Source organism: Chiroxiphia lanceolata, chromosome 2, assembly GCF_009829145.1.
Source record: "Chiroxiphia lanceolata isolate bChiLan1 chromosome 2, bChiLan1.pri, whole genome shotgun sequence".
In the NCBI taxonomy this organism is placed as follows: domain Eukaryota; kingdom Metazoa; phylum Chordata; class Aves; order Passeriformes; family Pipridae; genus Chiroxiphia; species Chiroxiphia lanceolata.
This window is the reverse complement of record NC_045638.1, coordinates 51,866,088-52,442,803: the sequence shown is the minus strand read 5'-3', so window position 1 is coordinate 52,442,803 and position 576,716 is coordinate 51,866,088. Positions and strand designations below refer to the sequence as shown.

The 576,716-nt window shown below is 39.5% G+C and overlaps 1 protein-coding gene and 2 long non-coding RNA genes across 8 annotated transcripts; 1 reads left to right on the top strand and 2 right to left on the bottom strand.

Moving 5' to 3' along the window:
• Positions 1-52,260: 52,260 nt before the first annotated feature.
• LOC116783361 lies at positions 52,261-63,213 on the bottom strand. The gene is made up of 3 exons (XR_004355653.1): positions 63,189-63,213; positions 62,417-62,443; positions 52,261-52,566 (listed from the first exon to the last, which is right to left on the bottom strand). It is a non-coding gene; the product is annotated as an uncharacterized LOC116783361 (long non-coding RNA).
• A 106,936-nt stretch (positions 63,214-170,149) lies between these two features.
• Positions 170,150-415,383, bottom strand: KLF12 (Kruppel like factor 12). 6 transcript variants are annotated; one of them, XM_032678681.1, is made up of 9 exons: positions 415,310-415,383; positions 348,208-348,271; positions 313,947-314,036; positions 262,370-262,910; positions 246,734-246,869; positions 233,894-233,953; positions 194,338-194,495; positions 193,136-193,204; positions 179,270-179,341 (listed from the first exon to the last, which is right to left on the bottom strand). In XM_032678681.1, exons 2-8 carry the CDS (start codon positions 348,226-348,228, stop codon positions 193,164-193,166), a joined length of 1,047 nt encoding a protein of 348 aa, XP_032534572.1. In that variant the 5' UTR covers positions 348,229-348,271; positions 415,310-415,383; the 3' UTR covers positions 179,270-179,341; positions 193,136-193,163. The 6 variants fall into 6 exon arrangements, with proteins under 6 accessions (XP_032534566.1, XP_032534568.1, XP_032534567.1 ...); XM_032678675.1 differs by lacking the exon at positions 193,136-193,204 and having other exon boundaries at positions 170,150-179,341; XM_032678677.1 differs by lacking the exons at positions 193,136-193,204; positions 415,310-415,383 and adding an exon at positions 415,116-415,285 and having other exon boundaries at positions 170,150-179,341.
• Positions 415,384-421,103: 5,720 nt separating this feature from the next.
• LOC116782269 lies at positions 421,104-427,609 on the top strand. Its single transcript, XR_004355190.1, has 3 exons — positions 421,104-421,326; positions 424,499-424,557; positions 427,181-427,609. It is a non-coding gene; the product is annotated as an uncharacterized LOC116782269 (long non-coding RNA).
• Positions 427,610-576,716: the final 149,107 nt, after the last annotated feature.

The following is a 576,716-nucleotide window of genomic DNA, read 5'->3' as shown; positions in this document are numbered from 1 at the left end:
CAGTTTCATAGACAAGTGGCTATACAGAGTTTTTAAATGAACTGCCTGGGGTAACACTGAGTATTGCAAAAAAATACCCCCCAAACACCAGGAATTATCAACAGCTACGTATGCAGGGAATTGAGCAAATCTGAGGCAATCTGATGAACTGAAACTGAACCATTAATGTAATGTTTTTGTGGAATGTAGATGGCACCTGAAGAAAGTATCTCCTTTTTTTTTTTCTTCACTAAAACATAGTTACCTACAGTAGGGACCATTCAGCATGCAAGGATTCACCCTCCCCAAATCCTGCAAGGCAGTTGGGAGTCCCCATCCCCTGGTTTCCCTCCACATGACTGACTGCAGTATGCATGCAGCTCAAGTTCCTCACTGCTGGACAGTAGCACTGATTTACTGAGGAGGGAAAGAATGTCCAAGTCTTGTCTTCTGCTTCCCTGCTACTTGTCCAAATTCTCTGTGGAGCATAAAGCCAGTTTTTTTTACTTGTCCCTTTCATACACGAAAGGAGGTAGTTGGTTTGCCAGTAGTGATTGGTCTGACAGCTAAACTCAAATGAAAAAATAAAAGGCCTTCAACTTTGCCTTCAAAATCTGGGCCTTACTTGTTGATACTTTTCCCCTTGTTGAAAGTCAGTCTTTCTATGTAGGAGGCCATGCAGTTATTAGAATTTTATTTTGTTAACAAATTTGATTGTCCTGTTACAATAAGAAGATATGTCAATTTGTCTTTTACAAACCATGAACACAAATCAATGTTTCATACTACCTTATCATTATTCTAGGTCTTATGGCTGCACATAGTGGTATAAAAAGGGCTGGTGCTGTTATCTATGTACTTACAAATTCAACGTAAAAAAGATCACATATAAAAATTTATATGTAGATTTGCCAAGAATAATAACACTTTTAGAAAAACTCAGGCAGTCTGTGTTGTCAGAAAAGTTACTGACACTAATAGTTTTAGCCCACATGAAGAATAAAGGAGATACTCAAGGGAGTACCCGAGAGATTTTTAAAGACATGCTAACATCTTCTCCTTTAAGGGTAAAGTGTGCATGTGTGTATACTGCAAATACCCTAAGTTCTCTCAATAACACAATTGTTTCATACTTCCCAGTCTATTGGTCCCGAGGGACAGAGACACACAGTCCCCTACATCTGTATGACCTGGGAAAGACTTGTCTAGGCAGCTGGTTGCTCAGAAGGCCATGGTATAGACATATCCAGAACTGGGACCAGCTACTACTCAGCTCTAGAAGACTGAGGAGTATGGGTGGTCTATCATCAGCAGCATCTAATAACAGATTGGCTTTTTCTAGAGTAATGGCTTGGAACGGGTTTATGGTTGCTTTTTTCCACAATTTTTTCTGAGGACCTGAGACAATGTAAATGGTTGCTTTGTTGTATACAGCTGCAAGTTTATCTGTTAATATACACTGTGTTTTGACAATATGTCTCAGTAGAAAATCAATGACTTGGGACCTCTGTATGAATCCACATATTTTTCTTTTGATAAATTCAATTTTTAAAACAATTTACTCCTACACTTTAACTGCAGATATCCAAAAAAATCTATTGCAGCCCACACACTCAGTGAAATGATGTTCTCGTGATGTCTTCTATGAATTAGTTGAATTTTTGGGGCAAAAAGAAAGGATTTGAAAATTATAATTGAAGTGTACTTCTATGTGAGATGCCATCCCTGACTGCCTTAGAACCAACAACTGTCATCCTGTCTTCCTCTAGTCTTATTTAGACAGAAGAGATGTCAAAAATGCAACAAATATATGAACAAGACCAAAAACTAGAGTCAAACATCTTCCTTCATGCTAATATTCCCCTTCTAAATTTAAATTAATATTTCCAAATACATTGTGGAATACATTTCTTATTTAAAGCAAAGAAAAATCCCCTGCATAGGCTTCAAAACTCCCTAATTATTTCTGAGTCTTGTTACAGTCTGTCAGGTAATTGTTTGATCTTCCACTTTTAAGTCAATGTCAAAACTCTTACTGAGTTTAATGGGGTTCAGAACTCAGACTGAAGTAGGGAAATTTAAAAATACAGCCTCTTGGCACCAGGTACCATAACATTTTTGAAGGTGTATAATGTTAAAAAGGCTTTTTTAGCAAGCAGCAGAGTAAATTTCTTTGAAGTTTTACAGCCTATTGGGCAAATGAATACATAACAAGCACAGAGTATGTCTGCCCATTGAGGACTCTTGTGAGTTTTAAGTTATGAAAATTCTGAATGCTATAAATGATGGTTAAACCCCTTGTTTGCTATCACAGTTTTAAATATCCAGATTTTTCACAAAAAACTAGTGCACAGTTCTCTCCTGAGTACAGAACTGCATCTATATTATGGTGACAGCTCTATTCTTTACCCCCTCTCTAAGTTTGGACATCACTTTGTCATTTTGAGAAGTCATTTTTCTAAGTGCAACTGTCTGAGCAGATTTTGAAACACAGCTTTGAGCAGGAGTAGTCAAGAACTGTCTTTGCATTGGTGTCTTGCCATAGCAATGGATGACTCATTGCCAGACATGAAATCAAATTTACAGACAGAACCTGCAAAGGGCTTAGCATCTCCTTGCAGTTTCCTCCTTGGTAGCTCTGGTGGCCTGCATAAGGAAGCGCTTGCTGTACTGAGGGGACCTGTCTATGTTAGCTACTTAGTGCTCTGGAGGAGTTATTGTTTGCCTTGTGTCTGTACTTGGAGTCATGCAGTAATGACATGAGAGTAACTCACTGGCAGTGTGGATGCAGGGTACCTCCAAAAGGGGGGAAAGCATGTCTTTCCTATGTCCTCCAGCAGTTTGCACTCTGCACAAGTGCATGGTTCAGCCAGCAACTTCAAAACAGTCTGGGGTGGCTGTAAACAAATTTACTTTGCATTGCACTGCCTACTGGGTACAGATGCTTGTAGAACGAAGGTGGTTCACACCAAATCAAACACTGCTCCTCCCTCTTCTTGTACCTCACCTGGTAATATGAATGCCCACAATGTGGCAACTCACTTGAGAAATACGGCATGTGTCTGGTCTGCCTGTGTTTAATTCATCCCTAACTCTATGCGGCAAAGATCTTATCTCCTTTTATGGGGAAAATCCTGTGGAGTTCTCAGTTGAGCAACTTCAGTTCTCATTTAGTTCTCTCACAAATTATACATGTTACTGGAGTGAGACGTTGACACTTGCCACGAGGAGATCCTAAGTCAAAGACATGGGCAGATCCAGCAAAATATTCATCAAGACACCAAAGTATAAATAATGCATAAAATGGATTGCAGAATCATGTACTGTATCTGAATTTATTCCTGGAGTAAAGTGTTAGGTGCTATTACAGTCAGGATACTGAGATGGTTTGTATGTTACCTGGAACTCTGTACAAATTAATAAACAAAGCTTAAACTTGCATTGAGCAAATTAGACTTGCATAGTTGCCAGAAAAACAGTTTTAACGGAAGGTGTGTCTTTAGAAAAGGGAATCTGAACTGGAATCTTGGGATGTGAAACAGCAGCTCATGCAACTCCAGGCAGGAATTAGGGACATGGTCAAGGCTTGGTGGTGAGACTACGTGGGCTTGTGCTGGAAATTGTCTCCAGGAATTTAAGACTTGCACTGCTGAAATCACTAAGATGAGTGATCTTTGCTTTGGTTTTGGTTTGATTTAGTTTGGGTTGTTTTGCTGAAAAAGAAAAAGAAGGCAATTAAAATTTCTTTGCTAAAATTTTGTATGCCAATCTTCGTCCTGAGACTGATTTGCCTGGTGAGAGAGAAGCCACGATCTGTGCGCTCTGGTAATGGAAATATCAAATTGCATGACAGACCCTTGCATGGACAGGGCAGAGGGGTCCACAGTAAGTGGACAATTGCCATAGCTGCTGCAGCATCAGGTGCATATTGTTTGGAACAGGAGGATGGTTAGCAGGTCTACATGGCACAAAGCACTGCTTTGCAAAGCTACCTCTAAATGAGTCGGAAATAGTCTATCTTCATGCAGTTTTCTCCTCAGGCTAATGAACTCTGCCTCTTGGCAGGACTAATTAACCCATATGAAGTGCTATGCTAATACAGCTAAACTGTGTTTGCTACCCACATTTCAAGGTTTCAAGTCAGGTTGGCTGCCTTTGCATTCAACTGCAACTGGCTGTGCCAAGGACATAAAATACTCTGCAAATGTGAGTCTCAGAGTGTGATCTGCCCATCCTCCTCAGAGCAAGTACTCACTGCAGGCAGTGGGAACTTACCCAAAGGAGCCCATGACTGGGCCTTGAAACATCCAAGACCAAGATTTTGAATAATTGACTCTCTAGTTTGCCTCAAGATATTATGATACTTTTCAAAGGCTGGTTCCAATATAGCAATAAGCCACAACAACGTGTGTGTTAGTATGCAATCGGTCCATGCCTCCAGTGCATTGGCATGGAGCCTTTACCACCCAAGAAGTATTCCCGAAGTGATCCAAAGCCTACTGAAATTTGTGGAAAACTTTCTATTGACTTCAGTTAGCTTTGATTTCCATTGACTTCAACAGGCTTTGGATCACTCCCCGAGTTTCACATCCCTAATATGAGGAGTGTTTCCTGAAGTAATCATTAGAAAAATATAAACAACCCTTGGAACAAGGACCAACACCTAGGACTTCTCCTTGGTGATGGATGCCATCATGCCCTTTTTTGCTTTCTCTCACTGTGGGTCTCTGTGTTTGTTTTTCATGCAGTGTGGCAACTTTAATGCAATGGTGGCTGGAGCACTCCCTTAGGGATCTGGAGGCTTGGAATATGGGTAGCTGAACCTCTCCAGATGGGAAACTCCTATAGGCTCCATATCTCTTCCATGTTCTTCATGAACACCATAACTGCTAAGCTGTTGTATACAAAGCAGTTGTTGGCAGCTCTTCCTTTGTCTAGGTTTTACAAAAAGTGGTGTAAGCCACTCTGTTGTCTAGCTTGGTCTTTCAAGTTAGTGCCTTTGGCACTATATCTGGGTGTATAGTTTTGCTTGTCCTCCGTCAAAGACAAATAGAGATGGAAACCTAAGAGTCTAATTTCAATAAAACCTCCTAGATTTGGGGTTATCAGGAAGACTTAGTCATGTACTACTCTGGCACTGAAATTCTTTTTTATTATGGAATGAGAGTTTCTTGATGAGTAAATAATTGGTGCTGCAAAGGTTGTAGAGATGGTGATAAGATCTGAGGTTATAGGAATGTGGTAACTGTTTGGTGATCATATAAGCAGAGTGGTATTTCCACAGCCAGATTAGTTAAAATATCCCAGTAAGAAAGGAATTTATATGCTCAGAATTCTTAATCAGTATCCTCACAGAGTAATAATTTAATATAATATTTCTGATATACAGATGAGGGTTTTTTCAAATAATGTAATCTATAGGCATATTGATTAATGTATTAATGGAGAGACAATTATCTATTGAAGTGTTTAGGTACTGTGCAGTTAACAATGAATGTGCTGTTAAAATGTATACTGTTTAGTTAAATGCACACTCATTAATCAAAACAGAGCAAGCTATAACAGTGCTAAGTATTACTTTATCAGTGTATTGCCAGCTTGGACAGTGGTGTTAATTATAGGCCAGCTGTTGATAATCTTGCTCAGCTCAAGAAGTTACTTGTCCCATCAATAGCCTCAGGGGATATTTCTACATTCACTCTGAGATGTTCCCTGAGGCTGCTCCCAAGACCACATGCACTGAGTTCGCCTCTCCACCAGTAGATTAAATGGTGCCAGGGCACTGGAACTTAACTAATCAGCATGGTTGCTGACATGATTTTGGCCTGAGCTACCCAGCACTTCCCGAAACAATTCCCTGACACAACTGGGGACTCAGCAGAGTCCAGAGTGTTCCCAGGTGGCCATATGGGTCTGGCCACCCTGGTTAGGGGAGTAAGAGAGTTTAATACTAATGGCATGGTACATTGTGAGTTGGCCAGTTTGGATGCTGGTCTCATGCAAGTGTCATTCATTAGTTTAAGTGCAGCTGGGCTGCACAAAGAACAAAATCGGCAAGCACAGCTTCAGCTGTGGCTGAAATCTACTTTACAGAGTCCCAGAAACTCACGCTCTGTTCTCAATCCTGTGGTGCACCCCACAGCCTCCCATCCCAAAGCCAGCTCTGCCAGGCACACCAGGACAAACAGGAACCAGGGGGATCGAGGTCAACCCTCTTTCTCAGCCTCATAGGCACTTATGTGGGTTCTAATAGGTGCTTCTGGAGAGCTACAGCTAGTGCTAGTTGCATGCAAGTGCTTCTCCTTTTTGTTTGTTGCAAACAATAGATTATAGAAGTTCAGGTACTTGAAACAAAGCTCATGAAGGCCCTTCAAAATAGGACACAGGTGCATCTGGGGCACCCTCTTGTAGTTTACATGGATATTGATTGCTAGTCCAGTCTGGTGTGTTCAGTGTGTTCACTCATCTGTGGAAAGTCAGTTGTGACAATAGTGCTCTGCAGAACTGAGCCTGAGGTAACCAAAGCAAATTTTTTTCTTACTTCAAGCAGTATATAAATATGTATACATATATACATATCTACTGCTGACTTGTAGCAATTGTTGATAGAGCAAGTTCTGACGCTGCTGTTAAATTGTGCTGAGTCATTAATCAGTGGCCCTATTTTTTTGGTTTTGACATCACTTTCTACAGGTTGAAGAATTTTGCCTTTATAAGAAGCAGAAAGTTGACAGATATAGTAGATAATGTTGTGCTTGCTTGCAAATGATTAATGCTAAACTTTTGAACAGATCTGCCTTGAAAAGGAAATGTCACCTGTTCAAATGCAGCTTTGTATGCTCTCCTACGGTAATGTATTCAGTGCTTATCAACATGCTGATCTCCTGGTAGTTTCAGGGAATAAATGTGAGTTTCAGCAACTGAAGTCTGATCCTGCAGGTGCATGTTTAGGCAAAACTGCCATTAGTTTTAATGAGAGTTTGTCTTATTCAAAAGTACAGGATGAAGCCAGCAAGCGGGTAAATGAAATATGTGAGTGCAAGGGTCGGTTTTTGTTACTCAAAATACATTAATGTACCTTTGAGACTTCCATCCCAAAATGCTTGGAGCTTGCTTGAATTTTTCATGCAAAACCAATCACTGGAACATTTTATGTTTTATTAAATTCTCATTTTATTTCCCTCCCTTCCGGCTGCTTAATAAAGAGTTTCCAGCTGTTTGTATTTCCATTTGATAGATAAAGGAGACCCTTATTTTGCAAAGCACTCAGGAACATTTATAACTTCAAGTGTGTGAATGGTATCCTCTGTCTGCGATGAGCTATCAGTGGGCTTGAAAATAGCGTCTAAAAATACAGATGTGGTGCAACGGGATTTTTACAGGTGCTTAAACATGTTCGTCACTCACTCTGTAATGATGTCTTTACTACTCCATGTAGTAATTAGAGAATAGCAATTGCAGAGCCCACTTGTATGGTAATGTATTTCAACAAATTGCAGTTTCTGTAGCATGGAGAATTAGGGAAAACAGGTTAAATTTAACAGGAATGCCAGAAACAGAGAGAGACTGAATGATTGTAATACATGACCGTCATTTCCTCTCCAGAATTAAGTTACCTATCTACAGGTTTATTACCACACTGCCTCTCAGAAATATTAGGATCTTATTCTTTCTGGTACTAAGCAAAATAAGAAACCTTATGGTCTATCAAGTTGTTTGAAGAACTCCAACTGTTTCTTCTGTTCATGGTTTGCCTATGAGTTGTTCACGTTTTCCATGAATTTGTCCATTGTTTGGATTTGTATGAAATTTATTTTCTGGGAAAAGCCTATTAATTAACTAACCAAGGAATCAAAGATTGGGGCCAAAGGGCCAGATTTTCAAGCACTCACAAGGGAGAGTTCTGTTTATACATATTTCATGGAGGGGTTATAATTTCAAAAATAATTGTGGTGGTTTGGAATTTGTAAATGCTTTGGGTGGATATTGTTACATACTAAGTTTTTGAAGTAACTAACATTCAAATGACATTCTTAGTCATTTAACTATTCAGTATTTGAACTTCTCCTTAGAAAGTAGTTTGACAAATACCAACACCATGGAAACTGTAATATTTATGTACTGATTGAATACAAATAGAACTTTTCCCCTACCGCATATCTTTGTAGAGGGTAGACAGTTCCTCATACCAGATCTGTCCCTCCCTCCCTCCCTCCCTCTATCTATCTATCATCTATCGATCTATCTATCTATCTATCTTAACCTTACCATATTCAATTCTTAATGCACATAAAGAATTTGCAGCTGCAAGGATACACTCTCCGCCTGGCTTTTCTTGTCATCGTTGTCCTTTGTGTGATACAAAAGCACTATTGCCACCCTTGGAGACTTTCCACTGCTCTCCTGCAAAAGTCCAAAGGACTCCCAGGATATGCAAGTAACAGTTTGGTTCACCTCCTGTCCCTGTGTAATGCTGAGTGGAGCCACATACCCTGTCTGAAGAAAAGAAAGCATTATGCAATTACAAATCACTAATTGGTCATGCGTCATGCACAAGCATAAGTTATTATCAAATTTAAATTATTTACCAAGTTAAAATGTGCTGCCTTTCACTGCACACAAAAATAAGACTATTTTGCAAAGAATCCCAGAAAAAGTCCTTTTAAAGCATGAAATACCAGGTCCTGAAGTGTCATTCCTAAACTATAGTGGTTGTTTGATGACAACCTCTATAATGATGCCCAGGCTTTTTGTTTCCTCTCTTGTTCTGTGTACCAATATGAACCAGTGCAAACAGAAACATGAGCTTTCATTACCTTGTATTCAAGCAGCTGCAATAAAAGCTGCTAATGGAAGAGGAGGAAAGAAGAGTGAAAAGATCAAATGCCCTAGAAGATATTTACACAACATAAGAGTCTTGTGGCCATGAGATACTATTTTGAGGTTACATACAGGGAGTGAAGAAATAAACTGCACTTTCAGGAAACTTTGTGACAAGAATAGGTGAGAAAATAATATTTGCATGACTAGCCTTCTCTTTGTACAGACACATTATATGGCAGATGCCAAAGCAAACAGTTTATAAGTGAAGTGTAAGTTTTACTCATTTGCTGTCTGATCAGAAGTATTTATAAATACCTGTGGTGTGTCTTTATTGTATTTTTTTTCTTTTTTTTAAGATGGGAAATTTTTTAAATCACTGATAGAAAAGTTCAGGCATTTATTTTAAAAAAAGTTTTACTTCAGATATTTTTTTAGAATGTAGGGATTGTATGATTCAGTGTGAAAGTATTACTGCAATTTGCCCTTTTCCTTCTTTGAGTGGATAGCTAACCTGCTGAAGGGTGAAAGAACAGCAGATAAATATTTGGTGAGAATTTTCTGACACCATCTTTCATGATGTAATGAGCAAGGTAAGGAAAAACAGCCTGTAATAACTAATTGGGAAGAAGGACAGCCTGAAACATTTTTCTTAAAGAGTAAACATTCACTGCAAAATTGTGAAGTCCTTCCAAGTCGGGTCCTTGCAGGCTTTTGTCGTCATCCCAGCCTTAATCTGGTTTTTCAGGAGGGGTCTAGACAGCAGGCTAGAGAGCATACATACACACAGTTAATTTGCAGACGGCACCTACAGGATGATACTCCAAGCACTTTGGAGATCTTCAGAAACTGAATGGGCAAAGAGGAGGGATGGCCTGAAATCCACGGAGAAACTAAGCAGAGGGGAACCCAGAGAACAGTTCAAAGGGAAAAAACCCCACAGAAATAAAATAAAGAATAATGAGAGCAGCAGGAAAGGATTTGGAGATTACTGTGAAGGAAGGCAAGTCAGCAATCTGAGGCTGTTGTGAACAAGAAGAATTCAGTATGATGTGATCAAGGACATCATCTATAAGAGACAGGAGCTGACTGATTAGTTCTGTTTGACATTGATGAAACCTCACCTGGAAGACTCTGCCCACTTTTGGGTGCTGGACTTGAACAAGGATGTAGGCAAACTCCAGGAGAGGATAAGAATCAGAGTAAGAGGTTTAGAAAACATGACATACAAAAGAAGAGCCATAGAAAGACAATTCCTTGGTCTCAAAAAAGAAGACAGAAGAGAGAATACAAAAGTCTACTACAGGAGGAGATTACCATAAAAAGACATATTCACTTGAGGGCATTGAAAAATCTCCTTTTTAGAGTCTTTTAGGGATGATCTGGGAACACAGCAATTTCTCAAAGTCATTTCCAGCCTTATTCCTTTGATTCATTGACCCACTCCATAAAACTGCATTTGAAATCAAACATCTCTTTTAAAATATATTATTAGAAGAGTTTTTTAAGTGATATTTTTTAGCATGACAGCCTACTATTTTTTTCCAGACAAAAAATTTCATAATTCTGATGTCAGTATTTTCTTACTACTAGATGATTTTCATGAATAGTCATAGGAGGCCTTTTCTAAATCGGAATTATGTTTTAGATAGTTTTGCTGTAATATTGTAGGTATTTGTTAGATGGCAAATATGTCTTTAATCTGTTTCCTCACAAATAGTTATTCACAGGGGGTAAAGTTTTAATCTCTCTCTCAGAACACTTGTAACATTTGTTTTTAACGTACATATTGACATTTAGTTGTACAATACGTGTTTCCAATTGCTTTTTGTCTAGCTTCTCCAGTTTCCAAACTCTATCTCAGTACTTTCACTGGCACTAAGAATGTTCATTTGCATCACATTTGCTTCATTTGCATCACTTTGCATTGTGTTTTTTTCAGTACACTTGTCTTTTACAAATGTACTTACCTACAAGTAGTGATCTCTGGATGTTGCCCTCAGTATAGTCGAGGAGAAAAGACTGTGAGAATAATTGACTTTCTTGTTATCTTGATAACATTTTGTTGTCATGTATGTCTTGAATTGATTGAGAGGAAAATGTGCACAGATTTCAAATTGAATTTAGCATTTAAAAGAAAACTGAAATGCTTCATTTATTTTTGCATCAGAGGCAATGGAGAGACAGTTTTGCTTTGGAAAAAAAAGTTGCGAACGCGATTATCTCACTCACTCATGGCTAGGCTTCACAAACGAAGATATGGGAAGGGCTCTACTCACGTTTGTTACAAGCACACTGGTGGCTAAAAAGGTCAATACGAGATAGGTACGTCCGGTTGCAAAAGGCACAGCAGAAAGATTCCTTAGATGGTAAGACACGATTCTTTCTGCGTTCTTTTCTCCTCAAGGGTGATCCTGCGTGCGTTCTCAAAGGCATCAGCAGTTATAGATGGTGTGTCTCCAGACTCCCGATTTGAGGCCAGAGTAGACCAGTTATGATGATCAATATGGCCAAGGCTGAGATGTTGTTTCAGGGAGTCCTTGTATCTTCTCTTCGGGGCTCCTCTCTTGTGGCGGCCAGTGGCAAGTTCACCATAAAGCAAGATCTTAGGGAGGCAATGATAGTAATTTAAAAAATACTTTGTTTTAAATCCACATTTCTTCCAATGAAAGTCCTTGTGTTCTGTCAATAGCATTTATTACAAAATCCATTTGTTAGCTGAAGAGACAAACATAATTTAATGACTGACAGAGTCCAAGGTTATGCTCATTATAATAATAACGCAGGCTCTGTCGTGTGGAAAGTTAGGTGATAGACCATCTGCTTTAAGGCATGTTAAGGATCAGACTGCTGCAGCTGATATGACAGATCATTCACCACAGATTCATGGACAGTGGAGATTCTGTAGTCACAGGATGGGAATTTTTTTTAGCCTAGGATTTATCTGGGGTTTTGACACATTCTTTGTGGGCTACACATTAATGCACACAATAGGATTCTCCTATGATAACTACAATACAATTAACATTCACCTTCTGTGCTGTAGTGAGACATCTGTGACCGCCTTCCACCCACTGGGGTGGCTGCAGGTCATCTGGAACGGAGTTCCAGCTCCAGCTCCAGCCCCAGCTCCAGCCTAGCCCACAGGCCATGGATTCCAAGCCCAATCAAAAACAGAAGCCTTTTCCTGGAGGGACATGGCAGTGGAGAAAGTGCTGCAGCCCTGGGGAACAAGCAAGGCAGGTACCTGGCAGCGCGGCTCATCATTGGGTCTCTGAGGCATGAAGTCAGTTCAGTGAAACCACCCCACAGCTGCCAAAACCACTGGTAGATTCTGTATGTGGCTGCCTCATGCTGTCAGCAGGCCCAGATGGGTTGCTTCCTCTGCCCAGCAAGATTTTGCCAGGTATTCCATTGAAATTCCCTCTCCACCAACTCAAACTTGACTCTTTCTCGGTAAGAGTTCACGGGCAGTTCCACAGTGCTGCAGGGATCTCAGGAGGCCTGCTCGTTATTCCAGCCCGTTCACCTAGGAAGGTGTGTGTGCACTAAGGGTGCACCTCCTGTGGTTGTTTTTCCTTTTGAGTCAAGGGTTAGGGAGGTGAAATTATTTGCCTGGTGTATACCATTCATTTTCTTTGAGGTAATGGGCAAACACCTTTTCTTGCTGTTGGCTTTCCTTGATGAAACCTGCAAAGCTGCACATCTTTACTGTGTATTTACCCAACCTGTAGGGCACCATATTCTGGTTTCATTCTTCAGGTTTACTTGAAGCCAATGAAGCAGGACTGGCTCTTGGAAGTGCAGAGGCTGGTATCCAAACTATATTTATACCTTGTTGTGTCTTAACTGTGCAGGTTATACCAAAGTACACATCAGGACCAAAGACCTTAACTCACTTCTGTCGCTTCTTAAATCAGCAAGAGAGTTTTTTTATTTTTATTATTGTATGGATTTTTGTCCAGTTGTTAATCCCAAGTTTTAGCAATAGATTTCTGTTAATGATTTGAATTCAAACCTTGTTATACCACAGACCTGAGTAAAGAGAAATAAATGATTCCTACTTTATCATTTCTACTTGAAAAATGAGATTCTTCCACTTTTTCAAATCAAACTAATACTTTCCCTGAAACAAGACAGAAGACTGTGGTCACATCTGAACAAAATACAGAGATATGTATTCTGTGCTTGAAGCCATCCACAAAGCTTCAAGCAAAGAGTATAGAAGTATTCTCTGCTATAGAATATAGAAATTCTTTAAGGATTGTGAGGTATCGGAACAGGTTGCACAGAGAGGTTGTGGGCTCTCCACCCCTGGAGGTGTCCAAGACCAGTGTGGATGGGGCTCTGAGTAACCTAGTCTAGTGGAAGCTTCCCTACCCATGACAAGGGGGTTGAAATTAGATGATCTTTAAGATCCCTTCCAACCCAAACCAGCCCATTATTCTATGAATCTACATTGGAATACTTAGCTGGTGTAAGAGTGGTATACTTCCAGGCCTACGGCCAGTATAGACAAGCCTCTTACTGGTATGTCCACATTTTTGAAAACTGGAAATCCCATGTGTAGTCACAGAACTGTCCCTGTAGAAATGCTGAACACAGACCAAGCCTTGGCTGTATGAGTAAGCATTAAAGACATGTTGAGGAAAAGTCGAGCTCTAAAAAAAAAAGAAGAAAGAACTTGACAGAAGAGATGGGGGGTTGAGCAAAATGTTAAGACTAGGACCAAAAACTGTCACACATGCATTCAGACTGAAGCATAAACAATTTCTATGACAAAGCACTGACAAACCATGAACAGTCAAAAATCCTGCATCACTGCAAGGCAAGTGTACCTTCTCACTCCTTGGCTAATATATGTAATATATTCTCTCTGTTATTTCAACAACATGCTGTGTCTCATCATTTGTGTACTCCATTCTCCTTTTCCTGATCCTTCTGGAAGAACTGTGTTTTCCACACTTCCCCTGTCTCAGGGACACTAAACATTATTATTATCTCTGTGGCACTAATTGCTTGAGCTGCTACAACCTCTACATTGCTGGAATCCTGTTATTTTCTAGAGAAGCATTTTAGTTATTGTCATCAAGACAGTCAGGCTAACTCTTGAAACTGGTTAAAATTTAATGATCTTTGAACTGTGATACTTCATGCTTCTGAAACTGCATTAGGTGGTGTAGGAAAATTTAGGAAAGAGAATCTGCTTTTTTTTCTTAATTTGGGTGCCAGTTGCATCTACCTTGTTTATCATAACACTTTTAGTATACAGAAAAGAATTATGATGGTGAGTCTGAGACAATTCTTCATACTCCACTGCTGTTTCACTGAGGGCTGGTTAGACATATGGTGCTGATTTTGTTGTCTGTTGCTGAACTGTAGTAAACCTCTGGTAAAGAAAAATATCTTCCAGTACAGGTATTGTCACCAGAATTTGAAAAGGGAATGAGTTTGGTTCATGTCGGTTTTTCCCCAGACAGGTGGGTGGGTACTCAACTAGTGCAACTATGTTAGCAATTTAGTACTCTGGAGGTGATTGCTTATGCACAAATTTGCGTTTTGTCTGTTTTAGGAATTGTGCAGTACATATGTGAGTGCACCCGGTCGGCTGAGGCTGCAGTGCTCCCTTCAGAGCACTCCACCAACAGTGGTGAGTGGTGCAAGGTATCTCCAAAAGGGGGAAATCAAAACCTCCAAGCGTCCCTCAGCACTCTACACAAGCATAAAATTCTAGTAGCAATGGTAAAGCAATCTGGGATGGCTGTACAGAAATCTGCTTTGACAGGCAGATGGTATCAACTTCATTTCCAGAATCATGTTGTGAGGTAGATCCACAACATTATAGCTTTACTATAACGAATTTCATATACCTACAAAGCTGTGGTCATTGTTACGTGTTAAAGCACCTTCCATTGTTTTCAGAGAAAACTCTGTTTTAGATACTCTTGCAAGACCTTTTCTACCACAGACCCCTCTTCTTTCCCTTTTCCTTTTTCTTTTTCTTTTTTTTTTAAACATCTCTCACAATTGGAACCTGCTCCTTTTCCTGGCCCCTGTCTGTTCTGGTAGAAACCGTCACTCTAAAGGCTCTATGGCTGGACCTTGGACTAAGGAAGACTGCCTTTATCTCCTGATCATAACCTAATTGGCTTTGACGTGTACAAAAACGCCTGTCCAAGAGGATGTGTTGATTGCCTTATTTGAGTGACCCATGCATTAATTATCAAAAGACATATAACAGTAAAGAAAGATGCTAAAAGTTTTGATCATCTCCATCTAAGCCTTAGTCCTTCCTTGTGTGTTTTTCCACATGTTCCTCTCTGTCCTATTGCACTTCTCGTCTACTAAAAGATACAGATACCCAACTATTGCTGCTTGTTTCCAAGCCTTTCTTCTCCAGGCAAAGGGATTTAACAGGTTTAAGTTTCTTTGATCCTGACCTTGGAAACATCCATTTATAACCTATCTGGAGCCAGGTGGTAGACATTTCACAGTTAACAGTCCCTGTTCTGAAAGACTTCTGGGTATCCTCTCTGAAAAATATTAATATTTTTCGTGGTTCTATTTAGTATTTGTTTTTCTTAACAGTCTCCTTTAATTCTTTTTAACTGAAGAAAAATTTTCAAACAGATAAAATGAGGTACCTAGATAATTGTGAAAATTATAGAAATTTCTCATTTTTTAAAACAAGCAAACGAATATGAAGTGTTTCACACACTGCAACCTTACAAGCTGGATATTACACAAGTAAAAATAAATGCACACCCATAAAACTAGTAAAACTGGCTGTTGCAGCTACACATAGTTCCTTGTGTCATTAAAATTCTATCTTTATTGAGTTTATCTTGATTGGCATGCAGATCAAAGTGAAAATGTAATAAATAAAGAATATACATAATGGAATCCATGGAAAGAAGCTATTCAGAAGATAATTCCACTAGGTGAATTGCAATGAAAAACAACAGTGCAGAAGCATTTGAAACAGAACACGTCATACACTATTGAAGGGCCAGATCCTGAGGCCATTACTCACTTGCGTAGACACACTGACTTCAAAAGAATTACTCACTGTGAGTAAAGATAGTTGGAATATGACTGAACAACAGTATTGGCTCCTTTGGTGCAGCTGTGTAGCTGAACAACATCTCTGTGTGAGAATGATCCTGTCGGCAATATTCATCTCAGTCCACAATGGCAGCTCCAAACCCCCTCTGGAATGTGGTAAGCACCTGCATAAGCCAGAGGATCCCTGACCATATGGAAAGTGGGAATACAAATACGCATGAGAATGAAATGACTAAGTTTTCCTTCAACTGTGCACCTGCACTGCTTATGAAAAAAATTTTCTTACTTCCCTAGCTCTGGCTGGCCTTGCACAGCTCATACATAGAAAAGTGAGCTGGGTCAACATTGTTATTAAGTAAATAGTTGTGCTTTGCTGAACTGGGGCCCAGATTTCCATAGTTGAATTTTTATAGCTCTTTAAATGTATGGAGAAAGAGTGGTTTGACTTTCAGATGTCAAGGATGAATTTTTACGGCAAGCAAAGAAGAACAAATTTTTTTTTCATATTAAACTGCTAACTAGACTATTTTGAGACAGTCACAGGACATGAACATAAGGCCTCTTAATGTCATTTTGTTGAAATTTTTACTGGCATAATTACACAAGTGAGTTAAGGGAGGATTTACAAGGTTGATCACAAAAGGTGAATAAGACAGAAACTAGATGACATGTTCTAGACAACAGAAACCAGAAGACAAAGTCTGCATATCATGGGCTATTAAACAGAGTTCAATCCAGAGCATGAGAGAATAGGAAGGAAAAAAATGACAAAGGAGAAGCCTAAGAGAAAGATTTCTTAAATACATATAGAAATCTAAATGGCATCAATGGCTGCTGTTCGCATCCCCAGACTGAGCATTGAGAACCAACAAAAAGACCTGGGTATGCCAGATTTGGCTTTTTAGCAGAGAAATTTTCTCCTGCTTTGGTCTTTCATCCCTTTTATGTTCAAGCATTCTTATTTCATATGCAGTATAACCAAGAATTAGCCAGGCTGTCGTGCCATAAGGATGAGTTTCAACAGAGAAAAACATTTGTCTGTGGTTACAGACTGACTCTCTGGGAAAAAAACAAAACAAAAAACTGGTTGCGGCAGTATGTACTGGAACTTCTAAAAGCAAAGGATAGAGCTCAGTTTACCTGTCTGCCTACCACTGCCTAGAGTGGTTTCCCAGGTCTCAGATAGTTTATAACATATGTTTACCTGCAGTCATGTGAAAGTGTTTTCAACCAGCCTGGTGTATTATTGGCAGCCACTGTTATTTTACATAAAAAACATTGCAGGCTATTTTGAAGTAGCAGGAGGCAGTCCCCCCTTCCTCAAAACACTAATAGACCTTTTGAGCCAAATCCACTACCTCTTTGGCCCAGTTTTATGTTTATGTGACTTAATTGATCCCAGCAATATTACATCCATGTGTCATTTTGGAAAAAAACAATGTAGTGAATCAGTACCCTTTGCTCCTTTCTACATTTTTCCACTGCCACCATGAGAGATTCAAGGAAATTTTCCACATCTGGGACCTTTCCGAGTAAGAAGTAAAAGATATTGACATTCATAAAACCCTCACAATCATCTCAAGAGATTATAATGTCTATAATACTGAAAAAATGCCACCCAGGTTATTTCAGTACAATTTTTTTTTTTTTTTGCTTTTTCTTGTTTATATTTTGTAAGCAGAACTAAGTCAGATTCAAATAGATGAGTGGAGCCTTCTCTTTAAAGAAGAGCGTCTACCCCAGCTCACTGAAACTCAACTAACTGACACGGAAGTTTAGCTGCATTATATGGGCTTCAGGCCATGCTCAGCACAATCAGTCTGCTTCAAGCTGAAACTTGCTGTGTTTAGGCAGGTTGGGATTTCTGAACAGGTTGTTCAGCCCTATTTTCTATGCTCAGTTGCCCAAGGATTTGTTTTGTTCCAAGTGCAACAGCAAAGTATTTGGCTTACAAAAGTTTTAAAAGAGTCTGTAATTTTGAGAGAATTTTCTAGCCTTAAAACGTGCAGTTCCACTAAGACAGACACCAGATTTTCAAGATGGAAGGGCTCAGCAAGCTACAAAGGACTACTGGGCTGTTACCTCTGGCTTTTCTACTGAAATTGCGACCTTTCAAGTATTCTATAGTAATATAGTATTATATAGTTTGTCAGGATCTAGAGGTCTAAGTGAGGACATTTCAGGACTCTGAGGAAATATTCGTCTCAAGCATCAACATAATTTTATTTGATTAGGTTCATTAATAAGATTCTTAGACCCTAGAAAGGTCCTGACTCTGTTGACTTAAGCTTAAATAAGGATTAATATCCTCTGATGTGGTGTATATATTTACATGGTATTTGATAGTGTGGGGCTTTGTTACAAAACGGTGACAAAATGCTTTTTCAGCTTGTTATGTTCAAGTAAACATATATTTACTTGAAAAGAAAAAAAAATAAAAAGAAGACCCAAGCCCAGCAGGGGATGTAAACTAACAAGTCTGCCAGTATGTCTTCCAAAGCAGCAAATAATATCAGTCTATGCAAGGTATAGCTGCTTCCTATAATGGAAAAAAAAAAACCAACAAACTAAGTATGCATTCATATAAATTACTTAAAGATGAAATGAAGAGTCCAGCTCAATTATCAATACAAATCAATACAGTAGAGATCATGCAAGGCTTTCTTTTGCCATACGTCCTGCACATGGTAGAAACTGTTCTTAGTGTGAATAAAAAACACATGTCCAACTTACTCAGCTAAGCAGTTATCTTCACTAGTGGAGTCAGCCTTGCACCTGTAAAGTCCTACAAAATTCTGAGATATGTAACAGCTATACTGCCTTCACAAGCTTTATACCACTGTAGTAGATCAAACAAGAAGAAATAAAAAACCCAGAGGTTTTAGACAGGGGTTTCAAAAACTGCCAGTAACCCTTACTTACAGTGTTTGTATTGGTAGCCATAGAATTATATCTTCAGATCTCCACAAGTCTGTGGTAGTCTGTATACAACAAACATCATATCTGTTGGAAATGTCATGCCAGTCCTAGTGTTCTTTTTCTAGCTTCAAATTCCAAACAAGAGAGCAATCTGGAGGTGTTAAATGCCACATGGAATGCCTAGAAAGAGACGGTCCTTGTAAAATGTTTTTGAGGCTGCAAACACAGGAGAAAGAAAGTACCGTTATCCCTGTCTTATAAGTGCAGGTATCAAGAGATGAAAAGATCTGCCTCTGTTATTCACAGAAAGATTATCACTGACTTCAGTGGGTGTAGTATCAGCCCTATAGCGGTATGAAACTTGGCTCTTAATTACATTAGGCCCACGTAGGCTTAGTTTCAGCCACAGTTCATTTTTATCGCCAGGTTGCTAACCTGTAAACCAAAGGTATTTCAACTGCTGACAGAGTCTGACTTGCGGTTCTAGGCTCCCAGGATGCTTGACTAAGAGAAACCCGTGTCCAGTCACGTTTCATTTGTGCTTGAAGTGTTTGGCTTCCATCAATGGCTTGGGATGGCCTGTTCTCTGAAGATTAAGAGGAAATAACATATGATGCACAGGCTTGTCTCACTCACTTCAAAGTGTGAGCAACAGTGACTCACCCACCTCCACAGAAATCTTGAAACCCTGTGCTGAGTTTCCTATTTTTCTTCTTGTGTCGTAGATAGCATTGCTGTCTTTTGTTTTCTTCAGCCTACCTTCACCAGCTTTGCAGAATTTTGAATCCAATCTGGCAATGAGGTTGAGCTTTATTTTTTTTGCAGTGCCTTTGGGTTCCCATATTCTTTTATAGTTTACTTAACTGAACAGCATGTGTTTAAGTTTCTCAGTATACTCCAAGTGTTACCAAATAAGAATAATCTGCATAATATCTACGTAAAAAGGAGGCTTGTATTCACACTTTGTTAACATCCTGTCCCACAGACAGCTGCTGTCACTGTTTGCCCTTTTCAGTGGTAATGGGCTAAATTCATCCTAGTTGCAGATGGGGGTAGGCGGCTGTGGTGCAGTCCCAAATGTGGTGCATTTTGAACATGACATGTTAGATTGAGTTATTCTTTTACAGAGCAGGGAAGCTTATTGAACAGAAAAGATTAATTAACTTAACTGTGAGACAAACTGGTCCATGCAGGACATCAGCTGCGACAGGAAAAACTTCCATAATTCTTCAAAACGTACTTAATTAGGAATACCATAAAAAAAACCCCAATAATTACCTTGTTATGAAATTCCTGCCCCATAAGACCATGGCTTCACCAGAAAGGATTTATCTGCTCTCCGTGCTTGCAGTCTGATTCCAGAATTCAAGGAACCTGGGCTATCCATGGCTGTGTAGGCGGTCAATCCCACAGGCTAGTATGCAAAAGTGGATTCCACCACCATCACCACCACTGCTTCTCCTACACCAGTGTTTTTGAATTAAAGTGATTGTGGCAGCTCAGTCCTGTGTTGAAGTTAGTGCTGTTCATATGTATTAAACATGATCTAAGCATGTCTAGAAGACTGTGATCCTTGGGGGCCTTAGGCAGTGGAATACCTGCTTTGTAAATCCCAAACACACTCCGGGAAATGGTGGTTTATGTATTTACTTCAGTCAAGGTGTCAGTGGGGTAATTTTAAGCATGGAAGTAAATTTTATAATGAAAATTTTGAGTACTTTAGTGGGGCAAACGCTATAGGGAAAATCACTTTTCACTTTCTTTGATGAAATTCTCCATTTGCACCATAAGTGCTTAGGTGTTTTATATGAGTCTTGCTGAAGGCACCTGCCTGTCTGAGCTTCAGCTCTTCTGGGTGTCCAGAGCACTGCTTTGGCATGTGCCCAGAACAGTTTAAACAGCCTGATTGCAATCTCCCACCAATGAAGCAAGGAATTCCTCTGCTGAAGTCTCCTGGGGGGCTCAAACCTGCAGACATTCTCAAAAAAACACCCAACACACACCCAGAAAGCTCCTTGGAAAAAGCTTTGTGGGTGATTTTTAGAACAGACAGTGGAGGAGGATCTGCCACCCACCTTTCATACAAAATTCTGTGGTTAAGTCATTTGCTAAGGAAGTTAGGCTCAGATTCAACACTTTGTTCTGACTGAAGGGGTTGAAACTAACATTTTTCCAAGGAAAATTTCCTCTCATCAGGTTTGACTTTCTTTAGAGGGGAAGAGATGGGTTTTCATGCACACTGTCTACTCTTTCTCTTCAAGTTGTATTAATGTGTAGCAAAAAACTTTGAAAGTCTCTAGACAGGCACCTCCAAATAGACACGTTATTCTGTAGCCTGCACAAAGTAGTTTTGGGCAGGGACCTGCTTATACACTTCATCATCAACACCCTTTCAATTCAACTTAAACAAGTAGGACATTTGGCATTGGAAAGACTAGAGGAAATTAAATTCTGGTCTCCCACTTTGTCCTCTATAAACTTACTCGTACTAAATAGACAGAAACATTTCCATCACCAGCCCATTTTAGAAGTATGCTTTCAGAAAGAGGATATGTAGGCACCTTCTTCCAGATGCTGGTCTCTGAACATCAAGTAAGACATATCTTCATCTCTGTATTTGTTGTAAAGTAGCTGAAAGATCCTGCATGGGAAATATGGTGTTAATGTAGATTTGAATCCTCTCTTGGGCACCTCACCTATTTTTGTTTTTAAAACTCCATTCATAGGTTCTGGTTTCCATCCAATGTCGATATGCACAGGCTACAACTGTACTTGTTTTTTGTTATTCTTTGTAAGACTAAGTGATGGCAGTCTGAGTTCCTTTGGGCCTTAACCAACAGCCCAGCAATTTTTTCATTTAGTTATACAATTTTACTGTTTTCTAGGTGCACTTTCTTTCTGAAACCATATATTTCTCATTTAACCTCCATTATAGGTGATCCGTTTTGTTGACAATGACTTAAAATATTCACAATGGCAAGAAGGTTATATTCTACTGTATCTATGGATTCTGTCTTTTCTCCTTTTCTTGGATGTAAACACTAAGCAGACACCAAAGTGTATTCTTAGTGAAGAATGTGAGATCTTTAAATCCCTGCCAAAGCAGAGGAAACACTAGGGAAATCCAGAAAGCAGGAAGGGTTAGGTAGAGAATGCCCTGGGTTTTTATATCCAGTGGGAGTTTGATCTCTAAAGTGATGGTGACAGGGGAAAGGAAGGGTTGACAGGAGCCAGGAAGCTTGAAGCAAGAGAGTCCAGGTGAGGGACAATGAGTGAGAGGTCAAATCAGATGGACATGAAAAACTGGAACTTTGAGTTTGGGGGTTAGTCTGAAAGGATGAAAGAGAGTATGTGGGAAGTTCAAGGGGGAGGGATTTTTCTACAGAAGAGCAGAGAAAGGGTTGAGAGAAGTCAGGGCATAGTCAACACTTAGAAGAGCAAAGTGTAAAATCTGGGAATTGTATCAGGGGAGGAAATTTCCCTCAGGAAAAGAACATCAGATTAATTCGGAGTTGGTGGAGTCCTCTGAGGAAATACAGTTATTAGATCTGAAAGGTCTGGAGGAAAAGAGGCTCTGAGATCAGACTGAGTGGAACTAAGGAAATGGAGGCAGTCACTCATCTTCCCCACCTTACTTCTACCTCCAGTGTCCCCAAAATTTTGCATGGGAGCAGTGATACATACAAAGTACAATAACCTCTTTCTCCATCCAGCATCAATCTTTGATTTTGAAAAGACAGATCTATTTGAAGGTAGTGACCATGTGGTAATCTTCTATGTTTGTGTGACTTGCTCTAATACAAAAACTAGAGCAGTTGTGGGATTTCCATCCCTGGAGGACTTCTACACTGTCTCAGCTGAAAAAGGCCCAGCTGAGATGCTCCAGTATTTGCAATAGTTCCATTTTGAGCTGGGGCTTGCTATAGATGACCCCCAGAGTTCTGCCTAAGGTTTTTCCATGATCTCTGGTTTAGGAATCTGTGTGTTTTCTTACTATAGAAGCTTCTTTACCTGGACACCTTATACACTATAAGTTCCTGCCACTTACTTTTGATCAAGATGACATCTATATGATCTGCCTTATCATAATGGTGTTGCTGTACGCTTGCAATAATGTATTCTGAGTTCACATTTTATAGTAAAACAAAAAACAGTTTAATGCAGAGAAAAAAAAAACAGCTAGGGGATTTATGTGCTTCTTGCTGAATTCATCTTGCAGTTCTGGTGTCCTCCTAATCTTCCCATTTTGGCCCTCAAAATCATCACTCCTGCTTGATCTGCCTGTGGGCTAAAGGGCAAATTGACTTGGCTTCTTTCCAGATCCTGTTAAAGCCCATTTCTGAAGTCATAAATGTAGTTTACTGAAGAATGAAAGTACACCTTTCCATCTATGAATTGGTAATATAGCGCTTTTGCATTGCTCACAGTTGAAGCTGGTGGGATGATCTGGACCAAATGTACTTTGCTTGCTAATGGCGCAGAAATTTTTGTAGAATCAGAAAGATTTTACTTATATTTCCTACCAAAGAAAACCCATCTCCTAAGTGAATTACAAAGTAGGAACAAGTACAATATTTCATTGACTTGTTTCGGAAACCAGGAGGTATGAGGTAGTGCCTGAAACTACACTTGTCTCCACCGCTGAGGCACCAGTGTTACAGCCCAGCCACCCTGGCTCCCTCCACTCTTGTGGAGCCACCAAGTCTCCCTGCCACCCTGAGAAAGTGCCCATCATCCTCCTGCGACATTAGAGGGAGTCTGAGGTGACTAACCCCCTAATTTACATGCCTTACATAGGTGATTAATGTTAGGTAGGATGAACTGTGGCTGCAATGTGTCATTGAAACATCTTACCTTATTTTTCAGATCAAAGTACCTTGTGCTTTTGTCCTGATGAAACAGTTTGGTACTTAACAAAAGGAGCACGTAAACATGCAACATACAAATTAGAGAAGCCACCTGTTTACTGCATCTTTCCATTATCCTGCAATCCTGTTTCAAACAATATGTTATGGTATATCGTTTATTATGGACTTCCACAATGAAACCATAAAAGTAAGTAAATAACTGTAACTTTTACTAACAATGAGAAATTTTGGGTTGAAATCGGAATTCCTCTCCAAGCTAATTTTTAAAATAAAAATGTAAAATTTTTTGTTCTGTGGTAATTTTTAAAAGATTTGGTTCGGTTGTGACTCAGCACCAAAGCAAATTTTGAAGTTATATTTAACATGAACTGTGTTCATAGCTTTAACCAGCCTTTCTGTTCCAACAACAAGAGGGCCATTGAGATATCAGTTCTCATCTTTAAGACTGAGTGAAGCATTGGAAAGTAAGGGATCCCGTGATTTCAGTGATCTTTGTTGGCAGTGGGTCAATGGACTGCATTGCCACTAACCACTGGATGCTACCCAAATAATTTGACTTTAAGATGCAAAAATAAGCTAAGTGCTTAAGGATGTGATGAATACTCTTCAGAAAAATTCAAGGTCAACATAGTCTAAATGGATAAATATAGCTGTTTACCAAAGTGTTTTCTAACAATAGTAAGAAAGTAACTAGAGATTTATTCAGCTGTAAAAAAAAAAGAATCAGAAAAAGAAAAACCTTACATTGCTTTGAATAGAATAGGAGCTGAAGAACACACACAAAAAATCCATTTGTGATACTGTTTGACTATGCACTGTGCAACTACAAATATTAGAGCATCTACTATTAAACTAAATAGAAGCATGCTGTGACTTGATTGACCTATGCATCATTGCATGCCAATCTATTTGAGTTATTTCACAGTTTGGGAACATTCTCACATAATCCTACATATATGCCTACTTCGCTTTTTTTTTTGAGTTAACTTGCCCTTCTTTTGAATAGCACACATAATCTTCAATGTTTAGCTGAGAAAATAATTTATAAACTGTGATAGTAAAAAAGCAGCTCTGCTGCTTCTTGTTGGCATGGAGCTTGTACTGATATCACTGAATTTCTTGTAAAAATCCACTTCCTCTGGTTAGTAAGAAATCTCTCATGTGATGGTAAGCAGAGACATCATGGTGCTATTACAGATAACAGATACAAGTCAGTGGTGGACTGTGCCCAGGACTATATATTCAAGGTGGTTTGTAAATTGAGGCTTGTTTCAGCTGCACACAGAGGAAGTGGCTTGGCATTTGCTAGGAATACCCACCCTGCAACTGTCAAATCCAGAAACACAATCCATCATGCAGAATAATGGTTTCCTCCGTCCTGTCCACTCCACAGTCTAAGCATGACTATTCATCTTGAATGCAATGTCTTTCACATATGCTATATTTTATTGTACACAATTGGATGCACACGATAGCATCATTAGAAACTAAATATTTATTAGTCTTTATTAACAGCAATACCGTCGTATTGGTATATGATACTTGAAAGTAACCATCTGCTTTACATGTTATGATATGACAACAGATAACAGTTGTTGATTTTTCAATAATGGTCACTGACAGGGTGAATGAGTACAAGATGATGTTACTCCTACTCACTTCCCTGTGGTAGGAAAGGAGCAGAAAATCGAGAAAAAATGCAGAATTCCATTTCAGGATTTATCAGTACATATTCAAGATATTACTGAGAAAGTCTGCAGCCCTAATGAAACAGTAACTTTTAGCAACTACAAAAAAATGTCACTAGCTGTCTGTAAGTGCTTTAAACATTATGTGCTTCCAGTAGAAAATATATTAATATAAATGAATTGGTTTTGATTTTTTTTTTTACCTCTTGTAACAATATATAACATTTAGTATTGCCTCTCAGGAACTGCCTTAAAAAGAAACCCTTGATATGCTTCAGATTCTTAGCCAAATGAAAGTTTAGGAAGATGAATGTATTTATCAGCAATCTCCAGGGAGTTAATTTTATGCCAAGTTAGAATGCAATGACTGGAAGTAAATCAGTGCTTTCTTTTGCTTTTTAGTGCAAAAGTGCTGGGTTTGGTTTTTTGGGTTTTTTTTGATGTGTTTGGGTTTAAAAGCAAGATAGGATTCCCCTGAGATGTTTGCAAATCAAGGTCTGAAGGAGAATTAGGAAACAAATGTGTTTACTGAGTAAGATTAAGCCAGTGCGTTAGCAGGGAAACAGGAAGGATCATAAACCAGAGAGACCAGTTCAAACCAATTTTCACAGAACTCCTCCCTTTAGTAACATTACTGTAAGTTACAAATATTACATCATCAGAACAAATGATTATTTGCTAATCCATGATTCAGAAGGACAACCATCATTTAACAGCACCCTTTGGAAACTGGTTAACCCTTCATCCTCCATTTACTACATCACCAAATGTAAAGATGCAAAGAAGCTATGAATGAAGCGTGTCAGGAAGACAGTGACTATGAAATCAGTAAAATACATATACACTCCTTTATACAAAGAAATGGCAAAAGGTGGTAGATATTCATTGTGACAAGAAAAGACTAGTACAGTCATAGGAGTGCAATGCAAAACTCTCATTGAAACCCAGCTTAGTTCATGTATTACAATGCTGACAATTCATTTTCTGGAGATTGGGCTGAACCTTGCGTGAAGAGTGTTACTAACAATAATTTCTTCAATGTAAATCTGTAGTTTGGGAAATGGACTTGGGTAACCATAGTCATATAATATAAAGACACTAATATCCACGTCTGCCCAGACTTCCGATTTTTTTCTATCCCAATGAATACTGCAATTAGGGAACAGAAATATCTCTGGAGATTAATCAATATATACAGTGTACAAAGGCATCCGAGGAACTACAAGCAGAATCTACTACCACAATCAGAAGATAGGAGAAGGAGATGTTTAAGATAGCTCTCTGTTAGTGTTTTAGTTTGGGTTGTGAGGGCTACTTTGAGGGGAATCTCCTGACCACCCCTTGGTAGTATAGAATCACAGAATCAGGGCAATGGTTTCAGTTGCGAGGGACATTTAAAACTCATCTAGTTCAACCCCCTTGTAGCAAGCAGGGACATCTTTCACTAGACCAGGTTGCTCAGGGCCCCATCCAACCTGGCCTTGAATGTTTCCAGGGTTGGAGCATCCACCACCTTTCTAGCCAAACTGTTCCCGTGTTTCATCATGCTCATCACAAAATATTTCTTCCTTCTATCTCTTCTGAATCTACCCTCTTTTTGTTTAAAACCATTATCCCTTGTCTTATAAGAAAAGGCCCTACTAAAAAGTCTTTCCCTGTCTTTCTTATAATCTCCTTTTAAGTATTGAAAGGCCATAATAAGGTCTCCCCAGAGCCTTCTTTTCTCCAGACTGGACAACCCCAACCCTCTCAGCTTTTCCTCACAGGAGAAGTGCTCTAGACCGCTAATCATTTTTATGGCCCTCCTCTGGATCTATTCCAACAGGTCCATGTATTTCCTCTGCTGAGGACTCCAGAACTGGATGCAGTGCTCCAGATGGGGTCTCACCGAGGGCAGAGTAGAGGGACAGAATCACCTCCCTCGACCTGCTGCTCAGTGAAGCTTTGGTTTGCATCATAGAGCCTCTCAAAGCATTTAAGCAAGATTCCTTTTGAACGACATTAACTAGAAAATGTGCTCCAGAAGACTACGTAACACCCTTGCATTGCTAATGGAACTTCAGTCAACAGCACTAAACTGGAACTAGTCTGATGTCAAACCCCCGAAATGTGTGCAAAGTACCCATCATTCCTCAGCACCTCTTCCCATTGGTCTGGAATTGCTAAAGGAGCTGTAGGCTTAGATAGCTCAGGTTTTGAGACACTCACTGCAGAGCTCTGAGAGAAGTCAATAAATGATCCAGAACCACCTCATTTCAATTTGCAGTTATTCCATTTGTCTGCATTAAGAGTGGGACAGTGCTGTTTAAAACTTTGTCTGCTGTCTTAGAAAGATATTTTGTTCTTAGAGCCCTGAGAGCCTTTTGGAATGACCATTTATTTTGGTCACTCAAGGGTGAGTGTTCTCCTACGCACTGCTGAATGCAACGAGGTTATAGATGGTGCTAACTGAAAAAAGTATGTTTCCTTTTAAAGAAAGTTCTTATGGACAGCTGAGCATTAGTTGATTTCCTTGGGGCAGAGTTCACACTTTGTGTGTAGATAATCCTTTTGACTTTGTGCTTTGTTAGATGTTTTTTTATGCCAGATAGTAGTGGATTAGAATGACATAAATGGATGCACAAAGTGTGTAAATTACTTTTTTTTCAGTCTATGTGTAAGATTTTTAGGCATAACTGCAAAGGAAAAAGCACCTTGTGAGAAGGACGTCTGAATACAGAATAGCCCCAAATTAGTCAAGATAGGTTAGTCAGAGAACTCTCCGCGAGCCCCAAAACAGATGAGTGTCTGTTTTCTTCAGATCTCAGTGAGCAGGATTCAGCTCAGCCTAATTTATGGTGTCTGCAGCGTAGATATCTGCACCTCAGTTGAGTGTTAAGCTCCTATTAAAGTTAATGGAGAATTTGAAGCTTACCTAAGCACAACCTTCTAACGTCATTTGAGATGCCATCAAGAATATAAGACATCTTCATAAAGCCTGAAGGTAAGACCCAAGATCTGTGCTCTTCTGGAGCAGCCTAAGGGTGACAGCAAGTAGCATCTAACACTTCAATAACAAATCTATATCCAGGAAACTGGCTTGGATCTGAGCTTTCCCCTAACTCTGATGGGAACTTGGACAAGCTCAGATACAGACACTTGTGTTATATAGCTCAAATTCAGGCAAGTTGAATTCTACTCAATATCTCATAATGAATGCAATGGAAGTGCTAAACAAGTGCTGGCAGTGTGAAGAATAGCCCTATTCACAGGGAAGAAAGGACAGAGGTAGGTTGTGGTACTAATAATGAACACGAGTGGCATATTTATGTGTGCTGGAAATAGAACTGTGCAAATAATGGATTTTGGGGTTTAGTGGTTGAACTGAAAGTTATACAGTAAATTCCTTTCAGTTAACCTGAAATAGATTCTCTGTGTGTGTGTGTGTGTGTGTGTGTGTGTGTTTGTTAACTAATATAAGGAACACGTGTCTCTTCTAGTTTGTTAATGACAAGGAACTACACTTCTATGCAGCTGTAGCCATGGGTTAAGCATGGTAGCTATATTCCTGCTGCAGTGGATTAAAAATCTTAGAGAGGATACTGAGTAGGAACTACTGGATCATGAACTAAAAATTGCCATGCAGTGATATGACAGGAAATAATTATTTCGCAGCACGACTGAAAAGCTTATCTGGTATATTGTGTGTTTTATGGGTTCTACTCTGCAACTTTTACTTTGGATTGTGTTCACTTGAAGTGCCACAATACTTATTCACCTATGTAAGTGAGCAAAAATGATTCATCATGCAAAAAGATTGTGAAACTGGGCAGTATATCTTATGTATCTATGTTTTCACCCGTCTCTAAAATAATCATCTAAACCCCATCATTTGAAGTGCATATGAGCCAGATTCTTGTGCTCTGACATCAGATTTAGACCTGAACGTTTTTCTGGTTTAATTATATTGTAAAACTGGTAAAATACGTCAGTTTAAATAATGCTATTATCATTTTGGAAGTACTGAAACTGCTGCAGGTTATGCCCTCTCAAGATCTAGAATAAGCTATAATAACATTAAAACTTACATGCCAGCATAACTATTTGCAACAGAGCATATAGCTGTGCTCATAAAGCTGCTGGGTTTTACCTACTCTGAGTCAAATAGGAATGCTCAAGTGAATAAAATGAATAGACTTTGAGTCCTGATCAACACAAACAACCTATGTAAAAAAAAAAAAGTAAAAATGCTTGTGATATCAAGTTCATACCCATGAGCAGTTTAACACTACAGATGTTTAAGAATATATAAGTTGAATTTTTCAAAGAAGATACATGTTGATACTTCAAATTATCACATAGAAAGTTGTGCAGTTGGCAACAAAAGTTGCTTTTCCTTAAAAAAAATGAGTTATATTAATATTTACTTGATTGCCTGATAAAAGTAATACTACAAAAGAATATTGCAAAACCTTGGAGGCTTGGTATGCTTTTCTGTGTGGGTGGAAAAACTTTGTGTTAAAGCCAAGCTGGAATGAATCATGAAACTGTAGCATAAAAAATTTACTAGAAGATTTACTTTTTAAAACAAACAAACAAACAAACAAAAACACCACCCCAAAAAAGATGACAGCTAGAATAATAAACCCATGGACCTTACAAGTATAGGCAACACAAACATGTTGCTGAAATAATATTGGATAGTATGATATGCAGGACGAGCCTTGATTGTAAGGAGAGCAGTAGGGTTTTGACCTTCATTCACAAGTCTGGGCTCTGAACTGAGGTGTCCCATCATCCAAGGCATTCTCTAGGGAAATTCACTAGTGACAGGATATCCTCTGCCCTATAAGGACCTATTAATATGCATATTAAGGGACATTATGGGGCATGTAGAGTGATATAACTTCATTTATTTCACTGCATCTTCTATATTAACAATAAGTTCCAAAATAATACCTCACAGCTTAATGCAGCAGAGTTTGGTAGGTAGTAAGGTTTCTTTAGCCTTTATGCCTCTAGTTCCTCAACACTTAAGGGGCAACTTCAGGGAAAGGCACTCAAAATTCGATTGCTATGCTGACACCCCATCTGTCTTCCTGTTAACCTAAGGCCATAATTGCCAGGTTGAAATGAAGACGTGTACTGCAGCTAAAGATAAGAGCGTGTTAATCTCGTGCGGTAAGCAACAGAGCATGTGTATGAAATGATGTTGGCTTAAAAAAAAAGCAGGACCATTCCCTGACCTGGAGGCCAGATGACGTTGGCTGTCTTGCATCAGCGCTGCCAAGCATCAGTCCTTCTTACAGGAAGACTCATCCCAGAGACTGCATGGAGGGACAGTCCTTCAGGACAAGGCCAAGAAGTGAGCTAAGATACAAGCAGTGTGACCATCAAGAGTCTGATGCATAAATTCACCAGCAGATTGTCTGTATAAAGGTACCCATTGTGGCTTATTCATAGGTAAACAGTCATTGCAGTAATCCTATTCTAACTTGCAAGCTGTGTAAATGTACATATGCACGTACTCCATCGACTGTTCTAATCCTCTGTTTATAGTTTGTATAATCAATTTTTATAACAATCATTTAAACATATTCACCAACTGACAAGCATGGGAACTATTTTTGACGCATTTATTTATGTGAAAATTTTATGATATTTTGATTCAAGCCAAAGCACTTCTTGAATGGACCAGCTTAAGAAAAAAGGAAGCAGAAATATCATATGCAGAAATACCATAGAGAATTATCTTCATGGGTGTACTTTAGGGCCCAAATTTTGGCTTCTTTTAAAAAAAATGAGGTAAAGTACTATTGAAACATCTTCAAGGAATTTGCTTTTAAGTTTTTACTCAGAACAGAGTAGTTGGGAAAAAATAAAAGTGTATGCTCTTTCTTGAAAGGACAAAAAAACAGATCAACACCCAAGTGGGAGTATGTTCAGAAGCATATATGAAGGAATGGGATGTGCTTGTGCCCTTATAGCTGCTACTTGCAGCTACTTCTCCCTGCCTCGTGCATATGCATGAGTAAGATCCCAGGGCTCTTATCGCTCACCCCATCTGGATTTGAGGCCGCTCCCCAGGCAGGCAAATTTGTCGGGAGCTTTGGCTGGGCATTATGAGCTGCATTTGGCCTCCAGGTCTTCACTTGAAGAAGCTTGCTCCAAGGTCCAAATTCTGCCACTCTTGCTGTCATCAAACAGTCCCTTTCCCAGTCCATTTACTGTCTCTCAGGTCTCAATTTGGCCCTCAATTAGCAGCACAGATGAGGTATTATTTACATTATACTGAGATTTTTATTATCATCAAAGAAATTCATTCTGCATGACGTCTCCATGTGCTTCCTCTAACAATTGAATGAATGAATTGTTGTGAAGGGGCAGGGGAAACAGGAGAGAAATTCTTGAGCTCCATCCTTTTCTCCATAACCAAAGTACAGCAAGTCCTGCTCAACTCTGATGCATTTGTGCCTATGCAGCCACATAAATATTTTAATTTATTTTGCCATTGGTTATTATTACAATTCCATAAACATGAGCTGACTTCAAAACACATGGCTGGATCAGTGGGCTGGTGATGTTCACTATAAATGAGAGTTTTAAGTTTTGCAGAACTGATATATATGTTCAGTATAATATAGACCTTTTTCTCTCCTTTTTTTTATTTCACATTAAGCTAGGAAAAGCATGTTTCCTCTCAACAGTTTTTTAAGAAAGGAAACACATTTCAAATATGTATATTCAAATACATTAAAAAGAAAATACATAAGAAAAACATCTTCACGTTCCCTCAGAAAATTCCCACAAGACTTTCTGATCATTTTAATTCTTCTTGTTAGAAATTTTATACCATTTTGTTTCAGAAATCTCAAATTGATCTTCTGTGTTTGTAGCATATTTGGCAGTAGATGAGGTTTTACATGTTTTTTAAAAAGAAATCCTTCCCAAAAGCCCACACACAATTTCTCAGAGCTTGGTGTTCCCTATCCCACTCAAATACAGAATGTGAAGTTCAACTTTTCACATCTCTCCCAGAACCCGAGATCAGCAAGCAGATGAACAGTGAGTGAAATCATTTGTATTTGCCTATGTCTGAATAAGCCTCATCAAATATCATCATTGATTATTCTAATGGAAAGAGCCTAGAACTAGAATCCAGAATTTTGCTAAGAGGTGTCTTGTTGTCTTGCTAATCTGTGTGGGGTTTTTTACCTATTTAACTGTTTATCTCAACCAATGAGTTTTATCACTTTTACTATTCTGATTTTTTCCTTTGTCCCACTGGGAGAAAGTGAATGAGCAGTTGTGTGGGGCTGAGTTGACATCTGGAGGTTAAATCATGACATTATGCCTTAGAGCTTCAAGGGAGCTGTGGTATTCCCACTTGGCACAAAAGAAGTCTAAACCAACAGGGCCGTAAATCACCCTGCAGTACTTAGACTGTCAGGCCACAGATCTCTCTTTTGAGGGAATGGCTTTGTGTAGATGTGTCCTGTGAACCCCTAAAACATCTTTTTGTTAACCTCAAAAGCAGTTTGGATTCCTGAAACCCTCATTTTGGCAAGACAGGTAGGAAATATCTCAAGACTGCTTTCTTCAGGTAGAGATACTTAGAAATTCCTAGAGATGACGCAGAGAAAACCCTGTCTCACTTACCCTTGGATGTTCTTACATACTACAGTTAGTTCATTGGTTAGCAAATGACTGCTGAAGGTAGTGAGAAATGTGTATTGGATGATGACAAATGTAATACTAACCCCTAAACCAGATGCTGTTAAGAAACCATTATGAAACTCATGCATTTTTATCTTTCCCTTTGCCCACGAAATAGGGAAGTGCTGGCACGATAACACCACTGAATTCTGTAAGGACAGACTCTTGTTTATGTCTCTTGTTAGAGCTTTTACGTACCAAGGTCGGATCCTTACTTTTGCAACAGATTACTGATTTGATTATTCTTTTTTTGAAGCCTGACTCTCACACAATGAAGCCACACAAAATGAAGCCAGATTGTATAATCTGGATATACATGGAGATCTTTTATAAAGTGGGATAGGACCAAAGTTTTCAGATACCCCACTGTTGTTTGCCAGTTTCACAGATAAGACAGAAAGTCAGACAGCTAGAGGCTATTTTAAGTGGGTGTCTAATTGCGTTAAGTTTGTTGTAAACTAGATTAGATCTACCAATCCAGGTTAGAGATCATGCCACCACTGGAGTCTCAACAGCCTCTGTGGCTTCCCTGAGAAGTGGGCCTATCTTGGAAATCTGGACAAGATTGAGGATCATGCTATAGATTTACACATCATTTTTCTTTGGTCAAAAAATTAAAATTTGAACCTTGTGTTCACAGAACTGTCCCATAGCCATTATTTAAGGTAGTCTCCAAGTACTCTCACCTCCTATACATCAGGTCATTGCTTGTGAATCATGGCAGCAGAAAGCATAAGGATGTCAAGAAAGGATATCAGCTACGGAAATTTCCATTACTAGGGTTTCCCTTCGGCATAATAAAATAAAATGGCTGTAGTAACTGTGAGTATTCTCTGAGATGTTGCCTAACCAGCTCTCCTTCTCACTGCTGTGGGGTTTTATAGCACCTGAATTCTCTAACGGCAAAAGGAAATTCAGTCAAGGTGAAAGGGGTAGAGGAGCTTTAGTGTGCAGGTGCAGGCTTAGTGGAGGAGGCTACTCAACATAATTCAAGCATTGATATGTGAAGTTCAGTCACACCAAGAGTGAAGTGCAAATGGACAAAGCATTAGAAACAACTGTGTCTACTGTAGGGTAAGTAATGACTCCTACTAGCCAAAGGGAAATCCTATTTGCTGAAATTTTCCATGGTTTTCATAATTTCTTTACTTCATGAGAGCTGTGCCAGCTCTAATGAATAATCATTGCATAAGGTGAACCTTTGATTTTATTATCTGTTGTTTTCCATAAGAATTTGAAATCTAGGTGTTGACAATGAACATATACATACAATAAAATCAACTGACCAGTCTGGTCTCACTTGTAAACCTGTTGAAAGGAACATGAAGTTAAAATGGCGCAATCAAATGGTAAAGTGAAAAACTGTCCCTTTTTTTTTCCCCCAGACTAAGATGAAAATTGGTTTCAAACCCCACTGACAGAAAATAATGGTTTCTGCATTTTTCTTAGATGTTATGTTGTTGTTGGATGTATTTTCAGTGCACTCTATGAGGTAATACTTAATCTTTCTTAAGAAATAAGCCAGAGGCATGTTCATAGTTGGCATGCTGGATAATGTTTTTAGTAGAAGAGGATGGTAGTGTGTTGATGATGTACCTGATAAGATAAAGGGAGAAAAAGTACATTTTTCTGCATGTTTAAACTCTTTAAATTAGAAAATGCAATCAACTCAAGGTGATGATTCACTTGGAAAACAACACTGTGAAAGCAGACCTAATTTATAAATTGTCTTGCCTTTTCTGCTGCCACTCCCATAAAATACAGGTAAATAGAATGTTTGGTACATGTTTTGAGAAGAGCTATTCTTCCTCTTTGTATTCTGTCAGTGTGAAATTTCATATGTTGATCTTCAGCCATGCCATTGTTAGATCTTAAAGGAAAGGAAAAGCAGATGAGAAATTCTTCAGGAAATTAAATGTGCAGAAGGAAGTGATGCTGATGAATCACTAGGTTACAGTTTTTGTTCTGAGTCAGAACCAGGCTGGGTCTTGGCAGGCTCATGGTGGTGCATTTGCTGTTGAATTGCCACATTTTGGGTGAACAGTCAATGCTGTAGTGCTTTTCAGAATAGTGCTTCCTGTGAACTCCCAGTTTAAGGATTACATTTAGCCTTTCCTCCTTAAAATTCTCCTGCAGTTTGAAATGAACATTGTCAACATCTACTCAATTCCTCTCCTCTTTTATCAGGTTATGCCACTCTGTGCCTAGCACTAATTGTCCTCTTTCTCACTGTTCTTACATGACATCTATGATTCAGAGACTGTTGGACTCAATCAAAAGTCTGTAATGACCTCAGCAGTTTGTGTGTGGGTCTGAAGAGTTTTGCCAAACGACAAAGGAAGACAATTTAATTCTCAGATCATCCTACAGTGCCATCTTTGAAAGAAAGACCAGCAAGTACCTTAAAATAACACTTTAACTCCAAAATTATATACCTAGGCAAATGACTGCCCCTGGTGTTCCATGCAGCCCTGCTGACACAGGGTTTGTGTTCAGACAAGATGCTTCCCTCAACATCTCTTTGTGACACACTTTCCAATGTCAGTGAGATGCTCTCTTTTATTTATATCTCCCTATATTTTTATATGCTTGACAGTTGCTAAAGTGAATGCATGAACTTCTTCATTATCATTCTACACATAAAGGCTTATTTTATGGTAACACACATATAATATAATTTCTCCATTCCAACACCAGTCATAAAATTATTACCTCTCCTTTTCTTGACACTTTCTTACTGCATCAAAAAGGAAGTTCAACATCATTACTTTGACTTTCAGGTAACATAGATTGCATAGAATTTTCTATTCTTACTGGTTAGCGTTGCTAAGTTTGACATAAACACATAACCTTCAAACATAATATTACGTGCCACCTGTTTCAGTAAGGTTCTGACTGAACAAAATTCTGTTTGCATTTTGATAGCAGAGGTGACTTACTGTCCTTTCCTGGATACTTGGTGGTCAGACAAGCTGTTCAAGTTATTTTATATGTATTGTATACACACTATGTATTTATATAAACATGATTTCCTTCAATCTATCACACAGTTCGTCATGGTGACTATAAAGAAAACCTGTTCTCCCAGCTCTGCAGATGGCAGAGAGAGGCATAACAGAGGTTAGAGCAATATCAGTATTGCAATCGTATTTAAACAGTTTGAGCCAGGCAGATGGTAAGCCTTGACTGGGCCTTTTAGTCCTTTTAAACTATAGTCAACATGGCTTTTATCACTAAGGGGAAACAATGAAAGGCTTTTCTTCAACCTCAGTGCAACCATCATTCTGTGAGGAGATAGCAGTGTCATTTATAGTATGGAACTGCTGCCTCGGAAGTCAGCATATTCTTTGCCCCATGAGTAAGTCTCTGCAGATCTACATTACAGACAAGGTAGCTCAGTCTGGCTGATCACAGGTGGGGTATTTGTAGTCACGTGCTGATATCCTGTACATCCTAGGGCATCTTGAATTGTTAAAGACCCGGTGACCTGTCTGTGTGCAGGTAGATGAGACAGGACTGTTCTCTAATCCTGAGGGCAAGTGTCAAGATATTGTTCATGAGCAACTTAAAGGTCCTTCATCCCCAAAACTAAGTTTACTTAAGGGAACAATCCTTGGCTCATGTTATCCATGTTTCCGGGCTCCTTCTGACAGGTTACTGGCCTGCACCAAAACCTGACTAGTGTGTATGTTAAAACGTAGAACAATATGGATGCTCACAGGACTTATGGAGCCTGTAGCTGGACCACTTTTCAGCCACCAGAATACAAGAAGAATGTTGTTGCAAGAAAATCCATTTCTGTCTCCCAAGAAAAGTATAAAATTTATTTCTACTTTAAAACCTCAAGGTATTAATGTCTAATATATTTAATTCTTAATTTTGACATTTTCTCTGTTCAAAAGCTTTAGGAAAGATCATCACTGTGGAAGAATTGCTATATATATTATGCTATGATTATTTCTGTAGCACCAGAAAACACAACAGAGCATCAAGTAGTCCCTAGTGACAGCATTTTCTAAATATCATGTTAAAAATAATACAATATGTATGCTTCTAGCCCTCAAATTATGTGTTTATGTATTTTTTCTTTCTATAAATAAATATATAATTTTTCAAGTTATTCAAGAATCTATTCTAGTTACTTTCCAGGTGTATCTCTAATGCTCAATGGCTGCATTTCAGAGATACATTTCCCACTAGATGTCATGTCTTGAAATCCTGTGAACATGTACTCTTGAGACCTAATGAAATAGCATAGAGAATAAGAACAGACACTCGTATTAATTCAGTCTACCTCTAAACAAATATTATTAGCTTATAAACAGGTTTGCATTATTATAATCATATATATTTTCCAGTTCTAAAGTGAGATTGGAGAGGATGAGGGACTCTTTGAATAATACTCCATTGCATCATGTAGCTAGACCTTTAGTGTCAAGTTGTAAATTAAAATTTGGAATAATTTTGGTATTTTATCATATAAAAATAATGTAACTAAGGGAAAATTTGGAATTCAGTCAGTATCCTCTTAAATTAAAGACTATATTTACTCCCCTCTGTCCTGAAAATGACTCTTTGTTGGTGTATCTCAAGATTTTATTATGAACCCTTATGATAATTTCCTTCAAATGTTACCTCCTTGAAGTATTATACTTACAGAAGAGTCTGAGCTTTTGTTTCAAACTAAGTGGGGTTGTAGAAATGCTTGAAAATGTGAATAGTCTATAACTCGAATGTGGCTGACCCAGGTAAAAGGGAACTTTCACAGCCACTAAGGTATGTCATTCACTTTTTCAGCCTTGTGTTGTTCTGACACAGAGAGAGAAAGAAAATTTATTTCAGTGTAAGATTTTGGCAATATAATAACTTGATGGAGGTATTTGCATTAAAAAGTTACTGAAATCCTAATTTCAGACAGAAAATTAGTAATAATTGACATATACAATGATTATTGACAGCCAAGGAAATAGTTTATTAACAGATGCAACTGACAGTAACTGCAAGATATTATGCATGAAATCCTGATTTAATTCCAAAAGTTATATATACTATAGCGGAGATTGCATATTACTTACTAATCTAAAAGAAGAAAAAGGCACAAGACACAGTCTTATTTGCATCTTCTTCATAATTATGTGGTTAACTGACATGTTCATCACATTGGCATGCCAAAATGGCGGCAGCACAATGAGATGCTCCAGCAGAAACATACGTTTTATATAACTGCCAATGCATTAATCAATCTCTTAGTTCAAAGTGTTTCCCCCATTATTTTCAGAAAGCAAGCCTGAGGCAGGAGATGTGTTGCTGGGCATAGTAAAACCGTACATTGTTTTTCTCATGTAACTGACTTTTAAGCCAAGATACCGAAGGGCACATTTCTGAAGCCTCCAAGGGCTCCCAGTCGTACTGGCAACAGACTGGCTCTTTACGAAGGAGATGTCTAGTCTGTACCTCTTAACCAGTCTCATCTACTGTGTTTGTCTGCCTCTTGCAGATTGCTTTGTGTTGGCATCCACCCCCTTACATGGCTATGCCAGAAAAGTGAATAAACAACAGGATACTCTGGCACTAGGATACATTTTCGTAATGATGAAAACCAAGGATTTCACAGACACTGTGACTCAAGTTCTCTCTTCTAAGATGAGTTAGCTGAAGTATTTACTGTGGCCAGATGAAGCCTAACTCTGTGTGAGAGAAGTGGGGGTTAAGAGCAAAAGCAGCCTGGTCTCCTTGTGCCTCTTGGCACAGACTGGAATAGAAGCAGCTCACTGCCAGCACAGCTATCCTCTTTGCCTACAGCTCACTGGGAACAGGTAAACACAATATTTTTGATAAATGGAGCAAACCATGATACCCTACTGCCTACATAGAGAAAGCAACAATCCATTTTGGAGACCAAGAGGATCAGTGTCTGCCCCCCACTTGCTCACCTGAGCTGGTTTTTTCCCCCAACCTCTTACCAAAATGTCTGAATGATACCATCACTACCTGAAAGAGTGGCAAAGCTGTTAAAATGCTTAGCTGAGTAAGTGTCTTGATTCACAAGTGACTGCGTATCAGAACTGAGAGGCTTTTGCTGAAAGCAGTTACATTGATTAATTACCCTAAAGAAAAGCCTCTTTCTCTCTTTCTATGGAGGTCTGGAGAAGAAAAAAATATTAACTTACATGTTTTACTTACTCAAATTATATGAGTTCAAGCCACGTATTTCTGTTTAGCAGTTGGGAAATAATGTCCCATTGCACCCTCACTTAACTTTGAAGCTGAGTTACATTACTCCAAGCAGGTAGGAGTAGAAACAGAAAAGGATATCTGATGTGGTAATCTGGAAGTATGGTGTCAGATGCTTGACCCTCAAATATTTAGGAGCACCATTTCACCCACAGCTTACATGGTCATGCTAATTTTCACTGCAGCTCCGTAACAGCTGTTCAGTTTAGAGAGAAAGAGTTATCTATGACTGATGTTAAATAAACTCAGTTATCACTAAGATAACATGTCTTAGAGAGCATCTCAAGGTAGAAATATTTTAAACGTGTATGATAAAACAACAGACAAAGATTATGATAGTACAAGGAAACTAATTTTGTGGTTCTGGTGATTAATTATGTTAACTCAGTTCTGGAGGTTTATGGCATTCCTGAATCTCATAGCGAATTACAGCTTTTTTTTCTGTACATAGAAAGCTTTTACAAGTTGTATAAGTGAGAAGTTTTTGTATTCTTGTTTTTCGAGTGCAATTTCAGGAACTATAGCAATATTTTGAAACTGGACTTCAGTCATTTCAGAGAAATTGGTTGCATAACAGGAAAGAATTAAGCTGGGCTCCTTGGGAGGAGTATCAGAATATAGGACATCATACAGTGAGTAGCCTCATATTCCTTGTCCCATAATTTTAGTCCATTTTTATGCACCTTCTTCACCTCCATATTATCTGGAACTCTTCGCAGACAGAAGAAAAATCTGCTATGCCCATGAATATTGTTATTCCATGTGATTTTAATGGAGGAGTCTGGGATCATTAAAAATATGACAGAGCAAAACACACAGAAATACAACTTACTCTCTTGCTTCCTGTAGGTAAGGACTGAGTGGGAAAGAAAAGGAGACAGAGCCTCTAATCAGAAAGCATATATTATGTTGGGTACAGGGTCACTGCAAGGTTCTTCATCATTGTCATCATCATCCACAACAAGGGTACTGAAGGGGTGTGTGTTTTGATCTCGTTGGTCATCCCATCACCAGGTTGCTCTATGGCATGTGCCTGAGGCCGCTCAGACAAGCCCTGCTTGATGCAGGGAGCCTGTGGCAAACCGCAGCTGAGCCCATGGAACAGTCCTGCGTTGCTGCCTAGTAGCACGATGTCCCACACGTCCCCTATTTTGTTGAAAGGGCAGAGTTAACGAATGTTTAGGTTGTCGGAACAAATACGTTAGCCACATTTTAAACTTTGTGGATATCACTTCCCCCACCACCTACGAGTGGGAGACCAGACTGTGTCCGATTGCAGGTGTGTACCAGGAGAACAATGTGTTAACGCCATTCAATCTCAGGTACTGAGCTACCTTCATCTGCTTCCCCATGCATTCCTCCTGGTGGCTTGATGGCATGTGATTCAGTGCTGCTGACTTTGGACGTCTAATATTTGCTTGTCTAAATGTAACTACTTGTTTCATGCTTTAGCATAGAGAAATAGGCATGTTCAGCTGGTGATTCATCTACCTGTTTTAGATTCCTGTCCTACACAGGGGTGATTTGCCTGTCTCCTGCCTTTCACTGAAGACAGAGGCTGAACAGCTAACTTCTGACCTTTTACAGGTATCATGTTAAATGAGATTAATCCATGCCTAGGGGCTTACTTGTGAACTATTTCACTATAATCATAAAGTGGAACAAGTGTTACTACAAAAAATAAAATCCAGGTACATGCTAAAATGGCTTTTATACTGAGTTTTGATGTCATATGTGTGCAATATATCTTGTTATTAAAAAGGAAAACAAGTTTTTTATGTGTACCTGTGCATATGTTTATGTACACAAAGAAATTAAGGTTTGTTTTGAAAGGTAACTAGCTGTTTTAGGTGAATAAACATGACAAACTTTCAGACACACAAAGACTTCTAGTTTTTTTACATATATCTATAATTATATCTATATGTATATGTAGATATACATATAAAGGAGTCAAAATAAAACATGGAAACTTATTTGTCTTGTGATGGTATACATCTGAAGTCAAGTACACATTTGGTGTTCTTTAATGACATACCATAACATTACATGCAGTACCTCAAAATAACCCTTTTTAAAAAAAAAATTGAATACGTGTACATACATATACTCTAGTATACATAACAGTAGTTCTGAGTTGAGTTTGGCATATGACCTATATGACATAGTAGAGACAAATAGATAGCTGTACACTTGTGTATATCTGCGGTTGATTGTTCATATACCCATATGCAATGTAAGCACTGCTTTGTCAAACTTGTATGACTTGCTCCATACTTCGTTGCTTGATCATGTTGCTTTGCAACTAGAAAACAGCCTCGAAGATTTGGCCTAAGATGGTGAATGACATTGTAACAAGCTCTAAATCCCTTTCTATTCACTTTGCCAACTGTGTTTACCAGAATACAAGAGAGATCGCATGCTGCTCTATTACACTCCCAAAGAACACCACGCCAAGCCCCAGCAAGATGTGAGCTTAAAAACAGTCCAGGTGCCCACAATGAAATCAACAGCTTTCAGGGCTGTCCCATCCCAGGACTGGCACAGTGACATGTCATTTAGAACAAACTAAGCACAGTTGAGGTTTGAACCTCATCAATGCAGGAAAAGAGAAGTAAAATAAGAGTGTGCTAGTAATAAAATAATTTACTTGGAATATGTGCCCAAATTTTGTAGATTTAAAACATTCCTTTCTATTCAATTTACTTTGTGCAGAAACTAACTGTTGTGACTAATGAGTGGATGTCAATAATAAAAAATCAATTAATTGCTGAGATTTAAATCTGTGTTTTAATAAAAAAATGTTATCTGCACTGTAGTCTCTTAAGTTCTTTTCATGTAATAATATACTTATCATTAATGTATAAGTCATAAATAATAATAATTTGAAAAGTAAATCAGCTGTTTTCTCAGCTGAAACTTTCAGGTTCTATTTCATTTACTTTTGAAAATACATCTCAAGGCCAAATGTTGCCCTTAAATGCATTCATCTCTAAAGTAAAGGGAAACTATATGTGTAGGGATGAGCCTAAAAATCTGTACTAGTGGAATGAATCTGCTTTTCTTTTACCCTGCTCACATAAATCCCATCTGTGGACCTGATCCAAAAACTTCTGAAATCAAAGGCAGTTTGTAATGACTTCAATGGATTTTGGAATAGAACTAAATTATCATGAAATGTTTTTAATTGGGGGGGTGGAAAGGAAGTCCTTCAAAGCCAAAACTTTTCACAAAAGATAATTAGGTTTTATATATTCAGAGTCTTGAAAATCATTTGGAGAGAATGTTTGGAATTGTTAAAATGTACAAAAAAAACCCCTCTGCTTTTCCACTTCTCTTCATTTGTTATTTAGAAATACGGATTGCAATAAAAATTATGTTGATCACATAGGATTTTAAAGGAAATGTTCTCTTATTGTCAAACTAAAAATATAAAAATGTCTGAGCTGGTTATTCTTTTGTTTTCTTTCAAAAATTTCATGAAATTTGAAATTTTCTTCCTTATCCCTAGTGGGACTTTCTTTTAAAATAAGAAGAAAATTTCAATGGATGAAGAAACTTGTTAGCAAAGAAATTCCCTTTGGTTCAGGCCTTTAGTAGGAGAATAATTGCTGAGCAAACTCATACCTCGTGATAATGACAGCTATAATTTCCTTTACACTGAGTTAAACCTACTAAAATGAGACAGTGCTTTCTCAACAGTGCTCATCACTCACTGAATTTAAAAAAAATTAGGAAAAAAAAGTAAAACCAAACTATTTGTCTCTCCCCAACCCTGTAAGCCCCGCCCCCCCCAGCTACCATATTCACTGTCACCAGAGGAGACAAGCATTGATAACTTGAATCTGTCAGCTCTGTCTTCCAGGTTGCTAAGGAGTCTTAACATTCAGCTGTTAAGTGAAATTGTGGTGGACAGACCTTCCAGTCTTCTCACTGCATTACAGAATAAAGTAGATCTTTTTGTGACTGAATGTTGTCCGAAATACCTCAACAGAATAAGCAATAAAGTGGTAACTGAGAAATTCTCTGCTGTTGTAGAATTCTTATTCTTTATGGAAATGCATTAATAAACAGTTTTAGGGTATATCTCATTAAACTGAAATGGGGTTCTGTATCGAGTGATAGAAGTCCAATGAAAAACTACTCAAGGAATGAAAACTATTCCAAAATTTTTTATTTTTTTTTTTTCAAAATGGTTAATTTGAATGAATGTCATGATCAACTGTGAACTTACAAAACAAAACAAACAGAGCATGTTGCTAATAACACCAAGGTTGTGTGTTTGATACTGATATGAGCCATTCACTTGAGAGTTGGACTTGATGATCCTTGTGGGTCCCTTCCAACTCAAGTTATTCTGTGATTCTGAAAAAGGAAAAGAAGAAAACAAGTCCCATGGAACTGAGAAGGAACTGCAATAATCAAAAATAACTTCCATAGTGGTTTGACTCCTAGAGCCAAACCCTTGAGTTAGAAATGATCATATACAGTGAGATTCACTGTTTGCATTGTGGATCGGCCTAGAGCTATGCATTTCTGTTGTGTGCTGAACTGAATTTAAAATTCAAACTTTGGAGAATATAAAATGCTCAGGTGATTGACTTATTATTCGTTGAATGACCATCACTGACTCTCTACACATGCACTCTTGGCCCTTGACTTATCAGAATTATAATGATTTGCAGTCTAGTCTGCAAAAAGAGAAGATGCAGTTTAGTTACATTATTTGGCAGTTCTCTAACCTATTCTGATGTGCAATTACTTGCTGCACAATACAAACATGTAAAGGTTAGGACTTGGTATGATATTCAATTTGTATCTCCTTTTAAAAGCTATTCAAGTGGTATGGAGACAGCACAATTATCTGTAGGAGATGAAATCAGCCAGCCAACTCTTTGTTTGTTATAACAACATGCAGGAGTTATTTTGCCAACATTTTTATAATGTGGGCTAATATCATGCAACTACACTTATTATCATGTCTAAGAATGGGCATTTGAGATCTCAGAACATTTTGGAAACCTACTGTTTAACAGATATCTACATGATATGAGGAAAGGAAGTATTAATTTTTTTGCAGAAGTCAGCTTACAAGCTTTAAAATTAGGCTTACAAACTTCTCTTTGTGTGATAAAAACACTGAGAAATCCAGGGGAATTCATTAAGTGTCGCTGGAACAGGTCTTTTAAAAGACATCTATGTTGTATTCAGCAAGTTTTTTCAACCTAGCCCCCTATTTTAGAACATAAAAAAGCAAGAAGAGGTGCTCTGGAATGGGGAACAAGAATACTGTGACTTAAGCCCTGAAAAGCAGAGTCAGAAGAATTTATGTAAGTGTTTGGGACAATGTGTACAGGAATAGATCTGCTATCAAGTAACCATGAAAACTAAGACAGATTATTCATCTGACTTGGCTGAGAAATTCTGAAATGAGGAAAAGGATGCCTGAAATTTTCTCAACTAGGACAACAAGGCTGTCAAATTATGTAGCTGCCAACTTCAATTTTTGGTTTAGCTGAAAAGAATAAAGTTGGTGCAGTAACTGAAACTCACAACATTTGAAAGAAGTACTGTCTTGCAATGTTTAGCCTAATTTATATCTTGAAAAAATTGCATTCATAGTTCCATTCAAATCCATTTCTCTACAATGCGCTAGTGATAAATAGCATTGTCCATTACAACAATCCACTTTGGCTCAGATGAAGAGTGAGACTGAAAGAGTCTTTGAAATCTAACTCTGGAGTCCCTATACTGCACATCACTGTGGTTTTGCATGCAGTATTTTCAAGATCAGGATAAGTAGAAAAAGGAGATGCTTGCTATGTAAGGTCATACACTCTTATTTATTAAACCATGTCTGATGTCTCTTAGGATATATTTACAATATCAAACAACTTAGGTTCTCAGTTCATTCCTGGGTCTCTATTCCCCCACAGTCCGTGTTGCATAAATGTTCATTTGTTGCCAAGTTGTTATTCTCAGTAATGACTCAAGTAGTTCATCTAAAACAAAGCACCAGTATGGTAAGTCAAGGATAAGACTCTCAACAGCTTTGTCTCTCTCTGCCTTATACAGTCCTCCAATAACACCTCTGAAGGCTTTGAAGCCTCAAAATCCTCCTGGTGCCCTCATAACACACCCCAGGACATACAACAGCTATTTTCAATCTCACACTAAATGAACAAAACTCAATGGATTATCAAGCAAATCTTAAACTACACTGGCTACATCAGTCAATCAATCTATCTATCTATCTATCTATCTATCTATCTATCTATCTATCTATCTAAAATGCTAGCTGTCTTTGAGGGTTATGGTAGTACCATGAGACATTGTATGCTACATCAGATCAGAAGTGATGTAGCTACACTTGAGCAGTGAAGAATGCAATCATTCCACATCACTTGGCTGAGAATCCTGCCATCAATCTCTGGAGAGTATGTTTGTATCACGCTATGCAATGCTTTGCAAAAATAGCTCATCTGGCTCTTAATAAACCTTGTTTTGACATAAGAGTGTGATGGTATCACGGATATTACTGTTTTTTTCACTTAGATCTTTAGTAAAAAATGTCCTATCTTGCCATTCTGAAAAGTGTGAAAAAGTGAAAGAGGGAAGACCATACTTTATTATTGCTCTCTGTCCTTCTTCCTATCAGATGTAACAACTACCATGTCTCCTGCAAGATTTTCTTTAATGTGGCTAGCAAAGCACAGTGGGAGATACAAGTGAGGAATGCACAGCTTGCAATAAAAAGTCCACTAATTAATCAGGGTCATAGCGATACCGTTTTGAGATTTTCAGAGCAAAACTATGTCACTAAAAGTTCCATAATCCTAGACAAAATGAAGGGCCTGATATTTGAAAAAAAATACAAGTTAACAAACTCCAGGTTCAAGTAAGGCAAGATACAAATTTAAAAATATTATGTACTTAGTGAAAAATGCAGATGAAAGCTATGCCTATAGATATTATTATACCTAACTGCTTTAGGAATAATTTCCTACATGTGGGATGAATTGCATTTTGATAGCTTGCCGGAGTACACATTGGTGCTGTCTCTCTGGATTGAATAATTTGTCTCTGAAGTCAGTACTTTCACAAGCCATGAGTCAATCTACCCTCCTGGCACAGTTTTTCTTTTCTTTTGTCCTTTTTTTTTTTCCCTTTTTTTTGGGGGGGGGTTTGAGATCCCTATCCATAAAGTGTTATGTCCGTTCTGAATATCTAACTTTTATGGAGCTAAGATATTTATTAGGTAGTTAAATTAGGCAAGCAAGGTACAGAACTGTAAGAGATGCGTAAACAAGAACTTTGAGAATGAGTGTTCCCACTGGGCTGTATTTAATTCCAAATTATAATTTACAACTAAAACAGTAATTATTGTTCATCTGGATATTGAAGAAAGATTCATATTGACAAACACATTCATCAGTGTCAAGGTGGATTTGACCAAACAGGGAGGTTTCTGATGCAGATATTTCCATCTGAGCTAAGGCCAGACTTACTGGTAGAGACTGAAATTTTATTAGGTCAGTTTTTATAGCCGGGAAAGGAAGACTAGGCTTCAAACCTACAAGGCCTTTTTTGAAATCAGAAAGACTGAAAAGTCCAGAAGTTCTGATACTTTTACCAACACTAACAGTTGTTCAAATAGAAAATATTACCTCTACTTACAAACTTTGTTTCACCTTTGTCCTTAGACAATGAAGGTTACAGCAATATTTGAACCAGTTACCACTTCGTGGTCAGTGGTGACAAACAGGAACTTATTTCACATTCATTTTACATATCTACAAAAGTATGAGATTAACCTTTTACTTATATTGCCTTAATTTTCTTATCTCATATTAAGAGATGAGGATGACTAACTTAAATAGAAATGTTACAAGTTAACTCATATTCATCCTATCTGATACCACTGCATTGGAATGTACTTCTAAGCTCTCGCAAATACTAGACATAGTGTAAATAAGGTAAAATGGAATTCAGTGAAAATTAATTTATCCTACAAAATTAGAGTTTTGAGGGCTAGCATCAACAATACGAACTTGCTAACAGCATAGCCTGCTAGAAATAATTACTTAATGTGCTAAAGTACACATGACTAGCGTGATGTGCTCTGTGACTATTGGAACAAGGAAGATCTAAAAAAAATTAATAATTATAGAAAGAGTTTTTTATTCACTGACAGTTGTATTGAAAGTTGTGAGTTTCTAGGAGTCTTCTCTATGAGTTGTCTTCTCTATGAGTCATCTTCTCTTGGAAAAGACCTCCTCTTTTCCAATCATTTGTCACAAGATAACAGTGAAGGAAAATTCTGTGTTCAATGGGCTTTTAGGTTACTGACAGTTGATAAACAACAATTTTAGTTCTTGTTTTTACATAGAAAGACTGTAGTAGAAAAAGAATGGATGCATTATTTCAGTGCCAGTCCAGGAGTTGAGAAGTCAAGGTTCTTCTTTCAGCAGGCTTCCTTGGTCACATAGCTTAGGCCTGTTTTTCAAAGGTATTTAGGCATTGCTCCAGTCAGTGTTGCAATGATTCTGTAATCTATCAAAGCTGTTACATGAACTAATAGCTCTAAGTTAAGTCAACACAATTTAAGCAGAAAATAAGATGAAGTTTTTCACGAGGTTAATTAACCCTTGTTAGTAACAGACTATACACACATAGGACAAATTCTCCAGATCTCCAAATCTAAAGCAAGGTGGGGAACCTTTCTGAAGGATATCTCTACTTTAGTAATGTTATAAAAAATTGTCAGTGCACTTCTGGGGCCTATGAAATTCAGGGTGGTCCCAGTAGCAGCCATGGTCTCTAAACTTCAGAATCCAGCTACCTTAATGTCTCTGTCTCATGACTGCTGTTACCCACCTGCTTCTGTAAGGTGCCTATATGGTCCTGTCTTTATGTCTGACAACTTTTGAGGTGTTTATCCTGATTAACAACCTCTGAAACAGAGAGATATTACACCCTATGGCTTATCTATAAGATAAATTTAGGATTTACTCTGATTCGACATCACAGTGTTTCCCTGAGCAGTGCCACATCTCTTCTCCAGTGATGCAGGAACAGCACCTCTTGGCCAAGTTAAGAGGCATGAGATGTGGACGTTTCTCACAAAGCATTCCCCAAATGTCATATTCCCCAAATATGACATGTACCTAGCTTGTGGGAGAGTGAAGTTGGTATCTCTTCTCTGCTGGAAGAAAATTGAACCCTCTCGTCACCTGAGATAGGATTTTGGAGAGTGGGAGAGGACCTGGGAGCTGAACACCACAAGGCCCAAGCAATCCTAGATTGCTACCAAAAGAAACCTAAATTTCAGGATCAGTTACTTCTACAATAACTCATAATGAGCTCTGGATTTTTAATTAGTGATCTAATAGAAGCCTGTGACAGGCAATTGGGTATCGTTGTGAGATAGAGCAGCCTGGATGGCTGTGCAGTGCTATGAGATTGATTTCATAAGGTGTGCTTTCTAAATCACAGATCACTGTTGTATGTGTCCTCACCAGGTTTACAACATCCATTTCTGTGAGAGCAGCAAAACTAGATACATGAAACATGACTTTTCAATGTCACAAACACCAGTAATTCCACCAGCCAACTCCAGCTTAAAAAAAATCTACTTGTGTATCTGAGAAATGCTTAGTTTGCTTTTGCAACAACATGTATTGGGAATCATGTTCAGGTGGTTCTGGACATTGACCTCTGCGTTCTTTTGGTGTGACTGCTTTCTGAATTGCAGTCATCTGGAAAACGTGACTAACCTTTTTTATTTTCATCTTCCCTATGGCTGTATGACAATTAATGTTGCTAGATCAAATCTAGCCCGTGTTACACTCGATTTTGAGTTCAAAGATTTTGAAACTAGGGTAAGGGGTATATTTGGACACATCCCTAATTGCCCATGGTTTTGGTTATTTAAGGATTATAAATTTAACACAAGAATCAGAGTGCAGCTTTGCTCCCATTTGCCTAAATCTGCCCACCTTCTTTTTCTCTATTGTGTTATCAGCATCCAAGGAGACACACGGGAGCTGATGTACAGCTGTTGTTTGTAAGTCACATTCCTATGTCAAGGTAATAAACTTGTGTATGTATAAATATTAGTATACCCTTCACACAGTTTATTTTTTACACTTGAGATTTCATCTACAGTAAGCTCAGAGGAGCAAAACATTGTTACCGAAGTTGCAGTTTCAGGATACAGTAGCTATGGGGCAATGCCATAGCTAAAAAGTTTGGATCCTCTGCTCCCCGCCTTCCGGGTCAGCTCTCATCCCAGAGCAGAGGCCCCATCCTTTGCATTGACTAACTGCTCTCAGAGCTACAGTGTGCACTGAGATTCTGAAATGGTCTGAGTTAAAGAGAAGCTCTGATTAAGTAGGGTTCAGAGCCCAGTCTATCAAACAATTGTTCTGGTATATTTGGGGGGCCTGGCATCGCAGCACTGGGAAGAAGAAGGAGAACGACTGGGAGGAGGAGCAGAAGGAAGAAGGTGGGGAAGGAAGAGGAGACAGCTAGAGCCTAAAGGATGAAAGTGTCTTGGAAAACAGTAGTATAACAAGTTTGCAATCCTTTTTTACCTGCAACACTGGTTATCCTCCTGTTCTCATTTTCTAACAAAAGTGATGAGTGCTCTAACATCTTTCTGGGGTTTCATGTGAAGTGTTTTCCCTGGTTCAGTTTGTGGTAATGACTCACTTTCCTGAGTTCTTGCTCTTTACCCTTCTCATACGCAGACATAACTTGTCTGACTGGTAAAGATTTGATGTGGATCAATGTTCATACTGGCATCTGGGAACAAGACAGATAATTTTTTCTCCCAGTATCCTGTTTAATTTCATAAGGTGACAGTTCCAGTTAGTCTCAAAAGGCATAACATAAGCTTTGTATAAAGGCTTTGTGGTTCTGATGTTAATGCTGTATTTTCTGCATAGTGAAAAATGTTGCCTTAATCAGGGGTAAAATACTGATCAAAAAGCTTCAAACTACTTTAGCTGAGAAAAATGTGACTTTTCCCTTTTAAAGAATTTGGGGTTTTGTTGTTTTGGTTTTTTGTTGTTTTGTTTTGTTTTGTTTTGTTTTTTTTGACGCTGAACATCACAATCTAAGCAAACAGTACCTGGATTCTTAGCTCACAAAGTATTTATTTTCAGTTTTGAAGATGGTATTCTGTTTTAAAGTAGCTTTTCACATAAGTGATCTGTCATCACTTTAAAGCAAGGACTGAAGGTACAGATCAGGTCTGGACATGTAGCTTTATACAAGGTTTCACAAAGATCCTGATAGCATGAAATATTCAGGAAAGAATGTTTTTACTTTCACTCAATACTTAAGTCTATTTAGCCATGTCAGGGATTTGGCTAGTGGTCTGAGCTGTGTTATCAATCATATAGACCATCTACTTTCATACACACAAGAAACTATGCAGGTGCAAGAGAGTACCCAGACTTGGCCTTCACATCTGCCTTAAACAGTTTTCGTCTTATCTCAGTGATAAGGAATTTTGCTGATAAAATGATCAGGTAGAACCAACTTGACCAGATATTAAGCAATTGCTGCAGGTATACTAATCTTTATTACTTCATTGTGAAGTGACTAAGATTTTGAAAGAGATCCTGGTGACATAAAAACGAAGCGGAAAATAAATTCAATTAAAAAATATGGAAGACATAAATTCTTGTGTGTGTGAAAGCATGAGAGAGCTAAGGAAGTATTTTCATTACATTTGTTATTCAACAAGGATGTACATCTGTTTCCAGTTTGCACTGATTATTGACACATCTGGCTATTTGGCCTTAGGAACTACGAGTTGCTGTTGTGGCATTATTCTCTGAATCAACTTTTTAGACCACCCGGAAAATAATATAGCAAGTGCTGTGAGAAGATTGTGTTATTTGTAATAAGATTACCTTTTGGCACCTAAATGTATTGTACAAATGGGATTCTGTCATCTTCTGGTTTATAAATTACAGTTTTGCATTTTTTACACCTGTGGGGAAAATAAGGCTGTAGCCAAAGGGCTTACTATTTGACAAAGATAAATCAGGATGACCAGATAGAGTCTCAAATAGATGCCAGATACAGTAGTAACTACTTGCCTTACACAGAAAAATACCTTTTTTCAATAGAAACAAAATACAGCTGAAGTCACAAAACGGAGAAAGATGTTTCTTTAACCTATGGTGAGATGCACTTTTTCTGATTGATATCCCACTGTTGGAAGTGAATACTGTCCAACTAGTTGACACTTCAGACGTTTTTCTCTGTAACAAACAGTTAAATTTTATCCATTAGCGGTTTGAGAGTAGCGATCCAGTCCAAGAGTGTGAAAGACATATTGCAAAGTATATGATGAAAACTTTGAAAAACCAAAAGATAAGATCATAGGATAGAACAGACCACCTAGATTACTAAAACCAGTCCTTTCCAATCACATGCAAAAAATGGGATAGTCCTGAAGCATTCATGGAACATATATTCCAAACACCCCCTCAAACCACAGGCCAAAAAACACTTCCAATACTCTGTCCTAGATTTAAGACAGAATAGTAGAAGACCAACAGCCACAGCTTTAATGTGCCATAGGAAGGAACATGATGAAATGTTAATTTGTTTTATTACAAATATTTTTTAACTGTGGTAATTAGTTGTTTTTTAAATGATAGTCTAGGTAATCTATATGGCCGTATGAAGACACAATGCAGCTTCACTTGCTGTGTTGAATTACATGTGGAATTATTTTGACCTTCTGCATAAAAATAACACAAGCCTTATAGATGCATAGAATAAAATAATTTACTGCTCTTTTATGAATTGCAAGTTTGTAAATGTCCTTGTGTGCTTTCTCTGAGAAAGTTTAGAGACCCTCAACTGTTATTTCCATTCCTTTGGGTCAAGGCTGCAGTTTTTAATGTGCATTATTGAATTTTTAATTCCTTTAATAGCTAAAGAATATAAAGTACAGAGGGCAAGGCAGCAAAATCACTGGGAGGCAAGAGCAGAGAATGAATACTGTATTCTTTGCAGTGCTGTACTATACTCTGCTATTCTCTTTAGGCTTGCCCTTTGTCCTCTTCAACATTGTGTCCCTGTGAGCGGTCTGATTTCTCTTGTCTTCTCCTTAGGAGAAGAATCTGAGGGCAGCCTTTGTGGTAGGGAATTGACACTTCCTGCCAGGCATACTACCATACGGATTGTCAACCATTCTTCTGCCTTGCCACATCTTCTGTTCACCTTCATGGCAATGATGATGATGTCTTTATCTGTCAGGCCAATCTAAGGGTCTGCAATTGGAGAGAACATCCCTGGTTAGGAAAGGACTGCACTAGTGCACAGTTTCCCAGCAATTAAACAGATGCAAGAATGACTGAGGCAAAACAAATATGTAAAAATAGAAACTACTCCGGGTGACTTTTTTTCATGTGCATTTAGTGGACTTAGGACTTCAGCAAGACCTTTGAAAAGTGATTTAGAGCTAGTTTGATAATGCCTGTTTTGAACTTTATCTTTGCAGTGCCTACAAAATTTCTACCCAGTGCTCAGGGAATAAGTCAAAGCACTTAAATTAGGTGTTCAGGCAGCTTAGTCAGACAAGTAAGAAAGGCATCTTGAGAGGATGATTCAGTGTCCCACATGCTGAGTGATAACTTGCCCAGATCTCTGAGGCCTCACAGTTAGGGCACTCTGCAGGGAGTGGGGAGATGCCTGGTTCCCCTCCCAGAGATGTTTATGCAGTTTGCACGAGTGAGATTTAGAAAAAAAGTAGAGACTAAGGTCAGGACCTGAACCAGGTCTCCCCTCTCCCAGCTGAGCGACCTACCCAAGAGGTTCCTGAATTATTTGTTCTTCTCCTTCCAGCAGTAAGAAAATGATCTGTCCTAAGTCTGGACCTTGCTCAAAAGAACAAAGCTTGTACAAGAGGAAAGTACAGTGCATAGTTGGTCTACAGCATGAAGTTTAGGACAGAGCTCAAGCTAAAAAGACTCAGGCATCTAAACTTCCTACATCCCTCATAAGTGTTTAAACCATAAACTGTTATGCAGAAGGCAGGCTGGATTTAGAAAAGCAGGCTGGGCTTTTGTGAATGCCTAATGTCAGATTGTGTGCAACAGCCTGAAACCGATGTAATTAGGCGTGCATCTCTGCAAATCCTGGGACTAAGCTCTGGAGAAGGGATAGGTCGATGCTGTCTTCTGCTGGCTGGATCCCAGCCATTTTCTTGTTAGGAGAGTTCATTCATGCAGTGCAAACACCTCCTTTTATCCAATGATTTCATTAATCAACTCAGAAGTCAAACAGGTTTCTCTAAAACCCTTGGGTATGGTTCTTTTTAAACTGAGAGTGTGTCTAAACACCTACAAGAGTTACCATTCATGAGACTCAAATGTTGTATTGAGTAGCTGTCAAGCTACTCAGCTGCTTTAGAACAATTTTCCTTTACATGCAGTCCCTCAAAGACCGCATGTGCCTTATTGTGCAGTAAGAGGAGATTGACTTACTTCTTTGGCGACTATTTTGATGTCAGTATCCTGGGTGCTACCAGGATACTTGTTCTTTGGCTAACAAAGAATGTCTGAGAAGTTAACATTTTCAATCAGATGTCAAAGGTTTGAAGTAGTTTTAACATATATGAGGACAAAGCTATCCTATTGGGATTGTATGCCAAAATTGCTTTAGTCAGGATGCAATAAACTGTTGGAAACAAAGTGCTGTAAAAACCTTTAAACAGAAAGTTGGAACTTTATACAGTTCTTGGAAATAGGATCCATCTCTTTTCCTCTGAATTCAGCTCCTGCAGCACTTTGTTAACCATCTGGTATCTTCCAGGAAAGGAAAAATGTAAATTACATCTGTCCTTAGAATAGTATGGGGAGAATGGGGGACGAATTACATTCATATATGAAAAAGAACAGACTCATTTCAACTTTGGTGAAAGCTTTGTGCTTCTCAAACTGTTACTGGTATACACACAGCAAAAATTCTGTTTGAATTATTCTTATATGCAATTTCCATGTGCTCCACTGATTTATGTGCACACAAGTAACCTTGCAGTCTCTCTCACTTAAAAAGACCATCCTGGATCAAACTATTTGAAATGTGAGGTCATTCACTTGTGGTTGTGTAACTTCTAATGTTCATGATTCAGTGTACAATTTTATACTGCCTCCTGGGGGGTCTTGTAGCTTCCATGCCAGCAATAGCCTTGGATTTAAATGTAAAAAATTAATGGTGCAAGATACTTGTTCATTGATGATGAATAGGTGCACTGTGTATGGAAAAAGGGTGAGATTTATATTATAATGAACTGTAGAGAATTCAGTATGTGATGGGACCCTAGGGGTTTGGTGAATAAAAAAGGAAATCCAATAATGTATTTCCTTTTATCCAGTATGTATTCAAAGTTTCTGCCCCTTCATTTTGCCTAAGAATTGTCATTCAGAATGCTGAATACCACATCACTTCTGTTTTCATTTCTCATTATTTTTGCCTGGAATTTCAATGCCTTATTACCAACATTTGGTTTACCCCAGAAAGATTTTTTTTCATGGCATCACAAGAATAGATGTCTAGAAGAATTTTCATTGTAGTCTCAATTTTTTTTTCTTAATATTATCTTTAGAGTCATTCTGGTATGTGAGACAGTTCTTCTCCAGCATCCGACCCTGACACAGATGTTGTGCTCCAAGGGACACAGGATCTGTCCATGATCTCCCTCAATCTATCTAAATCAGTGATTTGTACTGATAGGATTCAGATACGGAGCAAGAAGAAAAGTGGGAGACTACTAGCACTACTAGTAGATGGGAAAGTAAATGACCAAGAAAGTAATGCATCTTAAATGCTACTGGGGTCACTGGAGTGGTGGTAGGTTTCCACCTACCTCAGCAATACTGGCTGAGCAAAGAGCATTTAAAGGGATCAGAGGGGAAGACACATATGATGAACATATCTCGTGCAGGGAGGTGGAATGAGTGGGAAGATACAGCATGCACTGTAGGGGTGGAGGGTAGTAAATCTCTGCTTTCATAATCACATGTGACTATGCACTGAGGGTGGGATTCATTTGACAAAAAGTAGATGCTTTCATCTGAGCTACTCACACTCTGTGCCTTTCCTAGGCAGTGGAGAGAGGTAAGCATGTTTTAAAACACTGGTTCGTAGTTTTGCTGCTTTATTGGTTAAGAAAGAGGAGTTAGTTTTTTCCACATAATGCAAAGCTTTTGTCTAAACCCTAAAGAAAGGATTTATTACTACTTTGGCACAGAGCTGTGCTGGAAACTCTCCCACTTCAGTTCCCTGGACAATGTCCTCCCCTGAAATATGGTTTGACTGTTCAGAACAGTGCATTGCAAATTCACACACAGTGATATTGACATCTGGCTTTAGCATATGGGATACAGATAGTCCTTGATTGCTGAACAGCTGTGCTGCTTTGAAAAGAAACAATTGCATTTGAAGAATATGGGATATAGAGTAGGCCTTGTCCTATCCCACACATCTTGCTGACATTTCTTTTTCTAAATTACCAGTCTGTTTATTAAATTTCCACAGCATAAAACCACCAAAATTCATAAGAGATTGAAGTAGATGGTCATATTGTCAGATATGCCAGTAAACAATCCACTGACAACACGTGTTAAGAATCAGTCCATTGCAATTAGTCAAGAACAATGCCAGATGATGATGGGGCTGAGTAAGAACAAACAAACACACACAAAGGAGGGGACAAGGGAAGTACTGAAAGTTCAGAAAATGTTCCCATTGATTTTGTATGTAAAAAGTCACTTTGGTGAAGAATTTTTGCAACAATCTCAGCAATCTCAGCGACTGTAGTATAGTGAGCTCCTTTACACAGTAACAAAGAGTGCTGCTAGAAGCTGAACAGTTGTCAGTTCATCAGGAAACGGTCTTTCATGGCAAAGCGAAATGCAGTTATACAGGGAAGGGAAGCAAATCTTTGCAACCCAAATTTATCTGAAGAAAAACTAAGATCTTGGTATACCTCGTTCCAAATTATGCTATGTATAGAATATTGCAAATTGAAGTTACTTATTCAAACTTTGCTTCATTTTGCAACCCACTAGTATATATCCCAGCGTGATTTGGTGATTGCAGGACTGCATATCCCACTAATACACATTTCATATACTTTTCAGCTAGTAAAAATTATTGTAGCTAGACTACCTGTTGACATTTCCCATCAGTCCTATACCTTATGCCATAATTTCTAGGTGCTCAGATTTAAGGGTCGTAGATGTAATTCTGAACATCAAGCCTGCCAAATGTATCAGAGCCATGGTGTCTGTATGAAAGATAGTGTGTCTTTAAAAATAGGTGCTTAGTACAGATTTAAAGACTTGAGGACCTGAATTAATCCCACCTAACTGAGGTGTCTGTAAGTAGCAGTCACTTGAAGCTTTCTCAGTATTGAGTGAAATGACAATAGGAAATGTTGTGGTGAATTGAACCGGATTTAACTTTTGAGGGTGCCTTCTGCAAATTCAGGAAACTGTTAACCTCCTCTATGTAAGTTATGTGCTTGAAACCTGAATGGGACAAATCTAGGACCAAATGGGCCAAAGTTATTTTAGATAAAGTTCTAGCAAAAATAAAATGAAGTGTTTTGGAATAATGCATTGGCTATACAAAAGAACCTCTTGGCAGCACAACCCTGTGACTCATCAGAATAACTAAAACTGGCTTGCAATACTGGAAAGTGAGAGACTGTTGAACTAGATGAATAACAGTGACTTTTTTTCAAAGGAAAAAAAAAAAGAATGCTATTTATTCAATTCAGGGTAACGTGAAAGAGCATATTTGTACTGTTCTAGCAGGTCAGTTCATGAAAGAGATCTCTTCAAAACATATATTTGTAATAGAAAAAACTAATGTGACAAAGAACTGATACCAAGCAACCAACCAAACCAAAGATGTATTTTCAAAGTCTTTTAAATATATTTTCAAAGTCTTTTATCTTCTTATATACTCACTTCCCAGAAGACAACCATTCTCTCTTACCTCTGCCAAGTTCATGCAAGTCATATTCTTTTATTTCATCTTTATTTGTTATTAAATTTTCATAAAATTTTCCTTTTGTTTTCAGTATCCTTTTAGAAGCTTCTTATTGTGCACTTTAAATGTATGGGACGCATCCTTTCCAAGTCTCTCCCTTCTCCAGGCAGAATAGAACAGAAAGTTTGTAGCAAGGAAGCTGAGTGTTTCTTTCATATCATCTTCTGGGAAGAAATGCCATCAGTAGCTCAGCCTCCACATCCGAATTGTCTTTAATTGATTTGGCAGTTGACCTCCCAGGAATGTCAACCCTTATCATTGCAGAATCTGTGGTACAGATAATTTTAAAATGTGCCATGCATTCTTCCAAATTCAGTACTGCATTTTGGTACAGTAAGCAGCTGTGATCCAAAATGCATTACAGTTTTTTTACAGATTGCAATATAGAATATAGGAATATAGAAGAAGAAAGTGGGAGGCGGGGGGAGGGGGAAGGGAGGAAGGAATACAATATCCCAATATCCTCCAGCCCAGACTGCACCTTTTAAAGCATTGGCATACATTTTACTTAAAACCTTAACACTTCCCTACCAGTCTTTGTAATTCATGGCTGTGTTGCTCTGTTGTCTCTTTTAACACTTAGTGGCCCATATTAAGATGCTTTGAGAATGTACCATGACCTCTCACTTTACTGAAACATCACAGAGTGTACAAAGGCCAAAGCAAGAGATTGGCTATAACTTCCGTATTTAACTGCTTCACATATCTTGGCACACATACCCTATTCTCTTTTCCCCACCTCATGCTAGCGATCAGATCTCTCCCATGAGAGAACAATTCCTTAGTGACAAGAATGAACACTGAAAGAACCATGTACAAATAAGATTAATAAGTAATAATAAGTATTCCTACTAAATATTTAGTAGAGATGGACTTAAAAAGCTTTTTAAAGTCTAAATCACCACAGGCATTGAAGCTGTTTAAGTTTAAGCCAAAGCAGGAATCTCACATTAGGGGTATCATGGGCCTGATCCTGTGAATATGGTCAAAATACAGCAACATGTATAGGCAGGGTATGCTTTTCTACTTCATACTAATAATGAAGCTATTCTGCTAGAAGAGTATGACAGAGGCTTTCACCTCATACAGGGCGGAGGCTGGATCCAGGCCACCCACATACCTATTCTGCTGAGCTCCTTGGTTTCAGCTCCCCTTGCCACAACTATTTTATTTGGTATACAGGTATTCTGAAGTGAGGATTTGTACCTGGATGTTCCATTCCTTAGGTAAATACTCTCATCAGTTACTTAGAAAAACAATTTCTGTTTTTGTCTTAAACAGGCAGTAAGTGACTCTAAATTATAATAATTTCCACAATCTCGCTGTCTTTTGGTTAATGGACTAACTACATGAAATCTATTATGTGTTAAGGAACTACAGAGGAAAACCAGAACCCAGGAACACATCCATCTCTTTATTTACTCAGGCTGGGTTACTTTGCACCTTCTGGGACACTTCAGGCTGTATGAAGGCAAATTCAATGGTCTATTTTGTAGAGATTGACATTAGGGAGGGGGTGTATGGAAATTCATGTCCAAGCCATCCTGATTTTAAAGGATGGCAGTCACTTACCACCTCACTTCAAATTTTTTATAAATCCTGATCCTTTTTTTTTCACTGGAGTAGGCAACGTTTTAAAGGAGATTTAAGGAAGACTTCAGGGATAATTGATCATGGCATTGTCTGTTTTGCAAGGTCGAAGTAGAAGTTATTAAAAGTAAGAATTTTATTTGAGGAATTGATGGCATATATTTTTAAGTGATAAGCCCATAGGATGTTAAATATGTCCTCCTGGAAATTTAAAAAATGTAAACTATCATTACTCTCTTCTGTTCTGCGGTTGCAAATGCTGGTGCCAGAATTGGTTTACGCCTGTGGTAACAAAATCCTTCTCCCTCTCCCTTTGCCCTTAGCCAGCCTTCCCAGGTCAGAAATTACAACTGATTTTAAGAAGAGGCATTTTACACTTGATGTATATACACTTGTGTACGCATATAAAAAAATCCATACACAGTGGTTGTTGCCTGTGGTTGGCTTGGTCTGCAACGTCCTCCATTTAAGGAATGGACAAGAATCTCCACCATTAAAAGATGACTTTTTAAAAAACTGAATCAGTAATTCCACTTTAAAAATTGAGGAAAATCTGGGTTTTAATTTTCAAGTGAGTTATTCCTTCTCTACATAGTTCTTCTGTTTGCATTCTGTATGGCAAAATGTCACTGTCATCAACACAATCACCATATGAGGAATGTTTCTGGCAAATGAAAGTTTCTCATATGTAGGTTTTATTACAATTTTTTAATTGTATAAGATTTCAAAAACCCATTTTAATACTCACTGCAGTCGATGGAAAGACAGTTGTTGAAGTCCACTCCTGCGGACTTCAGATCAAGACACAGTGAGGGAAATGGTTGTAATAAAGCCCATTAAGATGAAATTCTTCTTTGGACTTGGCATTTTTAAACTCTCTTCTCTTTGTTTTGTGATCACATAGTTTGTGATCAATAAAAAGACATTTTACTGTCGTACATGCTGTAACTGAATCAACAACTTAAGTTGCACTGTAACTAAATCACAACCTTTGGACAAATTACAAGGAAAATGTATTTGCTTTATTGATTTTTAGTCTCTTCTACACTGATTGATCATTTACTTTATATAAAAGTCTGAAACAAGGGTATGCAAATTCGTAGTTCTTTAGTCTGACTGAATGTCATATACAACAAAATAATCTTTTGTGATTTCACATAAGAACTGATTTAATTTGTTCCTTTGCTGTCACTGTTTGCAAATACTTCAAAACAGGAGTAGTAAGAAAGTGGTTTAGTTAATATTTTTTGTTGAAGAATCAGACAGGGACATGCTCTGATTTTTGTGAATATTTTCTGACAAACATAACCTGTACTGTAGTAGTAGCCAGAAGTCTGAACCAGGCTAGGGCAAAAGGTGTCATAGTTATGTTGCAGACTTCTTGGAAAAAAGGTTCTTGTGCTGTTAACAGTGCAGTCTAAATGAGGATAGTTGCATTGAATACATCTTTGTTCTCTTTGTTCTCCACAAAATTATTCTTTGTTTTTATTGAGATTAAATATATGGTGTTGTTTCTGCTCTATGATTAACTGCAACATTTTTGAAGAGAAAAGAAATCAAGGGTATTTCAAATTAGCTGTGAAAATTCTTGCCCTGTAATTCTTTAACAAATACTTGAACCCACTTTTATAAGTAATTTGAATGAAATTATATTATGTGTTTCTTTAGGCACTGTCATCAATCCAAAACAACAACCTTAGGAAAATCTGTAGAATCATATATATTGTTCTTTAACAACAGAGCCTAGCTCCATGGTGAAGAGTGCTGTGCAAGAAAGAGTATTTTACAGAATCATAAAATCATAGAATATTCCAAGTTGGAAGTGACCCACAAGGATCATTGGAGTCCAGCTCCTGGCCCTGCACAGGACACCTCCAAGATCACACCATGTGCCTGAGACAAAAGTGAGTCCAAACACTTTTTAAACTCTGTCAGGCTTGGTGCTGTGACCACTTCCCTGGGGAGCCTGTTCCAGTGGTCAACCACCCTCTGTGTGAAGAACTTTTTCCTAATATCCAGCCTAAACCTCCCCTGATTATTTTAGCTCAGGAGCACTCCATACTAGCAGGGCCATGAAGCTTCCAGGCAGAACTGGCTGAAACTCAGCTTGCTCTTACTCAACAAAGAATCTCTCTGGGCTTTTGTGTCCATGTAAACATACATACACATACCAAATGTGGGAAATTGTCTGAAAAAGACTGCTGGTCAGCATGGATTGATGAGTAATAGATTGCTATTCTCAGAAAACCCTTTAATAGGTAGCACTTTTGCAATACCTATAAATAATATGTCATTATTTTTTGATAGCACTTTATGAGCACTGAAATGATAAACAGATGTGCCTTTAAAAATCTGGTATAAAACATCATTATGATATTCAGAAGTGAAAAAGACAGGCATTCTTACACAAAAGTCATTCTACATTTTGTTCTTTTCTCCAAACTCAACATTAAGAGATCACACAAATAGCTGATTTAGAGGGGAAGTTAAACTCAGATGGCAAGGTGCATGAAGGCGCTCAGAAATGGTATTTGTTTGAGCTCATAACTATCCCTCCTTCTGTAGGGTAGATAAAGCACTGACAAAAAATGTTAATAGGAAAAAAAAAAGGCACAGGTTACTTCCCAGTCCACTATTATTCTCAGGTGCTTTTTACTCCACGTGATTATGTACTCCTGATATCAGCCTTACTACTGTTGTGTCTGTCCGGTAACTATTTATTCAAATGCATGCTCCTAGAAAAGCCCTGACACATTCATTTCATTGTATGTTGCATTTTTAGCACTGAACACAGGCAAGCACATAAGAGGCTTTTAAATACTGAAATAAAGCATTACTCTCATCTTCCCAAGATACTGCTTTGTGAAAATCCTCTTTTACTATTCTTCACTCTTTTCTTATTATCTGAGAAAAATATCTGTATGTTGTCCCTGCATCAAGAAATTACAGATATCTCCTTCAGAATGCAAGTAACAAGATGACACAATTTCTTTATAAACTATCAGGGGACTGAACATTAATCTCCAGTTAAAAAGAAGACCTGGAATAAAAATTAAGTTTGAATCATTAAACTGGCATTGTAGATTAGGAAAGAAAAGCAGGAAGATATACAGGATATGGAAAATAGGAAAGAAATTGGACAAGTGCTTTTGTGGCCATTTTGAAGGATAAAATATATGCAGATTGGCAAACATAACTTTCGTTTAAATTGGAACTTCCTGTGATCTAAAAGTCTCACCTACCTTCATGTACAATATTTGAAACTTCTTGTCTTATATAATAAAATTGCAGAACTTTTTATGAAGTCCAAAGGATTCTAATCAATTCTAATTTTCATAGTATAATTATTACAATTATTACTTATTGAATGAACATACTTATATTGTTATGTTAATCTTATTATACGGAGAATTTTTCAAACTATGCAAGCAGTTCAGCCCTCTCTGATTAGTGACTCACATATGAACTTACCCTCTTTCCCTTCAGAATTATTCCAATCTGTAAAGGAAAGAAAAACAAAAGGAGTGGTGAACTATTTTAATTTCAGTCTACATGTTGTTCATGAACTGTTTGTTTAACTCTGTTTGTATTGGTTGGGTTGATATCTGTGTCACATGGTAGGTTTTTTTCCTTTTTTCCTTCATAATCGGAAGCTAAAAATGAATCACAAAACAATCACTAGTGACTAACAGCAATCACTCTCATTTTTATTATCCAGTCACAACAGCAGCTGAGAAACTTTTTAGTCCCAAATATTTTCAGAGTAACCTGGCAATTGTTGGCATTCTCAAAATAGAGAATGTGACTGAGAATGAACTACGTTGTCTGTGTCCATTCACACACACAGACATTCACTGATACATAGATCTATTCACCACAGACCGATTTTTTGCATGATAGATTTCCTGTCTCACCTATTTCACCACCAGTAACTGTTGTGCCGTTTGGTGACACTCTCATGTATAGCAAAAGGACGTAAGTTATAGGTCCAAGTCCTGTTTGCGCAAGCAAATCCTGCAGGAAAGAATTTGCGTCAATGACAATGCAAAATCCACTGTCCCTCCCTGGGAAGTTGGTCCTGAATTATTTTCTGTTAATTTTCTGTTAATTATCCTTTCTATCTACAGTCACACAATGAGTATGGTGTGTCTCCAGTGAACATCCCAGCAGAAGCTCATAACGAGAGGCTAAAGATGCCCTGCACAGGGAAAGAGATCATAACCTGGGTGAAGGAGTGCCCCACCTCTTCTGGCAGTATGAACCCTTTAGGAAGGTGGTTTAAAATCTGATTTCAAGCCATGTAAGCTACATTTTTTTAATATATATTTGTGGCTCTGCCCTCACAAATCTATGATTCATGACAGGAATGCAGCTTGGACCTCTTGCAATGTAAGCAGCTGCAGATACTTCGAATACTTGGGTACATGTGATCCAGCAGCTTGCTATAAATTTGCCCCTAAAAATAAAGTAACAAGTGATTGAACACTGATAGGAATTAAACACGGTACTGAGTGAATGGAATGCACAAGTCCTTACCTCAGAATCTTTTATTAATGGCAATTGCTATAATTAAAACCAAAACAAAAAAAGAAACACCCTAGAATACTATCTTTGAACAAACTTGCCGCGAGATTCCTTTAAAGGTTTTTTTTTTATACCATTGGATACTGAAATGAGGTATTTGCTGGTTTGCAATGTCACTGAGCACGATATTTATGTTGTTACATCATCTGAGAGTCAACCGTATTTCTACTTTCCATGAGTTACCGAACTAATTTGGTTTCAAATTTCTTGTAATTTTTTACCATGTGAACAAAGTAGACAAGCAACAACCCTGAGTTTTTGATACTGAAAGGATATTTTGCTGTATGATTTGTCTGGAAGCTGACTGACAGCTTGTAGGGTAAGCAGAAAAATTCCTAAGGACAACAAGCAGCTTTGAATCTGTCTCTCATAATTCAAAGTCACAGTTTTTGTAACCTCTTAAGTTTGGATTTCTCATTCACTTGTTTTCATTTTAAGACTGACACTGACTGTGTTCAGTAATCCACATAGAATGAAACAGCATGTCAACATTTCCCTGAACTGATACTTTCATGTCATCCCTGTTTTCACATACCGTTTTTATACAGAATCTTGGAGGATATGGAAAATTCTAGAAGAAAGATTTCATGGTCAAATCATGTAATTAGATCTCATTAACAAATCTCAGATTAGCTAACCAGGGACTTGGTTGACAATTTCAGCCTAGAGGCCAAGGAGTAAATAAGAATTGGATTTAGGTACTCTGTGAATCTCCATTCTAGAAGGGATTTTTTTTTTACTAAGAGACCTATCTGAGGACCTGTATAGTCTCCTGCCTACTTACTTCCTCTTCTGCAGGCCTTTTGTTTCTGCTGTCCTCAGATTCCTATCTTACCCATGCACAGCAAGAACAAAGGTGCAAAACTTGACATTTTTGAGAGGGGATATAGTAGACACAGGTTTTTCAAGTACTTGTGTGCCTCCCTTTGTAGTGTAAGGTGGTTGAACACTAACTCCTAGTTTTCTTTGCCAAAAGGCTGGCTATTTGCTCCGAGCTCATCTCCCAGGCTCCCTCTTCATCAAGAAAAAGATGAAGGCATCTCCGGAAGGTAGAATGTGTTGGGAATTGAATCAGGGAGGAATGCCAGTGGAAAAGCTGAACGAATGTTTATAAACATTGCTGTTTCCTGAAGTCTTTGTTGAATTAAGTATAACTCAGTATCTGCACTGACAAAACTAATTCTGAAGTTGATTTGTTTAAAAACACATCTGCCTGGATACAGCATATCTGATTTTCTGGTTTTTTCCCTGACGCTCGGCTCTTATCTCAGCAAAATCTATGTGTTGCAGTACAGTAGTAGTATTGCGCTACCACTTCAAATAAATATAATATCATTTTTGCTGTGAAGTACCCTGTCTATGTGTCTCTGTCAAGTGTGCTTTGTATCTCCTCCTTTAAATGCGAAAAGATACAGGGAAAAAAACAGTGTTTATTTTGCTCTTGAATGCTGCACTAGCTGTTTAATATGTTTCTTATGAATTACCATTAAGAAAGGATTCCGCATTTAAAAGGAAGCTTATGAGGATGTAGGTAAGTGCGAGTGTGGTCTTTTCAGAAGAATGTTTGATTGAAGACCTGTTTTTGGACACAAGGTAAGGAAAAAGATTACTTAACCTCACTTGAATAAGTGGAGATTAAAGGTTAAAAGCTTTAAAGCTTTAAAATGCATTAGCAACAGAACAGTAAATACAATCCATGGAGACATGGAGGAATTAGCAAAACAAATGTTAAACTAAGAAATGCACTCTAAGATTCACTGGAATCTCCACACTAAGTCTGAATGCAGAGCAAATTTAAATGTTTCACTGGTTGTTTTAAAATTCCCTTTGTATTCCTTATATTGGCTCTAATGGAGATGATACTAAGCCTTGCCATGAATTATGCAAGCAACTTTTATGTAGATGTTTCCATGTTTTACCCTCCCTGGAGTTTTGCAGTTTTAAAGGGCGGATTTTACCATATACCTCATTTAATCTATTGCATATTTGCTGGGTTTGTGCTGTTGATTTATCAGTAATGTACTCACAATCCTGTTCAAAAAATTCCTGTACAGTATTAGGGAAAAGAAAATTACTGTCATCAGTGTTGTAACTTTATTGTACTGTAGACACAATATAATTTTTTATAAGTACATCTGCTTAATAACAGTATTTGACTTAAATATCTATATTTCAACTTGTATCATGGCTACCTTGAAAAACTGCTTTGGTTCTCTGATTATTACAGCTCAGAAAATCCCACAACGTGCAGAACACTTTCTGAAAACAGTTACCTCCACAAAGAAGAGGGGTGACCCCACACAGGGCATACTGCAACATCCTAATTGCAAAGTAGGGAAGTTGTGTATCAACAGGATGTGTCTATCTGAAAAAAGGTGGAACAAAAAGTAAAATTTTAATTTTTAACTATTTCCACTATTGAAATAGTGATTCTAATATATATATAATATAAATAATATAATATAAATAGTGAATAGAATAGTGAATATTGAATAGCACCTGAGGTTCCACCAGGATTCTCAAACTGGCAGTCCCCAACCAAGGCAGCCAAAATCAACACCTCTGCTTGATCTTTTGCACACAGAGCAAAATGTTACTGATGATGGATACTTTGTGTTTGTAGATGCATGAGATTTGGCATTGCACCAACAGAAGTCAATGTAAAAATTTTGGTCCACTTCAACCAAGTGATGACACAGTGCATAAGTGAGACTACAGAGCAGAAAGCAATCAAAGAATTAAAAACACAGATTATATTCAATAGCCTGCAAGTGTAAATATAACATATGATATTTAAAAGAATGGGAAATTTGAAATATGTGGCAGTTTTTTGCTAGCATGAGCCACACCTTTCTAAAATTTGACTTCTTAAATCTTACAGTTAATATATAACAAATTGCTCTCATTGCAGAATGTTCAGATATAAGAGCTTCTTTAGAGTGATTGAACTTATTTTGAACTTTTATTTTCATTTAAACTCTCCATTAAGGAATTTGGGAGGGTGAGTGGAGTAGAAAGGCATTTGTTTAGATTCTGCTTTTAATAAAGTTTTAACACTTTGATATCAGTCTCTGATTAGATGCAGTATCCCGCATTCCATTTGCTCCCTCTCTCCTCCACCCAACACATATCTTACTTCTGTCTTTTAAGCAGAGCCTCTGATTTAGTCTAATTATTGTCATTAACAGCAGTTTTCTGCAGAGCAACATTCCTTCTGTGGCCTCTCCTTTTCAACTCAGTAAAGGATTATCCTAAGACCCAATCTATTAATCCTATTTCCAGTTATATTGTGAGGTGGAAGGTACCAGATTCCCTGTGCCCACATTCTGTATTTGAAGCTTGGCCCCAAATAATGGATTTTCTTGGTGTTTATCAAATTTCTCTGTAAAATGCCTAAGGATGATATTCATCTGCAATGTAGATGTCTGCATCTAAGCAAGTCCTGGTTCCTTTTATAGTCAATAGATATCAATAGACACTCTGTGTGATTCATCTCATCTCAAGATAGACATCTAATTTAGGTCAGGTGACTCACTCCCTGGAAGTACTTATTGCCTATAAAGGGAATCTGAATGACTAACTCAAAGATTTTTAAAGTGAGGTGAGGTGAAACTCATCCTTCCTGCTTTATAATTTCTGGTACAACATTTTCATTATCCTTCCCATTGAACAGTTACTCTCATCATATTTAACCCAGAGCTTGCTACCCCTTTCCAGCTCTCTCCTGTTAGACCCAGTCACTAGCTTTCATTTCAGTTCTTTCCATCTGGGAAGATAGTTCTCAAGTCTTGCCAGTCTTCCCTGGACAATTAATGACTCCATTATTCATCCTTCCTTGTCTACTATCACCCAGGAGTTCAGCCCTGGTATCAAATTTTATTTCATCTTTATTTCATGCTTGCTTCCTGAGGCAAGTTCTTCTTTTCCTTAACTCATCTTTAATTCAAACAAATAAAATCTGTTTCTTTGCTTAATATTAGGAAATATTATAGAATTTTGAAGTTTTGTAATATTAAATCATAATTAATAAGAAATAATTGATTTGTTTTGTTTTACATTAAGAGTTTTCAGCAGCCATTGGCTACACCATGTGGCTTTCTGGTTGTATTAATTTGGTCCTACCTCCCTCTCTGGCTAAAATTATTCATCACGGAAATCCCAGTGGAACTTGTATTTTCAAAAATAAATAATAGGTTTGAAATTTGGCCAATATCTTCCTCCTGTAGAGAGCAAGAGAGTTGCTGACTGAGATTCTCTATCTCTCATGTGGTCACATAAATTAGAGTCCCGATCAACGACAACAAGCATTCTGCTAGCTAGACAAACATTAATCTGGTTAACTCCCCTTCTTCCCTCTCCTTTCTGACACAGAGGAAAGAATTGCCTTTGGAGAAATTTTGAGATGTGAAGGTTGATTTTATTGTAGTTGTAATGTGGCAAGGGGGCTCCAAACACCTCCAGGAGTTTATGAAAATTCCAATCAGAAAATAACCAACCTACACAAAGCATAAAAGGCTGGCTTTCTTTCTTTCTTTCTTTTACAATAAACAATTAAAATAATTATTTTTATTGTTTATGATATCTTGAAAAAAATTTTCCATATATTCACACAAATATTTAAGTCTGAAAGCCTGAGATTCTCAATTAGTTTAATGAAACTTCCATCAAAATAATTTTGCTTCCACCTACATGGGTAAAATGAGCAACCATGCCAAGACTTAAAAGATAAATCTTATTAACCCCACTGTGCTGACAGAACTGTTTCATCTGTTTTCAGGTGCTGACCTAGTATTGCCCCCTCATGCTCCACTGTCTCATTGGAAATACATGTTGGTGCTGTTTGCCATATTGCAGTGAGCAACACAGATTTGTGCAATATAGCCCCAAAGTTCAAGTGCAAAACTTGAGGATATGGCCTCCCAGGAGTTTGCCTGACTTGCAAGATCAAAATAACATAAAGAAATTTTCCTGTAGAAAACAAACTTATTTGGATAATAAAGTGAATTGCCACATTTAGGATTAGAATCTTATGGAGTTTTCTTGTATTTGGTATGCAGTTCTTTCATGTACTACTATATATCCTATTCAGAATGCACACCTCATACTTAATAAAAGCTAGCCTGTGGGTAGCTTCCTGTATCTTAGGAGGTAGAGAGGACACCTGGAGCTGAAGTCCTTTATTTATCAAGCATGAGTGTTTGCGATTGCTTCACTCCCTTTAAGGTTTCCACAAACTCCTTATGAGAGGCTCTATACACTATTGTCTTCATTACTAATTTAAATCACGAAGTGCTGCTGGTGCTCTATAAAATTCTGAAACCCAAGGAGATGTATGCTTCAGCCTACCCCATTTGTCACATATTTCTATTTAACCTGACCTGGTTTTATAAGTACCTTTTCATCAAAGGGAAGAGGGGTTTTTTATTATTTTTTTTTAAGCTAAGGGAGTGTTTTGAAGATTCCATATACAGTTGACTTCAGGAATGAAAGACTATTGTTTTGATACAGAAAGAGTTTATATAAGGGATAAGGAAAGTAAAATATTCTTGACAAAATAACCCCCTCCTCCTAAGTTGTGTATCTTGGAGCATAAGGAAACATAATCTGTTGTTTTGATTAGCAAAAAAAAATAAAAAAAATAGTAAGAAAAAGTTCATGGTATTTATCTAATTTTCATAGCTCATTACAGATGTTATGCAAAACCGAGAGTTGCCAAGAGCAAGTACTGTTTCTGCTCAGAAAATGTACAGAGAGTATATTTTAAAAGAGTAAGATACAAGGATAAAATTCAAAGTCATTTACTTTTGAATAAGGCTATGCAAAAAAAAAAAAAAAAAGAAAACAAAACCAAGAAACCTACAAAACTAACCCACGTCCCATCCAGAATCAATACCCACAGCTTTCTATTATTCCATTGTGAAATATTGTCTTCTTATATTTTCTTTGCTTCCTTTTCCTCTTTTATAAAAAAACAGAGAAATTACTGTCACATTGATCCTAATGTTGTACATCCTATGTAGTCTGTGAAGAAATTGTTGCAAACATGACCTTATTTATTGAATCATCCTGAGACACTTTTCTGCTTGTAGCTTTCTCTGAATTCCCAAGGCACTAGAGAACACTGTTCTCAGAACACCTAATTTTCAGCCACTGAACAAGCTCTTACCATCTAAGTCCTGAGAATAGTCATATAGTTCATGAAAAAAACCACAGTTTCTCTTTTATCCTATAGCTCAGGTGTTAAAGTAGTTTTACTAGAACTTGTATAGGAGCTATAATAATCCTATTCCTTTAAAAAAGAATAATTGCACCATTAACATCACCACTACTACCTGTTGCTGCCATGTTTCAAGAAAAAGGGTGATCCATGTATTTGAATACTGAAAATTACCTTCTTAAAAGCCCACACTCAGCATCTTCACATTTACAGATCCCTTTGGTCAGCACCTTCAAAGTCCTGCTTACTTCAAAGTTCTGCAGCTATGTACATGTGTGGAAAGTACCTTAGCCTTCGTGCTATATAGGAACTTGTTGCTTGTTGTTCATTCTTTTGCCCAGGCCACAGTGGATACTATATGGGCAGCTGCTTTCTTCTCAATCCCTATTGGAGAAGACAAGAGATTTCACTCTCCTTACTCACTTTTCCTTACCTCTTCCTATTTTTAGGAGAGAGAGACATAGGAACATAAAATTACTGGATAATTTTGGCCAGACATGACCACTGGGAGTTCCCTGGTCCACTCCCCTGGTCAAAGCAGGACCAACTCTACAGTTACAAGGCTCGGGGCCTTGCAGTTGAGGACAATAGATTACCTTCTGAATTCTGCCTAGCAGGTCACTCTTGCTTGGATTATTCATTCCCCATATTCAAAAACAATCTCCACTTAATATTAGCCTAACACATATATTTCCACCTTTGTGTCATTATCTATTGCCAGCTAAAAAATGGGAACTCGCAGCCCTTTATATTATTTCGAATTTTCATTACTCCCGTTTCACTCAAGTAATGAACATATATTTTCATCTTCATTTATCCTGCTCAAATGAAATTGCCACCCATTTCTGATCATCTATGCTATATTTTGAGCTCCCAAATATATCTGCCAATAGCTTGCAAACATAATTAACTTACTTATAGTAAGGGCTACAATGAATTCTCTGTTGAAAGTGTGGCTTTAGGAACTGGTCACCACACACTTCAATTTAAAAGATCAGTTTAAACAACATGGATTAAGACATACCCAACTTGTCATATCCAAACTTGTGGAATACAGCCTTATTGACTTGCAGAAAATCAATATACAAAAGCTATGTGCATGTATTGTAAGAACATAGTGTAAAAACAGCCATGCTGAATACGACCACAGATCCTCCTAACACAGTAACCTGTCTGGCACAGTATCCTGTCACAGACAGTGGCCAATGAAAAAAATATTCTGGAAGAAAACTGTAAAGAACAGGGTAACCTTTCATGATGATAGACAGGAGAAATGTCTTTTGGATACTTCTGGAAAGTACCATGTTTTTTTATTTGATAAGTACAGGAATTGTGAAATTCATTGGGGAAGAAAGTAACAAAAAATAAACAGAACAAAAGAGAACAATAAAAAGTACATTATTAATTTTAAGTATTGCACTTGGGAAAGACTACTGGGCAAAAACAAGTGTGGGTGGCTCTGGTGACGCCCAGTTCACTTCTGAAAATGCTTTCCCTCTCCAGAACCCTTCATCAGTTAGCACACAGTGTTCTTCACCCCTGCATGATGCTCTAGATCTTCTTTACAAGGGCAGACTATGTGCAGGGTGCAGTTTGAGGTGTGTTTTGGTTTTTTATCTTTGGATTTATAAACTGCATCATTTCAATATCTTGTCATGTGTGTGTATCCCCTTTAAGAACCAAAATCGATCACTGCTGTAGCCAGTGCAATACACTGGACCTGAATTGCTAAAAACTTTTAAGAAGATTTATAAGAAGATTTTTAAGTCGTTTGAAACAGTTCAAGAGTGCTTGGACCGCACACTTTTTCTCAGTCTTTTTGTAATTAGACTTTGCTTTATTAATAATTTAAATAATTTATTAATATATGTATTTTCCTGCCCCAGGGAATGAGTGTCATGTTCAAAAGAAAAACTAATTAAAGCAACTACCTGTGGCTTTGCATGTCACAAGTGTACATGTTTCCAAGGTAAAAATCTAAACTCCTATAATGTACAATTGATTAATAACAATCAAGTACTACTTTGTTTAGAAGAAACTATTTAGATGTGACTAGAAATTTCTTAACTAGACAGACAAACCAGCTTTTGCATTTCTTACAGCATTTGCTTTTCATGGATTCTTTCCCAGTAGCTTGGTTATAGATTTATGGGATATTTAATATCTTTGCTTTACATTCCAGAAACAGAAAGCTGATATAAAACAGAGATTAAGATATCAAAAGCAATTCTTTTTACTTTTTTACATAAACAAAAATAGTCAAGCAATTTAGTAAAAATTGTAGTTGATTGCAGCAGATTTTTACAGTATTTATTTTTAATTGCTTTGAAGACTAGAGATTTATAAGTGATACCTCTGTTAGGTCAGGAACTCTATCAGTGTATTACAGTAAATTTTTATTTGGCAAGCTAACCTTCACTGGCATTATTTAGTATCACAGTTCCTCTGACTCAGGATAATTTTAAGATGTAGTTGACCATAGCTGAAACAGCAAAGTTCTTCAGCCAAAATAAGTGCATTACCAAGTCACTAGTGTATGATGGAAAGCTTAGCTGAGTATGTCTACAGTGCACAATGTACTGCACAATGCAGATGCTTACCCAGGTTTTAAGTGATGCAGCCACACTGACATCCTTCTGCTGCTCTCTGAAGGTCAGGGCAAGCATGGGGTATGGCTAGCCTTTGCTGTCTTGTGTTATGAAGATATGCCTCGGGGGCAAAGGGATTAGCGTACTTCATCTGTGCATAAGAGTGTGAGAAATACCACAGAGACAGAGGAGACACAGAAAACCAGAAAAGCTGCCAGAAGCGGCACTGGGATGTGGCTGGTAAAAGAGACTCACGGCATGGTGCAGATCTGCTGCCCTTATCTGAGTCCTCCTGAGTGTAGGGAACAGCAGCTTGAGCATTTGCCACAAAGAGGAATGAAACAGGAATGTGTAAAAAAGGTAGCTGTGTCTACCATCAGTTCCTCACTAGGTGCAAAGAAGTAGCAAAATTTCCGCAAGTGTTTCATCAATGGGGTCAACATTTTGTGGTGGAATTGTAAGGTTTACACAATGAAAAGACAGTTTATGCTGCTTCCTGCTAGCTGTATTTCTGAGAATTTTGCCAAAGAAAATGTCACCAATTATTTCCTTTAGAACTACTCACATGACTGAAGACTTTTCACTAACCGTCAAAATGGAGTTACCCCTGTCACTTATTAATTTTGACACCTGTTTTAGAGGGTATTAATGCAATGGAGGGTAGTAGAATAAAACATGTCACTTATTAATTTTGACACCTGTTTTAGAGGGTATTAATGCAATGGAGGGTTATAGAAAAAAACATGCATGCCAAGCTGATTGGATCAGTGCTCAGCCCTGTGCACTGTGGTTATTCTGTTAATTAATCTTGCCGTAAAACAGATTAGCATGCATGTGTTCCTCCTTCAGGCCTAAGAACAGCCTGTGATGACATTTCTGTCTCCAGACAGCGGTCTGGTCATTCTATAGGAAAGTCCTAGGGAGTTGAATAAGCTTCACCTGAAAGTCTGTCTCAATAGCCAGAGTAGCTCGGTTTGGGTTTACTGGAGTTACAACGGATGCTGGAATGTCTTCAGACTTCTTCATGGACACATCGAATCCCTCTCCTTAGGTGTGGTGGAGTGGTCAGAGAGAGCAAGTGATCTCCCACTGTCTTGTCTACCTGTGCAAAGGTCAGCTATCTCACGTCTGCAGAAAATGCTTTTGATCAGCATCCAGTGGCAGTTCAAAGGAGGTATGACTAAAGATGGAGTGTTGATGGGGGCTAAAAACCACTGATCACTAGTGAATATCTCCCCTCCACATGGCCTACCTATTATACTCTCCAGAAGACCACTGTGTCTCACAAGAAATGCTTTTGGAAAGAGACCTAATACTACCTATGATTATGCAGCACCATCAGAGCAATTGTCAAAAAGGACAGTCCCATCCTTTTCTTTGGGGAACCAGTCTTTGTCATTAGAAACAGAAGCAAAGAGAGTTTAAAGGGCAGTGACATCATAGGAAATCCAAATCTTTCTCCCTAATTATTGAATAAAGTCATGCCCTTAATTTCAGAGGGTTTCCTTCCCTCCAGACTTGCTGATTTGGTGTAAGGAAGGCATATTATTGTCTGCAGCCTCCAGGTCTTGTATTGCTCCTTCCCTCCACTGGCCTTGAAGTAAGAAATTTTCTCTTCTCCCATGGGAGTCAGGTGGTATTTGCCTCACTGACCATTAATCACCTAAAAAGACAAAATCTATATAATTTATCTTGGCTTTCTGCAGTCAATGGAAAGAATGAGATGCCTACAAAGGGCAGCTCATCTACCTATCTTAGGCAATTACGATAGACTAAGATTAATTGCCACTTCCCCATTGACTTCCACAGAGAGAATCAAGGTGATGAGTTTAGAAAAGACATTTCACTTTTAGATAGCAAAAATAAGGAGAGGAATCTCACTCCACCAGAATCATGGCCTCCAGCAACCATGTATTTTTTTTAAAAAATGTATCTTCTGTTGTCTGTGACATTGTTTGTTTCTTCCCCTGGTGTAAGTCAGATAAAGTCAGTCACTGATATTCCAACTGTGCTCTACTTCAAGCTATGAAGGATGAACATACAGCAGGCTTTAATGGCTGGAATCCGAAACATGTTTTTGATATGAATATCTTTTTTTATTATTATTTTTCTATAGCATTCTGCATATGATGACTAGTGATATGCAATTTACAAATATATGCTTTGAAAATCTACTTTGACTCTTTTTGTTGTTTTTCAATTTTTCTCTCACAGGTCTTATACAACTATGCATGTGCATGCATACATGAGTATAAATGTATATATAAAAAGAATAAAAGACATGTGCCTTCTGCAAATGCTTTACTGTGTTTGCAGCAGAAGTGATTGCTGCACCATCTCATGCAAGCAGTAATATGAGCTGAAACTATAAAAGTTAATGATTGTTTCTTTGCCACAAAAAAAAATCAAATAGCAAAAGCTGATTTTTTTCTAAATGGACTTTATTAATAGTAACCTGCACACTTTTTGAGTGGGGTTTGTTGCTGGAATAATGATTGAGAGTGGAATAGAAAAGGTACTGGTAGATAAGGACTGTTTTGTTTCTGGGTAACTAGAAATATAGCCAGAAAGAGGAAAAGCTATTCCATGGAAAATGTCGGCTCAATTTTCTGCTGTTAAAATTACCAGTAATTCCCCATTTCAAGATCTGTAATGTCAAAAGGACAGAGCTTCCTAGGAATAAATGTCTAACAGCACAGCTATATATATTGCTTTGCTCTTTGTGATGCCTGCCAGATTTTCAACCATACTTGAGATATTTTGAAAGCTCATATAAAATTATTGCCACTTGTGCAAATGCACGTGCCACAGGTTACATTTCTGATGAAGGAAGGAAGATAAAGAAAGCAGATGCATTTTCCATGAGGCTGAGAGATCAGTGACTCATCTTAGAATATTTTGCAGATGAATTAAAATTCCTCAGCTTTAAAACACATATAACAACATCTCCTTCCAGCTACACACAAAATAGATTGAGTTTCTTCTCTTTCAACTGCTGAGTTTTGTACACCACAGTGTAGCAGCAATCCACACAATACTAATAAACAGAATTTAATCTACACGCTATAGGAATTCTGGGAGAGATCCTATATTTAGGCTGTACTCCACTTTCCATTACAAAAGATTATTGTGACCTTTTTATGAGAAGCTATAATGCCTCCTTTGTATATAGTAGACTTTGACTTTTGGCAAGGGAAACAAATGCCTTTTCTAGAGAACTGGCTGACTTTTACACTACTAACATTTCCCATTTTCCTCCCAGTTGAGCTCCTCAGGAATATGTTGGCTGCATGGCAAACCAGTAGCAAGCTACACAGCCCCATCTAAAGCTGGGCTGATGCCACCAGTGATGCAGCAGCAGCCTAGGCAGCATGCAGAATGCCTGAGAACTGCCAGTGGGAGGGGAGCCAGGCTGCAGCCCTACTAGTTACCCAACACATGGTCACTCCTCCTGCCGACCAGCCTCTGACCAGGAATGCCACATGGGCAGCTCTGGAGCAGAAGAAAGGATATGGCTAACAGTCTAAGTTATTAATTTTCACAAATTTTTCAATTGGTTTAGAACATTTTGTGGTGGCTGATGGCAGTGATTGAAACCTTAGCTAACAAAAATTTGGGAGTCATGTTTTTAGCTTTGTAAAACTACAGTCGCTCGTTTATATGAAGGCAAAAATGACCCAAATTATTTAAAGATATTCAGCCAGATTTTGATGCTTGACTGAGCAAATCAGTAATTCTGGAAAGAGTATTATTTAAGAATAATGACACAGTAATCTGCAATTAGATCCTTGGAACCTAATGAAACAATAAAGCTAAATGATTGTGTGCATGTGTAGTTACTTATCTGAGTCCTCTATGAGTAACATTTATGATAACTGTACTATGCATTCATACACAGCTTCCCAACCAGCGATCCCACTGTCCTTTATGAGTCTGCGTTGGTGGATCCCCACAGCAGCCTTGGGAGGGAGGTCAGTTTTGTTATCCTAAAATTACAGGAAAGTAAAGTAGAAGCACCAGCAGTTCAAGTGACTTGTGCAGGGTCTAAGCCAGGAACAGGAGCCAGGAAGCAAATGTACCTTTGATTTAGGGTGGGTGTGACTCCAAGTGATTACAATTCTTGTTGCTTCTGCCTACGCCTGGGGTGCTTGGCTCCATGTTTTCTGATCCCGACTGGAGCTAAACCGCAAGACCATTCTTCAACATTTGAATGATAAAGAACAACAAGAGGAAAGATTTTCTGGTTGTTAGGGTGCTAGCCAAAGACTTTGCAAGACCTGGGTCCAACATAATTCTTCCCCAAAGTTCCTGGCTGAAGTCCTCAAGACCTCAATGATCTTAGAGGTTTTTCAACCTTAAAGGTTCTGTGTAGGTGCCTCAGCTGGGAGTGAGCCTAGATGGTAGGCATGCCCTGAGTCCCAGGTGCCTAGGCAGTACTCAAAATCCTGCTAGAACAGCCTCCTAGGTGAATGCCTAGAGATGTTTGGTTTTTGGTCTATCCCAGAGTCACTTGAGAGGAGGTCTTTTCCCTCCTTAATTCTGGACTTCCCTGCCCCTGTGGGTGCTGTGGCTCCCATGTCACTTGTGTCTGTCCGTGCATGGAATATATGTTCAGTATGGGCACTATGTAATTCCAGGCGTAGCACGGTTTGAATGTCAGATGGCAAGTTGCTAGAAGGCAGAGATATATATGGAGAGGCAAAAGGGAGGAGACATTCCATTTGTTTAGTTTTTTTTGTTGTTGCTGAAGAAAGTCCTATTTGCTAATTAATAGCACAGTTCTGTGCTATATTTCACAACTTCCCTGTATTTATTTTCATGATGACTTCCTTGAATCACATCCTAAGCTTTACTAAACATTAACTTCCTAGTGTTCTTCTTTCCTGTACTTACCCTCAGTAAAGCAAATGAGTGGAAAAAAAGCCCCACAAAACAACCTATAACATTACTGTCAAGTCCATATGGGATAGATTAGGTTCTTAATCCAATTATGATGAAGTTTCAAGGATAAGCATTATGGAAAATCTAACAAGAAGTTTGGAGATACTCATTCTGATGAGATTTGATATCCATCTGAATGGGAGCTTGGCTTTCAATCCCAGTTTGGTTTTGTAATCCATTGAAGTTCTTGCAAATTTCAGTGAGCCCGTATTTGAGTCTTTGCCTTTGACCCACTCTGAGCAGTGATGCTAATTTCATGCTTCAGGTCACATTTCAATTCAAAATGGAAAAATGGAATATTTGTGACTTACGAAGAGAAAATGATAGTATCAGAGGGGACTGAAATTTGTTTATTGTCTTTACAGTGGCATAAACTTAAACAAAAAAAATATTCACATATGTAAATGTTAAATAACAGATTATCATGTAGGAATGAGCCATTGTGAGAATGTAGGCTATGCTGTTCACAGCAGCTTGATTTTCTTCAGTGCAAAGAAGTAGTACTGGTTTACTTCCTCTTACAAGAAATAAAAGAATATTACTTCTATTTTGGTTTGAGATTTTACATGTCTGAAAATTCAGTGTGAACTTTTACTCTTGTTACTTGCACCTGAACATATTAAAATTTCTATGACATAAAAATTACTTCCATCCCTGGAAGTGTTCAAGGTCAATTTGGATGGGGCCCATAGCAACCTGCTCTAGTAGCTGGCATCCTTTGCTCATGGTAGGGGGATTTGGAACTAGATGATCTTTAAGGTCCCTTCTAACCCAAACCATTCTATGATTCTATCATTCTATGATTCAATGATAGATACAGTAATAGTAAAACTACTCTGGCTCTGTGTAGGGTGAAATGAGTGATGGAGTCTGTCTATTTTTCATAATGTCTCTGGTATCAATACCTATTCTGTAACCACTTGCAGTCATTATACCAGATTTAAGTACGTAGGACATAAATGCACCAGAACAGAGTTCTTTCAAAATAGGTACTGAAGTCATGGAAGTAGTTTCTGAATGTACTTTGCTGAAGGATGAATATAAATAGAGCAGTGCTCAAAACATCCGTGCAATGAAATTCTTTGGAAAGGATGATCTGCATATGTAAGGTGCTATAAGATGCTGAAATATGCCTATTTCAGTATGTATGTGTATTTGCAATATATAGCAAGTGCCAGGCCTTTTTCATTTTAAGACTTCAAAACATTTTATATAACATGTTTACATAGTCATTCCGGCAAAGTAATCATCAGAAAAGCACATCATGAGGTTTATACATAAATCATATTTCAAATGCACTTATTTGATAAACCATACCTGCATGTAAGTTTGTCAGAACTGTAGTTGTTTGCACTTGCCTCCTGGGCCAATGAATGAGTATTTTGCTATCCCACATTTTATCACTTTGTGCTAATTATTACATTGTATTGCAGTACTGCAGGGAAAGACATGCTGATACTGAGACCTTTACCAAGGAAATGTGGTGCTACAGAAAAGCGTTTCTTAAGGGGGCCTCCAACATTTTACAGATGGTTGCTTAAAGGTGTACACCCTTTGTGGATCCTCTGTGGATACTGCTAGCAGTGTTCTCAACATTTCCCTCGCATGTCAGATCATGACTAAAGAACGCTCATTTTACTTCCATGTCTGATGGAAGCCATATATTCCATACATGTAGGCCAGCTGTTGCAAGAGAATAGTTAAGATGGTCTGTGGTAATTTGCTTTTTTTCTGGAAGACTTTCATGCAACCCAAAACGTGTCACTAGCATAAATGAATTCTGTAAATGCTAAGAAAGTTCTTGAAAATTCAGGGGAAAATTTCTGGAAACTCTGACACTGAGGTATTTTTAGAAGCCAAAAGACCCATTCATAAGAGTCAGGGGAAGAAGACTAAATCCTTTTATTCCTGAAATAACTAGAGTTGGGCTGTCAAAGAACAAGGTACATACATATAAACCTTCTCTATAAGGCAGTTTTGCTAATATTTAGGTGAGAACAAAAAACAATTAAAATGAAATTGCACCTTACATCTCAAAAAGGTTAAAAAAACCATGTTCCAGCATCCTCTAAATTATGTCCTGACTTGGAGTATTATTTATAGCATGATAAAGAGGTGGACAGAAATGAAGAAAAACCTAAAAGGAAAATCAATTATAATAATTCATTGAACTCCTAATGCCTTCTGCTTGTCTCTCTGCTGGGGAATCTTCCTTCTAAAAGCTGCTGCATCAGGTCCTGCACATGTCCAGCTATTTTTAGGTTTGCAACAGGCTGTTTACAAGGGATTTGAAGTCTGGCAATCCAGATACTCTAGACACAGTTGGAATGCTCGCGCCTCTCCACAGGTTACACTTGGAATTAAAAACTACGATGTGGCTCTGTCATTCAAACCGTATAGTCTGGCATTGGGTATCAAAAAAATCGTGATGAAATAGAGCACTGTGGTTTTAATTTAAACTACTTAATGCCAAAAATATTCTTGGACAACTTGTTGGCCAGTGGGCAAGAAAAAAGTTTTTGGTGAGCCATAGTTTTGGTTCAGTCAGAATCAAGACTTTTTTTTAATTTCATAACATTTCTTCATTTAAAAATACTGTTTCAGACATTCATATTCAGTATTTAGCAGACACTTCTTGAAAATTGGTATTCCCTCCCTTCTCAGGCATGGATTTCAGCAAATTTCTTATTCTCCATTACATGTAATATTATACCTATCCATGTGATCAGTGTATATGAACTGACAGGATCAGCATAACAAGACATTTTAAGTTCTGAGGTATCTTTACAAACTTTTGAAATTAAATATCTTCACTGATTTTGAAATCCCTTTAAAAATGAATTATAGATTATTTGTAATAGGAAATACATGCAACTTATTGTTCAGAACATTATACCACTTTTTGTTTTAATAGCATACACTCTATGATTCTATGATTTATTGTTAAATTTTACAAGTTACCAAAATAAATTATTTTTTAACCTTTTTTTGACTGTTCAACATGTCCACATTGTGGAAGTGTAATTCATGGGGCACTCTGTCAGTTCCAATTTAAATTTACCTGTGTTGTGTAGTCCACATATGCCTTTAGTATTTGTAAGTACAATTTGTTTCAGCCGTCATAGGAGCAGGACCAAAGGCTGCAATACAGTAAAAGAATTTGTTGCTAGTTGTTCCTGTTGGATTTTCACCCAGAAACACAAAGCAATGCAAGGTTGTTATTACCTGTCAAATACTCTGCCTTGAATTCTGTCATCACTGTTTGATATAAATTATAAGCTGGAAACAAAAGGAAGGTTAATGTTGATTTTAGAGAGACCTGAGAAACATGTTTATGTACTTGGTTCCAAAATGCTGAAATTTGAAGCCTGAAACCTTAAAGGGAGGTCAATGGGAATTTAGCATCTGAATGTCTTTGAGGATCTGGGCTTTGGTGCAATAAAAGTGGAGCATTTTATTCCAAAGGTAGGCCTGAGGCCACTGTCCTGATTTACAGATAGCCCCTTAACAATCTGCATGCCTCTCTCTTAACAGGGGCTGTGAGTCCTCACCAGCTCTGATCTTAAAACCAATTACACCTTGTGGATGCCAGAATACAGCTTTAGGGCCCGACTGCACTTATCACTGTTTGGAAATGTTGGTATTTTTACCTGGTTTCTAAAACACCACCTCTGTAGGAGGCAGTGGGTAGGATGGGAGCACATGTACTTTGCTTTGTTTTCCTTACAACTTGAACTCTGTGTTGTGAAACACAATCAGTCTGGTCATGGTCTACACAGCTGAGCTTTCCTCAGAGACAGGAGCATTCCTCTGAAGGCGACGAGTGTCTAAGATGATGTAGGGGGGTTTCTGAACCATGTAGGTAATAGTGGCAGACAAAATGAGGACCTTTTCTGGCCTTCCAGAAAGCCAAGAGGAAAAGTTTAGTGGAACAAAGTCCCTAGTCAAAGGACACAAACAGATTTAACATGCAAGCACTTGTATGATATTGCTATCTATTAGACACTCTTCTGCTGAGTGTGGAGGACTTTGTGAATTCACTGAGTACAGTGAATAAAGTAAAAATACCATCCGGTAACTGAACTACTCCATCTCCAGCACACACCTCTGACAAGGAGCTTGTTACCTTGCATTGCCTCCTGTAATAACTCCAGCTTGTGCAGCTATCCCTCTGTCAGCTTCAATCTGTGCCTCCTTCCCCAGGTACTGACATCAACCATGCCCTTAAAGCACATAACACGTGCATGAGCTAACTACCCAAGTATTTTGTCAGCTTTTTGATCAGCCTTTGCACCTTGCCCAAAGTTTTCTGTTGTTGCAGCTTCATTGCTAGCTTTGCCTGAACTGATGAGCAGCTCTGGTATGTTTACCTGAGCTTTAGCCCTTGAGAGTTATCCTCTGTGTGTCTCTTCCTTTCTTTATGTGTAATTTGCAGGGTCCCTGGGCAGACAGGCAGCTCAGATAGTTGTTGACAGACCCCGACCCTGTCCCTAGTAGCCTTCTCTGTTCCTCTATGCTGGGACTATGGCTGCTATAAGCACTTACTCTGAAAAGTCACTCAAACCCAAACTGGTTTCTGATTTGTGCTTTCAAAGGCGGACATCAGGATGGGGAGTACAGTCTTGATAGTCTGCCTTTGTTGATAAAGCAGAGCAGAAGCCTAGCTTTAAGTGTGCTGAACCTGTTCTGGAGGAGTGGTGAACCTCATTAGACTAAAATTAGCCTCTGTGTACTGCTTTTATGTCCCTGTGCAGCATTCCCCTCACTAAATACCATGCAGCCTTCATAGCTTTACCTGAAACAATCCTTTACTACACCCTGTTTGTTTTGACATTCTCATGTGCTGAGAAGGAACAATCACAGCTTTGACATGAAAGCATATTCTTAACCATTAATCCTTTAAACAATTTCAAACAAGAGAAGGTACTATCTCACCATGACAAGATTTGTAGGATCTTACATACCTACCGATTAGTGAGTGTAGGGATGCTTGAAATACTTGTGAGATTCTCCAAACATTACTGGAAGTGCCAGTGCAAACTCCATAACGCCTGCTTCAGATAGTTCTGGGGAAAGGGTCTAGACTGCTCCTAGTAGAGAGGAGTGAGTTAAATCGTCCCCTACAGAGAGAGAGCCTGAAGCTATCATACATGTACTTGTAGCTGCCTTCATGCTGGCTGCCACAGTTTCATGTGACCAGATACGCAGAGAAGAAAAGAGAAGAACTCAAGGAGGAAAGATGGGACTGAGGCAGTCTTGGTGATGCTTCCTTACAGGAACAAGTTAGTCAGAGTTGCCTGACAAAAAATATTTGGACCCTCAAAAACATTTGTGGATCAGCAAGAAACTTGCTGTAAGTGACTCCAAGCTTGTAGGCGTAGAATTGGAAATGCTGGGCTGCATAAAAAGGGAATATACTTTGCTCCTGGGAGAGAGTGGCAGCAGGGACCAAGGGTGAATCCTACAGGAAGGCTCTGTAATGTTCTCCTGAGGAGTTAACAGCACGTGGGGTCCATGTCATCTTTGCTGCTTGTTCTCTGTGCTCCCCATTCTGCATTGCACTGGAGTTAATGAGTCCACCAGCGTTATCACAAATGTATCACTTCACTATAATGGGGTTCAGGTACCCCATAAAGATCCTTAAAAGTGCAGTACAGTTCACATTAACAGCAAAATAACAACCTTTATCCTCCAGATATCCAACCAGACTTATTTAATCTTCATGGTACACCAAGACCTTGTTTTCTAGGAGTAGTGTTTCAGCTGTCTTTTCTCAGCTGCAGCAGCACAGAGCAGGAAAAGAGATAATTCTCAAAGTAAACATATGTCAAGCCCTTCAGGAGTTTATAGATCAGAAACAACACTGTCAATCTGAAACAAGGAAGTTGTGATTACAGGTCTACATAGAGGAAATGGTACAATTAATAAGGAGTCTGCTTCACCTTTGAAAAAATCAACAGTCTTAGCCCGGAGAGGTCACAGGAGTAAGTTATTTCCAGTCCTGTGAAGCTTCTGAGAAGAATGTGCTGTTGCCTCTTTCTCACCTTGAGGACAAAGACCAATGGTGATTCTCATAATTGATCAAAATCAGTATGGGGCATGATGGATGAGACAACCACAAAGGGTAAAGAGCTCTTGGAGCTCTCTAGAAAGTCACCACCTTCTTGAATGCATCCAGAAGAGTGAACATTGGTCAAAAGTAGATTTCAGGTCCTATATTAACTCAGAACATTATGTCATCTAGAAACGAAAAGAGTTATCCAACCTTTGTTTCTTGCAAAATTCAAACCAGCAGCAGGTAAGGTACTCCTGGGTGACATCAAGTCTTATTTTGCTGGGATGAATGTTGAGTTGAAGATGCTGACAAGCTGCTTCACTTGTCTGTCATGCTTTCCCAAACTTCCAGAACTACACAAGAGCTCTTCAGGGTAACAGGTTCCTTTTTCTACCTGAAAAATTCAGCCTCATGGACACATGTTCTGAGTGTGCTAAACAAACACTTCCCAAGGCCCAGTAAAACGGACACTTCTTGCCTTTCTGAGTTATGATAAGTCTCTAGAAAGAAAGTCAGTCTGTTTTTAATGAGTACTATTAATATCTCCTTTTTTGAGAATAAGTCATCTAGTACCCTGAGGCCAGAGGCAGTTAGGTTCTTGCTTGAGACACCATATCATCCTATTATATCATTTTCATCTGGCAAGCAAATGCAAAGATCTAGAATGAAAACAGTGAATTAATTATACTTTTTCAGTGAGATTCTTAATCTCATTAAAACTGTTGCAGATGGGACTGAACTGTATGGTAACACTGGTTATTTATTTCTCATTAACAGAGGTCAGACCGTCGACTCCCAATGTCTCTGGAGGGAGGCACCGACTAGCTCAGTTTGCCTGGACTGCTTTGTGTGGGGCACTGCTGGAGACGGATATGCACATGGCTGAGCCCATGCTGTGCCCAGGCATCTGCTCAGTTTGAAGGAGAGTCCTTCTCCCTCATGGTCTGTTTTCGTGTTTGCCAGATGATTGTCTCTCAGTGCGACTCCCTATATTCATCCTGTGGCTCTTACATTTTGAGAGCAAAATTTGGTTAAATGGCTATTTGGGAAAAGTGGTTAAAAGAGGGGTAGACTCTTAAGGAAGTTTCATTATGAGTGTAGCACCTGGTGCTCTGAAAATAATAAACAAGTTTTGAAAGGAAAAGCAGAATCTGCATACTTTCATGTAGCTTACGGTTTCATTTCCTTGCTTAGCCTTGATTTGGATACATTGCATATGTAGCAGCCCTGTGAGCTTCACAGACAAGATTTCTGTGTATAAATTATAACAACTTTATTATTTCCTGGATATTAACATTAAATTCTTAAAATGTCATCTGGATGCCAAAATTTAAGATGTAGTGCGTTTAAGAAAGGCTCTTATCTTGTGTTACAGAAATCTTGCTTTTTCTCTAAGGCAAACAGTTATCCCTGGAGTCATTTACAAGTAGATATTTTGAGTTACCTTAATCAGATTTTTTAATATACATGCAAATTGAAACAGCAAAATGTTTGAATACACTAAAGCAAGAAATAAGTGCACATAATGTGTTTCTCTCTAGATATTATAGAATCATAGGATGACAGAAAATGCCGAGTTGGAAGGGACCTACAAGGATCATCGAATTCAACCCTTAACTCTGCACAGGACCAACCCTAAGAGTCACACCACGTGCAGTGAATATTTTTGTAAGTATCAGCATAAATGCATGAAAAACCTGCTCAAAAGTGTTTTGTAGGCTGAGTTAGGATTTGAAACCTCATTCAAAGACAAGGTAAAAATGAAGACTAAAACCATTGAAGAATTGGACATTGAAAAATTACATTAAGCATTTGCAGAAAGGACATTTTGTAATTTCTTGTTTTGAATCTTTTTGTGGGTGGAATTCTGGCTCTGTTGCAGTAAATGGGAGTTTTGGCATTGACTTCAAGAGTCCTGAGTTTCATCCTGTATTTTTAGGATAATTCTTCAAGGGATTTATAAGATATAATTCTAAGTCATAACAGAAAACACCCACTAAGGAAGCTACTAAATATTTTTTTGGGAAGAAGAAATGATTTTAAGATGGGAGAGATTTGAAATACTCTTCCAACTAATTTTCATTTGCTCTTCCTGTTTAATACAGCTTTAGTTTTATACTACAACAGGAAAAGTAAAAGTCATATGAATGTGCATGTTTGAGAATTTTTCTCTTATGAGACTTCTAGAAAAGCTGCAGCATCCAATTTTTTTAGTTTATATTTGTTGAACTTTAATGAACTTGATACCCTTACCTATTAGATAAGAACCGCATCTCATCACCAGTCAGCCAGATAATTAATGGTTGCAACCACTGTAATAAAAACAGATATTAATCCAACCTGCCATGGTCTATTTATTATTGTGAAGCAACTTATGTATGACAAGCTGACAGCAAAATATGGAAGAAGTAGAAAAGCTATTCATGCGGATCGTTTGTTTTGGTGAGTGACATTCTGCATTGGTTAACACCATCTGACAGAAAGCAGGTAGCCATGTGTTTTCAAACGCCTGCTTAAACGTTTATGGTAGACAAATAGGAGCCTTTATGTTGACTTCCGTGTGCTTTGAAGTCACTAATGAGTATGTTTTTGAATAACATACAGTGTGAAATCTCAACTGAAGCAGTAAGTGCATTAGCATTGGGGTGACTATTTTCCATTCTTCCTCTTTCTCTCTGCTTCCTATTTTTGTGGTTTTCTGATGTTATGTCTTGTCTGTGATTACAATAAACTCTTTGAGAGTAAGATCACATATATATGTGTGTCTGTGTGCCTGTGTTTCTGCATGTAACATCTCATTTGCTCTGAGCCCTTTGCACACTCCCATGCATGAATTTCTCAAAGCACAGGTATATGGTCCTGGTGACATTATGTCTTACTGTTCATCACTTATAAAAGTAGCTTTTTTTATTGCTCAGCAGCTGTATTTTGTTTTAATGCCACTTACATTAAATTGTGAATCCTGTGTGCTAGTTAAGATCAAGATAAGTTTCAAGGAAGTGTTTTCTTAAGGACCACAGAATTATACTGGGAGATGAATGCAGTGAGGAGTTCAAATCATTCTCTTCAACTGTTTAGTAATGCCATTCCCTTGCAGCTTTTACCAGAGGGGTTTGTTCATTGAGGTCAACATTTTCAACCTAAGACTTAAATTTAGATTCTTCAGTCTATATTTATGTATCTAAATATAAATGGTTTCATTTTCAAAGGTCCAGATTACTCCTGACTGGTGCTGACAGCATCTATTCCGATATTCCCTGCTAGAATTATTAGCAGGCACCTTCGTGCCCCGCTGTGCCAAGCAGGGATTCCTGACATGCAAACACATGTAAATATCATGAGTCCCATCTGAAAAATATAAAAGGATCTGAATGAGGAAGGTTGTATGGATGCACTTCAGGGGAATGAATAACTAAGCACAGAAGCTGAGAAGATCAGAGTAAAGACTGATCGTTAGATTTTTTTATAGCAATGAAGATCTGGTTAGACAACAAGTAAAAATGAATTAGTTGATCCTAACCAAATCTTGAATAATGAAGTGTGAAATTACTGAAGCACCTATTTAAGGAAATGTTTGTTCATGTCAGAAATGAGCTGCAAAATGCAAAACAACCAGTTTTGTTGACTTCAGCTTAGAAGAAATCTTAACATGAAGGACAAAGAACTGATTGTCCACATTGAGTTTTATTGATGCATTTGTGTAAGGATGGGTACAAAACACCTGATCTAATTGGAACTGCTCATCTTTTTCTTGTGTGGTATGACTTGGTGATAACTAAGAATCACCAGGCAAAGTGTGCAAAAGCCCCCAGCCAATGCAGGTGAAGCCCCTTCTGACTGAAGTATTCCCACTGACTTTAAACAGAATAACGTTTATGCTGCTTATGTTGAGACAGTTGAACTATATATGTTCTTATATCTAATCCACAGAGATGTCTGGATTTGCTTTTCGTGTACACAGTAACTGACAATAAACAATTAAAATAAAATATTGGTTCTCCGATGCAAGTTGGCCAGTTCGGGTAAAAACACCTTCAGCTCCAAACTCCTGTACATACGTGTTATTGTTTAGGTTTACAGATACCTTTGTTACCAGGCATCTTTGTGCCAGGATAACTCCCCTCTTTCCTGCCACCACTCCCCAGTTTAAGTTGCTTTGTAAAGGTAGATTATAATACTCTTACCCCCCCTAATTCTCTATTATTAAAAAAACATCGCACGTTCATACTTCAGATGAGAACTTGTTACCTGAAAAATGCTAGAGGTCTTGTAGTCTTTGAGGGTATTTGGAACAAACCATTACTGTTTGCAGACTAATTGTTTGGTGAGAATAAGGCAAGCTACTTTAATGACAGCTTGTGAAATAACAATCTATGATATAGTAGTTGGATGTAGCAACGACTGTGTTTCAAGCCAAGTAAAGAAACTGTCAGTATCTTGTGCGTGAGAAGCTTGTAGATTCCCTGAGGTGACTTCATATAATTCTAAACCAGCAGGTAGCTTCTTGCATAGCTAATCATGGCATCAGTGCCTGGAGCAAGTGGAGGTGGTTGACGATGTACTTTAGTTTTAGATGAATTCAGCTTCTTTTGAATATCATTTTAATTCCCTGTTCCAGTTTCTAAAGTAGGCATTTACATGCTTTATTTTTGCAAAATACAAAAGGTAACCTTGGGAAGGAGAAAGCATACTTAATGTTAAAAAAGCAAACAAATAAACCAAAACCAAACCAAACAAAAAAAACCAAACAACAACCCTGATTGTGGGAACTCTAATAATTGTCTAGTAGAGCTCAGAAAAAAACTCCTAGAAAATAATAAAAAGAAGTCTTTTTCTCTCTCTGTGAGGTATGAGCATATAGGTTATTCACAAACTACTTAAACTGTACACACCTCAAAGTCTTTGTTAGAAACTATGGTGTTTGTTGTGTGATACATCAATAGTTGCTACTTCATAAGATTACTGACATTTTTATAAAACAAGAGGAATACAAGTGATTTCAAGATGACTGCCCAAAAACTGTTCTTTAAAACAGATGATCAATCCTTAAAACTGCCTGTAAGAAATGTAAGATGCAGAGAGCTCTTTAATGGGATTAAAAATGGGTAAGCACTTAAATGGGTATGCACTTAAATACTTACCTTTGAAAAATCCATTAATTCATACCTTTTAACACCTTTAGAATCAAGGGCTGGAGACTTTTGCTTCTAAGCAATACTCTTGTTATGCCAAATAACAGTACATTAACACTACTTTGACATTTCATAACAAAAATAAAGAGAAAACAGTAGCTTGTTTTCATCTCTATGAGAAATATTTAAAAACATATATGAAAGTGGATGTTTTATTCAATGAATTCTGGAAAAAAAACTTGACTCTTTATGCTTCCATTTCTATTGTCTTCACTATACCTAGACTATGTCTCAGTCTAAATTCTGACATGTTGTGTATGTACCACAACTTGTGTGCTACTGTAAAAGCATGTAGTTTGCTAAAAACTTGGCTTTCAGCACTTGAGCTGACATTGCTTGGCTCTGGTTTGTGCCCTGTTGCTTCACATCATGGCAGAGGAGACTAAAAATGATGAGGACCATTTTACCATCATGTTAAAGCCACATGAAAGCGGGTCTCAAAAATCAAATCACGTAGACAAATAATTCACCAACACTATGTGCCTTTCCTCACTGCACAAATGCCCCAAGCTCCATTCTACTATCTCTAGCTTTACATCTACTCAGAGCTATTTTCTTCTCATCTGTCCATTTGGAGCAGAATGGACAATGCAAAGGTTATCTGCTGCTAAGCACTTTTTCTGCAGACAGACCTGTAAGGTGGCTCCTGACAGAGAGCAGCTCATCATTCCCTCTCATTATGCTCAGCTGTATATCTGTTGGGGGTCATGAGGGGTAGTCAGGAGCTGGCTGAAACTTTCAGAAACTTTCAAGAAGTCTATATGGGCTCCTTTGTCTCTGTGTCCTCAGTGATTTCAGATGCAATGCTATAGTAGTAAGCTAATGTTGGGAAGGAGAAACAGGAGGGAAGAGTGCTTTCTGTGTAAATCTAGTTAAAACTTCATGCCTGGAGAACTTCAGAAGTCTGGTGGAGTATAAATACCTGCAGAGACTTTTTGCCTTCCTTTCCTCTGAAACAATATTGTCTGGTTGGTTGGGCGTAGCAGAAGAAACTCACCTCTTCTGGGCACAGTATTAAAGTTAAAAACTTTTAAAGTGTGAATGCAAATTTAGGTTGCTTGAAAATAGAAAGTAAACACGGGAGTTGGATGAGATCTATGTTAACTGGCCAAAAGTGCTCAAGAAATAAGCCATTTTTTAAAGCAGTAAAGATCTGCGTCTTTGTTTTTTTGCTTCAGCATTATAAGGAAATACAAATCCATCTTAAAAGACACTGAGCTGCTAATTATAATTTATTGTAATTTTCCTGAGGAAAGACTGTGTTTGTATAAAAAAGAAAAGACATAAAAAAAATCCGTGAAGAAAAAATTATTTGGACAAATATTTAATGTTTCAAAGGATGTCAAAACAAAGAACATGTTTCTTCAATAATATATCAGATTTCATTCATTGTCTTTTCCTCTTTCCCTCCATTTTCTCCCACTGAAAACATGGAGAATGCAAGGGGAAAGGGACTGAACAGAATGAATTGTGTACTTGTAACAAGAGGTTTTCTAATATGAAGTTTAAAAGGATTCAAAAGTTGAGAAACATGCTTTCCAACTATTAAAAAAAAATCTTTATGATTTTCCAGTGAAATAAGAGCATAAAAAAATCCACCCCCAAAATAACAGGGAGAGACAAACATTAAAAATGAAAATCCTAAATAAAACAAATATTTTTCTTCACATCAGAAACAAACTTCCACTTTGAATTGAATGAAAACTGTTTAAGTGGTTTTGAAAGCATAATATTTTAATCAGAGATACTAAGAAATTGAGTAATTTGGCTCAGTTCATCACAGCCAGTCATAAACTGTGAAACAGAACAGCCTGAGAAACAGTCAGGGAGTCACAGAGGACAGATCATCTGCAGATAATCTGCAGGTCATGACTGAGGTCATTTAGCACAGAACAATCACTATTTTTTGCTGGTATTATGAGATCAACTCTCATAATATGATTTTTACTTGGACATGAGCAAGCACTTGTATATTTGTATGTGCCAAAATGAAAGAATGGTTCAGACCTTCTGTGGTCAGAAATTGGGTATACTTATATGAAAAAGTTACATTACGTGCAAAGGTGATAACGCAGAAATATTCCAGACATTATAAACAAACAAGCAAACAACAATTAAGTAGGCAAAACAGAAATCATATTAGAATCATATGTAATGTTATGTCATAAGAGTAAGAAAGGGTGGAGTATATTAAGTGCATGTGGATGTCTACACATAATCTATAGAAAGATGTTCACGTCTGAGTTAAACAACCTGGTTCTCCTTAACAGTCACTGGAGTCAAAAGGTGCTTGGAGTGTGTGATGTATGTCTACCATAACAGACACATCTAAGCCAGTTCAGATGAAATGTGTCCTGTGTGCTTATTCCTTTCATCAACAATAACCAGCATGACTAGATCAGATGTAGATGTCTACATAGCAGAAGTGCAAAATTAAGTGAGAAGACATCTTCTCCAAATGGCTCATCAGATCCCTAACCAACTCTTGAGAAATTTGCTTAGGATTTTCTAACAAAAGAGGGAACTAAGTATGGCAAACAGTCAGAGGAGCCAGGTCTGCCTCTGATCTTTTTTATTAAAATTCCTTATAGTAATAATGTTTATCTTTCGCTCAAAAGAAGAGAAAAAAAACCCAAACAAACAAAAAACCAAACCAATCAAAAAACCCTGAATCAGCCAAACAAAAATAACCCCCAAACCCCACAATGGAACAGTGCAATGGTCACTGTTTTGATAATTCATGCATTGTTTGGGATAAAATCTATGGACTCCATAGTTCAGTGTTAATCTGAACAGTGCCTTAATTCCAGGGTTGATTGTGGCTATGAGTGGTTGAAAAGGTCGGTTTTTTTAAATTTGTATCTGGATTTATTCCAGCATTCACATTAGAATGATTGCTGCCTGTTCAGTCCCTATTAGGACATGCTTTTCTAGTGATAATGTAGCCAAATAGCTTAATCCCCTCTCTACTTTTTACCAACCAAAAACCACTGGTGATATCGTGCCTCTGATTCTGTCATATGAGAGATGGGAAGGAGACTAGTCAGAAACATTCAGCTTTGCTTAACTCTTCTTAACTACAGTGAAATGCCCATTTCTGGCCGTACTGTAATTTGTAGAAAGTTAACCGCTTCTATCTATTTCTAGGTGTACCAGTTACTATTTCTGTAGTGATACAAAAACACTGGATAAGGCTGAGCTTCATCTACAGCCTCATCCCCCTCCACCTGTCTTCTCCTCTTTTGCACCTGTCACAGGTACATATAACACATTAAAGTTCCTTCTACAGAGTCCCCAGAGCTCTCAGCTGTGGCCAAGCTATAGCCACAGAAAAGACTACAGGGCTGTTCTAGGTGGCTGACAGGGAACAGATGGATACAAAATATCATGCCTCAGCAGCAAATGCTGGTAGGAAGTGTGTGGACTGCTACCTGAGCTCTATGTTACCAGATAATTCTAGCGTGGGGGAGGGAAGGATGTTCCTAGGTGCTAGGGAAGGATGTTCCAGCTTTGGAGCTACGATCAACTGGCTGTTAACAAAGTGACCAGCTCTTCAGTGCTTCTAAGCCCTCATCTAAGTAAGAGAAAGGTCAAACAGCAAGATGTCTAGTGTGTTTTTTAAGCAAACAAGTAATCATTCAAACAGAAAATCCAATCATCTCTCAGAAATTTAATTAAAAAGATAATTCAAAGATAGTTTAAAATTACTATGTCAGGTGATAGAGACAAGCCCACTATGCTCAATAAATCAAGCACAGCTGAAACACTCAGTGGGTTTGGCTCCCTTGCCTCACATGAAGCGACTCACAATTAAATGTGAGTTTTTGTCTTTAAACAATTTCCATGGTTTGATTTTCTTTTTTGTGGTTATTTGTTCCCTTGGAAGGTGTGCTAGTCATGTTACTTTTGAACTAAAATTCAGCATACCATATACTTTTTATTGGCATCAGTGCAATTGCTTCTCTTTGGCCTCCAAAAGTCCCAGACCTCCAGACTAGAACTGGTGTGGAGTGCTATTGGCACCTTTTCACAAGTACAAAGAAGTGCAGACACATCACCCCCACATTGCAGCAACTGTAATAGCTTCTTTTTGATTTCAAGATCCAGTTCAAAATAACCCCCTTGGCTTTATGGACTTTTCAGGCACTTGCTCTAACCTATTGTACCTCAAACATCTTGGCCTGGATCCACTCCTGGCTACACAAAAGCTGAAAAACTGCCTGAAATATACAGCTGGCAACTCTCACAGCTGGAGAAGCTGTGACCAGAGCAAACTGTTCTCCAGTGATCTCTGCTGTGCAATTCCTGTTTGAAAGAGGCTACTCTACAGCCCACTATTAAACAGCCACAGGACTTCTAAGTATGCAGAAGATGGCATGTTAAGAAGCCAAAAGCCTCTTTCATGACGCAGAGCTTTGATAGGTGCTGTGTGAAGCAATTTTTCACGAGAAGGGATCCTCTTCACAGCAATTCTCAAAACTCCAGTGTAAACATTGTTAAGATTTTCAATTTTTCCTTCTAAAGCCCCCATTTTTTCCAAAAGTTGTGTTCTTCTCTGAACCTCCTGATACTCCATCAACAGCCAAGTAATGCCTGTTTTGCTCCCTTGGATCCTACCACCTACAGTTTTCTGTTTCTATAACTCAGCAGTAATGACTATTAAGACTTTATCACAAGTCTCATAATATTTTGTGTTTTTTACCTAAGCTTCCACTGAAGTCAGTTAATTACAAGAAAATCTATCTCACTTTTTTATGACACTGATACCTAATCCTTACAAGTTGCAGAGAAAGGTCAGGGTCATGAAAATTTAAAAAGTCAATATCTGCATTAAAACTTCAAGAAATTTTTTTAATTTCATGGGCTTTATGGCTAATTTGGGGATCTGGTTTATAATTTTTGAATGTTCATACAGTCTCATCAATTCTACTCGTTTTCGTGAGGTGACTCCTTGTTATATCAGTTTACTTTGTGCTTAGCCCCTGAAATGTGCATTACTTTCAGGTCAAAGGCAGTGTAGGTGATTAATTACAAATAATAAACTGTATTTTCATATAGTCACTCATCTACAGCCTGAGCAAAGTGTAATTTTTTCAAGAATAAGATATATAGCATACATGTATATGGATGTAAAGCAGACTATATTAAGAAGGAAGTAAACACCCAAACTAGGGCAACAGCTGTATTTAGCAGTAGAAACCTGTGGGTAACGTATGGAGATCATTCTAAGTGGCAGAAAAAAATTTTACTATAATATGTATTCTGCATGTGCTATATATGTTAGAGCAGAATCTTTTAAATGTGTTTTACCAGAGGACACTGAAAAAGTTAGCAAAGACCTGAGAGAACTTGTGATCATTCTCTATAAATACATTAGAGAGGTAAATACAGGGAGGTTGAAAAGCTACTAAAAGTAAAGGATAAGGTTGGCACAAGAACAAATGGTATAAACTCACCATGAATAAATTGAAGCTGGAAATTATAAGGAGGTTTGTAACCATCAGAGCAGTGAGGAAGTTTTGCCTGTTTTTACTGAGTCTATGCTATGTAGCCTTGAAAAGCCACATGCCCTACTTACTATGAATCCAGTCTTTCAGGGGTCAAGAAGAACCATAAAAATCTTCAGGAATCTCTACTCCTGAGTATAAAAACGTCACAATTCTGGGGGCAAATATTTGTTGAAGGACCTTTTCAGCTAGAAGCATTAATATGAAGTTCTTGTTCCCAGCCCAGCAGAGCTGAACATGTTTAAAGAAATAGCTATTGAACATGCATTTGGTACAAGGTGCTTTTAAATTCACCCCTCCATGTGGCTGAATGTCACCTATTCTGAACCTTCCTTTTTCTCTACCATCTTTGAGAGGAAATTTCAAGGGAAAGAAGGAAATATTTTTCACCTGCTTTAAAATGGATACAGCTGTACTGTTAGAACAGTGAAATTCAAAATGCTTTCCATTTTAAGAGGGAAAATTTGTCCATATTTTAATCTTGAGGTCTCTAGGTATGTTGTGCAAAACTATGGTTGAAAAAAATAAATTGGAAGTCATTATATTGGAGGCATGGCCTGATTCCACTTTTAGGGTCCCACTACAGGAGATTAATACGGACTTGTGGTTAGAGTAACAAAATAATAACTTTGAGGTGATAGTTACCAATTGTTATTTATTTTCTATGAAAAAATTGAAACCTGCCTCAGTTTGCTAAACTTGTCAGTTCAAGCTTTACATCAGTAAGAGCTCACAAATTCACTGAATTTTGCAGGTTATCACTTAAAAAGAGTACTTATGTATTTTTTGTGTCAAATAACTAGATAGAATTAGACTGCACTTAAATAATTCTCAGAATAAATAATTTCAAATGTTTTTCTTGCTGTGTAGCCTTGATTTGTTAGCACCTGGTTTCATTCTTTATGGAATTTAACTCTTCTGCCTGTTCCAAGGCCACCATTTGCACTGCCTTAGTTCTACCTTAAATTTAACTTGCTTTTGTCTTGATTGTCTTAATTTTTGCAGTCACATAACAGCACAACTGCTGCACCTGACTGTGCCTAATTACGTCTGGAAAGCAATGCAAGTAACTCCAGCTTTACTCTGAAACTCTTTCTTGTTTCCTTGCTGACTCCTTTGTTCATGGCATATTCACTTGCTGGTTCTGAAAATTCATGTTCAGACTCAGCTATGCATCCAACCCACTTTGTTTTTATTTATCAGCCACCTAGCAACATTTTCTTCAGACAGGATCCACAGTGACTATGTCATTCAAAAGCATTATGTTGTCTGTTTGTGGCTGTGCAACCACAACTCTTCTGAAATTATTCATCTCGCAGCACTTGCGATGAAAAAAAGCCCACATGATTTTTAATCTTTTCAGAGAAGTCACATATGTTTTTTTCTAGAAAACTCTTACTTCAAATTCTTACATTATAAACCCAGTCATAACTTTTAGCAAAGGTAAGAGGAGTATTGAAACCTGATTTTCCAGAATAATTTGATTACATAAGACTTTTAAACTTCAGGTTTAGCCTTCATTATAAGGGAGAGTTTAAATACGTGACCAAAATGTGCCTTGAAGGCTGAACCTCCCCCCACAACACAGAAGGTAAATTAGGGAAAAAAAGTCTAAAATATGTTTCATCTCTAAATATCTTTGATATTGGGGCCAAGTTCCTAATTATTAGCATGTATGAAAGTATGAAAGAAGAGTTTTGAGCGTTTATGGCACCAATACATCCTAGTCCAGCAGTAAATATTTTGTTTACACCTAACTTCAAACGTTATAATATAGACATCTGCATTGCTCTATACTCCCTTTATTGCCAGGATAAAGAAACGAACAAAGGTCAGCTTCTTCATATAGTCTCTTTCACATATACACCAGCATGACATGAAGAACATCCTATTCATTACTTGTTCTACTGTATTGAGCATAAGAAAACTTTTAGTGACTGGATCACACCTGGCACTGGGTAAAATCATCCTTCCTTCCTTTATGGGGTTGTTATTCTTGCTGTACCAACAGCACTTTGGAAGCTGAATCTTTTGTTTTTCAGATAGAATTTTTTGTTTCCTTGGCTATTTTTGTCTAATAGAAATGAGACACAAATACATATTTTGACACAGTATCTGAATTACAAAACCACATTAGAGTCTGTAAAGAGGGACATTAAATCATACACCTTTTTCCAGAAAAAATTGAGAATAAGTAAGGAAACATATTCAATTTCAAACTAACCATTTATAGCTTTTCTCGGTTTAGTTTCAAGATTTGTGATCTAAATCTTAGTAACAAGGTGGTTGGGGACTGTGTAGACACAGCAGTCCACACAGCAGCAACAGAAAAAGGTGGAGGGGAAAGTAGGTTGTTTAACTCTTTGGGGACCGGTGTATGTGTCAGTTTAGGCCTCTCAGCTCCCTCACAGTGGAGTGTGGCATGCTGAGCTCCCTGCTTTGTGCTCCCATCAGACTGACACCTCAAGTCAGGTGTCTTTCGAGCTTCCTGGGTAGAGGGGGAGGCTAGAACTGGGCAGGGGATCCTCCCAGAGAGGGTCTTCCTGTCTGATGAGGAGCAGGGGCTTTTATCAGGGTTAGGGATTGCAAATCTCTGTTTCTGCTGTTCTACATGACTGTATTTACAGTGTCACACTGGTCTGACTTCATTGTATAATTTTTCAGAAATAATATCAGTCTCAGAACTGGCTTTGGGTTCTCTACATCACCTTCATTCTCATAGTAAACATGTCCTTAGTCATGGTCAGCCTCATGCTCTATAAATATTTCATTGATTCAGACAGAGGTTCCACTACTACTACTCCGTATAAATAAAGCTGACAAAATCCAATCCAAATTAAATAAGAGTGCACAAAACTACAGTGCCCCAACCCTGGCCACATAGCTGTGTCAATAGTCAACCAAATTGAAAACTGTTTACATTTGCATTGCAACGTGTTATGGTGATTTCTCTGAAACCTTTTACAGACTATCTTTCCCTTGTACCATATGCATTAGACCAATGCTCTATCTAGGCTTGGGGTCTGGGTATTATTTCATTATAAAACAATAACAGTATAACAATGATATATGAAACATCGTTACCAATAATAGCACAGGGATCTGAGTTTTGCAAGTTGTTGAAAGACTTCAAATTGCATCAACATGAATGAGATACACTGTTATAATTTTCAAAACCGTAATTTTAGGGTATATTATATGCACCTTTAAGTGACCATTGTTTTTATTTACAAGTAGTTTTAATGAAGTAGGTGATACCACTTATATCAGTAAGCACTTCTAAACTGGAGATTAGAATTCGAAGACATTGTGTCATTGGCATTTTTTAATTGAAAAGTGGCTTTTGACCACAATAACAATTTTTAGACAGAGCGTTTTGTCTGAAATTTCTATTCCTTTTTTTTCTTTTTTAATGGGAAATCTGCAAACAAAAGCCGTTCCCTAGTGACCTTTGGAGATTTTCAAAAGAAAAATAAGTTACTATTTTCTCTTGAAATGCTTTTTTGAAAACACTTGTCAGCTTTAAATTTCCTTAAAGAAACACACAAATGAAAGACGTTTCAAAAACATTAAAATAAAATGCTCAGAACTCAGAATTTTCCAGCTATATTTCAAGGATTGGATTCTACATTTTGGAATGAGCCCAGTTCCTCTATGGTACACACAGATTATTGTAGATAGTTTTCTCTCAACCCCTCTCCAGGGGCTATGTGGGTGCACCTTGGTGCATCTCATTTCCTCACTGAAGAATCTCAGTTAAGCATTTAAATTTAGGAAAGCTGTTGTGTGTTATGGCTCTGTGAAGCCATGAAACAGAGCAGAGGGCACGAACTTCTGTAGCGGTCAGAGACCAAAGTCCTTCTCCCCATACCTTGCCTCCGCCAGTGGCTGCAAGGACTGTTCCTGTCCTCCTCGTGCAGTCAGGTGGTGCCTCCTGAGTCAGAGGTGGTGGTTTTGTGTTTAATAACCCTCAGGGTGTTTGTATATCATGTGTTCAATCAATCTTGTGTGAACAAATTTAAGATCTTACATCTGTAGCATCTTTGGGAAGGACTTCCACAGCTTAAGTGTATAGAATAGAAAAAAGAAGTAATCTCTCGACCTGGTAGAACACTAAGGAAGATGGGAACTGTGATACCAATAGTGGTTGCTTAGAAAGCAGTGCCCTGATGCAAACGACCCACCCTTCATACCATGTACTTCTCTATAAACATGTAATACTGAAAAGCTTGATACATGTTCTTTTTTTCTAGTCTGATTCTTGGCAACAAATTGACTCTTAAATCATCACAAAGTTCATGCAATACAAAATCCCATGAAGTATCGCAGTAAACTAGATTAATGCCAGTATAATATGCTAGCTTTGGGCTGGGGAGGGGAAGAAATGATTCAAGGTCCTTATTCAGACCTTTTCATATCATGCTACTCTTGGACACAGGTTGCGTTTACCCTCTGTATTGTTCTCAAGTATTCTGTATGGACTGTGCACCTCAGGAGGATCAGAGTTTGTTCTCACTGCACAGGACATATTGTACCCCTTATCTACTGGAACTTCGTTCTTTGCAGAGAAATATTTTTCCTGTTGTATCCATGGGAACTACCTTCAGCAAGGGTGGATGTCCAAACAGACAGTTCAGCTCTGCTCCCGTTTCCTGCCCCCTCCTTGGAGTGTATTCAGACTTAAATAATTCCTGTCTCTACAGGTGTTGAGACAGGCAGCATTCACAGAAAAAAAAAAAAAAAAAAAAAAAGAGAGAGAAAAGTAAAAAAAGAAAACAAAATGATGACAAAAGAGTTTACCTAGCAACTATTTGGAAAAACTACCTCCTACCTCCATCTAACTATAAATAAAAGGAAATATGTGCTTTATTTCTTCTCTAATCACAGGGATTCAATTAATGTACTGTAAGAGCACATTCAGAGCTATTCATCATTACTAAGTCCTAAGATTTAGGATACGTGTGTTCTTGAATATCTTAGCCATAGAAACCTTAGAAACTGCTGTTAAAGTGCAAAAATCCTTTCTTTAGTATGCACAGGCATAACATCCATAATCCCTTATCTCTGGCAAAGCTGCTGGCTACTGGGCTTTTGCCAAGGGCATGTTTGGTGATGTGTGGAATCTGAAGCTGCTGCATGACGTTGGTGTTGAAGGTGCACAGATACCATGGTGATTGGAGTGATATAGGTGCCTAGATGGATAGGTGGATGGATGTTTTCTTTACCCACTGCCAAGATTTTTATTCAACCAGTTCAACCTGATTTTCCAGATTATTTAAGTGAGGAGGCTCAAATACATCTGTTTGAGAAATACTGGCAAGCAATCAAGCCCCATGCAATTCACCCCCACTGCCATCTCAAAATTAAAGGTAAACACTGAGCAGTTCTCATTTAAATTTGAAGCATCTGATGCAGCCTTGAATTTTCTTTATTTTTTTCTTTTTGGTTGCTGGAGAATAAAAACAAGTTGAAGGAACTGCAGTCAGTAAAAAGATTTTTCTGGCAAGGAGGCCAAACTAAATAATGACACCCAAAGCAAAAACATGCTTCACTGAAACTAAACTTCAGTTAATTCACTCTTTGAAACAAAGGATATTTTGTAATTTCAAAAGTGAACATTGTACTTTTCTCTGGCAGCCATTTGTATGTTTTTCAATGATCTGATTATGTATAAATCCCAATTTAGCATGCCTTTCAGCACCTAAATCCTACGAGTGATTTGAAAACATTAATGAAGTTTTCTATAGACTACAGCTGTGCTTCTCTTCCTCCCAACCTTTTTTGAAATGCAAGCTTTAGTGACAGTGTTTTGATGTGCCTCATTTGTTGATGTGTATTTTCTTTCCTTTTTTCTAATTACTTTGTAAATATTTATGAAAGATACAAGATCTGTTTCACATTCACACAGGGAGTCAATGCTTTTCCCTTCATTCCTGTCCTCTGTAATTGCTCTGCTTTCATGTGTGCTCTCAGACCTTTCACGGAACCTGTGCTCCTTACACTTAAGCCGCCATCAATGCAGTCTGAAACTTAACATGAGTGCAAAGGTTGCTCACTCGGGGGATGAAGTCTTAGCTCCTACTCGGAGCCTGAATAATCAAGCAGTTCACGAGATTGGCTAGATTTCACTCCTGCTTTTGCTCTGTCTTTGTCTCCCTGCTTTTACAATTTGTAAAACATCCCTAGTCCTCTTTGCAGGACTGTACACCTCCTGAATGGGTACTGTAAATCTATCCCTCTCAGAATGATTTAAAATGCTGCAGATGAAACTGTCTCCCCTCTGCCTTCTCACAGCCTCTCTGCAGGGGCTCCACGTCTGAGCACAGAGAGGTAAAGGCATGACCCAAACAGTCTGGTGGTTGCACTGTACAGCTTGGGATAGCTCCATTTTTCCTGTGCCAAGTGTTTCCTACTGTTAGTGAGGCTTTTTGTGCTAAGGGGGCAGCAGGGATGGTACCAACAATCCTCGTGTTCCAAAGAGCTCTTTAAAATTACTTGCATATGTCTAAATAACTGTTTAAAAAGAAATACATATAGGGTCAACAAGACAAAGATAGTCAATTCTTAGCAACTTTCCTATAGAGCAGCTTTCTTCTAGAAATTATTGTGGATTCCCTTTTTCTTCTCTTAAAAACAAATCTTTTCTTTACTGCTCTTTCCACTGTTATTAGCAACAGAAAAACAAATTTTGAAAATAATTCCTAAAAGCCTGTAGGTAGAAAAATATCTGTGAAAACCAAATCTTTTCCAAGCTAAGGTTTCCCTTGACTGAATCATTATTTTCAACTGAAAGTCTGAATTGTTGAAAATTCCTACTCAGCTCTATCCCTACTTATCCTGTACTTTTCCTGTAGGAGGAAAACCAAAACCTGAGTTACTGTGAATCATTTTCCTAAAAGTTATGTTTTCTTTTACTGAACTGAGAAATCATTTGTAATACCTTGAGTCCTCTCATTTCTTCAAAATAATTTCTTACCTTATACACATGAAGTAGTGTAACCACACTCCAACACAGTCATATTTATTAAAAGTTCAATGTCCCATGTATTTTAAGCAGAAGATGTTTTGGTTTAAGAAATAGTGGAAAATGTTAAAATAAATATTGTTCCAATCATTGCCCAACCAGTGCAGTTGATTAATTTTACAAGCAGGTAGTGAAAACTAACTTCCTATTAATTTTAGGGCTATTTGGCCGTGCTAAACAAGGGGAATGGTGTGATCAATACCACGGGTCCTACTACACAGGGCTAATACAACTCACAGTGAAGCTGGTCATGGAGATTTTGTGCCTCACTCTTGTGACTTAGCACCTTGTATAAAATGCTCCTTCGTTTCTGAACCCAGATACATGGAGGAAAAAACCCAACATCTGTGTTTTTTCAGTACCACAGGTAAGTTGCTCCACTCCCTTTGCTTTGAGGAGTAAATCCTTAAGACGCTTTTCAATGGTGATCTCTTTCTGATGCCTTGGCATCCTAAGCAAGTTGTTCATGGTTGTTTTAGCCTCTTTCCAGACCTAAGCCTTCATTCCACAGTCTCAGATAAAAATGCATAAGCTTGAGGAAATTCCAGATTGAATGTGTTGATGTATTGCTGGATTCAAAAACATTAACTTGGTGGAGTTATTTCAGAATTACATCAGCATAACTGAGATTCAAATTAGATCTATAATAGTTATAAATGTTTAGTTAAATATTTAAAATATCAAATTCATATGCAGTTTTACATGAATTTACAAATAAATAAATTGTACTGTTGGTGCCTAATTTCTGGCAGATTTTTCCTCTGGGTTACTCTTTTGATGATGATAAATATTTTTATTATTCTTCATTTGTCGGTTAATGAGTTTTGAAAACACTGTCCAGAGGCACATGCAAATGCATGTGACTTTAAAGGATATTGAATTCACTCCACCTTGCTTATTCTGGAGCTAGAAAGGGGGGTGAGCACCCGTTATCCAAGGAGAGTCAGAAGCAGGCAGGGCTTAGAGCTCTATGCTGTCTACACTTAATGCAAGGGACAAGAGAGTGCCTTGCTCCCTTAAGGACATTCTTGCATCACTTCTGCACTGTCTATGCCCATCAGTGACTCAAGTACTCTGACTGAACAGAGTTGATTAAACCTTTCTGGGAGTAGATCTATCACAATCCTGCTTCTTCATCTTGCGTGATAACATCCGGCCCCAGGCAGACTTTTGATTAAAAGTTCCCCTGAAGATTTGTGGAGAAATTCTGTTTATTCCCACAACTCCGAGAGCATTGAGGTTATGTGCCCACATTTTGAAGTGCAAATTACATAAACTGCAATTTGGCAAATGTGTTTCTGGAGCTGCGAAACCAATGGGAAAGGCCTATAGTTGTTTTCTATTGGACTACGATCAGGAAAAGAAATTGCCCATTTTAAAAAAATTAATTTTTTAAGTTAGCCCACACAATCTTTAAAACTGTGAATAATGAGTGAAGAGAAGGACAGATCTTGGAGTATAGGACGGGAACTGGAAAAACTTTAGAGAATTATTTTTCAAAGGAGAACCACACACTGAGGTCACAAGTAGACTCTTGAAATATAATTTATTTTCTCTTCAGCACTTCTTATATGCTTGCCTCTTCATTTTTATCTCAATTATATAGATATCAAATGAGTACCCTTTTTTTTTTTTACTTTGGAAAGTTTTTTTCTTAGTTTTAGAAGAAAAGGTATTTTCTAAGTAATTCTTGAACTGCACACTAGCAGAGTGACTATTTGTTACACTTCTCCCTAAGTACAAGCCACTCTGGCCTACTTGTAATGCAAAACCATCTTGATTGTACAAGTTAAAACTCCTTTTCACTATTTTTTTTCCGAACTAGACCATAGGGAAAGGATGAGGAGAATTGGCCCATGAAAAAAAAAAAAAGTATTTGAACTGTTAGTTTGTAAGCGTTTAAGAGCCAGAGGCACAGACTGAAATACTTCATTGATGGTTTGATGGCTAACACTGCAGGGAATGACTCAGGGCTTCTTCTTCACTCTTCACTCAGACTGAACAATGATGATTTTTATTGAATTGAGAAGATAGTAGAAAATGCTGACTGGGCCTCTTTGATGCCATTGTCAGCCTTCATTCAAGATTTCTCTGAATCTCACATGCCATGGAAAATACTTGAAATTATATGAAAACATCTAAATTGCTGTGGTATAATTTTCCATGATACTAATCCTCCTAATCGTACATGGGCTGCACACCAAAGGGCCACTAAAGACCAAGGTCCTGATGCGAGACATTTTACAGATGTAGTAGGATACTGGGAGTTTCTGCTCTGTCCTTAGCCTCTGTGAATTTGATGATCTCAGCTAGTATGGTAAGAGGATTGACAGTATCCCCATAAACACAAATTTGCTACTGAACATAACGGTCACAAAGCTTTGTGTGAGTTTCAGACATTCCACTTCTGACATCAAACCACCTGGAAATAACTCTGGGTTGAAATACTTTTTGTGTGCATATAGCAGCACCAAAAAAAAGCTCAGGACATTAAGAAAAAGGACAGAGATTTCCATCACTGACATTAGTGAATACAGGAAGGCAGCGTGTGATTAAGCAACTTTTAATTTTTCCTGCTGTTTACAAAATCTTGGCATTCACAATATCTCCCTGTGCTGTGCTCAGGGAATTGAGCAGCTGATTCTGCTCTTGTTGTAGATTACTTGATTCACCAGGTTTCATGGATCAGGGATTCATTTTTATCAGTTGCACAAGTAAAAGACATAAAGACAAAGAGACAAAGGAAGCAATATTCTTCCCCCGTGTTCCTGGGTGATTTACCTATCCCCAAAGGACACATTTACAACAAAAGAGTACACAAGGGTAAGCAGGATTCCTCTCAAGAGTCTTTATCCACACAATTATCAAACAGTCTCTTCCAGGTGACATATATACTTCACCTTTGATCTCAAACCAGCATGTTTAGCTATAACAGTCATGTTTGCTACCTGTAGCATTTTAAACGTGTGATTCTTATCTATGTGTAGACACTAAGCAAATGAGTACAGAGCAGTCCTTTGATTATTCCCTTTTAAATATTTTTCCATTCTCAGAAAAAATATGGTAAAAGGTGTCAGAGTTATTTCTAGTTAAATAATAGGCTTAAAAATCTGAAGCAAATGGACCATTTCTAATGACTCAAGCACTGAACTATGAAACAAAACGCAGAACCACTTAAGTGCAACAAGTCTGTAAGTAAACAGTAAAATATAAACATTTATGATATACAGACCATGCTCTTGTGTTGAAAATAAAGGAATATAGATAACACATCTGATGTGGAAATAACCTGCAGTTGGCTGAACCTTATTGTAATAGTTACTGAAAACTGCAGCAAGCTCACGTATTCAGATAAATTGCTTTACTTTTTTGGAAGCTCCTGACAAGAATTCTTACAAATTCGCAAACAGCACTCAAAGTATGCAAATCATACATGCAAATCATGAGTTAGACTGAAAAAAAGTCCAATAGATTAACTACTAAGATTAGATTTTCTATAAAACCTTTTTTCTTTCACTAACCAACTCATCTCTTCAATTAGATACAACACCTTGTGCTCTGTTGCTACAGTAATTTTCATTTACAATCGAATCAATATTGGAATAAATGTCAGGAGACATATTTTTTGTTATATATTCTCACTCACACTGTTTTTATGGGATTGTGGGTTCACAGGACTGGAAGACCCCTCCAGCCCAACCTAATGATCAAAGCAGAGGCAACTCTTTGACCAGACCAGGTTGCTCAGGCGCATGGTCAGTTGGGTCTCGAAGACTTCCAAGGACAGACATTGCACAAAATCTCTGGACAGCCTGCACCCTATCTGATTGTCCTCACAGGGGAAAAGGTTTTCATTCAATAACTTGTTGGAAGAGGTGTATATATAAGCTGTTGTTGTCGCTGTTGTTGTCAATGTTGTTGTTATTGTTTTTAATTTCTCAATAAATATTTCATGAACCATCTGCCAGTGACTGCAGAATGAGTAACACTGGACTAGAGCATAAGGACAGGATTTTTCAAAACAGTTTCTTGGACACCTTTTTATGCCAAATCTGCCATTTTCCAAAGAATTCTAAAAATATTCTAATATTTACAATTAATTCAGAGATATATACAGCCAAAATGCTAACAAAAAGAGTCAAAAATAGTTGCAGGGAGACTTAAGTACCTTCCTGTGCTAGAGTGGTTCAGATGTCCATCTGGAGGCATGTGAAAGCCTGTCCAAATATACATTAAAGCATGTCCAAATATACATTAATTTTCAAATTTAGACCAATTGTCTGGAGCTAGTAACTGAGGGGTGAATAGGAAGTTTTGATAGGTATTTTGCTAAAGAACCTGAAGCTTAAATCCTTGTTGGTGAAAGCGCATCTTTGACTAATATTGGCAGAGACTGGGTACCTAATGGATTGCTATTTTTAGAACTTTTCAAAAATCTAAATACTAGCGCATAAAGCAATAATAAGACTGGCAAAGTCATCCAGGGCCATAGACCAAGCTTGAGCTTTAATGGTTCACACAGTTTAATTGCTATTGGTCTCTGCCTGGGCTGCTCCAGTTTTGCTTCTGCCGAGAGGAAACCTACTGTAGAGGCAGCAAGCCTGAAGCAGTGGGGGCATGAGGCAATTAGCATCACTTGACTTGGGACTGGGTCCCAGATCTCTACTGTTTGTTGATGGAGACCACATAGCCAGGCCCTGTGGGGCTCCATGAGAAAGCCACTCAAGGGAATGCAGTCTGGCCTGTTCTGTCCTCTTCTGCCAGAGATCACATGGCCTGAATTCCTCCCCCAAACACCTTTAGCTGAAGCATGCAAGCCAGAAACTTCATTGCTCCAGGCCCCTGGGAAGTCAACAAAGAAAGCAAGACACCTCTGAAAGATGATTCAGCACCCTGAGAAGTGTCTAGTTCTCCCTGTTGACTGTTTAGGTCACATATACATGTAGTGGAGCTGTTTACTCCATGTGTGAATACCTTTAAAATTACTCAGGGTTAATTTGGGTTGCAACTAGTCAAATAGCATTGTGAAAAAAATCTCATAATAGCTCTAAGATTAGGCAGGACTCTTTGAAGGGTTTTGGACATCTAGGTACTAAGTGTGCACGTTTCTATGAAGTAATAAACTCAATATATCAGACCTACCAGAGTGACAGTGCATGGTTTGCATCCAGACATACTTCATGGTGTATGCAGAACTCAGCATTTCTGGTCCGCATTAAGTGAAATAGTGAGTGAAACTGTGTTGAATGATTATGTACAAAACAGGGCATGTTTTCCTTGTACATGAGGGAAATGTACAAGGCATTCACTTCCTTCTGCTGCACCCAGGTTCAACAGTTTAGCTAATTATGTGGTGTGTGTCTTTCCTTATTTCATATGACAACACTATCAAGTTGGTTTTTGAGCTTCCAAATTAGCAGCTGAACAGAAGTTCTAGACCATTTATCCCACTCATGTTTGACCAATCAGGGATGATCATCTTTTTCAGACTGATGATTACAAGTCTATTTCACAGTATATATTTGTCTACTTTTTTATTGTGATTATCTTGTAGTCTGCACATATTGAAGAATTTATGGACTGAAATATGAAAAAAGCGATAAAGTCCATTGGATCATCCAGACCAACTCTTTCTGCATAACACGACCACTAAGCTATCGAGTTATGCTGCGCAGACTCCACTAGAGAATCTTTTGACATCACCGCATGAGTCCACTCAAAGGCCATCATTCATTTAGTCCATCCACTGTTTCTCTGCTCAGTCAAAGCCTGGGAAAGCAGGTGCATCTCCCGGTTAATCCTGAAGATCATAAATCTTAGCTATAAAAATCTTTTAAGTTCCTTCTTAAAAGTGGCTTGTGAAGTCTGAGATGATAGTCTATTCATCTGTTGAATTGCTGGGGACACTGTTGTCATAAACATGGCCAATGATTCCTATCCATTGTCATGTACCAGAAGCCATAAACTGAAATGGAAGAATAAAGGTCTGTGATACATGTTGTAAAACCTGGCAGGATGAAGGAAACCTGCTGTGACCACTTGAACCCCCTAGGCCAAATGTGCCTGGAAATTGCAGATATTTCATTGTCATTGGTTTCACATTATTCAGGGTGGTAGATGTATGGAGGAATTCCTGTTCCCTGTGGCTATTCCTCATACCGAGGTCAGGACAGATAAAGAAATTCTGCTCCTTGCGAGATACCTTTCTAGTTTTCTTCATGTATTCATCGCTTCTCCCCAGCACTTTACAGCATTTTTGCCACTCTTGCTCAAAGGTTTTCTGCAGGTAGGATAAATAATTCTCTACTCAGGGAATTGCCTCAGTTAATCTCTCACAGGGTGTGTCTGTAGTCTTTTGCAGGCACTGAGCGCTCTGCCCAGTCTTCAAGTCAAAAACCATGTGCATCCCATTAACACAATGTGAAGCTCAGGCTAACCAGTCTTATTACTGGAGCTCTCAAACAGTGCCTTTAGATGGTTTCCAGATGTCTGAAAATTGAACATCTAAGTGTGAGCTAGTCAACCAAGGCTCCTTTTATAGTTAGTGTAGGAGAAAATAAACACCACCAGAGGCAAATTATATGACCTATCTTGGATGCCTATCTTATGATGAGATGAATCACGTTCTGGAGGTGTCTCTTTCTCTGCATCTACTGTATACAGAAAGGGCAATGTGTCTTGCTTAGACTTAAATTCTCATTAAAAAGAAAAAAATCTGAGATCTTTAGATAACCATTTGTCTCAGGAACTTGGACTTTAATGAAACACCAAATATGCAACTTGTCATGCAAAATAGCAATGCTGTGATCCTAATATTAGATCTCAACCCTGGTTTTAAAGTCTTCCAAGAAACCTCTTCAAATTTATTTACAGCAAGGTGTCTATCTCCATGCAGTCACCATGAAAACCAGACACATCTTCTGACCATTTTTCAGGTATGTAATAGTAGCCCGAGGCTTGGACAAACCATGACCTTGTGTATCTGCCAGGACAAGTATGCCTCCCCATGCCTGCTGTGTTGACTTCTCTCTCCTCTCACCCAGGTTCCTACACATTAGGGATTCAGGCAGGGCCAGTTCATTCAGTCCTTGAGGGAATAATATAAATGGAAGGACCTCAGACCCTGGCTTTCCAAGACTACTGTTAATTACCACGTAGGCTTACCCATAGTAGGTTTACCCTTTTCAAACTGGTATTGTTAGAAGTTTGACCTCTTCATTAAAGGTTTCATTCTGTATTCTTACAGTCTTGAATAATTCATACTGCTCACCGCTGCTTCTGTGGTGACTATATGAAGCTCTTAAGAGTAAGAGCTTGAGCTAAACATGCTACAAACTTTATTATGGAAGTCAGTATAACAGAGTGGTTAGAAATCAAGTAGGTGTTGAAGTTGATGTTTATTAATGTAAACAATTGTGACCATGGGATACAGGAATCATAGATTATGTCCCTTTCACAACAGACACATCATGACAATAAATCTAGGCCTTCATAGTTACTAATGACAATGGCTAGAATGGCTCCAGTCCCACTATGTATATTTTTTAAAACTATGCAATTTGGATAATAAGTTTCAGTTTTCTTGGTAGTTATGCTTTCTGAAGCCAATAGATTCACCAACAACACATTCATATTTTGTAGCTGTACACACAGAAACAGCAACCCAGAAACATAAGCGCAGATCATTTGAGTCAAAGGTTTAAGAAGAGTTTGTCAAAAGCATGCCACAACACAGAAGCTCCAGACTGGAAAGGCTGGTTTCATACTACTTAAGTTAAGCACCTATGCAACATAGCGTCCCTTCTTGTCAAAGGAGACACATATCTCCCGAGGGTGATTTGTCTCACTCCAGAATTAAGCTGTTCTCTGATGGTGTTTGCTCTTTTCACTGAAGGCAGGCCTAGGTATTCAAAGTGTTACATGCTCACAGAAACACTTTAGATTTGCTGAATATACGGTGGGTTTACATTTATTTGAGACAAAACAGTACTGCTCTTCTCAAAGCACATGGCCTAAAATAAGTTATGTAGAGTCTGTATCAATGTAGAGTATGTATCAATTCACTTGATTCTAGTGAGAAAATTAAAATAAAATATGATTGTAGTTTTGATCCAATGCTTAGTAGTTATCTCAGATTAATAAGTCTCTCCTTAAGGTCTCTTCTCCAGTTAATAATTAGATGCTAAAGTAATGATGCTAAAGTAAAATACAATGAATTGCATAAGGAATAATAGAGAAGGTTCATCTTAAAAAACTGAGTAGTAACTTGGTGGTAAGGGTCCTTACCAGAGATATGTGAAATGACAGGACAGCAAAGCACTTTGAAGCTGTGATAATCAATCTTTTCGGAAGGGGGCTTTCTCATTCTTTATTGATTGTGAAGGTCTTCTATTTCATTCCTACACAAACTAAGGACACTTTCTTAAATCTCAGGAAAACTGTGTATAGGAGCTTTGGGGTTTTCTTGCAGTCTTAGGTACATACCATAAACTTCCAAGAGACGCTCTTTCACAAAACCTTTGACTCCTCCCTACATGACATGAATGTCTAAAAAACATGAAATATGATGTATTCTATAGATTATATATATTATATATACCCTTTTTTTAACAGCAAATAAGAGTGGATTATTAACCCAATTAACCCAGTTTTATTGTTTAAACTGAAATTCCTCACTTCCACGAATGAACAGGGGAGAAAGCAGACTTTCAAGCAGACTTGCATATACATGTAGTTACTTTCTTCTCTGCCCCAAAACAGTTAGTACAGGTACTCCTCTATTATGGCAGACAAGCAAGATTTAATACCTGCTACACGGAGCCCTTGACCTCTAGCCAAATTCTAGTCTTCATGACATGATGGTTGGGGTTCCCCTCACACACACTTCTTAATGACAGGCTAGAGTTCTATTTGCATATTCTCAGACCCAGCACTTTTCTCTATCTCTTTACATGTCAAGATGGTTCTGTTGTACTTTAAAGTTAGTTTTACAATGGTAATTGTGGATCATGGGTTCACATAATGCTGTATTTGATGTTAATAAGCAGATAAACATATAATCACTCAGTATTATGAAAAGTTCTAACTGAAGGACCAAAAGACTTTCGCATTTTACTCCAGCCTTTGTGAGTCAGTAAAACAAATTGAATTATGAAACAGAACCAGCACTTCACTGTGATGAAACTCATAAAGAAACACCATAAAATGGGACTACATGTTGGCAGTTTATAAAAGCTGATTATCTAGTTTATCCATTGGTATTAACATGTCTTTAATAATGGTAACATTCTTTGCAAATTAAATAGTTACTAATTAAAAAGCCTGACCAGATATGCTTATATGCTCATGTGAATATAGTCATCTAACTATCTTATCAAATAGACCTATATAGAAAAATTAGGTCCATTTCTATGTTTTTAGCAGATTACGCTAGAAGTTCTTCCCCATTTTGTAAATACAATTATATATACTTGAATATATATATATATATATATATAAATTGAATATATATATATATATTCAATGTGCTTATGACTTAAAAATGTATTCACTTAGAAATTCTTTCAGTGCTCTAAAGAGTCACACTTGCTGCAATTAACATCAGAAACTGTTCGGATCCTTTTTTTCTTCAGGAAGAATCTAAATGTCAAAATCAGGTAACTATATAATAGTCATAACTGATATTTGTTACTGCCAAAACAATAGTGACGGGATTTAACGGTCAAATGTATCTGGATGAAGATGGAGTGACTGTTCGGTACTAGTATAAGGCACAGCCAAGTGTAGAGAAGTAATTTTACTAATTCCACTTTTGGGTAAAACATAAAGAATAGGTAGAAAAGGTTTTGGATCTGTAGAAGAAAACAAATGGGTAACTTGAAAAAATTGTAGAGCCAAAGGATCCAGAGGTGTGGATCCTAGAGAGTTACTAATTCTCCAGCCTTTATCCTCTGACCTGTCCTGGCTCCCACTATCTCTAAAATCCAAAGTGACAGCTGATGTCCAGCAGAAGAATTGTGTATTACCATTGACTCTCTATTTTTGATAAAAGAAGGTAAGAATATATTTTAATTGTGCCACACAGTTAACGTTACATTAATTTCGACAAGATTACAGATAATGGGTTAAGAACTTCTAAGCTTTTCAAGAGGTTCAAACCAAGACCCATGAAACCATCATCTTAAATCAAGGCTTTGACTCTGTATTTCATTGTACCTTGGGTGGTGGCATAATACCCTATTATGAACTGCTAAACCTAGTAAAAGCAGCAAGCACAGTAGCCTTTTTCTAACTTCATTGAAGCTCTTGATTTACTGAATTTAAGCTACCAGACTCAAGACCAGAGAACTAAAGAACAGCTGCTCCATATCCATTCAGATTGTGTCATAAATGACAGTCCCACACAGTAATGAAAGGAAACTGTTTTGTATTGTTCAGCCTACATAAAAGGAAGATCTCAAAGTGTGAATTCCCACTGTCTTTCTTTTTTTCTTTGCAAAACATACACCTAAAGACAGTTCTATGCTAGGATTCTGGGTTCTTTTTTAATTGTGTCTTATTCATTCATTGACTAGATGAAAACAAGAAATAAATATAACATCTGGCAAATGCTTTATACACCTTTGAACTTACAACAAATGCCAACACATTACCCCTTCTGCCCACCCCTGATATTGATTGTATCTGAAGTACAAACATTCACAAGTTTGACCGACCTCAAAATAATGATTTTTTTATGACTTCCACCTGAATCCTGGTTTTTAAGTTCTTATCACTTAGCCCTAGTGTCATGTATTATTGATGTCTTTTTCCTGGAATCATAAAGACAATTCTGGGTAAGTTCTGATGTCCGTAGGTCTCACACAGGTCCTTACTTCAGCATAACCTTTTGTTCATCTACAGTGGCCATAACACAGAGAGGATAACACGAATCTTCAGCAATCTGCATTAACTATGAAGGATTCTTGAGGGAGAGAAATGGTCATGTCACCCTAACTATCTCTGATCTTAGGAAGGTCTGAATTTCCCATTGGAGGTGCCTGTTGCTACTGTTTTAGAGACATACCAGACAAGCTTAAGTTTGGCTGATTATATCAGGAATCAATCCAGGTTGTAGACATTTAATGTGAGCAAGTGTAAGTGTCTACATGTGAGACAGATGTTCTCATTTTAGTGAATGGTGATTCAAGGGTTGATTTATATATCTTCTCAGGGGTGCCAAGGAGATTATTCTGGGTACCTGGGGCATAGTTTGGGGCTGGCAGACAGAACATGTATGTAAGAACCCCAGAACCCTTCTGGACTAGCAGCTGGAAGCCAGTCAGAACATCCTAGAACAGTTTATATGGAACTCAATTTTTAAATCTGCATAGCTGAGCTGACTCTTAGTAGAACTGATAAAATCTGGAGAGTTATTCAACTCCCCCTACAGTAGATGCTTAGATTTGGTCAGCTGAATACTCCATATTCCATTCATTGTATTGACTGAGCTCAAATTATTTTCACATGTTAGAGAGTTAGCTCATGTGTAGACACCTCCATGCTGATGCACGAATCTCAACCCAAAAGACAATTTAATGATCTGGGATCTCAAGTCAGTTGCATAAACATAGGCATCCAGCATCACTACTGATATCTTAGATGCTCTAAAAAAATCTGTGTTGACCTGACATTGAACAGAATCCAAACATCTTGCACTCTTCTGATCAGAGAGCTTAAGGTATGACAAGCCTAAGGAATCCAAGATGTCACTAGACAAATATACTGAATTGACATCCTGGAGGCAGGTAAGATAAACTGACCTTGCCTTACATTGCTTTCAAAACAAAAAATTAAGATGTTTTGAATAATTTGTAAAGAATTTATTCTATTTTCAACATTCCTAATGCAATTATTTTAACATACATAAATGCACTGTCTACTGATCATACCAACATCATGTGGACATTCCTAGATGCAAAATGGATCTTTGCAATGAAAAAAGAATTCTTTTTAATTGAACAATTTTTAACAAACATAAAGGCATCTTATATTAATTTCCCAGTAATCGAAATCTTAAATTTTGCATTAGTGTGTGCACAAATGTTTAGCTCACTGAAACAAAATTATCTCATCAGAATACCCAACTTAACTGCCACCATCACCTGCTGAATGATACATTTCTGGCAAGTATAGCAAATTTGCCTATGGGGAAGTCTGAATGGAATGTTGCAATGGAACTAAACTCCAAAAAGTGTTTTTAAAACAGTGATGAATGAGTGAAGTTCATAAACAGTGGAGTTTTTCTGCCACAAATGTAATATTTACATAGCACCTTTTAATTGCATCAGTAACTGAACTGACAACCAAATAAATCTGACAAAGGCTGTGAAAACCTTGATATATCCTACATTGATGGGTGAAGGAGATTTCAGGGACATTTGAACTAGTTATTTGCTTATTAACAAGGTTATATTTGGTCTTCTAATTGCAATTATGAATTCATAGAATTTCACAATCAGGATGACAACAGCCTTCACATTTTGTGCAAAAAGCTAGGTATGTTCTCTTAGTAGCCTATAGACTCAGACTGAAAGAGAAAGATTTAAGAGAAGCTGAAAGACTTACTGTTGTAATAGATTAACAAAATAAGTTTTGCAAACACCTCATCTGTATGAAACTAAACTTTTCTAATATCAGAATGCCATTGTATGACTTATTTCATGTCACTTTTTGTCTGCTATACTTTTGTATACTTTCTTTCTTCATGTGCTCTGATGCTTTTGTTCTTTTAAAATAAAGAAATTCTAAATCCTTTTCCCTAAACAACTAAATGTACTAACATAATACCATTCAAATGATGGTCCATTGATAATGTTAACTCTTTTAATGTATTCATTTTTTGTTTTGTTGGTGTCAGAGCTGTAGATTTTAGACCACATGAATATCCCACCATACCTCAAAATAATCCGCAGCCATTGTGAACAATTTCAGGGATAGCTCTACCAGTCACATCAATTCATATTTGCTATTTCAAGTCTGAACTTCTGCTAAATGCATAAATGCTCCAGTATATCCTGGCTGGATTCTATATTGAACTAGGAACTCGGGTCTCTGAAGACAATGGGTGAGCATGGTATTCTTAGGTTGTATCAGACCAGGTATTTCAAGTAAAAATAAAACCAGAAACATGAGTATCATGGTACAGGCCATGGTGAGAATCTCAAACACATTTCTTTCTCTGGCATTTCTTTTGGGGTTAGTTTAGGCATGGGCATGTTGGCTCTTTTGAGTGAGTATCATTCATGAGCACTGGACTGTACCAAATCTTTGGTCGAAGAATTTAAATGCATCACTCAGGATTGTGATTCCCACTCTTGTGTTCAAAGATCAAAAATTTGTGTGGTCTTACTATGCTAAGTCCCCCAGTGTGGAACTGGTCTTCAGACTTTAACTAAGCAGATTGAAGGTTGAGAGGATAAATGGATGGTCTCTCCTTAAACTCAGAGGACAAACATAAGAGTAAAAAGAATTATTGTAAGCTAAATTATCATGATAGAATAGAGTGGATAGTTAAAAATTAGTAACAAACACAATTCAGATTAGAAAATAAAAGAAGGATTCTAAGAAACAAATACTTCCTCAAAGTATTCAAGTCCAGATTGGATGGAGCTTTGAGCAACTTTGTACAGTGGAAGGTGTCCCTGTTCACGGCAGAGGGGCTGGAAAGACATGATCTTTAAAGTTCCTTCCAACCCAAGCCATTCTATGATTCCATGATTCCATGAAATAAAGTTGTGAGTCTTACAAGAAAAGTTATGGGAGGACAAAGCCTAACCTTTTAGAAAAGGCTTTGATCAGTTTATGGTAGGCATTCTATAGTCTGTTTGCCCATGATAACAGGGAACTGTACATGATGTTGTGATCTGCTCTTCACATGGTCTTTATTCTCAGTAATGATAATTAGCAACCCTGAATTTGAAGTCACATGAAGCTGACTATCTTGGTTTCAAGTATTTGTTGTGATTTATTATAAAAGATACAAAGAGCTTCTCTTTCTCAGTGTGGAATTTACCTGGTGAGATCCTGAATCTACTTGGAGATCCAACTTTATCTTCCAGTAAAACAGAAGAATATTCAGTAGTTCTTCAGCTTTTCCTTATTCTACAAAACCATATCCTTTCAGGTAACAGTAAGATAAATATACAGTATATAATAATCTAACAAGATAGTTGTAACTAGCAAGGATACAAATGCAGGTGGAAATCATGATGGACCATGTGGAAGTTTTTGTTTCAAATTATTTGCTGGTTTTGGTATGTGCATTTCAAATATTTAAGTACCTTGTAAAGCTGTACTTTTTGTTGTCGCATAATGTCTCCCACAAATATTGAGATGGGATGACTCCTAATTTAATGAACAGTCTGACTTTTTCAGAATTCTTCCGTAGAGAGTCAACATTTACAAACAGTGGTACAAATCTTTCCAAATTTCAGTGCCCACACTCTCTTGGCACCTGCTTCTGAGATAATCATCCTTTGTAATCAGTGAAAAGATCCTATCATGCAATTCTTGAGGAAGATTTCTGAAAAAGATTAGATGTATAAGAATATAACTAGTTCAAATCCAGATATTTAAGCACAGGTCACATGAATTCCACTAAAACTGATTGCCTCTCTCTAGCTTAGGCAACTAATTTTCAGGGATTTGGGGAATCATTACAGTAAGCACCTGAGTTTTGTGTATAGCAAAAGAAGAAAAGTAGGTACCTGGCTTAGATACTTAAAACTTAATGGGCAGTAATTCTTCTTGGATGACTTTGAAAGCATGTACGCTTTTCCACTGACTTTATAAGCATCTACTTTTATAGAATAAGTTCACCAAGAACTTAAAATTAGAAGCATGCTGGATGTGTAAGCTAGACAAGCAGGACTACCTTTTCACTGACATCTCTGTCTGATGATGACACAAGAAGACTGACACAGTAGGAGAAAAGAGTGACTGAAGAGAACTCAGGCAAGATTAATCATATATTGATTTCTGACTACATACTACAGTGAGTTCTGTCCTAGACACAGGTACATAAATCTGTAGATGTGCAAAGAAAAGAGAAAGATAGATGTGATAACAAGCCCCAAACACTCAAAAAATATGTAGGTAAAGAAAATGGTGAAAAATTCAAAATAAAACAATTTTTAATCAAAGTAATTTTTCATTGTGGGAGTTTTTGTTCATTGAGACTATCTTGCTGTATTATGTGTCTAAGTGTACATGAGGAAAATATCGACTATAGTCTTCTGGCTCCAGAATGCAAGTAAGATCTAGATCTCAGAATGTCTTTTCTAGATGAACGGAACAATTCAAAGCCAGATGGTGTTGCATAACAGCATTTATAGCAATGGTTCTAAGTTTGATAGAACTCTGCAAAGCAATGCAGTGGGATACGGGTATTAGTTTGGCATATTGCAGTTATGGTAGAGAGACTCTTCACTTGGATTGCTTCTTCCATTCTTCCATGCCAGTGTTTCCTTGTCTACCTGTTTCTTTCTCAGGTCACACAGATTGTGGTGACTGTATGCCTTATCATCTGTATACTTAAAATGAGGTTTTTGCCTCAGCTGAATGCTGTTGTAAACCAAGCAGTAAATAACAGCTACATCCCAGGACATTGCTCCTTGCGGAACTTCACTCCTTCTCACAGCTTACATTGGAAGTATCACACAATGCTGTAGTTCTTGACTGACATCAACAACGCATTGTTTTCAGACTGCATATCTGGACTAAAAATAAAAAGTTGTATTTATCAACAGGTAATTTAGAATCAACTTTGATATTTCTAAATAGCTTTGCAACAGACAACCTAACAGATTCCTCATGAATATGAGACCTCATTAGTGTTATCCATCCAATCAAGTGGCAACACTGAAAGAAGTAGGTGGGAATAAGGAGGTACAGTGTTATCAAGCTTTACTTAACCTAGAGAATGATTTTCTCTGTTAGGAGAATCAGAAGTCAAATGGTAGACAGTCTGATAATAAGAGATCTGCCTCCAGAATTGATTCATCTTCATTTAATCTCCAATAAAAAAAAAAGTAAAAGATCTATACTCAGAAGCAAAGAACAACATTTTTAAACAGCACACATGCCAGATTTAAAACCATATGTTTAAGCACAAACAAAAATATTTTCTGCATTTTTCTTTGCAAATTTCACTACAAGACACGTTCAATATGCTTAATTTGTTAGAGTGCATCAAGTATGCCATTTAAAAAGTAGCACTCATATGTTACTGTGTTTACTTTCATCATAAAAATAGAACTCCCAACACTCAGAAAAGATGAAGAGAGCTTCAAAAATAAGTATTTAAACTCATGTCCTAGATACCTCTGAAACTGCTCTACACACAGAGCAGAGCAGCCTGTGCATGGGAAGAAGAGCACTTGCTGCTGTGCAGAAGCTGGTGTTATGGAACTTGGCTTCTTTCAGAGCAATTAGAGCTTAATGGACTTTAAAAAGAAATCCTAGTCTCACATATTCATTAACTATATCTCCTGGGACACAGCTCCTCTCTTCTTCATTTCTTCTTTTCACACTCAGGGTCAGAAAGAGGGCTTTTTTGGACATCATTCAGTTATCTTTTCCTGTTGATTTTTTAATTTTTTTTTCCAGGAGTGACCTCAGCAGATCTTCATGGGTTCAGCTGAAAGCAGTAACTGGCCACTTAAACCTCTTCTTGCAAGGGCATGATTTACCTAGGCAGGTGCAGGCAGACCTGAGCTCATTTTACCTTTTCTCAGAGCTAGCTGACAGAACAGGAGTGCAGATAGGATGAACTCAGGGCTGTTTGTACCCACCTGTGCAGGCATGCTCCATAAATCATTAGTCACAGCCCTAGGATTAATTCCCCTAACACCATCCACATAAAAAGGTGGCTGCAGAAAGCCTGTTTTTTGCAGAGGTTCTCTCCGTCAGCAACCGAGAGTTGGGCGGTTCAACTGACAATTCCACACTCTGGATGATGTGTTGATGAATGTCCCTTTGAAAATGTTCTCCTTTTTTGTTATCTAAGGGAACTGCAGCAATTCCCTTAGACTTCTGTCTGACTTTTAGATACTGGCATTAGGTAAGAGAAATCTGGTCCCCCAAGGGTGAGATTGCGAGCACCTTCCACAGAAGGGTCACAGCTTACCGGAGCCAGCAGCAGGACACTGGCCAACGTAACTGCAGCAACCTCAGTCTGACATTCCAGACAGGAAAAACCAAAGGGTTAATGCCGTTTTTTTAGAGTTTTGAGACAAAACTAGATCTTAGAAAACGTGATGTTTTGGTTCAGTTTTAAATTGTTAGCAGGTCTAAACAGATTCATGCAGCAGTCATGGGCATTTACATTTAGGAACCATGGACTATTTAAATCCTAATAAATATCTTCTGTGCTGTGTCAAAACAAAGTGCAAGAAACCTTGAGTGGGTTCCTTAAACAAACAATATTTAACTTACTTAAATAATGCCCTCCAGGTATTATACTGAAACACCTGTTTTCTTGAGCAACAGCTACTCCCATGGGAAATAAGTTCAAAGCCAATATAGTAGCATACAAAATGTTTTTGCCAGGTACAAATGCTGCCTACATTCAGTATTGCAAATGGAATGTTTTTTTCCATTTGCACTCATCTTTCCTTAATAACCCAAGGTCATTTATACAACATGACTATTTTTATTTGTATGAAAGAGATTATCAATGGAAATATTAAACTGCCCTCTATTTTTAAAAGGCTTTGTTGAATTTAAAGGGAAGAAAAAAAGTAAATCTTTACCTAGATAGTGTTTTAATGTTCATTCAGAAAGTTTTTGTACCTCAGTGACAGTTTCCCTTTGGTCCTCCTCACGAATCTGACATGAAACATGTCCAAATGAATGAAAAGATCCCAGTTTCTTTCAATGGGCTTTGGATTAGGGCCAAGTCCTGTCCCACTGATTTCAACAGCACAATATCTAACCAGGGTGCAATGATCTAATTCTTATCTCCCTGTATATCAAGATTACACAAAATCAATAGTAAATATACAAAGAGATCATAATTAGGCCTCGATAATGCTGAGTTATTATTCAGAGTTAAAATCTAATTTGCAATGCACATTAGTCTTGGGAAGTATGACAGAAGTAGAGAAGAACAAACGGGAAGGAAGTAAAAGGCTACATTGGCAGTGTCATCTCTGCCTTTTAGCTGACAGCCCAGTTTTGTTCAGATTGGACAGGATTTTATCTGTTGCTCTCCTTGTCTGTGGTTCATTTATGAATCATGACAGTTAAGTCTTCTGAGCAAGCAGAGGACCATACACTTGATTATATTTAAAGACCTTTCCACTACTCAGATTTTTCCATTAATTTCAGTAGAAGTTTGATTGAGCCCTTTGCAAACACTAAAACCCACTGAGGGCTGGGCGTGAACATTTCCAGAATAAGTGGCAAATGAACACTTTCAAAAACAATGTTCTAGCTAAAACAATTTCCTAGTAAAGTACTCACAAGCAGCAGTCTTCCTGCAGTTCTTGGCTATGCAAAACAGTTTAATCATACCTTAAAGCCAACTGGAAAGAAGTTATCTAAGCCCTAGAAACACAACCGCTAACATTTCCAATGATCTTTCCTAATTCCTGTTGGAAAGAACTCTTCCTGTGCTACCTAGCAGTCCAGTTTTCATTCTCTGGAAATCATCTTCAATGAGATGATTACCTCAGAACAATTAGAAATTTGGAAATAAACACAACTAAGTAAACAGAAGGATGTGAAATCTCCTTCCTAACTGACTTCACCAAAGTAAAAGCAAATCAAACTCTTAGAAAAGGACTGACATATTTCTAGGCATTGATCAGGATTCTTATTTTAAAGACATCAGAGACATAACTATTTCAGACATAGTTGGATATTCCACAGATGCCGGCTGGTGACTCTGTTGACACTTCTGAAAAACTGGCTAGACTGTATAGGCTCTATCTACCTGCACACCCTTACTTGCCTTCTCACTTTTTATATTAGCTTTATTGCTTGTGGCTTGAGGTTAGCAAAACTCAGCAGTTTCTGCCACGTTAAAGAAGTGGACTAAAGCTCTTGAAGTAAGGGACACCTGAAATCAGTAAAAGTCAAGGGTTTGCGACAAAAAACCTCACCAAACAACCAACCAAACCAACAAGTAAGCAGTCAGTTTCTTTGAGATCAGTTCAGAGACTCCCATCGTCATATCCTGTCCTTCAGCTGTGGCTTGGAGTGAGGTTGGCCTGACTTCTCCACTCATGGATTCTCTTCTGCTGTGACTACTGTGGGGAGAAGAGCAAGGGCAATACACACAAGGCACCATACCACAAGTATTGAGGTAGAGGATGAAGGTGGGAAGCTCGGAGAATATGTGACTTAGCCCCTCCTTGTGTTCTGGGAACCTACATATTGAGGCCAAACCTCACATCTCAAGGCACTGAGATAACATCCTGGAAGAGGGAGAAGTGAGGAAAAAGTTGTAATTCTCAGAGGAGGCAGCATTATTACAGGATCTGCTGGTGGGATAGCAGGGCAAGCTGCTTTACCTGATTCATAAGATAGTATACACATGGCTGTTGGACTCGCTTTTGCAAGGCAAAGTTTGCAAAAATTATTTTTTGTGAGCTCAACTAAATTCAAATGTTCAAGCACAACTATGTTGTTATTCAACTATGTCCTTACATCAGTTCACAGATTAGCACGATGAGAGTGTTTTTCCTGAGTCCAAGGAAAGGTTGAAAGCTTGATATTGTCCAGATTCAAGGAGAAAGGGATGGAAAGAGTAAATCTCATTGGTGAAAAGCAGGGCTCAGCCAGCCCTACAGCAGTTTGACCTGAAGATAGCCTCTCATAGCCACCAATGCAGCTGTCAGTGGAGTTTTCAATAGCCAGATGTTGTTACTGGAAAATACATTCCAGAGTTCATTGGAGCTACTTATAGTCCTAACCTTGTGTGACCAAGGCAGCTGATTCTGTAGCTAAAAAAAGGTATTGCAGATTAAGCTGAATGTGAAGCATCAGCTATAGAATTATATGGTATTTTGCTAGCAAAAGTGTAATGACTAGAACATGCATGTGCCTCTGCACCATGCCAGCACAACTGCTTTCCTGGTTTTAACCTGTTCTGTATACCTCATAAGGTGAACTTCTCATTCAAACAATGGGTGGAGTTGGCATATTTTCTTTCCTCCTGAGCATTTGGCTGATTTACACTCTCATCCCTTTAAAATTCTCCTTGTCCTTCAGGGTAAATACTATGAGATAACTGTAAAAAGTGTTGTAAAAAAAATAAAAAATGCCTTCTTATTCTGCAGAACAAGAAGGATTTTCAAGGTCCTGGAATGTGCTTGTTTCTCAGATACCCACAGAATGCATGGCAAAATTAAATGCATTTGACAAGTGTAGTACATCATGTCATGTCTGTCGATGTGATCTAATACAGTACAAAGAATTACTCAATGCAGGGCTTATAGAAACCAAAAAAAAAGGAGATCACGGTTGCTTAAAATTTACTTCTAGTCTGTGAAACAGAATGAATAATCACACCTTGATTTCAGGTGAATTTTTTGCTAATTCTTGTGTAGAAAATAAAATTCAGTTAGAAAGACTTATTTTTTCTAACTTCATATAATGTTTACTAAAATATGTGATTGGGGGCTTAAAATTAAAATTGGTTTGCAGTGTGAGATGTCCCTTTTCAGCAGTGAGACAGTAAAGGGAGTGGAGAACTGGTTACTCTGAATCAGACCCTATAGGCAAGGACAACTGATATCCTTTTAAGTTTTTCTGAATCTGCACCTGAAATGTTATTAGAAGTACTGATCTACCATTTTCTTTATGTGCTGCAAGTCTGAGATATCTGTATGAATCTGTAGAAAATTTTACAATTCACCAGGTTGCATCAAATTTTGACACTTTATTATATCTTGAAAAATACATACATGGTTTTGGTGGGAAGAGACACAGTACTTATAATTCCCATATTCCACCTACTGGATAGGTGTAAAGTGATATTAAAGTTTCATTACACCTTGTATTAGGCATACCCTGTAAATTCAGGTAAAAGCCTTATCCAACTGTAAACTCATCCCTCCGTTCTCACCATCTCCATTAAGCAGAAGGCAGATGACGGCAGTCATTCCCACCACAGTCTCGTTTTTCCAGGTCTGTTATTTTCAGTAGAAATAATGTCACTTCAGCTCTTTTTTTTGTTACAGAGTATACCTTTGGCTTGCTCCATCTCTTGCCCCTGCTAGTGCTGAAGAAATGCTTCTTCAGATAGTATCTCTTTGTTCTGTGTGTGGGTCTATCAGAGGGGATCAGATTTTCACAGTATTGCATTTTTGTATTACTACAGACAGTCTGCATGTGTTATAACTTCACCGTTTCTTCTTCCTTCATATTATCATACTCTAAATACTTCAGAATATCTATCACCCACCTTGAAAACCTTGTAGTTTTCTCCAGAATTTGCAATTATTTTTCTGTACTCTTTGTTGTATGGAAGGGTGTTTCAGATATTGTACCTGGAGACTGGACTTTTCTGGTCTTCCTAAATGCCTGGAAGTGTTTGTACTATACTGTTTTTCTTCATTCGGGTTCTTAAATACAGTCTCCACTTCGATGATATTTAGATTGCTTATCAAATGTATAATCACTCCGTACCATTTTAGAGTATGTTGATCTTTGTACACATCAGAGGGATATTGTATTAAAATGCACTTTTAAGAAGAACAACAGAATATCAGTTTTTGTAATTATGAATAGGAAATGTATGTCTTAGGACATCTAATAAAAGGCTAGTTCAATTGAAAAAAAAACCAAAAACAAAAAGAAAAACCATAAAGCAACCAAAGAATTTTTTTACATATTGGAATTTTACCTTATTTCATTGCATAAAGATCTGTCCAAGAATCATCTTGTTGGCTGATTGTACCAAGTTATTATTAGCAGTAAACATTTCACCAGTTCATAGATAGAGCAAAAAAGCAAGCAAATTTATGCATCATCCAACCTAAGTAAACTTTGTAACCTTACTTACAGCCTAAGTAATCTCAACTCTGAGGTTAACCCCATGATTGAATTCCATTTGAATATCTACGGACATTTTTACTTTTATACTTATTATCAAGTGTCTTCTTTTGCCATTTGAAACACATCAAAGTCTATTGAAATTACTGTGAAAGGAGGAATTTATTTTGGCAATATCATAGCTACATAAGTACAGAACAATTTCTGAAAGAACAGTAGATGCTCATGGTTTCCTTCATTTTCTTTTTTTCTTTAATAGACACTGCTTACCTCACAGATTCCTGTGTGAAAATTAAAGACTGAGTTTATAAAATTACCAGCCCTACCCGTGTCAGATCTTCTCCACATATTTCTAGCTGAAAAATTAGAGAGGAGACATTAAGCTTTATAGAAACCGACAATTAGGAAGAAACAAATATGTGCAGAACCATTAGAGGTGCATTTGAAGAGAAATCTGTAAAAAAAAAAGTTGATTACCAGACTGAGAGTGATGGTTGGGCATTTGATTCTGCAGAGTCCCCATCCCTGGGGAGATAGTTTTAGGACTGTGGCATTTTGGGCTGTCTGGAGTACACTGTCTGTGATCTCATCTGGGCTAAATGGCTCTTACGCAAAAATAATTCTGTGCAGGACTGAGTTTTTGGCATGTAGACAGTGCTAAAATCAAGGAGGCCAGGAACTAAGCTCCAGCATGGGTCTCCTGATAGGGTTCCAACCCCCTCGCAGAGCTTATTTCCTGGGTTTGGTCCAGAGGACTCCTGCTAGCTCCTCCCAAGAAAATTTGCTCTTGGGATACCACAGTAAGCAGCACACAGAGGAACTAAGCTGTGGCACATGGCCATGGTTTGGCGTGGTGACCTTAGTGGTATAGACACACCCAGCAATACACATCCTTGTACCCCATTCCCAAGGCGCACTGAGCCTCACTGAAGGAGTAGCAAAAAGACAGCATTTTTCAGGCACATGTACCCACAGTGCTTGTAAAGCAAAAGTACAGTAGGATTGTGGGAGCACTGGGAAACTACACATGTACAATGGAACTTACTGTCATAACTGCTGGTAATAGCCAGTTCATGTACAGAAATCAGACTTCGTTTCATAGCAAAACCGTCTTTCAAGTCAGATTGCTGGGGTTTTTTGAAGCATGGACTGCTAAGCCTGAAGCAGCCCTCCAAATACCTTTTCTGTTATGATGATGGGATTTCATGGAACTCTTACTACTTTCCATCCAACTCTATGTCTTTAAGGGAGCAAGTAAAACCTTTGAGCACTGCCTCTCTGTTGTGGGTGACATCTAACACAAGGCTGCAGACAAAAGAAAAATATCCCTTTCTGGCTTTCTAGTTATTGTTTTTAAAGGGTAACAACCTCCATCTATTTTCTTCCTGTGATAGCAGGGGAAACTGAATAGAGAACAGATGAGGTGAGTTTGAAACCGTAGGTCATCAGATGTGGCATTGCTTCCCCCTGTCCTGAGAGAGAGTGGAGAAGTAAGGCAGTTAGAAAAAGCCAGTTTGTTGGATAAGAAGAAGGCATCTTAAGGACTGGTAATGTATGGCCAGTCAGAAGGTTCATCCTAGGGTTGCTTCATGCTCTTTTCTGCTTTTCCTTGTCTTTGAGCAGAGCACGAGGCCTGCCCAGGTGGAGGGGGCAAGGTGGGGTCCTACACTCAGATTCGAAGTGTCTCTCCACTTTCCTTATCAGGGTAGCTGCATTTTCCATTCTTGGAGAAAATTAGGAAAAGTCCTGGTTCAAGATAAGAGAGAGGTTGGGAAGGTGGAGTTCAGTGAGCACAATACAGAAATGACGTGGAGCTGTGGGCAGAGAAAGGTAAAAATAAAACATTGAGAGAAACTCTAAGGAAAAGTTTAGGACCGCACAGGTAGGACAACAGAGAAGAAAACAATGAAGTCTGGAATGTTGAGGAAGAAGAAAAAGTTAGATGTGAAAAGCATTTGTCACCTAGCTTTAGTATCAAATTTATGCCACAATCCTTCTCTCCCTTTTCTCTTTCTCTCTGTCGAGTTAATATATAGAGAAGTGAATTTTGAGGATTTTCTAGACTGTATGAGTAGAGAGAAATTAGTTCAGCTGGTTAGAGCATGGTGCTAATAGCACCATGATTTTGGTCCTTATATGGCCTATTCGCTTAAGAGCTGGACTCAATGTTCCTTGTGAGTCCCTTCCAACTCAGAATACTCTGTGATTCAGAGAAATAGATTGACATCTCCAGAGAACAATTATCCATCTATCTTCAACACTTGTTTTACAATGAAAATACAACTGAAGTGGAAGTGGTAATAAAAAATCTTTCCATATACATAGTGAAGAATAATTAACAACAGAGTATTATTCCTTTGCTGAATTCATTTACATTTCCAGAAGGACAGTAGCTTAAAGTGACAGTGTGTGTCTTAAAATGGGACCTCATGCCTGGCCATCTGTTAATCTCATTTTGGCTTTCCCTCATTTTCATAGCCTAGTGCTTGCATCTCTCAAGCATATGTTAATTTCTTCATCTTTAATCAATTATTAAAATACATAGGAAAACGACAGGGACCCTGGGGAATGAAAAGTTCTTAGTGTGGTCTGAGTGGACTTCCAAAAGTGAACAGATAATTCCTTCTCTGTCTCACACAATGTTATCACTTGACCTGGCTCTCTTCTCCTTTCGAATACGTAATAACAGCACTAGAAGTTATACAGTTTAAAAATTATAGCATTTTTAAAATTTTCACTGAAAAGTCAAGCTTCATTTTATTCAAATATCATCTAACTTTTTTTTTCTCACATGGAAAAACCTCATACATAGTGTGCCATTTGTACCAAGACACCGAATTCTCCCTGACTAGCATGGTGCAAAGAGCTTGGTACTTCAAATGACATGATAAATAAAATCTTTCTATATAAGTGAAAAAAAACATCCACAGGGAGGTCAATATAAAAATCCATGCAATATTTATATATAGTGCTAGTACTCTATCAATCTCCTGTAAGGAGATGAAGTAAAGAAAACATTTTGATTAACAAGAGACATCAAAAATAAACTCCTGATTTAAATTTTCAAATATATATAGGGATTTTAAACTGTTTCAGGTTACTCAAGTAGCTATCATAAAAGATCTTGGTGTTAAAGCACTTCCTGAAAATCAAGGTCCTTTAAAACTCTCTGACCAAATGCAGAGACACTGTGAGTGTTTCTCACACTTCTCTGAAGAAACACTTTATTTGGAATTCTGAAGTGTGTCAGCAGCTCCTACTAAACACTTGCACTTGTTTTTTTCTCAAGACAGCTTGTGCAACGTGACATATAAGTCAGAAAAATGCAAAGACATTTACATATGTATATAATACATGTTGAATAGACTCCAGGGTATGTATTAGACCAAATGAGGAGCTCATTTGAGGTGGTGGAAACATTTTCCCTACGACAAACCCTGTTTTCAGCACCTTTACTCAAGCTCCAGGTAGACACAGGAGGGACTTTACGTGCCCTGCTGATATGGAAATGTGAGAGCACCCAAATTAAAAGCTTTCTATACTTTTTTCAGGGAGATGAAAGCTAAAATCTGGATCAACCACAACCTCAACCCTATTAGAAGCCTTATTAAATCAAGATCTTATGGCAATTGCCTCCTACTGTATCTGTATAGCTTGTTGGAAGAGGTGAATGTTGTTGAGATTAAGGAGCAAGAGTGACTCTGCAAAATCTTGGGGCACTTGGCTGGACTGTAGGCTTGAAGCCTCCACTCTACTCGGAGAGGAGCCTCACAACTTTCCTCTAGCACAAGATGCCCTCACTCACATGCAGGCACTCTTTCATGGTTTTGTTCATTGTTTCTTTCCTCCCACACAAAAAAACACACCAGAGATCTCCACCAGAAGCAAACCACAGAACATCAGAATCTCTCTGAACTGCAGGCATCATCTTCTGGCCACTGTTCAGGTGCAGGGCTGCCCTTGGCACTTGGCTTGCTCTCCACTGTGTAGTTACTGTCAGTTTAACACCACCCACCCTCCCTTCTCTTTACTGCCAGTTACATGCTCTCTACACCAAGCCTTCATGGTAAGATGCATGAAGTGTGGGTAAACAGAGTAATATATAAGAATTTTCAGGGGGCTAGTTCTTCTTTTCTGTCTCCAATTTGATCCCCCTTTGGTCTTAACTATCTTTTTTTTTATTAATTTGTGATTTTTTTTATAAATGTTTTTCAGAAACAAGAAGAATGACAGAAAAACCACCCTATTTAAACTGTAAAAAGAAAACTGTAAAACAAAGCGATGTAGGTATGATTGCATTGGGAAGGAAGAAAATAATTCAGAATAATTGAAAGGCAATGATAAGAGTGCCATATAACAGTTGGGGAAAAGACAGTTGATGCAAGAAAGAGACACGGCAATTTCTCCATAATCTAAGAAAGCAATCTGGGAAATCTGGAATTCAGTGGTACTCCTAAAAGAAAGTCTGATGGGGCTTTTGAAAATAACTGTATCTTTTTTGTGACACTAAGCATGAAATTCACAACAATATGATTCTCCCTGTGTTAAGCAATTGCAAGGCAGCTGAAAGCAGTGTGGGAGAAGGGGAACCTCCTCTGCACATCAGAAAGTGGCAGGATTCAGGTTGTTTAGCCCAGATTTTTTAACCAGACAGCCCACAAATCTTTTGCTAAGTCTTTAATGCTTTGTTAGGAAAGGCAGTGATCGGCTGAAAAACTCCAGGCCTATTACTCGCTTTCCTGTAACCAGATAGGATATCTGTTAGGATCCAGTATTTAAAAAATGATGTCTAACATTTAGAACTGAAATTCCCCTAGCCCCTCAGAGGATCTTTTTCTTTACCTGTATGTTGTGACATTTTAAGCTGCTTTTGATATAAAAGCTAAAAGATATTTTTTCCTTTATACTGCATGGAGTATCTTCATAGTCTTCAAAACCACCTGCCTCTAGTAAGCCTGTGCAGTCAGCAAACTTTCATGGAGGGTACGTAGAAGTAGCAGCAGCACAGCAGTAAGGCAATGAGCATCCTTCCCTGAGAGCACCTACAGCCCATCTGTAGAGAGCAGATTCACCCAGCAGATCTTCCAGCCTGGTACACGCCACCCAGAATGTCCTGGACTACAGTCAGATCAGTCTGAGGTTGCAGCTCCAAGCATGGCTGGGCTCAGTTCACATTTGACTTTATAAAATCTCCATAAGAGATCTTTCAGGTACAAACAAGCATGGATACATGTGGTTTTTTCATTTGTTCACGTATGTGCATTTGCTTGAAATTTTGTGCATGTCAAAACACCTTTTAAAAGTGTGGATATTTACTAATTTTTGCAGGTAAAAGCCTTTTAGCTGAAAAATTCTCCTGGAATTTTATCACAGAGACAAAGTTTAATAAAACAGAACTATTCTCCACAACTCTCAGTACAAAATGAAGCTGTTTGTGTCATTCATAGCATCACAACCCAGCTCTACATTACAGCACACAAATCAGTGTGCCAGAAGCATAATCTCTGATGGCAAAGAGGAGTAGCTCTTTCACCTTTCTCAGGCTGGAAAAACACTTCTCACCTTTCTCCTCTCTCCCTTCTGAGTACACTTTGTACTTAGGAAAAAATGATGAGCAACCTCCTGCACTGAAAATTCCTGCATAATGCCGAAATGCTAAACAAGAGAACTTTTTTTTTCCTCAGCAAATATAAACACATTCCACTTGAAGGTACAGTTATAAAATAGCAAAGATATGATTAAAGAATTCCATGTGGATTCATTACAAGCTTTCATTTCTGGTAAACTAATAAAGCTTTCCAGCTCATTTAAAAAAATAATCTCCCAACATTACACAGGAAGAAAAATTATTGCTCTTCGGGTCTCTGATAGGATATTAGGAGAAAGGCAAAATATTATCTATGCCAGATATACAAGCCAATATCGCAGAAAAACTCATAAAGTATATCAAGTCCAGGCAAAAACATAACAAGCAAAAAGCAGAAAATCACTTGAACTGTAGCAATCTGATGGTCGACCCATAAATATAACTACCGTGCTTGCAGCCAAAGCTAAAACCTCAGAAACACATTTTCAGAGATATACAATTAAGACTGGGCAAAAAAAAATAAAAGAGAGAGAGAGAAAATTAACAATAAGCTCAAAAGCCTTTTACAGAGTTGTAACAAAAAAGGAAAAGAACACAAGGTACAATAATAAGCCAGATGAGGTAATAATATACCCAGAAAGAGTTGAGAAGAAGGAAAGTGGACAAAAGTCATTCCTAGTTCAACTCAGCAGCAATTTAAAAAAACAAAAAATGAATATATGTATGTGTGTGTATATGTGTGTGTGTGTGTCTTGAAGGTTTTAAAAAACCTTCAAGAGTACAGCCAAGATTCCTTGTGGCACTATTTCTGTGCATACAAATATTCTCCCACAAGTGCATGCAAGTAGCCACATGATGCAGGACATTAAGTACAGCAAACAAATCTTGTTTCCATTCAGGGCCTTTGAATTTCTCCAGTATTTGGTTTCAGAATGTGGTGGTCTGAGGAAGAATTTGCTCACTCACAAAGATTTTCCGTAGTGACTTAGAGGAAGGAAACAATACCAGTTATACTGCATGAATGTTACATGGATGTTTCCATCCTAAGTGCTGTACATGATTTTGTGTATTGACAGTCTAGTAGACAAGTTATTGTTTTATACATTTCTTAGAGATCTTAAAAAAACCTTTAAAATAACATTGAGCCTTTCAGTATACATTGAAAATCCCAGGATGTATCTTGCAAGAATCCAGTGAGCTGAGTTTGAAATACATGTCTAGTAGGCTGTTTTCAAATCAGATTTTTAATTTCACATAGATCTTATTATTTTTCCATCCATAGTAGTGCCTATGGTACAAATCTGTCCTGTGAACATCTTCTGATTATGCTTTGAAAAAAACAAAATCAAAGGTGGAACTGTAAAGGGAAAAGGAAAGCAAATTGTTCCCACACATTTATTGCCAAATAAGAGAAACATAAAGAGCTCTCTGGAGAGTTGTAGCTACAGTTGCAGCTACATCTTGACCTGCTTCTCTGCTTTTTATTTTATAGTCCTCGGGGGTAAATTGCATAGGGTTCACCCTGGCGAACACATAATCATCCAGCTGCAGATTCATCCCACCTTGTTCTAGGTCCCTAAATAAAAGCCTGTGTGAGGAGCAGACCTATCTTACCCTCTCTGTACAGCCAGTGGAGAGGGAGGAATTTCCAGAAGAAGACTCAAACCAAAGTCTGAATCTAAACAGCCCCCGGAAAAGCTTCTGGTACATTGAGGATAAGCTAGTTTCATTTTTTTCTTTCTAAAAGGTTTTCAAAGGGCACTCTGTTAGATGTTCTAAATTTGTATTGGAAAAAATGCTTCTTTTTAAGCTGTCCTTTGTTCTCTTTTCTTTACTTCCCTGCATTTTGAGTCTCCATCTTTTCCTCCAGAAGTGGGACATAAAGGAAATAATTTCACTCAACAAGACATTAAATACTAAAATGTTAAGCAGTGCACTAATTTTTGGGGGGAGCCACTGGGGATAAGGCACTGAGTGGTAGCAATATGGAAAGGCTCAACCTTGTAAAAGGGGAGTTTGCAGGCTTTGTAAGCCTCGAGCACCATGTTCTTGGTGCTCTGAAGCTTCCAGCTGCCCCACAACGTTGTGGTTGATTTTTGCCCTGTTTCTTTTTCCCACAGAGAAGGAGAGGCAGTGAGTTCTGGCTCTGCTGCTACTACAACTAATGCTTGTGTTGTTTTAAAATCCCGCTTAATCCACTGCATCCATTCAAGTCACAGTGTATTTCATCCTGTTTCCCCAAGTGCCTCCTTCCCACACCAGAGCATTCGCTATAGCAAAGCTCATTTGTCACGTTATACAACCCCAAATTACTCCAGGAATTAGGGCATTTCTGATCCTGCTGCTAATACTAGTGTTATACAACTGAGGCTCCCTCTGGATCTGCTCCTTCCTAAGGGCAGATAATAGAAGTTATTGAGAGGGACATGCATTTTGCCAGGCCTGGGCTGCCGTCTGCCTACTTCAGTGCTGGGGCCTGATCCTGAAGTTTGCAGTTGAGATTCACCCTCTGGAGCTGTGAGGGGGCCAGGAAGGCAGCCTCAGCTACCGGCAGTGTTTTGTGGCCAACCCAGAGTCACCAAAGGTTTAGAGATGAAAGGACTACATGAAAGTACTCTGCCCTGCAGGAAAGGGAAGCTAGGTGCCCAGTTGGCCTCTAAATGAGTAAGACTCTCAAGAAAAGAGATTTTGTCAGATCTCAAGGGACTTTCTAGATTGATCAAGTGGGAAATACAGATCAAAGAAATCCATCCATGGCACAGACAGGTTTTACCAAAAGTTGGGTTAGTGGTAGAGCCAGGGCCAACAGAGATCCCTGGAGTTCAAGACCTCTACCAGAGCTCTCATAATTGTGGGTTTTCTTGTCTAGCATCCAGGACTCAGAGGCAAAAGTCTGGAGCAACGTTAATTAACTTTGGACCTGAGAGCTAGTGTTCATGAATAAGTAATAGAAGGTGCTGGCAGCATAGTATTCAAAGGCATTTCATGCATATCCATGTGAGAGAAACAGAGAAAAGCAAACTATCACTATCTCTCACCCTTATCTTATTTATATATTGGAAAGAAAATAGGCTTTAGTGTTGGTGGTGTTCTTTAAACTGATTTCAGGGTTATATCTTAATTTACTTGTACCTCAGGAGTTAAGAAATAAACACTCCTTAAAACACAGATTATAAAACACATACTTATGGCTATCCGGAAAAAACATACTGATTGATTAAAGTTCAATCTATCTGCTTTAAGACAAACTCAGAATAACTGCAATGATTGCAATTCCAGCTATGAGCATTTTCTTCTTAAAACATTCCTCGCTGTTATCAGACCAATCACTCAGCAGAACTTTCACTTATTTATGTATTTCAATGCCCAGGACATATCTGATAGTCTGGAGCACAGTTCTGCAGAGAGAAGAAAAGGGGTTTGTGCCTGGTGACTCAGAATAGCTGAAGAATATGAAGGTTCAGGCTCAGTAGTATAGACAGAGATACAATTGCATACAGAGATACAATTACGTACTGAAATATTCTGTCTGACTTCATATAATGTTCTTCTAATATTTTAATAATTAAGCAATTAGCTCTGAGGATATTTTGCAAAAACAGCCTATCATCGTGCAAAACAAAATGTAAATTTTGTAAGTGCTCCACTTGCCTGTGACAAAAGAACAGTAAGTTATTTCAATGCAGGAAGATCACTGAAAATGTAAATTTTTAGAATGTTAATAAAAAGTGCATTTTGAAATCCAAAATGAATTGTAGAAATATTTTATGGCTAATAATCAATAGCCAGAAATCTGTTCTTCTTGTATCACTAAGGGAAACTGGCAATGGTTTTTTACATATATACTATACAATGAGGTACATACACCTTTTTTAGAAAACTTTCAGAGATCTCAACCACTTTACCTGGAGCTAGAGTGGGTTTCCCCACGTCTCCCCATTATCTTTTCAACCATGCATGAAATACTGTTGAATAAATCATGTATCTTCAGTTTCTCTAATAGCTCATGATAGTTTCGAAAACACAACATGACCCAAAAGCTCATTGGATATTATTCAATGTGCATTTCCCAATTATTCTACTGGTGTAGTCAGTTCCAAACCAATAGCAAATTTGCCACAAAAAAATTTTCTATTGACTTTTCTTTATATACAGATCTTACCTCTGCCATACCACTCTGAGCTTCTCCCAGATGGATTCTTTTGCTGCTGGCAGGAATCAAATATTCCTCTGCTGCCTTCTCAGTATTTGATTCATGTAGTGTTTACCCTTTTTATTCAATCTGTTAACTACTGGTGTACCAAGTCAAAGTAACAGCAGGCCCTTATTCATGTAATATAGACATTGACTGTAAAGCAACTAACTTATCACATGGAACAGGCATGCATAAGAAAACCTGATAACAGATGGTAATTACAACTACCAGCCATTAAAATCCTGATATTGAATTGACCTATATCATGTTCGAAAAAAAATGCAGACCTCAGGTAGACGCATCAGCCCAAAAAGTCTCTCCTTTTTATTTTAAAGGAGATAAACTATTTCTTTTGGTCTTCTTTTTTGCTACAGTTCTAAAAAAAACAGTGTCTTTCAAAAACCATGGGGTGGAAGGATAAGGCATAAGAAGAGAGGCTGGACTAGATGACCCACTGTGTTCTCTTCCAACCTTACCCATTCTGTGATTCTGTGAATTTCTACATAAAAAAACTATTGGAATGGCAGCTTATCAACACCTGAATTTAATAAATGATTGGGGAAAATGCTTTTTAAATATAAATGAGTATGTAGAAAATTAGGAGTGAGAAACAGTAAGAGAAAGAAGAAGATTTTGACCTGTCCTTAGCTTGTCTGCTTAAATTTTTTGGTTAATTTATTGCCCTGTGATTTACTTGTAAGTTCTCATTTAGATCACAATCTTGCCTAGAGACTCATTTTGGTATAAAACCCCTATCAATACGCTTGTAGTGGTTCGTAACTGAGAGAGTGGTCTGTCCATGGAAACTTTTCAGTCCAGCCGAGTCTCATTGATTTCACTGAGATTTGATGACCAACAGCAGCCTCTGTCAGCAGACACTAAAAAAAACCTGAGGTTGTACTCAAGTACCTTGGATTGTAGTGGTAGCCCAGTTCCCCAGGTGTCCTGTGTGTTGGTACAATCACAAGGTAGTTTTGGGGGAAGATAGACCAGATTCCTTCAAAAAGAAAGTAAACAAAAAACTCTGCTCCAGCTGTACACCAATGGTCTCTGAACCCAAGGCAGCATGTAAAGGTTAAACCCAATGACTGGCCCTTCACATAGCTTGGAACAACAGGATTTGCAGGGATATTTAGTTCCAGAGCACTGCCTAAATTAAGCATAGCTGTAAGGCCTTTGCTGTTAAGCACTGGTCTGCCCTGTTGTAGTGAATTACTTGTTAGTCTAAACTTAGTCTCGGCTAGATATCTTCTATGGTTTTGGACAGGATTTAATGTAATTAATTCTAGCCATCTAAAAGTCACGTTCTTCATCCAATCTAGTTGGTCTCCACTCTTGCTATATTCATCAGGTCAGGGTTTTCAATTCTTTGAATTTTAAGATTGAAATGGGATATGGGTTGTATGGCCAGTCTTCACGAACGAAGATTTGGGAAGGGTCTTTACCCTTCGAGCCTGCGCAGTGGATTTTTTTTTTTTTTTTTTTTTTTTTTTTAGGTGAGACACAGTGTGCGCTGAGCTGAGCCCACCCTTTAATCCTGAGGTTCATCTGCCGGGGCCGAGCAAGCTTGGACGGTGGCAGTGAGGTCCTCAGGACGTAGGTTTGTATAGAGTGACCTTCTCTTAGATGGATGGCCTTACAGGGCTAACGAGCTCCATCTACCCGGGGGACTTTTTCTCTGACCGGGAATCGAACCCGGGCCGCGGCGGTGAAAGCGCCGCATCCTAACCACTAGACCACCAGAGGGCCCCGGGATATGGGTTATCACATATTTAAAGTATGGGATGATGACATTTGGGAGCTGCTTTTCTTCCTCCACGGGCTATCAAATCATACCTTATACCGCCTGTCTAACTTTTAGGCAAGTAAAATTAATGATCTGTTACAGTTTGAGATGTGAGGTGGAGTCTCATGAGTGAAAAAAAAAGGTAACATCAATAGTCAGATGCAAATTAATTTTGGGGACATCTAAACTTAAACTTAAAGAAACACACTTTAAAAAGCAAACCACCTATCCTGCCACCCATATAGCTGCCTGTGTTTCAGACTCAAAGAATGTTGTTAATTTGTTTTGTGCCTTTGATTTGTCTATGGAAATAACGACCTTTATGTATGCTTATCTACTAGTCGATTTCATGTTCTGACAGTGAACAGCTTCTGAGCATATTTGGATAGAAATTTATAGTTACATTGGAAAAAATACACAGGGACAATAACACTTCCCAAAATATGCAATAACACTTTCATGCAAAACACTTCAAAGAGATGTACATGAAAAGAAAAAAGAAAGAAAGAAAGAATGAAAGAAAAAGAAAATTGCCCTGAAGAAGTCAGCTGAGGGCTTTCCAACTGTGAGACTGTGCAAATTAAGCTTATTTTTTTTTTCCAGTCTGCTCTTAAATGGCTCTGAGGACTTGGTAATCTTTCTTGCAGTCAGAAATCCAGAGTTGGGGCACTCCAGACAACCACCCCCCACTCCCCCCAACTAGCTCCCTCTGGCTTGAAGCTTCAAGTCTCAGCCTGTTGTGGGAACAGTTGCTCTTTAAGTTACGTTCTGTATTTTCAACAGGATGTATAACAGCTGTAGGAACATCAATATGAAGATTATCTCAAACGTGATTTTGTAAGAATTGCACCAGCAGCTCCTCATTATCTGGGCTACTGCGGATGAAAGATCTTGGATAGCACAGTGCCTGAATAGATGATATTAATGTCCAGCCAAACTCAGTTGGCTTGGATTCATTAGGATAGAAAAGCACTAGCCAAAGCACTAACACAGCCCAAGAGAGCTGCTGGGGAATCCTCTCTGGTGCCTCTATATCCATGTTTCCCAGCACCCCAAGGACCAGGAGAGATTCTTTAACTGGCTACAGAATGACTACACAAAGGTAACTCAGGTCAGAGAAGGCTAATAAACCCTGCTAGGTATGAGCTGGTGTTGTAGCACGTGCCATATTTTGTACTTGTTTAGATCCCAAGGATATGAAGCAGGGGCAGCTGAGCTGGTTCTGCCTCGAACTAGTACATGTTCAGCAAGTTTTTTTAGTCTGGACTGCAGGACACACTGCAGTGGCTACAGTGTATATGAGCTGTCCCTAAGCAACACACTTGTGTTCAGGGCTGCCAATACTGAGCTACTAAAGCAGACTTGACCTTGAATCAGCTTATATGACCCTATGGTCTTGACCCACATAATCCTTAATCTGGATACAACATGTACAGATAACTGAGAGTCGCCTGAAATTTATTACTTTTGTACTTATATCCTCCAGAGCTTCTGTGCCATCTTTATTGCTTATGACGGTTTCTCAGTGCTCTGATTTTTTCCTAAAACTCCAGGAAGAAAGAGCAGCAGCAGCACAATGATAGCATCGCTTGTGGTGAACTCAGATACCCCTGCTCACAGTGCTTGTGCAGACACTTTTTCTAAGAAAGGCTCTCCGTATGTTTACAAGCAACGTATGTGCTGCAGAGCCAGATCTCGATTCCAAGTCCCTTGGATGAATCTGCTTGTCACATAATATATTGGACAAAGAACAAAGTCTTGCACAATGGAAATGTACAATGACTCCTAAAAAAAAATCAAGAACAAATTTCTAGAGGTTTCAGCAGAGCAACTGAGTCTCTAGACTAGAAGTAGGCTCTGATATTACTGCTTTCACAGCTCCTAAACTCTTGGATGCCTCATTTTGCAGTGACCTGGCTTCAGTGCAGAAATAGAAAACCAGATTGGTTTACTGGGCTCAAAAAGAATATCTCATTGTCTGCAAGCCTTGGCAACTTACCCAATAACCCCAAATGTTCTTGTATGGGTAAAACTGAAATCTCCCCCTCCTTGTAAAGAGAAGGAAGAAAGCTTGCAAAGAGGTAGAACTACCCGACACTTGTATAAACCACCAAGAATGACCCTTACTAATGACACTGACTGTAGTTTCTACCATAAGTGAGCCTAGAGACTTTTTTCATGGAAAACCAACAGCATTCAGATGTCTATTTACCTACAGGTAGAAGTAATTCACCAGGAACAGATGTTCTCAGCCACATGTGGGTGACTAAACCTAAATGCCTGGGGACCTTTCAGGTAAGTTAGGAAGGAATCTGGAAAACTTAAGAACATACAATGTTAAGTAGTTTTGAAAAGCAGGCAAGTTGAACTTTCCCCTTGGATCAGACCAGGATTTGGGTGATGATGACCTAAGCTAGAGTTTAGGATGATTTTATCCTACCCCTAAGTGCAATTAGATTCTTACTATTGGGCATCAGATTATGGTAGATAACCAGTTCTCAACAGGTGGTTTGGATCTATTATGGGTAACAATCAATCACATGCAGCTCATTGGAAGTGGCAATGATACAGCCATGGCATGGAGAGGAGGTCCTTCATGGGCACAAGGGTGAGAAAGGAAAGTGTCCCGTGGTTGGCCTTCCAAGGACTTCCTCACGCTTATCATTGCACTATTTGACTTGCTGGCCAAAGACTGTAGACCTCAAAAATGAGAACAAACATGAAGCATAATTAGCCGCAATGCGAAGCCAAAGAAACCGAGGCACAAAATGAGGCATAGCTTGCCCAGGTCCAGGAGGGCAACATGTCCTGACATCTAGTCCAGAATGTGCCAACCTTCAGCTTATGACTGCTTCATTAAAGGTATTCACATATCATCATTTCATTTGAAAGTTAAGGTAAAGAATACATTTTTGGATAAATGAGCATAAGCTCCCTTTTGGCTACAGGAGATCTGGAGGGGCTTCCCTCCAGGTAGGTGCAGAAAGAGTGGTTGCACTCTGCTCTAAGCTGGTGAGAAACAGCCTTGGAGTTCATGCATTATAGGAACTCTATTAGCACAACACTGAGTCACAGTTAGTATGGGCTATATTAGATGACACCCAGAGCTATGCTGAGAGGGCCACGGAGATTCTGGACTGGCCCATAGTCGTATCTGGCCATAAGCTGAATGACAGTGTTTTAACAACCCTTCAAGTAGAAATACTCTAAGATGCCAGTTTTCTGCTGTCCTGTTCACTCTTCTCCCTTCAGGCTTGTGAGCACTTCTGGAGAACTGCCAAAAATTTGATTACCAGTAAAAGCAAGGCAGAATAAATATAATGGTTCTGGCTAACCGAACTCAAAGAAATTCTGTGATTCATCTTAATATTTATGAGGTATTTGAAAATATTTTGAAAAGAAATAAATTCAGCACTTTGGAATAAATATATTGTATGCATTTTGATTTTTAACCTGCCATGGAATGTTAATGATGACAAAATATTTGTGTTATACAGCCAGAATGTGAATATAAATATTTTCTTACCAAATTTTCTTAGTGAATTTTCTACAGTTTTATAGCATTTGAGATGAGAACTTGTAAGTGAAATTAAATAATGTTTAGGTCTGGTCTTCAGAGACCATAATAAAAACTATTTTCTGCAACTGAAAAAAACCCAGAAAATACTACTTCTAAGAAGCATTAAAGTATTCCTGAAGTAGTATCATTTTTACACCACTTATGCTAAAAAACAGAAGTACAAAAAATTCATTCCAAGTCACTTTAGAAACATAGGAGCTCATACTTTGATCTTCATTCATGTGATTAGTTTAATTTAGTTAACAGGAGAAAGTATGTACATAAGAATGATTCCACATGTAACTGTCATCAGGACCACATCCTAAGCAGAAATTAAGTATGTCCTAGAATCTACAAAGCCAAACATGATTTTGGACTGGGGCTTTAACCTGCTGAACATACTAGTCACTGCGGTCAGACTCAGTCTCAGGGGACCTTCTACACCTCCTCACCTGTAAAACAGCCTGAATATCCCATCCAGATATGACAAAGGTCTGAAGCATCTTGATCTGTATTTCTCTACCAAAGCAGCTCTGATTTATACCTATCAATGAAATACAGCAACACTACTTACCTAAAAATAAACAATTCTGTAAAAGGAGCAACAACCAAAAAACTATACTTGGTCTAAGTAAAACTGCAGGTGAAAACTTATTTCAGTAAAACATAACTAGTGGGACTGAAATTTGGCCAGGAGCCTCAGGTAAACATTCTTTTTAAAAATAGGAATTGGATACTGTTCTAATGGGTTTTTAAAACCAGTCTCAAATGTAGATGCCCAGAATATTTCACATAGAATTGAGGCAAAGGTACTGTGCACATCAGTAATATTTGGTGCAAAGGAGAGCTTGGGGTGACCTCAAGGTTTTTCAAAGAGGTGATATTTCTGTGAACTAGTCATACTCCTTATTACTGGGACTTGCACAATGGAAGGGTGCAAAACTGGCACCTCTACAAGAACAAGTATAATAATCTAGGAAACTCGATTGTTTCCTCTCACTGGGTGTGAAAAGCAATGCAGAACCACCAATGACTTTTACTGTGATTTTTTTTTTGTTTCAAGTTTGTGCCTTACATGGTTTGGAAGTTTTCTGGTGGACAGTTCTCTCTCAGGACATTTTTTAAAGTCAAAGGGTTGAATTTACAGTGCAATATTGGTAACAGTTACAGAGATTCATGCTACTTTTAAACAAAAAATCAGCACCCCTTTTGCAGGTGTTCTTGAAAGATTTGAAAGTCTCAAGCAATTTCACATGTCACTAAAATCCCTGCATGATTATATAGCAACCATGGAAAATGTCTGCTGGTATTTTGGGGGTTTGCAATACCATCTGTTACATTTCACAGTTCATCGCTAAGAATATGAGTTATATGATAAGTTGTGGAAAGTAATTATGAAAACACATAGCGAAGTCCTCTGACAAGCAAATGTAGTAAGGTTGAGGGTCAGATGGGAGATATGACAGCTTCAGTAAGAGTCTGTCAGAAAGGTCTTTTGGAAAAGCTCTTGTCCATCTGCCAAACATATGAGATAATTGACATCTTGGATGTTCCCACCAGCTGTCTCAACAGTTCAGGATTGAACAGGGGCAATTCACAGTCATCGAGAAGTAGAAATGCATGTTGTAATGTGGTAACTGGAAAACGTGACAGGTGACATTTGCTAATGACTGGTAATGATACATAAGAGATGTTAAGCATTGTAGCTATAAACCAGCCATTTTCAAAGACTGAAGGTGAAATATAAATTAATTTTAACACTAAAATTGCCCTGAGATGATCTATCATCAGCCAAGAGTATTCCTTGTACATCCTCACTCAATATCTAATGATGACATGCTATCTTTTGGGCTACTGATAAACCCCATACCTTGGATAATCACTGGGAATACAGAATGAAAATAAGATAACACAGAATAATAAATAAGGTCTCTGGCTTTCCAGTAGATATGCAACAACTATACCTTACAGAACCATCTGAACAACCCACATGAAACTTACTCATAATGCACAAAAATGCAGAATAAGTCATTAAATCTTCTTCCATTATATCATCATATCACCCATTGAGGATGAAATGCTTTCTACCACATCAGTAATTAAGAAACCTAACAAATGATATTTCTTAATTTACAGAAGTACATTTCTTGAACAATAGAGTAGTAAAATGAAAAGTTGAGGAGCAATAGGAAACATCTGCCACATTTTAATATCAAGAGAATTAATAACACTTTTCCCCACCCAACCAAGCATTCTGCTAACACTTCAGAAAGGTAATTGGGGTGACTCGATAATTGTCAATATGTCATCCTGATGTTAATACCAGGCAAAATAGTCCAGCAGGTGGACATGACTTTAATAAATAGTTAAAGGAAAACCATGCAACTGAACTGAGTTGATATAGTTCATGAGAAATAAAACTTCACAAGCCACCATTACAAAAATGTTACACACTTGTATGGAACACACTGGCTTTAACACAAAGCCTGTCCCTCTTTTACTGTCATGCTCAGAGCACCGGGCAGCAGAGGGACTTGCTACCTGAGCAGCATCTAGTGCCTCTCAGAAGGACTGTTCCTATTGTCATTTGGCCAGTTCTGCTGATGCAGCCTGCAGGAGCTCAGCCAGCTTCAATAGACCTCTGCTTTTTCACATCCCAAGCCTGGATTTAAAATTAACTACATAACTAATTAACTAATAAGAATAATAATCCATTACTTTAGAAATCTGGTCAAGTGGAGCTGGCCTTGGCTTCTCACTGCTGCTAGTTTCTTGCCCATTATTACTGAAATTGCAGTAAATATTTTGTGATAGCCAGGAGAGACATGTATTAAACCTCTTTATCTCCACTTTATGCAATGCTGTTCTTCATTTAAGATCTGTTTGACTTGCTAATAATAGTTAAATTGTATCAGGTTTGGGCAATGCCATGGGTGGAGAACAGTATTCAGAGTACAGTATGAGTTCAGAAATACAAAATGAGTTCCAGAGTACAGTATGAGTTCCAAAATACTCAACCTCATAGTAATTTAGAGTCTCAGGTCCATCAGATTGGATGAGACGAGTTAATGTCCAGCCTTAGATTTTGGGCAATGTAAGATGACATACTAAGTGTTTTCCTTCATGATGATTACTCACACGTAAGCATTACACAGACCATGACCTCCCAAAACACCAGTGAGCCAAAAATCATTCATACTGACAGCATATATTTACTAAAGCAACATTCAGAGGACTCCAGTGCTAGTACATTGAAGATTTTACCCTCTAAATTACAGCGTGAAATAGTTCACTTCCACTACCACCTGTGGGTCTCTGTTCTTTATCCAGCTTTGCATAGCTGAAACAGCGTAGCAGAACAGGTCTATATTAGAGTCAGACTACAGCTGTGCACTGTGCTTCATCTTGATTTGTGGCTTTGATATATTCCTAATTGGAAGTAGCTGGCAGTCAGCATGGCAGATGATTACAGAATGATGGTACCAATTTGTTGGCAATTTTGTTAAAGACTCTAGTCCTCATGTCCTGTCCCAAATGAGGGACAAAAATAAATAAATAATATTTAAATTGTGCTAAGGTTGAATCAGCAGGGTTATAAGTGTAGAACAGAACAGGAAAAGTACAGAACAGGTTCAGAACAAGAAAGCCCTACTGATGCCTGCACTGACTCAAACCTGGTGATTAGTTGACTCCTGAGCATGCAAGCAGGAGAAACCAAGGTCGCAACTGCTGCCCCTGAGAACACTGATGTGTTGGGAACATTGATGTGCTCCTCCACCTGGGAAAAAGCCATACTGATACAGAGAGAGGAAAAAGTACATAAGCATACAAATGTGTCTGGACATTGAACACAAAGAAGAGTGGGAATTCCTCCTTAGCAAGCTATGAAAGATGCAACACATGAGATACACTCCAGGTCTTTATCTCAATGTGGAAATTAACAAGCATGGAGCTCCCCACCACATGGCTCTCCTGAGGGACAATTGTCCTTGCAGAGGGACCTAGATAAGTTGGAGCATTGAGTTATGATTAATGAGATTAAATTTAACAAGGCCAAATTCTGAACAATGCTTTTAACTTTTGGTTAGCCCTGAAGTGGTCAGGCAGTTGAACTAGACGATCCTTGTAGGTCCATTCCAACTGAAATTTCTTCTATTCAATTTGATTCAATTAGATTCTATTCTGTTTTACTCTATTGTCTTGACCGTTCTCCATAGAAAAAGTGGCTCTAAGAAATATTCAATAATTTTGAAAAAATTAATCTCAGAATACTCCAGTGACAAAACAACATCAGTGATCCTAAACAATAAAAAGGAGAATATTCCATAAAGACTGGGAAATGCCAAGGCTGTCCACACAGCTTTGACAACGCCACTACTGTGATACAGATACCAAGCCTGTCTGAAATACACATTTCAAGAAGAATGTGAAAATATCAGTGTGGCTATAAATGTGACCTCAGGGTTCTAAGGGTTAACAGGTACAGCTTTCTACATTCACTGAAGAGAAGAGGGGAGGTAGTTTATCCTGTATGCTAGTGTGTATGACGAGACCTGATAATGGCATGCTTTCCAATCTTGTTGCTAAAGGCTTAATAAGAGATAATGTCTTGAAGTTCAATTTAGGCAAACTTGTCCTTGACCTTAGATGCACTTTCCTAGCAGATAGGACAGTTGAAAACTAGAAAAGCTTGAGAGTGGATTTAGAGTCTCTTAAATATGGTCAGAAATATTGCTAAGGATGTGCCCTAATCCAGAAACTGGATGCAGGTGTGAGGGTTAGTCTGTTGACTTCATGATGCTAGAACCAACACATTTATGGACTGTGTTTTTTCTCTCTTTTCTTTATGAGCTATGGTGGAAAGAAGGAAACTAGACAATTAGCTCATCAGAATAGACTAAACTAGACTAGACTAGACTAGACTAGAGTAGGATAGACTAGACTAGAATAGAATAGAATAGAATAGAACAGAATTTCGGTTGGATGGGTCATACAATGATCATCTAGTCCAACCGCCTGATCAGTTCAGGTCTAACCAAAAGATAAAGCATGTTATTAAGGTCATTGTCCGAATGCATCTTAGCCATTGACAGGCTTGGGACCACCTCGCTAGGAAGCCTGTTCCAGGGTTTGACCACCCTCTCAGTAAAGAAATGCTTACTAATGTTCAGTTTGATCCTCCTCTGGTGCAGCTTTGAACCAATTCCACATGTTCTGTCACTGGTTTCCAGGGAGAAGATATCAGCACCTCCATCTCCGCTTCCCATCCTCAGGAAGATGTAGAATGAGCAATGAGGTCAGTCCTTAGCTTCCTTTTCTCCAAACTAGACAAACCTAAAGTCCTCAACCACTCCTCACAGGACATGCCTTCCAGCCCTTTCACCACTTTTGTTGTCTTCCTCTGGATGCACTTGAGTACCTTCACATCCTTCTTAAATTCTGGGGCCCAGAACTACACACATCTCATCTAACTTTTTACCCCCTCAAACTATGGCCCCTTGACTGCATCTAAGTTGATCATAAAAGACTAAATAATAAAAGATTTAAAAATGTTAATGAACACTGGTCAGAACTTGACTGTATTTGGAAAGAGCCTCAGGAGATGCCTGTCTCTCCCAACTGACCATGGAAAGTAGCCAGGACAGTAAGACTCTGTTAAAGGTGAAGTTTATCCAGAGTGAAGCCCACCATCCTGTAAAAGGAGTTGATTCTTTGTATCTTTGTTTCTAGAGGTCTCATGGATGTCTGTACCAAAACACATTTTATGGGGCTGTGAATGTTTGAGCAGACAATTATGTTGATGCTGCCCTTATTGTGTTCTCTTCTATATTTTTTTAACCCAACAAACTTTATGTTGCCTACAAACCTCACTTGAAAACACTTTGTATGGTCATCAATGTTGTTAATGAAAATACTGAACAGTGCCAGCTTAAGAGTCAGTGCTGGAAACAGATCTTCTCTTCCATTGTAACAACTGCCTGAGATCTCTCCAGGAGTCACTTTATGACACGCTTGTTATGTGTTATGCTGTGTTAATTTTACATAATTCATGTTTCTTAGTCAAAATGTAATTGATATAAAGTCAAATGCCTTGGAGAAATCCAAGTATGTGACATCAGTATAGTTACCATTGTCTGCCAACTTCAGAACAAAAGACAACAAACAAAACCTACCTTCCAACCAAAATACTTAGAGCTTCTAACTCTTTGTTCTGCAGTCCAAAACCCATGGCCCTATATTTTCTAAGCAACACTGTCAGGATAATTATCTGATAGCTACCTGTGTCATTCCTTTCATCATTTTCAAACACCGAAGCAGTACCAAAAGTTTTTAAATCCTCAGGAATTCCTTCAGTTTTCCAAGCTTTGCTAAAAATTTACCATAGGTCTTCAAAGATCTTGGTTAATTTCCTTAGGACTTTTAGATGCAAGTTCTCCAGCAGATGTTGCCTTCCCTCCTCTGCAGTTACAGTAATTTCTCTATTCCATTCACGACATGGTATATAATTGACCCAACTTACAGTCTCTTTTCAAATATAGAACAGTTGTTGAGCACATCCAACCAGCTTCATTCATGAGTTGTAGCTTTGTCATCTCCATATAGCTGTCATATCTGATATAGGGATTCTTCTTTTCACAAACGTGTATTTTCTTATCTTTGAACCTCTTGTCTCAGACTGGAATACTTTACTCTATGAATGGTATCTTTTATATGTTTTTTCTGAGTTGTGTTGTAAATCTCTCCATAACAGGTATATAAAGTACAAGTTTCATTAAATTGTGTATTACAGTTCAGCAGTGAAACAGAATAATCTATTAATCTGTGCTTCTTATGATTACTCATAAGGAAAATGCAGAATCGTGGCACAGTTTCTGCTTCCTTCTACTTCACATGATAAAACAGCAGAAGGGAGTTACTAAATTCAAACTATGTGTTTAGCAAATATCTATCCACAATCAAAAGCACTAAATGATACTACCAGAGCTGTATAAAGCAAGTTGCACTGCCACTAGATTTTAAATGCTTGCATGAGGTATCCCCTATCTACTACAGTATTTATGACAGCTCTTTCTTCTCACTCACCTAATTGTCATTGCAGATATTTCATATCATTAGACTGTTTTCAGGCTGGTATTCTTTCATCCTTTAATTCAGTATAACAAGACTGAATCACTAAAGCAGTATCTGGCTACTTGAGGAGACTGCCTCAACACCTCTGCATTTGTCCCTTGAAGAAGAAAAAGTACAAAGCCCCAAACTTCTTGTCAGGTTTTTAATTAGTTAATTGGTTATTATGCACTTAATTATTCTACTGGAATTTCCAGTTTGCAAGAAATTTAAAAAAATGAACTTCCCAAGTAGTGGACACCCTGTGTTTTGAGAATATGTCAAGTTTTGAAACAAAATTTAACTTCCATTTTGTGTGCTACTGTCCATTCCAGTCTCCACAGAATGCTGGAAAAACATACAGTCTTCAGCAATTTTGTCACCAAGTTTAAAACAGGAATTGTTGGAAATTTCATGGAAGAACAGCAAAATATACCATAGTACAAAATATTTATTGAAATACAAAATTATTATAATTAATAATGTTGCTATTAACAAAAGGCACTACTCTGCCAAAGCTTGAGGCACTCTTCAATTATCAAAGACAATGTACCGCCTAGTAGAACTTTGAGATGGAAAATAGTTATTACATCACCCAGTTAATTCTCTCTTTGCCAGTGGAGGAGTAGAGTACTACGCACAGATTCATTTTCAGTATTTCAATGCAGGTTTCCAACTTTTTTGGGGGGCACAACAATAACTCTTTCAGCGTAAAAGTAATGAAATCTTGGCACTCTGACCCTCAGCTTGGGAATCTCTCCGAGACCCAAAGTTTGTTCAGACTTTTCTGTGTATTTGCCCAGATTAATGTAGTTAAACGGAATTGTTTAGATAGCTGTTTTTCTTGTTGCAGTCGTTCTCCAACCAGAAGTCCTATACAAGAAAACATTTTGCATACAATGTTGCAAAATGGGACACCGCCATACAGCTAACTTGCTATGATAAAGTAAGTCTTGATTTTTTTTCATTTGCTTGTAGCTGTCTGAGTAAATTGCTGTCTCAGCTGCTTAAAATTTATATTTTCTATATGCATATTCTTATTGTAAATAAAATAATCATTTCAGAAGTGGCACAATGGAACAGATATGGCTGAGATTCTAGATGATGCTCTTGAATGCTCCAGTTGTAGGCACCAGGGGCTAGGAGTCATTCCACCAGAGCTGTAGATGCTCATCTAGGTTGTGAGAAAATGAGTGCCTGCCGACTGCAACCCACATCTTAGGTTTGTATGGGGCAGCACCCTTTGAAACCTCTGGATCAGGCCATTCTGCTGTCAGACTGAATCTCAGCATGTTTTAAACTGGAGCTAAGCCCCGAAACTACTCAGACCAGTGTTTTGGGGCATGCTGGGGCATGTGAACACCAAGGCAACTCTCAGGTCAAACAGCAAATCAGTTCAGCAAGTCTAGTGAGCTCAGTCAGGTTAGGCAGAGCAAGTGTGAGGCTTCTGTTTGTTTTTGGATGAGATGCACCTTAAGTTTGGCCCTTTCCTTCTTAGATTTCTCTGTCTTTTTGTTTTAATTTATGGAGCTTATTCAACATCACTTACATGAATGGGATACTAAGCATGGCCCTCTGAGAAGAACCTGGTCTTCCACTTAAATGTTCTTGATCCTCAGGAAAATGAGGCGTATAGCAGAAATTTCTGGTCTGTTGCCTGCTACCACCGGGCTGAAAGATGAAATTAGCTGATGAGGAAGGAGAGAAGGCTTCACTAAAATATCTTTTAGGTAGTTCTCTTTTCCCTGTTTTCATGCTCTTGACATTAGCATATAAAATCCGTTTTAGGAATGCAGGCCTGGGTTGTCAAACCTAGATCCCTGGTGATTAAATAGGTGATTCTTATAAAAACCTTATTATTCCTTGACTGTGATTGTGAGTCACTTCCAGTGTGCTCAGTCTGGGGAGGCCTTCTTTGCAAGTGGAAACAAGTCAGAGATTCGTTTACTCAAGTCTGATTTTTTGTTGTCCTGTCAAAAATATACACACCACAAATCTCCTCTTTATTTCAACAATACTGAAGGGGAGGCACATACATGTCACTTATAGCAGCTTTCACCTGCCAAATCTTTAAGATCTTTTCTCTGTTCCAGTACCTTCACAGTCACGCAATGTCCTCCCTCAAAAAAAAAAAAAGAAAAAAAGAAAAATAATGGGATTCAAATAAAACAAATAGAGAAGTTGCTATTGATCTAAGCTGACTACAGAAGAAAGTAACCAAAAGGCTAATTATTGTTCCTCTGATGCAATTTTGAGAATTGGCACAATACGTTCTCCGTCTTATTTATCCTACTATGACCAAATAAATAAAATCCATTTTTTAAAATTATTTAGCTCTTTGTTTCATTCAATGGTATCCTCTGGGATTTCCTTATGTACATGAATAGGACCTATTTTTTTTTTTTTATAGCTTCTTCTGTTGTTTATAAGCTTAGCCAGGTAATAGAATTAAATCAAAACCTATTGTCCCAGTGTTCAATTAATTGTCAGTCCCTTTCTCTTCCAATTGTTTACGGGGGAAAAAAATGACATATTTGAAGATGATTGTGTTTGCTATATAATACTACACAGTTACTTTAATTTGGTTTAGCTGGCTCTAATGAAAGCATTTTGAGATCTCCTGAGGACTTTTTGAGACGACACCTTTAATCACCAGGGTGTCAGTTTTTATGAGGCAAGCTTTCCCCTCCTGAAGCATTCACTGCCTCTGTGGTAGGTAGAGGTGTGTCACAGGGACTGCAGCAATTCATCCAGGACATCTCAGTGACTCTGGATGCTCAAGCACTCTGCACCAGGAAATCCTTGCCTCGCGGACCACTGTGGCTCTTTGCCACCAACACACTACTGTGCTGAAGACTCTTTGTGTTCAAACTTAAATAGGGACTGAGAGTTCCCTAAATGAATTTTAAATACTAGGATAGGAAAACAGGGAGTAGCCTTAGTCCAGGCTTTTAAACTCTGAAGGAGGCATCACCGTCTGCCTGATCTACTCTCCCACACTTCTGTTGGAGAGGAGAGCAGATGGTCATGAAAGCTGTTTTGTGTGGCCATTTTTGCGTTTTTCACTGAGTCATCTATAAATGTGTTTGGTTTTCAGTTTCTTTACAAGATGGTGTGATTGCTTGTCCCTATAAAGTCCTTCCCAGGTAAGTACAATTGCACCATTAGCAAACAACATTAAGGAACTTCTAAAGCCAGTGCTAAACCATACTGGCTGGTTTCCACAGAACTTTGCCTGCTCCACTGAATGCGAGCCCATTACTGCTTGGGTTGTGCTTGTGACAAAGCAATTTATTAGACTCCTTCACTGCAATTTGTCTGCCTTAAGCTATGCATCCAAAGCACACATAGACACCTCTCCCAGTCAAAGGTTTGCATTTAGCTGCAGTACAAGGTGCCTGCAGGAGACAATTAATTCTTCCCTAGACCTACTATCAACCACCTAGACATTAAGGTCTTCATCTTCAATGGCTTCCTCAGATAGGACAGCAGATATTCCAGATACTCCAGGCAAAGGCTTCTACAAGATTCAAGTCAGTACTTTAAACACAGGCAAGCAGGCAACCCACATGGAATCAGCAGCTGTGAAGTCTGGCCTATGGGTGACCTTTGTCTCCATGGAGAGGTAGCTGAGGCCAGGTACGATACTCTAGGACATCTCTGATTATGCTAGATATACACATTTAGATAAATAAATTGAAATTTACACATCTTATCACTTCTCCTGCCCACAATCACTTGCTGACAAGTTGCACCTCACCCAGCCTGTGGTTAGTTGTGCACAGCTCTCTGCCCACCACAAAAAGCTAATGAGTTTAACTCAGAATTGCACAGGAAAAGAAAACAAAATCTCTCAGCTCTGTTATCTCCTTTCATAGCTGTCTAAAACCTTTCACGCATGTCTTAATATATGGTTTATATATGGGTTTTTACAGAGAGGGTGATTTGGCACTGGAACGGGATCCCAGAGAGGTGGTCACAGCACCAAGACTGACAGCGTTCAAGAAACATTTGGACAACGCTCTGAGGCACATGGTGCAATTCTTGGGGTCAAGAGTTGGACTTTAATGATCCCTGTGAGTCCCTTTCAACTGAGAATATTCTATGATTCTAGGATATCCTAAATCTCTGACTCCCAGCCCTTAGCAGGCCCCTAGATTTCAATAAAGTGGGATAAAATAGAAACTGCTTCGACTTCTAAAAACATGTGGATGAAGTTGCTGCTGAGGTCATGGGCCACCAAGCTGCAAGAACAAATAAGTTTCCCTACTACCTAATTGCACACTAGTACATGAAAAAAACCTACCCTGAAAGCATTTTCTTGCATTGATGCTAGCTGGCACAGGCCATTTCTTGTCTACATTGTTCAACTCAGCCTCCAAAATAGGATAGCAGCATCCAGTTGCCTGTTGGGAAGGGTCTTCGGACCATACTAATTTCTCAAGGATTCTCAGCTGTTGTTTGGAAGAATGGTAGTGCAGGCCAGAGGCCACTCCAAAGGTACAAAAGTACAGGCAATTGCACTGCAGTGCTCGTGAGTGCTTCCCACCGCTCCTTGACTTACAGGTGTAATTGCAGCCAGAGCAGCCAGCCCAGCTCAGTGCTGGGGTTCATTGGGTGGATTCTTTCCTTTGCGGAGAGGATCAATTCAGTATATGACTCAAAAATTCCTCACAGGCTTGATTGACTTCCACTGAATTGCAACCTCTTTTTTTCTTTTTTTTTTTTCCCACCTCCCCCTGGCAAGCCATACTCACGTCTCACAAACAGTGTAGGGCATGTGATTCCCCAGGGTCCTGTAAACCTCAGGTTGCCTAAAGTAGTGAGCTCCTGACAGACCTGGCACAGAAGAGGAAGGCCACTCAGCAGCCAACATTCCTCTATAAGCGATGTGTGTGCAACCTACTCAGCAGCCTCGGGCATCGCTGTGGGTGTGATGGGTGACAGCAGGCCCTGTGGAAATCACTATCCACCCAGGTAAGAGAGATGAAGTGCTGTGATGCCTAGCCATAATGCTGATGGTCAGGTTTCTGACTGGGAGGTGGTCAGTTCTTTGGACCCAAAAGGAGGCATCCATGTGATACTCCCCAGCTTTCAGCAGTCCTCTGAAACACCAAGGGTTTGCTGCAGAGGTAGGCATCTACAGACTTCCCTGGAGAGTTAATTACTCCCTTGGTTGCTGCTCAGGGGAAACAGTATCCCAAACAGAACAAGGGTCCTGATCAGGTGGGGTAGCTACATTCAGAGATGAATGCTGCTCAGTGGATCCATGTACACACATTAGACAATGTAAGTTTGATTTTTTTTAATATATGTTCACTTCATCCTTCTGTCACATTTCCTACATTTTAAAATCTTAATAAATCCTGTGGGTTTTTCATAAATACAACATAGTGTGGGCACATGTCCTCCCTTTTAGGATCAGTCATGGTTGGTTATAGATGTGGCTGTTTGCCACCACAGTCAGAGTATCCAGGGTCTCTCCAGGCACTCAGCGTTGCTGCCTTCCGACTTTCCTTTTCAGGTTACTGAAGTTAACTTCTCTTCCCCTCTCTTAAGTCCCTCAGGCCTCTATAAAGCCTTTCCTTACCACCATCCCCACCCCAGTTTCTCTTTGCCATGCCTCCTAGAGGTAGAAGAGCAAGTTGTGCATCATTTCACCTCTCTCCAGGATGCAGCAAAGTGCACTTTCAGTCCAGAAGTGGTGGTGTCATCTCACCATCAGGTGTTCACCAAAGGCCAGGTCTATTACCATGGGAACAATAACATTGCTCCTCAGAATGGGTTTAGGTGTGTTTCAAGCATATCTGGTATCAGAGACAAGGATGGCAGGTACTGGCTTCTACTGGGAAAGTAAAAAAACTCAAACCAATGGATATTTTTAGGCATTGTTCGACACACATAGTAGCAGCTCAGATGAAGCCAAGCATCAGGCGAGAGATACCCAAAGAGCAGTAGGATACCAGTGTTCTGCACTTACTGAAAAGCCCCCTCTCCTTCTACTCATTCATTCTGACTATGGTTTTGTTAGACTAGACATGGAGCTAAACCTAAACCCACCCTCATCTCCAGCTAGTCCCTCCCAGCTAGTCTGTGCTCATGAGAAATCAAGGACCCACAAAAAGACCCTGCTTTCAGTAGATCTACTGTCTCACTCCTCCACAGCTGCCTAAAAGGGAGGGAGACCCTGCATGGTCTGCTGGGTTTTTTTATAGGCTGCCCATTAGACCTCATTTGCCCAACAATAGTATAATGACTTCCAGTTATTAATCAGTTTAACCCACGGCTTAGGGAAATATCTAGTCATGAATGTGTGTACTGCAAATGCCGCCAGGGATACATGAGGATTTTCAAGTACCTGAATTTAGTCTCTTACTGGACTTAAAGCCAGGACAGTAGTGGTAGCATGGGGGTGAGATGAATCAATGACAAACATCTGGGTGAGTGAAGCAGCCCAGCTACCTGACAAAGGGAAGGCAAATCCATCTCTAATGCAGCACCTCCTCATAAGATATAAGCAAGCTGTGTTGCAAAGTACTGGGACAGTTTGATTTCATGTAGATAGGGCACTGGTTGAAGGATTAATGGAGCAATATTTCTCTTTGGAAAAAGAAATAGGTCATCACTGGCATCACCTAACACTGCTTTTGCTTATCTCTGTCTTCTCATTCTTCTAGTGGTATAGAGGTGGTTATCCCTTCTCCTTTACTGTGGTTATCTTTCATCCTTCCTCCTCTCTACTTAAGCTCTACCTCTTTATATTAATAAACCCACAATCTGAATTAATTTTGTGAAGAAACTATATGACCATGAGTTTTTTACTAGTATTTCTTATAATGACTTTTCTTGAGTACATGTTCCAGTTTCCTATGACACTATTATTTGAGACTAAAAATCAAGATGTAAACCATAGGTATATTATTGACTGTCAGGTGCCTTTGACATTTTATCTTCAGTAATCTTTTCAAAAACTGCTTGTGAAGAATTTGCTTTCTGGATTGCTTCTCAGAAAGTTTCTAATGTCTCTTTCACTGCATTCTTAAGAGCATCCTTGTTTTCACACATAGTCACTGTAGACAACATCTCTACTTTTGCAATCCCTGTTCAGATGAACTCTGTAGCTTTAATAGATGCTCCTATTTTGGGGGACAAAAGGAACCAGTTGCAAGCAACTATCTCTTAATGATTTTACACTTATGTTCTACTAAAATCTGCATAATCTTCTAATGGTTAATCAACATAAATTCATTTAATGATTACTAAGAAGCAGCTGTTGTTAAGAACAGCGAATGAAGAAATTTTTAGAGTGATGAACATTAAAGCACTTGAGCCTAGATTCAGGAAGTCTAAATTACATGTACTTCCCTACACCTCGTGTCTCCTTTTGATCATCCCTATGACTGCAGGGACACAGGACACACAAAGCACAGGAGGCTATATATTAACTTGTCACTGTCTGACCCTGCACTTTGGTGTCCAGATGTAACAGTGAACAATGCCTCTCAAGTTATTTAACTGCTTCTCAGCAAGTGGCCTTTTGTTTTGTTTTGTTGCTTTATTTTGGGGGGTTTTTTGTTTGTTTGTTTTTTCTGAGGGGGGTGTTTGTTGTTGTTTTTCTGCTGCTGCTTATTGCTATATGTCAGAATTTGGAAGTTATCTGAGGTGCCATGGGACACAGCCCCACACCCACTTTTTCTGAATACCTAAATAAGAATGTGAGTAATGGTGGCAGAACTAGGGCTTCACTGATAAGATTTCAAGTCTTGCTCTGGACTTAATTCAACTCATTCTCCTGCTGAAAGCTGCTTCCATTCCATGCAACTTAAATGTATACGTGGTTATGTGAGCTGAGATCTGACCTAGATCTAATGCTAAATACGTTGTTCCCATTTGTGCTGCTGGCTGCAGAAGCATTGTATCTTAACCAATCTTGCTGCAGCAGCCAGCTACTTTGTCTTTGAACAGACTCTCAGTCTTGGATAAGGATGTGTTACTGTTGGTCAGATAACACTGGCTTTTGAGGAGCTGTTGCAAGCAGCTACAGTCTTTACCTTCTGCCTAGCTTTCAGTCAAATATTGGGTAAGAGATTTCCAAAGAAAGAAACTTTCTTTATGCTGTTCTTGATCAGATCTCTCACAAGACTGTTGTACAGCTTTGGAAAAAAAAATAAAAATCTTACTCTAGAAAAGAAACCAGATTTCCTAGCTAGATTGTCTGTCTAGATTGTCTAGATCGTCTATCACTGATTTCACATAAAATGGAAGAACGTTTCCATGGTCAGCTTAATACTGCTGAGCAGGGAAGAGATAATGTCTAACATGAGAAAAGTCTGGCACAGAAGGTAGACTCATAGGTAAGAATTCATCTTAGACACTTTAGCATAAAGAAAGGTTTTGGTATAATATAGACTGATGCAGAAAAATTTACAGTTGAAACTTTGAAACTGTGAGTATTCAGGCCTGAATGTTCTCATAAAAGTCCTCAGACTAATTTTATCACAAACACATCTGTTCTTTCATAGCTTTACATTAAGTCATGTACAAAGGCTCATCAAATAGAAGTAAAGAGTCTTCTGGAAAAAGCATATCATTAAAATGTTTACCTAGTCATAACTAATAGCTTTTGATTGTTCCTTAGTAAGCTTGGAAGCCATTATAGAAAGCAGAATTAAGAGTCTTGACATTTACTGTGCATTCCAGTTCAAATTTACTAATGGATACAATTCAGTTCCTTTTTGCACCACACAATGCCACAAATTCAGTTTAGAGTAATGCCGACTTCCAAGGGTGAGCTGGGAATAATTACACAGAAGGTCAAAAGCCTCTTGTCCTGCAATAAGTACCATTTCTGACAGGCTTGCTATTTTGTTTAAATAGAACATTATAATAAAGCAGATACTGGAAAATATCTCACGAAGAGTGCTTTATACAATACAGAGTCCCCACCATAAAGAAAGATACACCTGATTTTCAATCCTGTGGAAGGTCACCAAGAAAGAAGGGCCCTTTAATAGCAAGGTGCGACTGCACTTCTGGTCATTGTGAGCTGCAATTCCTTCTCCAAAGTAGGATTTTGTTGCCAAACTTGTAACAACAGTGTGCTGAACTTCCGGTCCAGAGCAAACAGTCTCCATAAGCACCCTCAAACTAGCCTCCCTGCATGAAAGAAATAATGGTTTTTCGAATGAAACTGGATACTGGAGAATTAGAAATGCAGGTATTCCTCTGGTCATTTTGCAGAGTTTGTTGTTTCATTACAATGAAGAAAACTAAAAAAGGTGTTCCTTTCTCTCCCATCCCTCCACATAACAATTTTTGCTGAGCAAAGTGTTAGTTCTGGACAGACATGGGTGTCACCATTTTGACTGATAATTAAGTTCTTGTAAGAAAATATCACAAGTAATTAATCTGTATTTAAGAACAAAGGTCTGTAACATGTTGATGGAGTCTCTCCAGGTTCTTTGGGAAGCCCTCAGAGCAGCATAGACTTGCTGCAAGTTCAGGATACCGCTGGCTATGCTGAGAGGAGTACAGCAACCGGCAGACAGACATCACCATGCTGAAAGCAGTCTAGGGGATCAATGGCATTCCTCAACACAAAGAGTGGCATTATTCTCACTTCTTTGATTGGTTTTTTTTTTTGTTGGTTTTTTTTTTTTATTTACTCCAAGTATCTGAGGTACTCCCAGACCTTCAATTAAAAAAATAGTCCCCAGTTTGACAAACTAACATCTTGTGAACTCCTGGAGCACTTCAGTTTTGAAAGAAAAGCAAGTGGAAACTTTTGCGAGTTTGCCTCAAAACTGCCATTCATCACTATTAAGCTATTTTTATCAGAGAAGGAAGTTGGCTAAAAGCCTGAACAAAGAGATAGATTTTCAGTCCCTTGCTGAACATAGGGAAGCTCAGGTGCAAGGTAGCAATTATCTGTCCTCTGCAACACCACACCTAGACTCCTTTCTGCCCTTGTCCCTGCAGCTTGCTGAAAGAGCATTGACGGCAAAAAAAAGACAACCCTCATCAACTGGTCTCTGGCTCACAAGGTGATCACCACATTATATTTCATCTAGAGATGAAGTGTGATATTCTCTCATCATGCTATTTTATTCAAAAGCCTTGCAGCCTCCTTGACCCATTGCTCCATACAGTGTGTGCAGTCGACCTAGCCCATACAGGACAAGGACGATAGCAATGAGATCTAGTCAGCAATCCTGAGATCATAGCTGTTCTGCTGCAATAATCTCCCACTTGTAGCATGTGTCACATGTATGAACTGTTTGGCCTGTAAATCAACAGGTTTGATCTTGCCTCTTGATTCCTGAATAGGTTGCTGAAAGGCTCTCAAAAGAACCTCCACCTCCTAAACTGGTGCCACCCTCTTTACTCACAGTGGATTATGAGGAAGTTGCTGCCTTTTTTGTTGCTTAAGATGACCTGTAAGAGACGATAAATACATTTTATGCCATACATAAATTATTGGGCTTCTTGTAAGACTCGCAACAAAAGAGTACCTAAGGTAAGAACACGTTACCTTGCAGACATGGGAGAGGTGTAGGCTGTGTTTGTTTCGGGCTTCAAAATGTGTCCACAGATAGGGGGAGCTCAACTGGATGCAGCAGCGTTGATGCATGGACCTTTAGAAATCATACTTCCAAATATAGAAATCATTCACTTGTGTTTCTGGTCATATCTGAATCAAATCCAAAAACCAGGATCATGGCAGTTTTGAATCTGATACCATCTTAAGGACAGATTGATTGATATAAGCCACATTGTTGGGGTGGATTACTCATAAATACATACATTTTGACACAGCATTTCAAGTGAGTAAGATGTCACACCTTAGCACTCCAAAGCACTCACCTATATTAGAGATGATTCCTTGGTACAGTATTTTCATCAGCTGCTTGAGTGAATGTGTTGTGTTCTGTAGGTTCATGCTTATGGAGCAAGATGTTATTTAGTCCCAGTTACACTGGTAATTTTAATTCAAATAAAGGAGCCATAGATTTTGCTTCCTCCCTGACTAAGCCACATGTACATGTGCTTAGCATTCTTAGCATTCATACATGCTACAGCTGCATCTGTAGCTGTGAATACACAATCCCACCTGCTGTCCACCTTAGGTCCTCTTATGTAACCTGAAAAAAGCCTGTCCAGGTCTGTTTGGCCTGACCTCCTCAGGTGCACCCTGACCTTCTCATGGCATGATGACAGTTTACAAATACGCCGGCATTGTCTGAGCACATATAGCACTAAAATGTTCCAAAGGAAAGTCTTCCCTTGAACCAACCTTGTGGCCTCCCAGACACTTGAGAGCAGATTTGGCTTTTGGTTGGCCTCACGTAACCTTTGAGATGTAGTGCACCTGCATCAATACACCTACATGTTCTTACTAAGCAGAATTCTCTCTTGGCTTATACAATGGAAATTAGAAGTGGGTGTGCCAACATGGAACTGCACTCTTAATCCACAAATGGTTGCTTTATAAAGACTGAAACACTGTAAAAGCCATTACTTTATGCAATGCAGCTACAGATTATAAGACTCCAGTAACAAGGTATGGATTAAGTGCATTACCACACAATGAATATATGTCAGTTTAGTTTTTATCACTGTCAAACAAGCACCAGGAAAGAGTCATAAGAAAACTATTTATAGCAATAAATCCCATCTCAACATGATAACATTCAGACCAAACACTAAAAAGATCTAGAGGTGTGTAGAATACAAAGTGACTCAGGTATCCCAGGTAACCCACGACATATTGTAGAGCAATTATAGTAGTATTTCTGGCTGGCTAATAGAAGCTGCAGGAGAAACTGTGCTTCACAAGTTTTGGATAAGAAACTAGAAATGTCTGGTCTGGTTGCATATTAATCTTACTGCAGTAAGTATAAGACAACTTTTCTTACCATTAATGATGTGATCTATGGCAGTGCACATCTTCCAAAATGTAAGTAGCATAAGTATAACTTCTTTCATAAGTTGTATAACAAGGCATGCACTGTTCTCCAGACTCACATAATCATGGAAATATCATCACTGCAGTAGTTTGCCTCTCTCTGGATTTTTCCCCTTTACAGGTTTATGCTGACAGTTTGCTTTGCTTTACCTTACTCACTAATGTGGTTAAAATTTGTAACCCTCTTGATGACTGCCATGGTTACAGAGCACATCTCTTTCAACAGGTTCCCTTTTCCTGGCAGTAATACAACCTCTCTGATTCATAGGCTGCAGGATAGTGATGGTGAAATCACTGGAGCTTACCATCCCTTGGCACTGAGGACCAAACAGAGCTGGTATGAACTGGGGATTACCATGGAGTATAGAATAACATCCCTGACTCTGGCTTTGAAGATTCAGTTTCTTTCTCAACATTTTTCTCTTTTGTTGCCTTTCAGAAATGCAAGTGTTTTCATACCATGCTGTATAATTTAACAGAAGACTAATATTTTGTCTGGCAGTCTTTGTAGCTTGTATAGATTATTTCTTGCACCAAACTTCCCCTTCCTTTTTCCCTCTCTCCCCCACTCCTCTGAGTTTAAGTGTGACGTTTTGAAAAGCAAATCTATTTGAATACAGAGCCCTTTCCAGCATTTAATAAATTAGATATGGTTTAATATAGCGTCTTCAGTATATGCTCCTCTTCAGCTTGCTTTACTAAAGTCTGTTTTACCAAAACCACATTAATGTGAATTCATTCAAAGTGTTCCACTGAGACTGAATTTTAATGAAAACATTTTTTTCAAAGAGAGTTTTCAGGATGGAGTGGGTTTTTGGTTTGGGGTTTTTTTTTTTTTTTTTGGTTTCTAAAAAACAAAGGTATTTTGATTCAATAATGGATACTTTGCAGATAAAAACTCTTGGTACATAGATCCCAACATGACTGCTTTGTATCCCACAGAAATCTGTTTGTGCCCTAATTCTCCCCTGTGAGCCAAGTGTGCTGCTTGAACTACTTTTCCCATCATTCACAATAACCAGCAGGCCCATGGCACAGCTCAGCAAGACAGAACCAGTGCTGCTTGAGTGATGTTCTCCACAGGGTTCAGCTTATAGAAGCACTCTGGTTACAGCTCCCATAGGGCACCTTGACACATTTTTCATACAGAAGATGGTACTTTCTAGTCAACATTTTGCAGTTTTGAAACAAAACTCTGCTTTTGCAATGATCCTCATAACAGCAATGATGACGATGATAATAATAATAATAATAATAATAATAATAATAATAATAATAAGTAATAATAGTGATAATATGCTCATGGGAAAAGAAATCCCATTTTCTGGTTAGCTCTATTATTCTCATCTTTATGTATCTTTTCTCCTTGAGAAAAAGTTCAAAGACATGAGTAGTGAAGAATCTAGAAATCTACACTGGGGGTCTGTTTTTAGCAATTGCTTTCATTAGTGAATTGCACTTCTTTCCCAGATTAACTAGGCTCTTGGAATACTCCCTCAATATCCTTTCTCAGGCACAGTCCATCAGTTTTGCATTAAAAATATGAAATTACTGCAACTTGTTGCCTGTACCATTCTTTCTTGCCATGAAGTACTGCCATCTTTATGATCATCAAATAAAATTTAAATAATGCTGCCATGTTCCTCTAGACTGGATGAAATGTAAATATTGTTCAAAGCTCCCATAAGCTAAAAGTATCAGAAATTGAAAATGGTGCTGCCATAAAGATGTGTATTTAATATACAGCTCAGTATTTCCCTGTTTTTCGCCTTTGTGTTTATCGGTGCATTCATTTTTCCTTGTTGCACCAGCATATTTTTATTATTTAATCAAATTATCATGGCTAAGGTAAGTAGCACAATTATTCTTTGTTAGCTGGCATGCTGCCATTCCTTTCATGTGTTCAAGAGTCAACTGTGAATTATAAGGATGTAATGTCCCTGATGGATTTAGTGGTGACATCATAAATTCTCACTCTGATGAAGAAAATAATACATGCTGTTGCCAGTAATTTGCTGACACCACTGAGAGTTAAGGGCACAAATAAAGATGACTTTCTTGGCACAGTACCATGGAAGCCAAAGCTACTGTGAAAGAAAACACCAGTCAGGTGAATTCATAGAATCATAGAATCAACCGGGTTGGACAAGACCTCCAAGATCATCAAGTCCAACCCTTGTTCCAACACTGCCGTGGTTAGTAGACCATGGCATTAAGTGCCACATCCAGTCTCATCTTACAAACCTCCAGGGCCGGTGAATCCACCACCTCCCGAGGCAGCCCATTCCAATGTCTGATTACTCTCTCTGTAAAAAAATTTCTTCCTAATATTCAACCTAAACCTCCCCTGGCACAGCTTAAGACTGTGCCCTCTTGTCCTAATTCAAGTCTTTTGGAAACACATCTGTTAAATGGGGAACAATACACCTACATAATGAATGATCCTTCTCTGTGCTCATAATATGCTTTGAAAACTATGGTCAGTTGAACACAAAAAGGAAAAAAAGAGTATTTGAGGCATCTGGTAATAGTTTGTTAATTACTTCAGCTTAGCTAAAGCACTCCTGGAGTAGCTTGGGATTCACTGTGGCATAAGCATGTAGCTGAATTGCACCCAGCACAAAATTTGAACCAGTTGACTGTCTGAACTCCCTTTCTATCCTTTCCCTGGTGAGGAGTCATGCCTTGTTCCTGTAGATCTAGTTCCTGAATTAGCACTGCTACCACACACCACAGCTGCAATCCAATGAGGCCAGCATGTCCTCATGGTCTTTCAGGACAAACTTGGGGAGCACTCCCAGATGAAATGGTGACCTATTTCACTTAAACCAACAGCAACAGTCATGGTGGGACTGAAGCCTGGCTTGTAGTGAGGTTCATTGACACAAATAAGTTTCTGGGTATATATTTGTGTAATTCACAAAAGCAGTAGACTGGTACAATCTGCAGGCCACAGAAGAGGTTTGACCATGTCTTGTCAACATGATATATGGGATTACCAATCCACTCCTTCACTTTACCCATCAGGCTTCATCCTGTCTAAGCTCTCCAAAAAGAAATTCAGCACACATTCATAAAATACTGTTTGTCCTCTAAACTGATTCCTTTAAATATACCCTAAAAATAGTATCTCCTGTGCTGCCTCCCTGCACCACCGTTGCTGAAGAGAGCTTTGTTCCAGGACCTTGAAACCTCCTTTAGTCTCTTTTTTCAGGTAGATTTAACGGGACTCACAATTATGCCCACCCATCTCTGCCACTCAAGCCTTTCTTTTCTCTAGTAAGATCCCACCCAGATGCCTTAAGGAGGCACATGCTGAATCCCACAACACCATCAGGAAGCTGAAGATTCTGGGTTTTGCTTCAGGAACTGCATGTGGCTCTTGGGCAGCAATATGACAATCTTTTCTGTAATGAAGTACTATTAGTTACTCGGGTTAGTCCAAGGTGTTGGGTAGCATATCAATACCATTATAAAAATCTTTGTTAGGGTTTACACTTTGAACTTGGCTTAAAAACAATGGTGTAGAAATCTGTTCCTTCTCTTTGCCCTCTCTGTTCTTGAACAATTCCAATTTTTAGATTTTCTCTGTGACCCCATGAATCACCATTTCCTACCCCCCACTCAAATGGGGGCTGCACCTCATGATGCCACGTGACTTCAGAAGCTGCATCTTTTAATGAAAGCCAAAATACCTGCCTTTAGCTGTGCAAAATGTAGATGCTATTCAAATTCTGCATATAAAATGCACTTTATATTATCTTGATAGTGAATATGTCTGTGCATTGTATCAAGCAGTGCTTGGCTTCCTTATGCCATATGGTGCAGTTTTATTAGTAGCATTGATTTTAATCTAATTTACCTGAAAACTTTCAAACCTCCTACTTGTGTAAGTTACCTGAGACACTAACCTTATAGCTCAATCCAGATCATACCTGTTTTAAGCGCTCCACATGAATTTCTATCCAAATTCTCTCTCTTCCAGGCTTGCTGGGACCTGTCAGTGTTTCTGCTTTGTTCTTTGCTGGCAAAGCATTGATATGACATTTGTAAACGTTGCCAGATGAATCGGTGGCCTGGGTTTGGTACATAATTCAGAACTTCAGCTTTTCAAGCCCTCTGAAGCAGCAGCCAGCATTGGAGCCAAAGTTTAATATCATTAGTGTATTAATCTATGTCAGTGGTTGAGTCTGTTCTTTTTTTTACCACATTTCACAGAAAATCTCCTTCCACCAGCAATTGATCAAACATGACAAGCTCTCACTTGGCTATTGCCTGCTATATGGGCTACTTAACTTCTGTATTCCTTCCCAGAATGGAAACTGTGGCTTTTGGCAAAATAAAGGAGCTTCTGTTTCTCTGCCACTGTCAGAAATGGAAATTCGGAGTAATCTTTTCATCAGCTTGAAATGCCAGATCAGATTAAAAATCCTGATGCCAAGAGGAGGGCATCTGATACCAAGAGGAGGGCATTTGCTTTGAACTGTGGTTCTTAATGCTCCTTGGTCCACCACTTGGTAGGAGCACCTCAGCCTTGCTGTTCCTTCCCTCATTAGAGCAGTGCTGAAATGTCAAATCATTGACAGAGGCAGAAGTCTTCTAGGAATACACTACTAGGGTGAATTCAAGCCTGCTATAGGGTTGCCAGGTTACTTCAAGGAGGAAAGCACATCAGTGAAGATGTAAACTGAAATTCAAGGGGTGCATGAAGCCTACCTGGTGATTGGACATTGCAACCTCTCTGCTGGGGAGAGAGAGTGGGATGGGCTGCAGAAGCCCCAGGGAGCAATGCCTTTGAATCACTCACTGATCCCTTGACTTTGGACATCTTAAAGTTTGTGATAACGGATCTGGGTTCAAGTAACAGAGCCCATCATGGCCGGCAGCCTGAAGAGGACCTCTATCCTGCTTGGACATGGTCTTGTTACTAAACCTTCCCTGCATTTCACACACACATAGAGAGCCTGGTATGAAGTGTGTTGTTGTCATAATGAAATCATGGGGAATCAGATAGAAAAATGTGTGTTTGAGCATTTAAAGCTAGACTTGCAGACCACAAAACAGACTTCACAAGTAGAGGTCAAGGTGGCACCAATTAAGACAAGATTACATTTAATGGAGAGTCACCTGGATTGAATTAAATGTATTTTCTTGGACCTAGCAGGCTGGAATAAGGATAAACAAACAGCTCCAGAATTCCTAGGTGACCTTCTAATAATCAAGACCAAATCTGAGTTTCAAGTCTTCAGAGCCCCCAAATTATCTTTTATATAAGAACACACATTGCTACTCGGGAGGTCTGTTTGTTGTGATGAACAGAGCATAAAATAAATTCCTCACACACAATAGTGCAGGTGGAGGCTGCAAAGCAGTTTCTCTGACCAATAGAGCTAATGGGTCTCCAGTGTAAAACACATTTTTGTAACTCCCTTTCTTCAGACCTTCTTTTGTTGTAAGAAACACAGTGCCAAAAGAACTTAATGGCTTTGTTTTCCAGTCCATAAACTGCTGATATGTCACTGGTGTTGCACTTAAGCCCACCAGAGTTTGAGCTTGTGCTACAGTCAGGCACTGGGGCCACCACTTTTTTTTTTTTTTTTTTTTTTTGTGAGCTTCATTGTCGTGGCACATTTAAAATATGATAATGTACTTCTATATGGAAACAGAATAAAAACATGATACATACACTTCTCAGTCTTTGGTTCAATCTGTGGCATCTTTTGCCGTTATGCAGACAGTATGCTCAGGAGAAAAAGGACATTACGCTTTAATTCCCGTTGTTTGCCAGTCTTGGACTGTATAATCTACCTGATTGCATTTAGATGAACATTGGCCAACAGTTTTTCACCACAAGAGAGTTTATTTTGAAAATGTGTTGGTTCACTGAGCTCCACTCATCCAGCCAAGATATTTAAATGCCTATGAAATGAGTCCATGTTGGTTTTCAGATCTCTAATGAGTATCAATTATCTGGACTCTATGAATCCCTGGCAGCCTCTTAGTGAATACACTCTCTTGTCAACTTTCACCATTTTTTGTTAGCAGTGAAAAAAACAAAAGCTCAGTATCTCTAGGCAGATGCAAAGGAAGCTTCCTGAAGGTTCACTAGAAATATCTAAAATTTATGGTTTGAGTTTTAACCAGACTAGAAGGTAATTTCAAATACAAAAACATTCCTTGTGGACCCAAAGTAATTTCAAAAATACTTTTCAGGAATCAGCCCAATCTCCAATCTCTTAATAAACTTATAACACCTATCATAAAGAAATAAATGCTGCTCTTGCAGTATTTGCTTCACTTGATACTGATTTGAAACTTTAAGACCATGACTCATGGTCTTGCCCACTATGATTAAAAATACTGGTTTTATACTACAAAAAGAATGGGAAGAACTAAATTTTCACAGAAGATACAAAATGCTTGGTCTTTCTCTAACAAAGCTGGAGGTAAATCTGATACAATTAATGCTTCAAATATTTTTGTACAAGTTTTTGAAGTGTTTCTTTCTGTATTCATTTAGTTTGAATCTTGAGGGTAAGTAAGGAACCATGTTGTTAAAGAGGAGAAATACACCAGCATTAATAATTCTTACAAAGCTTGCAAAGACAGATAAAGGTGTAATAAAGGTATAAACAGTTCTGTTTGGCACCATCTGATTCAGCATTTTGTATCCTAATTATTTTTAAATCTTAGTACTGCTGCCATTCTTTTAACCCTAACCCCGACACCTACGACCACTTTGTAGTCATACTTCACCCTCATCTTAGCCCCAGGATTTTTGATACTTCCCTATGTCCTTTCATTCCTTTTCCTGACTTCACATCTCACCTCAGTCTTTGTCTTGGTTCATACTACAGGTGCCTGACCACTTCATACTGCTGTTACCAGTCCTTCCCCCAGCCCCACCACCATCTGCTAGGTAGGATTTGAAGATCACAACTTCAAATAGACACAGCTAAATCTCTGTGCTGGGCCTGCAAAAAGGCCAGAAAATCTGTCATCTTGGGCTAAGAAGCCTCCGCAAGTGTCCAGTGTTATTCGGTGGTGTTTTCTGTGGTTGGGAGTAATGCAGCTGTTTGCAAAAGGATGCTGCCAGTATCTTATCTGAATTCTGCATCCTGTCGTCCTTCCACATATAAAAGCACCACCTCGGACTCTAGCTACTAAACAGAAAAAAGCACTTGAGTTTCACAGAATCACAGAATGGTTTGGGTTGGAAGGGACCTTAAAGATCACCCAGTTCAAACCCACCTGCCATAGGCAGGGACACCTTTCACTAGATCAGGGTGCCCAAAACCCCATCCAACTTGGCCTTGAATGTTACAGGGATGGGGCATCCACAAACTCTCTGGGAAACCTGTTCCAGTGCCTTACCGCCCTCACACTAAACTTCTTCCTAATATCTAAACTAAATCTACTGTCAGTTGAAACCCTTTGTTGCATCACCTTGTAAAAAATCCCACCCCAGCTTTCTTGTAAGCCCCCTGTATGCACTGAAAGGCTGCAAACTTCTCTTCTCCAGGCTGACACATTCCCTCATATATTTATTACGCCATTCCTGATTCCTATAGCAAGGTGTCATCTTCCACTGTGTCTTTGATAAGTGGCTACCTATCTACTGGGCATCACCACCACTCCTGCAAGTTATGGCCTGTGAACTATTTCTCTGAGCTAACTTCAAGTATGAAATTGCTGTCAGTGCCATCCCTACTTCCTGCCAATAACCTTCCTGCTAGGATAATCAAGGAAAATATTTTGAGCCCTGAAATCTCCCTAAAGTTTATGGGTATGTGGCCATCCATGTGAATCAAACTAAAGCTGACAATCCCAAAGGGCCACATTAGTTTTCCCACAAAAACACATGAATGTAGCACTCCCGTCCCACACTTGGCAGGTTATTCATTTATTTTAATTTGCAGTAACCGTGACTGAGTTACATTCATCTCTCCAGATGTTGCTAGTGATGAAAGCTGGAGAAACAAGCCTTTTCTGATGTCGATGTACTGTGTGCCAAACCTCATCTTGAGCCCCTGGCTCCTGCTGTACTTTTCTTGTGTCTGTACTGCTGCCTTGTGATAAATGAAACTTGCAGAATCACACGTACTGTGGTACAGGAACAAGCATCTTGTCTGGGGAGTGGTCAGTGCCGGAGGCTAAAAACTTGTGCTGTGTGTACATCTGTGGAGGCTCATGTAATAACTACAGTAAAGTTATTATAACTAAAGCAAAGGTGCTGAGGCTTTGATTACAAATGTCGAACAAAATGGGAAACAAAGCAAGTCTGGGGAAGGAAAAGGGTCCTGTTCCCTGTTCTCCTCCCCCTACCACATCACAACAAGCCACTTTTCTGCCTTTGTTTTATTAGCTCCAAAAGCCTTTGCCGTCTTGCCTTCTTGGCATACTTGTAGAGTCCTGGGAAGCTCAGAGTTTTCTCTCAGTTACGCTGAAAAGCCCCAGATGGTCTAAATGATCGTTTGTAAACAAATGAATAATCAGAACCAAAAAAAGCTCTGCAGAAAGCCTCTACCAGCCTTTTCTAATTTTTTACAAAATGCCTCAGAAACAGCTTGCATACTTCACTAGCAGACTGAAACAGCCATGTTATCAATTTGCGCATATGGAGACCAATTTTGTCTCAGCTAATTCCAGGCTTTCAATTTCCATGAAGCTCCTTCTCCCACGCTGTGACTCCTTCTGGAAGCAGTGAAATACCAGACCTCTGCTTGTCTGAGGTAGGGTCCCAGGGCACCCAAGGAGCAGCCCCCATTTCCTGCTTGCATTACTTACCTGCAGACCCATCCACCAGTCAGGATGTGAGATAAGCCTCCCAACATAGCTGAAGCTAAAACCTCTGCTTCATGTTCCTGCTGTCCTTCGAGGCTCTGCCTCTGTCCGTGCCTGTGTGCTGAGGTGGCAGTGCTGTGAGCAGGACCCCAGGTTGTTCAGGGTCTGTCATAGGGGAGGCCATACTGTCTCTTCTCAGATGCACCTTGCAGCCTGGGCTTGGGCTGAACTTATGCTGCCAGTGGGGGAGATGAGAACAGGTCAGGTCTGGGGGGCACATGGGGCTTTGGAGAACCCCTTGAAACACCAGCTCATGCATGGAGAATAGACATAGAAGGAATCTGAGCGTTCATCTCCTCCCCTTGACCTTTCATAGAATCATAGAATGGTTTGGGTTGGAAGGGACCTTAAAGCTCATCTAGTTCCAACCCCCCCTGCCATGGGCAGGGGCAACTTCCATGAGACCAGGTTGCTCAAAGCCCTATCCAACCTTGCCTGTAATACTTCTAGGCATGTGACAACCATTTTGGCTCTAACATCTTAAATTAAAGAGCTTTAAAACTGCTATTCAGCTGTTGCATAGCTACATGGACACCCACCTCCCAAAGATATTCCCAGTAATGCTCCTGGTGTCCACAGGTATGAATTCGTAGACAGACTCCTTTAGAAAGAGCTAGTCAGTATATACATACATATATGCATACAGTGCACGTATGTATAAATATATATATACACACACACACATATATATACTAAGCAGATATATACATGTACTTGCATGCCTATATGTGCTACCAGTCAGACGCCAATGTAGACACAGCAGATATTTAAGGACAAATGAGGAATTAAAGCAGCCTTCTCTGGTAGATGGGGCTAGATAAAGCGCTAGATGGGGAACAGTTGCATCCTGCTTCCTGCAGCAGACAGCCTTCTCTTTTGGCCACTCATTTCCATGAGACTGTGGAGGTAGGAGAGGAAGCCATTTCCCAGGAAATTCCCTGCTGTCCCAGCCTCAGCCACATACCGACAGGCTCCCTGCCATCCTGGTAATGAAATAGTTTCACAGTGGTCCTCTCTCAAGTCTGCTGGTTCCTCAGAAACGGTGACACATGGTTGCATCTGCCACGGCTGGATTTGCCTCTGCTGAAATGGAATGGCACAGCAGGATGGCCATGATCCTGGCGGAAATGGTTGAGATTTTTTCCACCTCAAAATCCAACCCGGTGTGTTAGCTAAGGTACCACAATGGTGCTATTTGCAGTAGTTTCTCTTCTACATACATGACATATATAATGAATGTATTTAACTGTACTTTTCCATCCAGAGACTGCTAGACAGAGACAGGAAAGTCCTTTCCAGAGCTGTAGGGTTCCTTGTTTCCGTGCAGTCTCAGTGATGGCATTTCAGCCATCAATGCTGCTGCACATGCTATGCTGCATATGTCACGTTTACGATCCCGTTGATCACGGGAGAGGGAGATTTAATAACTCCTTACAAACTGCATACCAGAGCCTCTTCAGGGCATTGCATTAGTAAAAACACAGAGTGGAGCCCATAATAAATGTTACAAGGGGAAATACCTTTGACTGATAAGAAGCTGAGCGGATGACAAATCACAAAAGCCTCCAGAGAAACCCTCAAGAGCAGATAACCTTGAGACGTACCTGTATATAAAGATTAAACAGCAACTCAAGCTCAGCAGAGATTTATAGCGCTTTGTAAGCATCTCGGTTTCACTGTTTGCTTTTGCAGTAGTTTCTGGACTTTATTGTTAGTTTCTGTCTGTTAATACTCTGCATAGGCCCAAAAATACAGGTGTAGAGAAGTCACCCCAGAAAAAACAAAGGATTTGTTTGAAATACTTTACAAGGAGATTTTACAGATCAATATCCCCAGCAAATGAGAAAGATAACCAGAAAAGGGCACAGTACATTTGTGAGCAAGGTTGTGCAAAGATACAAACAAAAACATAAAGGATAAAATATATTGACATGTTTCAGCTTACTGGCTAAATCTGGTTATTCATTCCTTTGTGAGGGGCAGTTCTAGTTATTATGGGCTATATATTTTTGGTAAGACAAATATGTGAGGCAGTAAATGCCTTTGGGAATATGCTAGGAAGACTACGGCTACTGCTGCTATTTGGGTCTTCTCACAGAAAATACCCATGGGTATAAAAACTGTAGCCAGTTATGGGCTGGGTCAAAACCTTAATCAGGGAGCCCATTCTGCCTAATGGCTAAAGTGAGAGAGGAGGTACTCAAAATGCGTAGGTGCTACTATGAAGATCAGGAAACACTTTCTCACTGTGAGGGTGATTGACCCCTGCCACAAGTTGTCCAGAGAGGCTGTGGAGTCTTCATCCTTGCAGATTCTCAAAAGCCATCTGGACACAATCCTGGCAACTGGCCCCAGGTGTCCCTGTTTGAGCACGGGCGGTGGATCAGATGACCTCCAGAGGTCCCTGCCAACACCTCCCATTCTGTGATGGCATTTTTTGCTTAACTACTGAGTCACTGCAGCTACAGTCAATTGCCTTTTGTTCTTTGTCTATTTAAAGGGTATAACTTCCCCCAATTTGCAAGGATGGGAGGCTTGTTCAGGGACAGGTTTCCACACTGTGCACCACAGGCATTGCTGAAGACTGATTATGTCTGTGGCAGTCTGCCCCACAGAGATGGCTTCTCTTCGGAAAGGACAAATACTTGGTGATCGCCAAAATCTAGTTCCCCTTTCAATTCCCAACCAAAATCTTGTGCCACTGGGCCACAGTGCAGCAGGCCACAGCACAGCAAGCAGGCCTTTCACCCAAACCTCCCTTATGGGTGCATTTCCCTATTACAGGCTGGACAGAATGACTAGCACTGTAAATCCATGGGTGAAAGTGCAGTGCCAGAGCTCCACCCGGAAGGCAGGCGGGTACACCAGGTTCAAGGATGATGCCAATGTGGTTCTTTTATGCCCAAAGAGAGGGAACTGTCCTTATCTGATCCAGCAACTCAATGTGCAAAGTTGAAGGTTGTTACCAGCAGCCACTCCTTGTCATGCTCACAGAGAGCCAGACATGCCCAGTAAGATGTGCTTAAAACAACGTGCCAACTTTTCACTCCAAGTGGACCGTTCAACAACAAAGGAAAGAAAAGGGGAATAGGGATTAGATGACAATTGAGCAGTTGTTTGTGCAAGTGGAAGAAATAACTTTTCAGGAACAGAGCGTGGGTCAGGGCAGTGGATGGTGTGGGCGTTCACTGGACAGGTCAGACTAAATAGTCAGTGATGCATTTTATACTTACAGCACTGTTGGGAGAAAAATGAAATTAAGCACACACAGGACACTGATGAAAAACAAACAACTTATTGTGTGGAAAGCAGAAGTGCTTTGGAAGGGCCAGTACAACTATCTGATTTTTAAATTCATCAGCGGTTTTAGAGATTGAAGATCTGTTCTAGAACAGCTTTGGTTCAGACACATCTCTTCATAAGGCTCAGAGGTGTCCAAATCACTTTGTTTACTTGTTCCCCTGCCTGTAACCATGTAACACTATGGTTTTTATTAGATGAATTATCATATCGGTTAAAAGCAAGCAAGTGGAAATTCAAGGGAAGGGGAAAATTAATTTTAAGGAGAAACTTCACCTGTAAGGGTAAAGTGCAGCTCCAAGCCACTGACTTGATATCCACAGATGTCCTAGACTGACTCAAACGTGAAGGAAGCTTCTTTGTGGAATGGTGAGACACAAGGGAGAAGCTCACAGGCCTCAAAATGTCCCTAGGAGCAATCCCAAACACCAAGTCTCTTCAACTAGGCATGAAGTTGCTGTTTCCAGTGTGCCACTGCCCTTCTCTAGTAGCTGTTCCTTCACTTCAGGGGCACACAGTGAACAAACCCCCTCTTGGCTGCACAGGTACCTCAAGGAAGCTGCACATTAACTGTACCCACCTCTCTACACACCAGGAAAGGACAGGGGCAGAAGCAAAGTGAGACAGACACAGAACTCCATTTTAAAGTACTTAGGGAACTCAGATTATACAGTAATGCAAAATATTTTTATATCATACCAGGACATTCTTGTTTATACTGCTGAGTGCTATTTTATTTGTTCCAGCTTCTCCACAGATGCACAAATGCTAGGAAAGGAGAAAGAATGTCTACTCTCTATGATGGCTTTTAAAAAATCAGAAAAGTAAAATTCATTTCTTAAGCAAAAATTCCATTAAAAATCACTATATGTTTATAGAAAACAAAGGTTTAATTTTAAAAAGTTAATAACTGGGTATTCCAGAAGCTTTGAGTCATCCACAGTAATAATTAGGGGTTTTGTTCCATACAAAATGCTTTATTTAACCTTCATGCCTCCATTCAGATAATTGTACAAATGCATACATTTAAAGGTTTAAACTCTATTTCAATTCACAGCTCAATTAATAGGAAAGTTGAATACAGAAAAGCAATGCACCAACAAAATATGTCTGAGACACCATTTAAAACGATAACACTTGTTCATTTAAACCTTTGAGAATAGAGTGGAATAATCATCCTCTGACAGAACTTCATTAGGGGACTCCCTTTACATCATCATAGGGCAAAAATCACCTTTTTACAGTAAGAGGAAAAAAAGCTCTGAGTATATTTACAATACATACACTATACATAAATACAAGAACAACACTTACATAATATTAATAAACTTATAACATAGGCATTGCCTAAACACTACATAGTATATAAATGCAGAGGAAACTATTGGGAAATTAGATCTTCAGAAGTTTAATTTTGGAAGAAAAGTAATTTTTGTATTTAAAAGCTTTTGAAAAGAAGGCAAAAGAAAGACTTAAAAAACGTTTGCTTGCTAGCACTGGTATTTTTATTCCTTTTAAGTGTAGGACCTCTATTGACACTATTATCTCTATAGGGTTACCGATAATGGCCCTCCCTTTCGCATCTTATCTAGGAAAAAGACTGAGGTGCTGTACATACTAATTCCATTGCTGTGAAGCTTCGGTCCCAAATGAATTACTTGGTAAATGACGGGATGTTTTTGTATTTTTACACAGGAGGATCAAATGAACACTCATTGGTATATACAACAATAATGACCTGATCAGAAGGAACAATTTGGGGCCAAATGCAACCCCATCCTTAGCACTTCATTCAACTAATGCCCTAGAGGAATTTGCTTCTTCCATAAGTAACTTGGCCAAGAATGGTATTTTTCATTATTGTTGTTTCTTCCTAAACACAGCTGAAAGAACTTTCTGATTTAATGGTATTTTTGACCCCACATGTTGACAGCAGTGTCCAAATCTCTCTTTCCCTTGAAGTGTATGAATACGTGTCTGTGTGTGGGTTGAAAGTCTTAAGGCTGATAGTGCATGAAACTTCAGTAATTCATTACTATCTCAGTGTATATTCTAGAAATGTGCAAATGGGAAATACAACTTTTTAAGGACAGACAGCAGGTCAAGAGAGCATATTGTGTAGGTGTTCAACAAAGAACTTAAATTACCAAGGAAGCCACGTATAGCACAATAAGGAAAGAAATAAACTGTGCTTTTTTTTAAAGATGCAAATTTAGCAGCGAAAAATAGTTTGAAACCAGAAATGACAACATGAAGTCTGAATTGTGAAAAATATTAGTTCAGCTATGAAGATTTGGCTCAAGCTGACTTTCCAAAGAAGCTCTTTTACATATAGAAAGGCAGGGCGAGGGAGAAAAGCGGTATCTGAATCTATTTGTGTATTTCATGGTTCATGGTTATGACAATCCTTTAAAGCCATCACCTGTGGTCCCCTACCAGACACTGAATCGTTTTTTAAATGCAGAGGTCACAGCAAAGAGCAAGGTTTACAAAGTCAATGTGTGAATCACCTCTTCTCTTAAAACTGAAGTATCTTGGCTCACTGAAACTTTTGACACTGAATTGGGACAACAGGATCTCAAATAACTTTTTTCTATTTTTATTTTCATAATAGCTAAGGAAGAAAAAGAAAACCCAAAAGGGAAAAACCTCAACATGAAGGGAAAAAAACCCTGGATCATTTTGGGCTGGTGAAGACAAGGTACCCTTTCCTACATAAGAACTAACACATGTAAGGCTGCAATCAGCCAAATCTTCCAACACGGCAGGTTTCTACAGGTGCCCCCTTGTAGTGTTGCTGCTCCAGAACAAGGAACCAAACTCTCCTCTCCAACAACAGCTACAGCTCAGGTACGAGGTACAAAATAATGTTTCCTTTGTCCTTCTTGTTCTTCATTCCCTGGTGCCCTCCTAAAATCCCCAGCATGAGTTTTAATCTTTTGTGTGCTTAATATCTGGAGATCAAACTCAGGACAACAGAGGAAGCATATGCATGTTCTGAAGGGATTATTTCTGCTAGTGGTTAACAGTAAAATTTTTTACTTAACTAGCAGTCTTGACATGCGATTAACCAATGTGTATGAACATCTCATTATTTTACATGTGGGTTCATGTGCTTCTTTTTTTTTTTTTTTTTGCACCTGCACTTTTATCTGTATATGAGCATCTTTGTGCACACACAATTCTGCCTCAGTGAGATTCCAGCAGCAACCCACTGATGGCAGTGAAAGTCTAGATAAAATGTTGCATTTTTCAAATACAAAATTCTGCCTGGATAAATGACAGGTACAAATACAGAGGACAAAAATCAATCTTCCTTGTCAAAGGCATTAGGACAACCAGTTACATTTTCATCTTCAATAAATTAATTTTTAGAAATAAAAGAAGCATGAGGGCTGGCATTACACTGCTATTTTAAGAATCCATTAGCATTAGTTAATATTTACTAAAAAAAATTTTGAGAAAAAATAGAGTACAAGAGTCACAAATGGCCGTTAACTGGTAAGATCAATTAGTCTACTGATGCAAATGTTTAGGCCACCCAATATAAAAATCTCCACACTTTATTTTAGGAATCAACTTCCTGTTTGCTATTCAAATAGTCTCTAGACTGACAGTCCTGTTTTTCACTCACTTGTCCCCAAAAGAAAGAAAAATGATATATTTTGTCCACTCCTGAAGTCAACCATTTCTAAGATGATATTAAATACTATGAGCACTACATGACGAATAGAAAGGAGACATAAGGTCAACTCTGTGTTTCCAGAGTTCAATGCAAATGATTTTTCAAGAGAATCCCTATTCTATCATATTCCCTAAAAAAACCTCCATTGGGCTTATTGCTGGTTTTTGGATTACTTCACTAGAGAATACCCTGGATACATGGGTACATCCAACATAAAACAGGCAGAAATCCCCTAAAACACTGCTTGACAACGACCTCCAATCACATCTACTGAGAATCGATACAGCTACGAGTCATTTGTAAACTAAGATTTATTTTCTTCTTACAAATATATGACAGGTGTTATCTGAGAAAATAACTAAAACCTTTAACACAGTATCTCAACGTGAACATACAAATGGCACTTTGTGTTTGTTTCTGTGCTGCATTATTGTTCTCCAAGTAAAATTTAATTTTCACCTTACTGTTAACAGAATCCCGTTAAGTTATTGCTGTGTAAAAGTATAGGAACATCCCATCAGTTCTAATTACAGGCACTTTCAGTTTCTGTTTCACCTTTTAAAATAGATTTTAGGCTATCTCACTGAAGTCTATGTGTACTTTAAATGTCAGAACCATCCTGGTACAATTAATTTTCTTGACATGTTACTGCACCTAAAAGACTAAACTCCCCCCCAATGAGCAAAAAGCAGCTGCCTATTTCAGCTCTGCAACCTTTAATGAAGATGCATTGTAGTCAGGGAAATACAAGAAAAAACAAAATCATATGAGCGCTTGCCATTACTGTATCTGGAGTTCACTGTAAAATGCCATAAGGAAAAAAAAAATCACAAAACCCCCAAACCTTCTGTATGGTTTTCCTTTTGATTAAGTGTTTTTTACCTTTATTCAGTCAAAGACATGGAGCGTTGACTTATTTTACACTCAGTATGACTTTGCTATATCTCACGCCACCTGCAAAACAGCAAAGAAGTGGCCACTCCATTTTGCAGAGAAAACACGCTCTGATAAAACAGAACAATTTACTTCTTGTGTTTTGTCAGTAAGCTTTGCAAAGCATTATCTTACCAGTTTTCCCAATGAAAACTAAAGTAATTTTTTAAAAATATACTTCATTTAATCTACTTAATACCCCATGTGAAATTGTGAGTTGGAAAATACTTTTCCACTAATCACATATATTGCAGAATATTTAAACTGTTACAAGTATAGTAAAATAATTTCAAGTTATTTTGATTTCTAAAGATGCAGTATCCTTACAGTTACATATTTATGCTAAAACCTGATTCATTGTGGAGAATTTAAGCCTTTTCAAGGTACCAATGGGCATGACATCATTAGCATACATTACACAGCAACTGTTATGCTACAGCAAAAATGTGAAAAGAGAACAATCTTTAAATTTCTCTGTGCACTTCTCCAGTTATGTATCACAGACAAAGGCACAACACAATAACATGAGCTGGTTTCTTAAGGTAGTATTTTCTGTAACAGTGTTTATTTAAAATTCTTCCTTTTCTGATTTTTTTTTTCATTTTAATTTTAAATAAACTTTTTATTACCTGCACATGAGAGACACATGGAAGTGCTGGGGTTTATATGCATGAGTGTAACGATGAGCATGTGGGAATAGCGTGGATTTACTGATTGATCTTAAGACTTGATTGCTGTGGAAGATGCAGTTTCACACACTGACCTTTCCAAACCAAAATTCAAACTAAAAAATAAGTGGGATATTGAATCAAACTTACTCTGATTTTGAGGTATTCATCTTCAATAAAGGAGAAAGAGATTTTTTTACATTAAACAACATTTATTATCAGAAGATAAATTTATAAATGGCAACTAGAATACATTTTCAATGTGGCTAATGGAAAACGAGACTTATGATTACTGTTATTCCCATTATTAAAGGGGAAAAACGCTGTCCAGCTATTTGTCCATGCTCTGCGCTGAGTTTACCCCAAACATCAACATCACTGATGTAATTTTCAACACTGTTAATTTTGTTATACGTTACTCCAGCAAATAATCATACATACAAGTCAGTCTAAATCTATTTAATTAGTTATGTAAGCATGAGAGAGAATAAGGAATACTGCATCTTCATCCCCAAGTTAAAAACTGTTGTTGCAACGAGCCAATTTTACAGTGCTGAATATAACAGGTGCTCAAAAAATAACAACAATTAAAAATTTTAGAAGTCCTGTAACAAAGCTGTCTGCTCATTGCATTTTCCTATAATGCTGGCTTACTGAGATTTCCTGTCAAATCTGTTTAAATCTTTTGAAAACATATGAAATCTGACACTTTGTGGTATAATTTCCCTTGCAAGCTGTAATGGGCAATGTCACAGCATGGTGGCTATTACCTATCCTTTACTCAAAAGCCTAAATCTCTGTTTCTCTGGAAGAATGGGACACTGGTATATACTTGTGTCTCACAACTGCTCAATTAAGATGAACCTACTACATTGTGTGAAGATGAGATCTCATATTTCTGCACGCTACATACGATGTAAGCCTTCGCCATGGTTATGAAATGTCATGGACCTGCAGTGGGATACCAGGACTTTTGAGGATACTACCCTGGAGCAATTGCCCTTGGTCTTTGCACAAGTACATTAGTTTGGCAGGTCTGAACCACAGGCACTGAAGGCAAGGACACCCTGAGGATCTGGGGGACATCAACTCCACATTCAAACACCTCCATTCCACAGAGTAACTTCTCTTAAAATATTTCTGAAGGGGAAAAACAGAAAACAACCTCACAGAGTATTTGGGATCAAAGTCTGCAGGTGCTGGTAGGAATAAGAAACTTGTCAAGAACCACACTGGGTACTTGAAACCCAGTGGTGGACTATTGCTTGTTGTGTAAGTTGTCTGGAGGTAACAGCACCACGAGAAGCCCTTGCACATGTGCTGGAAAGGCTGAGGATATACTTCTTGCCTGTGAAATAATAAAATATAGCACACACTCCTTTACCTTTTGGCTTCATTCTGTTACTATTGACATACTCTGTGCCTGTGTCCCTTGGCATGAGTGCTGCTTTAACCCTCTATCACTTTAGGGTTCCTTGAATAAAATCAGGCCCTCTTTCTGTTGCAGTGTTTCCAAAGCATAAAGTAATGGGCAACAAGCTGAAAAACCAAGGATTCACACAGAACAACCTCGGCCTTGGGAGATGAGCCCCTCCAGTGTCTGTGATACATATGCTCCCCCACCGGGCAGTTCAAAGTTCAATGATGAAATTTAAGGCCTCTCAATTTCTCTAGTAGGAGTTTTTCTCTCTTCATTGACTACAGGGGAAGCCTAAAGAGGAACACTGATCTCTGATCAGTTACATATCTCTGATCAGAAACACTGATCTCTCTCAGTAATATCACATCCTCTTGTACACTAGCAGAATGCCCTCTACAGTTGCTGCTCAAACAGTTTTAATTATCTATGGGAGAAAAAAACCATGGGTTCCAAAAGGCATTCTGTATGCCATCGGTTCTTCAACTGAATTACTGCTATTCAAATAATTAGTTGGTAAAATGTTCCTGGGCAGGAAAACAATTTTATCAATTGACTTCTACCTGACCTGACTGCTTTCCCTAAACACCACTGACAGATGCATTGAACGGGACAATACTGAAGTATACAAAAGACAGACCTCAGACGTAATCCATGAAGCACCTCACGCACAACACTTGACAACCATTTTTTTAAACCAACAGCAGTAACGCTGCTGGTAAAGACACAGTTCTGCTGCCCTGCAATGCCTTGTGGTCCATCCTGAAGTCCTGATCTGTCCCTGATTTGGAGATGGATTCTACAATGTTGTTGAATTTGGTGGAAGCTGATTACCAACATGGTCAATGGGAATTGATCAAGGCATTTTTCCCTCAATGGCTGTGAGCAGTTTGTATTGGGTTTCTCTGCTGACCACTCAGCGGGGAGCCTGAGCTTCTACAGTACTAAGTTATTCTTTCAGAGAGCTGATGAACTATCCAGTATTGGGGAATACTAAGGATATTTAAAGACAATCAAACTCTGGGGCCTGTGAATGCTGTTAGAAAGTATTATCCCGGTCACAGTAATCCTCAATTAACTGTAATTGCTTTTGTATCTGTATGGGTACTCTGCGCTGCTTTTTCCTAAAGATTACCTTGATTTCAGAATCCCCACAAAATTACTATGTTTATTTCAGGAATCAGATATTAACTGGGATGGTCAAACATTTAAAAACAAACAAGTGGCATCACAAGTTTAATCTGTGCAATTCCTGGAACCAAATACTCATAATTAAATGCATTGCAAAAGACCTTTACGTATTCATCTTTCATCTCTAAGATATGAAAATCTCAACACTTGAAAAGTCTTGCCAAGCCTCCTCTTTGTCAAATTTAGCTGAATAGGCAGATCTTTGTGAGGAAAGAAAACAGAAAAACACTATTCTGTTTGCATGAATAACTGATGACTAAGAGTTTTTCTCTTTCCTATATAATTCAATTAATACAAATTGGTTCGCAATTACAGGGCTGTATGGGAAGGATCAAGAATTTCCTTTTATTTAATCTGAAAAGGCTTGGATTGAAAATCCCACCAGAGGCAGCCACTGGTACCCATATAAAGGGCCATTTATATCATACTAGACAGCTGGCAAAATCTTGTTATTCTCTAACTCCCAGGGAGAAACCTAATGTCTTGCAGAGCACCACTGCAGAAGCATTTCTCCTTCCTACTTACAATTCATCCACTAACTCCTCAACTATCAGCTCTTTCCTGTATCTTTCATGCTTTCCAGACACAAGTATTATGTTAAAGGAAATAAAAGTACTTAACTGTGGTACCTAGCAGGTCAGTGAAACCATCAGAAAGATTAACTTTAATGCTTAAATCCTACATGCTATTTCTGCATACCCCCCACTTCTGTTGGTGTGGAGTAAATTATTGTCTCAAGAGCCATTTTACCTTATTATTGCTTTTTCTCTGCAAGAGATGCAGCCGTTTCTTCTCTGCTTTGTTCTGATGATACATTCAATTCCATTTCATGAATGGCTACACCACTAACCTTGGTACCAGCAAGTACAAGATCTGACTATTTCCTTGTGTTCAAATAATGGTTGTGGGGAAGAGGATACCTGCATGAAAGAAAACTGCACATTGAGAATGGGGTAGTAGTTTTTAGATGGGCTCTTTCTATATAAATCAGAAAATGGTTCTATATAAGTCCATGGTAAAACACAGATACTTAATATTGTACTTTCAGCAGAGATGCTGCTGCCCTTTGCTTATTTTACAGACTTCAACAACAATAAAAGAAAAGAAAGGGAAAAAAAAACATAAAAGAAAAAGTTTAAATGGCTGGTGTCCACTAGGGCATAATGACAAATTGTGGTACAATATTAAAATGCCACCACCGTTATTGCAAAAGTCTGATTAAGTGACCCTTCAGCTTCAGCAGCAGGATCTCTCCAGCAGAATCTTCTTGCCTACTCACACGCAGCTTGTCTGTAGCACAGCTCAGGTGTAATGCTGACACCGGCCAAATGGTATTCAAAACAAGGGGAAAAGATGGGATAATACAGATCTAGCGGTCTTGCTTTCATCATCATTGTCGTCGTCGTCGTCATCATCATCATGATCGGTTTGTGGTATCTAATCCTCCAATCAGCAGTGATTTTTCAGGAACAAAATGTCTGGCAGCTGAGAAAACATACAAGCTATAAACATTTTTTGTCAAAGGATGCAGCATGTAAAATAATGCCCATTCCTGTAGCATTTCGGCTGCTATTTCCCAGGTGATTGTGATGACATTTTCAGGGTTAGCCATGCTGAGGGGCAGACGGGGTTAACTTCAGATGGCGAGGAGAAGAGTGGCACTTCTTTTCCTGCTTTTTTTTTTTTAATTTCTGTTATTCTTTTTTGTTACAGGCATCAGGGAAAGCCCTGCCTGTTAACACTGTAGAGGGGGATTCAGCCCTGCTGAATTCACTCTGGGTAGTTAAGAGACCCAGCTCTTAAACTCGGCTGGAACAGGTAGCGTTTCTCAAACCAGCATGTGCCTGCGGCGGTGGAGCGCCAAGTGATCTGAGCGGGAAAAGCTGCGGTCACAGTCTGCACACTTGAATGGCTTCACTCCCGTGTGCTTGCGGTAATGCCTCGTCAGTTCGTCCGATCGAGCAAACTTCCAGGTGCAGCCTTCCCAGGTACATTTGTAGGGTTTTTCTCCTGTGAGAAACAAAAGAAAGAGGGGAAAGGGGGGGAGAAAACAGGTTGTGACTTTCCCCTTGTTGCTATTAATCCCCACCATCCCCTCTGCATGCTTCCCATGAACACCCACTGCCTGGGGGTTGCTTTAGGCCAAATTACACAATTACGAGGTACAAGATCTGCTGAATATAAGGAAAAGGGCCTTGAGATTTATCATTCCTGTGGCATTCATATAACTAAGAAAATCAACAGGATTAAGGCAATAATATAGATCCTACCTTGCAGGGGTGATGCGGGGATTAACATCAGGACAAAGGGCTATGTAATTATTCTCATAATTACCATATGAGTTCGTTACCCTCATCTTGTCAGGCTACACTTTCTCCCCTAAGAACCAGATTACCTGTTATTTCTTCAATTTACCATGGGCTGCCACAGACTTCCAACTATTTTATGAAGTTTATGAAGGTTTCTCACTATTTGTATAAACAGCACTGCAGGACATTTCTTAGCAAGCTGGTAAAAATGAACTACTATTTTCCAATGAAACATAAAAATTCAACCTGCAAAATGTCCTCTTATTTATTGCATTTATTTTCAGTAAAATTAATTTTGCATAAGTTGTTACTAGGAACGGTGTAGAATTTTTAAATGTACTCAGCCATGGGACTTCCACAATACTGTTCAGAAACACCCATTTACTTCAGTGAGCTCAGACTTGGGTTAAGTGTGGATTTTTGGAAAATCCCACCCTCTGCTTTATATTTAAAAGTAAGAATTATGTACGCCCCACATTCTACATTGTACTCTGTCAGAGGAGATTAATACAGCCAAACAGGATTTTGTGCTTTCATAAAGCAAACTATTATAAAATCCCATTGTTGCCATGCTTGTAGACTATACTTTGTGATTTCTATCACCTGCCCTCAAACAGGTTAAATGCCCTTGGCAGTTACCTTGATCCCACAGTGAAGTGTGGACCAAAACTGAGGAAAGGAAACTGTGTGAGGTCCGTTTGTATCTTCCTTTCATGTGTCAAAAATTTTACTTCCCCTTCTGAAACCAGCTAATCACAACCAGGACAACAAAAGAGCATCTCTGCAACAACTGTTTGCTTTGTCAGGCACAATCATTCTTCAGTTATTTATTATCTCTTATGAATCATGAAGAGCTTGCAAGAAACTATTTCAATTACATGAACCAGTGACGCAACACTTGCTTTGTCGTAGGCAGAACCTCCCTCTTTGTGTCTCTTCAAAAGTCAATAAATGCTTTACCAAAAGAAAATTTCCAAGTATGAATATCATCATGAAGTTCAAACAGCCCTGAAAAATCCAGCTGAAAAGGCCTCTGTCAGGAAATTGAATGCTGTAGAGACATCAGCATGACATGTCAGCAAGGTTGTCAGCATCATTTGAGCTCCTTGGGTCGGTACCTTCTGTGCACCATCTGGGCTGTGCTGCAGTTTTGATGTCAGACGGGGGTGGCAAACAGTTGCTGCAAGAAGACCCCAGCAATCGGAGCGCTGAGGTGACCGCAGCCTCTAGCTGCACCAACAGTGACTAAGCCTAGATAATTTTATACTCCTTAGACAAGCACAAAGCACCAAATAGTGTTTGTTGCCAGTGGGGTGGATGCAGCACTGGGCATCTCAAATCCAGCAGCTGCTGTGAGCTGGACAGGCAGACACAAGCTACAGTGCAGATGGCGGGCTGCACACTTGCCAATGACGCAGTGCTACAAAATGTGCTTGGATTTGCCACCAAACTGTCTTACATACATATTCTTGCCACAAACAGTTGGTGTGGAGCATCGTACATAGCAGTAACCCCATCCAACTTGGCAAGTTGATTCTAATGCTCTTGTCACATTGCATCAAATTTTCCAAGTGCATTGCTTGTCCTGTCCATCCTCAATGTACTTCTAAACTCTCTTTTTGGCCAGATACTGCCCCTATTGGTTTCTTCGATCACAGAGACCTCCAAGGCACAGTGTGGAGATATTTCTTAAGCTTTAAATTCTTACTTAAAAGCATGTGAAATTCTCTCCAATCACACAGAATCATAAAATTGCTTAAATTGGGCAAGACCTTTAGGATCATGAAGTCCAACCATTAACCCAGCACTGCCAAGTCCACCACTAAACTGTGGCTCTAAGTGCTACATCTACTCATCTTTTAAATATCTTCAGAGATGGAAACTCAACCATTTCACTGAACTGCCACAGTAAAGAATTTTTTCTGAATATCCAACCTAAAGCTACCCTGGTGCAACTCTGGTTTAACTTGAGGCCATTTCCTCTTGTCCTATTGCTTATTACTTGGGAGAAAAGATCGATCCCTACCTCACTACAAACTCTTTTCAAGTATTTGTAGAGAGCAATAAGGTACGCCCTGACCCTCACTTCCTCCAGGCTAAAAAACCCCAAGTCGCTCAGTCACTCCTCACAAGACTTGTGCTCCAGACCCTTCACCAGCTTCATTGCCCTTCTCTGCTCTAGCACCTCAATGTCCTTCTTGTAGTGAGGGGCCCAAAACTGAACACACAATTTGAGGTGTGGCCTCACCAGTGCTGAGGACAAGGGGGTGATCACTGTCCTAGTCCTGCTGGCCACACTATTTCTGATACAAGTCAGGATGCCATTGGCCTTCTTGGCCACCTGGGCGCTGCTGGCTCATGTTCAGCCGGCATGTTCAGCATGTTCAGCACCTCCAGGTCCTTTTCCACCAGCAGCTTTCCAGCCATTCTGTCCCCAACCTGTAGCACTGCATGGGGTTGTTGTGACCCAAGGGCAGGACCCGGCACTTGGCCTCATACTGTTGGCCTTGGCCCATCCAGCCAGCCTGTTCAGATCCCCCTGCAGAGCCTTCCTACCCTGCAGCAGAACAACACTCCTGCCCAACTTGGTGTCATCTGCAAACTTATTGAGGGTGTACTCAATCCCCTTGTCAAGATCACTGATAATGATATTAAAGATATCTATGAAATCTTTCTCCTTGGTACACAGAATCCAAGATCTTCTTTCCCTGAGTAGAAAACAGATAACCCGACGCAGGAAGGGATGGTTTGTAAGAGAAATACCAGAAATAGTTTGTTCATCCATTAAAACAGCATCACTCCAGGTAAGAAATCAAAGTCAGCTGCTGGAAGGATGTGAGTGCAGGTCACTCAGCTGGAGTTCCCACGTGTTGCTTCCAGCGTCCCTCCTCATTGAGTCCTGCTTACCCAGCCCTTATAGAGCTATGTGTAAGAGACAGGACAGACCACATTCCTTGCAAGCTATTTATACCACTGAAGGAGAATCACTCTTATAAGCTCAACCTAAGAGGACCTTTCATTATTTTCAATTAAATATATACATTTAGTGTAAGAAGGAAAAAAACAGCCAAAGTAGCATTACTCCGAAGACATTCACTCATATGCACCTTAATAAAGCCACTGTAAAGAAAACTGTGAAAAATATGATTGTTCATTAAGATTAATCAACATTTTACGCAACCCTCATTTTTAGGGAAAGAATAATACTACTACTTTTCTGTTGAATAGCTGCAATATCTGTGCATGGACAGGTGCTAGAATAAAAATGCTCTTCATAGGCAACACAATACTAACTCAACCTTTGTTTGGAAACATCCCAGACACAAAGACTAACCACCGGTTTTGTCAAAACCAGAAGACCCAGGAGCTGAAAGGCTGGAAAAAGGACCACCAGAAGCAGAATTGCTAGAAGCTCAGAAGCTGGTGCCAGGTATCACACACCACAGCTTTGGCTGATGAGCTTGAGCACTCACAGCTGAAATTCTCAGTACAATCAACAGAGAGGAGCTGGACCTCAGTGGGGCAACCTAGAAAGCAGTGAGTGAGGACGTGGACAAAACTAGTCTGTTAATTGAAAGAACCTAACCCCAGTGCATATATCTCTCTATATATCCATCTGCATTTCAAGACTGGATTGCAGTGGAGTTGAAGTCAAATACTCAATGCTTCCGTCTCTGTGCAAGCACTCGAGTTTAAGTGTTTAAGAAACTTCTGGGCTTAAAGTGTGAGCACGTTTCGACTCCCCATGCACCCAGACACTCAAATTCTCATTCAGCTCTAAGGAACAAAAGCGGGTGGTGTGAGTGTTGCCCAGGGTGGTGGAAACAGAAGAATGAAGAAGTCAAAATAGCAGACGGGTTTTGGAAAATGGTAGCAAGGAGAGCTGCAGAAAGAGACTAAAATCCATGCAGCAATTAAGAGGAGGAGAAAAGGAAAACTGGAAAAATATTCAACCCTGTTAGTTCAATCTTCTGAATCTGTAAAATTTTAGACTTAAAGAAGCTAACAATTTAAAAATAGATGCCTGAAGCTGTGAACGTTTTCACAGGAGGTGACTCTACTTTTCCACCTGCCTTTGAGAGCTCTATTCTTTGTCCTGAAACCTGACAAAAATACCCCCAAACACAGAAACTGTATTCCAATACTATTCCACAGCTCTGTCTTGCAATATATAGATAGTAAAGGGTACAACACAACAGGCATTTACATAGATCAAGAGAGACCCTGCAGCATGAAGAAGTTCTAGACAGTTCTCTGTAGAAAATGAGTATTTTCTACTGTTTGGGGAAATTAATTATGCAGTTTTGAAGGTATGACTCAATACCTCAAATGGAACTAGTAGCTTTTTAATATTCTATTAACAAAACATCTATTTCTAAGAGCTCTCCAAACCCTTGCCTCTTGTAGTCCCAATGCCACAATCCAAATTAGTTTAATTACTTTTATTGTATAATTTTTCCTACCCTACCATGACTCCTCTCACTTAAGCACTTAAGAACATGGTTACAGCTGTTGCTCATTAAATCTTCTAAAACTCAACAAATACTGAATTAATAATGCTGAATAATGACCACTGTTCAGCCAGTGATTCCAAAATTTTCCACCCTTCACACAGCCCAACATCTGTCTTCCCATATCTTTATTCGTGTACTTAGAAATCTGAAGATCATTCACCCAAGGGAATAAATCTCTCTCAAACTTTTACTTTACAACCCAATGACACTCACATATTCCTTACAAAAAAAGCTCTACCTAGGTATCAGCAGAAGACCATGCCATGTAACAGATGAAGGGACCAGGCTCTGTTCTCTGCCATGTGCAATTTCCCTCATGGTACACTCCTCAGCAGTTATCCTCTGCCCATCAACTAGCTGGTATCACGGTATTTACTGCCAGAAGCTTCAAAGACAGGCACCACAAAACCACCATGTAAACAGTTATGGGTTATTCTGCCAGCAAGGAAACTGCTCTGTAACTCCAGGAAACAGAGCTGGTCTTATGTTCCTTAGGCAAGGAACTTTATTTACTGCAACTGCAGATGCCCTGTGTACTCTGTGTGCACTTGCAGTTCCTTTCATTTGTGTATTATTTAAGCTTCATTTACTCAGCAGTTTAGCAGGCTCTTGGCAACCATGTCATTAAGTAACCACGAAGTAACACTGTATACTACCAGGACTCAAGTTGTAAACTGTTCTCCTTCTCTGGCATGAACTCCCCTCTCTTTCCGGTATCACAGGTGAGTGCCACGTCCCTTCGTATTTGTGTCCTTTTCAGACATCCCTATCTATCCATTTTTTCTTCAAATAGAACTGTCAGAACTGTCACCATGACTGAGTTATTACATCACTTCTCTGCAGCCCTGCCTGCAATAGTACTCAGCATTTTGAAACACTGGGTAACACTTTTACTCCACATAAGAGTCAACTAGAAAATAAACTACAAGAGACTGTACAGGGGTAAAGGTTTAGCCATCTAGTCACATTTCTTTCCGTATTTAAGCTTTCATCACCCTGTGGAAGAGCCACATGCTGAAAATCCACTTCTGAGAAAAACAAAGTCTGAAACTACGTGGAAACAAAACTTGACATATAAGTTTGTGTAGTGTTTCTAGACTGGGTGGCTGAGAGCATGGTGGAAATGCTGCCCCTCACACCATTCACACAAAATACAATGGGTTTGAGTCAAATTTGCACAGTTTATTAGGTGGCACCTGCCGAGGTCTGCTATATACATCTGTACACCCCACGTTTCTACTACCATTACTCTTGGAAAAGTATTCCCCACATAAAAATAGAGCGAGATCCTAAGGATTTAGCCCAAAACAAGTGGAAAGAAAATATTAAACCAGCAAGCATGCCTCTGCCTATGTCTGATGATGCTACATTTTCTAGTCAAAGTGAACAGATCTGCAGCTTGCAGGGTTGAGGACATATGGTGATTCCTGGTTTGGTTCCTTCTACAGGATATTATGCAATATACGTAATGTGTAGGTTTTGTGTCAGCTGGTTTCAGGTCTCATGTAAACACTACAATCATTCTGAAACATATGGGACAGTCACACTTCACCCATACTGACAGGACTCTAGAAGGGGAAATCATACATTGAAGACCACAAATAATTGCTAATTCAATTTTGCATTTCTACTAAAAACAAGAGACTCCTTTTACAGCAAAACCACTATCTGATAATGAACATCCTCAGGCACTCACAGAGGAAGAGGGGAGCTTAACTTTTAGACACAAGGGAAAGGGAAAAATGACAACTCTTACATTTTATGTGATATTTTTATTAGTATATTTTTTTAATGAAAAAACAGAGTATTTATAAAGCACTTTACATTTCCAAGTGCCTTATAAAGGTTTTTTGAAAATGTAACTACTCATAAAAGTCTGTCTTCATAGTAGCACTGCATAACAAATATCATGTCCATTCTGCAGGTATGAAAACCAAAACAGCCAGCATCAGCAGCCTTCCCAAAACTGCAGAGAATGTGAAGAGCAAGGCTATGACTTACATATTAGGAACACCTTAATTTCTGTAATGAAAGTGCTAGACCTTATTTTCATCCCTTTAAAAGTTTGGAATATTTTCAACCATTTTGAGCAAAAATCCAATTCAATTATTTATTTAGTTACTAATTCACTGTATCTCTTTGGCGAACACAGGTAATTTGACTTTTGTGTTTCAGTATTGTCAAAATATGCAAATAAAATATCTTTCCAGGAAGAGATTAGTTTCGTATCAGTTGAGCAAGTCTGGCAAAACAATTTCTACGAACAGAACAGGAACATATTGTGCTGCCTGGGACACGTCTTGAAATTCAGGTTTTTTATTTCTTGTTCTCAGTTTGACTTAGGCAAAGCACAGGGATGAAACAATTTCTTTAATTCAAAAATACAGTGCCTACCTCCACTTTAAAAGAGGAGACAGAACTTCATTACACTTTGGGAGCTCTTGAACTAGTTATTTACAAGCTCTACTTCTGATAATTCAGGCTTCTGCAGAGACTTTGCTCCACAATGGGCCATACCAAGTGCTGTGCGACATACAAATGAATTAACGCTCTGGGACAGGACTAGTTACGTACATTGCCAAAGGCACTGCTGATGCAAAATGATAAATTTTAACTCCTGTAAAAACAGAAAAAGTAAAATATTTGGAAATGTAAAAGGTCTCTTCCTGTGCACCTGAATCCAGGAGCTAGACCAAATCCCAACAGTATGTGACTGTTTTTATTAAAAGTTTTATTAACCTTCCTGAAATTTGTTTCCTGCATAATATGGTACAAATATAAATATTTAAGTATATGTTAAGTGCATATATATATATATATACACTTAACATATATATTACACACGTATCTGTAGTGAAAGAGTCTTCTTTCCTCCAGATACACCAAATATATGGGACTACTGAATTTCCAATGCTGTGGGGAAAGGCTGAGATTTTACCTCTTAAAGCAGCCTTCACTCACAAAAGTATTGGGAAAAGGTGATGTAACAGATCCCTACTTCAGCAGCCAAGTGTATGGAGGGTACCAGCAGACCTGCACACTTACTCTATGTGGAGTGCTGCAGGCTTGGGTTTTAGTCTGGCCTCTCCAAATAAAACAATTTTCCTTCATTGTGGTCCATAACTGCAAGGGAGATGTCAAACAAGCAACACTTCCCTTTCCATCTGCCTACAATACTGGTACTGTCACTCCTCCTGGATGCTCCACCATGCATAGCTCCACCATGTTCATCAAGAGAAATACTTATGTTTCTCAGTATCAATCTTAAACCTTCCACTACCTGTAAAAAACAAAACAACAAAAGAAACCTGCCAAAGAAATTAAGAAAAAAAAACACCACAAAAACCAACAAAAAGGCTCCAAGGGATGAACTTTGTCTCACACAGTTTTGCACAACTGATATTTGTTGTTAGCACTGTGCTAGAAGTCAGGCTCAAGCAGAGGATGAAACACTGGTGTGCTGGGCTATCTACATAAATAAGACCATTGAGAAACCTACCTCCCATTTAAGTGAGTTGTGAATGGAATTAAACTTTCCAAATGAAGAAATACCAATTTTTATCACAATAAAAAGCAGAATAAATATATATAATGGAGAAAACAATAAAGTGCAGAAAATAACTCCTCCTACCCAAGTGTCATCTGAGCTTTTTACTTTCCCATGAAACAAGAAGATTTTGTAAAATTTACCCAGGTTTCTAACCACTTATTTGCAAAAATTTGAAGACTGAAAACACTATCTTTCAGGATCTACCTCTTGTTTCCTCTTACACATGAAAAAAGGAAAGTCTGTATAAAAGACTAAAACAAAGGTTTTTGTGAAGCTTACTTGCAGTTTTGAGCATATTCCACTCTCAAAGACTCTATTTCCAATGGAAGGTTGGCCGGACAAGGACAGGATGAGCACAAAGAACTTCAGACACAGTTACCGAAAGACAGGGGGTATCACCAGTAATGAGCATGCCAGTAATAAGTTGCTATCCTGTTCCTCTGTCAGAGACTGAGTGGGCTGCAAGAGTTAAAGTACTTGGAAACCCTATACTGTGTCTTTATTCCTCCAGGTCTGGGTGCAACATCTGGGAAAGCATTTCGGAAGTAATGGGAGTAAAAGAGGTCTTTCTCGCCTTCATGCCACTTCAGGGCTACACATGGTAGACCACAATCATGCCTGAGACCTCAGATGAACTGAAGTTCTTTGGAGGTAGAACATTAAGTACTAAATGGCTGGCTTAGAGAAAATTTTGTTCTGCATAATGAAATTATCATTATTCCCTTGCGCCACACACAGACAAAACACATATGCACCCCATATTTACAAAGTCAAGGGGCACTGTTGCAAATATTTTTCATAATCTAGAGACTGAAAGTAATCACAGATGCAATTAGACTTGCTTTCCCATCAAAGTGTCTTGGAATAACCATACGGGCACTCTTCCATATCGGCACAGCATCAGACCTACAATGCAGAGGAATGACTCCCTGTGTGTAAGGTGAATTCAGAGCTTGCAAAATGTGCCAGAAATGAAATCATTTATCTTTCCACAGAGCAGCTATTGGAAGAGAACTGGATGTACAAGCTTCTTCTGGTATGGACACCTGCCTGTAACTAGCTGGACTCAGATAACTATCTGACTACATCCAGAGGTTCCCCTTCTACATCACCTTACTAGGCTGCAGTGGCATTGGTAAGTCTGCCTTTACACCCTGGTGCATACTGCACCAACAGTCATCTGTTTTTAAATATATTTCTGTCCTGAAATGTGAACTCCATCACATCAATGGGAATAGGCTGAGGCTTCATGTATTAAATAATCTGTTTATCTTCCGAAGAGGAACTTCATGAAGAAAGACTAGAAAAGCTAGAAAGGAAAATTTCCGTGAAATATACTTGTTTTCTCATTGGAAAGCCCTACTGTTTATTGAAACCGGCAGTAAATTTTAAACACTAAAAGAAAGTATTTCTTAAAAAATAAAAGCATCACCCAATACAAACAGAACCTTCTATTTTACTTAAGACAAATTAATTTTTAAATTGCCTTTGTTTATCTAAATTCCCAGTTTCTGGAACAGCATATGAACCTGCTGTTGGAGGTTTTTTTCACCTGACAGATTCACATGGAGGAAAGAGAGTTCAGGAATAAGGAGCACATAAGACATGAGAAAGAAAAACTGGGCTTTTGAAGAGTGAGTCTGGAGGACAGGTGATAAAGAGGTGTTGATTTTAAAGTGGACCAAAAATCTACACAGTTCAAGTAAAATCCAGAAGGATTATTTAAAAAATGTTGCTTCTTCCCAACATTCGTCTAAAGAAGGGACTACAAACCTGTAAATATCTCTCCGGAGCTTATAGTTAGCAAAAGGCACTAAACAGACCTTAAGAAAACAACAGGTAATGAATGAAGTTTAAAAGCATACAGAACAAAAATAACTTTTTTGGTGCCTCCGACTTTTTAAGTCCATTCTGAAAGTGCTCAAAGGAAAATGTGAACAAAGACTAATGACAGGGGCCCTTTCGTATTAAAATAATATATGGTGCAACAGTGAGTGAGAGGAATGCAATGTTTGAAAAAGCAGAGACTAAATAAAACACCCATGTACTCACTAGCCCTCTTTCTTCTAGGGTGGTGTCTCAACCAGCTAAAGGAACATCTTGAGGAGGGAATGCTGTCATTTTCTCAGGTACAAATCTGTACTTCTGACATGTTTACTGTCTCCATATAACACTGCTGAAGACCCCCTGACACTGACAAATAGGCTTCATTACATCTGTGGCAAAGGTATTTGCTCTCATCTCTCAGGAATGATATAGGTGTTGATCAAGGAACAAAGCACCAAACACTAAAAAATTCACTTGGCCTGGGGGCTATATTCAGCCTGCCTCTGTAAGAGCCTGAAAAAGCAGCCCCATCTTCTGCAGCACCAGCACTGACAAGGGTGATTCAGAGCCAGTGTGGGCTCATGCATGAAGAGGGGCAGTTGCAGCTCCCACAGAAGGTGCTCTGGTTACAGACCTTGCCCTCCTCCACTCCTTCACTCCTCCGAGGCAGAAGCAAAGCCATGTCTATGGATATACAATGCCCTACACTCATGGACTGTTCCCACTTCATGCCAACTGGAAAGTCCCAGGTTTCTGCTGCCACTGACCCCAGTAACTAATGACTAAAATAAGGTTGCACAGAAATACAGAATGCTGATTACTACTACAGTAAAAGAAAATGCTATGGAGGTGAGAGACAGGGAATAATCTCTTGTGTATCAGACCTGGTAAAATTATGTTCTACATAACCTCAAAGCAGGCATCTTCTTTCTTTGTTGACTTCTTCAGGGTGATTCACACAATATTTTAAACTCTTTGGGCTCTTCCATATAACAGGTAAGAATATAGCCACGACGAGATGTTCACACAGTGGAAGGAGCAACTTCCAAGTAAAAGCAGCAACCTGAAGAAGGTGAGTCCCACCAGGGCTGCATGGGTGCAGACCTCACACGAACAGCAGTTACACTCTCCCCATTCCTGGGGCAGGCACCACCACCTATGCCAAGTGCAACACAGATGTATGCAAACCAGGAACGCAACCCATGGCTGCTGGTTTTCCCATTTCTCAAGATTATGCCTTTGTGGAGTCACACATTAGTAATTTTCTTTTAAGTTCACTGAAGCAGAAACTAACTCAACACAACTCCAGTGAGTCAATTTCTCACAGTTTCTCCTTGCAGAAGGAGTTGATAAACCTGAGCTGCGAGATTGCCTGCGAGCCCCGAAGGCTCTCCATCACACCCAATACCTACTGATAGCTTCATTTGATGATCTGGCAAAACAACAACAAGAAGCTGATACTAGAATGAGAAATTTAATACCAGTGCTTGTGATTTATGAAATGGTCTAACTACTACAGGTTTCACTTGCAGTTTTTCTAGTCAGAGAGAAGATATGTAATTCAAGTTCGCCCCCCAGTGGACTCTCTGCCCATGCCAGTACACTAAGATTGAGGACACTGGTGACAAGCATTGGGAAGCTAGACAATGGCATACCTTCACAAGCTATGAATTACTCCAAGAGAATTAAATGCAACTGTTACCATCTGTATTATTTTGTTTCCATTTTTAATTAAGGTGCAAAGAAGTATACCTTTCAACCAACAAAACTGTTCTTTCTGTCAAAATACCACATTGTTTTTTCTCCTGCATCCAAACTACTGTGACTGTTTTAGTGGCTATGCCCAGAAAATCGTTTAGGTTGGAAAAGACCTTTGAACATCATTGAGCAAATGAAAAAAACCCAAACGTTCTCAAATACATCCTGCTTAAGTAAACAATTGTCAGCAAGAGCAGCCTGCCTAAAAAAAAAACCAACCCCTCCAGATTATGCAATGCTGAGTTTCTGTGATCTTTTCTCAGAAAGTTTCCTACTGAAACTTGCTCACCCTTGCATGCATAGCTGTCATACTTCATTTATACTTATCCAAAACTGCACTAATTACTGTGGGTCATACGTGAATAATTGACTTCTTTTGCCTGAAGCAAAAGTAAAGACCAAGATAAAAAATGTAAGATGACATTAGTACATGGAGTACACTCATGGCCAATGCTGCACGTAAGTCTGAATATATCAACTTCTTACCAAGACTGAGAAGTGTTCAGTAAAATGCATTTAATTTTAACAGCATGATACAGATTTTCTCACTGGATCCACTGGCTAAATTCAGCTCTCACCTTCTAGACTACACTTCTTTCATCATGCCTACTGCAATGTCAATATAAAGCAGTTGTCAGCCGCCCATTTAATCAAGGTTTTTGATTTGATGTTACTTTTCTTTTTCTCTGAAGTAATAAACCAACTTCCAGCATAACTGCAAAACAGGCAGCTGTCTTTTGGCATGGAGATTCATTTCAGCCAGCTAACAGCCTGGCAGGTACCCATATTTCCTCTGTACTCAGCAGTGCAAGAAAAGCACCTTTGCAAGCCAATCTCTGGGTATACATGGAGAGGGAATAACATGCCCCAGAGGTGCCAATCCCTCCCCTCTGACTACCCAGAGATCCCAGATAGATAGCATAGCCCTGACACCCAGCTGCCAGGAAACCAAGGCTGAGGAGACAGATCCTACAATTACAGTAGGTAGACAAACCCCCTTCATGCTGCCTGGAGAGTTTACAGACACTAAAGCTGTAATCACCTACACACTTTTCAAGCCTTCAGTATCTAGTTTTGAGCATTCTAAGTGCACAGCCTGGGATTCAGCAGTGTTGACTATTTAACAGTGATTTGGGTGCATTACCTGTAAGCTCTGGTCTGTCCCATGAAATCACTAAAGAATTACAGACTCATGACAAATATAATTCTCAGTGTTCTAAAATGTCATGGTAGAAAAGAGCCTTCTCTGTTTCTGGGCTAACTTGGGTATGACATTTCTGAGGTTGTTCACATCTAGTTTTATAACTCAGCTCCTTACACGACAACTGCTTATACTCCTGGGCTGGTTGCCAGTCTTGCAGGCTAGAAAAGAGTGACTTCCCAATGGTATAAGCAGATAAACAGTATTTTTGGTTCAAACCAAACACTCTACTGTTCTTATGTCTCTGTTGGGCTCTCTGTCTTTGAATCTGCTACAGCTTTATAATGTTCAAAGGGCTGTACAGGCAAGAAAAGGAAACAACATAGAAATCGGGGAAGGGAGAAGGAAAGGGATGCAGTAGGGTGAGACTGGGATAAAAGAAGTAAAACAAGAATGACAGAGAATAAAGTGAAAGGGTAAGGGTATATAAAATATATTAGAAGGGTAGGGATGAAAGACCACATTGAAGATGGGAAAGAATAGGGAAAAAGAAAAAAGAATTAAGAATTATAAATCATGAGAGAGCAGAAGGCACAAGCATTAATGGGAAGATATGGAGAAACCAGGAAAATTGGCCTGGAGGGAAATGTAATGAAATTTCCAGATCAACACAACATTTCTGCTGTATAAGGAAGGGACTCTTACCTTACCGAAATTGGTTTAGTAGGGGGTACTAGGATGGAGCCTTGTTCAGAATTCCTCTCAACAAAAGTCCTACCAACCAAAAGACATATTGGAAAGAGTGATGGAGACATGGCCTCAATTGAAATGGAGAAGCCATCACTTAATTTTTTAAAATAATATCTCATACTCCTTAGAGTACATCACACCACAAAAAGTGCCAGCAGATTCTCAGCAAAGAACAACATTGTGCTACATGCTGGATAAACACCACCTTTTCTTCAAGAGTTACAAGAATGCTGAAGTCCATTAAGAGCAGAGAGATCAATAAATTTAAGCAAATCAGTAGCAGAGTAAGGAATAGCACTGAGAGTGTTCTGTCCACTGCCTTTCCAGCCATCCAATCAAGCCCCTTTTAAACTGTTCTTTAGTATTTCAAATTGCTGCTCCTGAGTTTATCCACAATAAAATTACAACTATTACATCATCACTGCTTCAGCTACCCTTACATGCCTGTCATACAGACTACTAACAGTCCACAAAGTTAATAAGGACACCAGGTATTGACCAAGTGTTAAGTATTATCATCACTGAATGGCACCTAGCTCCTCTAAGCACCTCTCCTGCACCTCTGTTGTAGGGACCTAGTACAACCTATTCTCATACAGTAATTGACTTCCCTCTCCAGTATGGGGTAGGTGCTCCCTAAAGCCTTCCAGAAAGACATACTGAGGACTTGAGTTTACACTTGAGTTGAACTGAAGGCTCTCAGGAGCACCTGGCATTCAAAGGCTACATCTGTAAAAGCAAGTAGTAGCTCGACCTGAGCAGATCTGTAGAGTGAAAAAATGCTGCTGAAGATTCATGACCGCATTATATCCTCTTCTGGAGGGTTTTCTTTGGACTAGCTCTGGTTGATCCCAAGCAATGACCACCCATTGTTTGTTGAAGCACAGTAGGTGATGTCCCTGAAGGCCACTTTTCTGTTTAGTTTCATTGGAGAGGAGTCTGGTTTGTGCTGACACCACTCTAGTACTGCCAAAGGGGGGATGACAGGGACACTCTTGATCTGCCCCAGAATGCCAGTGCTGATTCACTCGCAAAGATCTCTGTTATTTAAAGGCCTTTGGCCCTTAGTGTAGGACAACAAGCTCAATACGTCCTAAATTAGGCAGAGAGGAACCTGCTTGTCTTAACCATGGTGCACAGTGCCAACAAAGTCTTACCTGTGTGTGTTCTCCGGTGAGCCTTCAGGTGGGAACTTTTTGTGTATACTTTGTTGCATCCCTCAAAGTCACACCGATGGATGCGCCGCTTCCTGGAGTCTGGAGACTCAGACCTTCTCTGACGCCTTGTGCTCTCAATACTGAATGGTGAAATTGAACTGAAAAACAGAACAGAAACAAAGAAATGAAGCAAGAGCATAGTGTACATCCTGGGCCCCCAAAAAACAGCTGTAATATATGACTGTGACAAAAGTGACACACACAATTAATTATTTCCCTTTCTATAATGTAGTTCACAGCACATATTTGACACAATCAGTGCTTAAACTAGAGCATATTTTGCAATATGAAATAACTGAAGTCTTGATTTAGAGGTGCTTATTGCCCTAAAAAAGGCATCATGATCCTTGAAACACTGCTCCAATAATGAAGTAGCCTGACTTTATCTGAGTTCTATTTCTGTTTGACACATGTCCAAGTACAAGCTCACTGAACTCTGTTTTCTAAACAACTTTATATATAGCCTCCATAACTTCTCCTTGACAACTTTAAATAGATAAAAAGCCTGAAACCCTTTATGAAAAAGTGTTTCCAATACCCAGATCTGGACTATGGATCCTTGCATTAGGCCAAACACCTGTTATTTGCTTGAATAAAAACTGCTAACAGATCCATATCACCACGCAGCAGTGATTTTTCCATTTTCTTTTTTAACAATTCTCAATCTACCACTTGCAACCCAAAGAATTTTATTTTCCTTTCAGACCACTGACAAATAAAGTTTACTAGCAGAGGGCCAGAGAATAATCCGAGAGAAACTCAAATGCTCATCAAAGATACTCCATTTACAGCAACGTCTTAAGGCCTATCAGTTATCCCAATGTTAAGTAATTAAAAATATAATGTTGAACTTATGTTGTTTGATATTCTAAATACAGTGCGTACTGAGTCTAATACTTGAAAAAAGTCTGCTACAGCAATGTATTTGGCTTGGTCAGATAAACTATTATCAAGCTGGTGGGCCAAGATCCAAACCCTCATTGACTTCCAGTAATTATACTACCCAGCCATAAATTTTTATTAACTGATCATCTTATCAACTTCGCCATGACTATATCGCACAACAATCACAGTAACCCAGTTATACTAACCTGTTTAGCTACTTTAAATACTGGAACAACACTGGCCTTCATCAGATTTCTGAGGCTTCCCAGATTTATTGACATTCAAGTTAAATAAGCTACAGATTCATTAATCAGCTCTTTTAGACTCTTAAGATCAATTTGAATGAAAAGAAGCATGAACCTTTGGTGAAGCTATCATACTGAGAAAGGCATTTGAAAGAAGCACTGATGTTGATGCATTCGCTGAGAAGCTCCTGTGTTAACACCAATTTGCAACCTTCTGTTACAACAGCCACTGTTACAGCTATAGCTGTTCCGGAATAAATTTAACTTCTAGAGATTTCCAGAATTTGCTGAGGACTATTTATATTGGGTTAAAACTTTGCATAAAGCATCTCACACAATTACCATGTGATTTCAGAGATGTTCTAATTCTCTGCATGCAAACCTTTAAGCCTTGAATTAATGGTAGTCCAAATTACTCATTTTTGGTTTTGTTTGAATATTTTTATAGTACAACCCTAATTTAAAGCATTATTAACAAAGAAAAAGGTATTTTCTTTCCAACAGTCCTCTTTCTCTCTTAACACTTCATATATATTCGTAGTTCACCTTCAGGCAAGAGAATTTCTGAAATGCAGAAAGAAGTGGACAAAGGGCTGTAATATCAACATTAACTAGTGAAAAGTTGTCCACAAGAGAGTAAGACACATTAGCACTTTAACTATGTGACTGGAATACAGATATGTTTAGCTCTCACAGAAATGGCTTAGCAATTGCGTTTAAGCATCTGCATCTCAGGGCAAATAAGTCTTGGGTTAGATGATTCACTGAGAATGGTCTCACTATTCCAGTTGTTTGTTTTTTTTAAACATCCCATCATCTGAAATAAAAGTGAATGTGTAAATCAACTGTTAAAGCTCAATACTGAACATACAAAATCCAGTACTCAAGACCAGAAAATCTTTACCTTTAAAAATAAATATTTGTGCATCATTTTCACTGCACATGATTTATGAGCTGTCTTAAAAGCCTGTTTTGTAACAGAGTGTTCAGATCCTGGATAGTAGAGCTCATTTAAATGGGAGGAGGATCAAGCTTATAATGCTGCTGCAATTTCCAGCTTGGAGACAAAATGAACCTTGAGAAGAGTCAGCACCTCATAAAAGCTATTTGTCATATACAAGAAAGTGATCTCACTGCTGGGAACTGCTCTGTGCTTTCCCAGGTATTTATACAGGAGAGAGTGGTATAAAGCAGTGCCGTGAAGGAGGTACATGATCAATGCTGCTGCTTCTTAACTGGATTGCTCCCTTTCTAAAAAGTGAAGGACTCTACCTATTCCAGAGGAGGAAGAGTAACAGAATAAGCCACAGAAGGTGATGTGCATTGTCACTAATCCCTGAGAGCTTCAGAGTCATCGCTTACTTAGCACACCAAGGAGAAAAGCTATTGTCAGTCAGAACCAGCAAATGCAACCTCATGCCTTTCCTTTGCAGGCTAAATGATAAACTAATCACCAGAGGAGACTCATATGGCAAGTGAGAATGTACATCCAAAGTGATTTTCCTCTGCCACTCTAACTCCTGTGGCACAGGGGGACCCCACAGTGCAGACATGCTCCCTGGTGGAAAAGGAGCCAGAATCTACCTGATAGCACCAACTTTGTTTTAGTCTATCAAAAGCTGTGTAACTTTTTAAAAATTGAGATACCACAAAAAGCCCTAAAAAGAGCACTAAGTGCTTCTATGAGCTTCCTCAGGTTAGTCCCTCCCACAGTAACTTCCAGCTGATTTGCTGATGTTCTTTCCCTTCACCATGCAGCAGTAAAAGGACATCTTCTTTTTGAAGTAATTCCTACAAAACACTCTCTCTGACCACAAAGACGTAAAATAAGTCCTCAAAACCATGTTTTGTGCCTTTTAAAGGACATGGAGGTTCTGCCAGATGGCTCTGGTCAGCACGGGGTTCCAGAAACTACTGTTTGACAGCACCATGGTAGATGAAGACAGAGCATGGATGTGTCAGGGAACTCATAGGTATTTATTTTTTTTAACTGACTTCTTTTTCCTTTTTGTTTAAAATGTTTCAAAATTCTATAAAATAAAGAAAAAACACTACCCAAAAAACCTATCAAAAAAACCCCACTAAACCAAAACCCAAGCAAATCATAGTGTAGCGGCCTCTCTCAAATCTAAGTGTCCCTCGCAGATTGCACAGAGGGAAGACCTGGAAACCTGTCATCAGCCAAGAGCTACTAAGGTACTGAGAGGAAGAGCTGCCAGTTCTGTTCATGGCCAAGATCTCAGGCAGCCTTTAAGGCTCAAGGTGGGCTTTAACAATAGGACTGACCCCACACATAACAGCTCAGTGAAACTGAGCTATCAACTTACTGCTGATACATCAAGTTTGAAAGATAAATTAACAAAGAAGAAAACTGGGTTCTGACCTGTCAGCTTGACATTTATTTATTTGCAGTTCATTATTTCTAAAACCAGTGTAATTTCTATGTTAGCATAGAAATTGTTACACTTAACAGGAATCCTGGCAGGCTGCTGGTTGCCTACATGAGCAGCTGCAACACCTGTAGTCAGTTTGGCTGGTAAGGTGAAATGAGTAAAACCAACATGAGCTTTTAGAGTGATTTATAAAAATTCAGTTGTGTTATTTCCAGCTAGAAGTGAAAACATACATCTTTGCCACTCACACATGGCCAAGTGCTTGTCTCTCGGATGCAAAAAAGTCTGCAAAGTGTAACACCGACTGGGGCTTCGCCAGTAGATGGCCATCAAGTTCTGCTGAATGTGATCTGCCCTGCCTGAGACAGGGATTTTAACACCCTGGTAATGCAGGATTATTTTTCCATTCTACAAATGCTGCCCGCCTGTGACTTCCTAGGTGTTTTGCCTCTGTTCTACGCAGACTGTGAATGGTCCTTGGCATATGCAGTAACACTTAAAAACCACGTCTTTTTATACTGATCCTGTGTTTTCTGATCAATATGCAGAGTAGAGCTGCCCAGAGAACTTCCAAGGAAGCATGGTATGTTTATTAAAGACTTGAACTGTGTTCAGCCTCGTGACACACCACCAACACACCATGCACAAGTCACTGCATGCTGGCAGCTACCAACAAATAGTCTCCTCAAGTGTACTCACTCTGTGGCCAATCTGCAGGGTTACCTTCGGCCACCAAAATACAAGCTTCCGGGTGCTGCTGGTATCCCAGTGAGCCAGTCGAAGGCTGGCTGACACAGCCAGCAAGGAGCCGGTGACGTGCAGCAAGCTACGCTTTGCTCTTTGCTCTACAAACCTGAACAATGACCCAATGTTGCATCTTCGACCTTGTGATTGCCATCTTTACTCTTCCTTGGCCCCTCCACTATGAGCTCAGACTCTCTGGCTATGCATCCTTTTTGCCTCCAAAGACCTCATGGAAAACACACTGACCCAGGGCCAACAAGTAAAGACCGGTTTGTGTTCAATATCCCTGCCACCTTACCACACATCTCTCCTTTACAGCACTCAGACTGCATTACCTTCCTCCCTAGCTGGTCCCATAGTTAATTGAGAGACTTGTGGCTGCACCTTAACAACAGTCCACACAGCTGCTAAAAACTGATGTCATCTTTCCTTTGGGGTGAGACCCAGGCATGTTCCCTCCACTCTGGTTACCATGAGAAGAAAACTAGACTGGGCTGAGCCCTGTGCAGCATCTGCTCAGCCTGGATGAGGGGCTCAGCAGGCCAGACTGTGTCCCATAAGGTGGACATGACACGAGTTGTGGTCCTTTTTTGTTTCTCAGCCTCTGGGCTGTGACGTAGGTGATTTGGTTAAGATGGCATATCAGGACAGTCCCACTCCAGTTGCTTTCCATGGTGTTGGCACAGGCACTTGTCTGAACCTGCAGCAAGCTGGTGCAGGGACCCACAGTGACAAAAAGTCAATTCTGCCAAAAGAACCTGAGAAGCTTTTGGTGGTTTAACCCCTAAGTAGTATCAAGTACCTGCGCTGACGCATGGGAGAGGATGGAAACCTGTGGCCAAGAGTCAAGGGAGTATCATCACCCCTTTCAGTGGCAACCAGCTGTGATTACCAAAGCTTCCATGGAAATTTAGAATATGCATGAAGAAATCAAGAACATGGACATAAGCAATCAACACCAGGAACAACTGGAAAATCTACCTTTTGCTGCACAGAGAAAAGCTACTTCTTGTGATACTTGAGTATATAATACGCAGAAAAATAAACACATAAATAGATAGGTTGAAAACAAAAACTGGGAGATATAATCATGCTAAATGCTTAGGAGCTGACAATGTGTTTTGGCAATACAGGATAGAACCAAGAAGCAAACACTCATATCCCACCCTCAGGTCAATTTTGGACATGAAGATATTTACAGGTTTTATTTGGTTTTAAAGGGAAAAAAAGGTAAATATACAGTATTCAAATATACAAATAGTGTATAAATCTAGCAATGTGAATCTTTATGAGACATGTAAAGTTTCTAGGTCAATCTGTAAGTTGTAGTGACTCAAAGTGCAGGTAAATTAAATAAAAGTAGAAAACTGGAATGTAACATGCCTGCATTCAGATGATAATGAGCTGATGAAGAAAATCTTTAGATTTCTAGCATTTGCTCAGCATTCAAAGGGAACCTGGGCTGCAGAAAGAAGCATTATAAGTTTTGGCTGCTTAACATTTATAGTGACTAACCACAGGCATAAGTGAAGCTTTATGCATTATTTTTGAAAATCTTGGCCTTTGGATCCAGTGGTGGGATGGCACCCCTTGAGCACATTGAGCAGCATGTGCACACACATCCCTGGCAGCATCCCTGCTGATGCTCCTTTGGGTGAAGCTGCGTGGCTCCCAGAGCAGCTCCCCACCAAGGACAATCAGAAGCAGAGATGACCGCAGCCCCAACACCTTTGCTTGGTTCCTCCAGCACATTTCTGAATAGAGTGAACACATCCACAGCATTTCACATAAGACAAGTATCCTCTATTAGTTAAGACCTTAAGTGTCAGACGCTAACAGGCATGATTTGGGTACTCTGTGCCTTTTTGAAAAGGGGCATTGAATCACATTTGCCAGACTCCAGCTCTCAATTACTTTCTTTTGTAGCAGCTTTTCACATAATGTAATTTAATTTTCTGATAGGTCATATAATGTTACCTTCTCGCTCAGGATATTGGTGAAAGTATCCTTGTAAACACCATACATTAGATCATTAACAAATATGACATGGATTATTTTTCATTACAGTTTATAAAGCTCCTCTTAGAAGTGAGATGCCAATATCCTACTAAATAAAAACATAGTAGTTTTTTTCCTGTAAAATGCTTAAGTATCAGTGTAATCTCCTGATGAGTGTTTTCACTTAATATTTACTTACTGCTTTCCTTTTTAAATACAAAGTTTCTACTGTCTCCTGTCCAGAAACAGATGCACACACATATGTACATATATATTTTTTGCCCTCTTTTATTCTTAGATTCTAATTAATGTTTCATGAAAGGCAAACAGCTGCCTTAGGAATTTTAGACATTAAAACATATCAAGCAGTACTTAAGGCGATCATAAAAGGAAAATACATGCTACTCTTTTATTAGCAGTAGTTATTTCAATCACTGTACTTGAAGGTGATGTTATACTGGAAATTATACTTTTTGTCAAGAAAGAAAGGAGGAACTTGGCAGCATACACAAACAGCACACACATTAAATGGGAAAATTACATGGATAAACAAGACAGAGATAAAAGATGACTTGAATATATTTGGTTCAGAAAGTGCTTGAGCTGAAGATGGAGCAAAATTGCACTTGGAGCAGATGGGGAGATAGGAGTAAGAGCACCATTAGTTTGTCTTGTTATGCTCTGTCCTAGATGTCCCACTGCTGAGTGCTGCCAGAGGCAACATCTTGGTAAAGAAGATCCTCTGCTCCAGCACCATATGGCCATTCCCATGCTCCCAACTGCCCTGGGTACTTGGGAAACAAAACACCCTGCACATCTTTGACCATGACTTCATCTGCAGCATTTACTGCTGAGACCAGATAAAGGTACTCAACTGCTTAGTTTCCTTGTAAAACCCGAGTGTGTCAAAACATTGCTCTGGCTTGGGTGGAACTGGAAACACAACTATACACGTAATCAAACTTCTGGCAGAGGGAAAGAACTTTAGGGTCTACTAGGAAAAGCACTAATGTCAACCATGGCACAACTTACCAAAATCATTCATCACCTCTGTTATCAGCTGTGTTAAGCTGAGACACGGAATGAGACATTTGCTTGATCCTCCTGATCTGTATTCATGCTATGGGATCCAGAAGCAGCACATCTCCTAGTGCTGTGCTGTCCTGAGGTGTATCCCAGCTCCACACTGAGCCGAGACCCAAATACACACCATGTTTTCTCTTTCACGCTGTTCTTCTGTGCTAGGCTTCTAAAGAAAGGAAGCTGAGCCAGAAAGTATCTATGACATGCTCCAGCATGTCCCCCAGATCTGATTACTGGAAGACTGTGAAGTAAACTTCTGACAGAGAAAAACCATAAACAAAATCTATGATGAACTCTGAAATGCCACTTAAAAGAAAAACACACCAAAAGCTTTCTGTCTGTTTTACCCTTATTAACCAAGAAAATGTTACCCTAGAAAGCTATTGTGTAAAAAAGTAAAGGAATTACATGTTTATTACCTTGCACATAAGCATTGCCTACATTATTAAAATGTTTATTCCTGGTTCTGAGAAGATTCATGGCTGTATGACAACTTGCACTGCTATATCCAGCAATAACCAAACATGGGCAACACCAATTCCCAGACCAGTCCTACTCAATTACTGAGATGATGCTTAACTAAGATGAATTTCACACTTCTCCTACCATGGCAGGACATACAGAGCTTGTTTCTACCTGCAAAAGTTTTACAAACATTTGACAGGAAGGCTATGATGTTTTACACATAGACAAAACCCTTTCAGTAATTTAAAACATAAATCTGTTTCACTGCTCTGCATTTCCCTTGGTTTGGACAGAGAGACTCACATCAAGACACTTGCCTTTAGATTTTGTCATAGATCTTGAGGTGACAAACAACCGCAGATGTTAACGTATGTTTCAAAAGTATTTTTTTCTAACACATGCAAAAAGATGTACAAGTGCAACATCGACCCTTCCAGCCCATTAGGATGGCTCAACATCAATACATGTAGAAGTCCACATTAACACGTCTTTTTGTAATATGCCGTATTACCATGGAATAAAGAGAAATAGAAAAACTCATCTGGAGAGGGACCTATACATTTTCTGCTCAACAGGGTTAGCTTCAGAGCTAGACCAGGTTGTTCATAGTCTTGTCCTGGTTAAGCCTGAAAATGTTCAAGGATGGGAAAAAAAAAGGCATTTCTCTGGGCAATGTGTTCCAGTGCTCAGCCATACTCATGTTCGAAAGGGAGTTTCTAATGAATGCTTGTTTTTTCTGAATAGTTCTTACGAAAAGTTTATATTCATAAATACACATATCTACATGTTGTAATGAAAGATAACTGAGTGACCATGAGCTAACATAACCTGAATTTCTTTAAAAAAAAAAAAAAAGCTTACTTTGCTTTAGCCCGATGTTTTTCTGAACCGAAAATCCATGAAAATAAGGAAACCTCAAGCAATGGGAAAAACGTTATCTTCACAGTGAACTTGCAGGTGGAATAAAGTGCATGAACAAATGTCTGTTCTTTGGATCTGAAGACAAAGCACTGTACATCCTCCTGAAAGCAGGAATAATTCCTGAAATCCTGTATGCCAAACATGTTTGATGCATGCTAGTTCAGACCTGATCCTGGTCTAGCAGAGAAAGAGCATCTTATTTCATCCCCTCCTTTCAAAGCTAGCAGAACAGCAGTGATCATTCACAGAATCTCTAGCACCAGCTACCCTAACCCTCTTTCCAGACAGGCTGCATCAATGCCAAGTCTGTTCTTTCTTTTTTGTCTCCTTCTAAACAGAGCATAAAATTGGGTAACCAAGCACCTACAACTCAGCTCTGAGAGCAGAGGGCCCTGCTTTTTACCTCTCCTGTTTCTTTTTGATTTGTATTTTTTCTTCACGGTTTTCTGGACATATATGCAAACAAGCCTTGGTAATACTGGTATTCTCAGCAGAAAATGGGCTGAGCCAAAATTTTCATCATGGAAATAAGTATGTACATATATTTATGTCTTTCATATTTGTTCTGGTTACTTGTAAAAAGAGCACAGATGCGCCACTTTCTAGTGCAGGACTCCCTGCATGTTGTACCTTGCTCTGCAGATTTCATTTCTTCTATCTCTGATTCTGATTTTTCATACTGTACATCACAGTAGTCAGTCCCAGCGCCTGTACAATGGTGACTCTCACCTGTGCATCCACCTCCTCTTGTTGGCTGGACTAACAAATGTGGAACTGATCACTGCAGTGGTGATTAAAAATTTCCTCTTCTATATCCTTAGATGACAAAATTGTCACTAACATCTTGCCAAGTCAGGGATATTAAATGAGAACATTGCTTCCACTGGGACTGAAACTCATGTGAATGACCTTTACTTCCTTCCTGTTCAGAAGGCTAATTATTGATAAGTTAAATATTTGATTACCCTGCATACCTATACGTAATGCAATTATGGGTGGTCATCTGTCATACCCCATGTCATCAAGCAAATTTTTTTAACTACTAAATGGATGACCCCACTGAAGCATACATTTTGGTGCTTATATATATGTAAAGACAACCTGCCATCCCCAACAGAATGTCATCTCAGAAAACCAATTTTTTATGCCCCACAGTCCCCTACAAGCTCCTGTGTGAGAGTATATATTGCAAAGAATTAATCTCTTGCAGAGATAATATAAGTACCATACTTATTTGATCTAATTAGGAAAAAAGGGACTGAATAATTTAATTTATTTGGGGACAAAAAAAGTTCATACTTCAGGAGTTTCAGTTTCTTTCTGTAAGACTACTTTCTAATCAATAAATTTTGAGATTTATAGTTTTGCTTTTTTTTTTCCTTCCAGAGCACCCTCTCCTATTGAAAGGAATTTTTTTAATGAAAGAACATGAGAAAAATATCCCATAAATCAAAATTGTTACTACACCTCAGAGGCCATATGGATTGTGTTACTAAGCGTTTTCGCTTACAATGAGGAATCCTGATGTATTTATGTTATATAAGAAGCCAGCTTTTGTATTCAATAAGCTAGCTTGTACCTGGCTTTACAGTCATGCATGCCAATTAAGTATTTCTTCGTTTAGATTACGAGATCCTTGCTACATCTTTTTGGCTGTTTTGTGTTTGCAAAGCAAAGTAAGTACAGTGAAGTCCCAATACATGAACAGAGTATTAACATACTACCTGCAGTATGAAGAAACCCCACTACCTCTCTATGCATCTGTGGTTTTCCACACCTATTTATAAGATAGTCTCACCTGAAGCAATGTTATGGGCTTCACCAGTTGCAACTTCTCATACTCCTTTCCCAAGGACTGACATTTCCTTTCTCTTCCTGTCCGTATTTTTCTCCCCTCCTCCCCCAGACTTGCTGCCAATTCGCCTGCTGGGAACTGTCTCTCTAGAGAATCACAGGGGCAGGTTTTGTCACTCAGTGAGATATTTACATAGATAGAAATTTATGTAGTTGCAGTTTCACTGTATTTGCTAGTATTTGAAAGATTTCTAGTAGCTTCATCTGCACAATGGGATGCAAAGTGTCCCTGAAAGCTGTAGAAACCACTCTGGCATGTAGCTTCTGAGAGAAAGGAACTCATGACTACCATCTATGCGTTGGAAGAGTTACTTTATCTTTTTACTGGCCTTTCACAGATCGGTTAGATCATGTGGGCAACCATTCCTTTTCTTCTCTCCATTATTAAAACTGCATCTAGGAAATACTCAATCTGCACTCTTGGTAACTGTGGGTAGTAGAGTCTTTCCATGCGTAGTTAAGTGTGCAACAGAGCATTAATCTACTTTTCACTCATACCAAAAAGACAAATTTCAACAATTCCTTTTTTCTCATTACACCAGTTCAGAAGTCACAAAGATATCCAGCTTGGATGCAAGCCTTGTGAAGTCTGGCAAAGCTGCCGTTGTCTTCAGTGGAGTCAGACATACACCTTCCCAACAGAAAGAGGAAACCAGAGTATTGTCATTTTCATGAACTGGTCCTCTTAACACTTTCTCACCAAGGCAGAACTGCACTTAGAATCTCTCAAGTGCTCATGGGCTTGATTTGATTAACAGCAAAATTGCTTCTGTAAGCAGACTGCACATGGCCATAAGATATGTTTTATACTAGGAAATCCAAGGAAATACATCTTTAACCGATCTGTTTGTCATATAAATTGTTTCAGTTGCACTCAAGAGTACAAAGCCTATTCTTCCTGATAAATACCCAATGACACTTTTTCAAAAGCATTATTAGGCTCGCAGTCAAGCAACTCTACTCTTCTGGACTGCACTGGGTCAAGGTGTTTGCATGGGCTTGCTCTCATGCTCTTCCACTTGAACAACTAGATGGTCCTCACTGTGGCTATTTCTTGGTCAGGAAAAACTATAGACATCTTTAGGATGACAATGTTCTTCTATAGAAAGGTGTAGCAGGTTTCTGTGGCTGGGTTTTAGTGGCGAGGGGGGCTACAGGGTTGGCTTCTGTTAGAAGCTGCTAGAAGCTTCCCCTGTCTGGTGGAGCCAATGCCAGCTGGCTCCAGGATGGGCTTCCTGTTGCTGGCCAAGGCCGAGCCAATTAGGAGTGATAGTAACACCTCTGTGATAACTTATTTGAGAACAGAAAGGTATTGCATGGAAAGAATTCCAGCTAGGGAAGAGCAAAGTGAGAACATGTGAATAACAACGTAGACACCAAGGTCAGTGCAGAAACAGGGGCATGAGTTGCTCCAGGCACCAAAGCTGAGGTCCCTGCAGCCCGTGGTCTTCGAAGGCCATGATGGAGCAGCTGTGCCCCTGCAGCCCATGGAGGATCATCAGGGTGCAGAGACCCATGTGCAGCCCATGGGGAAGCCCATGATGGAGCAGGTGAATGCATGAAGGAGGCTGTGACCCTGTGGGAGGCCCAAGATGGATCAGGGGACCTGCAGCCCATGGAAAGAAGAGTCCATGCTGGAGCAGGTTTTTCCCAGGTAGGACTTGTGGCCCCTGGGGGGGACCCATGCTGGTACAGCTCATTCATGAAGGACTGCACCCTACGGAGGAGTGACCCACAGGACAGCAGTTTCATGAAGGATGGACTTATGCTGGAGAGGTCCATCAAAGGCTGTGCCCCATGGGAGGGACCCCATGGGAGCAGGGGAAGAACTCCTCTCTCTGAGCAGTGGCAGAAACAGCAACTGACCGTAATCCCCACTCCCTGTCCCCCTGCACCGCTGGGGGGGGGAGGAGGGAGAACAACGAAGAAAGGAGGAGTGGGGGAAAGGTGTTTTTAAGATTATTTTACTTCTCACTCTTTTGCTCTGATCCTGGTAGTAATAAATTCAATTAATATCCCCACTTCAAGTCTGTTTTGCCTGTGATGGTGGATCAGTGACCTCTCCTAGCTCTTAACTCATGAATCCTTCGTTGTTTTTTTTTTCTCTCCTCTGTCCAGTTGCAGAGGAGAGAGAGTGAGCGGCTGTAGTGAGTACCTGGCATCCAGCCAGGGCCAACCCACTACAAAAGGAGAGAACAAAATCCTGATGGCTTTTTGCCATCAAAATAAAGGGTCAAGATTTCACTCTATGAATGCTCTAGCTCCGCTCAGGCAAAACTGGACTGAGGACTTGGTGTTATATATTAACTATAAGTGTATGTGAATTTACGGGAGGATTTAAATTGGGTGAGCTTTAAAAAAAGTTGCCTCTTCAGGTTTTTTGAAATGTAACACAATGCCTTCTCCTGACAAGAAATGTCTTCCCACTGGTTAAAGGGTGTCTGTATCCCTTTGGGATGTCAATTATTATTTGACAGAAATTATTCTGCTCTTTCCAACAGACATTGAATGTTCTGTTTAAAAAAGCACAAAAACATACAAAGTTGAATAAGCTTTGCAACTGTCAGATTTTTGACCTGGCCCTTCCCTAAACACTAGTAACAGGCAAAAAACTGCATGTTTGTAGGCTTTAGGAAATCAGTTTTATTTTGCTTCATCCCATAAGAATTAAGTATTTAGAAACAATGCTGCCCAACAAAAGAAAGAGAATTCGTAGTCATATAGTACAGTATTTATATGAACACTTTTTCACAGGGGGTAAATAGCCACTCTTTTTAAGATGAGCACACTTTTTCCTTTGATTTGAAACTGTCTCAGGGAGGAGGTAAGAAACTAAGTTTCCACCTATGCAGAAAAATCATCTTGTCACCAGTAGAATTTCTTGCAGACACCTTAGAAATGGAGATCAGATGTCCTTCAACCACATGATACTTCTTCTCCTATTTCGTGCTAAAGAATATTTTTATGGCCTTATTATCAGTACTTGATGTATTTATTTTTTACACTACCATCACTATAATTTGTTTCACACTTGAAAGCACACCCACATTACAAAGGAAACCCAGCAAAGAAGCAAAGGGAATCTGCCTAGCTGCTCTCTCTGAAGATGGTGTATCCCTCCCAACTGCACCTCCTACAATGCTAAGAATCAAGGCATGATAATAACAGGCCACTCCATTCACCTTGCTAATTTATGCATGTTGCTCATTAGCGCAGGTCAACACAACTGAGTGGCTAGAACACAGTGCTCTGAATTTCAAGTATGTTAAATGTGCAGTCAGGAGCCCCATCTAGGACCCAGTGGTCCCTTCATTTGCCACAGTTTTCCTGCATATTTTAGCCCAAAGTGAGTTGTTCTGACCCAGGATCCAGTTCATTTGTCTCTGGAATTTCTATTGCTTCCCTGAAAGCTTTAGTCTCCCAAATCTTCACCAACAGGATGTTTGGCTTAATAACTTAAATTCACATCAAGACTTCTTTAATTCTACTTTTTAATTTTCCTTTTTGGAAAAAAGAAAATCTGAAAAATCTTCCACGCCCACATCTGGATATTTTCCCTTTCCTAATCTGTTAAAATCTCTGCCTGTTTACATGACATCTTACAAACAGTATCAGTCCCCAAATAAAGCATCAACTAGTATTGCCAATAAAGCGATTAAGAACAACCAGTGTGCTTACACTCAAGCTTTTACTGGAGAAATCAGAGTCTGTTAAAATCTTGCAAAACTCAACCCTGAACATATGCTGTTTTGCTTTGTTTTGCTAAATGGGATGACACCAGATATCTGATACCAGAACTGTAAAGATCAAAAAACACCCGTAATTTCCTAAAAAATTTAGAGCCTTTGCATGCAGTAAAAAGGGATAATTATCAAAGCATTTTGCAGTCACAATTATTCATTTGGAAGAGGCACAAAAAAACCCCCAACCAAATCCAAAACTCCCAGCACAACAGAATGATATCGCTGTAACTACAGTAAATAAGAGAAAGAGAGGTTAAGAGGGAGACATTAGAGTGGTATTCAGCACAGGGTCAGATGAGAAAACCACGGCCTAGCAAGTGACTGCCTGAACAAGACAAGCTAGACATCTCACCCTGGAAATGGGGTCCCATACCCCATGTGCCCTGTGGAGCCACCCACCACTTTGTGCAGGTGACCCTGATGACACTGTCTTGGACACAAGAGTCCTTGGACATCTTGCTCGCTCACCTTGCGACACCCACTCAGAGGTGAAGAAACATTTCAAGGAGCAAAAGAGAGCAGGGCTCTTCCTTGCCACCACAGTTATCGTTTCTTTGCCCCTGTTATATACCTTAATCTTATACAGCAGGGATGGAGTGAGGAGGATTGTCGTTGCAGACTGAAGTAGAGTTTGACATAAGATCACAACTTGGATATACAACTTGATGTGCCCTTATGCATTTCTTTCAGAAACATTGTTTGGGAAGCCATTCATTTGAATTACACCCCTGAATCCTCTTTGGAAACTCCCATTTCCAAGACCACCTCTTCCCTCTCTGCCTGGGTAAGTGGAGGTCTGTTCTGAGTTTCATATTAGCTGTAACAGCAGCCAAAAAATCCATTTCTCATTTATGTCTCACGTTTGGCTACTCAAATGCAACACAGTTTGTTACACACATGTAGGTAGAGAAGTCTTTAATATTGATAGAATTGATATTTTAGTAATGTTAATTAAATGTGATGTAGAAGCATCTTGTGGCCCGATTAAGTCCCTTTCCTACCATACAGGAAGTAAGTGGAGGATGTGGACAGGTATACCCACTCCACCACTTGCCCTGCAGCAGGCACAGAATAAAGCTGTAGCACTTCTGCCAACATATTTGCCCAAGGTAGCATTAAATAGCTGTGTTCCCTGGCCAGTTATTTCTTGCTCTTGTTAGGTGCTTTCCTATAAAAACAAGACATCTGAATTTCAATGCGTTTTACATTCAGGAAATTATAGTAGTTTTCAAAACATCTTTAACCTTTTCAGTGGCCAGTGGCCTAGCAGGTGAACCTCTTACATTTTTTCACACTAGAAGTCTGCCAAACCTCTTCTGGAAAAGGTAGGCAGGGAGATGGTATGTAAAATTACAGAATATCAGCTACAAGAGCAGCGTACACCGCACTTCTCTCTGTCTCACACCAGGATGATAAATCCTGTCTCATTTCTGTGGCAAAATATTGAGCAATAACAAAAAATGGCCCAGTACTCATCTGCTTTTGTGACAGGCTGCTTTTATTTCAGCCTCTGGAGTTCAAACAGCAGAGACGTGGTTTACATAGATGTGCCGTGGATGAGCTTGTATTTCTGAAGGGCTGAAGCCTAGCTCTACCCATCTGAAAGCACTGGATTTAAAAGCCATTTTGAAGGACAACTCTGTTATGAAGTCTCACATTATTTCCAAGCCCGCATTATTCAACAACACCATCTGAAAGTACAGTCAAACTAATTGCACAGCTTCTCATTAAAGCAATGTGTTACATTACAACATAGTGAAGATAGGGAAATGAGGAGAACATAGCTTGGGGCCCCAGAGCGCTGTAAATCATTTCCTGGGTATCCTTAGTCCTGCTCCTTACTATTTCTGTGGTTTAGCTCCTGATTTGGAAAGTGTGGGTATACTAACCTTTCCTCCCTCTCTCCCTCTTCTTCCTGACACCTTAGTATCAAGGTGTATCATCTTTTTGGGAAATGGCTGAATCACACCGCTGTATGAACACACATGTTCTCCAGGTGGAAGAGTAAATGTTAGTGCTAGTCACAACTAGCAAATGCTGAAAGTACATAGTATAAAAGACCAGAAAGTAACCCGTTCCCTTTTCTGACTCTGCTGTAAGTCAGCAAATGCAACTTACTTTTTGCAATGACAGTAACTGAGTGTTTCATCCTTAATGTATGTGTGTATTTAAGGCGAATATGGTTAGGAAGAAATCCGTTCTAACACTGTACAGTGATGAGGCCTATGGTCCTACTTCATGCTTTACTACACATCGCCAGACAAAATATAAGCCGAATACTGGTATGGGATTTTCAAAAGATCTCTAAAGAAAATATTAGATTTTCTTTTTCTAAAGTAATGATTAAAAAATAACTGTGTAAAACAGTTGTGTGATCAGACTGCTTCTGCTCTGCTAGCAAACTTGCCAGAAACTGCAGGCTCCCAACTCTGGGACAAAAGAGCCATTATTGATCAAATATTCACAGGAATGTAAAGCTGCTAACTTCATGTTCTGGTAGAAGTCCCTGAAAAAGGTGGTGTTGTGATTTATGTGCCATTCAATGTTGTTTCCAAGACATTCGCTGAACTGAAGAAGCACCATTAGAATACGTCAAGCACACATCAAAACCCATCTAAATCAACAGGGGCTGAAAATACATCATGTGCTTGACATACAGTAATTGACATGTCATATTTTATTTGACATTTCAAGGACAGTAGTGCCTATTTAAATGGAGACACAGTAATATAAATATTTTTTTTTACTTGAGCTAATCAAAATCCAACAGGGTATCTTGGTGAAGAACTATTCACTGAATATCATAGGGAAAAAAAAGAAATAAACTAGTAAAGTCTCTAATGGCTCAAATTATGAAATGCAGAAGAGTCAATCTACAAGAATATACTAACACACATGGGGGAAAATTTCCTACTGATTTCCATGGAGCCATTATTTCACTCATCCATCCCTACTCCCTTTGCAGCTCTGCCTGGGTTTAGGTCTACAAATAAAACTGCCCGGACTATCAGTATGACAACTGATATAGAAATATGGATTAACATGATGGGAATACAGGAAGGCATGCACACAGCATGGGTCATGCTCTTTTTCCCTGCACAGACAAGACAAATTGCAAGGTATTGAATTTTGAATTACATATGCTTCACCTGACACCTCCTCCTCTCTCCTGAAGGCAACTTCATGGGGACATCACCAGTAATAACAATGGCCCTACAGGACGTGTTGACAGGCGAAAGGCGGATGCACTAAGAAGCAGCAGCTATGCAAGCTACTCCTTTCAACAGGACTAGGAGATTTCCTCAAATTTAACACCCAATAAATTGAGAGCCCACTGTCATAATTTCTTCTGGTTCCCACTCATAAAGGATCTTTGTAATTTTTTGCTTCATTTAAATAATCTAAAGGTTTTTTATTTTTCAGCTCATGTTGTGATGTAAAAGAAAGGTGCTGACAGAAAGTTTTTAAACTAAGGGTTAAATTGACTAAATTAATCTGCTGTCACTGTTTTTACCTAATACTTTCCTATGCAGTCTTAATTGATTCTTTATTGTACCATCTTCTCTCCTCTGCATTTCCAAGACGTGATGCTGCACTCCCCTGAACTGCTGTTTAGCCAAGCCAAATGTATTTAACTCTTTTACTCTGCTTTCTTAGCTATCCCCTCCAGAAATCTAAGCAGTTTGCTGCTCATCTCAGGTATTGTTCAGAGTTGTAAGTGTACTGAATGCAGCACAGTTCCTTGAAATAATGCCATGTTCTCAGTGAATGCATGACAGTAGCATTTGCAGGATGAGCCCCACATGCTGTATGTGTAATATAAAAATATTACACTGTGTGGATGCTACACAGGAAAAACCATTGTAAATGTGCATGGGTGGAACTGCCAGCATAAAAAACAAAGCGAGCATGCAGAAATCTAAAATCCAGGTAAATACCTCCTGCGCGGAATATTCTTCCCCTCCACATTTTTTTCCATGTAAAGCTCTTACTTCAAAGAATGCAATGAATTTATTAATGACTAAATGATAGATCTTTCAGAGAATACAAGCAAACTGATTTACCTATTTTTTTAAAACTAAGATCCTGGTCATAAATTCTGAGATGTTTATGCCCAAATAAGAAAGTAAACAGAAGTCTTGTATTAGTTTAAAACTCTATTAAACCAGAAGACATTAAAGGAGATTGAAGGAGGTAATCATGTTAGGCCAGCAAGTAGAGAATTTTAATCTCCCCAAAACCCTCAAAAAGTTTTTGGTGAATCTTCTTAATTGCAGCAACTACAAAGAAAAACAGTATGAGTAATCTGTCATATGTCTAATTCTCCTTTCAGGGCTATGGAGAATTGAGCAAGGTAGAGAGAAAGATACAGTGCCAGGGTTTCATTTTAGACCTCAGAATTAAATACAGAGATCAAGTAGTTCAAAGGAGATGAAAGAAAAAAGAGTTCACATACTTTGTGACTTTAGCTTCTTAATAGTTGCATCTAGGCTGCCATAACAAGACAAGAGCATACTGGGCAAAAATGGAAAAAGACAAAACTACTAACAAATGTGAAGTTATTTCCAAGACTCAGAATAGGATCATTAAAAGAACTGAGAACAAAAAGGAAGAGTAAAACTATAAAGCGATTTTTGACAGACCTCTTTTTAAAAAGTGGTTGAGCGGATTCACCAAAGTGTGTGAAATCCTTGATCCTAAGCTGAACTTCCATGAAAATAGAATCATATTCCTTTCTGTTCGTAGGTCAAAGAAATGCTGCCAGAGCCAAAGAAAGGGACAAAGAGCACTTTCTGATTTTAAATTAGGGAGTGCTGCATGGATAGGCACAGGTGTCTCTATATATCTAGCTAAAATGTTGTTCTCAAACACAAAGTGTGTTTCCACATTTAATTGACTAAAACCAAGAGGTCAAAATTTGAATTACTGAAAATTAAAATAGTATTGAATGACACAAGAGAGAGAAGGTTAATTGAAATATAACCTTTTATATAGAGAATGGAAATACGTAAACTTTTGCCAATCAACAGTTACATCAAGGCTCTGGAAGTAGGATGCACCAGAGGTGAAAAGGCATAATGATCCTGTAATGGCAATAGGTATCTCTTCTGAAAGCACACAGAACCAAATATTAGGGCACAGTATTTCAAGCCTGTGTGTGCCATGCTGAGCTCAGCCCTGCTCTGCTCCACCTAATGTCTGTCCTCTTTCCTCTGGCCCCATCTACAACCCACCAAGAAGAATGAAGCCATTCCACCACCCTGTAAGCCATAGATTAGGGATGGGACATTCTCATACATTCAAGTCAGGATAGTCTGTTACCTTTTCTGCTTGAAACCACATACTTCTACTGCTACAAGCATACAGTGGGATTTTTAATGTCTTCAGGAACTGAAAGGGATGTACTGCTTTATGCTGTGGCTGTGCTGTGAGGAAGCTTGCCTCCCAGTCCTCACGAAAACATGAGAGTGGGAGCTTCTGCCTGCCCCACAGCAGGAGAGCAGAGGTACCTGGTCTCATCAGCAGTGTTTATTTACATAGAGACTGCTGTCCTCCTTTTAGCACTGTCTGTGTTAATTCTCAATTTTCACTTGTGATAAGAAAATTTTAATCTGAATTAATATGGTTAGATTACATGTACACAAAAAAAAGCACTTACTAAAAATCAAAGACACTTTTAGAAGTTTCCATTATTACCGCTGAAATGAAAAGCAAAAAAACCAGTACCATTGCTCTGAGGCATTTTCCTCTACTATTGTTTTCAGAGATACATTAATTAAATGCCATTCCAAAAACGCCAACAGCATTAAGTCTCGACTCTAGATGGCAGCAGCCTCCTTTAGATTTTGGGTTTCTCCTTCCTTAGTTTCCTGGTCTTTGTTCCTTAACCCTCCAAATAATTCCACCCTTCCTTCTCTTCCCCCAAATAAAGACTTCAGTGCTGCAAGCTGCACAGTTTGGGGAAGATGACCAGAAGGCATCTTTACTAAAAGGAATCAAGCTACTCCCTGCAGTGAAGCTACAAGGTTCTTCAAAGCATACAGAACAATGGAGGCCTTAAGTGGGAAAAAAGAAAGGAAGATTTTTCCCCTCCTCCTTCCCCTATCAGTCACCTGGAGCAATGTTGGAAAATAGTGCTTCTTTTTGGCAAAACACAGCCCCTCAGAAAGGGAGAGGTAAAGGACAAAGAAAAAAAGAAGAGACACAGAAGAAATGGGAAAAAAAGGTGCCATTTCATAATGAATTTGAACTGGAAAAAAGTCTACGTAAAGAATATGGCTTTAAAGCACTGAACAATTTTATCTCTCTTTGGACATGGTGTACTGACACTATGCTGGTGGAGTCTATTAGATGAGCCGAGGCTACTTTATGCATCGTAAAACTTAACACATAAGGAAAGCTATTGCTCAAGCAAAAACATCTTGTCTGAATGCCTCTCCTTTTCTCTTCTCCTAATATTTACCATTAGTTTTGCCACTCAGCCACCAGTCTTGGCAAGTATGTCCTTTCCCCATTCTGTTGCTAGTATCTTGCCCCCAATGGGTATTTGGTAGGGTACCGTACCTCCTCCAGCTCTCTAGGATTTCTCACACGTTCTTTGTTATGATTAAATCTCTGATATTCACATGAATAAAACTGAAATACAGAAATAACTTAAACAGAAATTTCTAAAAGTCCATGCCTGCCTAATTCCTTAACATTTGTAAACAGCTGCAAGTGAAGGCTGATTCTGTGAGCCCTCAAACACACAAGACACTTTATTTGGCAAACAATTTCAGTTCAGCTGGATCAGGCCCCGCTGTGAAGTTTCCCATAAATGCGTTTTAAAAAACACATACTGTCAGCATTTTGAGGATTCCCATATACATGTGTTGCCATGGTCTTAGTTCTACTGGTCAGGACATACAGGGACATCGGAGAGCACTCAGGAAACAGCCTTTTGGAATAGTTACAGCTGGGAGGTACTTGAATGTGGTGCTCTAACACATGAACATGTTATGTTTGGGCTATCTTTGCAACTCATGGACTTCAGCTTTCTGTATATAAAACACACAATTCAGTCCTCTACATGCCAATTTGAAGCCCCAAAAATCCAAAGGCTGGTGAGGCTGAAGTGTGGACCTAGCTGCCTTGCTATGAGGCATATATACATGGTCTTGTGCAACGATACAGGTTACAAAAGCACAGAAAACTACAAAAGATATCTTCATCCTCACCTTTCTATAAGAAGTACAGGAACAACAGAAAAAAGGATTCTGAGAATCAAGGATTTTAGACTAGCAGACTGACACAAAGTACCAAAATAAGTATATAAACATGTAAGAAAAAAAATTACAAAATTTAACTTCTGAATTAATCTCTGCCTCAGTTCTACTGCAAGATCAGACAATTACATGGAGTCTGAATACAGACCTGAGTACTTGACCACCACTACCAATTATATGATCATTCCATGATATTTCTCACATTGTGGTTTTACCATACACCTGAAACGATGCAACCACAGGGATCTAATAAAGGCAACAGTTTTGCTTTCTCCTCTCTCTGTTCCAAGCCACAGACACCTCTAATCCTAAAGAGAAGCAGATTAGGGAGCTAACGTGTGCCAGTGCTGTCCCCAGTATGACTGATCAGAACTCAGCTGAACTTGGGTACCCACACAAGAGAAGTGGTGAATATTCATGACTAGGAACAGGGACTGCACTTGGACCATTAGATTTGTCCATTCATCTGTGCAATCAAGTTATCCCTGCTACTTCTGGAAAAGGAACTAACATCACCAAGTTACATCACTGCTAAAGGACTCAAACTCTAAGTTAACAAATGAAGACTTCCATCCACAAATATAACTGAAGCATCCCAGATACAAAGTGTCTTCTAAAAGACCACGCTCACACTATCCCAATGCTTTTTAAGGAAAAGTCCCAACTACCCCCACTGACATACATAGTTCTGCATCGTGTGTGGGTAAAAAACCCTGAAATTGGTGGATCTAAATGTTAAATCCTGTTAGTGGATCCAAATGGCCAAACTTGTGTCCACGAGACACCACGAAAATTAAAGATGTTCTCTGAAGGTGCAAGGCTTGTTTGCATGAGTGCACTTGCACCTTTGGGATAAAAATCTTTGCTTTTGTGTCTGACAAAGTTATGACTCAGAAATGACACATGAACCATGGCCACTTTAAAAACTGGGTCCAACACAATTTATGAGAGCAGCAAAAATCACTGGGGGATCCCACCTTAGGACTACGGTAATGAACAATTCATTTCTGTGCTACTAGAGGGAGCAAAAAGAGAGCAAACAAAGCAGTAAACCTTCATCTTCCCTTTATTCTCAATTATTATCAAGTTTATCTATAATTCATAGGTTTTACTATGAGAATCAACATAAAATCTGAACAGAGTTCAGATTTATGAATTTATTCTCTCAATACCCAAGTGAGGCCGATGGACAATGTTACTACCATTTTTCAGACAAAGGAATGACACACAGAGTAATTAACTGCCCAATTTTTTAATTCTTTTTTTCTTTCTTTTTTTTTTAACAATAGGAATAGAATAGAAATATGCAATGGAATGGAATGAAATGCTAAATATAGGTGATTGGGGCATCCTTAAAAAGCAGGGCATAAGAAATCTATGATAACCAGGATGGCATACGGCAGGTAAGAAATCGCAAGTCACAGTTCCTAGTGAGCGCAAAGGTGTATGTGATTCAAGATAACTCATACTTCAAACTCCATTTTCCTGGCTTTCCCTGGGTGCTAAGTTTTGGTATTTAGGATTAGAATTCACATAATAATTTTCAAACATGGATTTTCTTCTCCAGGATGGTATCTTTACCTTACATCTCCACTATATTTGTTACATCCTCTTCAAAACTCCTTCTTTTTCTCTGTTCTAAGTGGTTTGCTTAGACTTCTTTGACGACCAAAGGAAAGACAGACCCAAGGAGAAACTGGTAGTTCCTGGGGTAATTCACCTCATGTGTCTTAGACATGCATGTTTTAAAATGGAATGGAGAAGTCCACCTCTCTCCATTAAATGCAGAATGAACTCTACTGATGAAAGGAGTCATACCAAGAGAAGCACCTAATATTTATTTATCCATGGTTATATCTTTAGCTGCTACACTGAAGGTAACAGGTATGGAGGTTTGCAAAATGTCCTTAAGAGTAGAGAAAAAAAGAAGAAAAAAAAAGACTTATTTGTTTTACAAGTTGTTACATTGCTCAACAAATTGCTTAGTCATTTGTCTACCAAATATTTACCATACGTGTGCATTTATGAAAATGTAGTCTGAGTGAGGGACTGGGGAGGGTGTCTGGAGGCAACACAGGGCATGTTCATACACCCTTGACTTTAATGTATTAGACTTGTAATGAGGGACTAATTTGGTTCTAAGCACTGGCTTGGCAGAAACAAAATACTTATAGACTATTAATAGAGAAACTTTTCATAGAAGCTGTGACCTTTATGACTTAGCATGGCTTACAGCCCTACCTCTGTTACAATTAAACAGATCCTTACTGCAAAGCAACACATTTCTGTTTTTTTTTCTCCCCCAATTATAAGGACAAGATTGCTAAAGTAGAGTAACGTTTTAGTACCCATACTGACACAAATCCCTTCTGCAGTATGGAGGTGTACTGAAACAGTGTAGGGGGAAACACAGGGTTGGTTTATGGCACTCTGAACAATAGTGTTCCCTAATGTTCTGCAAAAATCTGTTCCATCTTTAGTCGAAGGCCTATGGAGATTTAAAGACAATGATCTCTATGCTGTGATAATAAAACTAATTAACATGAGAAATTATTATCAGTCACAATGTTACAGTGGAATTAGGGGAGGAGGGAGAAGTGTATTGAAGGGGTTACTTCTCTCACTTCCAAGTCAGACATATATAATAGGTTTCTAATGACTTTGAGTATAATTAAACATTTAAAATCAGTATTGTAAATGTCTGATGGAAACCAGTTATGAAATACATCAAAGAGGACAGTCCATTTACTATTTCAGTCTTTATTTGCCAAGTCACGTGTCAACAAAAATACTGGTTGTTAAGGTCACTGAGACTAGAAGAACCATGGAAAAAAACGTATCAGGATAATTTTTAACTTGGATGGTGAAAGTCTAAAACTCAGGAAAAGATGCAACACAAAACACACATTTGCATTTTTAAACACAGGAAATCAACTTTAAATCCGAAAGCACTATATGCCTTTCCTAACCTGTTCTCCATCTCTCTGTCAATCTTACCATCTGAGGAGATGAGGCTACCTAGGTAATTAAACTACTGGACTGATTTGAGCTCTGATTCGCCTGTGGTGATATGGGGATGATGGAAGACTTCCTGAGGTGCCGGTTGATAGAGAACTTCTGTCTTCTTTAAGCTGACTTCCAGCCCAAAGAGCTCAGCAGCATCTACAAAGCAGGATGTTAAACACTGCAGAGCTGCTTCTGTGTGAGCGACAAGGGTGGCGTCATCAGCATAAAGCAGCTCATGGACAAGGTGGTTTAAGGTCTTGGTGTGGGCCTTCAGTCGCCTTAGGTTGAATAGGCTTCCATCAGTATGGTATCAGATGTAGATACTCTCCTGATCCTTGAGGTCTGCCGTGGCCCTTTGGAGCATCATGCTGAAAAAGACTTTGAATAGAGTTGGTGCAAGAATGCAGCCTTGTTTCACACCATTCGTTATTAGAGAGGGCTCAGAAAGTGCATTGCCGTGCTGACTTGGCCGTGCTGATCCTCATGGAGTGAGATGATCATTTTAAGGAACCTGGGGGCACAACCTAAACATTCCAAAATCTGCCATAGACCTTTTCTGCTCACAGTATCGAAAGCCTTGGTGAGATCAACAAAGGTTACATAGAGACCTTTGTTCTGTTCCCTACACTTCTCTTGCAGTTGTCTGAGAACAAATACCATGTCTGTGGTACTCCTGTTGGCTCTGAAACCACATTGGCTTTAAGGCAGAATTCCTTCTGCTATAGCGGATATTAATCTGTTCAAAAGTATTCTTGCCAGGATTTTGCCAGTAATGGAGAGCAGAGTGATACCTCGGTAATTTGAACAGTCTGATTTAGTACCTTTCTTCTTATACAAAGTGATGATGACTGCATTACGAAGGTCTGATGAGAGTTCGCCTAATTCCCAACAGCGCACCACAAACTCGTGAAATTTAGCCTGGAGTGCTTGGCCCCCACGCTTCCAGATTTCAGGTGGAATTCCATCAACCCCAGCTGCCTTGCCGATTTTCACCTGCTGTATGGCCTTAAGGGTTTCTTCCAAAGTGGGGGTAATATCCAATTAATTCTTCACCGGTTGTTGTGTGATGGACTGAATTGCTGAGTCTTGAACTACACGGCTAGTACTGAAGAGAGCTTGGACGGTGGCAGCAAGGTCCTCAGGATGTAGGTTTGATTAGAGTGTCCTTCTCTTAGACGGATGGCCTTACAAGGCTAAGTGAGCTCCATCTGCCCCAGTTTGGGATTAGAGTTGTCCTTCTCCTAGGTTGACTGCCAGAAGGCTAACGAGCTCATCCTGCTCAAGGATGTATTGTATCTGACCCTATGGTTTTGACCTGTATGCTATAAAGTAAAATATGAATAGGAGGAGGAGAGGGACATAGGGTATTCCAGAGGAAGAATCACAACAGCAACCTTGTTTTTCTGCTCTTTTGGTAAACACTAGCCAGGTTACTGGATTTGTTTGGACTCAGTAGGAAGAATTTTAGACTTCGGTCAGTTGTTTCTATACACACACTAGTGAAATATGCCCTTTTGAAACCAGCTCTTGAATGCCAGCTTTAGTGAAGGCTGGTTCTTATGCCAGCAGGATGACTTCCCAACTTTACATTGCTTGGGTGCTTACAAATACATGGCACATGCAACAAATGGCAGCTTAAGAAAGGCAGACCAAACGAAACACATGCTCAACAGAAAGGAAAAGGTTCTACTTGCAATATTCAGGCTATTCTTCAGTCCAACAAGGCAGGGCTCTTCACTGTACACTGTTCATTGTTTTGTGCAGGTCAAATCCAGATGACAAGTTGATGAGCACAGTACCATTTCCTATTCAAGCATATTTCATAGTCCAAAAAGAACATGCCAGTATCATCTAGCCCAGGAGGCAGGTGTAGGGAGCATGAAGGAATATCTAAGGGCATGGGAAGGTGGCGAGTAGGCTTCTCAGTCTCACTGCAAGAGGCTAGAGGAAGGGTGAGGAGCAGAAAAAAAAATTGGACATTTATGTTCCTGAAAGCATACTGTAAGCAGCAACAGGCAATCTGAAAGGTTGAGAAGTGGTAGAGATTTCAAAAGCTAGCTCAACAAGAAGAAGTCTCCTTGATCTTGCTAAAACAGTTATCTCCAAAAACACCTCTACTCTAAGAACTGGCTATCTTAGCTACTTTTGCTCATCAGGTCTGATGGTAGAAGTAACAATACTATGGAAACTACCTGAATTTACTCAATTGAAATCACTGCAGGGTTTAGTGCTTGTACCAAGATCATACAAAATGATATTTAACAACACTATCATGACACAGCGATAGAGAGGGTGGCTTGGAAAGGGGGAATGAAAAAAAAAATTTTTTCAAAAAATCAAAAAACCCTCCACAAAATTGCTTGAGTAATTTTTATGAAATGAAAATAATTTACACAGCCGTTTTACAGAAAAAGAGAATTATGCCATTAATCAGCACTGCTGGATAATTACACTGTAAACGAGGCCTTGCTTTTAGGAAAAAATATAAGCTAATAAAGACAGTCAAACGATTGGTAGTGGCAGGGCTTTTGGGACATAACAGAGACACAAAGCTAAATAATTTAAAGCTAAGGAGTATAATGACTGTGAAACCAAATTATTTTAAGTTTACATTAATTCTCCACCCAATTACATATCTAACACTAAATCCAAAAGCTAGAGAATTCCTCTCAGCTGCAAACAACCAGAGACAATGAGAAAGCCAAGGGGATGTGATCTCGAACATGACCAGACTCTGAATGTGTCCTCCCAACTGCTGTGTACATCCTTAATATTCAGAGGTCTCCTAGAGAATTAAAGCCAGTTCACACTTCCCCCCAGTTACTGTCGGTTCAAGTAAGGTCTCTCCCTAATACAGTCAACTGCAGTCAATCAATTTTCTTTGCGGTGCCTTTTTGCACCTCTCAAGCACCAGCAGCAGATGGCTCAGCCTGGCTGTCGCACTACCACATTTGTAAGGGAGAAATCAGTGAAAAGTTAAACAATGTTGAATTAACAATGAAAATGAAGCCTGGTGTGTAATGACAGTGTTTCATTACATTTGCGTTGTAAGCAATTTAGCCCTAATTATTATTGACCTTTGGCAATACTGCATCCAAGTAAAATGTGCTATCTTAAAAAGCACAGGTATACTGGAAGGCAGACATTGTTTCTGAGTGTACTCATAAATAAACCAGACAGTTTCCCTTCCTGTGTTAGGGGTTTACCTTACAGCTGAGTTTTCAGCATTCAGCAGTCACCCTTACTTTGTGTTTGCACAACAAACAATACAAAACCAATTTGATACAGTACACCTGGCAAGTTATTATTATTATTACTTCTATAGCACCCAAAAGAGCATTAGGTACTTCACAAAGTAGTTAAAAAGACAAACTATGAGCTACAATGAGCTAATATTCAGTGAAACAGTAGAAGTACACAGGGTGGAAAAACAGGAGGTGGTGTAACAGGAGGAAGTATACTGGTTACAGGAATAACATTAAACAGTTACTAATCCAGGAGACACAAGGTTCAGTGCATGTTGCCTCTTCTTATTCTACACTGAGTTCAGAGGAAACCCTGTGACTGGACATTTTATTAGCATGCTTTCCAAATCCACTGGTTTTTTCTAAAAGTGCTGTTTGCTTGCATTTGCAAAATGCTAATCTGCATTTTTTTTTGTGTGAAGGTTTTGAAGCCTGAAAACAGATATATTTAAAAGTCTTGTCAGTTCCAAAGTTAATATACCTATTAAGGATTCAACAAACAGCAGCCACAGGTTTTGAAACTTTCACTGATTTCACAGTGATGGCACAAAAGTCCATGACTTTGGGCCAAGATGCACTAGGCCAAATGCACAGGAGCAGCTCTTTTCCCTACACACCACATAACAGACCAACAAACCACATCGCAGGACTCTGCACACTCACATCACAAGCTAGAAGAACTCACTACTGACTTGTTTCTCTCACTTGCTCTTCTTTTGATTTTTAGGGCTCACTGTTTAGGGAACTGTGCACTCCACTTGGCATAGCTGATCTACATAGCATAGGTGCTATGACGCCGTGTGAGCCTGTGGCTACCATGTACCTCTGTGTCCCTGAAGCTCTTCCCTTTCTTCTGCAGGAAGGATAACATCATCCTTCACCTGCAGCGCAGTGGGGACAGCCCAGGGAGGAGGCAGAACAGAGGAAGGTGAATGAAAAAGAAATGACCAGGAAAAACTACAGTGCTCATTACCAAATCCATCTACCAATACAAAACCAATTGCCACGCAGTTCCCTGCACTCTGGGCAACTACATACTGTCCAGAACAAAGCATGCTGTTGGCACCTCCAGACTATCAATAATAGTAAGGTATGTGCCCAACACGAGGGAGAGCTGTGAGGGGTAGCACTCTACGGGGCTGGAGTAAGGAATGATGTGCTTCAGGCTGCCTGCCAAAGGCACTGGAAAACTTGACTTTCTGGGTGCTGCCCAAGGATGCTTTTCTTCTGCCTGCAGTACTCTTTGGAGGGCTTTTGTCCAGTTGAGGCTATACTGAGTCAAATGCAGGTGGGAAGTATCCCTGCTCATTCTCCAGCCTCCCCAAGTGGTACTGCTGCTTCCTGATGAAAGTCACTGGGATCCCTCATCACCCTACAGATAAAAGCATCCTGCTCTGCCCATGGGGCTTAACAGAAGTCACTAGAGCCACACGTGAGAGTCTGAGAAAGAAATCATTCCCCTTAGTCCCATAACCCAAAGGTAAGAAAGAGGAAAACAGGAGGCTGCCAGAGGGACTATTCAGGTTTGTCCAGGACCCACTAAAAATGTAAGGATTAGGATGGTCTCCCAAGAAACAGAGGAGAGAAGAGAAAAATTCATAAAGTTTTGACCTCACTCCCTGCTAACAGCCTCATATACCAGAGGTTTTGGAAGTAGAAAAAAGGAGTAAACCAGCACAAAGAAAGGAAGGGACACAAGGGGAAAAAAACCTGAGAAGCTAGTGTCCATTGCACCACTGCAGTGGTGTACCATTTAGCATGAGGACACATACCCAAGGGAAGTAAAGTGTGTATTCATGAACAATGGTCAGGTCTTGCACCACCTTTAGGTTTGCACACACACAATGTATCCCTGAGATGAAACGTACCCCTGCTAGGGCGCTTCCTCCCCAAGAGATGACTGACAAACTGTGGAACAACCACAGAGAAACAATTGCTGTCTTAGTCAAAAGGATTGCAGACAATAGCTGCTAGAAGCATTACTAAATATGTTGATGTTTCATAACAGTTTGATCTCATTGCTGTTTGTGTTTCTGTTTTGTGTGTAGCAGGAACAGCTAGGCAAGGTGATGCTTGCTGCTGTGCAGATCTGCTGCAGCAGAGTTGATTGAGGCTTCCCAGTTCACTTCTTCCAATAGCCTCCCCTCGCTGTGGAGATGTGCTGTAGTGTATTAAGAGTCCAGCTCCCTACAGAAGTACATACAAGGAACTTATACCTTGTCTATATAAAACCTTCAGCTTTCAAACCACTAGCACTGAGTCCAAAGGTAGAAGCAGCAATTTGGCTTCTATGTGTACCGAGACAATTTGACATATTATCTATTTTTAAGAGGATTAAGGCTACCACGTGTCTATCTTAAAGCATCAGCCTGCCTCACAAATACAAACATGCAGTTATAGGGTTTTCAGGGACACATTATCTCACATTATGGTATATGCCAAGGGGTTAATCTAAGTCTTGGAGATATGTTTTGAAACTGGTTTTGCTAAGCCACTGTCATCTAAATATAACTTCGGTTCATAAAAAAAAAATAAAAAAATAAATGCCTTAGGAGTTTCCTCTGAAAAAAATCGCTCTTTGAGGCCATCCTGAGAATTCCTGGAAGTCTTTCATGTGTTCTAAAAATCATCCCTGTGAAGCCCTGCACAGTCATCCCTCCCCACTGCAGGCACCCAGAGAACACAGAGCCTGCATGGCTTCTGCTCCAGTTGCCCCCAGTCCTACAGCCCTTCCCAAACAGAATTAACTCTCTATCCAAATAATTTCCACGTGACTTTGCAAGCTACTTCTTGTAGAGAAAAGCTTAACTGAATTATCACCTCATTCCAAACTAGTTTCTATACAAATAAGAAAGCCCGTGAGCATAACACCTAAATTTATTGAAATGCTTTCTTTCCTGCAGTGGTTGAGAGAGTGCATATTACTTTACAGCAGCTAATACAATTTTGCCCCTGTTCCTACAAAGGACCAACCACGGTTTCTCTCTAAGAGGGAGTGCATCTCTGCGCTCACACAGCTGATATTCTTCCAGGACTCTTTATTACCATTTTCCCTATGATGGCTGCCACAGATGAGCTGTTCTGCACAGATTTTCTGCTCAGTACGGGGGGCTGGGGAGGGGGGCATTAATTATACAGCAAGATGGAGCAGGGCCAGGCAGCCCCTCTGGTGCACCATCTCCTCCATGCACAACCCTCTTTCCTGCTGCTTTGCAGCTACAAGGATCACCTGTTGGTCTTGGCACTTGCCCAAGCTGGGGCCTAGCGGAAATGACAGAATCAGATAGAAATGAGAGCCAGCTCCTATTCCAGCTACGCAAATGAGGGAAATACGAAAACAGACGATGGCGACGTGATCTACTTGCTGCACGTGGGAGCCAAGAGGGGGTGGGGTAGAAGGAAATGGAGAAAGAAGGGGTATACATTGAAAAAAAGAAACAAATGAAAAAACAGAAACTCCCAAAATCCACTAAAAGGAAGCTTTTCTTCCTCCTGTTGTTCTCTTTTCATATTCAGCACAGCAAAAATATTAGGAGAGTTTTTCTCCATCTGAACACCTGCCAAGAGGGAGAACTAGCTACTTTTTTCCTGCTCCTGCTGGAGATGTTAGATGTTTCCATCTCCCATATGAGGTATCTCAAAGGGATATTCAGGTACACAGCAGAAACAATCTGCCTTTTTCAGGCTGGCTCCTCTCTGTACTGTGTGGCGACACACAAACTGTTTCAAGATTTGCGTCAGGAATTCCCTTCTCCCACTACAATGCTCAGCAAAACCTTTTAGTTGATATTTGGGTGAGCTGCAATGTTGTGCAGCAGAAGAATTAAATACCACTCACCTCTCATTTTGTTATTCCAGGCAGAAAAAGCAGCTAAGTAACCCAACAGAAAAGGTAACCATCACTAACAGTATTTAAAGCAGAGGAATGCTGCCTTTTAAATGATAAAAATACAAACTAATTGCACACTGCATTTCCATATGTAGTTTCATATGAGCCCTTGGAATCCATACTTACTCTAAGCAGTAACCATCCTACCATCCAAAATCTCTCATCAAATTTCTCTGGACCCTTGAGCTGAGTGACACCATAAATATATACTCTCTCAAATACCTTATTAGGTTTTAAATGAACTTTTAAGATTTTTTTTGCCCAATAATTTTTAGAAACAATAACAATAAAACAGGAAAAACCTAATTCTGAAAAGGAAGTTTCTCCCTCTCCGAGCAATGGAATGGGTCCCCAGAGCTTCCTTCTTCCTGAGAAACAAGCCATGAATAATCAATATACGGTCCAATTCCTCAATAAGCACCAAGCCTTTAAACACCCAGCATTCAGGAGTCTCTGTAAGTTTGGCCTTTAAACTGTACCACTCTTTGCCCTTCTCTCTCTGGATTCCTGAGCGTTCTGTATTCTGTTCTTTCTAGCAACTAGGCAGGTAAGCAGAAGCAAAATTCGAGCAGTGGGAGCAAGCTGGAGCTAATTTGCACTTTATGAATTATTCAAGTCCTCCCGATTCCTGCACCTGCACTGAGCCAGGAAGCTTGCAAGGAACAGTCATTACTCTTCTCTTGGGTTTGCACAAGCTTGGTTATTGCTCAGATACCTTGTTCTGTAACTAAGGGCTTCAGGTCTTGTATTAAGCAATGGAAATGGGAGAAAAAAAACCCCCTAACCTCATGTTGTCAAACCCTTCTGCTGCCTCAAACCCAAGATAATAAGTTAACCCATTCTGAGGTGAATTGTAGTGTGTATCAGACTGATGCTGAATTCATTTCACATACGCTAATCCAGATCAGAGCATCAGCAGAGAAAGAAGGAATGGGTGGATGAGCTGGTCTTGTCAGACATTTACTCTGCTGCATTAAACTGCACGTTTAAACTTCTCCCTGGCTCAGTAGAAAGTATTTCATGTGCATCAAGTATTTCACATGATAACTTGATCATTAAGGTATCCTTCTCCACAGACATACCATAAATAAATTTTCTCCCTGGCATTCTGGCTATCAGGGGTTAGTTTAATACTATTGGAAGAGCCTATATTGTGCTTGCAACAGGGTGGATTTAACAAGCAAACAGGTCTTTTCCATCTCAATCTACTATTATCTTGGTAAAATGAATGTGACTGCAACTCCAGATATGACCCATGAATCTAGACAGCCATTAGGAACATTTGCAGAGAGCAGATACAAACCAATTAGCACTATGAAAATTTTAAGATAACGATATGTTTTTGAGCTAATATGCTAAGGCGAACAGATCTAAAAGTATTATGCAAATTCAAAGCAGCAAACACCATCTTCACTGTATCTCATGTCCGCAGTTGCACTGAATATCTTTGGGTCTTGTCCTTTATTAACATTGCTGTTACCAACTAGTCTACGGTTAAAAGATCGTCTCATTAATCCCCAGAAGCTAAGCATCATGCTTTGATTGATCCAGTAAAACAGATCTGTGGTAACTGATAATGAAATCTCTTTAATCTCCTCTTCCAAAAAAATGAGTCAAACACGAGTGTTAAGCATTCAGAAAGGTACAGTCAATCCTTATCAAATCTTTGTTTTTCTTCTTTCTATGCCTAAAGAAGTTAATTCATTTTCCCATTGATGCAGAATGCATGATTGGTCTTGTGCTGCTCTTATCGCATTCCTATCCAATAATAGGTACTCTGGCTCCTTTTTTAAGGTATTTTAATCGAGCATGTAAACATGTGTTATTCTTTGATGCTCCTTCATTCAGCATCATTAATCCCCAGCATGAAATCAATAGACTTAAAACTTTTAATCACGTCAAAATGCAACACAGAAATCCACAAATGACTTCAGTTCATCACACACACTGAATAGCCTGCAAATTGGAAACTGTGCCTTCTTTTTGCCTTGGGAATCAGCAAACCCTAAGCTAGTCTTTCACTGAAGTAACATGATTCTTTCTCCAATAATATGCCATTAGGCAAAAAAAAAAAAAAAAAGTTGATAAACAAAACATGGGATTTTCTGTTTGCTCAGTCATCTTTTTTCATCCCTTGTGGTCTCATTGGCCTTATGAGAAACACTTTTTTTACTGCAACCTCTTGACAGTATGTATGTTTAAAAAAACTTTAAAAACAATTACAGTAACTGGGTTACAGAATGTACTGGAGGTGCAAAAGAAGGGAAAAACAGCTTTGTGGTTGTTTATTTTCCCTTTTTAACAGCACACATTGTTTCTCTGCTTAAAAAGAATGCATAAGGGACAACAATCATAGGCCCTTTAAAAATAAAAAAAAGAAGAAAGATAATTAGCTGAACCTTATATATGATTTCCAAAGCCCCTGGGGCATAGGAAGTGACAAGAATATCTTTGATGGGGCAGAAATTGTGGCTGAGATGCAAAAATTAAGGACAATCAGACCCATCCTTTGATTGGCAAAAGGGCAGAAACTGGTAAAACGGGAAAAGGGAAAAAGAGCAGCACAGGACCAATCTAGACAATTGGAATATCATCTTTAATTCTACTACATTAAAAAGCACTGAAAGCTTGCTAATTTGAAGGAAGAAAATACAGTTTGGAAAGTGAAATACATGGAGAAGTGTGGAAACCGGCACACTGAAACCCTGATTTGGGAGACTTCCTAGGTCCATGACCACATTCCCACCCACTGTCCCATGAACAGTCCTAAACAGCATGTCCTTAAACCCATGAGATCCTCCACTGATAATCTGGAGCTTCTCTGGGTACCAACCACAAGGCACGTGTTCACACATGCTCATTCTGGCAACTGCGTGTTTTCCACCCACAGGCAGGGCCACGTCCTGAACATTGTCTACATCTTGCAAAGAAGCCCCAAAAGGCAGGCAGAGTTCTGATGGTGGTAGCACCACAACACCGGCAAGGTGTTGTGTTGCAGTCCTGCAGTCAGGTAATTCACCTAGAGAAGGAGTATCACTCCAGGAATAACCTGGCTATAAGGATGCAGGGTCTTCTGCATAAGTGTCCGTGAAAGTGAGGCTGCTCTCCAACCAGGAATGCAAGAACCATGAGGCTAAAAGTTTGGGCAGAAAAGGGGGATCCTGGCTCCATACTAGAAATCTGGACACAGCTCTCTGAGGGGAATAGCGAAAGCTCTATATCAGTATCCACAACTGTTTCTGGCCTGATGTTGCTCCAGTGAATGGAGCCTACAGTCCCAGTCCTGTCCACATCCAGGCAGGATACAGGTTCTTCTTATCCACTCTCCTTCTCACCCCATGACTTCTGTGCTCCTGTCTATACAACAGTCCATATTCAGCAAGAATAGAGATGAGACACTCCACTGCTCCCCAAGTATCTCTTTTGAGTGGGCCTGCACCAAGGATTCCAATGATTAAAACAACCCTGCGATGCTTGTGCTAAGACCCTACATCTCAGGTCTCCCACTTTGTTGACAAGCTGGTTAACGAAGCCCATCTGCAGAGGTGGCAATATTGCTGTTGCTGCTGCCAGCTTGTTTGTCAAAAGAATCATCTCTGCTCCACGGTTATATAAAAAGGGCTATGCAGATTATCTCTGAGGGAAACTGACACTTTTATTTCCTACTGGTTCTTTCTGTAGTCCATAACTTACCTAACCCAAATGGGCTGTATTCCCACAAAAGCACTTATGACCCCTAGGCCATCAGCGAAGTATACACCTAAACTAGATGGGTAGGGGCTCCTTTTTGGTTGCTCCGGAGACATGCAATTCTCTCCAGTGACTATAAGTATCCAGAGTCTTAGTGACCTCCTGATTTTGCAGTTTTTTCCCACTGAAAGTAATGTTTATGCTCTGAGCTGCATGAAGGAAAAGATGTAGATTAGGGAATTACTTCAAATGCTTTGGCTATCCTAAATGAATTAATTTTTCATTACCTCCTTCATGAAAAAAAACCACAACAAACCAACAAAAAACCCCCCAAAAAACCCCAAAAAACAGTAAAAACCCTGAGGTAAAACTAAAATATGAAATGAAGACATTCCAAACCAGGCAAATAGCAGATCAAGCATATCCTTCTGGCAGTGCTCTTGTTACCAGTAACTTCCTATTCATTATCATCATCATGACTCTTTATTCTTTTCTTAAAAATTATCCAGATTATCTCTGCAAATGTGGGGTTTTTCTCCTGTTTGACAGATGCTAGATTCACTTTCAACTGAAAGCAATCAAATTTTAGGCATAAGGAATACATTTTTTAAAGCCTGTGCTCTGTAGTTAACAAATTTGTCCTGGAGATGAATTGCAAGCACAGACTTGGGCCTCAACATTCTTACTAACTTAATGGGAATCCTAACAAGTCAAACAGTGTACTCTGCACTGTAATGCTTATTTTCTTTTTGAAATGGTGACAAATGAGAACGACTACTTCAAACTAGTCTTACAAATGACAGAAATAAAGCAGAACACTACAAATGTTTGTCTTTGAATAGTGGAGAGTCGAAGCAATCTAAGGTGAAAATGGTGTCCGGCAGGGTAATTCAGATCAGGAAAGTCATCCAACTCCATAGCAGGTTGACCCGAACATAGCCCCAGAGGCAGTGCTACAGCTGCCAGAGAGACAGCTAGCCAAGAAGCTAGCGGAGATGCAAGCCAAGAAGCCAGCCATGAACCCACAGGCCAATAGCAGGAAAGCTATATTCCAGAATTTGGCATCTGGGTCCTCCAGCTGCCAAACATCCCCATCTGGCCAGGCCTGTGGACAAGGTGTTAAAAAGAACAGGGGTAAATTATACAAGAGCAAAAGAAGTACCATTTGCAAGACAACAAGGATGAAGAGGCACGTTGTGCCTGCCAACACATGAAACTCACACATATTATCACTTTGTCCTGGTGGATCAAGGGAGGCAATATGGACAAAATGCTCAACATTTTATAGGAGATGAAGAGTTAGATGTGCATGAACAGAAGCAACAGCCCCAGCCTGTGGCCATCCACAGAGGTCAGCAGATGCAGAAGATTTGTGTGGAATTGCTTTTGAGTAAAACTTAACAGCTTTGAGTAGAACCCAACCAAAAAAAAAAAAAAGGAAAAAGCCTACAAAAAATGTTTCTTCAAGACTTTGTGATCCATCGTTCCTCCATCATCCCAAAAGATATCAAGAATCTAAGAATATTTCTGCACTTTCATAACTAGAATACCATAATTTTGAGTTTAATTTTATGGAAGGATAACTCTCCCAATTCAGTGGAAAAAGACAACTTCAGTAATACAAAATTGAAAAAAACCCTAAATCCAGGTAGGCATAAAATTTAATTCAAATGAAATATATCCACTCATATAGCTGCATTTACTCGTACCCGAATTCACTTCTGACAAGCAGTTACTGTTCCTAAACTGCAACAGTGCCGTATCCCAAGAAACGGGACCAGCTTGAGGAATAATGCCAGTGTCAGCAGTATTAAGCGCAGGGTAAGAATTCATACTTTCAAATAATACACTGACTTACATATTAATCTCATTGATCTAATTTCCACCTTTCACTCTACAGACAGATTCACATGGCCTAGATGGGGTTTGGTAGATACAACTTTCTTGATCGATTTGATCCTTTATTTTAAAAATACATAAAACCCCTATAGTTCTCTTCCAAATTTCTGTTTTTATTAGAATCTATTTCCCTTGCCAAATAATACACTTCAGTCTCATCTCACTCCAGTCACAGTGCACTAACTTTCAGCAGTTTAAAACTGCTACATGAGATTACAGACTTACAGAGTCAACTAGGTTGGAAAAGACCTCTGAGATCACCAAACACCACCTTGTCAACTAGATCATGACACTCAGTGTCACGTCCAGTCTCTTCCTAAACACCTCCAGAGACAATGACTCCACAACTTCCCTGGGCAGCCATTTCAATGCTCAATCACTCCTTCTGTGTAGAACTTCTTCCTAATGTCTAACCTAAACTTCCCCTGGCTCAACCTAAGATCGTGCCCTCTTGTCCTGCTGCTGGTTGCCTGGGAGAAGAGACTGACCCCCACCTGGCTACAACTCCTTTCAGATAGTTGTAGAGAGCAATAAGGTCTCCCCTGAGCTTCCTCTTCTCCAGGTGACTAATGCCATCTTCATATACGTCTCACCATGCATGTTTTTCAGGGGGCCTCATTAGTGGGATCTCATATTCATTACTATGATTTGTGTACACTCTATATGTAAATCCATGAGCAATTTTTTAAGCAAAATATTGACAACATTTAAAAGGAGTAAAAAATTAACAACATAAACTTCCTTCTTGAAAATGCTTTCTGTAGAATGGAAGCTAATATAATTGGTGATTACACAGAATACTATAGTTCATTTCAACTAAATAAGCCTGCATTAAAAATTGTATCTGAAATATACATATATTTTAGAAACACAATATTTTGGGAGACTACTTGGCTCTTCAGAATAATTTCTGAAGTTGCACTGATAATTTCAATCAAATCAAAGAAAATTCTAGGAATTTTTAAAAAATAAATGTATCATTTCAATTTCATAGCCAAGGAAACCTTAAAAGCTTTGTATTGGCTTTAACAGAGAAATTGTTCCTTCTGCTTCTTTGAAAATGTTTGAGTAATAAGATCCTGCAAAATTTAATATAAATATACCAGTTGTAATGTAATTAACTGCAGATTGGAGATAGGAGTAGATTTAGGGAATGATTTCTGTATTTGACTACTCATTAGCAATTTGAAAGTGTAACTGCTCTTAAACATGACTTCTTCCTAATTTTATTATGAAGCTTAACTGGACTTATAAATGTGAAGAATTTGATTTATTCTGCAACTTATTTGCTTGTATTGAATGTGTGAAGTTGTTTTTCCTTCTCCACAGGCACATGAATTACTAAGGATAAATAAAGCAGTGAGTCGATGGGTTTATACCTGTCGCACAATGACTGTGACTCAAAAGGAATCTTCTGAGGGGCCCACAAAACAAACGAAAGGAGGAGGACAAACAAGCAGCAAGAAGACTGAGAGTGGACATTTCATTGCACACTATTTTAAAACCCAGTAAAATAAAAGCAATGAATCCAACAAAACCAGAAACCTATCAGCTTCGGTATGTCCCTGCTGTCACATGACATCATTTCTATTTAGGCAAGTGGGGTGAACCTGAAGGCCCTTATGGCATCACAACACTTGTTGAAACCTCCCAGTCACCCCCACACTGGACTGGCATATAAACTCTGCACCCTAAAGCAGGGCATCTACTAGGCACATTACACAGTAAGGTTCTAAAATTATGCCCTCCTTGAAATAAAAGCAAGGAGATGAGAGCACTTTCTTCACTTTACAGCTTTGCTTGCCAACTGTTTCACGGTAACTGGCAATGGCTCATTATAACACGAGCTACATTGATTCACATTAACTTTGGTACTCAGTTCCAGTAGACTATTATGAACATTTTTAAACTACAGACATTATTAAACATCAGACAAGACAGGGGTGTTTTTTCTGTTCTTGTATTTCAGACATTTGGATTTGGAAGAAAAAACACCACCCTCCCAGCCCCAAAATATAAAACTCAATTGGAAAACTCAACTTTGGACCTTTTCTAGCCACACATATTCCCCCAGTCATGACAAAAACAGGGAAAGAAACCTGAAAAGCACTGCTACTAGACTTTGTCAATAAAACAGAATATTATATAATACACAATAAAATGCTTCATACCTGGAGTTGAAAAAACGAAAAGGGTTAACAGCTGACCTGGCACAGCCCCACATGCTCTCTCTGGAAATTGAACACAGACAATAAGGAATTTTAAGTTACCCTAAACAATCGAAGGGGACTTAGACAAGCTTGAGCAACACTTACTGCAAAGTAAGTAAGGCACATAGCCTCAGTGTGGAAGGCATTTTAGGATTTTCCCATTCACTTAAAACTCTTCTTAAACTGAAACTACTCTGTAGAGGTCCCAGCTAATGATAAAAAAGTCATTAGGAGCTCTGCGATTAATTTGCATGGGAGCAGAGTCAAAGCTTAAGGGTCCACATGTCACTCAAGTCATGATTCTGGATCATAATGGATCATATTTTCTTATTAAAAAATAATCAGTGACCAAGAGGTAAACATTAACAAGAATCTACAGCAGACAGACATTGCACAAAGAGTAAATAGAGGTTGGAGCGAATGTCTGCTCCCAGAATTCTGCTGCATAAGTAATATTAGTCCCAACACATCACTGAAAAAACATAGGCTTTAATGCTTTTTACTTGAAACTGAGACTCCAGGGAAAATAGATAATCTTCTAGAACATTACACAAATATACAGTGTCATAGCTGTATAAACTCCTATGCTGGTTGAGATTTGGACTACGTGGAATGCTCCTCTTCATGGACAAATTCTGATCTACTGCATGTGCTCAAACAAGAAGCATCATATAGCTGGTTTTTGGTTCCACCAGGTTAGGGGGAAAAAAAAGAAAAACCTGTAGAAAGCCAAGAACAGGAATAATCCCTTTAGTCCTTTCTGTAGTTGAGACCTCAAATGTACTATGAAATTAGTCTGAGGCCAACGACCAAGAAACTAGTAAAAATACTGAGTAACAATATGAATCATAAAAAAAGATCTAGTACAGTAGCAGTTGAATGCATTTGCACTGAAAATGTTTTGGATCTTTCATAATGCTCAGGTAAAATAAATGGCCAGGTTGGCACAGTAATTGTTGAAAGTGAAAAGGAAATTTTCAGAGCAACTTCTCTTGATTTATATAATTGTACTTTCTACTGGATGTTGGAAACCTACAAATAATCTATTTTCTCTCTAGATTCTGCACTGCATATTTTGAACTGCTCAGATTGCCTCGCTTCAAGTGTAAATATTTGCTTTCTTTACTGTTTTTGCCAGTTGTTAGATGCTAGATTTCCGATAATGACAGAAATATGCTATGTAGATGACAAAATGACGTAAGGAATTTTTGAAGTCTAAGTTATTAGCTCTACCACTGCCCGACACAGGTTTTTTTCCGAAATTGTTTTTCCACTCTTCATGTAGAGTCTCTTTCTTCTCAGAAACATATCTCAGGTACCTGTCCCACAGTATTATAGAATCATAGAATATGCTGAGTTGGAAGAGATGCACAAGGATCATCAAGTCCAACCCTTAAACCCTGCGCAGAACGGTTAAACTCTGCCCAAGAGTCACACCATGTGCCTGAGAGCATTGTCCAAATGCTTCTTAACTCTGTCAGCCTTGGTGCTGTGACCACTCCCCTGGGGAGCTTGTTCCAGTGCCCAAACACCCTCTGGGTGAAGAACCTTTTTCTAATATCCAACCTAAACCTTCCCTGACACAACTTCAGGCCATTCCCTCAGGTCCTGTCACTGGTCACCAGAGAGAAGAGATCAGTGTCTGCCCCTGCTCTTCCCGTCAAGAGGAAGTTGTAACTGCAATGAGGTCCCCCCTCAGTCTCCTCTTCTCCAGGTTGAACAGACCAAGTCACCTCAGGTACAGTTTTTATTTCACAGTTGTGTCAGTACCTAATCAAAGGGCACTGGGACAAAATCTCCCCTGCCCCATCAGCCCTCAACTGAAAGCAATATGCACTGGAAAAGTGGTAACTGAAAACCAAAACACTGACTGTTCTCTTCCATGTCAATTAATTTATAATCACCTCTGTGTCTTACTGGAAAATTATTTATTCCTACAGCTGATATAAACAATAGATCATTCAGAAGTCATAACTCTAAATTTTGTACACTTCTTTTCATATAGGACCCTTTTTAACAACTAAGCAATAGAGTAGACAAAATAGACTTGTTGAGGTATTTTCATGCTGAATCTTTGTCAGTGGGAAATTTAGCAGACAACTAAAACTCTGCTTAGAACTTACGGTATCCACACACTGAAGGAAAAGACACCCAGACATTATCCAATCAACCTCACAAACACCTAACACTTATTATGTTCCTCTCTCTTTGGCATGAAAGCCAAAGGGCTGTGGCCTCCCATCCAGTTTCTGCTCCAATCAAGAAATCATGGGGAGAAATAGCCAACCCTTGTCTTTGGGGCTTGAAATTTATCTGTGCTAAGAAAATGACTAAAACACATCTAACAACAGGTAATCAGCACAAAAGGGATCTTCCCAATCCAAAATAAGTGTAAGAGGAAAAACAAGAGATAAAGGACCACTCCTGGATCTCTCCTTGCATACAAATGTAGGTGTCTAGCTTCCTGAGTTACTGCTGCAACCACTAGTTTTTTATGCCATAGGAGGGTGGCTGCACCATTGCTGCTGCTGGCTGTTGCATTTTTAAACAGTGATGGCTATCAGGAAGAGGAAGAGCATGATCTGGGTTTTACAATAGGTAGAAATAGGTAAGCTCAGAACAAAGTACTTGATCTCTTGATTTTCACAGTGGGAAAACTGGGAACGTGAGCCACTCTTTTTTTTCCGAACTGTATTTTAATGAACAACTACAGGTTAGAAGCCCAAGCCCCAAAGAGAGCAGAGAAGACTCAAGGCCAAATACCTACCTAGGAGGTCAGTGGAGACAGTTCTAGGAAGCTGGCTGCTCTGCAGCTGAAATTCAAAGCCTTTAACTCTGTGCTATCTTGTGGGAGTTTTGAATGCCTTGTGAAACACTGCTGGAGCTGATCACGTATTTCATAACCTCACAAACATCTCCACCAGACCTCCCCCAAAGCAGGCAATCTGCATCTTGTCTCAAGTGCCCGTGCTATTATGGCTCACCTTGGTCCTGAGTACCTGCAGTACTTCACACATGTTGCAAACATTTGGGGATAGTGGTACCTCTATGCCATTGACAAGGATGTACCAGTTATAGAACTGCGTGTACTTGGTAGTTTCTTTCAAGCAAGAGGAAATCCACATTTCATTATTCTGACTATGCCTTAGTTGTGGCTAACAATCTCAGAAATGATGTGGTGATATGGACAACAAGCAGTTCCGAAGTGGAAGTACTGAGTGAAAAGGGAATCAACCTGTTCAGTGGGATAAATAATTTTCAGCAAATCATTTATTATACAACATTACCCTGCTACTGTGCTTTTGAAACTTTTATGATTGAGATTTCAGTCATTATTCCAGTTCCTCCTGTGAATTGTTTGACTCTTTGGCCCTGACAAGCAACAGATTACAGAAACAGCAGTGGTCATCAGTTCTTAAGATAAACACCATGGTGCCTTCTATGTCTATCTGACAGCACTGTGTGTCCCTGATTTATCATGCATTATCCCAGTCCTGTGCTAAATATTGTACTTTTCATGCAAATAATTGAGAGAGGCATTTTGACAAGACTGAGACTGCTGACTTTTAACATGTAAATAAATCAAGTATTTTAGTGCCTGATGTCAGCTTCTGGTCATTTCCAGCTTAATTTATTTTTCAGGCTCTGTTTGCAATGCTGGGCTTTTCTGCCAGCAGCAGATACTCTATACGGGCCTTAGGATGAGCACCTTCTAGGGCAGTGTCTGACCTCAGTACCTGCAAGCCTGCCCCATGACACCCGATTGAGTGACACAGGCTAGGCAAGAGAGTTTTGGCCTTTGCTGCCTCCTCTGATCCACCCTGGTCTCTTCCTTATTTTCTTCCTGCCTCAGCTTTCATATTTTCTTGCACCACTGTATCCTGTGGCAAGTCAGTATATCTCAGAAGGACAAATAAAGAAAAACATGACCCAAAACTTCATCCTTGATGCATGTTTTGTCACAGCTCTAACGATGGAGGTGTACAGTTTGACTCTGAAATCTGTGACCATCATTACTCAGGATTAGATGCTAAAATATCAGTCACTGTGCTGCTTTAGTCTTTGTTTCAGCTTTCACTTCCTTTCATTTTGACTAGAGTAATTTCACGTGTATGGTGATTTTATGCTCCAAGTATCCTTTCTGTGATGTATTCAAAATAGTAACACTCATGTCCTAAGTCACAAACACATGGACAATGACAACTCCTTGGCACTCAGGCTCAGCACAAAAAACTCTTCTGTACCCATCATCCAGGAACTTCCTTTCATTTCTGTTTTATTTCCAGCCCAAAAAGAACTTGCTGTGAGAAATGAGGTTGAGGTGGAGTCACTTCTAGTCACAGAGAATTGAACTAATAGACAGGAAAATCTAGCACAATCTTTTCCCATTATGCAGGAAGAAGGAAAACGGCAGAAAAAAATGTAGGTTGGTGGCTTTTTTTTTTAATCCCTGTATTTACATGCTCATTCAATTTTGTCTTGCTGAACAGTGTTTGTCTCTTAATAGTTCCCCTCCTTTGCATGCGTTTTACATATCTGTGACCTACACAACTTTTGTAGTTTGCGTGCATTGATCTAAATAGGACAATTTTTCCATAAATCAGTATAAGCACTGTTATTAAGATTTAATTGTGCTGCATATTTGTCTGTCACAAAATCACAGGAACTGCCTTATGCAAAAGGAAAGATAAAAACTTATCTGATCTAGATAATGAAAAAAAGAAGTAATTTTGGCTCAAGTGACAGCAGAGGACAATGCTCTTTCTTTTTCTTATCAGTAAGCCAAGGCAGCCGTTCAATGAGGTAGTTTCATTGTGGCTTTTTCTGGCAGTGTTCTGCTATCTAATCCACACCTCTAAGTATTTGCTACAGCCCTGAATTTCTAAAGACACACAGCTCTGCCCCTGCTTTTTGCGCTCATTTAGAAAGAAAAAACATAAAAAGTTGAATAACGAATCACTGGGGGAACAGATACCAAATAGGTGTACAAACTGCTAACTGGGTAGCAGTAATTCATAACGTTATTTATAATTCCTTCTTCAGTGTCATGCTCTTCAAGCAACTATAGAATGTCTACTTTCCTCTCCATAAAATGCATTTCACATATCTGACAACTAATGACTCTGGAGCAACACACTGTAGTGGATTAAGCAGGAGAGTAAGAGGCAGACGTTCCTGATATCAGCTCATTCTCTGCTCTGCTGCATGGCCTTGAGCTAGTCGCTAACCTGTGGATAATTATAATATCTGAACACACAGGGGACCTGTACAATTTAATTAGTTAATGTTTGCAAAGCACTCCAAAGATAAAAAGTGTTATGTGAATGATAATCATAAGCTATTGTTTTGTGGCAATTTATTCCAAAGCAAATTTGTGTAAACATGTTTAGAAATGTTAATTTCAATAATGGCAAAGTTTGGTAACTACCTTGAAATGATTGGCATTTCACAGAGTAAAATTTAAATTAATTAACAAATCTAATTTATTTCTGAGAAGATATTTATATGTGAATTCAATATAGACACTAAACTGAAGCTGGGAAACAAGAGTTTAGAAAATTTGCTTGTGATGTATAAAGGAAATGAAAGAGACATACAGAAGGTATCAATGAATACACATTGCAAATAATTCTCTCTTTGCATCATACTGGTTCCAAAAATAGCCCAACTATTGAGTTACTGGTTTTCTTTTTAGCATCCAGACTTCTGTTACAGTTTCAGGATTAATCATTAGACCAAACAAAGTTGATGGTAAAACTCCTCTGGACTTTAACAGAAGCAGGATTCCTTAGTTCTTTCAGCTTATGCACTTAAATATTTTTCTCAAAAGGAGAATATTACTTCTAGCAATGGTGGGGTAAAATACGTATTTAAGAGCAATGGCCACCCCTTCTAAGTGATTCAAGAGAAGAGACATCCTAATGGCAATATGGCCTTGTTCTACAATCATCTACTCAATAGTCATGGAAACTTACTCTTACAAGGGAAATGGGAAAACATGATTTTGTGTAGACCAAGCACTTTTATTTTCAAATTAGCTTTCTTCAGTGAACAATTTGACAATACCCCTATCCCTGTCACTTAAGCAATAATAGTCCTTTTAAAGTAGGCAGTGATGTCAACTTCTTTGAAGAAGATGCTTTTGATTTACAGTTGTCATTCACCTAGCCCTTGTTCCTTGTGGTTGCTGGCTGACGGGAAATCTGTTATCCTGGCAAAAGGCTCTGGAACATATATCAAAAAATGTTCACACCAAAAATACTAGTGCATGCACAGAATGGCATCCTTTGATTTTACTAACCGTCAAATTATTAAACTTTGCTTTTGTCAAATATCACATATTCACAAAAAAAAAAAAAAAGAAAAAGAACCTTTTTAGAATAATATAAATTCATTGGATTACTGAAACCCAAGATTCATACTTAGTGCCCAAAAGAGCAATTCCCAAAGGTATATAGGTCTTTCAAGGTCTTGGATAGAAGTCTTTAATATAGCTTTAGGCACATTAATTTTTTATATACAAGCAGACGTTTCTGAGAATTCAGATTCTGCTAGGAAGCAGTTTGTAAAATGCCATATAAACACACTGTAGAAGAAGTCAGTAGTTCTTCAGTGAGTTATCTGAACTGCATGTAGGTAGCAGAAACTTCCCCTATAGTAGTTGCACGAAGCCAAAGCTTACATGTACTAGCTCAATTTTTTCTTAAGTCACAGACTTCCAGAATGGCCTCAGAAAATAACATAGAGGGGGTTTCCTCATATGTATCTTCAGCCATTTGAGATTTTATCACTCTCCTGAAACCACTTGTCCAGGTTTCTTTATAGCTGCTGGGGAAGACGGACTCCTCCAAAAGGTGATCACAACTGATGAGATGACTGGAGTATGCATCTCTCTCCACTGAGGAAATCCAAAATACTTGAGTCTAACTTTTAGATAGATTGCATTGGGAGAGATGAACTTTGCTGCAAAGTTATGTCCAAATTGGACAGTCCAGCATTGCCCACAAGTTGCCTAAGCTAGACACACAGCACACGTCTGCCAGTTCAATGGTGCCCTTGGGTTATTAGCCAGCTTCCAACCCAGCAACACTTTTCACTGCAGAAATCTCTTCTTTTCTGCCACAGGATACTTATTTGAGACTTCTGCCAAAAAATAAAACAGAACTGGAAGAGAAAATCCCTGAAACAATGACACAGTGGGAGCATCAACCATAATACAGATAACTGCCTGCCTTGTAGGGCTCTACACCACCAGTGTCTTTCATTTACATATCTGCATACATACCTCTCTCTCAGTGTTTATTAAGCCAGTTCAATTTGTAGAGTGACTCCGAAGGAGGCCAAGGAGAAGCCCTAAAACACGTAACAGCCTATGGGGAGGTGGGAGGCCCACAGACAGTTCTTTTTGAGTATGTGGTCCAATTTTCTTCCAAGAGGATTCCAGTAACTATGCAATCTTCTGCTCTAAAGTCTTACTGCAATGGAAAAATGAATCCCAGACTTGGGAATGCTTTATGAGAAAAGTAAAATTGAAATTGACGTATTCCCACAATTTCACTTTAGACCACTTAGCATTCTCCAGTGAAAAAATCCTTTATTGAGGCAATTCTGGACCACTACGAGTCAACTGTCCATCTGTAAAACCAGCATCCAGTTGTGTGCCAGTTTTAAAATGAGCATTTTTTCACGGAGGGTGGATGTACCAGAAGAGAGAGAGGTGAAGTACACATAAGTACTGCCAAAACAACCTTGTTAAAGTTTCTTGGAGACTCAGGACAAAGTCTTTTGTCGGCAAGTGGAAGAAAAACTGAGGTGAAAGTTCCTTATAATGAATAGCACAATAGCAGCAATGCTTGCAGCTGAAGCAGGAAAGCAGGCTATATCAGTGCAGAAAATGAACAGTTGATGGAAACACAGATACAAACTTCAAAAGAGATAAAAATAAGCCACAAAAGTTGATTTACATTTAAGAAGAGGAGGGAGACAAAAAGAGATCTAGGGTAAAAAAATTAAGACTTGAAAAAACATATACTAATTTAAGAGAGTACATTGGTATGGTGTCTATGCTGTCTGTCTGCTGTGGAATTTCTTTTTCACTAGTGTAGTATCAAAAACCAACTCCTACTGTATTGCAGTAATAGAAGCCAGTGAATTTAAAAATAAAGTGAGATGATCACATTAGCATCCATGTATCAATCACATAAAGCAGCCAAAGAGAACAAGGGTGGGGTCAAAGTCCCTAATCTCATTTTCATACAAGCACTCAGAGGCACCCAGCTCAGCACAAAGAAGAGTTCCCGTTAAAGGTCACAGCAGTCACATACAAATGACAAATTCCATTTCTCTAAATTAACTGCAGCTATAACTACAAGTAGCCAGGATTTCCTCTCTGAATTTTCTGTCTCTCCCTTACCCCAGAAAAGCAATATGCTACCTGAAGCATCATCAGTTTATATGCAAAGTTCCTCTTTTCCTTGACATTTGAAAGAAAGAACGGTAACATTAAAGGAGTTCCCTCCACCTACAACACCTAAGGAGAAAAAAGTCTAGAGATAAAGAGGAATTTCTGGATCTCTGAATTTTTACCAATATATTGATCAAAAGTTCATACTAAAAATCACCCTCTGCCTCTCCTGCTTCTGCCCTCAGCCTCTGCACACAGGAGACCTTAAGTTGTGCATATTCATAGAGAGAGATCTGCATGCTGTAAAATAATGCATTTTATCACACAAGTGTGCAGGGAAATAAGGAGATGAATGCTCTGTTCAGGGTTTGCATTACTACATACCATGGAGATGGCTCCTGAGCCCCAGTGCATCAGAGCAGCCTAGGGATGGAAGGGCTGCCAGGCCGAGGAAACAGCTTGTTGCCTCTGTGGGGGACCCTTAAAAAGTTTTACTGGTCTTCTAGGGATTGACTAATGCCTTCTCTTGGCTTCATAAAGATTTCTAGAGCATATCTGAGATTTGACGCTGAATATAATGATGCTATTCTTGCTGTGCAATTAGCGTCAGTGGTGTCAGGCACATAGAGGCAAATCTGCTCTTTGTTAGAGAGCTACATGTCAAAGTGAGTTTGTAAAACGCGCTACAAAAAGGATGAAATGCTGCTTACAATGCAAAGCCCACTGAAATCTCCATAATGCTGCAATATTTATTATCAGCCAGAGCATGATCTGAGATTAATAAATTGTTCTTAGTCCATATTTCCCAAGGCATAGGAACTGCCATAAAGCAGCACTGTCAGATGAAGAAATTTCACCAAAGTACCGTCTGAAATAATGACTTTGTTTATCTATAACTTTACATTATTGATTGGTTTTGTTGAACTGAAGAAGGACTGTGAAGTCATTCCAAAAGAACTACTAAGAGACAAGTCCTGAAGCTCAGTCAATATAAAGCTAGCAGCAAGAATGCAATTTCCCTGAGAAAAAATAGTCATACTTGGTTATTTTACAAATATGCAAGCAAATTACATTCTGTTTGTGTAAATAAGAACTAATGCCAAACATGTGGTTCTCAGTGTTTCATTGTCACAATTTTTACTGCTAAGAATTTTGTTCTTGCAAGACTACAGTGGACCTGAAACAAAGCAGCAACACAGGTGGATGCCTTCCAGGTTCAGAGGACATGAAAAGCAAAGCTTTCATGCAGGCATTCCAAACTGACCTGTGACCCAGCCACGTAAGTATAATTTCCAAGACAAAAAGCTTAAAAATGGCTGTATTAAAACAGCAGTTTCTCCCCAAAAACTGACTAGCTGATTTCCTTCAGCTTGTGGTTACAACCTTGGCTAACTCCACCTAGCAGACTTAGATTAAAGACAAAAAGCTGGAGCATTCAGTATGATCCTGTCACTACCAGCTTCTGGCACGCTGACTCCTCAGTCAGGCACTGTGGATTGCTGTACCCTCACCTCACACTAGAGATCTGCAGTGCTGACGTGTGTCCCAGGCAGCTGTCTGCACTGCCTGCGGTCAATGGAGAGGAATGGGTGCTCACAGGATGGACTCCTTCTCTCTCTCCCTAAATTAGACAGCTAGAATAGGTCAAAAGAATTACCATCTGAACACACCAACTGCTCTCCGTCCCATAAGCAGGGAGGTGAGATAACCAGCTTGGATGCAGATACCTATGTAGGCAACACGAATCCTGAATGCACAGGGAAAGTCAGGAAGCAAGGGAAGGCAAGGCACCAAGGCAATCCCCAGAGCCCCACACACGGTATGAGGGGCTACACAGGATCAACACAAAGCAAATGCCCACCACGGGATAGTGAAATCCCCACATGGTTTGAAATCCCTTACTTCTCTTGGAGAATAGGTGGCAATAGGCAAATATATATACATACATATATATATTTATAATCCTTATGCAGAATAACTTAATATATGTCCAAAAACCAACCAGGAAAAGGTCAACTGTTGCCTTGCACCTGCTACTAGCATCTACAAACTAGGCTTGGTATTGTGTCTAACAAAGCCAAGCCCGCACAACAGTAACTGGTACTGAAGGAAAGGATGCTGCCATCCCTTTGGAAGTGCCATGCTGTACCTCCCAGCCAGTACACGCAAGAAACTATTTTTTGTTGTTAACTGTGTAACTATTCACAATAGTTTACAGGCTCACTTAGAGAAGAACACACTCTGTGGGACTGTTGTCTATACTCGAAGCCAGCCTGCCTTGCCTCACTTGGGCACTTGGCCTGGACCTATGTTTTACTGACTACTGAAGTAGTCTTACTATGCACATCCCTGTGCTGCCCAGTTATTCAGCAGAACAGTAGGTGCCTTTCGACATCCTCAGAGGAAATTCCCATCTGCTAAGTTTAGATACTGAAATTGAGTACACAGGATCTCCCTTTGGAAGGCTTCAAAGGCACTTTCCTTTCTGAAACAAAGGTATGCAGAATGTGGACTTCTTTTTCAGTGGACTCTTTTGCTAAACATCTAATATTAAGGTACGTATTAGACGCCTAAAATCAGAATAGAGCCTGCCTGTAGGGTACAATATTGCAGATCAAGAAAGAAATGGATTGAGTGAAGTTGGTGTAATGCGCCAACATTCCTTTTCAGCTCAGCAGCTGTATGTGTGGTGTCTGTGATTGAGAATGAAGTAAAGACGACAAATTGCATATCACAGTCAAATTAGATTTTCCTAATGGGGCTTTTGAGATAAACTAACAGATTACTGTTTAAATAAAACCTGTAACAAGGATGAGTTGATGTTATATTATTAAATTTCTTAATTTAATTCTGAAGCTCCAGAGCCAGCCAAGTAATATTCAACGCATTACCTTCACAAACTGTGGAATGCACTGTAGAAAAGCTAAAAAAGCTTTTCATGGTTTGACCAATTCTCTTAAGTGTTCAAGCAATATCCATCACAGAGAACAGTATCTGCTTGCCAGTAATATATCAAAATTATTTGCTAGTGCTCCATGCTTCCTTTTTTCATTAATTAGAAAGAACCACTTAGTGCAAAATCATGCTAGGTTGTTTATTTTTCTGGCTTATTATGTGTGCTGTAATCTGAGAACAAAATACTCAGCACTTCAGGGCCTAGTGTCACAACAAGCGAATTCAAAGTACATAAGGGACCTGTCTCTCAAGCAATAATGTCACTGAGAAACCTTCACAAAGAAACCTTCCCTTCTTTTATAACGGTAGGAGGGGAGCCTGCTAATCACGAGAGCCAACACCTTGCATTTCCTTGCCCATAAAAACATCTCTTCCTTCTTAAGGATAATATAGGTTTGAGGTTCACAGTTACTGTGCCTGGGTAGAAGATCAATTAGTATATGTCTGGTGAAAACACACACAAAAAAAAGGCAGTTCCTCCTCAAACATGGTTTAGGAATGTCAGTGGTTTTGGCTACTGATGTCCAGGAAAACAAAGAAAAAAGGGTTTAGAGACATTTAAAATGTGTCCATAATAATTTATAAAATAACAATGTCTAATGGCCTTTATTATATGCATTTTTCTTTAATAATGTCCAGAATACCCACATTTTGAACCTCTCAGATAAAGTAATGGGTTTTGTGGGTCTAGCACAGGCTTCAGTGCCTGGAGGCTCTAGTTCTATTTCCAGCTCTGTTTCAGAGGTACAGGGTGACCTTTACGCATAACCTCATTTTCCTCACCTATAAAATGGGGATATTAATACTTATTTACCTCACAGTTGGTTCCCTTCCAGCTGCTACAGTGACTGAACAAGCTCATATATCTACAGAATTGCTAATGTTCATGATAAACTGTTTCTTTTTTTTCAAACAAGCAATGCAGACACTAAATTGAGAACTTATTTGTCCGTCCAGTTAGTAAAGTACACAGAAAAATAACTGCAATGGAAAAACCGTTCAAAGACACTCACTAATTTTCTTCCAAAAACACTGTCCCTTCAGGAGAAATGTAGCTAGTTCCTGTCTGATAGCAACTAGAATCCACTTCTTGATGCTGCTTTTAATCAAGAAAAAAATTTCATGGTTTTTAAGTGGAAATCTAACCTGATCTCCCTTTGGAGAGGATAGAAAACCACTGTAAGCTTTGCAAGTAAATAAAGGGGAAGAAACAATTTCAATTTCAAACTCAACCTAATAATGAGGGCAAAGAGAAGGAAAGGAAAAGACAATGAGAGATGAGAGATATAGTCATCTCTTCCTGAAGGGAACAAAGCTACATGGAAGAGATGCTGGCAGGTATGCAGCCCGCAGCCGAGAGGACACCCCTGTGGCACCGGTGCCTCCATCAGCCTGGGAACACCTCAGCAACACTCATCTTGCTCTGGGAATATGATACTTACTCTTGTACTGCTCTGGCTATGGAGAGCGCTGTAGATCCAGTTTCATTAACGCTATCTAAGGTCACATTTGGCAGGTCGTCATCATCACTGTCACTTTTAATTTGTCTGGGAGATAGGCCTCGGGGGTCCATTTGTGCTGGAAAGAGACATATAACGGATTAATATGAGCGTGCTGAAATTAATCTTGTCCCAGAACAACATCAGGGCGCACAACACATCCGCCTGCTCTGGCCAGGTAGCATTGCTTGTGCTGAGCTTCCCAAATCAGGTGACAGGTGGGCAAAGTCATCCAGCGGTGCCACAGCTGGGTGCAAGCACTACCAGCGCATACAGGTGTGTGAATTCACAAAGGCTACGCCAGTGTACTTGGCAGTACTGAAATACAAGTGTACATGCAACATCCAACAAAAACTCAGGTTACTCTCAAGTTACTTACTTTTCCTATCTTCAGAAAGTGAAGGGAAAGGGCTACATCTGCTTTGTGCAACACAGAACACTCAACAACACATTTTACAGCAAAATTCCAGGAGCAATCTCTGATTTCAAGCGTTCATCATGAGGTACCAGGATGGAACCCACGTCACTCCATCCAACTAAAAGTTAGGTATGCAAAACTCCAGCTGTCCTGATTTCTCACACATTGATGTCAGCTCAACACTGATGTCAGTCTCTGAAGGATCCTTCGTTCTACATTACATACGTAACTTCACACAGGCAAACAACTTTCAAGTGATTGACATCAGGGAGTCTAGTCAAATTTTTTTGAAAAGTCCCGTAGTCTCAGGTCTTACAAATATCTGAATATCAGGAATTGCAAGACTGTTTTATACCTCCACAGCATACAGTATCCATACTGTATGGCAATGGAGTAAGTGCCCAGGTGCTGGCAATGGCAGCTGCAGGGGCCTCTGTGCAGAGTGGCTGGGGCTGCCTCATGCTGGACACAGCCAGTTCGAGCCGCTCCAACAACCCAACGCAGGATGTGGCTGAGCCCTGCAGCTGTGGTGAGGGTGTCTTGGGGAAAACAGGATTAAGAAAAAGTAAAAAAACTGGCCAAGAGAGGAGGGAGATAAAAATAGTATGAGGAACGCTTTACGCTGAGGGTGGTAGAGTACTGGAACAGGCTGCCCAGGGAAGCTGTGGAGTCTCCCTCTCTGGAGACATTCAAAACCCACCTGGATGTGTTCCTGTGTAACCTGCTCTAGGTGACCCTGCCCTGGCAAGGGGGTTGGACTAGATGATCTCCAGAGGTCCCTTCCAACCCTAACAGTTCTGTGATTCTGTGAAACAGCTCTGCAGGCACCAACATGAGAAGAGACTGAGGGGAGGAGGTTCTTCATAGTGGTGCAGAAGTTCCCCTGCAGCCCCTAGAAAAGACCACTGTGGACCAGGCTGTCCTGATGGGAACTGCTATTTATAGGGAACCCACACTGGAGTAAGGGAACAGTGTGAGGAGGAAGAGCAGCAGAGAGGAACCATTATGTACTAACCACAGTCCCCAGTCCCCATTCCCTGTCCCCCTGGGATGGGGGAGGGAGAAGAGCTGGGAATCCAGGAGTAAAGTTGAGTCCTGGAAAAGGGAGTTGGGGGTGGTGGTTTTCACCAACCTAATCTACTTTTAATTAGCAATAAATTATTTTTCCCACATTGAGTATTCTTTGTCTGTGATGGTAATTGGTAAGTGATCTCCCCGTCTTTATCTTGACCCTTGAGCTCTTCCACTTTATCTTTCCCACTGTTATGAGGGGGAGTGTGAGAGCGGCTGGGTGTGTGCCTGGCAGACAGCCAAAATCAACCCACCAGAGTTAGGTTTTGAGCCAAAGAGACAGGAAACGAGAGGAGAGCAGAAAGGCAGGTGACTTACCTTCCCTCTTATGCTGATTGCTGCCCTTCAAAGGGAAGAAAGAACAATCCACATATGGGGAGGGGGAGGAAATGAAGAGACAGGCACGGGGGAAAATATGGGGCACAAGTGTGACTTGGGATAGTGCTGAGAGGAACTGGGGGGTTGCTTGTGCCAAGGGACAAATCCAGAGACAAACTTCAGAAGTAATGTCGAGAAAAAGACATTCCTTCTTACTCATGAAATACCACACAGGATTAGTAAATGCTGAGAGACACTGAAGGCAGCTGGAGTACAGAGCAAAACTGGAGAGATGCCTGACTCTCCAAGGGAAGCGTAGGAAGGGGAAAGACACGCGGAGATTTGTGTAAAAATGTGTTTATTTTGTTTGGTTGGATGAAATAAGGGAATTCACAGTTATTTATTTAAAGAGCCAACTGCTGCAGTTTGTTAGCTTGTGCTCTTCTGTACTGCAGTGTCAGAGACAGGACACTTTCTGGGTCTTGTAACATGATTTTCAAGAAAGGTATTAATTCCTACTCAATTTTGGCTAGCCATGGACCTGGACATCAGGTATCACAGGCTTCCTCTAGAGATCATGAACAGTTCAGTAGGTCCAGTTCACCTAGGGAGAAGGCCCAAAAGTCACAGTTAAAGTTCCCATTTTGCCATCTTTCTTATGTTACAGTGTTCTCTGACTCTAGTAAAAGGACTGAGTTAACAATGAAAAATGGGAGGGCTGTAGATACTTCAGGAGCTGTGCAGCCGTAGAGTAGCACTGATGGATTGCTGGGCTCTTGAAAAGAAAGTGCCCCACAAATGAGTGATGACTTGAGGGAAAGTTGGTCTTAAATTTTAATTCATGTCTTAGCTGTGAACCACCTCTGAGTAAAAGAATAGTGAGTGATTACAAACTACCCTTCAGCTGTTTTTCTTTTTTATGTTAAAGAACTTCATAAAGAAAATACAGTGAAAATATGTTCAGTAAGCTGATGAACAACCCCTTCTGGAATCACAGTGCATTTACAGTTGCACAGTATTATTTCTACTAGCTTTCTCCTAGCACAGTTTATGTGTCTCAGTAATGCTGGTTACGTTTGGACTGCTTATTATTTCTTTCATGGATGGTAAATTAAACACCTTTTGCTTATCAAAGCAAAGACTATTGACAATGAATAGTGACCTACGAGACAAACACACAGCAACTTAGAAATTGTTCAAAACATTTAATTATTTTAGGCAGAAAGAGCACCATTCTGACTGTGCTTTTTAAAATCACAACTTACACATGATGATATTCAATGTGTACCTGAGCATTAGGGATAATCTAGCATTTGATTTAAGAGTAACTGAACCATCTAGTCAGCTGATTTAGTCCCAGAAAACCGGAAAGAAGTGTTACTTCTGCCTTGTTTCCTAATGTTCCTTCTTAAAAGCATGAGGTTATTACTATGTGTTTCATTAATACTTCATTTTTTTTCACAGAATCATAAGAAGGCTTGGGTTTGAAGGGACCTTCAAGATCATCTATTTCCAACTGCACTGTCATGGGGAGAGACACCTTCCACTAGGCCAAGTTGCTCAGGGCCCCACCCAATCTGGCCATGAACACTTCCAGAGATGGGGCATCCACAACTTCTCTGGGCAACCTGTTCCAGTGCCTCACTATCCTCTGAGTAAAGCTTTTTTTCTTTGAAGTGAACCTCATTACAAAAAGTTATGTTTGTATCTGCCCAATATTTAAATGTGCTACAGGTGACAGATTTGTGAAAGCTAATTGTTTGTCAACAAAATGAAAAATTTTAACAAAAAACTATGTAAACTGTGGTTTAATCTGACTTGCACTACAGTAGAAGTTTTAAGTAGCTAGCTCAGAAACTAAGCCTAACTTGAAATGAAGAAAGTTGTTACATAATTTAGTCTGTAATACAGTTATTATACACCAATTCCGATCATGTAAGCATGAATACACCAACATTAAAACAGATGGTATAAATACATATGAAAAATCTTACATACTTTTGTTCCTCATAAGACATGTTGTTTCATTATTATTGCAGATTACCGGCTCTTCAAATACTATTGAGAGTCCTATGACATTTGGTATCGGTTTTAGATTACTAGAGGAATGTGCTAGGATGAAAACTCTCAATTACCTTCTTTTTGTGTCTGCTCAGTAAGTCCTACTCCGCATACTCCTAACACAGCCACGAAGTTGCCAATGGGGTTGTACTTTTGCACCTAGGGATAATACGGCACAATGGGCACAGTTTGCCCCATCAGACATCGATGTTTGAACACACCATGAGATGCTGCAACATGTGAGCACAGTGAGGACAAAAGGCAAGGAATGGAAATGCACCAGTGGGCAAATTCAAAGGCAGGGAACTCAAGGACATTTTCTGTTATATTTTTGCAATAAACCTAACCAAAGCTTGTAATTAAGTAAGATAACGATCTAGGGATTATTCCCTTATTTTTTTTTATGTCGGCCCACATATACATCCTTTTTAGTCTCCCTCCCCATTTGTCACTTCTTTTCAGCTTGCAGATTTGAGTGGCCAAGGCACTGGGTAGCTGAGGTGACTAACCGGGAAGCTGAACTTTGCCGCAGCCAGACGGTGTAAACTGCCCTGTTTTCTCATCAGCATGGCTGCAGCTGCCAGGGGGGAAACAGCCTTTAAAGCTATTCTCCTACCCGAAATGAGCCGTGAGAATAACCAACTGGCCAAAAGCCCAACAGATATCTCCTCCTCACCACTCACTGCAGCTTGCAAACTGCAACACAGGATTTTTATACATTAAGAGTTCATGACTCCTACTTATGTCAACAGCTTTGACTTTCTCTTGGACATCTAAGAACAACTGTTGAACTGCTGGCACCAAGGTTTATAAATACCAGCCTCAGTTCATAAACACTGAATTAAAAGTAATTACTGGCCTAATGAACATCAAACGGGAAAGAATGAAGAGACGTAGGCAAGAGATAATTTAGCAAATAAGATTAAAAAGGTGCAGGACAAGTGAGTGATGGAATGCAATTGGCAAGTAAAGTGGAGGAATGTCCACAAAACATGCCAGTGCATTTTAACCTCCCTTTGTGCTGTACCTTGCCCTAACAACCAAGCTTCTCCTTGAACTTAGGGTCGTGGGTCCAGAAGGAACTCATCTGGGTCACTGAATCAAGTCCTCCCTAACACAGGCAGACACACTTAATTAATAAAGCCCAAGCCCTACACCTGAACTGGTTTTCTTGCTACTCCTCTTGAAAGGCAAGATTTGTCCAATAGAGCTATCTGGTGGTTTTGTGAAGTGTGAATGAAGTTAAGGTGAGGCAAGAAAAAGGAAATGAGTCAGAGACTGCTGCTTTCATGGGACAAAGGTGCCATTGAATGAGTGCACAGGAGCTATAGAAGCAAGCTGTTAGCTCTCTTCTCATGCTGAACAGACTGGCGAGCCAGGGGAGTTATTTAAGAACATCTGCAAGTGCTGAAGGCTGCAAGTGACCACATTGCTGTTACCCTCAAGAAACAATGGTCCTTTTTCGCTACAGAAAGTACAGAGAGTTGCTCATGATGCACATACATATATGCAATCACTTCTCAATGCCCCCCTTTGCCAAACTAACAAACAGGAGTTTCCCTTTGGGCAGTATGAGGAAAATCACTTTCTGCACTTCTTTTAAAGTAAGATGTGCAAATGGATCTCACATAAGGCACATATCAATTTGTAAATACTACAGAACTTGGTCTACCATCATTAATACTGTATCTGCCAGCTGTCAGTTGCCAGTAGGAAAAAGTCTGATCCAGATCAGGTACAAGCTTGCTTCTATTTCTATTGAACTAAATAGTTTTTGGCTTTAAAATTTTTTCTGGCTGTGGGGGCCAGACAATACCTGATCCTGCTTTTGAGGGCAAAATTGCCTGTTCTACAGTGCTAGAAGAGATTTAAACTTGCACAGTGGCTTTCCAATGAGCACTGAATGAATTTGAGATTTCTGGCACACGGCTGCATTGGTTTTGACATGGTACGGGATTAGCCATGTCAAAGAAGCAAAATCTCTGGGAAGGATCCAGGCTGTTGGTTGCTAAGGGCAGATGAACCCCTTGAAACAGGACGCAGCCTCCACCTTCCCAGGGGAGTAAGCCAAGCACAAAGCCACACCATCACAGTATTTTTTTCCTTTTTTCACTCTCTCAGCTAGTGTTCCTGTCCACATTCTGGAAACTCTTGGGAAGGAGGGGACTGTGGATTTAAATTGCTCCAGGCTGATGAGAGCCCACCATGTCTCCTCCCACTTCTCACACATGTGTTGCTCATACTAAGCTGTTAGGTAAATGCTGTACCCGTCTGTCATATCTGGGCTTCACCCAACTATGTCCTAACCTCTCTGCTTCTTTCCAGTGATTAATTAGGGATACACACCTTTGTCTGATGTGGTCAGAAATCCTGCAGTTGGATGCCTGCAGGTGTCATGAAAAGGACCATACACCACCACACTGCTGTTACCACTGGCAGTTTTCAGTTACTGCAACCTGATTTACTTTAGTCACATTTCCAGTGAGTGAAAGGGATGAAAACTCAACCCATCAGTAGGCTTATGAAGACCCACTAGAAGTAACTTCATGTCTACATACTATCTTTCATTTAGAGGCAAATATGAGCCACTTGGGCTACAGATAAATGAAATATTTAAGAGCCAGGAGAAAATTAAGTAACTTTCAGGAGTTTTGTCTGTCTCTATAGCTAAGCCACACAGTAATTACCTGATGTTGAAATGACTCATTATGAGATGCTGCTTGCTGGTGTGAAAGCAGAGAGAAAAAATTTCAGCACCCTGAAATACCGAAGGCTCTGTCTACTCCAGTTTAAAACCTCAGTTTTCTGCATTGAATTAACTTCTCTGCTAATAACTTTTTAAACATACATACACGTAGGTCTGCTGATACACCACACCACAATAAAAACTGAATTATGCTTAGTTGCTCTCTTAATTAAGAATCTATTTCTGCTTTTTGAAAGGATTTTACAAATTCAGAGTTCCATTGCTTTTGTTTCACACATGAACTCCCCATCCTGCTTTCTCTGAAGGATGCCTTTCAACTTGCTAATCAAAATGATTCTTCATGATGGGATTTCTGTGTGGCCCTGGCATCCAGCCACTAAGACTTGCCAGTCAGAAGCAGGGTTACATGGCTCTGTAGTGTGCAGACTAACACCAACACCTTTTTTAGGTGAGACGTCAGCCTGGATGGTGGGGAAGCCCCTCTGGCCTTGCCAGTTCTGATCCAAGCCTGGGTGACGTGTTTTTTCTTGGAAACACAGCCCCAGGTTTTCATTGTGATGCAAGTTTAAATGAAGCAGAAATATGAGGTGCCTCAAATAAGTCAGAAAGGGTCATGATTACTGTTTCTTAGAAACTCCTCTTCAGTGGCTTCTAGTACATGTTGGCATACAAGTTAAAGATCATCTCTATCTGTAAGCAACGCTGCTGTGTACTTACTCCATTAGGAATGGAAAACCAGTATTACCCTACATGCCAAAACTAACATTTACAAGAATTGCATTATTACTGCTGTTACACGTGTGTCCCTGTGTCTGCAGAGCATGAGGGACTGAAGTAGTAAAGTGACATTTGCTGCCAAACTCCTACAAGGATGGTAGTGGAAAATACGGCTAAGAAAATTGTAGGGCACTCATGTTGTAGCACAATACATTATTAATCTGCAAGAGAAGAAAGCATCTTAGTTTGAACCTAATAACAATAATAATAATAATCTGCCACTCGCAACAACCCCATGACCTAACAATGCTAACAGTATGTTTCAATCAGCCCCCATCTCCTCTCAGAGCCCCAGACCTCAGGACCTAGGAGACACTGGGAGGGGAGGGAAGTGCCACTGTCTTCAGCTACCTGTACTGCAAATAGAACTATCGACAACTCTCCCACACAGCCGGTCAGAGGGAGATGGGTGCCTTCAGGATGCTGAGCCTATTCGTCTCCATGGGCTGCACAGGAAATTCAGCAGTGTAAGCCCCCCTCTCTCCTCTTGCTGGGTGCTGGACCACCAGTCCTGGCAAAGGAAAGAGCCTTGTCCACTTGAGCCATTGTGGACCTGCTCCTTGGTGGCAAGAGGACAACAGAAGCCTTTGCCATGCGATTCTGCAATGCCTTGGTTTTCAGGGAAAGGAGGAAAAGTGTCTGGGGGGATCCCAGAAAGTGTCTGAGATCAGACAGCTGCACAGTGCTGGCAACAGCACTATGCAGGCTTGCTTGCTCCCATTTTCTTCCCACCTGTCACTGTTCACTTAATGTCAGAGGTGCCTCAGTCCCCAACACTGAAGCTAAAGAAAAGGATCTTTGGCCTCAGGGCCTTAGGAGGCAAATGTGGAGAAGTCATTCACAAGGGGTCAAAGTAATCATATCAAAAATAATCATCTGCCAACAGTTATGAATACTGCTGTGTCCAAACCACAACTCTGGAATCTAAGTTTGGCATACAGCATACTTCAGTACCTGAAATACTTGAAGAAGGAAACTGCTGGTCAACAGTGACTTCTTTTGCTTTCTTAAACTGAAACTGTCTCAAATGCTTCTGATAAAAAAAATGTACCTGGGTGGATCAAATACCAAGCAGAGGAACAACTCATCCTTCTTGTAAAATAGATTTTACAACTGTGCAAGCCCAGCCTCAGACTACAGTTTCATATCTGAAGCAACTGAACATCCTCCTTCTTGGAAATTTTTTTAGAGAAGAGGAAGCCAGCATGGACTTGTCCAGCAGGAGGATGTCAAAAGAGAATGTAACAAACATCATTACATGTTTTTAATGGCGGAAGCAACACTTTCAGATGTAGATGTACAGGAGCTATTTCAAACTATAACGTCACAGATTAAGTGTGGTACTCAGGTTTATTTAATATGTTTTAGGAAACAGAATCCTGTCTTTATGGACCTAACAAATACATGTGAATAACAGTATTGACGATTTCCTCCTTCTAAGCTGGTCCATACTACATGAAGCACATATACGGCATTTTTCTTCCTGTTTAAAGTTCATTATAAATGATTTATGCATTGAAAGAATGCTCTGCACACACCTATCAGATTTGCAATCGAAACAGCTTGGTGCCTAGAAGAGGCAGTAGAATTGGTCGATTTATTTCATAAAACTTTATGTACAAAGCAGCAGTATCCATGAACGTAATGGTCAGAATATAGAGTCTACAGGGGTAATTTTTATTACAATTTATAGCAAGATTACCCATACTCCACAGTTTTCAGATTTTATTGAGATTTTATGGGACTATATGGCTAGAGCAGTTAACTGCACCTACCATAGCTATGGTTCACAGAGAATGGAAATTGGCACTGAATGCACAGTGTAACTAATCTACCAGGGAATATTAATTGCTATGATTCAATCAAAGGCAATATTTAAAATCATTTCAACAGTCAAATAATTTGCCATAAACCTGCAAAAGAATAGCTGTATGGAGAAATACAGAGGTGAGAGTGATTGCATGGATGTAAAATATGCACATATTTAAGCATCTCTGTCATCGGGTTGTATACATAAACACAGAAAACCATTTTTTAAACAAAGGACTTTTCTCTTTCTAAGCTATTTCAATGCCACAAAACCTCATCTACACAAAAAAAGAAACTACTAGGATTACTGAGATTTATGTATCACCGAGCATTTAGTACACAAATATTCTATCACCAAAAGTAAACAAAGAAAACAACAAGGACTGAATATATTTAATATTAAATAAAATACTGCAAAGCCACTACACAATGGTAGCAGACTGCAACCTACACACTGCAACAAATAGCCAGAGATATTTTAGACAACAGAAAGTTTCCAGCAGGTTGGTCCAAGACACAATAAAACCCAACGCAGAGATAAAATAAATGAGAAGTTTCAGGCATGTGCTTCTGCTGGATCCAAATCTGGGATAAAAGCAACCAGATCAAAACTCAGGCCTGGTGAGAACACAGAGCTGAAGGACCAAAAGCATTCTTGACATGGCAGACAAGGAATTAACAGCTTCCAAGAGGTGCAGGGACTAAGGATATCAAAATGGATTTCCTCATCCTGCTTATGCTGGGCTTTGTAAATAAAGTTGGAATATGCACCTATCTCATTCCCTTCACCAAACCTGCTCCTAGTTAAAAACATATAATCCATGAAATACATAAAAACATACAATCCACTGTTGATTAATCTTAAAACAGCATGTGCTTCTGTAGTGGAGAGACCTAAGCTTGCCACTAGTAAGTCACCAGAAATAGGACTTCTCTGAAGATTTAAGTACAAGTCTTTATTGAACTCTCCATAGTTAACCTAATTTTGTCTTAATTCAATCTCCTTCTCAGTTTCAAATACCACAGTGTATCTTATACCCTGTGTTTTAACTCTGCATTCTGGCAAGAATTGTTATTTGCTTTAGTTCTTAAATGTGTGCACCACCTTCAGGAACACAGGCCCCACCCTGAATACAAGCCACTTCTCTGCCTGCTTCTCCTCCTGGCTAGCCACTGCCAACCTGCTTCTCCTTTCCAAGAACCACTAATGTTCCTTCCAGCTGAACCAAGAAAATAGGGGGAGAGAGAGATTCATTCTAGGGGGCAGCAGGGTGGAGGTGGACAGGCTGGAATATGCACAGCTGCAAAGGATTTTTGTGCATAACAACAAAAAAATTGCAGCTAAAGTAGAAACTCTCAGCCTCAGTGCTCAAATTCAAAATAACCATCTACTAAAACGTAGAAAGGATAATTACTTCACATGAAATAAAAAAGACAACACTATTGGTTTTAATTAGAAGTCTCTTCCATAGCATAATTTATACAAACAGACCATATAATCTGACCTTTAAACATATGGAACAGTTCTGTTAATTTCTAACTTTGTACTACAAATTGTGTTTACTTCTGTGGAATAAACTTTACAGTAGGCAGAAATAACAGGCTGTACTTTAAAAAAACCACTATGGGCAGTGGATAATGTTGTATCATGATACTATCTAAGTCACAGAAAAATCCGCAGCAAAAGGTACTGGATTTACTACTTATTAATATATTCACAGTGAGGAATATGGAATGTGAAAACTGCTAAAAGACACAACTGTGTATTTCTGTCAGGTTTATGTACAGACATAACATAAAAATAGTCCAAGCCCATGTCATTACAGCTGTTTATGTACACGGGAAGCAGTCGAAGTTCAGTCGGCAGATTTAAATTTATAATGTTCTGACCACTAGATTTTGCAAATGCTTGTATCTTCTGATCCATAAATTTGAACCCAAATCCCCAGAAATATCAAAGTTGCACAGCTCCCGTCCTTGGTGCACCACCATTAGGAAGGAGCTTTTAAAAGGCACTTCAATGAATGGAGTAACTCTTCTGAACAACAGAAAACAATTTTTAAGGATATTATGTTTGGCAAAACCTGCTGCTAGAGGGACACGACTTGCCAGTAGTATTTATGGTTATCTTCTGAAAGCAAAGGACAATGGTCCAAATTAAGCTCGAGGTTCATGGGACAGAAACACTGAGGTTCTACAGATTTTTACCAAAAAAAAGGTGGAATAGATTTTTCGACATAGAAAATGCTACATTTTTTTCTCTATGCTCTGTGAAGAGTGGCATAGTTTTTTCTCGAAAATTTCCTCCAAAAGGAAGAAAAAAAATAAAAATAGTTTGCAGCAGATATGCAGTATGGAAAATGCTACTCTAAATGGTTAACATATAGACAGACTTCGTGCAACTGAACATACAGTTTTAAGGGAAACCGTCAGGCAATTTTATCTATAGGTGCTGCTACCTGCTTTGCCTCTAATTACCTTTTATCAATCCTCATCACTGTTGAAGAGGGAGAAAACAAAGGCAAGGAAAGAGTTTTTTATGAGACTTCAATGCTCTTTTACAGAATATTTTAACATACAATAACGTTCTGTCACCACCACCTAATCCACACAATAAAAAATCTCAAAGAATTTTTTAAGGCTGTGCTTGACAAGAGCAGGGACCACTGAAGGAAGTGAACTTTGTCTCTTTGCCATGTTGTAGGGGTGGCAGAGGGAACAGGTCAGACCCATGGTGCCCACAAGGACTTGTGCCTGGCTCCCTTCCCCTCCGTGCCCGACAGCCCTAACACATCACTATGCTTTGTGCACATGAAAAAACAAGAGCAGTAGGTTGTAGGGTACAACTTGTACAGCTGGGCTGGTGCTGTGGGAGCAACACAGAGACCTCTTGCTCTGTGGACCTCGCTGGACTGTATCCTGCACTGAGGAGGGAAGGTACATGGTCAGCAGAGGAGTCTGCATGCACCTGGGTGTGTGCATGCATATATGTGAGTGCGAGTGCTGGGGGATTAAATGGTTTTAAGAACTTGTAGGAATTAAGATTTTGTAAGTGGCTGATGTTGTATTACTGATGCTGAACATATCGTCCACTAATTACCTTCTAATTGGGTGTTGTTAACAACTTCCTAAAAATGCTTCAATCTTGGTTTTGATTTAGACTAGGTTTTTATCCCACAAAAAGCATCACTGACATAAGGATGCTGCTGAAGCATCACAGCCCCTGTTTCCCTTCCACCTTGAGGTGTAGCACGTGGAATAGGGATCCTGCTGGTTGCTTGTGTATACAAGGGCTATTTCTCTTGAAAACCACGCAAAACCTTGCAAGTAAAGAAAATGGGAGAGAGGAGGTAGGACAGACAGCAGAAAAGAGCAGCAAACTGAGAGGCACAAAAGGAGATCTGAGACTCTCCTGAAGGATGGTGAGACAAAGAATGCCAGGATGAATGACACCATGGAAAAGGATGCACAGCGGCTGAGGAGATGACAGTATAGGTTAGAAATATTAACAGATAAGGAGGGGAAGATGAAGCAGAGCTGCTGAAAATGGCACTCAAAGAGCAGTCAGCAAGATGGGAAGGACTAGAAAAGTAGAAAAATAGAAAAAGAAGGGGAAAGAGAAGACAAGGTAGCAATTTCTTGTGCTGGAGGGAAGAGAGAATTCAAACAGAAATAAGTATTTGCTTGAACTGCCTAAAAAAGCAGATACCAGGAAGACAGTTTTGTCTAAGAGAGAGAGATAAAGGAGGACTGGGAAGTATAAGGGGAAGCAGAAAGCCATCTGAGTAAAACACCTGGACACATGATTAGAGGGATGGTGGCAGCCTGAGAAGGTTTTGCAATAAAATTAAAAATTAAATGGTTCTAGTCAAATCAGGAATGAAGAGGAAAATTCAGCATGAGAAAAACAAAATTGAGAATAACAAGGAAAAAATTTTTCTCTGTATCCTGTTTCTTCCATTTTTTCCCCTCAGTACCTGAAACCTTGAAAAACAGGAGAAGTCTGAACTTCAGTCTGATTTAATTTTCACTAATTTTAGCATTAAAAAATTTCTTTTCGGGAAAGCGCCTAAGTCTCAATTGAGTGAAAAGGAATTAGACAGAGACTAACGTAAATCTAACTTTAAGTGCTTCCGAACTGACACTCCTGGATCGTCAAGAGAGTCTCTGAATTAGCACCAAAGCTGCAACAACACAGAGACTAGGCTGCCAATACTATCTGTGAATCAACTGCTTCAATGTGTGTATTTTTTTGTTTCTGAAAATTATCAACGTTTGTGTAGTTACTCTAAATGACTCCAAACCTGCATTTGTCCATCAGCTGGTAGAGAACTACCAACTAATTCAATTTGACAGCAATGTCCTGTTAGGATCTGTGTATTTATTTCTTGTTTTCAGCACAAGAGCTGACCACTGAAGGAAATTTAGTCTGCACACATAAATTTATTTAATTGGTTAATTTGTGTGATATCATTGCATATTATTACTTGTATTGTTTTACATTAAAGAATGAAAAACACGCTCCAGCAAAACTCATACCTAGAGTGGACTGCTGCCCATGATTCTTCGATTGTATTTATTCAAATTAACCAGAACATTTATATCAAAAGAATTAGGGACAGCAAAACGGGTACAACTGGTGCAAAAAAAAATTGATAAATTCAAGAACTGTTAATCCCTTTTCTCTTTAGCTGTTCGTTAATAAGTGTTGCAGGGCTGGTTAATGACCTCTGCCAATAATAGCACAAAGGCCATATTGTCAGGGCAGCCCAGATGGCACGGAGTTCATGGGCTGAAATCCCTACAGCACATTAAGTTCTGCAATTCTGTTGATGGAACTGGGGTAGCAAAGTTCCAGTTTTACGATTCCAGAAAGTGCTTCCTTATAAAGGAGACTACTACCAGAGCCAACTAGCACCTTTGAAAAGAAAACAAACAGAAAAATTTCTGGATGAGCTCAAGGTCAGGTGCAGCTTGAGGCTCCAAAATCAAAATACAGACTAAAATTTTCCTTTTTCTTTTTTTTTTTTAAGACTGAAAAGTTCTGCTTTTATTCATAATTTCTTGACATAACGACACAAAGAGCTAATATTACATCACTGTATGAAGTGTAATAAAAAACCCATAATTTTCAGGCTTAAAACTAAACTCAGATCAACAATGAGTCCATTTCCTATGTCCAATCCCATTGGGAGGGCACAGTCCACACCTGGGTACTGAGGGAGCAGCAGGAGAATCAGAGGCTAACAGACAACCAGATACAAATAAACATCAGAATGACCCATCACTGTAGTCCTGTGCAATAATACACATCTGCCAGTTTATCAAAAACAGACATGAAAGGTGAGGCAAAAACTTGTAGAGACCTGGTCATTATGAAATTAGGTATGGAAGAGACGTTATAAGATACATTACTAAATGTCCTACAGTCTCATAAGCTCCAAAGTAAGGTTATATGTCAATACCCTCCCTTTCCACCTCAAGCAATACCTCATTTCAGGGGAGAATTACCATATTTTATTCACTCACATGCAGTGAGCCTTGAAATTAGTGTCTCTCATTCTTTTCTTCATATTCCCATCTCTGTCACTAATGCCACCTTTATAAAGCTATGGTTTTCAAGGTATCCGGACACAACTGTTCTCTCTTTTCTTCCTCCACCCATCATCTCACCATCTCTAACATGTTTTAGCTCCCTCAGTAACTGTTATGTTCTCACTTTTACTTGCTTTCCAGCTCCCTTTTCTGTGTTCTTTGGACACCTCAAGAGTGTATCCATCCTTCTGGCATGTGCCTTCTTCCTCCCTTCACACGCCTCTCAGATCCTGTGTCTGCAAAACTCATTTCCATTATACACCCTCTGTGTGGCTTCCTTCCCTTTCTACTGTTTAATCTGGAAGAAGAAACCTTTCTGCTGTTTAATCTGGAAGAAGAAACCTGATTCAAAGTATTGTACTGCCACTCCTTGAGCTTAATAAAAGCCTTTCTCACACTCCTACAGACCAATGATTGCTTTCTCCTCGCTGGGGACCAATCTCTCTGACATTCCTCCCGTCGCTAAACCTGAAACACCTGGTGAGTTCTCCATATTCATCTATGATGTTTTACATATTGACACTTTTCCATTGTCCTACTTCTTCAGCTTCTGGGGAGGATTTATTTCACTCAGGACAAAACTTGCCACAAGTTTCCAAGCATCTACCACTACTGCTGACTTCAGTCTTCATTTAAATATTTATTTATTTTAAAGACCATCTTGGATAAGACTTGTAAAGATTCCTCCCTACAGTATAAGTTATATCTCTTTTCAGCAAACAACACAGTATGGAAACAAACAGCTTTATAATATTGTTATATTTTTCTCATGTAAGAGCAGTCTCGGAGATGCTACAGATGCACAGAACTGGTTGCACCTTACCTTTGACATGGCTTCTCCCATCCTCCAACAGTGGTACTACTATAGTGTTGTTCATATTCCCAGGTGATCTCACAGCTGTATAGACAACAGGTACCGACTGTACCACCACAGGGATACGGTGCACGTGACTCATTTTGTTGGACTGCAAGTTCATGGGACTTGAAGGTGGTACTGGATGGATAATGTGCAAAAACTGCTGGCCTCCAACACCAGATGCAGAGGCCACAAGAGGACCCGGAGTTAATACTGACGGTACAGATGCCGCTGAGGACACTGATGTTATTACAGTGGGTGATGAAGCTGGCCGACTAGAAGAAGAAGTAGAAGTAGAAGAAGGGGAGGAAGCTGATGCTGTCATGGAAACTGGTGAAGATGAAGCTGCTGTAGGGGATGACCTGGCTTTGTTTATTGATAAGTCCACTGGTTCAGTCTGTGTTTGGAAGTGGTCTGTAGATAATGAATCCTCCGTGGGGTCTGCCTTCATGTTGTTTAGTAACAAGGGTACAGCATCCATATCTGGGTAGTTGTGGACGTTTGGAGACTGTTGAGGAAGTACAAAGGGACATAGTTACATATGTGGCTAGAGACAATTTGCACACACAATTGCTAATGCACATCACACAATTTGGTCATGAAAGCCACAGGACTTCTTTCCTTTTCTTGTGTCAGCTCATAATTTTAAAGTACAAATCATGCTAGAAAGCACAGACATGTTCAGTTTGAACAGAATATTAAAAAAACCCAGTTCTACTCCCATTTCTTAGAAGGTGTCAGGATTTACTGTACAAAATCACCCTCTTTCTTTGCACTACACAAAGTCATCAGTGACAAAATTTTTTGTACCTTCACGGCTAACAACTATTTATATAGACAGAACATTTTGTTTCCCAACATCTAACTTTAAACCACTGCCTGTTACTCTCGTGTCACCTACACACAGACATGAAGAAAAAATGGTTACCACCAACTCTCAAACAACTTTCTGCATGCTCGAAGACTGTAATTTCCCCCTATTTGTCTACATTTCTCTAGCCAGGCAAACCTGGCTTCTCCTTTCTTCATATGCCAACTTTAAAAGAACAAGCCTTAGTACACCCTTGTTTGCTCTTTGCAGCAATCTTTGTACTTTTGTCCATGCCACATTTCAGAAGGCCTTACACTACTAGCAGTCCTTCAGTTCAGTGTTTGACTTCTGCATTCTGCATGGTTACTGACAATGACCTCACGGGTCTGTACAGAGCCCAACATTCGTATGGCTGCCCTGTTACAGGCAGCAATGGTTACAGCAATTCGTTATTCTGAACTAGCCCATTAGATAACTTTTTCCCTTGTTATTTGTTTTTATTTTTCTACACCAATTAAGAACAATTTTCCTGACTTCACAAAATAATTTTATGCTTTAGACCAACTCTTTCAAAGCTGGGTTTACCAAATTTATTCTAGATAGGTGCCAGTTGCTATTTTTAAAGTTTTCCTTATTTCCATCATCAGGCTAACAGAATTTTTAATAATGCTAGGCCAAAGACAGATCCCTGGAGAAGCTCATTGGATATATCTTTCCATTTTGACAGTACATCATTAATAACTAGCCTTTAAAAATGTTTTTTCAAGGAATTTTAAACAGGCAGAGCAAGGATGGAAATTCCCATTGATAACCTGGCAGTAAGACTAAGCACAGCTCTCAGCTCCTCAGCTAAGTACCTCCACAACACTGCACTGCAGCAGAGCTTCTCTACAGACAGGTACACACACACAGTTATGGAAGTAGTACAGAAAACCAAACTGAGTATAAAATATTTGCCATGCTACTTCAAATCTCACTTGACCCAAAGCAATTATTCCATATACAGATCTAAGCAATCTTTTTACAGTACCTAAGCAGCTCTGAATGTATTATCTTGATCTCTAGATTACAATATTTAGTAAGTATCTAAAAATATTAAGTCAGAAATATTTAAGCTAGAAATATTTTAACACATCTACTCTAAATAAACTAACAATCAAGCAAACTATTAATTAATTTTGTGATTTTTATAATCAAGTATGTTAAATATTTTCAGAGAAAACACTCCTTGTTTTGCGTCAGAGTCAAATTTCAATACAGAATGGAGTTCTATTGCAAAAGGAAAAGAGAAACACTAATATTAAAAACTCCAATAATATCCACAACCTAAGTGGATATTATCCCTGGCACGCTGAAACATGAGATGTTCTAGTAGATCTAGCTGATTTAGTCTAGTTCTTGAATCTGACATTTCCCCCATTTGAAAGCAAGAACATCTCTGGAACAATGAGTCTTTCACTATTCACAAATCAATATAAAATAAAGAGACCACCATCTAAATAAAGGATTCACCTGGATCCTGGATCCTGCTGTTCTGTTGTAATATAAATAACAAAAGCAAAAAATCCCATTTTGTAAAGACAATGGGAAGATCTGCTAAGAAAGAACACAAAGTGAAGATCAGGTTACTTTTCAAAGTGCATAAACAGCTACAAGTGAGAAGGCCATGAAAACTTCTTCTTTAAGAAGGCAAACCCACCTGTAATTGTCCAGTAATGATGCCTCTTAATTTCCTCTGAAACCACCTTGCCTGGATTATTATTCATGAGATCCCCCATTGTGCCATTATGAAGTCAAAACCATAAACATACACAGCACAAGTAGTTCATTTGTCAAGTCTTGACAAGTCTCATATACTTGCAATTGGAGACACTGGTTCAGCTAAACTAAACAGACTGGTGACAGAGGAAAGGCAAGGCAGAGAGGGACATCCTGCACAGATTATACCCAAATCTTCATAAGGCCAAAGGCAACATCTTCTATCTTAAATGTTCAAGAGAAGGGGGATAACTTGCATCCAAGGGAGATAAGGGATCTCCTTGTGCACATGGCTGCACGAGTGTCATACAGAAGCAGTACGAATTGCCAGCTCTGCGCACAGGGCAGATAAATCCACCATGGAGGAAATCCTGCATGTTGCCATAATTCCAGGTTTCCCCTGAGTGCCAAAGGCAGATTTCGGGTTGACCCAATGCCACCTCAGCTACACAATGTGTTATTCTGTGACCTGGAGGATGGATTATCTGCTGTTGCTGTCCTTCCTTGCTCTTCAGAGCACTCTAAAGTGCTCTGAGGGAACTGGGGACTTGATGTACCCAATGTATGCATGTCAGACTGCTAGTATTAGTATTCTGATTTCCAAGATACTTCTGAGACTGGACACAAAGAATCCACATGGATCTCAAAAGCAGTCTATCAGCAAACGGAGCACATCTGCCCCAAAGTCCCTCTGGCCTTGGCAGCAAGCAGCACTAGGTCCCCCACAGGAAGAATAAAGAAGAACCCCAAGCCCTTATGTAGCTAATGGCACACAAAGTGTTTCTTCTGTGGTTAGAACTAATGGTCTTTGTGACAAAGCACGGGTCATTAGCTTACAGATTTTTCTAGACTGTGCTAAGAACAGCCCTTTGTTTTACTCAGTATTTACACCTAGTCTTTTGAGAATTAAAAAAAAAAAATTATCATGTAACTTCAGACTATCATACAAATCACATTCTCTTTTAAGAGCTCTTCTCCATTTACTTTTGTCTGTACATTCCTTGTATTGCATCTACTTTTCCCTAGGTACTCTCTTCTTGTCCAGAGCTGCTAGAGGGACCATGCAGTCTCCGTGTACTATGGTAATGTCATTGATATTATTAATTAATTCAGTCTTCAGCAGTGAAACTAAGCATGAAACTTTACAATCTCTTCATGATTTTCTCCAAACAGGATGAAAACTGGTATACCCTTCAATGACCTCCTTTCACTGCCAAAACTGTAAGACTAAGAATGCCCTTTTTTTGATAAATTCAGGCTATGACTGATGTCAGCTGACATTACAAACGCAGAGGATCCTTATGAAAACAGGTTTGTGCATCTCATATTTAAGATAAAAATTGTAAGGAAGTCCTATATTTTGTTCTGTTGGTGGTGAGCAAAGACCTACCCCAAAAACTCACGTTCCCTTACAGTGACCTACAACCAGTACACATGTTTGTCCATGATCTCAAATTTTATCTAAGTTGCCAAAACTCTATTTAATCAGTATGTGATTCAAAACTTTGAACATTAAATTTATCATTATTTTCTGAAAATGGATGGCATAAGTAAACTTTTCCTAATGGTGACTATTCCAGAATTAAGAATTTCAGGATGAAGTGTAGCAATGAAGCTGAAAGGGATGGCTGAATTCTCAGCACACTATTTCTTAGCATCTCCCACTAATGTTATTAACTGAGAATTAACTGTTAATTTCTCTAGACAATGAGTGTTGTTGTTAGTTTTATTTAATGGAACTACATCTTTTCTAATTGAGAAGATAATAAAGTTATGGCTGGGATATTCAGAGGTATACCGTCAGCCATTCTGTCAGCTCATAAAGTCAATTGGATGAGAAACAAACAGTTGTGTGTTTATTTCTCCTGTCTCTCTAGTCCTGTTTTTCCATCCTCATCTAGTGAACTGGGCTTCTTGTGGTGGTGTGGGCTCAGCTTATTGCTGGTTTGGGCAACTGAAGCAGGTTTTTGGTGTCTGGCTCCCAAAAGCATCTGTGTTGGTTTTGTAAACTTCATTTCGGTTTTATGAGTCTAAACTCTGTAGCTGACAGTTTGGCAGCTTCCAGAGCATTTGGTAGGTTAGAAAGAGTTCAGCCTGAGGTCCTTGAAACTGAGTGGGCTGCCTTGGACGTATTTCCCAGACCACGGAAATACAACATGAAGGGGTAGAGTTCCACGTGGCTTCCCTCATCTCACTGCTCCTGCCTGCTGGTACAAAGGAGACAGACAGCTTCAGCCCTGGCACCAGCTGGGACTCAGAAGCAAATCTCAGCAATGTCTCTCTCTGCAACATTGTTGTTGCATCCTTATGCTGTTCACCATCCACTCAAATCCAGTCTGAGACAGAACTGGAAGGCAGGTTAGGATGGCTCCCTGCTACAAAAGGCTTTTCAATAAAGCTGCAGCCTCTGTTAATCAGTGCTCTTGGCTCACACTTCTGTGCCTGCCCTTTTAAAGCTGTACACCGGTATTCTCTGCAGTGCTCTGTTTCATTAGCTTGTCATTAATAAACACCGCCAAGAACATAACACATGATTTCCCTATTCACGAAGCTTTTTTTGGCTGAGTTAAAAAGCATTCCTTACTGCCTTATTCCCAGACCATTATGGAAAAACAACCAGTCAACCTCACAACAAGCCATAATACCCTGAGCAAAGCATGGGAAGTTGTGGCTGATAACATCCCATCTGCTGGATGGCCATCCTTTCCTGCACAGTTCTTCCTCATCTTCTTTCCAGCCCCCTGAACTCTACCTCCTCTTAACTTACTTGAGAGGAAGTTTTGCAATAGCTCCCTTCAATTCTCTTATTTTGCTCATGGCAATCTCCTCTGTGTACCAACATTGTCTCCCATCCATAATCAAGCCATGAAGAGCTCATAGTTTCCATCCAGCTACAGTTAAAACAAGACAAAAAGCAAAGATCATTTTGTTTCCAGCAACTCATCCTCACACCTTGAAGTTCATCAGCTTCACAGAGTGCTAAGTTGAAGTGAATCCTTCTACCTTTGTGGACTTTTACTGCTCCCACACAACAGAGTTTGCAAACCTCCAACAATCAGCTGTCAGATATTAAAGTGTCTTCCTTTCTGGCAGCAATCTCCCAAGGTCAAATATTTTGTAAGAAAGCATACCAAAAAAGCTGTCCTTGATGACGGAAACTGAACAGACTAAATTTAGCATTTAGCTTTGAGGACAGGAAGTTAAAAAATAAATTGCTAAATATTTAACTCTTCAGTCAAATCACTCAAAAACCCGTTCTTATTTGACATCATGCTGTCCCACCTCATTCTGCTCTGGCAGGAGAAATTTCAGATGAGATGATTTTGTTTTGTCAGCTAAAAGAGACTGAGATGAGAGAAATCCCACTCCATCTGAAAAGCTACCCACAATTTTAACTACATCATTGCCACTGCGGTACCAAAACGTTAAGGCTTGGCAGTGCAGGCATGCAGTTGTGTGGGCAAGCAGTGCAGAACTTGTGCCCAGCCAGAGCAGGTTTCAGCTCTGATCACCATGCTGCAGAAATATTCTGCAGGTTACAGACTGTCTAACACTTCACAGTAAAACAAACCACTATGTTTTAAATTACAAAAACCACTTGCTCTAGCAGAAGTCATTTTGCTTCTGCATAGCACACAGATGTGCTTACAACTCTAATGCCATGAGATGTGCAGGTAGATTGAGTATAGGATATGGTGTGCTCATCTTTTGCACACAATTTGCTTTTTAAAATTAAAATTTAATATTTCCCTTATCCTTCTTGTAGGCAAGGGTAGAAAGTTTATCCCCCTGAAATTGCAGTTCTGTAGGTGCATGCCATGAAGTATATCTGCCTGTAGCAGGTTTTGTCCTCTCCCACTCCAACTAGGCACTTGCTGAGTAAAAAGACTGGTACAGCCAGCTTGGGTAAGTAGCAGCTTGGGCACCTCAAAAAGCCTTGCAGGTTATAGCTCAAGTACCCAGTGCTTTAGTCAGAGTCTTTTTTTGGCTTATCTTGCTAATGTAGGAGTGAACTCTCTTTAAAATTACAGGAAGAGATGTTTTGCAAAACACCTTCTCATAATGAGAAATGACATTCACAACAATTGCTTCTGCCTGAAAATCCCCACTTTAACCAAAGCAACAAAATACTCCAAAGCACAATACAATCAGAGAAAAAAAAAAAAAAAGGAAGAAGTAATACAACCTGGAAAAAAAATTAACTAAACAGCTTCTACTTGAAACACTCTGCTATCCTCCTGAAAAGACGACACACCCAAGAGTCAATTATGCTTAATTTGAGATGTGGCTATCATTACTGATCTGTACATGAAGGATGCACCACTACAGTGGTAACAGGCAGCTGTATAAAGGCAGAAGGGCAAACATGTAGACAGCTGAAAAGTAAAACTGAGCAAAATACTTAAAAATTTGTTCCCAAATGCAAACACTGGAATGGGCATTTGTGCTTTTTCGCTCGAGGCTGCTGCTGCAGGCTTTCCCAGGCTGACAGAACTGCTCAGCTTGGATGCATTGGACAAATGCAGGAGGTCACACTGAAGAAGAGGGCAAAATGCAAGACAGTTGGATCTTTCTGCTTCTTTTCTGGAAGCATAAATTAAAATGTATCTTACTGTCAGTTTTCAACAAATGGTTCCTCAGGGTCAAGGTTAAATTTGTGTTCCAGGGAAGAAAAGAGATTCCCACGAGATAGCACTCCCAAGTAAGGTTGAGTCAGACTGTTACAACTCACACTGAAGCAGAAATTGGCACCGAGATAGACAGGTGGTAGAGTCCAGGAATTATTAAAATGAAAAAAAGGCTTAATGAAAATGCATTTAAACAAACTGGAATCAATTTAACAGGAAAGACTGAGAGATACTCACTTTAAAGTACTCATGATTCACTTAATGTATCATTATCTCTGCATAACACTTGGAAGTTTGATTTCAAAGTGGATGTTTCCAACCCTCAAGGCCTAAAAATAGAATATCTATTCTCTTCGTGAGTCTGAAGAGACAAAAGAAACTCAGCACATACTATGAGGCGCAGGTGGCCTTTATTAGCAGAGTGTTGCTAAATGTGTAGAACCTCCAGAAGATACCCCAAAATAAAAAGAGAATTAACTAAGAGACGGGGAGACCAAAGGCAAATCAACCATTCATAGACAAACAAAATTCAAGCTCCAAGGCTGTAAAAACTATCTTCTAACTTTTCCTGAACAGTCACACCATGGTATTATTCCCAACCACTTCACCAATAAAAAAGTAGTATGTGCTGCAACCTTTAGTAGCAGTTCTAACTAGGACTGGGGAAATGTGCTTCAAAATGAAAGGAGATCCCTATGCAAACAGTATAAATTTTTAAATATGTTTAACAATAAATGCAAACACATCTAGTGTGAAAATACTTATTTTTAAATAATACATTTGCAAGTAAGCATTAAGGTTACTTGGCATCTAATCCTCCTGTCCCCAAAATGACATGTTTACCAAAGGGTTTCTACAATGGTACAGAAGAACAAGTGATTACAGATTTCTACACCAAATAACCTAATCAGCCCCTGTACCATCTGGTACATTAAATGTAAAAATGATACATTTCTTTGACATGAGGCCAAATTCTCAATATCTCAAATTCTACATGGGCCTGCTGTGACATTTTTGATAAGCAACAAAACCTACTCCCTTGTTCCCTAAATCATAAACACATTCAGGAAACTACATGTTCAGCTTAGATGTATTATTTATATATGAGCAGTGTTACTAGAATGTTCTGTCAAAGAAACAATCTGTCAACGCAACTCTTCAAGAGAAAAAAGTCTAAAAAAGGTGTGGTGCATGGATTACTACTTGCTTAAGCATATAAAGAATACTGATAATATACTTGTATTCCTTGTACTAAGAAACTTCAGATGTGAAAATTTCTCAAAAATAGCAGATCCCTAAATAATTGTTAAAGTGGAGGTAAAACACCAGGAAAAAACATTATATTGCCCCCCAATTCAGATTTATTTTTTTAATTTAAAAAAAGTTTAGTTTACAAAATCCTAGACAACAAGAATTCATACATCCACTTAGCAGCTCTCCTTTCAAGTTTTCCCCCCATGTTTTTGGGGTAATTCTTCCCATTTTGATTTAATTTGGTTCTTTATTTTCTCTAGTCCAACCTTAAATCAGAATCTTCCAATTCTATTTATCTGAAAACTTAATAAATTTGAGTCCTTGATGTTTACATTAGAAAATAGTAAAAAAATCCAGTGTGCATCTAGTACAATTTTTCTAAGTGAATTCTCTTTTGTCAGTCTAGACTAGTTACTTTGTCTGCCATGGAATACATCAGGAACTTTCAACAAGTACCTATCAAGCAGGTCTGTTGATAGAGAGGGCCACCAAATTAACAAGGCTTAGTGAAAATAATTTTTGAAAAAAGTACTCATCATCATTTACATTTCTAGGAGAAAATAATCAAATTATATTCTGTGATGTTTTTCAGACTAATATGGAAGCATTCAATGTTTCCACATAAGCCAACTTACACTAAAAACCAATGAAAGCATTAACAATAATTTGTAGCCAACCATTTGCCGAAGATCCACAAGTTAAAATTTTGATGCAAAGTTTTGATAAACATTTTCTTACTCTGCACATTATCACAAAATATTCATAAATGTGTTAGCAAAAAGGACTGATATGAATGACCGATGCATGAAAGTATTACTGATACCCTTTAACCACCTGTAAGCTGTTGCCCAGTTCCAGGCAAAACTCAGCCATGTCCCCACCAGACTTAGAGCTCAGCACTCACAAACTGGTCTTACATTTCCATGTCATTCTGCCTCGGGCAAGCAGTGCCAGATACTGCATGAGGACTCTGTGCACTTGGTAAATATAGCTGACGTGAAAAAGGTGTAAGACTGGGCAGTTACTTCTTTTCAGTCATTCCTCATTACTCAGTCTTGCTTCAACAATTCTATACCTATCACATACAAACATCAGGAGTGGTGGCAATGGAGGTGCCATGCCTGAAACACACATCTAGTATGTTATCCATATACTGCAACTGAGTTTCTCTCTTTCTTTGCTTGTCTTTGTTCATTTTAATTTCCACCAGAAGGATTCATTTTTCCCAAATGAACCTCCTTCTGTTTACTATCCTTCAAGCTGAAGTTTAAGTTCATTTTGCTCTTCTGATCTCACAAATGAGACTGCATCTCAATTTTTACATTTCTCTACTGAAATAAAAACATCAAGTAGAGACAGATAGTTAGGTCTGACTGAAATTAAGCCTTTCAATGGCTTTAAAACACCCCCAACTGTTCAGAAAGAAAACATTTCAATCAAATTTTACTAAAACTAGCACTTTCTGGTGTCTGTTCCTCGAACTTATAGTTGGTCCTAGTCAAACAAACAAGCCTGGTACTGTTCACTACGCACTGAGGGACCATGGCCTGAATTTGTATAGCCAAAACCTCTCATCCTCCAAGTGTGGGTGGCTCTACTCCAAGCTCATTAACCTGGGAGCAAGTGGTTTGCCTCCCTAACCCCCTTGAACTCCTCTTGCTTCCCTTCCCACTGCCACCCTTCCTCTGGGACCAGGCAGCACTGAGGATATGAGCTGACCTCAAAGATGGACAAAGAGCCAAATTTGTGAGAAGAATAACACTGGCTGGGAAAAAAAAACCTACAGAGAGACAAAATGCAGAGATTGGGTCTGGTGCTGCCTGAAAGGGGAAACTGACGTAATAAGTCCTGGCTGGGAAGGCTGGAATATCATCAGCAAAGAAACGTGGACTCCAAGGGGTCATGTGAGGTGAGTCTGCAAAATTAAGGAAATTATGCACTTTAAATCCTAAGCAAGCCATTGGGATGTCACCTGATGTCACCTCAGATACAACTGGGAGGCCTATGAGATGAAGATGAGGGTGGGAAGGAAATGGTGCTCATGTCATTGGTTGTGGGGTTGGCTGGAAAGGCTGTGGCGCTTGGTTGGATGTGAAGAAGAGCATCCCAGCCTGGAGAAGAGGAGATCGGTCAAGCCTGGAATGACCACACAAAAGGGCTTGTGCCAAGTAAAGCAAAACAGCCCACCAGTGCCTGGCATGGGACCTGAAGCTGCTGAGGTTCACCATTCCTCTGCTGTCAGCAGATATTCTTGAAACCCGCTGGTGAAACATCCTGTCCCTCTGCAACACCCATCCACAAAAAATGAAGGCAAGAAGTGCATACTGCAGTAATTGCCCATTAAGGGCCTGACCAAAACTAGCACAGACAGCCTTCTCCTAACACTGCCCAGGCTGCTTCATCATTCAGGTTTACCAATTTTCTTTTAAGTTGGTTTTTGGGAAGGTAGGATTAGGATGGCTAATTCTGACTTTCTACCCCCAAAATGAGCGTCCTTGTATATAAACTATGAATGTGTGTACTTGGAAAACATATATATTTTTCATGTCTCTGGAATGGACTTTGATTCAACTCACTGACCTGGCATGTTATAGTATATACTGTTAGAGAAAAAGAATAAAAATCTAACCCTCTCTGTGCATCTTGAGTCTTTATACAAATTATGAAGTTTACAGTTAAAGGCTAAATGGGACAGGATATTAGTTATTAGGGGGACAACCTACTGATACCATACATGGACCAGCAGACTCCAGTACAGACCAGTTAACTCAATGCTCTTGAGCTGACCATGAAGACTTCCTTGTTTCAGTTCTTATCCTATGGGAATAATAATCACTTTCTGATTACTGAAAAATTATTAGTCTTCAGAAATCCTTCTTTAGATGGGGATAACACAGAAACTTCCAGTTTACAGAAAGGAAAATGTAGGGAAGACTCTCTTGAGTTTCTCCAGTACTCCAATATCAAAGTTTAGAGTTACAATATTGGAGCTAAAACATATTCAATAAAAAAATTAAATGCATTCTAACAATGAAACCCTATTTATATTATTTTATTTTTTCTGACTTTTAAGGGCTGAATATAAATAGCATAAAACAAAATCTATCATTATTTACAATACTTTTCCTGCTCTAAATTAAAGCCTGCAGTGTATATCTATAACAACTCCCATTATTTGAAATGCTCACATCTGAAATCTGAGACAACTGTACACACTCAATATGTCATTATACTTTTAATCTTAAAACAATAAATATCTCAACAACTGAACTAAAATGAACTCAAACTGATTTTTTTTAATAGGTAACAATATCACAATGATACTACTACATAGCAGAAGAAACTGGGTATTTGTTTTCCTCAGAACAGAGTTAATACAAAACTAGTATGATCACCATGTTATTAGTTATCACTCCAAGTTTTTTCTGGAGAATTAATTGTTTTTAAACAGAACAAACATCAATGTTCAAAGAAGGGGTTTGTAACAGCTGCTTAATAACTTCTCATTTCTTAAGCTTATATCAACTTCAGAATATATGACAATACCTAAAATTAAATTCTGCTAGAGACAAAACTGTTGGGTTTTTCAGCCAGTTAAGATTAAAGTCCTCTTGAGAACAACACTGCTGAAAATTTGCCTAGCAATTAAACTGTGATCCAAATACTCTCTTTCTCTCTCCTGTCCTGTAAATTGTAAAACCTGTAAAGCAGACCAGTTTGAAAAGGATGCATCAGAAGATCCCATCTCAGAACAACAGCCTCATAACCGCACCTCATAAAGCACAAAAAAGCCTCATAAATAGAGCTCTCCTTGCACGTGTGGGAGACAGACTTGAATCCCTTCAGGCACTGGTGCAAACTGAACCGAGGTCTTCCACATCATTAGTGGTTAAGTGACCCATGCTTCTAAGTAAAAAAGAAAGCAGGAACATTACCTGCTATTTCTGTACTTCAAAATACAGTGTTTCAGGGCATGTAAAGCAGAGTCTGAGTCACAGCAGTAGAAGTTTTAACATCTCAACCACCAGGTCAGACACCCTCAATGGTAGAGAGACATATCGCTTCTCTTCCTAGTGCTGATTAAATGCATGCAGCACTGAGCTACTCTGCCCTTAAGGGGACCACAAACTCATAAACAAGGTTTTAGGCCTTAGGTAATATAATATATTATTAGTAAAGAACATTACAGTCCTCCAATTTTTTTGTAGTCAAAAAGAAGATTTAAGGATTTCACTTTTGAATTACAGCACTGAAAACTCCACTGATATTCCATGCCCATTTATTTTGCTGTGTAGAGAATTAGAGGCAAAAGAAAGTCAGATTCACACTTGCTTATGACTAGGTGTCCAAGCTACTGGCTGACATGGGCAACAGTGGGCAACTTTAACATGACAACAGTGCTGTGAAAAGACTTTATAATCCCATTACAAGATTTTTATAGAATAAATCATAGTTAATATAAACCCAGGTGGTCTTCACAGACAGATAAGGTACTTGATCATATTACACAGTAACAAGAACTTTGATATACAAGGGACTATTCCTCAAGTGCACTAAGCATTTCTGAGCACTCAAACTTCAAACTCAATAACTCTACAGCTTAGACAGCCATTTATATTCAACTACTAACTATACAGTGCACAGGATATAATTGATAGCTGTACTGCTTTATTATCCTGGAATCTAATGACGAGATTGATTGCCGTTTTCCCCCCTTCCCTCCCTTTTAAAAAGTGAGTTGTTCTTATAAGGAAGGAAAATACCAGTTTTATCTTACTATCTGTCATAGATATTACATTTTATTAAACTTAAAGGAAGTTCATGATCAAACTGAAAGATCATCACTTGGACACAGAAAGCCAGCTGTACTAGCCCAAAGACTTAACTACAGCGTCTGTGCTACATGGAGGAATACAACAAAACCGAAACACTCACAGATTAAAGGAAGTAGATTTTGCTTGCCAAATTCTAATTGTGTTTTGTATGTGAACATATCATCCTCTGAAATTTGCTTATTTCATTTTAAGATGTATTATGTCTTCAGTATAACACCAGACAATGCATCAGCCTAGACATCAGTCCCATGGGATGCAGGCATGCTTAGAGCAACCAGGGCTGCTGCTGACCAAACTAATGAGTCCTATTCTGAGGGAACCATTTTTCAACTGACCAAAAAAGTGAGTTTACCAACTGATCCACTCTGACTATTAAAAATAAATCCCAACAGGGCTGATAGTTAAAACAGTAGGGCTGTGTGGCTGCCAAAAAAACCCTAAAAAAACTTAATGTGTGAATCTATTGAGGGAAATCTCAGATTATTTATTCATACTCAGAATCTCAAAAGAGAAAGAAATTTGTTTAGGCCAGAATTTGCAGACTGTGCCCTGCTTCAGGCATTGATGCTCTTTCAAAAGATATGGGTCATGATATACCCAAACATGAAAGATTTAGGAACATTAATAAGACAAAACAACCAATCTTTTTATAGCATTACATGAGATGTAAATCTAAGAAAAGGAGAAGTTTGGCAAGTAAAACCTAATTCATGATTTGCCTTCATCCTACCTGTCTGCAAAGACTTCTATATACAGAAGTCTTATAATCTTAGAAATATATAATCTTAGAAATATTATATTCTTAGAATATATAATCTTAGAAATATAATATATAATCTTAGAAATATTGATTACACACCACAATTATGGTATCAAATCACATATCCCTTACATCCTAAAGTAACAGACACTACTACATAGGGTTATGTTTATCACTGAGAGCCTAAGACAGTTACCTTTGGAAAATTAGTTTACCTTGTAATTCTTTCAAGATACAGTCTTAGGATGTTAATGCAGCACTTGCAATAGCAATTCTGTACAACAAAGGTAACAAATACAGTAACTGGTGGTGCTTGGACAGGCATCATTAAGTTCGTCAAGTTCATGTTGAGTTCAATAGGCCTCTCCCTCATGAAAGCTTGTGAACAATGTGAGACATTTTTTTCCAGTATTGCCCTTACAGATTATCTTTGTCCAGTAAAACAACTAGTCTGGCTATCCTCAAACAAGCAGTCAAATCCTCCGGGGGAACACACGTTTTTGGGTCTTGCTTTCAATATTTCAGATCTGTCAAAAAGGTCAAATCCATGGTATACAAATAATAAGAAGTATGCCACTCATTTTCCCACCACATACATTTCTGGTAATGAAAAAAGAACACTGCAAAAACTAAGGAAGAATTAAAAAATTACATAAAACAGAGAGAAATTTGAATAGATTAACTCATTTAGTTCATCTAACTCATAGCAAGAGGAGCTAAGAAAGAAAATTCGGAAAAGCAAGCCCTCCTAGAGTCTTGCATTTGCCCTGCAGAGGTGTGCTCATGTACTAACAGGGAAAGATCTCCAGGCAGGGTGATCCTGAAACCACAGCTAGCACTGAACTCCGTTCCCCAAACGAAAGGATATATGCAAATAAAATAAAAAAGCTAGAATACAATGGCTTAAACCGCAGAATATATAATCTATTTCCATTATCATAACATGGTATTTCTGATATGTTTAATCCAGACAAACCTTCTTCCTTAAGAGGTATCTCATGAAATTTGAGAGGCGCTTAGCTATCAAATATTATTCTACTTATGATATTCATGGATCAGCATGCCTCTTGAAACCTTATTGTGAGTTTTAAGAGCTGGTTTTTAGTTCACTCTAACTTAGCCAAACAAACTCGATAAAACACTACAGCTGAAGTCAATGAACCAACTACACTACACAAGATAAAACTCAGAAAATTTATTGATGGTAAAAGAAGTGTGTCAAACTGCTTGTATTATGACAATAAGTAATGAATATTTGGAGAGAGTGTACTTTGAATATTGTAAAAAGACTATTAACACCAGCAATCATAATGGTGTACCACAAACTGGCTTTAGGTAGGGCTAATATTCCCTGATCCTGCATTTGGATGTCTATGATGTAAATGTTCTCACGTGAGCTATAGGAATTTAATCTTTGCCTATAGTCAGTAGAACCAGGAGAGGGCAGAGAGGTCCTGGGCTTCCAGTTAAAAAAGCTTCCCCTTATTAATGAGGTCCAACCAGAAGCCTACATACACGGACTGAAATGGGCTAAACTGAATGTTTAGACAGATAATTCACTGAAGAATCACTCAGTGATTCTTCTAATATGTCACCTATATGATGAAAAAAGGTAACTCTTGCTCTAATTACAATATTCAAAAGGATAAGTAAGATTTCAGGTTGGGAGCTGCATACTCAGCCCTTTCTAATTCCTAACTGTAGACCTCAAGCTGCAAAAGGGGTAAATAATGAAAAACGGAAGCAAGGGAGTAACAGTGCATCTATAGAAGGGACAGCCTCATTCAGAAATTCTGATTTCCTCCATCTGTCAATATCCCATTCGTTTTGTCCAGATTAACTTTTGGCCAAAGGTATATGTGGTCAGAATGAAGCTGCAGTAAAAATATGAAAAGCACAGTAGGGAGCAGAAATAGCACAATGTTACTCATCCAAACTAAAACAGAGCTGACAATAGCATGCTCCAGAAGGACTTATTTTCTTCTTCTTAAATGAAGCACCACCAAAAGGCTTTTAGAAGGCATTAGACTTTGAGGATGTCCAGAATACTGAATTTTAACTTCAGCCTAGGTTTCCCAGGAAGGGTATTAATACCTTTAGGACAACCAAGAGAACCACAGTTACTGAGAATATTTAATACCAGAAACCAGTGAAGTGTTTCAATTTATTCTCAACAGAAAACTCTGAAGTGACCAACACAATAAAAATATCTCTATAGTAATGAATTACTTTGATAAAATGGAGTAATTCATTATTTGCATTCATAATAGAGACATTTTTGAACAGGAAAATTAAAAATACATAGGAGATTAGAAAGAATGAGTAGGGTACATTTGAATTGCTGTCTTTTCTGTTTTACAGTGTATCAAAAAAGTACTGAAAATTAAAATATTTAATCTTACCTTCTATTACTGAAGTCACAATGTAACCTGATATAATTTCTGATTTACATACTATTACTATAGCTAAAAAATGAATGGAAAGATAATAAACACAACACTTGTGTGGTTACTAAATGGCATGCGCCCAAGTTCATTTTGGAGCTTAATCAGATGAATTGAATCAGTTCACCTTGTGAACTAACAATTTCTGATGAAGTAGCCTGCAAATATGAAAACCAGATTTTATTTTCCATTAAAAGAAAATAAATTTAACTGATCTCCAAGAACAATGATCTGTAGCTTTTTGCTTGCTTTAACTACCAAGATTACTAACAAAACAAGAACAGGAATTCCTGGGAGGACTGCAGACACAGCCTCACATGTCCCTAAAGCCTTGGGCAGCTACAAGACCACCACTGTGCTCCAGCAATGACTAACTTCATCAATGGTTAACTCACTCTGCCCACCATCTGCTTACACCACAGTCAGAAAGGTGGCAAATGCTTAACAGGGAGGAAACTGATGACTGAGTATTTGGCAGCTATAATCAGCACAGCACTTATTTTTGGGTGATGAATCACCGCTTTTATCCCAGCCACACAGTGCTGGTACATTCACTGCACAGAAAACCTCTTTCATGGAAAGAGCTGGGACAGGGCAATGAACACCACTCTTGAAAGAGCCACGTCAAGAGACTGCTTTGGACAGACGAGAAGATTTTATGGTCAAAGGTTGCTGTGCACAATACTGCTCACCATCGTTCACCAGCCATGGTGAATTCACCAGCAGCTCTGGGAATACAGGACTACTTGTCTGGAGATCTCCAAAAGTTTGTTTATAGTCAATAAGGATCACCTTTTCTTTCATAAAGAGTGAAAATAAGATTGTTTTCAAGAAGACATGCAAGGTGTCAGTGATGGTATCTAGAGAGAAAGCTGGATCCCCTCCTGTGTAGGCCACTTGCATTAAAGTCATGTCACACCACAACAATAATTCAAACTCTGTCACAATGTTGAATGAACTTACAAGAATTGGAAAACCGGAAAAAAATGACTAAACAACATTTTGATACACTCAGCTAAAGCACATCTCCGAAATCCTGCTTTCCACGGAGCCCTTGGCAGCCTCACCACAGGCAGCCCGGGACCAGGGCCAGGAGACCTACACGATGTCATCACGGGCTAGAAATTGCACTTCAGCTACCTTTAAAGCCTACAGAGATGACAGCAAGGTGAAGCATCTTTATTTGACACTACAGTGCACGTGCTCTTCAGTGGTGCTGTAGGTTGTCAAGATTTATTTGCCTTTTTCCCCTTGCCTCTCATTCAGAATGTGGGACTAGTTCAAGGACTGACATAAGCTTTTGGTACATCCTCCATGGTCTCTTGAACACAGATTTCCACCACAGCAGCACTCTCAGTCACAGGATAATTACATATAGGTCAGCAACTACTATCTGTGGTATATCAGCTCTATCGCAAATGACATGCTAATAAAATTATAACAGATCCACTGACATTTTTGTCTCAATATTAAGAAATGTGACAGAGTCATTGAACACATCACACACACTTCAGGGTAGTGAATGGGTACGACCAGTGCTTTTGCTTTAGTGTTTACTTTGGTGGAATCCAGAATCCCCAACAAACAGAGCAGTACATTTCCTTTTGCCACCCCAAAACAGGTACCTCGTAATTTAAACACCTGCCTTACTATTGCCTACCAGATTACTCTGTTCTACCTTTAAACTGACACAAGCGAGTGACAAGGCTTTTTTATAAGCTCGAGCCTGAGAATGCATCTGTCCATATCAATGTACACCACAGTGATCTGCAGAACAACTCAAAAATCTGCGTAAAACACTGACTTCACTTGAGTACCTCCTTCTCCCTTTGTTGCGTTTTTTTTTTTCCTTTGCAAACTCTTTAGGAAAAAAAAAATCAAAACAAACTAACAATGAGCACCAGGTTCTTCCTTTTTAGCCAGCTAAGTTTTTATTACCTTTCCACTCAATATCCCAATGAACTTTGTAGTTTGAGAATTTCCAACTCATATCTGCTTATGACAGTTGGTTTTACACCAGCAAAACCCTAATATCATCCCATCAAAGATCAAAATAAAAGAGAGTGAATTCTGACAAAATCAGCTCTTAATCCCATTAGATTTCAAGCTGTGCTCATGAATCTGCTCCTTGGGGGCCAATCACTACAATGCCTTTTTCAGCTCTGGCTTCTTACTTTTTATATCTTCTTCAGAAATTCAGTATCTGCTCACAACATTCAGCAAGAAATACTTTTGTAGTGAATATACAACATATTGTGGTAACTATTGCCCAGAAATAGATCCCTAATATACACTCCATATACACTTGTTGCTTCCAACTTGCAATATTTCAGCATGTAAAAAAGACCTAGTGTAACAAGGCTACTGCTACTCCTCATTTCCACTGTCATCTCTAGAGCATAATTGTAATCAATCATTTGCAATTCAATTATAATTTAAAGGACATCACAGTAACATCATACATCACTCTGTAAAGCAATGATGAATTTAAGCCCTATTCTTATTTATTAATTATCATACAGAACAGCAGAAAATTTTTAAAAAATCACGAAGTTCTGCATGATGCTATTGGATATATCAATGCTTTTAGAGTGACTAATGCAAAAACTTTACTTCAAAGCCACAACACAAATACAGTGAGGTGTTCTGCACTGCAAATTATTCTTTCTGTAACCTAATATCACTTTCCAAAACAAGAACTTACACAATCAATATTCTCTTAGTTTATTGCTAGTATCAGGCAGTTCCAATTGCAGTTTCAATACAGTCACCTATTAAGAGCCCATAACAAGACTCAGCAGTACTGTAAATAAATTAACCTATACAGGAGATTTCAGTAACATACATAAAGAACTAAAATTTGTAGAAATTGTTTTGTAAGTTCACATGTTAGGATAATCTTTTGAATAGGACACGTAAACCAAGATGGGGGATTTCAGAAAGGATTATCCCTCTGCTATGGAACATTCTACTTCAAAATTTCCATAGAAACAGTAAAACCATTTTGAACTGCTATCAGACTACCACCACTATTATTGTCTGAAACACCTGAGCCCACAACTATGAAACTCTTTCAAATCTTTTGGCACCATATCAGAGTGAGGATGCCTGACATCTTGCATCCTGAGTTATAAAGCCTCTGAAAAAAGAGCAGGGCCAATGCTACAGCTGGAAAAATATATATATTTTTTAATGAATTAATTACATCTGTGACTATATACACATCTTTAAGAGACTGACAGAATTAAAGACCTGATCTACATATCTAGCTGGATACCTAAATCCCCTTTGTTTAATGCACACTGGGAACGTAAGTGGGTCTGGAGCACAGTCCGTATATTATAAAGCAGAGATTTACCTACAAGCCCTGTCCATCCGTCTTGCTGCTTCTTCCCTCCCCTCCTCTACCATGTACATGGCTGCCACCAGCATAAAACCAAAGGTGATCATTTCTCAACCAGCCTGTCAAACACCCACTGCTGCGCTGTAGCTGGTTAATCAAACCCGTCCCTTTTGAAACCTACATGCGGGCACTTCATCTGCCACTTCAAATTAGTGACTCTGAATATTCAGGTCCATTTGCAAACCACAGTCTGTCCCAATCCATTATCACATGACACATGGTCAGCAAGCAGATTGTAAATTAACATTTCCATCTACCGCTGTAGCCTTTTAGTCATAGTAATTACAATAAAATCTCTTTAATCAGCAGACTCATAAAATAACCAAGATGGATGTCTTTTATTTGAGGAAGACCTTGTGATACACATTATGTCACAGCTGCAGGGGGAGAATATCAGACTTTGCTAAGGTAGCAAAGCAGGAAGCTTTCTCACACTCAAGCCAGAACCAGCTATTTGAGTTCCTCAGTGATGCAATGCCTTCTGCTGCGATTATACTGAAACAAATAACATATTTCTAGTTTTCTTCTCTGTTCTCTGTGTATTTCCAATGATTTTAATAAAACAATACCACAAAAAGCCTGCAGATCACCTAAGCAAAGATAGGTGTGCTCTGTAATATCATTTCTTTAACGTTCAAGGCAGCCTTTTCAACAGGGCTTACAATTAAGAATGCTTTTGATGGCGAAATTGGGCCTCCACTGTTAATCAAAGGACCAAAGACACCCCTCAGCATGCATAATTCGCCACTTCTTTGTTTCAGGGAAATCCTGACAGGAAAATAATGGTTCCTTCCATTTCTTTTTTCTCTGTCAGTTAACCAGGGAAGGTTATTCTGCTCCAGCCTCACAATTGCTGCAGCACAAATTACTGGAGGGGGAAAGAGTCAGAGGCACATACTTCCCAGGAAACCTTCTGCATATGTTTTGCACTGGGGGTGAATGAACTGACATGGGCAAAACAGCCTTCACCAGAACCTACGGTCCCAGGGCAAATTCAGTGCTCGTTTAAATTCATTAAAATCATGGGCAACTGAAACAGTTTGTCCCTCAAACCAACCCTATTTCTCATTCTTCAGATTTCCCCAAATATGATCTCAGCTCAGACCCAGCAAACCTCAGAGGTACAGCGCTGTCAAGACTCTTCAAAGGCTTGAAAGACCTGAAAACAAAACACAACATAGTTTTGCAAAGCTTCTGTGTTGAAATGAGCTCCACCTTTGAGAAATCTTCCAAGGTTACCAAATGATTGTATTTCCAAGGAAAGTTCTTAGGTTTATAGGACACATCTGAGTTCCCAACTTGTAAAACTAGTCAGTACTGAAGACACAAGAATTTCTGCTAACAGGGAAATGAATCAATTTAAAAGGTCCACAAAAATAACAGGGAAAATATATGGAAGCAGAAGAAATCTAAGAAGCTTTGTTCTGTGTCAATCTTCAACACAGGTCAAAGAGTTCCTGATCACGCTTTTCAGTGTTCTGATCCTGTAACTGATTTATCCACCAGAGAAAGTAAGTAAGTTTAATCTTCAGACAGTTATTGAAATCACTGCAACTAGAAAGGTAAAAAAGACCTTAGAAATAAACCAACCTCATTTGCAAAATCTTTTTATACTCACAAATTTCATTAATCATTCTTTTTACAAGGTGCAAGTTTAAGACAATGAATCTAAACCATACCTAAAAATTATCAGACTCTAAAAGACAGAGGTTCTAGGGCAATCAACTATGAGTTAAATACTCCCATGACGTTACTGGCCAAAGAGGCTTCTAAGAAATACAGACATCCCCTCACCCCAGCTCTCTTCCCTCTGTACTATATCCATGTGCCTCCCCCATACACAACATTCATAATTCACTGAGTTTACAGTCTTATTAGGAAAAGATCCATTTAAAGAAAACTCTGACATGAATTTTACATCAGTTTGTTCCTTTGGGTATTCCAGTATTCTTCAAAGAGAATGTGTCAGTAATTAATGCAGGTTCTTAAGTTTCTTTCTAGGAGTCGGCCCACATATGTGGTTTTGTCCAACAATGTACGTCCCTCAGCAAAGGCCTGAGGAGCACTGGGACCACCATTAGCTCTCTAGTGAACCATGAGCCACTTAAATGTAATCATCTAGAAGTCCTTCTGAAAGATGTATGGCCTTTATTTTTTCTTCTTCATACAGAACTTGATAAGATCTATATACCTCCTGTCCTGACACAGCCTATTTTTCTACCAGTTTTATATTTCTCCTGTGCTACCCAACTTGATATTAAAAGCCAACTGAAAAAATTCCTGAAGTAACTGAAATATTTAATGTGTTTTGAGTAATGTAACAAAGTTTCTGACGAGAACATCAATGCTATCTTCTCACCAGAACCGGAGAGAAGTTCCTTCTGGTTTGCAGTTACAGAGGGACAAGAGCTGCACTCATGGGAGATGCCACAGAAAGATATCTAGTGACACAAAGGTCAAGGAAGAAAGAAAACCTGTGATAAGTAACAGATACAGAATCGCCAGCTGCAACAGCAGCTAAAATCATTTCTATCAAACACCATCATGTGGCTCTTAGATTAGACTCAAAGGCACAGAATTACGAGATATCTTAGAGGGTTGCAGCAAGTCATATTTTTATTTTTAAATCAGATAGCATTATAAAGACTATGTCCTTAAAGGCCCACACATTAAACATTATCTCTTGCCACCCACAGAGATCACATGGCACAGCCTCTCCATGCTCTACTCTGCACTCCATACTTAAACCATAATAAAAGCATGGTCTTCTCACTAGCTCCCCACCTCTGCCACTGAAACTACCTTCTCATCCAGAAGTACCGATTCACACTGTTATGCCATGTCTTAAAAAACTTTTACTTTCTTCCCAGATGTGCTAGTCCAACCACTGGACCAGAAGGAAAGAGATTAAATTTGATACCAGAAAGTTTCTGCCAAGGAGAAGCCAATTTTTATATTAGCAGCTGTTTTTAATCACTACCAACACTCTGTGAACAACAGGGTTCTATTCTGATCTCAGCTACAGTCACAGCTAGGAAAAAAAGCTGTTAGTCTGAAATTGAAAACTTCACAAAAATTGGATGACATTCTTGATGGATATTTTTCATGCATAATCAAATGTTCTAACCACAGCCAGAGTCAGGAGACAAAGATTAAAAATTTCCTTTTAACTCAGGAAGTATACAATGCAAATGCTGAAGATGCAACAGCAAACACATTCAGGTATTTCCTGTGCCCTGGTGAGTGGGTTCAATCAAGTCTATGCACCAAAAATCAAGAAGCTTGTTTGTAAGGCAATCCAAACCAGAAAACTTCCATGGACTACACTTGTGTAGTTTCTCACAGTTTTTCTATGTCAAAGGTGCTGTGTAGAGAAAGAGGAGAAAGTATTCCTGTAACAGTCCATTCAAGAATGTACAAAGTTTGAAAAAATACAAGCAAGCAAGCAAACAAACAAAACCCCCCAGACATCTTTTCTGTATTCAGTTGCTTTCTTTTAAAAAGAAAGCAGTGTCATGACATGTGCTCCTCAGATTCCTTCTTTTATGGCCTCCCTCTTTTTTCCTCCCTCCGCCCTGACATTGCATTGCAAGCTTATATGGGGTCTTTGTAAGTGAAACATACTGGTTCAGTATTTTTCTGATACCTTCCATTAGGCAACATTTGGGGTTATTTTTATTACTGTTAAACTAAATTTTCAACATAGTATAGCTACAATCCTGTAGACAGATACATCTCAAGTTTTGACATTTGAACCCCACTCATCGTAAAGTTGGCATCCTTGCAAAAACTAGATTGTGAACTCAAGACTCACATGGTACAGCAAAGCCCACTGATGAGTTATCTCCCTTCACCGCTTTATGAATCTGCGTATTTTCCAGAGCACCATCATTGTTCAGGCACTTTCAACTCTGATCCTTTGCTGACTAAATATCATTTTCCTTTCAAAGTCCTTTTCTCTGCTACTTTCCAGGAGCAATAAACAGTTCTTTCAGGTAACAGCTGCCTTGCAGTTTGACACTCTATTCAGAAACCTATTACAGTGACTGCTACAGAAAGGTATCTTAAAATGAAGCTCCTCTCCACCAGACTTTGAAACTATCTGAGTTTTTACATGCAAGTGTATGAAGCTCATTTTCTTTGTAACACTTGAAGCTGAGCAAGTTACCTTAACTGACCCAGCAAAGAGTAAAACGCCAAGCAGCATCTCTCTGAATTGGACATGCACAGCCAGCACAGAGTGTGCAAAACAGCAAGGGCAGCACACAGAACTTGAAAGAAAAACATTGGGTTGTGGGTTTTTTTGGATTTGTTTTGGTTTTTTTTGTTTGGTAGGTTTTTTTTGGGTTGGTGGTAGTTTGTTTTTTTTTAATTGCCAACTGACCACATCTGCTTTAAGCATCTAAAACACAACAGCAGATCAGAGTTGGGTGAAACAGGATGCCCGTCACAGCATTTTTGTCAAAGACTATTTAAGAAAAGACTTAAGTGTCCACAGACCCACAGTGGTCCAGGCCTCCCATTTCTCTCCAGCACTACTCCAACAAAAACACTGCTACACATGTTTGTAACTCCACGTTGACATTAACAGGTACACCAAACATATCACTGCCCCTTTTTTTGATTATAATTATGACTGGGACACACAGATGGGGCACATAAAAATCAAGTGTATTTCTCTAACATCTGCAAAGTACAAGCAAGTAAGCAATACGACACATAGTGTCACATTCAAGTGCCATGGCTTTAGTCATGTACAACTTCTAGGCATCAAAATCCTTCAGAAAAGTTCTCCTGTACCCTTCTGTGCCTCACGGTAGGTATGGGGAGTTTAAATAAATATGGATCCAGCCACACTTAGGCTGAAGAACACTTGGAAAATAAACTAAAAAAGCCATGTTCTCAAATGCAAACATGTTTTTGCACTGATTAGTCTACAGGATAAATGACTCAGGTTTTTTTCAGGGGTTACAATGAGTTGAAAACAACACCAGCTCCTACAAGAAGGGAGCTGTTCCTGTCCTGTGACAGAATTTTCTACATCCCAATGTAATACACACATAAACTCCCATTGTGAACACTGCTAGGGGACGAAGGACTGTATGGCTGTGTAACGTTATTCTCATCACCTAGAGATGCCAGAGATTATAACAGCATCAGTCACTATCTATGCTTGCATAAAGCATAAAGGATGAGGCAAGTGACTCCTCCATTCTCCATCTAGTTTACAAAGAAAAGTTTTACAAATAAAGTTTTGTTTTGTTTTATTTCTATTAAAAACTAATAGATGAATTGGCCCTTACAGCATTAAAAAAGTATTCTGCATAAGACATGGTTAAAAAGCAAGTACCTCAGCTTATCAATCAATTCAAGACTGACTAGCCTTGAGCATGCACCTCAGGATCTCTCTCACTTCTCGAACTGTGAAACCATCACTGTCTAATTCAAATAAAATAGACACCCCCCAGGAATCTTCCAGTAATTATGGCAAGCAGCAATTAAGCACAAAATAGTTGTCAGGCTCTAAAAAAAATAAATGAAACAAAATGCTCTGGTTTACAAGGCTACAGGAAAAGCCCCAACTGTTTGTAAGACTGCTGTTTTTCTCTTCTCCCCACAGACACTAAACCAGATACAATTTGGGACTAACTTAATAAACAATAAAACGTCTTCTTCAAGAGATGCTAAAATGATTACTTAAAAAAAAAAAAGAAAGTGAAAGGCAAAAGTACTTGCTTGCTCAACTGTATGTAGCTTTTGTCTATGTCTTTTTCAGTTATGGTTTGTTTTTTTCAAATGATGCAGAAGCAGTCAACGTTGCTCTTTATTTTTGTCAAGTTTCAGACATTGATTAGGCATTGGCAAAGTTCTGTAGAGACAAGCTAGCAATAAATCAAAGGCTGATATGCTGTTGTCTTGAGGTACATGGAGATACCCCTCTGCTTTTACCAGATTTTCTATTATTGAGCTTGCATATTCTTGTTCCCATCTCAGCTGAGATCATGTACCACACCATGATATGCAAAATGCCTCTCTATCAATATGAACAGAAGAGCACTGTACCATATTATTCATGCAAGATACTATAAAAAAATAATTTCATAAATCTATTTGCTACATTTCTCCTCCCCTCTTACTCGCTGTTTACCTAGCTGCCAAAACCACTACATTTCAAATGCAGATGTGAACCTTACCATGAATATCAACTAACATCTTCTGACTGAGCTAAAATTTAAAATGTCAGTTCCAGACAAACAAGTGAGCAAAATTCATGAGGGCATAATTTATTAACACTGTAAAATGGACCAATGCTAAATTTTTTCCTCTAGTAATGACAGTGTTGGCCCCTAATCAGACATGTGCACACTATAGGGAGTTACAGAATCACCCTAATTCTAACAGCCAATTCAGGTTTTTGCATTTGCTTCAGTTCTTAACTGAAAACCAGGCAAAACATTACAAAAACATATAATAAGGTAATGGTGACAGACTACATCCTAAAACACATTCAAAGTCCTCCATAACAAAGAAAAATCCCTTTGTAGAAGATCATAGTAGCAGAGAAATGTAAGGCTGCACATGATATTAAGGCAGAAACTAATGACTTTTGTTGTCCTATTAAGTTGAACCAGATATATTTAGAAAGGTTTGTTTAATTTAATGTTAAAACTTTGAGAACGAGGTTTTCACAGCCTCAGGAGGTGACCTGTTGCATAGTGCTTAGCTATCATCAAAGTTACATGGTTTTTCCTTGGAAAACTAAAACTTCTCATCACAGTCTCAAAGAATATGAAATATTTATTTTTCTGCCTATAAACAGCCTTTTCAAAAATTTGAATGCTACCCTTTTTTCTCCTTTCTATACTAAATAAATATTTATCAATTTTTTCTATCCAGTTATTTTATGCTATGCATTTACTGACTTGATTTCCCATTCTAAAATTGTCACTTTTCTTTTTAATAGTTCTGAATCTCACCTCCAGTTTAGTGACTTTAACCTAGACTTCTATAATGCTTACAATCCACCTTGAAATTCACAGGTTTTGTTGTCTTGGTTCTGGCCAAGACAGGGTTAATTTCTGCAGTTGCCAGGAGGGGGCATGGCCAGGACCTGGAGGTTATTCTCTACCACCTCACAGCATTGCCAGGGGTGGGGAAGGGACTCTCCTGGAGAAGGGGTTCTGTCCAGTGAAGTGAGCATGGTGCCACTTCTGAGCCAGAGGGAGCAGTCGAGGTGTCGTGGCTGCAATAAGGTCAAGCTCTGCAATGAGCATTTTTGCATGTGAATCGTTCGCCTCTCCTGTACATTTTTGTTATTAATATTTTTGTTGTTACTGTTTGTTTTCTTATCTCACTGCTGTTTCCAGGAAATTGTTCTCATCTCAACCCGTGATCTTTGCCTTTTGTGCCTCCAATTCTCCTCTTTGGCCCACAGTACAGGACAGAGGGGAGCAAGTGGTGCTTGGATTTAGTGGGAGCACTATATTGGAGAATATAGTGCTAAACCACAACACTTGTACACCCACAGGAAGAAAGTGCTCAGGGGAATGTTAATGTTTATAACAAATACCTATGGGAAGGAGTAGAGAAGATGGAGACACATCCTTTTCAGTGGTCCCCTGTGAACAGACAAGAAACAATGGCATAAACTGAAACACAGAAAATTCCATTTAAACATAGGAGAAGAAAATTCCATATTATGACAACAGTCAAACACTGGAACAAGTTGCCCAGAGAGGCTGTGGAGCCTCCATACTTAGAGATATGCAAACACGGACTGGTTACAGCTTTGAGCAACTTGTTCTTGGTGGTCCTGCTTGACCAGAGGGCTGGACCAGACTGTATCCTGAAGTGTCTGCCTGCCCCAGCTACCCTGTGATCCTGTGGTTATGCTCAAGTGCATCCTGTCATCCATAAGTTGATAACCTCACCAGATACATCCTTCACCAGACAGCCATCACCATTTAATCTGTTTGTGGTCATCCAGATAGCATGCTTGTGTATGTTTGCAGTCATCCACATAGTAATAATTTTACATACTCTATAAATCTCCAAATTGTTTCTGAGATGTTGCATATGATTCTAATCAAAGCCTTACCAGAGTCACAGACACTTGAATTGTTCCTCCATCCCAGCTGAGCTTCAGTGTCACCAAATCACTCTATCTCAAGCAATCATTTCATAAAATCCATTTCACAAGCTCACTATATTCCATCCTTACATTTGTTTTTGTCCTCAATACTGTAACCAACTAGAAAACTTTAAAGTCGATGTGCTTTATTACAAAACTGTCATAAAATGTCCAGCTTACACTTACTCATGACCACTTGCTTTTGAAGAGTTATGTGTTCGAGCACCTTTCATGGTGCCAAAACTGTTTTACTGGTCTGCAGTCACAAGATTTTCCTTTTTTCTCTCTTTAAAGAATATATACTCTCTATGTGCCCTCTTCTGGGATCTCACCTGTCCTTTATGGTTTTTACAAGGTAATTGCTCATGGACTCGAAACTGCTTCAACTAGTTGCTTGGGTAGAAAAGAATAAATTCCACCCTAGCTTACAAAACTGAACGCTTTTAACTCATGAAAGAGTTCTTTAACCTGTTCTTTCCTTTTTCTGCCCCGTGTTCCTTCCACCTTGCTGTTAGCGTCAAGTGCTATGTAGCTGATCCCAATCAACCTTCATAAAGACAAAAGACAGATAGATTAGTATTCCAACTTCTTCCGTCATCCATTATTTTCTCACCCTCTTCTTTAGACAATAGTCTTACAGATTCCTTTGTCTCTCTCTACTTACAGAAGCTTTTTGCTATTTACAAAACCTTATTTTGTTGTGCATTACATCCCTTACTACATTCTTTTATCTTTAATACTCATAGTGCTGAAAGAGTTTGAAAACATTTCTCCCTATCCTACCCATACTGCTGTTTGGATACTTCACTCTCGGATTAGCCAGTAGTCTCAAATTAAGTCTCAACTTACTTGCAGAGAAAAACTGCAAAATTATCTCAGGTTTTTAATATTCTTTTGTATTTCAAAGCTGCACTAAACAAATCAGAGAGCATCAGCCAAGCAGTACACCCCCGTTCACAACCTTTCTTTACCTAATGATAATTACAGATTGTACTACAGACAGCCTTTAATAAACAGCATCAGGTTCAGAAGGAAGACATCTGTAGGGACCTTTCCGTTGCCATGGAAATATCTTCAGGCCAAGCTGTCTTTAGCTCCACACATTACCTCCGTATTAACCTATCATTATGCTTTTCTTTGGGTATTAGTACAAATTATGGACTAACTCACCCCAATCGGATTATTATAAATGATAATTATGTCTGACTTCAAGGGATTGAAAAGGAGAAGGAGTCACAAATGCTACACAAAAGGGTAAATTCCTGGACTTGCAGACAAAGTGAATATTTGCCTGATATTGCATGGCTTTTATTCCATGGAGTCCTGAATATTTGCAGCTTGCATCAGCAACTGGGTTAAGACAGGGCTCCCAGTTACCATTAATGCACTTTTCGAAGGCTAGTAAGCAATTCACAACTAAATTTTTTTCACATCATTATAGAAGTCTGGACAAACCTTAAGTTGTGCCAGCTCAAAACATTAAATAGATGATTACTTTTCGAAACTATGTGATAAACGCAGTAACAATCATGAATGCAATAAACAGCAATAACAAATGGTGTGGAACACTATAGTGATAGGCACAATAAATGCGTACAACAGACACTCTCACATGGAGGCCCTTTTGCTTTGAAGGATCCCAAAACATTTTGCAACTATGTACACATAACACTGCTGAAATGTAGTCATCGCAAAGGGCAGATGTATTAAGCAACTTGCAAACAGCATACAACATAACAGGGACATAACTTTAACACCCACACAGAATAAGCAGGATCTCAGTTTTTTATGATCTCATCCAAACACACCCACAGAGCCAAGTGCATGGTATTCAATTCACTTATTTCTTATAAATGAAGAAATAAACTAACCTCTGCTAAGATATGAACCACTGGTCTCGAGAAGAGTGAGGGATCCACGCTTGAAACTTAGATTGTTCATAACTAACAACGGCATTTTGACTGCTTCTCTAAAATTACACAGGACATAATTGAAAATGTTCCTTACTCTGACAATATCTCATACAGTCAATAACTTAAACAGCAAATCAATCAGAAGTTTTCCCTACCAGCTTCAATTGCGACACTCATTTTTGTCAACAAGTACCTCATGACAGACTTTTGGAGATAATCAGCAAGCTTGCTGCCCAAAGAAGCACAAGCAACCTCTAAAGTATGAACTGAATGACATAACTGGAAACCCATGAAAAACAGACTTAAAGAGAATTCCAGGAAATACAAAGCTAAGGTTGCTGGGGCTTACCCAGTATGAACCGCATCTGTTAGTGAAAAGGTTGTAAAGCAGAGTTTCTCAGACAAATTGTAACAAAAATATTTTCTATAGAAGTTTTTTTTCTATATTTTTCTAATACCTTGTAGCTGCAAAATGAAAAAGAAAGTATTTTATCAGGCTGTCCAGCGTGTGAACAGCAATTTACATTCAATTTTTGAATGTAAAAAATTGAATTTCCACACAAATCTGTGGAAATCTATCCACAGATACCAAAAAATCTGTGATTGTTACTCAGAACACTGAGTTCAGTCAACAATTTAGAACATCTATTTTCATAATAAAAGACGAGTTTTTCTCTTTTTTCTTACATATTGATCTTATTCCCTCTAACAACAACAAAAAAACCAAACCAAACCACCACCAACAACAACAAAAAACCAAAAAAAACCACCAAAAAAACCAAACTCTTTGAAAGCGTAAGCTAAGGGATATATTTTTTTATGCAAACTGTAAAATTATAAATACTGGAGAACAGGCCTTCAGGCTGAAAATCTTCATATAATAACAACAAATGGCACAGTTACCACCAGCCAAGGAATTAACTCATCACCTTGGTCTTTCTAACCCAGAGCAGGCATGTGCACTACACCAATGCAAACTGACATTAAAACATGATGTCACAAGAGGCAGTAACCCCAACTCCAGCTTGCCCGTAACTTGCCTCCTCTCTCATGCTTCCCCAGGGACTTGCACAACAGCACCACAGAACTGGTGAACTGAAAATCACCTCTTCCTCCTAAAAAATTATTTTTATTGTATATCCATTCCCAAACCTGACACACTACGAATGCTACTCCTGGTGATGAGGAAAGAGCTTGGGGTCAACCAAGGAGACAAGGTGGAAGGATACCGCATGCTGGCAGCAGTACTGGCTTATGCCATGGGATGGTGGTGATGATGAAATGGAGTGTGGGTCTGAGGATAACTCAAAAAGGATGCTGACATCTGCCCAAGCGGTTGGAGTCCTGTGTAATCAACTCACATTCAGTGGTGCCCTCTGTCAGTAATCCCGCTGGGATCACTGGGACCACGCACAGACAACTTCATTGTACCATTGTCCCTAGATGTTTTTCCTGGGTGTTTAATTTACATGATTGCACGCTAGCATTTGTGCAAAGCTCTCAGTTCGTTCGGTGTTCACGATGAACAGCAATCAGTGAATAAGACAACAGGTTGTACTTGTTATTCCACTGTCACCAATGACTGCTTGATGCTCTGTTTCCCCTGGAACACCACTTCAAGTAATATTAAAGCTTTCTTATTCATATCATAGAAGACACAACCCAAGTTCAAGGTTTATTGAATGCACTACTGTACATACCCACCAGCCAGGCCTCAAGACTGTGGGAAGCTGAGACTCTGGAGTGTAGAGGACTCAGTGCCTCCATGAGCTCCACTTCTGCTTCTGGCAGGGCGCAGGAGACACATGCTACTTGTTCTGCCAGCCTTCCTCTCCACAAATGCTCGCCCTCATGAAAGTACCACAGGGGTGAGGCTCCATGGATGTGAAAAACACACCCACCAAACTAAATGGACCCAAAGCAGATGGGGCAGGAAAGCCAGTGATAAACTTTGGGTAGAAGGAAAGGAGGATTACACTTCAGAAGCTGAAGAAGTTAAAGACAAACAGCGGAGTAACAGTGGAAACTCACAAGATTTAATTTAAGCTACATTACATCCCAATGATCCCTGATGAACAGCAGCCACAATAAGCAGCTCAGAAAAAGCAGTATAATTTTTTAATGAAAAGACAAACTAAGATCTCTGCAGATACTAAGCCCAATACAGTTCCAATTAAGAACAATGAGATAGCAACAAACAATCTAGGAGAATTTAGCTGTACAGTAAATAGTCTCTGGTGGTGTCACTGGCTTTGGAAACAATATATTTGCAAAGAACAATGCATGTATTTAAAGAAGTAACCAATAAACCCACTAGCACTTTCTATATATAAAACACATAATCCTCTTATTTCTGAGGGGTTTTTTTACATTTCAAAGTAGGCACAGAAAAGTACATTGTTTTTAAATATACTTTCTGTCCAACCAAACCCAGAATCAATGAAAAAGTTTAAGTCGGTAACAGCCAAAGCACAACGTGCACAGTGAGTTACACTGCCTAGGCAAGAGGGTTTTGCACTCAGCAGCACCACGCCAAGAAAGAACTTCCCACTTGACATGTAGAAGTTGCTTAAGTGAGAAGACCGATGATAATTAATTCAAGAGATTGGCACTAAAGGTCATGTTACTTAATATGCAGTATTCTTGGTCCTTTAGAGAACACTTAACATATGGCACTTCTGCTTTTTAAGTCACATTTCAGAGACTTTCCTTCTATTTGTTACATCAGATATCCATCTATGAAGACTTGCAGAACGAACTTGCAATACTGAGTGACAAGATAATAACACAAAATGCATATGGGAAAACCAACCCTTACCATGCATTACAGTGATGACCTGTAAACTGGACACACATATAAAAGTAGCTGTTCTGGTGGTAATGGGTTAGAAATGGGTTCTCTTAGGAAACAAAACATTTCCTTTAAGAAGATGACAGGTTATTTGTCTTTCCTTTCCTGGAGACAAAGGATGATTAGCTCAGACACTGCTATTTAACATTTAAATACCTAACTTACTGAAGAAGAATCCTGAACCTGATATTTAAAAAGGTATGCTTGTACTGAATAAAAAAAAAAAAATAGGGCAAATAAAGGCTACAAGGATGATCTGAGAAATGAACACTTTAGTATATATAAAGCAGATAATATGCTTTGGTTTTGGAAAATGATGACTGAAGTCCTATAATAAACATCAAAATCCTGATCAATACAGAAGCTGTTCTTCACAACTTAAGAACAAATGCAATTGGCAGACAACAGCTATAAAATAACTGAAAATAAGAACATATACATATTTTATGGAATAACTACATTTACCACCACACTGACACAGGTGGTCCGGAAATCAGAGAGAGAAATGAGTTAAAAGATGGATTCGACAGTTTTACTAGGAGGAGTTCATTAGTGGCTATCAAACACAATGACTCAAGTATAACAATGGACTTTAAAATCTCCTAAAAATTGCTCACTGATCAAAATTGTGTCCAAAGAAGGATCAGACAACATGGACCTTCCTCATCTTCCCTGTTTTCCTCACCTGGTGGAGATCCTGCTGGAGTGCATGGCCACATAGACCTTTGGCTTGACTTGCCATGGTGGTTATGCCATTCAGGGATTCCAAACAAACCAGTCAACTACTGCTATAACCTCATTCCACACAACCAGACTGAAACCATAAACTACCTTAATGTATGTTTCACCACATGCCCACATAACAAACGTTAAGTGTCAACTTAGCTTGAGTGGATATTACTACTCAAAATGTCATGTCGCGTACTCAGATGCCATTTGGATAGAAACCTAATAGGTTACAAAGTATTTACAAAAGACAAGAGCTGCACTTAGATTTAAGAAGAGTGGTGAAATACACAGGGTTGATGATGAGATTTTGAGCACGATTTTTAGACTAAGGAAACATGACATAGGGGTCAGTGCAACATAGGAAAGATGAAACTACACATATTACATGAAAAGCTAGTTTTTCCTATTAGGGACACAAAGTTCATTTGAACATCATCTAGTGTAGCATTCATCTCACTCCCTAAAAGGAGCAAAACAAAAAATACCTGGGTTTTGCAAAAGGCACAGACTTCTTGTTCTTATCAAGGCACAATGGAAGCAGCTGTTTTTTATCTAATAATTCATTACTGACTTAGAGGCTGGTTAGCCCAGATAAACTCTCTTCCATACATTCTTCCCTGACAACTGAACTCAGATAAGGTTCTTCATCTGACCAGGTTAAGATGTTCAGGGCATTCATGACAGGAGCGCTTTTCTTGGCCCAGCAGAGACCAACCTTTTTTTCTTCTTCCCCTACCCAAACTCATGAGAATGATGAAAGTTCTTTTACTTCCTCAAGGTCAGGTTTCAAGTGGTGGGTAGCAGTGAACTAGATGATTTCCTCAGGAGGAGATGCACTCTGAATTCAAAATTAGACTGAACCTTTAACTAAAGCTGGACCATAGTGAATACATTTATCTGCATCTCATAGGAAGAGGCACTTTTTTGAAAGCTTCAGTTTAGGCACTTTTTGCCTAGACCAAATTGATAAAGTGAATTTTAAGAAACATCTCTAGAAATACACAAAGCGCTATAGATAAACAAAATACTGAGAACAAAAAATACATAATGAGAACAGTCTTGTGCACATACCAAAAACCCTGGGTGCTGCAAATGTTTCAAAACCTTTATGCTGGATCAAACAGTAACAATGTCCAACCAATGATTGTGTTATCTATCTTGATCACTGAATCTTAAATGCTGATCTTATAAAGTACCTTCTGCTATTTGCCATGACCTCCATTTTTAAGCCATTCCACTACAACTAGGCTCTGTCTAAGTTACAACAGTGCAATTTCATGTTTAGTCCATCACTTCCAGGTTATGAAGCTCCTCTTACAAAAATGGGGAGTTTATTAATTTCAAGTTATGCATATTAAGGATGCATATTAAGATTACAGAGTTACAGAATGGGTAACGTTGAAAGGACCATGGTAGGTCATCTGGTCCAACCTCCTTGCTTAATCAGGGTCCTAGAGCACATGGCACAGGATTGTGTTCACAAGGTTCTTGAATTTCATTAACACTTTATTATTACTCTTTAATACGCTCCCCCAAAAAAACCTTATGAATGTAGATGAATCAGAATCATGTCATGGGCTGTATCTTGATCTGTGCACTCTCCTGTTTCTCTATAGACAGCAGTAACTACTGGTTCATTACACTCAGATGAGAAGGTTTATATTGTATGGAGTTTGTTTTTCCTCCAGGCCAGTAAGGAAAGGGATCAGTCTTTATGTTTCTTCAGTGTAAACTTGCAAGTCATCTGCTCAGGGGCTTTGTTGTCAAGTTTTATAGAAACAAACAGAAGCCAGGAGGAGAAACCATTCCCACTTACTGAGTCTCTCACTAGCTCAGATGAACACATCCTATCTGTGGAATATACTGAAGAAGGAAACATGGTGTAGATCAAGCTTCCCTCCTTGAAATTAATGTATTTGAAACTACATGAAACTAAAGACCTCACTGCTGAGGATGCCTTGGCTCCGGGAAATGTCTAGGGACAATCAGCAGGATGACAAAAAAAATAATGATATTCTCATACCATTGTTTTTGCTCAATCATGCCAGGACACTCTTACTGTTTCATGTGCGATAATGATCTAATAAATCTTAACTAATCTCTGCCACTGCATTTTTAATTTTTGGGGGGCTTTTTTTGCATGACATGCTCCCAAGATTTCTAGGATGCAGATGCATCACCTTCATAAAGGCCTTGATCCTTCTGTGGCTCAAAAGGTTGATAACTCCACTACCAGAAACAGCATAGGTTACACAGAGGTTCTATAAAGGATGATCCTCAAACACAGCTCTGCAGAGTGTTTGAAAACTGCTTTCTTTTGCATGTGCAATCCCTCATGCTCAGAAAAACAGTTTTCAAAACAAAAACACACCAGCAGCAGATTCCATCAGAAAAAAAATAGTTTCAGGGAAATATCCATCTCACCCTAATAAGGTCAGGCTGCGCTGTCATGCAGTTCCATTATTTCACGTATTGTCATTTAGCTGTCTTTTGCTGGAGTCAAAATGCCTTCCTTGTTCAGTCGCTCAACACCTACAAACTGCATGGCAAAGCCTCAACAGCACGTTTCATCCCCATGGCATGGCTAAAAGCACAATCCATGAATTAGGGTAGCACATACCCAAGCATGTACTGTCACTCTTCCCCTTCCCTGCTGCCCCTTCTGCTTTGAGTCTGCTTTGGCATTTGCTTAACTCCTCAGAAAGCCAAAGTTTTGTCAGGTTTTTTTCTCCCCCCTGGGCTACTTTTATTTCAGACTATTAAGCTGAACCAGCTCACTGAGTAATCCCGCAGGTACCAGCATCAGTTCAGGGATGGCAGTTGAGGAGTTAGGGAAGGGAGGAAGTGGGAAGAGCAAAGAAATGAGACAATCTCCACTACAGCTAATGGTTAGATTATTACTACAAGGAGTATTAAATCTTGTTAAGAATGGTGAGTACAGTCTTGTGTTTGGTCCCAGTCTTTGTGTTTTGCTAAAGCAACTCCCTATTCTGCCCAAAAAAGCAGAGGTCATCACTTAAAACATCGGCACAGAAAGTGGATGTTTGCATGTATCCAACAGAAAGAGAATTGAGGAGGCAGCAGAGGAGCACAAACCACCCACACAAGGTGCACAGCTATTTGTTCCAGGGCAAGTTGGATGGGGCTTTGAGGAACCTGATCTAGTGGAAGGTGTCCCTGCCCATGGGACGGGGTCTGGAACTAAATGATCTCTAAGGTCCCTTCCAACCAAAACCATCCTATGATTCTGTGATACCTGGCCCTGCCAGGGCCCAGCAGCAGCCTAGCTGCAGCAGCTCAGAACTTAGCAGGGGCAAATGTATCCAGAGATACTCCCCAGTAACACATTTGGCTTCTTCTGATGCCAGAAGTGGCCTATACCTGAACTGCACAAACCTGAACAGTGGGAATATTGATCTAAACACAGATCACAGTCCTAGCTGTGATCGCTGCTTTAAGGGCACTGGAGGTAAAGCAATGCAACTGCCTTGTACTACTAAGTCCTCCTGCAATGCATGAGGTAAGACAAAAAAAACCAAAACCAAAACCCACACACAAAACAATATTTCAGATAAAGTTTCAATGGCTTTTTATTTTTTTCCTTCTTTTTTAAAATCAGGTTTTACAGAGCTACAGACCAAATGTAAATAGGACTTGTCCAACTTCCAGAGTTTAGAAATAAGTAGTTTTTTGAAATGCCAGTTCTCTGCAGAGTTTTGACATTGTGTTAGACAAGACAGAGAAGATAAAAATTAAGTACACTCGTCAGTGATTTAAGGAAACACCCAAAACAGCTACTAAGGGAGACAGACTTGTGAAACCCACATCTGGCTTTCACAGCTGCTTGAGAAGCAATCCACATAAGGCTCAGGTCAGCCTGCAGCTGCAGGCTCAGGACTGGTAACCATCACCACACCACAGGCAAGTGCTTTCCAGATTAGCAGATGGGCACAGCAGGGTCTGGTACAGGATGGCAGGAAGTTCTGACAGATAGATTGCCAGTGCGGGATTTATAGGGGGGATGGTGAAGGTCGATTATCAAAAATGTAACCTTTTGGTTTTTCACAGGGCATGTTTTTCTCTTAAAGTTCCCACTCAGCAGTTATTCATTACCAGTTTCCCCCTGTTAGAGAAATTACTTGGTTGGCATGGCAACATATTCTCACTATGAATTTCTATCCCTCTGCCTCCTTTCAGCTCCTGAGGACTGAGAGCATCACTGGTCCCTCTTCACCCTTTCAGTGCCATTACCACCTACACCCTACTCCTTCACATAGGTTTTTAATTAAATTTCATCTGCCGTCCACAGGTGTGCATGGTCATCCTGTTCTCTAGCAAACACGTTTTGCAGGAGAGCTGGAGACTGTGCTGTAGTTCAGGAACACACACTCAGTACAAACAGCAACTCCTAAACACACAGGAGAAATGGTCAGGGCTCAGTTACCGACCTACGTCAAGCATCTTTTAAATGGAAAAAAATCTTGTTTCGGAGAAAAAGATTTTTCCTTTATTTTAAAATGAGTAAGGCAATCTATGCACTGTTATTACAAAATTTTTAAACAGAAAGTTAGCTTAGCATAGAACACACTCCAACGACATTTCCTGATGTAATTTGCACTCACCATTAACTAATGGATAACAACAAAAACATTTATCTTTTTAGAGGATTATATGGTTCTAGAAAACATTTGAATGAAAGCAAGGAACATATTAAAAAATCAGGGTACACAATAAACAATAAACCCTGTCTCATACACACATCATATTTGATATAAATAAAATCAGTCCTTAAAAAATATTTAAAATTCACTACTTCACAAAAGCATTCCTTGTTGTAGGATGTATTGGAAATTAGTTTAATAGTAGAGTTTAAAAAAAACTAAGAACAAGCATCATACCTAACATAATACATTACTGTTCCTTAAAATGCAAGGACATTTAATCTACTTCATTTCTTGACTTTTAAACACTTCTAGAGATTATGGTAGCAGTTTTTATAGAGTTAAGGTTCCTTCATGGTACCCTGGCCCTAAGTCAGTGCCATGAAAAAGTAACAGAAGCCCTTCTGTTCTTAAAAACTAAGATACTTACATTCTCTGCCGAATCCTTAATATTCAGTACCTTTCAAGAACAAGTCCACAGCATGCTTTCCACTATGGTCCAGGTATTTCATACTCTGCATATGTGACTTGCATTTACTTTATCAGGTTGGATATTAGGAAAAAGTTCTTCACGGAAACTGGTTAAGTATTGGAACAGGCTCCCCAGAGAAGTGGCAGAGTCATCATCCCTAGAAGTGTTCCAAAAACAAGCAGACATGGCACTTCACAATGTGGTTTAGAGCACTTAGTGGTATTAGGTCAAAGATTAGACTTGATCTTGGAGGTCTTTTTCAATCTTAATGATTCTATGATACTTTCAGCACCATTTTGTTTCTTTTCAACTCTGGGTTTGCAGACACAAACTTGCAAATATCACTTTAAGGGAAGCTGCAAGTGTTTCTCCATTATCCATTTAAAGCTAGCAAATTTATAGATAAGGCAGCTATTTTATTGTTCAGCCTTTAATAAATTTTTGATCCTTTTCTGACAACAATAAGGTCACAATCTACACAGTGAACTTGTAATGAAACTCAAGGAGTCCTCTTTTTAGGCTAGAAGCACTTATGGAATTTTAACCTAAGAATAAATTAACATTTGGGTATTGAATACTAACAACATATATACTTATTTTATGTTAACAGCTGTCTTAAACCGCCTCTTTATTCCATCAATAGCATGAAGAGTTATTCAGGGAAAAAAAAATGTTGAAAAGTTGAGCATATTTCATGTCCCAGACAAGTCATTCAGCCTAAATCTATTCATGAAAACTAATATGTATAGCAACAAAGGCTACAAACTCAAGCTTCAACAAGCCAAACTATAATCTGTTTTCCAAGAACAGATGTAAGTAATATTTACCTTTCCACATCAGATTTTTTTAATTTATTCTGTAAAAATGAATACTATTCAGAAGTCAATCAGAACGTTTTGGCTCCTATTCTATTTCTATATGCTATTTTAGAAGTTTTCTATCATGAAAATCTATACTGTTTTTTGTGCCACGTTTGCACAGCATGTTTTAACCTGCGGACGACACAGAACTGTGGATGTTGCAGATCTAACACTTTAATCAGTTTATACCTACACCTGAATCTGTGAAATAAACTTGAATTCAGAGAAAAAAACTCTTGAAGGTGTTTCAGATTTTTTCCTCTTTTTTTCCTGGTTTAGAGCACATTCTTGCACACATATGAACTGCCACAACCACAGAAGAGTTAACAGTGGACAGAAGCTTCCCAAATTGATGTTCTGCCATAAAAATTACAGCCCAGGTCACTACTACTTCCACAAGGGACATTTTTCTGTTGAAAGCTCTCAATAATGTTAGTACTTTATCTGATTTTTATTTAACAATACAACAACATATTCATATAAAAGCCCTAAGTACTCTATTAAACATAAGGTTTATAGTACCATGAAGTTATCACACAGCATTGTTCCACAATATTCAGTAGATAAAGGAACAAAACCAAAATCTTTTGCACATTCAAAATGTTCTCAACACCATAGCTTCCAGAAACCTCATCATATGGACTCTCTAAAAATCCACAAGTCTGTTCCACAATGACTAATGGGAAAAATACATCAAGAGTCTGTCACAGGAAATGTTCTTGTTACCACCACCGTCCTATCATTGTAAGCTCCTACTGTAGTCTCAGGATGGCAGTACAGAGGTGCAAGACAGTTTACGGTTTTACAGGTCAAAACCTATACTACAGCCTCTGGTTATCAGGAAAATCACTGTGGAGCTCAAAGAGCAGTGAAAATTTGCAATACAAAAGGTCAGCTTCTGCTCACATGGTCTCCAGTCTGCACACTGACAGACACCAGGGCAGTACTGCTGTATGCCTGCTTTTTGCTTGCACTTTCTGTAAGTACGTGCCATGAGCTACCATGGTATGAGTGAGAAGAACCTTTCATCAGATACACTGTGTTCATTTCAGTATTCTCATAATTTCCCATATGGAAAAACCAAAATGACCACTGTTCACGTGGAAGGAAGAAAAGGTGGAGCTGTGGTAATCAGTGGTAGCTTTGGTGTAATGACCTTTAAGCAATGGAGTTTGAGAACCTGAGGAGAATGAGGAAAGAATGGTAGAAACAAATACCTAGTCCAGACCAATCTAGACCCTCAGATACAGGAGAGCAGAAGTTTTTGGGGAACTAAGTGGGATCCCATGGGAGGTACCTCTAAAAAGGACAAAGAGCACAGGAGAACTGGAAGATCTTTAAGGACATCAAAGTGCAAGACTACTGTATGTAACCACTCAGAAAATCAAGCATCAGGAGACCAGTTTGGCAGACATGAAACACATCATGGGGCTCCTGCACAAAAAGGCAGTATAGCAAGAGGATCAAGCAAAGGATGAACACAGAAACATCACAGAGGTAAGCACGGATAGTGTTTGGAAAGCCAAAGCCCACCTGGAGTTCAGACTTGCAGGGAGTACATATCAAAGGCAATAAGAATTTCTACCACTATCAGCAGTAAAAGGATGAACAAGGAAAATACGGGTTGGTGGCTGAAAGGGGCAAGTTACTGACAAGGTAAGGCCAAGGTACTCTACTGTCTTCTCTGCATCAGCCTTCACCTGTATGCCTTCATGCTTACAAACAAGGTTCAAGGTGAAAAACCACCAGTCACGAACAAGGACTAAATCCCAGGAATTACCTGAGAAAAAATGAACCCACACAAGCCCATGGATCCGACATGCCTCCGTGCACAGGCATTGGGACAGCTCACTGATATCCTTTCAGCACCTTTCTCTACTGCCTGTCAGTGGTGCTACAAACCACGAGAGATTCCCAATAACTAGAAGAAAGCAAATGGTGCCCTCCTCTTCAGAGAAGTCCAGAAGGTTGATCTGAGGCACTACAGACCACTGAGCCTCCCTTTGGTCCACAGAAAAATCACAGAATGAGTGCCCTGGGAAAAAACTTCTGGGCACCATGAAAGAGGAGAAGGTGAGGAGGAACAATCAGCTTGGATTCACCCAGGATAAACCATTTGATATCGCTAACAGTACCCAATCATATCTTTCCTTTCTCAGTCAACAGCTGTCCCTCCTCACCAAGAATTCCCTGTTCCACAGTGCAAAACAGAAGCTCTCAACTGATCTATCATCAGTTTACACCTTCCTGTTCGCAAACAGCTGTTAACAATTAAAAGAAGAAGATCACCAAAGAAATCCAGCAAAGTGAACACAAAAACATTCAGAACCACCAGGCATCCAGTACTTGAGAACTACCAAGCCAGAATATGATCGGGCTGTATCAAAACCATCTATCTTGCAAAAAGCTATCAAAGATAGTGAAAAATGTTGTGAAAGGGCAACTACAGTATTCAAAACATAACCAAGCATATCTGTAACCCTGACAGGAGAGGGTGATGCTGCTGTCTTCCAAGGACACTGCCATAATTGCTATGGAATTTCCAGTAATTCACCTACTGCAATGACATAAGCTGCAGATACAGTGTCACAGAAGATCAAAGCCAAAGTCAGTCTTGGTATCAATATTATCTCTAGTGTACATTATGAAAGTAGGAAGTGAGCTACAAATGTCAACAGAGCCAAAGGAGGCAAGATGCATGTGACATCTGCATGGCTGGTGTTTCCCCCAGGAACAAAGGGAATGGAGGTATTTGGAGGAGACAGGGTGGGGATGCTGATCTGACATATCTTTCCCATGAACAAGACTTGCTTGGGAAGACCACTTATCCTTCTTCCATTACATTCCCAGCACCTTTCCTCTTCCTTGTTCCCTGCCCACTACCATGAGCTGGATCTTACCATTCTTGTCTGCTTGGGCTCTGTCCTTGGGCAATGGTGAGCATGAACAGTGACCTGTGCAGGAAGGGGAGGACAAACATCACCTCCTATTGCTGCTGACTTTTTTTGCCTATTGTTCCTATGGTTTTCTGGTACCTTTAACTGATGCAATCAAGGAATAACAACATCTGTAAAAGGATGTTTGTGAAAGCAGATACCCCCTAAATAACCATTTATCAAATACTTATCTCCCAGTGTGAAATGGGGGTGGGTGGGGGAGATTGTGAATAAAAGGAATTAAAAAAAATTTTTTAAAAAAAAATCAAGAACATAGAATCCTTAAAGTAATTTATGCAAGAGCTCATCTCCACAGGGACAAATAAGGAAAAAAGCCAATGATGCTAAAAAATATATACAGCTCTTTCAGTACTTCCCCAGCAGGATACAGAACAAGAGTAAAATATACATTAAAAAGACTATTTATAAGGCAATCTCCAATAGAAAAGAAGAGCTAAAAGAACATCAACAAACAAGTGAAAACTATAAGGAATCCTTTTTCATAACAACCAACAAGAACTAAAATAATTTTGATACTAACATAAGAGCATTTGTCTCATGCTGCTGAAGTGTTCTGTGATACTGTAAATTATTGAGTTATATTGGCTTATGCTTATTTTTCTAAGGCTAGTTGACATATAATAAAAATATAATAACAATGCACGCTTACACAATACTTCTCGCTTTAAGTGTCCATAAAGAAATAAAGTATAGCAATTATCCAACTGAGAACCAGGAATATAGATTTCACTTCACCCTGACTCAAAACAAAGGGAAAGGACAAAAGCCCAGTCACTTCCTTTTCTCATCCACTCTGAACATACCAATGTGCCCAGATGAATAAAATGTAGACTGCCATAACGAAGTGACTACTCTAATGAGCATTAAAAGAAACAAAAAAATCCATTAAACTCACTGGTGAGTAGAACAAGATGAAATGTAATGATTAACTTTTCTCCTAGCTAAACAATGTAAAGATTTTGTGATTCACAACTATTTCACCAAGAAGTTTCAATGGAAAACATTTTGTATAAGGAACTCTGAACCACAAAGAAGCTGCTGTGCATCAGCAGGTCACCACTATCCATCCATATACCTAATCATAGATGGAGGTAAATGTGAGGTAATTCAAGACAGCTTTCTTGATAATAAAAGCAGGATAGCCTAACTCACCTTCCTCAGTTTCTTAATAGGAACAGAGGGACTATGATTGCAACCTACTGAATTTCACTGTTGCAACCTAAATTGAACTTTGGATGCCCAATCAGGGAAGTCACCAGATGAGAAGATAACGGCTTTTTATATGCCAATAATTGTTTTGCATGAAGTCTAAAATGCACATTACTGTATCTCAGAATTGCACTGCACTGTGACATGGAACAACAGAGACCTGTGATGAATTTCGAGGCAGAAGTGCAATAGGATTTCAGAATTCACTGCTGTATACCAGCTGATACATAGCATGCTCTGAGCTTCCGTGACTACAGCATTAATACCTTCCTGGCAGATGCATACGAGCAGAAATCCATACTTGACTAGTTCCTTAATTAGACTTGCAAACTCAATCAAAATTACAGTTAAACTGTGAATACTGGATTCCCCAAAGAATGAACATGAAAGAAAATGAACACAGAGCACACACAAGAGTCATTGGAACTGGGGTTACTGGGAGGAATTACATTAATTGTAGATATTTTGATAGTTGAAAATTTTTCTTACTTTTGTTTGGTTTGGGTTTGTTTTTGGTTTTGTTTCATTTTGTTGCATTTTCATTTATTTCTTTAGTGCAGTAATGGAAATGTTGACCTTTTGCATCTTTATAAAAGAATCAATTTTCAACCTAAAATGTGGATTTAGAAATTCACAGGAACCAACGGATACACAGCTTGTATGCTTGTTTTTCTTTATGCCTAGTCTCTCAACTGTGCAAATCTTAAAGGAGATTCCCATCATAAACTCTGGCCAGAGAGCAAGCTGAGAGGTTATACATCATCAAAAAAGCAGACTGGCTTGAAGGTGAGCTAACAAAATAATTGACTGGGGATAGAAGGCAACCAAACTATAATCTCACAATGCACTTCAGTACTATGCTCAAATCAAAGGGTTGACTTTCCTTCTCCCAAATCCAACATTATTTTTTCAGTCCATATAAGCACATAAAACTTATCAATTAATGTATTTAACGTATATTATATAACTGTGATTTTTCTATAGAACTGTAACAATATTAAGCCATGTTAATTTCTGAGTAATATCATACATTCTCTTTGAAACCTTCTCCAGTCTTGTAGATAAAATATTATCCTTTTCCTCTACCAAATACATTTTAATGAAACCTAATTTTCTAGTAAGTGAAATCATCTTCTTGTTGCCCTTCCATCACTATAGATATAGGAAACCTCTTTTGTGCATGGCACTGTTGGCTGAACACAAGCTGTTTAGAGCAGAGATCTTCCTGAGCATCACACCTTTACACTTGCTGCTAAATTCCTAATACACACAATCACTATTTTCTGAAGATGGCCATTAAACCAGTGTCTAACCTTCTGATTAATTAAATCAAGATACCAGGGACCACCCTTTATTGGTACAGTGCCTCACACAATTAAGTTCTCCCACACAACTGAAAATGCCCCTGTTCCTCGCATACATACAACAAATGATACCAGACAGAATAAGGAGCACAGTCCCTGCTGTGCTCCGTAACAGCAAACTTAGCTGCCTAGGAAAGGAAAGCAATGGCAGACAGTGGTCAGTAAATTAAGTCTCAGAGGATCTGGGATCCTTCTCTTAGTGTGAATTTCAGACAGCATCATAGTCTTACAAACCCACCTGCATTTTCTCACAGCAATCTTGGTTAATTTGGCAAAAGCTGCCTGGCAAGTGTGCTCACTGAGCTAAGCTATCATTTCCTATTAGTCTTAAATCTATTACCTTGATATTGGACTTTTGAGTCTGATCCCTGAAGAGAAAAAAAAAACCAAACAAAAAAACCCAAACAAACAAACAAAACCAAACAAAACAAAAAACCAAAACAAAAAAAAAATAAGGAGACCAAACCTACAACCATGGTAAAACCCCTTGGCTCTCTACACTAGAAATGACTTCAAAAGGAGTAAGGAACATGTGAAATACTGAAATATGCAGTGTTCAGCAATGCAGCAGTGCAGAGACATGCCCGGAATAGGCAGTTTGGGTCCCAGAAGTAGTAGAGATGTCTCAGGACATAGCTTCAGATACAATTCACAAGTTCCAATCGCACACTCCTGTCAAAAGCAGCACCCATGATCTTCTTCTCACCTTTCTTTCCCGTCTCCACAGAATAGAGGACATCCATGATTTCCTAAAAGTGTGACTTGCAGGGCAAATAGTGCCATTCCCTTTCTCCTTTTGGGTTAGGTTTTTCTTGGATCAGTGATCGGTTGACCCTACTCTTCCCAATGTCACTGAGTCACTGGCAAGGGATTCAGCAGGAACGCCAAGATGACAGCAAAATTGTAGGAGTTGGCTACCTTTTATTCTTCATGCAAGCTTCCACTCAGTGTGAAACAGTACCAGTATTCATCATCTCATGATGCAGTGCAAGGAAACAAGGCTGTATCTCCTTAGGTACATCTCACCTAACTTTGTATCATTCCCTGTAGGTTAGGTCCTTACTGGTTTTCAGGTCAGATCCTGATCTCTTTCAGAAAAATATCCTATATTTATGACTGTAAAGCAACTCATGAATCATACTAGCTGCATTTCTAACATCTCAATAATATGCCTTAAGTGTCATCTATTGCAAGATAAAGAAAACCAAAAGCAAATACGAAGGGCTTTCTTTGCAGAAGAGTTTGATACATGTGCCATTTATTTCCCCAAATCAGTCATGCTAAACATTAAGAAATTTAGAAAAAAAAAATAATTATTTGAATGAAGCAGAGATTCACAAATTACAACAGCAAATACAAGAAGTTCTCTTCTTCTGCTAATACAAAGAATGTACATAAGCTGAATGAATCATCGCAAAACAGTTTCCCATACAGTCATGGAGCAAGCTTTGCTATTGGGACTATACTCAACTGAATCTGAATAGGTATTTTTGGAAATCTTTAAAAATAAAACAGATTTATGTTAGTACTACCCAGGCTGAGGTGGAACGTGTTTATATATATATAACAACATAGGGATGAATGGCATTCTTGAGATATGAGACAACAAGATAATTTTGCTGGAGATGAATAACACAGAACAATATTGGCTTGTTAAAGGGTTTTGTCATTTTAGCCATTTCTTTTCATAATTCAGTCATGATAAGGGATTGGAACGGAGGCAGATCAAGAAGAATTAGGAGGAGAATTCACAAGAAGATATATAATCTTCCACTAATAATTTGAGAGGACAAAACGCAAGCAAAGAAACAGATGAGACTGCAGATCTGGAAACAAAAAGACTGATGAAAATTGGTGGTTCATTATCCTCTCTATTTGAAGACTAATTGTGGGACGTAAGTCCCACATTTATATCTCCTTTTAACAAAAGCTTATGGCCCCACTCAGCAAATACGTCAGAAAGTGCAGTTTTACACATCTAAGTCAGACACATTTACCAGTTTTTAGAAACTGGACCAAATCTTGCAATGATCAAAACTTTCAGACTTCACGCTGAAGCCAGCCAACACTATCCATCCTAATTTCTTGATAGTAGCCACTAGCTAATAAATTCACTGCCCCATCTCTATTACCGATTAAATTAATCCAGCCTCTGTACATTTTTACAGTGAGAAATATTACTTCTCAAAAAAGTTTTTGGCACAGCCAAAGACTGAAGATTTTTTTTTTTTACTGTTGAAGAACCCCAACTCCAGCCTCATGGGGTGGGAACACCTTCTTCACACACTTTTCTGAAGCTGGTAACTGACAGACAAAGATTTTACTGCAGATTGAAAGATCTAAAGCTGTAGGTCACTGGAGGATATTAAATGATAAGCAAATTCACATTTCTAAAGTAATTCTACCAATTTATTAGCAATGCTAGCTCCTGTTCCACAGCAGGGGAGATAATAACGAAGCCTTGTTAAAGGGCAATGTGATATCTTTTATGTAATGTAGTTTTTTCATTTGTGATAAAGTCATTAAAGCAGCACTGTGTCTTCCTGAAGCCTCAAACAATAGTCTGCATTAAATCTCCTGTGGAAATTAAGGATAGTAGTTCACTGGAAAAATAAGCATCTGTTCTGGCTAATGCTGATGGCCTTCTAAAAATCATTAAACTATTCTAAACTGGCAACGATAAAACAATGCGGAACTGTTTTAACTTATTCCAAAGCAAAGAGAAAATCCATTTACCTTGTAAATACTTCTTTGTTCCAAATCTGCCTAGTAACCTTTATCTCATAAGGCATGTCTCCCTTACGGACTGCCTAAATCTCATTCTCCTACCATGACCTAACTTAAATTCAGCGTCCTTTAAATCTGGGTTGGTAAAGGTTTGTCTTCACTGCATTGACACAGGTTGCGGTTGCGGAGTCCTGCCCACCTGTTCTCTAGTCACAGGCTCCAAAGATCTGGTGCACTGGGCAGAGTTGAAATGTCAGCTCCAATTTCCTTTCAGCCTCAGCTAGAGACTGGGCTGCTTTGCAGTAGGAGTAGCTTGCAGTTTCATTCTCCCAAGGCTACCCTAAAACCTCAGCTGGACTACACTTTTTTTGTCCGTTTAATCCTTCTGCTGTATTGCATTTTAAATCCACCTTCACTTGGTCTAGATATGTAACACTTGTGCAGTAGAAACTTTTCAGGGATATGAACCCAGGTTTGGGCACAGAGCACCCAAACACAAATAGTGAAACAAAGTGTCTCCTAACAAGAAAGTTAAAGATCTCGGAGGTTACGCACAAAGTATAGGGAAGAACCTTACACTCTACTTAACCTCTCTTGCAAAAAAGACTGAAGACTCCAATAGGAAAACCAGAAATATAATGGATTGATTGCCTGGCTTGATATCCAAATACAGCAGAAAATGCTAGGCTCCGCTTAAGGATTTGCTCTGTCCTGGTTCTCATCTACATCATGGGTGACCTTCTACTACCACCACATGTAGTCAAGAGACAATAGGTGGTGAAGATCAAGTTACTCAGAGCATCCCAAGGAAGATGAATGGCCAAACAATATCCAAATTCCCCCAGCAAGGTCCTTTCTGTGAATCCCACCCTGGAACTACAAGACACAGGTAACCAAGGCACAACTACAGAGAAAACACCTTTTCTGACTGATATATTCATGTGTCCTGCAGGGAAGCGTTCAATATACCTATATGGAACAGGCACACATCCTTGGAATCCACAGTTGATTTAATCTTAGTTTCAAGAAAGTTTTGGGTAATTGCCTTGTAAACACTCATCACCATTAACACAGAGGACTCATCAAGACTGGAATACTTAGCTATCACATGTGACAGTCTCCCACAGTGAAACAGCAACCTGAGGAGCAACCCCACTCTTCATCATACACTGTACAGTCTGGTCCCCAAAGGGTTAAGCAAGATCCTCACACATCACCACAATGGAGTTTTTCTGTTGCCACTGGAAAGCGCTGGAAGCTGATGTTGGATAAAGTCAGATTAAAAACAAGGTGTGTGCTTTCAGAAGCACAGATAATTACTAGCATAGCTGTGGAAGGTCCTTCATCATGATCAATTTTTAAATCAAGATGACGTTTGTTTGAAATATGGGCCCAGATCTAAAGAGGAAGCAATTCAAAGCAGTCTCATAGCCCTTCTAAGACAACAGTATCCCAAAGCTTCATTAGCAAAACATGACAACTCGGCACTCTCTGGTTCTGACAGCTAAGCACTCACCATCCTGGTCAAGAGCCAGGCCAACTCCAGACCCTGTTTCTTCCACTCCACAACTGATACAGCCTTCATGACCCCCCAACCACACATGAAACTTTTTTTTCATAACCCTTAAACCATGCCTCACTTTTGCCCTTGCAGCAAACCTAGAGCCAAGAGCAGATACCAAGAAGGAACAGCAAAAAAACCAGATGTTTTTCTATGGGTTTTGGAAAAGTCTGTCTGGTGTTCAGCATCCTAAGTGATGAAGCTTTGGCCACTACGTTCAGCAGACTCAAAATGTCATCTTAGTTTTCAAATTTTCAAAGTAGAAATCACATCTCCCTGTACACACATATGCTGCAATGGAGGTACAATTCTAGGGACTTCGGGCACTATAAACAACACACACACAAACACCACAATTTCAGATTCATACTACTGGTTTCACACTTTAGTTCCCTCTCCATGCTTCCCAGTTATGATATTCATCTTCCCAAACAGCTCCATGTGCTGTTTTTGGTAATCACATCCTTCAAACACTTGTCCCTGTTACGTATACCAACATCTACGTATTCAAAACAGTCTCCAAAGCACATGCTAAACATCTGTTTCAACGAGCTCTCTTTAGAGTTTAAGCTGTTTGCTGGAAAACTGCCATCCTAATGGCCAGCTCTTCTGTTAGTGAACTGGAGAATTCATTTTGTATTTATTGATTGTTCCCTAATGAAGAGTCATAAAGGTGCCAGAGACTCTTGACCAGACACTACTTAATTAGTACCAAAGCGCATAAAATCCCAAATCAAACTGAGCTCTCTGTCCAATGGCTCAGCCACTGGAAAAAAGTGACATCATTTTCTGCTAATACAGAAGTTCATAAAATTCTAATAAAGAACTCTAAGGAAATTAAAAAACTATATAGGTCAATCATTTCCTTCCAGTTTCTAAGACACCAAATAAGGTCTTCCAGAATCAAATAACACTTTGCTAAAGGAATTATTCTTCATAAAGGATCTAGCAATATGTATCATGCACAGAATTTTATTTTAAACTAAACAAAGGTAGATACAGGTGAAACTTTTGTCTTCTGAACACTACAGAGAAATGTTTCCGTTACATACAAAGATATGATGCAAAGCATCCAGAAGCTGATAAAAATTACCTCTAAGGGATCTGTCTTTACATCATTGTGGCTCATACAATAGTTCAGTTTTTATGTTCCCTCAAACTACAGTGTATTGGAGTATTTTCTGAGGGTACTTGCTCTCAAAAAGGCAGGGAGGTGAGCAAAAACTCGATTAGATGTCAAGTTTTTTTCTCTCAAACTTATAGCCTCAAAAACACCCTGAATAACTGATATTTCCTTGCAAGTGTTTCAAATTAAGTCATCCTGAAAGTTAATTCCCTCTCTTCCGTATAATTTTAATTCTCAATTAAATAACTGAGAAAATAGCAGAAAGGGAAAGAGCCAACTAACAGAAGGAGGCAAAAGCCCATCCCTACATGGCAATAGCATTGCTGCTTCTTTTGCATTGCTTGTTGAAGGCACATCTTCAGATTAATAAGGTGGCATGGATTCTTTGGGATAACACAAGATATACACAAGGAAAGAAATTGTCATGATAAAACCAAATCCATTTAATACATATGCCCTCACAGTAATCTACAACTACTGATGTAAGTATTACCATATATGCAAGAAAATACCCTTCCATTTTCCTAAAAGCTATCACTCCAATTCAAAATCCTATTCATGATCTGCCCTGTATTCAGCAGCTGATGTGATACCAGCTTTAACCATCTGAAGGTTCTAGTCCTCTTATCCTAATGATAAACAAGTGTATTTCACCCCAGAGAGAGCAGGTTTGCATAAACAGAAAATGGAATAGGACAAGCATATAAAGGTTGAAACAATCACTGTAACGCTAATATCCCAATAAGGCAGAATAGCAAATATATTTATATGGACTTCCCAGACATAAGAATTTGGCTTCTTTACTACAATCCATTCTTTTTTCCTGTTTTTTATTTGTTTCTTTGTTTGTTTGAACTGGATCTTTTTATTTATAGTTGTAAAATTATACCAACACCATTCCAGCTATCCTAGATAGTTTTAGTAAGTCTGCAGAGTTTTGTTCTAGATCTCACCAGTACAACTCCCAAGAAAATAAGCTCCAGAACAGTGGAAATAAAGAAAAACAAAGAAAAGAAAATGGGAGGGACAGCTAACCACAGAGAAGCTGTGGAAGGGTCACCAGAGTGAGGTCACACAAACCTCTTCTTACCCCTTGCTCAGATTCCAGCAGCTCTGTTTTGACTCTGACTGCCGGCATCCCATCAAGCATTAACATTCTGTTCTCAAAGGCGCTGATGTCCTAAAACAAAAAAGGACAAGGTTAATAAAAAAAAAATGGAAGAAAACCTTGTTTTAATTCAGTGATTTAAGTTCTATGATACCATACAAGTTAGTTTCTTTTAGTGGAAATGAAGTTAACGAAGATATAACAGTTATTTTAAGGAGGAGCTGCCAAGTTACTGCTTCTGTTAAAGAAGTAAATTATACTTTTAGTTGCCCTTAAAAGAGAACTAAGTCTCTGTAAACAGTAAGGGAAAATTATCTCCAATTACTATTTTGTAATTTGAAATTAATCACACAGGTGCACATATATTAGGTCCTTGCTTTAGAACTGGAAAAGAGAGCAGTGATGTCAAATCATTTGAAGTTTTTGGGAGTATACTTAGGTATAGTTGATTTGAATCAAAACATTTGTACTTCTGTATTAAGTAGAGAAAGCATACGCTTATGTTCAGAAATGTTACAGGGAAGGCCTGTACATACACACACTATAAATTAACAGAACTCCTCATATTTCTTATCATTCATTGCATTTTAAGGTTATCAGCATTTGTCAATTAAAATCTCCACACACGCACCTCTGACACAAGACAGAGAAAAAAGCATGTTAAAAACATGCACTGCCCACGTAGTAATGGGCAATATATGCCAAGAGCTTCAAGCTGAAGAAAAATTTCCTTCCCTGAATCAACATCCCTGCTGTGTAAGTCTCATTCTGCTGTTGCTGAAGTGGTTTATGGAGACACACAAAACTTCTTGTGCCTTCAGTTCAAATACTACCTCAACCTGAGTCAATTTTCTACTCCAGCCAAGGCTCAATGATGGTGTTTGAAAGCAAGTACCTTTAGCTGTCATTTAGTTTGGATAACATATAGACAATAAAAGACATTTTATCCTTCAAGTTAGAACCTGACCTTACAAATCCAGACACCTTGGGTCAGTGGTACAGAAACACAGAGATGCCACAGTTATTTTTCAAATAGTGAAACTACAGCACGTATCATTTAAAAGTGGCTCATTCACAGTCAGTTATTTACATGCAGCCCTGTTTGGAAGTCAGCACTCTAAACTGGAAACTCACCTCCGCTCTGTTACCTTGTACTCCTCAGTAACCCCACCATAATGGAAAAAAACACTTTTCCCCTGTGTTTCACAGGCAGCAGATCTGTTCAGCACTGCATGGTGCCATTATTCATAAGGAGTATGTCATATGCCTGTTTCTTATCATGGTTGCTGCAGAGGAATTTTAAGGAAAATGGTCTGTCCCAATGAAGCTTCCAAAACACATTTTAAAAACTTAAATTTAAACATTTCCTTTTTTCCTGATACATCCCATCCCAGGACTTTCATTTTCAGGGATATAAGCACTGCGGAAGTTGTTTACTTTTGTATCTACTGTAATTTAAATAACACGTTGAAAAGCAGGGAAACTGATATGCCCATGCTCCAACATGGTGCCACAAGCAGAAGCAAATGACCTGTTTAAAATCCCTGTCGTCCTCACTTTGAACTCTGTGTGGTTTGATACTACAGGGCAGGCAGGAACTCAATGACGAAGCAGATAAGCAAATGTAATCTCTATTTTTAACTTTAAAAGTAGATTTAGATAATTGATAAAAAGCTCGAAATGCTTAAGTTATAAAATTTCAGATCAAACAAGTCATTTTCAGCAGAACACCTCTGCATTCAAAGATGTGTGAATGAAGACTACTCAAGCAACTGAGACATCCCAGTCCGTGCTACGCTTCTTCTGTGTATCTACTGTATTTTTTAGACTTGACAAAACAGGAAGAAGAAAAAAAGTTCTTCCTATGTCTTCTTAGCAAATAATTTTGTGCAACTTGATCTTTATTCAGTGTTTGAGGCATGAGGTGGACAAAAAGCAGGAGGGTCTTCAATGCCACAAAGAAGCTGGATGAAATTGCTCTTGGCTTTACATCCTTCTTCCCAGGAAGGGCAGTGCACTGTTTACTTATTAGCAGCAGATCTCAAGTGTCACTGAGCTCCACTGTGGGGTGAAGAAGGCAGGACCCAGCGTGGCATTCCTGGCTCCCCCAGTGCCTATTCTGCAAGAAAAAGCAGTTCCTCTCCTTTCTTGATTTACAGGAAGCACAGCTGAGTTTTACAGCAAGATCAGGAATACACCATCATGAAGCATCCCTTAGGCTGTTTAGCTCATAGACAAAGAAGAATGAACTGATATTGCATCGTGTCCCCGAGGAAGTCTTACCCGCCTGAGCAAAGGGACAAGGCCAGCTTATACAGGAGGCACAAGCTGAAGGAGGGGGGAAGACAAAGCGCCATGGAGGAAAGGCAGGTTTAATGAACTGTTAGAATCTGATTAGAGGCTAATGTCCCTTTTAGTGCTTTGTACCAATTTACAGCTGATATACTTGAACCATTTTTACCCACTGGCTGCGATAAACTCAGTTTTAAAAATGCAAGCTAACCAGAGCTTTTGAAGTTTAAAACTGATAAATCATGAAAACCTGACTAGTTCATGTACCATTTAACACATTTACATTTAACTAAATTTCCATAGTGTTCACTTCCCCTTTTGTTCTCTAAAAATCTTATTTCTTAAAAGCAACCTTTCGAGCGCTGGTCTGAAGAGCAAATGCTCTGGCTGCGAACAGCTCTGGCTTTTGGGCAATTCATAATTCAGAGTAGCAATAATCACAGGAGTAAATTCTTTCCAAACTATTTGATCCCTCCTGCATTTATAACTGGAAGTACATTGTGTGACACATCCTGGGGGGCCACTGCCAAGTAGTTCCAGTCTGTGTGCTATACACAGGGATAACACGTTCAGCCCTAGAAAGCCGATCTTTCCCAACTGCGCTCTCCCGCCATAACCAGTTTTGCACTACAGTATGTTCAAAGCCATGCAGTAAATAGGATGTAATTGCCAAGGTTTGCATTCAGTGGGCTGTCACCTAAGCCAAAGGGGCTTGACTCATTCTCACAGAGGCTGAATGTGTTAATTGAATTCTCCCAGGAGCCTCTAAGGTCAGACAAGCAGATGGAGCATCCACACCTGAGTGAGGCCAGGCTGCTCCAGTGCCCCATGTTAACTGATGACACTCATGAGACCCACCCGCAGAGACTGGTGATATGATATATTGAATCAATGAATTATTCAAGCCACAGCCCCTTCCTGACTCACTCAATCCTCTTCATCAACTGTGGTAGCTAACTTCCCTCCCAAAATCACCCAGGTGAAGGTTACCTAAATTCATGTGACAGTCCTTCCTTCTCTATTCTCCCACTTCAACCCTCCTGGTGTACTCCAGTTACCCACCTAGGTAAAGCACATACCAAATGTACGTCCTAAACTGGGCATATAATGAAGCCAAACACTGCATGACCTTACCAGAACATCTGTTCTCTTGGATAAGTAATTCATCCTAAAAGAGATCACACTCTTTCTCAGTGCAATCCACTGGAGCCTTTCACTAATCACTTTCAGACATTTAGTCCCTTGAAACATTAATTAAAAACACAAATCACACCTAGGTCCATACTGTTGTTACCGAAGGCAGATAAGCTTACAAGCTCTTCTTCTGAGAAGCTATAGCAATCAGTTTAATAACCAGAATCTCCCCCCTCCTAAAAGGCCTACATTTTCAGTACAGCACCACTGTAACCAGAACTAGCATTTTCTTAATGAGGATGATTTTCTGCTGCAACTTTTAATCAAATTCATCTTTGCCTACTTTAGAGGAAGAAAAAACCAAAAACCTAATTATCTCATCCTTATACAACACCTCCACCCCCCACAGCATCCTATAGTGTTTATTTAATTATGAATTACACTATTATGACATTTGGCTCCATCCACAAGAAGGGCTAAGGTTTTATAGCCAAGTTTTTAATTTGGTCAAGCCATAAATATTGAGAATCACACTGCAAACTTTTAACAATCACAGAGGAGCTGGTGCCACAACCACTCTCCTGTCCTGAGACATCACCAAAGACATCCCTAAACTCCGTTCATAATCACAAGCACATAAGCACAAGATGACACGAAACCGCATGTCCCCATCCCACATCACAATTGTCTCTCCCACTCTCCAAGATTTTCCCATCGAGCTGCTCAGCACTAAAGCACGATAGGTCCAACCCCATGCCACCCCAGGAAGAAAGCTCAGGCTTCAGAGTAATCAGAAAACTTAGACCTCACACTTCCTGCATGGACTGACAAACATTACCTTCCTTCCTCCTCTTGTTCCATTTCATGAATGTGCTGGTTTGAAAGTTAACTAGCAGAGGAAACCAAGCCAACTCAAAGAGAGATTACAAGTCAGAATAACAATTTAATAAAATAATACAATAAGTACGACCACACAGACAAGCAACAGGCAATAACCCACAAAGCCCAAATGTACAACCCAGCACCCCGGGGCACAAACGAAGCGGTGCTACCTGGGCCCCCCCTTGAGTCCAAAACAAAGGGAGAGGGGAAAAACCTGCTGGTGGGAGAGCTGCTGCAGTCCAACCAAAAGTGGTAATTGTAGTCCGGCCAAGGGTGGTGAAGAGCTGCAGGTTGAGAGCGATGAGCTGCGGTCCTCCTCTGGATCCCACGAGTGGTCCCAAAGGTTCCGAAACTCCAGGTTTATATACTCTCCAGTTCAGGTGGGAATGTTCAGTCCTCCCCTCAGAGCGGGGAATTCCATAAAAGGGTATGAGGGTGCTCATTCCATAAAAGGATATGAGGGTGCTCAGGAACATTCCCCCCCCCCCACCCCCCCTCGCAGGCCTCTACTGACAACAGTTTCTGGGAAATGGCATGGAGGGCTATAGAATACACAGTCTGGGCTACACCCATTCAGTGATGAATCGGTCCCAGCTGTTCCAACCAGGACATTATCCACCCCTTATTCTATGCCGTCCATGTCATGCCCAAATTAGCCCCCTTAAAAACTATGTCTCCTTAAAACTATATACACTTACATATATATATATATATATATAATGAAACATTACAGACCATTCTCACTCAAAATTAGGTCCCCTTGTGGTACACAACGTGTCTCCCCATCTTTTTGCATTACCCACCAGGTGGAACCAGGTCCTTGAGCAAAAACAATCCCTCGGATGGGTTTGCCTTTGCTTGAGGTGGGACTAATCCAAACAGTCTTCCCTAACATTCCTCTCATATGCACCACAGGGACTTTATCTCCATCTACAGTATGCAAAAGTTCTGATTGAGCAGGGTCAGCTCGATTGATGGAGCCTCGGGTGTTGACCAACCAGGTGGCCTTTGCTAAATGCAGCTCCCAGTGTTTGAAAGTCTTCCCACACAGTGCCTTCAGGGTGGTTTTCAGCAGTCCGTTGCACCGCTCAACTTTTCCAGCCGCTGGTGCATGGTAGGGGATATGATACACCCACTCAATGCCGTGCTCTTTGGCCCAGGTGTCTACGAGGCCATTCTTGAAATGGGTCCCATTATCAGACTCAATTCTCTCCGGGGTGCCATGTCGCCACAGGACTTGTTTTTCAAGGCCCAGGATGGTATTCCGGGCAGTGGCATGAGGCACGGGGTATGTCTCCAGCCATCCAGTACTTCCTTCTACCATGGTCAGTACATAGTGCTTGCCTTGGCGGGTTTTGGGGAGTGTGATGTAGTCAACTTGCCAGGCTTCCCCATACCTGTACTTTGACCACCGTCCACCATACCATAGAGGCTTCACCCTCTTGGCCTGCTTGATGGCAGCACATGTCTCACAGTCATGGATGACCTGTGAGACAATGTCCTTGGTTAAGTCCACCCCTCGGTCACGAGCCCATCTGTGTGTTGCATCTCTCCCCTGGTGACCGGAGGCATCATGGGCCCATCGAGCCAGAAATAATTCTCCTTTGTGCTGCCAATCCAGATCTACCTGAGAGACTTTAATCCTGGCAGCTCGGTCCGCCTGCTCGTTGTTACGATGCTCCTCAGTAGCCCGTTTCTTGCCTACATGAGCGTCTACGTGACCGACCTTCACACTCAGCTTCTCTACCCGGCCAGCGATGTCCTGCCACATCTCTGCCGCCCAGATGGGTTTCCCTTGGCGCTGCCAGTTGGCCTTTTTCCATCGTTCCAGCCATCCCCACAGAGCATTGGCCACCATCCATGAGTCAGTGTAGAGATAGAGTCTTGGCCACTTCTCTCGTTCAGCTATATCCAAAGCCAACTGAACGGCTTTAAGCTCTGCAAACTGACTTGACCCACCTTGTCCTTCAGTCGCTTCTGCAACTCGCCGTGTGGGGCTCCATACGGCTGCCTTCCATTTTCGGTTTGTCCCTACCATGCGACAGGAGCCATCCGTGAAGAGCGCATATCGCCTTTCATCTGCTGGTAGCTTATCATATGGTGGGGCCTCCTCAGCCCGTGTCACCTGCTCTTCTTCTTCTTCAGAGGATAGTCCAAAACTCTCACCTTCGGGCCAATTGGTGATAATTTCCAGAATCCCAGGGCGATTAGGATTCCCTATCCGGGTTCGCTGCGTGATCAGAGCGATCCACTTACTCCATGTCGCATCGGTGGCGTGATGTGTAGAAGGAACTTTTCCCTTGAACATCCAGCCCAGCACTGGTAGTCGGGGTGCCAGGAGGAGCTGCACTTCGGTGCCGATCACTTCTGAGGCAGCTCGAACTCCTTCATAAGCAGCCAGGATCTCTTTCTCAGTTGGTGTATAGCTGGCTTCAGATCCTTTGTATCCCCGACTCCAGAATCCCAGCGGTCGTCCGCGGGTCTCCCCAGGCACCTTCTGCCAGAGACTCCAGGAAGGGCCATTCTTCCCGGCTGCAGTGTAGAGCATGTTCTTCACATCCTGTCCTGTCCTTACTGGCCCAAGGGCTACCGCATGGGCAATCTCCTGTTTAATTTGTTCAAAGGCTTGTTGTTGTTCAGGGCCCCACTGGAAATCATTTTTCTTCCGTGTCACAAGGTAGAGAGGGCTTACAATCTGGCTATACTCGGGGATATGCATCCTCCAAAAACCCACAGCGCCTAGGAAAGCCTGTGTTTCCTTCTTGCTGGTTGGTGGGGACATGGCTGCTATTTTGTTAATTACCTCCATTGGAATTAGGCGGCGTCCATCTTGCCACTTCACTCCTAGGAACTGAATTTCCTGAGCAGGTCCCTTGACCTTACTCTGTTTAATGGCAAAACCAGCTCTTAGGAGAATCTGGATTATCTTCTCTCCTTTCTCGAAGACTTCGCCCGCTGTGTTCCCCCATACAATGATGTCGTCAATGTACTGTAGATGTTCTGGAGCCTCGCCCTTTTCCAGTGCAGTCTGGATCAGTCCATGGCAAATGCTGGGACTGTGTTTCCACCCCTGAGGCAGTCGATTCCAAGTGTACTGCACACCTCTCCAAGTGAAAGCAAATTGTGGTCTGCACTCCGCTGCCAAAGGAATGGAGAAAAAGGCATTGGCAATGTCAATGGTGGCGTACCACTTGGCTGCCTTGGACTCCAGCTCGTACTGGAGCTCCAGCATGTCCGGCACAGCAGCACTCAGGGGTGGTGTGACTTCATTGAGTCCACGGTAATCCACTGTCAGCCTCCACTCTCCACTGGATTTACGCACTGGCCATATAGGGCTATTAAAGGGTGAACGAGTCTTGCTGACCACCCCTTGGCTCTCCAGGTCACGGATCATCTTATGTATAGGGGTCACAGAGTCTCGGTCGGTGCGGTATTGCCGACGGTGCACTGTTGCTGTGGCTATCGGTACCAATTGTTCTTCAACCTTCAGCAGTCCCACAGCAGAGGGGTCCTCTGAGAGACCAGGCAAGGTGTTCAACTGTCTAATTTCCTCTGTCTCCACAGTAGCTATGCCAAAAGCCCAGCGAAGTCCTTTTGGGTCTTTGAAATACCCACTCCTCAGGTAATCTATACCAAGGATGCACGGGGCCTCTGGGCCAGTCACGATGGGGTGTCTGTGCCATTCCTTCCCAGTCAGGCTCACTTCAGCTTCCAGTACAGTCAGCTGTTGGGATCCCCCTGTTACCCCAGAAATAGAGATGGATTCTGCCCCTACGTATCTTGATGGCATTAAAGTACATTGTGCGCCGGTGTCCACTAAGGCCTTATATCTTTGTGGCTCTGGTGTGCCAGGCCACCGAACCCACACTGTCCAATAGACTCGATTGTCCCTCTCCTCTACCTGGCTAGAGGCAGGGCACCCCTAGTCCCGGTCATGGTACTCGTTGTGCTCTTCTTGTGAGTATGACCTGGAGGTCCCTTCGAGAGGATCAGACGTATCATCATTCCTGTACCGTCTGGAGTCTTGCCCACGAGAGACTGGAGCAACATTTACCCTTGAAGAGTTCCTTGTGGCACTTGTTCCTCTTTTCAGTTCACGTACCCGGGCTGCTAAGGAAGAGGTGGGTTTCCCATCCCACTTCCTCATATCTTCTCCCTGCTCACGGAGGTAAAACCATAGATTACCACGTGGAGTGTGTTCTCTCTCCTTAGCTGGGGGACGCTGGCTCCTAATAGCAGAGACTCTTGTTTGTCCTGGCGCGATATGGAAGATCCCTTCCTTAATTTCTTCTCTTAGCTTCTGGTGTCCCTCTTCAATCTTCTCTTCCAGGCTTCGGACATGTTCGGCCAGTTTGGTTTCCACACATGAGACGTGGGCTCGTAGTGGGGCGGTGACAGTGTCTTCATAAATCCTGAGTTTACTGACCAACGCGCCCACCTTGTCCTCTCCTTCCCTCCATTGCAGCGTTGCTAAGTAGCGGGAATACATTTCTGGCCCGAGTCGTGCAAACTTTAACCACATCTGGGATGTGCACTGTACAGCATCTGGACTTTTAGGGAATCTTTCATCCTCTGAAAAGATTATCTCCAGTACAGCTAATTCTCTTAAACACCGGATACCTTGTTCCATCGTGTTCCACTGTCCTTGCTGTACGTGGAGGTCCTCCTTACAAAGGTATCTCTCCCTCACACTGGACAACAGTCGCCGCCAGAGGCTGAGAGTTTCCTGCCTCCTTCCAATCCCCTGGTCAATGACTACATCTCGAGACAGGGATCCCAGCTGTCTGGCTTCACTCCCATCTAGGATTGTATCGTTAGCTGCGGCATCCCAGATTCGGAGCAGCCAGGTCAGAATGGACTCATTCGCCTGTCGTGTGAACTCTCTCCGGAGCTCACGTAGCTCACCCAGGGATAGGGACCGAGTGATTATTTCTGGCTCTGTCTCCTCCGGTGGATGTGAAGGTCCTGCCTCTTCATCATCATTTGCTATACGGACTGATTTAGTCTTTGATTTCCTTTTCTGGACAGGGGCGACTGCTATTGGTTTGGGTTGTTCTTCTGGCTCCTTGATGGTTTGTGTGGACACGGTGCCGGTTGATTCATTTCTTTCTCCCTCTGACTCAGCTGTGGTTTGGGTGGACGTGGTACCTGTGGATCTGCTCCTTCTCTCCTCCCCCTGACAGCACTGTACCATGTCAAGTAGTGTCCGGTAGGCAGTGGCCAGGGCCCAGCAGGTTGCTGTGAGCTGACCATCTCTGGAGCTACCAGAGCATTTTCCCTTCACCAGTCTTATCATGCTAACAGGATCTTGCAGTTGTTCAGGGGTGAATTTCCAGATCATTGGAGGAGAAAACTTCTCCAAATACTGGCCAATGTCCTCCCACTTCCCGTGCCACTCAGCATTATCTGCTCCCAGGGTAGGTGTCCAAACAACCTCCCTAGAAGGCCCTGTTCTGACCCTAAACATGGTGTAGACAGTACAGAGCAGACAAAACAACACTAACAATAACATTATGCTGTCCTTAACATCAAAAGGGAACTCAATATTTCCAAAAACTGTTGTAGCAGGTCTGAAGGGGAAGAAGGAGGTGAGAGGCTGGAAACAACCATTCCCCCCTGTTTCCCCAAAGGGCTGGGTGCGATTTTTAATGAGGCCCCAGAGGTAGCAACCCAAACCAGGACAGGCAAACAGGACTGAATATACATTTACAATGAAACTCATTGCTTCTGATGTTATGATGACATAAATATAGTAAACTAATAAAGCAATTTGGATCCCTCTCCCTGGTTTTAAAGAGAGCATCAAAACAGGTAAATAGTTCCCCATTTGTGGAAATATGAACATGCTCAGATACAACATCCACGTGAATGCATCAAACAACATGGTGATCAGGGAGTTTCTATATCCAAATAGACAAATGCTTAAAATGAAATTGTGATTCTGACTTCTCTCTCTCTGCCCCACGTTGGGCGCCAAAAATTGTGCTGGTTTGAAAGTTAACCAGCAGAGGAAACCAAGCCAACTCAAAGAGAGATTACAAGTCAGAATAACAATTTAATAAAATAATACAATAAGTACGACCACACAGACAAGCAACAGGCAATAACCCACAAAGCCCAAATGTACAACCCAGCACCCCGGGGCACAAACGAAGCGGTGCTACCTGGGCCCCCCCTTGAGTCCAAAACAAAGGGAGAGGGGAAAAACCTGCTGGTGGGAGAGCTGCTGCAGTCCAACCAAAAGTGGTAATTGTAGTCCGGCCAAGGGTGGTGAAGAGCTGCAGGTTGAGAGCGATGAGCTGCGGTCCTCCTCTGGATCCCACGAGTGGTCCCAAAGGTTCCGAAACTCCAGGTTTATATACTCTCCAGTTCAGGTGGGAATGTTCAGTCCTCCCCTCAGAGCGGGGAATTCCATAAAAGGGTATGAGGGTGCTCATTCCATAAAAGGATATGAGGGTGCTCAGGAACATTCCCCCCCCCCCACCCCCCCTCGCAGGCCTCTACTGACAACAGTTTCTGGGAAATGGCATGGAGGGCTATAGAATACACAGTCTGGGCTACACCCATTCAGTGATGAATCGGTCCCAGCTGTTCCAACCAGGACAATGAACACAAGTAATACACAGAGGCAAGGTGGATGATGCTAATTACTGCTGCCACTAATGAAAGTTACAGGCTTACTTAGTCACACTGAAGAGTTGCACACTGGCAAGACAAAGCCACGGATGGTTCTGCCTTTCCCATTATGACCTATAACATTCAGCTGATAATTCAAAGTTTCATAACTCTGGTGGTTTGACCTTTGCTGTCTACTAGATGCCCACCCAGTCACCGTTGCACTCCTCCTCAAAAGGGCAGGGGAAGAACACAATGTAGAAAAGCTTAGAGGCTGACATAAAGACAAAAACATTATTTATGAGGTACCGACACAGGCAAAACAGACTTGACTTGGGGAATATTAATTTATTGTCAATTAAAATAGACTTTGATGGTGAGAAATAAAGACAAAACCTAAACATCTCCACCCACCCCTCCCTTCTGCTCAGGTCCAACTTTATTCCAACTCTTCCTTCACTTTTCTGCAACAACTTAACTTTAACATGACACACTCTCATTTTGAGAAATGAAATATCAGCTGGGGGAGGAAAATTCAACATTAAAGCTACAATAAAAGTTTCATGTTCAAGGGAGTATGTTTTAACAGCTGAGAGCAAAGAACAACCCTTAGGCAGTCTTTCTGTCCCAAAGTTATGACGTATAACTTTACCTGCTTCATCTTCTATTATTTTTACACAAGTTTTCCGCACATGCAATAATTTCTTAATTCATCATTATATTTAATGGCTCAAAAATCTGGAGTATTTTTGTTATAACAATGTTCTTGACAGCTCATAAACATGAATGTTTAAGTCTTCCTTTTTTATACAGATATCTTAGAAACATTACTGAACTAATCATGAAGTAACTTATGTCAGTTATATGCCCTATCAGTAAGATTATCTTGTTGATTTTTCTGAACATATATACCTAAATTCATATTATTCTCAATACACTTTACTACAGTGAAGTTATTAATCAGTCAAAGCAAGAGACAGCATAACACATCAGGGCAAAAAAATCTGAAGTGATCCACTCAAGGCAAAGTTTTTGAAGACATGACAGAATCTTTTAAGGATATGACTAGTTTTCCAAAGCGTGAAATTGTTTTTTCTCTTTGCTTCAAGGGGATAATAGAATGAAAGATTACCATCTCTCATCAAGTCCTTAGAGAGAGGAAGCCAAGGAGAATCACTCAGTTGTCAACCACCTCAGTTTCCTAAAGACCTTTATATAACATACAATGAGATCTGTTGGTCACTTCAATGCAGTTCTCTCTAGGAGTTTCCTAAAGACCTTTATATAACATACAATGAGATCTGTTGGTCACTTCAATGCAGTTCTCTCTAGGATGAGGCAGATGTAACATTGTCACAGTATGCATGAGAGCAGTTCATTCCAAAAAGCGGAGGAAAAAACTATCTGATAGAATGAAAGTAGGTTTATGTGGCTAGAAGATAATCACTCAACGGGGAATTCTGCCAGGGAATCAAGGGTAACAGCCCATGTCTTGCTGTAAGATCTTCATCATATGTAATTATGTCTATAGTTGTGTGAAATGTTCATTATGAAAGCACAGTTTCTGGTAGTTCTTCATTTTACTCTGAACTTTAATTTCCAGTCAAATTCACCAGAAAAGTATAGGCTGCATTCACTGATGCATTCAGGAAAGCCACAACAGTTTCTTGAGAAAAAAGTGAAGTAAAGCCTTAGCATCCATACTGTTTTCATCTGAAACAGGAGTCGATTCGAGTTCGTTCCAATTCACAATGAAATTCCTTTAGTGAGTAGGGAAGTGGACATGCATCAGCATGGCATCCAGTGAAGAGGGAGGCATCACAGCTCTAAGCTTTCCAGGAAGGCCTCCGAGTGTGGTCTCTTATTACAATTGTGTGTGCCAGGTAGAGACTTGATTCTGTCAATGCCCAAGAGGCACATGCAAAGGCTGGCCTTCAGCTCATGCTGTTCTGCTCAGATCCTCATCTGATGTACCAGACCGTGTCCAGCTGTATCCCATTGCTACTAGTACAAAGATGTACACATGCAACACAAGCTTCTCGAATTCCTAGTCTAGTGCCTAGATCTCTTGGAAGAAAATAATACTGATTTTGAAGACAGTAGACTTTCCAAGGTTATGAAGTATTCAAATGCCTAAGGACATAGCCATGTTGTAATTTGATGTATTTTTACAAATCTGTCTCCAGGGAAAGAGTTCAAGTCCAGACAATATTCAGTGAAGAGAACCAAGATCTCAAATTTTGTTGCTAAAGTCTTTTTTGTTAGTTTGGGTTTAAATTAGTTTTAGGGAATATAAATACAACCAAAGAGATGTGGTCAGCTTCCAGGTGACAGAGAAGTGTCAAGTGCATTGGAAACTAGAGGCCAATCTGCTATTTCTGAGACTCAGCAGGCAACCCTGTCAGCTTTAACAGCTTAAAATCTCTTTACATCAGCTCTGCTCTCCTGCCAGTTGTAGCTGTCTCCACAAAGAATTACTGATCCTTCCTATAGTATGGGGTTCAGACGCAGTGTTACAAGTAACAGTACTTACATCAGAGACTCTCCTTTAACTTTTATCAACATTAATGGTTTCATTGTTTTCCTTCTAATACAACATTCACAGAATATTTGAGGTTTTGTGAATACCAATGGATTCCTTAAGTATTTGTGGATTTTCTTTGCCTTACACTTAAAAGTTCCGCTTTACAAAAAAAGGCCCAACCTCCCTCCCCCGCCCAAAAAAAAACAGCAAAGGAGAGTCAAAAAAGAGCCATCATTTAGGAGAGACGCATACTTAAGAAAGAGGTAGACGTGCAAAAAGCGTGCACTATGCATTTATCTTTACACTGGATTTATTTAAAAAGACATTTTTTCAGAAAACTCGATGGTACACTATAGTAAAATAAACTCTTGATACTTTCTCCTTTGGGTTTTTGAAGTACAGACAAGTAGTGAAGACTACTATCAACTGGAAATGCATGACTTTTTGACAAAAAAACCCCTGCTAATTGACCTAGATTATCACTTTTCCTTGACCACTGTTATAAGACAAGTGGTTTTAAAACACTACTGCTCAATTTCCAATAGTTTTCCACTATCTTATGTCAATGGTCCTTGAGTTTGGAGAAGAGTTTAAAGACAAGTTTGAAGAATGAGGCTTTTGATGCTTAAAATTAAAACCAAACCTCACCACCTGCCAAAAAAAAATTGTAACGGAAAGTGTAAAAGAATTTTTCTAGTCCTACATTTTCTGAAGCACATACTAAATAAAGGTTACCTTTATTACTAAGTGGGTTGTTGCCTCCACTACTAAAATTGGGAAAAGAAGTTACACGAACAGCTAGCAAAAACAGTTTCAGGTCAGGTTTTCATTCAAGAGGTCCCCTGTCCTTTGTCTTCACAAAAAGCTTAAATCAAAGCCTAAACAATCAAAAAGTAAGTCTCAAGTCAAGAGATATTTTTAAATAACTTCTGGTGCTAGAAAGAGTATGTGACATCAATAAATCGCCAGTGGAATAATTCTATCATCTGACAAAATCTTCCTGTATCTGTTAATTGTCTAAATTATGACTATTTTCTATTTGCTGAGCAAATTAACATTGAGTGGCATTGCTCAGCAGCTTACCAGCAAATACACAGTGACTAAAATTTTACTCTGAATTCTGGTTGTACCTGCGCTGGTCAGAAAATGATCTGCTGAAAGTACAGTTTGCCGGTTGGCACACTTTCCCCCCACCTGCCAATGTGCAAAGTCTGCTTCCATGAAGACAGATACAACATGGGAATATTTAGCATGTAGCAGTAGCCACAGTTGCAGTAGCCACAAAATTCACGCATGAGATGTCATGTGGCACGCCAAACATAACTGTTCTTTGCTAAGAAAAGACGCTCTCTACAGGATCTGCTTCGTACCATCACTCTGTGCAGTCCAAAGGGACCACCACCTCAAAACAACAGCCCCTTCGGCTCTGCGATCGCAAAGCTCCAGAGGCAGCAGTGAAACAACTGCATAGGCGGTTTCATAGGCCTGGGCATCATCACTTACTCCAGAAATTATGCCGGCCCTTGCCATCTTGTGTTTCAAAGAAACCAAACACGTTATCAACAATGCTGTCTGCCCCGTGGCTGCAGGACTGGTCAGTGGATCATACCCAACCCCTTCAGATGAGGGAGAAAACTGTTGGTCCTCCAGATGCCATGTTCCCTCCCCTAGCATAACATATAGTGATAAATTGACTGTCAGAGCCAAAAGCCAACTTCTTATAAATCATGGACATTACAAATGGTATCCTCTGAGTAAGAGTAATATAAGGTTATGCCAACATTGAATATGCCTGGTGCCTTCCAGAAAATAAGCCACAAAAATGTCAAGCAGCTGATACTGTTTCTACCAAGCAGAAGTGTTTCTCACTGATCTGGGAGCTCTGACATACAGGCAGAACTAAAAGGAAACAAGGAAAAAACAGCTTTCGTAACCGCTAAAATTCAGGAATTTCAGTTAAGTCTTATTTTCACTTCAGATCTGCTTTGTTCATAAGCAATTTTTAAAAACTTTTCAGAATTTTTTACTATTTAAGACAGAGCAGTACATGGCATGCTTACAAGAACCTCATTCCCAGAAGTCAGTTGCTCATTTCCAGCTCAGCTTGTCATGCTGCCACCTACATGGACAGCAGCCCTGGGGAGAAGGAGGACATGCTTGCGTGCAGCTGCACCTTCCAATGCCAGGTATTGTAGGACACACCTGCGAGGTGCGCAGATGGTTCTCACGCAGCCTCAGAAACTGCCATAGCTCACATACAAAGTCAGAGAGACAACAAGCAGTAGGGATGAAACCAAAAGCTGTCTTTCAATGCCCCTATTCCAGCTGCTAGGAAAAGCTTGACTGCAGTCTTTGCTTCAGAAGCACAGAGTGCCCGTGTCAGCAAGAGCACATGCAGAGATCACATGATTCATACACAGGCCAAAATACCACAGGAATAATTAAATAAAGCTGAGTGATTGCACACTCAGATGAAAAAGTCAGACTATTCACCAGAAACTGAGCGTTATTCCATCACCTTTTCCTGTATCTTTTGCACAGTACCTTACACACACGTGGAGGAACAGCAATTGCTTTATACGCTTCTCATAAACTCACTGCTTATTCTGACATATGAAAAGAAAGGGTGTAAGCTCTGATGAAACCCTCATTTAACACCCTGTCCCAACTCAATTTCTGTTCTATTTAACAATGGTTTGAGGCTTCCTGCTCCTCACAGGTTTCAGTGCAAACTCCTGGGAAAATATTAATATTAAAGCTGGTGTGTAGTACTCGGTATATTTCAAAAAAAGGGAAAACTGACTCCTGTTCACTTAGTGAACGAACTATAAAGCACCGCAGTTCACGAATAAGAATTTGTACGTATCCACCAAATATGTGGGGAAATTGTATAATATAATATATAATAATAATACATATTGCTCTCAGACTGCTCACATCAACTTAGATAGAAGCTGATATCTGACTACTCACATGAGACACTGTCTTACCCAAAACAGAATGACCAAAAATGCTTATGTACAAAACTGTCAAATTAGATTCCACAAGTAATAACTTATGGAGGAATGACGGGTCACTTTAAAGGCAATTCTAATTAAGTGTTCAGAGTTTCTAATTAACGAGTTTTAAATGTTGCCAATACACATTTCCCAGATTCTGAGAGAAATCATGATTCTTCAAACATGCTTAAAAAAGAAGTACACTGCACAGGAAACAGAATTACTGCCAATAATTAAAATAACTGTAGACTTCAAGATTAAAGAGTATTTTAAGTAACATGGATAGAGTCATAAAAACCACAGAAAAACATCAGAAAGAGACATATAAGTAGTACATATAGTACTACATTAACAGATGGTTTGAACTTCCATTATAACTTCTTTAAAATGCAGAGATCTCAAATTTGCTATATTCAGCCAATCAAACTAGGCAGATATACTAAATTTAAGATTACAAAAAGAATACTTCAGTGTGTGTCTAGGCAAAGGACAAGATAATGAATAATCAATTTATAACACATCATTTTACAGCATGAAATATCATGGAAAACCTGGGGGAACATGGAATGCTATAGCCAATCTGGTTTTGGGTTTTTTTAGGATGCCAAGATAATTTAGGTGGGAAGGTATCTCAGGAGTCTCTAGTCCAAACTCCCACTCAAAGAAGGTGCAACTCACGAGGTCAGAGCAGGTTGCTCAGGGTTGTCCAGTCAGGTCAGGTCTTAACAATCTCAAAGAATGAAGATGGCACAACCTGCTCAATCAGGCAACAGCCCCAACTGGGGGGAAAAAAGGGTTTTTCTCACACCCAGCCTTAACCTCTTGCTTTCAATGCATTGTCTCCCATTCTCCCACCACACACAGCTACGAACTGTGCAATACCCCCAGAGCCCACTCATCCTGTCAGTTTTTGCCCATCTGACTGTGCATTCACCCAGGCTGTAATAACTGTAACAGACACAAGAACATTGCTGGAGACACTAATGAAAGCCTTGCAGAAGCTGAGGTGAATGGTGTTCAATTCTCTACCCTCAAGCATTACTCCAGTCACTTTACACTGCAGATGACAATCAGGTGGGTCAGGCATGCTTTATCCTGGGTAATTTCATGTTCACTGTTCCCAAGACACGTTCTCTCCTTCACAGTGCCCAGAAGTCTGTTGCCTGATGACTCACTCTATGATTTATTTTAACATGGACCGGTCTGTAGTGCCTCAGACAGCCCTTCTGGATTTATCTGAAGAGGAGCACACCATTTGCTTTCATCTGGTCATCAGGGATCTCCCATGTTCTACAGCACCTTTAAAGCATGGTAGAGAAGGGTGCCACAGGGACATCAGCCAGCTCCCTCAGTACCCATGAATGCAGCCAGGTGGTTCCCATGGGCTTGTGTGGGTTGAGCCCTCTCAGATAATCACTCATTCATGACTGGTAGTTCTGCTTCTTGAACCTTGTTAGTAACCAGAGAGGTCTGCGAGAAGGCCATGCAGGTGAAGGTTCATACAGAGAAGGAAAGTACCTTGGTCTTGTCAGTGCTCACTGTCAATAACAGCCACTGACCCATATTTTCCTTGCCCAACCCTTTACTGATGTAGGGGTAGTCGTTCCTGTTGTCTTTGACATTCCCTGCAAGTCTGAATCCCAGATGAGCTTTGGCTTTCCAGACACCACCCCTTCTGTGCCTGCACGGTATTTCTGTGTTCATCCTTTATAGCATGTCTCTGTTTCCACCTCCTGCTAACTGGGATCCAGGGGTTTTGCACCGGAAGCCATGATGTCACCATAGAGAGAAGCTGGTCTCATGACATGTCTGCTTGTCTGATGAGCTGGAAATTCATCCAAAAACAATTGGACTTTTCTACAAATTTGTTTATGAAGAGCTATCTATCAAGCATGAAAATACAGACACAATCTCTGGCTATGGAAGTATCTGTTCCCTAGATTTTTTGCAAACTTGGAAGATGTACTGGGGCAATACTACCACAACAGCCTTGCTACAGCCTTGCTACATCCTTTCCCTAAGCATCTGTTATTGACTACTGGTAGAGGAAGTAGATAATAGTAGTTTGCTCTAATAGAAAACAGTCACATTCATATTTGTATGTCTTTTCTTTAAGTATAATACATGCCAAAAACATGAAAGTTAAACCAGCTCTAAATCATAGCATTCCAGTCTCAAGAGCTGCACTCCAGAATGAACTGACATTCTTCTGCCAAGTACCTGGTACAGGTCACTGCCAAAAAGGGACCTTAAGCTAGGCAGGCCACTATGTTCTGCAGTATTTCACTTCCTAACATTTATTCCAGAGAAAAATTAGATGGTTAGCACACAGCATCTACAGCTTAGCATAGACTTCAACTAATACCTTCAGAGCCTCTTCCTTTGTTCCCCTCAGTCACTACCCTATCGCTGAAAATGCAGCAATACAGCGTGTCCATGTGCATTACTGTTCTTGGCTAGTTTCATGACTGGTAAAAGTCATGGCCAAACAACAGCACCTGCCAAAGCCGCAGCACATTGCAAGTTACTGCTGTTCTTAATGAAATACACAGAAGTATTACACCAAGCTATACAATAAAACTATACAATCCTACCTGCTCTTGAACTCCACCTCACATCAGAGGTGCCCTTTACAAAAGCATTTGACAGAATTGTGCGTGACTGCTAAACATTCCCCGTTGGGTCTTTAAACCCTCATTAGTGTTCTTTAAGTCCAAGCACCTGATTATACATTGTGCAGCAGGAAGATCTAACAAAGTATTGTGATTTGTAGCATCCTTTTTATAACTTAGCATCGCGATCCCTTTAAAATATACGGTGACCCTACCCATGTCAAGGCTTTTGAGGAATAATGTACTGAGATAATTGGTTGTTTGGCATCATACATAGTCTTTAGAGCACGTGTCAAGCCCCGAGTCATGCTAACATATTCAACAATTCTCATTAGGACATAAAAAGTAATTGCGTCTGTATAAATCACATATTTATTCCAAACACGTGGTACAGTTACACTGTGTAAAATGATCAAAACGATTTCCTGTCCACATTAGCTATGTCTCACATAGACTAAAATGCTTTTATTAGATTTACTTTGCACCACAAGAACTGGATGGGTTAAGCTGCTCATATTTTTAAGCAACAACCTCTGTACAGACATGCAATGTTATGTGTACTGCATCTCTCTGAAGATATCTGGACTGCTAACATTAATAATATGATAAACTGCCTCCATCATTATTCTGGATGCTGAAATTCCAATAAACATTACTAAAATATTCTGACCACTAAAATCACAGCCATGGTGGCTTCAGGAGCAGTGTTTATTAGACAGTGAATGATGCTGGACATGAATCTGGTGAATGATTCCCTCAATCAATGCAGAATGCAATCACAAGAATGCTTTCCACATTGAAAGCTCATGCCAAGTCACCAGTTCACAAGTAAAGTAAGGAAGAACTCTGAGAATTTTTTCAGGAAAATATATTTTTTTGTAAAAATCACTCCTCACAGAACTTAAGTTTGAAGAATCTGTGCCAGGCACCCAGCTTATGTTCTGTAGTGAAAAGAACCAAAGCTATGTATGTCACTGTTGGTGCTGTTTCTTGAGACATCCATCCCCTGGCTCAACACAATCAAGACAGAGCTTCCATCCAACATCTGTGTGCACATGTATGCCTTATGTATGTGGAGGTATACTGTATATTGTCTGAAGACATTAATAAGTTCATAATTTCAAGTATTACAGAAAAAAGCTGGGTAATTCTATCAGCTGGTGCCAGGAATAGTAAATTTTCACAATTTTCGCTTAAGAGTGGATACGTACCATCATTTATTTTTAAGTCTAAAATAGTCTTCGAAACATTCAGCTGGATTTTCTATTTTTCTTTTGTTGTTTGGAGGTTTTGGTGGGTTTGTTCTTGTAATTGTTTTGAAGTTTGGTTTGGTTTGGTGTTTTTTTTAAGTAATGACAACTCTGAGTGGTCATTTGCCTGAAAAAGAACAGAACTCTAAATTTATTTGCAATCTGAAAGAATAATTGCAAAATCAGTGGATGAGATCTATTATTTTAAAACACAAATTAAGTATTAACCTGAATATACCGCAACTGGGAAGAAAAAAACAAGTCATATCCTCAACTCTGAGGAACTACCAGACTAATTCAAGAGATCACTGTTAATACTTTTATTACTACATCTGATTATCAAGTCCTGTAAAACCTTACTCAGTCAAAACAAGCTTTTAAAATGGGTTCCCAAACAATCCTTCCCATTCTGCCATACAAATGCTTTAGCATCAGACATAGAGGTTTATGCCTGGATTGGATAATTTTCGCTGAAATTTCGCAAGGTGGATACTACTAAGTACTTCACATGCTCATCACGTTGAATGGCCTACAAAGAGGTTAGTAACACGTGACCATGCAGTGTCTTAGCTGACTACCTGAAACATTCCCCAGGGTTCAAAGCAGTCCAACCTAATGCAGGATGGAAATTCCCAGCTTCATGTGCTACTAGCAAGGAATACGGATTCAGCAAAGTGAGATAAGCATTCTTAAGCTGCCATCTCAGAAAGAAGTGAAGGAGGCAGACACTGCCATGGTGTGTCTGCAGCAGATGCTTATTCGTTTCTTCCTTTAAAATTTGTATAACTTGTAAAATTTTCCAACTGAAAGCTTCAGGGTATTTACTAAATGAACAACAGTTTAACAAAATAACCACGGTAATGCTAGCCAGCACTTATATACCTTTGCAAATGCAACGGTATCTCAGCCACACATAGAAAACCACCTTTTTTTTCTGACTTACTAGATATGCATGAATTTCAAAGGAAGTGTCCCACACCAATAAACAATGCTGATAAACTGGTAACAATGGATGAGGAGAAGGCTGAGGTACCCAACAACTTTTTTGCCTCAGTCTTCAAAGGCAACCTCTCTTCCCATACCTCTTGAGTAGATGGACAGCAGGATGGGGACTGGGGGAGCAAAGTCCCTCCCACTGTAACTAAAAATTAGGTTCATGACCCCCTGAGGAACTTGAATGTATGTAAGTCTACGGGACCCGATGAGATGCATCCCAGAGTCCTGAGGGAACTGACTGATCTATTTGCCAAGCCACTCTCCATGATACTTGAAAAGTCATGGCAGTCAGGTGAAGTCTGAGGTGACTGGAAAAAAATGAAAAATTGTACCCATCTTTAAAAAGGGTAGAACGTGATTCTATGAACCACCAACCTGTCATTCTCACTTCTGTGCCTGGGATGATCATGGAACAGATCCTCCTAGAAGCTGTGCTAAGGTACACGGAGGACAGGGAGGTGTGCTGGTTTAAAGGTAAACCGGCAGGGGAAATGAACCCAACTCAAAAAGAGAGATTATAAGTCAGAATAACAATTTAATAAAATAATACAATAAGTACGATTATACAGACAAACAATTGGTTTTAACCCGCAAAACCCAAATGTATAACCCAGCACCCTGGGGCACGAACAGAGTGGTGTCCTTTGGGCCCCCTGAGTCCAAAGTAAAGGGAGAGGGGGAAAAACCTGTTGGTGAGAGTGCTGTTGCAGTCTGGTCAAGAGTGGTGACTGCAGTCCAGTCAAGGGTGGTGGTTGCAGCCCGTTTGAAAAGTGGTGGCTGCAGTCCAGTCGAGAGCGGTGGTCAGCAGTCCGGTTGAGAGCGGTGGTCTGCAGTCTTCCTCTGTATCCCATGAGTGGTTAAAAAGTTCCAAGACTCTAAGATTATATATTCTCCAGTTCAGGTAGGAATGCCCAGTACTTCCCTCAGGGCAGGGAGTTCCACAAAGGGTGTGAGGACAGGGGGCACCCTCCTATCTCACAGGCCTCTTAACACCTAGTTTATAGCCTGAGGAGTCAGGCTGCTCTGGGCAGAGGGTGTAAATGGCCTATTGATAACAGTTTCTGGGAAATGGCATGGAAGGCTATAGAATACACAGTTTTGGGTTACACCCATACAGTGATGAACTGGTCCCAGCTGTTCTAACTAGGACAGGAGGTGATTCAGGACAGTCAGCACAGCTTCACCAAGGGCAAGTCTTGCCTGACCAATCTAGTGGCCTTCTGTGATGGAATGACTCCATCAGTGGACAAGGGAAGAGCTACGGATGTCATTTATCTGGACTTCTGTAAAGCCTTTGACATGGTCCCCCACAACATCTTTCTCTTGTACTGGAGGAAGACAGATTCAATGAGTGGACCATTAGGTAGATAAGGAAGTGGCTGGATGGTCTCATCATGTGGTCAATGGCTTAGAGTCCCGATGGACATCAGTAATAAATCGTGTTCCTCAAGGGGTCTGCAGTGGAACCAGTGTTATTTAGTATTTTCATTAATGACAAGAGAGATCAAAAGCACCCTCAGCAAATTTCCAGATGACACCAAGCTGCATGGCGCAGTTGACATACCTGAAGGAAGTGATGCCATCTAGAGGGACAGGCTCAAGAAGTGGGCCTATGGGAATCTCATGAGGTTGAACAAGACTAAATGCAAGATGCTGCTCCTAGGTAAGTCAGTATCAATACAGGCTGGGGGATGAATAGATTGAGAGTAGTCCTGATGAGACAGGACAAGGGAGGTGATTCTGCCCCTCTACTCCGCTCTCATAAAACACCACCTGGAGCACTGCATCCAGCTCTGGGGTCCCCAGCACAGAAAGGACATAGACCTGTTGGAGCAAGTCCAGAGGAGGGCTACCAAGATGATTAGAGGGATGGAACACTTCTCCTATGTGGAAAGGCTGAGAGAATTGGGATTGTTCGGCCTGCAGAAGAGAAGGCTTCAAGGTGACCTAATTGTGGCCTTCCTGTACCTGAAGGGAGCCTACAAGAAAGATAGGAGAGGGACTTCTTACAAGTGCATGTAGGGACAGGACAAGAGGGAATGGTTTCAAACTGAAAGAGAGTAGGTTTATATCAGCTACTAGAAAAAAAAATTCCTTACTGTGAGGGTAGTGAAGCACTGGCACAGGTTGCCTGGCAAAGCTGTGGATGCGCCATTCCTGGATGTATTCAAGGCCAGGCTCGATGGAGCTCCGAGCAACCTGGTCTAGTGAAAGGTGTCCCTGCCATGGCAGGGGGGTTTGAACTAGATGATATTTAAGGCCCCTTCCAACCCAAACCATTCTATGATTCTGATTCTGTGTAGGTAAATACTGATAGGTATTGGATGTTGGATTAGAAATCAGAGAATTCTCTCTGATATGAATGTACAAGCATCCCGAAGTAGGGGAAGCTGTGAAGAAGTAGGGCAAGAGGAAGCTGTCCTAAAACCAGGACAGATACCATGACTCTTCAGAATCCTCTTCTGTGTCATACGGTCTTGTGCTACACAGCTACACAGTACATTGTAAAGTCTGGAGGTTGAAATGAACTTTTCCCCTTGACTGCCTTGCTCATATCATATTTAGGATTTTACTGCTGTTTGGGGAACAGTTACACACACTTTAAATCACATTTGCCTGGTGTGATCTTTTATTTATTTACTCTAAAGATCCCCACGTGGGAGAGTTCAGAGCCACGGGGGTGGAAGAATTTCAGTGTTTTAAAACACTTTCTGATGCAAACAGCTCTGTCTTTCTAAAAGATCTCTCGGTCTCTGATTCCGCCAGGCTACAATGTAGACAGACTCCAGCAAATATATGCCAACAGCTTATCATTTTGGTGCCCTCCCTTGCATACTGCAGCAACTCTTACTGATACAGACTTATGACTGGACAGAAATAACATGTTTACTAGAAACCCAGGGAAAAAAGAAACTGGCAAAAAGAAAAAACTAACTTCCTACATCAACTGATAAACAATAAATGCTATCCAGTATCCAGAGTAAATCTGTCAGAACTAATCCCACCCTGCATCCTGGAAGTAAGAGTGGAGCACAGTATATCTAACAGATTGACTAGCTATTGTCAATCATGGCTGAAATCACAAGTTTTTTCATTAACAAGAGCAGAAACTCATGGAATACTGCATTCATGGAATTATGCCTTGTTTTCCAATAACCTGGTTACATATTAAGTAAATCAATGCCTTTATTTCTGTGCAACACTGTACGAATTACTTGTCCAGGTTCTTCTAAAAGAAGTAGCAATTGACATCAGGTTAACACAAAAGGATTCTTAAGCTGCATATAGCTCACAGAAACCAGAAACTAAGGACATCATTAACTCTTCTGGAAACCAGCTATGCCTAAAAGTAAATCTCTTCCTTCAGGCCAAAGTGGTAAGTAGCCTTGATCATTACAAACTTTTGCTGCAGATCAAAGAGCAATGGCACATTTATATTCAGAGTAATGTGATAGTCAAACTCTTGCTTGAAGCCAAATAGATGGCTGAAAAGCACACAATAGGAGCTGGGTGTTATTACCATCTACACTTAACTATTCTACTTTTCCAGTGTTTCTTTGTCCATTTTCCATGCTGAGAAGATATTATCAGCTAAAGTAGAGAAACAAAAACTTCCACATCAACCAAAGTGGGTCAACTGGTTTGAGTAACCTAAATCCTGAAACCTTTTAATATTAAAGCTTCTTTCCAACATATACCCACTTTGAAATTAGGAAGGTTCTAAAACTTTTGAAATTATTATCATTACCACTATAGAACTACACAGTAGGTAAGCTTGGCTTATAAATGCTTTCCATTTATTTAAATACATAGCAGTTAGAATAATTACCCAGCCCGTTACGAGAATGTTATATTAAGCCATGAATTATCATTTCATACTATATTTTTACTACATAAAAGACATTTTCAGAGATGCATGTTGCTTGCCCTTCCTGAAGAGCTTTAAAAGTCTTCAATAAGACAGTAGCATGGTTAAACAGATTCGTATTATTCTAAAGAAAGGTTTGGCTCCTTGTACATGAATAGCCAGGATATTATGAACTCTCTGCATATAAAAAAAGATTATCCTTGCTTTCTGCAGAGATTATTAAGGTAATTCACTTGTTTTACATCCTGTGATAAAATAAACTCCACTGTCATGCCGCCTGGAGCTCCTGTAACTCATCCATTATGTAAATCTCCAAAGAGTAGTTCAGCAAACATCATCTCAGTTCCACTGCACTTTAAGACAACCTACACATCTAAGTTCCTCGTCCTAAGACCAACAGAAACTCCTTACTTCTTAATTTGCAAGAGAGATTCACACTGTCATTCCAGAATCACCAAAGACCAAGCTCATAAAATTTTAAATGAAACTAAGACTGAACTACAAATGTTTGGGTTTTGAGCATTGTACCATCTTCTCTTAAAAAAGAAGAATAAAGCCAAGAAAAATATTTTGAACCTTGCTATTTCTAGGACATCTTTTATGATGTGTTCAGGTTTTGGTGGATGAGGTTTGTTTGGTTTTTTTTTTAATTTATTTTTCCTAATAGAAATACTGAAACACTTCTATATTACTTAAAAATCGGGCTTTTGTTTTCACTTGAGCTATGCTCACACGTCCATTGCAGCTGACTGCAATCACAGCTGCAGCTGACTATCAAACTGAACAGCAAAAAACTTTCAGTAAATAGCAAAGTTCAAAAGAAGGTGACAGCTTCAAAGCAGAAAACTTGCCCCTTCCGGACTCATAACCACATCTCTGCACAAGAAAGACTTAATGAATCACCAGGAGCACACATGAAGCACCATGTGGGAAGTGTAAGAGCAGGTCAAGATTTAGATTAATATTAGAAGCTTATTTTCCCTTTTAGACACGTCTTTGGATATATGAAACATCGTATCCAGTGGAATCATTATTCAGGTCTGTTAGCAGTGGATATCAGTATTAAAACAACTATCTTCTCCTTACATGCTAGCTACTGAATTCTAATATATTCTTCTAAGCCTTCATATGAGAAGTGAGAAATTGCCACTGTTTGACGTTATTCTCTCCATGGTACGTCAAAAATACTAAAATCCAAATGCATTTATTTCTAGCACTAAATTCTTACCGACTGATATGTAGGAAAAGGAAATCAAAAACACATATGTAATATTTCAGTTTCAATGTATCTTAATCAGCACCTCTGTGCAGATCAAAAACTACGGGTTTTCCCCTTCTCATTGCAAAGTAAATATTAACTCTAAAATGCAGTTAACTGTGATGCTTCATGATATTGAGAATTAATACCCCCCGCAACAGACGTAACCCTTTTCTCCATGCAAACACCTACATCCTTTTAACTAATGACCAGAAAGAAACAAGTCATTAAAAACAAGCAGAAGTAGCAAGTTCTGTATATCTCTGTTGTAAACTTGTTTTATTTGATGGATCATGCTCAACAGAACTGAAGATTACTCAATTTCTTGGAAACTAAAAACCTGAGAGTATGAATTTAAAAATTTTTCTCCCCATTAAGTACTTTGAAAACTTGTGTCATACTTGTGAAAATTTGCACATCAAAATGGTCTTGTCAAACAGCTTTGAAATTAAATGCCTTGCGTTTCCCTCTCTGGAGTAGTATAAACTTAGTCATTATCAGAATTAGTGTAATTGTTCTCTAAGTGCTCCAGGAATAAAAGGTGAAATGAGCCTGGTGACTGCTCTTTCATTCCCAAGAGAACATGCCACAGCAGACCAGTCAGGCTGCAAGAGCAGGAATGCCCAGGGGTGCTTCAGAAACCCAAGGGCTGGAGAATGAGTCCAGCAGAGTGGATCCTGGTGTACTCACAGCATCTGCACCAGTACAGTTTACATGCAAAGGAGAGGTCTTTTCTTTCAGGGAGGACATAGAAATCCCACGGGAAGAACTGCCCTGCCCTCTGGAGATTCCTACTGCTGTCTGCTGTCTAGTGGAAGACAGGAGCCTTCAGCAAAATAACTGAAATTGAAAGGGACAAATCAAGGCTTTCAAGATCTAGTTCCCTGTGGACTACATACCATCACTTATGACTAGTCCCCAAAAAAGGTATCAAGGCTGAAAGAGGAACTGAAGAAACTGGTTTGAAACAGACAGTGGTTTGGGAACACCAAACCAAGTTTCTTGCAAAAGTCGCCCAGCTTGTGCAGCCCTGGGCCATGCCACGAGGTGAAATGAAGTGTGCTGGGCCAGGACATTCATGGAGGCACTTCCTGATGTAAGCTAAACCAATAACATGCTCATCTCACTTCCCAGTGTAGCCAGAACCAAGGAAACAGTCACACCAAAATTTCTCACCTAGATCTTTGGGCTGCTTCCATCATTTTACTTCATATAGCCTACAACACAAATTTTGGAGATGAGAGGCAGTAGCATCTGTTTCTGCTGCATCCAAGATGCAGGAACTCTGCTTTTAACACATCTCTCCCTCCCAGCAGTGGAACACCGACACACACCGTATTTCCAATATGAGAAACAGGAACCAAGGGCATCTATGTCCGCATTGTAAAGCAATTTGTTCTTTTATGTTCAGGGGCTAGCTTTTGCTAACTCTGCTCTCAGCTCTTGCTAATATCTTCAAGATGAAGTTTTTTTGATTTTTTTCACTCCCAATATGAATTAAAAAACACACAAACAGAAAACCTTCAATCCCACAAAAAATATTAAAACTTTAAAAAACAAAGTAACAGTTACAGGAGGACTCTGATCACAGGATGCATTTAAGCTCCGAATGACTTTAATCAAATGAAGTTATCATACACCAAGCTTTACAAACAACAGCAGTAATACAAATTATAGATGCTAACATGTTTTCTAAATACAATCATAAAGGGATATCTATTAACTGTCAAAAGTAGTTTAACAGGTAATCTACAGCACTGAGTTTTGTCAGTAGGGGCTGAAGGAAGCTCTTAAACACAGCTTTCATCTACATCCACAATTTACAACCCACAGATCAACATCACCCCCTATCTCTCTGGGAAGAAGTGATTCAGGCAACACCAGTAAGATCTACCTTAGCTTTACAATGACATTTAATAATTTTAACAACTTCAACTGTGAATAGAACATTTTAAATATTCCACATTTTCATCACATTTTGTCAATTCTAGACTAACTACTCTCCTGAGAACTGCACTACAATGTGGGCTGCCTTACTCCCCCACACATCACCTCACATGAAGGTTGCTGCCATCCTCTTTTATGCAATTCTTCCTATTTCAAAAAAATGTTTAATAAATGGGATTTTAATTCAAAAATCAATGCACCTGAAACATTCCACAGCAGCTCCAAGCAGAGCAGAACTCTGTTCAGACACAGGGATGCAAACCCTGTACAACCACTGATCAGCCAAAGAAGTTTCTCCCAATTATGAACAAAGCCTCTTGGGCAGCTTTGCTCTTGAGAATACAACTTTATTTATTATATAATAAGATAACTGTAACTATTGATTTTAAAACAAAGCTTGTGGGATTTGCAGAAGATCAGGGTTTGACAGGGAAAGCCTAACCTGCACGCCTACTATGCCCTTCTGAACTGTGAGAGTGCAGAAGGGCCACAGGTATCTTCAGGCAGTAAAACAACACTTCTAAAATATATTGTATTTTTTATATATAAAACTTAAAAGCAATGGCTAGGATTCTCCATAGGTGTTTTCCCTCGATCCACGATAGCTGAAACAAAATACTAAATACCCTCAAAATCATAACCCAATTTGATTTAAACTCGGTCAGTTCACAGGCCAACCACTAAATATGATTTACTACTAACTCCAGGTGTATGTGTCACCAAAATAGTTAGAAAATTAATGGAATGGAGCCAAGACCCAGGACCCCTAAACAAGAAACCATTTAGGTTATGAAAGCATCTGTCTAGCAGAAATGAAGAAAGAAGCTGCGTAGAACAAATTTTGTACTGCTGTTCGTAAGAAAAGTCTAAAAGGAACACCGAGGTCTTTCCAGAAATCATTCCATAACTCTACAAAGGCAAAGGGAACAGGAACAAGCTTATATGCAAACATATAAAGCTGAAGTGGTTTGTGGCAGGTATCTTAAATGCCTTTTTCTCTTTGGAAAAGATCAGTGTTAGAAATAACCCCAGCAATTTTTCAGCCACGGGAATCAGTTCCAAATTCACCCCAACCTGCTCCAAGCAGAGCTGAGCTGACAGTGACCAAACCTGGGGGCTAACAGTGCACAGCCCTCCAGCACCCAATGGAAAAAGACTTGCTCCCAATGGGAGCGAGAGACAGCACAGTATGTGGCAGCTGATGCAAGGAACAGAAAAAGAAAGAGAACTTCTGCTGTTCCTCCCTTTCCAGAATATAAGGTTTGAGGAAAAGCTTTCCTCCCACTCTACAGTTTCAGTGTAACTTCTACATTTTTTTGTGATGGTAAGTAAAAGCAGATCTGTCCTATGAATATGACTAAGCTCCAGACAACAAACTGCCTGCTATCTATTTACATTGTGAAATACTCATTAAAAATCAACCACCAGCTGACTGTTAAGGGACCCATCTTGATAAATGCTAGATAACAGATGAAATCAAAAGAACTTCACAGTCCCCCCACCTTGCTGAATGGGGTCAGTCATTTTTAAGTGGTCGTTTGTTACATTGTTTTATCCAACGAATTTATAATCATAATGAATTGAGAAAAAACATCAAACTACAGCCTCTTTGCCTGAGAGTAATCTAAACTGAAAAGCACATGACAGAAAAACAGATTGATGGCCTGTGCAAAATAATTCCCTTGTGATTAATATATTTTATCATGTTGACGCTTTTAGTCATAATTATATTCCAAGAATCCACTGAATAATGCTATAAGAGCAGCCACTTTTTTTCAAGAAAAACTGCATTTGTTTTTAATACAGAGGGGAAAACTGACAAGAAAAAACAAACATGTAACCATACCGTTACCAGTATTCTGCCTATGCAAATAAAGATATAAAACTTCCTCGAAACACTTTCAAATACATTTTAAAAAAAGTCATTTTTATAATGACCAGATTTTAAAATAATGAAAAAATAAAGGCTGAAAGTCCAATTAATCCAAACTTCACAGAAAACCAGGGTAGTTCTTCCTCTCGTGAGAGGATCCAGGGGCTTGCTCAGCCTGCAGTGGAGCATGGGGTTGTTCCTCCCCAGGTGCAGGACTCTTCCCCCTTTGCTGAACTTGGGGAGGACCCTGCCAGCTCATTTCTCCAGCCTGAAGAGGTCACCCTGAACAGCAGGCTTGCCCTCACGATGTCAGATGGGCATCATCCTGCAGCACCAGGCACAGAACCAGGAGTGCAGGGGTCCTGCATCCCTCCACGTCCAGTTCCGCATAGGAGACAGAAGGTGAAGCAAGGGCACATTAGAGGATGGGAGACTGCTGAGACAGGGTGAGCTCTGGAGAGATCAAGAAACACGCCTTTGTAGAGAGTCCCTCCCTCTAAACAGCTGAGCTAAAGTTTGCTGTTGGTTGGCGGTTTTCTTCTAAAGAGATGACATACAGGCTGCAACATTTGTGACACAGCAAATACTTCTCAGGCTTATCACATAGAAATTAGCACGCATCTCCTAACACCACTGAATTCAGTGTTGTTTATAATTTTTTCAGCATTCAATTACTTAGAACATCATTAAGCCTGATCAAACGAACTGTCCAGTGTTATTTCTAAAAGCTGTTCATGAAACCACAGCGTGAGTGGTGTGACTGCACCCAAGGTCACTTGCTAAGTACAAACCCACATGTGCTTTTCCAATCTGAACAAGCTTTTTTCCCCCTTCAATTTTGCTCTCTGACTCCTTTCAGTCCTGTTTACCTGGTTGGATTGATGTCTTGATGTTTATTTTGCCCAGAACCTTTGGGCTATAGTTCTCTGCCAGTTACCCATTTCCTTACCAGTTCCTACCTCTCATCTCCATACACCCAACACAATCACTGTAGCCTGAAGAACAGACTTTAAATATCAGATTCAACAAAGAAATGAACCTCTGAATGCAATTGTCAGTATTATGGAATACACAGAAGCATCATAAGCTGCATGCATTCAGTACATATGTATGCTTTTAGGTTTATTTTCGCATATTTCTCATTTTTCATCTAACCTCATTTTATGGGACAGAAAAAAATATGTTCATATTTCCTTCATTAGTTGCACATACACTTAGATATCATATTTATACAACACCACATTTACATATATTACGATAGGGCCCAAGGCAGACCAAGGAAGACCTAAATTATTTCACTATAACACACAGACAATGCAAACCAAGTTGTTTACACTTACCAGTGACACACCAACATATTCATGTTAGCAATGGAAAACTTTCGAAACTTGGTTAGTAAAGCAGCAATAAAGTGAAAGGCCGAGGCAGGGTACTGGCCAAAATCCAGTCTCTTTCCTATTGGAGCAAGAACTTTATCAACTGATCTTAACAGTGACCACAGAGAAGCCCTCTCCACCTCTATTGCTTAAGCTTCCTGTAATCATTCTTCCCAGAAAAGGAATTTTTAGCCTCAAACTCTGAATGCCTCCACATAACCACATTTTTCTTCTCATTTGGTGATATGATTTAATTATGGTACTTTCCTAATATAAAAGATTAACAACTGTATTCAGAGCCCTGCATTTGCAAAGACTGCAAACAGAAAAAATCTAAAGTAGTAACTCAGTACCCCTTTCCTTATCTGCACATATTTTGAGAAGCTTCCCCATGATTATTGTGGGATGTCATCAGAAGGGCATGAGAGAGTGAAACTTAAGGTTTGACAAGAAAGAGGTCACTCTGTTCTCCCATTCCTCCTTCCTTGATGCTATCACTCTGTGTTGAACCAGGAAAGTAAAAGCAGAGAGCAGAACATAGACACAGAGCTAACAGCAATACATCTCATGCAATTACACTCTTTCCCAAGGAATTTGCAGAAAGGTCATGAGTCCAAGAGATTTATACTTTTGCCTTATCTGGAAGCCCTTCTTCCTCTGCACAGACTCTGGGTACAAAAGCCCCTCTCAAGAATCTGACAAATCCTTAACTTTTTCTGCCCTGGTGTCACTTTCCAAACCAAATACCTAAGACATAGTCTGGTCCAGTTTCTTCTCAATTCAATACAAAATATTACAATGCTATGGTAGTACTGCTCTGTGCTGTCTTCTGGACAGCATGAGTTGTCAACTGTAACATAATGATGTCCAGAGATAGCTTACAGATAATTAGTTTGATATTTTTCATCCTCTCGCACTTTCTGCCAGTGAAGTGCCTCTCCCCGAGTTTGTACATATAGGATTTTATGACTGCATTTCTGGAAGATGTAAGGTTTGGGTGGTATCAGTTTTTCACTCTGCTATTCACGTGCAGAGATCTTGCTCTGTCACGATGCAAGCCCACCTCAAGCTATTAGACATCAGTATGGACAGCAGCCGCTGACACATCAGCAATCTAACCAAAGAGAAATTCCTCAAGATTTTGTGCGCTGATTGTAGCAGGCAACAACTGCTGGCTCATATGTGGCCATATGGACCCCTGACCCTACAGAAAAAACATTACTGCATAGTTACTAATACCACTTTGTCTTTATTAGGGTGTAAACTTGGCTCTGAGAGGTTAGAGGTGTTTTCTCGGACCTGCAGTCTATAAAGTAGATGTTATATGGATGCTTCTGAACTAAAGATTGTTTCACTGGCTGTTATTTCAGGAGACTGGATTCAAGGACACAGACGATTCCATCAAGTCTCACGCTGCTTGTGAATTTGGAGGTCACTGGAATCAGCATGTCTACTACCTGCAGTGAACACTAAAGAAGTTCACCAAAGAAGGAATTAAACGCTTCTGTATCCAAGTCAGTTGTTCATAAACTGTAAAACTTCTGAACCGCTAAAAGACTGACAAAACCAAATTATCACTGAGATAAATAAGAATCTGTCCTCCTGAACTACTTTGCTAAGTTAACAGAATTAGAAACTTACATTTCTTGTACTGAACTAATCCTCTGTTTTTGAAAAAAAAAAAAAAATAAAAATCTGGAGTTTTTGCTGGTTTTTTGACTGTTTCTACCCCTGACTGGGATCCAGGGGTTGACAGAAGCTCTTTAGGAAATAGGTTTTCCACGACAACATATCCCTCCTTGAGTTGCAGAGTTTCCATAAGGCCTTATTTAACCAAGCTGCTCTGCAGCATCCTGCTGGACCATGCCCTGCATCCCTCTGTACCACACCCTGATTTGTCATTACAACTCATTTGCTCCAGTGCAAACCCACAGGCACCATCAGCTGTGTTTAAACAGCCTTGGCAGGAATTGGCTAATGTAGCATCCCAGCCAAAGTCTATCCTTCACAGTCACCAACAACTTAAATTGGCATATGTCAAGGCTTAGCATATTTTATCAACTTAAAAGCCGAAAGTCAGTAAAGCATGGAGGTCCACTAACAGCTTCTTCCTTTTTAACCAGTGCAGAAAATGCATACTGTAAAACAGCCTTCTCTCTATCACAAGAAAACAAAGCGCCAAGATACTTTCAAAGAGATCATATCTTGTTTGTCTTCTTAAAGAGCATCTCTCAATGTGGCAACTGAGTGCCACTCCAGAACATACTAAGCTTCGTAGTCAGTAGCTCTAATGGAAGACAACGCCTCTCTCATTCTCCGTTCATCCTGGCACATAATAACAAACGCCACTATGTATCAGCCCATTCAAACACTTGGCCTCAAAGGAATTACCTACTTCCTTAACGTACTACTAGGTTTTCCTCTGAACATTCAGGTATTGACAGAAAACATTGCATTAAGATACAGTTGTTAAGCTATAGTATTCCCCTGCCTGAAAGACAATACAGCATATGAAGCTCAGACTATTTATGTAATCTATTGTTTTATAATACAATATAAAATTTTGATGATAGCATTAATATGTATAATGCATATGGCTGTAAAAATGTCAACCAACTTTTATGGTTTTCCTCTTCATATGAATATTCAGTCATCCATTTGTCCCAAGATCCCCTTCAATCCTAAAAAAGAAAATATTAAATAATTTAACGGATGTATTTTCTTAGAAGTTCATTTATTTCTCAAATATTATTGTATATATAAATAAAAAAAAAAATCTAACCACAGACATCTGTTCCATAGTAAAACAGAGGTCAGAAGAATAGTAAGTTTATAAGCACTTTAAACAAATATGACCAAAAAAAAGGTATATTGGAGAAAGCCTTATGTTTCCTCTTAGCTCGTGATTTTAGTCAAAGCTCCCAGTGTCTTTAAATTCCACGCTGCTACTTGAGCGTGCTAAATCCCAACTGTTTTAATTAGTCTTCAGAGCCCATTATATATTAGTATCCTGCATTTGTAAACGTAAATTCTCCATCAGTTACTGAGTGCAAACACTGCTAGTATTTCAAACTGTATTTCCCAGAAATATTATGCAAGATCTGAAAAATAAGACGAAGTCCAAGAGCATTACAAAATTTGAATATGTATTTCTTTAAATGTTTCATATAGATACATGATTAGTTTAGTTATGAGGGCCACAAAAATAGAGGGCTGGAGCACCCCTCCTATGAAGACAGGCTGAGAGAGTTGGGGTTGTTCAACCTGGAGAAGAGAAGGCTCTAGGGAGACCTTATAGCAGCCTTCCAGTACCTAAAGGGGGGTACAAGAAAGCTGGACAGGGACTTTTCACAAGTGCACACAGCATAGGACAAGGTTTCAAACTAAACAAGGAGAGATTTAGATTAGATGTTAGGAAGAAATTCTTTACGCGGAGGGTGGTGAGGCACAGGAACAGGCTGCCCAGAAAAATTGTGGATGCCCCCTCCCTGGAAGTGTTCAAGGCCAGGTTGGATGGGAATTTGAGCAACCTGACCTAGTAGGTGGTATCCCTGTCCGTGGCAGGGAGGTTGGAACTAAATGATATTAAAAGGTACCTTCCAACTCAAACCATTCTGTGATTTTATATTAATCTATAAAAGAAAAAGTGCATAGAGATTTAAATACTGTATTATAGTTTTGGGAGGCTCCTTCAGGTTTAAGAAAATATACACATCCATTGGTCCAAATTTTTTAAAAAGCCTTGCAGGGGGGGTGGGTGAGAGCTTCAGATGTCAAAAATTTAAATAACAGTATGCCCTTAAACCTCTTACCAGAATATGTGCATGTATCTGGAAGCAAATGCTACTTACATATGCCTCTTTTAATAATGGAAATGGTGTGAAGTCAAGAACCTAAATCTGCTGTCAGAGTTATTATAAACAATCTGCTGTTATTTTTATATCATTCAAAATAAGGTCATCCTTCAAACAGCAGTAGAGCATCACCTGCCTGATTTTAAACCACATTCCAGTATTTCATTACTGTTGTATATATGACAACATGACAGGTTTCCAAACACTACACAAACTTTAACAATGAAAACAAGACAAGAAGCTTAAGATCATAAAAATAGTCCATTCATATACTGTGCTACTATCATACTAACTAAACACCACATACTTAAATTTTATTTCCAAGAAAATATTACATTTAATAGAAAACAAGTAAGTTCCAAATATTTGTGTGAATCATAAAAGGCTGCAAAATCACCACAAACACTGACCTAACTATATGTAACTAAATAGTGTAGAGGCTGAGAGCACGCTAACTGATGTAGACCATTTGCCCTGTCTCTCATGCATCTTGTACACTGTCTTTCCCTTTTGTTATTTCATCTTCCTTGGCATTATTTGGATTGCTTCAAAATTTTCATTTAATGAAACAGATCATCATTATTATCAGGGTTTTTTTCTTTTGATTTGTTTTTAATTAAAGAACAACCTTTGAGTTTCTAGCTGCAATTTTCTCTGTGCTCATGTCCAAAAATGGGACAACTGGACCAGATTTTCCACATCCTTGACTTTTATGATGTGGTCAACTAACCTGAACAGGAAATTACTAAGTCATCAAGTTTTTTTTAAATTAAATGTCATGTATCCAAAAGCTTCATGGAGTCTCTGTGAGAGGAAGACAGAGTTTGACCTGTAATTGTTTCCAGTTCTCCAGGTTTTCTCATCACTACTCCTCTCTCCATGCACACAGACACACATGGTCCTACAACACAACTTAGTTTCAAGTTACACACCAACGCTGGAGTCCTATTATGTTACAGTGGCTATGGTGACACAGCAAACATGGGTGTGTGTTTCAGAACTGCTAACAAACCACTATCCAACCAGCCACAGCTGCAGCTGTTTTTGAATTATTAAATCATGTCCAACACACCTCCTCATGGTAAAGCTACTTCGTTAGCAATGACAAGTAATTGGGTTTTCTTATTTCCTCTCTTCAGGTCTGCATAAATTAACAAGCACTGAATTTCCAAAATCCTTGCACCGTTGGGGTGTTCACCTCCCCAGAAGGGCTGTCAGGCTAGAAGAGCCTAAGACTAAGAGCAAACTGTTCATCTGAAAATTATGTTTAACTAGTAATTTCGCAAATCTTTGGTCTGATTTTCAGAAGAGTGGAAAAGCTTCAACTTCAGATGAAAGGACTTTGAAATGCGTATGAAAAACAGGACCGTCCATCCTTACAGATCTAGTGCATCCATTCTGTTACGTGTGTCACCACCATGAAACCTGCTTTGGACTTGAGTTTTCAGTATCTTACTGTGAAAACTCAGTTTCTACTATCAGAAATATAAAAGCAGACATTGAAAGTACAAGCACCTTCCCTTTGCATCAAGCAGGTTTTATACTAGAAGAAAATGTACCCAATGAGACAACTCCACGATATTGCTGATTTAAAATCTTTAGGTCAAAAAGGGTCTTTAAGTAACCACTGAACAAAGTGTCTAACAAATAACCAGTTTCAACCAAAGAATGAAATTTAAGTAGCAAACACAGAACTATGTCCACTACCAGCCAAAGACTAACCATTGCCTTAAAACAGTGTTTTCAGATCCCAGGAATTTATAAAGCTTATGAATGCCACCAAACATTAGACTCCTTCTCCTACAGCAAGAGAAAATGAAATAAATTTCAACACCTAGTCCATTTTGAAAACCTGTCTTGATCAGATTAAATGTCCTGGGAGTCCCATCCTGACCAGCATGCCCATCCACTGACAGACCTGAGCAAGACTCATGGACCAGAGTAAAGCACATATAAAGAGTTTTGAGACAGTAATGCTGAGAATATTCCTAGAAAAACAGAGGCCTCTATGTGCGTAGTTACCCATATCTCTACAAATAGAATATTTTTCAACATATAAACCTGTATTAATTCATTTAAAAAACAAGTCCACACTGGTATCACTTTCACTTCTCTTTAACAGACTGATAATTTTAAAGTAAATTCACGTTAATACAGTTACAAATTACTCTTTATGCTATTTTTACCCTTTTCTAATTCAGATAGATATGAGAACATACATTTGGAAAAGACCAACTCATTTGCAAAGTTAAAGTCATTTGCTGAATCAGGATTTATTAACTTTTACCTCTACAAAACAAACCCCTTATTTGAGCATAACCGTGTTTCTTAGTCACATTCTTACATCATTTATTTCAAAGTATGCACTTTTCTCCTTGAAAGCCCTTCAACCTGCATTTTGACTTCTGCAATCCCTCTCAAAGGCCCTGAGTCACACCAAACTTTCCTGAAGACAGAGTATGACTTTTCCCAAACTCACAAAGACCACCCTGACCATCAGGTAAGGCAGGATCACTGAAAGCACAGCTTCAGCATCATTCAGAGACGAAGGAACTCAGGTTATCCTCAACCCAGTGTTGAGGATAGCTACCTTATTTATAATAATAGTAGACACATACTTGTCCTTTTTCCCTAAGTTCCTGATTCTTGCAAGGAAATTCACAAACTCTATAGAGTGGACATTCTGCAGAAGTTACAAATAAAATATGCATGAACTACTAGCTACAGATCCACAACAGTCCTTGACATTTAAAATTGATAAGGTACAGAAGATGGTGAAATTCAGAGCAGCCCTGCATTGAATTAGCATATCCCAAACTGTACTTCAAGTGCCTACCTTTCCAGACCTGGGTCTAGTCCCCAGGATCTTTGAAAACTGACTGCCATGTACTACTGTAACTGAAACTAGCCAACGCACTTTGCCACAAAGCTGTCTGTAAAAAAAGTTTAAAAATTTTAAATTCCAACATAAGGCACTGTCCCACCAGCAGCCATCACAAGCTGCAAGAAGAACCAGGTAATACAGCCTAAACCACATTCAGGTTAGGTTAAACATAACTGCTACATATTTTATAGACCTCACAGGACCAAAGGATCACTTGCTATGAATTCTGCTACTCACTAAACAAATGCAAGGGTTATTCTGTCCGCAGCTAAAGTTTTTGCTAGTCTTTGTGATTACTGTTCAAACAAGGCAGTTACTTGCTTCAAGAGGTCAGCCCTCACCAACATCTTTGTTGCTCTGCAGTGACATCATAACAAAAATACCTTGTTGCTCAAAATAGTTCAGAAAATTAACTTAATGCTTCAACTTCTGGTTTTCACAGGTATTTTAACAAAAGAGAAGCAGGAGGCAGAGAGTGGGATGCTTGTTGCTAGGTGATACCTAGCTCTCTTGAACTCCTACAGACTGAAATATTTATCCAGACTCCCACAAAAAATGACATCTAGCATAGAGAAAGGAGACACACGTACTAAAGTACATCATAATTCAAGGTAAGAAGCAGCAGCTCTGCTACAAGCTCAGTCACTAAGGTAGCTAAGATGAGGAGAATGCAGTCTGGGATGGGAGTGATGCAGCTCCTCCTGAACACGTACCCCAATTTCAGCTGAGCCTTATGGGATGATACCTCCAATAAATTTATGCCTAGCCAGAATGATCTCAATGCCACTGGGATCACAGCAATGCAAGAAAATGTATCCTTGGTTCACCTGACCATATAGCAATGGTTTTGTTCTGTTGCTTGTTTTTTTTCCCAAAACCATTATACCCTGACATAGGTTTCCATAGAAAAGAGCATGCAGTTGGCCAAATGCAGATGAACAATTCATTAATCAAACACACAACCTTCACTCCATGTTCCTCCCCCTCCTCACTTTAGAAGGTTTACTCCATGACTAAACTTTCAAGGAGTGCTTACACAGTTCTACAGTAAAGGCTTAGAAGAATAAACATTATTCTTTACAGGGTCTTTTATTAGACATTAATGAATTACTCTTAACTGAACAACTTCGAAGACAAGTCCCAGACCTTCTGAGTCTTCAAGATGAATTCCAAAAACAATTTGTTCTCCCTACAACTTATGGGTCTGGTTTGACAAGAATATTGACAAGATAAAGTTTCAGTGAAAGATGATGTCTTTCAGTAATACCTAAAAACCCCTGCAACTGCATCAATGTACACAAATGAAATTAGAAAGTGTATGTGCATAATGACGCATTGTAAAGTTAGAAAAGGATAGTTAAACTCTGGAGAAGTAGTGGAGTCCTTAAATGATTTAAGTAATAAATCTGTAGTCAGTCTAGAAGAGTGCAACGAATTGCAGGGAGCAGAGGAAAACAGAGCAAATCACTGCATCCTCCTTGACTTGCTATTCTAGAAGTAGTAAGCTTCGACACTCAGTTGTCTGGATAGCTCTGAAAGCTTGATACTCCCTTCACAACTCCAGCTAAAACAGAATGACATTGTTTTTCATTAGATCCAAATAAAACAAATACTGATAAGCACAGTCACACTTCACTTTGGACAGCTTCTCTGACATACGGAAATGTTCATGTTACAGTACACACACGCGGCACAAGGTCTGCTAGTTTGCCACCTTCTCCTCACACACAATTCAAACTCACATATTAGAGTTACAATTTTATTTACCAGCCTGTGCATAAAGTCAAAGGACTCAGTAAGCATGTTGCTGTTACAAGAATTATAACTTTACTATATACACACACATATATACATTTATGTATATATTAATATAGAAACATGCACTTATACAGCCACAAATTTTTGGTGAATTAATTTTTAGTAAACAGTCTGAAAGAATCTGCTGAAAGCATACTTTCTAATGTATTATTCAAAACACAGGCTTTTCAGCCAAGCTGTTAAATGTAACTATGTTTCTGAACCCGTAAAGAACTCCAATTAAAAAAACCTCATCTTTTCCCCTACAGACTTTATTTTTCCCCGACCTTCTTCAGCAAAACAGTGTCTATTACTCTCCAGATAATGATTATCCAAGATTCATTCTCATAGGGGCTTATGAACATCTGAAAGAAATTATAAACCAGTAAAATTTAAAACTGGTTATATCTAATTGCAAGTTGGGATTATGTACATTGTGTTTCTACATTTTGTTTATACTTCAGATAAAACAAATGTGATTAAATGTACTAAAAGTGAAGTCAAACGGAAAATGAAAAGTAGGGTAACCCCACAGGAAAATTGCTTGTGCTTCAAGTAGGATAAGAGGGAAGAGACTTGCCAGTGAGTTTGCCACATCATCACAGTGGGGAGAGGGATAAAGACCAACCCCTCCAGTAAATCTTCCATCAGAAGACTAGATTGTCACTACAGATGCTGTACAGAAAAAGACAACTGTAAAGGTTTCCTACTCTTATTTTGCCCTGACAATATGGATTAGCATTATCAAATGCTATCACCCACTCCTCCCTACTGGTTTAACGCCTTTACTTAAACAAGTTTTATGTTTAGTCCAGAATTGAGCCAGCTCTTCTTATGGTACACACAGCAGTACTTACTCTTTCTTCTCAAAGCTGCAATATAATCTTTTACATTCTAACCCATTCGAAAATAAAACAAGGGTTTTCATTTTCTGTTAAGAGGTTACTGAATCCCAGAGACTGCAAGAAGAACAAGTAATCCCTGCACTAGTACACAGTTATAAATGAAATAACCAGAGCTTAAGAACCAATTTCTTTAGGAAGTCAGTGAAGCATCCATTTCCATGTGGACTGTGCATCTGATGTTTCTGTGTGATGGCAACCTCCAGACGACCTGATCTAAGGGAGGGTGGATGAACACCTAAGGTCTCATGCTACAAAGTCCAAAGAAATGAGCACAACTTCATTGGACACTTGTGCCAAAATCTGCTCTTGGTTAACTCACCTGTAGTGAGCAATGCTATAGTGGTTTAGCCTGTAAGAAAGTCTGAAACTTACAAATGTCTGATTAATGCTACCCTTATGTGGCTTAGAACTTTGTAAAGAGTCTCCTCATAGTTGCCTTCAGAGGGAACACCAGGACAATGGAAAAATCAGAGCAGGAACAAAAAAATGTAACACTGTTTATATGTGGTAGTTTATATAAATTCTGGCATGTTTTCTCCTTTTAGACTGTACAAATTGTTACAAAAAGGTTAGAGAACAGCACTAACCACCATCCCACTGTGGACAAAATAACATGCAGCTCTCCCCTTACCACAGTGTCAAGTGCTCTGTGCCAACTTTCACAGCAAAACCACTTAAAGAATAAACAAAACCAGAGAAGTTGTGCCCATTAAACTTCCTTTAAAAAAGGGAACAAAATCATTCCCACGAGCAGCAGAAAAAGTTAACCAAGCTGTAAGTTTATACATCACCGGAAGGTGGTTGTAAAATCAATGCTGATGTCTCTGCGGCTGGCACAGGCAGCAAGAGCCAACACCTCGTTTCACCAAGCCCCAGCCTGGAGATGGCACTCAGAAGTACCCAACATGTGCAAATTCCACCTCACTGTGTCAATCAACACAAGTTAGCAAAAACCCAAACTGCTCAAACAAACCTATTTTGCTCCTCCAAAACAGAGGCAACAATAAGTAAGACATGGCCTTGACCTCTCTATCTACACAGGTACAGCCTCTACTAGAAGACAGGCTTCCACAATTTACCCCAAAATTGGGAAAAATGAGCAAACAAAACCAAGCAAATGTTGTTCCAAGTTGTGATATGCACTGAAGAAACCCAACCATCCTAATCTTCAGGCTCAGAGTAATGCTTCCAAGAAAAAAGAAAGTTACAATCTGAATGCATCGTGCTCTACATAGTGGGTAGTAATGTTCAGCTCCTACTCCTGCCTTTGCACAACCCACAGCAAATTCCAACACCACATTCATGATAATTAAGACCCCTTCTTTTGCTTTCTATTAAAAACATACCAATAATTATTTTTTTTTCCAAGAAAACAGCACAGTAACTATCCATGTGAATGCGTAGGTACATATTCAGGCTCTAAAACAGGAGTACTACATGATACCAGTGATGTTATTAATCAGTTTAAGGAGCCTATTTGGCTGGCATCCCACAAATGTGGGTTATAAGTGTCTATATTAATGGGAAGGTACACTCTCTTAAATTTATCAATTCACCACAAGTGTTTCAATTAATAATTTTTAATGTCTCTTCTCCTAGCCTATCCTGTCTTGAAAGTGCAGACTGGCATTATTACTAATAACTATCCCTACGCATATTGGAAGTAAAAGGCTCAGAAAAGGGAGAAATCCCAAATCTGTCAATACAACATTCCCATCAGGCACTGACCAGCTCGAAACACCTTTATTACCAAACTCAGCAGCTACATATCTTTAGTAATTTGAAATCCAGAGAAAGTCACTGTACTGTACATGGGCTCTTGATGCCTTTTAGAGAAACAAGGAGAGTAAAATTTACCCCAGTACTGTTCCTGGAGAATTTCTACTGAAAACTCTCCATCCCAGCATTTCAAGCTTCCCAATATATGGTAAAGCTCAGTGCAAGCCATGATTAACCCTGGGAAGTGGTACATGTGTTTGGAGATCCACCCAAAACATACCTGGTCATATTCCATCAGCCTCCCTAGGTCTCACTGTTTCTCTCCTTGTTCTAATAGCCCTCATATTTTTAACAGGAAACTCAGTTGGTCTGGCTATTTTCCTGTCCTTTTTTAGTTAGAAATACATTTGTTTCTCCCCTACCTGACAGCTTCCCCCCATCACTTAATTTTTTTTTTTGGTGATGGGGATGGTTGGGGAATAATTCATTGTATTATTTCATGCAATATTCCAAGGAGGGATTAATCTGCAAATCTGACTACATACTGAACTGCAAAAACTAAAAGTAGTCTGATTTCAAAGGGTAACTTATAACTTTCCAGTCTCCTACTGAGATGACTGCAGCAGCCTGCAGGACTCACCATCTGCATGCAGTAAGCCAGTGCCATTTCATTCAGCAGACCAACATGGGCAAACAACCACATTAACCGTGGCTCGGCAATTATTCACATTCACAGCCCAGAAACTATGACCTGAAGAGCAACTTTATCTGCTAAAGTTCTTGCCAGTTGGCGGGTTCATCTCACCTACTGACAGACACCTACACCTGCGCTAGCTGCCCTTCAAGGCTCTGTAGCTAAAGGAGACAAAGAGGCAACGTAAGGGCCTGAGTCACTGTCACTGCAGCCAATCCAGCAACTGCTTTTGACCAAAAGGTATTTTAAATAAAACAGTACTTAGCTGTCTGCAAAGTGAAGGGTACTACAAGTTTTAGGAGCTCTGGTTTTTTAAACAAGTCTTGGGTTCCTTTGTTCTCCTGATCAAATGCTCCAAATTCTTAAGACTTAAGAATTAGTCATTTTCAATGGAGCCAGGTGGACTTCGAAAAGCATCCCATTTTTACACAAGCTTGGAGAAAACAAGGAAAACCAAAAAAGTAACCTGAACTGGTTAAACACTATTGTAAAGCAGAAATTGGCGACACCGTCCATGCTAAACTTCCTCTATACCAAAGATCATCAGTTACATGGACACCACCACAAAAAAATTATTACAAAAATCAGAAATTGAGGATCGTAAGGAACTCAAATTGCTTGGTTTATTAAACAAGAGACAAAACCACTACAAAGTCCTGCATTTCATGGAAGAACTCACAATTGTAAAGAGCAAGGATTTTTACCCAGCTAGGCCAGGCTGTTGATCCCGTACTCTTGTGTCACCCCAGCAAAACAAATCAACCCCAAATTTATGTTCTCACCATTCCCATTACAAGCTAGCAACTGGACTCATTGTATTTAATTATCTTTCATGGAAGAGGGTGCAACAATAAATTAATAGATGTCATTAATCAATAATTTAACAACAACAAAGAGATACGAATACCAGAGGCAATTACGAGCAAGGAGAAACTTTTTCTCTCCCCCCCAGCCCCCTGGTCAATATTCCAGGTGTAGTAAAAACAATGAGACAATATGGATGCTGTTTTGAATTAAGTTAGCCTCAAAAGACTTCTACCACAAAACCATCCTTCCCTGACCACCACAATCCATAACCCATACAAACTGTCCTCAGAGCACCATGCATTACATGAACAACTAGACCCACCACTTCTGAGGATTCAATTCAACAGTTCCTCAACAATCAAAGCTTTTGTTTTTCTATCAATTCCCTTTGATTACTTTTTTGATTTGCAGGTAACACCTGACACGGTACATGACTTTAAATGCTTAACAAAGCAGTTTAACTGGCAATACGAGACACACATTAGCTAAAGATGCACCTGGAGCTGTATCTATCTTCAGCTTAATGCCAGGAATACACTTAACTGGTATTTTGAAATTATGAGAAAGCTCCTAAATTAGATTAACTATTGAAAAATATTTCTGTAATTAGATTATGTAAGAGATAGCAAACAGCTTCTGCTATTATAATCATACTGATTTTTAGCAGCTGCCCATCATCTATCATCAACGTCACAAAGTTCCCCCAGCCTTTTCTACCAACTGCTTCCTTTGGTGACACAGTTTCTTCTTTCCATGTTAACCAACACAGAAAGATTGCAGTTATCCAGATCTCAAGCCTCAAGTGTCCTCCCATCTCTCAGGTTCATGATCCCTACAGTCACCCTTAAGACACAGCCACTACCAGTTCCTGCTACCCCTGACACCTGGCCTAGGCATGGAAATGCTCCCCTCCTGACCACTGGACATCCTTTTCCACATCCCTCACTGCCAGGACATGCTTCTGGTAGGTGAGCTGGCAGCCTCTCCAGCAGTTGCCCCCATGTACACCCCTGCACTGGTGCCACAACTAGCACCTTCAGCCACAGACTTCAGGGGTCTGATGCTGTTAACCAGACCACCCCCTTTTCACTCCATGGAGTGAGCAATCTCACATTCCATTGCCTTATATTCAGCAGTTTTAAAAGAGTTTAGAATTATAATCTGAAACAAAGCCATGAAGAGCTTGCGAACCCAACACTCCTCTGTCACTTGTCCCACTTACCCTCATCACTCCTCTTACCACAGCCCTCCCTTGAGTTTCCTTTTCGTGCACACCACTCATTCACTGGCACTATTCCAACAGCAATCCTCTTGGTTTCACTGAAACTGCCTCTATTTCTACTAGAAAGACAAATCTTGACTCCATCCTGCTGTTTAATCCACCACTATGAAAGATTTCAAGGTTTTGTTGTTGGTTTCTTTTTTAATACAAAACCTAATTATTTCTTCTATATCAGGAGTTGTACTCCTGATTATTCATTAGATACAAATATTCTCTGGTCTACATATTTTGAGTTTTCAATATCCTGAACTCACTGTTAGCAGCAGAGATGGCTGGTGCTACCTACTCCAAGACACCATCAAAACAGAACTTGTCAAACATGATGTTCTCCTACTGAAAAGGTTCTGTTACTGAAAAGGAAGCAATTATAACAGCATCACCACAGGAGCAAACTTCAGTTAGTAACATCACCACACACAAACAAAGTACTGACAGCAGTCCAGAGGCAAACAGCAAATATCGCTGCATATTGCACTATTAAGACATTCTGAAAACAGTTTTATTAAAAATAGAGGTAGCTGCAACAGTCTTTGTAAGAAACATACAGAATACTGCAAACAACTCACACTTCCACAAATGCAAAACCAAAAAAAAAAGTGGCCAATGTCATCATCCTAATGATAACTCTACAGGATGCAACTTGATAGGGGTTATCACAATTAAGATTTTGTTAAAATGCTTGTTACAAATATCCATTTTTAATTAACTGTAATTCAATCCTATTACATGAAGCAGGTTATAACTTGATGATTTTCATAAAGCAATGGATTAGAAAAACAAAATAAATGTTAGCCTCTTGGGGGAGAGAGAAGGAAATAAAACCAATTGTAATGTATATGGGAATAAGGAATAGAAGTCAATAAAAATAAAAATCACAGATTTTGGATACACAGATGAAGTTTTATAGATAATAAAAAAAGTAAACCACTGAAAATAAAAGCCCCCTCAGTGTACATTTACAGTTTAAAAAGAACAGAACAAAAATCAGTGTTACAGCCCTGAAGTTGATACATAAGAATATATAAAAGTGAAAACAATGTCTGCTCTACTAGATCCTCCATGGCTTAGTTTCAGAAACAAAAACTCATGCAAATACTTGTACAAACCCACAGAGGGAACGCGTATCAAAGAGTTGAAACCCAAACTGCTCCCAGCAGGGCCATATTCAGCACAGGTGTATTTATTTTTCCTCCCCAGTCCATCAGGCCTGGTACCCAACCAAAGGTTTACAGCTGGAGAGGGTTAATAGGGGCAGGCTTCTTGCATTTAAGAGCCATTTTCATCAACTCCATCGCTTTTATTTAGTCCTGCTTGTGCATTACCATCAGATTATTTTGCTTTTCCAGCTGCATCTTCCAACCTGACACATGGAGGAAGCCTGCTTTTCTCATCTCTCTTTCCTTTATCAAATGACCAAGTGACGATAAGGTGAGATCGGTCCAGTGATCCATCCGCCTGTCTGTTTCCACGTCCTGCTGCGCACAGCAGGCACGCTACAATACAAGTGTCAAGCAGTCAAGAAATCTCGACAGGCCTCTAATCTTAAAGGCATCAAATATAGTTAAGTCATCCTCTTCTATGGAAAAAATCTCATGGACTGGGGCCAGCAGTTAAAAGGGCTTTGACAAGTGGAGAAGGATTAGAACAAGCCAGTACCATTTCAAAATGAAAAGCAGAGAGGTCTGGCTTCCTAACAAGCAAATTCACCAAAGAGCCACAAGCTTAACTGGAAACATGCAGTAACTGAACCTGCAGTATGTCAGCAAACACAAAGTAAGCTCTTTCAAATCTACTGAAAGAAATAATGCTGTATTTTCTTCAGTGTTGTTTTTCTTATCAGCATTTGAAAAGAGGCTACAAGGACACACTATACTGAATGAGTTCAGGAGGAGTGCATTATCTAAATACAGAAGCACATTTGTATTAATACCCAGGAATGATATTCACAAACATCTTCTTACTATCATGTAAATGCCTTCAAAACAAACATCTCTAGGCTGTACCAGCGATGCAGAAGTCTCACAGAAGATGCTCTTCAGAAGTCTCCTGAGGACGAGCGTGCCAGAAGGCGTGACAGCAGTGCCTGTGTGTCTTCTGAGCTTTCTCATACTTTGCACCCAGCACACTCAGATTATCACGGTTTCCGGATTCAGAAAGAGAAGGACAATAAATTCTCAAGATAGAAGGCTGAGAAGACAGTCATAACATGTTGTCCCCTCCTCTTGATGAGGGCTACAAAGACAAGTGGCTGTGTCAAGTTCTACCTCTCTGGGGCTCAGCTTCCTGCCTCCCGTTTCTCAAGCTAGACCAAGACAAAACACCTCTTCCATAGAAGTGAGGGGCATTAATACTAAATTAAACAAATACTAAACTTCAAACAGCTGGTCAACATTAGCTTAAGCTGAAGCTGCCACCACCCTGGAGGCATTACCCCACAAGACCATGGCATTTCCTGAGCTGTTCTCAAACTGAAAGAACTTAGCAGGAGTGGGTGGCACAGCTAGGAGAGCATGTCCTTTCCTCCACTCCTACCAGCAGTGTGCCAGATCGGAATCCTCATCATCTGGCCCTTCTATGCTTTCACAGTTTCATTTTCTCTGTTGCCACCTGAAGAGAAATTGTGAAAAATAGGATAGAGAAAACTTCAAGAGATCACCTAGTCTCTCCCCAGCAATTTGCAACACTGTGATTACCTCAAAAAAACATTCCATCTTGATTATATCCATTATACACAGGCTTCAAGAAGAGAATCACTGGACCTGCAAAGAAAAACTGCCTGTAACACCAAGATTCATCCTAATTCACTCTGAAGACAAAACATCTGCTTTAACTTACCACCACGACCACAAAAAGAACAAAAATAGTCAGTTTATGCAGGCTGGGAGCATGCCAGAGCTCTGATATTTACTTCAATTGTTCCTAAAAACATCTATAAAGTAAACATTTTTTCAACAGAAAATTAGCATTAAACCCCCCACAAAATATGACTAATTACAATACATTCTCTGCCTTTTAAGGATGTTTTTCAGATCAACTACCACAGATGATGTCTGCAAAATTATTTAAAGATGAAAAGCAGTATAAATTATTAAAGTTTTAGCATTCAAGAACGAGAGAAGTTAAGAAAAATATATTTTCATTCCTCAGATAATACAGTAGTCTTTTACATTGAAAAAAAAAGTAAATCCATACACAATAGCAATCATTCCTCCAGCTTCTTTAAAACAGACTTCGTACACAAGCTTTGTGATCCATGCCCCCCCAAAACAGGAGTGACAAAAGGCAGCTCCTTCATGCAGAAGTCCGTGTTCCCCTGGCTAAATTTATTTTCTCAGAGAGGCAAGGCTATTGCTAACCTTAGTCAGATGAAGTTTCCAGATACCACTGAACTCTCATACTGGCACATCTAGGTCATTACAAAGTCTGTGGAGCTGATGATCTAATTGGTTGTGATCTCTAGTGAAATATAAAAGTCAGTACTTGGTCCATGTATTTTTTCTATTTTAATGCATCTCAACTCAAGGTATGTAAAGACATAGTAAGTGCAAATCTGTATGCAGGCTGTATGGTGGCAATGAACAGTAGTGAATGCATTCAACACTATTCTCACAACTAAAACAGAAATCTTTTTAGTACAGTAAAAGGACACATGAAAATGAAGACACTCTCAAGGTAACCACATGCAGAAGTTGTTATTACTATGTACAGACACTTACAAATACCTCTGATCTCTTGGGATTTGGTTATATCCAGTTAGTAACACCCAGAGACTCACCATAAATAATACTAGGATTTTTCTTCTATTGCATACACGAGATCTTGCAAACAATTTTTTTATTATTATTATAATTTGATCATACAATGTTAACATAGTTTTTGCAATAAGGACCTTGGCTATTTAGATATACTCTAATGGGTAATGGTCAGACAGAATGCTTCCCTCCTGTACTGTGTCATAGGGATGCACTGTCTGAAAAGGATATTAATAAATCCATTATCATAAGCATTCACTGATACGGAGCAATTATGTAACTTTTAATTATCTTCTATGTTATAGTCACATAAGACAGCAATACTGTTAAAAGCAGTAACAAACATCAATACACACTTGTGAAAGACAAAGCCAGACTAACAGGAATGGAAAGGAAATAGCAGGAAGGAAAAAAAAAAAAAAGAAAGACTCAAATGCAGCTGAGAAGTAGAGAAGAAAAATGAATACACGTTTACTGCAATTCACCCTACCCTACTGCATTTGTGTTTTCTCTGCTCCTCAGTAATGGAAACATAGAAGTATTAATGATAGGACAGACCATCTAACTTACTGTCACCAGGGAAGACATCATCAAACCCTAGAGTGTAAAACTAGGGTTCTGTACAATAGTGCTGTAAAAAGACTAACAGCTATTCAAGATACAGCAAATAGAAAATTAAATTTTACGTTTATTTTGCTTTGTTAACTTCTCTGTGTAAGTCTAATATTTTTAATAAGATTTTTTCACGGGAGTAGCAGAGGATTTCAGCAGCTGACTGCTCTTTCGTGCGCTCATTACTGACTCTAAAACAGGTGTATTTGTGAATTTTTGCTTGCTTGCTCACACTCTGGTGCGCCAGCTTTGTCATTTTTAGCGATTCCTTCCTGTGTGAACAAGCTTGAGCTCAGGGTTTTCTTTCACACGCCAACAGGAAACCCTGCCAAAGTCACAAACAGTGTGTGGGGAGAGGTACAAGAAAGCAGCATGACCAAAATTTCACATTACTTCACATTGAAAAAGACAACCAAAAAATAAGATAATAGCTGAGCAGTCTAGAAAAGGAAGGGTTAAAATTATTATCTAGAGCAAAGCAAAAAAACCCACTATGATTTATCACATACATCAGAGAAACTGTTCTTTACCTCCAACTATTGGACTACAAAGCAGCTGAAAAAGCAGCTAGACCACTGGCCTCACAATATATTCACCAGCTACTCAAAGCACTACTAACAGTCAATTTCTAGCTGCCAATACTCATAGGCCAGGACAGAGTTTCAGCAGATGTGCAGGTGACAAAATTTGGGGAAGCAGTGAGCACACTCAAGGGCAATGCTGCCATTCAGAGACATCTCAGCAAGTTGGAGAAATGTTTTGGCAGGAACATTGTCAAATTCAGCAAAAGCAAATGGCAGGTCCTGCAGTTAGGGTGGAATAACCCCAGGCACCAGTACACGCTGGGGTCTGATGAGCTGAAAAGCAACTTGGCAGAAAAGGAGTTGGGGTCTGGATGGATGAAGAGTTGACCCTGAGCCAGAAATGGGGCGTTGTGGCAAAGAAGGCCAACAGCCTTCTGGACATTAGGAAAAGCATCACAAGGAGGTGATCCTTCCTCTCTGCTCAGCACTGGTGAGACATCTGGAGTACTGGGTCCAGTGCTGTGCTTTCTAGTACAAGGCAGACAAACACAACAGGTAAGAGTGTAGGACAGGTCACCAAGCTGGTCAAGGGCAGGAGCACATGGTACTTGTGGCCAGGCTGTGAGAGTTGGAGCTGTTCAGCCTGAAGAAGAGAAGGCTTGGCAGGGAACTTAGTGGTGTCTGCAACTCCTTAATACACTGTAAAGACAAGAGAGCCTAACTCCTCTCAGAGGTGGGGGAGAACATGACAGAAGGTAAAGGTCACAACTGCAGCAAGTGAAACCAGAAAAGAAGAAAGTTTTTATGATAAAGGTCATCAAAAACTGCAACAGATTGCCTAAAAGAGTCACTGAATCTCCATCCTTGGGGATGTTCAACACTTGACTACCCAATGGTCAGAGCACATCACTGAATTCGGCCTTCCTTTGAGCACGGACTGGATCAAATGAACTGCCTCCAGAGACACCTTCTAACCTATGTTAGTCTACCATTCTGAGGGGTTTTTTTCCTCTATATACAAGATTTCTTCAGTCATTAAGACTTTAGCAATAGAGTTTTTGCGAGTATATTAAGATCCCATTCCGGTGACACAAATTTTTAAGACCCAGAGTTCAGAGGAGCTTCACACAAGTTTTAGCATTCTTAAAACTGTAAAGAAAAAACCCCTCCAAATTACATTTTCCTTCTAAGCTGCTCAAAAAGAAATGCAATTTTTCTTCAGAACACCTAATCATGAATATGCATACAAGTGTGTCTGTAAAAATATATATTGTGTATTTATATGTATTTTATAACATATCTTGAAACCTCCAAATACTCATGGCATTCTGAAGAGGTAAAAAACACAGCAGCTTGATATTAAAGTACTATACCACAGAAATACAAATCACACAGTTAATTCTCACTGTTTATTGTTTATCTCACTGATATTTCAGCTTTTCCATAATACAAACTGTATTTTAAATCAGTGACAGCGTAGCGGGTTTCCTATACTTGTGATGCCAACTGGCGGAACAACAGCTATAGCCACAGCTTATACAGACACCAGAAAAGTGACAGTATGTTTTTAGCTGAAAATAAAGACCTGCATTACTTGCGTGTCAAATCATGTGCCACGACTAGAACACACTATTAGACTACATCTAGGGGACTCCAGTAGCTCGGATCAACCGCTCTGTCAAAGACTTTGAGAACTTGCAAGATGTGAAAAGCGAAGTCATAATTCCACCCGTTTGGGTTTTTCTCTTCTATGCACACATGGTATGTTTATGTAAGCATGTATAATCCATCTGAGATATAAAATATATGCCAAAAGGAAATTTCAAGTTTCAGATTTTTATATACAAATGGGGAATACAAATCACATGACGAAGCAGAAGGAGGAACAGATTTCTGTAGTTTCCCATCATCTGTGATCAAAGCATCAGGACACATACATGATATTAATCACCCAGGACTCCACAGATTGCATCAGCAGAATTACATATGGAATCCACAACTATTATTATAATTTGATGCTAAAGTTAGACTCCACACAGTACTGAGGACTGGGAGGACGTATTCAGTTGCTTTTTCCCTTCAAAACTGGTGCAGCCTCAGATGATATATTCTTTCTTCCTTCTAGAAAGATAACACATTGTCCAGGTTGTGTCTCAGTTCCAAAATACTTAATAACACTAAAACCGTGGTTCTCAGCAACATTGATAGTATTTTTTTTGCAATGGTATAACTCATTTCATATAAAACCAGAGAGAATGAACACAAAGCAGACTGTGGAAAATTTTGCCTGCATTTCAACTGTAAATCACGAAGGTCATGCTTGGTTTCGGGTTGTGGGACATATCTATCCTTGGGAAATATCTCAAGGAAAGCAAAGTAGCCCTGCCTTGGTCCAGCTCAATACATGCACAGCACCTTTGGGCATCCATCCAAAGCAGCCACTGCCTTCAGCAATGGATGCTCACCAGCATGGCTCTCCATGAACTATGCCATCAGGTCCCCAAGGGCAAGCAGTCATACCTAGGGTATGGATAATCAGCATTCAATGTTTTTGTATAAGCAAGCAGCAGCTGAACAACTCGCAGTGGTGCTCAATGCAAAATAACAAATTCCCACAGAACCCACCAAATATCCAGTTCTTTGTACCATAACCATCTGCATTGCAACAGTAATTGTAAAGACAAACACAATATTATTTTTTAAATGATCAGATCACATACTAACAAAAATATACAACTCTAGAGAAAAAAAAAGAAAAAAACCCTATACCGTCAAAGAAGAAGAAAAAAAAAACCCACAAAAGCAAAGCATCCTCTTTCTCAAAATATAGTCACAAGACTTAGATGTTTTAACTTTTAACCCACATTCTTCAGGAGAGGGATGGAAGGAGGGAGGATAAATACATGTCGCCTGAAACAGCTTAATTATCTAGATTCACTGTTACACTACTATTCGTAAAATACAAAGCCAGTTTCACCCTCATGGATTTTGAAGTGGAAAACACAGGCAATTCAAATTAATTATTATATTGCTAAGTCATAATAGTATTAAGGGAGGTACGGCAAACACAGTTTTACATATTAGCTCTCACTGAAAAATCAGAGAAAAAAATCTTTTTGACACTTTTTTAACCACACTGCATAAATATAGCCCAAGGCAGGGGGAAAAACATACGTTGGTCTAGGTCAGATTTTTAATATGAAATTTGTAACTAATCCCTCAAGATAATGAATCAGTAATGCTACAGACCTAGCGTTTCCTTCTTCTCATACACAAACATGCTGACTCAATAGTGTGAGGTGCCCAGGACATGCACTGAACTTGGGAACATGGGCTGTTTCAGAGGCCAGCAAAGGTTTACTCACTGTCTCCAAGAATCAGGTCCCTTATTAAAATCACTGCTGTGATGCAATTTACCCAAAAATAGGTTTTGACTGTGGCAGTAAAAGTTTCAAGACCTTGATATAGACTGAGATGTATCTAATAGATGAAAGCTGTAATTCAGGGAACTAGCTGTGACTTAAGTTTAATTATTTCTTTTGCTTCTTGCATGCAGGAGTGTAATGTCCTCTTAAGGAATAATCCAGAGCCAGCACAAGGTAGTCCCCAACTGCAGCTGTTTTTCACGCTGTACCACCTAGGAAACCCTTTGTACACCCCAGCCACAGCTTCCTCTGTTTTAAAACAGAGCAGCAACTCTACCAGAAGACAGTCATGTTTACGGCAAAGAGCACAATTCATCGCAACAGAAGAACACATCTAAAAGCATGGTGAAACCAGCTCGTGCTTCCCCCATCTCCACTCTCAACTCACATCATCAACTCTTGGTTCACCACCTCTGATGTTCATCTGAATACTTTGGAGAACTAAGGTCACCAAACGGGCAACTCTATAATCGACTTTTTTAAATAATTAGTTGTCAGCCAGATTAGTCAACTGAATCTGCTTGCCCAGAGGTCAAATCAGAATGGGAACCAACACACGGAAGGGAGTACAAATGGAAGGAGAAGGGGACATGGAGACCACTGCTTCTGGCACAGCAGGGTGCAGGGTTTGCTAAGTCTGTCTCATCAAAACTGTATCTGGTGAACAAATGGGAGAACACGCAAACTGCTGTTACTGCAGAACTGAAAAGCTTTCCAAAACTTTTTACATTCCTCATTAATGGCATGAAATTTTTAAATAATGTAAGACGACAGTTTAAATTAGTGTATCAAGACATACATGTCATACAGACCATTAGCTCCCTTTTTTGGACAATATGCCATTTTTGTAATATAGCTGACTTCCTTGCAATACAGTACAATGTATCTTCTCCAGTCCTGTTAACTTGTTTTCTACAGGTAGCAGGTAATTTATAACTGAAGTGACTTTATTTTTGTTGAGATATCCTATGCTAAGTTTCTGCTCAGAACACATTTTTACGGCTGAGACTTATCAGTCCCTAATAACAGGGATTTCCAGTGGACATATTTAACTATAGACGGTAAAAGAAATATGGATTTTCAGCGACTTAATATTATCAAAAACCTTTATTGTAACAATATAAAAAGAAACGGATAGTTCAAGGTAAACCATTATCTACAATCACTTCCATAGATGTCCTATCTTTATGACTGCTGGTTGCAACCTTTTTAAGGTCCTTTCACTGACAGTGCTTATCTCAGCTTTATTTTAAAAGCTTTCTCTTTTCTTCCCCCCTCTTTTTGCAATGAAGTACCCCTCAAACTACAAATCAAACTGCTTCATTTTTACTTTGTCCCAACGATTTTTTTCCACCAGCTAGCTATTCATAATCCCAACTACCTTCTAATATCAGAACAACATAAACTCTGATGTTTGGAAGGCACAGTTACTCAGTTTGTGGAAGCTGGGCATTATTTGGCACACACAAACAAACATGAAGACCAGATCCAGTACACAGCAGTGTCTCCACCACAGTTTCAAGCTCACAAGCATCTGATCCTTAAGCTCCAGCACTCAGAAGCCCATGTTGGGGATTTTATGCATTGGAAGAGAGAAGCATCTCACAGAAGCATCAAAGCCTTCGCCCACACTTTTAAGAGCTGAACAGGATCAGCAAAGTCCTAAGCCCCAAAAAGAGGCTGATCTTAAACCCAAATCCTCTGTACAAGGTACCAGATCCGTGGTTCCCACATACAAAGAACAAACATTATTCACTTGAGAAGAGCTGACAATTTCAGTCTTCTAGGCTAAACCAAAGTAGCAATAACATGGGGTTGGCACCACTCTACACAGGCATCAAAAGATGCAGAGAGGACTAAACTGCTCCTCCCAGGTCAGTGGGATTGATATTAGCTCCTCCCAGCCAGGAATAATAGATTTACTCTTCTAGAGGCACTGAGAAGCATGGGACAGCATGACCAGTCATGTATTTAAGGTGAAGGTGGTCCCACCTTCCCACAGCCATTTCATGCATTTGGATATCTGCTGAAGGAAGTTGCTAAATTCCTCATTCAGGTCCAGCCCCATGCATACCTTGGATTACCATCACTGGCAGACACTAGGTGGCCTTGCCTTGCTCTGCAATTAGACCAGATCCTTCTCTGGAGCTCCAAGAACAGCCACTGGGGCAATAATTTCATCAGCAGTTCAGTATACATTGATTTTCAGTAGAATTTAGGCAGTCACAAACTTTCACCTTGGAAGATGATGATGAACAGACCAAGCCCATTAGCCTTGCAACAAGGAGTACAGTTGCGCAAGAGCAGAGTCATCTCCTCCAAGTCTTCCACTAACAGAAGGGAAAGAAAGAGGAGGAGATAGCAAGTGGTAGCAGTTACCTTTAGAGACAGGAGGAACAGCAGCAGTATAACCTCTTCCCAGGAAAGAAAAAGGAAGGACAAAGTAAAGGAAAACAGCACTAGAAGGATAAACATGAGAAAGAGAACAAAGTAAAAAATAGTGGGCAAAAGGAGGAAGAACTGGGTGAGTGACAGAGAGAGGAAATACAAAAGAAATGGTGCACATTTCTATCACTCTTTCAGCATGGAAAATTTTAAGTATTTTAAGAAACTTCCAAATACTCCTCTGATGAAACAATGGCCTTTTAGCTGTTTGTTGAGTGTAGTGGGTTTTCTTCCTGCTTCTACTATTACAGAAATGGTTGGATCAGAAAGTTGAGTGAGTTAACCACAATCAGGAATTAAAATGAAGTTATCGAGGCAAGCTGTATCTATTGATTTTAAGTGTTTTTAAATAGCAAGAGCATCTTGCATATGCATACTCATGAGCAAGAGACCAGAACGGAAAGAGACACAAAAAGGTGCATGAGCCATGAAAAGAAACCATCAGACAAATATAAGACACTAGAACAAAGATGAGTCAGATATGGAAAAAGATGAAAACTGCGTTTAAAGAAACGACAGGATGAAAATATTCAGAAAAATACAAAATTTCAAGTTACTGAGTGGTAATGCTCATGCTTTCCTTACTTCTACAATGTACATATCTGGCAACGTCTTGTATTTATAAGCATAACAAAATGGTGACAGGACTCGTAAGAGTACTTTCATGATATCAAAATTTATAGCTAGTCTGGATTTTTAGCAAACCAGTGGCAAGACAGAAAAAGGAAGTAACATTTACTGTACCCATGCTCCAGCTCTGCAGAAGCATGGGAGCCTTCTCTCCATACAGGTTTCTGCTTTACTTGAAGGACAATTTTTTTGAAAACACTAAGTTGTTGGCAACTACATCAACCTCAGTGGAAGGAGTCAAATCTTCACCAAGAAAGATCCATACCATCCCAGAGATGTTCCTGCTTTCTCCAATCCCCACCTGACAGTGGCCAGTTAAAGCTCTGGATTGCTTCTAAAGCCTGGGGCTAGTTTTATTTTCTCCACTACTAACCTCAGCTAGAAGTGGAGAGGTATTCTGGGTTGTTCTGTATTTTCTGCTCTCCAGCTAGCAAGTATCTTGGTTTCTTCCAACTTCTTTGGCTGTTTTCCCATACAGGTGCATACGTACATAATAATTACAAGAAATCCCTAAAAGTGTTAGTCTGAGTATCCATGGAGAATTACAGTCAGACTCAATGATCTCAAAGGTCTTTTTCAACATAAACAACTATGATTGTTTTTTTTTCTCTGTTTGTCTCTCTAATCTTTCTTCAGTCCAGTGAAAAAAAGTTTCAGAATGGTAACAAAACTTTTCCTCAAACTGCATGGCAAGGATTCTTCCTGCAATAACTCTTTCTCTTCAGATGCACCAGCTTCACTTCGTATCAGAAGTTGCAGGGATAAAAAACATGCCCAGCCTCAAGAAACTGCCAAGGGAAAGAGAAAAACACAGGATTGAACTGCAATTCCCACCACTCTCCACGAAGCGACACAATGTGTAGACAACTGCGGGTTTCAATCACATCTCCTCCTCCAAGCTCCACCGCTGAAGAAGATGCTGCCCACTGCTGCTGAAACTGCTCCAGCCAGTGGTTACCCTCCCTTCAGATCAGATATTCAAGTTAGGGAAGGATAACGCACTCAAATCCCAACATATCTGAGTATGTAGCAACCTATGATGAAGCAACGTTAGGGTATCAGGTTTTTGATGGAGCTCCTGGAACACAGGAACATGGTCTCACATGGTAATTAGTTTGTAATTTGTATGTTTCTGACTGGTTTAGTTCCAAAGTCTTTATGTAGTAGCTTTAGAGATATTTTTAAGAGCATATCGGCCATTCAGACACATCCCATTGAGAACCAGAGTCACATTTATTTGTCTCGGTCATTCAGACAATTTGAAAAATCCTATTTTTACGTTATTTTTTGCCATCACAGTCTATGTCTGTCTCCCCCTGGTGTTAGGCATCTAATCCAAGTACCCAGACGGGGACATAAGATAATGTAGACTCTCCCTACACACAATTTACACGGGGACAGGCATCTCTAGAGGTAATCACAACCCACCGGAGATCTAGAAGGGCTTTTTAGCTTTCTCTTGACCACAGTAGGAACATTGTGCTGACTACACCTGAGCACAGTTCCTCCATCAGGTGTTAAACGAAATAAGCCTAGGTCACCTTCCCTTACTGTTGTCTTTCATATCCATATACATACACTATACATATTCATGTATGAGTACCTACAAATACATACATATACACATGTATGTACATACAGACACACATAAATAAATACAGGCACTTGAACATTCTTCAGCAGAACTGCTTTTGGTACACTTGCACTCAAGCAGTAAGCTGCTCTTGCAAAGAAATTAACTGATACAAGTCAGGACAGACTACTATTTCTCCCATTCACCTTTACAGAACCTCTAAGCCTTTAGTGGGTGCAGGTGCTTCTCCCAACAGCTGGAGTCATACACAGCAGAAACATTAATCCAATTAAGTTAAAAAATATATACTAGAAGAAATAGTTACCACAGATTGAAGAGAAATAGAGATGTGCAGTTTTGCAGATCACTCGTGAACTTGGCAGTACCTTCCTAATGATCACTTCCGCTTGCTTTCCTGAGTTGCCAGTGGAGCCAAGACCTACCTAGTGCCTGCCTGCAAGTGAGTAGAGCGTTAGTAAAGAAAGTCTTTGCATTGGCACGTGGGTTTGCCTCCTAGCTCCCAGGCAAGGGCATTTGCAAGGCAGCATGGCTCTCACACAGTTAAAGCTAGTAGACATGTGTTTGGCAATGTGGAATCTAGCAACAGGAATCAGCCAAAAACACTGTTTTGCTTCTGTTTTTAACATCAAAAACTGGCACTCTGCCCTGCCATTACAGCAGGCTGCACCAAGATGAGACAAGAGGGTCCTTTGCATCCCACCTGGCTCTGTCCACTCACGTCGTATTTACTAGACCTCATGGAGATAGTACTGCAAAGTCAAATTCTGTATTTCTACTTAAAATACTGGTTATATTTTTGTGGGGCACTCACACCATCAGGTAGCCAGATGGAATCACAGTCTGTTAAAAAGAAACAAACACAGATCAATAACTACAGTCTGATTTGTGTGCTTTAAATATTGTCAAAACATGCACCAGGAAAAGGCTGGTGGACTTCACAGCCCACAGAGCTTGACGCACTCCAATACTTCATACAGGGACCCAGTATCCACAAGAGTTAACTATGGAGTGTCTGCACGTAGACAAGACACATAAATAAATAAATAAAGGATGGGGAGCATTTCATATTCTTTCAGACATTTATATTTAATGATCTCTATACAACACAGTCTACAGTTCTCCCAATAACAGAGCCGTGCAACATGTGAACGAGAACAGGAATGCATGAACTCTGAGATCAACCCCTAACTCTTCTGGCTTGAAATTGAAAATAACAGTCCCTTCCCTATTGATTTTCTCCCTCCTCTTTCATTTGTGAAAAATTGATTTTCCTCAGCTGTGTTTGCTGAAGTGTCCATACCTGCAGCTCACTGCTTGCTTTAATCTTTGTATTTGTTCATCCATACTTCCAGTAAGCCATGTCAAATAAGCACCTGAGAGCCCCAGTCCCACACTCGCTGGTGGTCTTATCAAGTCTCAGACATCCTATCCCTCACACATTATGATTAAAAGATGAGGAGGCTGCTCCTGCCTTCCCAGAGGATGCTCAGAGGCCACTCCTGCAGCCAGAGACCCTCAGGACAAAGCCTGTGTATTTTTGCAGAAGGACATCTCAGAGCAGCACAAACACCTGAGAAAGATGCAACAGGAGCTCACACTCCCCCAAGCAGCCTCTGAGTAATAAGGCAGCAGAGTAATAACCTCAGGAAACCTGGCACAAAAAATAAAAGGGAAACCCATGAAGAAGAGAATTTTAGGAGATCAAGATGAAATGACAGAAAGTACTCACACAATAAAGCCCTCACCAAGGCTACTGCCCGTTTCTCTCCTCTCTGCTGGATTTAACAAATGAAACCACACCATATTTTGCCAACTTACTCAGTTCCTCTGAAGACAGCTGGACTAGCTGGAAAAATGCCAGACAACGCCAGTCCTTCAAATCCTGTGGCTATATAACTTCAAAACTGTAGCATACATGTAAAATTTAAAAAAAAAGTTCGACTGAAAATTTTCCAGTGAGAATGATTTGGGGATTAATCCAAATAATAATTTAAAAACAGTAATAATTGAGGTTAAATCTATAGCTCTTATGAAACATTAATATTTTAGCCCTGAATCCTTTCTACAAAAAATTGGACCTCTTAATTCTCAATCCAGGCCAGGCTATGCAGCAGCATTTATGACGTGCACACGTCTGCTTGGAACACGTATGGCTTATTTCACTTTTGATCTGAACTAAGACTTGCAGATGTGAGAGGCATTAATCCACTCAGGCAATCAATCTCTTTTGCACTAGAAAAACCTGCACGTACCACACAAAATTTCTGTGTAATTTGCATGTAATAGGTAACTGAATTTTAAGGTACTTTTAAGGAAATTTAAGGTAACTAGCCATGCTGCAAGCCTATGCATTTGAAATCCTCAAATATATTCCTATTCCAGTATCCTTTGAGCATTAACTGTTTGGAGTTTGACTTAAGTCCAATTCTTTTAAACCCTTCATGACTGTTATTTTCTTTCCCTAGCCCTTTGGTCCAAGGTACAAATAACACACAAATTACGGTGTAAGCCAACAATCATACAATTCTACGGCTCATTTATTGAACTGACAAGAAAGTCTAAGTGATCAGGACACAATAAACAAGATACACAAATTATAAAACACATCTAAAGCTCTAATTATCTATTTATTATACAGCAACACATCCTGCTTGTAAGCTGTGGGAAAACTAAAGAATGAAATTCACTGACCCTCCAGGTCCCAAAAGGGACAGAGCCCCAGGTGAGGAGATATGGGGCAATGGTCCTCTGTAAGGTTACATCCTGAATGGACAGCATGCACATGGCATGTAGCACTGTGACTCCTACAGTGACATCTCCTCCGAAACAAGTAAGGGGCGATTCATTTTTCTATATAGTTACATTCTATTTGGTTGATCGTCTACACAGCAGCAATTCCCAAGGAAAAAAACAAAGCACAAGTTCTGCCACAATATTATTCATTAAAAAACGGAAGCATCTCACCCTGTGCAGAGATGAACGATTCATCTTTGTGCCCTGAGGAATATCCAGGCCAAAAAAGGATGCCAGATAAAGAGACAATCATTCCACAAACCAAGTGCAGAGTAAATAAATAAAATGAGACCTCCTACCTTTCTCAGAAGGGGAAGAAGCATTTTAAAGTGAATTTGCATGTGCTCTAAACTTCAGAAGATTTAGTGTGCAACAAATCTTTTGTCAAAGCAGCAACTGAGAACAAGAGTTATACCACAGGACCACAAAGTCTGCAGCAAAACAAGCAATCTTCTACTACTCTTCAAGCTGATCAGCTTTACTCCACCTAACCTCCAAATGCCAAACTATTCTAATTAGTTTAGTGACCCTAAGTTTCAAATATAGTCAAAAGAAGAGAGGCAGAAAAGCTGAACTGCCCTGTAGATGTATCCCTCTCTGGAGACACCTTACAACACGGAGGCCAACTCCGTACCAGCACGTTGGCTGGGACTATCAGCTTATCCTGGTTCTCAGGAGAGCAATGGTGCACATAAACCAGGCTGCTTCTGGAGGAAGCTACACCAGAAGCCCCTCTGCAGCTGCACAAAGTGTACTCCAACCCTCAAGGGGTCACAAGGTCCTGCAATAACAACTGCTCCCATCTTTTCCATCTGCTTCTGCTTGTCTAGACATGGCCTCCAGCACACAGTTAGGTGAAACAAGTCTAAATCTGGTAATTTCAAGGATCTGTAATTCTGTACTTCAAATCCCTTTTAAAATAAAGTCACACTGCATGACATAAGACATGTTTCTTTAATATTACCAGATCAGTATCTGTTGCATATTTGATGGTTCCCTTTACTCTCCTTGATTCCTGCTGCTTCTTTGAACCACTCTCCCTTATTTTCCGGTTCTTATTCATCACCTCCCAGCACTGAAGTATTTATTGAGTCCTCCAGTAGTGGCTGAGAATAAAAAGAACCACAACTAATGTATGATGACTTCTGAAAGCCAGAACATAAAATATATCAAGAGCAAGTTCTAAGCTGCTCTCAAAAGAATCAATTTGAATTTTAAAAATTAAAAATCCTTCTCTTCTAGATACTATCCTACATTGCTAAAATATGAAGCATTAAATATTTATATATATTTTATATATATTTATATATATTATATTATATAAATATTGTATTTGATATTTATATAACAAAGATATGAAGTCTGCATGAGACCACCTTCATGCAATAATCTCCAAATTTAGTCAATTTCCAAAGCAATAATTTCCAGAGCATCAACAGTTCAAATGGTTAAAGCCCACAGCAAGGTGCAGAACAGTTGAGCAGTTCAGCAGCTTTCTATAAGAAGCCTGCCACAGAAGGAAGACCGCATTGCTAGCTTTCCAGGTTCTTGTCCTCAATCAAAAATACAGCTTCAGACTTCTTCCAGCTGAAAACTGAGCTGCTTTGAAATCAAAACAAATGCCACTGTCTTGACAAATACAACTAAATCCAGGAAATGCTTTGGCATTAAGGAGGCAAATCTTTGTCACAGAAATTTTAGATGATTATTCTGTAAGGGGTTTCACAATTGCAGAGACCAACGTATTAAGAAGAAAGCCTCTTTTACAATATGCTGGTGCTTTTTCTTGGTGTTTGCACGTTCCCAAATAAGAAAAAAATGTATGAGTTTCAAACAGGGTTACATGCATTGTTAGTATATTTAAAACATTTCCCCCGGGCGGGAAAAGAGATCAAGCAGTTATAGAACAATCTCAAGTCTGCCAACCATAAAGAAAGCAAAATGTAAAAGGTACAAGTATATTTAAACAAATAGAATTATTGCACATCCTTTGTTCTACAGTATCTGAGCATCTTCCAAAAAGACATAAAGAAACATAACTAACGTGTCATCTTAAGCTCAGTCTCTCAAATCTTTCCTGGGAAAAAACACGTGCACACTGCAGTGTTTGGGTGATTTGGAGTTATTTCATTCATTCTTCCCTCATATGCGTCTGCACATTTGTTTATCCTTACTCATGAGAACATGGATGATTTGAGAATGACCTCGGGGAAGAGGGATGAAGCAGCAAGGCCAAGAAGAATCTGAGCATCATTAAGGAAATAGATGGTCTGTAGCAAGAAACTGAGAAAAGTCAAAGAGGAGGATAAAAGACAAGCTACCGCTCACCTTATCCAAGATGTCTTGTTGTATAAAAATTAACACACGCTATGTGCCTCTTCAATTTTCTAAATGCCTAGGAAAAAGGAATGCATTTGGAAAGATCCGGTTTTTCCAGGCTGTTCTAAAAGTTGTAAGGTATAGTTTTCTGAACACGTTCATTTCATTTCAATCCAATCATTTCTCATCATAAAAGCAGTTTCCCCTATTTTTTTCATTAGTACTTTAAGGCAGTCACAACCCAAGTATCTGGAAATATTCCACAAACTGCACAAGGAATTTTCTGCCTCTCTCCTGTGTTCTTGCCATGCCCAAAATAGCCCAAAATTCCACTCTTCAGGACCTGTAAACCAACAAAAAAGTCAAGAAGGCTCTTGCTACAACCACACCACATTCAAAACAGGAAACAGCCCCAAACAGGAAGACGCAACTGCAATTTATTTGGTAACAAACACCAGGCGCCACCTAAGAGGGTCATTCAGGCTTCATTTTGTCTTTCAGGAAAAGTAGATAATTTTAAAATAACGCAACTGTTAACTGGCTATCATATCACAGACTCAAACACTGAGAAAGGAGATATTTATGGTCACCAAGCAATATAAAGTTTAATGCCCATGTCTTCAGAGCAGAAGATACTCCAAAAGGAAAGTGGGAAATGTGATTCATGACAGGGTGTTAAATTGGACAGTCTTAACCCCAGAGTCACACAAGCACCTCCATCCTAACTCTCTTGTGGTCACTTCAGAATGAAGCACCTACCATTCAGCATCAGAGTTCCCACACTTGGGCTGTGCTTGGAAAGCAGAATCTGGTTTGGAAAAAGACAAAGATTAGAGCTTTCTGCTCAATCCTGAAGCACAGGAAGAAGTAAAAACGTAACTGTGTCCAGAACTGAATTAATCTTTTCAATCATGACTGTCACCATCACCACCAAAACACCTTCAAAGATCCTCCCCAAAGGAAGCTTTCCTTACTGGTATTTCTATCTGTCTTCAGACCATCTACTCTTCAATTTGGCAAAGGGATGGCACCTTTCACATTCACATACAGGCTCTTAAGGTAGAGCATTACTTCTGCCCTCAGACTTCAGGGCAGGTAGGAGAAGTCACTTTGGACTTTCAAAAATCAGATCTTGGTCTATCATCCTGTTTTTAAGTTCTAGATCTCTGAGCCCAAACCCAAACAATCCTTGAATGCTCTCTGAAGCTAAATACCCAAATGGAAAGCTCTGGATAGGTAGGTGGGAGCAGCCAAAATAGAAGTTTATCAGAGAACCTGAAAAATTTCACTTAAGAGGAAAAAAAACCTCTTGTGGGTGTCTGCTACTTCTAAATACCACTGGTTCATGCTCTCATAGGCAGCTGTCACCTGCTCCAGTCAGGCCAACAGCACACAGAGGCTGTAAACCCTTCCTTCTCTCTGGGGGACGTCTAGAGATGTGACAGTGCAAGAACCCCACACCACGTGGCATGTCTGTCCCTCCACACCACCATTTCCCACACCTGCTTACAATCCCCCATCTCTCAACCCGATCAGTCCTCTTGGCATGCTGATTTCTCATCTCCCCGATCCAAAAAAAAAATGACTCCAGGTTTTTGTACTCAACTACACATTGCCTGACTTGTGCCACAGCAACAAAAAAGTAAATTCAGTCTTCTTTACCCAGACGAGGTGCTCCATCAAAGCTCTGGTGCTGGAGATTACAGATATGGGCATGGAGGAGAAAGGGGGTCCAAACCCCAATGCACTCCTGCCTCCCTCACAGGGCTGTTAAACAGCCTTTCAGGCTGCTGTGAATCCTCTGGTCTCAACTTTGTCAGTTGCTGGAGGCTACAGACAAAAATCCAAACCCCAAGAACATTAAAAAATAAAACAAAACCCACACTGTCAGCCAGGATTTTCAGAAGATGCTGGGCTTCTCAGATGTTAATGTTATGCATCCACCTGGAGGTGCCTTAAAGTAGTCAGATTTTATGCAAGCTATTGCTCTCAAAGCTCATCTTTAAGGCTGGGAAGCACATCATCAAGAAATCTAAAAGACTCCTGTGGCTTTCAGAAGGTTTGGGAGTCAATGCAAAATAGTACTCTGAACTTTAATTCAGACATTACAAGACTCAATTGTTGTAATAGATTTTATGGTATCACAGCCCCCTAAATATTTGCATTCCTTTGCAATATCAAAGTTTTCCAACCCAGCAGCTTCAGATCTGTGCCACAGGGGAGCAAAAGAAAAAACAAACAAACAAAAAAACCCCAAAACAAACCCAAACATGGTTTTAGGCACTTCCGGTGTCAGGTAAATTTACAAACACAAGAAGGCAGCTAGAAACTGTTCAGTGAACTCTCCAAAAGACAAAACACAAGCCAGCTGCAAAATTAATTTCTTAGCACACAAATTACAGTGATCCCCGCTGTTCAGAAGACGCCTAGGCATGAGTGATTTGCACTGTGCTCTACAGTAAACAGAGGTCTGGGCAAATGCACCACGTCCAAAGTACAAAGCTCCCATGGAAAATGTGTTGCCAATAACAGTCTCTTAATGTGAGAAGAACTCCAGTAACTCGAGTAATTTTTCTAATCACAAAAGGAAAGGTATCACAGAGGAAGAGAAAGGGGTTCTTACACATGCTGGTCCCTAGAGACTTATTACACGATAAGTCAAAAAGCCACATAAATAACATATATAAGGGAATTTCACATTCTCTGCAAAGCTGTCATCAGCTCTGTAACACATCAAGACATTTTATGAAAGTGACAGCTACATTTAACCAAGTCATCAGTAATATAGACCACCCATAACTACAGGTTATGTGTGAACACTGGGCAAGAGCAAGGTACGATGTAAAAAGAAGCTAATCTAGTTACTCAGTTACAAAATGAGGAGTAGATCAGACAGATTCGATCTCTTTGTACCTTCCTCCTCCCTGAAGGGGATTCATCGTGCACGCAACCCACAGGCCACGCTTATAATTCAAACCCAGCAGTGACCAAACCAAGCACAGGTCTGCACTTCCCTGACCCCTGAGAAAGCACATAACACCAGTGAAGTTCAGAACTAACTGTTTGCTAAGTTTTCTCAAACTTCCCTCCAACATAAAACACCAAAAAACACCAAATAAGAACAGAACCATAAATGTGCAGCAACTTACCCTGCGCTCCCCCCACCCCATGCTTTCCCTTCGACACTGATTTCACACACTGTGCTTATGCAATTCATCAGCTGAGCTCGTGGCAGGTTAGCAAAGGGTGGCGGGGCAGCCTGCCTTTTTTCTGACTCCCTGGGAGGGGCAAGCAGAGCCAGGAGAGATGCCACAGGTGTAGCAGAAGCAGCACTGTGCACTGAGTTTTGGCACCCAGGTACTCAGCCCTACAGATAAAGGCAAGCCCAGCTGAGAGATACGAAATGAAAGCGATCTCATACAAGTCATACTTACATGGAAGAAACAAAAGGTAGGACTGAACCTAGTACCAGAAAGGCCAGGATCCTTTTAAGCATTCACAGTAACACACCAGAAAAAGATACCCAAGACTAGAAAGAGTAAAGAGATTAATAGGCTGCAGAATGAAAAGCCAACAAAGCAAGCAAAACTTCTTTCAAAAGCTGATTAATATCACCTCTTATGTGGAATAATATAGCAGGTTAAAAGCAAAATCCATGCCTCCATCATGGTAGAGAAACAGATTTGCAGTAGAAAAACTTGGCCAAAAACCCTTAATTTATCTTTGGCAATTTAAACCATTTTCACATAAATGATGTTGAGAAGGCAAAACTGACACTTTGTTTCACAATACCATCAGCCAAAAATCCTAGCTCATATGTCTCATTTGTTTTCATAGCCAAAGACTGCGAAATTCACGTCTGATGCTTTATGCATAAATATAATCTACCTACAGTGCAAAACACACATCACATTGATTTGTGTAACTTCCAGGGTTTTCCATTCACTTAAGACAGAAAAATACATCCCTTGTACAAAACAAAAATTACTGCAAAACTTGGGGTTTGTTTAACAGTTTCAGTCTAAATTCCAAGTCAGGCTGCAAGTGAGATGTATTTGTACAGCAGTCAAATTATTAAGACATTATTTCAACAGAGTTGGGCTAATGCAGCCTATCATTTTCAGAAAGCATTTTAAAACAAAAACAAACCCATCTGATTCCTGCAAGAGACCAAAACCACTGACAGGAGATGCCTTTTAATCTAATAAAATGAGCAGCAGTCTGTAAGGAGTCCATCCTCTTCAAGTCTACTGAAATAAACCAAAACTACGGTTGCCCTCCCTTTTCCCCACTCCTTCCCCACATTAATTTAATTGGTCTTTTGGAATTATTTGATCTTTGATCCTTTTCTGTCTTACAGCAACCATTACAGATGCAGAAACAAAAATTTTTATTGGGAGACAGAACTCATGTCTCCTTCACAAGGTGTCTCCTGCTGGTATCTCCAATTTTATTTTTTAACCCAAGCTTTCAGCAGCCATTCCTGCTATTCATAATGAAAGCCACAGTAGAATCTTTCAAGATCACTGGCAGTTGTGGTTACTCCACTTCTTACAAACACAGCGGCTTCCCACCGAGGCTCCCATGCTACATCAGGTTGAATCATGACATCCCTCACCATTGTGACCCCCGAATGCAGTCATGTCACAACTCTGTCTAGTTCCATGAACTACACGTTGCAGTGAGATGGCACTTCTGTGCCTATGTCCAAAACATCCTGCCTCTTCCCTAAGCCAGCTGAGAGGCTGCCAGCACGCTCCTTCAGGCCACCTACAGTTAATCACATTTTCATGTCTCAGAAATAACAGTTTTCACTAATTGCCTGCAATATGAAGTTCATGGTACACCTTTTAAATATGCTGTGGTGGCAAATATGTAATCCTCAAGGCAGGCTCCTATGCGTCATTCACTCTTCTAAACCTGCAGATACAAGCACAGGAAATAAAGCTCTTAGATTAAGTGGACAATAAAGAACAAAAGCAACTTCTTTCTAACTAGGTGAAAAGAGGCGAATTAAAAGAACAAGCAGAGCATCTTATCCCTCTTTAGTGATCCTGCAGCAGATACATCTATTGCACAGCAGGACATTAAATGTGTTTTCCTATATACTGATAAATTATAAATCATGTGTGTTCTACTTCTGGGTAGCACCACTTTTCTGATCATCTCTTGCATGATTAAGTCAGCTAACAGTAGCCTTGGCATTTCTGACCTCTATTTCAGGAAAAAAAATGTCCATTTTGCCGTTTAAATCAAGGACCCTGCCTGCAGCCCCCGATGGCCACACTTTCACCTACCCCCAGCAACCCAGTCAGTCACAGCAGCTTGACACTGAGCCACATGCATGTGTGGCTGAGACCAGCTTCTTTAGACGACAAATGTTGAGGTGCCCCTTCAACATTTCCAGCTGAGAAGTTTCCAGCCCCTTCAGATCATCTATCAGAACCTCACTAGGGTTGAAATGAGGATGCTGTCAATGAGGAAGAAAAAATTTCTGCTGCTCAGGGAGTAAAGGGAGGAAAAATAAACCCACCCTCCCCTCTCTCCCTCACTTGCTTATGTGCCTACACCTCCAGTTGCCTCAGTGAACTGTGTGTCACTGGATGAAAACAGATGGGCTTGACAACTTTGCTGGCTCTCTCAAAGAAGTCAGTTGGCAGAAGCAGCAGTCCTGTTCCAGGTAGAAAAGGAGAGTTTATTATTTTCTGTACCCCAGCTCTCAATGTTCACTTTCATTTTAACTGCATGGGGAAAAAAAAAGAAAAAAAATTTCTCTTTCAAACACAAAATCTGAAAAATTTACACATCTGCCCACTCCCGGTAAGTAGGAAAACTTCACCTGTGCAATCTGGTTCTGCAGAACCTAATCTTCCCTCTGAGAACTAAGACAACCTAAAAGTTATGACTGCAGAGATACCCTTAAAAATACAAGCAAGTGGATAGCAAAGTAATAAGCTACAAAAATGCTCCCAGTGCTGCTATTCTAACTCCACTTCAGAACAAAAGTATTCCTGTCCAGAAAACCTGGGGACAAACCCAAAATTGACAAGCAAGCCTAAATTCCACACTGTTGCTATTCTGCCATAACTTTAGGAGACTCTGGAGATGCTGACTAACAAGAGATGCAAAGAGCTATGGGGGCACACAAAAATCCAACAGGACAGTAAAGAAAAGCCTGCAAGAGTGAAAGCATCCAAAGCACCTCTGATCCAACCAGGAGCTGGAGGAAGGGGAGGTTCAGCCTCCTTAACAGTGCAAAATAATCAAAAGATAAGTTAAATAAACTTTCTTAAATAAACTTAAATGCATATCAGCAAGTTCTTTATAAGGACATCTGTAACGGTAAGCCTGCTCCAACAAGATGGTAAATCACTGGGGGATATTTTACAATCGGTGCTTTTGCATCTCTGCACAAATCAGTACAGAGTGCAAGTGCCTATGACACATCACAACTCCAAAGCCCTGCCTCCAGACTGAGCCTAAAGAGCAGTTCAGACTGAGCCTAAAGAGCAGCGTTGCCACAACTGCATCTACCCAAGCTTGCAGAGCTGTGTTTCAGAGGACTTCAGTGCCTCACTTGTGCATCTCGAGATGCAGAGGAGCAACCTGAAATTGCATTTACAGATCAAGTAGCATAGTCAAGATGCTTTTTTGGCCCATGACCACTCCACATCTTTTCAGGATCAAATTATCAAGGACATGAGTCACCCATGTAAGGTGTTAACCTGAGCCCAGGTGTGATGATGCAGACAGAAAGCATCACTGCTCTGGTAATGGTCATGAAATCAATACTAAAGGAGATTTAATAAGACAAAAAGGTTTTAACTGAATGTATGTGAAAAATCTAAGTTAACGCTCTCAGTACCACACAGATCATCTTCCAAATCATCTCTCCACTTCAGATGCTTCAGAGATATCGCTAAAGCTGCTATGTCTTGGAGCCTATTTCTCATTTCAAGTCAAAATGACCAAGAAGTTTTCTGAAGTTTTAACTCATGATGTTCAGAAATAAATTCAGAGATGACTGGTTTGAACAGACACCATGAAATAGGAAGGAACTGGACAAGTTCCTTCCTAGTCTTAAGAGCAGCTGTGACATTCATGCCTGAAAGTCATCATGACAGCACCATGGCAGGGTAACCTGGTCACCTCTCTCATGGCTGCATAGACTGAAAAGGACCCTTCCCAAGAAGGGGCTCCTAAGGAAATATTCCTACTTTTAACAAAACAACCATTACTTACTCTAATGCTTTAGGGCTAGCCTGGGAGAGCAGTCTTCTGCACAACTGCTGACTTCTGTGAATGCTTTCAGAGATTGCACCTTTTCTGTAAATACTTCTTAGAGTTTTGTACCACAAAAGAAACTAATCCCCAGCTGAAAGCCCAATAGCATTGGTAGAATTTTCTACAGTCATTCACTCGGTAGGTTATTGCAGGTGGGAGCTACTCAGTCAGGATGACCAGAGCCCAGAACAACAGAACTGCTCAGGTGTCTCCAGCCACGCAGGTTGTTAAGTTCGACACAGGACCACTTCAAGCCTAAGGTGAAGCAAGCTTTTTACATTACTAAAAGAACACGGCAAAGATTCTGGGAACTGCCCACTAAGCAGTCATTTCACATCAGTCAAGTTCATAGGCCACCAAAATGGCTCACTGGCACAAATTATACAATCCCAGCAGGACACTGCAAACTAGGACACTGAATGCTGAGCTACTGGCCAGAGGAGCAAGTAACACTTCTTCCCAAGGTACAGAGGCTGTGCTGGAGATGCATCAACCTCCTAGCAAAGGAAAGAGGTCAGCGGCAAGATACACAAGCCTTTCACTGCAGAGAAGAGAGCAGTAGAAGCAGCAGCTGGGAAGCAACCCAGCTGCACCGAGAGTGCACAGGAGAGGGGAGAGAGTTCCTCGGGGAGGCAGCAAGTCTAGTTGGCTAGACTTGCCACTCCCATATACCAAACTCTCCACGTGCTCTGAGAAACACAAAACACGTACCTCACGCCTTGGAGAAGCTGCGGGGAGATGATAATGGATCTCCGGAGGTCTCGCTTCTCCAGCTCTGGACACAGCACTCTGCGTGAGGAGGTCCAGCAACATCAACCTCAGCAGAGGCTGTTGGTTTATCTCCTCCCACAGCTGTGCACTCAGGTCATCCAAAACCTCTGTGCCAGCGCAGCCCTGTTGCTGGGCACTTCTGCCTCACAGAAGTTACATGTGAGCCAGGTATACTGATCCAATCACTTCACCATGGTGATCTATCTTCTCCTTGCCACCTCAAACACCAGCTGAAAACTGGTGACATTGTACAGAGGAAAGGATGGACTACGGGATTCATACAGTCTCCGAGGAAAACTCAAGTTACATTTTTCATCTGACCTTCAGTGCACGAGTTTGCTGGTTCTCTGCCCAACCCACCAGCGAATTGGCAGTTGATTACCTTATAGGTATTCATGGAAGCCTAAACACAAATTATCACTTAATCAGTGCTCTAAAAATGGGGGGGAGGGGGGGGAAAGAAGTGTCCATCCATACAGAAGAATAAGCTATTTAGAAGAACAATGCTCTGGCAATCACCTCACATTCACGGCTCAAGGGAGAAGAAATCTCCCCTTTATGAGCTTCTCTTGAGAATAAAGGAAATTCATTAATTTGCCAGATAAACTTTTCAGTGGAAGGAGAAGGAGAAGACGAATCAGAAGGGGAAAAAATACCAAGTAAGTTGGCTTGGGTTTTTTTAATAACTCCACCAAATCATGGAACAGCACAGGAATTCAGACCAAAAGGAAAGAAAAGAGTGACTAAAGAGAAGATTTACATGTGCATGTAAATCATCAGTCCCTGACTGATCTGGTAACCATCCTTTGCATGTTATGCAAATAGTTTTCAGAAACCTTTATCCTTTACTCAGGCCTTGTTGTGGCGATACATCAAATACCACAACTACACCACTCTCTTTGGGGCTTTTTATTCAATATTTTCTGTATTATCCTTCTCAACTTTCACCCTCGAAGTCTGCAAGGTGACAGAGTTACTGGGCACTTGGAAGAGAACCAACCAGAGAAAAAATCGTTTGCACAAAATACTTAGGATTTTAATTCCTTGGGGGACAAAGAGAGGGATGAAGACAGAGGTCAAGGACCACTAGTGGAAGGATCTTTAGTATTTACATCTAAGGTCCATTCTTCAAGTCAAAATTAAATAAAAACCTAAGAGGCTCAGTAGTCTCCTGGCACTTAACATCTCTTCTGATGTTTAAGAGCACAGAGCACGGAGAGGGACACCTGCCACCACCAGCACATCTCCCTGAAGTCTGCAGAGGAGTAACCAGAGGGCTTGGCTCAGACTGAACAAAGCAGAATGCTGCCAAAAACTCCAGGATGATGAAGGCTGATGATGGTTGAAGGTCTATAGAGGAAGTTAAAGGAGAAATATGTACCACTGGACTCACAAAGCATTTCCCCTTCTCTGCAGCATGGCAGAGGTACTTTCGAGTAGAAGAGGGGAGAACAAGGCTGATGGGCAACACTTAAACTACCATAAACTGCTGCAGTACCTCTAACAAACTGTGCTCTATTCATCTCTGGCTTATTTCCATCAGATTTTATCAACTTGTTCCAAGTGAGCATTATAAGGGCTTTAGTATCTTACTACATTTGTTAGGTAGCCTCATCTCCTCAGACAGTAAGATTGATGGAGAGATAGACAACAGGTTAGCAAAGGCATACAGTGCTTTTGGAAAGCTTCATAAAAGAGTTTGGCGAAATAAACACTCGAAGAAAAGCACAAAGATCAGTGTTTACAGAGCCATTGTGCTGACTACTCTCTTATATGGATCTGAATCATGGGTCATCTACCGCCACCACCTGCAACTCCTAGAACACTTCCATCAAAGCTGCCTTTGTACAATCCTAAACATCCACTGGTCAGATTATGTGACCAATACATCTCTTCTAGAACAAGCAGCAGTCACAAGTATTGAGGCCATGTTGCTGAGAACGCAGCTGCGATGGGCAGGGCACGTCTCAAGGATGAAGGACCACCGCCTCCCTAAGATCTTTATGGTGAACTTGCCACCGGCTGCTGCACAAGAGGAGCCCTGAAAAGGAGATACAAGGACTCCCTGAGACAACATCTCAGACTTGGCCATATTGATCAACATAACTGGTCTACTCTGACCTCCAACCAGGAGGTCTGGAGACACACCATCTATAATGCTGCTGATGCTTTTGAGAAATCATGCAAGATCACTCTCGAGGAGAAAAGACAACCCAGAAAGAACCCTGTCTTGCAAAATATACCACCTAAGGAGTCTTTTTGCTGTGCCTTTTGCAACCGGACATGCCTGTCTCGTATTGGCCTATTTAGCCACCAGTGTGCTTGTGACAAATGTGGGTAGAGACCTTTCCCCTATCTTCGTTCGCAAAGCCCAGCCATGATGATGACATTTGCTACTGATGAACAGAAGTAACTACAAAGTAAGATAACTATCTGGCATGAGCTTGCTCATGCCTGAGAAAGAGGAGGTCATGTTCGGGAAAAGTCTGACCTTGAACTTGTCCAAGTTTCTAACTCCAACTGAAGTTACACACATCTATAAGGCAACTACTGAATGGCAAAGAAAAATGAAGGTGAATATCAGAGATGCAGTAGAGCCACCATCTACCCCAGGAACCAGTTTTACTTCTGAAACTATCCAAGAAATACTAGGAATTTCTTCACCCATTTTCAAGTTACGTATCTGAAAAACAAAGCTATCAGTTACCACCAGTGAAAATATAAGTGAACCCTGAAATACATGCTGGCCCTAGCATGCCCAACGTGGCCTCCTCTCTCCCACCACTCCCCCAAAGATGTACAGAAGTACCAAATCCTGTTCTGGACTCCTTGAGGAAATTCTTTGTCTGCTATGTTTTTTCTAAAAACAGTCCACAACCAACTCTCTTTTTTACTTCCAACATAGCAGGATTCAATTTCAGTGCCCTGGCTGCTGTGTGAATCAGATGTGAAGGAGTGAGCTTGGAAGCACCAGTCATGTAAAGGCCATCTCACAGGATGCTGAAAGCTCTGGCACACAGAGCACCAACACCGCAGAACCACAGGGACCAAACTATTACAGCACATCACAGAAAACACCTTGGCTGAAGAACCAGTCCTGAGCAAGTCACTCTTGCCTGAAGACCTCCTTATACGTGCAGTAATGAGGAGGGGGAGGAAAAGAAAAAAGGTAAGCATTCAACCTCTTTGATAGCATTTTCACCAAAAAAATGTGACTTGAAGCAGTCTCCTTTTTACATTTGTTGTTCAGCTATACACGTTGTGGCATATGAGTTAAGCACCATGTCAGTAGCTAATGTCACTTGATAGCTGACTGAAGCTTTGTTAAGTGTAAGGATTTGCATGCTATTATCAACAACTGTCATAAACTTTCCAGACTTCTGCAAAGACCTCTCGGCTGCCATGAAACTGTTAACACTGTCTTTCACCCCCCCCTCCCTTTTTTTTTTCCATCTTAGTTGCCGACCATCATATTTCACTTTCCCTGCTCTTGCAGCAGTGCTGCACTGGGAGTCTTCTTTTCCATGTGACACAGCCACCCAAAAACCTCCCCTCCTGCCCAGAGGGCTGCAAACCCAGCGGGACCAGTCCAGCCTCCAAGCATCCTCCCCATCCACAGAGCAGGCTACAGCAACATGAGAAGCACAGCAGCTGCCATGGAGAGATGTGCTCTGCACTTTCAGAGGGAGCAAAGTCCTTACCTTTTCAAGTCAGTGCCTCCTGTCTCCCCTCCACCCAGATTCCGGTAATCTGAAATCTTTTTCAACTTTTACTGATAGGTTGGTTAGTAGGTTGCTGGGGGTGGGGGGAGCAGTTTTGAGTACGCATCATTAAACCCAACTTCAGATTAAGTCTGTACTCAGGAGGACTCAAAGTCTCCAAGACCAGCACAGTGAAGACAGAGACCAGAAAATAACACACAGTAAGAGGCAAAGTTGTCCCCTTGACAAATAAAAAGTTTGAGCAAAGATGACAGATTGGAATGCATGTACCCTTTGGTCTAAATACCAATCACGTAAAATAGGAGGAAAATGAATGGCTACAAAAACAAAGACAAAACAGGAGAGGGGAGGAGAGGGGGAATACAAAACAAAAACCACACCCAACCATAAAGCATTGGAAACGATTTTAAAATCTAAGGGAAAAGTTATCTTGATGCATCTTGAGTAGATCTAATGCAAGGAGCTGCTTTCTGAGTACAGAGGAGAAATAAGAGTAGGTCAAGAAGAGCAAAGAGCCAGCGAGAGCAGTGAACTATCACTGGCTCCTTCGCTGTGCAAGCACCTGTTGTACTGAAATGACAGACATCCAGAAAAGAACAAGGCAGTTCTTGTACAACAGCAACAATCAAATGAAGAATGGCTAAAACACACAGAAAAGACTGTATTTATCTATATATAGAAGTATAACATCAACAGAATACACAGTTACATATATCTATACACTATATAGTGCATTTTGTAGTCACAAAAAAGATTTGTCCACATTCAAACTTTCTTTTCCATGATGCTGATGTGCTAAAACCTAGGTTGTTTTTCCACTTGTTTTGACTTTTTTGGGGGGGGTGTTTGTTTGGGGAGTTTTTTTGTGATAAGTATCCCCTCACTGGTCTCCTGTGTGTTCCCCATTAGTCTGCTTGTGTCCATCTATGCCTAGGTGTCTCACACTTGCCACTCTTAGAAATTTGTTTGTGGAACACCTATCACAAGGGGATCCTGACCTACGACCAGGGCTTCTACAAATAGAACAAATAAATTATTTGAAAATGAAGTATCTATAATGACTTAAAGACAAAATTCTCCCATAGAACAAGAAAAGCAGAGATCAACTTTGTGATGATGCAGAACCGCTGATTAACATAATTGAATAGCTTTTGTGTTCTCCAAGCAAATTACACAATTTACAGTCACTGAGTCTTTGGATAGACCCAAATGAGGAGATCAGCTTCTATTCGAAGGGACCACCCATATACTCTGTGTTATTCTTCAGAGCCTTCTGATCAGGCACTACTGTTAACAAAACTGAAGTGTGCTTTGGGTACTGATTTAATTATAAAAAACTTGTATGAAAGATCTTGGCAAACGGGTTGATTATAGTATTCATACACTTTCTGAAAGACTTAGTGAACAGGAATAATCCATTTGGCTGTAACTCTGATATAACTCAGTTTAAAGACAGAAAACATAAAAGACTTTACTTATCTAATTTCAGTTTAATGGAGTACTGATGCAGTAAACACAAATAGGGTAAGTATTCATATATTTGGTATCTGCAGAGAAAGATCGAATTTGTTCTTCCTCCCTTCACTCTAGCAGAAACACTGACAAAAATCATATACTATCCAAAGTCAGCCTCTCCTAGATTTCAGCTCCTTGTCACTGCCATGGTACAATTCGCAAGAGTTAAAACCTGAATCACATTTTCATCTGTCTGAAACCATTATCCAGGTAAAATTTGTAAACCTTTAAAGTGACATGATGTGAGCCACATCTCATATCACTCACAGTTTGTACTGATAAAAATGAAGGTAGCACTTTTTGAAAAAGGTAACTACTCTCTCTCTTGCATTGACATTGAACCAAGTTTTATTCCTGCAAGTAAAAAGGCAAATGATGCAAAAGTAATAATTTCTTTGGTTGTCTCTCAGTACCTCCCAGATGTGGAAGGGTAATAACTCTCTCCAATTACTTACTTATGCAAGAACTTTTAAGGAGAGCCATCTATAAGGAATGCTTCTCATTACCATCCTATGCTTATTTATAAACACACCCCCCACACCCCCGTTTCTCAATGTCTCAATATGAAGATTAATACCAGGAGCTGATGTTTCAAAAGCAGACCCATTTTTTCAGTTCCCAACTACAGATACTCTCAGGGTAAATTTACAGGCTAACTTTACTATTTCAGTAAATGAGCTAAAACAACTCTGCACCTGTAGTCCTCATCCAAACTGTCTCAAGCCAATCTAACACAACCCTCGGTTTTAGTACCTTTACAACAACATTAATCTCCTCCAAGTATTATCATCATAATTTGAATAGGTGAAAAATAAACACTAATACCATTTCCAGATTCACACAACCCATACCAGGAATGGAAAGGGAAAGCTCTTGCCTACACTCCCACACTTCCCAGTCTTTATCTTCCTCTGTATGCTACTGCATCATTAATTTACAGCAGAGATGACAAAGAGGAGCAACAGAAGTTAGTCACTGAGAAATGAATTTGGAGAAGGCTGCTGCCTTGTTAGATTTCAAATCCCAAACAAAATGGAGAGTATAACAAGGCCACAAAAAAGGAAGAAAGAAATTATACAGACAGAGGGAAGGGCCAGCAACAAGACAGAAGAAACTCCTAAGTGCTATGAAGAATATAAGTGCAAGCTAGAATCAGTATTTTCTTCTACATATTAAACTTGGACAAGATGAACAATGCTGAGTCCCTGTATTTTCCTGGGTTTGCACCATTTTTTTTCTTCCCATTGAAGTTACCTATTTTCTTACAAAGGGAAATGAAAGCATCAGTATGAATTTAGTTTCTTTGGTATCACCTGCATGATGTAAATGGAGCCCTCTATCTGTTGTGCTTCTATTACTGATGAGGAAACAAATTCAGATCAAATTGTCAAGTATTTAAAAGAAAAAAAAAATTAATCTTTTTTTTAACTTCAAGCCCACACAAAATGATAAACCATGAAAATCTGCAGGAAAGAAAGTGAGCTTAAGTATCTAAGAAAAGAAGTCAGTAAAGAAGGTCCCCAGAGTATCTACAAACCACAGGATCTTCAACTATTATAAATCCAAACAATACGAAACTATGAAGGAACAACTTCAGTTTAGCCATAGTGACATTCAGTGCACACCAAAATAACACTCCCCATGCAAACAGCTGCTAGTGACAGAACTGAAAGTCCACTAAGAACGTCCCTGTTGCTTGCAAATTAAAAAGCTTGACTTTTTGAAAGCACAGTTGTTTCAAAAAAAATCCCTTGGTAGCTGTTTTATATTTTGACATGCAGTGTTTTATTTTCTTTAATAGATACTCTAGCTACTCTGTAAACACTGAAAACTTCACTCTTTGAACTTTTAGTAAATCCAAGGTTAACACACTTTTTTCCCTATGCCACAGTCTTTTGACTATTTGTACAGCACCTCAGCTCCAGATGAGACGAACCTCTGGTTCAGAGAGCTGTGCTCTCCAGATGCCACAAGGATAGAGCTTCTTCTGCTACCAAGCAGAAAGGGCGACAGAGTCAGGAAAGAGCCAGATGCCGTGTGGGTGCACAACTCTGAGCAAAGAGCTGCCCTTACACCCAAACAACACGGGTGTACCCCTGCAGAAGCACAGGCTCTTCAGCTGGGAATTACAAAGCCCACCAATGCATATTTTCAATATTTCCCATGCACTGACACAGGTGGCACCCTGGCACTTCCACCACAGCACCTGCAGTACTTCAACACTTCTGAAAAGCACAATCTTATTCCCTCTTTCCCTGGTGTTAGGCAAGTGAACCTGGGTCTTGCTGTCCTTGCACGTTCTATATTCTTAGTTGTTATTCTCCTGAATAGCCTATTGGCAAGTGGGAACCCAACCAGTTCTCATATTCACTGTGAAGCTTCCAGATGCTGTGGTCTACTCTATCTCCCATTACCTCACTACCAAAAGCCATTCCTTTGGCCCTCCAGCAGCTCCCCTTTCTCACTTGCTCATCTCATTCCCCAGCTCTTCCCCTCTTTAGTTCAATTACTGATTAATTTCAGAAAAAAACCCAAAACACCTTTAGCTCCGTAAGAAGTAGATGCTTCCCCTCCTTTCTCTCCATTCCCACCTCCATCCCACCCCACTACACATAGAGAAATACTTATAATGCTGCAATTAGGACTAGATTCCCAAGTCTTGTCCCCAAAAGCTCAACATTCTTAAGCTTGTGACTGCCGCTATGACTAAGTGAGGTGCACCAAGGTGTATAAACTGCCCCATGTGTTGCAATGTGATTTTCTTGACAACATGTTCATTTGTATATTCTACAGTATTTCACAACACCTATAATGTTTCAGTTCAGAAAAGCTAGCCAAGCAAACACATTTTTCATTTTGCACAGACATGCTTCTGCAGTTTGCTAACTAAAGAGGATGTCTGGCAGTATCTCAGATTTGTAATCTTTTAAGAGTACATTAAAACTGGGGGGTTTTTTCCACTTGCCATTTGCCAAATGAGTCTTTCTCTCTTAAACCCAGTATTTGCTATTCTCTCAGTAACTTCAACATTTACTTATGCTTAGTCCAGTATATTGTTATACGGTGAGTGTATTTTCCAGTCATACAGGGTGCAGATCTGAACCCAAACCAAGTAAAGCTGAAACATAAGTCCAGAATAATTAGCTCCTGTCAGTCAGTGAGAATGACTCTGTAGGCTTTGCCAATTTTGTCATAATTTCTCTTCCTCACCCTTTCCTTTTCTCAGTGGAAGCCATTTGGCCGCTGGCTCTAACCTCACAGGCAGCAATAGCAGCTTGGTGACAAACTTACATTGGAAGACATGAACTGGCTCATTCTGATTCGAAGGAGTTGGCATCTCCACACTAACATCTCTCATTTAGAATCACAGTGGCTTGGGTTGGAAGGGCCTTTGAAGATCAGTTAGTTCCAACACCCCTGCCATGGGCACGGATACCTTCCACTAAACCAGGTTGCTCAAAGTCCCATCCAACCTGGTCTTGAACACTTCAAAGAGTGATTTCAGCTTCAACATGAAAAACATCTTGTCATGGAGCTGAAAACAGATGTCTCCATCTTTCCTCTAGCAGAAATACCTCTTTCTTTCATCATATTAAGCTACAGATAAAACAAGTGCTCTGTCCAGAAAGCTTTAACACCTTGTAGCTTTGATGCCTGGTAAGAGAACCTGCTGATAGTCAGAGATTCACACACATTACAGGCTGAAGGTAAGAAAGAGATACTTCCTACTTGAATTGATATTTCTCTTTATCTGTAGCTAAGTCATCTCTCTCTTCTTTCATCACTTTACTCCCAGAAGCCAATACAACCTAGAATAAGAGCCAACATATCTGAGAACTGACAATGATGCTGTACTGGAGCTGCTTTGGAGGTGCCACAAAGCTGAGAGGTGCTCTGAACCTCCAGTATTATACAAGCAACAGCTAAATACATTTCACATAGCTATTCCTAAAACCTACCTATACTTGCTAGAAACAACAAGGAGTCTAAAACTGAAAACAGTATCAATATTCTGCCAGAAAAACAGCGAACATAATGCTCTCTTGATGTTTCTACAGGACTGAGTTTTCGCAACTACCAATTTACTGGTGACACCCTAGAAAATCAGAATAAAACTAGAAAAGAGTAATAGGTCTAAGGGTGTATTCTTTCCCAGCTTCTCCCTTAGAGGTTGCACACCTTACTTATATGGCTACTATTCTAATCACTTAACGTGAGTGATATTCAGAAGACACTCATCATATTATAAAATTAAAAATCTTTCATACTGCCATATCATACATTTTCATCTTCTATTTTTGTACTCTGAGAATTCTCTATACACCTTCATTGCAGTTATTGCTTAGTCCTTTTAAGTAACTTAGTGACTTCTCTCCATATTCTGTGGAGGCATTTATCTTACAAACAATCCTGCAGTATGAAATTCAGTTTGTCTTGGCACAATGGCTTCACACAAAACCAATTCTAATTTTAGCAGGACTCTTGTGCTGTAAATCCTTGTTCCCATCTTGACTGACTGTGTAGTAATCCACATAGTTTATCTGGTTACACAAAGAACTACAGTTCATTTTATATAATTATCTTTTTATTAATACTTGTGTTTGGCATCCTAAACCATCGTACTCAATTTTTGAAGCATACTCACAATCCTCAGCGAATGACTGTACACAAGTTGCCAACAACAGGAGTCTCCATCTGAGATTCTGCAGTATTGCCATTTTCCACTCCATCTTTTCTGCATATGAACCTTCTCTTTCCACAGAGAAAGTTCCTCTGCCACTGTAATCCGCAGCCATTGCATGCCGCAAGTCAAGAGCAAGCTGCCCTCACCTGCTAGAACCAGCCAGTGAAAAACAATACAGCTGAATACTTCCTTAGCATCCACAAACATCTTTGTAACCTTCAGGATGTTAGGCATGATTTACAGAAGCATTAGGCAAAGCATTTCCCCTTAGTTAAACTGGCTTGATAAGAACAGTAGCATCACTTAGCCCATGCACTGAAGGCTTCTGTGGTCTCCTATTTGTTCCTAATGTTAAATCCCACAAGACATACAGCCCACAGATTTAGCTGCCTTATCTGTGACACACTGACCTACAGGTTTCAGCAGTCATTGCTTGCCTACACTACCAGTGCCTCTGGATATTGAGGACCTGATCCCTACAAGCATCTGTGCAGCTGCCTGCCTGCATCCCACCTCCTACTTCCAGTATAAAATCCTCGTGCAACCCCAGATGAAGGTAGACTTAGGTTTATCCTGCCTTAATAAACATAGCTACATAAGGCCATCTTAGGCCGCTCACCATAAACACCTTTACAATCACCAAGCAAAGGGCAGTTCTTAAGCAGTAGTGATATTCTGCATAAAACATGAAAGATATGTTGGGGGAAAAGAATCCAACAGCTTGATACACAGCCTTATCCAGATCTAAAACAGCAGCACAGACTTGAATGTTCACATTCTTTCAAAGTACATCGTTTTTTCAACCTAATACATCATACCTTCTTAAAAGCTGTGCCTTGCTACCTTCTCACAGCCATGAATCAACTAGCAGGACAACCAGCAGACAAACACACATGGCTTTTCTGCAGGAAAATCCAAGATCTTATCTCATCTCTGCTCAGGAGGTGTTCTCCTTTGGATTAAGAACACAGGGGATATAAAGCTGTCACACTCCTAACTTTGGGAATGGCTAGAGGTGCTTTCCTGCCTCCAACCACCTGATCTGCTCCTGCACTGCCACAGCTATTTTGGGGGATGAACTGGGAAAATAACACAAGAATAAATGAGGAAAACCAAAACAGAGCAGTTTCTTCATCCAATTACGTCTGCTGACAGCAGAAGTTGTGTGAGTGACAGAGGGACAGGCACCACAGGAGATGGGTGGCAACAGGGACCACATAAGCCAGCACTGACACTAAGAGAAGCACCAATAAAACCACATCCAGCAGCATTTTGGTGAAATTGACTGAACCAAGACCTGTTCCTCATTAATGAGTGCACAGAAGCAATCTCTCTCCACCCTTTATACAACCCAGCACTCACAGCATGTATGCAACACTTGTGCTGTATGTTTTTTCTCCCATACTAATGCCCCTTTCCACCCCCCAGCATGAATCTTAACACCAGCTTCAGGATAACCATGCGCCAGGGATAAAGGAGCTTTCATTTCGAAACACTTAACGAGCCCAACAAGATCAAATTATCATCAGCAGTCTTTAAAAAGAAGACTATATGAAAATTCCTATACAATAAAAATAAGCTACCCGGTAAATGGAAATCACTTAGGCTTAACACACAATCACTTACATGAACGTAACAAAGAGCATTCAAACCACCCTCCAGGGAGTTTAAAAATGTTTACAATACATGAATGATGATTTACAGTGTCTGAATCTCACCAACAAGAAAGCATTCCAGGTCACAGTCCATCAGCCATGAGGGAGGCACCAAAGTTTTGACTTTCAAGAGCATCAATTTGTTAACTCTAGTGCGAGTTATTTAACATAGGTGAAACTGGAGCCAGGGATCCCAGTTCAGTACCCCTTTTCCAGCAACTCACATTCTCTCTAGTCCTTCAGCATTCAGAATTGGCTATTACACCAAGAAACACAGAAACCCAGAACTACTATAAATATCATTTATAACGGACTTCATAAAGTGACTTTCAACACGGACTGAACTCTTTGGAGATATTAATTTAAGAGTCTGAACCAACAGTTTAGGATTTCCTCTAAGTTGCAGCTTTCTCAAGTCAATATTTGTAAATCATGTTTCATGTTTCCAAGGAAACCAAATGGGTAATACCTCTTGCAAACAACCTCCTTCAATACACTTTTCATGGCTACAAGGCTCACAGAAGTTATTTGCAGCCTGACAAAGGAAAGAAGTTACACTTTGCCTTATGTGTCATCAGCATGCAGAGGGAACTGAAGTAATGTATGTAGTAAGCATCTACAGAAATCCCTGTGGTCCTCGTCATCTAAAGCATGCGTCTAATAACCCCTGTATTTCCCAACTTTTCTATGTATTTTTCCCAATGGTAGATCTAAAAATGTCCAGGGTAAACAGCATTACATTTGTTTTGCATGTGCAAAAATGCGGCACTTCTGAAATGACTTCCAACTTATTAGCCAGTACACCACCTATGGTGAATATCACACCGCCCTCTCCAAAAATGTATTATGCATCTCATAGTAAAGTTCAAATATTAATGAAGATAGAGACCGAACAGAGTAGCATGCTATAACAGAATGCTGCTTACTTGATTTTTCCAACTATTTTTCTTATTTGACAGATATTTAAATCAGCTTAAGGTATGACTGCTCACTGCATCCTGCAGATGAAGTAAATGGTGAGGAGCATAAAATATACTGTAAGTAATTTTATTGATGGGATCTTCAGAAGAAGCAAGATAATCAGGAAAACAGCAGTGATATAACATCTCTATCTGAAGAATAAAGGGGGGAAAAGTCTTAGGTAGAAATAACAAATTTATGAATTCCACTTTGATAAATGTGAAGACTTATAAACGAAATGCCTGTAACCATGTTTTTGTGCTCTTGCACACTGAAGACAGATCAAAGCAACACAGAAACTCATTTTCCTGTCTGTCAGAAGTTCTGTAAGACTTGTTTCCAAAAAGCTGGGTAATGTGTTTTTAAATGATACACTTGAAGAGCATTATGCATCCAAACATTCTTGCTGAAAAACAAAGATTCTGAAGTTTCACCAGAAGAATACTGATTAGAAAAATACACATCACATCCTCACATCAGCTGACATCCACCTGCAAGACACCCTTGGCAACTGCTTAATACACAAATTATACACAAGTTCCTCAAGATGTTGCATTTTGCTCACTCAGAGAAACAACAGTGGGTAAGACTTGGATGCTCTTTTGTGGCTCATAGTAACAAGCACCATAACCTCCTCCTAACATAATACGCATCAAGCAGAACTCAGGGACTTTGACTATAAAAATTTACTGCATCGAGCACGAATCTGCAACTTTCAAAGATCCATATTCAAGAACAGCACATGAAATAAACCTGAATTTTCGAAGGAGCAGCCAGGAGGCATTTGACATTACAACAGCAGATTGTTCTAACAACAAAAATCAATCCATTGCAACAGAATCACTTTACACAACGTATCAGGCATCACATTAGCTACATAAACATCCTTCATGAGCAGCAAAAACCAATTTTTATCTTGCAATATGTCTCAAAGTTGTCTGAAGAATAAGAAATGTCATTCCAGGGCTGATGACTGAGATATTAGTAACGGACAAGATCTTCGGTAGATAATGACCAGGGTTGCAATAAGAGAAATCTATGTTGAGCGGAAAGTATATTCAGCAGCAAGTAGTTTTTAAAAGACCTCAAATCAACACGAAGCAACAAAGGGCTTTTTTTTTGCCACCATTTACTCTTGAAACACACACCTTTACTTTTCTTGGACCATTTATGTCCTCCCCCCCACTCCTTAACTTAAGTAATTTCTCTCCCCTGCATCCTGTCTTCATCCCAGAGAAGGTCGACTCACAGAGAGTCCAACAGCACAACTGGAAAACAGATGCAAAAGAAAAGAAATACTCTCCCAAGATTCTGGAGGCAGAACAAACACAAGGACACATAAAGACAGCCCACATCTGGAGTGCAAGGAGAGCAGAAGACCCCAGGGACCCTCCAGCTAGATTGCATGTGAAATCATGGTCACCTCACATCTCAGATGTCCCACTTACAGAAGAGAAGGACACAAAAGGCACCTGACAGCCTGACCTAAATCAAAGAAATGGAGTCGCTTTCCATATGGCAACTTGTGAAGTACCATAAGTTTATCCAAAGGTAATACAAAACACCAGCACCGAGACACCAAACACAGCTCCAGGTGCCCATGGCACCGACCCAGAAACCAAGGGGTTACTGCTCCACCACACTGTTTTAAGGAACTGCTGCAATAAATTCTCAGCAGAAATTCAAGGCTCCAGAGACCTATAACACGCTATGTCATCTCCAACATGAAAACATGAATTAAGTGATGACTCGTTTTTACATTTAGAATTGTGTGCAATGGAAACTAATTTTGCATTAAAAAATTAAAAACTTAGAAGTAAAAAAGGATAAAAAGGCTAACAGTCATTGCATGGACAAAGGAAAAGGAACATGACTGGTGAAGAACAAAAAACAGCACTTAAAAATTCCACTTGAGTAAAAAAGTAAAATCAGTACTAGCCTTCGCAGAGGAAGGATTTTAAGCTAATGATCACAAATGCTTTAAGCTCACATTTCTTCTTTGCCATACAAGGCCCTGTACGCAGATGACAAAGTTCAAAAGTTCCATACAGACATGTTCACAATCCTCGCACACCACCACGAGATAGTATGAGGCTATTTCTTCATAAACTGATGGTTCCTAAAGAACATAAAAATCATTAACAGTAGCAAGCTCAATGGAGGAAAGCCCAAGCACCCCACTGGAAGTCTCAACCAAGACACTGCAGTGTGTACTGGAGAACAGTCTGTCAGGAAGAGGAACCGGAACAAATGCTGGGACTAACAAGTGACCAAAAGCCAACTGGATCTTATAAGGGTGCTGTTTTTCCCCACAGGCCATTAGTTTTGCAGTAGTAATGCATGAGGTGTGTGTAAAATTAGCTTTATAACATATTTAATTTTCCTTGTTTAAAACACAGGTAAGTAAACACCCACTTCGACTTCTCTCAAGAGCAAAGATACTTTTTCAAAAGAGTCTCCACCATGCCTGGATGTATTTCTCTTTACCTGGTTCACTTTGCTCTCAGGCAGCTTGAAACATTAATAAAACCTCTCCTCTGACCCCCACTTTTCAGTTTTGTGACTTGCTGCACAGGGCTGGACTGCACAATGGTCCTTTTTCCCAGCCCTGATCCTTCTCACAGGATCTGCACTGGTTACGTCAATTTGCAAAAAGAAAGCAACGTAGCCAACAAATGTCCTTCTCCCTCTTTGAGAAGGAAGTGAATTACATTTCCAATTGTACTATTTTCTGATAACTCTGCATCCTACATCATTTTGCCTGGTTCCATGACAAATAAAAGTAGAAAGGGAGTCATCACACTGAACAAACTACATAATGAAAAAGCTGGCAAACAAAATCTTGCTTTGGACTTACATTGCTACTTCAAGAAGTTAGGGAGAAGGCAGAGGAAAAAAAGGAGAAAAGCCTATTTTTAGTTTGGTTTCTCTATAAAATAAATTTACCTATGATCACAGTTTTAAAGTCAGAATATGCAGAAATTAAGTTTTATTTACATAATTATATCTCCTTGAAAAGACTGAGGAAATAGAGGAGTATATGGCTAAGCATTGAAAAAGTCTCCAAAAAGGATAAAATAATTACAGTGAAGAGCTCCAGTTTGAGTACCAGAAGGACTTCAGTGATAAGATTACTTTGAAAGAGCAAAACTTCCCCAAGTTGAACAGAGCTCAGCAAAATCACTTAGTATTCTTACTCACTCTTTTAAAACTGTTATGATTAATAAGCAGCAGTGGGGGACAGGGAGGAATGGAGTATCTAAATAACAGCATTATTAAATTTGAAATGATCCTGGGCGGGGGGGTGGGGGGTAGGGGGGAAGAGACTAGAAGATCTAATAAGTGCAGCACAAGGTAAGTCTACCAAACTCTGAGCCTGGGTGCTCCTGCTCAGCTGGTACCTTTAGCCAACAAAGTTTCTATCCTATTTCATACTTTAGATAATACATTGAATAGACACATCCAAAAAGGCACCTGAGAACGGGGCTGTCAGTGTCACCAGCTGAGAATAAGTGAAATATTTGAAAAAGTTATCTTCACTGGTATTTTCACAAAATAAGAATAGTTGCCTACTCCTATTTTTTGTCAAATGTTTAATACTCCTAGAAGGATTAGCCTAACCAATGCTGCTACAAAACCTGTCTGGTGAAGAAATAGCTTTTTTCTGTAACATTACTGAAAAATTCTGACTCTTATTTAAATTATTCAACAAAATAACATTTGAAATTATGAAACCAATTTACATTCATTCTTTTACCAATGCTGAAGCAGTATGCATTTGCTGCTGAAGTTTCAAAGAAACTAACCCCAAAAAAACCACAGACCAAACAAAACTGAAACTCAAGCTAATCAATAAGCAGGTACAGAATAGAGTATCTTCTTTCTCACAGCTTATTCAACCACCACAGATCAACTACTAGCTCATTCAGAACTTGAAAAATCTACTATGAGCAAAAGAAACTAGGTAAATGTGTTTTTCTTTTCCAGTCTTTTACTATAAACAATATGCTGAAGGGTGATACCTACTAGTTCTAAATACTAAATACTCTCAGGGGTATTTTTAACAGAAATTGTGTTTCTCTTAATAGCTAAGTTTATTTTTCCTTTATTCAATATAAAAGTTAGTTTTTAACACTAATACATTTTAATAAGATTTTTAAAGTAACCTGGCACATCAGAAAGGAATCAAATTATTATCAAAAATTATTTTAATGATGTTTTCCATGGTTTACATGAGTTCCAATTTCTAACTTAGTTGACAAAGTTAATTATAAAGATGAACCACCTAGTAAATCAGAAACACAGTCATACGGTAATATTAAACATCCCAAAATTCAAACACGGTAAACAAATATTAACTCCACAAACTTTTTAAATATATAGGTATGCATACAATGTGTGCTCTCAGATAAAAAATTTGAGTATATCTGCATAAAGACTATTTCGCCTATTGTGTATCAGCACAATAAACATCACTTGCCCAACAGACAGCACTGGGAATGGAAAGTCAGTAAGAACTGCAGAAACCAAGCAAGACTTAAACTGATTGTTTAAATCAAGTTTTCCTGCCCACTACTTTAAAGTCAAAACTATTTAAATCAATTCACTGTCTTTAGCAGCTGCAAATTAAAACACTGTTCAATTATGCATATTCTAAAAATGAAGACAGAGAAGGAATTGACAGGAGACGTGTTGACCACTCATTTAAGAGACAGAAGTATAACAAGGTTAAGTGGCTAGAAGCCAAATATATGGATAAATTCAGGGAAGAAAGCAAGCATAGAGATTAGAGTAATTATAACCACTGGAACAGCTTACCAAAGATGACAGTTGATTCCCCACTGTGCAAAGTTTTTTATGTTACAACCATCTACTCACAAAATGTTCCAGTTCCAAAAGACCATGCATGGTTCGTGCAGGACAAGGTGATACTCTACTGATGGCATTATTTAAATTTAATCAGATGATCATAATGGTCTTCTCTGATCTACAAATCAATGAGACTACAATTTGATCCCATGTTGAGATGTTATAATACATATCATATTTTTCTCACTTCACTAAGTCCTGCCTCCAGTGAGTGTAACTTCATTCGACTTGTACATCCCTTCTGCTATCTGCTTAAATGTCAACCTGTCCACCACCAACTAAGACTTTGAACATCTGCGGCTAAATTCAGACTTGCTCATCCAGGTAGAAATCCTTAAAAATCTTTGCAACTTACATATTGGTTAAATGTGGCTTTGTGGCTTTGCTTCTTCTGTGGCACTTGCAGTGCTGTAAAGATGCTTTTACAACACAATTCCTGTATTTGACACAGTTGCCAAACCTCAAGCTTCAAAAGAGCTGCGGTCTGGTCGTTCAACTTTTAAACTGAAAACACTATCGTGTCTGACAAACACTGACTGGAATTACTGTTTTAGATCATATCAAATGATTGCCATAGGATGTGTCTCATTTCTGTTCCCTCATATAAAAGTTACTAGTACAGATTCTTTGAGATAGATTAGAATTTTTGAGTTTGCTGAATTAGTTTTAACACTGTATAACACAAGAATATTTCCACTGATTATTTTCATATTTCTAATACATGACCAATACAAAAAGACCTCTCACACTACCCTTACATTTCTATTTTTGATATCACAGCAATATCCAAGGAGTAAGATGGGACATGGAAGTGACTCTGGCTCACTCTGGATCTCCTGAAAGACACTACAGCACTCACAACCAAATGCAGAGGAGCACTCTCACCCCACCTTCCCTGCTCTCTGTCAGGCAGAAGCCACCATGGAAAGTCATGCTCTCAGAAAGGCAGCCCAGCTCAGAGGGTTTGCCAGTTAGGTGCTGAACAACCGAGAAAATACCCCTTACGCAAAGCAAGTAGCAATTTTAGCGCATATATATATATATATATATGGGCTCAGCAATTCAGTGTATTACACAGCAACAGGTGAAGAATGAATTGGATATTGCCCCTACTGTGGGAGAAACCCTTAAGGCCATACAGCAGGTGAAAATCAGCAAGGCAGCTGGGGTTGATGGAATTCCACCTGCAGTCTGGAAGCGTGGGGGCCAAGCACTCCAGGGCTAAATTTCACGAGTTTGTGGTGCGCTGTTGGGAACTAGGCGAACTACCATCAGACCTTCGAGATGCAGTCATCATCACTTTGTATAAGAAGAAAGGAGATAAATCAGACTGTTCAAATTACTGAGGTATTACTTTGCTCTCCATTGCTGGCAAAATCCTGGCAAGAATACTTTTGAACAGACTAATACCCGCTATAGCAGAAGAACTTCTACCTGAAAGCCAGTGTGGTTTCAGAGCCAACAGGAGTACCACAGACATGGTATTTGTTCTCAGACAACTGCAAGAGAAGTGTAGGGAACAGAACAAAGGACTCTATGCAACCTTTGTTGATCTCATCAAGGCTTTCAATACTGTGAGCAGAAAAGGTCTGTGGCAGATTTTGGAATGGTTAGCATATCCCCCCAAGTTCCTTAAAATGATCATCTCACTTCATGAGGATCAGCGCAGCCAAGTCAGATATGGCGATGCACTTTCTGAGCTCTTTCTAATAACCAATGGTGTGAAACAAGGCTGTGTTCTTGCACCAACCCTATTCACAATCTTCTTCAGTATGATGCTCCAAAGGGCCATGGTAGACGTTGATGAAGAAGATGGTATCTACATTCGATATCGTACTGATGGAAGCCTATTCAACCTAAGGCAACTGAAGGCTCATACTAAGACCTTAAATCATCTTGTCCATGAGCTGCTTTACGCTGAAAACGATGCCCTCATTGCCCACACAGAAGTAGTTCTGCAGCATTTGACATCCTGCTTTGCTGAAGCTGCTGAGCTCTTTGGGCTGGAAGTCAGCTTAAAGAAGACAGAAGTTTTCTATCAACCTGCACCTCAGGAAGTCTTCCATCATCCCCATATCACCATTGGCAAATCAGAGTTCAAATCTGTCCAGTAGTTTAACTACCTAGGTAGCATCATCTCTTCAGACAGTAAGATCGACAGAGAGATAGACAACAGGTTAGCAAAGGCATACAGTGCCTTCGGAAAACTCCGTAAGAGTCTGGTGAAATAAACACCTGAAGAAAAGCACAAAGATCAGTGTTTACAGAGCCATTGTGCTGTCTACTCTTTTTTTATATGGGTCTGAATCATGGGTCATCTATTGCCACCACCTGCATCTCCTAGAACACTTCCACCAATGCTGCCTCCGCACAATCCTAAACATCCACTGGTCAGATTATCTGACTAATACATCTGTTCTAGAACAAGCAGCAGTCACAAGTATTGAGGCCATGTTGCTGAGAACACAGCTGCGCTGGGCAGGGTACGTCTCAAGGATGAAGGACCACCGCCTCCCTAAGATCTTGCTTTATGGTGAACTTGCCACCGGCTGCCACAAGAGAGGAGCCCCGAAGAGGACTCCCTGAAGCAACATCTCAGCCTTGGCCACACTGATCTTCATCACTGGTCTACTCTGGCCTCCAATCAGGAGGCCTGGAGACACACCATCTATAACGCTGCTGCTTCTTTTGAGAACACACGCAGGATCACTCTCGAGGAGAAAAGACAACGCAGAAAGAATCGTGTCTTGCCGATACCATCCAAGGAGTCTTTCTGCTGTGCCTTTTGCAACTGGACTTGTCTATCTTGCATTGGCCTCTTTAGCCACCAGCGTGCTTGTAGAAAATGTGGGTAGAGTCCTTCCCAAATCCTCACTCGCAAAGCCTAGCCATGATATATATGTAATTTATAAAGGTTTCTTCAGTCAGATGGATTGAAAACACAATTGTACAAGTAGAAACATTGTTAAGAAAAATCAGAGGTGGGAAGTAGGTACAGTTGCTATACTTCTCATAAGAAGAAAGTATCTTTAAAATAATCCAGGAGCCAGAAAATGTGTCTGAAAATAAAAATTAAAGAAGCTTTTTAATGACAGAGTTATCAACTGAAGAGTTACAGTAAGAGGAGGAGAACAGCACTCCTTGCCCAAAGAAGGGCAGGGTAGCGTTGCTGGCAAGAGGCAGAAGACAACACAATAGCTAAACACACAGGGATGAGAACTGATGGATGGGAACGTGCAACATCAACTGCAGTCAGAATTCATCACAAGAAGAAACTTCCTTCTTTTACTCCAATTCCTAGTTTTTTCTTTTTGTTTAAGGCAAGAAAAAAAGATGTGTCCATGAAAGCCACACATAGGTGGAACTTCAGTACTACTTGGGGAGGGATCTGAAGATACAGGTATATTTCAGGCCATGCCCCCAAGAGGACTTGGGTACTAAACCACTAAGCTCCTGGTACTGCCCCTACTGTAGGAAATCATAGCCTGCCTACCATGGCCTTGCTAGGGCTACCTGCTTCTGCAATACATGGGCTAAGTTAAACACCAAATAACAAAAGCCACAAGAAGAACCAACAGAAACTGCTATTCCTTCCTCACCACACCAAATCCTGCAGGGCCACTAGTGTTTCTCCCAGGATTTCAGCACTGCAGGTGTCCTCTCACTTATTTTTTAACAAGTACAGTGCATGCATCCACATGTGAGCCAAGCATCTGAGACTTTCTCTACTGTCAGCCAATGGAGAGGTTTTATGATGGTGTTTGGACCATGAGAATGATTCTAGTGTCATGATTTTTAGCACACACTTCTGAGGCAAGGGTGAGCTAAGCTCTGCTTTTTGGAAAAGGAACATATTTTATTCAAGCTATGCATGAGAACTGACTTAGGTAAATGTCTTGTGATTGCTTTGCAGAGTCAAGCTTCCCACCCCTGCCTATCCCCCAAAGTTCTTCAGCATTGCAATGCAAAAGAAATATTGTCTTCCTAAATCCAGCAACAACTGAAACCTAAAGGAGAGCACATCTCCAGCAAGCACAAAATAAATACAGCTTGGATACTGGCTGGAATGCAAAGCAGAGAAAGTGTACTAGATCTCATGGTATTTTTCAATTTGTGCTATGTTCATATTTAGTTGTTTGATTCTGACTACTGTAAACTTTATCCCAATAAAGTCAGAATCAAAAATTACAAATGTATCACCTTCTCAAAATGAAAGGTCCATAATTATTAATATATATTCTTAGATAAATGTCGAAAACATTTTAGCCAAGTGTTGATTTAGCTGAATATAGATCTCAAAAGTGAAAACAGCAATGTTTTCTGAAATAGTAGCCTCCAAATCTGCCTCCTAACTAAACCAACTTTGCACGCTCTCAGTTTCAAAAGTGGAAAAATAACCCAGTTAGCTCATTTTTTCCTTTTAAAATTTTGTAGGGCACCATCTACACAAAAGATTTCCTTGGTTAGATGGAACAAGTGAAAAAATTAAGTCACCTGGTAACTGTTACCAATTTATAGAAACTGGAAAGGAATGTTTTTCTCTATTTTTTTTTCTTAAGAGAAATCATTTCCCATTTGCAATTTTCTTGCAACTGAAAGATTCACTGAAAAAGGAACTGGAAGAGCTCCAACTACTCTCCAACACTTTAAAAGATTTTGAAGTGTCATCAATCACAGCTCTTTACATGCTCTTCTAGAGCACTGCCAACCCATACTTGAAGTCTAACTCAAAACTATTTCATGCCAGCATTACACACTCAAAATAAAGACAGATTAAAAAAAAATATTTCTATATTATTCTGATTTTAAGTCAAGTTCTGCTCAGATTCATGTCAAATGGGAATCTACATGGTAGTCACAGCCACTATCTTTCTTTTTTTCTAGAAAGAACTGCCAACTGATACCATTAATCCTAAATATCTCAGTGACTACATCAGATGACATGTTATGACATCTGCTATAAAAGGTCTCTTCAATTTTTAGCAGACTATCTAAAAATGCTGGTACCATGGGGGGGGGGGGGGAATAAATAACATACATAGTAAATAACAGTCACAGTTACTCTTTGAACTTCTAATACTGCATTATTCCAGTTAACAAATTTCAATCATTTCAACCAAAATGCTTAGTGACTGCTTCTGCAAAGTTTGGTTTGAAAGTTTCTGAGAGCACATCAGTCACTTCTGACAATTTCTGTAGTGGGGAAAAAGAAAAAAATTCAGTGGGTTTTTTTGGTTTGTTTTTTTTTTTTTTTTTAGATTCTCCCTCAGGGATCCACAGATAGAAACTGCTGCGGATAGATGGCTGCCTTTACCCATGTCAATCGCAGCCTGCCAAGACTTGACCAAAGTGTATGAGAATTACAGCTCACATATTTCCAGCTGGTCTGAGCTCTCTGCACACACCCCCATGTGGTCTGCCAGCATCCCTATGCTTCCTGTGCTACCATCAGAACAGAGACGCATCACTACCACTAGAAAAGCCCTTCTTGGCCAAGGCAAAGAAATTATTTAGGCTGTCAGTGAGAGGATCAGCATTAGCATGTATAACCTTGTGCTCTTTGTTGCTCTGATCACTGGACACCACTTCACATTAAAAAGGTCACTGCTTACCACCTTACAGAGCGGGTATTGAAGTGCTCGTCCCAGGTGACACATGACACAAACAAGACTAGAACTCGGGTCTCCCAACATGATACATCATCTGATTAATTATCCCCTTCAAAGTGCTGATGTCCAAGGTCATGCATTTGATTGTTCTATGTTTAAACAACGAGAACACACTCGTCCCACAGCCAGGCCAGGAACAAAGCTAGCGATTTTTGAGTCCCATCATTACTCTACTATGTAGCAAATACCATGCCAGCCATTAGCAAAGAGCTCTGCCTCATTCTCGTCCTGGAGGCTGGTTCACAGAGAGGACAAAAGCTTGCTACTGCTAACCAAACATTCCTTAACTCAAGTGGTGCTGGTCTGTGCTGCAACTCCAAAGCCTGTCAACACCAGCACTGCCAGCCATCCACAAAAGGATAAAAATCACTGCACACGAGGGCATTGTTTCAAGAAACACAAATAAAATGAGAAAAAAAAAAAACAAAAAACAAAAAACAAAAAACCAAAATCTTACGAACAAATAAACCAGAAATTTTTTTAAAAGTACAGACATTATTAGGATTGCATTCAGAGGGTAAGAAATATAAGCGTTCAACAGTCTCAGTAGACTTTATTCAGTATCACAGAATCACAGAATATCTTGAGTTGGAAGGGATCCACAAGGATTATTGAGTACCAACTCTTAACCTTGCAGAGGACCACCCCCAAGAGGCACGATGTGCCTGAGAGTAGTATCCAAATGTTTCTTGAACTCTGTCAGCCTTGGTGCTGTGACCACTTCCCTGGGGAGCCTGTTCCAGTGCCCAAACACCTTCTGGGTAAAGAACCTTTTTCTAATATCCAAACTAAAACTCCCCTGACACAAATTCAGGCCATTCCCTCGGGTCACTGGTCACCACAGAGATCAGTGCCTGCTCCTCCTCTTCCCCTCACAAGGAAGCTGTAGACTGCAATGAAGTCTCCCCTCAGTCTCCTCTTCTCCAGGCTGAACAGACCAAGTGATCTCAGCCACTCCTCATAAGGCTTCCATCAAGGCCCTTCACCATCCTCATTGCCCTCCTTTAGACACTCACTAATAGCTTAATATCTTCCTTATATTGTGGCACCCAAAACTGCACACAATATTCAAGGTGAGGCCTCACCAGTGCAGAGTAGAGTGGGACAATCCCCTCCCTCGACCAGCTGGTGATGCTTTGCCATCTGATGCCCCCCCCAGGACATGACTGGCCCTCCTGGCTGCCAGGACACTGCTGACTCAGATTCAACTTGCCATCACCAGGACCCCTAGGTCTCCCTTTCCGCAAAACTGCTCTCTAACATCTCATTCCCCAGTCTGTATGAACATCCAGGGCTGCCCCACCCCAGGTGCAGAATCCGGCACTTTCCCTTGTTGAACTTCATATGGTTGGTGATTGCCCAGTCCTCTGATCTGTCGAGGTCTCTCTGCAGTATCACAGAATATGTACCTTTAAAACTCTTTAATCATGGCATCTCCCTTGATCCTGACATACACAGCTTTTGCATCCTTGTGATTTTACTGAACTTTAAAAAAAAAAGTAATAAAAAATATAAGCAAGTCAACACCCAGATAAGTCCTACCCTTGTACCTGCAGCTAAAGGGACTCTTCTGACACAGGAGCTGATGTGTACAGATGCTGAGTCGAAGAAGAAACAGACAGTATGAAGCATACAGTCCCTGAATGTATCTCACATGATTTGATATATTCACTCCCAAGTTTTACCATATATTTCAGGTGAGAAACACTGAGCTGGCTCATGCCATCATCCCACCCCAAAAATGCAGAAAATGACAGAAACAGCTATAAGACTAATGCACACCATAATATGTCTTCTCCAAACCAAAACATATCATTCTGCAGCAAACATAAATGCAAAAAATATTTGTATTTTCATTTTGGTTTAGTCCAAAATCTAGATAATGCTTTCTGATTAATACCAAGAGACTTTACATTGAACTCAAGAAAGTCCACACAAGCTCAGTATTACATACAGCATGGATATATATTTGGCAAAGCCACGTTCACTTTCCCTCTTCTTTCTGTCTTTCAGTATTATTTTAAGAGTTCTCTGCCACCAAAAGGTAAATAGAACTAATTAAAGAATAGTTTACCTTTCCTGTATTACAGTTATTCCTTCGGAGCAAATGAGAGCACAGTCTTGGAATAAACTTCAGACCTACCAGTCACACCAAACTTTGCAGAAGTGTGAGAAAGTTCACGTATTTCAGAGCACCAAATCTAAGCAAACCTTCTGCACAGTAAAAAAGATTCCAAATGCAAACATAGCACTGTTAACATAGGGTTATATATTTATATATATATATACAAAACCAAAAGAGACTGCACAACTAGGCTCAGATCAGTCCAATTTTACCCACTTTTGCAAAAGTGCCACAGAGTCCAGTCAACACTCTAGTCAAGTTTGTCAACATACCTCTATGTCTAGCTATAAACTAACACAATCATCTTGGCACTGAATCATCAAATAGAACTCTTGTTGCCTTTTTTTTTCCTCATTTAGTACTGACAAAAAAAAAACCAACATTCAGTTGAAGGAAGAGGACTGTCTAAAGTTCAGTTGTTGAACACAGGGTAAGGTTACACAGAGTTTTTTCCAGCAACGAACAACGTTGGAAGTGTCCCCAGTACTACAGTGCAAAAGCATTTCTCTTTCCTAGCTTAAGTATGTATTTTATTAAAAAACAAAAAACCAACTTTTTTACTGTGTAGGAAACGTAATCATTTCATGTATTCATGTTTTGCACTTTCAAGATTCAAAATTTCTCTTACAGACACAGCAAAGCACTCCTTGCACAAAGGAAAGGAAAAGTTGCACCCTGACTACTCAATACTTTTCTCTACATCTCACTTTGAAACAGCATGCTCATTAGACGTTTTCCTCTTAGCTGGGGAAAGTGAGCATGCTTGTGTTTGCAGCTCCTCCTCTTTCAAAGACGCACAGCTGCAGCTGTAGTAAACAACCACTAGTGAGGAGCTGAGAAGGTCAAAGTCTGGGTGCTGCATCCATTTCAGCTTTTCTTAAACCAAAATTTCTATTTCAAGAAATTAATTTTTTGTCTCATTTTAGTAGTTTAGTTATGTCAAGGAAAGGCAAAACCAGAGTCATCCTCCAACAGAATAAATCAAGATACAGTACTTGAAAAGTCAGAAGCAAGACCCTAGCTTTATTAATATACAAACACCTCAGTCACAGTCGCCTATTTTACTTGATTCAAAGGAAGACTTGGTCAAAACCATCCTTGTACTCATGAAACCTGTTACGCAAAGCAAACACTTACCGAAGGAAGGAGCAAGGAGGTTGACCACTCTGAGAAGTGGTGCCAGCAGCAGCCATGCAAGGCTCACATAGGTGATCCAGCAGCCTGAAGCAAGGAGGCTACAGCACCACAACTTCGTGCATGCTACTGGTAAGTGGACATCATGCACCCAGCCATGAGAAAAGGCACACATCTTTCCATTAACTGAACAAAAATCAGGCCCAAAATCTGAATGGGATACCCTTCTAGCACTGAAACCTGCACCAAATAACACAGACCTTCTAAAACCACACTGTGCAGCAGAGAGCTCCCCAAGCACCTGGGAAAGGCATCACCCATTTCCCCCAAATACATGGTCTGTACTTGTATTTAATTATGGTGGGTACCATCATGCACCACCTTGGTCTACGTGAAGAGGAAAACAGTCGGTACCACAGAGTTCTGCAGCCCAAGCCCTTCACTGACCCCATTCTAGCATCTCCTGGAGGAAGAAGAGCTGGTTCAGCCCCCACCACATTTCTGCCTCCTCTCATATAAAGTGAAACTCTGCTCATGCACATTCAGGTCTGGCTCATCCCAACAGAAACAGCTGGCAGAGGACTCCACAATTCGCCTGTCCTGGAATCTTAAAGTTTATTTTTAAAAGTTGTTACACACAGTCTTCTTGGGCTCTCAGGGGCCTTTCTAGCAAAGGTTTTTCTACAAGAGAGCAAAGAAAGGCCTGCAAATACCATCACCAAATATTGCTGGGGGGGAAAAAAACAGAATTAAAAAACCTCATTTCCCATACCCCCTATTTATATGTCTGATATTGCGTCACAATCAGAAGCAGAAAGCAAACAGTATCTCCCATATCCTAAACTCTAAATGCCCTATGGCATATCTCCTCCTCAAAAAGGTTCTTTTACCCCAGAGTTGGGGGACAGAAGAGGAAATATGATTTTTTCACAGCCCATTTTAAACTATACTGACTACTCCATGACCTTGGGGAGAGGGAGGGAAAAAGGAAAAAAACAACAAAAAAGCCTAAATCACCTTGTAAAGCTGCCAGTATTCTAACGAAAAGGTCTGATCTAAAAAAAGGTGGTCTTCAGACTGTCCCCCTGCCCCCCCCCCCCCCCCCAGACACAGCAAAAGAAATAGTGGGAAAAAAATACTAAAAGAAAAAAAAAAGGGAGGGGGAGGAAAATACCACCGCTGTTGTCCCGGAGGCAGTGGGGGCGAGCGGGTGGAGGTGCTGGGCTGGCGAGGGGTGCGCATGGGTGCCACCGAGGGGGTGATGTCATCCCACCAGCCTCCAGCCCGGGCACCTGCCAGCAGCAGCGTAGCAGCGACTGCCAAAGCCTCAGGCAGCACGGGAGGGGAAAAAAACCAAAAACACATTAAAAAAAATAAAAAAAAAAAATCCGCAATGTTTCCTTCACTGTGCGCCGTCGGTTTGTGACGAGAGGTGATACGCCAGCTTGCAGACAGCGGTTTCAAGTTCATTATGTTCCATTAAAAAGACATTCAAAATATTTCCCCTCCCCCAGCCCTAATAATGTATTAAAAAAAAGTAGACTCGGTTTATGCAACGTTACGTCATTAATAAAATGCTCCTATCGCCCCATCTGTGACCTATTCAGCACAGTTACTAATCCCACACTGAGAACACTTTGCTGTTCCTGTGCATTTCAGAGTTGTAGACCAACCAGAGAGCAGAAAATGGAGCCCATATGCCAGCGCTATATAAAGCAGCCACACAAAGTTGACACGAATAATGTACCTGCCGTGGCGAGACAAAAAGGGAAAAGGGAAAAAAGGGGAGTGGGGGAAATACCATTTACTTCGTGATGGATAATTGAAAAAATAAACTGGTTTATTGACTTAAGGAGTGGGGGACTGCCAAGAGCTAGCAGGATCTTACAAGCTCCATACAGACACGATCAAGTGAACTTCTCTTCAGTGCTTCCTACCGAAACTGCTCGTACCTGCTCCCGAAGCGCTAAAACACCTTATTTGCCAAGCAAACCCGTCTGCGGGAGTGAACACCACGCCAAGATCCGGGAAAAAAAAAAAACAAAAAAAAAAAAACCAACAACAAAACCAAAATAACCCGCTGTCTGGACCGGAGCATCGCACCCCTGCAAATCACGGGGAGGGGAATATAAAATAACCCATCTGATTGCTCGTATCCGCCTCCCCCAAATTCCACCACCAGCGGTGGTGCAGGATTCTGGAGGAGGCGGACAGGAGCCCAGACCTCGTCCTAGAGGAAATTTCATCCCAGCCGCGGAAAGCTTTCAGAAGGCTTCATGGGGTGATGCCGATGCCATGGGATAACGCATCTCCCGCAGCCGCTGTGGGCATACGCTTTAAATATAAATACCAGCGGTTTGCTCCCCAAGCTCCCGATTTGTTTTATAGAAGATAATTATTTTTGTAGAAGGTAATACAGCATTACACTCTTGGTTTTTATTTTTTCCCCCATCGCGCGTTAGAGTCCGATTTTTCCCCCGTAGAGCGTTACACTCCGATTCTTCCCTCCAAAGAGCGTTACGCTTTATACTTTTTTTGGTATTTATTTATATATTAATTGCTCACCCCCAAATGCGCAGGGGGGCCGCCCGCCCCATCCCCCGAACCCCCTGGGACGGCAGCACAAAGGGTTGGGCGCTCCTAGATCGCTGCTCATCATTCCTCCCTTATCGCCTTTTTTTCCCCCGCTTTTTTCACCGTCCCCCCTCCCCCTCTCCCTTTTCCCCCTCCTTAAGCCTCAGCGGGAAAGTTGAGGAAAAGTTCGGGCCGGCCCTCAGCACCCTACCCCGGTGTCGCTGCCGCCGGGGCACCGGGAGGGATGGAGGGAGGAAGGGATGGATGGAGAGGGGGAGGGAGGAAGGGAGGGGGGATGGAGGGAGGGAGGGCACCGCCGTTAACCCCCGGCTCGCCCCGGCGGCGCCGGGGGAAGCGGGGGGGGGGGGCGCCCTGCCCCCGCTTTTCTTTAGAATTATTTAACTTCGGCATAGGAGCGATTTTTTGTTTGTCTGTTTTTTTTAAATAGAAGGCTGACTGGGACAGCAACAGCAAAACCCACACACATTCGCCGTTTATCCTGGCTAAGAAAGGGAATCGGCACAGACCTGAGCAGAAGCGGCAGAGCAGGAGAAGAAACTGTTCCCTTCCCTGACACAGGGTCCCCGCTCTGTGTATCTGTCCGCCCGCCCCGCTCTCCCCGGACAGTGCCCCAGCACTCACAGCCCGCACCGGCGGCCGTTCCCAGGAAATGAATGGGGGCAGCCGGGGGAGCCGCGGCGCTCGCTCGCCGCCGACTTACCCGCGTCACATGATGAGCCCGGGCAGGGTGGGCCGGGCGTGGAGGCTCCCGGCGCCGCCTGGCCGCGCCTGGCGCTGGGCCCGCCGCGCCGCCCCGCGGGCCTCTCAGACAAAGGGTCCGGACCGGTGTCCCCCTCCCCAGCTCCCGGCCCCTGCTCCGGCCGCGGCGGGCGGCGGTGGCGTCGCTGGCATGCGGCGCGTCCCCGCCCCCACCGGCAGCCGGGCGGAGGGAGGGGAGGGAGGGAGGGGCCGCGCCCCCGCCCCGCGGCCGCCCCGGTGCGCCGCCCGCCCCGCCCCGGGGGGTGGGGACGGGAACGCCCGGCCGCGCCGCCCCCCGCCCGGCCCCGGCCCTGGCCCCGGCCGCGGCCCCGGGGAGGGGCAGGGCAGCGGGGCGCCGCGGGGAGGGGCCGGGCGGGGCCGGCAGCGGGGGCGCGGGGGCGCCGAGGGGAGGCCCGGGGCGGGGGGGTGTCGAGGGCGGGGCGCGGTAACGGGGCGGAGGCGGGGGAGGCTCAGCGGGGTGCGGGGCGGCGGGGGAGCCCGAGGGGGCGCGGGGCAGTCGGGGCACTGAGGGGACGCTCGACGGGGGACAAGGCGATGGGGCGCTGACGGGAGCCCCAGGGGGGCGGGAGCAGCGTTGAAGGGGCCCCGGAGGTGACAGGGCGGTGGCGACACCGGGGGGCGTCCCGGGGGGATGGCACAGGGCGCGGTGGGGCCGTGCAGGGGCCGCGCTGCCGGGCAGGGTTGACCGGGCCGTGTCCCGCAGTTACCTGGCGCTGAGCGCCGCAAACCTTTCCCTTTTTTTATTTTGTTTCCTTCGCAGAGCTAGGCTGCAGCTCGTGAGAAATATGCGAGGCGGGTTTTGGTTGGGTTTTCTGTTTGGTTTTTTTTTTTTGGTCAGCGCTTGTAAGCCTGAGTCGCGCCCCTGCAAACTGAGAACTTCCTTTATGGGGAAGGTTTTTCACACGTTTGGGCTGCGGATACTGGCTTTAATAACAATATACAGAGAAACAGGTTCCATAATCTTAAAGTTTGTTTAAAATAAAGTCTTCATTGCATGGGTGTTTTAAAAGAAGAACTTAGCAAACCTTAGAAAACATAAATCATGAGAGTCAGCATTAAACCTTAAGAAGCAAATCTCTTTTTCTTTTCAAAAGCGTTCTTATATGTATGTGTTTACACAGTGAAATATTTTGATGGAAAGATCCTGGTCCATGCCTGAGCAGTGTTGAAGCTATTAAACTGGCCTGACAGGTTATCTAGGGATTCCCTTGCCTTGGAGAGCCTTTTGTTAATGTAAAGCTGATGTGGCTGTTTTCTGCCTCCTCCCCTGTGGTTCATGTTGCATGAAGTAAAAACGGTGTGGTCAGACTGCAGGTGAGCTTTGGCCACCCCTGCCTGTTGAGATGGTTTCTGGGCAATGTTTGGGGGATGATTCAATTTAAGGAAGCTTAATAGCCTTGTGAATAATCAGGGTGCTGTGCTGGACCCTGGCAAAAGCCATGGTCAAAGTAGGTAGAAAAGGGCAAGTTCTTTATGGAGTCCCATCCCTCATTCTCCTCAAGTTCAACCTCAGCTCAACAGTTCCTGAGGGTCCTAGTCATAACAACAATTTGGTAAATAAAAAGCAAAAAGAGGGATGGATCTCTCATTTAGGAGGTTGGCCTGTCACATAAGGGTGTTTGTAAATGCTCATACAGCTTGTGTATTTACACAGAAAGCCAAGCTGAGCACAGGTAAATAATTACTGCTAAAACGCTACTACTTGCAGTAAATACAAACTAATATTTGCTGTTCAACACAATATTTGCTGAGGAAGCCAGAAGAACCAGAACCAATGTTTGTTCCTGGAGAGCATTTCTTGCCGGCTGCTGGAAATACGTGTACACGTCACTTTGTGTGTTCTCTCTGTAATGGTCCTCTGCCGCCTCTTGGCATAAATAGTTTGGATAACTTAACCCTTCACTATTTGTCCTTGTATCTTACCTCTATTTCCACAAAGTTAAAAAAAAAAAAAAAGGCAGAACAGTAAATAAGAAATGTTAAAGTGGCTATAAACAGAAATATACGTCTCCACAAGCTATAAAGGGGATTATACATGATTTGCTGTTGTAATGTTGCCTCTAGTGTAATCATTTCCTTTGGAGAAAAGTGAGTATATGGTTAAAATACAGTCTAATGACCCAAGCAGTGTCTTTCCTTATACTAGTATTTTAGATATAAAACCAGTTCCAGCTACTCACTGTAAATTACATATGTAATGCATTAGATTTTACCCAAGTCAAAAGTTAACATTGTAACACTTGTTTTAAAAGATAAAATACGCAATCCCATAGGAAGCAGGCTAGTATAGGAGACAGCTGGAAACATTCCCTGGACAGATGCATAGCTTATATTCAGATTTATCAATAAAAAACACAAGTATTAACAACATTCATCCTCCTTAACCACTTGGAACAGGGAGCACTAAGTGTTCTGCAGAGAAAAACTGGTTTCTACCTACAGAGGTTAAAGGATTAATGAATACTTGGCACATGAAAAATGAATAGTGATAGTAGGAAGAAGATTGCATGTAGACGGTGTGATAAGGTGCGTAACAGAGAAACATCACGTTACACACGTTGCTGTGCCCTGAGAAAAAGACAAAGCTCATTTCCATTGGCTTTCAGATAAAATATTTTAAAACATCAATATTTATTTTGTCATACTTAGAAATATTCAGTTATCTACTATATCTAAGGAAATCATCTAGAAGAGGGGATGGCTGACTGACAGTGGGTGATAAAATTTGTTCTCTGCGAGCTTCATTATGTGCTATGTTGGCTGTTTACATGGTCTGTTGCCTGCTACTAAGAACTATTACCCGTATGCATGAATTTGCAGGGCAGTATCTAAGCAAAAAAATATGCAGCTACATTCGCATGAGAAATGTATTACCTGATTATGTATCAATAGATTGATACGGAAGTAGGGATATTACACATTACTATTTGGTGTATATCAGAGATTTATAGAGAAATGTAGTTCTCAATCACATGCTTTTATGGAAAACCTGTCCTACTAAATCACCATCTTGGCTCACTCCATACACCTGACCACTATTTCCAGTCTCATCTAGCTTAACAAAGCTGAGCATACATCATCTATTTGAAAATGTTTTGGCTTACATTTTAACACAGAAAGACTTTGAAAACATTTAGTGTTTCTCCAGATTTAGAAAGTTCTTTTTTTCCTCATTTTTTTCCCCTTGGAAAGAGGGAACTTTAATTGTATTTCCTATTAATCAAGGGGACTTTTCAGCATGCTGTTTTTTCAGAAACAACAGTCCTAAATTTTGAGACAGGAACATTAACAGCGTATTGCCATATACTAGTCTAAAATCAGAAAGTCATACTTTTGGAAACCAGGAAAAAAAATTGGCTCACTGACCATTTCTGGTTACTTATTTTTTCACAAGCTCAACAAGTGTGTTTATGTGTGATTTTAGACTTTTTCCATAGTCCTTCTCCACTTCTGCCATATTGCCTTTAGAACGCTACTACCAATTCCCTTTTATTGACTCCCACCACTTACAATATCACATGGCTCTTTCTAGTCTTCCTGTAGCTGTTCGTCCACTAATGGAGTTTCTTAAAACTTACCAAAACCAACATATTGTAAAATCTCCCCTTAATGTTCCTCAGCCTCTCACACTGTATTTGTCCTCCACTAATACAGAATTTTCTTCACTCTTCTTCCCCAATATCCATTGTCTTATTTGTCTTATATTTTTGTCTTAGATCCTAATCCATGTGCAAATAAATAATACTTTTGAAAGCAATTTAGCAACTTCTACCCTTACCTTAAGAATGATTTTTTTTAAAACGTATTAATAATCAATCATTTTTCAAAATGGGGAATGGCATCACCAGCAGAGAGCACACTGGAACCTCAGAACAAAAGAAAACATAAAATCAATAGCATATTTTAACAATGTGTGCCTGAAAGACATAAAAATACATCTGAAATAAATGAGTAATGTGCTGAATATTGAGAGATTTTGTCATTTAAATTAACACCAGTTACAAAAAGAAATCACTTAAGTTACCTGTTATTTATTCCATTTCAGATTGTATTAAATTTTTTAATTCAAATAAGCAAACAAATAAAAAAATCAACCTTACCTAAATGATTTTTTATTTGGGATGCACGGTTAGACAAAAGCTGTAACAAATTACATGATGCATTTTAGAAGACAGATTGTGTTCATTTGCTGAACTTAGAGAAACCTTTGAGTTGACAGATAATCAATTCAAATACCTGCAGTTGAGGGATTGTATTACTAATTCCTTTCACAACCCTTCCCTTTTGGATACAGGCAAATAAACGGGTTTTCTTTGCCAAGGAATTGACCACATCAGCATATACAGCCTTTCAGGTATGGTTGCTGTCTTGCAATCCAGCCTGTGATCATCTGCCAAGTGCTTCCTCCATCTTACTCCATTCAAACTGGGGTTAAGCTCAACATGGGGGCCTTGCCCCTTTATCTGACAGCTGCCATCAAGCATGAGGGTACAGATGTTTTTGGGCAAGGACATCAGCTTCTGTTTCTTTGAATCTACTTATGAAGTGTTTCAACATGCACAGCACTCTGCCATCAAATGCTGAGCTTTATAGTCAACTTCTAGGTGGCCACTAACCAAACCAGTCAATCTAAAACAGGGAAGTACAACTAACAAGCATCGCTGTTGTATTTCATGGGACTCATTCAAACATCAGCAGTACAATTCCTTGGGTATGAACACTGGAGCTTTTGGACATAGTATTTTTATTTTTTTCTGTACTTCATATAAACCAATTTTTTGTTCTTAGACTATCAGGAAATCTTCCCTTCAGCCCACTCTGCTTTAAACCACCCCAAAAAGCACAACCTAGCTCAGTGCATAAATGGCAGTGTTAGTGAACACAATGCAGCCTCTGTGATACAATAAAGTATATAACAGAGAATAGTTCAGTTACACTGCACAAGAGAGGAAAATTATAATCTGATATAATTAATAGGTGCATGTTTTTCTCCAGGGGCAGAGATCAAAATATTCAATTTGCCAGATTTAGAGTAGCAATGTTGCCAAGACACTTATTCTAGGAAAGTGGGGCCACACAGTATTAATTCTTCACTCCTTTGATCCAAAAGCTCTGTGCCCTTTCTATAACCTTGGATTGAAATCATGGATTATTTTTTTTTTTAATTTTAAACTTGCCTTCTTTTAGCAAGAGCCCTTGAAAGGTTATGATCTTACTGAAGAGGCAGAAGAACAGGGGGAACAGTTCCTTATTTGGTATAATCCAACACTGGCAAAAGTTAATAGGGAGCAGGAAATCATCAAGGAACATGTTTTAGGGAGGGTTTTGGTTTTTGCATCTCTTCAGTGTTTGGTTAATGTTTTTGCAAGAAAAAAAAGAAAAGGAGACAAAGCCTTCCTGGCTCTGGACACCATATCAGTGCAATGCCCATGAATGGAACAGGTTGCACTGGATTTTCATTTCAAAACCCTGTAGTTTATAGCTGAATTTATGAACTTAAATATCACCCTGATTAAATTTCTTCCACCAATTTGAAGTCTACGTTCAATTATCTCAGCTCCTTATATTAAATGTGTTGTTTGGTTGTTTAGGAGACCAAAAAAAAAGGAGGGGGCAGGATTTCTTAAACTGCTTTATAAAGAGAGGCAGACAGTATTCTCATATGAACATTAAAGCTATTACATCTCTTTTGGTAAGATAGAGACACAGGCTGTGACAATCTTTCCCAGTTTTCCCTGTAACTCTCACTGTGTTGTGTTCTCTGTATCTCCTGATAATTTTGTGTTCCACTGTGTCTTCATACAACTGATGATATCTAATTTGTTCCCTGCGCATGTATTTCATAGGTTCCAAAAGAAGATCTGCAAGTTAAAGACCTGGAGGAGAAGTTTCAAAGCCAGAAATGTTTCAGAAATGGCTGGTGGCTGTGCATGGGACTGAGAAGCATTCTGCAGTCAGGTTAGCAAAGGAATACATTCAGCTGGGCATGAATCTGATTTTGCACCTAGTAGGCAGCCAAAAACATCTGGGATATCTTCTTTGCAGGTATTACCCTAGCAATCTTTCATGCTTTTCCTGACAGGTTTTAGGTGTAACAAATATTTTCCCCATTGTTTTTAATTAAGCAAAGTTCTTTGTTCCCTGTGGAGGTGTTAAAAAAATTACAACAGAGTAAGTCTCCAAATAAATAAGCACTTAGATGTTTTTTCTTTACTCATACAGTATTCCTCCTTTCCTAGCTTCCATCCTAACACATGCTTTCCTGTTTTACTAAGGCATTCATGTTGATAATTTTTGTTTTGGTTTCATGGCCATGCACCTTGGCATCGCCAGTAGGTGAAGGGGTGGGATTGTCCCGCTCTGCTCTGCACTCGTGCAACCTCACCTTGAATATTGTATGCACTTTTGGGTGCCACAATATAAGGAAGATATTAAGCTATTAGAGAGTGTCTAAAGGAGGGCGATGAGGAAGGTGAAAGGGCCTTGAGGGGAGGCTGTATGAGCAGCAGCTGAGGTTACTTGGTCTGTTCAGCCTAGAGAAGAGGAGACTGAGGGGAGACCTCATTGCAGTCTACAACTTCCTTGTGAGGGGAAGCAGAGGGGCAAATACCAGTATGTTCACTCTCATGATTAGTGACAGGACTCAAGAAAATGGCATGAAGCTCAGTCAGGAGAGGTTTAGGTTGGATATCAGGAGAAGGTTTTTTACCCAGAATGTGGCTGGGTGGTGAAACAGTCTCCCCAGGGAAGTGGTCACAGCACCACACCTGCCAGAGTTCAAGAAGCATTTGGACAATGCTCTCAGGCATATGAGATGTTTGGGATGTTCCTGTGCAGGGCCAGGAGTTGGACTCAGTGACCCTAATGGGTTCCTTCCAACTCAGGACATTCTATGATTCTATGATTAAAAATGAAAAATGGTTCTTTTTAAGTCTTGTGTTATTACATTACTTTGGCTTGAAATGTCTGGGTTTGCACCTGAGCATCATGGACATATCCACGGTCATGATGATTTCTGGATCGTATGCTTTCTGGATACGGAATGTCAGTGACTCACAAGCATTAAGAGGCTTCAGCTGGACTCAGCTGTAAATACCACAATACAGATGAGTAAATTATTTCTTTAGTGAATTAAAGGTTTCTGGTTTTTTAAATGGTGAATTTCATAGCTTGTTATTTCATACTTGTGACACTAGATATAAATCTAATAGCTGAAAAACCTAAGCATCGTATTGTAGCAATTGCTTACTTAATGTCTAGGCTTGTTTGTGTGATTTTTGTTTCTTTGAACTAAGGGAATGAATTTGTTTGAGTGACTTCAAAGCTCAGTAAATACCAGTTATCAATTCTCTTTCTAATGACAACTGATGACATGATTTTTACAAATGGTTGAGCATTTGGCAAATGCTAACCGCAGAAATCGAATGAGCTGAAAGAAACTCCAGTCTGCCCTATTGTCACTACTGAGCTGACAGATGGGAAAAAGAGGAGGAGGTTGTGATGCTCTCCCAGAAGCCCAGGGGCACACCACAAAATGACTGCTGAAGTGTCTTGACAGACCGTAAGTGAGAGAGGTACAGATTTCTGAAGAGCAGACATCACCTATATTTTGCTTTAAAAGTTACCCTTTCTATCACAGCCTCCCCAAACAGGCTGAGCAAATTCTCTTCGGAGCACTTAGCACCAGAGCTCATTTGAGCCTCAGGAGTCAAGGTAAAATTGAATTTCCCTGACAAAAGGAGGAGCTGGAACCAGGCTACTTCCTCCAGCAGCTGCTGGAAGAGTGGGAGAGCAGGGCTACCGCTACAGCTGCCCCAGGCAGGTGGCTTGAATGCCAGCATCTGCTGCTGTCCTGGACACTGTCACCTGCCTGAGCCCTATCAGCATGGCCAGGGTGCTTTGCTATCCTGCCATCTGCTGCTGCAAACAGCTGCCCGCTCTGCTGGTGCCTAAGCAGCAGGGAAAATCCCCCAGTACGCAGAAAGCCTGTAAACCCCAGAATAAGAATTGAGAAATGGGCACTGGCAGTCTGTGAGAATCAGATTGCTTGGCCTTGCCTTTCCTTACCTTTTTTTTTTTTTTATTTGACTCCTCAGTTAGTCTAATACATCTCCTTTGGTTTTGTAAGGAGTGACTTGACAAGTTAAAAGTACCAAACGTCAGTAGCTTCACCCATATGTGCTGCACGCCTCAGGCTAGACAGTACATATTGGTAGCCAGACTGAGAAGAACATTTATCACATTACCTCTTAAAAACTCATTTTATTTTTCTTGTTGAGCTGGCCCCCATCCAATGTGACACTCCAGCATGAGCCATGTAGTGACAGCAACAGCCTCCATGGAAACACACCAGAGCATGAGGCCAGCCGTGGGGTAGGGAGAAAAGGCAGCTCTGTCCTTTTCCTTAGTCTGCTGCGTTTTCGCTCTGAACAAACTTTCATTCCATTTCTAAAGCATTATTATGAGTGCCTCTCCCATGCCACCGTGTCTTTGGTATGTTCCTTGTAGCAATGCAAAGTTGCGCTAAAGGTGAAAAACCTGGGGCTGATTGCAAGGCATTACCATCTCACAGCCTCAGGAACCTCCACTCCTTTTACATGCTAGAGCCAGGAAGGGAAGCTGCCTTTCCAACCAAGACACAAATAAATGCTGGCTGCAGTGGGTGGAGGTTTGAATGCACAGTATGGAGTGACTAGCTCTCATGGAGAGTGCCCTGCTGGCAGCCTTGGCACTGCTCTGCCAAAGGTCCTGCTAACTGAATGTCTATTTTCAGCAAAATGGAGGGAGCAAAGGGAAACCACGTCTTAGAAATTTCCTCAATGGCTTTCATAATTTGAAATATCCTTCACTTCACCCAGGAACAGGTGTATTGGGAAAAGGGTGGAAGGAGGGGTGATGTTAAGCCGGTTGCTCTCCCAGTAGAGTAACTGGGGGGACTTTGATGGTCAGGATGCCCTGATGACAAAACCCCTCATCATCAGGGCTATTACCACACCTGCCTCTCCATCATACTTAAAACTCACTCCCCTGTCTAATAGCAGCATGCAAAGTTGTCTAATACCATTATGATATAATTAATAATATCATTTTCCCATAGTATTTCTCTGAAATTTTCCTTGTTTTCCACCAGACTGCCTTGAAGTAAGTCTTTCAGCCTGACTATCCCGTTTGATGCAGACAGTGAACCAGGTAGCTGTTTGGCATTGTTCCAAGTGTTTGAGCATTTCACAGATGACAAGGTAAATCCAGCAAAATTTGTGCACCTTAAGGCTAGTTGCTACTGTGCTTAACTTCCAGACACTTACATTCACAGAAAACGTGACAATACCAAGTTTCACTGCACATCGCTTGTAGGCTCCCAGTTCTGAATTCACACTGTGCAGTGGGAAATACCCATTCTCTATATGTCACATGGAGAATCAGGTGCCTGGGATTCACCACAACCACAGTAGTGAGCAGAAAGTCTCCTAAACTGAAGCACTTATATTGTAAAATTTCCCCTGTCTCAGCATGTAAGGAGTCTAAGTATGGGCTACAAGGCAGTATTTTTTGTGGCTTGGGAGTCACAGCCTGGTTCTCTTTCAAGCTGAGCACCTCAGCCATCTTTTCAAGGGGCTGAATGAGCTCTTTTTTTTTTTTTTTTAATTTAAATGATACAGCAGTACCTTGACCATAATATATATATGACATGTAGTATAATATGTAATAAGCACATTTTAATGTCTAATGCTTTAATACATGTGTTATGAATAATAACAACAATAATACACAGCAGGCACCTAGGTGATGTATCTTCTACATCTCTTACATCCCAGCTCCACTACTTAGATTATACGTGCTTGTCTGAGGCACTAGGATATGTCTTATTAAATCTGGGCTGTAGGCATTTACATCAGGACCAACCACCTTTGTACCCCTCTGTAATGGAGAAAGATACCTTTAGGATCTCTCTTATCTCATCCTAAAATAGGTTTCTAAATTTTACTGGCATTGCCAGACATCTTCATTGTACCAAACGCTTTAGTGGACATCAGGAGTCATACTTGGCTTCAGCACGGACTCCAACTCTTTTGACACTGCTTTGGTTGCTCCTCATGTCTTTGCCATCCCAAGTGCTTTAAGTACTTGTGGATAACACCAAGTCACCCAGGCTAATTCTAGTCTGAAATCTTTCAGGTGTAACAACAGATCTTAATAAATCTGAGCACTATTTCCTTAGTTAAATTTCCTCACAAGACTCTTGGTTCCCTGATGTCTCAGACACATAAGAAAACTAATTGTACATCATAAGGGAAGTCAATCACCTAGCTTCCTAAGTGATACTTCTGATCTACTGAAATTACTTCTCCAAAATCATCAAGGGTGCTAGGACTCCAGTTAACATCCTTAATATCTCTTTTCAGTGTATGAGCCTAGGTCCTGAGATGATGTTAATTTGAATATCTACATTGAGTTAGTAGTCCTGGGCATGTTTATCAAGCTGGTGATGTGGCCCATGAACTCTGTGGAATTTCCCAGTATCTTTCACATCACTTTGCACCTTTTCTCTTTCTCATCTATGCCTCTTTCTCATATCTCTCTCATTGCAAGAGAACCTGATCATTAGAACATCTTTAAAGTGTAATACATTAAAAAGAAACGTTGTTGGCTACCTTTAAAGTACCTTATATCACTTTAAATCACACTACCAGAGCAATGCTGCAAAGAATGCCATTTAATTTACATAAAGTCACCCAGAGGTTAATTAGTATATGGAGGTTAATTTCCAAAAGAATGCACTAGGAAAAAAGCGGCAAAAAGCAATTCTTTCCTTAATTGGTTTTGTACACACCTCATTCTATGTTTTACAAATGTACTCAGCAATTTCTGTCTTCATTTTCTAGGAAGATTGCATGTCAGAGAGAAAGGAAGTCTGTCACTGTGTCTGTCTGAGTGGTTACTTGCTGACCTTTTGTTGCAGAATAGACTATTTGGAAACATTGCTGTCACATGCCATCGCAATTGCATGGTGGGCACTGTAATGCTACATTTGCATGCATCATCTGCAGTGGAACAAAAAAATAATTCCCAATTGTGTCTCTAATTGTATAACTGGTGGGAAATGTTGATACAAACATCACATTAGAAATAGTACATGTCCCCAGCTCTGTCCACATTGTGGAATGGAGGGAAGGTGTTCACCTGGTAAGCCCACATGTCAAGAGGAAAAGCAGGACATTTAATGTTAGTAGGGAGGCGCAAAAGTGATTATTTTTCTGTTTGGAAATAAATACTCTGAGGGACTATCAGAAACTGTCCTCAGGTGACAAAGGAAGAAGGCAATCTCAGAGCCTTGCTGAATTCCCCTCTAATTTTGGATACTGTATTGGCTGTGTATTGGCTCTATGTCCACTTCTGGATTCTGTGACTTTGGTGGAAGTGGTTATGCTTTTCTACAAGAGCTTTAATGGACACAGTACAGCTTAATTTGAAGACACTACTCCTCTCAGCAGTAATAAGATTATGTTCTACTATGAAGATTGAGAAAACAATCTCAATCTTTAATAAGAGCGTTTTTAATAAGAGTTATTAGCATTTACTGAAAATAGACATCTGCCCAAGCTTGAATCTTGATAACCTAGAACTGCTTAACAATGTTGAGTTTGGCTTTTGAAATACGTGTTAGAAGCCTTGTATTCTTAGAGGCTTTGGAGCTATTCTAACCCCAAAATACATCTTTCTCAGAAGCAAGTAGGAGAAATCCCTACAGCAGGATTGAACAGCAGTAGCAGATGATAAAGACTTCAGTTTTATTTCTGTCTTCTCCACCAAGCCGTTTAGACACCTGATAAAGAAATTCCAGTGGTGGAGCCAAGGATCTACTCAAGCTCATGGTAGAAATGGAACACCTCCCACCCCTGGATGCAGTGTCAAAACCATGGGCACATCGCACTGTACAGCCTACGCTGCCTTCCTGACCGCTCTCTCCTCTCTCTGCAGTAGCAAGGGGGTGGCTTCACCACTGCTCCTTGCAAGGGTGAAGTGGATTTACCATTCTGTAAATGTTATTTCTGGTAAACATTTCTACAGAGGCTGCATAGAAACCAGACTTGATGCAAACATTTCCATGATGAGTGGATATATAGTCATACAGCCTCTCCTGGGTCACATGAAACTAGATGTTACATTTGGCAGTGGTAACAAGGTAATCAGAGCTCTTCCATTTTCCTTGGTCATGAATAAATCCATCCTTGGCAAGTAATATCCCTGTGTTCATTCGTAAGTTGTAATATAATAAGAATACCAGCAAAAAACATTGAACTTATTTATTCCTTTTACAAATCCACTGTTCCTTATTATTCTTGGTGCCTAGGAAAATGTTCTTTCTCTTCCTTTAAACAGCTCTTGTCCATTGTTGCTGTTTACAATCTCCTTACTGTTGCTGAGGGTTCTCCTATTCCCTCCCTGTCTTTGTTTAGTAAAGCTAAATGCATTTTGTTATTTTAATCTTTCTTGAAAAGTCAATCCCTTAATTAGAATCTATGGTTGTGGAGTTCCACTGGTGTCTGCAGGCTAAACACCACTAAGGCTGTTTTCCTACTAATTGTGCTCACAGACAGGACATTTGTTACTATTGTTGATGGCATTAATTTGTTTGTTGTTTGGGTTTTTTTTTTAAGACTGTTTATCTAGGTAAAAGGCAGAAGGCAGAATTCATTAAATCAGATTTTCAAAGGATTAAAGCCTACAAGGCATAGAAAGTGATGATTTTGTTGGTTGAGATTTTAAACTGAAACATGCAAAGATAAACCTAAAAGCCCAGGGTTCAGAGATTGAGCACATTGAAATCTCTCACTAAAACACAGAGATTTTATGAATATGCTTGTAAAAGAAGGCTGCCAAATGCTGATCCACACTCTCTTCTACTGATTCCTAATTAGCATCAAAAAATGTGGAAACAATCCTTCATTCCCAATCTATCAAACACATTTTGCTAAAGAGACATTTGGAGATTCAGTGGGAATAACAATAATGCCAAAACAAAAAGCTTACCTTGTCTTTTCTCACTTTTGTCTCCAGTTTTGTTCACTAATCACCCTGCATGCAAGTTTTTAGGAAAAGGATTTCACTCTTCTAGCATGCAATAAAAAAAATCAAAGAACCTTTACACAGACATCACAACAACTTTTTGAAGTAAGTTTTGACTGTGTACCTCTTAGGGATGTAAATTTTTTACATATCCAATTGCTCTCCACAGTACCACACGTAAAGGCAATAAATGTAATAACAACCTACCTGAGTGATGTATCTTTTACTCTGCACATGAATTTGCTGCAGTTTGAATGTTTCTTGTGCTATGTCCCATTTGATTCAGTTCTATTTAAATCAATTATTTCATTGCGCATAAGCTAAAACAAAAGCTGCATTGTTTGGACGTACAAAGTAATGGTATTCCACCAAGGTATGCTCCGAGTGTGTTTCTGTCTATCTCCTCTGTCCACAGAGATTGTTAGGTTCAGCTGTGTAGTGTGGCTTCCTCTACAGCGCATGGGATGAATCCTGTTCTGTTACTCCACTACATTATCCCGAGTCCTGCATTGTAATCTGCTGCCTACTTCCAGTCTACAAAGTAGCCTTTTTTAAAGGCATTTTTAAAGGATTGGAAGGTGAATCCTAGCAGCTGGGACTTCCTAGTCCTCACCACAGCCACAACTGAATTTTTCTCATCAGTCCTAGACCTGATGTGGCCTTACCCCGGTGACAATTGCCAGTATAGCACCAGATCACACTAACAATTTAGCTATGTGACTAATCACATGCTAAGGTTTGGACTCATCATCATGGCTGGGCTTCGCGAACGAATATTTGGGAAGGGCTCTACCCACGTTTGTTACAAGCGTGTTGGTGGCTAAAAAGGCCAATACGAGATAGGTTTGGACTAGTGTCCCAGTTACTCACACAGATGTGACTCGAGAACAACTACCTGTTGGACCATACCATGACTGTGCCTTTGGGCATGCTCATGTCTTTCTATATGAGCTTCACAGAGTTCAGTACCACCTGAACTAGGTAGCGTCTATACCTCCCCTGAGAGTTATCACTGCACCATGTCTGCACTGTCCATCTCATTCCCTCCTTCCACACCACTGTTACAGCTGCTGAGGTAGACAGGCTTTCTTTTCCCTCTTCTCCTTCTGCCCATGCAGCCTTTCCTGTGTTACCACACAGAAGCTTAACTTCTGCACAGCAGAGCTTACTCCCTCTACAAGTTTCCTCAGCACTGTAATTTAAGTATCCTTGAGGTATTTAAGAGCTGCAGCCTAAAATCCTGGAGGTTCAAAAACTTTCCCATTTCCAAAGTGAGATGGCTAACACCGAAGATCCTGAAAGCTGAATTCAGAATCCAATAGGTTAAGCCCCCTCTGGGAATTTCAGAAGAGGTTGGGCATCTTGTCTGGTCAGTCTGGAGTATGACAGGTGAAAGACATGGGGCATTTCCTGACACTGGGCTGCATCTGAGCTAACTCAAAACTTTTCTTTGAGAGATTTGACAGCAGACCAGGATGTTTCTGGAGGGTAAACATCTAGTGGGTTAGACAGTGCTAGAGAGTAGGCAGTCTGAACACCTGGGATTTAGGCACGTGGATTTTGTCCAAGTCCCACCATAATTCTGAAAGGTGTATGTGTTGCTACTAATGCCTGCTCCTCAAAAAAATCTGGCAAAAAAATTCATGTGCTAACACCTATATACCTATACCCATATATCTACTGACTTTGATTTTCACTGAAACCCCTGTGTTTACATGACTAAATGATGTGTCTACATCAAAAGGCCCTTGGCATCCAGCTCGCCACTGTACATTGTACGCTACAGTTCCATCCCAGGATGAGGGGCCAAGCAGCCCAAAGTTCAGCCCTCCTGGTACTGTAAATGGAGACATTCATTGGAGATTTTTGGAGACAAGCTAGCTTTCAGGTAGCATAGAAAAACAGAAATTAATGCTTTTCCCCTTAAAGGAGTAAAAAGCATCTGTAGGAGGAAGACCCACCCTTTAAATGCATAAACAATACTTAAATTTGGCAGAGAACGAGATATTTTGAAATTATGCAACATGAAACAGTCACTCTACTGTCACACACCTCTACTGAAACGTGACACTGGTTCTAGGATGTTCAGGCACTCCTGCTGGGACAGATAATCTGCATTTAAATTACAAGATTCAGCCATATGTCTGGCTGGGAAATGAAAAGGGTGGAATGATAGATACTACCTTGTGCTTCAGCTGTTGGAGTCTTTCATGCTGCTCAGTCACTCTCATGCACTGTGGTCTGTTCCAGAATGAACTCTCTTCCTATTAGATAATATCCTAATGTCTCCAGGGCCTGTTTCAGAAACGAACAGTCTCTTTTTTTTCCTCAGAAACTATATATCAAATCTTTGGTGGGAGCAAGCTTTTGACTAATATTCCCCTCTGGTTATTTAACTTGTAATAACATATCAATTTAACCCATGCAACTTTTATTTGAGATTTAGGCTATGACATATGGTTGGAGATCCGTACTGTTCAATTTAGGGAAGGCAAATCTTCCTCATTTACAAAATGGGTACATCCTACCTCCCCACTTTTGTGGTTCTGTGTGTGTGTACATGAGTTTTAGAATAAGAGAGCAATAATTCCTTTTCATTCAAGTGATTTTGGTTTTTTTTGCCCCAGCTAGTATCAACTAGCCTTTGCCATAATCTTTCAGTGGGAAAAACATATTTTTGTGGCACCTTCAAGTCAAAGCTGCATCCTCTTTGTAGCTGCTGGATGTATTCTGTAAAAACTTGGATTTTACTTAATTTAGACTGTGAGAAGCTACTATATTAATATTTCCAGTAACTTAGTTGCACATCCTGAACTGAACCAGAATTAATTGGAGAGAAAAAATTATCATTTTCAGTATTATGAAGAAGGAAAAAATAAAACAGAGTAAGAACAAAGATGTCTAAAATATAGAGCCTTCTCCCACATTTTCAGTGTGTTACTATTTTTGGACCTTTTTTTTTTGTGACTTGCCATTGCACATGGCTTGGGCTTAAGAAACACAGAGTAATGCAGGTTTAGTGATTTGATGTTGGTAGCACTGAGTGGTAAAGGCACGATCTGCATTTAGAAATCTGGTCACTGCACTCCTTAAATCATAAATGCTCCCAGAATTTATAGGATTCATTGCAAACCTTGGAGGTACACAAGGAGGACACTACACAGCATCAGCACGTTGCCATCCTTGTAAATTTGATGGGGACATTTTTTAAGCTAAACATACAAGGAGCTGAGTTGAAAGATGGTGCTCATCAGAGGAAGAATCTGCTCATGACAACGTCAAAGGATGATGGTGAATTTTCTGGAAAAGATGGTTTTGCAAGTAGCAAGATGGATGTCAAAAGAAGCCTTTTCTGTCCATCCAAGCTTGCTGTGGTTTGCCCTCCCAGTTTTTGAGACCCTGCAGTTGGACTGAGCTCCTGGCTGACCCGTGGCCCAATTGGTGTGGCATGAGGTATGTCACCATCACTGGGCGCACTGGGAGAACTCCACGTGGTCCTGGACTGCTACTTGCCTTCTACTGTCTCCAGCAACCAAGGCAGAGGTTTGAATTTAGCTACCACCTGCAGATCTCCGTGCTTTTATCATTGCTTTGAAAATAAGAAAGTGGAAGGACCATTAATTTAGACCAAGTGTGAACTGATAAAAAAGGACGTCCTTGTGAATTGCTCCTAGAATTGTCACTGGCCTGTAGTAAGAACAAAGAAATACAAGACTTAACATAATTACTCTGAAGGTACTTATTTTCATATACTCTTTATTGTTGTTTTATTTCAGGACAGGTTTAATTAAAAATAAGCACTGGCAGTAATCATATGGTATGTGCTTCCTTTTCGGAGCTTTGAAAGATCTTTTCTTGTAAGGGTGATATATCACCTAAATGAGCATGCATGAAAACTTGTAAAATGTAATCTGGTACAGAATTTTTTCCACATGGCACATACACCAAGTAAATATTTTATGAGAGAGACCAGAGAGTTTTACGGAAGGTGGTTTGGTATATAGTATAAATACACTGAATTTTGTATATGGGCCATACACAAAATACTATAGGTATCTGCTTAAAGGAAGACAGCATGACAAACCTCTAGGAGCCACAAAGTCTACCTGGTACGTACTACACATCTTAATGGCCATGCTGATGCCAAAAGAACCCCTTGAGTCTTTCTGAGAAGAATACATACATAAGCTTCCATGAAATATGTCATCCCTTTCACTCATTTATACTAAGGAAATACCAACAAAACACTTTGTTTAAATAGCTTTAAGGCTCTGATATAAATCAACAATAGCCAGGAAATTTAAGAAAGCCAAAGCCTGACACTCCCTCTTTGGCACATTACACCCTGTTTTTGCAAAGACAGTTAGAAACCTCGGGTATCCCACCTCATTTTCAGTTCTTGATTTATGTCAGACCCTATGGGAAAAGTACCAGCAATAACAGAAGCTTCCACCTCAGACCTCACACGGCAAGGTTTCATATGAAGTCACGAGAAGCCACATGTGCTTTACATAAAATATTAGTAACTTGTGAATGGTGAGACACCACTATCCAGCAGCTGAGACTGAGTCCCTACTCTACCTGGCTGCTCTCTCACCCAGAGCTGCCCAGCCAGCTCTGCTACACATACAGTGCCCTGCAGAAGGGAGAAATGCTGTACACATGCCAGAGGAGCGGCTCCCCAAAGCCTATATGTAGGACATTGTCTATTCTGGCTTTGGTTCTGCAACTGTGGTGATCCTGGGGTGGCAACACTGCCAGTAGCACTGCTGACAAGCCTGTTGACTCCCAGCAGGCCCCAGAGCTGCAACACAGCCCCCTCTGCACAATCACACTGTTGGGAGAGGACCCCAGTGCCCAGTTTCCAAGCTGTATTTCAGTATATACGTATTGGTGTATGTAACACCAAAACACACTTAGTTCCAGTCTATCTTCTGATCCAATCCAGAAAGTTAGATTGTCTTTCTTGTTTTAAATTAAGACAATTTGACAGTTTTAGCTTGGAGAAAAGGAGAATCTTGGGAGACCTTATTAGTCCCTACAACTACCTAAAAGGAGGTTGTAGCAAGGTACAAGTTACGGATCAGCCTCTTCTCCCAAGTAATAAATGATAGGACAAGGGGAAATGGCCTCAAGTTGCTCCAGGGGACATTTAGATTGGCTCTTAGGAAAAATTTCTTCACCAAAAAGGCTGCCCAAGGAAGTGGCTGCCTCTATCCCTGGAGGCATTTGAAGGATGAGTAGATGTGCTTAGGGACATGGTTTAGTGGTGAACTTGGCAGTGGTTGGACTCAATGATCTTGTAGTATTTTCCAACCCAAATGATCCAATGATTCTATGAAAATATTTGATTCCAGTGCAGGGTTACATAATACAGGAGGGCAGTGAAAGCTTTTTTAGATACTCTTTTTCCTGTTGCAGTGATACCTGCCAGTTATCAAGCACCAGCATTGGCTTTGGACCCATGGAAACGGAAGGAGGCATCTTCTCCAGAGCCTTTTAGACACCTCTAACCCCAGGAGCCTTATCCTACAGCTGCAGCTTCTCAGCTTATCCTTTTTGTACCAGGGTCCTCCCCTTGTCATCGCTGGGCCCAGCAGATTCCTTTCAGATGGAGGCAAAGCTGTCACCATCTCTGCAGCAGCAGGAATGTCCCAGGATACAGGGTGGTGATCCAGGCCCTGAGGACAAAACAGGGCCTGAATTAAAGCCCCATCTCCTTTTGCTGTTTTGTAATTCTAGTTACAACCTTCATTCATAATAAAACAATTTAGTGAAGACTAAAAAAAAACAAGACTTCCCCGTAAGAAGAATTCTTTTTATTGTCGACTTTCACACAGTCAGAGGAAGAAATTCCCTAGGCAATTAGAGCTTCTAACATTACAGGCACAAGGTTTGTTTTCAGAAAACAAATACATGTCAGCATTTTTAAAGTTGTTTTTTCAACCTTCAGACACGTTGGCAAGGCATTGATTCAGTGGGTTTTTTACATGAAGGCATATAGACAGGAAAGCACAGTACTAGGTGGGAGTACAATATGCCAGTTGTCTGTTAGTGAAAAAGACCAAAAATACAAAGGAGCCGTAAACCAGACAAAGCACAGGAGGAGAGAAGCATTCAACATTTTCATAAATCACTTGGATGCAGGACTGGAAGGGATACTAAGCAAGTTTGCAGATGACACAAAACTGGGAGGAGCTGTTGACTCCCTCCAAGGCAGGGAGGCCCTGCAGAGAGACCTGGACAAATTAGAGGACTGGGCAATCACCAGCCAACAGGGGAAGTTCAACAGGGAAAAGTGCCAGATTCTGCACCTGGGATGGGGCAGCCCTGGATGTTCATACAGACTGGGGAATGAGATGCTGGAAAGCAGTGCCATGGAAAGGGACCTGGGGGTCCTGGTTAACAGCAAGTTGAACAAGAGTCAGCAGTGTCCTGGCAGTCAGGAGGGCCAACCCTGTCCTGGGGGGCATCAGGCACAGCATCGCCAGCTGGTCAAGGGAGGGGATTGTCCCACTCTGCTCTGCACTGGGGTGGCCTCACCTTGAATATTGTGTGCAGTTTTGGGTACCATAATATAAGGAAGATATTAAGCTATTAGAGAGTGTCCGAAGGAGGGCAATGAACATGGTGAAGACCCTTGATGGGAAGCTGTATGAGGAGTGGCTGAGATCACTTGGTCTGTTCAGCCTGGAGAAGAGGAGACTGAGGGGAGACCTCATTGCAGTTACAACTTCCTCTTGAGGGGCAGAGGAGGGGCAGGCAGTGATCTCTTCTCTGTGGTGACCAGTGACAGGACTCGAGGGAATGGCCTGAAGCTGTGTTAGGGCAGGTTTAGGTTGGATATTAGAAAAAGGTTCTTTACCCAGAGGGTGTTTGGGCACTGGACAGGCTCCCCAGGGAAGTGGTCACAGCACCAAGGCTGACAGAGTTCAAGAAGCATTTGGACAATATTCTTGGGCACATGGTGTGATTTTTTGGAATGGTACTGGTGCAGGGCCAGGAGTTGGGTTTGATGATCCTTGGCCTTGATTCTCCCTTCCAACTCCCTTCTGTGATTCTGTGATCCACAGAAGTGGGTGTGTGTTACCCAACTATTGGAGGTTTCCCTGATACTAATATCTAAAATCGTTAGTGTAAAAGCAGCATTGGAAAACCTCCATTCTTTGGTGGACATGGGGGGGAACACAGTCACCAAGATGAGGAAAAGGCTGAGGTACTTAACACCTTCTTTACCTCAGTTTTCAACAGTAAGACAGGTTGTCCTCTGGACAACTGGCTTCCAGAACTGGTAGACAGAGACAGCCCCCCCTGTAATCCAGGAGGAAACAGTTAGCCACCTGCTGAGCCACTTGGATCCTCACAAGTCTATAGGACCAGATGGGATCCACCCAAGGGTGATGAGGGAGCTGGCAGAAGAGCTTGCCAAAGCCACTCTCCATCATCTACCAACAATCCTGGCTCACTGGGGAGGTCCCAGATGATTGGAAGTTGGCAAATGTCACACCGATCCACAAAAAGGGCTGCAAGGAGGACCCAGGAAACTACAGGCCTGTCAGCCTGACCTCAATGCCTGGCAAGGTTATGGAGCAGATCATCCTAGGTGCAATCACACAACACCTACAGGATGGACAAGGGATCAGACCCAGCCAGCATGGGTTTAGGAAGGGCAGGTCCTGTCTGACCAACCTGATCTCCTTTTATGATCAGCTGACCTGCCTGGTGGATGAGGGGAAGGCTGTGGATGTGTCTACCTGGACTTCAGCAAAGCCTTTGACACCGTCTCCCACAGCATTCTCCTGAAAAAGCTGGCAGCCCACAGCTTGGATAGGGGCAGTCTCTGTTGGATCAAGAACTGGCTGGAGGGCCGGGCCCAGAGAGTGCTGGTGAACGGTGTTGCATCCAGCGGTGTCCCCCAGGGATCAATGTTGGGCCCAGTCCTGTTTAATATCTTTATCGATGATTTAGACGAGGGGACTAAGTGTAACATCAGCAAATTTGCAGATGACACAAGCTGGGAGGGAGTGTTGATCTGCTGGAAGGCAGGAGGGCTCTGCAGAGGGACCTGGACAAGCTGGAGAGATGACCTGATTCCAACAGGATGAGGTTCAACAAGGCCAAGTGCCGGGTCCTGCACTTTGGCCACAACCCCATGCAGCGCTACAGGCTGGGGACAGAGTGGCTGGAGAGCAGCCAGGCAGAAAGGGACCTGGGAGTTTGGATTGACAGGAAGCTGAACATGACCCAGCAGTGTGCCCAGGTGGCCAAGAAGGCCAATGGCATCCTGGGCTGTATCAGGAACAGTGTGGCCAACAGGTCCAGGGAAGTGATTCTTCCCCTGTACTCAGTGCTGGTGAGACCACACCTCGAGTACTGTGTCCAGTCCTGGTCCCCTCAGTTCAGGAAGGATATTGAGGTGCTGGAGCAGGTCCAGAGAAGAGCAACAAGGCTGGTGAAGGGACTCAAGCACAAATCCTATGAGGAGAGGCTGAGGGAGCTGGGGTTGTTCAGCCTGGAGGAGGCTCAGGGGAGACCTCATCACTCTCTACAACTCCCTGACAGGAGGTTGTAGCCAGGTGGGCATCAGTCTCTTCTCCCAGGCAACCAGCAGTAGGACAAGAGGGCATGGTCTTAAACTCTGCCAGAGGAGGTTTAAGTTGGATATTAGGAAGAAATTTTTTACAGAGAAAGTAATCAGACATTGGAATGGGCTGCCCAGGGAAGTGGTGGATTCTCTGTCCCTGGCGGTTTTTAAGATGAGACTGGATGGGGCACTTAGTGCCATGGTCTAGTAACCACAGCGGTGTTGGATCAAGGATTGGACTTGATGATCTCAGAGATTTTTCCAACCCAGTGATTCTATAATTCTGTGATTGGTTAGGGTCATCTGCACAGCTGTGAGTAACAGAGGGCTTTTCGTTTGTTTTCTGTTTGGTTGGTGTGTTGGGGTTTTTTGTTCCAAGTCCTGCTTTCCACAGTGGAAGTGGTGTGATAATAAATCAGTTTACATGGAACTGGATAAACACAGTGTAATAATGACTCCATGCAGCTTGCACTGTCTATTAAATGTTAGCCTTGAATTTTTGTAATACAACTTAACAAAAATAAAAAAATTTAAAAATAAATGTAATCACTTTAAGCTTTTATCTTAAAATTCTGCCCTTATTTTGCTAAGTAGCCCCTCTGACTTAAGCCTGTTTATTACCGTAAGGCGGGCTGTTCCTGAACATATATTTGAACAGTGTGAAAGATCAGCACATATATTATTTTCAGTCAGTTTGGTGAACTTGTGTTGAACAGGTAAAACATGAAGCCAAAAAACAGAGTTTGTAAAAGAAGAGGAGAAAAGAATTTAACAAATTCTGGCTAGAGCCAGAAATTATCCATTTCATATCTTTTTCCTTGAAGTGAATCTGTGACATGCAGAGTCAATACCAGAGGTATTTCCAAAATTCAGCCCCTGACCTTGCAGCTGGACCCTGTCCCTGCACAGTCTCCCACTATCCCAGGCAGACTTGCAGCCAAGCCGAGATGGTTGCGCATACAGATGTGATAACTTGACCAGTGACCTAGATAAGACACATTTTGTAACCCGGAGGGCAGACAATTTTAAGGGCACATTACTGCCTCTCCTCCACAGGAGAAACTTGCCCCAAAAGGACATTCTCTGTGTGAGATACCTGTGGTTTCAGAAGATGGCAGAGGCTGTCATCCAGAGGCAGAGATTGTGCAGGTGAATGTGGCAAAGAACCGGAGGGGAAATATGAAAAGAAGATTAATCTGTTCAGCACTAAACATGTTTATTTTAACTTCTCTGCAGCTTCTGAAAAATCACTGAGTAAAACTCCAGGGTATAAATCAAAGTGAGAGAGAGTAAGAAAAATGGCAAGCAAAAGAAAGTCATTACTTTGATTGGCAATGAAAGATTACTCAGGATCCGTAACTGTGTTCACCTAGGTTAGTTTCAAGTTCACCATTCCAAGCCTCTCAAAAGAATCCCACGTTAAAAACAAAAACTAAACAAAAAAAAAGCCCCAATTTTTCACAGGAAAATGACTTGTGTAACGACAAACATAAGTGGAAGTTTGGGGGTTGCCACCTATGTTCATGTGGCTATGTTTTCTTTCCTGTTAAATGTGTACTTTATGGATTTCAAGCTTTCTCTGCTAAAAGTTTAATCTTCAGAATAAAGGCTAAAATTATGAACATAAAGATAGTTATTTGATTTTTTTTCTCCTTTCAGTTTCATGTTCTTCAGCTATAACTTAGTGTAGCCCAATTTACAGTATAAGGTCAGTACTAGGCACACAATTACGCTAAGTACTGTTCTCACTTGTTCACTATAAGCTCCCTATTTCCTTCTTAGAAGCTGTTTTCAAAAGGATCTGCTTGCATAATTGTACAGCAGCAAGCCCTGGTAGCCTCAATCCCCAAGAATGTTTTCAATGACCTCTTCCTGCCCAGTTTTTCCATGAGAGAGAGAGAACTCTTGCGAAAGGGGGAGCCAACAGTGTTACCAGAGGGTAAATGAGTAGACAGATGCAGAATAGAGATTAGTGGTGTAGGAAAGAAAAAAACCTTTTTTTCCTCCGCCGGTGTTACAATTGCTTTTAAAAAACACCCTTTCCTTTTAACATTTCATGTCCCTTTCGTAGGCCCTTCCAGCAACAAAGTAGATCCGAATTTTAGAAATGAGAATATTAAAGTAGAGGAAAGGGTGCATTTCACCCACAGAGTGGCTGCCAGCATCAAACCCAGCCTGCGGATCAGTCCTGGCTATGAAGAGGCTGGGTAGCTTTGCAGTGGCAGTATGAGTCAACACGACCATTTGCGGACAGATAAGTGAGTGCAAACAAAGCCAGAGCATCAAAAGTGAAATAACTGTGAGGAGAGCCAAGCCCACTAATACACACACATACCTGTACCACATGTGTAGCAGATCAAGATTTGTTTATTGACAGTATCAGTTTTGGTTCTGGAGAAGTCTTCAAAAATCTAAGGGCAAAATGACCTTGAAAAGTTCACATTATTAAGAATTAATTATTACACTCTGACAGACCCCATTTATCACCATGAAAACCAGATACATTAATTAGAGCACTTCTGGCATCACAGCAAACCTGTTTCCTTCATGTTAGATTTTGGTTTAGATTTTGTTCCCAGAGGGACCACAAGAATTCTTAAATGTAACAAAGAGCAGTTTAAAGATTTTCCACTACAGTGAGTTTATATTTGGAGTTTTTTGTCCCCGAATCAGGCCCCAAAGTTACCTCCATAATCAAAGAATTATCTTTGCTAGTGACAGACAAAATTAATAATCAGAGTTTTGTTTTTTAACCCCAACTGTCACCTACAGCACTGGCACTGAGGACCATGGGGTAGATTATTCAGCAATTAACATTATGTGATGTTGCTGAATACAGCATATTTCCTGTAGCTTTAAAACATGCCATGCCATGGCAATGCAGAGTAGACAGCTTTTACTTTTAAAGTTTGGATTAAATCTTAGTCTCCCATGACTCATTCAACTCCTGCCATTACCTTATGTATTGTGATGATGGTGTAATGCAAGGTAGTGATTTAAAAGGACAAGAACATAAATCTTCTTTTGAGATTGATGATATTTTGCCACTGCCTGTGTGTCAAGAGGACTGAGGGAGCTTGCTGTGTTAAAATTTCCCACCCTAGTCATAGTAGGAGTGCAAAATGAAAACTTTACATTTAGAGCAAAACGTGTTTGTCTCTAAGACAAAATTTTCTATAGGATTAAGACCTTCAAAATGTGGTCCCAAAGGGAGGAAGTTGGAATTTCACAGTAACATCCCAAGGAGGCCTTACCGCTTTGTTAGCCACAATCATCTGCAAAGTACCCATTTGCAGTTTTCCCTGGATGGGAGAAAAAAATCCAGGCAAGTATATCCAGTATATCCAATGCTCCATACACTTAACTATTCACCCCAAATGGTCTGCCTCTTTAAATAAAGCACAGGCTGGGACATGCTATCTGCTTCTCAGAAAGCCGAAGGTGGATGAATGCCAGGGATTTGTGCAGCTTCCTGGCTTTGCTGATAAAGAAAGGCCACTGTGAGGTAAACCTCTGCTCTCTCCCTGACAGGTTTTCCCCGTGGCTGCCCAGAAACAAGAGACTCAAGAAGACAGGGAAAACACGGAGCCCGTGGCACCAGAGCCAGCTGACCGTGCAGGAGGAGGCCTCTGAAGACTTCACGCACACGCACTTCTACATTTAGAAATGTGAGCTTCGAGCCCGAGCATTTGCATCAGATGGTGGAAAGTATGAGAGAGCACATCTAATGCTGAAAGTTAATGATAGCATTTGACCATGTTAACCAGTAAGTGACAAGCCAGGGTCACAGGAGTTAATTATTCAAGTAAGTGACTGCTAAAAGAAATGTTTAAGAAGTGCTAGTAGTTTGCACAGACTGCAATGGAAAGTGACTAATCATTTCAGAGTTTAACCTTGACAGCTCTTAAGCAGACAGTTCTCGCTCTTTTTTTCTGGTTTTGTTTTTTAACTCAATATTGTCTACTTTGCAGTCAGTACATTACAGGTTTTCACAGCAAAAAACACCCTAGCTGGCTAGAATGGCACCTGTGACATGAAGACCAGAGCTCCAGGAGAGAAGCAATCTGCTTTAGAGGTGTTCAGCTTTGGGAGAAGGGGGTTCTTCAGCCTCAATTCCCCACCTCCTGAGTAATGTAACACTGCTTTCCTCACCTCTCAGTACTGTGTATTTAGGTTATAACCTCTTTGGGGCAAACTCTGCCTTGTTTGTTCATTGCCAAGTACAATCAGTCCCTGCCTGCCACTGATGTCCCTGGGCAATGCCATAATACAAACACTAATGAAGATAGACTGCTCATACCTGCATAGCCCCAACTGAATCCACCACTTAAAAAAATTCTTTATTTTTTTTGGTGTCTGGATAATTAAAAAAATTCCCAGGCAAAATACAATTACTGCCCTGCCGTAACTGCTAAGCTTCTGCGGGACATAGCTGCATAATTATAAGAGCCAAACATTCCAGAAGACCTCTTTTTTTCAATAATCAAATACCAGAGAGGGAGGTAACACTGACAATGTATTTCTCTTCTTCTGTATGCTGAACAGTTTTACAACTTTACAACTTGTAATCATGATATATGAGTCTATAGTAAAAAAAAAAAAAAAGAAAAAAGAAAGGCAAGCATAAACGAACATTTTATAATACTACACCATATACACAGCACTTCTCATCCCAGGTGTACTTAAATTACTTGACCTCTCAGGAAAGTACAGCTATCTCCAGACTGGGATATAGCATGTGTTTAATAAACAATATTTGAGGTTTGGACATGGTGGACATGAATAATTTTTCCAACTTACAGCTTTGGTAAGAATAAAACAAAAAATAAAAACATGTTTAATGTATATAGCCCTATTAAGATACTGAAACTAACAGGAAAACAGACTTGGAGAACTTAAATATGAAGAATATATTAGGTGAGGGTAAAAATGAAATTTGAGCTGTAAGATGAGAGGACAAATAAGTGAATATTACTTTTTTCCTTAAAAAAAAAGAAAGCCTTTGAGGTTATAATTTGGTTATGTAGAAGCCTGATGTTACTCTTATCAGAAAACCAGAACCCTCAGTGTTACTTGTGCCCATTGCTGGGGTGGGCACTGCACTGGAATACACCCTTTGGGGATATCTCAAAGGGAAGGCTGCAAAATCCTCGGGGAAATTCTGCAAAATGCCTATAGGGAAAAAAATTATTCCAGAGAAATTTTCTTCATGTGTAGCATGAAATGTAGCTTGTGGGAACTTCCTATTCTTCCTGCTCATGTTATAGGGGGGCTTGGAAAGATTATCTTACTGGGTTCTCAAGGACAAGGAAGTCCACTTTTAAGATGGGTCAACATGTAGGCATGGTCAAATGTTGCTTTGCATCTGTTGCCCAAAATGGCTCTTCAGCAACAGAAAATATATACTTGGGGAGCAGGGCAAGGGTGGTGGGAGGCAAGGGGCATAAGTATAAAGAGAACCTTTGATGAAACTCATACCTGAGAATAAATATAAAAGAACATAAAAGAATTTAAAGTTACTGTTGCAAACAATCCAGTGCCAAGTCAGCCCACATTAAGGGTAAACTCGTAAGATAAGCATGTAAATTAAAGGTTGCAGAAAGAAGAGGTTTGGTTTTCAAGCCCCATTGCTCAAGTCAAAAACAATCTCCTGTCCTGTGGTACTTGGTCCAAGGAAGAAGGGTGTGGTAAAGGCAGTGTGGGTGGTTCATAGTGTTCATTTGCTTTGGCCTGAGAAGCTAGGAAGCCACAACAGTTCTTTGCTTGTAGGCTTTCCGTTGCTTTAAGCATGACTTTCCCTTTTGTCTTCTAACAATCCCATTTTTGCTTTTAGAAAGATAGTCTTTGACCCTTTCCTGGACTAGGAGCAGAAGTCAACTGAAGCAGCAGGATGCTGTTCTTCCAAATCTACTTTGTGGTGTTCTCTTTTCGTGCCGTTGCTGGCATCACACAATCCAGGGTGCTTTCAAAGCAACTTTGCTAATCTGCCTTCATCAGCCTATACCAATAGTGATAACCACTGCTTATAATACGTTTTTTCAGTCTTCCTTGCACCAGCCTTGCACTTGTTCCCTAGGAATAATTTCAGCTGGTGGTTACAGATCTTCAGCTCAACCTCACATGTCCCAGAGCAGGCAGAACAGATGAGGAGAAGGCATGCACCATCCTCTCTTGATGCAGGCCTGCTTATTTTTCTGAGTATCTGCATGGGAAAAATTTCAGTCAGTTTTGAGTTTTCCTTCCTTCTGTAAACCTAACAGGTTTAGGTAGTATGGCAGTGATACTTTCAGCTAAGTGCTGGGATTTAGACGTACCTGAGTTCCCTTTACAGTCACTGGACGTGATTTGGAGGCAACAGTCACAGATTCAGCGCATATTTAGGAACTCCAAAGTATCCACAGTTCTGTCTACCTGTCTAGCCTCCAGCTGCCACCATGGAAGAGTTTTCTGTGGGTCAGTTCTGGGTCACATCTGCTGCCTCCACATGGATATCTTGGGTACCATAAGTGATCTCAAATGGCATGAGATCCTGTGAACAAATAAATGAAGCATCTGTCTCACATCATCTAGCTCTGTCTATACCTACTGGTAAGAAAGAGGTGTTTATCTCACCTATCTGAGAATGGGCTGGTGTGCTCCTGGGGATTCCTGTCCCTGACATTGATTTAATAGGAATTTAGGTGAATAGATGAAATGTGATGACTAATTTTTAGATAGCTCTAGTGAAGTGGAATGTATCCCTTCCATGCTGGTACATGATTAATGTTGGAACAGTAAGCACCTTGCACTTTGCTCTTAAATGTCATAATAATTTTGGTTAGATTTAATGTTTTTTTTAAAAGGTGTTCCTGCTTTTATTAAATTGATCCTTGTTAATTATAATCCAATAAATTCTGAAAGGGGCTTTAAAGTGTAATGATTTATGCATCTGTGTTCAAAAATCAGAAGTATCAGCCAGCAAGCCACCAAACTCCTGCAGAATTCAGAATATGCATTTGAGAAGTGATGTCAAATCCCTATGCTAGTCAAATACAGGGAGAAGTATGTACAATGCTATATTGTGATAAACCATAAAGAAGCTTTCAGCTATACAGCATCTTGGCAGACTGTTCAAAATCAACTTCACTTGATAATCAGGTTTCCCTCTTTGCTTCACACATATATTACGACATATTTAACACATAGAAGTAAAAAAAAGGTAGTATTTTCTTTACTGAGAGCCAACTTTGTTGTGATGCACCCCATCACTCTTGTTTTTTTATCATAAGAAAAGCATCCTGTACTTGCTTGTATAGCAAACAGATCTTTCCTAGCAGTAGTCCTGATATGCAGACTAGGGATTTATGAGGCTGTAGTCCTACCCCTCCGGAATAATTGGTATGTGTTAATCTGCCAAAAAAACCCCAAACAAACAACAAACCAAAAATCCAAACCCACACTTAACATTTTTTGTGAAGTCCTGTATTTTTAAAAATATGGGTTTTATTTACTTCCTTTGAGTAGTCAGTGTTCACATTAGTGACATAACCTCACTAATCCATTAATGCTCATGAAACTTCGTAACAGCATTAAAAAAGTATTTATAGGCTCAAAAATAGAAGTCGGGGCATTTCCTGTCATAAACAACACCTCTTTTGCAATGTTTGTTCCACAAATTTAGTTATTCGTCGCTCAGTCACACCTAGCAAGCTTGTCTTTCTGGTCAATGAATACTTACAAGACCTGTTGATATTCATGCATTATCTATATCATCTGCTTTTCTTAGACTGTACTCAAACCACTGTTTTTCAGAGTAGATACCAGCCTCTGTGCCCAAATTCAGTGGAGGTATAATGAGTGTAACACAGGACAGTGATTCCTTTACTTCAGTTGATCATCAATTTACATATGTACCCTATGCTGTATCTATCGGGGCGGGGAGTATAAAAATAGCCATTACTAGCAATAGGAACTCAGACGAAGGGATTATATTAACAAAAACCTGAAAATTAATGTGATTTTGAAAGCACCTATACTATTCACAGGTCAGGCACATGCTGCTCTTTCCTTGCATCTTAATAATGAAGCAGTAGGCCTGGTTCAGGGTGGTAATAACAGCCAATGTACTAAATTCAATCCAGGACTCTACGTACAATGACAGTGACATCTGATGATACTTGTGACAGATTATTATGGTCTTCCATCATAAAAGTGCAATAAAAATTCAAGGCTGCAATAAAAATTAATCTGTCTGTGAAACTGGCGTACAATTATTTCCCCTCCCCCTCCAACAAATACAACGTTGATGTATAGAAGCCATCACATATGGCTTTGTGAGGGTGTTAGATGTACATAAAGCTTGCAGAGAGAAACTCATGGTTGCTACAAAATACTTAGAAACCAAGTACTTAAAGTGCATCTTTTTACATCTCCTGTGTCATTACAGATAGCACCATGAGTAAGTGACTTACTCGTAGGATGTTTTGAAAACCTACTACCAGTCAACTTCACCTTTCATACTGAGACTACTGATTCAAAGTGTGGCCTGAGTCAATCTGACCAAGGAAATTATTCTAATTTAATTGCTGATTTGAAATAGGTTGGTCGTTTTAGTGAAAACCCTAAGGATGACTGTCTTCATTACAAAACCACAGCCATCCCTAGGATCCTCTGGATCCTCAGAAAAGGCGAAGGAACTGAGTACGCAGAAGAAACTGGCATCAAGCTGGGGAAAAGCCAGGGACACTGTGTGATGCTGGTGGCAGGGCAGTGTAAGAAGATACAACTCCTGTTGGTGGAAGACTTTTCTCTGACTTATCAAAGCGATTAATACTACACTCATTCAGTCAAATACTGATTTGGAAGTTAAAAAAGCTATTGCCTCCTGCTAACGAGAGTAATATACCTATAAACATAAAGGGATGCAAACTATGGCCTTGGGTTTTGCCTCATTTGCTTAATCACTTTAGTATTCTCTGTTTGCAGAGCATCTGTATAATCCACATGTGGTAATAATTTCATGCACAAACTTTAGGACGCACAATGCTGTAGAAGTTGAACAAAACTTGTCAATCACCGAACACAGGAAAACCTGTTGGTGGAACAAATTTGCTGCATGCTTTAATTGCAGCCAAAGAGACCTAGCTTCCCCTAGATTTTCATGGTTTGTTGTTCAACTAGAATTTCTTCCATGCATCTGAAATTTGCTTCAGGTTATAAGATGTTTTTTGACCCATCACAACATGGCATATTAACAATTGATACTATATAATACACAATGAAAATATGCTCCTAATACTCCATGACAAATGGAATGAATTTGGATATCTTATTTAAGACAGTAGAGGGGAAATAGGAATGCAGCCCATCTCTGTAGTTTAAATTTATCCTTTTTGTTAAAGCAAAACTGGGGTATAAATAAAAGGTACCTGAAACTTTGATTATTCATAAGAGGGACTTAGTGGTTTCAGCTTTTCTGAGTTGGGTTGTACATTTTTTTAACTGCTTCCTATCTATACTTATTTCTGTAATAAATGTGCCAGTATATTTTTGGATATGATTTAATGATATTAAAATAGACCTTCTGAAAAGCTCATGTAGCCATTGAGTATAATGCTTCTAAAGAATTAAAAAATCAGAAAACTTTATCTTTTTGAAATTTGTGAAAACAGGTCTTTTGACTATTTAAGACTGCAGTTGCACCATTTTTTTATTTTCTTTTAACATTCCACATCATGATAGATGCAATGCCAACACAAAGAAAGGTATGTGGTCTCTAGTCCAAACAGCAAACATTGCCAAATAGAAAATTTTCTATTATATTCTACAAACTAGTTTCAAACTCTGTGAACATATGTTTTTAAATAGATTCTATGGGCTTTTAAAATGGTATCCATTAATTCTCTCACTCTAATTACTTTTAGAAATCTATCAGCCTTTTCCCAGGGATCTGCTTATTAATATTGGCATTATAGTGTTAATACTTCTTGGTTCAGACTTGTTTGTAAGTAGAAATGTGACAGTACTGTAGGAGATTAATTAATTATAATTTTAAATGCATCAAAATATTTTGAAAAAGAAATAAACAGATTTCATTATTGCTTATGATCTACTTAATGCGTGTGTATGTAGGTGTTTAAATACGTTTCATTTGCAATTGGAATTGAGCCTTTTTATCCTACCTGCAGCTGGGCTATGAACTGAGTGCAAAAATAACAGGTGTTCTGGTTTCAGTGACTCATTTCTCAGCTTCCTCAGGGTCAGTTAAGCCACTAAATATTTATCAGATGTGCTTACAATATAGGGTCTCAAATCAAAACACTATCAATGTGGAATGCCTCATGTTGAGATTATTTGGATATTTTTCTTCTGGATAAGTGGCTGTTCTGTAATGACCAATGTTCATGGCTATACTGAACAGGCACAAAAATATCTCATTTTCTTTCACTAAAATTTCACTTTGTTTTTCTAATGCTGCACAATGCATTTTAATGAAAAGATTTTAAGGAGCTGAAGTGAGATAGGGCCTGGAATCAATCTTCTACGCTTTACAGTTCTTCCCTTTCCTTCAGTCCTCTTCTTCCACCATGTGAGATGGACTGCATTGCATCAGTGCAGTGGCAGATGACCAAGAGTGCTACACTTAGCTGTTTGTAATAAACATTCCTTGAATGATGGGAAATATTTCTACGTTGGAAGCAAAGTATGACACACTTTTTCTTTTCTTTATCTTTCCCCCCCCCCCCCCCGCCTGAATGAGCAAGAGAGAAAAACTGAAAATCAGCTCCAGGAGTCTTACATGACTCTGCAAAACATTGCCATTAAACTTATTTGTCCCTGGCAAAACTGGGATTATCTGTAGTCATTTAAACTCACCTTTACTGACTGAAGGTTTAATTATTGCATTTTGAGGCAGATTTTTGGTATAACAGTTTAAGGCATTTCACAATTGTAATTAACTGGAAGACTGAGAACCAAATCAACTCAAAGCCAATATGAAACATGGTTACTTCATGGGACCAAAACAGAAACTGTAAGAGAGAATTCTTCACTGAGTAGGTATATTTGTAGATGGTTTTGGCCTCTATGCTATTGAAATTGTTATCACAGGCATCTAAAGAAAATATAGAAATATCACTCCTGAAGTCCGTAGAAGACTAAGATATTAGGGGATTGACCAGTCAATATCATGGAGAACTTTGTAGTTCTCATGGAGAAGTTTGGCAAATAGTCTAGTAAGACTACATGTTTTACAGCATAGTAACAGGAAAACTCATTCATCTACAAATAATGGGGGAAGAAATGAATCTGAAGAAGCCTGTGAGAAACAAATCAGTTGAACAGACTCTCCCGTGGTAATGCAATTCTTACATGTAAACCAGGAATTTATACTTAAAAAGTGTAGGAAGGTTACAAGTGTCATCCTACTGGAATAATAAGCCCAGCTCTGGTGTCTACAATTTGATAAGGATTTTGAAAGATCAAAGACATCCCAGACAAAGTCCTCATGGAACTCATGGAATGAACTACTCAAGGCATTGAAGACAGGGAAAAATTATTTAAGTGCCTACCTGGAAAACAGGAATTCCTTAATAACTGGCTCTTTGATCTCACACGTAAAGGTGTGGGATTCTGAAGGCTCAAAAAGCTGTGTTTGCCAATTTCAAGAGGGCAAGATTTTCTGTTCCACTAGAGTGGTAGAGATATGGTGGTATTAAAAGTGATAGGATTGAAATTTCATCAGTTTGGAGGTCTTCAAGAAAAAGCTCCCATCCCTTAAGATGACTGATGATTTTCATGCATGAGGTAACTGACTGTAGTGAGGACATGGCTCTTTCAACTGCAAAAGGGAAAAAACCTTATGAGCAAGCAATTATACCGGAACTCGGACACTTCTTAGAGAAGCACAGTTAGAGCATCTCAGCTGGGTGCTGAAACAGATTAATTCATAGGAACTTTTGAAGTCAGACCCTTCAAAGAAACCAAAATGAGAGTGAGGCCTTGAAACATAAAATGCTCAAATACCTTTGTCAGGCACACCAAGTCTCCAGTGGAGAAACAAGCCCGACACGTGGACAGTTTCTCTGTGTTAGTCAGCAGTGTTGGGTTGAGATGACAGTCCAGTGACCATCAGGCATATGTGTGGCCACCGGGCAGGTGCAAAGTCAACCCAGGACATTGAAGCAACAATGTGGGACATGTCCAGTGTTTCTCAGGGCAGGGCTGGGTGCCTGGGGCTGGGCTGAAACCTTCTCAGGAAAGATATCCTCAGCATGACAGCATTTTCTGTCAAGATTGCTAATATGTATCTTTTACTACCATTTGTGAGAAGGAGTCACCCATCATTTCACAGCATATTTGAAGAGTGATGTTCTCATACAAGCATGACATTCTCTTCTGAGGCCATTATTCCCTGATGCATAGAATCAGTTTATGAAGTGACGGCAGCTTTGGATCATATCAGTCTTTTTATCCTGTTGTTCTTTCTTTGTACAGCAGACATCGGGTTACTGCTGAAAACAGTACTTTTCAGCATCCTGTCAAGTAAAATATCAATGAATGACAACCTAAATTTAATCACTGCCCTTCTGTGATTTAATCTAAATACAGATCGGTCTGGTTCTGCAGGTTATTTTACAGTGCCTTATTATTTTGATATTGTTTTCTAACAACAGTTTAGATTTGATATAACAAGCATTGGCAGTCACATCACTCCACTCCCCCAAAAAATTCTTAAAGTCATCTACTAATTTTTGTGGGTTGCATTTGATTGTTTCTACACTAGAAGATAATTTGTTCTGAATAATTGCCTACTTAGTTGCAATATTTTCTAGTAAAGCTATCAGAAGAAAGTGAAAATAGCAAGTTAAGACAAATATTAGTCTTCTTCAGCCAGTATAAACAAACCTATGCCTATGTTGCTCAAGGGGTTCAAAAATTTCTGTGGTGCCAATAAGAGCTCTTTCATTTGACTTGGCCTGTATTTTTGGCATACACAACAAACTTAAAAACAACTCCTTTTCATTTCTCATATTTCTAATACCTACGTTCCCTTTTTGTGGTTTTTAAAATAGTTTTTGTGCAACATCTTGGAAACATTATTTTGCTATATTTAGAGAAAATCTCAACTAGTATTGTGAGGATCATCCATAAATCAATAGCAATAGCTGGCAACACACTATTACTAAATATTTATTATTTTATGCTTTTATTCTAGATATGGTAATACAAAACTAGAATTAGTACTTTCCTTAGTATCTCACCCCCACCAGTAATCCATATTGCATCTGAGATCAGACAGTTTGGTATTTTGTCTTTATCAGGTCCACAGACACACAGTCTGCCTTAAGATTTTGTTTTGTTACACTTCTGCCAAACCTCCATGTCAGGGATATCTGACCTTTTGAATCAGGGCTGGATACCTGTTCTGGAAACTTCTGCAGTTTGAGTTCTCACACTGGCCCCCTTCATCTTATGGATACAGCAACATCTTACAGCAGTAAATATCTGATAATGCATAAATGCATTTTAGAAATGTTAAAATTACTTTTTGGGCCAGATTAAATTGTCAGTTACAGAGCCCTGCTATTGCAAAAGTGACAACCAATGCATTTTTCTCCAGATGTGAATTCAATCTGAAAAAAAAGAAGTATCTGTTCTCCCAGGTGTAGAAGGGGTGTTTATGAAGTGCTTTTAACAATGGCAAGAAGTGATTTATGATTAGCTTCCATCCGCACCTCATAAATTACATTCTCACTAATAAAGACAAAAACTTTATACATCTAACTACTAATGCCAAAGAGTCCCCCTTCATTTGCTCTCATCACCATTTTGCATTTGTCAGCCTGTCTGAGGTAGTGACCTCTAATTTTGACAATACAGTTAGGAGAAACATGAAAATAAAAAAGAAAGTACCTTCTGGCTTGTTAAGGCAGGAAGGTGATGGTCTCAGCTATACTTTCATTTCCCTGTAAGTATTGTTGAGTTAGTTTCTGAATGAGATCTGCTATTTCCACCACATGAAATTTACATTTTTGCTTCTCTTTGCCTTATTTCAGAGGCTCGAACTCTTTTCAAAGCTGCCAGGGATGTCTTGTCAACCTACTGTTTTCTCACATCAAAGCTTTATCTACATGTAACTTAACAACCTCTAGACTATCAGAAAGTTGTATTTTCATTTGAAATATCTGTTAGAAACAACTCAGATGGTGATATTCAAAAACAGTGTTATCCAAGAGTGAGGAAAATGGCCAAACAGGTACTTTATTTTCCTTTCGCATCAAGCACAGAAAAATGTTTCCAACTTTTCTGTACAGAAATGTGATGGAAAACATTCCCACTTTACCGGTTTTGGACCTAATACACAAGTGAAAGATTCTACCCTTTTTTCCACTGTGCTTCCTGCTCTGGCCAGGAAGTTGGACCTGATGTTCCACTTGCTCTCCTCCTACAGAGCAGTAACTCTGTCCTGTTCCAAAGCAGTTTCTATTTTGGGATGAAGGGTGTCCTCCTAGGAATTTGAACAGGGGGGAGCAGGAGTGTGACAAAAGGAAGGAAATATGATCTTCTCATCTATGTTCTGAAACCCACTGAGATCTTCCAAAGTCCTTGGAAGACCAACTCCAAAGCTTTTGTCCCTTTCTTTCCAAAGCTTTTGTCCCTTTCTTCCTGATGTAGTCTCTGCATGAGTGTTAAGGCCTAGATATTAATTATGTGTTGCTTATTTAGCAGTTATCCCTTCACTTACCCCCTCAGCCCTGTAACACAGTCCCTCGACTTCTCTTCCCATGTAAAAGAAGAAAAAAAAGCCTTTAAAAGCGCAAGGCTCTCTTGCTTGGTGGGCTTCAGACTTTGACAGATGTAGTTGAGCAAATGTTGCTGCAATAATCGAAAAGTCGTCTTATGCCTCCATTACTATCACCAGTGTGGGGCTGGCACAAGGGAACCTGTGCTTGTGCCTCTGCTGTGCTAACACAGAGGCTGACAGCCAGTCTTAAATCACCAGTGAAGGTGGGCTTGAACAAGGTACAACTCCTGTACAGAAGGACATTGTGCATGGGCACACATTTCCTCCTGTCAGTTCTGTTGAAGGATGATGACCTGTTACAAAAAGAGCAAACAAACAGCTGGGAAGCAGTAACATCTTAAAGCATCTGAGCTGTTTGCTAAGCAAAGCGGAATGAAAGACTTTAAATCAGTCACAACTGCTCATAGTTTAATTTTTCAAATTTGTTGGTTTAAAAACATACCACTCATATTTTTCATTTTTATAGGAAGCAATATTTTCCTCAAATTTCTACAGTACTTTCATCATCAGCCTCTTCTACTAATGTTAACTGAAAAGAATTAAAAACATTAAATGATTCTGAGCCAGTTCCTGTCAGAACTAAAGTTAATTTCTGGTTCTTTCTTCCAGGCACTACTTATCAATGGAGAAGACTACTTACATCTTTCTAATTGTCTTCCAAATTCATAGAACTTTAGCCTCAGTGGGACTTTCTACTGGCTGGCCCATTTCTCCTTACAGGAATTTTTTAGTGCATTTTATTGTTGATACCATGTGTGAGTCAGTGGTTACTCAGCATCGAGTACTCTCACACAGTTTTACACAATCCTCTATGCATTTTCAGTGACCAGCGACCCAACTGGATAAGAACCTTATAAAAAATAGTTCATAGTTTTCTTTCATTGACAAACTTTCTGAGAACTATCATGTTGCAACAGTAAAAGTGAAACTAGGACTTCACTTAGCAATCTTCTGAGTTACCTTTGTCATGTTGCAGTTCATGGGACTTTTTTAAATTTCAAGTGGGAGGGACTTGAGATTTTTGAGGACAGTAGTCTAAGTTCTGCTGACAGAAACTGTGGAGATCTAAGGGCTCATTAATTGCTGCATGATAACAACAGAGATGCTCCCAGACAGATACTGATATATTATTATTGGTTTCTTGTCAAATATGTTCCCCCAAGTGTAATTATACACAGAACATGAATACATTAAACCCATTTTAACTACTATGTTTAGCCTCCTCAGCTCTTATAAACAGACCTGCAAAAAAACATGCCAACATTTTTTCCTCACTCTCAAAAAACCCCAGTATCTTTGCTTCCCACCTTTAAAGAAAATCAATGTTTGGCAGCTGTCTTATGTTTTTTTCTGTGTTCCTGATTTCCCTCTGTTTTTGGCATTGCCAACACAGTCTGCAATATGCTGCAATGCCCTTAATAACATTTTGGAACAGCCTCACTAGAAATGCCAGTTCACTGAGGCTTGAATTAGCATGCATCACGTACACTGTGGACAGTTATGAGTTTTGAGCCTTTCCCAGTATTTTATTGTAGATATTTCTTTTCAGATGGGTTATACTCATGTATGGAATGCCCCAATTCTGTGACATGCTTCAATTTTTCATTTTGCTCTTGCATACTTTGGCTTAAACATTGCTGATGGCACAAAAAAATCTACATTTCTGACTGACCAGGTGCATTGTTATGGTTATTATTTTAGTTCAGTTTCATATTCCATTATTAATAAGTGTATTTGCAATATACAGGTTGATTATCTCTGTTCTTTGGCTGAGTATCAATCATTTTCAGGGCCTGAAACTGGATTCTGAGTCTCCAGCTACCCAGATAAAAATAGGAACTGTATTTTGTCACAGGTGTTTGCTGGAGCAATTCCAGCAATGGACACAACACTAAAAATTGCAGGACAACATTAGATTTATATGACACGGTGGGAACTCCCTATACCACTCCCTGGGGTCTGTTTCTAGAGTACTACAGTTTGTGACCCTGTGCAACCACCTATGCTGATTTCTAGATGTTGCTGCTGTAAATATATCTCCATCTACCCTTGAGAATTTTGAAATCAAGTTTCTAATACTTACTCCTTCCTCCCATTATGCATTTTATAGTAGAAGCATTAGACCAGGTGACGCAGAATTATGGATTTGCAGAATCAGACAGACCAGAAAGCACCTCTAGGTGACATGACACACACCCACCCACCCTACTCAAGGCAGGGCTAATCAGATCAGCTTCCTCAGATCTGTGTCCAGTCGTCTTGAACACCTCCAAGGATGGAGTGTATCTCCATCACAGTATCTCTGGGTCTCTTCCAGTACTGGACCAACCTCATGGTAAAAAAACCATATCTAATTGAAATCTCCCATGTTCCCCTTTGTAGCCACTGCCTGTCATCCAGCAGCTGTGTACCTCCAGGAACAGTCTCGCTCTGTCTCCTTTATGTCCTATGATAAGGTAGTTTCAGTCACAACTTTTAGTTGCAGATCTCTCCTCAGATCTCTCTTCTTCAGGCTAAACAGGTCCATCACTCAGCGCCTTTTCTCATAGATCATGTGCTTCAGCTCCAGAGCAGCTTGCTGGCCTTATCAGGACTCAGTCTAATCTATGTCCAAGTCTTTCATTTATTGGAGAACCCCAAATGGGACACACTATTTCAGGTGCAATCTCACAAGTGCCAAATACAGAACGAGAACCACCTCCCTGGATCTTCTGCCTGCAGTCTTGTAGGATGCTGTTGGCTTTCCCAGTCACAAGGTCACATTGCCAGCCCATGTTCAAATTCTTGTCCTCCAAGATGGCCCAGTCCTTTTCAGAAAAGTTGTTTCCCAGTCAGCCGGCCCTCAGCCTGCATTGTTGCATGAATTTATTCTATCCCAGATGCAAGACTTTGCATTCACTTTTGTTGAACTTTGTGAAAATCCTGTCAGCCCATTTCTCCAGCCTGTCAAAGTCCTTCTGAACAGCAGCTCTGTGACTGCTCCTCCCAGTTTGGTGTCATTTGCAAACTTGTTGAGAACAGTTTGTCCCATCAGCCAGGCCATCAATAAAGTGATTAAACAGTGCTGTCCCAGTATTCGTTCCTGAGGGACCACTAGTTACTGGCCATCATACAACTGACTTTGTGTTACTGATCACAACCTGCTGAGCCCACCATTATAGCCAATTTTCCATTCATTTTCTCATCAGTTTATCTAGCCCATATCTCATTAGTTCGGGGATCAGAAGACTACAGGAGATTACGTCAAAAGGTTCCTAAAGTGTACATCACACACTGGCCCTCCCCTTGTGCACAACATCATCATAGAAAAGAAATTAGATTGGTCAGGCATGGTTTGCCCTTGATAAACCTATGCTGACTGCTCACAATCACCTTTTTGTCCTTCATATGTTTAGCAATGGCTTCCAGGAGTATTTTGTCCATAACTGTCTCAGGGACTGAGGTGAGGCTAACCAGCCTGTAGTCACCTAGATGCTCCATCTTGCCCTTCCTAAGTATGGGTGCAATGTTTGTCTTTTTGTAGCTATTGGGAACCTCCCCACTTTGAAAGTGTATGACCTTTCAAAAATGTTACCAGCATCACAGTGACATTACCCAGCTCCTCCAGCACCCTTGGGTGCATCCCACCTGGTCCCATATGAATGTCCAAGTAGGTTAAGTACTCCCTGATTCCATCTTCTCCTACTGTGGGTACTGCTTCCCACCTGCAGACTGCTCAGGGACCTGGAGGGCCAGAGACTTTACCAAGGAAAACAGGAAAAAAAGTGCACCGAGTACCTGAGCCTTTTCCATATTCCCTGTCACAAGATCCCCCGCTCCACTGAGCAATGCCCATTCTCACTATTCTAAATTCTCATTAGTCTTCTTTCTGCTACTGGCATGCTTAAAGAAACCTTTCTTTTTCCCTTTTTTTTCCCTTGCTAGTTTCAACTTGAGTTGCCCTTTGGCTTTCCTGACTGTATTCCTACATGCTTGAACAGCATCTGTTCATTTCTCCCAAGTAGTCTGTCCCTGCTTCCACCTGCTGTGTACTTCTTGTGATCGAGCTCAGGCAGGAGCTCCATGTTCATCCATACTGGCCTTCTGCCATAGTCGCTCAACTTTCTGAACATTGTGCGCTGTTCTTGTGTTCTGAGCAGGCTGTCTTTGAAGATCAGCCAGCTCTCCTGGGGCCTTTTGCCCTGCAGCACAGTTTTCCATGAACAGACTCCCCGAACAGACGTAGATCTGCCCTTCTGAAGTCCAGAGCTGTCATTCTGCTATTTATCTTGCTCACTTCTGTCAGGATCCTAAACTCCACAGTTAGCTCACAGTTGCTGCAGCCAACACTGCCCCTTACCCTCAGGTCCAGTATCTCCTCACTGGTTCACTGATCACCTGCATTAAGAAACAGAAATCTCACGGACTGTTTGTGCCATATTACCCTTTCAGCAGATACTGGGGTAGTCAGAGTCATCTGTGATCACCAGTGCCTGTAATGTTGAGGCTTTCTTCAGCTGCCCAAAGAAGAATTCATCTACCTTCTCTTCCTGATCAAGTTAACCCTAGGGATAACTTCTACAACATTGCCTGTGCGGGTCCATCCCCTGATTCTTAGTGTGTGGAGATATAAAGTCCAGTAGGTCTGGGAGGGAGCAGATGTCTGAGCTTTTGTGGTACTGAGGGCAAACAGTATTACCATCAGCATGGTATCATGTGCCAGAGCACTTCATTGAGAAGCTGTCATTATCAGCATTATCAGCACTTCACCATTGACTGATGCTGGCAGGCACCAGCTGAGATGGGGAGCAGAGGCTACAGAGTAACAGTGAAATTAGCAATTCAACTCCAGATTAGGACTCCTAAATTTAAGTGGTGATTAGACACAGGGAGGCCAGTGTCTGATCTCAAGGTATAAACATGGGTTTTATCTGCAACATGGCGTGCCTCACTTCTAGGTAAGGCAGCTGAAATCAGAGCTGTGGAGATGGGCTCTGTTTCATCAGAGGGAAAAGGGAAAGATCCCTGCAGCTGGAAGATGTTAACCAACAAAATGCTAGCTGTAGAGTAGTTAGAATTTGAGAAATTCTAAGAAGCAGCTACGGAGAGGCTTGCTGGAAAAAGTCCCATGAAAAGTGAGTACTTCTACAAAGCGTAGAGTTTGTATTGAGCTGGGGGCCATCCAAAGCCCCCAAGAATAGGGATGATTTGGTATCACACATACTGCTATAGCAGTGTAACTGGAGTCATTCAGCATGATTCAGGAATATAAGTCTATACATTGCAGAGAGATTTAAAATTTAATTAAAAAAAAGGTTTTACTACAATAATGAATACAGATCTAAGTTTCTTTTCTGAAGCTCAGTGGCATTTATACCTACACGTGCAACATTAGAAGACAATATATGTATTGCTGTGCTGCACTGTCTTTTACTGCAGGAGAAACTAATTCACATGTTTTAAAATTTCTTTTAAAATTATTTACATTCTCTAGAATGTTAAATAATAATATTACATTTCATATAATATTTTTCTTTCAGGTAAGTGCCATAGGCCTAAATACAACGTATTTTTTTCTCCCTCGAAGGTCTGTCAAGATTTTATGGATTAGATACAAATTTTTTTATATTCTTTCTTTTTATTTATCCTCCAATTCTATGTGTATTTGTTTTTTCTTCTGCCTCAGACACCTCCTTGTTACACAAGTCAGGAAAAAACTTGGCAAGCTGGTGTTTCTTATTGTCTGTCTCTCTGTTTTAGTCTCTCTCTCTCTCCTTTGTTTGTACTTGATTGTGGGGGCTCTCTTTTGCCTCTTACAACCCCTGGTCAAACTCCAATTACCTGCCCAACTTCTTGGCCTTTACTTCTGCTTGCTGTTTGCTTCAACAAGCAAGCCAGCTGCTTTCCTTTGAGATTACTTCACTAACCCCAGGAAATCTACCCTTAGCTTATCAAGGGTGATAAATACTTCTTACTCTGCCTATATGTTGCTACAAAGAACAACTATTCCTGGACATTCCTATAAACCTGTTGGTCTTGTTCTCACTTTCTGACAGCCTGGCTCAATTTAGGCTTTTCCCCACCTTTTTCCTTGATTATTCGGGACTTGGCTTTTTGATGGTGTTTTCTGTCCAACAGTCTTCATTATTTTAATTTAAGGTTCTGACTGTTTAGATATCTTGGAAATCAGGATACTGATCCTAAAGTTCATAATTTCTCCAGCAAACACGGGTCATACATATATGTGCACAGAATTAAGCCCTTTAAAACAAAGAAATGTTTGTATATAAAAGGAAGTACATTTTTAGGTACATTGCTATATCTGTTACAATAACAAAAATTCCTCTCATGCATAATTTTCAACAAAGATAGCAAGTGCTTTTTCCACTGGAATCCACAGTAATATTATTTCTGAAATACACTTTTGCAAAATGTCATGATCCAGTATATGATAGTTACTACAAGCAACTGTAAAGTATGAAGTTCTTTCTCAAAAGCCCATACTAATACCAAGTAACACTCAATCTACTGTATGTACTGTAAAATCACCCTTTGTGATGGTGGATAATAGCAGAGTTTTATGTGTAGGTGGTTTATGTTGTCAACAAGAACTCACAATAAAAACACAACATTATGATCAGGCTGACATTGAGTGTAGATTGTCAAGTACAATCTGGCAGCTAACAGATCACAAAAATTAATTGAATCACACTTTTTCTTGTCTGTTTTGTGAGTGTTTATAATACTATGTCCCTTAATCTGCTCAACTCTAGTTATATTTCTCATCCTGGTATTTCAGAAACTGTCTTGGATGAAGAAGGATGTCAGAGGGCCATTTCCATGTTAATTCAGGCAAAACAATCCCCTCCCTCCCAAAAGTAAAGGTCTTGGAAAAGACCATTCTGAGACCTTGACTGCTATAAAGAGCAGCAAGAATACCTTTGCATTCCTGTCTGGAGGATAGATGACTGATACCTAGGAAGAGCCTGGATAACTCACACAGTTGTAGCTAAGTGACCCAAATGCTACCTTGCTATAGTTTACAGAAGCTTCAACTTCCACTTCAGCTTCAGCTTTCACTTCAACTAAATCTCAGTTTTGAATTTTTTTTAAAATGTTTTATGTTGGTTTCTTTTATTCATGTAGCTGATTATGTAAATGTGTAAGCTATTATTCAGTACTGCTTCCTATTTAAAAAAACAACACAACAAAACCAACCAACTTGGTTTACCTTCCATTACAAATATATCACATTTTCTATAGCATCTTTCTCAAAAAATCACACAGCCTGGAACTGCTTCTGATTTTACTCAGAGCTCTGTGCCTCCTTAGAGAAGAGCAAGTCTCATTTATTTCAATGATGCCACCTCTGGATAGAGATGTACTCAATATAAATTAAGCTATCCAAAAGCTGGCTCACTGACATGGTTAATAATTTATTGCAGGCTTTCAGTGCATCTTTCTCATAGAATCAAAGACAAGCTCTTATAAGGTCAAATGTATGGAGAACTTTTCAGCATGTACCAAAAGCACTTTCAGAACACCTGTAACAAAAGGTATGAGGCTATTACAGCAGCTTTGTACTCCAAAGACAGAGAATACATAGTGTGCGCACCAACTCACACAGGCACAGGCAATTAAGCTGGCCAAACTATGTTCTCCTGTATTCCAGTGAAATCCTAGTAATTTCACTCATTTCAGTAGGCTTTCTCTAGTCTTGAATATTGCAAGGGAGAATCTGAGCAGTGTGTATTTGTTACAGATGCAGATTTGTCAGTGTCAGAAAATGACTTTAGTATAGTAACTGAAAATAACTTCCTGTTTTGTGAAGCCTGGCTTGCCAGGAGGAAGTTATTTACTTTAAACAAAATCCAAACTTGGAGCTGAAGATTTTTTATTATCAAATCTGTCAGCTTGAAAGACATTCTTTTTTTAGTTTCCTTTCTCATAACACATGCCCATTATATGCAAGTCTCACAGATTAAAAAATATTGCTCTATAACATGGATTCATGACAAGTTTTTTTCATCCAAATTAACATTTGCAAGCTCCATTACTTTCCTGTCAACTTTCTGGTTACTGTCATAATCAGATTTCTGAAGGTTTAGTTGTATTTGAAAGACACAAAACTGCAACGGGCATTTAATCACTCTATCCAGAACTCTGGAAGAATGGTTTCATGAATATTGAGTGGCCACATCCTGATATATGCTACAAAATCGTGACAACAGAGGTCTCTTTTTGTAGCTGTCCAGCCTCTCTGGCTCATAGGGAGAAGAAGTATGGTCACTATTTTTCTTCATATCCACTTATGTCACAATATGTAGGCAAACTACTCCAGAAAGACTTTTAACAGGGTTTAAAGCAAGTAATCTTTTTTAGAGAATATATAAGCTAGGAAAGAGAAATTCTGCATTAAACCTCTAAATAGGTACCTCAACAAGCTAGCACTGAACAAACAATTTTGCATCTTCTTTGGACAGAAGATGCAACTTTGTTGTTTGTTCTCAGGTTCTTCAAATGCAGATTAAATATGAGCCTGAAGACAGCGAGACAGTCAGTTGCCTCTGAAAAGCCAGACAAAGTTGTTAAGATGAACTGGGAGTTTGATTCTGAGAAGGCCTGGTTTCATGATGAAGGGAAGGGGCCAACTGCCAGCAGTCCTAGTCCCCTATAGACACAATTTACAGGAAAATACACATTTGAATTTCACTTCATCAGTTAAGTTTTTGCTCTTGAAATGAGGCATGTTAATGATTATTGTATGAATTAAACCAGCAATGGTATCCTAGGAGCTTGGAAAGCTTAACTGTTGGTCATGTTAAAAGGTTACGTTTAAAGAACTGCAAGTTAATCTGAAGTGATAAGAATGTGCTTTACATCTCATTCAAAAAAAATTAACAGCTTGGGTTCCAAGTGTTTCTAGAGCTGTAAACCACAACTCTGATAATACTGTTGATTTCCGTAATATATCTGAGATATTTCCAATGTACAGGTTTTATATATTAAATAGCCAAGGACAAAGCTTATGCAGAAGACAGATATAAATTTAGTTTGCCTTTCTTGCGCTTTAGCTTCTCTGCCACCAGTTTCTTCAGATAAAGGGAGGGGGCCTTCACAGTCTCACAAAACATTAAAGCACTAGAAAATTTGGCTTGTTTAAAATCACACTGAAAAAGCTATAGTTAGTGTGTGGAAGACATTTATTGTAAACATAGTGTCTGTAGTGGAAAGGTGTTAATTTGAAAAAATACCAGTTCTGACTGTGAAAGCAAAAGGCAATGTACAGATTGTAAGTTTAGTACAGAAAAGGGAGATTTTCCTTTTTTTTTTACGATCTTTTATCTCACCAGAAGTTACATCAGTGGATATGTTCACCACACCTCCATGAAGGTAGTTTTCATATTTGAACTTTACATCCCTCTGCTTGGATTCATGTCAGATAATTGCAGTATTTTTTAGATATGGTGCTTAAAGATTATTTTGTAAAACTACTGGTTCTGTCAATCAATCAGTAGCATTTCTTTTTTCACAAACGTCAAACATATTTGAACTCCTACATTTTCTTTAAAATAAAGGTTTTTAAGTAACGTTGAAAATAATTACTCTCATCTCACACCGCTCAGTAACTGATTCAACATAAAAATAAATTATATTTCTCATAGTTTGCTTAACACACATTTGCATCAGCCCCGAACAGTGTTTTTCTAGGTACTAAAGGTAAAGACCACAGGTTCTGCTGCCCATCCCAATTGAGACTTTCCCTTATACTTAAGAGATTCCATGCACAAAGCTTATGCCTGTCCCCTAATCCAAGACTTGGTTACATATTCAAATTGAATGTGGTATGGTTCTCAAAAAGGGTAATGAATGGGAAGTTTAAAGAGCTCCCTCCCTAACAAGAGAATCTCAATAGAGGTTTCTGTGCTGAGGGACCACAGTCCCACCAAAGCACAAGGTGGTGCCCAGCTGTTGCTCTAGCCGTGAGGCCAGGCAGCATCATGCAGAGGGAGATTTTTGAATGATTGATAGTGAGTGGAGCTTCAGTGCCTAATTGATGTTTATACCTTTGTGAAGAAAAATCCCCTGCTGTCAGCATTGTCGACAACCTGGCTCAATTTTCTCTTTTCACAACAATAGCAAAAATGCTGCTGATGCACGTGAGGGAATCCTGTCTAGCAAAAATGATGCATAGGAAACTCAGGCAGTCCCTCAGTGTGCCAGCAATGATCCAGTTTGACCTATTGACAATCACGAGTAAAGGCTGTAATGCCCTGCTAATGGATTGTTCTCTACAGAACACTTTCCTATGCTTTGTTGCTTATAGTGACCACTCCTTTACCGATCTGCAAAAGGTGGTATTGTGCTGCAGTGTATCAGCACTCAGTGCCTTTGGAAATCATTCTGAGGATCAATTACTCCCAGGAGAATTAAATCAGGATCTGATCCCACCGTGCCCCACATGCCCTTGGCTCCCAACGTGGGAGACGCTCAGTGACAGGTAAAACTAGGAGACCTCAAGGCTTGCTTCTGGTCTTGCAAAAATCAACCACAGAAATTCAAATGCCTTGTGTGGTGAAAGATCAGAGTCTCCCTGGGAAGAAGAGGTTATGAAAGAGCAAACCTGTGATATCATGTGATATCGTTGCACAAAAGATCACTCAATGCCACTGAATAACATGAAAATTCACCAGAAATTTTTTTCAGGCTTACACACAAAATAATTTTACACAGAGAATGCTATAATGATGGCTAATAGTGTATCTCCAAAATACCATGTAAAATACATAAGGCTGAGATCAACGGTGAGAAAAAGCACTGAAATGACAGCCTTTCAGTTCAAACAAAGCATAGCATTAAAATTCTGGTGGGTGAGTTTGGAAACAAAAATGGTCAGCTTCTGACTGATGGAGTCACCTCCCTGGCTGAGTGTCAAAATAGGTCAATAGAGCTTTCTTTTCAAAATAGCTAGAAATAAATGGAAACTTTGCTGTGTTCCAGCCTAGATCAGTAGGAAAAGAGACGTTCTCGCTGATATGCAACTTTTATATTTGTTACATGATACTCAGTGATATTAAATAACAGCTGGCAAGTTTTCAGCAAAATACTTTCGTCCCCGCAGATGGCACCACCTCTTACATGCCTGCACCTTAAACCTTACAGCCCAGCAATGTAAAACACTGCAGCACCTCAAGGTTCAGCTTAGCCAAGCGTGGCAAGGTCAGTCATCAGAGCAGGAGGAAGGCAAAGGAGGAAGGTGGGGGTGGAGACGGCAGCCTGACCATAACTCGAGCCATGAGGGCTCAGTTTCTAATGGCAACAATCTCAAAAGCTTCTCTGTGCACAGCTTCATAATTAAGTGTTAAATAAAAGTGCTGTGCTGTGAACAGTGCATCCTCTCTTACAAATTCTGACTTCATCTTCAGACCTGGTAGTCTATTAAATACTTCAGTCTGAAAATTCCTAACACTTAAACATGGACTGTAAAATTAAGACATGGTCCAGATCTCAATACTGTTAAACACAGTTATTTCCCTCACCAAGTAGGGCTTGTGATCACTGTGTTCCTACTACTTGGAACCACATTTCCATATTAATACATTGTTACAACATATTCTAAATGCACATCTAGCTTCATCTTAAAAACTGAGACAAACTTGATCAGAATAATAGATTACAATCACAGGACGTGTGCACAGAAAGGTGTAAGTGGAATGAAGGTCGAGAAAGAAGTGCAATTTCTTTTTAAAACTTACAGCAGAGTTTGTCTCAGACAGGAAAAATAATCCTTTTAAAAACAGGCTCTTGGTGACACAACAAATCTGCAACAAAGCAAGGCTACCAGCAAAACTGAGTATTTTTAAAGGAAAGGCAGAACTCATAGTACTGAACTAAAAAGTAATGCCCTAAACCATGTAAATGACAACATATTATTCATCATAACGCTTTCATTATTACAATTAGTACAAACGCATTTGCTGTGCTTCCAAACATTGGCAGGAATGTTGATATGTTTACATCAGTGTAACAGAGATTTGCGTATTTTCCATGTAGCAAACTATTATTTTTCAAACAGTGCAGGAACAGGAAACAGGAAAGCAGACACCTGAAAACGTGGTTGATCTACTATCTGATTTATAGCTATGGCTATTTTTGTGGATTTGGAAAGAATTATAAATAATTCACAACAGAGTGACTTTTCAACATTTAATATGGGATTCCACCATGTTACAGATGCTACTCAAACTTTTCTGTGCATGCTATGGACACACATATTTCAGTGTTGGGTGGATTAGTGTACTAAATGACGTGTGGTTCAAGGAGAGGTTAAAGCACAGGTTACTTCTGCAATTTGAATTCCTCAAACATAGGTCTATCCATGGTGCCCTATAGTACCGTATCCAGTTTCTCAGGTAACTGCTCATTTTTTTCGGCTCTCCCTTTCCCTTGTGTGTGTGTGCGCCTCTATGTATGGTGGTAATGAAGGGAGGAGGAGAGGAAGAAAATAAGGTTGGGCTCGGCACGTCTTCCACGACTCTCCTGGAGACCTGAAGCTTCTCCACAGCTAAAATAATGGGAATGTTTTTCCTTTCCTTTTGGGGGAAAAAGACTAACATTAATTAAACAGGGCAGCTTTTCCCATTCAGTGAGAGGCGTTCAACAGGAGAGCTTTGGCTTCTAGCCAATAGAGGGTTAAAAAAAGAAAACGAAAAAAGGAAAATCACCAAACCACCTCATGTCGCTACTAAATTAAGTATAGCTAATATTCTTATATCTTTTTTTTCTTTTTTTTTTTCCTGGTTAAATCGTCCCGTTGCCCCGGGGCGGCCCCTCGACCAACGGGAGGGGGACACGGTGCGGGAGTGCCGCCCTCCCCTGGCACCCCGGGTTTGGCGGGCCGGGGCAAGGAAAGCTTCGGCTTCCGCGGGATGCGGCGCTACCGCTCCCCTCCCCTCCCCTCTCCTCCCCTCCCCTCCCCTCCCCTGGACGGCTGCTTCCCCTCCCTTCTCTCCCAGTGGCGCGACCCTCGCCTCCCCTCTCCCGGCTCAGGAGCCGCTGGTGAGCGCGGCCGCTCCTCCCGTGCAGCGCCTTTATCCGCCCCGCCCCCGGCGCGGCGCCCGCATATCAATGACCCGCTGGGCACCCTCGGCAGCTGCCGGGCCGGGGGCGCCCCGCCTGCGGGTTGCCGCGGCAACGGCGGGGGGGTGTGGGTGGTGGCGGCCCTGCCCTGTCTTCCCTTCCCTGCCCTACCCTGCCCTTCCATGTCTTCCCTTCCCTGCCTTACCCTGCCCTGCCCTGTGCGGCTCTGGGAGCAGCGTACCCTGTCAGTCTGAGTATGCTCATCTCCCCACTGCCCGCAGCGCCCGCCGGCACTTGCAGCCGCTGGCAGTGCTCACGCATCGGGGAGCAGCAGGATGCCCCCGGATGGCACTCCCATTTCTGTGCCCCTTCTAGGTTAAAGCGATGGAGACATCGCTGCCGCTTCGCTCTGCTGAATGCTGGTAAGCGCCCCCCTTTCACTAATGCGGCAGGAGGGCTGACACAAAAATCATATCTCCAGAGGTTTCCGCACTGTCTCGTCGCCCTTCCCTGGCTCACTCGGGTTAGCTGAGGGCTCCACACGCTGAGTGAGGCAGCTGAGCTGCTCTTTCGGCTGAAAACCGTGGGCAGCTGTGCCTGGGTGCTGATGATCCCAGGTTGAGCCCTTGCCGATGACTCACTTTGTGTGGACATCTGCTCGGGGAGTTGCTGCGCTCCCTCCTGTGACCTGGAGCTGGATTTCCATACTGACGTTTTTCAGCTCCAGACAGAGTTGTATTTAGAAACAATTTTCTGCTGGGAAGAGTTAAATTGCCGACTTTATACAGTTATATAATATTTTCTGGATTTTGTGTTGGTTTGGCTTTTTTCCCCTTTAAGATTTGTCATCATAGGCCAAAAATAAAGCAGAAGAGAGCAGAAAAATATCTGGGCTGAACTGCACCATGAGATCATTCATGGGGATAGGTTTTGATTTGGTAAGCTATTTAAAATGAAATTGGAGAGGAAAAAAGAGGATAAGAGATTAAACAGTACTTTTTGAAAAGTTAAAAGTCAGCAAAAATGAGACTTAAATAGCATAAATTAATTTCATTAGGAATTGTGGTACTGTAAAAGCAATAAGCAGTTTAGTCTAAGAGGGAGCTATGTACCTTTCAAAAGAATTGTGTTATGTACATGCACTCATAAATTAAAGTGAAGTCCCGGCGCTCAGAAGAGTGGCACTGCTTTCCTGTGTGCTTTCATTGTATCTTACGACTTAGCGTATCACGTCATTTAAATTACGTAATGCAAAAAGAGCCTCCAAATACTAATTCTCTTGAGAGATTGCTGTTTATTTAAATATGTGATCCCCGGCATTAAAGAGGGTGATACGGGCTAATCCTCACTGTCTGATTTCCTAGGTAAACGATTTCAGGCATCATTTATATTTAAAAAGATGGCACTCTCAACTGGCTTTCTGGTTTTACTTAGCACTGTATTCCTATTGTACTTAACAAGGTTGCTATTGTACAAAATGAATGAAAAATGACAAAAAGAAAAGACTGAAAAAGAGCACTGGGAATTTTAAAAGACTTTCAGTTTGGCATTGCCATTTTTCTCTTTCACTGTATTCTTTCCAAAACTGCTACTGCAGGTAAACCAGATTGTGCAGGTGGAGGTGATGTTTAGGAAGATGTGCTGCTATAGTAAGTCACTTGTAAAACAAAATTATCTTTGATGTTTAGATAAATGCAGTTGTTCTTATTTTCTTTGTTTACGGCATTATCTGAAGTGTAGCTTGGAGTATGCAGCTGAGAGTTAAGCATGTTTGAAAGAAACACTAAGTACTTTGTATTCCATGAAGCTGGATAGTGTTCCTTTGTGAGAACAGGTACTTGTTAAAAGCACCTCTTTTATTGTCAAACAAATTGTCAGGAGCCAGTGTCTGCAATTTTTTTTCGTGACACTCTGTAAAAAGGGAATATTACCTTGGGGAGTTACAGGAGCATGTGTGGGTATGGTGGGGAAGCAGGAGCACTGTCTGGAGAAGAAGTTTCAGAGAAACTCAGAGAAGGTCCAGCCATGATGCTCATGGGTCATAAGAGAAACAGAACTGAGAAAGAATCCAGAAGCCTTACCAGAGACTTACTGCTTATTCCGAGCATTTAAAAATGGGGTTTAAAGTCTGAGAAATAAATACAAATATTAATGAGATTCCCAAGGTATTTGAGAGTCCTTTTAATGTTTCCACTCTAAAAGGGGGTTAGTTCTTTTTTCTGCACACTGCATTTCAAAGGTAGTCCTCTGGGGTGAGGTTCAGCTTTGTCTTCAAGTGCAGAAATTTTGCTATGAGAATGTGAGTGAGGTATCTTAACTTTCCATTGCAGACAGTGGAGATGGGATTCAGCTTCCTCCACAGGAGCCATTTGAGCCTTGTGCTTTCATATGTTGAAAGGGGGCCTTTGGATACAGGACCGTGTGACATCTGGAGAGATGACTGGGGGCCAGGCAAGGTTAGCCAAGACCACTCAAATGGCAGAAGATGCTTATTCAGTCAACTGAAGCTAACCCAATATGCTCAAAGGAGTTTACACCCCAAAGTAAGTACTTTGGTCAGCTAAGTCAGTGTGCTCCACTGGTTGCACAGACAAGACCTGTAGTGACCATGATAGTGACTTGGACACCTAGCTCACACCCAGGTGTCTATGCTAGTGACCTTAAATTCAGGTGTTGAATTCTATCCTTGCAGACCTAAAAACTTGTGGACAGCTTTGTGTGAGACAGACATACAGCGCTGTCAGTTATCACATGGGACTCCTAAGTAAGACCCACATCTTTTGGAGTGGCAGCCAGTTTGTGCATTCAGCTTGTCTGAAGCTCATTTTCTGTGAAAACTCACTTCTGAAATCTCAACTCTTCAATCATTTTCTGAGAATCATAGAATCATAGAATAGATTGGGTTGGAAAAGACCTCTAAGATCATCAAGTCCAACCCCTGATCCAACTCCAATTACTATATCATGGCACTAAGGGCCACGTCCAATCTCTTTTTAAAAACCTCCAGGGATGGTGAATCCACCACCTCTCTGGGTAGGCCGTTCCAATGCCTGATAACCCTCTCTGTAAAGAATTTCTTCCTAACATCTAACCTAAACCTCCCCTGTCAGAGCTTGAGCCCATGTCCCCTTGTCCTATTGTTGGTTGCCTGGGAGAAGAGACCAACCCCCACCTGGCTATGACCTCCCTGCAGGGAGTTGTAGAGAGTGATGAGGTCGCCTCTAAGCCTTCTCTTCTCCAGACTAAACAACCCCAGCTCCCTCAGCCTTTCCTTGTAGGACTTGTGCTCAAATCCCTTCACCAGCCTCGTTGCTCTTCTCTGGACTCGCTCCAGCACCTCAGTATCCTTCCTGAACTGAGGGGCTCAGAGCTGAACACAATACTCAAGGTGTGGCCTCACCAATGCAGAGTACAGGGGAAGGATCACTTCCCTGCTCCTGCTGGCCACATTGTTCCTGATGCAGGCCAGGATGCCGTTGGCCTTCTTGGCCACCTGGGCACACTGCTGGCTCATGTTCAGCCTCCTGTCGATCAGCACCCCCAGGTCCCTTTCTACCTGGCTGCTCTCCAGCCACTCTGTCCCCAGCCTGTAGCGCTGCAGGGGGTTGTTGTGGCCAAAGTGCAGGACCCGGCACTTGGCCTTGTTGAACTTCATTCCATTGGAGTCAGCCCATCTCTCCAGTCTATCCAGATCCCTCTGCAGAGCCCTCCTGCCTTCTGGCAGGTCGACACTCCCTCCCAACTTGGTGTCATGTGCAAATTTGCTGATGATGGACTCAGTCCCCTAATCTAAATCATCGATAAAGATGTTAAAAAGGACTGGGCCTAGCACTGACCCCTGGGGGACACCACTGGTGACCGGCCGCCAACTGGATGCAGCTCCGTTCACCACCACTCTCTGGGCCCGGCCCTCGAACCAGTTCCTAACCGAGCACAGAGTGCCCCTGTCCAAGCCATGGGCTGCCAGCTTTTCCAGGAGTATGCTATGGGAGACAGTGTCAAAGGCTTTGCTGAAGTCCAGATAGACCACATCCACAGCCTTTCCCTCATCCACCAGGTGGGTCACCTGGTTGTAAAAGGAGATCAGGTTGGTCAGACAGGATCTACCCCTCCTAAACCCATGTTGGCTGGGTCTGATTCCTTGTCCATCCTGTAGCTGCTGTGTGATTTCACACAGGATAATCTGCTCCATAACTCTGCCAGGCACTGAGGTCAGGCTGACAGGCCTGTAGTTACCAGGGTCAGCCTTGCATCCTTTTTTATGGATTGGGGTGATATTTGCCAGCTTCCAGTCATATGGGACCTCCCCAGTGAGCCAGGATTGTTGGAAGATGATGGAGAGCGGCTTGGCAAGCTCTTCTGCCAGCTCCCTCATTACCCTAGGATGGATCCCGTCTGGTCCCATTGGCTTGTGAGGATCTAGATGACTCAGTAAGTCACTAACTATTTCCTCCTGGAATACAAGGGGACTATTTGGTTTCCTATCTCTGTCTACCAGCTCCAGAGGCCAGTTGCCTTGAGGGCCACCTGTCCTACTGGTAAAAACTGAGGCAAAGTAGGTGTTAAGTACCTCAACCTTCTCCTCATCTCTATTAACTGTTTCCCTCCAAGTCCCTCAAAGAATGGAGGTTTTCTTTGCCCCTCCTTTTGTTATTAATGTATTTATAGAAGGACTTTTTGTTATCCCTAACGGAAGTGGCTAATTTAACTTCAAATTGCGCTTTTGTATCCCTGATTTTCTTTCTGCATGATCTAGCTGTCTTCCTGAATTCTTCGTAAGTAGCCAACCCTTTCTTCCACAGTCGGTAAACTCTCTTTTTATCCCTGATTTCCTTCAGAATCTCCCTGTTTAACCAAGCTGGTTGTCTTCCCCGCCGGCTTGCCTTTCGGCACACCGGTACAGCCTGTTCCTGTGCACTCAAAAACTTCCTGCTTGAAGCACATCCATCCCTCCTGGACCCCCTTGTTTTCAAGGGTTGTTTCCCAGGGTATGCTCTGGACTAGACTTCTGAATAGGTCAAAATCTGCCCTCCGGAAGTCCAGCGCAGAGGTTTTATTGTTGTTTCTCCTTGAATCTCTGAGTATTGAAAATTCTATTATTTCATGGTCACTTCAGCAGCCTTCAACCACTACATCTCCTATCAGCCCCTCTCTGTTTGTAAACAGCAGGTCTAGCGGGGCCTTACCCCTGGTAGGTTCATTTACCAGTTGATGAAGCAAATTGTCCTCTATACTCTCCAGGAAATTCCTAGACTGCCTCTTCTCTGCAGTATTGAGCTCCCAGCAGATATCCGGCAGGTTAAAGTCACCCACAGGGACAAGGGCTGACGATTTCAAGACATCCGCCAGCTGCTTGTAGAATATTTCATCCCCTTCGTCATCCTGGTAGGGTGGTCTGTAGAGAAAACACCTCTCTTTTTTTTGTTTCCCTTTTTCCATCCATGAAGAAGTTTTATATACAGCCTCAATCTTTTCTAAAAATTCAAAGCTGTCTAGGCCTAAGTATGACAGAAATAAAACAAAGACCTTTCTTTTAGAGGATCTTTATTGCTATAGAAAGCAGACCCTTGTAAATGGATAAAAAGGGTAGGGAAGGGAACCTGGGTGCCATTTAAGTAACTGAAAAGTATGAGTGGCTGAAAACTTGCTGTTCTGTAAAATTAAATTTGATCAAAACCTTTACAAGATGGAGGGCTGACAGCATTCAGTGTGAGTGGTTTCATTCAGGAAAAGACTGGAAGTGAAGAAGGGTGAAGGAAAACCAGTGAGAGTAACAGCAAAATAAACAATTATACAAACTCTGGGAAAAAGAATAAGCAAACACGCTTTTCTAAGAAGGCAACACAGGGAAAGAAAATCTGGTACATGTGAGACACATCTCTCAGAGACTATTCAGTATTGAGCTTAACATTAATTTGAATAGAAGAGTGGGAGAAGACCCATCCATAGTTGCAGAGATCTACTACCACTTCTTTATGACATTTCCTTATTTCCATTTGCTCAGAGAAACAGTTATCTCCAAAATTTCTTATTCGTTCCATGTTTTTTTCTTCTGGAAATGGAAAAACTTTCTCTGCATTCAGAGGACTTCTTTTATGTGACAGAAAGTCAGGTCATCTTTTTTTTTTTCAGTATTTTATGAGAAGTTTGTCAGGCTTCAGAGATTCTGTAAGTTTTAGGACTGAGAGAAGCATCTCAACTTTATGCTCTTGTGGCAAGAGGGAATGTGCTTTTCTTGGTGCAATTTTTAAGCCAGCCACTTTACCATCCTCCAACCTTTTCACTTTTTCACATCAATACGAGCTTGAAATCTCAGCTGTCATAGATATTGCACAGAGCTGAAAGCAATAAAAGAGCTAAAGCATCTACAGCAGGACTAAAGTGGAGTTGCAGTGCCCGAGCCCAAATTGGTGATCAAAAAGCCAGCTGTTAATCTGCTGCCCAGCTTGATAAGATGCCCTCTTGTAGGACTGTGAAGTTTGCAAGACACTTACAGCCAAATTAAAGAATTCAGTACTTTTCTCTTGTCTAAAATAAATGGAAGGTTGGGAAAGCAGGCTATGCTCCATCTAAAAATGCTTGAGGGACTCAATATGTTAGATATTTTTGGAGCAGGCCTAATGGCTTAGACTTTAAAAAAATGCAATGAGTGCTTTCCCTTGAAACACAGCTGAGGAGGAGGCAGAAGTGCTTCTGTGCCAAATACACATACATGTGTGCATGCACAGAAGATACATCACCAGATCTTCAGGGCATTGTCACCCCCAGAAACAGGAAGTGTAACACTCAGCCTGAAAAATTCAATGGATGTTGACTGCCTTTCACTCATTTAATAGTGTTCTTTTAGAAGCAGGGACTGAAGCCTACAGATGCCACTTCCTGCTAATCACTGTAGCCCATGAATTATAATGTCATGATCTATCAGTGTTCTCCTCTGCTTTGCTGTACAGAAGGATGGGAAGTCCACCCATTCTAGTTAGTCTGATTATTGGGACCCTTATTTGTCAGGTGGGACATGAGAGTTGCATTGTTTGCTGGGAGGACCTGGAACCTGAACCTTCCAGTTGAGAGGCCTTATGTTAAAAGTGGATGTTGGCATCACTTCTGGATACCACCACCCCCAAAACAAAACTCCAGACAAACACATGAGTTCTGTTACATTTCTTCAAGAAACAATCAGAATACCATGTCTTCAAAAGATAGAGGAACTTTTCTATAGTCCTGATCTAGTATGTGTTCTATATAGGGATGGGTGTAAGGTAGGCTCATGTTGTCAGTATTTGTTACTCCTTGGCTCTCAGTAGCTCCTCACTCAGTGTGCTGTCTGTCTCAGAATATCATTGAGAAATTCCTAAGGATTCCTGTTTGTAGAGTAGCTTGCCATAGATTTTTAAAGGCAAAAGCACCGACATGCTGCATCTAAGCATGAAAGGACCACATTTTTACCTACTCCTTCTTAAACTGTTTTTGTTAGAAATGTTGCCCTAGATTTTCCTCTTCCAGCTCATACTGCTCTCCTTTATATCAACGAAAGGAGATATTTCTTTGACCAGGCTTGATCCTTTCACAGATGTCCAGTCATCTTTCATTGCCATGTGACTTTGTGATAAGCTTTAATCATCTTACCAGGTGGTCGACTGTTTGGTTACCAGTTCTACTTGGGTGGGCTGGGCTGGGCATGTCATGTATATCCATCTGAACAAGAAATTATCAAGGGGTAACAGTTCTCCATTGTTAGCCCTATAGCAGTTCAAGCTGGAAGTAAAACATAAAGAGGAACACAGACCAACCTCATAATCAAAATGTTTGTAGAGAGACATAAAAAAAGAAAAATACTTATTAATTGCCCACTGCTTAGTAATTGCCTGTAGAATTGTAGTATCTTTTCATCTGATTAAGTGTTGTTTTCTCTCTCTGAGGAATTTACCTTTATGAAAATTTTCTACTATATATTCTGAAATGGCATTTTCTTCTTTATTGCTTTAGAAATTTGAATCTGAACTTAGCCAGAGAGATCACCTCTCTGTATTTCAAATCTGACACCTCAGGGGCTTTGTGTTTTCCCTGTGTCCATCTGCTGACAAGAGGAGTTTTAGCTAGTGTTTGGGTTTGCATATTAGGGCATGTGGAGAAACAAATTACCAGGTAAGAAATTACTATTCTTCACAGTTCTTTTTTTTTTTTTCCCTTTTCTTTCCCAGTAAGAGGCACAAAGATAAGTGGCAGCACATGGCTTGTAGCTGCCCTATTATAGCAGACCTCCCATGTGGCCAGTTCAAAAGCTAAATCGTAGTACTGATACTAGCTAATCTGGCAAAAGGATTTTGATGGGTCGATGGGAGAATAACATCTGCCTTTCAAATCTTACGCTTGCCAACACAGGCTTGTGAGGTTTTTGTTGTTCCAAGAACCTCTGAAGCATAGAGAAGGTAAAGGTCCTTTGAATTAGAACCACCTGCTTGAACTAATGGTTTGGCAAGCTCCTGTTTTCCTGGAGCTGGTTCAGAGTATTCTGGGCTATGTGGAATGGGAAAAATCCACAAAAATTACCACCCCATAAATATTTTTTGATACTGCTGTGTTCAGATGGGTAGAGTGTAGTCAACAGGCCTGGTAAGTGTGAAGGACATACTGTATCTGTGTGATCACTCCCTTTACTGCGTAGTCTATTGTATTCCCATCTGACACATGAGAAACAGAGCTTAGAGATCTAGAGGCGAGCAGCTTTCAAACCTGATGCTGCAGATAGCACAGAGGATTCATTTGCTGTTTTCTCAAATTCTCTGTTTCATGAATTCTCTATTTGTTTTGGAGAGCTGGACTGAACAATGTTGAAAGTGTCTGAAGGTCCTGTTATACTTAGGTTTGTGTATACAGTTTGTGCATCTCTCACACCATACCACTTTAATGTGAAGGCTTCTTTTTAAACCAGAGGCTTGTTATGAACCTTATAAAATAGCCCTGCTGAAGGCTTGCTTGTTTATCCTTCAAAGGAAAGAAAATAATGGAACATCCTTGAATAACTTGTGAATTTGTGTTAAAAATGGCGAACATATGAAAAGAACACATTTTCTATACATTTTGTCTTCTCAAGCTGGATCAAAAACATACCATTCATAAAATCATGGAGTTGCACCTCATCATTTAGATAATTAAAAATTGAACCGTATAAGGTTTTATAACCATGGAGTTAAAATGTGCTCTAAGGTATGTAAGACATACCTACTTGATTGGAGGATACTCATAGCTCTTTGAGTATAACGTGCCCGTAAATGCTTAATTTATGCCAACTGAAACATTCTACAGAGAGAACTAGAAAGTCTAAGCCGAAATACCATACAGTAGACCAGTCAGGATGTTTCCCAGGAGGTTCAGATGGCTGCTCTGAATCAGGCATGAAAGATGCTAATGTGTGTATCAGGATATGCAGTATAAGGGTGTCATTACTTTTATGATTTTTTTTTTAAGTGATTTGGAGAGTCTTGGGATTTTTCTACTCAGCTTTTCTTGGTTGACCACATTTTTGCTGAGTTGCTCCATCAGCTATAGAGGAAGTGCAGATGAAATAGGTTTGTAACGTATTATCCAGATACCTAAAGCGGTGTCATATGACTGCAAGCTCTTGAGGATATCACACTTCATTCTGTTAGAAATGCCTGTAATTAGAGTGATAACTCAGGGTCAATCAAAAAGTTTAATGTGACCTCAAAGTATTTATCTTATAATTATGCAATTAACTGTGGATTTTTAAAAAAGTTTACTTTAATCTAAACTCATGTGTGCTTTTCAGCTTCCTGAGTATGAATAGAATTGAGCATTGACTTTTTCCTATGTCCTTTCTAGAGCATTTGCTGGATTCAAACTGTATGTTATTCCTTCTTTAAAGTGGATACTTGTGATCTATCTTTCCTTAGCATTAGCACCAGTACTGACACTTTACAGTGCCTCAAGCATTTAATCACATCCTTCCTCTGAACTTTAATCTGGTGGGCATAATTTGTGTCTCCAGGGAAAAGTTAAGTACATAAAACAATTTTTAAAAACACTGAGAGACTATTTGCCCTTAATTAGAAAGCACAAGGGACATATGAAGTCAGACAAAACAATAAGATTCATGTATGCCATTTTGACTTAATTTTGTTACCACTCTTGGGCATTCTTTGGAGGATTTGCTCAACGTCCTCCAGTGTATGCTAAATTTCCTCCCATGAGATACTTACCTACCTACATCATGGAGTAACTCCCTGCCTCTGCTGTTGATATGGGTCATTTTCTGTTCATGTTCATTCATTCACTAATTAAAATTCACTCATTCAAATGTTCATTCATTCACTCATTAAAATTACCAGTTATCCTTTTTCTTATAGGCACTAATTTTCTTTGTCAAATGACCAGCCATAACATTTTCTTTATAGGTGATTGAAGGCTATCACTTGTTTGTGAGTTGTCAGTCTCTTAGAGTTCAGACTGGAAAAAACTGGTGTTTGCTTGAATGATAGCAATTTTTTTTTCTGTTCTGATAGGATAATCACAGTTTAGCAGCTGTTGACTGTTAGCATGTGCTAGAATGTCTCTTGTCCAGATCTCTGGGTTTTAAATCAGTAGCAGGGCAAAAGACACCAGGGATTCCAAACACAGTTCATATTCAAATAATTTGTACCCTGACATAGCACTCTCAATGCTATATATAGAGAGATTCCCAAGTTGTCTCACCTGGGGATGTTTTTCAGAGCTGCTGAGAATTGACAGTTTTCATGTCTTTCAGTCCATAGTATAGTATCTCATAGTATAGAACAATAGTTTTCTAGATGTCAGTGTGTAAAGGGTCTGCAAGGAAGGTCACCTCAGCCATTTAACCCACCACAGTATCATCATTGTGGTATTTTGAATGCTGAAGTAATGACATGGGTACTAAGATCCCTTGGATTACTTTAGAGGTTTGCTGAAATTACCCGGTTCCATCAGTGCAGAGGTCAGGTTGTGTTTATTTGTCTTACAGATTAAAGTATTCTAAAGAACTATTCCTACCCAATACATTTACTCTTTACAACCAATATATGTTGTCTTTTTGAAGAAGGGACTGTTTCTTTTCTTGTTCTGTAGAAAGCTATTACTTGCAACAGCAAACGGGTACAATACTCATGGCAGAAATCATAGGAACTAGAGCAGGCTTCCAGAAGGACTAGAGATGACTGTTTCAGGGGTGGAAATGAGCAAATTTACGTAGATAAGAATTAATGTAAGAACATAAAAATTTTGTGCTGAGTTAGATGAGAAACCTGAATTGTCCAGTATCTTGTCACCAGCAGTAGTCAGAACCAGATGTCTCAGGGAGCATAAAAGAGATGGCAAGTGCGTGGTATAAATCTTTAAATAATACTTTGCTAATGCCCAGAATATTTTGGAGCAGGGAATTCCTGAACAAGTCATGTCTCAATACTTAATGGGCCTCAATCGATTTTTCTTCCATGAACTACTTTTTAACTCAGCTTGTAAACCACTCATCTGAGCTCTCATCAGAGCCAATGGCAAGATGGAAATAATACTATTACATGATTCACCTAATTCATTTTCTCACCTAAGGATGAGAATGTAGCTGGCCAAAAAGCACTGATTTGTTTTTAGCAGGAAGAAATGCAGGTGATTAGCTCAGATACGAGGTTCTGTGTGAAGTTAAGAAATTAATGAATCCCATTCTAGGCATGAGATTACAATCACAGATCCTAGAAGGGTATGTCCTCATGTGGACTATTCTTTGGTTCAGTCACCTAAACATAGGAATTTATAGCCATTAGAGATGACCTGTCTTGGCCTCCAGTATATTTTCCAGAAGTACCTGGGTCTTCTTCCATAGGTCCTATGCCATACTTGCCAGCCTTGTGAGATGCCTCAGATACTCCAGGACATGTCAAAAGTGCCTTTTCTTAAGGGACTGAGTTGATCCCAAGCTATCTAAGCTCTCATTGAGGAAGATGAAGTGCAGTGAGCAAAGCCTAAAAGTGATGGGTAGAGCTTGATTTGGCTGGCCCCAGCACTGGTGAGTGTTGAGATGCACTAGGATGCCTGAGATATTCTCCTGGAGCCACTAGGTGTGACACAGGACCTACTAGAGATGGCCGTGCTTTTGAAAGGCAGTTGGAGTCCAGACAGAGTAACATAAGACATTTCAAATGACAGTAGACAGAAGTCCAGGAGACTGAACTGAACCTCTAGTACGTACCATGGCATCTGAACTGCTCCCCCAGTTTCATCACCTGTAGGAGCTTATGCGCAGTTGCCTAAACATAGGTGAATAGAGCTAATTGAGATTGATTAGGTTATCTGAGCCATCTACTTAGAAGTGGTGTATATGAGGTAGATGGGACCTAGAGGAAACCCCAGCTCCTTCTTGTCCAGCAGCTGGGAGCTAGAGAAATAGTCAAGTGGTACTACATGCCCACACAAGAAACAACACAGTTCTGAGTGAGAGAAATGAGGGTGATGTTTTGGAAGGGGGGATTAAAAATAAAGGCTGACTTAAGAAGTTAAACATTTGATGCAGTTCTTTGTTCACTAAAAGAAGAATGTACAAATTTAAGTAGTCCTGGGTAAGAGTCTTGGATGTGTTCGGTGGAGGATACTGTGATAAGGAAATACTGTTCTGTATTCTGTATTTGTACAATGCAAGATTGCATATTTGCTGAGACTACAACACAAATAATAATCATAATAAAGTTGCACTTCCAGAAAAAAAGATGAGGAAAGGAGATATTAAGATGCTTTTAGGAACTTGAAAATAAATATCAATCAAATATATTTGCAACCAAGTTTAAGGATCAGAACACAACTGATTACAGGAGGAAATACAGATATTAAAATGTAAAATGTAGGGTAATTCATAGAGAAAAACATACTGTTACAAAGTAGAGGGGAAGAACGTTATAATTTGCAAATGGTATGGGAAGAAAGAGATATCCCATGTCACAATTTATAGACATAGGCAGGCTTGGAAGAACGAAGTTCACTGTTGAAGTTTACCATGTTGTCATGAAGAATCAAGAATGGGAAAAAAGGAACAGAAGAAGAAACATTAGTCTCAACACAGAAGAGGAAGCCTTCCATGATAAAGGCAGGATGAACCTATTTGAATAACTTCATCGGATCTTAGAGTGAAAACTCACCTCCTCGATATTTTATGGGTGAATCAAACTCCAGAGTCTTTAATTTTTAAAGAAGAGTTTTAGGGAGGATTTGGTCAATGGACAGGTGAATCACTGCAGTTTCATACTAATTTATTTAGTGTGGGTTTTTTTCCATTTTCTACTTAATACAGTTTTTCATTGCTGAAATTCAGAAATATAGCTAAAATGCACTTGCTCCACCTATTAAATGTTGATACTATGTTAGCACATTAGACAGTAAGTGATAAAAATTAGGAAAATTTTAATTAAAAGTTAACTTGATAGCTGGAAGAACTTCTTAAAATTTAAGTGTATATGTAATCATCTATTTTACTTTCACAGTGTTTGATATCTAAGGATCCCCATAGATTATAATCTTGGAACCCATATTAATGAACACTCTAGAAAATTGTTGAAAAGACCCTGAAAATTTAACACAAAACTGAAAGTTAGTATTTTAAACAAGAAAAAAAAAGACCTTTACTAAATCATACTATGATAAACATGTATAGAAATTTTCACAAAAACCAAACATAACTTACAGTTTCTTCTGCTGTTAAAAAAAAAATCTGATAGAGAAGAAAAAATAAATGTATTGCTACATTTTAACTCAGAATTTACCCATATCTTTCTTTAGTACTCACAGAAATTCTACAGAAGAAACCAAGCATACACATGCAGAGGACTATGATTTAATGCCTGGAATAATCAGAAAAAATATCCTGCCATCTCCAATCAAATTTAGCCTGTATATTATGGTGAAATTCTGTAAGAAAAAATGAAGAAGCTGTCATCACATGTAATGGCTTTCTTACACTCAGAATCCCCTCTGGAATAATAATTACATCAGTGTATCCATACTGATGTATCTCTGCTCTGCCTGCTCCCACTGTTGTGCCTGCACTGTTAGTTCTTACCTATGATTTATGTGAGGCATCTCTACCACACTGTGCTGCACTGGTGGCTGCACATTTCCATATGGATCGGTATCCTGTGGTTTCTGGCACTGCTCCCAGGCCCTGCTGAATTCCAGGCCATTCTTATAGTAGATTGCAAGGTATGTTTAGGAGGCATGGGGAATTGTGGGGACAGGAATCAATTGCTTGTAATAGGGTTCTGCTGTATCTCCCAACTCACTTGGCTGATCAAACAGTGTGCCCAAGCACATATATATATATGTGTATATATGTATGTATGTATATATATGCCCAAGCATATATATATTTATATATACCCAGGCACATACCCCTGGGTGCATTTTCCCCACAAGCTTTGTGTGCAGATATGAATATCATAACAGTGTACCTGAAGACGTTTTAGGTATTAATAAAAGTGTTTCAGGCTCTTACAAAGTTCATTGAGTTTTAAGAAGTGTTAAATCAAGCTTGCTCAGGAAGAGTGGGGAATCCAATGGAATCAGTAATTTATGTCGTACTAAAATGACATCTGTATCTGCTTGACAGTCTTGGATTCTTTTAATGCCTTAAATAACTTAATGAAAAGTGTACACTAGCTTTGGGCTATTAATGGCATTCATCCTTAATGATAAGCAGCAATTATTTTTACTGCTCCTGCTATTTATTTTTTTCAGTCGTACTACCTAGAAATCTTTCCTTCTAACTTGTTTAAATGACAATCTCTTTCCTTATGTAACCTTATTATTACAACATAGATATTGCATGATAGTCACCTTTTTACCATTATGCTATTCTCCTATCTCAAGAATGCAAATTCCAAGAACCAGGGAGAGAACAACGCTGCAGAGGATTACAGTCATCACAGAAATGGTGTGTTTTGTGTCCTTTAGCTAAATAAATTGTTCTTGAGAAAGCCCAGGCTTATATGTTCCTGATTTTATTCCTGATGGGAGAGTGGAGGTTGACATTTCTAACACTTCAGGAACTCATATAAAGCATGTTAGGAATCAGCTGGAAATTGTTCCTGGCATATCTTACGTTTTTCTCCATGAGAGCAATGTATCAAAACAAGTCAGCTGTGTTATACCAGGAATTGCACATAACTTGATAACAGGCCTCTAGTCAGACAGCATCATCTGATAAAATTTGTCTTCGGCCACGGATGCCTCAGAGGGAATGTTTTATATTGACAACTTCAGCAAGAGCAAGGAAGCAGTGACACAGTATAGTCCGAGCATTGTATGTTACATTTCCTTGGATCTGGCCTTCACATCTCTCACTCTGTAATTGCTTTCTGCTTTTGGTTTGGTGATGATCCAGGTTACATAAAGACTGTTTGACTGGAAAGATTTGGATGAAGTCCCAGTGTCTGAAAGGTAATATATGTGAAATGGCAGGAAACAATTTTTTCTCCCCCCCGACTTCTTCAGCACACCAAGTAAACTTTTTGCTTCATTGGTTTCCAGCCTCCTTGTACCTGTCAGTCACAATTCATCCAGAGTGACGAATCATAGCAACAAGGTGGTTTCCCAGTGCCTTCATGTCTCTTGGCAATTAAACATCCACCACTGTCCTTCCGAAAACTTATACCAGATTCGCTGTGGAACTTTCCTTTGTAGCTGGAAAAGACATTTTAATACATCTACAGTTTTATCTTGCTTCATTTACTGCAGTGTTCCCTGTAATAAGTCACTGCTGCAAAGCATGTTTCCCAGGCAAGGAAGCTGTCTTCTAACCTCTGCTACAACATATAACAAGGCTTCTCTTTCTCTGTTGTTTGTGAAGAGGACAGTATTTTGCCCTCAGCTTCTCTGCCTGATCCTGGAGACTTCAGTATACATTTTAAATACATGGTACTATAATTGGACTCCTGTTGATAGATTAGCAGTTTCAAATCCAGAAATCCCTAATTGCTTTTCCAGACAGCAGTGCTTATCCAAAGTAAAACACAGCTACACAGAGCAATCATTGATGCTGTTTTGTAGTAAATCCCTTTGCAAGCAGTTTGCTCCTGGTTCACAAGTGCCACAACTTCCATGCTAACATGTTTGTTCTTGTGGTGTTGTCATTGTGTGTGTCAAATTGATGGGACTAAATGCCCATTTTGCACACCAGTTTAACTTTAGCATTCTACTGAAACTTGGTGTTATGGGAATATTTACATATTTCTATTGCAAAAGAGCTGTTTAAAAGCTACTTAAACTAGCTGTACAGCTTAAAGATTTGTAATGCTGCAGATAGAGTATAGGAGGCAAAAGCTGTAGGTTTGATGAGCCTTTTAAGCACACCTAACACTAATGTCACTTCTGTTCAAATGCAGTTCAAAATCCACTGCCAAATATTGCAACAAACTGTATGAAAAGTTGAGAGTTGATTTCACAACAAAAGAAGGCCAATTACAGAGCTTGTTCCAGTTTATATTTCCATTTTTTCTTCAAACTGGGTTACCAAATACAAATACCAAAGTGTTATCATCTTGATTTTGCAAGAGAATTATCACTGTTCTGCTACGACTTCATGCAGAAACACTGCCTCACATTTCTCTGCACTATTTCTTCTCTTAGTGATGGTGAACTCCATAGAGGGAGTGGGAGGGATAATGAGTGCTGTTTCCAGCTGGTGCTAGCTTCATTGGCTTTCTTTTAATCCAGTATGTGAAAAGTAGATACAGTTAGGAAAATGTTCCTATTGATTATTATAAGGTAATTTTAAATATTCTTCTCATTTACAAGCTTCTTTTTCATCCTCATCCTACACACTCAGGTTGTATCTGAATCCCATCTCACCTTCATTTACCTGACCCTTTATAAAATAGGCTTAAAAAAATCCCTCTCTCCTATAGAAGCAGTTTGTAATTTAATTAATAGTATAAAACACTCAAGTTCTACAGCAATGAGCATCATAAAACCAAGAAATAAAGTTCTATGGGAATTACTGGTTCATGGAAAAAAAATGGAAGTTAGCTTCATCCCACTGCAATTTAGAAAAAAAAAATTCTGATCTTTCAATGAAACAAATTGTTTTGGAAAAAAGTAAGATTAAAGTGTTCTGTCTGTTGTAAAAGTCAAATCTAGGAGATGGATTTAGTTCATTAGTATTTATATATATGCCTGAGTATGTTTTGTCTATAATGATAAAATAAAGTATCTTCCATTAATGAAAATACTAAAAAAATCAGACCATAATCAAAATCAAAATGCACATGTATGTACATATTTATGTATTTGATTAGATTTGAATCATCTACTTACCGTGCTATGTACTCAAAAGGAAACCCTCCTCTTTCCACTGCCTTGTTCATGCAGCTGAGTCCCAGTGCCATAAGGGTTACAGGGAAAAAGGGGAAGGCTTAGGCCTTGTTCAGACTCTGAAAATTGTGATCCTCTCTGAGGAAGCAGAAAGAATGTCTAGTATAGACAGTTAAAGCCCTTTATGTGTATTATTCCTTACTGAGGCAGAGACAGAAAAGAACTGGTGTCTCAAGTCCAGTAACTGAGTAATTCTGAAAACCACAGTGCAGTTGTTGCTCTTTCCTGTGGGCAGAATGGCAGTACATTTCTTTTGTGTAGTCAGCACTGGATAGCTATAGTGTACACCATTTTATCTTCACGACACACCATTCAACAATGTGCAACAGAGACAAGTCTCTGTTTCCGACTCCTCGACAAAGCTGTAGGAAAATAACAGTGATCATACCAAAGAAAGACCTTAGGTACATATCATCCAGTATACTGCTTCTTACAGAGGTTTAGGGAAATAATTTTTTAAAAGGAATGAGACTGAACAGTCTTGAGTATGCTGTCTCACCAGTGGTTTAGGGATATCCTAAGGCTGGCTACGTGTCAAGCCCATCGCATCTAATATTCACTAGTGGAAGCATGAATATGTCTGATGTTCATTGGAATCTGTCATAATATCTGTCATTGCTTTAGCACCTAGCCTTCTTGAGGGAGCAAACTTCGCAATGTAACTATGTATTGTATGAGAAAGGGCACCCTTTTCTTTGGTTTGAGTTTCTTGCCTCGTTAAGTAGAACATAAGACTGGGAGAAACCAGCTGCTTGGTATTTGTACTGAGTGTCCTGCTACTCGTGGTGACGAGGATGTTTCGGTACACTGGGGATTATGGAATATCAGTATTACATGTCCCCTTACACCACAGCCAGCTAAACATGTTTGGCCACTGTAAATAAGGCCCTTTACTGTATATCCCTTTTGGATGGTTCTTTTTGAAGCTAAAGAGTCCTACTCTTTATCAGTCCAAGTCCATATGTAAGGTTATATGTGTAATTTATAGCTTATTTTCCTAAAGTGGGTTTATGTGCTGTAGTTGACAGTTCACCCATTAGTTTCTGCTTGATAATGTTTAAATTGACCAAGCGTGACCAACTTTGAACAAGGGTAATGATCTCATTTCACAACTACTGGTGGTTTGCCTTTGGTAGACTCATAAACTTAGTCTCTACTTTCACAAGCATTTTCATTTTAAGCTGACAGTGTCACTGAAAGCATTCCTTCCCTCCCTGCATTTGAACTAGCAGTGAACTAGACTGGGAAACTAAGCCAACCAAAACAAAATAATAATGGACAAAAAATGGATGAAAATATAACAGTGGTCGCATGTACATATGAAAAGGGCTTCTTTACTGCTGCTTCTTTTAGGGCCACCTGATGCTGTTCAGAACCACTGCTGAAGGACAGCCCCAGGAAAGGTCCTCAGCCCAAATTCAGCAGTAAACTGCTCTGTTTCATCTGACAAGTGGCCAGTCACCAGGGGCATTACCCTATGGCTTCAGCAGCAGAGCTCTGGTGCATCATGTCACAGATAGCAGCTAGGATATGGGGTCTGAGGGAGGAGATTAGGAAATGGGTAGAGGAGAATATGGAGGCAGAGGACACATATCCATAGGATATGAGGCTTTGCGAGCTGTGCTGCTGTTGGAACAGCATGTTGCTATCTGCTTAGGCAAGTGTACAACCAGAGGTGTATGGGGAAAGAAAATAGGCAAGATAATTATTCTTCACCATATTTATCTGGTTTCCTACTATTCTGTTGTTTAATGTATTTTTTACCAGTTTGTCTGATACTGCATTAAATATATTTGTCTGTGCCTCCCAAGATCACTCTTGGACTTCTTTGAAATAAATATGATCCTACATCATCAAAAACATTTCCTGTCACAGTTGGAACCAGATGTTTCTCATTCATTTCTATACTTAAGGAGGATTTAAGTGGATGTATTGAGAAGTGTTATTATTTTAAATATAATGACCTTCATCATCATCATCATCATCATCATGGCTAGGCTTCACGAATGAAGATTTGGGAAGGGCTCTACCCACATTTGCTACAAGCACACTGATAGCTAAAGAGGCCAATATGAGATAGACAAGTCCGGTTACAAAAGGCACAGCAGAAGGATTCCTTGGATTGTATCGGCATGACACGATTCTTTCCATGTTGTCTTTTCACCTCTAGAGTGATAATGACCTTTAACAGATTGAATTTTGCAGTAAGTGCAGCGGAAGCAGATCACAAAAAGACAAAAAGATGTGTGTGTGTAACAAGGCAGGAAAAGCAGTGAAGTTTTGTATATTTATTGTGCATATGTGTAATTGCAAAGTGCATCATGATGCAGAGGACCTGTCTGTATGTTGCTTATAAGAGACATTGTAGAAGGGAAAATTAATAAAATAGTTCAACAAAAGCTGTGTGCAGCAGTAATGGTCTCAAACCAATACATTTTGAAGAGTCTTGTATGAATATTTTATACATCATTCACCAAATGATGGCTGTATTTTTTTATACGGTAGTTTTGTAAAAGTCTTCTATATGTGTTTTGCATTAGTTGAGTTTTAGATTGTTATTTGATTATTATTATCACTTAGCTAACAATCTGTTATTCTGGTTACTAGAATAGATTTAGGAGCAATAAAAATTTTCCTGACATTAAAATTAATCTTTTTGCAGCAAAAGTGTCTCTTAGAAATTGTTTTCTACTAACAAATATGTAAAAATAGGAGGACTCTTCCACAATTCCTATTGAATTGCTCATTTTCTACTACTTTGTCACTGTGGATCAAGCTTTGATTAAATCTACATGGATAACTGCACGCAGAATTTTGGGAAAGCTGAATGGTTTGTATGGCCTGTCCTTGGATGAATCAAATAGCTGTCCCTGAAAATAGAGACAGCTCATGCCTGTTTCCCTGTGCTCAGCAAATTCTCTGTCTGTCACATTTTTGTCATGAGCAAATTCATGTTGATGTTAGTTGTTTACACAGTAACTGATCTCAAGATGGCATATAGAAGGTGGGAAATTTCACAAAAACGGTGATGGCTGTGCATTGATTTAATTGTAGTATATTTGATCTCTGTAATTGTCATGCAGAGTGGGAACATGGATCCATTAATAATCCAACAGTTCTCAGACACCCTTGATAAAGAAGAATTTGTTAAAGATTTTATGCCATGTGGCCATATGATTTTTGAATGGGTTTAATTTCATTAGTGTAAATATGGAAAGGTTGAATTAGCAAAAAACCTATACACATGACAAGATGAATGAAGAATTAATAGAGGTAGCTCATCATAGCCAACTGTCTGAAAGACTGCGTAATTTATGCTAACTTCTAACTTTCAGTAAGTTACACACAGTCTGCATGGGTTGAAGCTCCAGGGTGAAACTGAGAAATGTCACATTTGAACTGTTTTGCTGATCCCCATACCCTCTCAGCCATGACTGTGTCATGTTTTAGGAGATGAGAAGGTCTCTCAGGACAGGAACACAGTAATAATCAAAGATATTAATTACCTCTGTATGATATGGATAAATCTTTCTTCGGAGTGTGAGTTGATTTTTAGCCATCATGTGAATGATTGCAGCAAATGGCAGCTAGTAAGGAAATGCACAACTGGTCATCCTGATCTGCCTGCAGGTCCTTCTGCAAAGCAATGCTGTCCAAGAACTACTTTGTACCAGTGATTATAAGGCACATTGCTGCAGGAACGACAAAAGTGAACAAAACAAAAGTAAAAGGAAACAAAGCACAACCCCTCAAACACCACCATAGTGTTTTAATTTCCAAAACTAGCAAATAAAAAAATTAAAAAGGGAATCTTGCTTAAAAGGAATTAAAAGAGGCAGTCAAAGGATATACATATGTACAGATATGCTTTGTTTAAAAATATCATATTGGAATGTCAGAGGAAATGCGCATAAAACCTTAAAAAATATCCTGTCAAAACAAAGAAGAAAACATAAAATTCAATAAAATTCAAGCCATTGTGAATAGGGAGTGACTTAAAAGGCAAAAAGACTATTCTTATATATATATATATATATATATATATATATATATATAATTCCAGGAACTATATATTCCCATGCAAAGAATGAGTCATTCATAATTCAAAAGACTGACATCCTTCCTCCCTGAATAAGGAACCATAGAAAAACATAAAATATGGCAAATCAGAAATCAATATGCAGTCAGATAAAAAATACTTTGGGTAAAGACTTGCTTGAGAACTAATAAATAAATGCAATTTGAGAACTAATGAATAAATGCAATTTAATAAGTAAATCCTTTGAAAACACATCACGTACATGAAGTTTCCAAGAAGCTGTTGGCTGCAAGGCTAATAGGTGGTCAAAGTGTAAACTATGTGCTTAAGGATCCCTTTCCTGCAAAAGACCAAACCAATCAATGAATAAACTTTTGACATTTGTGTTTGCCATGGAGTAGCTGAAAAAGTTTGTTTCACACAAAAAAATCATCCTTATCAGAGATGGTTCAAAAACCTGTCATATTGAAACATCTGTAGAAATAATTTTGAACAGAACAACGAATGAACTGCTATACACAGATAACCAATGCATTATCAAATTCTCCTTAGATCCCTAAAGGAATTTAAGGATGAAATATTTAACGATTAATGGTTTAAACCTGGGTGCTGGTTTTGGCTGGAGTAGAATTAATTTTCTTCAGAGTGGCTGGTATGGGGTTGCGTTTTGAATTAGTGCTGAAAACAGTGGGGATAGTATAGAGATGTTTTTGTTACTGCTGAGCAGTGCTTACACAGAGCCAAGGCCTTTTCTGCTTTTCATACTGCCATGCTGGCAAGGAAGTTAGGGGTGCATGGGAGGTTAGGAGGAGATACAGCCAGGACAGGTGACCCAGACTGACCAAAGGATATTCCATACCATATGACATCAGGCTCAATATGTAAAGTGGAGGGAAGAAGGAGGAAGCAGGGCGAACTTTGTAGGGATTGTGTTTGTCTTCTGAAGTAACTGTTATGCCTGTCGGAACCCTGCTCTCCCAGACCTGCCTGCACATAGGAAGGTGTGGAATAATTCTTTGTTTTGCTTTGCTTGCATATGTGGCTTTTGCTTTACCTGTTGAACTGTCCCATTTTATCCCAACCTATGAATTTTCTGGCTTTTACTCTTCTGATTCTCTCCCTCATCCTGCTGGTGGGGGAGTGAGTAAGTGGCTTTGTGGGGCTTGGTTGGTGGCTGGGGCTAAACCACAACACACTGCCAGAGAAATGTGCCGGTGTGAGAGAAGAAGTCTGGGCAAGATCTGTGGAACTGCATCTTGTGTCTGCGCTGGGCAGGCTGGTGGAGGCTCTCATTAAGAGCAGAGTTGAAAGATGTGGTCGGGAATCAGAGATTTGTAAGTTTTCTAAAGGAATCACAAACATAGGGGGGGTTGGGTAGATACAGTTGTCTTTCCAAAAAGGCTTTTTTTAAATGCCCTTATCAAAGACATTTTAAGAAGATCATAGAATCATAGAATAGTTTGTGTTGGAAGGGACCTTAAAGATCATCTAGTTCTAACCCTGCTGCCAAGATACAGGATGATAATGGTTATCTGTTAGATAAATAGTGGTTTAAAAGATTAGAAGTTGAAAATTAAAATAAATTGCCACTTATCAGTTCTTCCATTTTTTAGTGTGGGAGGTTACAAGGAAGGATCTCTTTCGTAGTCTGCATAAATATCCATCCATAAATAACTGAGAAAAGGCAGATATGACAAAGCGTATTTATGGTATGACAAAGCTTACTTATGATACTAACCCATTTAAAGCTGCAGAAATGAAAGCTGATGGAGAAGATCAGCTGAAGGATTTCACAATACTGTGCACATGGTGCCTGAGCATGGTGTCCTTTTCTCTTTGGTGTGCACCAGAAAGCACATTTCAGATGTAGAGTTAGTGCACTAAGCAGAAGATGCTCATGAATGACGGGAAAGATGCTGCCCTCATCAGTCCAGAAGAGAGCATGTTGCACTCTGTAGACTCTTACAGTACTCTTCTGGGGAGGTACCATGATATGCTAGGGATGTTTGCTTTTTAAAAAAATAAAAATGTATGATTGTGTGGGAAGTAACCTATTTAGAAAGATATCTGAGTCTTTTGATAATAATCTGTGTTGATTTTTGTAATCAGACAATTATTTTGACCTTTGCAGAAGAGATGAGGAGTAAACACACAGCAAGAAATTCCAGAAGGAAGGGCTGGCAACGAAGGGGAGAGAAATTGAAGGGAGAGTGTTTGTTTGGTATAATGTGAAGGTAGAAAACATTTGACAGTTACACGGTATGTTAGAGATTAAAAAAGACAAATGATAATGGGTTTAGGTGAAAGAAAATAGAAGGATGCATTTAGTTAGGTTCAAAATAAGATGTCTATGCCTTAAAAGACAGCCTGCTTCAAAATATGAAATCTATGTAGTCCTGTCTCCTAAAGTCTAATAAATTATGGCTTTTATCACTGGATCCACTAATTCTCGTCTCTGACTGTTTCATTCACATATATTCAAGCACTTTTTTGAGAATGTAGATGTGCTAAGAATTAGTATATCTACATATTAAGATCTTCTTAATATTCATAGTATAACTAAGATGAGTATAGTATACAAATTTCATAGACAACAAGAAACATTAAACTGGTATGGGAGTGTGGGTTGTGGGGTGTGTTTGCAGTTTAAATAGAAAAGGAAAAAATATTCAGAACCTCAGTTCCAGATGATGAAGTTGCTCTTTTCAGTAGCAGGATGAAGAACATGTCACAAGAGCTTTTCAGAATATGCAAGCTCTGAGCTAACTTGTAGACGAGGCAACCTCACAACCTAACAAAAGAAATAAAGGAAGATTCTGCTAATTGTTTCATCCATTAATGATTGCTTTCCACTACTGCAAGAGAATATTTTAATTTTTAACTGAATAGAGTAAGGTTAGATTTTCTCCTTGAGCCTGTGCAGAGGTGGAATTCAGTTGCACAGAAGTAGGTGTCTTCATCTGAGCTTGTCACTGGTGAGCCCCCACCATAGAATTAGTGCCAAGATACAAACCCTTTAGGGCATGCTAGTTATTTAATCCTAAAGTAGACATTTTCATGAGAGGAATCATGCTGTAGTGTTTATTTCTCTTTTGGTTCTACAGAATCCTAAAGTAACTAGTTCATATCTAGCTTTCTGTATTGCAGATATCCAAAGTTACATGAAATTAATCTTATCCTGTGTTATCTCTTACACTGAAAGTATCCCAGGTGTTCCATTCTTGGGAATTCCATATGAAGGAAGGTGAACTTGAAACTCAAAACAGGTTTTCATCCAGAGTGTGCAGAGGAGTCTTTTGAACCCAGGTGTGAAAGGGCTTGTATATCTGAAGCTACAAACTGGATTGCCAGATAAGGGAAGAGGCAAATGCTGCAAAGTGGGATAATCCTTCTTGTCATGCCAATGACCTGCTTTACATGATGACTCTACTGGGAAGACCCTTTTAGGAGCATCGAAGATTCATGACATGTCCCATGACATGATCCACTGAAAAAGTTCTTACCCCAAGGGAAGTACAGGGTGTTCCTATCTGAGCTGGAAGTATATAATCTTGGAGTTTTGGGGGGGGACTTCCCTCAGCCCCAATGGATCATGACGATTGCTTTGACAGAACCGTAGCCACCACTTCAACCAACAGACATGGAAGCTGCAACTACCAAGTTTCATCTCTGGATACAGCAGGTGGTGATTATACATATCTTAGGACCTTGATCCTTTCTTTCTCTTTCTCTTCCTTATACATTTTCCCAAGTGTTATTTTTCTTTCTTAAGTGTTACACACCTGTTTTCCTTTAAAACCAAATTGATCTAAAACCGTCCTTTAAAACCAAATTGTTCTAAAATAAACCCTCTAATGTTTCTATATTACTATAGATGATAACAAGCAAAACAGCAACATATCTGTTTACCTTTGAAAAAAAATTGTTCTAAAATAAACCCTACATATATATGTTTAAAACCACCAATTATTCAGTGTCATTTCACTCTAATCCACCCCAAGGGATTTATTAACAAGAACCTGGATTACCCTCCCCTTCTGGAGTGGGTCGTAACAGTTGGTCCAGATAAGGACAGGGAGAAATCACTCAGCAGTTAACATCACAGGCAAAATACCCTCAACTTAGGGGAAAAAAATCTCAATTTACTACCAGTCAAATCAGAGTATGATAATAAGAAGTAAACACAAATCTTAAGAACACCTGTCCCCCATGCTTCCCTTCATCCAGGGCTTAACTATAGTTGTGATTTCTCTGCCTCTCAAGCAGTGCAAGGGGACCAGGAATGGAGGTTGTGGTCAGCCCATGACCCATTGTACCTGCTATTGCTTCCTCCTCAGGGGGGGCACCCCTAACACTTCCCCTGCTCCAGCATCAGGCCCTTCCCATGGGAGACAGCCCTCCACAAACTTTCCCAACATGGGTCCTCCCCACAGACTGCAATTCCTCATGATTTGCTCCAGTGTGAGTCCCTCCCACAGGGTGCAATCCTTCAGGAATAGGCAGCTCCAGCATGAGACTCCTGCTGGAGTCCTGCCAGCAAATCTACTCCAGTGTGGGCTCCTCTCTTCCATGAGTCTTGCCAGGAGCCTGCTCCAGCATGGGCTTCCCACGGGCTTAAAGCTTGCTCCAGTGTGTCTGCAGGACTGTTTCTCTCATATATTCTCACTCCTCTCTCCTGGCTGCCATCTTGCAGGGGTTTTTTTTTTCCTTTTCTTAACTCTCTCACCCCAGCAGTGCTACCACCGTCACTGATTGACTCATCCTTGGCCGGTAGTAGGTCTTGTCTTGGAGCTGGCTGAGATTGGCTCCGTTGGACGTAGGGGAAGCTTCTAGCAGCTTCCCACAGGAGCCGTTCCTGTAGGCCACCCACTCCCAAAACATTGCCGTGCAAACCCAGTATATCTACCTCTGTTAAAAAGGCTGCTTAAGGAAATTTTTCTTTATAAGCAACAAAAGGAAAACAATTTTTAATTTTCAGAATTCCGTCTTCTTTTCACACTGTCACTCAGCATATTAGCATTAAGGAAGTTCAGACCACAATTCAGATGTCTTGAGTTCAGGCACTGCTGCCCAATGGTTGTTTTCTGATTGTATGTCTGCAGGGGCTCTTCACATTTTCTGTGAACATGTTACTGAAATACTATCCATTGTGGATCCATGGGTCCATCTCACCTTTCACCTCACACTTCTACTCACTTTCTTATCCTGGGAAGGAAAAAGGTACTGTTATGTCAGTGAAAATGTGATACATTTGTACCATACTCTGTTATTCTCGCCTTCAAAAGTGGATTCATGCTGCTAAAGTAAAGTACCAAAGTGGAGTGTTTATAAAACAGACACCTCTGAAGAGTCAGTCATTGTTACTGTGTGTGTGGTGTGCTTATAATTGGTTGACTTGAAGTACAGCTAAATTTTTACATTTGTCCTCCTTAACTACACATTGACTTGTAGCTGCATCCTGGTCAGCTTTCAGGGGGCCATGGTAAATTCTGTACCTAAAAGTTTGTCTAGATATTTTTAATGCACTTTGTACCCACACTTGAGATTTTATATCACATGGCACAACTAATGTCTGAAGTTTAAATAAAAATATGGTAGAACCTGATGTATTATCTGTTTTTTGTGTAGGCATGGAAGTCTTTGTTTGGTAGGACAGTGAAATGACACTTAGGAGGCTGAAGTTAAATCTTTGCTTTTTTTACAAAGTCTTCTCTGACTTTTGATAAGTTACTTACAGAACGGTCCACAAAAAAAGAGGTGTAGATTGTGCATTATCTATAAGTCTAGTCTGATATTTAGCCATCCAGGGGGGTTTCTAGAGGAGAGAAATAGTCACAGAGAGCAGATAATGAGATTTCTCAACAGGATGCCCAAATCACCAATCTATAGGAGCTAAAAACACGTTTGTTTACCTTATCTTTGGAAATCACAGTGTATTTAGAACTGCTCAGTCCCTCACTGTAAGGTTTTAGAACAGCTAGTATCACCAGGCAATCAACGAAGGGGCCTCATGTAACTATTGCAATGAAAATAAAGAAAATGCTGATAATAGTAAGTTAGTGAAATCCAGGTATCTGCTTTCGTTTACTTCATCCTCAGAAAGTTTTAACATTAGATAATGAACATAAAATTTCTACTACACATTGATATGGGGTACAGACCACTTTCTTCATGTTTCTTGTCAGTTCAGTGTCACAGACTTCTCCATACGTTGTCTGTAAACCAGCGGTAACTCCTAGGAAGAGAAAACAAAACCAAAACTCCCACCTTTACAAAGGAAGCAGGGGAATCTATGCAGAGAAAACATTGGCTGCAAAATGAGAAATATGCTTGCTTATGCCCAGCGGCAGGGAAATAGAAATACAGTTCATTCTGTTCCCCTCTTAATAACTTATAATGCAATAATAACTATGTAACAGTAATAATAATATCAAGAATACACAGCTGAGTGAAAATAGTTTGAATAATTCAACTTCATTAGTGCAGCCTTATTCAGTAAGGTGCTAAGCACTCTCTTCTCTCACGTGGTGCATCTTGGAGCTTCAAGACCCATTGATTGACACGTGTTTCAAATGAGCCATTCCATTCTAAAATAATCTGAGAACTTGAATAAGGTCATTATGCAAGCTGCTTGAAGATAGACTCAATAGGAGGCATGTTAGCATGTTCAATTGGGGGCATTTTTCTTTTTTAATTATTTTTAAAAAAGAGAAGTATTCTACAATGTGCAGTAAATTGATAAAGGCAAGCAGGGCATTCATTGCAGGTCATTAAGCAAAGCAGGGAGCTGTAAGCCTTTTGATCCACATACTTGGTTCTACTGAAAAATGAGATAACGTAAAAGTAAACCAATGAAAATTATTAACAAATTCATCTTTTTTAGAGAGGTGAATACCTTGGTTTCCTCTTACATTAAGTGGAGTCACTTTATATTGTCCACTGCACAATATAATACTCATGTAGGAAGAAAAGGTGAGGGTTTTCATTTCAGTGTTGCCATACAAATATATTGTACAGTGTGGCCTGTATACTGTTTGTAAAGTTATATTAGTTGTGGGATGTTGAGTTGTGTTGTCTTCAGTGATTATAATGTTCACTCACAAAGTACATTGAAACTTTTTTAGTAAGAGCAAGGACATACTTGTGCTTTTAGATAAAATCTAAAATATCCCATGACTCAATGGAACTAGAGTTCATACTGAGTATCAAAACTAAAAGCTACTTTGAAAAAAGAAGCAATGCTGAAAAATAATTTGCCATGTGTAATTACAAAGAACAATTAAAAAAGATTATTTGAGTAATATAGAGTGAAAAAGTATTGAAAATTTCAGTTTTCAAGTAAAAATCTAGTACCTGAAAAACGTTAGTTCAATACTTTGACATTTTTTTCAGTCTGTGCTTTAATGTGTTTATTCATCTAAATTAATTTACATTTTAAAGCAAAAATTTGGCTTGAATTGAAATGAACTCCTTGTTTTGCAGTTGTTAGTACATAACATTGTGAGAATTTTTATATTTTTTCCCCAGCATTTTTATAAGGTGGGAAATTTCTTGAAACCAATTCTTTACTGGGAGAATAGAGGTTTCTATGAATCGTAAAATAATAGAGTAATGGAATCATAGAATGGTTTGGGTTGGAAGGGACCTTAAAGATCGTCTAGTTCCAACCTCCCTGCCATGGGAATGTCCCTGCCATGGGCAGGGACACCTTCCACTGGACCAGGTTGCTCAAAGCCCCGTCCAACCTGGCCTTGAACATTTCCAGGGCATCCACAACTTCTTTGGGCAACCTGTGCCAGTGCCTCAGCACCCTCACAGTAAAGAATTTCTTCCTGATATCTAATCTAAATCTAGCCTCTTCAGCTTAAAGCATTGTCATTTTTCCTGTCACTACATGCCCTTGCATGACATCCCTCTCCAGCTTTCTTGTAGGCCCCTTTTAGGTACTGAAAGGCTGCTGTAAGGTCTCCCCAAAGGCTTCTCTTCCCCAGGCTGAAGCAGCACCTAAAGGTGAAAAAAATGTTTCTTTGAAAACTGTCTTTCTAGCAATAGCCTAAAGCACACAGGATAGACACAGGAAGATTCTCCGGTCCTCTGGAAGAGAAAGGAAAAAGCTCTTTTCCTTCTATAAGCAAATACTTTGCCCTCTGTAAAGTGCTAGGCCATGAACTGGTTTTCCTACCCAACTTCTACCAAAGTTTCTAATGCTGAAAAAGAAGTATTAGCCTAAGTTTAATGGGAAGGGAGGATAACTGAGAAAGCAACCATTTAGCCTGCTAATGGTCACCACTGAACGTTGCAAACAAAACCAATCCCCCTCCTATCAAAGTACATAAAAATCTTTTGCATCTATGCAATGCTTTTAATATGGATAAATATAAGGACTCTCCTGAGTTACCTTGCATAATTACTTTTTTTTAGGATTCATATCCCTAGCAGTTAAATATATGTATGCAAGAAATCTTTTAGGTTTAGTGTCATGTCTCTAGAAATCATTTTTCTCATTCTACTTGTCTACTTCAGCCCTCAATTCCCCTCGGAACTTCCCTCTCTCTACCTAAACTGAGCTCAGCTTGTTCTTTCTTCTGGCCTGCTGTTTCTAGGTACCTCCTTCACCTGAGGGAAAACTTTCCATATATTGGAGGAGGTTACCTAACTCCAAGTTTCTCTTAATTTTAATAAAATGTTGATCATATTTCATACACTCTTAAAAAAGAAAAAAAAGTTCCTTTTTGTTTTTCCCCAAAGCCCTCCTATTTCTATTCTGGCAGTGGGGTAAGAAGCATTGCTGTTTTGTAAACACCAAATCTAGTTACTCTAAATAATTTTTTGTTTGTTTATAAATGTATGTAGGAACAGACATATGAAGGCGATGTGAGACTGAGGCTGTAGTGAAACACTGGTGAAATTCTCGGTAGTCTTAAGTCTTCTCGCAGATTCCCCAACATTGGAGACTTCAGCCAAGGGCTGCAAAAATATTTTTGGTTCTATAGGTAGCCAAGATCATAAAAGGATAAGATAGCTTAAAATCACTACATGCTTTTCTCTTCTTGTCCTATTGTCATCTGCATAACATTAAGTATGCCTGTGTCCCCACAGGCATTTAACCCATTATTCAGAGTCTTGCAAAGCATATACATGAAGCACCATGTAGATAATCAGCACAGTATTATATAATCATGTAATATTTAAAGTAAGCAAAGAAATTATTTTATCTCATCATACGTTTGGAATTTTTTTATTCATTGTGGAATTCTTTAGGTTTTAAATGTACTGTGCTTTGCATGTAATTACTCTATCGAATATAAACACTGAAAATCATTTGTGGATTTGTTCTGAACTATGAAATAGTTAATGCTATTTTATCAAAATTGAGTAAAAAAGTAAAACCAATTCCTTAAGAACCCTATATAGCAAGCAATCTCTGTGTGAAAGCTAATAAAAAGTTTTAATGCTTGGACTGTCAGCTTCTATGGTATCACACACACTTCTATTGTACAGAAGCCAGAACTGGAGTTTTAACTTAAGCATTAACTCAAATGGATATTAATCTATTGGGTGCTATTTGGAAAGCAAGCTGGGGGTGGAAGACAAGAACACAAGTGCATATCCACAGGGCAAACCACTACTATATTTATTAGACTTATACTCTTTGACCTTGTACGTAAAGATGTGAAATGAAGCTTGACATAAAAGAGATGCAATGTGATTTGCAAAAGCTGAATGAACAAGAATGACCTAAAGCAAAAAAAAAACCCTAAACAAACCCAACTCCACAAAAAAACCCACAAAACCCCACCAAAATAACAAATCCAAGGAAACAACCCGCAACAATTATTTTTGGATTAAAAATGAGCAACTGCACTGTTGAGTTGTGATTTCTGTAGTTGTGTTTCTGTAGTTCCAAAGGTGGACATTGTTGTTACAGTGAGTCCTGTTTACACAGGATACACTTATTTTCTAAACCATAGGTCAAAGAAATGATTTGGATTCAGTTTTTATTCCATTAAGTCACAGGATCTTTTTATGTCTTGCTGTGTGATTCTGGATTTCAGAAAAAATTTGCACAAAGAAAAGGTTGGTGGTTTTTAGCTTCATGAAAATAGAGCACAGTATATAATCATGTATTACCCAAGATATTTTGGAGTTAAGTATCCTTCAACAGATGCATGGCAGGGCAGTAACATGAAGATCTGGAACATCTTGAAAGATCTTGACGTTAATAGCATAGCTTTTGCAGCTGTTTTTTAGTGGTCATCAATGTCTCATCTGTTCTTCAGCTATACAGCTAAAGACTTACGTCACCAATGCTCATGTCTTTTTCCTGTCCTCATCTCTGTTTGCAGGTGTCCAAGGGCATTTGTGACAGAAAAACACTTTACTTTCTTCCCTTCTCTCCCCCAACATTATCTGAAAAATAGATCTAAAAAATTTATCTTACGTTACCCCCCCCCCCCCCAAAAAAAAAAAAAAAAAAAAGAAGAACTGTAGGGTTATATCATTTAAATCTTAGCTTGCAAAAATCAGCTTAGGATTTTGGACCCATGAAGCAGGTCTATTGACTTCTCTGTAGAAGTTGCAGCCCATTAATCTAACTATTCCAGATGCTGACAGTTAACTAATCCCTGTCTTTGCCAAATACAGCATTTGTTGTTTGTTTTTTTAAGTACTCTGAAACTGTTTGGGTACAACACCCTTTCTGTTAAAAAATGGACACACTTTTTCTTAAGGCTTTTTTTTACTGATGAAAAGACTTTAATTTCCCAGCCCCAAACTCATTCTGGCTGGTGTCACAGCTTTTAGACTGAGAGAATCCAGACTTCTTTAACCTCTAAATGAGTAAAAAGTTAAGATGGATGAAACAGCTTTTCCTTCCCTGACCTGCCAAGGGCTGAGCAACTGAACTACAGTAAGCTCCCAGGTTTGAACACCAATGTTTAAACAGCATCAAGTCATAGAGAATTACTTTATAAAGACATGAGGTCCTTTTAGGTAAGCCCAGGTAATATTGTAGTTTGAAAAAAAAAAGCAACTCACACAGTATTTTCTTCTGGAAGTCTTCTTAATTTACCCTGAATAGAGTTGTAGATCTAAAACCAAACTATCCGAAAAACTTCAGTAAAGTCTCAGTGAGAGTTTTGACAGTTCAATTTCATATCAAGCAGAGCTGTTGCCAGGAAATGTTATCTTTCCATCAGATCAGCAAATTCTGGGTGAAATCTATGCATTTTTGGAGTGTGACTGAAAATGTTGACCCTATAATTTTTCACTGAAAAATAAAAATTTTCCCAGCAGTCTCTCTGTCATCTCCTGATGAATTGGAAAAACACCGTTACAACATTGACCTTACATAAGAGAAAAATGAGGTAATCCTCCTATCCTCTCTAGCTCCAGGGTGTATAACACAGTCCCAATTTTGTCTCCATTTCAGGTGGAAGTACTTGCGCTGATGAACTGGGGAGCTGGAGCTCATGCAATGAACCCTCGTGAGAATCCTCATGGTGAGGATCCTCATATCACCCCAAGACAAACTTGCAGTACTAGGTGTAGAATGATGGTTGTACCACTCCTCCTAAGGGCTAGAAAGTGGTCCCATCACCTCCTCATGTCACAGTATTGACCTATTTGAAAGTGCATCGAACCTGAATGAGCCATCAGATACAACCATGGCAGAAGAAGGTGACCATGGAGAGGGACATCATGGTGTGAAAAGAGCCTGCAAATGATCCTTGGGCTACCTCTCTGAGTCAGGGAGGGCACAGAGTCTCTCTAGGTCATTCTGAGTAATCAAAAGATGGTTCCATTCTCACAAGGAGGAACATTCTCACCTGGTAAGAGAGTTTTTGTAGCTAACTAGTTTTTAGAGCTTGTAAACCAACAGGCTTATGATAAGTATGGGGAAAATCATATGTCCCCCAAAAAAGGATAGTCTACACTATTCCAGTTTCAACCTAGTGAATTCTTTTTTTCCCCCCTGTATTTAACACTGAATATTAAAGGATAAGACTGTTAGAAATAACCAATGGAAAATGAAATGAGGGACAAAAAGCTTCTAATGGAAAATAATAGCAATAAATGTTTCATGTCAAAGACATTAAACTGTAACACAAAAAAATTATAATAAAACAGTACAAGCGCTGTTCCTACAAGAGCAGAAAAATTAAGTGGTGCAGATATTCATCTATAGCCAGTGTTTTTTATTAGAACATGTGGTTTGTATAATGTCTGCACAAAAATAACTACAGAATTATAATCATTATGTAAAACATGCAGACATGGCTTAGGAAGGTTAAATATTCTGAGTGGAAATCAAATAATTTCAGATACCAGGGGAAAAAAGTGATTTTGCAGTCCTTCCTGAAACCTGTGATACAAGGACTGTAATTTGTTCACCACATGCAGTTTTGCATACAGAATCAGTACACTAAAAGAATTTTGAGCCCCTTGATTGTAAGCAGAAAGCAAAATGGAATGAATGAAAAGTCAGATCCTGTGGCAATATTCTGATGTATTACACCTATATACAGTTAGGGAAAATTATATAATTGAAATTAAGTGATCTGAAGAAAGGAAAAAAGAACAGTTGGAAAGCTTTTACAGCAGAAAGCAAATTCTCAGAAGGAGTTAATGTCTTTTTTTTTCAGAAACAAAACAAAACAAACCCCAAAAAGCAGAGGATGTAGGTCACAAAGAATGAGCAATCAAGTAGGTTGTGCAGGAGCATCTGAAAAGCACCTAAGGTGCACTGTAAAGATCTCTGCATACTGTATTATGAAAAATTCAGTCAGAATACCAGAAAGCAAAACAAAACAAAACGTGTACAACAACTGCCATCCATTTCTGAAAATCTATGGAAATAATGAAGGTGAGAATCTGAAAGAGTATTTTGGCATTAAAAGAGAAACAGAAATTTTGGCAGATTTTTGATTTGGTGGATACTACTGAACTCAGTGGGAAGAACATACACTAGAAGGAGGGCTCAATCCCTGGTTTTACCACCCTAGTGGTAAAACCTGAAGACCTGACCTAGTCAAAGGAGTATTTTTATTATGACCTCAACAGAAGATGAGTACCATGCCCCAGCACTTTGACATCATCGCAGTAAAATACAGTGTATTGAACCAAAAGTCTTAAAATACTACTTTTATGTCATGCTCACTACCCAGAAATAAATATCATTAATATTCCCAGGACAGTTATAAAATACTTTCACTGCAACATTTACTAGAATACTGACAGAAGCCCAGATGGAGACAGTATCAGATCTTTCATTCCCTTGTCCTCATGTAGACTTAGAAGGATGTGAAGGAAATTTGCTTTCTCTCCTTTCTCCTTGTGAGAAGCTTGGCAGGCTCTGGATCAAAGTATATTAATGATTATTTTCAGTTAATATGATATATGAAAAATAAATATGGAATAGCAGGTTTTGCTAGATCTTGAAGTACCTGAAATGAAAACCTGTGCCACTTGCAGGAAGTCTGAAACAACCCTGACTAAAAAAAAAGGAAAAAACCCTACTTTTAGTCATGCACTGAAATATTGATTCAGCACAGTGTTGACACACTCTGAAGCCTTTTTCTTAACACAGGAAAAGTAAAGCACAAGCTTACAGATAGATTTAAAAAAGCTAGTAAATGGAGACCTGAATACTCAATCCAAACTGTGCAGGAGTGACAAACCCATTGCAAGCTAGCCTAACACATTAGGCACCATAGCACATCATCATAAATGAGCAAGGATGTGATCTGCTGAGAAAATTTTGTTTCTGTGAGTTGTACTCATCACTCTTGTGAGAATGTCAGTATTTCCTTCTTTGAATCTGCCCTGTACATCTCCCCTTAAAATAAAACTCCCACAAGCAAAGGACAAGGGCCTAAGAACAAGATCAGGCATTCAAAATAGGACAACCACTACAAAGAAAAAGCCCAGAGCTACAGTGGTGTTCCATGAGGCAGGAAATTTACTAATGGCAATAACCCGGTGCTCCCTTGTTTCATGGCATTCACCCTCTGTTCTTAAATACTCCTCTGCAGAAAAATACGCAGTACACTTTCTCCTTTAAATGATCCCTTTTGTGTAGGCTGTCCATTCTTACCACACTTCCAGAACATTTTGGGGGTTAAACTTTGTAGTCCATACACTCTCCAGTTCTAGGCTGTGTAGATAAATTCTTCTGTTCCTCTCTCACTGTATGTATTAGCTTCAGTTTAATATGATTAGTCTAAAGAGACACTTGCAGTATTGCTGGCTGGCAGAGTGGAAAATACCTTTTATGGCCTAATGCACCAATGTGTACATAACCCTTTACCCTTATGCTTCTTGTTTGTTACTTTTTATAGTTATTTGTGTGATTATATAATTAGCTGACCTAGTTTATTATGTTTGCTCTCTCATTTTCTCCTGGATCTGAACAAGATCATAAATAACAGTGAAAGAAAAGAAGCAATTGTTTCCATATAGAGTGACTCAAAATTTTCCCTTTGATAGATTTTTGTGAAGAAGGTGTTGTAGAAGAAAAGAAATTCTGATATGAGATTTAAGTCTTCATTTGATGGAGAGTGGATATTTCCCCTCTTTTTTGGAAATTTTGACTTAAAAAGGAGAAAGTGGTATTTTAGTCCAAAGTAATCCACACGTTATTTGAGCCACTGAGGAAAGCTGGAAGCTCTTAAAAACTCACCGGACTGAGGCTCTAATGTAGCAGTTAATGAAAAGCTGTAGAGAATGCCTCTGTTTACTAACAGTCATTTAGTTGGCTCCATTCATACTTTACAGAAAAATAATTGTGATGGAAATTATACCATACATATGAACATTTTTCCTTGTCAGCCACTACCCTGTTAGTTTGATTATTTGTTATTTTTGCCACTAGTTATGTCTTGTGTGTCTGCTCAGCATGCAGTACTAGTTTGATCTGTAGGAACTACCACAGCATAAATGCCAACCATAAAGAAGAATCTTTGAAATGGACAATTAGGAAGTAATCTGTCCTTGAGGAAATTAGCTCCCTAATTCTCTATTAGTGGTAGATGCTACCGACTGATCTAGAAATGCTTTCATTCCTTCAGCCTAAGCAAATCACTTTCCCATTCTACAGGCTTTCCACTGTGTTTGAAGCTAACATTATAAAATATAGCTGTTCTGGAAACAGAAGGCCTGTAAAATATAATGTGAAATTAGAATTTTACTGTATTTTTTGTATAACATTTTGCAAAATTATATTAGTGCATCCTCTGTAAAATATTTTATACCACTGAATTTTCTTCCCACAGAAAGGAAACCACATTTCACACTGTGCAGCTTTCTCAAATAATTGTTATGGAAGTGAATTGTGAACTCTTACTAAAATTCTTCAGAAAGTTTGTCTAAAGACCTTCTAACAAAACACTTAAAGTACTGGAAATATTTCTGCATTAAGTGCTAAATATTCACTTCAGAAGTCTCTCCTGTGGAGAAAAAGTTCAGTTGCCACTTTTCTCAAAGGAAATGGATTCTTCCAGCATTGACTTGAAACAGAGGGAAAAAAGTAATTCCCCCATCCTTTCCAGGTAATTTAACTAAGGAATGGCTCATTTTCCAGTCCTACAGCTCTTTATAAAGCGCATACATTTATCAGGTTTTATCAAGCATAATTCTGCTATGGACCTGTAACTGCTGGATGTAGGTAGGCAAGTTTCACATCCAAACATCTGTTACCTGAAAAAGGAAATGAGATGAAAATCATTATGGAACTGCAAGGAACAATGAACTTGCTTAAAAAGAGCACAGGGCATAGGTTTCTGTAACTTCCTCGTCTGCTGGCAGTACTAAACCTAAGCTGCTCCTTATGGGAATACCAGCACTTTGAAGCTTGTGCCTCTATCATTGCAGGAGAACTAACTTAAGGCCCAACCTCTGTGCCAAGCAGAAAATAAAAACCAAAAGATCTTTGTCACATGTTTTATACACCATATCATACTTTAAAAAGTATTTAAAAAGTGTTTTAAAAGACTTTGACTTATTATGTAAGAAAAAGGTTACCTGGATTTAAATTTTCATGAGTAACTGCAAGACATATATTCTGAAGATCCCACATGTTTACCTGTAGACATCACATGACAGAAACGTGCTAAGAGTTATAAAGCAACTGATGGGAGAACCTTTAGGAATGCACAGAAAAGCACAGGGACACTGGCATACATTGTTAGTCCTTGTTGACTGTATGATACTGCTACAGAGCTCCCGTGAATGCTGTGTCAGCTTGTGCTGCTTCACCTTAACAAATTGTTTGAAACCTTGTGCATAATTAAGCTGTATTTTCATTTTAGCACCCTAGTGTCATGTACCAACCTATTATGCTTTAGGTTTGCAATAAAATATACAAACCTATTATGCATAGTTTGAAGTAGAAACTAGGAATATAATATTACTGCCTTTCTCTCTGTTTGCTACTTTTTTAGATGCTAAACTGCTCTGACAGGCATTTGTTTTGCTGTGTAAAGTATCTACTGTCTCAGGGTATTAAATCCATAGAAGACTGATGAATAAATAATAGTAATACATACACTCACTTTCACAATACATTCACTTTCATTTGCCATGAGTTTATAAAGTTTATTCACAGTAAATATAAAGTTTCAATCTAGTTTAAGAGGTATACCAGTGATGAGATACCAAGTAATACCATTTCCGTCACATATATATAAACATTAAGTTCTTGTTGCATTGAAGATAAATTCCAAAAGCTTATCTTGCCTATCATGTGCCAATGGTTGACCTACAAGAATCCAGTGACTAATGTAGGAGCTCTCAGATTTGGAACATGGTAAATTTTTCATCACTTAATACTTCTGTTAGAAGAGGGTTTATTTCAAAAAAGACAAGAGAAATGTAAATAAAATTCTTGACTAAATTCAGAAATCATCTTGTCCTGCTAGTGTTTCGCGCTTATTCCCTGACCTAGGTGTCAATATCCTAACTCATCTTTGTAGTCTTTGGATAGTGCAGCAGCTCAGCTTTAGAAGAGGAGATCAAGATCTTGTTGGAGATGCCAACCTTTGTTCCTGCTATGAAAGTAACATCATCTGGCAATTGCAGGAAGTTAGAAGCTGCCCTGGTTCATCCTATAGTACCACTGGCTTTTCCATGCCCTCCCCTTAGGAAAAAGGGAAGCAGTTTTGATATACATCGCTTTTTCTAATACTTTGCAGCCTCCAAGAGACGTGAAAACACAGTCTGAGAAATAATCCTAATGAAAGCTATGACTTTAAATGCCATGTCTGTAAGTCGTGACATACCTAAAGTGTTCTTGTAACTTATATCAAACTCAGGAATAAACCAATGGTAATACAATTCAAACAAAGCAAATATTTGCAGCTATAAGCAAAAGAAGTTGTACTAAATTTCAGGCATCTCAAACCTAGTCTGCTTCTTCTGGGCAATTAACATGTCAGGGTTTTTCAAAGAATATACTTCTATTTACACCCATTTCAAAGACCGATTTCTTGTTATTTTTTTTCCCTCGGGGTTGCTCCCACTGGCTATTGAAAGTTGGACAATAGGAAGTGCAGAGGTCTTCTCCATCTCTTTTCACTGTATGGCTACCCACGCCTACAACAAGACTAGAATGTAATTTTGTCAATAACACTGTAATGAGTCAAATATGCCTATGTAAAAAAGAGTCACTGTAAAAAAACAACTTTCAAATACACTTTCAAAGTTCTCCTGTCTGCACTACTTATCAGAACAATTTCACAGTTTTAGCTGTCTGATGGCTCTAGCAGGCCTCTAGTTATCAGTTTAAATTTTTGGAGCATTTCTAAAAGAGGGACTTATGGAGCTATTACTTTAATACTACCCAATAAAAATGGAAGCCTAAAAATGTAAAATGCTAAGATAAGTACAACTCTTAAATTGTGAGTGTAGTGGCAGATAATATTTCATACTGTCACACTGTAGTGCAATTGATGCTGATAAAACTGGCTTAGGAAAGCAAATTAAAGAAGTCAAAAGGAACTGAGAAAATACATCTAAGGAGATGGGAGTTCTTCTAATTGCATGAAATCTTCTCTTTCAGAAGCTGCTGTTATTGACAGCTTTGCCAGTCATTCCCTCAGCTGTACATTGGAAAAAAAACCTTTGCAAACCTAGGGCAAATCAGCTTTGATCTCTGAGAGACCTGTGATGTAGGCTGGATGCAAGGGGAGAAGAAGAACCGTGGGTGGAGCATGGTGGGCAGTACTTTCCTGCAAAAGCAGTGTAGCAATGTAACTGCTAAGCACAGAGCAAGTTTTCATGGATGGAGTGATGTCTTGTACCTGCAGTGTTTAATGTATAAACAGCAGGTTTTTTACATTACAGGAATCTTAGAGGTTTTCCCAAGAGTTGTTTACAATGGTAAGCATAAAAACCCTTTATTGACTGTTCACCTGCCATCAGCACCATCATATGTACTTTTCCTGGTAAATATTAGAAGACATACCGGTATCAGACCTTGTGGAAGCTTTTTACACTAGGATTTCTAAATACTGACATATTTTAGTTTTACCAGTCTGGATTTTTTTTCCTTCTTTCCATGTTTTCTCACATGTTTTCTCAGAAGTGTTTTTCTTCAGTACAGACTTTTTAAGCTTGTAGGAATGAGAAAATATCAAATATGAACTTCAGTGATTGGTTAACTAGGGGCCTGAAACTCATGGAAAATACTTAAGTTCAGAGAAGGTACTGTTTCAGATAAATGTCATGGCATTGCCCAAAAAGTGGGAATGATTGATTGAAATATACCATCTGCTACATTGGACATATGCATGAAAAAGTTATAAAATAAAGCTGTGAGTTATAGAACAGTGAGTCCTAAGAGCCAGGGAATTAAATACAGAATCTTAATCCTGAACTAAAAAAAAAATAACATTTAACTTTATGCCCTTTCTCCACCTTTGCTTCAGTTCCTTTTGTTTTCTTTCCGCAGGATACACCAGCTTGAAGTGTTCCCATAGAATCATACCAATTACTTGATTCAGAGGCCTTTTAATACTGTTTCTGCTGCTGAGAAGAATTCACCTTAAACCACTCTCACTGTTACACAATTAGTTAGATTTTTTTAGTCTTTCTTTAATTGTTGTGGGATCTCATATGGCCACTGGGGTTAAATAGCTGATTTTTTTACTTTAGCCTAGGCTTTGGGCTCCCGGTACATTGTGCAGAAATTATAATTGCAAAATGTGTCCAGGTGGGTTCTTTTACAGCTCTAACCAATAGAAAATATAATTTCATGTAACTTCCTAAAACAAATTGTTGTTTAAAATTACCAATGTCTATACTGAGAAACAAGTGAAAATGAAATTTAAAATCATCCGTGCATTTATTTAAGTTCCTTACATGGCTAGTTAAGCCCCTTCTGTCCCAGGCCCGAACTTGTAGAATTTGATTATTAGTCTCTTTCTTCTCCATGGCATTCTTTCCTTGATGTTTCCCTTCATCAACATGATGTCATCAAGAAAGTATATGATACATTAAACTTTTCTGGAGTTGTGACCTCTGAATCAATCTGGGAGGCTGAAGCACTCCTGGGAACTATCAACCATGCCCAAGGAAAGACATAACCCAACTATCACCTGCTCAAGAAAAATTCTGTATTTTCTAGGAGTAGTTTCAGGACTTTTATTCCATCTTGTTTATGAGTAGGGGATTGATTCACTAAGCTTTTCTATGAAAAATCAATTTGATGTATAATACTTTCCACATATTGCAGTCCAATATTTTTAGAGGAAAGCTTCATGAGTCTCTGATGCATTATTTGCTGTCTTATTATCTTCTTAATATTATTACTACAGCACTTTCAGCAGCAAGAGTTCATAGGAAATTCCCTATCAGCTACTTTTAAAGTATAAGAAAAACAAACTAATGGTTGGAGGCAAATTGAGCTAAAATCTTTCAGGTCTGGGACACTGAGTCATAGGCAAAATACAAGAAACTGCTGTTCCTCAGAGGGGCAACCAAGGACTAGGAAGGTTAGAGGTGTGTGAAAAAGTTTAACTACTTGATTCTATGCCTGAACTCCGTTAAAAGCTCTTATCTCAACAGTACAGATGTATTATTAAAGCTTGTTGCTGTGTTTGATCAAATACTAGTACTTATGGCCTTTTCACAGTTCTTATATTGCCCCAAGCTCTTCCCTACTCTCCTTCCAGATATCTTGTTCGCAGTCTAGTTTGAACTTGGCTGGCTGCTCAGGGGCTGTGAGTACAAGGTGAAGTTAAGCCAGCATGCAGTCAAGTTCCAGAAACACCTTGTTCTGTGTTTTTAAGTGGTGTTTTGCAACTTGGTTGATTTGACTCAAGGAATTAACCTGCATGCTAAAGAGAACTTGAGCTAATGCTGCAGGGAAGATAGGTGCTAAGTAGACTTTTTGAATTTAGATGTGCCAGTCTGTAAAAAGAACAAAAATGTTGCTGAAGATGAGCCAAAGGAGCCATGGTTACCTCTGTGCCTGCAAAGATTGTGGGCAGCTGAATAGACACAGCACTGCTAGAGTTTAATTTTGAAGTCACTCTGTCACATAAACTACCCGCCAAAAATGTAGTGACATGCTTTGCATGAATCTCATCAGCAGAGAGGCAGTCAATACAAATAGACTCAACAAAAGGGATAGAATTGACCTTCAGTAGAAATAAATTGTGTGTGGATGTCCATGGATGCATGCATGTGATCAAACACACAGACATAAACTTACCAATTGCACAGTGTATATATTTTCTCCATAACCCTCTTCAGCTGAAGAATTTAGCTTTCCTCACTGTAAAGACACTCTGAACTGACACAGTGTGCAGGTGTTTTGTTTCACTAGGGTAATTAGCCCTATTGGTGATACTGATGAGCTTTAAAGGAGCATATGGAAGTGAGTAGGGGGGAGAATTTTTTAGGAAAGGTTCCATGCTGGCTAAGAGGTGTGGCAAATGGGATTTTTGAATTCTAAGAGCCATCCATCTGATTCATTCCTTCCTGTTCAGGAGGTATACCCAGCATTGTAAGAGTTCCCAGATGCTTATCAGTTCCAGGCTCTGATGTTTGTTGCTGCAACTACTTCTCTGGCAGCCTATTTTATTCTCTAATAACTCTGTGAACTGAAAGGGCACTTGCTGATCTTCAGTACCTAATAGGCATGGACAAACAAGTTCAGTTAAGCAAGAACTGGCCAGGAGCCTTGTTCATCTTTAGATGTCAGGGCAATATCTTTTGGGTTTGTAAAAGATTTAGGGAACTCTCACCTTCATCTATGTCACTTGTTCTTTGTGCCATTCCTGTAGGGGTGTGCAGATGAATAGGCTCCCTATTGTTCATAGCATATATAACATTTATTGTAAGGTAGGAATATGTTCTTGATGTGAAGATCACTGAAAGAGACTCTCAGTTCTTTGCTTCTGCCTCTGCAGTTTTAGACTTTTCTAAAACTGTGTTGATTAGAGTAATATGAATTTCTGTGATCTGACAGTACATAAGATGGCAGCAACACAAACTATTCCCATAGAGACAAGTTCCAAGAAGGCCAAGAGAACTACTAATATTAAATAATTTCATTGCATTGCATCTCTCTTTCTAGGACTGATTTATTATATCTATAAAAGTATTATGATCTTTCCTCCCATTATTTCAAAGCAAAATGCTTAGAGGGCTAATAAAATCAGTATTTAGCACACTTTTTATTTTGTAGTTCAAAACTTCAAGCTTAGCATAAAAACATTACCTCCAGAGAGTGAAAATAGCCTTACCCAGCAGCTTCAAATACAATTATCTGAGTCATTGTTTCTTTTATTCCTTGCAAAAAAACCAAACTAAGGTAAAACTCCTTTTGGCTGATAGACAAAAGGAAATTACAGCTGTCTGGAGTTCAAAAGAGTTGCAATAAAAGTTGAATTATGACAAAAGTATACTCTTTATTATTAAAATCTCAACAGTTCACGAATTAAACAACTTTCTTTGCATGTTTGATATTACTTGTGTTTTCCTGGACACATGTATTTCTGCAATATAAGGTGCATTTCCCTATCTCTGCATACGCAATTGTTTTATTTTCATCTCCTCTTACACTTACATTTTGACTTTTTGTAAGACTATATCAATTTACAATAGATGAGAATTAGGTCCATTGAAATTACTCACTAGGGCAGTGGACAATGTTAAATACAACTGTTCATGTATGCGTGTGTAGTCACACCATTTGTTAATAATTTGCTGAACGTATTGTGGAAAAACGTTACTCCATAAGCAGAATATACTTTATTGACTACCCTGGGTAAAATGTAGATTAAAAATATTTAAGAAACTGCATACAAAGAATGAAGCAAGGATCTGCTGATAATACTGCAATATTTATTTTTAATTGAACAAGTGCACTGTAGTTTTACTTTTGAATAGGATCTCAGGATTAACAAGTTGTTGTTCACATTTCATGCAAGAATATGTTTGCAACTGTGTTCATTCCAAAACTTTTTTCATGTTTTATATTATTCATTCTGGCCTGTAAAACAAGTGAATTAAGGGGATCTAATTTGCTTTACTTTGAATTTAGTTCTTTATCACATTTTCAGCAGTTTTGAAATGGTGGAGGCTGCCCAAGCCCCTGGTTGTGGTGCAGCTGCTCCAGCAATTGCTGTGCCCTTGTGGGGCTAAGGGCTGTGGAAACCACAATGCCAGATCAGGCCAGTAAACCAGCAAATTCAGTGTGCACTCTTCCACCTATCAGTACTGGATTTTACAAGAGAATTTTCAAACTATTTCAGCCAACAGCTGTTTAACTATCTGCTCAGAGGCTAAATAGCTCTTGCCACTTCAATATCTGCATGCACCTTGATGTGTGAGGAACTGATACGTAAAATTTTGAACTTAGAGCTCATCATGTTTTAATTAGCCATAAGAGCACACTCTATGCTTCAGATTCAAATACATGTTGTGCTAATTGGTTCCTCACAGCAGGAAAACAATATTTAGCTTAAAGTATGTCCACTAAAATGTTGCTATCTTTTGATTCTATTGGCATTCCCTTCATCCTTTTGTAGTGTTGTAAGAGTATTGTATCATGCTGTGCTGACTACCCTAAGTGTAGTCTCTGTGCCAGTTACATGTATCACCTTCTCTAAGATTGTCTTTTTCTTGACTATTTGTCTTTCCCCTGAAGTAATGGTCCCAATCTTTGGAGTTTTTCTTGAAAGTGGTGTCTTATCCCACAGCAAGCATCTGTTTTCACCCTCATCACATACCTCTGAGCTCCTGGGTTTCTGCCACATACTTCCAGGTGTGGGCTGATCAAAACCAAATACAGAGTGCAAGATGAGAACATTACTGATTCATGACTTTACTCCTTCCCATTCATGTATCCTACTGTGCTCTTAGCTAAAGAACAATAATAATAACAAAATATTTTCTACTCTTTGGCATAATTCAAAGCATACTAAATTTTTAAGTGGTCTCCCCTCTCCACTTTCTTCCCACCAAACCTTTACATTTTAAAAGAAAATGTTTCACGTTTTCATCAGAGAAACTAATGTTTAATTTTTTTTTTTACTTTCAGCACCTTTCTGGAGATCTTTCTGGTTAAAATAAATTGCCCTAGTTTGAATTGAACATTGTTGTTTAGAGACTAATATAATACTTGACACTCTATTTGAATGTGTATTTTACAAATATATAATTTAAAACTGTGTAAAATTGTTTATTTTAAAATTTCTTTGTCTCTTTCTCACAGGAAATCCTGGTTTGATGGAGTTTTTCAATAACTTCAGTTGTTTTTTTCCTGGTCTTTGTTTGGTTTTGTTAAATTTCCAATCCATAATAAATCTTTGCATTTCACCCTTTTGGCTTTGTATTCTAGGCATAGAAAGACTTTTTTATCATATTCATAGGAGGTTTTTGACAAAAATTGGTCTTGAGGAAGAAAAATTAGGTATGTTGCAAAATTAGACGTTGTTAGCTCACTTCTGTCTCACTTTAATGGGAATTAAATAACAGGGGATACTAGTATACACTTAATCCTGAAACATTGTCTTGAAACCCTCATCGTTTCTGTGATCTTATCTCATATTCTTCTACACAACTCAGTGCTAGAAATACCTTCTTAGTCTCATTGATACCAATCAATCTTTGATAGGGAATAAACAATGTTGGTAAGCAAACACACATATATGAGGTACTTAGCTTTGGGGAATGTTGTGAAAAAATATGACTTTGATTTAACTGCCTTGCTCCTTTATTCATGTGCTAGAATATAGATATCAACATCCAAGAAGTTTATTTACTACTAGGGGCTGTCAAAGCTTATATCCTTCCCTAAAGAAAGACAAAACAGCTATAATTTATTTGACCAACTATACAGACCTATTTTATTATTTAAAAAAATTAATTCTTGATCCCAGCAACAAAAAGTTGCTTTTTATGAAAGATGAGACTTGATTGGTTTTATCTGAGCACACACGACAGTGTAATTATTAGATAAAACAGTTCTTACTATGACAATTTCCAGCAGACTGCAACCCTGAGCCATCTTCTCTCAACTCATCCTTTAGAATATTTCTAGCAAGCTGATAGCCTGGTCTACCCAGCCCAGTGATGACACTTCATAAACATGTAACTTTTGAACAGTTTCTGCATGGAATATTGTTTAGATACAGAGACATACTAGGGGTTTTAAAACCATTTGCTGTTTCTCAGCATCTTCTTCTCTCATTTCTTATTGCTCTGAAACTGTGCCTGCAGGCATGCGTGCGTTTCAGCTAGATCTCTGCCCTGGGGACCATGATCACTGGTCTCAAGTCCTAGTCTTCAGAGAAATGGGAAAGCTTGGTCCAGAGGGAGCAGTCCCCTGAAGCAGCTGACAAGACCCTAGGGCTACTCCAGCACCTTTGATGTTGTGAGCCCAACAGCTTCAGCCTTCTTCACATGATCTTCAGTGCTTTAATGACACCAAGCCAAAAGTCCAGCTCATCTTAGACAGTGTTAAATTTTATGCATGGCACCATGTTTTGGCCATCTGTAGCTTTCCAGTCCAAATGCCCAGATAACTTCAGTTCATCTCAGTTGACTGCTAGTCACCATCAGCATTCAGCCCAAAATTCAGACTTATACTTTCTGGATATGGAGCAAATTGCTTGAACTTCTATGCCACTAGGTACCTACACAGCTATGTAGAAATAAAATAATAGTACACAAAGGGGAGTATTTCTTTCAGAATATATTGCCTAAATCATCATTTGATTTGATAGAATAAATAATGTTTGGATAAACAAAAAAAGTGGAAGAATGAGTGTGTCAGGGATACAGAATGCTGGAGACAGAAATTTTCCATGAACACAACTCATCAAATACAGAGAAATGTTGTAAAAGATTTCCTGCCCAAACTAGGGAAACTGCAGTAGGCAGGCAGTGTTCAGCACACTGCCTGACAGAAATACGTTACTATTTCCATGAGCATGTTTCTACTAAAGATTAAATGTAAGAGTTTCAAAACGTCATTAAATGCTAAGTTATTTTTTACTTTTAATGAGCTGTTGTAGCCTCAGAGCTGAGAGACTACATTCGTGCTAGACTTCCTCATTACATTTTCAGTAATAACTGATATTCCCAGTGCAATTTCCCAATGAAAACTGCTCCCAAGTCACTTGGTTCATGATGCTATTGTAAGAAGAAGGCATTAGAAGGCATAAATCGTGTTTAATCATGGCTAAACCTAATGTTAGCACAACTGGGCTGGCAGCCACAACAGAAATGTCTGGATTTAAATTAAATATTTCAAGGGGCTCTATTTGGCATATATACCATGATAGCAACACACGGATTAAGCATCCAAATAGTTGGGGAGGAGCAATGGTTGTATTTGATTCCCTGACTCAGACATGGCCTTTTTTATATATAAAAACAAGGGAATCTTTTAAAGAATTGTCACTCTAGAATTGCTGGTTTTGTAACTAACTCTTTGCCTGAGGTCTGCATATTTCCAAAGCATGGCAACTGACCAGGAACTCCAAGTTTATTGGAGAAATTAGTTGGTAGCCTTTCCTAGCAACGGTGAGGCTACTCAGGACTCAAATTTTATATTTAGGTATTTGGATTTAAAACAGTTTGAGTGACCTGTGCTTCTTACTATGATTAATAAGCTGTGAATGCACTTCAGATCACTAAAAAAGTTAGACCCTTTCTGTTTGGAAAAAGCCAAGATCTACTAGACTTAGAAACAATAGCTTGAGTAAAACAAAAGGGAAGCTAAATTGTGCCTTTCATATTAAGAGTTTTGAACATGATGATGAAAAAGCTTTGTGCTAGCGAGCAGGGCAAACTCAGGAAAATCAGAAGAATTGGGTAAAACCAGAAAGCCTTTATTAGCTCTCGGGAAATTCCTGCTTTGGTTTAATGGCTGAGCACTCTTAGGGGAATACAAGTATTGATCCTTTTTCTAGTGTCTGCAGTGTCCTCTACTGTAATTAGTTCCGTTTATATCTAACAGAGCCTGAAAGGCAGATCCAAAATGGAGCTCAGTCTCGTATCTGAGCCATGCTATGTGCCATTGGAAAACAAAACAAACCCAAAACATGAAAAAATTTAGCTCAAATGAACAGCTCTCTTGTGGTTGTCAAGAATCTGTCATTGCATAAATCAACTTTTTGTTTAATATAATGTAATTTTTTACACATAAGCGAAAACCTCTGTACAGCATTGTTTTTAGCAGAGAACAGACACTGATTATGAGCAAAAAATTATGTGAGCACACAAAACATTGGTTCATTGCTTAAGCTGTCTTTTTAAACTGTTTATGAAAGTAGTGGGTAGTCTGTGGCCAGATGTCGCACATGGCCCATCAGAGTTAAGGAGGGCACTTTCCTTGCTCTGAGCTTTCTTAGATCTTCTTAATACTACAAAAATTTAAAAGCTGCTTCTTAAGAAAGTCCCAAGTGCCTGAAGTGATTTCCACAGTTGTACCTGTGTGATGATTTGGCAGATCAGTCTACGCATAATCCAGGATTTTGGCTGATACTACAAATCAATGCAAAAAAACTATAATGAACTTTCTTAACAGATACAAATTCACAACTTTGTATTACAGATACAAATTCTTTGACAACTTTTGGGTTAAAAATCAGCTGTAAAGCCTCAGTAACTGAAGAAAAACACATCAGGCAAGCTGACACCTACAAAAAGATTTCTCGAAAAGCCTTTTTGCAGGGTGTGGCATCTTGGGAGTGGCACATTCCCAGACACAGCAAAATGAAGCCATATGTGAGGTAGGTGAAATATAAACCTGGAAAGACACAGTGTCAGCTCTGAGGCAGAGAAAGAATTGGGTGGTTATGCTTTCAGAGGGAAATCTGAAGCTTGGATTTACGTTTAGGGAGAAGTAAAGTTAGACTAAATAGCTGACCTAAGAAGTCTTGCAGTTTTGAAGGGAAGTTCTGAGACTCAGGAGAAGGACCCTGGGAGCTGTAGACCGAAAAGAGCACTCTGGTGCAAGGGGAGGAAGGCCCCTGGGAAGTTGTGGATAGGGGCATGTTTAGTGGCTATGTGTTTAAGAAGCAGGAAGGCCCAGCTCAACCTGCAAGAAGTTTACACACTTACTTTCATTAATATGCCACTTAAAAAATTGGATGGGAGAGTCTGAATGCCCAAGCCTGGTATTCTGGCTAGTTCCTTTAGCATCCAGGGAATATTGAAAGGAGAATCTGTCAGTTTTGTGCTAGTTTCTAAAGCTGCTAGGTGGGACTGCTGGTGCCAACTGGGGAGAAGAGGGTTCTGAGAGAGACCAGGTTTCCTTGAGCACCCTGCAGTTTGGGAGTCAGGCACAGGCAGGGGGGGTTGAGTTATGGGGGAGCCAGTCAGCAGTATCACACTCTGGGCTGGAGGATGACATCCATCCTGTTGGGATTGTGGGGACCTGACACAGGAGAAATTCTAGAGAAATAGGCCCACAAACATAACAGTGAGTGTTGAAGATAAAGCCATGGTTTAAGCAGCACCAGCTATGTGAATGTGATACCAGAATGGCCACCAGCCACATGTAAATGCAACACCTAGGATGGCTTCAGCCATTGCCCTTACATCCATGGGAAAGATGTTCAAATGCGCAGCTGAGAGGGCAGCTACAGCATACTGCAAGAGCAGGTAAATGTAGAAGTAACCATATGGCAACTGTCTCTATGCAAGTCACATTTTCCACACTGCTGGAGATTTTAGATTTGAGACTCCCACTGACTCTAAAAGAGAAATAAATGGACCTTGCTCTGTTTTTTACAAACACTGCATTTTCCACAGCCATTTTACTCAACAGGCCAGTGGCGTCCCTCAGGTTTGTATTTCTTACAGAGACACGTGATTTTCCACAAACAGGGCTGTGAGATATGAATGGGTATAAAGTGGACCCTTGCCTTTTGCAGCAACAGGTGTCAACATGGAGGTCGAGTTGATGATCCCTTATTAGGTCCTCAGATAGTTTTAATGAGCATAATTAGATCCTATAATTTATAAGAGCTGCTGAACTGTTCAAGTTTGTATAAAGCAGAAACACTGAGTTCTGTGGTGTTTGTAGTGAGTAGCATCCTAGGAAAAATATTCTTTGAAGTAATTTGCAGGGTGGCCTGTTGTACTTAGAGGAGAGTGTGAGGAACTGAATATTCTTGGTTTGGAGAAATGAGCAATAATATTTGTTTCAGTACACTCCTGAAAGGGCTATGATAATTTAGAACAAGGTTTTCTTTAAGTGCTTTATTCTTCTAGTATCTTGCTAGTCACCATGCTGATATTCAGCAGGATAGAAATTATCAAACAGAAAATACTAACCTGCAAGTATAGCCCCAGACATAGCCCCATCCGCTTCTGGGATGCCTGGGCACCAGGATCCACTTGAAGCTTGAATGAAAGCAATAGTTTATATTTGGTGTATACATATTAAGTTACGCTGATTTAATATTTTACACCTTGCAGTTTACCTGGCAAATTTGATATCTTTTTCTTCTCACCTAATATTTGTGGAAAGATTGTAATTCCTCAGAGTATGTCTTACTCAGATGATCATGTACACTTTCTGCATGCAGCCCAGCAGACATGACCAGAGTGGTTTTGATCAATTCTGTACAGCAAGATGAGAGACTACTGCTATATAATTGCTGCTCCCCAAGGCTCATATTCAGATCCCAGCAGTTCTCTTCCCGGTTTATTGAGCTGTAGTTAAAACAAAAGGGGACACTGATCTTGCAGTGAGCACTCATGGGAAAAACTTTGAGTGTTTTAAAAATATGGATGGCAATGAATTGGTTAGAATAAACTAGCACTGAAAATCAATGCAAAGATGATGTCAACATGACAGAGGGAACTCACCACAGTCACTGTGTGTGTGTTCACACTAATTTGTCCCATTGCATCCACACAGGTTCAGTCAAGGACCTTTTAGCTGACATCCAGGTTTTATATTTAGCATTTGAGTGGAAGACCTGCCCTTCCCTGAAATACCTTTCCAATTTCACATGTTTTTATTTTAGAAGGTACCTTCTCTTTGTTGACTGAATGATAGACTTCTTTCTTAAGAAAAAAGTGGTGCTGTAAAGGAGCAGAATGTGTCTGCAACTGTATTGATCCTTGAGAAAACATGGACAACGTACACTTGATAACACTACAACTTATTTTTAGTAAGGCTGACATATGTGAGGATTCTCAGGAGAACAACAAGGGGATTTTTTTTTCTTCAGGAATTCAGAAATGAAACTGAAAGGGCAGAGTACTTAGTAACACATTCTGTTGAGCAAAATGCCTTTGAGTGTTGACAGATTGTCAGTACTAAGTTTTGCAACATTTGACTGAATTCTGTAGTGAGTTTATTCAAGTGATTTAGTGCAGTGCGAGCAAGTGCAATATGTGTTCCACCCATTCTGATTAAAACAAGGCAGAGCACTGGAAAAATGCCAGGAAAAAAAAAATTTAGTAATCTTTTCCTGTCTTTTTAGAAAGTTTCTACAAATACTTGCCTGCATCATGAATGATGGGACATGCTGAGAACAAAAAAGAAATTAGTAATTGAGCAGGCAGCATAAAACCCCCTCATTTGTATTTAGGATTTCACAGTATGAATATGTAGGAAGAGCTGCTGACAAATAGTTCTCTTGGGGACTAGATACAGCATTGTTGTATTAGGTCAGCTAAGCAGGGCGATGGTTGTATGTCCATGTAAGGGTCTAACAGGGCAAGCAATGGCAATGCTCTCCTTTGCCAAAAGAACTCGGCTAACTTTAGCAAAGATTTCAGTGTAACAGCATGAAAAATCCCCTCCAGCTGCACTAGTAAATAACAAAATGGAAAATGAAACCCTGCTAACAGCAACCTGATTCTGTTTCAGCTAACCAGATGATTTACTGGGTAGAGGTTAGAGGCTTTGTCAGTAGTTCAGTTAACAGACCTGATGCATGAGCATCCACTCAAATCACCAAGGTTAAAGTGGGCCTGTTGCAAAGAATGAGTGGTTAAGAGACAATGTTCAGGCTGCAGCTATATGACAAGTGGCTTCTTAGAGCTAAATCACATACTATTAGTGCTGACCTACAATCTTTTGCCTTGTCAGCTGCTGGCAGAGTATCTTGATCTTGTTCTACCTATCCCTGACAAACACCCTAGCTTCCTACCCTTATTTTCTTTTGGCAACCCCTATAAACTTTGATACGTCAGTAGAATATTTTTCATTGACTGCTTATGAGAGATGAAAGCAGGTTTTTAGCTGAGCAAACAGTGCCCCACTTTGTTCTAAAGATTTCTCTACATCAGTGCTCTTGCCATTCTGACAAGAAGAAGTATCATCCAGTAAGGATTTTGACGCATACTACGCTCTGTATATGTCTGGATGTTATTCACTTAAGATGTACAAAAACCTATTGAAAGGATCTTTTTATTAAGTGTAGAAAATAATGTCTTTCTGCAATATTACTGTAGGTTGCAATACAAACAGGGTTTGGATTTGTTTTTATTATTGTTTTACACTGCCACTGGTTGGAGGGAAGATTTTATGAAACTGTCACCATCCAAAATTGTCAGGGGAGCTAGGTTCAGGATATAATAACACATGTATGTTCAAGCAGGATGCTTCAGAGGCAGGATAGCTGGCTTGTGCAACATACTACAAAACTCAGCTGCTAAACCTGTCTTGATGACCCAGGCAAAGCTATGGTTTTGTGGGGGAAATGTGAAAGTGGAAAATACTTAGCACTGGGGCCCACATAGCACATGTTCTGAACCCAAGATAAAAAGCCCTGATGAGAAGCAGACCTATTTTTTGGGATACAACACTGTATTGATGCAGTTGTAGTGTTTTACTAAACCAGTACCACTACATCAGGGATCACTGGCACATTAATTCACCAGCAAGTGCATAGAGCTGTCCTGAGTTCATTTACATAGTATACACCTGCCAGAGTGGCTTTGGAATAACACTTCAAGGTGTAGTCGGGTGCCTGTTTCTGCATGTGTAAGACAGTAAGCCTATTCATAGCACATTGGTCTGTTTGGTCTGTCTGGGATAGGTCTCCTATCTTCCTTGAAGACTTCCCTGTAACAAGAGTAACAAACAGTGGCACAGTGGTGTGTTTGTTTTGCAGACAACATTTTGAACAAGCTTAGAGCACATGAGAGTTTGACTTGCTCATTTGTCAAGCTGTGTCAAACCATGAGGTTTATCTAATATCCTTCCTTTGACATCCCTTTACTGCCTGACCTAGGCAAATCACCAGATCTTCCACTGATGAGTTTATCCTACCACTTTTTGACACCTGAGATTCGGTGAAGAGCTCTTCAGAAGTGAAAACACTTACTAGTATTAACTGGAGTGTATACACCAATGAGAAATGTATATAATGACTTAGCTATGGCTAGATTCCATAATCTTTATTCATCCTAATTAGCCTCTAAATTAGAATGGTCCATTGATTATAGTAGTCCAAAAGACTGATAGAACATGCTCATTTATGTTGGAAATAGGCATTTTAAGAAAGCTAAGTGTTATTGTTAGAGACAATGAAGTTCACATCCCATGCCTCTTACTAGAAGCCTACAAATGCAGTAATGTTTATGCAATACTGTGTAAATTTTTATACCGTAATGTGTAAATGCAAGAAAGGTGTTACTCGAGGTTAAAAATACCCTAAGTGTCTAAAACATGGGCACAATGTGGGTTTTCTGTCCCCTTTGCACATGAGAACTGGACGTTACATGCTACATTTTATTCTATATAGTGACTTTCCTTGTCTTTCTCCTTCTCAGACGTAATATTCTATGTATTTTTTTTCTAAAATAGGTTGTTGGACTCCAGACGTAAAAATCTGTCAGCTCAGTTCAAGTCAGATAATGCCCTTGGCTGCTTTTGCTTTCCAGTATGTCACAAATGACCGCTCATTTCTTGACAGAGGTGTCTGAGTCGGAGTACGCCCAGCTTCCTGCTGGTAGCAATTAAGATTATCCACCACCCATGGGTAGATTTGAATTAAAGTATCAGCAGAAAAATGACTCTTGTAGCCAGCTAGGTCATGCATCAGTAGCAAGGTATAAGCAAAGGTGGCAGTAGAAGGTGAACTGGATGTTACAAAAGAGCGAAAGAGGAAAAAGGAAAAGAATTCTAACCTCAATGCCATGTGAATAATGGAGAAATATTGCCACTGACATAAGAACAGGCAGGGGGAAAAGTGACACAGATGGCAGTGATGGCTGTAACATCTGGTAAAAGAGATGGAAGGACAAAGTAAAGCACTGGGGATTCCAGCAGGGTAATTCTTAATTCTGAGAACAGCAAGGACCCTCAAATGAATGGTGAGAATATAATTTCCATCTGACACAGATTTCAAGACAGGGCATATCTAAAGGCCCTGTTCTACCCTTAGTTGATTTCAGTAAGTTTCATGAGTGAACGTAATGGCAAATGGCCAAAAATGGTCATAAAAATACCTTTTTTTTTCTGTTACAAATCAGTGTTAAGACATAGAAACACAAGATGATCAGTTCCTTTTGGTCCAGCTCTTGAGGTATCTAAACTGATTTGTGTCCCTCAACTGATCATGCAGTACTTTGTCTGCAGAGGACAGAGATGAATAGGTTTCACCTCATGCTAAGGCCACAGCACAGAATTGTATCAGAATCATAGAACGGTTTGGGTTGAAAGGGAACTTAATGATTGTTTAGTTCCAACTCCTTTGCCACAGACAGGTACACTTTTCACTAGAAGAGTTGCTCAGAGTCCCATCCAACAATTTTACTTGCCTATTGCTGACATCCATAAACAAGCATTGGTATTACAGCATGAGCTTATCCTATGGAAGAGCATGAGGACTGTGCTCTTGCCAATGGAAGTTGATTATATTTCTACCTCTCCATAGCTGAGCATATTTTTCTTTATCTGTTAGATAGTTCAGGGTCAAATTAAGAAGGAAAATATTTGTTCAAATTATTTTTATCAAAGTAATTCTACTAGAAACTGCAGAACCTTCAAAGCTGCCTATGGCAAAAAAAAAAAAGGTGAGGGAAATGTTATTAAAAAATGGCATGAACTTTTAAACTTGCACAGTATTTTATTGCCTTGTATATTCTTCCCCAGTGGAATTTGTACCTCTACATAAACGTGTATGTTCCACAGAAATCATAACAAACAATCCTGTTTCAAGACTGATGATACTTCTAATTTTAGAGGGACCAAAACAAATGAAAAAAAAAAATGGTCCAGGTAATACCTGGGCTAAACTTAAGATATTTGATATGTATCTAGCCAGCTGTACTTAAACGCACATTAAAAAACCCCAAATGTATCACTGTGTGTCCTGTCTCCTCATGCTAGCATTTTGGATGCTGTTATCCAAATGCCCATATTCCTTCAACAGTTGGGGGGAAGAGAGAAATGACACTAGAATGCCATTGATTTATCTTCTCTTTATGTTTACTATAAGATGAAACCTAGACATCAGGCTTTGGCTGGGTAGCTGGCATTTATGTGGCTAAAATTAAGTTCAGTAAATCTTGATAGTACTGATAGTACTGATGCAAAGTTTTGCACAACATGAATAGAAACACAGCAAATTAAGGAAAATATAGTTTTTGATGATTATTAGTACATTTAAAATGAGAAAATCTTCATTATGTGTTTTTCTGCTTGCTAATATACTCTGCCACAGAGCTTCTGCAGTGCCTGAAGTTCAACATCATGATTTTTGGACCCACTTTCATATTTGGAGAACTCATCTGTAATGTAAGAACAAGACGAAAACTATAGCAGTAAAAAAAAATTATACAAGATTTGGTTGGTAACACTTTTAGCTGGTCTGATATTTCATCATGCAGTTTCCTTACCTGGACTTTCACATGACTGAAGAAGAAATTAATTACATAATGATTTCATAAGGATCTACCATGAAAAATGATAGATGCAAGATGACTATTTTATGGTTATTTATTAGTGCCGCTCTAAGCTCTAAGCATAAAAAATGCTTAGTTTCTCTGTAATCTGTCTTCCCAATTATGCTCAAGAACACAGTGATCAAAAAGGTGTGCATAACATGGCAATTACAGTTGTGATTTTCCAAGAAAAACTGCAAGACAGATTGGATAATCACTATGACTGAATTAAACTCTGGAAAAATGAGGAAAAAAACCCAACAAACAAATCCTAGATGAAACATGGCATTCCTACAATTCACCCCCATTGAAGTCCCCAGCTGATATGTATAATTGTGCCAGAGAACCACAGGCAGGGTGGCAAAGACTGAAGACATAACTAAACTCTGCAAAGGTTTCATTATCCAGTCCATGGGGTATGCACAAAATCCTGTGTAGGTTAGTGAAAATTTAACTACTGAGGTCTGGTTTGCCATGGCTTTATGCCTCATGAGACCCCACTGAGGTGGAAGGAACAAGGCCTGAGCTCCCTTCCTTGCCGAGTTCACCATAACAACAACATGTAGAGCTATCTCACAACTTCAAGAGTCAGGAGCCTGTGGTTCAGGACTACAGGAACCTATGGTGTCTTTCTCTCTGCATAGAATGCAGAAGCCTTATTTTATTAGAAAGCCAGGCTACAAAGGTCTAAGCATCAGGCATACCCCATTATTTAAATTCAATGAGCTAAGCAATTCTCAGCAATGCTAGTATAAGAAGGATAATGAAGCTAAAGGTAACTCAAAGCTGGGCATGCTTTGAACCTCTCCACTAACGTCTAGAGTCTCCAACAGTTACAGGTTTTAAGACTCCAGTTTTAAGACTCATCGCATGAACCTAATGCTGTCATCCTTTACCCAGAATAGCATCAGAAGAACAAAATAAATCTCACGTTAACTCCCTGCTTCCTACTTCGTACTTCTGCTCTCCAATATTGTTCTGAGAAAGAGAGGTGCTAAAAATTTAGCATTTTTCTTGTGGAGGACAGAAGCGACTTTTTCTATCAGGGTCTGAAACCAAATTTTATCCAGATTGTGTGACAATTTGGGAAGTGCTTGGCTATAAGTGAACGTTAAAAGAAGTCCTGTTACATGTTCATGGATAAACCTGTAGTATTAAATAACAATATGACCCAAATATGACCTTGAAGCATAACCTCAACAAATAATAAGATCTATAGTGAAACTGTAGTTAGAAGACAAAATAATTTCATTCAATGCAGAAAACAAAATGTAACAAAGCTAACTTCTTAACATAGATTTATAGTATAAATGTATTCTGCTGCTTGCTGAGTGAAATAAAAAATGCAAATGAGATCCAAAATTCCTCTACCCATATCCATTAGTAAACAGTATTGCTAAACAACCACATTTACAAGGAGGAAGAAGATTTCTGCTAATTTTGATATCTTGAGATATCAAAGGCCAAGCAGCCAACGTTATGATCTGCAGAAAAGTAATGGGCATGCTACTATTCCTATAAATGGAACACTGCAGATCTCATCTTGTCCCACCTGTGGGAAGTAGTGTTGTGAGTTAACAGGAGACAGATTATGAGCCAAACTGTAATCAGCTACATTAGCTCAACGCTACTGATTTCAATGAGGCTTAACAGGTGTAAATGAGAACAGAACCTAAGAGTTCCTCATGTCAAATAGAACAAGAATGGAAAGTCCTTGAAAGTTTCTATCTTTTTCTCCTAGTACATTTTTTAAAGTGTATATATATAAGACTAGCTGTTCTTAAAGGCAGGAGAGTAGCTACTGTTATGAGATAATATCATCACAATCCTAAACAAGGATCATCATTTCCTAAACAAGGAAGTGGAGGTGAATGGCTGTAATTTGGGGCTAAAGGGTCCCTATTTAAGGCTTTAAAGTTAAAAAGGGAAAAGATTCCCCATTAAAAAACCAAACCAAACCAAACCAAAAACCCATCCCGCAACTTCCCCCCTCCTCATGAATTAAGTATAACATAGGATTTTTCTCTGTGAGGTCTCTGTGGTGAAGTGAGTCTTTTTTTTTTCCCCCACAGGAGAAGATGTTTCTTGCTTTTTCCAAGGAAACAAATTCTGGAAGAAGATAAAACTTCTTCCTCCAAGTGGGATATAGAAGCTGAATGTCAAAGGGTAAATTCCATGAGAGATGACAAGTGCTGATGGACTTGAATTTGCACAATCAGCAGCATTCAGTCTCTCCAGGGGAGGTAACATGGGGAGTCAAGGGAAAGAGGGAGAGAAAATGAGTTCAGGCTGTCATCTCAGGAGGAAATCTTGGTAAAAATATGTTCAGAATTAGGAGTTTGCCAATGAAATTAGCTGAAATGCCTTAAAATGTTCATTTGGTGCATTTGTTAATAAAATGCAACAGTCTCTTCAAGTTCTTGTTCTGCAAAAAGAGAAACTGGGTGTGGTGGGTTATAACTCAGGAAGAGTTATTCTCTACCCATTTTTTTCTTTCTTTATTTGGAAATACAGGCCTTAAGGAATGTCAGAAAAAAAATAACAAAGCAGGATATTATTTTTCATAAGGTTAAGCACCTACTTGAAAATGCAGAAACACACAGCTGGCTATTATATCTCCCATGCTATATGAATTACATGAGAAGACAATCTGCTTGTTTCATGTGAATATGAGGTTTAAGAACAGTCCCTGAATGTATTTCTATCTGTACATGATAGAAATACATTCAAGAAGAGGTGGTAATGAATTCCAAGCATGATTATGAACTAGTGCACATTATAGCACACTGAAAGAAGGAAATTGTTTTAGCTCCTTGAGGAGAGCAGTTGTGGGGTCTCCTTTAGAAACATGTCCTGATCCCCTCAAATTAGTCTAAAATACCAGATTGGCACATATTTGTATACATATGGTGCATATACTTAAGTGTATACATACACACACTAACAAAGGGTATCTACAACAAAAGCAGAAGATAAAGCAGAATAATCCTACCAGAACAACTAGTTGCTTAGGTGTCTTTTTCCTCTGTTTCTATGAAGTCTGGAAGCACAACACAGGAAGCTGTCTTTCCATGAGTTAAATATGAATATAATTTTGCTACTATGCTATTTTTGCCCCCAGAAAAGTACCTTCAGATCGGGGGAAGTAGATGTGATACAGATACCAAGTGTAGGATAAAGACTATTATTATGTATGTCAGCTGTATGGCTACCCAACCAAAGTTGAAGAGAGGAAAAAGAAAGAGGAAAGACCAGGCTTACTAAAAGAAGAAAGAACTGTGAACATGTTTTAGAAGAAATGCAGCCACACACAGTGCTACGAAGTTCTGCAGAAACCTGGCTTTTACAGGGACAGATACTATCTTCTGGAAGAGTTTTACAGTGTTTTTCCTATTTCTAAAGGTTTTTAATGCGGCAGCTAACAATCTGGTTACTGTCATGCGAGGCTCAGAAAGCTTTCACATGGCAGGTCTAGCTGAAGTCAATGCTATGAGCCTTCCTGTAGCTCATTACTCTATAAAGGAAGCTGGAAGCCTCTGCTTCCCCTGGGATTTTGCAGTGAGGCAGCTGGTGTATATTCATTACCTTTTGTCAATGTGCATCCTTAGACTGGTGTAGATGTAACCTTATTCTCAACTTGATTCAGACAACTGGTGTCCTCTGTGCTTCAAAGGCGTAGTGGATCTGATGTTGCCCAGACCTACAACCAGAACTCCTTTCAGCTGGTACCGGCCTGTCCTCCACTGGGAAAACACTACAGCATCAGACTCTGACATAACTGACAACTGATAAGAAAGCACTGCCAATAGAGAAAGCCAGAAATCATAAACCTTGCACAATATTGTTCATTTCCTGGCCTATTCTATGAGGGAGAAATGGCGCAAAATGGAAAGATGACAATTCTTCATCTATCAAAACCATTAGGCACAAGGAATCAAGATGAGACTTTCATTTTTATTATTTGGAGGTGGGGAGAAACAAATATACTGTAGCATGGAAATTAGTACCTGCTATACAACAATTTAAGGCTATATCAGTCTTACTAGCTTGCCACAAAATTGAGGGAATTGAGTTGTAGTGGTAAAAACACCAGCCTGACGTTGTCTTGACAGAAGAATTTATACCAGGGCTGTTACCTGGTACCTTTTTGAAACTCATTCTTTTATGATTGAGCAGCAGAATGCAGATAATAATATGGATGGAAAACACTGGAAAAGGGATCATCTTCAATGCAGAATGATTTTAAATTACCATTTTTATTATCCTCTGAATGTAGGAGAAAATATGCTTCAGTTGTAAAAGGATCAATGGTAAACATAACTTCTGGACAATATGTTGTGTTGATGACATGCATGTGGGGAGGGAGACCTTGGGTTTTACAGAGTATCATTTTAGGATATCAAGAGAACTGTTTAATAAAATAAATCCAGGTACTGTTAAAGAGAAATAAAGAAGGAAAACATACTGGTGTTTGTTTTATTGTAATTACAAGAGAAGCAGCTGAAGAAAATTAGAGAAGATAACTAAGCTAGGGATTATATCCATAAAGGATCTTACATTGACCACAGTCATGAAGATGTCTGACTACCTGTGTGGTATCCTAGAAGCATTAAAAAATATTAAATATTCTATGGTGTAAATTTTCATAGAATATATGTGAGAGTGACAGTAACAGTCTGACAGTTCTGCCAGGTACAGTTCTTCATTTATTAAGAGCACAAGACTGTCATGATTAACATTTATAAATGTCCAGACAGATAGGTAGAAGCAGTGAATCTGTCCAGCTACAAGTCAGGCAGAGCAAGTACGAGCAAAACACTTAACATGGTGTAGTAAGCTGGTAAAATCAACATCAGTGTTGAAGAATTAATACTTCTGTAACAGAGAACAAGCGTGACTAGAAACTATTTTTATGATGATAACATAATAAAAATGCATATTTCTTGCATTTTAGAAGATCCGATTTTATTGCAAACAGCCTTATTCTTGAGACGTGCAGATGCGGAACCACCCTGAGAAGTCAAAAACCCCTGCATATGTGCCAGAAATGGGGATTCAATAGTGGAGTTCTCAGTTCAATCATTGAAATTGTATCTAGAAAACCGCTAAAGAAATATGATCTCAGTCTTTCTTGCTGGAATATACCAACCATCATATATTAAAACCTGGAAAATTACATTTTTATATTAATAGGGAGAAATACTTCTCTCTTAATTCAGTGACTAAACTCAAGTTTTTTTGTAAATCCCTCCCATAAGCAAATGAAGAATGGATTTTTTTTATTATTTTCTGTATAAAAAGCAACCCAGTTATTCTTGCATAGGCTTTCATTTTAATTCACCACTGTTAGTCAGAATAATTTTTATCAATAGGAGTGAAGATTTCTATGATAATGCAAATGTCACATAACATCACACAGGTATTCAATATAACAGTACATGGAGTTGTATGGGTTTTTTCTTAATTTCTTTGAGGTACTCCTCAGTTTTTCTGGCATGGATGCTCATGAAGGCTTCAGTGCAGCTCTCCAGTTAGATGAAGTCACCTGGAATATAAATCAAGTCAAAAAAGCTGCTGGTGTTTTCCTGTGAAGTGGTGAACAAAACATGATATGAGTTATTTGTAAGGAAGGGTAACACTGCTAATAATGCTTCAGAGACCAGATGGGTGAGAGCAGAATAGGCACTAAATCATGACAGGATTAGAACCTTCTGATCTGCCTATACCATAATTAAGAAGAATTCTTAGGAATTTCTTATTTACAAAAATGAGTGAAACATCCTTCTAACTAAAACATGAAATTATAAGGCATGTCTTCGTTTGACTTGCCAGTACCTCTTCTTTCAGCTTTAAAGCAATGGATGGTCTGATGTCACCCAGAGAACAACCAAGGGGCAGAAAAAATAGTTAATCAGCAGGAACTATGGAAGATCCTTTAATCTAGTGGACAATGGGACCCATAGGTCTATTTACTGAAACTGCCAAGAGAAACCTGGAATGCTACCAGCTTTCCACTCTGTTAGGGAGGGAAAATGCACTGCATAAAGTAAAAGAGTTTCATCATCTATTCCCCTCCCTCCCCCTGAGGAAAAGGCCAGAAACCACTCATTTTAAGTGAGGAGGTTATTGGGAATTCAAATTTTCACATGACACATGCTGTGTTGACCCATGCTGAATGTGAAGATCCTTGAACAGAGATGTGTCTGCAGCACTGTGGTGAAGAAAGGTCTGAAAAATATTCACCTAATAAAAAGAATTTGCCTCTGTACAGAAGGCCATCATTTCACCATGTACATCTACAAATACTAGAAGGCAATACTGGGGAAAAAAGCCTCATATTTTCTCCTTGTCATCCCAGAACTGCTCATGAAGAGGCATTTTCCAGAATCAGCACAGTGAATTTTCTGTAGATAAAGTCTGCAAGGTTTTTTTTTTTATTAGATGAGGTAAACTAGGTTTCCTCACACCTTCTTAAGAAACAGAAAGGAGGTCTGAGGCACTAAAAAAATAGGCTCTTATGCTGGAATTTGAACCAGCAGGGCAGAACATCTGAGTTTAATGAGCGTTTGCTTGACAACAGCAGGAGTGTTGGAAGGCCAGAGTATACAGGATTAGACCTCAAATTAATGAAGCAATGAAAAGGAAAAGTGCATAATTTTAGGGAAGATCATTTTGATGATTGATTTTATAATTATTCATGGTGCCTAATATGAATTATCTGGATATTTTTCTTGATGGCATTTATTAATGTATTAAATTTTAAACTGTGCTCTAGAAGACAGTATAATACAGGCAGGAAACAGAGAGGTCAAAAATCTTTCAAAAGAGGCTGAGAAATAAGGATGCTTCATGCAATTAAATGGTTCATACCGAATTCAGCTACTGCTATGTCACTGTTTCAAGCCTATTCCCTTGTTACAGGGCTGCTGCAACAATTTAGTATTAAGTTGTTATATCAGATATTTTAAATTTTTTTGTGGTATAATCAATCAATAAAACATTTAAAAAACATCCTTTCCAAGTGGAGGTTCCAAAACAAAATTAGTTAAAGTCAGCTTAAAATCTCCTTATTCTGTCTTCTTGACTGCTTTACTTATGCAGTGCTTCAGGGACCCCAGATTTGTGAAAGCCTTCCTCCAGTATTCTAGTAGTTCAGGCTTGCTTCCTTCCAACACTCAGTAGAGATTCCATTGCTTCTGAAGCAGTAGTACTTAAATTCTGATTGCATTGTGGTCACAGTAGATACTTGCAGCCAAAACAAAACCATGGTAGTTTTCCCACTGTGAAGCTGGGCTTGCTACTCATTACACCATAAGAGATCAAAATTATTTATAACATCAATGGACTACTGATTTTGAAGTCAGAGGTTTTTGATTTTGACAAGATTTTAGTGGAGGCTGTCAATTATCATGCAAGTTTGAGCTGTTTCAGACCTTATCCTGTCTTTGCTCTGAGGCAACTACAGCAACTATGGGACCTAAGGTAATCAGAGTTGCCTTACATCACCAATAGCAGGAAATATGGTCTTTCAGTTATGTGGGGTAACAGAAAAATTTCTTCTGCACTCTCATGAATATCCAGCTTCCTCTTTATCCCTCAGTAGCATTTTGTCTTTAAGCAGTAGAGGAATAGGAAAACTCTGAATACTAAGGACAGTACTTTTGACGTTAAGGAATTTTCATTTCCATACACCTCTGTGGAGCAATACACCAAAACCCTTGCATCAGGTGAATGCACACTGTGATTTGTATGCTGTCCCATAGCAAAAGGAGGTTAGTAAGAAAAATCCCACTTAGAAGTCTGGATGTTCCCACAGAGCAGAGCTTTGTGAAAGGTAATGCATTCTCATTAATCTTTATGATTTTTATGGAGCTTCCAAAAATGCAATGTTTTCAGCAGTAAAATGCATTATATTCTTCAACGTACACCTGATATTAAACACAGCACTGTATGTTCTGTGGCAGCAGCACTGACAGGACAGCTTTTGCTGGAGCAGACTGATTTGGCTGAGTTTGGTCTTCAGAAAACCCTAGTCCTGCTGCAGCCAGGTGCTCGCTACCTTTCTTTTCAGTATCTCACTGGATGAGTTCAGAAGAATTAACTTGCCCACACTACTCCCTGTGTGAAAGAGTATGAGGACTAAAGCCCTGAAAACCTCTCAAAGATTTTGAGGCCCCTGGAAAAAAACACTGAAAACCTGGGATTTCTTCTTTACAATAGCAGATATCTAATCCCTTCTTAATGTGTAGTTTGGGTAGACATTTGGACTGTTATTTGGGAAAAGAGGAGTCTGGGAGATCTACATAGCTGCAGAGTAAAAAACCAATGATCCAAATTCAAGCTAGGGCACATTTTGCTGTCTCTACAGCTGCAACCTAGCTGCTTTACATGTAACAATTTTCTTATAAAGGTCAAGTAACAGCATGTGATTTTTACATTGGCTCAATGCTTCAGCTGTGTATGGTAACAGTACTGCTGCATGAGCTGGTACTGTACGTATTTCCCTTTGAAACCCCTGTGTAAGTGTGTGATGGAGGAGGGAAGTATTGCTACTTACAAACTCACAGTTTCTCATTCCCTACTCTCCAGTTTGATCTGGCAGACAAGGCAGCCAGTGCTATCCAGGGCCAGATCTTGCTGTTTTTCTAGAGTTTACAGGAAAGTACAGAGGGGAGGACGCTGGCTCTCCCTAGCAGCTGTCAAAGGCTTCCTAGTGCAGCTGCACAAATCCAGCTCTATGGGAGGCCAGAGGAGGTCTGAGGATGGTCTCAGAGCAGTACAGTTGGAAAGCCACACACTGTGTCTCTGTGTATGCCAGCACAGATGCATCAGCCCTGGCACCATCTCATAGCAAGACAAAGATGGGAACACCCTGCTTTCTCCAGCTACAGGTTCAATGGCTGCAGCAAGGACTGAGGTAACAAGTAGGCTCAGGTGTCTGCTCTCATCTGAGCATTCTCACCTTTCCCGCTGCAGAGAAAGCTGCGCTAATCCACGGGGCTGATTAAATGCTTTCCAAAATGCTCTTCCAGTCACCACTATACAGGGAGGATTTCCTACAAAGCACTCAGACTTTTGAATCTGTTTTTAGTGACAGTCTGCCCATCTCTTCAAGAGGCCCTGGAGTTGGAACTGACAGTATCCAGCCAGTGTAACATCTGCCCATCAGCACTAAATGCACATGATTTCAAGTCTCCTGAGCTGCATTTCTTCAAGTGTGTGTGGTTACTCTTCCTTCTGCACATGCTCAAAAGGAAGACTGGTTTAAAGACTCTCACTTCAGCTGTTTATTAGCTGAGTTAACACAAACATTTCATTTTGTGTGCTTGAGCAAAGTTTATGGTTTCTCTTCCAGGGTAGCTGACCTGAAACCTCTCTAACAACGCTCTTGAGGAGGAGCATAAAAATGTTCTTCATAAAAACAATTTCAGATAGCTATTAACAATCACAAGCTGTATAGCAATAGAAACCAAGATGCAAACCTCATTATAACACTTTCTGGGCCTCTGTGTGTGTAGTGCAATAGAGTAGAGCTGGCTTAGAATTGAAATTTCCTTTCATAGTGCTATTACAATGGCACATGGTATACAGAGAGGTATTAATCTTGTTGGCACCGCTCACAGTCTCTGCTCACCTAAAAATTATAACTCAGATTCAGTTCAGATATGTCTTTTACTGTGTCACAGGGTAGAACACTGTTGCCCTGTTTGTGAGACAAATGATTGAACTCACAGTTGTTCTGCACTGGAGAGATGCTCTTACTGGTAAGAGAGATGCTAAAATCATGGCTCATCAGAATCTAAACTTATATACCAGTTAGTAAGAATACAAACAAAACTTTCCAGTACCTCTTTTCTCGTTTTAGTTGCCTTGGCAGACAAGTCTAATCCTGTGGCCAGGATGGTCTGATGAATCTTTAAAGTGTTGGTCATGTGCGTCAAGCATAAAGCTATACAATGTTTCAAGTAGACAGTACAGTAAAATTTTCAATGCTAAGAAGCTATTAGGATGGCACGACTAATTTTTTTGTTACCTTCTATAAGGCATTCTCTAAAGCAATGCTTTCTTCCCACAAGAAAACTACAACTTGCCTTCAGCTTGTTTCTTTTTATGTATTCCACACATCCTGGATTAAGCAAACAGCAGTCTACATGCCAAATATTTACAACTTAAGTATGCTGTGATTAAAAGTTTTAGAATTGATATCCTAAACTAGATTTAAATAGGTACTGTGATGAGAGATGTTATTGTATTACCAGCCTTGAATTAATTTTAATTATCTTTCTCTTTTTTAATTAATCCTTTTTCTCTCCTTCTTTTCTTACACTGAGAGTCCAGTAAGACCTAGTGGGCACTGAGGAAGTGGGGAGAATAAATGGAATACAGGGTTGCAGAAGCAACAATTTTCTTAAATAACTGGGGCCATGTAAATGAAGGAATGAATCTTTTAAATTAATTAGGCACATTAAGAAAAAAGGATTAAAAGGACTGAAGAGTGAGTGCCCTTTTGTGATCAGTCTGAAGCTATGAATCTTTCAAATTATACCTGACATTATTCAATCTCTTCAAAATTAAACATAGTTTCACATTTTTAAAACACTTTCAGAATGTGGGGCAGAGATTAGGTTTTTAAAATATCGTGGTCATTGCTTCAGAAAAATTGGTGAAAGGAATGAAAAGAAAGTGTAACACTTGTCTTATATATGTCTTAGAAAGAGAGGTTAATGTAGATCAGTAGATTGATTATGATAATCTCTTTCTTACTGAAAAGTATAGAGGCTCACCCAAATTTCATAAAACCCACTGGAGTTTTAGATCATACTTGAGTCTTCTGAGGAACTTCTGCTATGTACCAGCTGATTTGTGCAATTAGAAAGACTAACTAATATTTCATAGAAGGAAACCAGAAATCTAATACTCTAGGTGCTAGAGGTGTTAAGGATTTCTGATCAAATAAGAAGATATCCAGCTGAGTCACTGTAAAGACGACATCCGTGTCCTGACACTCAACGGATAATACTTTGGCAACAGTTGAAGCAATGGCACAACTCCTAATCTCTGCAGTGGGAGCCAAGACTTCACAACTAGTATCAATCAGCATTCATTCAGTAGCAAAAAAGATTGACTCACTGAGATAGAGAACAGCATAATATATACCTAATAGGAAACCAGAAATTACTGTTTGACATTGGCCTAATTAATATAAACTGTACATTTCTCTCTGTCTTTTTCAAGTTTAAAACAAGTATAAGGCAAAATGGCACTTCTGGGAAAAATGATTCGATCCAAACACAAATTCTACAAATGAATGCTTATGGACTCTCGATGATTCAAAGCCGGTACTACATTCTGTGACTCTCAATGGGAAATTTACTCTTAAAAGTGCTAGGTCATTTGATAGGACATCTAGCTACATAGTCAGGAAGAAGCCTAGCTTTCCATTGTCTTCTTCTCAGGCTGCAACCTTTAGACAGTTCTATCAGAGTTGGGAAATTATTTGTCAGTGTCTCTAAGGGTATTTCAAAGTCCTTCAAGTTCACATAAATTGCCGTATACTCACTGAAAATAACAACTCCCATCTCCCTCATAAAACCTGATCAATTAGCTTATTCTGGCCTAGGATTTGGGAGAGCTACCTCTGAAATCCAGTAGCATCCAGTGGATGTGAGCAGAGGGGAATGCAAAATCTATCCATGTGATTCTGTGGTGATTTACTTTCACAGAATCACAGAATCATTAAGGTTGGAAAAGACCTGCAAGATCATCAAGTTCAACCATTAATCCAGCACCACCACTGTGTTCAGCATTAAACCGTGTGCTCAAGAGCCATAAGTGCCATATCCACACATTTTGTGACCACTTCCAGGGATGGTGAACTCCACCACTTCCCTGAGTGGTCTGTTTCTCCGTGTAGTTGTGGCATAGATCAGAAATGACTTTTCTCAAGGACTTTGCCACCAGACAAATCTCTCCCAAACAACAAAACTGATTAACTTAGCACAGTTCAGTTTAAAGACTGCAGTAGGTAATGAAAAGGTAAAGGTGGAACTGATGGCCAAAAAAGTTTTCTTTCAGTCTCACTGGTAGAAGAAAGATGTCCTGATACAGGCCCTGGGCTGTACTATCTTTTGGTGATAAGCCTTTGTAACAATGAAGATAGAATTATGGTGATGATTCAGATAGCGAGAAAACAGATAGGGATTTCTTTCTTCCTCACCCAAACCAGAAGTAAATCTAGTAAGAATTTCAAGAGAGCATTGAAATTAGCAGGAAATAGAGCGGTGAATTAGAATGCAATGGAAAGGGTTTTTCTTGTTGCATGAAAGGAAAAAGCAGTCTTGGAACTGTGGTGTAACTCACCTAAATAAAATATGACAGTCTAATATACCATGTTGACTTACAAGATAAAAATGAAGCATGGAGTGGAAAATATCTGTGTGTTTTCTTGTTCTACAGCACCACCTGAATGGGAACAGATGATACTGAGTTGGATGAACATACATATATCATAAGACCAAGAGAAGGATGCCAAGAATAACTAATTTGGTTTTCATTTGACTCAGAACTAATTTTCCCCAGCTAAAAAAGTTATATGATTTTGTCAAATAGCTCCCCAATAAGAAGAGTAATAAATACATCTTTAGAAACCATGGCACTGCATTTCAGATGTTGAAATCCAGAGAACAGCCTGAGAGACTTGGGGTTGTTCAGCTTGGAGAAGAAAAGGCTCTGTGGAGACCTAATTGCAGCCTTTCAATATGAAAAGTCTGTAGTGACAATACAAGGAGCAACAGTTTTAAACTAAAAGAGGGTAGATTTAAATCAGATAAAAGAGGGGTTTTTTTTCGTTATAAGAGTGGTGAGGCACTGGAACAGCTTGCCCAGAGGAATTGTGGATACCTATAAAGTAAGATACACACAGGTATCCCCTCAAAATTCCAGGGCAGTGGAGAGAATCCAGAAAGGTTTATTTTGAAGGAGAGAACCCTAAAAACTTGCAAAGCAAAAAATCTGCACCACCTGTGAAAACACTGGGCCTGAGAAAGTCATGCCTCCTGATCCTTCCAGGCTTCTTATCTTCTCTGGCCTCCCTCCCTGCAGGCTCACCACAGGCATGGCCTGTAACACTGTTAGGGATTATCTCTCCTCAGAGCAGATACAGAGTGCAGCTTTTTCTCTGGAATGCAAAAGGAGAAGGAAAGGAAAAACATCCAGCTATTTTTGAGAAAATTACTCTTAAGCAGGAAAGACTTCCTAAGCGGAAACAAGTTCTAACTCCTCATTACAAATTCTTCCAAAAGGGTACCTACCCCTACAACCCCATCCCTAGAAGTGTTCAAGGCCAGGTTGAATGAGTCTGTGAGCAACCTGGTCTCATGGAAGATGTCTCTGCCCATGGCAAAAGGACTGCACTAGGCACTATTTAGAGATCCTTTCCAATCAAAGGCATTCTATATGATTTTATGATTCTATGTTTTGAACTATCGCTGAGGAGTTAATTGGCACTCAGAATCATAGAATCATAGAATCAAGCGGGTTGGAAAAGACCTTCGAGATCATCAAGTCCAACCCTTAAGAAGGCCATACTTTAAAAAAGAAGATTCAACATTTGTGTATTTATGTATATGTAATATATATACACAATATATAAAACCTAGCAGAATTACGTAGAAGCATAAATATCAATCAGAATATGTTAAAATATTACAACACCCTTCTGAGAAACAAAGTAAACACTTGGAAACTACAATAAGCCCATTCCTGAGAGCAGCACACGGACTGGCTGAGGAGTCCAAATGCTAGATGAACCCCTTCTCGCTACTCACATCCTTCCCAACAACAGCATCATAAATGTTTTAACCAAACTAAGTAAGTCACATGTTGGCTGACTGGTCAAAGCTTATCTGAACCACTTGGGATTGCAAAACTGGAGAATGAAATCTCATGACAGGCTTTCTTGTGAGATTTTCACTGTTTCCTAATCTTGAGGCTGAAAATAATGGACAACTGATGTGCCTGTGTTTTTTATTTTTGTAATTTGCTATTATTACTTGACACCTCCACTGCCAATGTCAAAAATTTTGCAATGTTCAGAAAACAGAACATAAAACCAACTTTTGTTGGTTTGTGATGTGCATTTGTGTCTCAGAAGCAACTCCATTTGCTGTTTCTACTTGGAGAATTCTGTGGGAAGTTGTACAGGAGGCAAGCATCAAGGCACTGAAAACAAAGCTATGTCTTCTCACACCAAGCTGAGTAATGGAGGTAGATGGTCACACCGTCTTTGTACAGAATAGTTTCATTAGTGTGTGCATTGTCTGGGGCATGCTTTGCAAAACAGAGTCAATTGATATCTATCAAAACAAGTAAGTGAGCACACACTCCAATAAAGCTGAAAGGCAGTCGGCTTTGAGGGATATTACATGTTGCCTTCTGAGTAACGAAGAGAAATGTTTGAGAGAAAGTCCTACAGTAGAGTACAAGACAGAAGAAGTGGTCAAAATAGACTGGATTCCCTCTGTAGGAGAGACATTTTTAACTTCAGATGCAGTGCATTATCCTAGGACTAGCCCTTTTTGTGTGAAACCACAAGCACTTCTAAATTTCAAATTGTCCTATTCATGTCTTCTACCTGCCCTGACCTTTTCCTTCTCCACACCCCAGAGCCAGGGAGACAGTAAGTGAAAACAGAACATCTCTGCTGTCAGCATGGCAGCAGGGCTGTAAGAAATAAGGGGATTCTTACACTTTTGCATGAGCATAAAAACAATGGAGTGTTTAATCTTTTAAATACTTTATTAGGCTAGATGAGTTTCTGTTAATAAAGGAAGCTTCTTTCTCTTTATTGAGAGAGAGAGACACTAATGGTTCTGCAGCAAAAAAACAGAAGCAAAGCACCACTGTTCACTCTCTGTAATGCAGAGGAAGTATTATGTCCCATTCTGAGGGACTGCTACACTGTTTTGATGCCTCCTTTATACAAACAGTCACATTAATAAAGAATGTGTCCCCTTTTAACTACCCTGAAGCTGATTTCTCATCTAGGAGGTTATAAATTACTTTTAGAGGTTAATTGTTATGCAAATCTGCTCATCATGGGGTTCCAGCACCCAGAGAAATGAAAAAACATCCCCTTCCCCAGTGACAGAGGCTCATAGAGGACACCTTTTCATTTCTAAAATCATTTGGAAAGGATTATGTGCCATATGTTTTCTCAAACGTATCACACACTAAATGTAAGAAGCCTATTTTAACATGGTGTTAAGGTTGCACAATTACAACATAATTGTATATTAATGTGCCTGTTTTGTGTATCCATATATTTCATAGCACGCATTTCAAAAAATAGCACCCAGTGCTGTAAATTCTGCTCAGAAGAACAGTTATCACATAGGTAAGTATCTCCCCTGACGTCTGCAAGTAAGTCTTGCAGAATCAAATCACAAACAATACATACATTTTAAGTGTATGTTTAACAAGAAAAATGGGGATAGCAAACTCTATAGTACTTTGGAGGTATTAATAGATGAAGAGTCCTTAGGAGCAGTGTCTTAGTCTATAAAGAGAAGAAGGAAAAGTACTTTAACATCTGGATCTTGTTTCGCTAATTCCTCAGGAGAAAAGTGTCAACAAAAACAATAGTAGCTGCCCTAGTGGTCAACAGAAGGGGTATGTATGTATGGGGTATGTATGGGCTACTTTCAATCTATTTGTATAAAATCTCACTAAAATGGATGAATGCTTTAGAGCTATATAAATTTGAGAGATAGATGTTGGACAATGTCCTCTGTAAAAAGGAATACAGTACATTTATCTCTAAGAACACAGTTCTTTGGTATCTTGAACCCAGTGGAAGTCTGGAATCCCTACAAAGTTGCCAGAGTTCCATACAGCCATGGGGATAAAACCCTAACATCCGTACACCCAGGGACTCCAGACTCATGCAGAAAAAAGCTGCAGCTACCCAAAGTTATCAGGGCAGGCAATTAATCCCTTGATGTGCATTCTGCTAATAGTTTCAAAATTCCATACTTTTTGTGTTTGTGAAAACTGATTTTGCACTGTGGTGGATGAGGGTTATTTTTTGTTATACAGGTCAGGAAATTCTCTTAAAGTTCTCTTATGAGAAGTAACTTGTTTTTATACATGCATAAGGATATTATGCTGGGACACAGCTGTAGTCAGCAATTGTGCTGAAACTGAACTCTCTACATTACAAAAAGAAAAATGGCTACTTGTGTAGTGTTTTCCACAACATCCCTTTAACTTTGGAAATTGCACACAGTCACCTTGATGTCCTTCCCTGTTTAGAATTGCCTGAGTTAATCTTTAGACATATTGCAAAATTCTTTCATTTCCACCAAAGATTTTGTTGTTTTATGAGGGATAGGAGCAGTTTTAAGTGCAGGTAGATTTTTGGGTGAGATAAGAGCATTCCAGTTATTGTTTGGGCCTTTTCCTATCTGCGCATTGCAGAAATATTGGAATTGCAATGGGAGTACTTTGATTTAATTGGTATTTTAGATTAAACCAAGAACATCTTCAGCAACAGACTGATCTCTTAACTTTCAATAGATTGAGGTAAATAATTTAAAAGCTAAGTTCAGAGTTTGGAGACATATCTCCAATATGAGATTCAGTTAATATAGGAAATTCAAATATGAATTTCCTGAATTTTTGCATGTTAAGCATGAATTTGAACACTGCATGGTGCAATCTTAGATTAAATGCAATGTGTATAACTCTAAGTATAGAAGAAGAGGAAGAAATTTACTAAATATCTAGCAAGCAAAATCAAAAATATATTAAAAATGTTTGGATGGGTTGTGTCCATCAGAAATCAGTTTTTCTTTAGACAAAACATTTTTGTCACATGATTTCTTTATCAGAACAATTTTTATGACTTTTTACTCTAAATTCTATTTTTCATTCAGTAAAGTTGACAAGTAAAATATTTCCCTTCATTGCCAATTTAGCACTTTTTTCTAGCATTCTGCATGTCAAATAGAATTGTAGATTTTCTTTGTAAAAATACTTTGAATTTTACAAGTTAAAGGGGAAAGAATGAAAAAAACACAACTTGTTTTAATAAAAATATTGACTTGTGGCTTTTCAGAACAAAGCTGAAGGGGAAATTTTCCCCGATCTTTCTCTTCCTCCTCTTATTTTCAAAATACATTTTCTCACTGATACGCAAAGGGTAACTTTGTGCATATCACAGAAGACATGATTTTCTTTTGTAGAGCATCCCAACTGAGTAATTAATTCCTGTCAGAGCTCTATTGTCAAGGGGAAGGTGGATATTGGTTTAAAAGAGGAGGGCTTAGATTCAGCAGAGCACTTAAACAAGTGCTTAAGTTGTCAGTACTGCTAATTGCATGTTTAAAGACAAATGTGTCTAAATGCTATCTTGATTTGGTGCATACCTCCATAACGTTTGGTCAGGAATGATTGCTGCTAGTTGGTAATGCCCTGACTTTAGAAAACTCATACTTTTCCTACAGTTTCTGGAACCTATTTGCCAAACACCACTATTGCAAAACCCATCCATGTGCTCAGTGGAGAAACAAGAAGAAGAACAGACCATCACATTTATTCTTTTAGTTCCACCTGTAAAAACAAAGAGAGGGCTCTGGGGTAAGACATTTTTCCAGGTGGACAATGGAGAGAATAGGCACATATTCAGTTCACCTCAGAGTACTTTGGAGAAGCATCAAATGGATGCCTGCTTCTCTCCATTGACTATAGAGCGAGATGTGAAGACTGAAAGTGAGCATCTTAGTTGCAGGCAGAATGTGCGGGCAGCTGAGATGAATGCTTTACTACTCTACTAGTACCTGAAGCACTATTCTGGGGCTTTACATAAGCAATATACTAACGAAGAAAAACTCGTAAGGTTAAATTTTCATTTTATTGAACATTTAAAAAAACCTGTTAGGCATGGTTCTAGAAATTCATTACACTTCCATTCGTGGTTTTCCTGGCAGTGGTAAATAGTTTTAATTCGCACAAAATTCATGTTCGCACTAATCTGCAGACTATCTTACTTATTCTCAGACTGCATCTAAATACTGCTCTGTAAAAAGTAAAAGCTGTGGTCCCATCTGGTACACATTAAGAGTCCATGATTAGCTTCCTCATGGCAAAGCCTTAGAACAATAAACACAATTTTCCCAACCATAGCTGTGCACCTGAGGGTTGTTTGGTCAGCACTTTCAACATAAAATAGCTGTGTGAGCTCAGCAAGAGGCTGCTCTGGCTTCCCTGATCCTCTGGCAAGCACTTGGAAAAAAATTAAAAGGGCAGAAATCAGTGAAGAGATGAAACATTTTTAATTCTTGATTGTTTTACTACCTCGCTGACAGGTACACATTTGCTTTATAAATTTTCACATTTTCAGAGGAAATTTACACATTTTCACAAGGAAAGATTGTAACTCTTGTCCCTACTTCCCCAATTTGTTATTGATTTACCATTTTAAACATATGTGTTGCATTGTAAACTACATTGGACATTTAGTAAAAGTTGCATTAAAATCACAAATAAACTTTGGGGGGAAAGGAACATCTCCTATGTCCATTTGAAAATGCTTATTTTCTCTGGGGCTTTTTTGGTTTTGTTCCTTTTTTTTTTTTTTTTTTTTAATTGTGAGAGATTACAGAAGGTCATTGAACAAAAAGTTGCCAAAGTTGTTGTCAATTGATATTAAATATAAGGCAGAGTGCCATTAAGAAAATTCAAATCACCTAAGAAAGAGTTTTTTGAAAACTGCAAAGGAATCCAGTGCTGAGATACGTTTGCCTTATTGCACCTTATGTATTATTGCTTCTTTTCCATGTTCCATTGGGTGAACATTCGGGAGCTCAAAGACTCAGTCCCAGGGACGAAAACCTCCTCTGTTTCTGAATGCCTACGTCTGAGCTCATTATCCTAGTAACCCACTTCAGTGGAAATAAATAAACACTTTTAGAACTCATCTATTTCATCTCTCTGTTACAGGGTGAGGTGAATTGTGCTCTTGAAGTATGGTCTCTTCACTGGGTTTATAATGGGAGTTCAGATGTAATTTTCAATATTGCAGATATTTCTTTGGTCAGATGAACCCTGCTGTGCTCATAGTGGGATGATGGGAATACTTAATTTTCATTCATTATCCTGGCAGCCCCTATATGTTGTGCACTGTATGGATCTATGATTACGGGATGGCACCTCTATCAATATGACTTCAATATGAGGGACTTGCTCTTTTATCCCATTAACTTTCTCTAGTATGTCAAATTTCTGTCAGTGAGACTAAAGCAGCATCTGGTTCCAGGGAATCCTTCAGTTCTTGCCTGACTGTAGCATTACAAGATCTTGGATTTTTTTCACCCCATATACAGAACAGTAACAGTGTAAGAGTGTCAATATAAGTTTCTGGTTCTGTCTTTCTGTAATACTGGCATATTTCTGTTTATTCAGATTCCTGCAGAGATAGAACATCTAGCTGCAGTAATCATGACTCTCAATGGCAAGATTAACTCCTCTTAATTGAAGAACAGAAGACAAATTAAAACAAAGCAAATACTTTGCTAAATTTATGCCATGTTTCAGGAAAGTGGTCAAAGCCAATAATTGTTACTAGGATACAAGCTGATTCAAGGCCAGAGAATTATTCTTGACATTTAAATCTTCTAAGTGGCTATTTCACTATTCACAGCTTTTTGCTATGAAAGCAATTGCAGTAGTTGCAGTTGCACTGATAGTTTAAAAAAAGAAAAAAGTAAGTAGAACCACTATTGTTGTCCCGTAGACAAAATGGTAGAGAGTCTGATCCTCAGGGTGGCCCATGAAATGGCTACAGACCTGTGCTGGTGTAATCAAGATCAGCATGCAGTTTTACAGTGTAGTATGGGAATGAAGAGCTGGGTAAGGCCTGTGGTGCTTCTTTGCTGTTACCTAAAATTAAATAAATAAATAAATAAAAAGAAAGAGGAAAGGAAACAGAAGTATAATCAGACTTCTCCTTTATTTTTACAACATAATTGCTAAGGAATGTGAAAAATACCATTTGATGAGCTTTGCATGGGAAATACAGAAAAACACTAAGAAAACAGAAAGAAATCATGAGATATAATGGTAGATTGACAGAGAAAATACAGAATGAAAAGCAAAAAACAATAGTTTTCAGTTGCGTGTATGGCCAAAATAGGTTTGGAAATGAGAGTGAAGAAATAATTTGTTTGATTCCTCTTGCAGTCAAGGAAAGAAGACTGTGTATATATCTTTTATATACTTATAGTTTCATCAAGGAAATATTTACTCCATCATCAATCTCTTTCCTACATGGAAAAAAGTTACAAGACCTCAAGTTTTGGTCAGCTGCCGAGACCTGAAAGTTCTTATGCCATGAGGCTTGTAATGTAAAGCCCCCAGGTTGTGTCCAGGAAATCCAATGACTCACAGTCATGCTGGCTGAAGCAGAAGGTCTGAAGATCTGAAGCTGCAAGGGTTAAGATTGGCCCAGCCATGCCTAAAGGTATCTGGGCAAGACCTGTTAGCAATAAATAGGAATACATAGGCTTGTTCAGCAGTTGGTTGACCTCAAATGCTTCTTCATCAGTTGGACGCTCCCATGACAGCTCAAGGATCCCAACACCTGTGACAAGCAAGTGATGGGAATGCATCATCATATGGTTATCCTTTTAGGTACTGTTACAGCATGATAATGAAGTCTCCTGGTTATGCTGACAGTTCCCAGTACTTGGAGAGAACTAGGAAGAGCTGTCAGCTCTGTATAATCTTGCCCTGGGTGGGATTTCCAAGGTAAAGGATCACTGAAATCTCCTTTTTTCCTCCCAGCAGAAGTCATCTACCAGTCCTCTGACAGCAATCTTTCATTGTCTACCAGTACTGCCTCAAACAGAGCTTTTAAGTTAAGGGTCCCTTTTTGTTAATATATGTAAATGTAAAAGGAACTAATGCATATAAATATGAGATCTATACATAGCAAATAAAAGAGGGAGAAGTAGAAGAAAAGAATAAAGGAAAGAAAGCAGGTCCAAACCTGATTCCAAGGACCTGACTCCACTCCCCACAAAACTGAAGGACAGGTATATCTGTCCTCACTTTACTCATATGAGAAAATACCCACCTATATTCCCCCTCCTGCCCACTCTCAGAGAGTTGTATCTTCAGTCAGTCATCCCTACTGTAAGTTTCTTTAAACTGTAACTGGATCATCTAACAGATGCTGGGGGACCTCTTTGTCGGAGGGGATATAGCTTGGGGGTATAGCCTCTATTTGAAGGAACAAATTGTTACTAAATGTGCAAAAGACTTGATGGATTTGACTCTTTGTTTGTGGTAGAAATCCTGTTTTACTCCTATTTTTAAGGAAACATATAAAAATATGTGTGCTTCTACACTCAATGTTTGAGTATTTTATTTTCTGTGAAATGTAAGCATCTAAATTTATGATCTCTATGTGTGTGTTTCATTGGGAATTCAGACCTTAGCCTACACACTTGCTGCTCTTGATCTTAGGGATCCAAATGTGTAGGCACGATTTGAACTAATGTCCTCAAATGAGCTTTGTTTTTTCTCTCTCTCTGAGTGTACACGTGGGTCTTATTCACATGCAGAAGCCCTACACACAGCAGGGGGAGCACACCTTTGTTTAGAAAGGACCAGAAATCAGCCAAGACCAAGATTGGTGAGGGACTGTCTAGGGATGACATGATGGGGTTATTAAAGTTTGTGGGATTTTTCCCATTGATGTTCTGGTTCTGTCCTTTGGAAGATCAGTTCTGCTTTAGTCATTAATGTGAATTGGTAGGCACTTGTCAAATAGCACCAAAATAACATCTAAATATTCTGGGAAGTGTTTTATTAGTGTGTAATTTATTACAGATTGTGCTCCATAGGTGAGCTTTTGCTCTAAAGACAATAAATCCACAAATTAAATGCAAATTCCACTTCTGCTTGCCAGCTTTAAGAGCTGATAGTCACATGTATTTTCCTGCTCTCTAATCCTTCCTTTCAGTTTTTATTCTAAGTGACCACGACAAAAACTGTTACAGTGGATTTAATGAAGAAAAGTGCAAAGCTTGTATGACAGAAAACTGCAAAGTTGAATAAGAAAATGTGATCCCAGCAATTCCAGGTCCTATAATGTCCTAAATTAGCTTAGATTAATTGACTAGTGTGGAAAAAAATATTTCTTGTCACTGCTACAACTCAGATCCAGATGCTGATTATCACTCGATTTTCCTTGTTTGCTAAAAGCCTGCCAAGGCTTGAATATTACTTGAATATTTAAGGTAGATATGCTATATCTTCGTGCTGACATTAAATTTTTGGAACAGCAAGAATAAACTTTTGAGTTAACTTACAATAGGAAAGGTCTCATTTGTCAGATACAGACAATAACTATTTCTCATTTACAAGCAGAACAAATGACCTATCGTGTGAAAAACAACTGCAGTTCATTTGCTGTCGTGCATTCATTCTGCCCAGGTGTGAAACATTTTTATCATTTTTTAGTAATTTAGATATATACAGTCCTGCTTTCTAAGTGTCTCGTTTTCATTGCAAAACATTTTGTTTACAGTGGTGGCCCATAGAATGGCTGATTGAGAAAAAGCTCAAAATAGTGCTGGTGCTTGTTGGTTTTGGTAACCAACTGTTTTCCTCTAGGAAGGTTATTTTCTGACTATTCAAAGTTATGCAGGAGGCCTAAGGAGTACGTGATTCTCTGAACAGTGACTCATGCCATCACCTAAGAAAGGAACATGGAAAGCTGCTTGGAAATGTGAAGCCTTTAGTAGAAAAGCTTTGCACAGAAAAATGCTGATAAGATAGCTAGGATGTAGAGATACATAAGTATTAGTAGCCTGATCATGTTGAGAAAGGGAGAGAGCATGGCTTTGGGATGAGGTGTCAGCTGAAGTGGGCTTAGAAATGGGTGCAAAGAAATTACCTCCTGCTGCATGCAGATTGTTTTTGGAGACACTACCTTGAACTTTTAAGATAGTTGTGTGTGCTAGATCTGGTTATGCTTACCACATTGCCAGCATTATGATTGAATATTATTGCACAGCACACCCACTTGGTAGATGCCAGAGGTAGAAGCCAGAGCCGGAGCAAAGTTGGACATTGAACACGCTGTATTTGCTGCATCTTCAAATTGTTTCTTTCTGACTGTAAGGAATGTGGTAGTCTTGGGAGGGGGGCATTAGTCCAAAGCAAAGGCTCAATTACCCCAGGCTTTCAGATGAAAGTATGTGTCCTGCTTACATTTCCCGCTCCACCTGTTAACTGTGCACATTTTAACAACTTCCCCACCATCATCTATCCAGCACAAATGACATGGTCTTCTATATCACAAATGACGCCTGAGTTACAGGAATGTTTTAAAGGTTTCTAAAGAGGCTTTCCTTCAGTATCTTGTCTAAGAAAAGGTATCTCTTTTTCAGGGATTAGTCTGTCCTTAATCCTGAGGGAGCATCAACTACCAAGGTAGTTCTTGGGTTCTCTGGAGTCAGCTGGACATCAGGAAGAACTATGAACTGGGCTCAAGGCTGGAAGACACTTTCCTTCTTACTGTGTTGCAAACTATCACTCACATCAAACATGTTACAGCAAAAACAACTGTGAAAAGAGTATCTACCATAAGTTCTCTCCCTGTTCAGCAAGGTTCCCATTGCTGACACAATTAGCTGTGTTTGTAACAACTAATGGGAAGACATTTGGCTAGTACAAAGTGTTGAAAGAATAGTTTTTTCTTCAGCCAAGTCTTATCCTTTCTCTCCCATGTGGAGCCTGCATTACAAATTAAGATAATTTATGTGTTCTGATTCTTATTTTTTTCTTTCTCTCCCTTTTAACTAACCTGTTTAGTACTTTTTCCTGGAAAACCAACTTAATTTCTCAGCAGTGTTCTGGCATTCTCTCTTTTTATTTTTTTGTGTGTGTCAGTATTAGAGTCTGTTTAAAAAAAAATGGAGGATCTTTAAAAAATTTCTGATATTTGTGACAACGAATTTACGTTTCCGTGGCAATGTTGATACCTGTCTCTCCAACATCCTGCTTATCTCACTCACACAATAGCAAGTGGGGTTTTCTACTTATATATTAATACCTGCTTCTGCTCGTAAATTCTGTATGCACTGTTGTTCACAATTCAGATAAGCAGGTGACAGAAACAACAATATACTCTTAGTCTTTGACAGCTTGTTTCTTCACCACAGCCACCAGTTTCCCAAAGGGGCAAACTATTTTTGCTGCAGCTCTACTCAAGGGTTAAATTAACATGTACTTCCAGATACAGAACTCTCCCCGAGGGGGAAGTATGTACAAAAATGAAACAACACAAATATCCATTATTGTACAATTCTCAAAGGCAGATGTGTACAAAAAAATCTCCTTGTTCTCTACTAACATTAGACAGCCCTGGAATCTCTCCAAGCACAACATTTAGATGAATAGAACATTTTAAAATAGGATTTTAAAACAATTAAGTAAAAGAGATAATTTAGAGAGGTACCATTTGCTATGCACTACATACCCCTTTGCCTGCTTCTGTTAGAATCATAAATACACATCCCAGATGACAGGCTGCTGAAGATATTGTCCAGTAGGGACATCTAGCTTCTTCCCACAGCCTGTAAAGGATTATTTGAGTAACTTTGAAGATGTTTTTTTGACTGTACCATTAATAAGTGGCTGCAGTGGCCTAAGTAATATTATGTCCTTTGTTGAACACTGCTTCTTTTAAACTAGCTGAAATAGTTGTTTTGGGTTTTTTTTGTCTGGACCTCAGGTGCAAAGCAATCCTTGAGGAAGTGAATCTACAAAAATACCCCAAAATCTCTCAAGTTTAGTTTGGAATTTATCCTGCTCTGGAAATGACCACAGTAAAGAATCGGATTAAAAAAGTAGCGTATGTGTTCAAATAAAGACTTAATAGTTTGGGTTTTGGGAGCTTGGTCATCTTTCTTGTCAGTTTGAACAAAGGTAGGAGTGTTACAAGGGGACTGAGCCTTACCCACTTGCACCCACATTTATAATTAAAATTGCTTGAGAAGAGGAGCTTAACCACAGATTTGTTCAAGACTTTCCAGCCTTACCTTCTCCTCAGATACAGGCAGCTTGCCCCAACTTTGTGACACAACTCACTCCAGCACTGGCAAGATCAGGACCATGCAAGCAGATTGGCTTGGTTTGCCTGATTCTGCCATGGAAAAATTCTGCCATCAGTACAACCAGCTACTTGTCACTGCTACACAGGGTATCATTACTGGGAACATGGTTTTCTTGCTGTAAGTTCTCCTAGGGTCAGACCTCTTCAGGGAGTCCACATAGCCAGGCTAATGGCGAAGCTCAGAGTTTTTCATGCCTGGATGGGGGAAGACAGAACAAAACAGAACAATTAGACATCTCTATAAACAAGCATCTTCCCATTCTTTACTTTGCTGAACCCGAGATTCATAGTTCAAGCATCCTTTATTTTTTGTGCCCTGGTCAAAATCTCTTCTTTAGACAGTAAAAGCAATAATTCTCGCACTCAGAACTTGAATCTTAAACAAATATAGAGCAAACTGAAATTGAAAACCCTAGCTTTCAATGAGTTGTCTTGCAGACCCAACTTGTCTTTCCCATTTCTGAGCCAAGGAAAGTCCCATACTTCTTGGAGGCCATCCCTAGGAGGCAGCACAGTCAGGTAACACTCCAAAAGAGGAATTGATCCTGTCCCTAGTCAAGTCAGCTAAAAAATTTCAATCAATTTTAAAGATGCAACTGTACTGCTTAGGGCCAGGTTGTGCTTTGTGTCACTTGGGTGGTCACTGCTTTTGACTGGACAGCAGTCCATCCTTCCCTTTGGCTATGAGGGAAGGATGGCCTCAGGAGCAAGTGGCAGAGCAAGCAGAGCAGGGTGCCTGTGGGTCCACTCATCTCACAGGTTTCACAGGCAGCCTGCAGAAGTAGCAGTAACCATTTCCTGAAGGAAGCAGTAACCATCTTCTTGAAGGATAGCTGGCCTAGGAAGGTCCAGCTGTGTCCTAATAATAGTATCACACTAACACAGTATATGAACAGGAATGGTGTGCAGTTGCCCATTTTGCTCCAGCCACAGCCTCTGGACAGATCCAGGGCTGTACTTCCAGGTTTCTCTGCTTAAGCAGTGAGACACATCTTAAAGGGCAGCTGCACCTAAATAGAACACAGACATGAAAAAGGACAAAGCTCTGACTGAAGACCTAGCTAGAAGCATCACATTCATCAGTAGGTGAGCACATGAGTTCAGATGGCATTATTAATATATATATATTTTTATTATTATTTTTTTTTTGTAAAAGGAAAATGGCACTCCAGTCAGTGGTTTGCATATTCCAGGACTCCAATATTAATCTCCATGCATGCGAAAAATGTGTTTCCATGGAGTGGAAGAAGTTAAAAAGTCAATGTATTTTATGGCCTTACGAGGTGCTGATAGATGAATTCTGTTCTTTATAGACTCAGTCAGTGAGGCTGCAGATAGGGGCAACTGGATTTTCTTGCTGAGTGTAGGACTGCCATTATTATCATATTTATCATTAGCAGCATAAGCACACACTGCGCAGCAGCACTTCATCAATATTCATGCTTTATGTGTTGATGCCCTGCAAGCACGAAGCTCAAAGCCACTGTCCCACTGTCTACAAGTCACATAGATGTAGTGGTGCAAACCACTCTGGTCAGCAGATGCCCTCTGGAGATACCAGCTGTTCAGACAAAAGAGAGGATGGGATCTGGGAGATAAGTCAAGTAAAGAGCAGCATGAAGAGGATTTGCAGGAAATTACTTGAAAGAGTTGATGCAAGCAGACATTAATAAATATTATTACTTCATTCCTAGACGTTGGTTTTTGTCCTGTCCCTTCAAGGCACTTTACACAGAATTCACTATTGTGATTCAAATTTTCCTGAAGCACAAGAGCTCTCACAGCTTGAGAGTCCTTCCTTTCTGTCCTTCAGGACCTGCTTTGCTCTGGGCTTTTGGGATGGCTGGCTATTTTTCTCTCTCTGAGCAAGGCACTGCACCAAGGACAAGGTGAACAGGCAGGGTATCTCCCTGCTGCCAACCTGCACCCATAATATATAATGAAAACTAAATGGCAAGGAAATGAACTGACCTGGTGTTATCGGTCATGTGGCATCACTGCTTTTTCAGAGATTGCACCTTTCTGAACTCATCTGAGGATGCTTCAGCTGTGAAGCCAATGATCTCATTTGTCACCTAGCAAATGCCTCCCTCCTGTGAGCATTGTGGACGATGTACATCTTTGTTTAACAGGACATCCAGCTTTGAAGAAGGAGAAAAATATTACTGATAGTGATGTGAACTCAGAGCAGGCATAAGTCACCTTTCCAGGAGACCTCAGCTCTGATTAAAGCAGAGTTGAAAAATGTGCCTCTCTCAAGAATTCCCCTTGTAGCATTTCCTGTTAGATTTTCCAGACTATATTGGTGCATGACATACCAGGAAAGAAATATTACTTCAATTTTAAACATAGAAACAATTTTTTAAAAGAGCAATTTTTTGAGTGTTAATGGTAAAATCATAAACCTTTGCTGCTTAGTTAAAAGGAGTATGAATTCATATAATGATATTAAAAAGTTCTACAGCATGTGTGATACAAGTCATCACAATAAATGATACAGCAAGTCCCCAGTGTCTTAAAATCCCACTGTTCATAACATCAACAGGGACAACTAAAGTAAGACTAGGTGATGAAAAATGATGAAGATTTATAACACTGTTTTAAGTTAAAACAAAATTTTAAGGTGAAGCATTGCTTATTTAAAAAAAATAATCTAAAAGCAAGTTCCTTTACGTTCCTATGAAGGTAACACAGGGAGAGTGAGTTCTATTTTTAGAATACAATGGAGCTTCTCAGATGTCATTAATTTGAGCAGGAGGTCAGCAAAAAATACATTTGCAAGACTGCGATCAGACCATGATCCACTCTATTTTGCAAAAAAAAGTTTCAAAGAAGAGAAAAAACATTTTTGAACTTTGGTGACAAAAGTTCAAGGCAGTTTCTTAAAATATGTCTTGCTTTTGAAAGCTTCTGTGTCACTAATAAGAATGTCACACTCGAAGGAGCGTTGTACTGTTTTGTAACCTACCATATGAAATCTGGTGCCCAGCCACAGGTTAAATGCACACAATGAAATTCTCTTTCCTCCCACTGCCAGTTCTGTCACTTACTACATTGAAGTCCACAAAAATACAATATGACTCAGAATATGTAGGCTGTAGCTAAGCAGAGAAAGTTCATTCAAAATTGATTTTCTTTCAGGCATCCCTGATATTCCCTGTTTCAATTGCTCAGCTACTGTACAGTTGAGTGAGCACTTAAGGAAGTTGCAAAGCGATGCAGCCTGTCTGGGACATGAAGGAATGTAGAGCAGGATAATCACAACATCATCAACCCAATTCTCCAAGGTAGCTGGCCAATAATACTGTTCTAATTGAATAACTTATCCACAGCTATTTCCCTTGGGAGAGCCTATGGCTTCGGCTCTCTGTGTAGGCAGATGGTGCAGCATACACAATGAAACCTGTAATTTTCTCTCAATACTGAGCATGTTAACAGTGAGCTGTTTTCCCAGTACTGCGAACCTGTTAATATTTTATTTTAACTGTTTTTCTTCAAGTTATTATGCACCATGCAGCAGAGAATGGAGAAATCTGTGATACATTTCATATTTATTTTACAGCCAGCTCACTAAGCTACCCCCTGCTCATTAAGGCTTCTGGCTTTGCTAATCAACAATTGTATGTGTCATCATCAGGTATATGCTGAAATAAAAGTGTCATAATTAAAAACAAAGGTGCATGAGTCATTGGAGCCCTGAATTACTAACTAGCAGCAAAGCATAACAAATAGTCTGCAAGTGAATTTCAAACCTGCAGGGCTGTTTTTTAAAGCATGCATTAATGAGCATGTGCTGAGCATATTTCTGACTCCGAGAATGCTGTCCTGATCTTGCACTCTGAACTACACATCTTAGCAATGTACTGCCATCCCCTTGTCCTCAAATATTGGAACAGCAGCATAATCCTCGGCAGCAAAATAGTTGAAAGGCAAATGCAGCCTGGGAGGGCAAGGCAGCAGAGACAGCCCATCAACAGCGTAACAACATGACAGATGACAGACCCAGAGGCAAATCCAGGCCTGCCAGAAGATCAGCCTGTAGAGCCTGCCAACGAGCCAGATGCAGCTACTGAAAAGATATCATCCCTAGCTTAGCATCTGGGTCTTGCTGTGGCCAACCATACTTCATGTGCTCCATGTCCTTACTGCTGACCCCAACTGCTGGGAGAGGCTGGAACAATGAGGAAGAGCTCAATTGCATCACACTGCATTTAAATTTTGCTAGTATATACATCGTGACTATAAAAAATGCCAATCTGTGTGCAGTATAATTATCAAATTGCATTTATTTTAGTATACATTTGTTTGGCAGTATGTATACACTGTTTCCTCTCTCCCACTGTCTCTGAAAATAGATAGCTCAGGGATTCATTTTTTGTTTGCCACTCCTCTCAGAAATACACATTTAGCTATTTCACCATCTCTTAGAAGTAGCAGTAGATTGTAAATCTGTGTGTGATTAAACCTAGGCATGGAGATCTAGCAGTTCTTGTCCCTGGAAAGGAAATCCTTTCTAATCCACAAGTATTTCCAGAGCTTGGTTTCTAGTATTAAACATGAAATAAATTTTTGTGAAGTGACTCCAGTGACAACTAAGTGAAAAATAATGATATGCCATCACAGAAAAGGTAATTGCACCCACTGTTAGGCACTTCCCAGGTCAGGATATATGCATAGCCTTTCAAAAATGGTATTCATTTGTTCACCCTGGCATCCTAGTCTGACTACAAAAGTATATTAATAAAATCATCATTTTTTCTTTTATAGAAGTTAGGGACATTCTTTTTGGATGATCCTACCCCCTTGGAGTTCAACACTGCTTTTCTGCATACTAGAATAATTGGCTCAATCAGTCAAGCAAAATGTAAATGTAGATGCTCAAAAGCATCCTGTTGAGGACAGGGTGGGAAAGAGAAAGGTTCTGTTCTCTTATTTTCTCATCTATAATAGCTACTAAGAAATATTTTAAGCATATGTTTATAAATGTGTTCTTCAGAAAATATGCAGTGTAGGAAATTATTGATCTGTTATGGAAATTTTCTTAGTCTTATTTAAGTCTATGTACATTTGTAGAAACCAAACAATATTGTCCCTTTAGGTTCAAGGTAGGTGTACTCTCACCTCAGGCATCTAAGTCACACTGGGGTCCTTTTTAAATCAATGGAAAAAGATAGGCAAGTTCAGAAGGCTATTCATCTCGTCCTAATGTAGACATCAGAACAATTCATCTGAAACGAATCCTTCTGTGAAGGTACCTATGTCTTTCTATTAATTATAAAGGACGCCCACTGAGACTAGCTTTGAACAGGTTCCTCTTTTTTAGCCTTGTGAGATGAGGTGAGATGTATCCCACTCTTGGTGTTTCTTTGGCTTAAGAGGAATGTGTAGACAGAAAAAATGGGAAGTTAAAAGAGCACAGGCTTTCATTTTAGATTCATATGTATTCCCATAATTAAGAAAGGATTACCAAATAAGCGGAATCACAAAGCTTCTTTTCTGTGTTTAACACCACAAAGCTGGAAATAGCACAATTCCCCATATACAGCCTTTGAGCCATTTGCAGTGGAAATATCTAGTTCTCTTAGTGAATTACGCAAAGCTGGAAGATCTCTTGGCACTGATTCCTTCTTCTTTCCATTCATTTATTCAGACAGATAAGAAGACCCCAGATGTATAAAGACAGCCTGAATTGGAGACTATCTATTCTCATGTCAGCAATTCTTGTAGTTATGAGAATATTATATGGCAAAATAATGGGATATTGAAAAGAATATTGGATGTGTCGCACACCCTGTAATCACAGATGTTTTGAGGGGAGCACTTATGTGATCAGCTCTGATGAAGATATCATCCTCTGACTAAAACTGCTTGATGACCCTGTGGATGATATAAGAATTCTTTTTTTCCAGTAAAATCTCATTATTTTTTCTACATTTTGGTGACCAAATATAGTATAAACCAATTGGTTCAAAATCTTAAATAGTCTGAAAAAAGTCCCAAAACATTCTGCTTTAAAAATTTTCAAAATTAACTTTTTTAAAAAAATTCAAATTTCTTTAAAAATTTTATTTAAGCTATGCAAAACAAAACTAACTGTTTTAACGAAATGCATTTGTCAGTACTGGAATTGTTTTTCCTTTTGCTCTTGGCTACCTGAATACTCTGTATTGCAAATTACTTTACAGGTTAACATAAAACAAATTCAGATCTGCCAGAAAGTTGAAAAATTGGTTATTCACATAGCAGTACTGTGGGGCTAGTACTTCATCTATTGTTCTGCTTTTGCTGGGTAGTAAAGACAGTTTTGAAAACTGACATTTATTCTGCTCAGAATAGGTAAAATACAACAATTCAAGTTTTCCCACAGCATCCTGTTTTTTGTCTGGGGTCACCAGTACATATCTATACTCACAGAGTTCTCTGGAGAGAAATAAGCATATTATCTAATTCCACTTATTGCTGAATTCTCATGCAGTGGAGAAAATTGATGTTTTTGGGTATACATAGGTATTTTGAGTACGTAGATGTGTCTTTAAGAATGGAGGCAAGAAACTAAGTCATCTAGTGCTTTAGAGTATGGAAGGGATGTGGAACAGTTTTTTAATGGATAACAACACTGCCAAAAACTACAATTGCTTCCATGAGTCAGTCTCATTTTCTTTACTTTAATGCAGAATCAGATGCAGATGGTAGGAGCTTTTCCAGGTGATTTTTTAAAAGCTGAAATTCAATACTAATGGAATGAAGTACAGTTGCTTGCATGGGTGTTTTCATCAATACATTAGGTCTACAGAAAAGTATTTGCACTGGGGCAAAACTTACTGGGCCTTGGCTTACCACATATTCCAAAGTCAGGGAAAGTTCCTTGACATCCCTTTGTTTCATCTCATCTTAGAGGCAAGAATCACTGTGCAAGAAAGAGCTTTTCCAAGAGCACAGGAAAACATGTAGGACCTGATCTATTTCCCAGTGAGATTAATGGGAGGCTGTTTATTGACTTCAGCTGAGACTGAGGACAGCAATAAAGATACCTGGCTTGCAATTCTGTCCTCTAACCTACTCTAGTAAAACATGTTTTTAAAATCCTACCTTAATGGCCTTGAATTGCTCTGGTACTGCTGATCAGCCTAGACAAGTATCTCTATCCATTTGTAGAAGAGTACTATCAAAGTCAGAATGGTGAAACAATTGTTTCCTGCAGAAAATCACTGGAGTTGTCTGCAAATGAATAATGACTTACAGCTGGATAGTTCAACAAAATCGTGATAGTTTCCTGAAAATTCTGTACGATTTATTCAGGTGAGCAGAAAGAGAGAAGATGACATCCAGATAATTTTTAACTTTGCAATGGTATAGTGTGAAGTAGCAGAGACAGTACCCTGAGTTATATGGGATGATCCCAGATCTGTAATCAGAAACAGGTAATTGTAATCAAGGAATGGCCACATGCCACGATCCTCCTCCATATGAAACAAAAAATAAAAAATAATTGGAACAAGAACAAATCTGTCTCTGACAGGTTTTTATCTACTCTGTCTAATATTCCTTCCCAGGTTTATAATGTAAGTATGTAGTGAATATTGCACATTCTGACTTTACCTGCTGTCATGATTCTTTGGTCACAATATGCAACATAGTGTAACATGACAGAATGCAAAATCCATGACAGAATGCAGTCAGATCAGCTAAAATTTAATATCTTCCTAATTTTTATCTGAAGAGTTTGATAGAAGAGAAAGCATAAACTGTTCACAGGAAAATGTAAGTATTTGAGAAAGAACATTTATATTTATTTATGTAAAGGAATATATGTACATATATAAACAACTTGGGGATAAACAGAGAGAAGAAAATACTGACAGGAAATGATGCAAATGAGTTATAAACTCTAAGCATAGGAAAAATAAATCATATATGAGAATGCTGCAGTAAAACCCTGTTTTATAAGCAGTTGTGACCTGTTTGAGGAGGAAACGCAAAAGCCTGCCAACAACATATCATATCCATCTGTCCAGTTTACAGCATTAGTACGGTTTTTACTTGGACAGTTCTCAGCCCAATTCTGTTAATACTTACACTTATTAATAGCCTTGTTCCTAAACCTATTCCAAAACCATCAACTCAACAGACTGGTATGATATGTAAGTTAGATGACATGTAGCTAAGATTTGTATAGGGCCAAACCCAGTGCCTAGGCACATGTAGGATTAAGCTGAATACCTGTAGTATATGGTCATGATTATGGTGCTAGCCTTGATTTTTGAAGGCCATAATTTAAGTTCCTATTTTAATCTAGATTTCTATGATTTAAAAGCATCGTTAGGATGAAGATTTTCATGCTTGTATTTCTCTTTCATCCTGTGTGCAGAAATGCCTAAGTTTTCAGACAAATGTGCCCAGAATTAGAGATTTTGCTTCCTATTTTAATGAAATAATCTTCAGATAAAATACCTACTCTTTGAAGAAGACTTGGAACTTCTCCACGGCAAGCTGATTTCTCCAAACTCTTAACTACGTTTTACTCTCTAATCTTTACCATCACTATCCTATTATACCTTAAGTCCTCTGCACAGTCTGAAGCCTGGTAAGCAGGACATTCACAAAGAGAAATGAACCAAACTCAGATCCAGCTTCTGGATATTTTGAATTAGAGCATCACCAGTTTAAGAAAACACAATGTCCCCACAGGAAATAATTTTTAAAATCCTGGGCAGTTATGGGGTTTATAGTACCCAGCATATTCCTAGGGGCCAGCTTTAGCATCTCATGTCCTCAGTCTGGTGGATGCATGCTGAGCGTTTTTGTTATCCCATCTGATGCCTGTAGTTCTCCCCAGGTCCCCCAGTGTAAAGTTAGGCATTTGACCCTTCCAGGTACTAATATTATAGACGACGAATAATGTGGCACTGTAACAGTGAAGTTCTTTTTTTTGGATCTCTCGTGCATCTGTGTCTCATCTCCCTGTAGATATCTGAACAAATGCAATTTCCCCAGCTCAGAGAGAGTTGTAAAGATGAATCAGCTGATCAGATAAGATTATAATGAAACTATACAATACTAAAGGAAAGATAAAACTTGTTATTGGGTCATTTAGAGCCTTACCCAGAGGCTGTTCTGGGGAAAAAAGCAGTATTTCACTGCAATGGCCAACTTACCTGTTAGAAACCAAAAGGCTTTTTAGGCCTCTGAAGTCATAAGCATAGTCTTCTAATACTAAATTATTGACTCTTAAACAAAGATTTTAGTTATTCTCCAGAATATTTCTACCTATTAAAAACACCACTTTGCAACACAGTGCAATAAGACTGCACCAAAAACATGCACATGCAATTTATTTAGGAGACTTCAGATTTTCCTGGCAAGTATTGCGTGTCTAGAAATTCAGATGCTTCTCCACTACTGCTGTGTGTTCAGCCTTTCTCACCAGTTTTCTACCATAATGTAATTACAAGCATCTTAAACAGTTTTAATGAAAATCCTTATCAGACACTATTTGTTTCTCCTCTCTGGCTATTTTGTAAGCTTGAGATGAAGCTCTAGTTCATAAGCCTTTTTTGTCAATCTAACTGAAGGGTTCAAGCAAAATCCAGGGATTTGCTGTTTTGTTTGGAAACCAGGCAAAACTTCACAGCTTTATTTTGATTTTCCAAATTTATTTGGAAAATGTACTTTGACTATGTCTAAAAAGTACATTTAGCACAGAAGTAATTTATTAGAGGTGAAAGAATACATTATATTTCAGCCTTTTTTTCTTTCCAACCTGATAAGGATTTTCACCCTCCTTTTAACTTTAGACAGCTATTGAGATACTAATGTGTTATCTTCTCTTCTGAAAGAACAAAGAACCAACCCCAGAAGTGCAGTGTATTAATCATGTATTTCCTTCTGAATACCTGTTTTATATTTCAATGAAATTTTTATAAATTGAATATACATACAAGGGGCTTAAACAGTCTGACTGAAATGAGGCTATACCATTCCACTACATCCAGTTCAATTTTTCAGATTCTAGGCTTTTGGGACTGCACTGGAAATAGGTGTTTATATTGGACATTGTGGAGAGGCTTACCTAGGTAATGTCACATCCACATAGTGTCACATCACCTTTAAACTCACCTCTGAATTAAATTTAGTGTGATAGCCTGGCCCAGATCAACTCAGTGCTTAGTTCTGCATCTCTGCAGGGCTCATTGATCCATGAATACAGTCAAGGGAATTCATACCAAAGCACATAACTGTCCCACATTACTGTTTCTTCAATCAGCACAGATGGAATTTAGGATCTGTCTCTGTATAAGCTGTATAAATGAGCCCCCTTGTTTTCAATCTACTAATAAAGTATAACATTAAGAACATTGTGGTAAAAGATCATGCTAAAGAAGAAAATCTGTAAACCCTCTGTTTTTTTTCCTTATGCATGGAAAAAGTATCAAAATTGCTTTAGTGAATTACCTTTAAAGGAGCAAATGCACTAACATACAAAAATGTAAAAGTCTCTTTTAACCAAAGAACCATCATGTCTTCCTCCCCTCCTGCCAAGCAACAGGCAAAAACAATCTCCTTCATGACTTGATAAACAAAATAGTAGATATTGTCTTTTTATCTTTTCTTTGCCATCTATAAGGCTCCATATGCTGCCATTGCTTGTCTAATTTACTATAAAAACCCAAAGAAAACACAGTCACCATTGTTGCCTGCATTTTCACAGTAAACGAATGACTTAACATATCTTAGGGGCAACTGAGTGAGACTTCTGCAAAAACACTGCTACACTGAAGTGGCTGGACACTCATACTCTGGAATTTAGTAATTTGAGTAGATTATTTTCCAAGAACTTTATCACGATACTGAATATTTAACATGTGTTCATGCCTTCTGGTCGTTCCTACTAAGACACATTACTATGCAACAATCTTCAAATTTCAGGCAGAAATTTTAGATCATCTTTTTTCTTTTTCTTCTGTAGTTTTCTAGCTGACCATTACTTTACACAGCCTCGGTGTGTACATAAGGGGAAACCAGTAATGCATGGAAGAAAACAAGCTTGAGTATTGTCAGATAATAATTACATTAGAAAAACACTGGTTTTGTTGCTCATGCTTCTTTTCCAGCAAAATTAAAAATCACACCTTAGAGAGGCTTGTCATTAAGGATTTAGTAATACTGCCTTGCCCGTACACCATCTCCAGGAGGCTTAAGAGAATCAGACATCTTGAGCTGTGATGAATCATCTTGGTTGTGGTTTTTTTTAATGTGATCCTAATATTCAGCTTAGTGAAGAAGGGTTTTTCCTGCCCCGGGCAAGATGGCCTCTTCCTTGTGCTTCAGATCAAGGGGCTGTTGCAAATGATGGAGAGTAGAGTAAGTAACAGGGAGAAAGTACCAAAAATGTAATTACTGAAGGGTCAACTGAGCTCCCCTTTATCTTCAAATTATTTTTGAACTCTATAAGACTGAGTTCTGCTGTGGAAAAAAAAGAAAAAAAGAGTGCCAGGAGACCTACCCAACTCTCAGAGCTATTCGGAGGATAGATACATTACAGCCTGTAAGGCACTCAGCAGCTGCGATAATGACAACCACAGAATACAGTCAGATAGACTTCTTAATCCTTAAATGACTTGTTTCATCCAAGTCTGACAGTCCTATACCTCAATCAAATGTAGGAGACCAGAGAGAGAAACATGTAGGCTCCTTAACCTTAATGGTACCTAGTCAAAGGTGTGTTTTCCTACCTTGAATATTTCCCCAGTATATTGCTCCCTCCCCCCCCCCCCCCCCCATCCTTTTTAAACACCTCCCTACTTTAACATTCAGGTAATTACAGGACAATTACAAGTTTTTGATAGGACATATGCTGTGAGATACAAGGAGCTTTTTGCTCATCCACAAAAGCAACATAAACCCTTCCTTCAGAGATTTCAGAATCATAGAATCACAGAATGGTTTGGTTTGGAAGGGACCTTAAAGATCCCTTAAAGATCTAGTTTCAATCTCCCTGCCTTGGGCAGAGACACCTTACACTAGCCCAGGTTACTCAAGGCCTAAAACCCCAGAAGATGGTTGTTAATAAACTGAACTGAGATACATCTGTTACATCCATGGACAGATAGGAGTCCCTTGGCTTGAGTTGGGAGATAGCCATGTTGGGTCTGGAAAACATTCAGTTGCATTATGTAGCTCAAGTAACAAGAACAAATATGCAGGTATCCCTTCAGAAACCAGGGGAAAAGAGAAGATGTGATGGGTAGGAAGGAGAAAAAAGGTTTATTGGCTGCGTCCTGATAACGGAAAGTTTTAATTGCACTTTTTTCCCCCCCATGGAATAGCTGGTACTACAAGAAAAAAGGTGTTGTTAAAAGCACACTGAAAGCTCTCTGCTGCCTTTTGCAGAAGATTAATGCAGTTTTAAATTGCAGCTTTATTGTCTGTTGGTAAAGTGACTGCCATGAAGGGATTTTAAACTGTAAATTCTTTAGTGTAGTCAGACATACTTCTGAAAAATGAAGTCCTCTGCTGCTCAAGGGATTAGTTTAACTTTTTATGACATTCATTTTTGTAATTCTTTACTACTTGCTCATCCTGTGTTTGCTTTATGAGCTTATTATTTTTATACATAGCTTGGTAGAGTCTTAGGAAGTCTCAGAGAGACAGGTGTTCGAAATTCTAGGTATAATAAAGAGACATAACATTTGTTAGAAAAGAAGAAATGTGGCATAAATGGGAGTTGCCTTTTGTTGCTTCAATACCCAGCTCAGTTCCCACTGCAGTAGTTGGCAATGATATTTGAAATAGGGCTGCTAATGTCCTTAGGTAGGGAAACACTGACAGTAAAAGTACAGCTGAGACATAGTTGACCAAGGATAAGACAAAGCACTGCTGGATACCAAGCTCTGCCTCTCTTGTTGTGGGTCTGGATGTGCCTCTTGAAGGCACCCACGTTCACTTATGTTCACTCAGGTTGAGAAGTCACTCGCTCAACAGAGGCCTAGTCAGCTTCCATGGTTTTCAAATATCATCGCACAGACTATTCCTTTAAGATTAAGTTTACAGAATTTCCATCAAACTAACTCCCATTTCAGATCTAAGTAACAGATGAACTAGTGAATACATGTTTTAGAAGCTCATCACATACTGATTGAAAAATCTCCATAGTTGGGAAGTTTACCCGTAACCCTTGGCAATGTGCTCCAGGTATCCTTTGCCCTGCACCATTAACTCATTTTATCTATTATCTAGTCTGAATTGATATAAGGTGAACATCCCATTACTGTATTATAAACAGTTATATTAAGAGCCCTGGCTGATCAACGTTTCCATTGGTAACTGAACCGTGGACTGAACAAATCAAAACTTAAGTCTCCTTCAGTAAGTTAAACTGACTAAGGCCCTTGAGTCTTTCATTATAAGGCATGTTTTCCAATCTTTGCATTATTCTCTTGCTCCTTTTTTGATTTCTTAACAGTCTTTCTGAGGAGTTTGCAAATGAACTAGCCTCAGTATTCTAACAACAGTGATAAAAGAACCAAAGAGATATTAACTAGACCATCCCAACCCTTTTAAAACAAGTGATTGTCAAAGATTCTAGAGGAAAGGGGTGTGGGAGGAAGAAATCTTCATGATTTCAAGAATTTAACTAGCATGTAAAATAAGCTTTGAATATGTGTTTGCTACTGGCTTTTTCCTCATTTCCTCACTCAGTTGATTTTCTCACTTCCATCTATGTTTGGGAATGTGCATATATGAGTTTTTAAATATGCTTGTGAAATAATTGCAGATCATTTTCAGATTTTTGATGAACCTCATGCACTGTATTCTTCTTTGTGTCCCTTTCCCCCCTTTTATTCTTTCTTACCATTTGGCAGTGCAGGCCCAAATATTCAAGTCAGTCTTCATCTCCATCTCCCCACATGACAGCTACACCATGTCCTGGTACCATCTGGTAATTGTTGGCTACCTTCTGTTTTCTTAAATATATGTTATCACAATCACATCTATTAAAAATAGAGTGTTTTTACTTGCAGCTAATTTGCCAGAAAGTTAAGACAGCCTAATCTCACCTATCCATCTCTTGCATTATTAGCTGCTCTCTAATCTTCAGATCACCCACAAGTGTAATTAGTAGGGGGTAATGTTCATTTCAGAACAGTTAAAATAGCTGTACTGATAAAAAGCACTTTAAAGTCTGAGAACAGATCCACGGAGGATCTTGTGTATGACACTTGCTTGGTGATGACTTCTCACTCACATATTTGAATGATAATTCCCTAGCTTTTGCTCCATTTAACATCCATTGTGTTGATTTTCTCTTGTTTTCATTTTTAATTATAAGGTTGTATACTATCAAATCGAATGCCTCAGAGAAGTCAATGCAAATATAATTACCTTTATCAGACAAACTTCTAGCTTCATAAAAAAAAAGTATGTATCAGGTTAGCTTGACAACAATTCCTTACCATCAATTTATGTGGATCAACATTAATTGCATTACTTTCATTTAAATCTTGATTTACTTATCATTCCGGTTCTTCTACCTGGGACTGAAGCCCTAATGACAAGGCTGAGCTTCATCCATCTTTCCTTCTTATCTTCGTTCCTTTTTTTCCCTCTTCCTATGCCCCTTACTTCCTTCCTGTCTTTCTCTCCCTCTCTCTCACACATTCTTTTCTGTGCTTTTTTTGCTTTTAGAATAGCTTAAAGGAAACGAGATGAGAAGCTATTATCTAATCTCTTTTGCATCTGTCTGACCTGTACAATGAGGATACTGACAATACAAGTTTTCCTGAAGGCACTTGAAGTCTGTAGGCGGAAAACACTCTACAAACGCAATGGATTATTGCTAAGTATTGTTATTGCTGTTCTTAATGTCAGCCTTACAGCCTAAGCACTGCACTTGAGGGCAATGTCAGAGCATAACCACAAACTAGAGAACAAAGGGAAGAGAGATTAAGAGCTCAGACATGTAGAACCTGCTTCTCTCAGCAACTGTGCCTCAGCCTCTGGACCAGCAGTCAGGTTGGATGCATATGGCAAGTTTCCAGTTCTTGAGGGCTTCAACTGGTGGTCCATTCTTTGGAGCACTGTCCCCCTAGGGCAGGAAAAATTGGAAGGTAAACAATTAGATGGCTCTGCTGCACAGGGCTGTGTGCTCTGATTAGGAGATTCTGCCTGACACAGAGGGATGTCACTGCCTGCAGTGGTATCTGCTTCTGTCACTATCAGCGTGTGGCAGGTGACACTATGGAGGATGAAGCTTGGCTGAGCTGTGTACAGAGTTAAAGGGAGGTGGCAAGGGAAAGGAGAAAAGAGGAAGATACAGCTGACAACTGTAACTAAGCCTTTAGTGCCCAAATGAGAAGAAGAAGGGTGGGATGGCTGGATGCAGAGTCAGTGTGTCACAGTGCAGCTATTGCAGCTGGATCAGTTCTAAGACAAAAATAGCTATTTATATCCTCTGTCGCCGCAGCTATTGTGTAGAAGTCTGCAACAGAGTTTAATGATGAAACTGGGCCTTTGCTTCCTCTACTTAGCTGAAAGAGCACCCTAAATCATCGGAGCCACAAGGCTGCTTATGAAAAACACCATCCTCTTCCACCCCCCCCTTCCCCCAGTCACCCTACCGCCATCGTTGTTCTCGAAGGAGGGGAGAAGAAGCAGACACTATATGGGTAGCCAAAGCTAGACAAAGGGAAGCATGGCTGCTTTAGGAAGCTTATTCACTTACACCATACATAGCACAAGGCAATATATATTAGTAGCCACTTGATTGCTGGTTGGCACTGATGGTGCTCTGTGGGGGAGAAAGGTGCAAATGTATTTCGGATGCTGTCAACATACCAGTGAGTTAGGAAAGAGCTTAGAAAAGTCCTAAGATATGTTGGAGAATGGCTATATCCCTTGGGAACTCACTGCATTAAGTTTCTTATCCCTGTGACTTGTCTTGGAAAACTGCTTCTTCTTTCTTTTTATGTCATTTTTGGGACTGATCAGGCAGCCCTTACAGAACGGTTCAGCCATCTGTGTATTAGGCAACTGATACTAATGGGGTACTAGAGATGGCTAGTAAAGATGTGTAGGAATGGCCATTCACTTCCTATAAATGCAATGGAGCTTTTACTCCTATTTAATCTCTTGAAATATCGAAACGATGATAAAAACTATCAAATGAAATACAGTCACTAGGAAGGTATCATCTATGGGAATCTTTGATCAAGGAAGGGGGTATAGATGAATGCTTAATACTATAATTTCAACTGAATTATTTTTTCCCAGATTACATCACACAGTAAACAACTCATCTAGGATCACTGGATTATCACTGGATTCCTACTGAAGGAATCTCAAAAACTAATGGAAAAAATATTAAAAATTCTTTTCACCCGCAAGTAAATTGAAGACTTTTTGTTAAGATCATATCAGGCTTATTAAAAGAAGGAATTCTTACCACATTTGTACAAAGATAGTCAATTATTTCATGATGGCCAGGATGAGTTCTGAAGATTCATAAACAGATGTCCCCAGTGCAGAGAAAGTGCAACAAGACTATCCTTCAGGCTTGGATATCTTATAGAAATGTAATCCACTGGCAGGGTTTTACTCTATGACTAAGCTATATATCTGCTTTTCTGAGAGCCTGCAAGTGTGGTTACTTAATGATCGTGTCAAGCTGGCATATTTGTAACTCCTTATAAGCTGAGGTTCAACAGTGCAGGCTTTACCAAGATGCGGAGCCAGGTAAGTGCAGGAAAGTGTTAAGAGGTAATCAACCAAGCCAATGACAAACATTTCTCTAGGGAGTGATAAGAGAAAAAAAAATTAAATTATTTTTGTTCATCATAGACAATCAGATATCACTCTGGGACTAGAGGAAAAGCTTAACTGTTTATAACAGGAATCAATTACTTAGTTTAGTTTAACTCCTTTGAAAAAATAAAGCAGCATATGTGCTCAGTCTGCAACACTATGAAAAGCAAATTCCTGCTCTACCAGAGGACCTTCTGATGTTTCCATTTTCAGGTTTTGATTTTTGTCTATCAGGTCATGTAATTTTCTGCATAGTATTTAACTCAGAAGATCACCATATTATTGCAAATATTCAAATATTTTCCTAACAATACCTGTATCTTGTAAGGGTGTTTTGACTCTTCAAAATGCTGCCCTTATTGATAATTTAGTTCTCTCCTACAGAGCTAGAAAATAGCTATGCATATGGAAGAAGACATTAAAAATATTTTACTCCTTTACTCCTTCTTTACTACTGTACTGTAAAGCACCAAAAGGTAGTTTGATAATGTACTGTAAGGCACTAAAAGAATAATGAGTGCATACAATAACACCATAACAAAGTTCTTGCTATTGCTCTGCTATCTTTCTTAATGGTCCTAGCTGGAGTCATGAGGTGAGAGGGAACAGCATAAAAAAGCTAGCATTCTTCATCAAAAGTGTGAATTCTTACTATCTGAACTAAAATTTAGGAACTATGTTTGTATAAAGGAGAATTTCGTAAAATGCTCTGTGTGAATCATCAGCTGATATTTTGTGAGCAGAAGGCTGCTGTTAGTTTTACCTCTTTCTCACCAGTAACAAACAGGGTATTAAAAGTGTAGGAAACAAATGAGATGCCTCAAATTATTTTAATTGGAGAAGTGAGAAGGCTTAAAAATGCTCAGCTAGCTTACTTTTTACATAAAACATTATTTTAAAGCAATGTACCAAATTATCAAAATAAATAAAAGAAAATCCTGATAGTGCTTATGAAACTCCAGTTCTTGCTTTGATTCCAGTGAGTTTTAACTCAGAATCCCAATATTACTAAAAGCTGAACAAATACACTATTTTACTTTTCGGTGTCTGGTCCCTGGCAGTTATTTGTTAAACTCAGGAAGCATGGAGACATTCTAACCTTCATAGAATGGAGCTGGACATTCAAAGCCCTGTGTTGTTGATTGTGCCAGGTTAGTACAGCCAAAAAATCAGTCTGAAAAAAACAGAAAGAATTTATTATTCTTCTCTCTCCCCCTACCACATGAAAATTTTACCCCATGTAGCTTGTTGACATGAACAGTTTATTAGCATTTAGAGCAGGTAAGGGGGTGGAAACATCCAGCAAATAGCAAAGGATGTAAAACTACCTTTGATTTATAAAACTTTTTCATGTATCAGTGACAGATCTATTCTCTCTAACATCATCTCCCCAGAAATGTTTTGATTACTCATATCTGGGAGTTTCTGCCACCTCAGTTTTACAGAATGTCAGATCAGTACTTTAATTCCCTGAGCAGAAATTTATGGCTGGACAATTTAGGTAAGCACCAGAAACTATTTAAAATTTTTAAGAAACAATCACCTTTGTGCAAAAAATAATTGGTAAAAACAACTTGATAATGGCCCTGTTGGAGCAGAGATTAGTAACTCATTAACAAGGCAAAGCCACTGAAAATTAGTCTTTTTTAAAAGGATCAAGTGTACCTTAAAGGGTTTTTAAACATAGAATGTTTACACTATTTGGTAATAAAAAAAATGTATCCTTTTAGTTCTACTTTATTATTCCATTTTCTCTAAGCTTCTATATTTCAATGATCATGATGATATTCAAGATGGTTAAAATTCCTACTTAAGCATTGAGAAGTCTGACATTTAGATCTAAAGCTCATCATTGCAAGCTCCCTTTTTAATAAAAAAGAGAAATCCAGGTACTTCTAGGTAGTGATTCATTTAATCCTAAAATAGGCCAGATAAATCATCCTCTGGAGGTACCTATTTCTCTGCTAGGAGGCTTAGGGTGACTAGTTCATACTTTCACACTGAACTACCAGACTTCTAAAATTAAGCCCAATTGGTCCCACCCCCAAGGGCTCATCTTCAAACTAGGTCAGCTTGAGAAGTGCTATTAAACTGAATGGTCCACCAAGAAAGACTGAGGTCAATATGCTACTCATTAAGTGCTACTAACAACAAGTGTGGCTTTTGGTACTCATTAAATGCATACAAAAATACTCATAGATATTGCTACTGCATTTTGAAAGCTCTAAGTGCAGCATTTATGATTCAGGGTACAATTCAAAACTTCACAAACCCTACCAAATCAAAAAGTCTCTATACATGGTATAAAAAAAGCCAGAATTAGAGTAATATATCTGTGGCACTAAGCAAACCATGGATATCTCCATCTTTGAAGTGACAGGGAAGTGAGCATACATTATATGTAACAGCTTTCTGCTATGATGACTTTTTTTTTTTTTTGGAAGAAATGTTTCTACCTCTCAATATGCTTTCCTTGACTCTGTGTGGGAGTTTGTAAGGAAAGGAAACTCTCTTCAGAAACGTGGCCAGAAATTAAGAGAACAGCATCTGTTAAACACTACAACTTCAGTGAAGCTTTAATGATGTGGGAGTAACAGACTAGACTGCAGTCTGAGGTGGCAATCCTGAGATTCCCTAGCTGAACATCAAGCAGAGCTAAAATGAACAGAGATAATTTTAGCTATCATAACTACGATTTTTGTGCACTATGGTTAACACTGATCAGGCTTAAGTCCCATTTTCAAAGCATTCCCCAGTGGCCACAATGAGGTTTTTTGATGAAGAACCAGAGTGAGATTCAGATGTACTCCCCCATCTCCTGAAGCAGAGAATTTAGCCTGTGTTCCAGTCAAACTGAGGAAGCAGAATCTGTGCCCTGCATCGTCCCCCTGCACTTATTTTTACTCGCCTTTCATTGGCCACACCACCTCCCTTGCTCTGCACCATTGAACTTTAAAGTTATCTTACTGATAACTTACATCCTAGTTCTCCCTGCAGCTGCTGGCATGTTAAGAAACTAAGAGTTTGAAGACCGTAAGTATCCTGTACCTACTGAACATTACAGTAACGAATGGCAGCTGCTGAGAATATCCATGCCAACACATGCTTCCACTGCACAAGCTAGTAAGGGAAGCAGAATCTGGATGCTGGAAATGTTAAGCATGAACAAGGAGGGTTTTGTTTGTTAGTTTTCTTGCGTTTGTTTTGGTTTTGGTTGGTTTGTTTGTTTTTCTTTGGTTTGGTTGTTAGTTTTCTTTAAATTATACTAGCATCAAAAAAGGAGAGAACTCTCCAAGTAGCTTGATTTTACTCTCTGCCTAGCTGAGATTGAAGGAGAATAGTATGGTTTCTGCTCTGTATCCTATTCCTCTGAACTTGCTTCCTACTTTTTTTGGTTTCCGGCAAGTAAAAAATGAGAAATCAAAAGGAAATAGGAATCTTGAAGTGTGATCAGTTGCAAGTTGTTGATTAGAATACACAGAACTTTACAAGGAAATCCAAACCCTCCACTGACATAATATAGTGAAATACTCACAAATCAAGTAAACAAGCTTCCCACTGTGGCAGAACACTAGGTAGGGAGCAGAACTAATAACTACCAGCTGTTTTTGGTGAAACAATGCCTAAGCATGCCAACTAAAGACCAGCTTTGATCTGTAACACTGTCCATATTGCATTTCTGCTGCCTCATTTCAGAACTTTTTGTATTGTCAGAAACATATGGTCAGCCCCTTGGAATAGACCAATGACATATATGCCAGGAAAAGTGGAGGAAGATCTGCTATCTGAAAAGGGTGTGAGGTATCAATGGAACACAACAGCCAGTGTTAGGGGAGGGCTACCCAAGTTTATGTTAGTAATTGGTGTATTGACTGAATCACACTAGCAAAAGGCTGTTAGTGAACAGAAATAAAGCAATGTTCCTTTGGGTTTTGAAGTTTCTACAAGCTACTTGAGGTTTGTACTAAAGATTTATTGATCCTGATCTCCAGCAAGACTTCAGTGAGCCCTTCCTCTGATCCTTTCTCTTTTCCTCGACTATTCTTTCATGGAGTGAAGGACTCATGAGATAATGGAATCTAAAGGGCCAAATGACAGTCTCTGTGAACGCCCTCCTTTGAGTTACTCTGTAGATGTGTAAATAGCTTGGGATGAATAGTGCAAAGGCCATTCTACCCTTTACGTACTTCTACTGTTCACTGGTTACCTCTGAACAGGTTGCATCATCGACCAGGAGAAAAAAATGCTTAAAACAGAAATGCTTATATCAACAAATACATTCCCAGTTTAAGTGAGACAAAAATGTGTACCTTTTCCCTGCATTCCTTTGGGTTTCAATCCAACTGCTTGTGCTTTTGACACTACAATATAAAAATAGATGTTTAGTAATTTAAAATTGGCCTACGTCACACTCATATTTTTGATATTTATGCTTCCCAGTTCATACTGTATACATTATTCTGAAGACAAACACTAACACAGATTAAAGCATTCAACAGCGCCAGAAATGGAATTACTCCACAGCAGTGGCCATAAGATGCTGATTTTAAACCTTAATTATTTCAGTTTGTCTTTTCTTGTGGCACACACCTGCACTAACTCAGAACAAGATTCTACCCACAGCCTCCTCTGGGTAAGCATGTTCCTTGCACCACAAAAGAACATGTAAAGGAGAGCACTCACAATAGATAAGTTTATTTCAGGACCACCAGGCTGTCTCTGTAGTCAGTTAAAGCCTTTTGTTCCTCCAGAAAGTAAGTCAAAGCAGGAACCAACTGTCTGAAGAAGCAGACAGTTTTTGTAAAGTACTCAGGTGAGGTCTCTGGGGCCCCCATGCATAGGAATTGTGTCCTCTAGACGTTCCAAGAAGAGCCGGTTAGAGGGACAAGGCAGGCTGAGAGCCCTGCTTAGCTCAGAGGTTCACTTAGTAGCCTGCCTACTCACCTTCTTTAGACCAATATTAGGCTTTCTTAGACATAATGGGCTAAAAATGCTGTAAAGAACCACAAAGTGGCATAACTGATATAATTCTTTTGTTTCATAAAGGCATAAAAGAACAGATGTACTGAAAATCTCCCACAGCATGCATTACTGCGTTGCTCCACCTTGCAGTTGGATGTCTTGAGAAATACATACCAGGAATGTAATACAGAGTATATCTTCCTCCAAATCTTAACTTTCTACTCTTCTGACATTTCCAGTTGAAAATGTGACTAAATACTTCACCTTTAACATCTTCAGTCCTAAAAGAAAGAGAAGTATACTGACTTTATGCACTAAATGAAAGGTATCTGCATTGTTCTAATAGTTGGATTATTTAATTCACATCAGATGGTTTTGCTTAAAATGTTGTAATAAAAATAGCTCCCATAAACACCTTTATGAGGTATTATTCAGTTGTGTGATCTGGTAGTAGAATGACTAAGAGTATAGTTTTGTATCACTTATCCTTAACAATTCTAAATCTAGCTTGGATACAGAGACATAAACATTCTCTCTATACAGACACTGAAGACAGACTAGCACCTTCATCCAGTGCTTCGTCTCATCTTAGAATAGTAGTTTAGGGCAGCTGGCCTGCCCTCAATGTGACTCTCTCTCTCCACTGATCATGAAAAGAGTCTGGATGAAGGCCAAGATGTGAACAATTAATTTTTTGGTAGTGTAAGCCATGTAATATGAACCTCATTCTATGATGCAGGAAGGAAGAAACAGGCCTGGATAATGTTTCATACTGGGAACAATGGGGACAACTAGTTGCATTATTTATCAGCTATAATCTCAGCTTTCCTTATAGAAAGTATTACCTCTGTTGGTACATACATAATTATTTTAAAAGAGAGAGAGACAGAGAGAAGGAAAGACAGACAAACAGCAAGGAAGACTTACTTTGCCTTGAACAAGTGAACTCAGGCAGCAATGGAGTATCACTGCTACCTGAACCTCCATTCAAAACTTTAGTGTTGTCTGTAACTCTTGACAGCACCTCTAACAGGAAAACAGTGCTTTGTAATCCTCTACTGCCTTATTTTATATCAGGTGACCTGCCTATATCTTTCATAACTTTCCCCATGGAGGGCCAAATGGCTGTGCTCCAGGTTGTTAAAACACAAAACATAAATTTCCTCCAGTTACTCTGGCACATTGAACATAGAAACAAACACACTTTAATATGAAGAATCTCATTTTTTTCACATAAACAATCTTTTATATTACATATATTCATTCTATAATAAAGCATGTATCTCTGTATTACATACATATTTTTACAGAAAAACTGCCAATTTAATACAAGGTTTTTCTATGTAACTGTCACATTTATGTAAACTGCATTACAGACCATTCACTGCCTCCATTTCACTTGTTCTTATCTTTCATTAAAACCTGTGTAAGTTTACCTTGGAGGCTCTTAGCTTTTGTGATTTTTATTGTTGGTTTTGGTTTTGGTTTTTATAGGGCTCAGAGGAAGGAAACTGCTTTTGAGCACTGTTAGGATACAGAGTTATACTTCAATATAGTTAATACACATAATAGGCATATCATTATTCCAGAATACCTGTCCAGTCAAACAGAGAAAAACTCACAGCTTGCCTGTGAGATGACACATCCTTTCTAATATAGTGAGATAGGCATAAAGGATCAACATTTCAATAGTGGTATGTGCCCCCATCCATATGCTTGTATGTTAAAGCAGAATGGAAATCATTTTAGTGTTTGCTATCAGTGTTCTCCAACCTGGAGAAAATTGCTTCAAATGAAAGCAGTCCATTTTACTACCTACACACTTACAGGAAATCCTTGTAAATAAATACCCTGTTACTGGGCAATAGTAAAAATGCAGTGACAGGAGACTTTTTAATGAATGTTGTGCTCTTGGTAGTGACAATGCACCAGGGTCTAGAATAAACTAGTTGTAGCTGAATGACAGCTTGGGAAAAGGTGTGTTTGCAGAGTGTGACATTGTGCATTTGGCATAATTCCGCCGACGATAGTGAATGTAAATACAGCAGCGCCACTTTTCCAGCTGGATCACAAGCCCCTTGATCTGCAGCTCAAAAGCAATATGTGACTCTGAAGTATTTTTCATGTCAAATGAGACAGGAGTATTCAAAGATAGCAAGAATATATAATAACTGCTTTTGAAAACATTTACACAAGGTATCTTAGGTCATCGCAACCAATACTTGTCAGTACAGTAACTTGTTAACATTAAATTGATTCTAAGCTTTTGGAGAAAAGTATCTCAGCTTCCTACAGACTATGCATTTACATATTGTTTAAAAGGAAAAGTAAAACATCTTGGAGAAATGCAGCTTCTGTTCAGTCTCCAGCTGACAGCACAACAGCCATCTACTACATTCAAAATGCCTCGGATGATACAAATTCTGAAATTCTTTTGAAGACCCTACAGCAGTCCTATCACACTATAGAATAAAATGGGTAAAAATGCATTAATTCAAGGATATCTCTCCTCCAAAGTCCCACTGATGTCATGAAGGGTTAGATTATCATTCATGTAGTTTATGAGTGACAGCACAACATTACATCCTATTCACTTCTATTCAGTACATAGCTACTCTTTGGTTGATATACCCAGTCACCTCCTCCTCAAAGAGTTCCTCGTGGTCAATAGGAACTCCACCAGCCACTTGCCCTGCACACAGCAAACCATTGATGTCCAGCCCGGTGGCTAAAATGGTTCAAAGGGCCTTTTCCACTTCTGACCCTCATTTCCACGCAGAGAGCTGCAGCTCTGTGGTTGCTCTTCCCGCAGTTGCTCTTCCAGCAGCCCCCCACGAGCATTTGCTAAAGAGAGGAGGCAGCCAGGCATCCCTGAGCAACAAAGTTTGTCTGGGCTCAGAAGGCTGTAGTAGGATTCCGCACCTGGGATGAGGCAATCCTAGATGTTCGTACAGGCTCGAGAATGAGAGGCAGGAAAGCAGTGCCACAGAAAGGGACCTGGGGGTCCTGGTTGATGGCAAGCTGAATATGAGTCAGCAGTGCCCTGGCAGCCAGGAGGGCCAACCGTGTCCAGGGGGGCATCAGGCAAAGCATGACCAGCTGGTCGAGGGGTGGGATTGGGGGATTGTCCCACTCTACTCTGCACTGGTGCGGCCTCACCTTGAATATTCTGTGCAGTTTTGGGAACAGCAATATCAGAAAGATATTAAGCTCTTAGAGAGTGTCCAAAGGAGGGCAATGAAGATGGTGAAGGGCCTTGAGGGGAAGCCGTATGAGGAGCGTCTGAGGTCACTGGGTCTGTTCAGCCTGGAGAAGAGGAGGCTGAGGGGAGACCTCATTGCAGTCTACAACTTCCTTTTGAGAGGAAGAGTAGAGGCAGGCACAGATCTCTTCTCAGTAGTGACCACTGACAGGACCCGAGGGAATGGCCTGAAGTTGTGTCTGGGGAAGTTTAGGTTGGATATTAGAAAAAGATTCTTCACCTAGAGGGTGGTTGGGTGCTGGAACAGGCTCCCCAGGGAAGTGGTCACAGCACCAAACCTGACAGACTACAAGAAGGGTTTGGATGATCCTCTCAGGTACATGGTATGACTCTTGGGGATAGTCCTGTGTGGGGCTAAGAGTTGGACTTGATGTTCCTTGTGGGTGCCTTCCAATTCAGAAAATTCTGTGACTGGAGATAAAAGACTAGGTTTTTTTTTTTGTTCTTTCTTCCATTTTTTGTTCAAACTATGTCCATTTGGCCAGGTTTGGGAAATACAGTGTAAAGTCCCTATTTAAACAAGGTTTTTTACATTTTAAAAAAGGACGTCTCATGTTTGGTAATTGCTAATAAACACTTGTTATTTAAGAAATTATATTAATATGTGACATTTCTAAATAATATAAGACATTTACTGATGTGAAGAGACATTTTAAAATTAGTTATCAAACAATAAATACACAGCTTTACCTCTTACTCCTGCTTTTCCTTTAATACCAGAATGAGTTTCACAGATAGGGACCGGCAAATTAACATGCTGAAAGCAACAGGCTGTGCCAATAGCAAAATGCCTGCCTGCAGCTAGTTCACTGTGCAGTATGAGTTTGCCACTGGATTAATTTAAAAAGCACCAAGCAAATGATAGGTCTTTGCAAGTTTTCAAGAGGTCTTCCAGCAAGACTGGTCTGCAAACAGAAGCCATGTCTCTTTGTCACCGTCAATTGTATTGTCATCTACCTTGCTTTCCCTTAAAGAGTTTCTTCTCAGAGCTTCGCCTGCCCCTCTTTCTTCATTCATTTTGGCCCTCCACTGTCCCAGATAACTTCTGGATTGCTAATGCACCCTTCCTGTGGCAAACACGTAGGCAGCAGCTCACCCTGACACTGCCCTCTCATTTTTCTGCCCTGTTCCTTAGGCCTTGACTAAGGAAAATGTTAGCATAAGCAATTAAAAATATTCTTAAATTAAGCATAAGTTCTACAGAAGTCAAATACATGGGAGATTTGGCTACAATCCCTGAACTGGATTAAAATTTGAGATCTCATTATGTTCTTCAGTGTACTCTTTTCCTCTCTATAGCTCCATTTATAGGCTGTAACTGGAGAAACAGCTCAGTAATTTTCTTTCATAAAGACGGTGAATGCAGAATTCATATTTTTCCTGTCTTTTTTAAGTGAAAGGTTAATTTTTAAGGTCTTGCTAAAGCAAAATTGTTCCTGTGCAGACTTCAGTTCACTCCCTAAGGTAATAGAAAATTAAAATTCTGTAGAAATCAAAAGTACGGGATGAAATATAATGATGATAAGCAAATTGTATCCCTGATGGGAAATAAATTTAAGAAATATAGACCATTTGGCTAATTGACTTAGAAAGTAATATTACTCATAACTTCATTGGAAATACGTTTTACAGAAGAACAGTAAATATTGCAAATGCTGAAGTAAAATTTTCTTGCTTCCCTAAGTCTTCCAGCACTTTTATCTGATATTGTTGTATCGGATCATTAGGAATATTACAATTTTAAAGATATGCCAAACCTTTGAAAGAGAATTTTAATAGGACAAGTTGGCATCATCATGTCCCTACACTTTCTGAACTTGGACTTATATTCTAAAACAGTAAGCTTCTGTAGCACTGAAAAAGCCAATTTGAGATACTGTGTGCCCTTTCTCAGCAAAACTTAAAGCATTTCTTCCTGAGGAGTTCAGGTAGAACCAAACACTGGCATCCTGCAAGCCTGGACTGTGGAATGTAAACTTTTATGAAATCCACCACTAAGCAAATGATTGCAATGTATTGCATGAATGAGAAGGTTGACCACAGTTGGCTGCCAGTCACCCACCCAGCTGTTCTTTAATAGGAAAAAGGAACAGGAGGATAACCCTCCTCATCAGGATGGGGGGAAAAATAGGATGAGAAAGCTCGTGGGTCAAGGTAAGGAGTAGGAGATCACTTACAAATAACTGTTATGGGCAAAAGAGACTCCATTTGAGCAAAATTAATTTACTTTATTGTTGGTTAAAATAGATTTGGGTAGTGAAAAACAAAGATAAATTAACACATCACCTTTCCTCCCTGCTTCCCCAGGGTCAACTTTACTTCTTCACTCCAGACTCCTCTGTCTCCTGAGCAGCACAAAAGAGTGGGGAATGGGGATTGTGATCAGTCCATGACAGCTCCTTTCTGTTGCTGCTGCTTCTGCACACCATCCCCCTGCTCCAGCATGGATCCCCTCCATGAGCTTCAGTCCTTCAGTCCAAACCAGCTTCTGCGTGTGCTCTCCATGGGCTGCAGTTCCTTCCAAGCATATTTATTTGCTCCAGCGTGAGGTCTTCTGTAGGAGGTGCTCCTATGCAAAAAGTGTGACCGGCAAGCCCCCAACAAAGGAGCTGACCAAACATGCCCACTCTGTGCTGTTATACCAGCTTGTGCAGCGCTTTCATCTCAGAGTGAACCTGAGAAGAAATAGCTAATGCATTTCGGAAATCATATTGAGTTGTTGATTTGTTTCATTTTTACTTTAATAGCATTCAACAGCAGTAAACTTCTGTGGTAAGTTAAGCATCATTTAAAATGCATTCTACTTCACTAAAATCTCTATGTCATCTTGAATGTCTTTTGTAATGTCCTGAGGACATTATAAAAGCACAGTGCTAGATAGCAGCTACTTTTTTGATTGTTATTTACATGACTTTATAAAGTTCTCTTTCTTATCTAAATAACTAAAATACTGTCTGTTCAGCACAAATCTAGTCCTGGAGGTCTTTTGAAATCTGACTTTAAACTGGTCTGTTCAAGAAGAAATGAGAGAAAAAAACCCTAGAAGAAATCAGAAGAGGTGGAAGGAGTTTCTTAAACAGCTATTTATAAACTTCTATTTCATGGTAATATGTTGAAGCTGGCAAGAAAAGTCAGTTGACATTGCAGAAGGTGCATAATCATGTGAGGAGTACTTGTGCTTTGTAACAGGAGACTAAAATGTATTTGAGTATGCTTTGCTTCTAAAAATACCTGGATCTATTACCAAATCTTCTGGGGGAAGAAAAAACAATTCTAATTAGGGATTTATTTATAACAGTCAGATTTCAATAAGAAGAGCTCAAATTACAATACAAGCTTCACTTGTGACAGTATTTTAGCTTCTGAAAATCATGTACATTAGATGAGACCAGAGGGGCTTTCAGTACTTTAGTCATGAAGTTAATTTTACAGTTACCGAATTACTCTGAAACATTATGGGATATGGCACACTGCAGTATAATGTTTCTGAGGTATAATATATTGGTAAGAGTCTGACAAAATGTCTACTTACACATTTCAGACTATATCACTACGAAAGCGCTTGGAGTTTGAGAGATGGACAAGAGAGGTTCTCAGAAATGTAACAATTCTCCTGTTTGTTCCCTTAAACAGCAACTACATTTTCAAAAGCTCCCACACAGGTACATTTTGAAGTGGAAAATGCTCAGCTTTGAAATGTTCCTGGGCATCTTGACACATGCTACTGCATCTCAAGTAATTTTTAAGATCTGGACACTTTCCTGAAAATGTAGTCTTTCTGCAAGTCCTTATGAGAATCTAGACTTGAAATTAGATGTGTTCTCTGTTACTACTATGCCTATAAACTCAGAGTTCTGAGACAAATGATAGAAATTAAGCCACTGCTGTGAGGATCTTGCATGTCTAATATGTGGTATATTAGTTTTTCTTTTTTTTTGTAACATTGTCTTTCAGGGTGTCCTACCTGAACCATAGAGAACAGTATGAAGTCCAAGCAGTATCTGGAGTGATTCCACTTACATATGAAAGACTTACTTTATTCAGCCAAAATTGGTGTCAAATACTGTATCCACTGAGAATACAATAACATCTTAGCCTTTTATCCAAACTCTCAGTTTGTTCTGAGTGTAAACACAGACCATCTATGAAAGTGGTTTTCTCTACCCTCTACACCTTCCATCTTTCCATCTGAAGGGTAAGGAGGGAATCTATCTTAGACTATTTAGTTCTTCTTTCTTAGCACCACACCTTTATTTCTAACATGATCATATTGGGTTTCCACAGAACTATCTTTGGGGAAATTCTCTAATGAATATTCTATATAAGTGGACTGGAATGAAATTCCAAACAAGACTGATTCACTATTTCCCACTTAGAAATAAATAAATTGTGAAAACCTAATTTTCCATTGAAATTATTTGGTTTTCACAGAATAGAAAAAAATACACAAGTTTTTGCTAATGAAATAATACCTTTCCCAAAATCCGCAAGATTTTTGTACCTTGCGGCCCTGTTCTGTTCCATGAGCTAGATCCCCTGACCAAAATGTGTCACCTTTGCTAATATCTCTTAGGGGTGCCTTGTTTTTTAGTTTTTTGCTCTTGCAGGATCCTTATTAGGGAATAAATGAAAATAAGAGCAGTGCTAAGAAAAGGAAATAATTTTTTTCCCTTCCCAATAAGACTGGTGAAAAATCTTGCTTCTGTCAAAAGCAAACTACTCTCTGTTTCAGTCAAATATCTCTTCCTCCCACTTCCTAGCCTCCATTTCCCTTGCTTTTGCTGTGCAATGCACTCATTCCTCTGAAGTCCTTTGGTAAGGTGATAGGAGGTGCAGGAAGCTAGGGTCATCTGAGTAATGTTTTTCATCTGCTGCTTGTTGCTTCTTAATTGACTGCAGCACAGAAAGGGCATCCTTTCTGTGCTGCACTCACTCAGGACTGTCATAGATAGCCCACAGCTCCAGACTGAGGGATGCCTCTGCCTTGGTGTGATTCACCTTCTTCTAAGAGTGTATCTCCAGCTCTGCCATCACGTGTCCCCTTCCACACATTCCTTTTGTTTCATCTTCCATTTTCAAAATACATTTTGTCACATACCTCCTCACATCTCCTGCCCCTGGCAGATGCCACTGTTTTCTTAAACACATGTAAGCCAGACAGCCAGGGACTCCTTTACCTGCCTGAGGAGGTGCTTACTCTTGGTGATGTTGAAGCTGGCAGAACCTGGCTGTAACCATCACAGGACAACTCACAACCTCTTCCAAATAGGGCACTTTGCAGCCTCTGCATCCTTAGATTTACCAGTTAGGCCTGGTGCTGCCTCCCAGATGTTCCCAGGTGAAGGTTCCCAGTCCTACTGTAAGGACTGGACAAGAAACCTCCCACACTGACAAGAAAGAAGCACACATTACTCTGATTTAAAAAAGGAGAGGGGATGTGGAGTCCCCAGGGATTAAAACAGGGGTTTAATTGTATATCTTGTGTCAGAGTCAGGGTAGGTAGGTGAGTGTCATGTGGGAGAGAAGACAAATGAATAATACTCTGTCAACTCAATATTACTACTCTTTTCTGTTCTAATAGTGGCTTGGAAACATAATAGGATGACCAAAGTGAATGCACTTTAGGCTTATGTTATTTCTGCAGTTACTGAAGAGATATATGTGAAAACTCTGTTCTTGGGATTTAGAGGCTTTTGATAAATATGAAAAGACACACTGTAAGGTAGCTAGTAGGACAGAACAATATCTGACCACAGCCTTGATGGAAGTCCAGACTGCTTCTCCAAGAGCCTTCAGCTAGCAAGCCAACTCTAATCAAAACTGACGTCTCAGCAGAAATAATGTATTTACAGA

Coding starts and splice junctions, on each gene's coding strand:
- KLF12 (XM_032678675.1), bottom strand. CDS start 348,228: ATGAAGAGGAAAACCATAAAA. Junction 194,496..233,893: donor TTTCGTTTTTTCAACTCCAG/GTATGAAGCATT, acceptor TCTGTTTTTCAG/TTCAATTTCACCATTCAGTA. Junction 179,342..194,337: donor TCACCGGAGAACACACACAG/GTAAGACTTTGT, acceptor TGTTTCTCACAG/GAGAAAAACCCTACAAATGT.